Below are 549,594 nucleotides of genomic sequence, written 5' to 3'. Positions count from 1 at the left end.
AGAATGCATTTGACACCTGCAGTTTATAAGTAACTGAAAAAGCTGCCCAGACATCCATTGTAGCTCCTATTATTATGTCTCCAGCTCTGCAAAGGCTCTTTTCTCTCATTTTCATTGCATATCTTACACAGATCACAGTATAAAATTAAGCTTTTCTCTAATGGAGGGCTTGTGCTCCCTGCAAAGGACTCGGAGCATGAATGCCAATGATGTAAATGCAGCCTTGTAATACCAATCAGAGTATTATTTTATTATGTCAATGGCTTTGCAACTGCCAGTGAAAGATGGATCTTCAGACTCTGTCCAGATGTACTTTACATGTAATTGAGGGAGACTGATACAAAGCTATTCTTTTGTCCCTTTAGAGCCTACTAATCAAACAAAAAAAAAAAAAAGGGGGAAGTGATTCATTGGAATACTTCAGCAAGTTGCAGTTTAATTGAGTAAAATAGTTTTGAGGGGGGAAAAAAAACAAAAAGCATCCTTTGAATTTCCACCCAATTCTGGCATTAATAGAAACATCTGCTCCATGTGAAATGTGTCAGGGCCGTGATATACACTCCCCATTCTCACTTGCAGGTAGAAATAAACCATCTGCTGTTGCAATCAAGTCTGTAGGTATTGGTCCAAACAAGCCCAAGTTTACATCCTGGAGGGAATTTAACTGAGGCCCATGGAGAAGCACTTACAACTGTTTGGGGGGTTGAAGCATCTGGCAAGGTGGTTGTATATCACGTCACCAGGGGCTGAATTACCTTTTGTGCCACATTACAAACATCCCTGTTCCCTGCAGAGCCTCAGATTCATCCTGTCCCTTTCAGGTGTGGGACACGCTCCAGCCTCAATTCCAAGGCAAAACACATCCAAGCTGATACCATCCTGCCTCTGCACACCAGCTGCAGGCTTCTCATCACCTCTTGTCTCCCTGAGCAGGGTCCATTTTGTTTCCAAGGGTGGCCAGGAATGCGGAGCCTGGACTAAAAGGCAGCTGCTGAGGATGTGTCTGAGGGCTGTGAGCAGGCTGTGCATGGCCCAGGAAGGACGGGGTCACTCCCCTGTCTTTGGCACTCACCGTCATCTTCCCCTGTGGGTGTCACAGCAGGTGCCCCTTGTCAGTCCTCTCTGGATCCCCTCAGAAATTTTTGCTTTACATAACTCTGCTTTCCAAAAAACCCAAGTAGCCACCAAGCTCCCTCCTCCCTCTGGCCTGGGCAGGGAGGTGAGACTGCTGAACACACTGACCCAGCAGCACTCTGTGTACCACGGCACGGCTCCTCTCCAGGAGCTGCAGTCCAGGGGGAAAACAAGCTTTTCATCTCACTCCTTTGATGCAATTTCACCTCAGCCACTCACATAACCCTTGTTAGAGGCAGCAGTGCCGGGGCAAGCCCTGCCAGAGCGGTCACACAGCCCCTGTGTGTTAAATGGAACGGCACGGGCCTCAACCGAGCTTCATTTAGAACTGCTCTGACACGTTACAGACATGAGGTGTAGGCAGTGCAGGCTCTGCAGGGTCAGGGAGTCAAGGAGGAATTTCAGGACTGGTTGTGTGCGTTGTGAGGCTGATTGAAGTCGGTTTTGTAATTGGAACTGTGGACTTGGAGACAACGACTCAAATCTCCATCCTGGCTCTCCTTCATTTACGGCTTTGTGCTGTTGATGAGAGCACGGTGCTTCTACAGCTTGATCCTTGCTTAGCTTTGGTCTCGATGCCAGTGACCACCGAGGGCTGACTTCAAAGGGTCAGAGAGAGCCTGGCAGGGCCGAGAAAAGCTGTCTGGAAGGGCCAGTGTTAAGCAAAATACTGTAAATATAAATTCAGGGTCTAATGGGATTTTTTTGTCCTTTCATGAGAGCTGCAGGAGTGGTTTTGTTACTGGCTCCTTTCAGAAAACATGTTTACAGGTCAAATTAACACATCCAGGTAAATAAAACTCAGTGGCTAGTAAAGCACAGGAGCTGGTGGTGCCCACAGACCTGCTGCCTCTGTGGAGTCACTGCTCAGATCCAGAATTTGCAGAATCCAAGCTCGTAATAGGCTCAGGATGTGCCCCAGCCTGTTGTAGGAGCTTTGACTTCCTTCCACTACTGCAGCTTCACTGAATCTGCTATGAGACTTTCTAGCTTTTTACAAGCCAAGAAAAATGTATGCCTCTGCACTTAATAGGGGAAGGGTTATTTTGTGAGCTGCTGGAGGAAGAAAAATGGGTTTTGGATGGCAACAGCACATAACATGATTTTACTCTCTTTTTTTTTCAGACAACAGCTGTGATCTTGCATAGCTATAACAAAGTATCAGCAGCATATTAAAAGAGAGCACAACAGAGAAAAGAAGCAGTGGGGAATGACAAAACAAAAATTGAATTCACTAGGATTATTATTCCATGACAGTATTTAAATAAAAAAAAACACTCTAATTAATTTAGTTGTTCAGGGAGAGGGTGGAAAGAAGGAAGATGGCACTAAAATAGTAAGAACAACATTAGTAAGGGGCACAGCCAGCGTGTGCTGTTGGCTCTGTTTGTCCCAGCACTTGCATCCATGGTGCTGGTATGAGGGAGGACGATCAGCCCCACGGTGCTGGGGAGCAGCAGAGGGAGTGCAGCCCATTTGGGGCCAGACCAGGCTCCTCAAAATATCTGTGGCAGGGGGGAAGCTGCACAAAACCACCCCAAGGGGTATCAGTGTTTTGGGACCGGAGCCTGACCCACACCATGTTACAATCCTGCAGCTCCCACACACACTGGCACGTGCCAAAATGGGAGAGTTACAGCGGCCACATGGAGCTCAGGATGGAGGAAACAGATACTTGTGCTTGCAACCCACGGATCAACGCTTGAAACCAGCCACTGCTCCCCAGTGCTTGGTTCCTGGGCATGCAGCCCCCAGTTCAGTGCTGATGGCTGCTGGAAGACACCACTGGAAACAGGCCATTGCCAGGGAGAGCAGGGGTGAGGGCCCTGTGCTGGGAGGGGAGAGCAGGAAATGGCAGTGCTCCCACAAGCTGGGAGGCTCAAAGCAACAATCTCACCCTCTACCCCAGCCTCCAGATTAAGCAGAGTCTTTCACTAGACCAGCATGTTGGGTGGAAATGAAGTGTCTCTTAGAAAGAGCTCAGGTCTTCACTGACTCCAAAGAAAGAAACAGGAAGGGCATGACAGAATTTATGGTAACACGCATGAGAGAAAATTTCCGTAGGGCGCATGTGGACTATTGATTGGTCCAGTATTATCAGTGGGGCAACCATTACTACCTCAGAGAAAAGGTTTTTCAAACCACCACACCAAGTGAAGATAGGATTATCATCGAGGATCTTGCCTCCCTTAGCAGGTCAGGGTGAGCTCCCAGCCCTCTCCTCTGTGTCCCAGCTGCCAGCTGAAGGGGTTTTACCCAGCCCTCTGCTTCAGTGTGTGCTGCTCCTTCACAGCCAGAGACAAATGGAGGCACATCCAGTGTGTGATGGGGAGGAGGAAGCGGGACGATCTGCCTTTCCATAACCAGACCCAGCTGGGTTATTCCTGTGCAAGACAGCAATGAATTTAAGTTAAAATTATACCAACCAGATTGAAATGCAATTAAGGGAGTCCCCTTAGGGTTGCACATCCAATTAGTAGAGCATCTTTAATTACACCAGTGCAGACACGTGCCGAGAGGACCACCAGCACAGAGAAGAGGCCTGCCTGGTGACCCACATCCATGGGGGCTCCAGAGGAGTTATGCCTGGGTTTCCACCAACACGGGTGACCTGCTCCCCCACTGGGGAAGAGCCCCTGGGTTGGCCCAGCCTGGACTAGGAGCAAGGCAGAGGAGAAATACAGAAACCATTTTCAGCTTTGTAAGAGCAATTGTCTCTAGCAGACAGTTTCTGGAAAGCAATTGATATCCAGATGCTTCTAAAAGGTAAGAGTTCCTCCCAATTTTTTGTACATGAGGCTTCCCTCTTGCAGTGTCTGAACATACCCTGCTCTGAGGAACTGTGGAAGCTGAAGCATCGGAGTTGACTTTGATAAGAAAACTCATTAAAACACTAACAATCCAAATATTAAGAATTGCCAGAAACACCAGAGCACTTCTAGGTGTCCCTTAGCCATCTCCAGGGAGTTTTGAGGTAGAAGAACTAAAACTACCTTCCCACCTGTAGCCTTGAGCATAACACCACCTCCAAAGCAGCCAGTGGGTGTGACTCAGGAGTGTGGTCCTTGTTTGGAGCCTTAGTCCAAGTCCCTGTTGAAGCCTACAGTCTGGCTGCTCTGAACTATTCCTGTTCAAAATCCTGTCAAAGAGAGTAAATAAAGCTGAAGGATACTCTCCTTTGCCCATTGTAGCACCAAGCCTGAGGGCTGGTGTGTGTCAATAATCCCTGGGACCCAATTTTAATGCAAAATCATGTCACCTTGCACCAGATGGTGCCCTCAGGTCAATACTGACAGGGGTACAGGAGCAGGTGCTCCACACATCTTCACATGCTCCTCCTCAAGTGTTCCTTTAAGCACCCTCAAAAGTTGAGACCGTAGGCTTAGTGGGATTAACAACGATAATCATTCCCATCCATCACTGCAAAGCAGGCTGCGGAGCCACTGAATCCGTTCTGCTCCAGGAACCCGGGAAATCGACGCCGTACCTGAGCAGCCAGGCAGGGGCAGCTCCAGGCTTGCTGTAAAGAGGAACAGAGCAATTGCTCAGGCTCACTTCCTTATTCATTTTTTTTATGAGCCCTCAGAGCCTCCCTAGGAATTATCAAAGCCTCTCCAAGGAGGGCAGAGCCGCAAAGGGAGCGTTTATTCACGGGCTGGTGCTTCATGCTGCGATAACCCTCTGTGTGAACATACTGAAGTGGCTGTACGGGTCTCCTCCCTCACATGGGCAGTGAGGCCTCTCCTTTAACCTGCTTTCTGCACCTTCAGCATTTGACCACCCTCATTACAGACTCACAAGTGGCTTTTTTCCCCTATAATCAGCTCTTTGCCATGCATCGGTGGATGGCAGCAAAGGCAAAGCTTGTATGTTTGTTACGAACTACCCTGGTGCTCTGTCTGAGGGAGCCTCCTGCTCCCCAGGGTTGCATTACAAACTGGGATGTGTGAAATCGGGTAGGATTAGGGAATACCACAACATTTAAGCAACAGGGACCTTCACTGGGAGGATTTGGGCTGAAAACCAGTTGCAAGACTGTGCAACCTCCAAAGGTCCTTAATGTGCCAGAGCTGGGCCCCCAGATACCTGCAGGGACAAAGATGTTCGAGAAGGCTCAGCTGTGGCCAGCTGGAGGAACAATGGGATGGTTTGCTCCATGCCTGCTGCCCTGCCTTTGCTGACAATGGAGGCAGCAGAGCCAAGGCATGCAGCTTCATATCGAGTTCATATTGCAACCATTCCAGAAACCCCATGTGCCAGAATGACATAATTCTGCCACCACACAGAAAAATGTAATTATTGGGTGTCAGTGGGGCTTCAGACCTGACTTGTGAGAGCAAAAAACCTTCACAGCTCCCTTGGAGAGTCTAGATATTATAGGGGTTATTTTTCCCCTGTGAATATCCTACAGGGGTGATTTCAGGGCTTGAAACCAGCTCACATATGACACTAACACGGTGTCCCTCTGAACAATATAGCACCCCTTCTCCTGCCAAGGCAAATGGGAGAGGCTAAGTTTCCTTATTACTCATCAGCCTGATAAATCAAAGCTGCTGTGCTGTACTTCCCTCCCACCCCCTCTGGCATTTCTGAGTTCTGGCTCAAGCAGAAATCACGGGGTGAGCTCGCTTGGGCTATGTAAGGGAGCACACCAGCCCAGGTGGTTATACAAGTTCTTGAAATCACCTTAGGAAATGGGAAGCTGTTTTTCCATCCACCCAGGCTGTGACATTCAGAGGTGCTCAGCATGTATCTAATGAAAACAGGAGGATCTGTGCCACTGGGTTTTGCCATCCCCATGGGCCTGTTTGCAGAGTGGGGCAGGAAAAAGGAGGGGGCTTGGGCAGCTCAGGGCTGGGTGGTCCCTGCAGCAGGATGGGGCAGGATGGGTGCAGAGCTGGGGCTGTGCACTGGCTCTGGGAGGGGAGCTGTTGGTATCAGAAAGCATCCCACTTCCCTTGGAGGGATTATAGGGAAATCAGAGCACAAACACAGGGGTTGGTGCTCACACCATGGTACGTTGGAGTGACAGAGCCTGATAACTTGGAGGGGAGGCTGTGATGGCATCCGCAGCCACCAGTTCCAGCACCCTTCCCTGCAGAGGCTGGAGCAGCCAGATCTGCCCCCGGCCAAAGGGAAACTGCCCCGTGGCTGTCAGGTCAGAATGGTGTTTCTTTGGCAGTTTATAGCAATCCTATTTGTGGATTAAAACACAGCCGTCAAGGCAGCTCGTCCGGGATTTACGGCATGGCCTCAAAATGCAGGAGAAAAGGAAAGCTGAACTCTCCTTTGATGTTTGCAAGTGTAACCTGCAGACCTGAGCTGAACACACTGTAAATAAGGATCATTAATCATCAGCTAAGCGGCACACGGTTGCTGTTATTTATTATAACAACATAAATCACCCGGAGCTGCTATCATGTTAATTTGGATTTAGTATGGATTAGTATGGAAAGGAGAGTATCCTTACCTATTTACAAAATACATACCTTTACTTGTAAACACATATAGATGCACCGTGGCTTTTGTTCCTTAAGTTTCCTCCAGTTAGTAAGCAAGTCAGGAAAATGCTCTGGGAGCTCCGCACATGAGAGATTTCCAAAGGTTCAGGCCAAGCTGCAGCCCAGAAAAATCTGTCTTGTGATGACACAGTGAGTTGGCACCGAGGGGAGAAGCAAGACCAGGAGCTCTGGGACACATTTCAGAGGGGCATCTCTGTGCACTGCCCCCAGCCCTTCCTCCAGCCCCTCCGCAGGGCCCTTCCCAGAAACTGCCCTGCCTCCATGTATCACTGCAGTAACCTCACGGACTTCCTTACTTCTTTTATTTGCAGCTCAGCTCTGGCTTTCACTTTTAAGAAGTGTGAGGCATGGGTTTTGTGGGATGCTGGAGCCCTCTGCTCCTGCCTTTGGAAGGAAGTCTTAACAGGGAAGGAGCATTTTAATTTATATTAAGGGAGCATTAACCACACTTTTCATATTCTCCAGAAATGCCAGCTGTACTCCTTGCTGATATATTATTTTTTCCCCCTTAATTTGGCTTTGTTGAAGCTAAAAGGTGGGGTTGAGATCCTCATGCACCAGAGCAAGACCAGCGGAGGCACCAGTATGACCATACCAGGTGTTCTGGGTGTGGAGCTGGAGACGTGGCCCCATCCCTCTCCACAGATCATTTCTAAGTGTGGTGACGACAGAACTTCACCCCACAGGGATCCTCATCTCGGTGCTCAGGCACAGCAGCTGCCTCTGCCCTGGAGCACTCAGGCGTAGTTAGGGGGTCCAAAATAACTTGAATTCTTTAAAGTGGGGCACGTTTGCTGTTAAGAAGTCACAGCAAATTTCTCCCCGCAGTCCTGGGAATCTGTTTTATCCTGAGGAAGCTGGAGGTGCTGAGCCTTGACTCAGGATGTGGAGATCCCTGACCGACTCCATGGAGGTGACCAGTGCTGCTTTAGCTGGAGATGTGTCCTGATTAAGAAAGAGACCTTGATATCTGGGAAACAGAGATCAGAACTATCAGGGTTTTGCATTTTTAAAATGTAACTGCAAGGGAAATAAAAAGAATGTTATTTTTTGGGCCGGCCCAAAGATTTCCCACAGGCTTGAAGCTGCAGTGATACATTTAACAACAGGCTCATAAGTCCCAGGTAAAGAACAAAAGCAATGATGCACCTGCATCCTGACTCCACTGGGTCCAAAAGTGCAAGTAATTGCCTTTAATTGGCTTTGTTGTTTTTAACCTGTGTTTTGTGTGTGCCAGATGAACAGACATCAAACCAGGGAGAATTTCTGTAAGTGTTGAGCCAGAGCTGAGGTTTGCATAAATTAAAATTGGGTTAATTATAATAACTCTAGTACAATAGGGATAGTATAATAAGACTAATTAGAGTGGGGCTAATATGAGGGTTCAAGCCACAGCAACCACTGTACAAAACATTCACCCAGGTTCTTCAGAGGTTTCCCTGGACTTGTATCCCACTCGACTCAGGGGCAATCCAACATCTAAAAGCCTCTGCAGAGCTCTGACTGCGTTTTCCTGAGCATCCACACTCGCCTCGCACCGACCATATGTCTGTCTCTGTCTGCTAGCAGATTGCACCAAATATTTTCCTTTCCTACCGTGGCTGAGCAAACAAACACCATCTGCGGGGCTCCTCGAGGGAAATCCCGGCCCCTCTGTGCCTGCGGGGAGGCAGCAGCGCGTGTCCGTGGGGCTGAAGCTTCTGCACCCGGACCCTGGGACAGGAACCTCTCCCTGTTCCTCAGCTCTGCCCATCTGCCGAGCTGAGCTGAGACCTGGCAGTCGGTATACATTTTAATTCAGGTTTTATTACAGGAAGGCTGAGCCCTGTCAGAGCAGACTGCCTAGCGAGGACCCAGTCTTGTGGGGCTGCCTTGGGGCAGTGGGAGGTGGAAGAGGGTGAGAAGGCCTTTTTGTGGTTGGCTCTGCCTTGGATGTATCCACACTGCCGGGAGCTTTGGCCGTTTTCCAGCCATGCTCAAATCCCTGGCCCAGGCCTGATTTTTGGTCTGCCTTGGCATGCTTAGGATGAGAGGTCTGGGAGGGCAGCTGATGGGGGATGGAAATTATTCCTTGTTCAAGCCTTTATTCCTTTGGTAGGTAAATCTCCTGGGGGGCACTGCTTGATATGGAGGGTCTGTGCCATCCATCCATGCAGCCCAGCACTGGAGCAGGGAAGCACCAGCAGCTGCTGAAGCAAAGGTGTGAATGTGGTCCCCAGCTGGGCACAATTTTTTTTCCTGCTTTGCTCTTCTCTGTTATTTGCCTTTCTCCAGGAAACCCCTTTTCTGGTAAAATCAGAAGGGAAGTCTCAATTTTGTAAAATCCTCTGCAGTTTTGACCCACGTGGCCGTCCTCAGAAGTCCCCTGCTGGGTGATGGGCCCAGCAGGTGCAGGTGTAAATTACCTGTCACCTCAGCTGCTTTTCCACTCGCGCTTCTGCAGCGCTGGGTCCAGAGCTTGTGCTCTGACCAAATCTTTTGTACAAGTGCCCTTTGGATTTAGCAATTCGCACGGTGAAAGCAGAACCAATGAACCACAGGCTTCTCTGCCGCTGCTTTTAATTAAAAACGCCATGTCTAACACCAGCAGATGTTCCTGCTACTGAGGCTCAACGAATAATTTAATGCCGTGTAATGCAATGCTGACTGCGCTGCTTAGTCTGAAAGTGTAACAGACTTTTTTATTATTATTATTATTTCCTTTTGGGGATCAAATCCCTCAATATTTGAAATACTAAAACTTGCTAGTCTAATGGCTGTAGCCAATTACTGCACCAAATGGTCTCAGCAGTGCCGTGTCTTTCAAGTCAGTGCTTGCAGCCCATGATGCCTCTGCGACCACGGTGAGCTCTCAGGGCCGCGGGTGCACAGCAAAATTGGGCTCAGAGGGGCGGCGCGAGTAGCAAACTAAGCCTGTTAAAGGCTTTGATTCAGACGCTTGGGGAAAGGGGGAATTCAAAGCATGAGGCTGTTCCTCTTCCCATTTTTTTTCCAGTCTTCTCATGAAGCGGATCCATTCTGTCACTTGTGGTGGCCGCTCAGCATGTCAGAGCTGAGCACCCTTTCCTGGTGGGGTGGTGCCAGGGTGTGCTCTGCATTCAGGCGGATGGGAGGAGAGGGACTCCCTCTTCCCAGGGGGGCTCTTTTAATCCCCAGGAAAACAGCTGGCTTGTGAGACTCGATGGAACCGCCTCCCTCTGCTCTCACTCCTTCCCATTACATGATGAATCACATAATAATTGTATATTTGTTGAAAAACAGATGGGGAACTTCGCTAAATGAATAAAATATCAGGTACCGGTGTATTTACATAAAAAGGTCTTTACCAGATGGGCAGCACTTTGAAATGAAGCACGAGGTAGACGAGGATGTTTTACCTTCCCTGTCAGCCGCCGAGCCCAGCCCATCCTTCAGCGTGGGTTTTGCTGTGAAGCTCTGCATTGTTTGAAAATCACATTAACAGTTTAGCACGGCGGAGATGATCGTTGCCTCAGCGGGGCACGGAGCTGATTCATGCACGTACCCAACGCCGCTGTCTCACTATATCACACCACTGCCGAAACCGCTTTACTGGCTTTCTGTCATGCAACGAATTTATTTTAAAGTGTGTGGGCCTTATGCTGCCTGGAATGGCTTTAGTTGTACTTTAAATACTGCATAAACCAAATTTAGAGATGTATTTCTTGCTTCCCTCTGTTCCCTGCATCATTTTTTTCGCTCCTGACTGTCCAACTGGTAGCAGTAATTCACTGCAGAGGAAGACGTTTCTCAGATTTCCGAGAGCGCCAACTCCTTAACCTTTATGAAATTAAGGAGAATGAATCACTCGTGACTTTTACATCTTTCTCGAACACAAGTATTTGTTAGCTTCAGGCTGCCCAGGACAGTGCTTTGGCTCAGTTTAACTTAGTTGTAAATGTTTGTAAATTCCCACATAATGTCTCAGCACAATGGAGACTGTGTGTGCACACGTGGATTTATTGGGAGAGACACTAAACATATTTCAGCTGGAGGGAAGGAAGATGAGGCACTTATCTGGTTTACTGTCCTATACAGTATATATTGGCATCTTATATTTTGTGAACATAAATGCCAGGTTGACTCAAGAGATCTATGGATCAAGTGTTGTTTGTAACCTGCTCTGAATGCTTCAAATTGCATTAAAGTTTCATCTCAGCAGCGAGGCCTTTTGCCATCTTTCAGTATCCCCCGTGCCCTAGGAGATGCTGGGAGTTGGGATTTTGGAGCACAAGGTGAGCACACAACAGCCAAGTAAGAGGATGTAAAGGTTGCATCTGGTAACTGTTTTTAAGGGAAAAATGACTCATTTAGCTTATTTTGTGAGTTTATCCTGGTTTTGTCAATATGAGGGAGCAGGTTCCTGTCCCAGCTTCATCCTCTGCAGCCCAAGGAAAGGAGTGAGGGTGCCTTGTCCAGCTGTGCCCCTTGCTGTCATCCCTCTCCTGCATCCCGGTGTTTTGGTGCATGCACACAGGGTGGGAAGAGGCACCAGGAATGTGCCACTCCCCCACCTTGCAGGGCTTGGGGACAAGCTCCCCTTTGGGCAGAGCAGGCCCAGGGCACGTCTGCCTGCCCCTTTCCCTCCTCCAGGATAGTCAAGGATGGTGCTGTGCTCTGTAGCAACTCGCTGCAGTCAGATCCTGCCAGAAACAGATCTGAGAGCATCTGGCAGCTACATGTGTCTCTCACAAGGTGTGATTTTCCTTTGGTTTTGTTGTACTTCCACGCTCGCCTCGGCGGCTGTCGCTCCTTTCCGCAGAGCCGCTTCCCTCGGCGGCAGAGATCCCGCCGGTCCGCACGGCCGGGGATGACGGGCTGTTAGCAAGGGGGACACTGCGCCGTGCTATTAACGCAGCGGGGCGTTCCCTGAGCAGCAGAAAACAACAGGCTGTTACAGAGACACAGCCACACTTTTCACAGCTGGATCCAAGCGCACTGATGCAGCTCCCGTGTTGTCGATGACAATAAACAGCCCTCCTCTCCGTGCCAGGGAAACGAGACGTGAGGATGGGGACGCCTGCATCCATCCCTCTCCGGCTCGGATTCTGCAAGGACAGCATCACTGCAAGGGACAGGCTGTTGTTTAGGACTCTCCACGGTTTCCCTTCTCATGGATAAGGATTGGGAGTTATCATGGATGCAGAGAAAGCTGAGACAGTGTTTTCTGGGGTCAAGCAGGTTAGGAGATATGATGATATTGATAATAAAGGCTGAACATGCCATCATTCAAATCAGTGTGATGGTGCTTCACCCTGTCAAGTGTCAGCTTGCCCCAGATGACAAATGTTCTCAGATCAATGGAGCTGAGAGATTTCACAATTCTGCATCCTGTGTAGCGCTCATCTCCCTGCATCTCTGGCTAATATTAGTAACAAAGATTTACCCTTCTCTAAATAAAGCAAAAAAAAAATAATAAAAATCCCAATTCAAACCATTCCCAGTGTTCAGGAGCCCCAGAGGGAACAAAGTACCAAAGCAGAGGAGTGTGACACCTGAAAACTGGAGAACCTCCTTCTTGGAAGACATTAATAGTTTATTAAGAAATACTTTCAGCCCTGATTTAACACTCATTAAAGTAGAAGTCCTTCTCTCTAGATAAGGTAAAGCTGGGATGCTGCTCTGACAGCTGTTTTCTATGACTGTCACCAACCAAATTTTGTGGCTCCACACCACCACATCCTTTTATGATGAAGTTCCCTCAAAGAATAACTTGCTTGCTTTAATCATGTTTTCTCTGAGATTTATAGCTTGATGCTTATTCACTGATGGAGCTTCTCCACGTGAAATGTCAGTAAGCCTGTTATAAATCGCTCCTGGCATTCCTGCTCTATCTTTTACTTGGCCAGGAGTATTTCTACCTGAAAGTGATAAATTCCTGCTATAACTGCTTTATGTGCTCCAGTAATTACGTTGTAGAGGGATGGCAGGGGCTGTGTGTGTGGAGGTACCGCCTAAAAACCAGAAACCTGTAAAAAGTGGGAGATTGGGCTGAACCCTGAGGTGCTGCAGGAAACACAGGCTGAGGGAAAAACCACTCTGGCAACCCGAAATAACAGTGACTGGTGAGGTATTTCTGTTAGACTGAAGCAGGGGAATGAGTAGAAGAGAGGGAAGAAAATGAATTTTTTAAATTCAAGGCAGAAAGGCGTCGGCACAGGGGAAGGTGCCCTGCCTGGTCTGGGTGCCAGGCATGAGGGGTGGATGCCCTCAGCCCCACCATGCCGTGTCCACCCACCCGTCTAAGGCCTCCTTTGGGTAGGGGATACTTATAGTGTGTTAGATGTGTTACAAATACACAAACACTGGAAAAACGTATGGTATTTGATTGATTTGGGTGCTATTGTGGTATCTAGATGGGTCAAGACTACCGCATGAGGTTCAACAAGATTCAATGCCAGGTCCAGTAGTTCGGCCACAACAACCCCCTGCAGCGCTACAGGTTGGGGGAAGGGGGGCTGGAAACAGCCCAGAGGCAAAGGATCTTGGGGTACTGGTCAACAGCAGCCAAATATAAGCCAGTGTATGCCCAGGTGGTCAAGAAAGCCAATGGCACTTCGCCTGTAGCGTGGCCAGCAGGACCAGGGCAGTGACTGCCCCCCTGTGCTGGGCACTGCTGAGGCCACACCGCGAGTGCTGTGTTCAGTTCTGGGTCCCTCATTCAGGAAGAACATTGAGGGGCTGGAGCGTGTCCAGAGAAGGGGAATGGAGCTGGGGAAGGGTCTGGAGCACATGTCTTGTGAAGAGCAGCTGAGGGAGCTGGGGGGGCTCAGCCTGGAGAAAAGGAGGCTCGGGGGGAACCTTCTCGCTCTCTGCAACTCCCTGACAGGAGGGTGGAGCCGGGGGGAGTTCGGGCTCTGTTCCCAGGGAACAAGGGACAGGGCAAGGGGAAACGGACTCGAGCTGTTCAGGCCGCGGAGGTTCAGCCTGGACATCAGGAAGCATTTCTTCACAGAAAAGGAGATTAGACATTGGAATGGTCTGCCCAGGCAAGTGGTGGACTCACCATCCCTGAAGGTATTTAGGGAAACGCCGGATGTGGCACTCAGTGCCACGGTCTAGTTGCCATGGTGGTGTCGGGTCACAGGCTGGACTCACATGATCTCAGAGGTCTTTTCCAAGCTAACTGACCGTGACTCCCGTGACCGTGCCCCGGGTTTCCCCCACCCCGCCCTTTCCCTCCCTCAGGGCGGCCCCGCCCCGCTCGCGGAGCGCGGGAAGCTCCGGGGGCGGTGAGCGCGCGCGCGCGTGGCTCCCGCGCCTGCGCGGTGGCGGCGGGCGGGGAATTGGAGCGGCGGCGGGAAGTGCGGTGGGAAGGGAAGGGCTGAGGGCAGGGGAGCGATGAGGGAGGCGCTGCGCGGCCGCTCGGGCAACCAGCCGGCCCCGGACGGCCACCTGCGCACTGTCGACCCCCCCATGGCGTCGCCTGGGCAGCCCTGGTCCCGCACCCGCGCCGCACTGGGGCGGCTGGAGAGGGCGCTGAGCTGCTCCCGCTGGTAATGGGCGACCCCCTTTTCTCCCCCTTCCCCTGCGGTTTTTGCCGTGAGGCCGCGCGTGTTAAAAGTGCCTTGTTTCTCCCTCCTGTGCCCACAGCGCCGGCGTCCTGCGGCAGCCCGTGTCCCTGGGGCAGTGCGAGCACGTCTTCTGCCTGTAAGTAGCGGGGCCCGCCCCGCCGTGCTGTGGGCACGGGGCAGGGAGGTGGCACCGGCGGGGCTTCCTGGCCCTTTCGGGGGGCTGAGGGGGAGAGAAAGGCGGGAGCTGCCGTCCTCTTGTGGGTCCCCTGCCAGAGTGTTGGTTTAGGCTTCAGGACGCTGGCCTGGTGTGAAGGGAGCCTTCAGCCGGATGGAGGGGGTTGTTCACCTGTAGTGGGATTAGAACTGCGAAACAACTTCCAGTTCTCATAATCTCTTAACTCCTTCCTCCTCCTCATAACAAACAAAAAAAGAGCAGCCTGGAAAGATGCTCCCTGTTTCCAAGGGGTTTTGCTCTGCCGGAGGGGATTGAGCGCTGCTTGTCCTTGCCCTGGCCTCCTGTTGTGCTGATGGCATCGCCCCTTCAGATCTGCCCCTGTAGCTCCTCCTGTATTCCTGCCCGTCCAAACACGTTAGGATAGCAGGATTACCTCTGCTTACAGTTTATTAAATAATCCGAGTGCTTAAAAACAACGGAGTTATGTTGGAAACATTCTGGTACAAGGCACTTCTGAGGAGGTGGTGGTCGCTTGGCCTGTTTTAGGACAACTCACTGCTTCGTCAGTACAGGCAGAGTGTGAAATGTTTGTGCCCCGGAATCTCATTTGGTGGTGGAACCTTTTGGCTGCCCTGTATGTCACTGCTCTTCACAGCATGCAAATGCAGACACGGGGAGTTAAAAGGTCAGTGGTATATCTTGAACAGTTTCTCTGCACAGCAGGGGTGCGAGAAGCCTGATAAAATGTTTGTTACAGTGGAGAGGATAAATACCTTCTAACCTCTGCTTGTAAGCCGGTCTAGATATTCAGCTTTGCCTCTTGACACTGTTAATCACTATGTCAGTAAAAGCAGAGGAAAACCCTTCCTCCCTCATGGATGTGTATCCACTCCCTGGATGTGTATCCAGCTGCACCTTTCTCATTGGAGCTTACAGTGCTGAAGGCCTGAAGGGTGAAGTGCATGTAAAATATTTTCTTGCTTTTTAAGGAGTAACTGATTATGGGACAGATGCTGTCAGTGTCTCCTCCCCCAATATGGATGTATTAAAAGATGCAATATGATTTATTTCTCTCCAGACATGTGCTCTTTCCCAGCTGTGGCCATTAATTGCTGTAGAAGATTCTTGAAGAGGGACTTTTTACAAGGGCATGTAGTGACAGGACAAAGGGCAATGGCTTCAAATTGGCAAAAAGTAGATGTTAGGAAGAAATTCTTCCCTGTGATGGTGGTGACGTCCTGGCACAGGTTGCCCAGAGGAGCTGTGGCTGCCCCACCCCTGAAAGTGTTCAAGGCCATGGCAGGGGTGTGGAACCAGCTGGTCTTTAAGGTCCCTTCCAACCCAAACCATTCTGTGATTCTCTGTCTGGAGGAATTTTTTTCTTATTTGTTTCCTTTATATGACCTCTCTACAGATTATTTGGTAAAATAACCCCCAGAAGCTCGTACAGGTTACTTATAAACATGATTGTGTGGCTTAATAAATGTAATTGCTTAGTTGTTGGTTGTCTAAGGCCTTGTGGTTTCATTTTGGAAGATCAGAAGACAATGCAGTTTGTATTGGTGAGGCTGAAAGAATAGCTAAGAGGAGTCTTAAGCACTCATTAGCAGCTATTTCTTGCTCCAGATGAAGGAGTCCATTTGCTATTATCTGAGTTATTGTTATACCTAATCTTTTCTCTTTTGTATGCCTGACCTTTTAGCAGCAATTTGATGTGTCCTTTGATGACCGAGTCTTGGATAGCTGCTATTTTTTTTAAATAAACCTAAGGAAATTTAGATTAATTTGTTTAGAAGCAAATTATGTAGGGCAGGGGTCCACTCTGCAGTATTTTGACGTGAAGTGATTCTGATCCACTGCCGAAGGCAAACATTTATTAGTACACCTGGGAAGGAGCAGGGTGGATGGCCAGAGCTGGCTGCTGATAGATGAGGTGAAATATGTGAAACTAATGAACTGCAGTAATCAGGTCACACATAATAGAACTGGTTCTCCCTCAGCATGGTTTTATTATGGACAGGGATATTTATTAAGATCAGTTTCTGCAGTTTTGTCTGCATAGCTCTACCAGGTTAGCCTCAGTCATTATCCACTAACTATAAAGCCCCAACAGCTAGAATTACTTAAGCAATGTTGTAGTATAAAAGTCATTCTGCATTTCCTTTGCTGTACCTTTTACAGGCATGGGAAACCTGAGGCCGACTTCCCTAGAGAACGAGACCTGGTTGGTCCTTCCCTTTGCTCCAAGTGGTTTGTCAGGGTCATCTGGAATGTGTCAGAGCCAGGAACTGTATTTCAGTCTCCCGATCACAGCAGTGTCTCAGCCACGAGGTCCTTTTCCTACTCAGCACAAAACACACCTGGCAGCAATTTTTCCATACCAAATTTCCTCTCTTGGGATTAGCTGAAAGCATGATTCATGTGTGGTGTTTGAGGGAGAGATGCTGGTGCAGAGAACAGATCTGAAAATACCTTTCTCCTTAAAGGAAGTGGCAGTAGCTATAATTTTGGTATATTTTGGTTAACTGATATGCTACTAGCTTTGGGGTGTATGAATGTTTAGAGTCAAGATGTATAGTTCTGATCTTCTTTTTCTTGATATTACTGCCTTGATATTGCTTGCTGTCTGTTCCTCTGAGTGTTTAACATGATCTGCTCACATTTACTTGTATGCCTTTGGCTAGAATTGTGTGTGCTACGTAGGGGTGAGTAAGGGAGACTTTGAAAATTAATTCAGTCTTGGGTATTTGAAACCATAAGCTGTATTTAATAGGATAGATTGTAGATGAGAAGTAACAATGGCCCTTGAATGTTGCAGTTCAGATGGGAAAGCATCTGATTAGGCTTCTCACTGGCCTCATCAAAAGAATAGAAGATTTTAGGCTGATATGGGGAGAGTAGTACTGCTGAGGAGGTACAGGTGTTAAATGACCATTGCCAAGTAAATGTTTCCCCACCCACCCCACCTTGATCATCTGGCATAAGTGTTCTGAAAGAGAGAGCAGTGATAGAATGCTCTGAACACCTACAGATCCTCATGGGACTTCACACAGAAAAGTGCTCAGACAGGTGAATCTTCACAATATCAAGAAAATTTTAAGTGGGGAAAAAGCAGAAATGATAGTTTACTGTGGATTGGCTTTCTGGCACTTTAAAAATGGAGGACTGCAGAATAGCAGGTGTAAAAGGATGTGTAGTTTTAACTGTTCAAGCCTAGTTGTTACCTGGAGGCAGACAGCAGTGGAGATTTAGCATTTCTTGAAAATTTGGGTCAGCTTCTGATTGGGGAAGTCACAAGACACCACATTTTTCATGACAGTGTCCTGACAAGGCTCTAGACTTGGCTTGCTTAATTATGTTCAGCTTGTCACTTGCCAAGATAAATATGTGCTGTCCTGCATTTGTGACTCCCTGGTGGGGTTTACAGCAGTGGTCTGTCAGGGCTAAAATAAGAGCTTCTCGCTGAGTGCTTGGCTGTGGGGCTGTTGATAGCGAGTACAGTTCATAACTTGTGCTGGAAAATGGGCTTTTCATTTGCCTTTCAGGTCCTGCGTGGGCGACTGTGTCGGCACGGAGTGCCCCGTGTGCCACGTGCCAGCCTGGCTGCGGGATGCCCAGATCAACCGGCAGCTGGACTCCGTGATCCAGCTGTGCAGCAAACTGCGGGAGCTGCTGGGCACGGACACCCCCGGTAAGGGTCACCACCCGGCACGGCTGCAGGGTCCTGGCTGCTCCCTCTCGTCTCCCAGGCTTTGTGGGGAACGAGCAGCGCAGCCCTGCTTAGCATTCCGAAGGGCTCTTCCAAATCATGTTTGGAAAATTTGATTTGAAGAGAACTGTCTGTATGGATTGCTCGTTCTTTGAATCTGTTTTACGAAGAAATCCGCATGAGCGGGTTAGTCCATAATTCATTAGAACCTGTCTTCCAAAATTAGATGGAAGTGGGAGAGATTGCCAAGTCACGTGGCACAAACCAGGGGCCCCAGTTGTCATATCCTGTGCTCTCAGGTGAGCCCCAGTGTGTAATGTTCTGCACTGTATGAGAGGGCCCTGTCAAAGAATCAGTGCATGTATTCTCTCACCCCTTGTGTTTCTGTGCACTGAGGCGTGTGTGCTGTCCCGGTAATTTTCAGTTTAGGGTTTTTGCACATGGCAAAAATTATGCACGTTCCTTGCCTAAAAGGGGAAGGGAGCAAGTCTTAACTCATTTGTTTTTCTGGTCCCTAACAATCTGCTGCAATGGAGTTTTGTCACTGCTGACTGTGCTGGAAGATTGCAGAGAACGTACTCTGGGAATTCATCTTTATCAAATTTTAGGCTGTTTGTGAAAGGAGTTAAAAATGAAGTGAAATAAGCGTAGCTGAATGTATGTCTCTTTTGCAAGCTCAGAGAGGAGCATTTATGTAATATCAAGTTTTAGAAAACATTCATTTAGCTGTCAGATATAGAAAAGGTATTTCTTCCTTCATTGTTACTTCCTAATATGTTTGTCTAAATTAAAGATTCTTTTTTTATGTCTAATCCCATCAGCACCTTCATTCATTTATGGAGTAGCTCTTTATTGATATCAGAATGCATTTAAGTGAGGAGGCTGGAAGCCTATGTCCAACTATAAAGGACTACATTTTGTATAAATATAAAATCCTATGGTGATTAAATATTCTGGAGCATAGATGATGGCTTAAACGGGATTTCAGGGAAATATTTTAAGTAATGAAGGCTTTGAAAAACACACTTGGAAGAGAATCTCTGAGAGGAGCTATTTGTGATGCTGTAAATAAAACATTTAAAATACAACATGGTATGATTGGTAGTATTGATACTGTTTAGATGCTTTGGAGGACTCTTACAGATGGATTAACTCTTAGAAGTGGTATGATGTTTAACTGTACTAAGAATTGAACAATACATTTAGTCCCATAGTTCTTAAAAAATAAAGTCTGCATGGTGTGGCTAAGCAGCAGAAAGAAATGAGGTTCTTTTTATCATCCCTTGTTCTGACTTCAGACATGAAATTGAAGTTTACAGGAGCGTTATATTTGGAGCTAAAGTTAGGAACTGATGTGGGAGAGGACTTTCCACCACTTGTAATCTTTGCAGTGTGCTAAGGATTAGTACAGTGGCCTTTTGGATGTTTCATACCAAGGTTAAGAGAAAAACCTCCCGAGTTGGTGATAGTTCACTGTCAGGAATGGCTTGGATACATCAGTAAATGAGCACACCTCTGAGAACAACCAATTCTGTGCTGTAAAAAAACCCCATATTGTTGAAAAATCACGGGATGTTGTAGCTTTTGAGAGATTTGGAGAGCAAATCCTTTGGGATGTGTTGTCCCTCATCTTGGGCAAATCCGTTACTTCCCATAGATATATGCCTTGAACTTAATGTATCCAGAGTGAAACATGTTTGAGTTTGGAGAATCAGGGCCTCTCCTGTTAGGGACTTGCTTTCATGCTCTTACAGCACTGTACTCCTGTCAACAATATTTTCTTCTCTTTTTTTTGTTAGAAGGTCAGAAATTGTACTTTTATGTTCCAGTAAAGGAAATAGACCGAAAAATCAATCTTTCAGTGGAGGAAAGGAAGAGAAGCAGTTGAAACAAAGAATATTTCCATATATTTGTTTTATATCTCTTTTGTGTATTTGCTTTATATGCCTTGTTTTGTTGTTGTGGCTCATATAAAGGCTTCTCTTTGAGATCCTTGTTGACACTGAAATTTCTAATGCAAGTGCATCCTGCTACCCTTTTTTAGTGTATGGCAGAGCTAGTGAATGCAGCAAGTTGTGGTTTTTTCTTTAAAAATCCCCAGAACTGCTGTGCCTGAAAAGGATAGGGTTAAGCTCACATATTGAATGTTTCAAGTACAAAAATCCCTGTACCCTGAGGTTCCACAGTAGATATGAGAGGGATCTCACTTTGTATTCCGTTGGGATAAGAATAGCTTTTGCCAAGCAGCATGTGCATTGTAAGAAGCAGCAGCGAGTAATTCAGGAAAGGCTGCACAAGGCAGCTAATATTTCCCTTCTAAATTAAAGGGAAACACAACAAATGACACTGCTGGGACAACTGAAGGAAGACTGACAAATGACAAACCTGAAACTGGATAGAAAATGCAAATTAGGGGTAGAAAATTCAAACTATAGGTAGCAAATGCTGGTCTCAAAAATAATTCACTTGTTAGAGGTGTTGTATTCTTAGTCTATGGCAAGGTGAGGAGAGCTGTCTGACCTTCTCAGTGCCCTACGTTGTACCTGTACAGGGGCAGTGGGAAGCTGGGTGGCTGGCAGGCTTCACAGGTGGGTGTCTGCACCTCAAAATCTTTGGCTCTGATCTTGCAGCACCCAGGGCGTTGTGAGAACTGGCTCTGGGGGGATGATGGGCTTCGTGGGGGGGAATCAACAGGAACTTGTTGAAGCATGGGCATAGTGTATATAATACAGTAGAGAGGAAGGAAGCTGATTTGCAGTGATGATTTTGAAAGTGAATTCCTAAATACTTCAGCAGATTTTTTTGTGTGATGCTCTATAAAATGAAGAGATTATTGTTGATTTTCAAAAGAATCGTTTATAGATGATTTCACCTTATTCTGTGTAACATAAAGTGCTTCACTCTAACACAAACTAAGCCTTCTTCCCCTCTTCTCAGACAGAGCTAGACCTTGCAGGTGCTGGTCAAAGCTTCCTAATCTCATGCTGATGATGGTGGACAGTGGGAGAGATCAACTTTTTATCAGCCTTTATAGTATCATGACTTAGTTTCACGTTTGCTGATGTGGAGGGAAAGATGTTGAGCTTCTGTTGTAACAGATTACATTGCATTTCATGTGTGCTGTGACATTTTTCATAATAGCTAAAGATGAGGTTTTGAATAGTTGGAATTTCTCCCTTTCCCCACCCTGTGTTGAATACTTAGCTTGCAAAATAATCATTCTTCAGTGAAGGCACTAATGTTGCACAGATGGTACCAAAGCTCTTCCCTTTGATTTTTAATAAGGGACTAGTTTGTCAAAGAGATTTCTCAACTTCTGTTCTGAAACCCGTAATAGAGAATAATTTGAAAGGCACACAATGTGCATCATTATATTCCTTTGATGCAGATTAATGATAGCTAAACCGCATTTTCTAATTGCTCTTTTTTTTCTCTCCTGCTCTAACCTGTTATTGCAGTGCAGCAGAACTTGGAGATGGAGCTCTAGTTGCAAGGCACTGCCTATCTCCTCATATCTTTTTCTACTCTCAACTCTTTTAACATTCAAGAAATTCAACTCTATTAAATGTCACCATTAAGAAACGTGTGCTTATTATGTGCAAATAAGTCTAATTTAGAAAGAATTCAGTTAATGTATTGTGTGTATGAATGTTACGTTTAATAGGTAATGGAGAGTAAATTTACTGCATTTATTAAAGGCTGATTCTAATACTGTTATTGTGCATGCTCTTTACAGTATTGCAGATGCTTAAAATCTGGGATTAGTAAGGCATGCTCTACTGATTTACCTTGTCTCAATGCATTTCTGAAAAATGTTGAGAGGACACTTATGTATTAAAAAGATAATTAAATCTAAATCATATATAGTAATTTTTTTTTTCATTCCTGTTGAGATGCAAGCTCTGGCTTCCAGCTTGGAGTCAGCAAAGAATTCATTGGGATTGATTTTTCTGTGAGCAATTTTCTCTAAAGGTAGTTTAACTGAATGCACTTAGCTGCTAGATAATACCCTCTTTATATAAATTAACATTTACATATTAAACCATAAGAACTTCCTTTCATCATCTTAGCACTGTGCCTCTTCTCTCTCTCTCCCTCTCCCAGCTCTGGGTCCATCGACAGATCCAATTTTCAGGGAGGGTAGATTGGCCATTTGACCAAATTACTTCTGCTCCCTCTTGTTGTCCTCTTTGGAATTGGAGGAAAGGGTAGCAGAGCCTTAAGAATTACCGTTTTTTGCAGATGCTACTGTTCAGGTAAAGTTGACATTAGCTGCAGAGCATTCCAGAGGATGGAAGAACGGCTGGGAGGTACCACAGAGCCCGGCAGAAGGGCAGCTCCTCCCCCAGCAGGCTGTGGAGGTGCCCTGGGTGTGCTGGGATGGGTCTCTCTGACAGCAGGTGTGGTCGTCTAATCGTGTTCTCAGGTGCCCCCCTGTTCTAAAACATGCAGTGTACTCTTTGGCACCTGAAGTAGTTGCATGTGAGGAAAAATAATTCTGGGAAATTACCTGGTGTCTTGTTATATTTTCAGCAGGTTTTTAATAACCTGACTAATAAGGCCCTGCTGAGCAGCCAGTAATGAACAGATTGGTTTGGGAACCCTCGTGGTGGATTGTTCACAGGCTTTCTTGCTGCCAGAAGTGGTATGTCCAGAGCTTCCAGAGTAAATTCCTCACCATGTTATGCTGCTTTAGGTCTTATTTCTGAAGGGCAGTGCCTTTGATTGAATTTGTCACTTGGACTTTAAAGCCTCGCTGTGCTATACACATCAGAAAGAATTCTGGCCATCACAAAATTGTTGCACAAATTACTTCTGCAAGCTGATTTTATTCTGTCTCTTTACTTGGGGAAGACTGATGGTTCTAGCAAGGTAAATATTTTACAAGGAAATCTGCTAGTTGTGTAAACAGTGAAGGCACGACAAGTAAATAGTAACTTGTGTTTTATATTTTGCATCTGCTTGCAATCAAGCTCTTCCTTTTTTTAGATGTTATTGTCAGAACAAGATTGGATACGATCTCAGGGACAGCTAGTTCTGAGATTTCAGTCTCAATTTCAGTCCCTTTCTTCCTGTTTGCACCAACTCCAGCCCTACAGGAAAACCAAATAACTGCAGTTCTGTACTTGATGATTGTCTTTAGATACCTAAATGATTGATTAGCTAGCCTCAAGATGTATTCCTAAAGGCTTCTGGTCTGATGGCTTACATGTTCCTCTGGCTAAACCTAATATGTAACATATTTTAATTCAAGGAGTAAGTAGGGTAATTGAAATCAAGACTGAGGAAACATTTAACTTTGAAATATTACTTTAAAAGAAAACTACAAATGCCTGTTTTAGTGTTCAATTACTAGCAATGCAGTTCTCTTTTAAGTGAAATTTCAAACATACATTTTCAGGGCTAAGGGATTGGGACTAGTTTGTTTGCTGTCTGTGAGTTTATCACAGCTTACTGTGGAAAATGGGCTATAGTTACTAACACCAAAAATAAGAGAAGGTGTGGAGAAAATAAATTACCCATTGAAAGTTAATGCACCAAGTGAAAGTGATAGATTGTTGCAGTGAGTGTCTGTCACTTTTAATAATTGAGGCTTTGTACAGTTTATTTCAAGAACATTTAATCCACCACGATAATCTTGGTCTTAGTTCTGTTTCAAAAAAGATAGAAATAACTTTCCTCACTAGTCAAAGTTCATGTTGGTTTTGTGTTTGATTTGCTGTAAATCACCACGACTTTTGTGCATCGTAGTCCCTGAGGTTTGAGGCAACAAGAAGAATGACTTGAGCATTTACTTTGAAGGGCTTGTCCAAGTAGCCTAAAATAACTTGGGTTTCCATGAAGGAATTGGTAAAAAATTTGTTCTAGTTTTTTTGCACCAAAAAAAGTTGTCTAATTAAATTAGTGTCTAACTTAGAGGTCACTTTGTGCTCCCTAATTTATTCTTAAGCCATTGAGAACAGTATTTATAGTCCTTGTCCTCAACTGTTATTTGCTGGGAGTACAGGATATTCTTCTGTCATCTTGGTTATTGATTTGTAATGTGCTGTACAGTGTGATTTATAAAATTGCTCCACTGCATATTTTTAGAGAAATGTTTGAGGTCATCAAAATGTTTAGCTTCCTTGAAATTATTTACTATCAAGGGTAAAGGATCAAATGACAGGACACAATTACTTACAGATTTTCTTTGTATTCCTCTGATTCATCTGCTATATCTGTGGAATCAGTCAACATTTCCCAGGAATGTTCAACACTCTTCTAAGGATATTATTTTTGTTTGCCTAGAACTATTCTTCTTTTTCATCTTCAGATGAACTGTGTTATCTTTTTAGAAAATTGTCTCTGTGCTCTTTTGTGTATGCACATACTATTTCGTTAAACCTATTTCCAAGGAAAACTTGGGAAGAGAACCAACTTCTGTCCTTTCCTGAGCTGATCAGAATCCTCTGTGCATGTGCTGAAGGAATTTCTCTACCAGGATGCTCACTTGCCCAGTGGATCACTTGAGCTGCACTAGGATCCCTGAACTCCAGAGCGGCAGGTGACCTTGCCAGGGGTTTTAAAGCATTACCAGTGTCTTCTTAGAAGAAATGAAGGGACTCTTAGATCGTGTTTAGTAACACTTCAGCAGTTATTGCAGTTGTTTTTATGACCTTTGTTTGCTCTATGATGTTTTGTAGAGCTCCGTAACTCTATAATTATTTCTCCTCTTCCCTGATGCACTTAGATTCAGCAGAAGATGCATCCACACCACCTGACTCAGACTTGGGCAAAAACAACAAGAAGGAACAGATAAAAATGTGGTTCAGCCCAAGAAGTAGGAAGATTCGATGTGTCCTGAACAAGAGTCAACCTGAGACTAAAAGAAGTGACCCTGGTGAGAACACATCTTCAGTTTATGATTTCTTTCCTTCCCCTCCTCACGAAAAGCCCCCTGAGCTGACAAAAAAACCAACCCAGAGGCAGAATAAGAAGATGAAGAAGAAACATCTGGCAGACATTAACAAAGTGTGGAACTTAGAGAAACCTGGGCAGAAAGGAGTTGAGGAGAAGACTCCCAAGGAAAAGTGTGTGACCATCTGCAGTCAGCCAGTGATCCTGTGCACTCCGGAACCGGAGAGCCCCGAAGAGAGACCTCAGCAGGAGGCTGTGAAGGAAGATGATTCCAACAAAAATACAGGAAATGTGGAAGTGCCACCACAGGTAGAATCCCCAGAGAAGAAAGATAACAGTGAGGTTGTGTGCCCTGCACAAGAGAGCAAAGAAAACAATTGTACTCCAGAGACATCGCTGTCAATAGAAAGTGAAACCACTCCGTTAAAACGTGGGAGGGAGCAACCCGGGCTTCAGGTCACTCCTCATCCTAAAAGACTGAGGAGATCTGAGAGGGGCATTGCTGGGAAGGCAGGCAGGCAGGCAGATTGCTTGGAGGAGTTACCTCAGGGCTCCCCCATCTCCCCAGCGACTGAACACCAGACACCCGTTCAGATTTCTTCCTCTGCGTCAAAACTCACTGGCACTGTAAGGAAGACAAGAAGCTCTGCAGTCCAAGCAACAGATAGTCCTTCACTTTCAAAATATCCCTCTACCCCATCTACTCCTAAGACTTGCAGTCAAGTATCAATACCATTCAGTCCTTCTGTGTTGAAATCCCCTGGTGGCAACACAATTTCCAGAAGAAATTACAAAGGAGAGACTTTGCTCCACGTTGCTTCCATCAAGGTAGGACCATCATCTTCTAGTTTAACTTTTAACAGAGGTTTGAAAAGACAATGTTGTTTTAAAAATATTCTGTAAATCAGTTACTTCAGAACATCCTGTGTTGGTGGGGGGGAAGTCTCATTTTGTGATCTTTATCTTCTAGGTTTATTGGGAAGTTTCCAACCTGATTCTCTGATTTATAAAGAAATGACTGCTGGAATGATCAAAGATGGTTATACTTGGAAACTCAGTGTGCTACAGTGTCAGTTATACCTGTGAGTTCTAGGAAGTGATAAGCATTTAGATGTTTTGGCCTTGTGTGCCAGAAAGCTGTCTCTGATTTGTCATGAGGAGCTTAGTAAGTATTTCAGACCTCAGTGACTGATCTTGATCAGTTTAACTTGAGCAGGACAAGATCTGAATTACCTGTATAAAGATAACTATGAAGCCTTAACTGGGGTTAATTCCACAATCTTTGAGGTCTGCCACCTGGTGCAAGTGTTGGCTCAAGAGGAATGAGGTGCTGCACCCTGTGATTCCCATACTGAGCCCTGTGCTCTGAAGGGAAGGGACAGAGTTGGGGTGTTCTCAGTAGGGTTCAATTTTATGTAGGATCAGTGTTATTCTTGGAATGACAGCTGTCACTCATTTTGCTGTTATTACCTTGACCAGTTCCTGCTGTGGTAGAACTCCATGGCTTTGCTCTTTGCAAGGGCTGTCCTTGCCCATTACTTTGTAGAACTGCAGGGAGGGTAAAACTTGTCCCGCTCATCAGATGCACTCATGGCAGCTCCTTTTGGAGAGGTTGTTTCAAGGAGTTTGTAGTCTGGCAATTTAAACGTACTTTGTGCTAAATCATAATACACAAATACTGTGTGGTTAATAAACTACCTCTGCTGGAAGAATTGATTCCTCTGTAAGCATCCTGACATTTATACAGCACTTCTGTGTGGTGAGACAGGCTGTTCTTGAGCAATAACTGTGCCCTCTTTCAAAGGCATTCTAATAAGCCACTCCTGCTGCACGAGACCTTTTTAAACAGAAGTGGCAGCTGAGTTTGAGTTCAAATCTCGTACTTGATGCCATTAATATGGAGTTAGGGAGGAGAAAATGAAACATTGTCCTCACAGGACTCAAGAGCTTCGAAGGATAGATCTCTTGTTACCTCTCCTCGTAAGTCCTGTATATTCCTCTTTATTAAAACACTGTTTACAAATTGCCCTTGCATGATTTACTGGGAATTTGTAATGAATACCGTCATGACTGGCTGGCTCTTAAAAAAAATTGATGTACCTTGACAAGTTTTCACACAGGTGTGGTTTCCAGCAATGTGTCTGACACTTCTTTGGAACAGGAGTATTTCATCTAAGAAAACAGCCCCTCTGCAGCTTATTGTGATCCTTGGAGTACTGACATATTGGGGATATTGCCAGTAAGGTGTTTTTTCATTGCAAAGCATTTTGAAGGTAAATGAGTAGAAATGAAACAGTTCATGCTGTAGACAGAGGACAAGCATGTTTTGATTATCCAGGTTCAGTGGTGTCGCTGGCACTGCTTGTTGGCATTGGCACAGCCCTCTGAGAAAGGACAGGGCTGCCCCAGGGGGCTGGAAAGCTCATCTCCAGCTGGACTGTGGGCAGTGGGGTGGGCTTCTCTCAGTCCTCAGTGTGAATTCCTTTCAGTGTTGCCTTCTAATGTTTATAATTATTGAGCTAAAATGGGAAGTGCCTTCTGTTCCTCATTAGTTCTGCTGTGGTTTTTTATCCATCAGTTCCATATTCATTGAGGTGCTCATTAGCAAAGGCTTGTTTAGCTAGGTAGGGCTTCAGGGTGATCCCAAAGTTACTGCTGTCTTTTAAATGGAACTAAAATAAGGCCAGGGAAGTTATCTTTTGGTTATGGTCACAGTTTCCTTGCACGTATCTTTGTTTCCAGTTACTAAACTTCCAAGGCAACTCTGAGAAAGATGTTTTGCTGTCTCAGTTCCTCATCTGTAAAGGAGGTTATACAGGTGACCTCCTTTCTTTTGGGGTGTTTTTGGTTCTTATTATGTGGCTTAATAATCAGGGGATTATTATGGCATTCTGAAGAAGCTGCTGCATCCCCTGGTAGCCAGGAAATGTAGGCACAGTCACTAGTCCCTGTCAGAGTAGATGAAGTTCCTGGAGCCAACATGATGGGAGGACTTGCTCTTTCTAAAGAAGGATTGGCCATGGGGTTTGGGAACATCTTACTTTGTGAAGCAGCGACCAAGAAATATTCATGATTGCCATGAATGAGTGCCACTGCAAGAAAACATGGGTTTTCTTGCATGCAAGTATCTTTTATAACCTGTATGTTTCTAGATCACTCTTCCAACTTGTAGAACCCTGCTATGGAACTGATAAGTGTTTCCTCAAAGACACTGGTCTTGAAAACACCAGGCTTTATACTGTATGTATATTCTTATTGTGGGGTTTAGTTTGGGGTTGGGGATTGTTTTTGTTTTTTTTTTTTTGTTTATTTGTTTGGTTTTTGTTTTTGTTTGGTTGGTTTTTTTTCCAAAATAATGTCATTTTCCATTTCCATTGTCCAAAATGTCATTTTTTTTCTGTTTCTGGAAGGAGTATTTATCTTCCAGTTTTGTTTTATAGGCAATTTTTTCCTTGTTCTTTCCACAGCCAGTAATGTTTTTCCATGTGTATAATGGGCAACAGACATGTAGCTGCCACCCTCCCCCCCAAAGTGAAATAAAGTCTAATTCTCTGGGACTTCATTAATTATAAAAATAAATCTGTATTATTTTCATTAGCTGTTAGGGTCTAATATCCAGAATTTAATTAAAGCTAATTGAATTCTCCCTTTTTTTCTTATTTAAAAGAGATCATAAACAACATTGTCACGCATGAAAAGTGAGTGTTGTACTGTTTCAAATGATTCTGAGGGATTGTCCCCATTTACTTCTACTAGTTACTGAAATCAAAATGGTTCTCAAGAAGGGTTCTGTTGTGGCTGAACTTAGTGCTGAGCTAAACTAATAAATGAAAATAAAGGTAACTCTTCCTGCAGCAAACAGCAGTCATGTTTATCTTCATGGTCATTAAAGGTAAAAATTCCAATTAGTTAAAATACAAAATGTGACCTTTTCAACTCAGAATGTTCTAAACTAGTGGGAAATTGCCCAATCAAAAGCCCTTCCACAAGGGAGATTTTTTACAGTAGGATAACAGATTGTTCCCAGGACCAACTCTTACCTGGCAGATAAAACACAGCACAGCCCTACGTACTGAGTTAGTGTGGGGAGAGAAAAACCCCACTGTTTCTTGGTACAGCATTTCAGCTCTTGGCTGTGCCTGTTTCTGCTGCATTGCCAAAGGAGATGAGGGGGCATTCCCCAGTGGAATTGTGCCACTGTGGCACAAGAGGGATAGTGAACTGCAGTGCAGTAGGGTTGCTGAGGGCCAATAGCAACAGGCACACTGTTTCCAGGGTGGGAAGTAGCTGGGAGAAGGCTTGTTGTGCTTCAAGTTAGAAGGAATCAGAGTTGTCCCTGCTCTGAGGAAAGAAGAAATTGCATCAGATGTGCAGAGCATCTGCTCAGTTTGATGAGAGAGAGGTGGTGTACTGGGACTGGTTTTGGTTACCTCCTGTTCCAGGGCCCTTTAGTTCTGACAGCTGACCAGGAGGGCCTTCAGAAAGGCTTCACCCGTGGCTGACCTGCTGTTCTGGACTCTTGGTGGTCTTTACATCATTACACCTAACACTAATAACTAGGAGATAATCCCTTCCCAGCCTGTGAGACTGCTCTGCCTTTTTGTTGCTGTGTTACCACTTAATGACACATTAGGAGGACGGTGAAAGAAGATTTTGTGTTTTTTAGTCATGGTCAACATCAGAATACCTTGTAAATCCTGTTTTCAGGTGTCTGACCTAGTCAGCTGAGCAGGTCCTTTGGTGCCAGATATGTGTGTGCCATGGCTGAGTGTTGGGTCACAGAATGTCTCCCCTCCCAGAGAAGTGAGGCCAAGGCAAATATGAAATAGCATTGTGGTTTCAAATGCAGAAGTTAAGAATGTGAAAACTGGACATGAGTCAAAGCAATCCATCTTCCCAAGTGCTGATTTGAAAGCTTGGAAACAAATTAGCATTTCTTTTTCAATAATGCTTGGTTGTTACTTCTGTTTCTGAGGCAGGTTGAACTTCTTGCATGCATTCTCTTTAAAGGTTAAGCACAGCTGCTTGTGTGTTTGTTATTAATAAATGGTCTGCTGGGTAGGGGATTGATTTGGAGAAATTTGAGGGGAAAAATTTGCTGGTTACTGGAAAGAGTTGATTGGAGCATTTGCAATTCCTATAAGCACTCTGTAATTCATATTTGTCCTCCTTGACTATTTATGAGTTCTAAATAACCTAGTTCCCCCTCAACTTAAACAAACAAATGGCTTTGGGTTTGAAAGGGGTTTTTTTTCTGTTCATTTGTTTGGCCTAAAGATTGAAGTTGCTTGGTTACATTTGGAAATAAAGGGAGAAGGGTTTGGTAGAAGTAGTATAAATTTTTAGCTTCATCTTCATGTACTGTCCTAATTGTTTGGATCTTTTGAACTGGTAGAATGTTTTTATTAACTTAATAATTTAAACAAGACTTCTGGGTGGAAAATATCTGTGGTTAATGGAGATTGTAAAGGGTACAATGGGAAAAAAACCCCTGTAAAATAGGACCGAAAGGACACTTGCAGTTCTTAACCAAATATCTGTGTTAAAATCAGGACACAATTGACTTGAGAGAAAAGGAAAAAACAAACAAACAAACAAACAACGACCTCGTGTGAGCCAAGTAAAGATGTTTTTCTGGGCTCATGCCATCTGTGGCTGCAGGAACTAAATTCTCCTTGGGAGGAAGTGTTAGTAAAGCTGTGCAAATACCCTTCTCTGCAAGCTACTGCCGGCTCCAGGTCTGCCAACAGATGGCCCCAGTGCCTTTCCTGCTCGTGTAGTTTTCCCAGCTCCGGTAAACTCTGTCAGGGAGGAAGAGCAAACCCGTGGCTTTATTGTGTTGTCACTACACATGAGCTTTGTTATGAGCTTAAAACGTCCTTTGCTTTGTTTCTTCCGAACGGACAATTCTGCATTCTGCAGTAGTTCTCTGCCTCTTCAGGAGCTGGATGTAATCCTTCATTGATAATGAGATTCCAAAATAAACACTTCCCAGTGAATTGGTAACGTTAGCATTTTTCTACCTGCTGTCTGTCGTGTTCTCTCTTTCCGAACAAGGAGTGTCTCCATTTACCTTTCCACTCTGCTGTGCTACAGACTGCACAGACACACTCCCAGGGTCCCTCCTCACATCCTCTGCTTGTGACTCCCTGTTGGAGACTCATGATTTCCTGCTGGCATTGCTGGATGGAGTAATCTCAAGGAACTAAATGGGCTAAGTTGATCCCAGTAATAGTCAAAGTGCAGCTTCATGCAGCATCTTGGAATCAGTAATTCCATACTAATAGTTGTGGTCTTTTCTGCTTTCTTGTGGAGGAAAAACATGGGATAGACATGTTTGGGCTGGGACTTGTACCTACCAGGTCCTTACTCTTTGTTGTTTAGAGTTTAGAAAAGCATTTATTGACTTGTAAATGTTAGTGATTACATCGACTGTGAGAGAAGAGGTCAGTGTAAAAAAAACCAAAACACCTCTCCCCACCCCCTTCCCTGGGGGGAAAAAAAAAAACCAAAACAACCTCCAAAAAACCTGAACTGTCCAATGTTAAAAAAAAATGCACTTTTTTTCTTTACTTTTGGATGCTGTCAACGCTGGTGTCCACCCCAGCAGCATTTCCTTTGATAAAACTGCAGCGCTGTCTCACAAATCAACGTTCAGAACTGATCTGGGAAGCTGTGGTGCTGCCTAATGCCCACACAGATTATTAGCTGTGCTTCCTGCTTTAAAGGAGTACTCCTGAAATGTCAAACCCTTGCTGTACATGTTTGCAAACTGAACTTTAAATGATAAGCTCAGATCTCGCTCATTATAGATAATTGTAGCTTCTCTCTGTTGGAAAAGATCTTAATGCTGAGCAGTGTCTTGGCTGCCTCTGAGTAGCTCCTCAGATTTGATGCACGTCTGTTCCCTTGCAGCCATGAGGAGTATGCTGCTCTTAGAATTCTTGAGTTGCTTTGAAAGGTAACATTTTGCTGGGACATCTAGGTTGGGAATATAATGCATGAAATTTATCTCCGATGTGTTAATTTGCTTGATGGTTGTAAAGCCAGAGGTTCTCAGCATTTTTTTGGTGAATTTTGAGTTTACAGTTGTTGCCTGCTGGATTGATTTCTGGTGAGCAGCCTGTCTTAATATTTTCTCTAACTAAAGAGTAAAGATTAAGGCTATTTTGGTTTTTTTGAGGTGTTCCTCGATAACAAAAAAAATGAATTAAGTTTATTTTTATTGTATTTAAAGCTTAATTTAATATTCTCTCAGCTTTTCTTTCTAAGGCATGCTGTGAGTAACAGGAATTCCTTGACTTTCCACTACCACTGTCTCTTTGGGTTACTTTTTCCACCTGCTCTTAAGATGGCCTGCACTGCAGAGATTTCTGTGCCTCAGCTTCCACAGGAGCCTTCTCCTTACCTTTTTATAGCTGCATCTGGATGTGCTCCAATCTTACAACCAACTTTCTCTCTTGTACTTTGCTTTTCAGAGTGTCAAAACCTCCGATTCACAAATTCTGCTCTTTTGCTTCCTTTGCCTTGTCTCTGCTTAGCCTCTCTCCATAATCCACCCTTTTCAACACACGTCTCCTTGCTTATAGTAAAAACCAAATACAGCTTCTTTCAAAAAGCAGATTTAAACTATTTTGGTAAAATAACTGTCAGAGAAAGTATTGATGAGATTCAACTTGGGTAGTAATTGCAGTGTTAAATAAAACTCTTTTCCTTTTGACTTGTGGAAAAACAATTTCTAGAAGCTTGTCAGGCTTATTAATTTATTTCACCTGTGTTTTCAACCAGTTATTTAGATTAGCTTGAAAAAAAAAATCCAGTCTGAAGGATAAGGAAATTCTCAATAAATGTTCCTGTCTTTAATCCTTGCAGTTGACTCTCGTGGGCAGATTGCAATCAGCACAAACTTTTGCCTTTGTTTGGAGTTAAATCTGGTCTATGCATTGTTTTTATCTAGTAATATATATTTGTGCAAAATGTGTCGGTGCCTCTAAATGAACAGTAATGATAAACTGTGATCTCCAAACCAGCTGAGCTTTTGTTGCCCCTGACAATATCTACGTGGAAGGCTTATATCATTGCATTCTTATTGCAGCTACATTTAGAGTTTGGCATCTCTTAAATTTCTGTTGCCTTTGTGTATCTTCTTCATTAGTTTTTCACAACTATGTTTTTTTCCCTATGTAGGGTGACTTAGCAGCTGTGGAACAGCTGCTGACAAACGGGGCAGACCCCAATGTCAAAGATAATGCTGGCTGGACACCACTGGTGAGTATTGAAGTCCTCTTTTTCTGTCATCTGTCTTCTAATCAGATTTTACTTTATCCCTCCTTTCCTCGCCCATATTTTAGTTCCCTTTACACAGAGGATTTTGCAAAGTGAAGAAGTGATGATAAACAAGGTTAAAAGAATTCATAGCAACTACTGACCTGCCCAAATCTCGCTGTCCTCTGCTGGGATGTTGGGCAGGCCATGAAATCATTCGGCCTGTGATTCTGCAAGTGCAGAAGATAAAACCACAATAGCTAGAAAACAATCAATTGCAAACAACGTTTATACTTTATGGGTTCTTAATGCCCTCAGTGTTTTGGAAACGTGTCAAGTAGTGGAATGAAAAAGTTGTTCACTCGGAATTGCAGAAAACAAACAAAAAGTTCTTTTCAACCATGACTTCTTCCTCTCCTGAAGAACACTCCTGACAGTCTCTAATCTGGGAGGCTTTGTTCCCTGCAGTCTGATTTGCACACAGCTGACCATTGTTCAGCTCCTCTCAGTGCTTTTTGTCAGTGCCGGGTTCCCAGGTTAGTTCCTGGCAGGAATGTCACGCGCTGTCCTGGCATATCGTCTCTCCCCTGACCCTCCCCTGAGTGCTGGAAAGCGAATTAACTGTGTGGCAGAAGTCCTTGCCGTGAGCCCTGTGTCACCTGTCCGCTCTCCTGGCTGTGCCCCCAGCACGAGGCGTGTAACCACGGGCACGGGGCGGTGGTGGAGCTGCTGCTGCGGCACCGGGCGCTGGTGAACACCACGGGCTACCAGAACGACTCCCCGCTCCACGACGCCGCCAGGAACGGCCACGTGCACATCGCGGAGCTGCTGCTCGCCCACGGCGCCTCCCGGGACGCAGTGTGAGTACGCGGGAATGTCGTGGGAACCGCGGCAGCAGCCACAGCCACAAACTCCAGAGCCACAGCTACAACTTTCAGAGTGCACGTTGAGTAAACGGGAAGCAAAGCCAGTAATAAATGTGATTTGTTTGAAGTGAGGGGGTGGGTGTCAGATGTACTCTCTGCTATGCTTGAAGCCTCCTTTTCCAGGTGGTTGTTTCCTTTCCACTTTCCTTTGTCCTAAGCTTTTCTGAGGACTCCTGAGTCACAGAGAGCTGGAGTACTGGAGACTGCACTAGGAAAGCAACAACATATGCTTGCCCTAATCTTACACTTTCCTGTTGGCATCTTGTTATAGCAACTGTCGGCTCGAAGATGCTGAGCTAGATGAATTTTGAACTGCTACAGCTGTTTTTTGTCTCTCTGCTTTTACTACACTACTTGCTAGCAGAAGGCATTTTGGTCCAGTCTCCCCTATTTTCACAAATGATATAAACACAGGCTGAGATTTGGGAAGTGTCTCTTTTTTTTTTTTCTTTTTTCATTCTGGATCGAAGCACTAATCCTTGGTACACTTTTTAATTAAAAAAAAAAGGAGTTTTTTTCAGTTGACTCTTCTACACAGTTACACCTCCTGAAGATTTTGGCATTTGTGTAGAGGAGGTGTTAAAGAATCTTTTAGTCTATGAATAACCCTGCAGCCTATTAGTATTTCAGACACTAAATGTAATTTTAGGTGGTGTATTGTTGTTGTGCCAGGGCTTGTGTGTAAATTTGAGTCCAATGCAAGTTGTCAATAGGTGTGTGTATGGAGTAACACAGCAGGATGAAGTCTTGCATGGCACAGGTTTCCTTGGCAGCTGCATAAAGAAGCATAAATAAGTTCAGCTTAATCACTTGAATTCTTAATATTTGCTCCTGAAGCTTACAGAATTAAGGTGCTCTCTGGGAAAGCGTAGGGTTTTCATAAAGTCCCAATCTTGGAGATATTAGAGTTTAAAAAAAACAACAAGAAAAAACCAAAACAAAGCAACAAACTCTCAAGACTTAAGCATGAAAAAGTAAAACAAGGATCAATTGTTCATCTTTGCTTTGTTCTTAAACAATAAGGACTAGCACATTACAAACTGACAGCTTCAGAAACTCATTTTCAAGACACTTTGACTATCAGGAACTGGTTGTGTCACACTTATCACTTGTCTCTCTGGCATTTGAAAGCCTGGCACAGCCACCAGCTCTGATGGAAGGTTTTGACAGGACCTGAGCACTGGGAGGTTTGCACAGCTGAGACTCCAAATGCCAGCAGTGGACTCTGCAGGTCTCTCATTAGCCTTGGTCTCTGCTGCATGTGTTCACACAAACAGAGGTGAAGCTGAACCTCTTTCAGCTCATTCTGCATGAGCAAACATGGCTTTCTGTTGAAACAGAAGCTTTTTAATCAGGGAAGGAGAGATTTATGTAAACTTCTAACTCTGCCTTAACTTTTTACTGAATGTAGATGATGTTCAGTTAAAATCCTTTTGAGAACAAATTTAGCTGCTGTTAATCTTTGTGTGATTTGTCTGACAAAAGCAGCCCTGGGTTCTTTGACAAAAATTCAGTTTTGTATGTCCCTCCTGGATTAATTGATGCTTCCAGGACTTCTTTTCTGGCTGAAATGCTACTGTGTGTGTTGCTATTACATCGACGTTGGAAAGGGATTGGCCTTTTCCCCCTCCCTGTTTTTACAGAAAGCATTAGAGCCACACAGTAAGGGATGTACAAGCAAAGTGTTCAGGCTTGAATAGTGAGACTCTGCTGACCTCTTCTAAACACTGTCAAGAAACAGTAGAAACAAGAACAGTGTTTCTGAGACTTCTAAGAATGTCTTGTGCCTCCCTTCCTTCCTGTGCCCCACTAGCTTTCAGCAATGAAAAGTGCTGTGATCTTTCCCTGGATCATGACTTTGCAAATCTTGCAAAGTGTTGGGTGTTTTTTTCTGCCACCACTTCTGGTAGTTGTACTCCTAAATGAGCAGTGGTTGGATTTGTCTGGGTAAGTGGATTTGAACCGTCTTTAATAGAGAAGGTTTAATTTACTCTTTTTTTTTTCCTAGTGGATACAAGTACCCTTAGAATGAAGTCACATCTGATGAGAAGTTTGTTTTTCTTCAGTGACTTCTTTCCTGGATCCCTGAAACCTGCAGAGCAGTTTTAAGAACAGGAGGCAAAACCAGGCTGAGCACTGGAGATGGTGCAATTATAGTTCTTTTCATTATGACTAGTTATAGTTGGCCTCTCTGTATGTAATGCAGGATCTGCTCACCTTCCCATTGTTATTTTAGTGTCTTGACAGTAGAAATTGAGGAGTAATGAGTAGATCTTGCATCTCTTCTCAAGGGTTTATTTCCTTGAGGAACATACCTGAGGAGTCCCTTAACTTTAGATAGAGGTGTGCAGTGCATGAGCTAAGGCTATGCCAAGCCAATTTTTCCAGATCAAAAAATTTGTCTCATTTTAGTTTGCTTTTTTCTTATTTTTTTTTAGAGTATGAAACTCCTTCTAGTCCTTTTGTGGGGGCTCTTCAGGCTCTCGATGAACTACCTTTCAGCCCAGGAAAAGACCCTCCTTAATGTGATGGGATAAAGTGATTCTTCATTACCTCACAGGAGAGCGGGGAGGAAAGTTTGATTAGTTCACTCTGGTTGCTTAAAAGTCTTTCCCTTTAGCAAAGCTCAGTAAAATGTGACCATGATAAATGTGTTCAAATGTTACTGGGGACACTATGAAATATATGGCGTGAAACCTCACAAAAGTGACTGATGTCTTGCTGCTGTTTTGACAGTAGAATTAACTCAGTTTTGTGTCTTAATGTCCCTTGTGTGTTGGAGAGTTAATCTACTGGAATAAAAACAGAGCTTGTGTTGAATAACCTGCTTAGAGCAGTAGTTCTGAAATTTAGAATGACACTCAACTGTGCCAGAGGAAATATGTTTTTAAAGATGTGCAGTATTTACTGACTGCAGGCCCAAAGGCAGATAAACCCCACTGGTCTGTGCAGGGATGTAGGATATATCTGGAAGCAAATACAGCTGCTTCCTAAGGGACCTTAACTGGTGAGGTGCACAGGTATAACCCCCTCCAGGGAGCTGAGACTTTGCAGTTCCAGATTTAGATCATCAGGTTCACAGACCCATCAAGCCATCTCATTCCAGGCACCTTTCAGGCTGTTGTTCTCCTGGCATGTTAACACATAGTGCATTAAGAATCAACTGTGTATAATATGAAGCAGCCACACACCTTTTGGGCCAAGCGAGTACAGATGAGGGCTTCCTCTTCTGCCAGAAAGCAATCCTGGGATTTCCGTATTCCTTGGCAAAAAAATTTCTTTTGAGATCTCTAAGATTTAATAGTTGTGGCACTCCATTTGCCATTGAAATTTTCACTGACTGGGAAAGATATGAACTACAAATGAAAAATATTATGTGGACCACTGGACCTATTAATTGTCCTACTGGTCTTGTTAATTTTTTTTAAGTTAATCTCCTACACATAGCTAATTTTTATTTTTATGGCTTTTTTCAATGTGCTTGAATTCTGCCTTTTTTCCTTGCTTCACAGCAAGCCAAGTGATTTGAAAAATTAGATCTGTGCATTTGCAATTTCACAGCACTTCCTAAATGCTCTCCCTCAAATGGGCTGCCTTTCCAGCTCTTCATGCACAATAAGTTCAGCATTAGTAAAAATCGTAGCAGTGCTCCATTTTTTTTAGGTGTTGGCTGTCTTTGAGTAGTTGTGAGTCTGATTCTGAACAAACCTCCAGAAATGCTTAGGGATAGACTACAGTCATCAATTATGAATGAATGGCACAGGGACAGAACCTCTTCTAACCTGCAGTTAGTTCAGGAGGCATTAGGCCTGTGACACTGACATCATTTTGTCTGCTCTTTCTAAGACAAGAGGGTGCAGGTCTTTGCTGTCTCAGTGCAAGACAGTATGTTTAACTTCCTGCTGACAGCAGGTTAATTAAAACCCTGGCTCTGTTTGGGTATCTCATATGGTTTTTCTGGCTGCACAGATTAAGTTTTCTTCCTTCTGTCAGGTTCAGAAAAGGTTTCTATTTACCATATTCTCCAGTCCAGGTGCTGCCTGGAGAGCCCTGACCTAGTCCTGTTTCCACGTGGGAGTTAGTGGTTACTGCACTGAGACCTGGTTGCTGGACTTCCATTCAATACTGAACTCCTTTGTGGGGCTGGGGTAAAACTTGTGCTCAGCTGTGGAACCAGAGGTAGCTTCTGGTATCAAAATGGAGCAGCTTAAAACTCCTCATTACAAAGTATCATGTAGTTATTGTTTGCCTTCATCAGAAGCTGTGCAAGTTTGGAGCTTTGAAACCATTAACAGGCATGTCTCCATATTTATCTTCTCTCCTCTGACGACTTCTTTGCTGAAAGTTTAATGAAACATTTAGAAGGTAGCTGTAAAGTTTTGTTTTGGCTATAGCAGTAACCTCTGTTGTCTTCATACCTAATACTTCAGCAGTGTTGTGCCATAAACTGAATCCTATTTCTAAAGCTTTTCCTAAGAAGTTCTTTGATGTGTCAGTCCTTAAGATATCATCTGTCATCTCGTGTAAAGTCATACTCTGAAGATTACGTGGAGTTGCTCTTCACTGGGCTCATCTCTGCTCTCAGCACAGCCATCCTGCTCTTTGATTGGGATTTGTTCGAGCTGTGATAGCCCTCTACTGACTACTCAGTACCTTGATGACTGACTAATGGGAGGCTGCTTGCATCAAAGGGTACATCTGACTCTTGAATGTTTAAAACAACTTTCAAAAAGCCTACTTGCATTCTGGTAGAAAGAATTATGCCTTAGAGACCTTGTATTCCAGCTTAAGCACCACAGGCAATTATTTCTCCTTTGTAGAAACAATTGTGTCTTCCCTCTGAGTGTGGAACTCCTCATGTGCACTGGGCCCATTCCCAACGAGCCTAGATCTGTAGCAGGAGCACTCATAGTTACTGATATTTCTAAAAACACTGTTTGTGTGTTAGGGTGGACCTAATGGGCATGTCTGATTTTGCTTTGCAAACTGGATCAGAATTAATTTTGTACTCTGAACAGGGTGGACGATTTCCCTTGTTCAGCTGGGCTGGATAAAGACAGATGGGAGCACATTTTTGTCAAAAGTTTTTGTTTCCCACTCCTGTGCCTTGCCAGTGGTGTTGTGCTTACATAGGTCTGGTCCTTGATGCTCATCATAGGGTTAAAAATAGTATAAATTCCTCATATTAAAAGCAGTTCCTCAAGCTCCTGCCCTGGTAAGTGTGGCAGAGGCTGGGCACGGGCTCCTCATGGTGATCACTGACTTCTCGGATGGTGAGTGGGTGCCTAACTGAAAAGTACGAATATGGGTTTCATCCTTTTTCTTTGAAAAGGATGAGTAAATTACAACAGTAACCTCCTTGAAATCTATTGTTAGGATGTGCTCCTCATCTTGGTTTTTATTTTGTAAACCCTATTTTCTCCCGTTTCAGCTACATTTTCTCTCTTTCCTTAAGCTCAACAATCTACTTTGTTGCAAATATTCAAAACTCTTAAATCATCCCTTGTGCTGGTGTTCTTTTTTCAGACCTCAGCTCCCAAGTCTGTCAGAATTTAGCTATGCCACCTTACCACCCTGTAAATAGCCACTGATTCATCAATGCTCCATAATGATGGGATAGCATTTCACAGCACTATTACAAATTCATTAAGAAGCAACTGAAATGAGCTTAGAAGTGTAGGAAAAAAATTTAGGTGAATACAGAGGGAGGAACTGGACCTCTTATTGTACAGTTTAATTGGCAAAAAACGTTCTATGTTTAACTGTGATGCTCTGTATATTTATCTATGTTAAACATTCATGAGGTTTTTTCCCAACAGTCAAGGATCTTACTGTGCCTTTGGAGGGAAAAACACTCCCAAACCTCTCCTACTGACACACAGTGATTTCCTCCCTCTTAGTTCCCAGTGGAAGGTCAGCCATCTAGTCTAAAGGTGATTTTTAGTGGATGTGATGATATATCTATTCCCCCCCTGCATGCATTGTTCAAAGGAACTCTATCCTGCAGCAGTTTGAGTGGAATATGGCCCTTATTTAAGGAAAGGGCAAGAGCTACCCTGATGATGCATGACAAAGCAGGAACAGCATGACAATATTTAATGGGCTGCAACTCCCAGGACCGGGCAGAGATGTAACCAATTATCTTTTAGTCTGCAGAGCTGGTATTATGCCTGCACTCTGCTCATTAGTGGCACAGAAGAGCTTGGGAATATTGTAGAAAACCATCCCGGACCCTTCTGTGGGGGATTCTTGTGGAGTGTTGTTTTCCCAAGGGGCTGTGTTAGTGAGCACTGCTCTGTCAGGAGCACGGGAAGGTGCTGAGGTCGGACACATCTGTCAGCTTTGTGCTGGCCAAAGCCCCCCAGTTAACTCAGAGTGAAGACTTAATGACTTGAGCTTCTCTTTGGGCTGGGTTGGGTTGTGGCCTTATGCGGAATTCCCCATAATGCTTCCTAGATTTCTGCTCTGCACAGGAATGCGTGGCTGAGAGCAGCTCTTCAAAGCTGCAGTGGTTTTTGACCCCTTTAAATGTTTCATTGTCTGATGACTAAGCTTGCCGGGTTTCAGACACTGAGTCAGGGCTTTGTTCTCAGTGACAAGCTTCCCCTTCATAAGGAGCTCTTATTATGCCTTGTGAGAGCAGAGCTATGTGAGGTGGGGAGAAGAGGATCAGCTGGAATAGCCATTATTCCCACAAAGGACAAAGCAAGCAGAGTATTTCCCCAGAGTGCTGGCAGAGGATCCTGTTTGCTAATGGCAATAATACCTGTTCTGCGGTTTCAAGCTTTCCCTCCCCCCACTGCTGTCCTGCAGCTGAAAAGTTGTGTGAAGAGGAGAGAGAAGCCATGGCTGTGCTTGGGGTGTTTATAGCAAATCACGTCTGTCTGAGGAATGCTCAAAGAGGAAATGGCTCTTGAAGCACATCTAATAACTGTGAGGTGCCACATACGATCAATAGTTCTCAGCAAAATTGGCAAACCCACTAAAATCAGAATGAATTGGCTGCAATGTGTTCTGTGGAACGGCACACTGGGGGAAAATGAGATGCATACTCAAATCCTGGAAGTGCGAGGGAGCTGTGGTTCCCAATCAGGAAGCAGAGAGCTTTTCCCATAAAAGCACAGCCACATCCAACTCCGATGTTTAATACAGTGCATGGAATCTTCTGACATGTCGTTTATGGCAAGTGGATAAGCCAAAAATACATTCCTTGGTTATATGACTGCAATGAAAGATTAAAGCTGAATTTTCTGGGTCTTGCAAATGATACCAAAGTGCATCTTGAAACAGTTTAACAAGGACAGTGGTTTATTTAACTGAACGTTCTGCTCTGAACATCCCTTACTCCTCAGCTGAATGCAACAGCTTGTAATTCAGTATCCATCTGTCTTGGATGCAATTCTTACTTGAAGCTTTGTGCTTTTAGCTGAAATTACATATTAATAAGAAAGTGGGAGGGAAAGCTACCCAGCTAATGCGCCCAGTTAATTAAGAATCAAGTCACATTTTATTTACTTAAACCCATCTGTGCTTGTTTTGCCAGTAATATATTTGGTCTGCGGCCTGTGGACTATGCAGAAAGTGAAAAGATGAAGTCTGTGCTAATGTTGCCAGTGAAGAATGAATCACTTTCGCTTAACCAACCCTCCCAGGTAAATGTCTGTGGGGGTTTTTGTTGTTGTTGTTGTTCTGCTTTTTCAAAAAAACTCTGTAAGTTTAACCTGTAAATACTGAAGACTTGGACATAATTACAGTACATCAGCTGCTTTACAAAACTGGGAAACTAACCTGGACAGTATTTCTAGAGTGTATGTGGAACACATACAAGCCATGAAATTCTGTGTTACAGCTTTATCTGGGAAAACAGAGGATATTTCTTGTAATGTGGATTTATTACAGGAGAATGAGCACTGCCTTACTCCTCAAGTATTGTTGCTTGAACTTGGCTGTTGATGTTTTTTTTCTTCATATTTAAATTTGTTCTACTTACCAAAATGTCTGAAAGCAGCAGCAATTTTTGCTCCAGGTGCTCTTTGTGTGCATTTAAAAGGCTGCTTCAGTATCATCTTTTGTCCAACAGTGAAGATATCAGCTGTTGAAAACAGCTTTTGGAGCTTTTGGGTTTTTTGTTTTTTCCCCCTCTTTTTGCCAAAGACTTTTAACCAAAATCAGGCTATTCAGGCCTAACAAGTTCCAGCATTATGAAATGCTTTAGGCTTCCTGATTACTGAGGATTAAACTGACCTGGCTGATAGAAGCAGTCCTAGTTTACTGCAGGATATACAACTTGTTATGATTCCCCCCTCATCGAGGCTATAAGGTACCCATTGGCCAAAAGTAAACTGTTGCAGCTGAATGAGCAAGGATTTGGCTGTTCCTTCCACAGGTAGCAAATGTAAGATGCAGCTCTTCTGTTGCAAACAAACCCCTTGGTGTTTGCATTTGCTGTGGGATGAGTGTGTGCCCATGGATGGCTCTGAGCTCACATGGATGATTTGATCTGAGGCCTGGGGCTGCAGGGTGACAGCGTCTCAGAGGGGTGTCTGTGCCATGGAATCTGGGAGTATTTATAAAAATCCAGGAGCTGAAGTGTCACATCCTTGTCAGCATAAAATTTGAGCAAGCAGTGCCTCTTATTTGCATTAGTAGTATCCACATAAAAAACCCACTTAAGCGTTCATTGCTTACAGGGCAAAGTATTAGGGACTTTTACTAGAAGGAAATGCAGATGTTAATTATATAGATTACTCAACAGTGTATCTGTTGGTAATACCCTGTCCACTAGGCTTGCCATGAATTGTGTTTCAAAATGCTTATTCTTTTTAAATAAAGCTGTCTAGTAAGTTAGTTGCTTTATGTTCCCAAACATTTTCTGTTTCCTGCAGGCACTGAGCCCCAGCCAGCCTAGAAATGGCCCACTTGGTTTACTGGGGAGCAGTCTTAGTGCAGAGCAGCAGAAGTTGCTGAACAAATTAGCCGCAGTTCTGAAGGCTCGAAGATGTACTGAATTTAACAGTGAAGGTATGTAAATGTCTCTGTCCAAATATAACTACAGTTCTGCACCTTATCCTTCAGTAACCTACAATGGGGTTTTTTATTGTTCCTGGTAAGAGCAGCTTCTGAAATCTATGAATTGTAGCTGTGGTACAACGATGCATGTAAACACAAATAAAGCCTTTCTGGTTACCGAGGCAGGAGGCTTTGAGGGGAGCCACAGTTTGGCAGCATATTGTCTGTTATTGAAAATCCCTAAGTCTCCTCAGAGACCTCTTCTCTTTACAGGTCTCTGCCCATATGAGACATCCTGTAAAGTTTGTGCCTTCCAGGAGCGAGTCTTGGGCAGATGGTGCCTTTAGGAAGAGCGTGTCATTGCCTAAGAGTTGGCACGTGTCTCCTGACATTGCTTCAAGTTTTGTGCCTCATTAAGATTGATGGAGCGAAATTATGGGCCTTGGTTTTTTTTTTTTTTCTCCCCCTATGAGGAGGGGAACATTGCCTTAAACCCTCCTATTAGATTTTCTTTGGAGTGCTGCTTGTGAACAAAAGCTAAGGCAATTTTCCATTGCCATCTTTCACATTCAGATTACTACTCTAAAATTTTGAGTTGAGTTCTGTTAGCTTTGCATTAAAGCAGTGAGATCCCATAGTAAGATTCCTGTCAGAGTTAAATATAACTCTAAAAGGATTGAGAAAAAATACTGTCCTATAAACCTCATCTGAAGATTTAAGTGTTAACTTGGAACTATAAAACCATGACTTCCCTTTTTCACAGCCAGTATAAGTTGAAACCCACAAAATTTCTAATAGCTCTTCTAGTAACTCTTATCATAGTCTCAAAAATCACATACTTGTGCTGGAAAGAGTGGTTGATAAATTATTATAGTCTGTTTATTCTTTAAATGGTGATTGATTGCTTTTCAACCAGGCATGGTTCTGATTTTTATGTGCTTTTAGTTCTACTGATGTAATTTTTCTCCTAGTAACTCATCTTGTTATCCCTGATGTTCCAATGCCAAGCACTGTCAAATGCATGATGGCTGTTCTGACTGGATGTTGGGTCCTCAAGTTTGAATGTAAGTATTAAATAGGTGGGATTCTTTGGGGTTTTTAACCAGAAATTTTAGATGGGATTCCAGAAAAAAATTTTTCTCAACAACTGCCCTAATATCAATACTATCTTAACATAAAGTGTGAGGGTTGTGGTTTGGTTTTTTTTTTCTTTTTTTTTAAAATCTCCTGAATGACAAGAAATTTAATTAGTATAACTACTGCTTTCTTGTTAAATGAGTGCATTTCATCATCAGATGTGTTGGGTGGGTCATGACCTGAGTATCAGTGAGGAGGGCATTTCTTCACTGCTGTATTAAAATGGATTTGGAAGATTGTAGAAAATATCCTGGGAGAGGGGAGAGGATTTTATTGAATTCTAGGATTTCTTGTCAGCAGTTGCCATTAGAATTGGCAGGAAACTTTGGCTTGCTTGGAGTATAGTCAAGGGCTGTTGGAAGAAAGCTTATATTTACATATAAGCTGAGACTGTTGAAAGTTTTAACTTCTAACCCAAGTTGCAGGTCGTTCTGATGTCATCTTTCATGCAATCTGTAACTAGTTTTTATACAGTGTATGCTTTTTTATACAGCTGTTCTTTGGACTTAGGCCCCAATTCTGCTTTTTATTCATTCTCTCTGATGTATTTCTTAATATCTGTTCTCACAATAGTTGCAAAAGCCATCTTCTTCCCCTTGACCTTTATGGCTAAGTCCCTTTAGCTAATAAGTACACTACAAATGAGTTAATTATCCATGGAAAACTCACAGGCAAATTTCATTCCAGTTTTCTACTGTGTGACTAAACATCAGAATATGAGGACTCCTTAATGGTCTAAATTTTCCAGCCACTAATATTTATGAAGGCACTGTTCAAAGCCTCAGAAGCTGCATACTAGTTTTTGAACTAAAGCACATCATCAGCTTGAACACTGGACTCAGAGTGTTCATTTGGCTTTCAGATAGTTTGTTCCATGCTTTTTTTTTTTTTTAAAGGATCTGTTGAATTAGTGTCCCTTTAAATGCTTTCTGCAACTCCTATGGTGGCTCTTGTGGCCTTACAGGCATTTGCAGAAGGGAAACACTGTGTTGCCTCTGTGTTCTTACAACTAGGAGTAGCTTCTCGTTGAATGTGTAACAGAGAAACACTGTTTATGTTCCAGCAAGCAGATGGATTTCATAACCTCCAGATATTTTGTTGTTAAGCTGAAGGTTTCCTCTTTGGATGTAGGGATGCAGCAGGAAGCTTGGAAAGCCTAGAAGTGGTGTTTGGGTCGTGTGATTGGAAAGGGTGTGTTCAGGTGCTCTGGAACAATAACCTGTTTAAGACTGAATAACCTGTTTCTGTGGTGAGTCACTTTGCAGGTTCTTGGCTTCACTCAGTTCAGAAGGCCTGCACACATTCTATCATATACTAGAGTGGCTTTCCTTTATTTCATTTTGTTGTCTTGCTAGTCAGATGCTTAGAAAAACTGAGTGGTAGAGGAAGATTTAATTAGTGAGACCTCACTTCAAGTCTTTGTGGAAGAACTTTTACACTTAAAGTGATTTGAAAAGAAAAAAAAATAAGTGAAACAGTCTGAGGGTTATTCAGGGAATATTTTTGTTTTTTTGTTCACAGTTGAGTTTTATTTGATGTTGTTAGTACTGATTAGTACAATCCTGACTGCTAATGCTCCCAGCTTAGTAAGCAACATACTACTTAAAAGCGAGTGATTCTCCTCCCTAGTGGGGAATGTTAGTAATAACTCATGGGGTCTGATGCAGCTAAGTGCCTATAATTAACAGCACCACTCCATCTGTTCCCACCAGTCTGTTATCAGTCTTCTTCAGAGTCATTACAAGTTAAAGATTGTTATAACAAATAATGGGACTCCTGCTGATGGAACATTTGTCTAGGAAAAAGAGGTCTTTGCCTTTCTCTTCCATGATTTCTGTCCTAATTTATTGTGGCTTTTTTGACTTCTCTTTGGATAAGTTTCCTTAAATGTGATGCAAATAAACTTCCAAAAGTATGTGCATATTCTGGTTATGTAATAAATTGAAGAAGCTGTTATGGTTCACTGTTCTAAAGTGAACTCATGTTGAAAAACTTCACTAAAATATTTGAAAAAACAAAGCTCAGTGAGGCACTTAATGAAGTGCTGACTATGCATAAGTGAGTATTTGAAATTTCTTTTAGCACAAGGTAAGCTGCACTTGACTTTTATTTCTAAAGTTATATTTATAGCCTAAACATTATACCACTTTCTACAAAAAAATCACAAAAGAGTGTTGCAAAAACAGTATTTCATTTGAGAGTCTCTTCTGTTAACTCTTCTGTTCTAGGAGGCTAAACTCTGTTTCTCTAATAAAAAGCAGCATCCTTCTCTTGAATGATTCTCTGGTGCTTCTGTTTACACATGTCCCTACCCACAGACACAGCATCCATTTCTATTGGCAGAGAAGTAATGTGGAATTTTCCAGCACAGTTTGCACCAAGTGTAAGGCCTCTAAGTATTAAAGAGCCAGGATTTAAGTACATATCTTCAGTTCTGGGATTCCCTTTTGTCTTCAGGTGGAAGATTAGGATCAAAGGATGTCACCACTGAGCAATATTAGATCTTCACAGAAGAAGAATTTCCCCTTACCAGTTGCAGTTCCATCTTTTCCATATCTAATACGCTGTCAGCAGTATATCCACTTCCAAGCAGCACAGAATTCAATTGAGACAGTGTTGTCACTGTGCTCCTTGCCCTTGGCCATATCTTTCACTGGTTTCATTATTTTATTGCCTTCATTATTTCTGGGATGGTAATAGGGCACGAAGTGGCATATCATTATCCTTCTGCAAGTAGGCTGAGACAAAGATTCAAGTATCACTGTATTTCCTCTGTGCTTTATGGAGAACGCAGAAGAGTGTAATTAAAACCAGCAGAAGTCTTTAATAGCTTTTCAGCTTGTTTTTTCCTTAAACTTATTGTCATCTGTTAAAGCAGGGAATGAAGAATGATCTCAGTAACGATATGCATTGAAACAAGCTTGTGTCAGTCTTTGCAGCCAAGTGTCTGGCAGAATTCTAAGCATCTGATTGCTCATTCCTTCCTCTGCTTTGCTTACCTGGAGCAGCAGCAATGATTCAGCTCTGATCATTATAAGAATGCAAAAAACCCTGCTTTTCCTGTAAGGACTTGAACAACAGGGAGTTGACTGGAAGGGCTGAGGGACTGCATGACTGACATTTCAAGGTGAAAACATCTTTCTGAATTTCTTGGAGCAATATGCCCATCCTTGTTTAGGCTCTTAGACCAGAGAAGTGCAAAGCTGTCTGAGCTGACTCCTCCTTAGGCCTGACTGTCTCCCTTCCACGCATAAACATCTTTTAGATACCAGGCTGATCCTCAACAAAGCCCTCCCTCCTTAAAACAGCTCAAAACTTCTGATCACTGGAGTTTCATGCTTGTTCATTTAAAAGCATGTGATGAGTTCCAGAGGATGAGCACTCCCTGTGGAATTTACCCTGACCTTAGGAATGGCTACCTCCAGTCACTTTGATCAGTCTGGAAGACAGCTGTGGCAAACAGTGTTTTTTCCAAAGAAGGTGGGACACTTGGGGCTTCAAGTGAGGGAATGATTTTCATATCACATGCTCCTAGCTTCTGGGAATTGATGTTTCAGGACTCCTTAAGCATCTGCTCCATCAGGTTTATTAATCATCTGGATTAACTTGTTAACTACTACTCTTAAGCAGATTCACTTCAGTCTCTGCAGCATCTTGTCATTTCCATGTGATGAGAAAACAGACTGCTCTTGTTCCTTGTTCTGTACCTCCATGAAAATCTGTGAGTTTAAAGTTACTTCATAGGCATAGAAGAGACAATATAAACATTCTTTTCTGTGCTGTAGCAGAGGCCAGTAATGCTGTTTATGAAAGCAAATTGAAGCTAGCCATGCCAAATTCCCCTAAGGCTTTCTCTCAATCCAGAATTCTTCCTTTTCTAGGAAAAAAACCCCACCAAGTTTTACTCAATCTGCATGTAGGTTTTAAAACCCAGTGCAGACTGAGCTAAGGATGTTCCAGCTGCAGTCTCTACTAGATCTTGGATGTGTAGTATTTTATCTGCTTTGTTGCTGTCATGTATTTCTAAATTACTTCTAGCCTTTCTAGGAGATTTTTGGGACTAACCTCTGCTCTTTGCTTTATTAATGCAAATCCAGCAAAACTCCACTAAGGTTAATTGAGTTACTGAGAGCTACCCCTGGGTATCTGTGGGTTATTAGGACTTGTTCTTGGCAACCAGGTTTTTTTGTACTTCATTCTCTTTAAATTGTTTTTGCTGATGCAGTTAGTTTCATTATAAACCAATAAGACTTACATGAATACGGATTACAGGGCTCTGATCTTAAATTTTGCAAATAATGATTTCTTTTATTTCTAGTACCAGTGGCTATAGTTGTATCAAAGGTCAATTAATGATACCATTAGAGTGGACACCCTGTTAACCTGCTTGCTCCTTAGATACTCAGAGGTGAGAAGGTGGGGGCAGCTGCTCAGTGAGGTAATAAGGATCAGTGTAAGCAGTGATGCTTTACTGATCTTCCTAATGAGGGGGAAAAAAATGAGCAGTGCTGTCCTTGCCAGGTGTGGTGGCATCAAGCTGAACACGGATGGATTGAGCTACGGCGTTTTCCTGCAGTGCTTTTTAGGGGCTTTAATGAAGGCTTGGGCTTTGCTAGGATTTGGTGTTTACCTCTAAAAATTGCAAGTGTGAAATCAGCTGTTTAAGAGACTTTTAAACTTGTGATGCTCTCTATTTCTGGGGTAGAACTCTGCATGACCCCTCTGCACATGTGATCTTGCCCCAGACCGGCCTTCTGTCAGGCAAGCTTTATCCATGAGTGCTTGCACACTGGAACTGGGCACTGCACACAGCCCTGCTCCTCGTTTGAAATGCCACTTGCCTGGATACAAGTCTTGCCTTTTTGCGGGTGATTGCCCCAACTACCGATTAAACTACAGGGCCATTAACACGTAGTTGCAATAATCACCCTCTTTTCTTTAGGGAAGAGAACATGGTAAATTAATAAACTTGATCAACCTCAAACTTAGGAAGTCCACAACTCTTGCTGCCAGTAGTATCAAGGAATAAATCAGAATTGGCTGAGACCCTGGGAAAGTTGAATGGTCTTATTTTATTTTGTAACAGAACAGACTAGCTTTTTAGTCAGGCTTGCCAGTAAAGAATGCACAGACTGTAAATCTGTGGAGGAAAACAACGGAACTGTGGTCTCTACCCCCTCCTAAAATTACAGGTGTCGTCTCAAACGTAAGTTTGTGTTCCCCTCCATTTTCAGAGTCCTTCTTTAAGGCTGTCCTTGTACTTCTAAAGTTCAGTCCTGTTCTGAAAATTTTTTTGCATAACTGCTTACATGTCCATCTCAATTTCAGAAGGGAGGTGGCATGGTATTGGTGATGTCCTCACCACTTCTAATTAGGATGCTAGCAATTCTTTTTTTTTTTTTTTTCCAGTCCATTCATTTGACCAGTGTCTTGGTATCAGATTCTCACTGTTGGCTTTTCAATACAGTGCTGAACAAATGAGAGGATAATCTCTGGAGTTTTGGGAATCGCTTTAACATGGCTCCTGGTTGAAGTCAAAAGGCATTGTACTTTGTGTGTAAGGTCAAAAGAGCTTCTGGAAATGTCCCTGTAAAGGTAGCAGAACGATATAGCTGTGAGTAAAGCGTGGAATTTTATTTCCTTTTATATGTCCCTTTAATCAGGATGATACTCAGTTGGATGAAGAGACTATTAAAAGGGAACTGTCATGTTATCCAGCCACTTATACACATTAGCAGCTTTAAAATTAATAATGCCTACTCCAAGACCTGGGCTATATTGAATGGACTCAGCTTAGCACTCAGTTTTCACAGAAAATAAAATCCCTAACTGTGAAGAAAAATAAACGTTGGAATGGCCTGCAGCATGCTCTCATCTCCTGTTTGTATCCCTACTCCTAAGTGTGAAATTGAGATGTTATTGTTGTTAGCACAAGATCACCTTGTGCTGGCTCTGCCATCTCTTGGAAGAATGATAAAGGTGATACATTCCTGGTGATTCCAGATGACACCATAACACAACCAAAGCTGGTTGTGCCCTCTTTGAGGACTTCACTTGGGCTGTTGCATCCAGTTGGAGTCACTGAATCCAAAAATGGTAATGCAGAATCACTGATTTAGAAGCAAGTGACTTGACAAGTTTTGTGTGGAAAGGGGGGAAAAGAACAGGAAAATAGGAACCTTTTGTTTAGACAAATGCATAATGAATTAGGTAGAAACACAACTTGAGCCCTATGTCATTTTATCTCAAATATGAGAACAGGGGCATATTTCCCTTTTATTTCTTTTTGTCTTATGATATATGACTCCTTTAATTATTTAAGACAAAATCTGTGGTATGCAGGAGTCCCTGAAGAGAAATCAGCCACTTGGGAAGAAATCAGTCTGAACAACATTTGCAGTTAAAGGACATATGCTGGTCTCTATCACTGAAATCATTTTACTTTCCTTCTTCTAGTTAGGAATCCTTCCTCCATGGATAGATATTCCTTCACTGGTGTAAACACCTTCCTCAGACACTGGTTGCTACTGCATCAGTGTTCTGAGCATTCAGGTAGATGTGGTTCTGATGCCACAACGTGGTGTTTGCCTCATTTCCCTGTAGCCCAAAGGCCCTCCTTTCCTGTTGCCGTGTTCGTGTTGGCTCTTTCCAAGGGATTTTCTTGGTTCAGATGGGCTGTGCTGTTGATGGTAGGATTGCCATGAAGGGTGTTGAAGCCTGAAACACCAGCTCTTCTGAACTGGAGGATTCCAGTGACTTTGTTTTTTCTCACCTGTGTGTAGACAAAGTGTTAGAGGAGATGGCTTGAAATGCCTCTGATCACAACAGTTCCGAAAGGCAACTGTTCTTTACCCATCAAATGTGACAAGATCCATGTGTCAGAGCAAGTTCTACGTCTTGCATGAAAAATATGTTCAGTAATTGAAAATTTCCATCAGCAAAAAAACATCTGGAGCCTGTTGCTCCACAAAGGGGTGGGTGTGTATGCCTAGCAGCATTGCCTTTAACATTTATGGCAAAGGAAAACACCTGGGCATTGAAAACTTATGTTCATGGCTTTTTATCCTATCTGGAATACATAGCTTTTGTGCCACAGATCTGTTAAGACACAGATCTGACCTGTTTCTAGCTGGTAAAAGCAAGTTAAAATTCATGAGGATGCTGATCATGCAGACACTGGCTGTTGACATGTTTCCAGTTTTATGGGGGAATACACGCCAGCCTGGTGGTCCTCGTAGACACAGTGAGAACAGGACACAGGTAGGTGAGTCTTTCTTGCTCTCTTGGAGAATTGTCACTATGTGTGACAAGGAACTTTGAGGATTCAGGTTCCTTGGAGGGCCTGGCAGTGTGAAGTGGACTGATGTGTGTGTGCAAAACAGATATCACTGGTTTTGCATTCTCCAATGCAGGCATTCCCCTAACACTAGTCACTTCCCTGACAATTTATTTTTTTTCAGGCAAGTAGCAGTACAAAAAGACATTGTAGTCTTTTGTAGTCATTCAGTCTTTTATTACTTTTGTATCACATTTGCTTCATTTACTGATGCTGGTACTGGATGCTCAATTTGTGATGTACTTATTGTATAAAAACCTAATCTCTGTAGTGAAAGTCCTTGAAATCGAGCTTTTGATGGCAGATTGATATAAAACATGCTCTTAATGAATGGACAGTTCTGTTCTTAAGACTAGATGAGACTGTTTTTCCTTTATTGTAACTGGCACCCATTAATATCTGTATTTTCTTGGAAGAAAAGAATAACAGTGTAAGTTAGAGGCACATTGACAGAGGAAGTCTCGTTGAATTGTGGTGATTTAAAATAAATAAATAAAATGCGAAATAGCTTTTAGATTTATTTTTGAGCTACGAGTACTTGAAATTAAGTTATCAGTATTCATTGCTGTTATCAATAATGAATATGGAAGTTGCTTTTCCAGAAAATACATGACTAGGTTTGCCCTTCTAGTTCATGGTAATTTTCCTTGAAGGAATGAACAAGTGCAAATAATCAATCTGATACTTGTACATGGAGGGAGGTGTTTGCTGTAGGATTCAGGCAGCTGTGGTTTTCTGTAGGGGTTTATCTTTTTTGATGCAAGTACATTGGAGGACTTCTGCTGAAATGTGATTCCCATTGCATTTTGTGAGTTGCAGCAAATTACTCAGAGTTTTCTTTCAATATCTCTCTGGATTAGATACTCCCGTCTACTGGCCTCTTACTGCCATGGCATCCAAGTACCTTTGGCAGTGAGACTTCTCTTGTAACCTTGGACTTTCTTCCTTTTTAGGATCAACCCCCCTCACTTCACTTCTGATTTTGTTCAGTTTATGTTTTTTTAGGTACCATGGGTTTCATATTTGCCCAGTGCAGATAAGTTACCTGAATTAGAAATGCTGTGCAAGGAGTGAGGTGCTATAAAAGTTACAGCCTTGTCCACATTGTAAATCCTTATGGAACTGTTTCCAAAATCAGCTTTGCAAACTTTTTCTTGGGTAATTTTTATTAATGAGTGCAATGTACATTCAGGCAAAATGTTCCACCCTTGAGTGGGTGGCCACTGCAATTCCTGCCTCTGGAGTGAGGTCAGGTAGTGCGTTTAAGGGACGTTAGAGATACATTAACATCAGCCCATTATTGGAAAAAATAACTGGCCTTAAAACAAGGTAAAAACATGTTGACTCTGAAAGACAATCTCATTATGCAGCAGTGGTAACAGGAATGAATGCTACTGTTAAACCCCAGCATAAATCTCCGGTTCGTGCTGATCTTGGAGACCTTGAAATCCCATCTGATTTGTTATTTGAGGCAGCTTTGTGCTGGCTTTGTAATTGGTCTTTATCAGACAATTGCTTCCATTCCTTAACTGCAGCGTGGGTTCTACACGCTGGCTTCAAGCTTCCAAATGATCAGCAATTTGACATTTGACATTAAGTGGTTGACCTTTAGTGGGTAAGAGGAAGAGCTAATAATTCCTAGTGTTTATAGCACTGATTTTAGTGTGATATTACTTCTCTCCGTCTCACTTGCATCTTCAGCCGCTGCTGTAAATTTTTTCGAGTTTAAAAGCAAATTGCTAAAGCACATAGGCTTTGATGCTTGTGTGGATGGAATGTGGGTGATTATTTTGTGTTAGCACAACCACTTAGTCCCTAAAATGACGTGCAAGCCTGTCTTAAAACCTGAGCTCTCTAATTTTTGCCTTCTTTATTGGTTTTTTTTCCTAGGGGTCCGAGCCTGTCTGCAAACCTCAGCTCGAGAACAAGAAGAGAAGTATGAAATCCAAGGTGGCCCCCAAAGAGGGCGGCTCAACAGAGAGCAGCTGGTGGGTTTTATTGCTCCAGCCAGCCCATATTAATGACCTTTGGTTCGTGCAGTTCTGCCCTTTGCCACGTGCGAAAGTGCAGAAGATGTAAAATTTTAATGTGGTCTTGTACAGAAATTTGATTAAGTGCAAGGTGATCCAAGGAACTGTGAACACCCATAAAGCTGTCAGTTTTCTGTGTTAGGGGGATGTTGCTGTAACCTTGTCAGGGGGACACTGTATTACACTTGCGGAAGAAGCTGATGGGACAGGGAGTGATGCTGCTTTGGCCTTCTCTGCTCAGCTTTAGAACCTAGTTCTGAGAGTTGAAAGAAAAATGTTTTTATTACTATTTGTTTCCATTTAGGGCCACTTTTATATTTAACTGGGTTCATTTCTGGTTACTTGCTGCATTACACAGGAGAATTCATTAACTGCATTGTAACAGTAGCTGTAAATATTCCTAACTCATAGTTCAAACCCCGTTGTGCTGGAAAGTAAACAGAAGCAAGCTTTCCTTGATTGCATTCTTACAGTGAGAACCTTGCATGTTAAGTTGCTGCTCTAGTTTCCAGTGTTGGTTATTTTAAATCGTTGGTTTTTTTAATGCACTGATTTTTCCTTTCCACTTTTTTTCCTCTCTGCTCAGTTGCAAAGTCTTGTATTTATACTTTTTTTTTTTTTCCCCCTCCACTTAGCTTCCTAAGTTGTTTGATGGATGCTACTTCTATTTTTTGGGCTCTTTCAAACGTCACCAGAAGAGTGATCTCGTGGAGCTGGTCAGAGCAGCAGGAGGACAGATCCTGGTGAGGCAGCCGAAGCCGGACAGTGACGTGACGCAGACGATCAACACGGTGTCGTACCACGCGGAGCCCTCCTCCGACCAGAGGTTCTGCACTCAGTACGTCATCTACGACGTGGCCTCCAAGTTCAGGCCGGAGAAAACCCGGCAGGGCAAGGTGTGGATGGCCCCCTCCAGCTGGCTCATAGACTGTGTGATGTCATTTCAGCTCCTGCCCGTCCAATGAGTATCAGCGTCTCGGGAGCGAGGCTTTAGAATGTGGGCAGTCTTGACCTGGTAAACCTGGTCTGAAGCTGTGACTTGTGTTTTGGATTCGGGAGAACTTTGGGCATTTAAGTGAGTCCCTAGGATTGCTGATAGGCTGGAATAAGTGAACATACAGTGGAGGAGAGAATTGAAAAATGTGCCTTGCCTTATTTAGTATGCTTTATATTTGCATTGAACTTAATAAATGCTTAATGAGTAATCACTGACATTTTGTAACTAAGATTTTGCAAAATGAAACCCTTTGCTTTCTTGATTTGTAGGCGATAGACCCCATGTATGTTGTGTTTAATATCCGTTGACAAGGATCTACTGTATGTGCCAAGATTTCCCAGGCCAGAATTTGTATTTTTTTAAAAGAGAGGGACTCTATGCATTTGAACCTGTGTAGACATCTCGTGTCAGGTGACACCTGATGTTTATTACAACTTCTTACAGCTGAATTTTGCTGGAAATTCTTGGCGTGGGATAAGTCTCATAGAAATCAGAGTTGAACTAATGGCTTGAATTCACCCGGAAGCAGACAATTTTTGAGAACACTATATTCAAAAATCTTGATTTAGAATTTCCTTATTTTGTAGAAAGATGAATGCTTTTCTCACTTCTGTCCTCATTCATACTTGTAAATGTGTAACTTGAATTTCATTCTATTTTCCTAAGGTTTTGAAGCGTTGGGTTCCTTATTAAATTATTATAATAAATATTTCTGTAAGTATGGATGGTTATTATCATGGTTACTTTGAGGAAAAAACTTTAATGACTGCAAAAGAATCATGTCTCACTTGGCACAGTTGTACCTAAGCAGCTGGCTATGCTGGAGCAATATTTGATTCTTTCATACTTGTTACAATATTTCATGTAATTGGTCATAAGTTATTGTCAGAATCTTCAGCCCTCACTCTGTGCTCTCACCTAACGTCTTGTATCTTTTGTGAATTCACAATTGAAAAATGGTGTCTTACAATAATGGTGTCTGTGATAGTCGTGGGATAAACCAGAGTTTTTGTGTTTGCTGTTGTATTGCTCCTGATAATGAAACTTTTTGTGTGCAGTAAGTTTGGAGTGTCTTATTGCATGAGCTTGGCTGCAGAATAAGTACATGTCCCATACATATCTCAACAGGTAAAGGAAAATACTTCTCTGTGAGCTTGGGCAGCTGTGAAGATCACTTATCACACTGAAGAGCTGCTTTTGCGGATGAAGAGAGCTGTGTTCTGTAACCATTGTCCCTGGAGAACCTGTGCCAGTTCTCAGTATGCTCTGTACAGCTCCTAGTACTCTCCAGGTAGGACAGGTACAATTTTCACCTTGAGTAGCTGGAGTATCTTGATCTATCCCTTATGCCAGACTGAACCATTGCTCTTCACTGGATGCAGGGCTCATTAACAAATGGAGCAGCCCATGGGATAAGTGTGCTGTGGGTTTTTGAGCAGATAAACACTGGCAGCAAATGAGGGGCCCAGTCGATACCCTGTGAGTTTGGTCGTTTGTTTTAACAATTGTAGCACATTTTAACTTGGCATTTCATAGCACATCAATATACCTAATGCAGTGTTGTTCGCAAAAGTAGCAGTGAATCTCTGCAAAATTCTGAAGAATGGAGCTTTTCTGCTCTGTACTAGGAAGAAATTTGGCCCATCAGTAATCCTGTTCTCTGTCCTAAAGGAGAGGCAGCACGTTTACAGATTTTAAGAGCTATTTTTCCTTGGCAGATGAAAAGAAACTCTTAAAAAATTGCCATTAATGTTTTTTTTTAAGCCCTGCTCTGGACCTCTTCAATGTTCCTTTGAATCAAGTTGTGTTATCAAGCAGAGTTTCTATCAAATCACATTAAGAATCCCTCCATATCATACTGAGGGGAGATCCTTACCCAAGATTAACTCTGGCCCACCTCCTTCAGGTCTCTGCAGGGATTCAGAGTGTGATCAGTTTATGCAGATACAGACTTGAAGAGCCTCACAGTAGGTTTGATCCCAGAGTTACAGCAGGTGCCAGTCATCACTGAAGCAATGTGTAAGCACACAAAAGTAAGAGGTCAGTGACACAGATCCTGATTAATTTGCTCCTGCTAATTGTTGGAAGCAGAGGGATAGCACCCTGTCTAAAAAGGGCTTACAGTAAGGATACATCAAACCCCTTAATCCACTGAATGGATTTTGGCTCCTGAAAGCAAGAGTATAAAATCATGAGGCATGTGGATCGTTTCTTTCTGTCTCTTCTAGCCCAAAAGCAAGGGTGCATTAAAGGAGGGTAGTAGGAGGCAAGCTCAAAATAACGAGGTATTTCAGGCAGTGTGAGAGACTTGAGGCACTGATGGCCACAGTAGCCTGGCATAGTCTGAGGCAGGGAGTGGATGAGTTTATCAAAGACAATCTGGCAAAGGTTAATAAAGAACCTTAGCTGTAACATGAATTTATACTAGCATTCTCCTGCTAGCCTGCATGTACTTAATGTGCACTGATGATTGGGGCATCTCATGGAAACATAGAATGGTTTGGGTTGGAAGGGACCTTAAAGATCATCCAGTGATCATTACCTCATGTGAAGAGATAGGAAGTACAGGACTTGCATTCTGGATTATGGGTATTTTTATTGATCAGAAATACTGTGAATCACTGAATGGTTTGGGCTGGAGGGGACCCCAAAGTCCAGCTTGTTCCAAGCCCTGTGGACAGACTCACCTTCCCTTAGACCAGGTTGCTCCAAGCCAAGGACCAGTCTGGCCCTGAACACTTCCAGGGATGGGGCAGCCACAGCTTCTCTGGGCAACCTGTGCCAGGGCCTCACTGCCCTCACAGGGGAGAATTCCTTCCTCAGGCTAATGATTTTCAGGCATCTTCCCTTGAAAATTACCTGTTTCTCATAATGACCTAGTTCATCTGGGACACTCGATAACACCTTAATAGCAGTGCCTGGGGCTCAGTGACATCAGTTTAACAACTGTAATAGTTAATAGAAGATAATATTTTTAATCTTTTTGAGTGATGTTGCAATATTTCTGCAAGTGTTTTAGGGGAACAACAGGCAACCAAGTAGTATAAAACAGTAGCTGGTTTTGCTCTCAAATCAGAATTGGCATGCCTGGGAGGTGCTGTGGTTTTGTTGTCTTGCAGTCCTCTTCTGCATGACAGCAAGCATGGGAGGGTCCAAAGACGTGCATCTTTCTAGTAACTAAGATGTCAGCAAGTGCTTCACCAGCTGGCACCTACCCAGCCTTTGTGGGGCTTGAACTAAAGCCCCTCTCTTCTGCTCCATCCCAAGCTCTGAGTGAGGTTGGACCTGACGGGCTCTGTGGGACCCAACATGGTTGTCCCTGATCAGCCTGGGCAAGGCTCATGGAAGGAGTGAATGACTGAAGGGAATTAATTCAAGGGAAGGAATAATCCTAGGTGGGGGATTGAAGCTGTTTGTATTTCTTGCCTAGTTCACGTGCCTTGTTTAAGACCAGACTTACTCTGGAGCAGTTATTTTTTTGCTGCAGTCTTCCAGCAGATCCACATTTTGGCTAATGAAGCTCCTGCAAACATTCTGCTCAGGACAAAGCTGTCTGCATGGAAGCCACAGCCTGTTATAGAACTTCACACTGGTGTGGGTTATTTGGGGAAAATGTATAAACACAGGGATCATCTGGTCCCCCTGCCTGTGCTTGCTGTGCTGCTTCCAGTTCCTGTGGGCTGGCTTTGCTGCCAGGGTGGGAGAGGGAAGGGGGAAAGTCCATTTAGAGCTGCCAGCCCTGCAGTGCCCATAGAGCTGCTGGGCAGGAGCTGTTCTGGCCTGTCCTGTGGATCAGCTGCACTGCCAGCAAAGTCTGGGTAGCAGCATCTTGGCATCTTGTTGAGGACAGGTCCATGAAACAGCAGAACAAAGCTTTTCTTTTTTCCTGCTCGAGCTATTTTGTACTTCAGTGCTGGAGGATCACCTGGAAATGTGATGTCACATTGATTGCTATTAATCAGTTTGGCCCCATGTCCTGTTTTTTTTGCCTTTCTCTCACACTGTGCAAGAAAAAGCAGTTTGATGGGAAGGTTTGAATCTCTCTGATAACTAAGTGGGCTGCATTGTGTTGCAAAAGCCAACAAAGCAGGCTTAAATACCAGCTCAAAAACTACAGCAAGAGGTCTTTGGACAGCCAGATAGTATTGGCTTGGAAATGGGCAGCAGTGTCTGGATGGAACAAATGAAGATTCAGCTGTTTTTAATAACAGTGCAGCATGTTCTATCTTTCTAGACTTGTTTGATTTAAATTAATGGTAGTTTAACTAGTGTTAAATTGCCCTTAAAAGCAGAAGAACATTTTGTGTGTAATCAGAGGAGAGAAGGGGAGGAAGATTCCCACCTTTATTTATTTTTTTTATTTCCTATGGAGAAGATGCATTTTGTGTGCTTCAATTTAAGTGCTGGCAGGAGACCTGGTCTGATGAAGTAGCAGAGAGCCATCAGCTCCCACTGTGTGTTTGAGGCCCTGCTGTCACTCCCTGTTCCAAGGTGCTGGGGCAGTGACAGGCACTGGGGTGGCTGGTCCCCGGGGCTTGTTTTCCAGCAGGGGCTGGGATGTCCTGCTCCAATGGGTGCCTGCAGTGCTCTGCACTGCAGCTGGGAGGAGTTCCCTGTGCAGCACCGCTGGTGGCTGCCTTATGACACCTGCCCTGGATGTCAACTGTGCTCCAGAAGCAGAGGTTCCCCCCCATGGGCACATCGGTAAAACACAGCAGCCCCTCCCCGGGCCTGAGCTCAGCCTGGGGCTGTGCCTGTTCAGTGACAGTGCTGCAGAGCAGGGCTTACCCTCACAGGCCCCTCAGCTAGACATACACCCTGAGAACAGGGTTAAGACAGCTATTACAAAGTGGAGTGTGAAGCAGCAGCAAAGCTGTTTGTCTTGCTCAGCTTGCTGAACTGATAAAAATTTACTTATTTCTTCAGCTCGTGTGGGGCTGGGGTAATTTCCTGCTAGTTTAGGAAACTACTAATTCTCAGAAGAGCCAAACTATTTGGTGGGGGGAGCAGGTGTGAGGCTGCCTCTTCTGGGGTCTCAGTTTGGATAGGATGGTGTTCTAATTGCCATCCACACCTATGCACTCCACATTCCCCTGAGGGGGGTCCTGGTCTCTCTGCAGGGTTTGTACTGGGTGCCAGACACAGCCTGACCAGGGAAGTGGGTTTCTGCTGCTCTGCTGGAAGGGTCAGTTTTGAACAGCTGGTGCCAGGGCAAACCCAAATCATCTATAGATTGGGTCTATCTGGAATGCATGGTCCAGCAAAATTTAATTCTGCAGCATAAAGAATCTGAAGGAACATTTTAAAAAAATGTGGGCCTTTTAATTGAATTAAATATTAATATGGATAATGCAATCAATGCTTTATTGATTGCGTTAGCCACAATAATGTTTAATTCAATAAGTCTGCAGTGCTGGATCTTTTTCTTCCCCTGTGTTTGTTTTATGCTGTGCAGCAATGTAATGCCATATGCTCTGCCTGGCTGCGTCCCCCAGGCTCGTTCTGCAAGAGCAGGAGATGATAGGATTGGGAGAGGGCAGAGGAGCCAGGCTGTGCTCTGGGTTCAACCCCTTCACCTGCCCTCAGGTTGGCCATATGAAGTCAGGGTCACCTGCGTGGCTGATGTACCCTGGGTTTAAACCAGCTGCTCTTAGTGGCATGTGTCATTTTTAAAGCCCTCACACAAGCAATATTGTTATTAATGTAAATATTGCCCATGACCCCGTTGTGGTTTGAGTCTGGAGCCTGGGCCCGGTCCTTCGTTCCTGCTCTCAGCAGTTGGGTCCCAGCAGCTGTGTCTGTCAGAATGGGGAGATTTTCTACCCTAAGCTCACTAACGTGCTTCTGAAGAGGTGCCAGGTTCTAGTTTTAAACTCAGCCAAGCTTGAATGATTTTATCTGTGGTTGTAGGCAGAAGGTTTTTATTAAATTAAAAGTCACGGTTTTGTTTAACTGAAAAATTGGAGGCAGATGTTCCTCCGGCTCAACACAGCACAACATTTCTGGTCTCTGGCTCCTTGCTTGCTGTGTACCTGCTGCACAAGCTGTGGTGAAAGCATCCAGGAACAAGCATTTGTTCTTTTCCAGTGATGGCTTTGTGTGACCTCTTTCAAGAGTGCTTCGTGAAATCAACCTTGGCTCCATAATGAGAGAACAACAAACTGCCTCCATGGAATCAGCAGTTCCTGTGCTGTGTGCAGCACCTTGGGGCTTGGAAGGGGGCTGTCCCTTGCTACCTCAAGGCTTGTGAACCACAGGCTTGCTCTCCCACCCATGGCAGGACACCAGACTTGCCCGAGGAGCTGGGTGGGTGTTTGGGCCTCTCCTGCACCCTGGACCAGCGTGGGACACAACCAGCCTCTGTGGCCACTGAGAATGCTCCCAACAGGCAGAGAAAGTGGGGCGAGAAGAGGGACCAGGATTTGATTTGCTCTTGTTGCACTCCATCGACATTTGTCAAATCCAAGGAACAGCTCATAACCTTGCTTTTACTTCCTCCTTCCAGGGCCCATGTGTTTCAGCAGGAAGCCTTGATAGTGTGCAGGGAGTCTGGGTGCAGAAAGGATGGGCACAGTGAGCCCAGCTGTAGTCAGCTATCCATTGGGACCAGGCTTGGACAGAGAGAACCTGAGTCAGGTACTTTAAACAGGATTTGCACTGCAAAGAGAGATTGTGAATGCAAAATGGAGATCCAGGCTTTGCAACTGAACTCCCAGATTCACACATAAATAATAAGTGGTAAGATGCAGCAGCTCCTGGTTGTGGCACAGGCCCTTCACAGACATAAGATCCACCAGTCAGAAGGAACCACAGTTCCTACTGAAGGTCAGGCAAGGTAGTCCTGGCTCTGGATCAATGTCCACAATGATCTGTTACATTGGAGATGGCACTTGCACTACAGGCATGAGCAATAATATTGGACCATGGTAGGTGAACATGCCTGAGTGCAGCAGGGACAGAGGCCTTGGGATGTGCTGCACAGTCCCACACATAATTAGTGCACATTAAAGTAACTATTTAAACTGTCTTTGCTTATTAAATGATAATATTCACTTCTGCTCTCATTCTTTCCCCTTGCTCTTCACACCCCTGAAAGAAAAGCACTTAAATCCTGCAATTTCAAAGCCAGAGCACCCAGCAAGTGAAGAAATCCTTCATTTGAGGCAGTTTTGTCTCTTCAATGCCATGGGCACCCCCACCTCTTCTCTTCCTGCTTCACAGTGTCCAGGTCGCTCCTGTTATTTCTTTCATCTTCAAGAAGATGATCTGAAAAAAGATCATTCTGTACCTGCTGGAGGATGGAGATCACTGTTTTTGTGCTGCCCAGGCCAGCACGAGGACTTGGGAAGGAACTCGTGTGCATGGGGAGTGGTGTTGCACTGCCCAGCAGCACTTGTGTGGCGAGGGAAGAGGTTTTGTGCAGGGGCTTCAAAGCTCTGCCCTTGGGGTGAGCAACAAAATTCTGCTGAAGGGGCAGCTGCAAAGCTCAGTTTCCAAATCTTCACCTCTTGCTGATTTTTCGCTGGGTTTCTCTGCCCAAATAGATCAGAGAGCTCTCTTTAATCTTCTTGCACTTGCAACCAGTGTCTCTGTCCCTGCCGTGTCCACTTCAGAATTTCAGACTTCTCACAGCATTCCAGCAGTTACACACTCCAGTTCCCAGACATTTCCCTCTAATGGATTTTGCATTAGTAGCTGGTATCGGGAAATCTAGTACCAAAAGGTTAATGGACATCCATTAGTCCTTTTCCCCCCTTCTTCAGTGCTAGTAGAAGACAACCAATTTCATTAAATGCATTAGGTCTGGAAAAGAGTCTGGAATCACTTGAAAATCTGTATGTGCAGAGCTGTGGGGCTATTAATGTTGTCCTCTCTCAGCACTGTGGGTAAAGTGGGATTTGCAGATGTTGAATGATACCTTTAAGGTGTTTTCCAGCCTCCACAACCTTTCTTTTCCTCATAAGAAGAGTTGGGGTTTTGGAGACCTGCTCCTTCCATCGATCGGGTCACTCACTCAGCACCTCCTCCATCCTGAAGGAAGCTGTCTGTTCTCAGCTGCAGGCAGGGTAAAGGAGGAGCAATGTCAGGGTACTTGGGACTGTTGTGTGGGCAGCTGAGGGAGCTTGGACAGCCAGACTATTCCTCCACCTGCAGCAAGTGCTTTTGTCCCTCCTCCTCCTGAAGCCAGCACGACAATTCCTGTCCCGCTAATTGGAGCGAAGCTGAACCCTGAGAGTATCTCGTTGCAGTCTCTGACCTGCACTTCAGACAAGGTCAAGCTTTTTCACTGCAAAAAATCTATTACTCTAATGATCACAAGTGGCGAGCGGGAGGGGTGGAGGGGGGCTGGCTGTTTGTTTTGCCTCCTGATGTGTTTATGAGTTGAGGAGCTTGCCACATTCTTTAAGTGAAACCTTACGTTTTAGCACAGCAGACTTTTGCAAGTTAGTAATTTGGGTCATGGTACTCTCATGCTGGCTGCCTCTGTGAGGGGGGGGGTTGCACAGCAAGGTTTTGGCAGCAGCAGAAGCTGCTAGGAGCTTCCCCCATGTCCTATAGCAAGGAGCAGCAGATACAACCTGGGATGAACTTACTGTCCCCCTCTGCCACTGGGGGAGAGGAGGTAGAGAAAAAATCTCTGTACTGGAGGCTCACTGATTTGAAGATATTAAGGTGAAATGGGGGTAGATAAAGCTGGGTGCATGAGCAGCTTAAAACCTTGCAGAGTCATGCCCAAAAGAAAAGAAAAAAAATCCCGTGGGCTTTAATTTCACTTAATGAGAAACCATTCACAGCGTTCCATTTCTGATCCATATCTTTCCATTTCTATTCTAATGGTAATTACTGTAGCAGTTTATTAACAAAGAAATCATTTGATAGCTTTCACATGTTCCCATACTTCAAGTATCTAACAACCTATTGATTCGATAGCTTGGCAGCCTTCCTGATTGAGGAGCTGGAGTTTGATTTTTTTTTTAAGCACTTTGATCACTTCACATGCAAAGGATAATTATTTCTCTGGTTGAAACAAGGGATGGATTGCAGAACGATGGAGTCTACAGGGTCCTCTTGCGTGTGATCCCTGCTGCATCCAGTTGAACAAGCAGTGTCTGTGCTGTTAGAGAAGGACCTTGAAAAATTGTCTTTGGGTTGGATTTCTGATCCCCGGGTTCCCGCAATCAGCAATGAGCAGGTATGCAGCACACCTGCAGAGGTAATGGCAGTGTCTGACACTACTGAGTGTAATTATGTTGTCCAGAGAAGCTGTGGGTTCCCCATCCCTGGCAGTGTCCCAGGCCAGTCTGGATGGGGCTTGGAGTGACCTGGTCTAGTGGAAGGTGTCCCTGCCCGTGGCAGGGAATGGAATGAGATGATCTTTAAGGTCCCTCCCAACCCAAACCATTCTGTGATGATTCTGTGATATCTTTATGGAGGGGGTTGTGTCTGCACCCCTATGTCCTGCTCTCAGCTGGGCCCCAGCAAGGTGCTGCATGGAGCAGGTTTCACAGTGGCATCGTGTTTTCACAGCCCTCACTCAGCTGCAGGCTCGTGGCACTGCTGGTTGATTCACTGCCCCTGCTCTCACTTTCTGGACGGTTCCTCACGTTTTCAAGGTGACTGGAGAAATTTTCCTGGGCAGCAGCTCACACTGGTAGAGAAGACTGGGACATTACAGGGGCTCCTGGAGGGCTGTGCAGTGTGTGGTGGGTGAGTCTGCCAGAGCACACGAGCCCAGAGCCAAGGGCCAGCCATGGGCCAGCCCCCCAGAGACAGCCAGCAGCCAGCCTGCCCTGCTGGGATGGCTACTGTGCGTGAGGGGTGGCACAGGCTCACAGTGGTGAACAATAAAGTGGTGTTTCTGGGAGCAGTGCATGGCATACGCTGCTTGAGCATGTTGCTGTGGTGCTTTTTGAGGACTTTTAGCAAATTGTTTCTAATTATATTGGAGGCCTACATGGGAATTGTATTTCTGCTGTTAGATAGCAGGAACCTTGCCTAGAAAGAGGCCCAGATACTTCAGTCAGTACACTTGGACCAAATGCCTTTGGTCGCATCATGAGCCCTTCTAGAAGGATTAAGGGGAAGAAAATGGATGGAAGCAATTTGCTATAAGTTTTCTCATGCAGGTTTTGAAAGAACAGAAACATTTGACCTCTATGAGGAGAAGCTGCTGTGTCCTCTCAGGGCTTTCCATGCACGTGACCCTAATGGGCCCCCGAACTGGTTGGTGAGTAATTCATTTGTCCCTGGAACAGCCTGCATTGATCATGCAATGCCCAGGTGACCCTACAACCTATCGGGAATAAGGGACTGGAAGAACTTGAATTACAGGTTGGTCATTTTCCCATCTAATATATCACAGACTGAAAGCTTTATGACTTCAGAGCTTACTGTATTAATTTTATGCATGAGTGCTTTATTTTTGCCATATGAGATATATCACTGGCTTACTGGAGCAAAATATCATTAGACCTGGAAAGGGATTTGGTCACTTACACTTTGTCACCAAGGATCATTGCACATAGATTATGTAGGGCTGTGCTGTGCCATTTCTCATGTGTTTATTAAGTGATTATAAATATCGAGCAGTGCGCCTTCAGGGGACACTTGAGATCTGTTATTGTAGTAACATTTCATTGAGAAAGATGGCACACACAGAGTGATTTGTGCCTTGGGAGGGTCCATCAAAGGGTTTGCCTGAGGAGAAGGCAGAGGTCTGTTCTACCTTGAAGGAGCCCTCCTTCATTGTTTTTAGTCTTAGCTGTCCCCATCCCTGGAGGTGTTTAAGGAAAGACTGGATGTGGCGCTCAGCGCTCTGGTCTAGTTGAAGTTATGGTGATGGGTCACAGGTTGGATTCGATGATCTCAGAGGTCTTTTCCAACCTAAATAATCCTGTGATTCTGTTACTGCCATCGAGGGCAAGATCCTGAGACACACAGGCTCCAGCCTCTGCTTGTGCCAGAGCCTTGGAGTTAATCACATCAAAGTACTTTGGGTACGTTGGTTTCCCCCATCTCAGTTCAGGAGGTCAGTCTTGAAAACCCCACAAACTTGGCTTTTCAGAAGTGCTGAGCCCACAGTGTTTATTCTTTCAATGATAATGAATGGAAATTTTATATGAACCCATAAAATCCATCTGTTCTCCGTGAACATTCAAGCTACTTCTGCACAAGCTATTTAGTGGCATGATGGCTTCAAACTGACAGAGGGCAGGTTTTGATTAGATGTTAGAAAGAAATTCTGCCCTGGTGAGGCACAGGTTGCCCTGAGAAGCTGTGGCTGCCCCATCCTTGGAAGTGTTCAAGACCAAGTTGAACAGGGCTTGGAGCAACCTGGGCTAGTGGAAGGTGTCCCTGCCCATGGCAGGGGGTGGAACAAAATGGGTTTTGAGGTCCCTTCCAACCCAAACCACTCAATGATTTCGCACAGCCCAAAACTGTGCAAGAGTCCACCTGAGAGCTCTTCACTCCTCAATCACGAAGGCCAAAGATCAGCCCCCGACTCCAGACTTCCCTTTCCATTTTCTGCCAAAATTGACAATGACCTGATGTCAAGTTTTCCCAGGAATTCTATTCCTTTTTTGTCACTGCAGCGGGTTTTATTTTTCCACAGAAAATTAACTTGTAAAGCAGGAGAGTTGGCGAAGGCTGGGCTTCTTCTAGAAACTGATGCTTCTTTAGATCCTTTCTTTTCCTTTAAAATCTTATATTAAAATGTTTCCTGCTGGGTATGTAAAGCACAACCTGAAAATGTGGCTGTTCTCCATTTCTAGATTTCCACTTATAACTGAACAGCTCAGGCCCACCTTTGATTAAGTGATCCACAGAAGAAAAAACAAACCTGCTATCTGCCTCTTAAAAGTTAATTAATGCTTCCGTAATTCACTAATCAAAAAGACCGAGATGAGAAGTAGGTGAGCAGTTAAAGAGCTGCATAAATCCACCAACAAGACTGATAGAAACCTGCAATTGTGTTCTGAGCCTGAGAACAAGAGCAAATGGGGTTAAAATGATTTGTGACCAGGAGAAGGAAGAATTTCCTTCTGTTACATGACTGCATGTAACTTTTATTAGTTTGATGATGTACAGTGGGACTATTTCTCTTGGAAATGCCTTTTTGGTTAACTTTTCATTTTCCTTCCCAAAGTTAACTCTCCCTCACAGTGGTGTGAAGCACAGCTCCCTGAGATTTGCTGGCCCCCAACCGTATTAGTACCACTTGTAGTCGTTGTAAATGACCTATTTCAGAGCAGGCACCAAAGCCCTTGTTTTGCAGGTAGGTGAGCCCTTGCCCTTTACTGTGCAGCATTTCCACAGCAGGGCAGGGATGAAATGTTTGTTGGTAAAAAATAGTAAGAACAAAACTCATAAGGTGTCGCATTGACAGTTACATCACTTTTATACCAGCTCCTCTTCAGGTATTAGAGGCTCTGTGCTAATTTAATATCACTAAACTGGCCCTGGTTTGGGTGTGATCTATCCTCCTGATATTGCATTTCTAGCCACTGGCACTTCAGTATTACCTGGTGCATCCAAATAATATCTGGAAAAGTACCAAGTTCACTTTTACCTGTGAAAGGCACAAGTTCCCAGGGTCAGAGAGGTGGTGCAGATTAACATACATTTATCACCAAATAGATATGAGAAAAACAGGTGGAGGGGCCTCTTGCTCATACCTATGGGAATAATTTCCTGTGGGGAATGGAGCATTTAAGATCCACTGGGAACAGGGAGAGACTCCAGGTGTTGCTGGTGCTGGATGCAGCATCCTCTCATGAGGCCAAGTTTTACCCCTGCATCTTCTCCAGGGGCAGGTTCTGGTCCAAATTTCTGTTTGTTTCAAGGGAATGTGGCTCAGTTGTTTTCACATTTCCTTCTTTTCACGTTTTCTAACCTGCTCAGTCCCTCTTTTCAAAGGTAAGGGAAAGGCTGGGACACCTCAAGGCTTCCCTTGGACAAGGCTCCAGCACCGTTGCCCACTGGTGGCCCCTGCACATGGAGGCAGCAAAATCTTTGCTATCATGTGTTATGTTCCTACAGGTGTTTTTATTACCCAAACAGTGTCTTCAGTCTCAAAAATTAAGGCCGAATACCCCTGGCTGGGTAATGCTGGTTGAAGAGTGTATCTGACAAAATGACAGAACAAGTCTGTGGGTTTCTCAAAACCTCTCCACCCTGCTGAGGGTTAGAGGTGCAACAGGCCCAGCCTGGCCAGTGACGGTTCCCTTGCTGTGGTAACTCCTTCTAAGGGTGTGTGTGTGCTTCCCTGGTCAAGAATTCAGGCATGCATCCACATAAATTTCTGTTTCTACACTGACCCTCGAGATCTTGTCTCCCATTCATCAACTTGGTTTCACAGAAGAAATTTCCTGTATTTCTCCTACAAGGCATCACAGCCACTGGTAGCACACAAACATTGGGGGATTTTGGCCTAGGAAATGATGGCTTTGGTTTGCCATCCACTTTCTCAAATCCAGGAGGATGGAACCCAGGTTGCCACGGTTTTGGTGAGAAGTGAGACTGCAAATGATGCATCAGTCCTCAGGCTCCAGCTGGAGACCAGCCTTGGATTGTCTGAGAAGCTCCAAGAGGAGCAGGCAGGGAAACCCCATTGTCTCATGGCACCTGTGGTATCTCCACCTCATAGGCCTATGGTATCTCCACTTTTCCCACACTGTCTCCTCCCACAGGGAGACTCTTTCACCATCATGGAAATTTTAAGGGTTGTCTTTCCCTACGTGTCCCTGCTCCCTTGCCTGAAGCTCCTGTGCCTCCTCCCATTTCTTGTTTTCCACTCTGCTGACAAAAGCAGTGGGATTTAGGATGTTTAAAGTAAAACCACGAGTGCTAAAACACCCCATGGAGCTTCACAGCATGATAACAAACAGGCTCTATTACCCAGGCCCGTCTCCCTTTGCTTTCCCTTCACGCTGGCAGGGCGAGGAGGGGCACTGCCACCATTTGTTTGGAAATGCAATTAGCCCAAGTGCGCAGGCCTGCAGCAAGCCAGGAGGATAACCTTGAATCCAGGGAAAGTTAGGGGGAATTTAAAGCCATCTGCAGCTCCAATGGGTCCCCACGCACCCCTTTCGCTCTCAGTTTCTATTCATGCCAGTAAAGTGCCAGAAGATCCGCAATACAATGGGAAATTGCTTCTTTGGGTATCATTGCATCTTGACTTAGAAGTGCTTTAACCTTGGCCTCATGCTTCCTGCGGGGCCTGTTGTCTTTGCTGCAGAAGTGCCGACACCAGCCAGGAACGTGGAGGATTTTCCATCTGAGTAAAATTAAAGCCCGAAACCTTTACCATCCTCTCGATGCCAGACATGCTCTACCTGCATTAACTTGAGCTTAATGGACTGCAAAACGAGCCTTTCAGCATGTATGGGAGTGGATTATTTGCAGCAGAGCAAGTTCCTCACATTTTTATCTCTTTCCTTTCTCAAAGCTTTTGTCCTTTGAAAAAAAAAAAGAGAAATGGCAACGACAGCCAAACTAACAGAACAGAGCAGGGCCTAGGAAGTCCAGAAACCTGTTTGAGCCAGGCAGAGTGTGCATCCACCAAGCCAGGTAACTAATGAAAATAGCAAAGACCACTGGTCCCTGTCTGCTAAACCAAAATGATGTTTATTAACCAAGTACTTGGTGGGCAGAGTGGTGAGGCCCTGGCACAGGTTGCCCAGAGAAGCTGTGGCTGCCCCATCCCTGGAAGTGTCCAAGACCAGGTTGGATGGGACTTGGAGCAACCTGGGCTAGTGGAAGGTGTCCCTACCCATGGCAGGAGGGTGGAATGAGAAGGACTTTAAAGGTCCCTTCCAACCCAAACTATTCTATGATTCTATGATTCTATGCTCATCATACATAATTTGTAAGGACAATGTAAAGCCTGTTGAGCCCCATTTTTCACCTGCTTCCTTGGAGTTTTGCCTTTGAGATTCATAGGATTTTTTCCAAAGCTCCCTAGGCATGGATTTGGCTGTTTCTCCAAAAACAGAGCCAAGCCAGTGCTGCAATACCTGCAGAGAAAATCCATATGGGTAATGGGATAATCCCTGTGCATAATAGGGTGGGAGAGCAGGCTGGTGATTTCTTTTCAAGCTTTCCTGGGTTATCACTACCAGGAGAGCAGCACATGGAACATTGTCTGTGTTTAATGGCCACAAGTACCTTCACTGTGTCCTTTCCAGTGCCAGATGCCTTAGAATCTAAATGAGGATCTTTAATGGTGGCATTAATTATTATTGAAATCCTGCTTTGCCCCACTGAAACAAGTCTAAATAGCTCTTGCTCTTTCTCTCTCTCCCTCCTTTCCCCAGATCCCCATCTCCTGTATTTGACACCAACATCAGAAGGTCACATGGCAAAGGCTCCTTTCACCTGACTGGTTGGGCCACTGAAATGGGGCAAAGTGCAGAAAGGGTCAGGGACAGGTACCCACAGCAGAGATGCTGCAGGAGCCGAGGATCAGAGAGGCTGAGTTGGGAAGGATGCCCTGAAACTGTCAGATAATGTCCCCTGGTGCTATGTATATGTACTATACCCACCCTCTTGCCTTCTATGGGAAGCCCAGTGCCAAGAAAGTATCAACTGACAGCTCCCAGGGATGCACATAACGAATTAAAATAGTAAATTAAATGCAGGTAACTCTTCTCTGTGAGGGTGGTGAGGCCCTGGCACAGGTTACCCAGAGAAGCTGTGGCTGCCCCATCCCTGGAAGTGTCCAAGGCCAGGTTGGACGGGGCTTGGAACAACCTGGTCTACTGGAAGGTGTCCTTGCCCATGGAAGGGGGGGTGAAACAAGATGGTCTGTGAGATCCCTTTAACCCAAACCATTCTGTGTTTCTGTTCCCCCAGGAGAGCCAGCATGGCCAGAGGACACAAACTCCCTGAGAAAGGAGAGGCTTTGTCTGTCTCACGTTGAACAGCCATCAGTGCCCAGAAGGTGAGGCCGTTTCTGCAGGTGGGTGCAACCATCACCTGTCCCTCAGCCTCGGCATGGAGGAGACCAGGAGTGCAGGTGGGGGCACCATCTAGTTCTGTGCCAGCCTGACTTAGCTTTCCTGCTGTTCTTTGTCTTTCCTTCCAATTTCCGAGTGCATAATTATCCCTTTGTCTGTGTGTGGCTGAGTGGGTGCATGAACTGGCATCTTCTGAGAGCAGACCTCTTTTAGGTACTGAGGTTAGTCATGGTGAAAAGGTACATTCCCTAAAAAAAAATCCCTCTGAAAATGTAGGAAGTATATCTGCAAATACAAATAAATACAATATGGTATATTAAATTGACTTTAAAAGGTGCCTTCCAACCCAAACCATTCCATGGGCCTAAATATATAAATACAGTCACTTACTTCCTTTCCATACATTCTATCTCGTGTGTTTTAAAAGCTGAGCTTCCACACTGCAACGAAGGTGGATGGGCCCTCTTTCCCCTTTAACAGCCACCAAAGACAAACACTTCATGGCTTCTGCTGTGTTGGAATCTGAGGATCTGCTCTTTGCCTTTAGCAGAGCTGTGGCTGGATGGGGGCTGCTGCAGCAGATCCACCATCTGAGCCAGGGGATGGTCCCCACAGGACTCAGTTCATGATGTGCCACTGAAGCCATTCCATGCTGCTGACTCAAGGAGCACTGGGAGGATGGAGAGTACTCAAAGTCCAGGATTTTCCCAGCCTTAGCCTGGTTTAGAGCGTGCCTTGCAGGCTCCTGGGGGAGAACGACATCATCCCGCTGATGCTCCTCTGCAGGTGATCCGGAGCTGAATCAGCCCCCCCCAGGGTGTGCAGGAAACATTCCACTAATTATAAAACAATCTTGAATAATGGCATATTAATGAGGACAGGGAAAGGTGATGCTCTCAGGATGGACTTTCCCACTGCTGGGAGGAGGAGGGAGCTGTACAGAGCTGCTGCACTTGGGGGGGCAAAAAATCATCCCATCAAAGGAGTGAGGCTTGGGCGTAAGGAACCCCAGGAGGAAGGAGCATTTTTCTAGCTCTGGATCTGTTTCTTCTGCAAAATTCACTGCTACTCCTGCTGAAGGTGTTGCCTCCAGGCTCTCTGCTCTCTGACCTGCTCTTCTGTTCCAATTCAAGTCCTTTTGGCTCCCTTTTCCAGCCACATTTCCTAGGCTGTATCATTTCTGCCTCCCTTCATCTCCCCTCTTTATCCCTCATTTTTCCAACCCATAAACTCTACCTTCCCCTACTTTCTGCCCTACCAAGCCCCCTGCTCTTCTCTACCTCTCAGCATCTTCCCTCACCTTCATCCACCTTCTTTTCTCCATCTCTCACAAATACCTGTTGTATTCTGAAGAGCATCAGCCCGGGGGATGGGAAGGACGGTGCCCACGGAGGAGGTTGTGCTCCCCTATCTAATAACATATGTATCAGGCACCTTTCCCTTCAGCTGGCAGCCTTGGGAAGCCCAAGACGAACCTTTCAACAAGATTAAAGAGATGGTATTAATTGCTATCGATCACAGGTCAACAAATTAAATTGCATCTGCAACTGCATCTCTGAAAGGTCTAAATGAGAAGAGTAGTTAATGGGTCTGGCTGGCCCAGAGCTGTGATTAATTAAAGGCAGAAATGAACTACAATGTTAAAAAAAAAAAAAAAAAGCAGAAAGGAAGGATACTGGGATGAGGATGAAACTCTGTGGTGTATCTGGAGAGCACCTGATGGGATTTCAGTTCTGGATCCGCCCTGGCCTGACATGGGCTGAGAGGAAGCAGAGCCAGTGGCAATGATTTTTGGGGCTACTGCTCCAAGCACACCAGTGCTGTGGAAACACTGCTCACCTATGATTGGCAACTCTTCCACATGAAGAGTGGAAGTTTTCCCAGAAAATCTGATCTGTGCCTATTGCTTCTCCCTGCGATCCCAGACCTTGCCCCGCTGACGCTGTGGTGCACGGGGAGAGCTGTGGGATCCCTCAGCAGGACTGTGTGTCTGACACCACTGGATTTGGGGGAATCAGATCCCTTCTGTGGTCCCAGCAAGCATCTCATGGAGACCTTGCAGTCACCTCTGCAGGGCTTTCCCTCATGTCACCCACCCGCACACTCCCTGTGCCTGGTCCATGGCATGTCCCCCGCCAGCAGCTTTTTATTTTCCATTTGTTTCAGACACAGAGCCCTGAAAGGGTGAAAGGAAAAAAAACAAGCTTAGCAATTGCTTAGCAATCCCACTGCTTGTCCCATGCTGGTCCAGCACTGCAGCATCCTGGTGGCAGCTGGGAGAAGAGTACTCCTGGGTGGGAATAAGGGCGCTACAGTGACTCCTTGGGAAATAATGAAGTAGCACAGCATGGAATGGAGATGGTGCTTAATTAATAACGAAGAAAATAATAATATGTGGCACGTATAGAGCTGTACTTGTTCCAAGCACTGTACAAACATTAACTACAGTAATTAAGCTGTAATTAATTGGAGTAACTACTAATCAGTGTAAATAATGATGCATCTGGAGGTACCAAATGGAGTTTGTGAACTGAAAGCAAATTTCCATGTTCAGGAAATGGCATCAAATATAAAAATGGCACCAGAAAAAGGCAAAACCAGATGGAGGTTAAAGCGAGAGCCTGGGAGCCGTGTCAGTCCATGGCAGCTCCCAAAAAGGGAATCCCTGTTTGGCAAAGCAAAGCTGCTTTTCTGAGTTATGGCTGAGATGCTCCCTGGGCAACACATCCTGTCCATGGGACTCCTGTGGCTGTTTCCAGGCTCCAAGCCCACTCCTCCCACTCCAGCAACGCTCACCAGCACTGCGGAGAGCCAGGGGCTGGAGCAAGAGATGAGATGGGGAATTGGGAGCTTGAGGGGCTGATGATCAGCAGAGTAAAATACACCACAAGTATATAATTTTGGGGGTTTTTGCTGGTTTGCACACTTTATATTTAACAAAATAATTTTTTAATAATATAGTCTTTTACACATCAAATATTGTCTCTAGGACATCTCCACACCCCCTCCCATTTTTACAGATTGGTTTTTTCCTCACTAGTTTCAGGCACACTATTGTTTGAAAGTTTTGAAACCAGATAGTCATTGACAGGCAACAGCTCACACAGGAATGTGGCCACGGCACCTCTGATGCTCAGCCTGCAGGAAGCCAGTGCTCAGCTGCACTACAGCAGTCACTGTGCTCATGTTCATCCCACCCCTGCCCTCCATAAAACACCAAAATGGGGAGGAAATAAAAATGTGAAGGCAGCAGTGTGTATGAACCGAGCCCGATGTGCTGATCCGCTGGCAGAAGATGCTCTAGGGGGATCTGTGGCCGCCGCTGCCGAGGGCAGGTGCTGCACTGAAGTCTGAACTCTCAACAAAACAAGCACCATCACCCTCATGGCCACGACCAAAAAAAGCAGGGAACCAAGCGTGGACAGTGATGGGAAAGGCTCCTGTGCTCACCTAGGCAGGCAGAGCAGGGAGATGACGTTGGTGGCTTTTCTTTGACAGCACCACTTGGAAGCTGCAGCCTGAGAAAGCAGGAGGTGCCAGTGCCGAAAAGCCCGACGGGATCCTTTGACTGCAGGTGGGGACCATGGGGACCTCTCCTCCTGGCAGGCAGGCATGGAGCTGCTCCTAGAGACACCCCTCACCAGGAGCCAATTCCCATGGATGTGGCCAGCCCAGCCACATCTCCCTGTGCACCGTGGCTTGCTTTATCCCCAGCAGTATGGATGCTCCCAGGGAGAGCCAGGGCAGCTCCCTCCTGCTGCAGCAAAGGGTCTGTCTGCCAGCTGAGCCAGGTTAGTGCTATGGGACATTCCTGGAAACCTCCCTGTGTGTGGGGATCAGGTATGTGTGACCTGCTGTTGCTGAAGGCAATGAAATGCTGCCCTTGGCTCCAGCAAGGGCAGCCTTGGCACCAAGGGATGGGACAAGGCAGGTGGGCACACACTCAGCCCGAGAACTGGGAACAGGTGGGACCCTCATCCTTCACCACAATGCCCAGCCAGGCCTCACACAAGAGACCACCCAGGTAAGATGCTGCTTTCTTGGTGCCTTTCCAGCCCCTCCTGTCTGTTTGCCTGCCCTGCCCTGCCCACACAGCCAGGGTGGGCTCCTGCTCCCATCAAGGTCACGGTGACTGTGTAAGTGTCTTCAACTTTATTGTCCCCACTCAGTGGAGAAAGTGTAACACAGATACAGCTTTGTGTCTTGGCTGTCTGGTCCATACCTGTGCATCTACCTCAGTCCTGCTGCAGGTTACATTCCAGTTGTTGGGTTTTTTTAACACCCTGCTCACCTTTTAATTTCTACCTCCCTCCTTAGTCCTTAGTGCCACTCCTGCTTATAGACACAATAAAAATGCTCCATCCATCGCTTCACTCACAGCTGTATTGTCCCAGTGATCCCAGCTTAGGAAGAGGCTTTAAAAAAAAATCACAATAGCAAAAAACCCTTAAATAAATAAATGTGAAAAACCCCACGATCCACATCGCAGAAAGTGAGAGCGGTGAATCGATCGTCGGCTCGAAGGCATCACCAGTCCAAGGACTTGGGTGGGCTGTTCTTCTTTTTCCTCCCCGAACCTGACCACTGCATCCCTCCCAAGCACTGGTAATTACAAAAGCAGAGGAGATACCTAGACACCAGATACACAGTGTGCAAAGCCAGAGAAGAGCAGGAGGGGGCACAGGGAGACCCTTCCCCGCGGGCACAAATCTCTGCTTGTGCGGGACGCTCGCAGGTGTCGCTGGTGACCCTGCTGCAGTGGCGGGAGGTCGGACGCGGGGGCAGCATCGAGGCCGTTCCTTCCTCATCGTCCCCAGCGGGTTGTTTGGCGCTGGCGGGGGGTCGGTCCCACTACAGAGCCTGCTTGCCCTGGCATTCCCGCTTGGAGCACTGCGCTGGCTTCCACCAGTCCCCGTTGTGGCAGTGGCAGATATTGCAGTCGTCCACCTTCACCTCGATGCCGGCGGGAATTATCGTGGTTCCCGCAAAGCAGTTCGGACCTGCAAAAACACACGGGGGCAACAGAGATAAATACGTCTTTGGTTCGGAACGGGGTGCAGCAGCTCTGCCCCAGCCCCTGGGAGCAGTGAGGTGCTCAGCCCCCACCCCTCACTGCTCTGGTCACAGCACTGCCGAAATCCCAGCAATGCTCCTTCCAGCTGCTCAGTGCCGAACCTTTGCCCCACACCCATCACTTGTCTCACTTTTTTGGATGCCTTCAGACACTAAAGGGAAAAAAAAAAAAGGCCTCAGAACTTTCCTTCTCTGTTTCTGTACCCAACCCCTACAACAAATGGCATCGGATGCCCCAACGATGCACTCAGCTTGTTTCTACTTTAGTTGCCCTTTAATTTTTCTCCTTAATTTTGCCTGTTAGTTGGACAAGACCATGAGAACAAGCATCAGGACACAGCCTGATGAGCCTGGTGAGCCTGCACAGAGCTGCAGGGACCAGAGCCAATTCATCCCCCACAGCAGCCGTACTGCAACACCAGGTAACCCCAGGGACCCCCCCACCAGTTGGGGCTATTAACCATGAATGAGCTGTAGCATCAAATTAGCAAAATAATTCACCTCTCAAATAAGCTTTCTAATGAAATCTATTTTTTTTTCTCAAGGGTAATTCCTTTAATCTGCTCATTATTGTTTTGGGGTTTTTTTTTGGCTTCCTTATTACACAGTATATCAAAGCTGAGCAGCAGGTCAGCAAGAATCTTATTTCCCAGTCACAGAACAGTTGGGGTTGGAAGGGACCTTAAAGTCCTTTCCTCCCCCTTGTAAAAACCCCGCAAATACCCACTGCCAGCTGACCCCCTGCAAGCCCTCCCTTCCTCCCCTCTCCCTCCTGCATCATTTGGTGCCAGGAATTACTGTCACAGCCAGCAGCACACACACAATTCGAGGCAGTCGCATTCACAGCATTGGGGAAGCACAAAGACATTTGACAAGTGTCTTGTGGCTCAAGTGCTGCTCCGAAATGTCACCCCTCGGCTGCCACCGGTTCTAATCTGTGCCTCCAGTGCACGAGGTGCATTCCAAAGATGAGAGTGTGTACAGACATGAAATTATGGGCAAGTTCTTGCTTAAGTCTTGGGTTTAAGGCTGTTTGAAAGGGTCCCTACGTGGCTGGAAACGGGCTGAGCTGTAACCAACCCAGTGCTGGGGTCTCATGTTTAACAGTCTCAGAGATGTATTCACTTCACTTATTAGTGCCCTCACTTTATTAAGATGCTCCTCAGGACCCTTTGTTCAACAGGCCACCGGTCTGACAGGGCTGGGCTTAACCAGACCATTCAGGGTGCCTGTTATTTGTGTTTAAGCAACCTCCCGACTTCATTAAAGGCTTCTTCAAATGCAGATCAGTTCCTACAGCAACATTTCACATCCATCTTCAGGAAGCCACAACAGAAGGGCTTGGAGAAAGACACCTCTGATGGCTCCTGTACCAGAATCTGGGGTGACAGGGTGTTCCCCAGGGCTGCTGCTTCCCTCCTTGGCAGGATCTGGGAAGGCAGGCTGTGGCACTGGGAAGGTCCGTGTGCTCCATGATGCCTCCTCCTTTGCCTAGCCAGCACGTGAATCCATCAGGATGCCAGGAAGAAGCAGGCTTTTGCTCTGGACACAGATCCAACTCCACTTGTTGAGCCAGAGTTCAGGTGACACAGCTCTGCTGGCAGTGGAGGAGCAGTGCTCTGGGAGTGGGGATGTTTTAAGTCTGCTTGAGCTGGGCTTTGGGCTGGACAAGCTCCAAAGGGCCCCTCCAACCTCAGTCATTCCACACTGCAAAGAACTTCAAAGCCAGGAGTTACCAGCCAAGGACACACAGTGACACAGAACAGCCCAACTGTACCCGTGCACACATGGGATCTGTGTTTTCCTTTGCAGGCCTGTGGTTATAAGAGTCATGGCCCATTCTGGTCAGGAGCTGAAGATCTCCCAAGCCTCCTGAAGTCTCTCCTGAAGATGCGGTTCTGGTTGGAAAGGCTGCAATCCCAACTGTGGTATGTTTCTGGCAACCCACTGAGGTTGTCATACTTTCCCACAGCTTTTGGGTCCCTGTGCTCTCCATCTCAGATTTAATTCTCTGCCTCCTGGAGCCCAGTGGGAGGTGGTGTGTTGTTGCTCCCAGCAGGGACCAGGTCAGCTCATTTGCTGCCATTAAATGTCCAGGGTTCAAACACAATGAAAATGCCAATAATTGTATCCAGCTGCACTTGAAGATGAAATAAGTACCTGTCCCTCTCTAATGGGATGCTCTAAGTGCCTGCCAGTGTCAGGGATGCCCAGCATGGGCAGCCTCCATGCAACAGCCTGCTCTGCTCTCCCAGAGCAAAAAAATACCCCTTTTCATTATAATTTAAACAAAAAGCTTCCTCTGGAGATGAGGGTGGCAAGGAAAGGGGAAGATTATTTTCTCTCTTGTCCTGTGGCTACCTGTTAATCACCTCATTTGAGAAGCCAGTGCTGCCTGGACACCCCACACCTGTCTCCAGACACAGCCTTCTCCGGATTTATAGCAGGGCCAGCCTGTTTCCATTGCTGGGAACAGGAGGGAGGCTGGCAGTGACAGCAACAAGCAGGTTTGCTCACTCTCAGAAGAGCCAACTTTGCCTCCCAGCCAAGCTTTGGGAACCCCACACCCCTCCCATAGGGTTTTGGCTGCATCCCTGCACTGAACTGGTGCAGGGGTCACTCAGCCAAGGGTGATCCAAGTGGGACTGGCTGGTGGGGTGCTGCCAGCTGGGCAAAAGCTTATTTTTCCTTGCATCCTGCTCATCTGCCCATTCATTCCATGGCTGCTCCATCACGGCCACAGCTGCCCTTCCTCCTACCAGCAGCCCCAGGTCTCTTCTCCCTCTTGAGTTTCCCTGGGGAGGTCATGTGGAAAAAAAGTAATCACCAAACACCTGTCATTAGTATCCCTATCCCAAGATAGGGAGGAGCAGAAAGTGGACATGGTGATGGAAAGAGGAGATGGATGAGGGGGAGGTACTAAAAGCATCACATGTGCCTGTGAGGTCCCTTATTCTGGGATCACTTATCCTGGGGACAGCAGCACAGGGACTCCCTGCCCTGGCCAAGGACACAGGGCAGCTCTGTAAATTAGTAATTAAACACTAGTAATCTGCCCCGCTGATCTCTGGCATCAAACGAGCCTGGAAGGACCTGGCAAGCACCTCTGTGTCTAAGAGAAAATCCTTGGGATTCTGCTGCCACCCCCCCAGAGTGGCTGGGCAAGGGAAAGAGGGAAAATTACAGCTATTTTGGATAAGTCCTAGGGACGGAAGGCTGGGAGGAACATTGGGGGTTGGCCAAAGGAGCCCTTGTTGAAGCAGCACTCATCATCTCTGGGCTGGCCAGGATCACCTCAGCACACCTAAGGAAGGAGCTGTACTCAGAGGCTGAAGTGAGGGAAAAACCACAGCAATTGGGCTTGTTTTCCTTTTTGTTGGCTTTTAGCAAAATGGATGAAAACCTGGCTTGGGGCTCTACAGACATTGCCCTCCTATGGGATGTTTTCCTGCCATTTTGGGACAGCCTCTCTCCTGTCAGACCTTGATACTTGTAATTTAGGCCAATACTGCCACTGCTCTGGACTGTTTTTTTCCCCAGCACTCTCTCAAAACACCCCCCCTCTCTGCTTTGCCAGAGTGAAAAGGTTTCTTTTGCACACCACAGCGAGCTGGATGGAGAGTTTTTGCACCCTCTCCCCCACTCTGCTATCCCTATCCCTACAGAAACACAGGTTTCTAACGGGAGGCAAAATTTCCACACTCCATTTGTGACAATTCAACTTAAATTCCCACTGCCTGAAATCCAATTTTCCAGCACAATCACTATCAGCCAGCCCCTCCCTGCCTTTTTTTTTCCCCCCATTGAAACTTCTCACACTTTCACACTGGAGCAGTGGGCCCTGTTTGCCCACACTGGGATGCAGTAGCATCACACCTGCAGCAGAGGCACAAGAGAGAGGCTCTTGGAGAGACACTGCACAGCTGAGATTTATGTGCAAGTATGCCCCAACCAAGTGGCATTTTCTGGGCCATGGCACAAGTCACCAGGGAGTTTTCCAGTTTATAGAGCTGGGAGCTCTTGGTGGAGAGAATATCCAGCACCTGGGGATCTGTGGGGCTTTGCCATGTGCAGCCCCTAAAGCCACAACCAGAGCCCACAGCAAGAAACCAAGTCCTTTCTTTGCTCTGCAAGAGCTCAACAGACTCCCCTAAATTCTTTAATATCCTTTTCCCTTCCCAGTATTTCAAAAGCTCAGAGCCCCAGCCCAGTGCTGCTCAGGACTGTCCTGAGCTTTTCCCACTGTGGCTGCTTGGAGGAACAGGATGAGACCAAGGTCTGCCAAATCCATGCCAAAAAAAAACCCCAAAAAACAAAGGATGAGACAGATCAGCAATGTGTTGTTGGTTTTTTTTTTTTTAAATTATTATTCAAAGGAAGATGCTGCTCAGCAACATTTGATGACATGTCAAGCACATCAGGTTACTTATGATGATAGCAGCAGGAACAAGACGCTGCTTTGGGCAAGGGCTGTCATCCTGCTCCTGGTAAAAGCATCTTAAACCACGACTGTGATGATAACAGGACACTAATCACCCTTTTTCCTCGCTCAGGGAGACTGATGGGAGAAGTTTGCTGCTCCCACAGACAATGTAATTGTGAGATTTGCTTTGCTTAACATAGTTAATACTCATAAAAGCCCACAGCACTCCAGGCTGTTTGCTAGAACAGCTGTGAAGATTTTTATGGAGATATTAGGGACATTCAGATGCTGGTTTAATGGGAGAGATGTGAAAAATCATATAGGGTTTGTTGTCGGGGGAGTGATGGCCAATTTCACAACCATAGGGCTAAGCCCAGTACGTGGTGATGACCCGTGTTGTGCTGCTGACCTGCACCCCTGTTATGGAGGGGATCCAGGGGTCACACTCTCTCCAACACCAGGAGCTCATGGAGTCCTGCTGATGCAGGGAGTCGCTTGGTGCTGAACACCAGTGCCCCCACAGCTCCCAGATGGGTTTTACTGAATCAGTGTCTCTGCCTCTGGCTTTCAGCAGCTCTGAATTCAGCTTTGTGTGCACAAAGAAGCAGTAAAAGGAAATCAAATGTTAATCAAACAGCAAGCACAACTCACTTCAGGCCAACTGTGATATTCAGATTGCCCTGGGGAGTGTCTGTCCCACACAAAAGCTCATCACCTCCCCCCACAATTCTCATGGTGCAACCTCCTGATTCAGCAGCAGTGGTAGTTTCCTCTCAGTAAATATTTTTCCAGTGATAACTCTATGTCTCCTGCCACTCTTTTGAGAGCTTCCCCATCCCTTTAGGAGATACTAAAGCTGACTCCAAGAGAATTCAGCGATTCAGTCAATGGATAACATCAAGTTGAGAGGTGGTTGATGGCTATGCTTATCTGCCTGGTTATAGAGCTGTATTCAGCCAAGCCATCCCTCAGGCTCTCACGTGGTGTGCCCACAAATTAAAATTGCCAAGGGATAAGCAGAAAAGAAAACAGTGGTGTATCCACAGTATCTAGAATGGATACAGCCTGAAAACATCCCCAGGATGCTCACTCAGCTCAATGACTTTGCTATTGGAGCTTTACCACAAATGCAGTTGAACTGGGCGAGATGTTTCTAGGGAGCGTGGCCCAAGTGTCTTCGCAGGGGGAAGGTGGATTTTTCTCTCCATCTCTCCACAAAACAGGCATCTCACAGTCTTCACCATGACCATCCCACACCACAAGCCATGTGGTCTCCAGCACTGTTGTCCACTGCTCCCAGCATCACTCAGCTGAAACCAACCCCTCACAAAGCGAGGATTTACACCTGGAACCTGCACAAGGATGCTCATGGATCCCCAGCAGGAAAAGGGGAAAACCACAGCAGGAATACAGGTGATCCCCAGGCTCTGTCACAGAGGCAAGAAATGGCTCATTGCCTGTACCTTGGGACTTTTTCCCTCCCTGACTTGTTAACTGAAGCCATAAATTGAGCTCTTTTCTTGCAATCTGAAGTGATCACATAGATGGGTGTGATAGAGCTAAATGAACATTTGAGAAGATCTGCAGGATCAGCTGGGAGGAGCTGTGTTAACTTCCAGAAATGAGGGCCATCATTAAAAACAAGGTGCTGGTTTTTCTGCCCTCCTGAGCACAGAGTTCAGCCTGGACGTGAGAAAGAAGTCTTGTTTTCACTGCATGGTATGGGGAATGCCAGCCCTCCTCTTCTTGGTGGGAGGAGAAGGCAGCAGGCAAAGCCGGAGGTGAGACAAAGAAATCAGCTGGTGATGCTGAGCTTTGCCTTGCTGCAAATTAAACCTGGCGATGCTCTGCAGGGGGAGCTGAAAACCCCACCTGAAAATAACAACTCTGAAGCTGTACTGTGTTAGAGACAGGCCGAAGCTGAAGATCCTGGTTCAGATGGAAGCCTGAGGTTGTATTGGAACGGGGCTGCCACAGCCATGGCACATGGGGGACTGAGTTCACACCTGGCCATGCCCAGTTCTGATCCTGTCTGTGGTTGATCATTTCTTGGAGGTGGCAGGAGGGCAGGCAGCTCACTGTGGCTCTGTCTCCTCCCTCCTCCTGCAGGTGATGTCCATGTCCTCCAGGCCATGGCAGACACAGCTCTTGCAGACTAACGGACACTTATTCACCCTGCACATTCCCAACACAAACATCAGGGAAAATACCCCTGGCCTCCTAATCCATCGTCACCCACCATCCAACCTGCAATAATGCCCCCAATTTCACTCTGTTCTCTAAAATGTCGCAAAATGAGGTCCTTTTAGTTTTTTACCTGTGGCAAATCCCACTGAGTCTGGCTAAAAGCTACTGGAGTCTTCTGGTGATACCTTCTAGACACCCAGAAGCTTTCAATCCTGTGGACCATTGCCCCAAAGAATGAATCTCTGAAGCTTATCTGCAGCTCTTTTCCATCATTCCTGCATATTTCACTGCTCACAAGATGATGCTAACAGCTCTTCTCGAGTACTGCCTATTTACAGGAGAGATTTTTCCAGCCATAATTCACATTACTGGGTGCCTGAAGATGCCTAAAAGTTATTTAATCTCTGCATTAAAGATATATATATATATCTGCAGTATCCTTGTCCAAATTGTTTCCAAGTTGCTCACTCTAAGCAAGCCCTACATCATTAGAAGGAACACATTAAAAAGGCCAGAGGGAGGTGAAAAGCTCAGTTCAGGGCAAAGGGAGCATTCCACTGATTTAGCCAGCGATGCAGCCAGCACAACAAAGATTAAACACCCCAGCAGCTCCCAGCCAGCCCAGTGGGACAGGGATCTCCTGGTGGCCCCACATTCCCTCCTGGTTCTCCCTATGCAGAAATGTTCACATCTTCCAGGCTTTGCTCAGACAATCCCAAGCATCCACTGCCTTGGAGTCTAATGAATGCAGGGGACCCACTGGAGCTCCCTAAATTATGGCCTAGCACCCAGTGACACAGACTGATTTAATCCTCACTGCTCTGCACCACAGTTAGAAAATTACTGATGGCTTGTTATCCATCTTAATCAAGAGCAGCAAACAAATGAGGGACAGGGAGACATCCAGAAGGGAATACACCACATTACTCCTCCTTATTGATAGCACAGTTACTTAATTTGATGAGGAGACATAACTTCAGGCATCACTAACTACTGGAGCAGGAATGTTTTGGTGCAGGGAAGATCTATGGGTGCAATTTAAAGGCAGTCTGTCGGGGAGCAGTGACGTCCACCAGCACCGATACAGATCTGAGCTGTGTGGACAGGCTGGAGGCCATCACTCACCCAGGGAACAAAGAGCAGCCCTTCCACAGCTCCACAGCACCAGCTGGAAATTACAGCCCTGCTGCACTCTTCATCCCCTGGGCTTGTGGGATGAGCAGGACAACAGGACCAAGCCCAAGGCTGAGCACAGAATCACAGAATGGTTTGGGTTGGAAGGGACCTTAAAGCTCATCTCCTTCTGCTTCCCTGCCGCGGACAGGGACACCTTCCACTAGCCCAGGTTGCTCCAAGCCCTGTCCAACCTGGCCTGGGACACTTCTGCAGACTTGAACTGGACCCATTGCCACTGAAGCCACAGAGAAGCCAATGCAGGACCAGCTCCCAGACAACAACAAAACAACTCCCAAGGCTCCAGACCCAGCTGTAAATAAAGGGCTTTCCCTGCTTCTTGTAATATAAAATGCAGGTTGGCATTTTCAAAGTCTCCTATGGGATTTGCACACCAAAGTCCTCTTCATTTTAAAAAGATCTGTGTGTGCAAATACCTTGATCAGCATGGAAAAGTTTAGCTCATGGTAAAAAAACCTGCATGGGCAATGGGCTCAGCATTGCACAGGCAGGAACTGTGCCTCCAAACCAGTTTTTTGGAATCAGATTTTTGCTGTGCACACTCAGGGCTGAAGAAGCCAGCAGTAACCATCTATTAAGGGAGAAATGCATTTCAACATTTACCTGAGCAAACACACAGGATTTAGCTCTTAAAAATTTCTTTGCAGGCAGCATAAAGCTTCGGGACAATACCATAGATTTTTTTAAAAATACAGGTAGATTGTAACTGTGGGCAACGAAAGCTACTCTGAGGTCATTGTAACCTCTCAGGTAAGTAATAGCCTTTTAAAAAGTTGTCTAAGTAGATATTTCCCAAAATGAATTCCAACTGTGCTGAAAGTACATTAATTTTTTTAATGGTTCAAACACAGCAAATAAGGTGAGCTGGGTTTGTTTGTTTTCTTTTTGGGGGGGAGCTTGTATCAGATTAATATAAAAGAAATCAATTAATAAAACTACCACTAAGTTACTGCATCGTCAAACAATGTTACCACTAGAATCAACAGGCAAAGGGAAGAAAGGCTGGACCTCCCAGAGACTAAACCTTAGAGTGAAGAGAATGTATTTTATGTATATAAAACGTGCTGTTGTGACTCTGCTGCCTTCACCTCACCAGCTCCCCAGAGCAGCCATGGAACAAGGCTCGGTCCATGGGACAGGCTCAGTCCAGGTGACTGTGCCCTCAGAGCCAGGATTTCCCAAGTCACCCCAGAAAGGAATTGGGATGCAGAGCAGAAACTTGGCCGTGGACCTGTCTGGATGTTTGTCCTGCCCACTGCAACAGTTTTGGGGCACCTTCTAAGGCACTGTCAGGGAGCAGCAGCTCCAGCAGCAGCCACAGGTCTCTGTCCATGCAGCTGTGGGAGGAAACCCTTATCTAGGGAAGCAAGTGCCAAAATAGCCCCTGGCTGCCAAAGTGCACATCTTTGCTCCCTGCCTGGGCATCTCCATTCAAAGGCGAAGGTCAACAGCAAAAGAATAACAACCAGGACTTCTTCTCCGGGTCTTTTGAGCTTTTAGCCAACTTATTTGCCTCTTGGTTGAGCTCCATGTGAAAATATAATGATTTTTATGGCCCATTTTAACATTTTTATGTCTTTTTTTCTTCAGAAAAAAAATCCCACATTTGGTGTAAGAATTAAAACAGTATTTCACGCTTAACTGCAATCACAGATGATGTATGGAAGAGAGAGCTGGCTGCACATCAACTCATATAAAGCCAGAATTGAATCTAACTTGGTCACTACAGCTGTGCATGATGTTTTATGGGGCGGGGTTTTTTTTTCAGATCAGTCCTAAATGAAGTAGAAACTGTGACCGTGCTCGTTTTGTATAAAACAGGAGGAAAAAAATGTGTGGGAGAACCAGGATTGCTACACATTTATCTGAGTTGTTCACGTCGATGTGGAGTCCCCTGCAAACCCAGCCCAGTGCTGGACGACGAAGCTGCAGCAGCAGTGGCCTGTGCCATGAGGCAGCCTCTGCACAAACCCCCTGCCCAGGGGAACAAGGGTTTCCTGAGCTGTGGGAAACCACATGATTAGGATGAACCTCCAGCTCCTGTCTGAAAAACGGCTCCATCGTAATCCAGATCACCTTGGGATCGCTGCGGGATAAATGTGACAGTTCGAGGGCATCAGCATGGACCTGCTTCTGTTTTCCACCCAGGGACAGATTTTTCTGATGATGGTTTTGAATGTGGGATTGTATTAGAAATGGGACTTCAAAGCAAAGATAAAACTTTCCATGTAAGGAAAGAGCTGCTGTGGAAACCATTTCTTTCTACTGTCGGCTCGTATTTGACATCTCCTGCTGCCTTCACCATCATTCCCAGCCCCCTGGCCTCCATGATGACAGACACAGAAACGATGGGGAGTAAGACCCAAGTAAAAGGTGAATTTAATGAACATGTAGATGTATAACAACTAAAAGCCTGTCAATCACCAAAGGTTCCCCTTCCAGTCAAAGTATGGATCTTCTGGAGGCCATTTAACAGACCCCACTTGCATCAGCCTTTGGATATGCCTAGTTTTCATCCCTATATATTCAGGTTGGGCTCCAGTGGCACAGCTACCACTTTATGCAAATCCATACAAATGATTGATTACCCATAGAAAGAGAATAACCACAACGGCAGAAACATTACCCCTTAATTTGTCTGGGGAATTTAATTACCTGCCTGTAGCATGGAAAACGAAAATCAGGAAAACATCTCCCCTCCAACCCCCACCCCAAGCAATTAATAAGCCTGGTGTTAGAGAGACAGGACATGGCACTGCTGTGCCAAAATCTGCAGCTCCTGAGGAAACAGGAGGAGGGGGTGGAAGGGGCAGGGTAGGATGGATGGATGGATCTTGAGGGCACACACGGGGAGAGCAAAGCACTGCAAGGACGGGCACACCTTGGTCTGACGGACAGATGAGACAAGCAGGGCTTGGTGCTTCTGGAATAAACAGGCTCCTAAGCCCTTCTGCTGGGACCTGTCCTGATTTCTCCAGCAGCTGCAAAAGCAGCTTTAATTCATGTTTTGTCCCCAGATTTTGCTCTTCCCATTATGCTACCTGCATTTAATGGTATCCATGGCATTTCCACGGTGCTTCCTGACGAGAAGGCAAAGAGTGGGGTTGCTAGCAGAAATAAAATGAGCCATGCTGGTTTTGCATGTGAATAGTTGTATTTAATGAAATCATCCAATGGAAAAGGACTGTCTTTTCCTTTGCCAACAATTCTGGGTGTCACCACAAAAGGCATAACCACTATGTACGTAGGCTTTTGTACTCCAGCAGATGCCATGTGATACTACGGTGCTGTGTGGGGACAGGACAGTTCCTCTGCACTGTAAGGCAGCAGCCAGCAGTGATGAAAAGCTGGGATGCAGGTGGCTCTGCAGCCCTCCCCCCATAACTCTCAGAAAGCTTTGTTACCCCTCATTCTGCCTGAGTCTGTTTTTATTATTTCATTACTGGATAAAACTATTACTCGCCCTCTGGTCTCAGTGGCACTATGGTACCCAAACAGCTCAGAACAGGAGCCTGTTTTCCTCACAGCATTCCACTGGGACAGGGGAGTGCACAGGGGAAACTGAGGCATGGACACAGTGCCCTGCTTGAGGAGAATGGGCATTATTAAAAACAAACCCAGCAGACAATTATTTTTAACAAAACCTGCAGGAACAAGAAAGTTTGAAGCTGCAAACTGTGTTCTCAAGTGTGATGGGAATTGGTTCAGATCTTCCTGGCAGGGGGAGGGAACTGTGAGACAGAGTGGCAAAGTGATGGACAGTGACTTCCAAATGAAATTCCCCATTTCTGAGTGCTTCCACACTCTTCAGCAAGTATTCCCTGCCTTGCTTTTCCTGCATTCATTTTGTCCTTCAGGATTTTTTTTTAAAGCCAGAAGGGGGATTTAGACATGCGTACAGCTACTGACCTGATACAAGCTAATGATTCTATAAAACACCTAAAAAATGCTTTACTTCAAAAGATTGATGTTTCCTATTGTATTTTTTCAATGCCAATTAATTACTTAATTCATTAGCAATGTAACACAAGAATGGTCTTTGAAAATCTGCTTTGTGTAGATGCCTTTAATTATGGATAATTGAATACTGTGGAAGGACCTGATTATACCTCTGAGCATTTTCTAATCTGGAAAATGAAACACACTCCTGAACACATATAACACCAGCTGAGCTCAACAGCCACACAGAGTTAAAAAAAAGATGGGAAAATAAGCACCCCAAAACCAGACCACCCCAAACTCCATGACTAAAAGAGGGTGGGAATTCCTGGGGAGCACACCCTGACAGGGTTGTACCAGTCCCTGCCTGGCTGGGACACGAGCAGAAGCCCAACGTGGAGCTGCTGCAGCCAGTGAGCAACCAGGGGCCCAGGGCAGCTCGGTGTTAACACCTGCTAAAGTTGGGAACAGATTTCCAGATGGTCCTTTGTACATATGGCAGCAATAGCCAAAACTGCTAAAAAGAGCAAAGTGCTCTCCAAATGTAATCATGGTTGACCTTGGAAGATGAAAATTTGCCAGCAGCAGAAGTTACTCCATAAGTTTGGCTTCGAATTCCTTCCTCTTGCTTTTTTTTTGCCCCTTCTTCTCCTCTTTACTCCTCCACAGCAATGGTAGTGAGGAAGTCAGCATCCAGAGGGCTGCAGTAACCAGGGCTGCTGTCTCAGAAAGAGTTTTAATCCCAGAAGCAAACCAGGGAAACGTTTGTTTTGAAGACAGTGTTCCAGACAGATCCCCTCCCTACCAGGGCCAAGATCCTGCAGCAGGGACCAGGGAGGTTTATTTTTGGCTCAGGGGGAAGGAGGGACACTGATGTTTAAATAAAACTGATTTGTGCTGTCACACCATGCAGGCACCTCGCTGTGAGTGCCTTCCCTTCCTCCCCCAGTGTCCTACTGATACCACAGCCCATCCCTCCTGCATCCCTGCTGCCCTCTGCACCTCTGCCTCAATGCAAACCCACTGATTACCGTGCCTTTAGAGCCCGGGGGCTTTTCAGTGCCAGCAGCCAGCCCCAGTTGCTGGCAGGGATCTGCCTTTGCTGTAGGGCAGCCAGACCCAAGTCCCTTTTGCCCCACACATGGGGCTGATCACAGAGGTGAGAATGGGGCCATTCAGCACCATAGCACAAGTGAGCTCTCTCAAGCGAGACTAATCCTTCTGGAGTACCCAGGCCAGGGCTGGGTAAACCTCCCATGGGTGCTTTCAAGAGCAAACAGCATCTATTTATCCCCTTTGCATCCTTCCTCTATGGGCAGTCATGACGTGATTGCCACACCCAGTGAACTCTTGTCTTTATCTAAGATATTTCTCAGCTGGAAAATTTGGGGAAAAAAAATTAGTATGGGTCTTGTGAAACCTTAGGGGTAGGATGACAGGTACTGATTGAAATGGAGACACAAAAAGAAGGAAAACATCACCCTTAACATGGGCTTCCTCTCTGCCTTAAAGAAGTAGAAGTAGGAACTGTGGCATGGGCATCCCTGCCCACAGCAGGGGCTTCGAATGAGATGAACTTCAAGGGCCCTTCCAACCCAAACCATTCTGTGGTTCTATGATGACTTGTGGGTGCTGATGTCCAAATGTGGAGGGTTGCTCTGCCCTGGAGATCCCCTCCTGGGGTGCACAGCCAAAATTCTGCACAGCAGCAGCTGATTTCAGCTGAGGAATGCAGAAACTTGGCAACCTTTGGGTAGAATGCACGACGAGACCCTGCAGCACATCAGACAGGTTACTGGGATGTGGGGCCTGTTTGCCAGGATCCCTACCCCAGGCAGCCAGAGAGGCTTCCTCCTAGTGGCAAGAGGTGATAAACTCACTGCCAGCCCCTCACCAAGAGGTTACGTCTTCCAATGGGACAGCAGGGGAGTAATGCTGAAAGACAGGGTCTAGCAGAGCCCCCAAAGACAGCAATAGCACCTTATTAAAAGGCGCTGACAGTGAAAGGACATTAGAAGGTGCCACGCTTGCAAGCACCAGCAAACTTTCACCTCACCAGCTGGGAAAGTTTTTGACATAATGAGCTGATGTGGGGGATTTTATTTAATTTTTTCCCCCCACCGATTAGTGGAAAACAGAAAGTCAGTGGTCTGTAGCCCTGTTGCTGACCCCCAGGCTGTGACCTGCCTATTAATGCACACAGTGATGGAGCACCATTGGGTTGGCCCCACCATGGAGCTGATATTCAAATACCCCCATGCAACCCCTGGTTTACTGCAGACTTCCCTGTGCCAACATTTCCTGTCCCAGAGCATGCTGTACCTAGAAATCCCAAACCTCAGTCAGCAGGACAAAACACACCCACTTCCTTTATGCACCTTGAGCATCACCTTCACATCTGACAAATTCTGTTCCAGCAAGGATTCACACATGGCTTTGGAACCCTGGTGCCTTGATGGAGCCAGGAGAGCCCAGCCTGTGCGGCACAGGCTGTCCCAGCTGTGTGGTGATGCCCATCAGCATCCCATGTGAGCCTGGCAAGCGTGGACACTGCCACTGCTCCCAGGTAGCTGGTGGAATCTTCTCATCTCCTCCCTGGCTACAGGACAGAGGCAGCACTTTAACCCACAGTTAGGAGAGGAGCTTCTTGCTTGATCACACGTGAAGCCAAGGAGGGAGGGCGCAGGCAGTGCTTCCCTGAGACAGAGCAAACAGGTAGAGAGAAGGGGCAGTGCCAACTGCAAAAACCACCATACACGCAACAGGAGTAAGAAGAGTCCTGGTTTCTTGCTGGGGGCTTGTAATTCCTTCTTTGGAGGCCATTCCCCTTCCATCAGCACTCCTTGAGCCTTTAGGTCCACAGATACAAGTTGGGCTAAATCTGTAAGAAGAGTAATCACCTTTATTTCATGGGTTGACCCAGCTGGGAAACTCGAACGACCATTTGGAGAGAGGTGTCAAATCCATGTGAAACTCTTCAAGAAGGGGCTTATACGGGCACAGGAACTGGCCCTGGCTCTTTTCTGCATGTAAAAACTTCATTGTCGAGCTGTTAGGACAAATGGGAGAGGGGGACAAATCCTTGGCTGCTGCCAAAGCACGATGTCTCCCTGGGAGCAGGGCAGCCAGGCCAGTTTACACCGGCATCAGGAACTGGATCACAGTGTATTTACTCTCTAGGGGGACACAAATTTAGCCAAGAGAAAAACGTGGGTTTGTGTGCAAAACATAGCACATATACCTAACTGTTACTACCGTAGGCAGGTTTTCATTTTTAATCACAGTTTTCCAAGTCCTTAATAATTACAGTTTGACGTTCCCTGTAATACATTTCATTTTTGTTTGACACAGCTTGAAAAGTCACCAGAAATTCCCTCTCGCCGCTTTCCTTGTAGCACCGCGAGGGTAGCCGAGCCTTGCTTGCACCAATCGAAGCAGAGCAGCTGAATCCATTCATCCCGGCTGGCAGCACCGCCCCGGTGGGTGACCCGGGGGCAGCGGTGCCGTGGGGAAGGGCCCCGCCCGCGCACACAGGGATGACGCATCGGATGCTGCCGCGGCCCCGCTCCCGTGAATAATCCTCCCGCAGAAGGAGTCCCTCGGACGTCAGCGCTGGCTGCGATGAGTCAGAGATCAGAGCGCGAGGCTCTTCTGGAAGGAACACCCAGCGGGGGCTCGGCCCTCACCAAACCGGCACCTTTCACTCGCACACCAACGCGGCGGGCTCGGCAAGAGCCGTGTCGGCGGCAGCGCGTCCCCCGGCCGAGGGTCGCTTCGGGGTCTGCAGCCCTGCCTGGGCGCGGAGAGAGCTGACGGCACCAAAACGCGCCGGTATTTCGGCTCACAAGCCAGAAACCTCTCAAAGGCACTGACCTGAGCTAATGAGACTCCGCGATACCGAAGCAATATCGAACGAGGGCTCTTCCACCCACGCCTCCTGACATTTCTCATGCATTTCAATCAGGCCAGAAAGCACAATTCCAGGTTCTGCAAACAGCAAAGCCTGCAGGCCCTGATCCTGCAAGGTGCCAAGGGTTTCCCAAAAGCACTGGATGCTGACAGCCTCCTCCTGCCAGGTGTGGAGTATTTTAGTCCCACAGAATGGTTTGGGTGGAAGGGACCCTAAAGATCATCTTGTTCCACCCCCAGCCATGGGCAGGGATACCTTCCACTAGCCCAGGTTGCTCCAAGCCCCGTCCAACCTGGCCCTGGACACTTCCAGGGATGGGGCAGCCACAGCTTCTCTGGGCAGCCTGTGCCAGGGCCTCACCACCCTCACAGGGAAGAACTGTTTTCAAACATCTAATCAAAACCTACTCCATCAGTTTGCAGCCACTGCCCCTTGTCCAGTCACAACAGGCTCTTGTAAGACATCCCTCTCCGTCTTGCAGGCTCCCTTCAATCTTGGACCTGGCTACTTACCCAGGCAAGGGGAAGAGCTGAGCGGGAAGGATGTTTCCCATCCCAGTCAAAGCTATTTCTCCTATTCCTCTCCCACTCAAACAGGGAGGGAAAGACAAAGGCGCAAACACCTTTATCTTCTAGTAAAAATCAGAGCAGGCTGTCTGAAATAATTCATAAGGCAAAAAGCCCCTTCGTTTCTGTCTTCCCTGTTTGAAATGTTCCAAATTATCAAATGAAGATCTACATCTAAAAAACCATGTCACCCCCTCCACCCTTCAGATTTGAGGCAGTTTGTTCTGAAAGCATTAAATGGGGCATCTGATCACTTCAAGGTTTTTCCCTGACCCTTTTCAACGTACAAACAGAGAGTTTGCTATAATTGGCCTTTTTCCCGGGGAGGTTTCAGTGAGTCAGCATTTTCTGACCAACATATTCCCATTTTCTTCAAATGCTCTCAAGCGACTGCAGTGAAAAGAGTCTGAGCTTTGAAAGGTTGGGGAGAACTTTGTGTGCTCATCTTCACACAGACCCACTCCTCTCAACAGACACTGTGCAGGACATCAGCTCTTCTTTTTTTGGTACATCGACTCCTGCTCCATTTATTCTAACAAACTGCTTTCTACCAGCACTACTGGGCATGAAACTTTTGTAACTGGGTCAAAAACATGGCTTAGTTGATGTGAAATGAGTTACATCAGTTTGCATCAATTATGGGACTGGTCCATATCTATTTTTTTTCTTAAAACTGCTCACTGAATTCCTTGTTGCAATTCGGATTTCAGAAATAGGTACAAGTAGAATATGGACATTCTGGAGTTCACCTCCCATTACAAAGTGCTGACACTCCCTGGACTGTCACCTGTGGGTGACTTCTCTGCCCAGCCCTCTTTCATTGAGCTGCATCAACACGGCCAGAGGCACAAGGAACTGACCCACACCAACCCAGCCAGACAAAGCAAAGAAAGCAACATCCTCTCCTCTTTCCCACTGGGCTTTCACTGGCTCCTAACCAAGCCTGAGCTCTTCAGTCTTGGGCAGTAAGGCAGATCCCACTGCAACCAGCCAAACCTGTGCTGCAGGAATGGAGGCACGAGAAGCCTTATGCTGCAGGAGTGATGCCCTGGCGCTGTGCCCGCAGACCTGCACGGAGAGCTGGAAGCACCCCTGGACAGCCAGAGCACACAGACAGCTCACTGAGAGGGAGAGGGGTGGGCCAAGAAGGTGGAAGGAAATGGATGCTGATGTTTGTGGGCACAAGAGCATCTCTGGACAACAGGAACTGGCAATTATCTGATGGCAGACTTGGAACTGCCTCCCGCCATCCTTCTGCAGCAGCACAGCTCCGCCACTGTCACACAGCAGCCCTGCTGCCACCGACACAATGTCCTTGCACCCTCACCAGAACGTGCTGTACCAAAGTGTGGGTCCCTCTGCCAAATGGTCCCACCAAGCCTGCACTCCTGTTCCTTCTGCCCAGCTGATGCACTGCATCAGTAAATCAGGGGCAGAGATAAAGAACACACCTTAAAAACACCTCTTAGTCTCTCCAGCCAAACTGATGGGTGACTGGCAAGGCTGGGATGTGGCAGACATGCAGTATACCCCCAGCAGGAGAACACTGCACTGCTTTCCTTCTCAGAGGGGCACAGGTGTAGGATGAGACAGAAGGCTGCAGCTGAAATGGCAGGACTCTACCAAAGGAGAGAGGATGGAGATTGTAGTAAAGGTGGAGGGAAGGAAAGGAAACAGGACAAAACTTCCATGATGGCTTTTCTTATGTCGAAGTGTTCTCAGACTTGCTTAGCTCTAATCTTTATTCATATTTTCATTACAGTCTCTTTGCTCTGTAAAGTCTGCATTTCGTGTAAAAGGAGCAGCTCAAACATCAATTATTTGACATAAGTCAACTCCTTGGTAAAGTCCTCTACTCTACATATATGTAGGCTCCAGTAAAAGAAGCATTAAACATTCATCAAATTAGAAATACATGAAGACAGTCTGCTACTCTTCTCATACAGATATGCTTAGCAATCCCAGCCTTCCAGAGCAGCAAAAGCAAACACATCTCTAATTCTTTTAGAAACCCTGACCATGCAGAACACCCCAGCCTCCTGCAATGTGCCTCTGAGTAACCCAGGCATATCAGATCCTCAGCTGGAGTAAATCAGAGTAAAACAGAGACATAACACCAAAGGACAGAGATGCAGGATTTGGCATTAGGCTTCTCTTGCAGCAAAATGGTTTACAGCAATGTAATTGGGTAATAATGTCATTTTTGGTCTTCTAAGTCACACCAAGAATCTGGTCAGGCAACAACCACCCCTGAGCAGCAACACCATGCCTGCTTTCATTTCAGTACTGCTTTGGGTGCTTGTGTTCTGCAAAGGGAACTTGGCCTCCCAATCTGAATCTAAGAACTTCCTCCCCACAAAAAAATCCCAAAACGACCCCCCTTCTCTCTATAACACCTACCCCCATACTATCATGATGATAGTGAATCTTGAACTACCACTGCTATAGGTTGGTGCACACAAATTTCAGCAACATTTTCCCAAGGGGAAACGATCACTGACAAGCAGAAACTTCCTCACAAATATTTCCGAGTTTAAAGAGCATGCAACCATGTAACATGTTCCCACATCTCTGAGATCTGTGTCCACTAAAAGACAGCTTTGGAGCCAGTCCCATCCAACAAATGCTCCTCATAATCCTCCCCAGCCCTTCTCCTTAGGGTGCATTTTGAACTCTGCTGCGGTGGAAGCACGGAAGCACAGTTAGGACCTGGGGTACAAATTCGGGATAGCAGCTTTCAGCTCCTGCCTGGCCTTTGGCTGTCAGGCAGAGCCTTTTCCTGCCGTGTTTATTTGTGAATTATCCTTTTCTTGCTTGCTGGGCACAGGAGAGACCACAAAGGCTCGGCAGCATCAGGTGACCCGTGAGCGTGCGGGTGAACACGTCGGGTCGCAGGGGCTGCTGTCCTGCTGGCTCCCGCAGCAGCTCCCTTTGAATGGAGCTTTTCCCAGCAGCATCCCTGTCACTCTGGCACTGCACAGTCCAGCAGCTCCTGCTTTGTGTGAGCACTGAGCTGTGTGATAGAGTTAATCACATTAAGCGCTGCTCAGTTCATGGCTTTTTTGTTCTCTAAAGGCTTTTCCTCTCCCTTGCCTCTTTTAGACTCACTTTCTTTGAAACTTCAGGAGGTGGCAGCTCCAACTCAGCCCTCCCTGATGCTATCCAGCACCAGGATAGCTAATTTTGGAAGGTTTAACCTCTGTGTACCTTTCCAAAGCTTTTCACTGTTATCAGATGCCTCTTCCAACAGCTGTGCCCACGGGGAGCAGGGCAGTCTTGAGTCAGCAGGGCATTTAAGCATCTGGATAATCCAACTGCTGGAGATTCCCAAAAGCGATGGAGGGTCTAGCTCTTCACAGGTGCTTACGTGTTGAATTTCCACCAGCAAGTTTGGCACCTACACGCCTTTAACCACTGGGCCCAAAGTGATGGGGATGAACGGGCTCCACTGAAAGGCAATTTCGGGGAAATGACTCCTCTCAAACTGCAGTATTCTGTCAGGCTGGTGTCTGCCTGGCCCAAATATACCACTTCATTTTCAGTCTAGATCTTCTACCAGCTTTTAAATCAATTCTCTTTCTCTGTTGGTAATCAAATCACTGTACTTGAGCTAATAGGGCACCACAGCTCCCATTCCTGCCGGTCCTTCCTGTGCCCCCTCAGCCTGACCTGTCAGTGAGGTGGTGGCCATGGGGTGACCGAGTGCCCACAAGGCTGGCTGGTGACTGTGTGCCATCAGTGCTTCATCCACCAGGAATGAAGGGTGCTGTGGCTACACTACACTACTGCCTTCAGCATCCGGGACCCAGGAGAGGATGGTGGAGTCCAGCAAAGTCCAGCGTGGGGAACACGTCTTCTCTTGGATGGTCACAATCAACTTGCATCTGCACAACCAATCAGCATATTGCATAGACTTTGACTGAAGGGGGGTTAAGTGCAACCTTAAAATCTGGCCATTTCAGGAATTTCTGAAATAAATTAGAAGAGGAATTTTATTTAGTTGTTGGTTTGTTTGTTTTTTTTTTCCTAAAGGAATCTGCCCATGGCTCCAAATCACTGTTTTCCATAAAGTAAATGAATATGAAGTCTTCTCTCATCCTCTTGCCACATTTTCTGTGTCACCTTTATCCTCCAACAGTTGTATAAAATCAAATGGCAGACAAAACATCCTCTCCCCAAATCCTTCCTTTTTTTTCCCCTCAAACTTTTAGCAATTTTTTTCCACATTTTCTTGATTTTTTTTTTGTCACTGATCAGGTTAGAAGCAGAAGCTTTCCAAAACAATGACCTGGAGCTTCAGCGATCCACATCTTGCAGATAAATAACAAGCTATATTTATGCAATAAAGCACAAGTAGTTTAATATCCAGGCACTGGATTATTTGATATTAAAATCTTGGCACTTTTCAAGATAGCTGATTATTTGGAACAACAGAGACCACGGTGGGGAAGTTCTTTTTGTCAACAGTGGTTAACAACATGCACTGTTAATCCATTACCTTCACCTAAAAGGATTTTACATTTAGCCTTTTGTCCCCTGTATCCTTGAAGCCTCGAGGGTCTGACCCTGGGTGTTAAATGAGACGTGCAAAATTCCCTTAGGGACATGTGTAAAATATATTTGTTTGCTAAAGGAAAGGTTCCCTTGGCTTCCATGGGCTGGGAAAATCCTTGGGGGTTTCCTGAGCAAGATGTGCTGTGTTACAGCAGGATCAGGCTGGGGTGCAGAATGCTTATTTCAAATTAACTTCAACAGAGAAATAATGAGCAGCAAGTTTATATTCTCAGTGAATCAAGAGAGAAGCTTAGGTAAAATGTGGGTTTATATGCATGGAAATAAATTATTATTTACTCACTTTTGTGCTCATGCCCTCAAATATGGAGACATTTGTAGGGAATTATTAATATTTATAGCATATTATAATAATACCCACAAGAGCTTTGCCCTGAAGACACCCTATTTTACCAGTGTAAAATCTGCTGAAGGTCAAAGGGATCTTTTATTGTGTGTGGAGGGCAGACTCAGCTCTTTACTTGAAATCTGTATCAACTGTGATAATTTAAAACTTTTAATTAAAGATCCAGTGACAGATTATCTACAAAACGTCTTCCTGCTGCCAGTATTCCATCAAGAATGTCTCCAGAACGCCCAGGCTGAGTAAGCACACTTGCCAGGAAATATTCACTGTGGACATGTTAGCTGTTATCTGGCTGTGAGTAACAAATTCTTTTGTTGAGGATTGGTGGCAAACACACATTGAATTAAAGGCAAAACCAGAAATTTATAATACTTATTTCTGTTCATCCCTCAAGAAAATGAAAGCACCACAGCAAAGATACTTTTGCAGCTGTGTTAATGCATGTGTAAATGGGGAAAGGCGCCTTTGAAACATTCTGCAGAGCATTTCACCTTTAGAGAGACAAGAAGCTAACAATTCTATGTGGCACTTATGAGAACTTTCAAATTAATTTCCCTGACCAGCTGTGCCATAAAAACCCGCCGGATGATGAGTTTTTGCTAATGTCAAGATTACTTTTGGATACAATTCTGAAGGAGCCCTTTGTAAAATCAGGAGAACACGGGGTGACAGGTGCCCCGCGCTGCCCTCTCCCTCGCTCCCGCTCAGCTCGGCCTTTCCCGGAGCAGCTGCAGAGGTGCCAGCTGGAATTGCATCTGGTTTTCCTTCCACGGAGATGGCAGACGGTGGATGGATGCACAAGTGGTGTGAGGCTGAGCCCCCTGAGAGCAGTGGGCAAGGATCAGTCCTTGGAAGGACCCTCCAAGGCCCCATGGGACTCCATGCTGGAGCACATCTACTCACACCCCCAGGAAAGGCATGTTGGCAGCGGGTGGTTTCAGCTCTGGCAAACAGCACAGGGGGGAAGGTGAACACAGGGAATTTCTCCCTCTATGCACAGCAGGAGGAGAGAGTTGCTTGGAGCTGGCAAAAAGGAGGAACCAATTTAATCTGGATCACAGATTAAACCAGATTAAGAGATGTGAGGGATGATACACTGGGGATCCCCCCCATCCCTGCACCCTGCAGCCTTGCCAGACCACATCCAAAGGGGTGAAGGAAATGGAAAGAGCAACCTCCAAGCGATGCATAAGAAAGGTGTTAAAAACACACACATCCCACCAACAATGGGGCTCAGTCCGCAGCACTGGATGGATTTATGGGGAGGGACAAGCAGAGGTTGGGAAATGAAGAGTTCAGGGTCAGGTGAGAAGGCCCAGAGGAGGGATGAGCAACACCAGATGGGCATGTCCACAGCTCTGGCTACAGGAGGATGGAGAGCTCACTGAGATTTTTGTGTGGAAAGGCTTTGGCACAGGCAGAGTGGATGGATTTCCTTTTTGAACTGCAGGAAAGCCTGGGGGCAGGGGGGACAGCGTGGATGGTGGCAGCCACGGGCTTGATTTTAATAGTGACAGGCAAGTTTTAGATGCTGTAGAGGAGAGAGTTAACAACAGCTGACACACTTTTGTCTGGAGAAGTCACAATGACTAGAAATAACAACTCGGGGCCATAATTCCGCGGTCTGTCACTACCAGGAAACGTGAAATCCAGTGACCTTTCATCTCACGACAGAAATGCTGCACAGCACCTGGAGCCATCGCCCTTAAAATCCACTCTGACAAATTGGATGATAGGACATGAAGGTGAAAATGTCCTCTCCCTCCCTCATCCCCAAATTTCAGCCTCCTAGTGAACTCCTCCTGCTCCGTGTGTATCGTGGAATCCCTTGCCAAGCAAAGCCAGTTTTGCAGGAGCTGCAGTGTTTAGCAAAGCACAAGACAACAATTTCATTTCTTCTGACAATAAGGAATAAAGCCACCTGTTCACAGTGCTTCTAAATGATGGCAGGGAAATTGATATTGGCTTTCTATGAATCTTCAGGTCAGGCTTGTTAGAATCAACACATTTTTGCATTATCACAGAATCGCTGAACAGTTTGGGTTGGAAGGGACCTTAAGAATCATCTCATTCCACCCCTGCCATGGGCAGCAACACCTTCCACTAGGCCAGGTTGCTCCAAGCCTGGTCCAAGCAGGCCTTGAACACTTCCAGGGATGGGGCAGCCACAGCTTCTCCGAGCAGCTTGTTCCAGTGCTCACTGCTGCACAGCAATTTTGCCCTTGGCAAGACAGAGTTAAGACAGACATGAATCTGAATGTCTCGAGAGGAAATTATTCTCCTGGTAAGGGCAGCAACAGCTAAACAAGCAGGCAAGCCATGCTGCTGTCAGAGTGCAGCAAATGATGCAGGGTTGTGTTTTTACCAAAAACGAGGATTTTCCAAAATTTTAAAGAGTAGCTTTTGAAATGATGATTTGCACTTCATGTCTTTCAGGAGATTGACTTTTCTTCCCCTCTAACAACTGCATCCCTTGAGCTCGTCTGTTTGCCAGTCTAAAATGATGACCACAGGGACTGAGATTAAGGTAAAATCTTTTCATCACGCTGAAACATGGCACCGAAACTGTCTTGACCACTTTGGCAGAAAGCAAAAGGTATTGGATGGAAGGAAAAACCAAAAAAATATTAAAAAGGGGGGGTTCAGTCATTTAAGTGGGTCTGTCAGCTTGCGTTACCTTCACGCATTTGTGAAACTGAGCTTTAACTGACTGGCTGCAGGGGGAAGCTGAAAGACAAAATTTTGGTCTCAAGATGAACAGACAGCTGAAAGTGTTGTGCTCCTCATTCATTAGGATGTGCAGAGGGATTCAGATGGGAAGAGACACAGCAATGGCTGCTACTTTCTCCCGAGTCTCCCAGACTGTAAGGGAAAGGCAAATGGAGTGTGCCACACTCAGCCACATCCAAGAGCAGTAACAAAATGCTCACCCATATTCCCTGTGACAAATGAGACTATCTTGGTGCCTACTAATTTTTATCACCGTGTCAATTATTTCATTACATTTGTGATGGATACAGACAGAACTCCAAGCTTTGGCCAACCATTAGCCAGTCAGCTCCAGCTGCAGCAGGAGGAGCAGAAAGCCCAGCTGGGGGGTCTCACATCCCATCCCTACAGCCAGGCTGGGACACAAGCAGGGGTTCAGCTCACCTCCATGGCTCCTCAGTCCCAAGGAACAGCCATGACCCACCACTGGCTGAGCTGTGCTCCAAGCCCCATTCTCTCTGGCACCAGAGACCAGGATTCCCAAGGCTGCTCTGGAGAAGATGGTGAGAAACACATCCCTGCCTAAAACAGGTTTCAGCTGTACAGCTTTATATCTGTATCCCCAAAAGATGAGCCAAGAGAGGAGTGAAGGGATTTGGTAAAACCATGGGTGAAGCCTCCTGGCTTCCACTTGAGGGTTCCAATCTGTGCCCCAGAGTCCCTTCAGCTCAGCACGTGGCTGATTTTCCTTCTTGTCCTCCTGTCCTTCTTCCCACCAGCAGGAGCTGCTTCTTTCCCTTTCCCTGGTTATTTGGGCACTCTGATTGTTTTGGAAAGGAAGATGCTGGTCATTCCTGGTCACCAGGGGTGTCGGGGACTGTGACACAGGAAGCCACCCACCCCCAAAGAGGGAGAGACTGGTTACTGGGGAAATGGTCACAGTGGTGAAGGGTCAGTAGGGAAATCCAGAAGCTCCTGGACCTGTGTGAAGGCACCTCTGAGTCTGCACTCCTGGGAAGCCTGAGGGATGTTCACAGGTTGGATTCATGGGACGCAAACTGGATGGGATGTGGAGCCAGTGTAAATGCGGGGCATTCAGGATGGGACCCTATACAGGATGGGAACAGAGGCCAAACACACACGAGCGGCATTTCCTGGGTGTAAATGAGTCTGAGCTGTGGGTGACGGGCACGGCCATGGCCAGTGGTACCCCCAGGTCACCAACCCAAGACATCAGTCTTGTTGAGTGTGGTGGGAAACCTCACACTCGAGCACAGCAAAGGTGGTGGACAGAACTGGGGAACAAACCTTTTCTCTGCAGTTCATCATCAACAACAACAAACCAATGAAATATCCTATGAACATTTTCTGCTTTTCAACAGCAACACAAAACTAAGTGAAAATCTTAAATATACTTTGGAGCAAAAATCACGGTTTAATAGAAACCTTAGCATTTCAATTAATATTTTTGGAACAATTTTCCAGACATTTTTTTTAATTTTGCCAGTTCCTTTAGTAAAAATATTTTGCATTTCCAACTCTTCGCTTTTTCTCTGTCTTAAAGAGCAGAAAATGTGTTGAAAATGTTATTTCTTTGCAAACATTTTCATTTAGATCCAAAAGCAATCATTACTCTTATCCAGCAGTGGTGATGTATGTACGAGAAAATATATACAGATTGTGAATTCTAAACACGAGAAGATTAATCCAAGTAGCTATTTTTTACATGTTTAGAAAGCTGTGAAGAGGTTTCTGTGCAGCTACCTTACCTTTTAATCTGTCTTCACATCTGCATTAGGAGAAAGGTGCTTTTTCAGAGACATACATGTGTACAGGCTGTGGTACAAGACTGGGGAGACCTTCTTGGAAACAGATTTCTTTTCCAAAGAGGTACTTTCAGCCATTCCAAAACCTTTCTTGAAAGTATTGATGAATCAGACTCCAATTTATGAAATCACTTCAGAGGACAGGGAGGGCCAACACTACATACACAATTTCCAGCACAAACTAATGATGTTCTGGGCTTGATGAGTGTCTTACTGGCCACAGGAGAAGTCTGCCATTGAATTTGGTGAGTTTTCCTTTGGTCTTGGGTAATAGCCATTGGTTTCTTAATTTAGGTACAAAGATTCTCTCTTTTCTCATAGACTTGGTTCTGTGTTAGACTAATTATGAGAAAAAGCAGAGACATGAAACAACAATCACCAATATCAGGACTCAGTCCTATAAAGCCTTAGTCAAGTCAGCCATTCCATCTGCTTCCAGGAGAAGACACAGGCCAGGAAGGGCGCCTTTAATTTTCCCAGTTGCCACCCCATAACTGAAGACCACTCACAAGGAGAAGTAGCCTCCCCAGCGCCAGCCTATGCCAATGGAAGCAAACCTCCTGCAGATGCATCAGTAACAACATTTGAATAAAATGTTTCCTTTACATCTCTTTGTTAATTCAACACAGTACTTTCTTACCATTTTTGCAGACAGGACAACACTGTTCTGGTTCATAGACTGGGTTGACACACTCGGGAACTGCGCAGTCTGCTACAACACAGTGAACTTCATTGCTGGGCTCGCAGCGACACCATTCGCATGGCGAGGGCTAGGAACAAATCTCAGATTAGCCCAGTGCCTCCCGCAGCTCACAAGTTTGCAACATTTCCATCTTGCCATAAGACAAACACATCAGGGTTCAATACCCCTTGACGGCATCATTCATCACGGGTAATACAAATCAACCTCCGGGACAAAAGAGCAACATCTGAAATAGGCACCACAACATTGGAAAAAACAGCGTAGGAGCCTTGTTTTCCCTGAGGGGGCGTGGGGTTCTTTAGACTTTAGGTCCCTTTGCCAAAAAAACTGAGCTGAAACCACTAAGTTGTACCTCTGCTCTCCCCATGTGTGTTATGTGACACATCTGGCGCCAGAAGAGCAGGATTTTGGGAAGGTCACGAGTGTTGGTTCATCCCAGGAAGGGAGGACAGGGTGATTTTCCAGGACATACTCCTCTGCCTTGTAGACCACCACTGCCAGCACACCCCAAGCTGTTGGAAAGGTGCTGCTGGGGTGGCCTGTCCATCTGGCAGCCTCTCAGCTTTCATTCCCACTTTTCAGGGCAGAGGAGAACAGTGTTGCTCTTGGAGGGGCAAAACCATTTTATTCAGTGTTTGTGCAGCACCTGCATCTGGAGTCTGTGAGCACTCCCAAAACATTACCATTAGTTCTGGTCCTGGCCCCTCTCCTGCTTGCTTCAACAAGGTCTGTGAGCAACAGACTCACACAAAATATGTAAATAATTAAGAGACTGAGCAATTCAGCTGAGTCAGGGAATTCTGGATTAAAGCACACAGCTAAATGGATTCGTTTCAGCTCCATGAATCCAACGGGAATCTCTATCCACCCCTCAATAGCACAGAGTTGTAACAGCCTCACCCTTTGAAAAGCTGCGAAAATCTGTTGAAAAACAGAAAGGTCAGTGGTTTAAGGTTCCCAGTGACTTATGTGTGTGGAAGTGTGATGAAAGGATGACAACAGAGCTAAGAAAGGAGAACAAGAGGAGAAATGAAAGGAAAATAACTTCCTTTCAGTACCAGTAGGTTCAATATGTACCTCCCATTTTCTCAGCAATGGTAGATCCATCACCTACACTTGAATGATTAAATGTGGGTATTGGAAAAAAATTCTGCTTTATGTTGCATTGATGGGAGTCTGCAGCAATGGGAATTCCCCAATATTAAAAAACAAAAAACAAAAAAAAAAAAAAAAGAAAAAGTGAGTTGTAAAGAAAGAAGGATTAATCCTGATGTGTTGCAGATCGCAGTGATGGGTCACTCATTTCTACAAGACAGATGAGCCCTGGTTCTGGCAGGTAAAAAGCTTTTCAGTTCACCTCTAAGAAGCTCCATATGTCTTGAGTCTAATAATTTATTCCCAGGAAATTCATTTCTACCTTAAAATGCACTAATTAAAGCTTCCCTTGCTTTGTCTCAGCGTCTGCAGTCTATAATTCCCATCACCTTTCATTTGCTCACGGCTTTGGCAATTTAGATAAAATCAGCACTCCTTGAGCAAGGGAAGAAGCATGTGGAGGTGGAATTCCTCTCTCTAATTATCGTTCCTCATTCAATCCTGCTTTGATTTCCGTCTGAAGCATCAGGAATCTAAATTCATTTGACTGACATTTCTTATTCAAGGCTATTTAATAAGAAGAAACAATACAGCAGAAAATAGACAGAACTATTTGCTGGGGGATCAATAAGAAAATTGCTGCTTTGTTTTTACTCATTTTACTCGCTAATTATACAGAGCAGCAGAAGTAGATCTTGTGATTTGTGGAGGCTTTCACTGACGTATCCTCCAGGACTTGTACCCATCCTCACTACTACGCTGGCTGCAATGCTAAGAAATATGGGATGGGTTTCCAGGACTGCAGCCCAATCCATGGCTTAAAGATGATCAGCACAAGCAGAAGGTGCCCCTGAACGACTCTGCTCTGAGCAAATGAGACATGACACGCACATCTTTTGCTTCAGCATTGTCAGTGTAACCTGACAGTGACACTGCAATAAACCATGATGTTCCCTGGCACGGAGAGCAGCTTTCCAAGAGGGGAGAACTGTGCACAATTAAAGCAGGAGACACGCCCCGGCAGGAACAAGGAATGAGCAGCCAGCAAAAGCAAAGGCTGCTTTGGCATCAATCAGACTTTTCTCTGCCACCTCCTCTTCCCCACTGTATCAAAGTCAAGCTCCTTGGTCTTGCCACCAGGATCTTCCTCTGTCTGACCATTTTTCTCACTTGCCAGTGCCCTTTACCATGGCTCTTCCCCAGCCCCTCACATCCATGGGTGACTCCAGCCCTCCTGTCCACTTAGTTTATGAATGTCTTGGCACTTTCTCCCATGGGATGTGCTTTGGGATCCGATTTGCAAAACCCTGCCCTTTCAGAAAGGACTTTTCCCCAAGCACACTGATTGAGCATCTTTAAACTGTTGTCTGCAAGCTCTGCAGCCAAGCTATTGCTTTCCCTGGAGCTATCCTTCTTGGGGAACAATTGGCCAAAAAAGTCCTCTCTCTATGGATACAGGCAGTAGGTAGACCCAGCAGCAAAACGACAAATGGGGAACCAGTGAAAGACATCCCAAAACTGTTTCCTGATTCCTGACCCCATGGAAGAGGGGTGGTTTACACTTCTGTAGCCACTGAAGTTGAAACACCAGTTCCGGAAAAGAAACTCTCATCCCTACTGGAAAAGGAGGTTGAAAAAATACAGAGGGTTTCTGGAGTAGGAAAGAGAGAGGACACTGTCCCACACGGACAGTGCAAATGCTTTACTGCTGTCCCTTAAACTGATTATTCTGGAAACACTGTTAAGATTAAAGGATCACAAAGGTGATCATTTATTTACTCCAGCTGCCCAAGGCAGAAAAATCTCTTAGAAGACTTTTAGGAAGGATTTCAAGAGACACTGGTGAAGAAACATTCTCCTCACCGCTGCCCAAAAGGAAAGGGCTCCGTCACACACACCAGGGTGGCCAGAGGAAGGAGCCAGCACTTGTTCTGTTGTGTGGCTGGAAAACCTTAAATCTCAGGTGCTGTCAAATGGGAAACATCTGGAATCAGCAGAGTTTGTTAATGAAGGAAGAAGGAAGGAAAATTAAAACAGAGAATAAAGAATACACATGGCTAATAAAGATTTTATGTGCATGAGCACATAATGACAAACTTGATAGATGATATAAACAAACAAATGAAAAAGGCAGCAAAAGGAACAGAATGAAAAACAAGATACACCCTGAGCAGGGGAAATTGGGAAGCCAAACGGGATGTGGATACCACATCTCCTAATCTTCACTCTTGCACCCCTTCACACCAGTTCCCACCACCACTTTCATCCTCTCTTTGGAAGCAAATGCCAGGATATGTAGGAATTATTATTGCTAACAGCATCCAGCTACTCCTCGCAGTGATAAGGGTCTCCCTGTCTTACAGGGTTGGGCACCAAGTGGTTCTTTAGTCGGCTACGAGATTTCATAACCCACAGAAATGTCTCCCCTCTGAGATGTCTGTTTGTGAGGGCTCCAGCAAGCCCTCAGGTCCTCCAGAAAGACTGGTGGACAGACAGAGATCACATGATCAAACAATTCTTGAGGAAAATAGCCTAAAAACCTGACCGTTCACAAACTTAAGGGAGAGGTGGAGAAAACAGAAATCTGAACTCAAAACTTAATGTTTAAATCTAATTGTTAATGCTTTTTTACAGCTGAAGAGATCTGGAGCAAACATTTTTTTAGACCAAGGCAGCAGGTACAATCACACCAATAACCGACACACAAAACTTCGAGTTTTTAGTCAAGGTCTTGCAAGAAACTCCTGCAAGACTTAGGCTTTACTCCACCTCAGTCATCTCATTTAGTCATAGGAATTCTCTTGTCCCAAATACTTAGTGAACCTCACCTGTATTTCTCCCTTGTCCACAACTACACCACTCCAAGCCACCTCTCTGCTGCCCCAAACACGTGAAAGCCTTTTCCATCACATGTACATTGCCCTGCAAAAGCCCCTCACTGAGTAGTAAGTGTTGTCCTTGAGTGGACAGAGGAAGCATACATACATATATACATATATATGTGTGTGTGTGAAACATTATTTTGCATTCCTCCTCTTCCCTGCCTGCAATGAGGATTTCTCTGTCATACGTCTGCTTGTCAATCACTCTTAGCTGCTTCTACACAAATATCTCTAGAGAGGTGGGAAGGGAGTGATTTACCCAAGACAAACTAAAAACTCTGAAGGTGACATGTGACTGATACTTTTTCTTCACCTGTTTGTTCTGTCAATCAGAAGCAATTTTCCTCGACATCACTTTTGGCTCCCCTGCCACACTCACCAGGAGAACTGTGGTTTCCAAGTGCACTCATGTCAGTCCTGCACATGGGCTGTCACCCAGCCCACAAGAGATCTCAGACCAGGTTTCAAGGCTGCAGTCTCCCGTGATGAGCTGTGATTCTTCCAGCTGGCTTCACTCAGACTCGGGGTGTGAGGCTCATACCCCTCCAGGAGCTGGGAAAATGCTGCTCATTTTCCAACAGCCTTCCAAGACTGAAGTGTCATTTGTCACCTAAGTACTACAAGAGCCAGTGGATCCTGTACCATTAACACAGACTGGACAGACCTTGCTCCTTGTGACTTCCCACTCTATGAATTCAGATGCCAGCTTCTCCAGGCATGTTGAGCACAGCCACTTTCCAATGCTCTGGACCTCCCCTCACTTTTCAATAAAGACTTTCAGCTGTGTGGTGTTTTCTTTGCACCTGGGTTTCCGGCCTTGTGGAAGAAGGCTTGCATCTGTGCTGGAGCCAGCACTGAGGCTGCTCAAAGCTATGGCAAATTCTTGCAACTGCCCTCCAGTCATCTGTTCTGAGATCCAGTTCTTGGGATTTGCTGGGCTCCTCTCTTCCCTCTCCTTCCTACACTCTCCAGCTAAGCCTGAGGAGGGTTTTTGTACAAGAATGTCCCATAATCCCATCCTGGAAGACTTCATCTCATTGAGAAGGTGCCATGAAGTGATCACACAGGGACCGTGTGATTGTGCTGTCTGACACAGAAAAGTCCTCCATCAGTTATACACAGCTACTGCCAGACAGCTACAGAGCAATACAAACTTTATGAGTATTGTATCAGGAATACTTGACATTTCTTCGGGGAAATGAAATAGAAAAGCTACATGTAAGTGTTTACAACCATCTAATCATGTTACAATAGACCTACTGATCATCATACAGGGGCTATTCAACTTAGTAGAATACAGTCTAAGTATTTCCATGGAATTGAATACATCTGTTACTGGGGCCTGTGATGCCTTCCACAGTCAAACAGGTGAATTTACAACATGGCCAGAATGACTGGAGAAATCTGCTTGGTTGATTGGAATCTGAAGTGGTGTATAACCAAGAAATTAAGGCAGTGAGCTTTTCTTTCTGAGCCCTAGGGAAACCCAAAGATCCATGACATCAGAACAAATGCCGAGGAGATACGAGAACTCTTGGTATCACTGGGAACCTTAATCAGACATGTTTAAACACCAAAAAGGACAAGGTGTGTAAGGATAGGCCTTTTCTAGGTGATATTGCAAAGGGAAAAAAGGCTTTTCATGGTAGTTTCACTGAGTATGGAATTGCAATGCTTTCTCCCCTGAGAACATGTTAGAAAAAGAAGTGCCAACCCCTTAAACAGGAAGTTACATCCTCTCCATTTCTACTAACATCAAAGTGGTTTGGAATGTACTGGATCTAACCTGGCACTTCTGCAGACCTTGCCATAGATTCAGATCCACAAGCTGTATCCACATGCACCTCCTGCCTACACGTCTGGATGTGTCCCATCCCCTGGACTCCAAGGGAAGGAAAACCAAAAACCATCACTGCTGTCAATCTCTCCATCTTTCAGGACAATCCCATTCAGCCTCTCTCCTCAAACAGCCTGGACTGGTGGCATCCTGCTCGATCCAGATGAAACAGCAGGAAAAGCAGGGCAATGGAAAGTGAACTCTGTCAAATTGGGCACTTATATCTTAAGAGCAGCTGTAACTTTTAATGATGCTCAGGACAATGGCAATTCTGATGGAAATTATTTCTGTAGCTACAGTTTCAGGTGGTGAATTTACTGGCAGGAAGCAAGAAAGGGAAGAAAGTTTAAAAGGACCTGATGAATCAATTCGGAGGCAAAAATGGGTTCTGCATTATGGCTGAGGTGGGAAGTCATAAACCAGGGGAGAGGAATAAGAAAGGAACTGGGATAGCGTTCATCAGAGATACTCCTGGAGTCGAAATTAGAATAATTTTCATTGTTATTGAAATTGCCTGTGATCTCAGGCAGATTAGCAGGAGACTGCAGGAAAATTCAGAGAAAGCTTTCAGTTGAGAAATTTTGCAGGTGCTAAACTGGTGGAGAAGGAGATGGTGACTGAGTCTCACCTGAAGGTGAGACTGAAATCTCCTCACTTCTCTTTTGGGCTGCTTGCTTTGCTTTTACTGTTAGCAGCAAAAATGTCACTCATTTTTGTCACGTACTTAATAAAATAAAAATCATTCACCCAGCCAGTGGAGCTACAGTATAAATTACACTACAGAAACTGTAACCCCTTGGATTTTCCAAAGGTGGAAAGTTGCTCAAATAAACAACCTCTTCAGTGATTATAGATGAGTACAATCATGGAAAACACCATCAGGTTGCAAATGACTTTGCAACAGGAAAAAAACTACTAAGTCGTTAGATAATTTATCTGCAGTGAAAAAACTGGAGCTGGATCCTACTTACATGGAGCACTAGCAATACAAATGAACTGTGCCATCCAAAAATTGAAAAATGCTTGCACCATACTGCAGATTGGCTGAACCAAGGAGCTGGCTTCCAAGAAGCAGCAGAAGCGGATGCTGAGATCCTGTTTTTCTAAGGGAGCCCCCAACACAGACACACAAACATTATTAGGTAAGACTGAAATGAAATACAAATTTCCTCAATGGAAAGGACAAGAGACACTCAAATACATTCCTGAAAACATTTTCTGTAAATGGTGACTCCATCCTGTACTCAAAGAAGCCCCATCACAAGGAGGTTGAACATGATTTGCCTATTTTCTTAGCCTACAGCAGCCCTCCAACCAAAGCTCCACTTGAGTTACTCCTGTAACTGCTGCTTGTCTGTTCACATCTCTGAGGCTTTCCAGCATTCCGGTGATCGGGCTTGGATTCTGGAGATGGAAAGGCATAAAGATACTGTAATCCACCCCAGAAGTCATGTATTCCTCTCTTTCCCTCATCCCCTGAGCATGCCTATCCATACCTGGAAACAACATTATCCTGGCCATCTTTTTCTAAAACTTCCTGGGGAGCTACACAGATCAGTGAGCCAGATGAGGGAGAGAAGCACAGAAGATGTGGCTCACCAGGGCTGTCCTGGGCCCACATCCAATGGTTCAGGACTGTGACGGCATCAGGAGCTTTGTACTCAGGCTTGATCTGTGCCACACAATTTGATGAGTTTAAAAGGCTCCTGGAACCACGTCTGGATCTGAAGAGTGACTCCTCCATTAGCTGATGAGAGAGACAACCTTGAGCTGAGTCCTGGCCCTTTTTCCATGGGAGCTGTGTATCTGCAGTCCCGTGGTTGCTTTTCTCTCCCAAGAGCAGCAGTGAAGCTTTCTGTAAAAACATGACTTTGCACTTCTTCCATAAGAACGCTCCCTTTGCTTTGATATATGTCTCATTTTATTCCTTACAATAGTTGCACCTCACCTACCCTGGGGCTGAGGGGACTGGAGTTCTCTATTACTTTGGTGATAATTTTTATGACTTTATTACAATAGTTTTTCAGTTCAGACATGCCCAGTGCACAGGGAAGGGACTCCTTCTGAAAGGTTATAGATATGACAGATGGGACTGTGGCTCCAAAGCGCGATGCACAGCCCTGTTCGGACACAGACAAACGTCTGTGTGCGCTTCACATTTGTTAAGTCCCTTTTAATGTCAACAGGGAATGTGAGTCCAGCTGGCAGTGTCCTGCTCTCCATTCCCTCCCAGTCGGCTCTTGCAATGAAGGAGTCACGTCTAGGAGAAAGTTTCTTGGAGCAGGGAAAAAGGAACCAAGAACCTGGTCAGAAAGGTGATCCCTTTCACGTGTGTTTTCCCTATACCCAAATCTGCTGTTTCCTCCTTTGTTGATGCTGAAAAATGGGAGAAGGTGGCAAGATCAGCTCTGTGCACTGATAAAATAGTGAATTTGTATTAAGGAGGTAGGTATAATATAACCAGCCATATCACCTTGAAGGAAGTTTGGACCTTGGTCCCGTTCCCTCTCCTGCAGTTTCCTGTCTGGATCATCAGATGCACAGCCACAGTACTGGCCAGGCAGATCTACACCAGGGATGAATCTGGACTCCTTTACCCACAGGACAGCCAGATGATGGCTGTTCACTGAACTGAATGCAATCTTTGAGCCAGTCTGCTTCGTCTGAAGACAAACTCCGTGTCCCCACACAGCTCAGGCTGGAAAGCATCACAGTGATGGACTGGTGGTGACTCCTGGCTGGGCTGCAGCCATCACAGGCAGGTGGGAGCTCTTCCTGCCCCACTGCAGACTTCAGTGCTCTGTCACCCTCAGACTTGGCATTTCACAGAGTTTTGCACCTCCTGTGCCCTAAGGGAAGCTGGTCTCACCCCCCAGAGCTCCTGCATCCCATCAGCACCCCAATATGCTCCCTCCTTCCCCTCAAAGGAGCAGCTCCTTCCTGAACACTTTGCCCTTACTGCTGCTGAGCTCAGGGTTCACTCCAGCACTGGAGCTGGAGACAAGAGCCCATTATTTTTCTCCATCAACACGTCGTCATCTTTTTCTCCTCCCAAGGAAAGACATGTTGGCTGATCCCGAGTCTATGTCCAAGGAGGCGTTAGGAGCTGACTTGCTTTTTTCCTTTACATTGCTGAGGGCAGAGGAGCCCAAGGGTGCTTAGTGCCCATGACTGCACCTACACACACATCCCCTTCTTCTTCACTGTCTCCAGGCCCTGCTCCAAAGCCCTGCTCCAGGCCCTGCTCCAAAGTCCTGCCAAGCAGTGGGTGGGGGCTGAGACCACACATCTGCTGTGGTTTGCTGTGGTTGTGGTTCCCTTTGCTCCTGGGCTTTGACAGCGACCCCATTCTCACTGCATTGAGAGGTGTGAGGGAGCAAAACACATGATACCAAACAGTGATTTGTTCCTGGTCACTTTTTTCTCTCATTCTCCACTCTCTGTCCCTTTTTTGATAGCCTGGCCTTACTCTTCACTTTCTGGCAGGGTGGATTAGGCTTTGTGGGAGCTCCCTTGGACAAGCCCTTATCCCAGGTCAGCATCATGCAAACTCCACAGAGGACTACCTGCCTGGCACTGAACACCAGTGTAACATCCCAGTGGGTCACTCCTGATCCATGGAGTACCAGCAGTTCATAGCAGCAGAAAACCTGCAGCTCTTTACCAGATGGCACTGTGGAGAAGGCATTTTCCACATTCTCCTGTCTGCCCCTTGTACCCAGTTGTCAGCACCTAAACCCCCAGAAAAGAAGCCAGCAGGGTCCAGGAGGTTTCTGTCTCTCAGGGGATGTTATCGCACTTGGTTATGAGCACAAACTGGGCAGAATGTGAAATGAAAATGGGTTTGAATGGGTTACCTGTGATAAGAGAATACACTGGGATCTGCTAACACAGGGAGCACACTGGGCTAACCCTCGGTCAGAAAGGTTTTGCTGACTGGGATGACCACAGTTAACAGATTTAGAGATTCCCTGCTTTGAGGAGCTGCTTCAAAGCTCATAGTCCTCCTAGCACACTGATTTTACTGTAATTCCCAAAGAATTCCCTCTGAACTGTACCACACAACAGAGTAAGGAAGCCTAATGCTACATGTATTTTTATCTTGTAACTAGACTGAGCATTGTCACTACGTGACTTACCTAATTATAGTCTTTAAAACAATATCTAGAATAATTGGCTAATTGAGCATTATTTTTAATGAATGCAACATAAAACACATTCCAGTGGCAACAAACACACACCTGCACTTTCCCTCACTCTGGTAGGAAACAGTTTCCTAGAAAACCTTCTCACTAATGAACTGGGAATGTTTCTAAAGATGACATCCTTCTTCATAAGCTGATGACCTGAGGACCTCACACTCACCAGCCCTACAGAAACACCTTGTGTGACAGAGATGAACACAGCCTGGGAGAGCCAAGGGATAAGCCCTTCTCTCCTTGGCCCCACTGAGCATTGTCTGGCACGAAATAAAGCCTCAGACTTGACTTTACCACTCCTGGAAGGAGCTGGTAGTGGCTGCGTGTACCACACATTCCATTTTCTTAACAGTACAGCTCCAGCAGCAATGGAGGGAGGGGAGGGGAAGCACCAGAGCTTCTCCTCTGGCTGTGCAGAGATATCCCCTCTCTTTCAGCAGCTCTCTGGAAGCAAGCAGAGCACACGGGCTATTTCCTGGAGTGAATAACTGAAAGCCTGGCCACAGCTCTGGCAGTACAAATGTTGGGCACACTTTAATTCCTGTGTCATATTTACTGGCCCAACTCTGCACTGCACTGCCACACTGGGCAGTGCACTGGGATCAAAATGGGGGCTTGTGCTCAATTCCTGGTGGGTTTGAATCCTGCTGATGCTCAAGGTTTGGGTCTCATCTATTTCAATGGGAAGCTCTGAGACAGTCTGTGTAGCAGAGTCTGTGCCACTGAGCTCTGAGCTTTTGGGGCCTCCATGTATTACTACAAACTGGGGAAGACAACTGAATGAATTTTTTTTTTAGCCAAATTCTGAGTAAAGACCATCTTCTTTCACCTATTCTAATAACATATTTGTGCATAATGTAATATACATGTTACAGAATCAGTAGCTAAGTACATAACATAATTTTTAAAAAAAGGTATCACTATAGATCAATATGTGACAGTCCTATCTATTTTAGTATGTTTTCTTGATACAAATTATGACAGAAATACAGTAAGTCAGTAATTTTAGATTCCTTTGCATAGACACTGTCACTGTAATTTTGCCAGGAGGGAGATAATAAATCATACTTTTCCATCTGACTGATGTTCTGTTTCCCCTGTCTGATTTCAATGGCTGTATGCTATCTTCAGAGCTGGCATTGTTCATGGCTCCTTTTATTAAAGCACAGGCATGTTATTGAAATTTCTTTTGTATTATCATTTTCTAGCCGTACATGAAATTGCAGAACACACAAGAAGAAGGAAAAAAAAAATAGAAAAAGCCCCATTTGTTTGAGTCATAGTAGAAAAAAACAAACCCTGCAGCACACAACTTCCTTCCTTGGAGAGGAAAATGCCAATATTAAAATCGGGGCCTCATGGTGGCTTGGGTTAGTAATCAGCTTCTTGGAATTCATGAGCAAAGATCTAAGAGCTACTAGTGATTTGGAGGACTGGCTTAGTACACCACCAACATGCTTCAATAATGCTTGTTCTTGCCATGACTTGAGTACTTCCCAACATTCCTTTCCTCCCCATGATGTCTTCCCAATGGCCTAAGGAAGCTCCTCAGGTTTAAGGTGTTGTGACTCTGTACTCTCACACTGACACAAACCGGAGCATCCACAGTCCCAACCTGCAGCTGGACAGTCCAGCACGGCTGGGGAGGGCAGAGGGACCCTGAGAGCACAGGATGGTTACATCACTGCACCACCCCAGGCACTGCATGGTTACACACTTCTCCCCTCACCTTCCCTTTCAACCCAGGGCTGCATCACACTCTTGTTTGTCACCTAACAGCATCACCCCATCGGGAATGCTCCAGAATGTCCCAAGTGTTCCATTCATATCTGATGAGGCTGCACTCTCAGGCTGGGTAACTGGCAGTCTGAGCCAGGTTGTAACTGGCACCATTTAATTTCTATTTCTGGCATGGTTCTGGGGGTGGGGAATCACTGTTTGGTTTCACTGCCTCTCCTTCTCCAGTGTCAGGATGGACACGCTGCATTTTAGGGCTCTGAGGTGCTGGGACAGCTGTTTGCACGCTTGCATGTGCCTTTTGAGGAGAGACCTTACTTTGTTAAGTTATATTCAGATAATTGCATTAATAAAACATTTTTAAAGAGCATTAACAAAGGAGAAGGAGGTGCCACTATTCTGAAGCAAATGTTTTCATAATGAACTGAGAATTAGTATATGATAATGCTATGCTTACACAGTCCCTCATTTATTTGGGATTCTGATTACACCCTGAAGATCCCTGCTAGAGCTGTGATCCCTACTGTGCCATAAAGTCAGCAAGATACAGAAACCCTCACTGAAGGATTACAGGTGATTTGTGGACAAAACAAAGCAATGAACTTAAGATATACTGGCAGGAAACAAGGGAGAGAAAAATAAAGTACAACTCCAGCACTGAATCCTGGCTCTTTTCAGGTCAGTGAAGATTTTGCCTTAGAAGCAAAAATTGCCCCTTTCCTGGTTTTTTTTTTTTTTTTTTCTGTGGTTTTTTTCCCCCGCAGTGTGAAGGCCTGCCCATGGACAAGGGATATTCTCCCATCCTTCCACACTTGTGCTTGATGCAAGGGACAAATATTTTGGTACCATCAAGGCACTTTTTGACTGAGGATAGGTTTGGGAGCAGTGAAGGTGGAAGGGAAGAGAACAAGGACGTAGAGAAGTCATTGGGAAGGACAGGCAGCAGAGGTTAAGCCTTGGCAGAGCCAATGGCTGGAAGAAATTGCAGCTCTTGGCAGAAAGTGGGACAGCCACTGAAGAGCACCCAGAAATTGTCCTTGATGTTCAGAGTGTTTTCCAAGCTCCAGCTCACAACTGCAGGTTGAAGCTGCTCCTCTGACCTGAATATTATCAGGAAGATCAAGTTGTGACACCAGAACCTCTTGTGTCCCCACCCAAAGGCTAATTCACCCAATGTCCTGCCAGGCAAACCCAGGTATTTTAATGTCTGTGCTTAGGACATTCCTGCCACTGCCTTGGAAGATGGCACCATGCTACCAAACCCATGTCACTGGGACTCACCCTCCTGCAGGGACAAGGGAGCAGTTCCTGTTTTCCAGTCTAAAATGAAGAGAATGTTTCAAGATGTCAGCTTGACAATCTCTTGTGAACTGACCATTCATTTCCCAGCACTGGTATTTTGCTACATATCCACAGAGGTCCACAGAAGGTTATTCTGGATATGCCTCTTGAGTGGTGAGAAATCTAGGAAGTTCAGAACTGATTATGGACTTCCCGAACCAACAACCCAGTCCTCTTCCAACAACTCCTGACTGTGGTCATGAATACACTTTAACCATGCCATAATTCCATTTCTCCAGTGTGGGCAGGTGTGTGCTTTTCTCTCAGTAAGTTACGCAAGAGAGACAAAACTAATCAGCACTTCGGGAAACTGTTGTCTCAGTGACATTTGCACGATTGCTCCATCAGCTGCCAATGAACATCCATCACGCTGGCTGTCACTGTCTCCTGAAGTTTACATCAGCTGCTGTCTGGGAACATTCATTTAGAACACAACCATGTGGACTTACAATAACCTAGACCACTCTCTGAGTTGTTATTTGCTTGTTTTCTCTCTCTGGGAAGAAAGGGGAGTGTCAACAACCTCCCTGAAAGATCTCTGCTCCTGCAGGCGAGCACAGAGCACTTGGGACCCAGACCTTGACCTCCAGGACCGAAATTAAAACAAGGATGGTGTGTGGGAACAAAAACAAGCTGCCAAGTGACCCCAAGAGTCCCTGATAGATCTCTCTGAGAAAACAGAGATTGCCTGAGACTTGCAGCATCCTTCACACCTTCCCTGCAGCCACCACACTGTCTGTGCTCCCTCTGAGAGGGGCCAGAGGAGACCTGAGAGCGCAGACTTGAGGCTGACAGAGAAGTGGAAAACAAGATGGGAAAGAGAGAGATGGATCCCAGTAAAACCCATACCTACACTCTCTCCTGCTCCACAGGTATCAAAATCCTTGACCTTGGGCCCCAAACCCACCAAGATCTCCCAGGACCCACAACAAAGCTGTGAAGATGCTACATGGCATCACTACGCCATCTGTCAAGGACACAAGGTTTTACAAAAGGATACAAGAAAAACTCCTCATGGGTTTAGATTTACAGTTGAACTTCGGTTTAGCATTTCAGTTGTATGTGTTACTGACTGAGGGGCACACACATAAACATTTGGACAGCTGTCTAAGCTAGATGGCTTGTTGTCATGTTTGTATTTTGTGTTTATGACTGCTGTGACTCAAAAAATCAGATGTGCAAGATCTGTTCACTAGAAGAAAGCCAAACATTCAAGAAATGGGCCTTTGTAACAACTCCTTTACCCTGAGAGCATCAGAGTTACTGCCAGTGGTAAGAAAAAAAGATTAAATTACTTCTGGATTTACCACCCCAAACCTAAGCAAAAATCTAGCAACAACACAGAAAAATTCTTCCAAATGGGAACTTCTCAGAGATTTTGATACCCTTGAGAAAAAAAAAAAATTCCTATAGAAAAAAATTAATCCTAATTTGTGAAAGATCAGGCAGCTGAAATCTCTACAAGATGAGTCAGTCCTGGCACACACACACAGACACACACTTGCAGAAGATTTTTAAATAGAGGCTAATTTCAGCTGAAACTAAGCACTGACAAGCCCTTCTATAGATGACGATTTGGAACCTACATATGAGCAAAAGTAAATCAAGTGGGTGAAAGGGTTCTGAGACCACATAAAACGGTGCCTCTGTTTCCACTGAAAGCAGCCTGGTTTTGAGTCAGTCACTGGAGAAAGCCTCTCCTCTTTGACTTCAGTGTGTGTGGAATGGACGTGAGAAAGTTTGCAGACCTTAGAAATTCAACAGGATGAGGGAAGAGCAGAGCTCAGAGCCTGCAAAACCTATGAACTGCTCTGAATTTCATCTCTGTTTGGGTGCCTCATAAAGTCAAGACTTTACAGCAGCAGTTTCCTGAATCTTGAAGTTCTGTCTTTCCCATAACATTTATAAAGTCATAGTTCACAGGTGCTCCTTTTCCCCCCCAAACACCCCTGGAAGTGATCTTCCATTGCCTGACTCACCTACACTAATAAAGAGGGAAACAAATTCACTTTTCATTCTAGGTAAACACATAGATTTCCAAAACATTGGTTTTTCTGCCCTACTCCACAAGGTATTGAGCTTTCAGCATAACACAGGTCCAGGTCACAAGCTTGACCGTCAGCTAAATTAAGTCTGAAGCATCTGGACAGGTTACTGCGTGTGAGAGTTGCTGTGACACCATCAACTTTGTGTTTCTCAGAGGATACTGGCACCTTGCTTTTCACACAGCACCCCACAGTACTTGAACACAACAAGCAATGAATCAGATAGCTCCTAACTCTCTCTAATAGCCTTTCTTCCTATATTCTGTATTTCTGTAGAGTTTAATCTTTTATCAGGGAGCAATGACTTCTTTCAGGAAAAGTGATTATTGCTTTTGCACTTAATTCACATGCAAAAATACTTTAATGACAAGATCCATCTCATTATTCTCCCATTGAAATCTCTTCAGAAAGAGCCTTTGTAGCTTTCTGCTTCCTAAAATCTCTCCAAAATAGTCCTTGTAACTCTCACATCAGAATCCGACCACCTAGGTGGGACACCCCACCACCTGACGACAACACAGCAGCCAAGATGGGACCACTGGAGTGCGATGAAGCTGGTCTAGGCCTTCCTAGGGCAAGGGGAGCAGTTCACAAGATTTGGCACAAGTTTACTGCTTTATTTAAGCAGTTCACAAGATCAGCAACTTCACATTCCTCAGTGAAGGAAAGTAGGGAACAGGTGGATCAGGATGGCCCTCAAGGAGATGTTCCTCATACCCTTCCTTTGCCCCGTGCCTGTGATATCAAACTATCCTGCCAAGACCGAGGGACTGCAGTTACAGATGGACAGAAAAAGACAAACATAAACCACACAGGATAGAAGAGAGGAACTAACTACTACCTTCACTGAAAATGACAGCTTCTGGAAAAAAGGAAATTGTCATCTATGAACTTGTGAAGTGCAGACCAATACAAAATTATTTTCATAGCAGGAAAGCAAATAAACTGCCCAAGTGCATAATGAGATTGGGCACACAGCCATGAAGAGCTATAGGCTGTCATTAATTATGGAGGTACAACTCTTAAAGCCACGTGACCCGGGAGAACAAACTTGTGTACCTACAGCTTTTACAGACACCGTTCTTCATTGTGAAATGCTATTCTCCTTAGCAGAACTGAAAACATGGGATTGAACTCCATAGAATGAGAGAGGCAGGTTGTGTAAAAGGGTAATAGTTTTTTAGAATCGGGTCTTATTTTTTTAAGATATATTTCAGAAGGATTTCTTTACAACATTCCTAACAGGAACTCAACCATTACAATGAAACCCCATACTTGTTATTACTTGGGATGGTCATCTGTCTAGGAATTTATCTTCTCCATTCTAGACAGCCTTATCACAGTTCAAATGAAAATATTAAATATAGTTTACCATCTACTTGTTTGCATTCTCATAGAGTTATGAGTAACAACTCTCAGTACTGCACCATCAATTTTTTGCTATCCAAATGGGGAAAGGTTTCTTAAAAAGCACTCAGCATTGGTTTACACACCATTGGTGGTCCAACATGATCCATGATATGAGCAAAGGAGGCAGATCCAGAGGGCTGGCATTTACCAGGGGGGCTTTTGACTGACCACTGGTCCTCAGTGAATGCTGGTAAGGGGGAGCTTTTGCAGCTTTTACATGAGCCAGACCTGGACCACAGCTAAAAATTACTTCAGCTTCAGCATCCATCAACAGCAGTAAGCAAATACTGAGTGCCTTTGAGAGTTCCCAGCAAAAATACAATTCCTAAAGCATACTAATATTAAATACTGAAGAAAGGATTTCATACCTTAAATTCCTCCAAGATTTTGTAATTTTTCCCATGATATTCACAAAAGTTTTTCACTTCTTTGCATTCCGGACAGCATCCATTGTGTTCCACTTTTGTACACTTTGGGTGGATTTTAGGGCATTCTGGTTGATCACAAACAGGTCCATCCTCAGTACAGACACAGGGACAGTTGGAATGTCCCGGGAAAAAACGTTCTCCCAGTTTGTACACAAAGCCACTGTCATCCACACAGCCCTTCCCCCGGTAGTCATCAAAGATCAGATTGTCATTACTGGAGGTCTGGTCCCCTTCATCAGCAGGATAGTCTTCATGATTGATGGCAGCTGGAGTGACCAAACCAGGGATTACAAACAGAAGTATCCAGGCTTCATGGATATGAAGAGCCATCCCCCTCCTCAGCTTCTCCATGGGATCTCAATGCCAGATACAAACAGTTGCTTCCATAGGGACACCAGTGTTGTGGTCTGAAAACAAGTATTTTTAAGTGAGAACAAACCCAAAGTTCAAGGAATATTGGCTTATAAAAGTCATAGGTTCAACCATCACCTAAGAATAAATCAGAATTCTCAAACCGCATAGATAAATAATATTACTGTTTCATTTGAATTAAGCCTCTTCTCAGTCATTGTTACAGAGAACAAAGCATGTGAAATACATAACTTGGACACTCATGCCTGGAAGCATATGCCCACAAAGTATCTTTGAAGGAATGGTGGCTCACAGAATCATCTAATTTTTACTCTCCTCATTTGTCCAGTTGAGTTTCCAGATGCACCAGAAATTAAATCAGCTGCCTGAAATCACAAGGTGATGGGCAGCTTGGAGGGTTTTGAACCCAAGATTAAGCACAGTCTAAACCTCCTGCCAGGGCCACTGTCCCTTGGTGCTACACAGGGTGTAGCTTCATTAAACTGGGGTGGGAAACCTGAGCTGAAAAAGGAGTTAAGCATGATCTGCTGTCAGATCTGTGTCCGATAAGAAAGACGGTGCTGGGTTATACTTGGGCTGTGAGAGGTGGGAGAGTATAGAATTTTATATACAGCATTTCTGAAGAGGGACTACCTGGGCTACCAACATAGCCCAGCCTGCAGCAGGTACCTATAATCCCAACAGAAGCAAAACCACACCTCCTCCATTATTCAGCATTCCAGTAATTCCCAGAGAGAAACGCGGAGACAGGACGTTAAATGCCTTCATAATGCATAGAGCAGCTGAAGTGTGTTTGAGTGATTAAGCCGAGCCCTTCTCAAACTTTGGGAGCGATGCAGCACGGCCCGACCTTCGGCGAGCTCTGCTGAGGCGGTCGAGCGAAGGATCGACCCAGGGAGGGAGAGGAGCTTTGCACTGACCCCCGGGAGCGCCGGCGCCAGGCGAAGGCTCCGTGCCGGTGTCTTGGGAGCACTTCTGGCTTCCTACAGTGCCACATCACTGCCACCAACGCACTGTCCAAATCCCTGCCACTAACCTGCCCCCACACCAGCCCACGGGCAGCGCAACCCCGGCAGCAAACTGGTTTCTGACCTCTCTTAAGAGAACTGGGCAAAGTCTTACAGGAAACTTTTAAATGAAATGAAATATTAGCTTTATCTGGATTGAGGAACTACGGAGGTAGATCCTGGCACAAACCAAAAGAAGAACTGTTGGGATGTGCGTGTCATCCCTTCTCCGTTCCCAGAGCATGCACACACAGCCACACACAGTATCCACAAACATGCACACACAGGCAAACACGGACTCCCCCCCACCCCTCGGAGAGATATTCCCTATGTGCTGGGATTTTTGGTGGACTGCAGATGTTCAGCAATTAATTCTCCCTTAATTGATGCAAAAAAGCAGCAGCAGGAGAAGAAAGCTTTAATCCTAGAGAAGCAGCTAAGGGATCCTGTTGACAAAGCAGTTTTTCCAAAGCCACAACAGAGGGAGACACCGGATATTACACAAGCTTTATCAAATTCAAAACGATATCTTCTTAATTGAAGTACTAGCTGCGTTTCTATCACAAGGACTATGCACCCCGTTGTTACTCCTATCAGCAATATCTATTGTAACATGCTGTTTGGAAATCAAGTGATTCCTGCAGATACGGCTGCTTTACATATCTACAGAGCAGAGAATCTCCCCACCTAAATGCTACAGGTAGGTTGCAACATTGCAGATCTGTGGGCATTTTAAGGGGGGAAAAAAAATCAAGCAAATTAAGTAATTCATATCTGAGGAAATGTGAAACAATCGAGAGAATTTGTTCGAGTTTGATGAAGAAGCCCTCTAAAACATATATATATACACATATGTAAAAGTTCTCAACAGATCATAAATAAGAGCACTGTATTTTGCTACAGCAGCCGAGATGTCCCATAGCAACTCACAAGCGATCTTGGAAATCAGACAGACTGCAGACGTCTTGCACTGACAGATTTCAACAAGTAAACAAATGCTGCTCAGCTCAGAATTAGTTTACAGCTTGAACTTTCTCATCATTTCTCATCATTAGAGAGGTCATTATCGTGGGTAAATCTGAGTAAAACATTTCCATCCGCCTTCCCTCACCCCAAGTGAATAATTCACACTTACCTAATCAGGCTCGATCTGAAAGCTGAGAGGGGTCACAGGCCAACAAGGACTGAAAGGTTAGAAACAGATTAGTGAAAGCAGTTCCTCCTAATCACGTTTTCGGTGTTGACTCACGGACAATCCCTTTTCCTCCACCTCCCATCGCAAGACAGGGGAGCGCGGCAGCCCAGCAACCACAACATGAGAATTAAGCTTTAACCCGGCGCCGAGGATTCAGAGGGAGCAGGATTCAGGCGGTCCGGAGGCTGGGATGCCGCGGAGAATCCCCGGTGCCAGCAGCAGAGTCATCGCGGCGAACTTGGGCTGCATCTCCTCAGGTCTCGGGGCGGGGGGGGTGTGAGAAAACAACCCATCTCTGTCCCCTCCCTGTGCCCGGCGGATCTCCTGCGGCTCCAGCTTTGCCACGGCGGGGGAAGGGGGGGAGCGAGCGCGGGTTAGGCGGGAGGCAGGCGGGGGAGGGCGGGCGGAGGAGCCCCGCGCCCGGCGGGCGGGCAGCCCCCGCTCCCCTCCGGGGACTCCCCGGGCCGGGGGCCGGGCATGCCCGCACCGCGCATCTCCCTGCCCGCTCTTATTACAATTAATTTTTTCTTTTGGGGGGAGGGGGGAGAAGAAAGAGGGAAGAGCAAGGAACAAAAAACCCCCCCAAAATAATGCAGGGGCGGGGCGCCCCCGCCCCGGCCGCTGCCCCGCCCGCCGCCAGCTGGGGCGACGGCTCTCGGCTCCCCTCAGAGCCGCCGGCTCCCCACTCGGATCCAGTGGCTCCCCTCAGACCCGCCGCCTCGGGCTCCCCTCAGCCGGGCTCCCCTTAGTCCGAAGCCCCCCAGATCCACCGGCTCCCCCCTGACCGCCGCCGGCTGGGGCTCCCTTCAGGCGGGTTCCCCCAGGCCCGTCGGCTCTCCTCAGATCCACTGACTCCCCTCAGATCCGCCGGCTGGGACTCCCCTCAGCCCGGCTCCCCTCAGGCGGTCTCCCCTCAGCCCCTCCGCGATCCCCAGCTCCGGCTCATGCCGCTGCCCCGGCGGTGTCCGGGAAAACATCCCCAATGGCCGCATTATGGAAACTTCGCCTCATCTTCCCACAGGCGGCTGCGCTGGGGAAGGGGCGCCTCGGCTCCCGTGTCTCGTGCTGTGCTACATTAAAAATCAATCTCCTTGCAATTCGGCTGCGCTGTCATTAGGCGTCATTGTAAAGCTGTTTCTCCAGAAACCACCAAAGGAGAGACTCTTGGCGTTGGGGGAAAAACGCGGGGCAAACAGAAAGAGGGAGAAACTGGGGGGGTTTATTTGGATAAAACGCCGAATAATGCTCCGTTTGGGCGCAGACATTAACGATGAGCCTGCGAGCCCGCAGCGCGGTGCTGCCCCGGCCTTCTCCCGCAGCGCCGAGCGAGGGAGGCGCTCACGTCCAGAGGCAGAGCCTGCCGTCGGCGCCCGCGGACAGCAGGAGCCGCGGGCCGTGGAAGCGCAGGCAGCGCACGGCACCGCCCGGGCCCCGCAGCGTCGAGAGCTGCCCCGCGTCCCGCCGCAGCACCCGCACCGAGCCGTCGCTGCTGCCCAGGGCCACCACGCCACCTGCAAGGCAGAGCAAAGGCATCGAGGTTGGCAAAGGCCGCGCAAGACAGCGGCGCTCAAGTTCTGAGGTCGTGGTTTTAAAGACAACCCCCCCCCCCCCATGAGTACTCCTGTTGGACGGATCAATAACAGTGAGATTGGATTTTGCAGCGATGAAGCGAATCTGGAGACCCCGGTGTTCTCCTCATTAGGAGCACGGCTGTTTTACTTGTATTTGGACACAGTTATTCAAGCACAGATTCTGACACACAGACTGAGCACCAGAGAAACAGATGCTCTTCTGATACCTGGAGGTATCAACATCAGACATGCTTTTAATGCTGCTTTTCGTGTACCACTGTAAGACATGAAGATGCGAATTTTCAGCTGAATTTTCAGGTCAGGTTCTAACTGAACTAAGGGTCTTTCTCCCTTATATCCTTATGGAAAAACCCGACGATAATTACATTGTTAGTATCAAATTGGGTCTAACCATAGGAAAAAAATAAAAGAAAACCTAAAAAAGGTTCTAAGGAGTTCCCAGTTTCCATGTGTTTATTTACGAACCAAACTCAGTTTTCATCACTCTTAAAGAAGCAAAATTTGTTTATAAGTTTATTATCTTCATCCTTAAATAAAAGCAGAGGTAACAGCTGGTGATATGTTTGAAGCACCTCTTACTTACCCAGCTCCCAGATAAAGATTCTCTCCTTTAAAAAAGAACTATAATAATCATGAGTTTCACGTACCAAGAAAAAAAAAAAAGGGGAGATCAATACACTCATTTTAAAGCTGATGTGGCCCTACCAACAACAGGATCGCTCTACTGCCAGCCATGATCTTGGTCAAACACCTTTTTCTATTAGGAGCAAGTTCAATATACGCTCCAAATGATTACAGCTTTTTATGTATCGAGATTTGCTCTCTGAAAGCAGACAGCACCAGCAGAAGAATAATTAATATGGACACTGACAAAGTCAAGTCTGGCACCAAGGTCATCATTTTGGGGAAGATTATGAAAAACAGGAGATATTTTGCTATTTTCAGTCACTCAGGTTATTCACCAAGTGGCCAATGGGAACATACTGCCCAAGAGAAGTGAGTATGGAGGAATCTGTCCCAGTTTTAACAATATGGGAACCATAGGGCCTTGGGTGTGCCTGTGTGATGAACAGTTTATCCAGGGAATATCCTGTCCCTCCATTCAAACTGAGTCATAACAATGATGTTCTCTGCTCTGCCCACGAAGATCTGATGGCTTCATTTCTCCATTTATCAAAGGAAACACGTAGCCTAAAACACCTTAAAAACACACCAAGATTATTTAACCACAAGTTATGCTTGGTGTGGTCATGGATATGTGTGCAAGAACGGGAACTAGGAAGTAGAGCTAACCATGATAAATATGCCCTATTTGCAAACCTTTGTAACTACCCGACTTCTTCAGCTAGAACAAAGCCTGACACAGCAAAGATCTGTAGGATGGATTAGAGTGTCCAAAGCAGCAGATGTGAATATTTATTATAAACTCTCCTCCAGCAAGTCTTTGCTGACAGAAGCATTGCATATGGATTTCACTTGCAGCCAGACTCTCCAGGCAATCGCTGGATGACTTCTCTAGGAGCCAAACAAATGCCATTTCACCTGGAGCCCTGACACCGCAACAGCTGGGCAGGGGGTTAACGTCACTCTCAGCTGCTCAAACAAGTAACGAACCCGCTTGTCACAAAAAGAGAGGGACAGGAAGGAGAAAAGATTTGGACAGCTGCAGTTCCCTTCCAGAAAGTAAGGGCAGGACAGTGACAACTAAGACAACAGCTCAGGCTTCTCAGTCACCCCCCGGGTTGGCAGCAGGGCAAGAGCAGACCCTAACCCTGCATTTTTCTGAATTCTTTCTAGATAAGTCAGTGCGAACAATAGCACTCTCATCCCACCAATATTGTGACGGTACTGGGAATGGACAAAACCAATGGGAAAACAGAGACAGTAAAAAACAACTGGCTAGAAGGTGCAGTAGTAACCTGCACCTATCTCCATCGCGAGTACTCGCTGATTGAGATGCACAAGGCAGCCCTGGTGAAGAATGACTTTTTTCATGTGAATTTTTGTTCCCTCAGTTGTGATTTGTTGCTACGGCTGACCACGAGTACAGCTACTTCCTTGCTCAGTAGCAGCAGGATCCACAGGCAAATGCAAGCAAAAGGGGAGGGGAATGCACAAAATGAGAACATCTCATTTCCGTCACCCTTTATGTCAACCCTGATCTACAGGCTCATAACAATTTGCTCATTATAATGTAAATTTACTCCCTCCTTCCTTCCAAAAGGAGATGTTTCGCTTTGGAAAGAGAGAACAAATTGTGTTTTATTGCTCTTTCAAAATGTTCTCCAATTAGGAAAGCAAACAAAAACTACTACATAATTGTCATGCAAAGCTCTTTTTTAATGAAGGATACTTACTTGTCACTAACAAAGGCACTTTGATATAACACTCAGAGGAATATAAAAGCCTGAAGAAAAATTTTTCCTCATACCTTTGACCCAACTGTCAGGTGGGGCTGGTTTGTGCAAACTCACTGAACTCAGCAGTTAGGCTGATTTGAATTGAGAGGGACAGTTTCTGCTTAGAAGATACAAAGCCTCCAAAGCTTCTGACCTGTAGATCTCACAGCCTCCAGGTCTCCAGCTCATGAAGAAGCTGCTCTGGATCTGCTGATGCACCTCCCACATGGGCAACACGGGGAGCTAAACCCATGCTTTGCTCTGGCCAGTCCTAAACTCAGCCTTCCTCAACCTGGGAGACAGGAGTGATGACAAAGCACATTGCCACGACAAAGAGAGCCTACAGTAGCAGCCTTTGTACCAAGTACAGCTGATTTGCTGTTGCCCATTGCTAGAACACAGGTACTAATTTTTCTGATGTACCCCTATTATGTCCTTAGAATAACATAAGCTCTGACCATCTGGCCACTTGTTTCAAAAAGGATGCACTGAGTTAGAAAAAGTAAAGAAAGGCAGCAAAGGCAATTAAGAGTACAAACAACTTCTGTGCAAGGGATCATTAAGAGGGATGACAGCTTAGCCCAGAAAAAACCCTATTTGTGTACTAAAATTCTCCATGTGCAAGCCTCAGGCTTCACAGTGAGCCCATGATACCGCTGCTGTTTCGTTCCCTGGGGACCCACAGAGAAATCTGGAGCTGAGCCAGGCCCCAACTTACCCCCCGGTGATGGTGAAACAGGGTTTTTGTGAAAACGCTCCTCTGAATCCTGTCTGTGGGAGCTGGGAGGCAGCCACAGGAGCTGTCAGGAGCAGCACTGTGTGAGACATGGAGTCTCTGAACCCTCCACCTTTCTCCTTGGACTGACTTGTCTCTGAGGAATCAGTGCCCTTCTGCTCCCTGTCTCTCCTCAGCATGGACTAAGCTGCTGCTGGAGGTTTCCCACTGTCCTACAGGGAAGAGCTCTGTTCCTGGTCTCATGTGCTGCCTCACCAGGCTGCCATTTCCAGACTGGCAACACTCTTGGGTTTAGGCATTGATTAATTACAAATGCAGTGCTGTTGTTTGGGCTGAAATACATTTGTATTTAAAACAATAAAAATCACTAACTCCCTTCTAGATGAACAATTCCAGCTACTAAAACCATACCCCTACATTGTTCTCAGAGCAGAACTGGACCCTAAAAATCATTTAGTACCTTAGAAGAGATACTAACATTTTAGTGTGGGTTTTTTGTTTGGTTGGTTGTTGGGATTTTTTTTTGTGGTGTTTTGTTTGTTTGTTTTTACTTTTAAGATATGTATCCAACTTTGGAGAATGGGGTAATTAATTATCTTTTTATGGAAATCTATCCCTGTAAATTCTCCAAAGACACATAACGTTATGGGCTTGAGCAAGGCCATAACCATAAAGTATCAGAAGCAGGAATCTGGCAAAAAAAAAAAAAAAAAGAAAAAAAGAAGTAATTTTCCTGGAGTCTCCACACTGACCTAAACACGTGAGCTTAAAAGCAAAGTTACTGCATTCAGTGAAGCTCAGTTGTGTTAGATATAAGTAAGCAACATGCTTTTTCTCATCTGCAAGGAACTTTGCATACCTGTGCTGCTGTGCAAATCCTAATGAACCAAAGCCACTCCTGTGAATACAGTATGAAATCCACCTCCTAATATGAACTGGTGAATAAATTTAAAATAGTGCTGGTGTGTTGAAGCAATCTAATTTGTTACTGCATTTCTTCAGAAGACAGAACTAGACAAGATTAATTTGCTGGGTTGATGGCTCCAAATTACTTGGGGTAGAGGGAACAAAACCTGTACTTGTCAAAAGACAGTTTGACAATTTATATTTCGTAAGAGCCTAACAGAAATTACAGCTGTGATTATTGTCTTTTTTGTACAATGAATTTTGAGTGAGACCTTGCCAAGACCACACTAAGCACTGCTTTTCATGTTCAAACAGCTGGAAACAGTGTCATCTCTGGAACAGACCACCACCACCACTCCTCACTGGCAAGTGCTTTATAGACACATTGAAGCACTCTTCTTCAGGCAAATTAATTTACAAATTATGTAACATTCCATTATCTAATATTCTGAATGTTCCTGTTTTAGCAGACAAGTATTTAATGTTTCTAAAATAGTCTAGCATCTTAAATGTTAATAAAATAGTATTGTAACGAAAGTCACAAACTCCACGGCTGCCTGTAGCTGAGACATTCATACTGATAACTAGCACTGTTTGCCAGCTCCAACTAATTTTTTTCCAAAGTCTCAGCAAACAATGTGAGCTCTTCTCACACACAGAGCAGAACAAGGACAGTGACAGATCGAAAACTCTCCTCTCTGTCCCAGCAGCTCTTACTTGCAGAGCAAATGGATCAGTTGAGGTGCAGGATTTGGACAGTTCCTTCTAATAAAAGTACAGCAGCTACTTTAGACTTCCTTTCAAATAATTCAGATGTGGTAACTTTCCCAGTTTAAAAAACACTTTCACTGCCTAACTGTAACCAAGGCATTCATCTTCACAGACAAACCCAGTTACTTCTTGTTTCATTAAAAATATAACATTGTGTGGATTTAAGAGATTCTGTTTATCATAACTGCATAGAGAAGCTTGAGACCATTCCTGATGGCAGAGATGAAATAACATATCAAAGAAAGAAAGCAAGAAAAGCTTTGATCAATAGGGAAATGGTTTTTATACACATCAGAACCAATTTAAAGAATTCTCTAGGATCAATTTAGATAGACAGAAATGCTTCTCAGCATTTATTACCTGTGGAGGGAATATTGATCCCATCCATTGATTTCTCCTATGAATGTAGAGCAGCATCTGGTTTTGTTGTGTAGGGTTTTTTTCCCGAAGATGCCCCAAAGTGGAAAGTATCAAGAAACTACTTATATTTTAAGGATTTACATTAATAGTTCAACCAATGTCATTACTCAGAACTTTTAAACTCTGTTCAAGAATAGTTAGAATGTAATTTAGCTTAGTTTTGGCCCCTAACTGTTAGTCAGTGGAATTTATTTTAAGAGACGGGTATTTTTTGAACCTTACTTACCAAAGGCTACTAATTCATTACACAACACCTTGTATCAAACATATTTTCTTTTGTGTTCCCTTTTAAAAAGTAATGCCTCTTCCTCTGATAAGGTTATAAATTGCACAGCCCTAATGGATTCCATTCCCTCTGAATTAAGATCTTTTCTCATTATTGGAGCTACACCATTTGCATCATCATGATGATCACTCAACCTCGAGTCTCCTAGGAACGGGGCACCTCTCAGGGGAGGTGTAAAAGGCAAAAAACCCCAGTTCCTGCCTTGAATAACCTGCAGTATAATGAAAAAACACCCAACCACAACAAGGAATACAGCAGATAGATCAGACTGGACAAGGCTACAGACAATTATAAACTTAAATAGCCATGATCACACTGCCTGCTGTGTTATGGCAGCAAGAGAGGACTTGGATTTGGAGTTTTGCCCATGCACTGCACCACGTAGAGGTGCCAGGACTCCCCCTGTACCAAGGCTGTTGAGGTGCACAGAGCACACCAAGAGCAGCACGACTGTCCTGGTGCAGCCCCAGCCTGGACACAGCGTGGGGCTGTGGGACCTCCAGCTCCTGTGCTGGGGAGAAAGGTGAACTGGTGGGCTTGGATCCTCACCTGGCACATGGAAGGAAAGCACTGAGTTGCTTTACTGATATAGTGACTATTTCTCATACACTACCTTTTGCTTAAGAATGCACTTTTTTGACATTGCTGTAAGTCCTCCATTCTCAAATGTGAGTAAAACCTCCTAAATATTCCTCTCTTGGAGATTATGGTGATCCCCTCCTCCCTTTGCCTTCACACTATGTTTATTTAGATCTTCCATGGGAAAGGGTGTAGAAGAATAATCTTGAGCAGGTTGTAATTTACTTGCAGCAGTTCACTAAATATGCTCAGTAATGGAGACCAAAAGGCAAACTGGAAAAGACAGAAGCAGTCCAAGAATCTGCTGATACAGGTGTTTAATATACTGGTACCAAAATAAAATCCTTTTGTCATTCTGTCTAGTGACTTTAAAAGAATTTAAATAGACATAGATTTGGTGAAGTATATTAGGGAAAATTAGCTCATCTCACCTGTGACTCAGCTTATGTGTGTGAAGTCACTCAATTCAGTGCAATCATGTGCTTAGGTGACAGCAGGATCAGGGCATCACAAACACATCCATTATTGCACTAATGAGTTACAGCACCAGGTCTTAAAATGAGCAAATTCCCTTTTGCTTGTCTTTTAGCAGTACACTAACAGGCAGACCTCTTAAAGAGAAAGGCAGCTTTTTAGGCTGAGTAGGAACATTGAGTGCAGGTTTCCTAGACCCAAGTACTAGAAGAAGGTAATAACGGGAAAGTAAGTGCAGAGAAGTTTCTTAGACAAACTATTCAATAGACATTTACAAAGGTGGAAAGTGATTCCCCTGGAACACAGAAAATCTCAAATTACCCAGGCAATGTGTTAACAGAAATTCAGTTTGCATCTTTAAAAATCTGCACGGAGAGATTTGGCCTGGATGATAAATGAGTGTGCAGCAGGATGTGGCCTTACACATTTCCCTCAAAAGGGTAAAGGTGTGGAGTAATGTTTGAGCAATGGAAAAAGACCACTTCTCTTAAGTTCTTACTGTGTGGAAAATGTGACCTAGATGAAGGGGCATTATTCCTGGAGCTTAAACAGATCTCAGAACTCAACAAATCCTTTTTCAAGCAAGAAATCACCAGAAAGTTACTCAGAGCAAAGAAAGCATTTATCTGATAGAAGAAAATCCTTTATATAAAAAAACTTAAAGCCCTTTTATAAGGATTTCTAGACCCAGACCATTAGTGTGAAGCTCCCTTTCAGCTGGACTTGAGCTTGTTTATATTACATTTTAGTTGGTCTTTTGGTAGCATTTTGGATTTTTAAAGTAGTTTCAAAACAAAGCAGAAAGTATTAAAGCAGAAACTTTTGGAGCAGAGGCTTCAAAATGTCAAAACCTTTCTGAATGTCTTAATGACGCATGCTTAAATGTATATTCAGAATATATTAAAAATAATATATTGGGAATAAAAGGGAAACTTCTTCTGTCAAGGACTGGATTTTTTTATGAAAATTGCTACCAAAGAAGAATATTTTCTGCATATGATAGGAAGGCATTTGTCTAGTTTTCAGAGTTACCTAGAATATCTGTATGTGGGCACACATGTAGGTCTATGTTTCCAAGTCAATCTACCTTGAATTAAAAAACAGATGAGGACCAAGACATTCTGGCAGAAATCCTTGGATTGCTACAACGTGTGGGACCTCAGTCCCACTGCGCTGTTCTGAAATCAAACATCCCAAAAGTCAGCATTTGGTTTTTGTATGCCCACTAACAGGGAAGGTGTGAGTGACACTGCGTCACTGGGGAGCTGCCTGGAGCCCGGCACAGCAATAACTTGCTGGCTGAGAAACTCCCGAGGTGACATCAGTAATGGTGTTGCTGTAGTTGTGCTTGTGCTGCCCAGGGCAACAACATGACAAAAATGTCACATTTTAAGAAAGCAATGGAGTAAAAGAGTAAAGATCAGTATCACCTGATGCTCTTCAAAAAGGAATAAATCACCATAAAATTATCTGCAGAGGTTGCCAAGCTGAAGCTCTGCTTGCAAGGAAACTTTCTGAATGACTTTTTATGTGATGGCAAATGCTCCAGAGCATGGTTAAAGTTCACATTAAAATCTTGTTCTGAAGAACAAGTCTTTCTCTTCTGTTAAACTTACATATTGTAAGTAGCATATCAAGTGCAGTAGTACATGTAATATTATCTCCATAACACATTAGCTGTTTTTTTGGGTGTTTCAACAGCTAGGCTTATGTTAAATAAAAATTTTCATTAAGAAAAATAAAACTTACTGATGGGATAACTTAGAAAAATTAAGTCACAGCAAAACTGCTGTCACCACAAATTGAAAATTATTCCAGTTTCTGCTACAAGTGAGGTCCCTGAATACAGATTTGGGTGCTTTCCACTGAACTTCCTCCTTGACTGCAGCCGTATGCATTTTAGGCATCAGGATGTCTCACTTTTAAGAATTCAGTGAAGTTGAGCAGTGTATAAAAAAAATTCCAGGTATGCAGTAACATATCTCTGACTAATGGAAACACTGTTTTAAAAGCATTCAGAGAACAGAAGATAACCTTTGTATGAACACTCTGTTCCTTCTCCTTTCCCCACTCCCTAATTTCAGATGCCTGCAGTCATTCAGTTAAAGCCTCCCTGATCCTCCTTCCTCTCTCAAACGATAAGATGGATATGCTTGTGTTACAGAAGATGAGACCAGGATGTGAACAGTGATTTATTTTTCCCTCGGACAGCATATGCATCATCCTTTCCATTAACTCCAAAGGAATGACCAGATGTGTAATCGCTTTTTGACAGGGAGTGGGATTCATCTCATCTAACCTTGCCATCCCACAGCGGAAACCGAGCTGAGCAGTGAGTTCATCTGGGCTCCTTCTGCAGCTCCAAGTGAGAAAAACTCCCTTTCCAGGGGAACTCACCTGCGTCTCTGAGACAGTGATCCCAGGAGAGGGGCTCGGTGCTGACAGAGGGACCCTGCACAGCTCATTCTCAGCCAGCTGAGGCAGGGTGAGAAAAAATCCCCCCCAAAACTTGCAAACAGGCACCTCAAAGAAATTTTCAAAGGCAATTCCCTCATTTGCACTGCTGGCAGATGTGTAAACCAGAGCTGATTTCCTGAAAATGTAACTAGGCACCTGCATCCATCTCCAGGTGCTTAAATACCACCAAAGGTCAGGCTTACATAGGCAATGACCTCTATTAAACCCAAGTGTTAATCATTTGGTGCAACTCTCGTGCTGTGGCAACAATCCATAATTTCAGTAGCGTTTGATAGCAAAGCAGATTGTGTGCATCGTCAACATTTTGTAACCCTATTAACTCTGAGATAATGGACTTGTCTCTGCTATATTTCTAAGCTTATTGAAATGGACTGTAATTAGCACTTTCTTTTCTTATACAAATCTCTTGACCCTCAGAGCCAGTTCTTATGCCACAGCTAATAACCACTGCTGGTGATCAAAGCCAGAGATGGAGGTGGACACAGACAAAGGGTTTGCCTACACAGACCTAGAAGCCAAACTTCAGTTTACTTCCAGAGTTCAAGCAGGAATCATAAAAAGTACTACTTCAGAGAAAAAGCACTTTTGAGGAAAAGTAACATTTATTTTGCTTTACCTCAAAATGTTCTGTTTAAGTGTTGTACCTCTGAACATGAGAGGTTTACCTCTGAAAGAGAGGTTTGGTGCCCTTATGAGCCCAGAGCAGAACCTCTGGGTAAACACCATGGATTCCGAATGCTTTTTACACTCATCTGTCTTTCCTAGCAAATAAGATCAGGAAACACTTCTGTTTTGTCCCTAAAGATCTGTTGTTGTTATCATTATTATTTCAAGCTTAGAGGCTGATCTAATGTTACGTGGATTCTGTTTTTTGTCAAGTCCTTCACTACCCAAGGCTTCCTGGAGAGGGAGGCTGATGTGGGGCTGGTTAAAGCCCTGCTGAGGTGGCTGGGAAAGCTGGGAAAGGTGGCTTGTGCTGTGCGTGCCTCCAGCTTAGCCCGAGGTTACCCTCCTGACTTTGCTGTGCCCCATCTATTGCAGCTGTTTGGGCATTTTCTGTGGTGACTGGAAAGAGATGAGTGGGATAAAATATGCCTTGCAGGTCCCCACTCTCCATTCACTCCATGACTCCCTTGAACAAGTTATCTCATTTTTAGGTAGCCAAATCTCAAACATCAGCTCTCACAACTCTTAAGTTTTTTTTTCATTTTTGTCTGTTTATAAACTTCCCAGGATAAAAAAACCAGAGGTTTTTTAATTGTAATCAATGCAGCTTTCAGATGTTTTCTACACTATGGCAATAATATAAGTGAAACAGAGCATTGCAGAATGACTTTTATCTTTCTTCCACATTACAACTAAATAGTATTTTACCGTGGTAGTAAAAACAGACAGACAGACGCACAGGAAGACTCTGAAAACAAAACAAAACAAGCAGAAAACTGGGCTTAATAAAATCTTCTCAAAGTAAAAGCTCAAAGAGGCTGCCTTTAACATGAGCATGTTATTGTCAACAGTGGCATCTCTGTTCAGCTTGTTCCCTTAACTAAGCATTCCTATTACTGTCATTCCTTGGGTTGTCATATTCACTGCCTTGACAGCACAAACACTATGCTGTAAAATCTGTCAAAGAGGCCAGTTGATTTCCTACATCTTCTGACACTTGCAGGTCTTTAATATCAGGCTGTCAGAACACCTAAGAGAAAGGCGGGTGCTTCCCCGTTCAGGGCTGTTACTGTGCCTACCATCACACATACTTTAATCATTAGCCTCATACTACTGTGAAATCCTGACTTCTGTGTCCTTGGAGTCCCATGCTAGAAAATGCTGCTGGCATAAATCTATCGAAGAGGTTAGCTGGCTCACTTACCCATGGAGTGCTATTTGTAAAATGAAGCCTTTATGTTTTACAAAGCTTATATAGTGTTTTTTAAACTTTCTTCTGTGACTTCTTTTTTTTATTTTTTTATTTTTTTTTGGAGAGAGGAGCTGTAGTAGGTGTAACAATTACTCAGTGACAGGCGTAGGTGAAACTCAGCTACTTAAAATAAACCTCTCTATGCCAGGACCCTTTTGTCTCTAGGTGTACTCATGGAGCAGATGAGCTCAGTGGGCAGTAAGTTTTCTTTAATACAAAACTTCTTTGATTCACTATTAAAATGAAACTGAGAGAAGAAGAACAAGAGTAAATCAGAACAAGAGTAAATCAGACCAGAACAGTCCCTGGCCACATGAGCATTTAAAGCTCATGTTCTCACAGGGAGGAGAGCATCTGTAATCTTGCTCCTGCTTTGTTGTCCCCTGTTGCTCCTCCTGTTGTCCCCCACTGAGAGGGAACAAACTAGTTCCTGGACCAACAGTTATCCTGGAATTGGCATTTTTTAATCTCTCCTGTTCAAGCATTACATTCGGATTAAAAAAAAATAAATTCAAAGCTGTTAGAAAAGATTTTATAGCCCCCAGATCAGGGTGCTGCCCTGAGATATAGCAGTCTCTGCTACTACCAACAGTCAAATGGATCACACAGTGTGACACGGTGCCACAGAAGCCACACGGTCTATGGCTTTAGGAAACCCCTTTCCAAGAACAAAGAGTGTGCTAAGCAAAGCACATACTTCCAGGTAGTATGAGTCAGGTAAGCCACCACAGGTGGATGTTTATGTAGGTTTAAGTGACTGTATTGATGTTCCAAGAGTTTCTGTTCACAGAGAAGAGAACAAAAATTTAGGTCTTTAGTGCTTTAATTGCCAAAGAACATTTGCTGCAGGAACCTAATAACTTTTATATGCACGAATCCATGAACACCCCACAAGTGCATTAGCAGAGAATCAACAGAGCTGTGGCTGAGGCAGAGGTAGGATGAGTTTGGAGATCAGTTCCAATAACATCCTTGCTCCCTGCCAGCACAGTTCCGTTCATTTCCCCGGGTCTCAGCTCCCCACTGCAATAGAAACCCACATCACTGCTTTGTCCAGCAGATCTCCTTAGGCCAACTGGGTGGGAACTCTTACAGCTTGTCCAGTGGAGCCTCTGGGCATTACTAAAAAATCATAAATCATCATGGAATGTTTGGGCTGGAAGGGACCTTAAAGATCACCTAGTTCCTGCTGTAAGTCATCAGCAGATCTGGCTCTGTGTGCACATCAGCTGAACCAGGGAGGTAACTCAGTGTCACCCTCTGGGGCCGCCCCGCACCTGCCGCTGCCAAAGTGCTCTCCCCTCTCCTCAGGGGAAGGCTGAACACGGTCAGGGAATGTGGCCTGGCTGCCAGTGCTCCCTGCAAGGAATGCGTCTGTCACAACGGCACTTATGACACTGAACCTCTGGATAGCATCCAATAAAAATCTATGGGGAGGTAATGGGACGTAGCTGCAGAGCGTTTAAAAGGAATCCTGAGTTAATATAGCTCTGATGGTTCCAGGTATACACGAAATATCTTGTACTACTACAGCTAAGTGATAGTTAAATAAACAACAGAGGTAATTGTGGGATACATTAGAGGCTCTGCAGATTTATGGTACCTTGAAGGCAGCTCGTTGCAGAGCTCCCTGCCAAGGTTTTCAGCGGGGTTAACGCTCTTGACTCCTGTGCTTTCAGTGTCTGAAAGATATGAATTGTTTTTCACTCACTGTCCTGGACTGACTGGTACATTGCTGCTTTTATTCACAGCCAGAAAATACTTTTAATTCTTTATGGATTATTCATCCCTCACCTGAGAAGCCAGCACAGGTCAGGTCTGACTGAGTTTGTTTCAGACCCTGCAGACCAGCTGCTCTTTCAAGCCTAAGTCCACAACGAGTAACAGCTTCCAAAATTAAAATGCCCTTCTAGACCCAAGTAGTTTCTCATATATTAGATTAAGATATAAAATGTCCCCTGAACTGTGTTCCATTTCCTTGCCATTTGCAATACTACTGATCGCTTAGAGATGTTGGTTGCTCTTTTCTGTGCTCATAGAGCCAGTTACACACAAAAATTATGGAGACAGGGCTTTGTAATTCCAATCCATCCCTTTCCTAGGGCTGCATAAGCACGGGTAGTTTAAATTATTTTCATTTAAATCCAGGTTTCCAGAGCAACCCTGTCAAATAGAGGCATCCACCTTTCATTTGCTGGATGACTTCAGCTAATATTTAGGCTGTCATGGTCCCCAAAAGAGGGAAGACTGCAGTCTCCTCCACCATTGTATTATCTTTTCTCATTGCTTTTATATTTTGGCAAACTCACGGTGATAGGAGGTAATTCTAGCTTGTAAGATCTGCGAAGAACAGAATGCAAATCCCAATGCATATCCTTCATACCTAAATAGGTAATTTTCTGCAACCTTCCTGTCTCCTCCTGGTTTACTCAAAAAAAGCTCGTGAATACCTCAGTGTTCTTGCTTTCTTTGGAAATGTACGATGTTCCCTAATAGTTGTTTTCCTTCTCCAGCAATAATTTTCCTTCTTCTTGTACTGAAGCTCTACATCTACCTGCAGATTTGTTCTCAGCCTATCCTGTTTCTTCTACATTCTCTTCCTCTTCTACATCAGTCCAGTTCTTTACTCCACACTCCTTATTCTTCATTTTGTCACCTATGCCTAAAGTGGTCCTGTTGCAAGCCACGGTTTCCAGGTACCCCCCCATCCTTCAGGGACCCAGCCCCACACAAAACCTGCTCCTTTCCTGTCACATTTCCAACTTGAACCATTGGTTTGCATTTTTTTTTGTTTTGTTAGTTACATATTCTTCTGATAATTTCTAAATGAAACCTTTGTCATTTAGCTTTCTAACCAGCATATCAATGCAACCAGGTTCCTGTAACTCATGGATTACTGAATCACCTAAATGACTATTCTGAGAGGACAAAAAATGACGGTACAGAAAACCACTTACAAATTCCATTCCTCCGTGCAAATTTTAAATGCTTTCTGTATTATTCTTAATTAGGAAGTTGCTTATTAATACTGTACTGACATAGTCCTATGAGAAATTATAGGAACTAACCTGAGCTATTACAATGCACAATTTTCACTGTTAGAACACAAGTCTTACTCTTGCAGTGTCACGTGTTTGGGGCCAGCACAGACCCAGCAGCTGCCCAAGAAAAGCTTTGGCTATACAGGGTTATCAGCCACCTCTCACCAGAGAAACCTCAGCCTTTGTCTTTCTCCTTTGTCTGTACACAAAGCCTCCAAACATTCTTCTCAGGTAAACAACCAGGGATGATCTTAGGGCAGAATCTCAGGATCCTATTTTATGTAGAAGGAAGCTGTGGATTAGGTTGTGTTCCTCTACATTGGGAAAACTTTTGAAGCCGTTGAGTAGAAGCTGCAAATTGATGTAGCTCCATTACATTACATTTGTTTTAAATGAGGCTCACATCTGGTTCTAGATTTTCTCAAAAGTTTGAGATGCTCAGGATTGAGGTTCTGTTTGCAGCACTATTGAAAGGAAAAACCAGGTTCTACTTTCATATCCAAACTCTCTCCAAGTCCCATATAAATATGTATATTTTTACATTTGTATATTTATTTGTATTATTTACATTTATTTGTGGGTTTTGTGTATTTACATTTTTTTGTATATATATATATGTTTGATTCAGATTCAGCTCCTGATTTCCTTATGCAGTACTGATACATTTGCCAGGAAGTTGGTTTGGTTTCACAAGAGCTTCAGCAGCATCACCAAAGCAACCACGCCAGGCTGCATAAATGGAATTTCAACAAGTACTTTTGAACAGAACCTCTTCCCAAAATTGTTTTTCTGTAATTGAAAAATGTCTTTCAAATGGAACCACTTAGCATAGCTCTGAACTGTATCCAGGATGGTCATAAACTGCTGCTCACAGGCTAAGGGCCAAGATTTTAACTTCAGATATAAATGCAGTAGCAGATGCAAATACTGCTAACACTGAAATGTGGGCTGATGAGCTCAATTTTAAAGGCTTTGTGTCTTTGTTCTCATTTTTGCTTGTAAAATCAAGGAGTGTGATGAAAGCAGAGCTCAGATGAAATACTCTTTGGGAAAACTCATAATGAAAACTCTCTCCAACCGAGGCTTATGGTCTGCCTCAATCTTATAATCCAAAGAGTTTGTAATGGAGCCTTCTCCAGACTCCCTTATTCTTTATGAGCAATAAACAGGTCAAGAGCCTCAGTTTCAGCTTCAGTTCCTTCCATCCAAACATCCCAGACATACACAATGTCACCACTTCTTCCCCGACATCTCTAGTGAATCGCATTTAACTTCTCCCCGTACCCCTCTCGATGGCCTCCCCTCCCCAGCTGCACCAATTCAAACTTCTTTCTCCAAAGGCATCTCATTCTTTAGTTGTTTTTTCCCCCTTCATTCCACCTGTTTAGCTTTCCATGTCTCATTTCCCTGAGTCACCCAGCAGATTTTGCACCCAACAGTTCCACAACTCAAATAACTTTTTGACACTTTCTTCAAAAACACAGAAGACTCGAACAAGACCGATCAAAACCATGGATGTCAAATTTCCTCAATCGCAAAGCTGTTCAGCAGAGTTCCTTCTGCTTCAGCAAAGGCACTTTGCTTTTTAATGTTCCTCATGCTTTTGGTACTGGCTGTTGGGAAAACAGCCTTTCATGGGTCTTACAGCAAATTCAGAAACCTGAAGAGGCCTGGACACAGCAGGTGACTTAAGAGGTAGAACACAGAAATATGTCAGCAATAAGCCAAGAAGGCAAGAGAGAGGAGAAAAATGCCTCATATTGTATCAACCTGTTCATTCTTGTTTTTCCCCAAAATCAAGACCACACCTCCATAGGCAGCAACTGTCCCACCCCTTCTACCTTCACTACATCCTCATTATACGAATACAACTCAGGCTTTCACAATGACTTAGGGCACCAAAGTCTCAGCTTCTGCTGAAAGGAAATTGTGAACTGGCATCCAGCCCTCAGTTCTGTTTCTGGATAACACCCCTGGTGCACTAAGAACTGCCCCAATGCCATTGCACAAGCGATGCTTTCTCAGAAAGTTTCTGTATTTACTGCAGCTGTTCCTGAGCTAGTATGTCTGGGACAATAAGGATGAGAATTCCAGCAGACAGATGATAATGACTAGAAATAATTTGATATTATCTGTTTCTCTATCACTGCTGGTGGAATATTTTGTTTCTTACAAATCTGTTTTTGGCTCACAATAAATCATGGGTAAATTACTGATTAAATCTGAGTCTTAAAGACATGACTAGTAATAACTAGTATGAGAAAATCTTTTAACTCTTAGAATCTAGTGATTAACATATAATTCATGTTATTCTTTTTATTGTTTGAAATACAGTTTAATTTAAAGATAATCTTCTAATCCACTGTATTAAAAAGCAATTATGGCAAGAGTACATTAACTATGAATCCATTGCACATCCCAGAGATACAACAGTTCCAGGACTCTATTAGAACACACTCATGTGGAGGTGACTGAACAACTGGGGAAGGCATCAGTTAATCCCCTTAATTATTTAATGCAACAGGATTTAATTTGCTAATGAAATGCAGGAAGTTGTTGGGAACACGCTGGCTCACGCACACCCACCACAGCGCTCGCTGTCCTGCCCAGACTCCTCCCTTCCTTTGCAGTCTGGGCTGCTGAGGTGGTTGTGTGGAGCAGCAATACTGAGAAGGGCTTTCCAGGAACCTTTTTTGTGGAATTTAGAAACTGAGATGCAAGAGGAAGAAACAGCATCTGTAACCAAGCACAACACCACAAAGCTGCCACAGGCATCTCTGGCCTGTATGAGATACACTGATACTTTCAGGGAAATCCAGAATCCTTAAGTCTAAAGTTTTAGACAAAAGTGTAGAATCCTCTCCAAATTAAAGAAATCAGGAAGAAAGAAAAGAGAAGCCCACACAGATAGAACTTTATTGGTTTGGATGCTAAAGAGAGATTCTACTTAAAAATTAAAATCACATTTCCCCTTAATACTGAATATCAATAATTTAAATACTTAAGTCAGCGAAAATGGTTGAGTATTTGATCTGCACAGACAGAAGAAGTCAATGGCACATTCGGGATTAGAACCTGAGTCTGTTTCCCAGAACATCTCCTTTTGAAATTCTCTTTGTGCTACATGGATCAGTTCCCATCACTCCAGCTGCCTCAATAGGATGTGTGCAGAAAGACTTTAATTCCACTGAAAGGCCCGGGTATATCACAGATTAGTAGCATCCTCCACTGCCTGTATATGTAATTCATATACCTGTTTGTCTTCTGCACAACTGTATTCCAATCTTAACTTCATTAGTAACTTGTACTGTGTTTGGATTAATTATTAAATGAAAATGAATATAATTCTATATGGCAGAGATGAAAAGCTTGCCAAAGAAGAAGTATAATTCCCTTGCTGAGGTATTGTACTGACTGCCTCTCCAAGTGTATTATGAATCAACATGTGCTCAACTGAAGTTCTTCACCTGTATCTCAGGTAAAACAATGTCCCCTTTTTGCTATCTTCAAGCTGCAAGCTTTAGGTGGTCTGAAAACAGATTATGGCCCCAGTGGTTTTATATTATTTATTGATATTAGCTGTATCTTGCTAATCCACCCTATGGAAAGAGAGAAGCTTCCCTATTTCAAAGTCAGATTTATCTGGAGAGCTGATTTTTCATTGTTTAAAAGCCTAGCCTAAGTTTGAAATATGACAATAGTTAAAAGAAATCCAGTCTGAGTAGAGATTTGTTCATGTGTACTAATGATTGTTCCTTAAACTTGAGCTCACTGTGATTTCATAGCAAAGGCAAGCATAGAAACCTGAAATCATTTCAAATTAACCTGGTTTTATCTGGACTTGTTCTTTCACTTGTGAAAGAAAAAAATACGGGGCATAGTAAAAAAATAAAATAAACCTTGGTTAAGTCATTTGAGGCTACATGGGAGCTAGGCTGCTAACAGCAACTAGAGTGGCCAGGATGTGAGGGGAGAAATCCCACACTGGATGAAACCAGGGGCATCTTGATGGATGTCCCACAACACTGTGGCTATGGAAACTGTTGATACCAAACAGTGTAAAGAAGAATTAAGCAAATACACAAAAAAAAATAAAAAAAGAGAGAAGTCTATAATAAGCATTTAATATGGGTTAAGATGAGATGGGACAGCACTTAGAGGCAGCTGTGAGGCACAGAGTACTGCAGAGGGGGTGCAGCCAACAGGAGTGGCTGGCTAGATGTAGGAGAAAGGCAACGTGAGGAAAATCATCCCAGAAGATGTACAAGTGTGTCCAGAGACTGCTGGTTCTGCCAGAATTCAAAGCTATTACCTGGCTAGTGCAGAGGTTTTGATTCCAGGAGCAAAGATGAACAAGTGCTAGCTCTTCACACAGCAGGAATGTCACAGGGAAAGAAAGAAGAAAGACAGAAGAAAGATCTAAAATGACAGTCATCTGGAATCACCCACGGGGGATGGGGGGCTGGAAATCCTCCAGAGATGATGGATAATTCCCACTGCCTGAGATTTCTGGAGTGGAATGAGAAACTGCATTTCTGCTTATAGATACTAGGCATTAGAAAAGTAGCTAAGCAGAATTAGAAGAGAGTTAGGAAAAAAGGCTTCCCAGGTAAACACAACAATACCCTGAGATGAACCATGAATGGTTTGCCATATGTTCTTGCCATCACTTCACGATTCAGCATTCCCATTTCCCTCCCATCTACTCTGTGATTTCAAGACAAAACAAAGCTAAGACAATGTTGTGAGCACACCCAGCTTGCTTACAGAACAAAGGTTTTCTCATCCTGTTTGTACGTGGCTGAACTCGATGAGCTGCATTTCCACTGCCCAGTTTGCACGGTCTGGGGCCAACCTGGATGTTTTTAAGTAAGAGTTACTCGTTTACCAGGAACAGGTAATTCACTGACTGGCTGAACTGTTCAGACAAATTCTCTGCACTATCAAAGCTTTTGCTTCTTATATGCTTATGCAGCTTATCTGTTACTCTTTGAAATGCACGCCTAGAATCCTTCACTGCATTCTCACCTCTAGCTGGATTCAAAAATTATCAGAGGCAAAATACCAGGATCATCGAGTCCTGAAAGTCATCTCTCTCTGTTTCCACTACTGTTAAGCTCCAGATTTCTGATCTTAGCTTCCTGAAGGAGAATAAATACATGTTTTGTATTTGATTTACTTCTGTGTTATTAAATCTTGTTTGTGCTTCACCCAGGTACAAGCAACACTGTGAACTTATTTCATGCCACAATGGATCATGTCATCAAGTCATTATTCCCATTGGAAACACTGCAGAGTTGCTTGCAGGCTTGGGAGCATATGATATTCCCAACTCCAGATCCTGTGATGGGAATGAAATTCATAGTAAGTTGGTAATTACATCTGGTCCTATACTGTGAAGATACAGGTGCTCAGAGACAAGCACGTCAATACTCTACGTTTATATTTTTGCAAGATAGGAGGAATTCAATTTTATTCAGCTATTTCCCAGTGACTGTTGGCAACTATGTATCAGCAGAACTTTTTTCACTTTTTATTTTAAAGATAAATTGCTTGGTGCACTATCAAGGATACTTAGAATTTAAGAATAGAACCTATTAGGCTGTCACTCTTCCAGAGACACAGACCTTGAAGAGTCTGAAGAAGTAGTCTTCATGTGACAGCATAATAAGGATGTCAGGCCCCCTCCCTCCTCCCCCAATCTTCTTGAACGACATTTTCCCCAGCAGGGAAAATTAATACACTTCAAAAGTTATAATGTGCCGGAAAATATACATCAGCCATCAGCATGATTTTCTAAAATGAAGCAGTGTGGAAACCACATTCTTAATCAACTTCCATAAACCAGCTCTCTTCCTTTTGCTTAAAAAAACCAAAACAAAATATAAAAAGAAGTGCTTGATAATGCTTTCACTGTTTAGCATTAGGTTTGCTAGTGAAGTGTGGAATATTTTCCTTCTTATGTTATTAAATTTCAAAGACACGCTCCTTAGGGCTTGTCTTAAGTCTGTCATCTGTGCTGCAAGTGAAGACTCTTAACACTTGGACAGCTCCATCCCTCCCCTCGGATCCCACCAGCAGATCAATCAGAGTGGCAGCCCCTCTCCTCCCTGCCAGAAGTGTTTGTGTTTCCCCACCGCTGAGCTGGCTTTTGTCACCGCCTGCGAGTGCCGGCATCGCTGAGCGAGGGAGGGACACGCACGGGGGTCCCTCCTCAGCGCCGCAGGAAGCACCGTCGAGGCGTTTGATCACAGCAAAGAGTGGCTGGGGCCTCACGAAGGATGGGAAACAGAGGATTTAACTAAAGCAACATAATAAGAGGGGGAAAGAGAGGAGAACAAACAGAGAGAAAATGGAGATGAATGTAAGAGGGAAACGACAAAGGATTAATGAATATGAATCGAGAAAATATGTCAACAGGAAAAGCAAACGTGCTAGAAAAATAAATGGAGATAAGAGGAAACAATGTGAAACAAACCCAGCAGATTCAACTATAAAATAAAAATCAATCTCATTACTGATGTTCTCCTCCCTGCCAGTACCTCATATATTTTTCTAGGTGTATGCAGAGAGCTCTATTTAAAATATTGCCCGTCAGTGGGAAAGAAGACAAACAGGAGTTCAGGGATAAAAGTATATGACTTCCTGACTTGCTGCAGGTGGGAAGCTTTACTTTCTGGTACTTCTGAGGACCTCAGTAGAAGTTCAAGGTACAGAGCAAGCTGAAAACAGGTGTCCTTGACAATGATTCATGTCAATAAAAAGGGAACATATTCAAAGCCATTAGATGTTTGTGTCACTGACCTGCCTGTGATCAGGGAAATATTAAGACTCTACACAGCAAACTAGTTCCCCTATTACCATCAGACACGTGATGGAGAATGAGAAACAAGTTAAGAAATCCATAAACAATACTTGAGTCCAGATTATAGCTGGGACACGCCATGAAAGAGGTGAACTCAAGTTGTGAGTCTTGCAAGTTAAACAGGAAGGTCTAGAACGGTGTTAAAATAAATAACTCAAAGCTGAGCTTACAGTGTCCCAGAGCCAACACAAGACAACAGCAGCATCTTTAAAATCCCACTGAGTGAACAGAGAGGTGAAGCTTATCCTTATTTCAGAAGAACTGGCCAGTCCCGAGGAAGACAAACGCTGGCTTTGCATCCTGTCTGCAGCTGAGGAGGCGACTGGTACTCGGCAGTAGTTTACAGCTCTGCCAGTCTCCTGATTAGCTCCCTCAGACATAAAACAAACAGAGATGACAGATGATGATGTCCCTATCACTGAGCAGTAGTTTTTGCTACACAAATCATGTTATTTTCTGTTTAGAGGAGGCAGCGTGGTTATATCATTAAAGGAATTGCTGACAGCTTCTGCTATTAATGGTCCCAAATGTGCCTCCTGCCATCTGTGATGGGCAAACGATAGTAGCAGGCAATGATTAGCTTCCTGAACTACCACTTAATGAAAAGGCAGATTTTTTAGAAGCACAGATCTGTTTCTCGGTGGCCTTTGAGAAAGCTCTTGATATGAGTCATCTGCTTTGTAAAATGTGGTAATTTCACAGGGAAGAGCCACTAATCCAAGAAGTAAAGATATAGTTTGCACTTATGAATGTTTTTTCATTGTAACCAAATCTGTCGGGAATTGACTTAGCTCTAAGGACAGCAAAGCAGACCTGGGGGGTTGGCAACCTTCAGAGCCCAGCTCTGAGGCCATGCTGTGTCAGTTTGTGATGGGATCCAGCCCCTGCTCATTTTGCTGTAACTGCAGTTATGGGGGGGCACTGCTGGGGTTGAAAGTTTTCATTAGTTTTCTGTTCTTCTGCAATTTTAGTGTGCTCTTTGTTTTTTTCCTAGAAGGATATGTTAGTCAACCAAGTTGAGGCTAAGATGACAGTCCCAGATTTCTTGCATCAGCTGTTCAAAAATTTCAAAGAATCATCTTGCATCAAGATGCAAAATGGCTTGTTTTTTGGTTATTTTTTTTAAAATATATCAGCAGAACCCAATTGACTTAGTGCTTTATGATTGCTCTGAGCATTTCTGCAAGCACAATGGGAGAGAAAAGCAGGCACAGGACTGAATTTCACAGACTGGTCAAGTGCCAGAGAAGGTGGCTTTGCCAGCAGGCAAGTCAGATCTTCGGTTTTTCCAACACAACAAGCATATATTCTCTTTTCATTCTAAACTGAAATGATAATCTATTTCTGAATAGAAAAAAATTCTCAATCCTCTGTTATACAGTCCACTAAATACACGACATGCATAAAGCTTTATAATGGTCATAATGAGGTTCTAATCATGCTAAAAATTGTGTCTTTATAGAAATCTTCAGGTGCAGCATTGCAAGCTGACGACTGGATTTGCATCTGCTTTGGCTGTTCTCAGAACAAGCATTAAAGAAACTTGCTCTGGAATAGAAATAGATGAATGTCAAAATTAAATAAAAGAAAGGGATTGTCTGAAAGTGAAGATGAAGAAAGTTGGCCATTTTTTCCCCTTCTCAAACAAACAATGAAAATAGAAATATTCGTCTCTGCTTATGATGGAAAGATAAAAACATCACTTTGGGGTCAAGTACAGGACACAGAAATGAACTGCTGACATTGCAGGAAATCCTGCCATCAGTTGCAGCAGCCAGCACTCAAAAGATGGACCTTTTCTTGAATTCCATTATGTTATTCATTTCAAAAAAAAATTAGGTGGTAACACTTGCTATGAATAAACCCCTCTAAGCTGTAAACAGTTTCTGTACTGAGATACACTCTGACCCTGGAAAGCACAGAAAACAAGGTGAGTGTGGGGGAGGAAAGGCAGCACAGCTCTAAATGTTGCCTGAAACAAGCTCAGTCTATGGCTCTACCACAGCATTTGCATACCATGTTATTTTAATAATGTAATTAATTAATCTCAGTAATTACTGAGAAACAAAGCAACTCATGGCAGGATAAGAACTGTAGTAAAGAAATCAGTAGAACCATCAAGGGATGTCTATTAGGACCAGATTTAAGAGGGTCATTCTTTTAATTTTAATATTGCCAGCATAAAACATAATTTAATACAACAAGCCAGCTTTTATTTAGGCAATTACCTACTGGATTAATATAATAGTAGGAAAAAAAAAAGGTCAGTATTTGTATTTAATATTTTTAGTGGCACAGTAATTTAACAGTGCCCATCTTGGAGGGGGGGTGGATCTTTGATTGTAGGATCTAGTCATAGATCATAGAAAGGTTTGGGTTGGAAGGACCTTAAAGACTGTCTTGTTCCACATGGGCAGGGACACCTTCCACTAGACTGGGTTGGTCAGAGCCCCACCCAAGATGTCTCAGGTTGTACCAGAAGGATCCCAGAGCTTGGAACCTTGTCTCAGGGACCCGGTGATGAAGAGATGCCACCCCATCCCATGTCCATAGGCAGAGACAGCCGGTTCATCCATCGGCACACTTCTGATTGCCAGCAGTGTCACACCAGTGTGACACCAGAGTAATTACGGAGGAGAACCAGGCCCGGATCCCGCTCTCTTATTTGTGCCTCAGCTCTCATCTGGAGCCCCACAGACGTCAATCAGAAAGGCGAGGGTCTCCTCCTGAGGAAAGAAGGGTGAACTGCTGCTGCACACCTAGTGCTTTGCCATCAGAGCCTCCTTCCAATGCCAGAAGTAGCAGAGGAGATAAGGAAGGGGAGGATCAAGCTAGTGAATATTCTCATTCATTTACATTAAGTAACTTTGAGCAGAAAGCCAGCTGCAGAATACTGGGGAAAAATCACTGCAAGGCAGATTTGCTCACAGTTCTCATCTCATGGTCCTTTTGCATGCAAAATTCCCATTAACTTGTGCATTTGAAACAGACAGGATTCTACACAAATTTGCCTGGCATCTTCAATGTATATTCATTGAAACGCCAGAATAAAACCCAGTCAGTCCCTGGGTGACTTCTCTGTAAGTCACTTCACAAATGAAATCCAAATTCTCTTTTAAAGATTGTATTTGAAATTTTGTGTCCACACAGGGAGAGAGGGATGTTTTCCAGGCAATTTTGAACTACTACTACCAGGTACTACCTACTTCCAGGTAGGTAGGGGTTGGAAGTAGATGATCTCTAAGGTCCTTCCAATCCAAAGCATTCTGTGATTCTATGATCCAGCCAGCCATTCCAATATAAAAGGGAAGCATGGCTGTTGTCCAAAGCTGGGTTTGTGACAGGGTTTGTGATCGGAGAGGCAGTGGAAGAGCTTCGTTACCAATGGATTTATGCTGTGTAGTGTCCTGGCAGCAGCTGCTGTGGCTGCTGATGGGATCATCAGCACTGGGGATGGAGGAGAGGACCTTTCTGCTGAGGCATCACAGACTTGCCAGGTGCTCAAAAGCATCTGCAGGAAGCTGCAAAGCGGAGCATTGTTTCTTATTCAAATGGGCATCAACTCCACGTGGAGACAGAGAGAAAAACATGGGCTGGGAAGAGCTGGACAGGGTAAATAATTAAGAAAGTACAGTGCTGAGAAAATGAAGCGTTAGAGAAAGCAGCAGCAATCTGTGTGCTCACTGAAATGAGAAATGTGACATTTAAATGACCCAGTAAGCCTGTAGGAGCAGTCGTGGTAGGCTGTTGTTACAGTGTTTAAGGGATTTCAACCCCCATGCTTCAGGCCATAAGGCAGTTGTTACCTGCTCCAGGCTGGCCAGAGCCACGCTCCACCTGCCCACATGGTTCTGCAGAATTGTCCATTATAGGGGTTTTGAACCATTTTCTGAAGCATCTGGACTTGGCTCCTGTCAAAGGCAAGGCACCTTTGCAACTCCAGATGAACCGTTGCTCTGATGTGTTATGACAATTTCTCTGTTCCTACAAATGTCGAGATTAAGCTCAATTTTCATTTCAGCTAAATGGTTCACTTTACAAAAATAGCCTGTAGAAATGCTCAGTGGAAAAAAGAGAGGACAGAAACCTGCCCAGAGTATTTTGCCACTGTGATAATTAAAATATAGTATCAAGGGCTTTCCCTAGAAATTATTTTAACCAGAATCATATTATATCATGCAGTTCAATAGGTATTCCCAGTCAATTCCCACCCATCACACCAGATGCAGGAGATTAATTCAATGCCTGTTTAGTGCACTGTGACAAACCCTCTAAAAGGTGAACCTGGATTGCAACAGTCCCTGATAGTAAAGAAAACATTAGGTAGAAAGCCTGAACAAATGGCAATTTAACAAGGATGACAGTACCAAAAGAGTTCCTTGCAAGAACAATGAAAAGTTACCCCTGGGGTTTAAGCTCAAAAAGGGCACTCAATGATTTCTGAAAAAGTGAAAACTCTTTTGATTTTAAATCCTTGTAAAGCAAAGTCAAGTTGAAGCTGTCACCATAATCTGATTGGAAGTTTCATTTCAAACCCCTCACAGCCTATAATGTTCTGATTTTAAAGGTTAAACAAGCAGTAGAAACACAATCTGATTAACCCTTTTCTTCCCCTCTCCCAAACCCCAAACCAACTGAACAAGTTAAACTAGCTGGGGGCCAAATTTAACTTGATAGCTGACAGTTGGTGGAAACATTGATGGAGGAGGAGGAAGACAAACTAAGCAGGAACTCTACCAAACTTGAAAGTGATGTCTTAGAAGATTTAATTCATCCTAAACTCCTGGCATCAGTAACTTCATAAAAGAGAGAGGGAGAAGGAAAAGTTCTCATTGGAGAACGCTTTAACATATATGAACATAAGGAAAATGTCTTGTTCCTCTTTGCTGGTCTGATCCGTCAGAATGAACAATTCCCAAAGCAAATCAATTTCCTCCTCCTACTTTATCAAAATACTTTGTTTTACAACATGCTGCCGAGGGTCATTTACAGATCTCCTGAGTACTTTCTTCCTCTGCAAAACCTGGGAGATATATCTCTCTTCCCTCCAGAAGAGGGAGGACTTATGCTAATTAAATTGATTTCTCTTTAGGAAGGGGGAATGTTCTTCTGTACTGGTGTTTTCATTACAGTATTACAAGCTCTCCTCTTCTTCACAAAGCAGAAAACACAAATGATCTTTTCTATGTAGGTGTGAATTCACAGACAGCAGGGATAAAGATCCACAGGTTCAGAAAGGCACACAGGACACATATAGAGAGAGGAAGAAATATTTCACTATAATATAAGTAAAGGTATAAAAATTTTCAGTATGTTAATATTTTTATCAGCTCCCAGTGAAGGAATGGCTTCCAAGAAGCTACCCATGTGTGAAAAGTTAAGCATGTGCCTCACTGTACCGAGACAGACTTATTATTTCTCTGGTTCTTTTATTAATTACTTCCCTGACAGGCTGCCACTCTCTGTCTCTTTTATCAATGCAGCCACTCACTGGCATACAACCTATCTCTTGATTTATGGCACCTCTAAATTTGCATCACATGAAGCTGAATGACTGAGTGACAAAGTTCTGGAGATCTGATGACTTCACATCCATCATCGGTTTAACCATTTTCCTCTTCTGCAGGGAAAAGGCCATACAATAAGGGGAACCTCACAGAATTACTGCTTTTCAGCACTGAGAAAGGAATGAAGCTTTTCTCAGAGAGCTGAGGTTCAACATGGCACCAGTCCAAGGCAGATCTCCAGCCCAAGGAGATTCATGGTTTTGCCATCAATAAAGAAAGACAAATTGACTTGCTCTTGTCTGAATCTTTCCCCCCAGATGCTCTCCCTAATGAATGTATCAGGAATCACTGTACAAAATGGAATGACCTCTGCAATATACCTCAGTTTTGGACAAGAATGTGCTGTGGTTCTGCATGACCCAGTTTGCTGAAGTTGCTTATGTAAAGCTCTGGGCACCTTCAGTGTCCAAGTCTAACAACAGAATAAATAACCAGAACCCACAGCCACAAAACAAGAGCCAACATCACCGAAATACTTCTCAGAAGACTTCCATGCCCTTCATTCCAGCTGAGAACTGTAAGAAACATTTTGTTTAAGCTGGCTAATGCTGGAAAATCAAATCCTAAGGAATGAAAGTGTTCATACATGATGTCTCAGTAAGGTTTCAGGTTCAAAACTAAATTTTGCAGTAGATTTGATTGGGGACAGGAAACAATGTGATACATTGTTAAGCACTCCACTCTTCTTGCAGACATCCAGCAAGAGGCAAAAGGCATAATTATCAACACCATCTTGGTAATTCAAGAAAAGAAACTCCAGGGAATCCCAATATTTTAAGTTCCACTAGGAATATGTTGGAAATCTCATGACATGAAGCCTTTAAGATCCTATAATACATCCACAGTTAAGTCCCATGCTTGTCATAGAGGAAACACAGCTACAGCAGTGAAGGTTTCTGTGTCTGTAACAATTTGTAACTGTTTGTGTGAAAGGTTTTCATACAGAAGAAACAGAGATTTGCTGGATTTTGTGACCAAGCTGATTAGAAGAGCAGTGGGGGTAAGAGAAGAGAGCACAATTTCCACAAACTGGCAAGGAAGGGAAGTGATGTCAACAGTCATGACTGGAACTAAAGGAGCAATCACGTGGCCATAAGGGCAAGAGAGAAGTTTCAGCACAGGTCAGGAGCCTGGAGCCAACTGCTCCTGAGCATGGGGCCTTCACACCCATCCAGTACATTCCTCTCATGTGAATCTCTGCTCAGAATATCCTTCTGCTGAAGTAACTTAACTGTCACTGTAGACATCCCTTCACTCTTGCTGCTGAAAAAACATTTCCATTAGGAATGCAAAACCAACAGTCAAATGTCAAATGAGGGTTATTTACATCACAAGAAGTAATTCCACATAATTTTAAATTTTCTGTCTGCATTATGTCTTATGTCCTGGAATTGAAGCCATTAAATTAGGTTAAAATCCTGTCCATTGACTGCAGAACCACTCATAATTTAATCTTCCTAATACCATTAAGAGTGCAGTAGGATCCTTGCAAACTAAGGGTAGCATGATCTATTAGCATTTCAAGTGTGTTTTCATGCAGGGTGACTGATAACAATATAAACAAATTCTATAAAGTATGAGTAGTTTCAGTGCATTATTTACTGAAGCCTGAAAACAGAACCACTGCCTCACCAAAGGTACAGTTCAGGCATTTTAGGAGACTTCTGCAGAATTTTTTAGAGATGAAATTAAGTGTTCTGTAAAAGCATGACGGGGGTTCTGTAGAAATGATTTAGAAATCCTGCAGTAGTGAGCAGAGAACACTTTTGCTCTGTGTACTTGTGAAAACAGCAAAATGAATAGAGCACTAAGGGGCAGATAGCTGGCACTGGCTCAGAGCAAGCAGGATTAGTCTGCCTGCTGTGGATCAGGTTTACAAACTCCACAGAAAACTGAGTTGTGTTTGCCTTCCCTGGATTCATCCCGAGCTGAGCTGATCAATGAAAAGTGAACGAGGCAGTCGGAGAAGTGCTCACAGCCCAACAAAGCCTCACACTGAACAGATCCAACCGGCTCCTGCTCCGGTTTCAGTTCCTTTCCCTTACACCTGTTTATCCCTTCTACACACACACATTCTTTAAAAATATTACATAAGGAAACAGAAACTCTTGGGAACACACTCTTCTGAAATAGAAGGGTACAACTCTTGCAAAGTAAGTCTGAAGTGCCTTTTTTTGGTGTGCTGTTTGTAAGGTGTGCTGTTTGCGTAAGTAATTAAAACAGAACAACTTTTTCTGCCCTTTAGGGTGTTTCAGTGCCAGACTAACCCCACAGGTGAAGCCACGTGCATTTAAAAGGCTACCGTATGTTGGAATCACTATGCACAAGTAAACATTAAAAAATAGTGACAATGAGACAGGAGTTAAAATGAGATATAGGTAGAAGATTTTAAATTAGTTGGTTCCAAGAGTTATGACCCATCAAGAAAAAATAAGTGGAAAAGCACCATATAGTTAGATTTGGGATGAGGACTAAAGCACAGGTTTACTTTTCATGTGGTGTCATTTATATTTAAAGCACACGAAAGACTATGTCCATTTCTTACCACTTGCAACAGAAAACAAAATAACAAAATCCACTGCTCCACTTCAAGGTAGAAATTACATATGTGCAAATGTATTTTCCCAGAAATTACTCCTAAAATGTTTGAAGTGATAAATCTCCCTTTTCACCTATTTGTATCTCCATTTAATGTCTGTTTTAGTTATCTTAGCAAGAGGGTGGTTTTTTTTTTAACCCAGGCTAAGAAGAGTTGGGATTCATGAATTGAAAAAGTGGTTTTGGCTTTGCTGACAGCCCTAAGGGCCCCGCTGTGGGTGGCAGGAGATGAGCTCACAGTGAGGAGTGATATCCCCTCTTTTATGACCTCCAGTTTTCTTGACAGACAAAACACCTCACAGAGTTTTAAGATAAAGGTCTGGGATGATTTTTGAGGCCACAAAGATTCTGAAAGTCATTTTTATATTCTTTTTAATGGTAAAAAAAAAAGGGACACTAGCAATACTAGTGCTATAAAATGACTTTGTGAAGAATCTCTCCTGATCTTCACACTCCAGCCTCTCTGTCACAGGCACAAGTCTAATGTTTTCATTCATCATCTCAGCGTAGATAAAAATGATCCATTTTTTGAGGAGCTTATTGTCTTTGGATTACTTCTTCTAAACACAGAACCTTATCTATTCAAGGTGCATGCCTGGCTCGACCATGACCTTGTCAATCTCATTAAGTCTTGAATGAATTTCCTCAAATTTTCTTATCAATCAAGGTAATTGCTTCTTGCAGGAAATCCAATCTTCTGTTAACCACATCATTACCTGGTGATCGAAGTCCTCAAACTCTGTGTAAGCTGGAATCACTCAAATCACCCAAGAGAATAGAGAAGCCTAAATTTATAAAAATCTCCACAGGTCATTTCCATTTCAGCAACTATTCCCCAGTTTGTCAAGCACCTTGAATTAAAAATACTTTCACATCTTAGTTTTACATCAGGCTTTAGGGTCATAAAAGATGACACTATCCTTGCAAAGGCTGTGTAAGATGAGAAGAACATGAAAAGAAGGAAGAAAAAAAATCTCAGGAAGAAGGGGATTTTAAGCAGGGATCTGAAGAGTAAAGTAGATAAAAACCTAAGAATATAAGAAAATCCACATAGATGGGGGAAAAGGTCCTTTTAACTTAAATCCTCCCTACCTGGGAAGGAGTGTAAGAACAGGAACCCAGTGATCCTCATAGGAGCATCCTGACCATCAGCAGCATCCTGAGCCAGGGCAGCCTGGTTCTATTTAACAGCTCCCTTCTGTGATTCCACCCAGCTGATTTGAACCTACAGAAGCTTTTAGCACATGCAATATCCCCATCTCTACTTCAGCCATGAGTGGCTTGGATGCCATTGCTAATTCAGGCCACAGCTGAAACGCTTAACTTTGAAATACAGGACTGTAATTAAGAAGAAAGGTTTGGGGAGGGCTGGGAGCAAATAAGGAAACTTGCTGTTCTGTTGATACAGATCATAGACAGATTTACCAAGAGGTGCCCTACTTTCAGAGAAACTGCATGTGCTCTTCTCCTACCAACACAACAGCTCTTGTGTTGTGAAGGCTGGTGTTCTGTGCTAATAATTCTGACCTTTTATGAATCAAAAATAATTATTTCACAGGCAAAAATAAATTAGTGTTTCCTGTACCAGTTAATATTTTTATTTTTATTTATAGCTCTGATCTTTATTTTTAGTATTTGAGAAAAGAATATGTTAATATAGAGATCTGTTTTATCCTCTCTCCTAAGGATCTAGGCAGATGTCCTAGCCCTTCTGAGTTGGTGGGAATGCCATCACTGACTGCAGTGCAGCCAATGTGTCTGCCACTGGTGAAGTGTCAGAGTGAAACTGGTGGGAAATCTGGCCAGCTCTGTGAACAAAACCAGCAAATTCCTCCTCACATATAAATCTGTTGTCACTAAGCACACAAACAAGTGTATGTTTTATGCAAATCCCATAACTATTTAGCCTTATGTATATATGAACTTTCTGCAAGCTTTAATGGAAGAAAACATACGATCCAGTCAGCCACATATCTAAATGCCTTCTAATTCATCCAGTTAACAGGGACACAAATGCTGTGTGTGCTCGTGTTCTCTGTGAAGGAGCAATGCTGGATGGTGATACCAAATAAAGAGTCAAACTGCTCTCTCAGGAATATCCTGTTTAAGCTTTCTCTCATCACATGTCCTGTTCCACACAACACAAGTCATTCATCATGTTGCAAACCTTATTTTGGACTACGGTGTTTCTCAGTCTGTTAAGCTGCAGATTAATTTTCCTCTCATCTCAAACCCATTACAATAATTGCAATGGTTTCTTGCCTTCTGTTACCAAACTTACTGGCTCCACAGGGTAACTAAAATCCATGAGACAGAAAGGTGCTTCCCAGTGGTTAGAGTATCTTTGGCCAGGATTTGATTAACACACTAGCACCTCTCCTGGTCACAGCTAATTCGTATTCATTCATGAACTTGCTGGGTGATACTGAGTTACAACAAACAGCTGCAACAGAAAAACTTTTGGAGGACCTGCCTGGAGCCACCTCTGGTGCCACACAGAGAGCCAGGCGGACCAGGCATTACATGCTGAGCAAAGGTATCACAGCCTGGAGATAACATGGAGTTTTGCTTGTTTGGAGGAATCATAACCTTAAGTCTTCTGTGACAGACTTGAAAAAGACCTAAGGCAGACTAGGAGCTAAGGCAGACCTGGGAGCTAAGGCAGACCCAGGACCTAAGGCAGACCTGGGAACTAAGGCAGACTCTGCTTGGTGTGAGGTGGGAAGGTATTTTCCCTCTTCCAAGGGCTATCTGGCACTATACTTGTCAAGTGACCACCGCCACTCTGTGTCATCAGGAGGACTCTGGCATGTGCAGATGGAGACCCCAGCTCTGGAAACTGCCCTGTACTGCAACCCCCCTGCATGGTGATTACAGGCAGAGTTCTGTGATTTCCTTCCCCTTCCCCCACCACCAACCTCACGCTATGGCTGAAACAGAATAATTACTTTTATGAAGGCTTTTGTAGAAAGATCACTCAGAAGAACAGAAGCTCTGTTATCACCAGAGAATTGCAGCTTTCTGCCAGAGGAACAAGGAAATGACTGTGATTGTACTTTACAGTTCACCTTAGACAAACACGAGGAACACAAGGAACCCAAGGACACGGGCAGCACAGAAAGCAGACACACCAGTGAGCGACACAAAGTCACCAGCCACTTTATTTTCCCTTTTACCTGACCTAAATCTTTCCCTTTTATATCTCTTGCTCTGGTCTCATAAGGAAAATAAATGCTGGATTTCCGGATAGCCTGCACTTGCACAATGACTATATTTAAGCCTGAAAAAGATTTTTGTCTGACTGCAAAATTTCAAGACATGTTTTGCATTAAAAAGAAGACAAAGGCAGCCAAAGGTTTTCAGCTTTTCAGAAGCACAATTCTCCATGGTGCCCACCCAAGGCAGGAAGGGACAGCTTTCTATGTGCAAACTCCAAGACAGCTCTGCAGAACTTAGGGAGTCCTCAGAGGAAGCATTTCAATAATATTAACTAGGAGGAGTCAGTCATCTGCAGTAAACTTAACCTGAGATAAATAGCAGATGGAAAAATCAGAATAAAGATTCCAAAATGCAATAAAGCAGTAGCTTCTCTCTGAAGTGGAAGGAAAAGATGTTGTGGATGCATGAATGCCCTGACAGCAGAAATGAGTCTGTCCAGACTTAAAACTGTCTGTCCAGAAAAAGATTTACAAATTAGTATTACTTACAGAGAAGATACTCACAAAATGAGCTTCATCCTTCTCTCCCTCACTGAAGGTGAGAGTTGGGCCTCTCCAGAGAACACACCACAGAAATCTGACTTTGGGGCTTTGAATGGCCTCCAGCAAAACCCAGCTCCCTCCACCAGCCTAAAAAGGGATCGAAGACAGTCTGGCCTTCCAAACCCAGATTAACTTACGTAACCTCACAGAGTGGAAGCCTATAAAAGCTCCTGCTGGGGATGCTTAATCCATTCTGATAGGCATCTCACATGCCTGCAATAATGACAGGATCTCAAGAAATTACATTATTATACAGCGAGAGCTTTATTTTATTGGTTTTTATTAGCCTAGTCTAAGTGCAGGTACCCCCTCAGGGACCTCTGTCAATGATCAGATTCTATTCAGCACCAAAATGTATTTTTATATAGTGAGAGTAGGATCTCAATAAACTGTCACACCATTTCTGTGTGCTAAGAACATCCTGCTGACATTTAAGATTGGTTTAATAATATCTTAATTTTTTTAAAACTACTATAGCAGTGTGTTTACAGATGCAGAATTGAGCCTCTGCTCTAATTATTGATGAACACTGTTGCTACTGATGTGTCTCATATACTAATTGAGTTTAAAGGTTACAGTGCTCCCTTGCAGATGTAGTGGCCCTATTAATCAGCAAAACAAATAATGCCACACACTCATTAACAAGATTTTAAAAATCTTTTTGGATGATAGACAGAAGTCAAGCATTAAAAATATTCACTTGAAATTTCCTTTTTCTAATGCTTAGTGCTCCTTGTCTGTGGGTATGGAATAACCTATAAAGCTAATTCCAAGGTAAAAATAAATATAAAATTAATGCTAAATAAATGATTGCTTCTTTGTTGCTTGTGCATCATATAATTAATACCATGATGTGATCTTACATATTAAGGAAATAAGAATTTGCCATCAGCAGGCTGAAAGAAATTTGTTTATTAGTTTACTGTGATTCAATTTATGAGAATGTGCTTCACTGATCTTTGCAAAAGAACTTTAATTGGAAACAAATATCACAATCTATTTACCACACCACTAAACCCAGTCTGCTACAGTTCATTTCAACTACACCTGCTACTTAATTTTCCAATAAGAGAAAAACTTTGAATTAATACAATAAGGAGCAATTAGAAAGTAAGCCCAGTAGACTAGTGTTTTAATCAGGGTGCTCCTTTTGTGCCCTTATGAAATCCTGCTTGGAGCTGACTGGGGCTGTGTGTGGTTTCCACATCAGAGCTCCAGTTCAGCCACCCTGCATTTTCATTACCACTGTCAACGTGCAAAGTCACCGCGCCTTTGCCTGGAAGATCTAAAATCCATACCCAGCAGGCAGATTCAGAAGAGATATTTCCACACTTGGGACCATCGATGCTCCTGCCCTAAAGCAAGGGCAAAAAAGACCAGACTAGCCTTTTCCACCTGTGTGATCTCTGAACATTTAACTGGGGAGCAGCATCATGTGCACCTAGAGAAGTGAACTGAGGAAGAAGATAAGAGAGTGTAACACCCTCACGTCCTAATCCCTACACTTAAGCAAGAGTCAGGGCAGTCCCAAAGCTCTTGGAGTCTCTGGAAACTGTGAGCTTTTCCCAAGGACACACACCATTATCTGCCACCTTCATTACTCAGTGGGCAAGGGGTCCCTTTTCGCTGGCTGACTAGGGATGAAGAATGACCTGGGTCCAGGCATTGAGATAACGTTGTCAGAGAATTCAGGATAGCAGCCCCTCCTGCCAAAAGGTGAGGGGAAAAAACCTTGCCAGGTCCGCCTGGCTTAACTCAGGTCTCCACACAGTGCTCTGAGCAAACCCCATGGCTCAGTTCAGATTTATGAGCACTTCCAGTTTGTCAGAAAGGTTAAATTCCTCACACTGAACTGCAGCCCACGACCAAGTGCGAAGTCAGGGTAGTTATCCTTGACATTGAATAGGACAGGACAGCAGGAAGAATGCAGGATGAGGTGGGAGAAAGGCCTAGTCCAGTGCCTGTGAACCTGCCATGAGCAGCTGCCACTATGACCTGCTGCTCGGAGCATCCCAGCTTCCTGAAGGATCAGCAGGAGCCAGCGAAGGCAAAGCGTTCTGGCCCACAGCAGCAGTGGCCAGGTACCCAGTGAGCAGCTGGCCAGGGGCAGCTGCACACACAGAACACACTTCACGTTGGAGAGGAACGAAAATATCATCCGGAATAACAAAAGACTGCTTTGGATGTCTCTGACAAGTTTTCATGGCTGCTTCACTGGAGCCTCTTCTATCCAAACATATCTGTGAAAACAGCAGTAGGCCCCTAACTGGGCTAGAACTGAGAGGTTTTCCCCGCGATAACCACCACACTCATGAGCAGCCCCCTGCCCCTCTCTTCCCACTAGTCAGTCATTTCTGTGCTGCACTGTGGGGCCAAGTTTTACTCTTGATTTAGTAAAGTTCCTTAACAGTGAGCTTACTAAAAATATAAATATAGCTCTTCCTGATGTAATATGTTTATCCTAATTAACGAACAGACTGCAGTGCAACACTGTAGTCTCCTTCATAAAGCCTTTTTCATTTTAACACAATGTCTAATTAATAGGGTTCTTTTAACATGATTGCCCTTTGTGTAATATTTTAAGAGATTCTGAAAAATTAATTCTTTTACAGGTTATACTCAGAACGTTATAATTTTTCATTAAAGATGTTTTGCAGGGTCAACTTCTGACCCTGCATTCTGCAAAAATGGAAGGCATTAACTACTGCAGAGTTATCACAGATCTATCACGTCAAGAAAACACGGCATTGCAAAGCCTCAGGGGGAGCTTTGCCCTCTGGCTACTCAGACTGCCTCTGACACAATGATTTTTTTTCCTCTAGAAACACTGATTCATCAAAATTGAAGCAGCTCCCCCAAACGAAGAGGTTTCAGGTAATTCTCCAGACCTGAAAGAATGTTGGAAAAAAATTTAGGAATGACCAGAATGGTCACTTTGATGCCTTCAGGATGAGAAATCTCAAAGGGAGGTTTGCATAAAACTGCTTTTCATTTTGAAATTTTATTTAATGTCTATTTCCAAAAAGGTGAAATATAAAATGAAAAAGCATAAAGATTGTATTTTGAAAATATCAAAAAGAAATATTTTGAAAATATCAGAAGTAAATATTTTCACTGGTCACCTGATATTTTCCCCTCTCTCTGCTAATGGATGAAGACTGTCAGATCACACTTTATTCCAAGTGGGAATACCCTGGAAGTGTTCAAGGCCAGGCTGGACAGGCTTGGAGCAACCTGGTCTAGTGGAAGGTGTGGAATGAGATGGTCTTTGGGATCCCTTCCAACCCAAACCATTCTGTGATTCTATGGTATCCTTATAGGAAGGGATGGATTGTTCCCCCTTTGGTCTGTCCTCCATCCTGTGAAGAAGGGGCTTTTCAGGGAGTACCTGTGTATAAAGGTATGTTGTCAGCACTCCTCCTGAGTGTCCTCCTGTGTGTTCTTCTGCCAACACAGCCAGACACTTCAGAGGGCCGGGATGTGCTGAGGATGGAGCAGCTCCGTGGTCCATGTGATGAGCTGTGCCGATGCTTCATCGCCTCAGAGAGGAGGGAAAACCCTTTGCCAGGGCCCATTTCTTCCCAACTTTCTGCATGGGCTTATGAGTTGGACCGTTACGTTACTTTTCCTGCACTTAAACTGTTCCCTACTGGCTTGTGAAAGTATGATTAATATTCTTTAGGAATCTGTTATTAATTCTTCATTACAGTGCAGTTGCACAAAAGGCAAGGGGAATATTATATCTGGCTTGTTGCACCTCACCAACCATTTCAATAAATATCTTAAAGAACAGAGGGTGTGCAGAGAATGAAGAGTACCAGGGACTGCTTACATTCCATGCACTGCAAAATAGATCACCAATCTGTCTGATTTAATAAAAAAATACTACAGAGCAGAGTTAAATCATGGAGTTGGATGTTGAAAGTACAGTATTGTGAATGTGCCTTAATATATTCAGCACTGAGATGGATATGTATTATATATGTTATTTATTTTAGCTGCACAAAGGCAAAAAGGTGGCTTTTATATGCTATATTGTTCTAATAAATATCGTGGTTCCAAAGCTAAATTATGAACGGTATTAAAAATGAAGTGTACCCAAAACACATAACCTGTACATAAAGAATATCCTATGGGGAAAAAAAAAGCTAAAAGAATTCACCAGTGAATAAATACAGCACAGCATAATTACAGGCTCCTGTGTTTTTCAGCCAGGGTACAATCATACAGTTTACTCAAAAGTCTTCTAATAGCCTCTGGGTACACACTGCATTTAGGAGAAAGCTTTCTATTGTGAGCTCTCTCCCCTCCCTGCCTGGCCCTCCACGCTCTTTAAATGTACTTTTGGGAAAAAGTCTGCACTTGAAAGGGGATGGAGCAGATTCGGGGAGAAATAATTGGCTTTTTGAAGTTCTAATTTTGACCATTCTCCCTTTCTCAGATCCTCCAAAGTCCAAATTCCACTGATGCTTGTATCTATTTTTCAGTTGACTCTGACTGACCTTGGACCACATATTTTTTTGCTAGGTCTCAAATTTATTTATTTATTATCTTTTTCTGGCTACTAGAAAGAGGGAAAATATTAATAATTAATTTATTTTAAGCTGCCACCTTACTATTTTTAGTTAAGGCAATTTAGCAAATCAATCATTTTAAAGATACTGTACTACCATGGTAATGCAAGTCTGTGTGATCACACATACTTAGTGCCACATGGGCCCACTTCCCCCCGTTATCTATCTCCTGGCAACATGGGATAGAAAGAGCCAATTTTGCAAAGTCCCAGTCGTTATTCCCAACTTTCAGGGAGGAATACTTCTGAAGTAACATGACATTATGAGTGGACTAACTAACACTGTGTGTTAGTGCCACCTAATTAGGGTTTCAGCTATACCACCAAATCAGATGAGAGCTGGTCCTGTTAATGTTTTCCCTGCAGATCACAGATACTCATAAAACCACTGTTAGTTTTGTGGGATATGTAAGTATTTATCTATAGAACTTTGACTTTTTGAGACTTCTACAACACAGGAAAAAATCGTATTGGAAATCCAGTCAGAGAGATCTTTTATAGAGATTATTGACTTTAAAAGGACCCAAATACAGTATCTTAAATCCATTTGTCATTGATACAAATGGATTTGCCTTTTTCTTCCTTTGATCAATGGGAATTTGGTATTTTTTCATGGAGTTAAGCTTTCCAAAGCTCTCCAAAGGCAAAAAAAGAAAAACAAAACTGCTACAGGTTGTGTTTGTGGAAGCACCAACTGGCGACAATGATAAAATGTGACTGATTTCCTAAAGCATGAAATCAAAGCTTGCTTTGTTCAGAGCATTAGCACATTTTCTTTTGACTGTGTATTTATTAGAGAAGGTACACTTTAAAAACAAGACAAGATAGAATAAAGCTATTGGGATGGAGATCATGGGGATATTGAATGAAGATCAGGTTCACCCAGTTAACCACTAGCAGAGGTTTGTATTAAGATACATTTTAAAGCAGCCTTGGGATCCAAAACTAAACTGCCTAGATATGAATCTGAATCAGCTCAGGAATCCTGTTATATTTTATGAATGCAGGCAGACTGGCTAATTCCAGGTACAGGACTGGCTATAGTGCCAGCCTCAGAGTGAAAAGGATAAAACTAGTTTGCTCCTCCAACAGAAATTCCACATGCTGAAATGGATTGCAGAGGACACACATCCTAATGGAAAGTGCTCCTGAGAACACAGTGAGATGAGAACTTGTTCTCCAAACCCCACTCTCCAAACCTCTCTTCCTCCCAGTGCCTTGGCACTCCAAAGAGCTCTCAATCACTCCTTTTGTTAAGTACTTGCTGTCTCATTTCCCTCCTGCTCATCATTTACCAGCCTCAGCTCCTCTTTGTTCCCTTATAGTGGATTAAACTTAATTTCCCTCCTGCTCAACAACCGACCTCATCTCCAAACATGACTTCCAGCCTTTGCCCTCGTTGCAGTGGGAACCTTGCAAGAACAAGTGCTGTGTTAAGAGGAGGAGTATCACTGAAGTGTTTATTGATGCACAGTTCCCAGTGCCCAGGAAGTAGCACAGCCAGGATGAAGCAGGACAAGGTGAAAGGGTCCTTCAAGAAGTAACAAGGCACCCTGACTTTTTATTCCAGGCTCTTCCCACCATACTGATTTGCCATGGAAGGTAAAAGTTCAGGATTAAACTGTGCAAACATGAAAGACAGACAGGGATCACTTCAGAACATGCAAGTGGTCTTGGTCTGTGTTACATGCAATTTTAAACATATCTTTAATCTTTGTGAACACATATGAAAACTCCTACAGCCTCACATCTCAAAGGTGAGGTACATCTCACCCCACTTGTGCTATCTACAGGTTATATGTCCAGGTTTTGCTTCTTTTAAAAACCATTTTGGGATGAGATGAATCATTACTAGAAAACAGCTCTTTATCTTTCCAGAGACCACACAGGAAGCAACTTCCACATGATTAGAGTCAATCAAAACGGAATCTTTCACAGACAGACGAACAAATTGTACAGACTAGGAAGATTCAATGAGATATTTTGCCTGATTCTCAACTGAAACACAGTAATTATCTATTATTTGCAAACTACTTAATTGTTTAAACATAGTTAAACAACAGAATGTAGTTAGATAGGCAATTTCTATTTTACTTTGAAGCACTGGTGTCAATTTGGTAAATTTTGGAGAAGTCAGATATAACTTGAAATTGTTTCTAAACATAAAGACACACCTTTGATACCATTATTTCTCAGAAGATGCATGATTCACACAAAGAATTTCTTTTGTAATCAGTAACCAATTCAGTCTTAAATGACTGATCTTGTTCATATCACAAAATAATCTGTTCACATTCAATGTAACATCCAAACCTGGCAGAGAAAAAAATTGAGGAAATGTAGTTACAGCTGACATGAAAATATAAAAGACATCCGACAATATAAAATAAGCCACAGAGTTTTGATAAAAGAGTGTGGTGAACACAATTCAGAAATATTCATTCATCAGATAGGCCTGGAGAAGTCTGCAGTGACATTCTGAATTTGGATTAACTGCACAGGTTTTGCTCTGTCTCTGGAAAGACCAAAGTATTTCTGCTTCATCCAGGATATACACTAGAGAAGGTTTTCATACAATTCGAGTGCACAGTATAGAGAAAGAATAAGAAAATTCCAATTCAAAAATCAAATCTGAATAGATATGAGGACTGTGAAAATTGGGATTCATATTGCATATTCTGGGCCTGAAAAGATGTAACTTACAGATCCAAAGCAACTCCAGCTACAGCTAATCAACAGGAACATGCTGAATTGTTATTTTACTCAGATTGAATTAACAGTCTTCCTTTACAAAAAGTCCCTCTGAAATCAATGAGTCTGCTCTTGAAGGAACAACATCACACCCAGTGTTCCTCGTGAGCTGATATAAACACATCACAGACGTCTGGTAAAGATAACCCCTCTATCTGCAGGGCACAGCATTGAGCACTTGTCATCCTAATATTGATTATTGGTTGGATTACAGATGCAGACGATGGACGCAGGTGAATGAGAGATTCCCACAACATGCCAAAGCAGAATTAGCTTTCTCATCAAATTTAAGTAATTAAAAAAGAAAACATTTTTTGCTTGGGTTAAACATTAAGATGCCCTGATGGGTTTTAACACAAAGATTTACCACATATTTATGCCAATCAAACTGATGCAAACATGGATGAGTTCTGGACAAGTTACAATCTCTTCAGAAAAGATCTTGGAGCCACTGCAGACACCTCAGTAACTCACCCAGCAACACTCACAGCAGCAAACCAGAGTGCAGGCTCTGTGCCACAGGAGCTCCTACTGGAAATTTCTGTTAAATGTGGGCATTTCATGGTCTTAAAAGACACACTGAGGTGTGGTCACTCTCACTTTGAAAAGGTCATACTAGAAAGCAAAGATGCTTCAAGGAAAGTCAAAACAATGGGCACAGACAGCAGAGAGGGTGTTCCCATGGAAAAATTACCTTTGGATGAGAGGAGCATGATGTGAGCACACTGGGCAGCACTCCCAGGGGCAGAACTGCAGGGCTCCTGTTTCATGGGCACTGCAGTCACAGACAGAGTTCTATGTGTGACCATGGCAGGGCAAGAAACAACTCCTTCCAGCCATCCAGACTGCCTTTTTCCTGGGAACACCTTCTCCTCCAGCAGTCTAGCACATGCCTGACAACATTTCAACTTTCTGAGAACCCTGTATATCAGCTTCAGAGTATTTTGCACTGACCCTTACAATTCCCTACTAGGGAACATGTTTGAAAGGATCTGCTCTTCTCCTCAGTTTTGGGGACACAACCTTAAACACAGAAGAAATTCTTTGCAGAAGCTGGGAAAGGTCTACAGACTGGCAAATGGCTCATCAGTGATTTCACAGCAAACCACTGCACTGATCACACAGAGGGTTCCCTGATCATGACTCTGCCTCTCCTGCTTCCAACACGTCAGGCCTGAGAAAGATGCCTTTGATCATAGGCTAAATCACAGGATAGTTTGGGTTGGAAGGAAACTTAAAGAGCATCTTGTTCCAACCCCTCTGCCATGGGCAGGGACACCTTCCACTATCACAGGCTGCTCCAAGCCCCGTCCAACCTGGCCTTGGACACTTCCAGGGATGGGGCAGCCACAGCTTCTCTGGGCAGCCTGTGGGGGCCTCACTGCCCTCAAATGGGGATATCCAACATAAGTGAAGGAGCATCAGTGCCCTTTTCAAAGTTCTTCATGCAACTTCATCTCCAAATGGTAGTTTAACAACTTAGTCCAAAGTGGACTAGCTAGCAAGTCCAAGAGCAAGATCTAGGAAACATGGAGCCTAGAAGATGTAATGCAGCAGATCCAAAATGGGGTCTGAGTGAGGAGGAGTCTGATGTGCTAATACAGGCTACAGGAGTAAATGTGATGTTTTAAGTGAAAGAAAAACACACAGGAAGGTAATTCGGTATGATTTGACCAATTATGAATAAATGTAACCTAGAAAGGAAAACCATTAGAAAGGTGAAGTTCAAAACAGCCTTCCAGTAGAAATAATGGGGAGCAAAAAGAAAAAAAAAAGGTTTAATTATTTTTATAAAGAGCATGAAACTATGTTTGACGAATAAAACCACCTGTGATTGCTACACTAGGAATGACACCACAATATCTGTTGATTTTGGACATAAATTGATTTTCAGTGGAGTCCAGTCCACTCTAGAAACCTCTGAAGAGTACAGAATGATGGACCTCAGGAGAGGTCAGGCTGTTCCAAGAAGGATAAGAAGCACATCGACCTCTTTCACAGGTTGGCTGAAACCAGTGCTTTCCCAGGACTTTCAGTGGAATATCAAACATAGCTTACACAGGCACCCTCAGTACGGCGTTAAGTTTTTCACTTACACACATGTTTAGTTAGTTTTCAATGACTGGAAGTTGCCAGGCATGCCAAGACTCACTTGCCATCCAACCTTTTGAAAGGTCAGTAAGTTAATGGATCTAACATTTAGAGACATATTTTACCCTTTGTACCTTCCTATTAACTTCCACAGAGTAGCAACAGGCAAGTTGCTGCAAAGTTCCCTCATGTGGTTAATTTATCTGTGGAAAGACTTAGAAAAGCATGAAATACCAAAAGTGTTTCCACTTGAGAGGGAGGGGGGATGGACATAGACATTATATGCCAAGGAGATGGAAAGGCAAATAAGAAGGGAAAGACGTGAAACAGTAATGTCTTGGTAATAAATAGCAGCCTACCTGAATTTGAAGGCAATGAAAAGAAAAAGCAGATTAAAAAGAGATGCAAATAACAATATTTTGAATTGCTAAAGGTATTGTTTTCTCTTTGGAATAACTGTTTTATCAGACACGTTAAAATGTATGATTTGCTTCATTAATCACACTCATTTCCCTTCCAGAGGCACGGATATGATCACAACTTATTTCACAGGAGTGAGATAAAAAAGTTGAGCTTTTATTTTCTTTTATTTCAGTGTTCAGTCTGATTACTGTGAAAAACATTTCCACCCCGAAAAGTTTAAATGCTTTGTATCTGAATGCACAGGCTGCAATAGCCAGCAGCATCTTTGCCTATCTGTAGTTTCAATTCCAAATTTCCTTTTCTGACTCAGGAAAGAGAGATCAGTGATTTATTACTCCACAGGTTACCATATAGGCAAGGCTCTGATTCTAGATTTTTGGACTTGGAGAGAGCAAAACCAGCTGCATGAGTTAAAAGGGGGAAAAGAGGAGCAAAACCACAGGCAGGCACACAGATATGCTTTTGGTTACGTGGTGCTAAGTTAAAACAACATTTACTAATGGAGGGATTAATGAGGACTCAAAAAAACCCATCCTGGACAAATTGGATGGAGCCCAAACTTAAGGGTTAGAAATACACCGGGAAATTACTTACTGAATATCAAAAGAAAGGAATGACAGGTCATTCTAACAAAGAAATCGAGAAAGGTAAAGATCAGCAATCCTACAGTTTAAATGCTTCCCCCTAAGATGCATTAAATGAAACTCATTTAATATGAAGAAAGCTTCTCCTGAATTTATGGGCAGAACTTGCCTTTGTGCAGCTCCCAGGGAGAAAAGGCAAGTGAGATCGCACTGAATAACAATCAAGAGGAGAAGGGGAAAATTTTCAAAGACAAAAGAAGTTGGTGGAGGACTGCCTGGAAAAGGGGGTTATTCTCTCTGCAAAAGAGAACTCTGCATGAACAACAGGCATATCTTCAAAATATTTTTTTCAGTCAATATATTAGTCAACCCAGCCAGAACTGCTTTTACAAAGGCAAAGGAGTCCATTGGAATTTATCACTGAAAGTATTGCTTTGATATGAAATTACTGAGGATTCATTAAAACTGTTCTCTTGGGCAGGTGTTTTTCCTGGAAACTAAAAGGAGACAAGATAAATCTTTAATAAAAAAGAACAAAAGTATATGAGAGTAAGGAACAGAAGTCAGATTCACAGCTGGTATAACCTGGAAGGGGATTCTTTGTCTTCCCACTGAGGACACACTTGTATGAAGAAGCTGCCCTTCATTTTTTTCACCTATTCATCATTTTTTCTCTTTTGTAGCCCTCATTTCACTCCACTGCAAAAATGAGCAGAAGAGAAAGGGAGAAAAAGGTACCTGTCCCTCCTGGATTTTCCCACGGTTTCCTTCCCATCATCCACAATGTCAGTGTTACTGGACTTTATTTAAATTTGACTTTTTCCACAAATTACTTCCCAGTAGAAAAATCTCTGCTTTCCACATGTACAGTGCCAGAGCCACAGCTGGGACTTAAACTTCCATCTCAGCACAGGAATTAACTCCACATAGCAGCTGCAGGTCACATTCTGTCTGCACAGAGCAGTACCTGCAAGCTGAATAAAGGTTTCTTCCTTGTTATGCTCAAAAACTCATGGACCAGATCTCCAGCTGTTACACAACAGTAGACACACTTTAGAGTTACACAAATGTCAACTCTCCAGGGAGGAAAATGGCACAGAAAAACAGGGCACGGCTGTTCAGCATGAGAAAGTTAAAATTCACATCTCAAAGTCAAGGGATCTCAGCTGAGGTTCTTGTTTCTTGGTTTAAATGTCTTTTCACCTTGAAAGATCAAGTCTGTATGTACCTGATTTCTTCAGTAGCAGCTACAGCACCCCTTGAGTTATGTGTCTTTAGTCCTGCAAAGCAGAGGTGACACCATGTTTGCCACTTGTCTCGAGAAGTTAGATGAGCTCCAAGGTCAAATGGTGAACTCTAGAGCTCCTAAATCAAGAGGAAGTGTTTGTATTAACAATTGGGTTTAATGAATCTGCATCTTAGTAAACTCCAGCTAATCTTAATCTTAATTTTATTTTAACAAATTTCCTCTCTTTCCTCTCATAATTTGTGTGTGTGCCTGCTTCACCAAAACCTCAAGATATAACATTTTTCTTTATGTTAATTTAAATTGCTGTTTAAACAAAAAGGATAGGATTGGAATGATCACAAATGTGAACAGAGTCTACCCAAATATGTTCACCCTTTGTGCCACAGTGGTGTGTGTGCACTGAGAGCATATTCCTCGTCAAACACAAAGTGTTGGAGCAATATATATATACAGTGCTGCTGACATTCTTCTAATGCATCGTTGCTTTGGAATACAGTTTTTTATTCCATTTGATCTCAAGTGGCTGGGCTGCATGTGAATAATTACAAAAAGTACCAACAAAACAAATTTACCTGTGTTTGCTGGGGGAAAAAAAAATCCTGCCATTTAGTAGGCAAAGGGTGAAGAGAAACATCACCACCCAAACTCAAGGAAACTCCAAGGCAGTAAATGGATCACAACAACAGCAAATCATATCTGATAACATATTACCCTGTTTGGGATAGTTCCATCTGCATCTACAAACACACAGTGGCACTGGCCTTTAGCCAGCAAACCGAGGCTGCCACAGGCTCACCTCATCACCCGTTAGGAGTTTTCAGTTTTTCCTGCACACACAGGAGGCCATCAGCCTGAAGGAAAGCTTCCTCCCTCCATTAGAGAGAATGTTTCTCTGTCCAATTGGTGTCACACGATATATCAAGATGAAAGGCGGAAAACCAGCTTCGGTCCTTCATCTCTCTCTCAAAAGCTGGCATCTCCTCTCTACCTTTCTCTGGAACTAAATTTAAGTTCCTAAAATAGCTCAGGAACGTCTCCTGTGTAACAACAGGAAAACTCTTAAGTTCTTATGCAACATGAACAATATCCAGTAATCCAGAAGTAGAAAAAATAACCCAAGACTTTTAATGTCTCTGAAGAGCTTTTCAGAATTCATTTTGGTGACAAAAATGTTGTTTGTTATCTAGGAATGGCCACATTATTTGAGTTCTTATGGCAGCATATATGCAAAGCAGTGCAAAGGCCACAAAAGCCAGAAGTCCAGGGGTATTCCTGCCAGAAATAGCTGTTTGTGTTGATCCATGAGATACACAAGGGTGAATGTCCCTGAGCACTGTGACCAGTCACACTTGGTTCAAACCTGCCCCTTTCCCAGGTTTCTCTTTCCTGAGGCACACATTGGGCTAAAAGAGTGGTTATCTGATAGGAAAGAAATGAAGATACAAACCCAGAATGGCAGCATGGAAGATAATCAATATTCTCAGTAGCAGGTAGTCACACTAAATGCAGATGATATGCACTATATGATCCCATTTTACTGGCTGTGAGCTGCTGGAAGGCACGGTGGATTCACTCCTCTCAATGGTCAGACAAGGATTATTGTTATTGCTGCTTTTTTTACGGCCCACAAATAGTGAGCTGAGCACTTCAGAGGAGTGGAAAGATATAGTCCCCTTATCCCAGTAGCCGTGTTAATTCATGGAATAAAACCCAGGGCTTAGGAACTCTCCTTACTCTCCTGCACATTGACCGAGTCCAGCTTTCACTGCTTCTAAGGCACTCAGAAACCAGAGAACTGAAGGGGAATATGAAAGAATAATTCAGATTGTTACAGTGTGAAGGCCTAAGGCAATTAATGCTTCAATCGACAAAGCACTGTGTGCATTCCCTAACAACCAGAGATATGCTAATTTAGGAGAGGGAAAAAAACCCCCACAAACACAGTGACTTCTAAAATTTGAACCTGAGAAGTTCAGGCATAAAAATATTAAAACTTTTAAACTGCACATTTATATGCAGGCATGGCAAGATGTTTGTCTCCTTCATTTGCATGCACATGTCTAGTAGAGACAGACACAGTCCACCCACTGAGACCAGACACAGTCCACCCACTGAGACCTGGTTCTAGGACAAACCTCACCTTTCCTAAATCTGGTTCCTCCCCACAGAAGCAGAGGTACACAATAATTTCCTGCTGTACTTCAGAGGTCAAATCACTGCTCTGACAAGAGCGTGGCTCCTCAATTCCAGCAAGAGTTGCATGGAGTCTTTTATCCCTTTCCACAGAGGATTTAACATCATGACCCCGTGATCTTCCTGGAGACTAGCGGGAAGGCATCTGAGATAACTTGCATTCACCTGCCTCTTTTAACTAGCTTTAACTACCTACCTAAACATCTCTTAGGTCAGCAAGTATGTCTGACTAAACACATTGGTTTGGTTTTGGTTTTTTTTTTCCAAGAAGTAAATCTAGTTATTGTGTGTCTGATCTGGAAGGACTCGCCACATGTGCAACTGGTTGACAGTCAAGCAGTAGCTATACATTTAACATTTCCTCAGGGAAAGTGTATATTGATAGACTATTAAGCTAACCAAAGTGATGTCTGTATTTATCCATGAATGCTTGGTCTCAGCACCTGCTCCCACCAGCTCCAATGCTGCACAGCACCAGGCTCACTGCACAGTGTTTACACCCCAAGCACAGGCTGTTAGTGCTGGCAGAACAATAATGAGTCCACATACCCATATTTCCAGATTTACTGTGCATCACACACGTACCTGCAAGGCTGCAACATGGGAACAGCACTCAGAGTCACAACACTGAGAGTATTACCTTCACAAAGAGTCTTTTTTCATTTGTTCAGCAGACACACTCTTTGTAATGCAGAGGGGGAACTTCTGAGGGACCTTACAACAAAACCTCAATAAATGACACATGAGCCAAACCCCGTAACTTCACTGCTCTCTATCAGTGATGGGGCAACTGTCCAACCAAACACAGAAAAAACCAAAACATGACACGGATATTCAGTGCATGTCAGTGAAAGGAAGAAAAGGTGACGCTTCTGAGGGGGGTTTGATATTGCAGACAGCTTGTACAGTGGCACAATTTAGCTGTGACAGAGCAGACAGAAGGTTGCCTTGACTAGCCTGAATTTGCAAGCGTCTTCTGACAACGTGGGAGCTTATCAGCTCCTCACACAAACATCTTTGTTTCTCTTTCCTTGTAGTCTGTACTGGTGGCCCAGCCTTCCTCAATTACTTTGTTAAACACCACCTTGTCTTTTTCATCCTTCTCCTAGACCTACCTAATCCAAAATTATTATAAGAAAATGATTAATAATAATGTTTACAACATCAGGGGAAAAAATGAAATATTTGCATGATTTTTTTCCATATAGACAGACATTAAACAGCTGCTTTTCTGAAGAAGTAGCAGGAACACAACAGGATTTAATTCACTTGGAGTGTAGAGCTACCTGCAGTAGCCACAAAATACAGACCCATTGATGGAGAAATCATTTAAGGCATCTTGAAGAACCATAAAACACAACATACTAGTAACAATATCCTGAACATATGGTTTTCTTGAGTTTCATTACTGTGAACAGGTTATAGATGGCTTTTCAAAATTAAAAGCAATAACACAGCCTCTCAATAAATCACAATACAAAAGTCACTGCTAAACACATTATGGCAAAGACCTATCTTGATTCCAGCAAACTAACTTCTAGTAGTTCTTGCACTGAGCCTCCCTCTTATGGAGATATATACATATATTGCCTCTTACTCTACTGTATCCCAGTGGTATATATTAGACTGCACTTCTTCCACTCCCTTACTTCATATGTCTCTTGTGTATGCTGATATAAAATCCCGGGCTTACACAAGCTCTCGGGAGGAAGGAGCCCGCCTGTGTGGAGAAGAGCAGCACAGAGCCATGGCAATGCTGATGGCAGCCCGGAGGAGATGCTGTGGGACACGAACACCACCTGAGCAGCTGAGTGGCTGTACCTGGAGAAGGGACAAAGCAATTTGCTGTCCTTTGGAAGACATTTTCAGATCCCACCCTGGACTTTGCCCACTGTTTTGGATCAGCATGCAGCCAGGATGGAAATCAAAACTTCAGCTCTCTCCTGTTGGATCTCCTCTGAGTCAATATGAATTCAAGATTCAGATTTCTTAAACTGTGTCATTCTTCCTGAAAAACTGTTTGACAGTGGGCCTAAGAAGAAAAATGTAGTTTCCACCACACAGTGCCACATTTCTCTTTTTATTAATCACTTCTTGATCTTAATAATACAAAAAGTAGTGTCAGAACACCTGACAACTTCCACAGCTTGGCACCGATGTTACTCAGATGACGAAGGGCCTGTCTAGTGGTAACACCTGAAAGGTTCAATATATTGTATTTCCACAAATCCTGCAGACTTTGTGAAAAGCCTACTGTCTGCAGCGTAGCCAGAACCGCTGTTAAACCTCACAGATTCTTCTGCTTCCTCCCCTTCAAGAACTGCAATTTTCAGAAGCTGTCACATGTGTTTCACTGTTTAGCAGAGAATAAACTAGCCCAAATGCTTCTTTTGCTATTTTGATTAAACTCAAGCTTCTACCTACTTACATTTATTTTCTTTAAAAATGCATAAAACTATAAATTAAATATATGCATCATTACTCATCAAACTGTTTACCTCTGTACTAATTTTATATATATACACAGGTTAAATATTCATGTCCTCCTTCTCCCTTTCAGAGGATCATAACTCTTAGTTCCTTATTCTCCTGCACTGGTGTTTCCACTTGCACTGTAGAAGTTGAAGATCATTTAGGTAAAAGCCTCCTTAGGGACTTATGCCTAAAAATTCCAAATTAAGTGGGTTTTTTTCCTATATTAGTAGCAGAGAGCTGTCCATATGCTTACGTTAAGCCTGACAGATCTTTGATTACCCCTTAGCTTGTAGTTATGCAGTTCTAATGCAGTTTAGATACATTCCATAGTTGTTAATGGCTCGACACACTGAGACCTTGAAGAATAACAACCAAGGTTATTTAGTAATGTAACGCAGTAAAATAAAATAGACTTTACCATGTATGCAAAAGTAGTAAATGCTTTGCTGATTTTAAGGCATATGTTTCTTTAAAGTTCTCAGAACATAAGTGATTTAACTGCTACAAATACAAAATCACAAGCCAAATTTACTGCAAACTTTGCAAGCTGCAATAAATAGGTAAAGACATAAATTGCTGGCAATTAGGAATTTACTGAAGAGGGTATTTAGGGGAATTGCGCTGATTCAGAGAGATGAAATGCAAATCTCTCCTGCTTACACGTACAGGGCACTGCACCTGTGCCCAGGCTGAAGCTCTAAATCAGCAAGCCCAGGCCAACACACAGACCCTGAGGATGCAGAGCACAGCATGGGAGTGAAATCCTGGACACGCTGTGTCCACGGCTGTTATCTGGAGCTGTGTTTGCCTGGCACCTCTGAACACCACCCACACTGCATTTATAATACAAAACCACCAAGAGAGCATCCATTGCACCAGTTCTGCTTCCAGCTATAGACCTGAGGCACTGTGCACCTGGAAGTGGCAGCCAGATGCTGCGAGTCCTTCTCTCAGAGAGTATCCCACTGTCTCCACGTGTCCTGCTCCTGTGTCGCTCTGAAGGGCAATGGTTGTTAGCACAGGGAATCCCCAGCACTGTAAGAAGAGCCTGGCTGCAGCTAAGTTAGCATTAGCAGGAGCCCCATTTCAGTAACTGGACATTACACAGCTCAGCAGGGCATTCATGGATAGGCATGGACCAAAATGCCCCCACTGCTCATGGGTTAGGAAACCTCCATGTGCCGAGCTACTTCTCTACCAAAGTATTCAGCTTTCAACAAATCTTCATGGAGTGGTCTCAGCTGCAGAAAAGGGGTTGGGCTTTGATGAGATACCTCTCCTGGAAATGCAATGCCACCTCTATAGGGGCTTCAGCAGTAGGCTGAAACAGAGGGGTGATGACTTACAAGCCAAAAGGAATCACAGAATCACAGAATCGTTAGGGTTGGAAGGGACCTCTGGAGATCATCTAGTCCAACCCCCAGTACAATACAGGTGGGAAGGAGCATTCTTGAAGGTCTATACAGTGAACAACACACAGGAATCCCACACAGGCTCAGCAAAGCTGACACACAAATGGAACAGCCCACAGTAGCTCTCAGAGCCTCAGTGGGCTTTCAGATGCCCACCCCTTTCCCTGCCAGCCCCTTTAGCAGTCTTGACCCCAAGAGAAGCATACTCTTGGTGCAGTCATCTTGAATATTGTGGCAGTTTTGGGCACCACAATATAGGAAAGACACTATGCTATTAGAGTGTCCAAAGGAGGGCAATGAAGATGGTGAAGGGCCTTGAGGGGAAGCCATGTGAGGAGCAGCTGAGAGCACTTGGTCTGTTCAGCCTGGAGAAGAGGAGACTGAGGGGAGACCTCACTGCAGTTACCACTTCCTTGTGAGGGGAAGAGGAGGGGCAGGCACTGAGCTCTGCTCTGTGGTGACTGAGGGAATGACCTGAAGTTGTGTCAGGGGAGGTTTTGACTGGATCTTAGAAAAAGGTTCTTCACCCAGGAGGGTGGTTGGGCACTGGAACAGGCTCCCCAGGGCAGTGGTCACAGCCCCAAGCCTGACAGAGCTCAAGGAGTATTTGGATGATACTCTCAGCACATGTTGTGACTCTTGGGGAGTCCCTGTGCAGGGCTAAGAGTTGGACTCGATGATCCTTGTGGGTCCCTTCCAACTCAGCATATTCTGTGATTCTGTGACTCCCCAAACTGCTGCACGGGGAGTAGATGAACTTCCTTGCAGAAGTTATCTGAAGTAAAATCTAAGCCGTGAGAAGTATTTTCTTTCCGTTCCAAGGTCACGGTTCGATAAGCCAGGTCTGCACTTAGCATCTAGCTGCTGCTGCTCCTGACTGCTGGAGTCTCTGTTCTGTGCAACGCCAGGTCCTCAGATCAAGGGGGGTTCAGCATCTGGGGGAGGCAGCCGCTGGCAGGAGTAATAACTATTGTTTGGATTCAGTCTATAGCTAAAATAAGCTGTAACACAAGCCAGGCACAAGGGAAATCCATTCAATGAGCAGCTTGAACAAATCTATGTTCAATTAATGTAGCTTTTCAAACACTGTGACAGTGTTTGTGCTCTAAAGAAGATGGTTAAGACATTGCTGCCACCAATCATTACGGCAGTTCTCCTTCCTCTCGGGAAGCAGTGTCAGTCCAGGAAGGGAGCACAATTAGCAGTAACAAGAGAGTATGTGGGGGAGTGCAGGATGAAAGGCAAGACTGAAATTACTGTTGAGGCATTCCTTTGGAGAAAAGGAACTTAGAGGATGAAGACGAGGACACAGAGGTAAAAGAAAGAAGAAGGAAAGAGGAAAACTTCAGAGACAAGAGGGGAAAAGAGAGAGGAAAATGTATGGAGAAAAATGAAACAGAACAAGGGACTTGAAAAAGAGAAAACATTATTCTATGATCCATGGTATTAATGTTGTCTAGTTTGGGGTAGATTTGCATGTTCTGTTGCCTTGCCCTGCCCTCTTTGCCACAATTGCTCACCTATTCCATTGGGTGAGCATAGATGAGAAACAGCACTAAGGCACAGAGTGGATATTACAGGACAGCCATTTTGTGCAAGATATAACATGTAAAGGCTGACCTCTGCTACATACTCCTCAATTTGCTACTCATGCTCTCTGTCTTCTCCCCAGAGAGTTGTTCTCATGAAACCTTAAGGAGTTTGCCCTCTCATGCCATGCTGCCCCTCGCTCTGGTTTAGCTCCAATTAGCAAACAGATTCCAAGTTATTAAAGGAGGATTGACAAACACACAGAGGGCCTGACAGATGGATTAATTATATAAACCTTATTTCCTTAGGCATCCAGGCTGAAAAGAGGACAAACCATGAGGAACACAAATCATGTGTGGGTAGGTGGCTGAAGGGGTGAGGGAGCAAGGGAATATGAGAGGAAAGGGAACTGAAAGGGAAGGGAATGAGCAACAGAAAGTGGTGATGTTACTGGAAGGGGTCTGCAGTTACATGTCGGAAAAGGCAGCTGGTTTTGAAAGGACAGTGTTACCTGGAGCTGTAAAGATGCTCTGTAATGACAGAAGCACCCTGGGAGAAAGAGTTCACTGGGAAAGTGATGCAGGAAGTAATGAAGGGAGCACAAGGAGTTGGAGGATGAGGTAAAGGACAGAAGCTGTAAATAACTGTTGAAGTCTTCAAGGGATGAAGAAAATTTGAAGAATAGAATAGATCTCCTTTGTGCAAAGTGAGATTCAACGAATTCGATGTTGCTATGGTGATTTAGACCACCTGAGGACCCAGGTTCAACTGTTTAAGGCAATGCATATAATTATTCTTTTTATTTTCCCAAATAAGTCCTTGCAGCCTCTTGCTTATATATAATGTGTTTTATAATTCAGAACTCTGCCATGGTTTCACAGCTGAGTGATGTCCTTTGCATTACCAAAGGTAGTAGCAGCCTTGACTGGAAAGGTACAATTAAGAAATATGTTATGAAACAAAGGCTTTTTACAACTTAAATGGTATCAGGAAAAAATGTGGTTATTTTAACAGATAAGTATGAAAGAGAAAAGAAGTAAAATCCAGTCTTTATCAGATTGGTTTCATTTAAAAATTAAAGGAAGTACAATAACAAAAGATAGTACTTCAAGGGTGATAGAAAGCTGTGTTATCCTGTGAAGACAGCAGGGATCCAAGAATCCAGTATTACTAGAAACTTCTCCTACAACTCCTGATAAGTTATTTAAACCCCTGTGCTTCTGTTTCTCAACTTGAATAATTGCTGGAACTACACTTACCCTAAGGATGTATTTTGAGACTTCAGTAATAATTCCTAAGTGCTTTGAAAAGTGCTACATCATGTAAGTGAAGAATGTCATTATTAAAATTGTGCTTCAGAAATCATCACTAACAAGGATTTGTTCCGTAGCTAAAATTGCGCCAAAAACATTATTAGCTTGCAAATCACAAAGCTCCTGTTGACACAGGAGAGAGGCACTGGAGGAGCTGTGCCTGTGCTGCAAGGGCAGGGTACCCAGCACCACTCAGCTGCTACTACCAGTAGCAGAGCAGTGCAGAGCCCTGCACACCGTCCCTCCTCACTGCAGACACCCAACTAGCAGCACCTCAGCTCAATATTCCACGTTAACATCTGTCTGGTGGCAGCTCCGGGGTAGCCCAGCAGAGAAGAGTCACTGCTGGGGTGGGCTGGGAGAGGGGAGCATCCCTGGGGAGGGGCAGGGTGGCTGTGCTGAGGTGTCATGGGCTTCATTCCTCTTCTGGGACCTCACAGTCACAGTTATTCTGTTCCACGGTGCTGGTTTTAGAAGATGAATTTGTATCAGTTCAGGGTTCTGGGACACCTTTCTTTGGTTTGGCACAGCCACTGGCTTTGTATGATTAAAAAATATGATATGGTATTCAGGTGATTGAAAACTCCTGTGTGAAGATGCATTTCAGAAAGCAGCCTGACTGATACCATACAGAGAGGGAGCCTCATTTAGGAACAACGAGGAGTGTGTATAAGCTTCAGCAGAAACATTAATTATGTGAAAAGCAAGCCTGCCTTCATCCCACTTTGCACAAAAAATAATTAAGCTAAGGCTATTAGAAAAGGTGCTATTTTCTTAGAGAACACATATTTTTCCTATAAACTCTTTAAAACTGAAGTTTCAGGAAAGCTGCTTGTGCTTTGGAACAGCTCTAAGTAAGTTGTTACCTCTCTCTTAACATGCTTGTCCCACATGCAGGACAGATGTTCATATAACCTGGTATCAGTTTTATGTAAACAGTGAGATGGCTGATTGTGTAATACAACAAGGTTACTCGATGCCACTAGTGCCTGCTAATGTGAAAAGCTTGTTAGCTGTCTACTTGTCTGGCAGTGCTTTGTCTACAAGCTCAGACAGAAAAATTATCATGTTTCTAAAAAAAAATTTAAGAAAAGAAGAAGCAATGTCTTCTGCAATAGATATGTGATGATCCTCTTTCAAGATTTTATTAAAAAAAAACACTATTAGGAAGCATCCTTTGTTACACAAAGGTAAAGCTTTGAACTTAGTTCAACCTTTTTAAACTTCTTTTAAATGTCAACTTCTTTTATACCTAGGTAGGGCAAAAAGAGTATTTTGGAAAATAATAGCAAAAATACTTAAACCCCTACCTCTGGTGTGCAAGTTCCATGCCACAAGAACAGATGCAAATAAGCCTGTGTTATATTTGTAGGGCACATATTCTGTATGCATGAACTGAAAAACTCACCAAGACATGTGACAACACTGAGGGTAAAAGCTAATTTTGAATCCAGATGTACTTGAAAAATGTAAGTTTTCCCATCTTCTCTGAAAAGGTGTTACAAGCATCCTTCAAATCAAATGCTGAAACTGTTCATTCAGCACTTTGCAGTACAGTATGTGCCTCACCTTTATAGCTGGGATGCCTCCCAAGGGAGATGCATCTCTCCAGCTGAGAATCAATGGCTTAAACCACATATTCTTGCAGATGGAGAATGGGTATATCCTTGATTTACCTGTTCCAGGACAGCACCTTACACAGCTTTTTGGAGCAAATGACAAATACTTGCCCTGTGTTCATAAATCTTATCTAAGTTGGCCACAATGGAAGTACATAAACTGCTTCATTTAACTGGGATGCATCAAGCAAAGCCAGGATTCAAAGCCAGTTTTGTGTTGATTTACAAACTACTTATTTACCTGTGGTATAGATAAAAATGGGACACTACTGGGAGTCACTGCTACTGTTGGGGTACTTTAATCCCCTTCAAGAACAAACCTGCTGACTAAGGTGAAGCCTAAACTAGAGATACAGAAGGGACTGTAAACACAGTGACTGGAATTAGGTTGCAGTTTTACTGTCACAGAATCATAGAATGTCTTGAGTTGGAAGAGACCTACAAGGATCATCAAAGTCCAACCTCTGGCCCTGCACAGGACAGCCCCAAGAATCCCACCATGTGCCTGAGAGTGCTGTCCAAACACCTCAACTCTGCCAGGCTTGTGGCTGTGACCACTGCCCTGGGGAGCCTGTAATTCAAGACTTTGAAGGCTTCCTGTCTCAGATTAACCAGCACCCACTCCTCATCACTGCTTGGGTTTTGTGGCTGACACCTCTTACAAAGACACAAAGAAGATCAATCACTTCTGCACCAAGAGAAAGAATTTGAGTCCTCTATTTGCTCGTGTAGAGACAAGTTTTGAGGGTCAGTCTGAAGAAACAAAAGCTGTTTTCAGGGAGCATGTTATATAAAATATGACGACTCAGAACAGCTCCTCTTGCCCCCAGCACAAGAGTGACTGATGAGGCTCTGTCCCAGTTCTAATGCTGGCTGGGCTCTGTGCCCACTGTGTCACTCCAAGCAGTCACTCCACACCTGCCTTTGAACCTCATCTCCACTTCCACTGCCCCTCCCTGCCTGCCCCTCCTTAGCCTTTCCATGCACTGCATAGGACACTGGGACATCAGCATAGGTTGAGCATTGGAGCATTGCTGCTCTAATATTTAATAATGCCAGGATATTACTAATGAAGGTGCATAAATATTTGGCAGGCTTGCCCAAATGCTCTCCCACAGTCCCCCTTCACAGCATCTTTCAGGTTTTGGTAGAACACCTTTCAAACTCAAAAGTTAAGTTAAAAATAAAAGGCATTGTTGTGTTCAGGAAAAATAAGGCATAGGAAAGTCACCACAGTTAATCCAAACTTCTTCCTGTTAAAATCTAACCCTGTCTTACAGCTTTGTTTTGTTATTTTTGTCAAATCCCCAGATTCATCTTGCAATAATGTGCTCTCTCCCCGGAGACCAAGCCAGTGCCTTTCATCAGCACCAGCCTTCCAGAAGTCCCACTCAGCTCACAAAGCAAACACAATGTTTGGCATAATATTTAAAAAAAGGTCATACTGTGCTTCCTAACTTAATGGCCATTTATATTGCTTCACAACATTCAAATTCACACTCTGCTATCAAGTGGAGCCATGCTATCTAAAAATAAATGCTTAAAAGCTAAATAAAAAAAAATGCCCTAGATACCTGCGTTTGGAAATGTTTTCTGCTTATCTGAAGACAAATTCTGACGTCCTTCTTCACAAGTCCTTTAACTCCAGGGCAGGTCTACTGAAAATAGCAGGATTGATGCTGAGGCTGCTACTCCTGGGACTTAGATAGTGCCACAGGTTCCAAAATAACCATCACCTACCTCACATGACCACCAGCAGAGTATCCACGAACCTTGAATTTAGTTTTTATTTTCACAACTTGCCTTTGAAAGGAGGAAAGGGTATTAATGCCCTGGGACAATGACTGCCAGAGAAATCCAAAGCACACGTGTGCCACATGCAACAGACCTGCCCTACAGGTGCAGGAACCATTGACATACAGGCTCTAAAGCCACTGAATGAACAACTGATGTCCAAGTGGTGCAGGTACATGGGCACAACCAACCAAATCACTGACAATTCCAACGTCAGAGTGTTTACCTTACCTGGAATATTTGCAGTGATTCCCTGTGCTTTGGGAGGGAATCACTGCAAATGCCACTGACCCAATTCTTGCTTCCTAATTTGCATTGCTTGTACATGTTTCATTTTACTGCCTTTCAAGCTCCACCAAATCTTTGAAAATTGCAGTGTGCCAAAATTGTAGGCAATCCACACTGACAATTTCACAGGTCTGGGAATCCTCCCTCATTCATTTGTTCCCACTTATTGAAACCACAGGTTTTCACTCACTTGCATATGAACATAAAGCAATCCAATTATTTCAAATATGCACATTAAACCATTATGTTTTCCACAGAATGTTAGAAAAATCCTTTATTTTATGAAGAAGTACTATATAAAACTATGAATTAGCACATCAATATCAGTGTAGATTCAGAAAAGGGTACCCAAAACGAAAAAGCATAGTTTTGCTCTTTTTCTATTGCTTTCCAAGTAATATAACAAGTAATATACACAGCTATGCTGTGTGATTGTCTGTTATTTTAAAAATCTCCATTTCCTACCAAAAGAGGATAAAGGTTAGATTAATCCCAAAGTGTCATTGTGAGTCCATACTGGAATTAGGAATGTCCAAATTCACCACACCATGCAGTTACTTCTGTATTTCTTATCTCCTCTGAAAGCCTGAATTTTGGTTTTGCTGATATCATGATGGATTCTGTACATTATGTCATAGATTTAATGCGTGTTTTACACTAATTTCAAGTCTCAGTGATTTTTCCCTTAGGATAATTATGGAATGGTGATTAAAGCATGTATACAAAAGGCTATGGGAATATTTATCCTAACAAAAGCCATGAGTAATTTTTCAACTGGACATGCAATCATGAACATTAGACAGATCTCAGGCAGCTCCACTCAGCATTTTCCCCTTTGCACCACTATTCAGACTTCCTTAATTTCTGTCTCTTTGATCTCTCCTCGAAACATAGTCTGAATTTAATGATAGCCAAACATGCCGGGGGGCTTTTCATTGACTTCCAAGGACTTTCTCAGGCAGTGGCTCCTTCCTCACCCTACATCAAGAGCTATTCCATTAACTTGATCTGCATAGCACTGGGGGTGGAAGACAAAACTGGAACTATTTCTTCTCCTTTCTCTGAACAGCAACAGTAAAAAAACCCAGTAAATTTCTCCAAGGGTTGCTACACCCAGATAGAAAAGTGACAGTAGTTGCCTCACCACTGTCTGTGCAGTGACTTGGTGCCTTGAGACAGAACAAACTAATATTTTCCCATAAAATAACCTTTCCCTTGCTGTGAATAGAGACAAATACTGCAACATTCCAGAGTTAGTTGCACAAATCAGGAAAGTAACAGTTATGTTATTTCATCTTATAAACTTTCTTCCTTTGGGCACAAACTCCTTTCAGTATTTACCATTTAAATAACTAAATTACATTCTTTCATGAACAGAGAGAATAAACTAGAAATCAGATGCATGGCCATCCCCCTCACTTTTTTGTGGGTCCATAATGAAACATTTGAGAAGCTGTATATGCTGCCTCTGATCATGGTTGTTCTGTTCATTAGTGACACTTTCGCAAGTAAACTCTCGCCACGGTGCCAATTAAATCTACTTACTTGTATTTGGAAGCTAATTAATAGTAAATTAACATTCTGAATTCCATGCATATTTTTCACCCATACATTAAATTTATCTCATGGCTGGTGTTTCAGAAGAATTTTTTGACAAATTATTTTCATCTAACAAAGGAAGCTACTGAAATGGCTTTTGTGCTTCATTTTACGGTGGCACTGAAAGGCATCTTTCATGGATATTTTACCAGATATTTTCAAGAAACACTTTCTCCCTCTTCATATTTGTAGCTGTCTACACTGCACTAGCATTGCTAGAAATGTTGTCAAAAACTGGAAAAATAACTCCTTCAAGCTCTTAATTGACTTCACCCTTGTCTGCTCCCGCTCACAGGACTCACTCCTTTCCACCTACCAAGCTACCAGATGTGATAAAAGGAAGCCAAATGAAACCAACTACGCATCAGATAATAAGTGTATCTATGACAGATTTTTTTGTTTGTCATATTAAAACATTTATGTGGTAAAAACGAATTCAAACGGACATGCAGGAGTAGAAAAAATTGAAGAACAGCTCAGGAAAAATAAAAAAGGGTCATAATTATTTGTCAGGCTTTCCTGCTAATTAAGTGATAGACCATGTGTTCCCAAAGCTTTCTGTCACCATCTTTTTCACAGAGAATTAGCTAGTTCCTTCATCAGTTTGCTTCTACATATGCTGTGGGCTAGGTAATGTTTCCAGGTCCAGCCTGAGGTTGAGGTGCCACCCAGCCACAGGTCCCTGAGACATCTCACGAAGGAGCACATGGTGAATCCCCTTTGCAAGAGGAAATACTGCAGCAGGGCCAAGCTAAACGTGCCATTTCCTGAGACAGCTTTCCTCTGCCCAAGAAAAGCAAGGACCATGCAGGAATTGTCTCCTGGAAAAAGGGAGGATCCAAAGTCGGACCTGGTAAAACTGTAGTGAATGGTGAAAGGTACTTCCTTGACTTTGTGTTGTATTGCCCCCTGGAGCAGTGCCTGGGCTATACAGACTCAAACCAAACGCTTGCAAAGCAGCCCAATTACTTCCTCAAGCACAGGGCCAAAGTCTACACAGTTAATTCTTGTGTGCAGCAGCACACAAGGAAGGACTGCAATCCTTCAGATCCAACAGCACAGCTCTGTCTGCAGTGACTCTATCTGCATCAGCCTCCTCGTGCATCCTGACCGAACCAAGAGTCAACAGCCCAAATTTGACTCGCTGGACCTCTGGGGCCACTGATTCCCTGGAGTTCAAAGAGACATGAAACGTCCAGTGAGCTCAACATCCGATTCAAGATTGCAGATTGCTTGTTCAGGAGCCCATCATGATTTCAGAAGTCAGTGGGAAGAACAAGGAGCCACTAGAAATAGAACATAATCAATCCTTTTTGATAACAGCTATTTTAAAGAATGGTTGAGGTCAGCTGTAAAATACAACTGTAATTGTACAGCTGAGCCTGTAAAATTACTCTTCACTAATACAGCTCTGCCAGCTTACACTGAGCAATCTGTGCTACAGAGTTTATGGAAACATTACATTTGCTTAAAATTCCACTCTTTTTCCAGAGGATGACACCCAGAAGGATGTCTGGAGGGAGTGTCTATACATACCACACGGTTCTGAGTCACCAGGCAGCTCTGTGATATAATTGTCCATGTAACTCTAATGGTGATCAACAGAATAGAAGCTGGAACCATTAAATTACTAGTTATTCTGAAATAAAATGGGTTTGAAGTGGGTTTGTGATGGCCAGATCCCTTCTGAATGCTCCACTGCATGTTAGCATGTCAGAAGACATGACAAGGAAAGAGATCACAAATCTCTGTAGCTTCTTCCAGTACCACTTTGAAACAATGCTTCATCTGATCCTCTAACTATATTTAAATTAATTAAAACCCATTTATCACTACAAGTTCTCTGAAGTACTTGAGGATTTGAAGTCAGTTTTTCTTGCTCTATCAAATATCCTAGTTTTCTGAGTGGGTAGAATGTGACCGATAAATTACCATGATAAATAACTTCGTGAGTAAAAACGTGGGTCAGTTTTTCATTAAAATTAAGAGGTCCTGATTCTCTGTCTCAAAGGGAAACACAGAGCTGTCAAAGCAGAGTGATGATACTTTACACCCAGTTTGCCCTGGTGTAAGGAACACGTCATGTTACAGGACACTGCGTAGGCACAACTATTACGTTCTTTTTTCAAGCACAGCAAGTAAATTCTGATTTATTCACAGAGAATAAATTTCTTGCTGGTTGAAACTTGCTTCCACGAACACACAGGGTCAATGTACCACTTAATTCCTATATAAATCTTCTGAAGATGGACAAATTTCAAGTAGCACAATATTGTTTCATTTCTGCCAGTCTGAGGGAAAAACAGCATTACTGGTAATTCCTTCTTCTGATCCAAGGGGTTTGAAAGTCAGAGAATTGTGAGCAGGCTCTCAGGTTATGGAGACTGCTGGTGAAAGCCAGATTTTAGGGTATTTTTTAAAATGCAGCAATGAAGCCTCCTGGCATTACTGTGCATTTTATACAGACAGAAACTACCACCAGTACAAGATGCAGCTGAGAATCCTTAAAAAAACAGTTGAAGGTAAAGTGAAAGCAAGTTCAAAAGCAGCTCGAATACTCACAGGACACAAGTTCAGAACTGCAAGTTATAACTTTTCATGATGGGGACAGCAGCTCCCCAGCAGGATGCTGACGGCTGCCACGTAGGAACAGTGAAGTAGTAAGTGCACAGAATCTGCACAGAGAACTGAAATACATGTCTCTAAATCATGGCCATGGCCATTTGTAGGAATCATAGAGGAGAAAAGCTCAGCCAGAGACATGATGTTTTTCCATTTGTAGTGCCACCTCTCTGGTTTGCACACACCTTCAGACCCAGAGAACGGGAGGCACTGGAGGGAACTCTCTGTCATGCCAAGGGGTTGCTAATTTAATGCTCAGAGACTGAAAGCAGCTTCTGGGGACAGCAAGGTTCTTCTCTTGCCATTCCTGTCAAAGACAGGAGGCACCTTTGCATCTCCATCCAACCTGCTACTTTTCCAAACCAGTCAGTTCCCAGAAGAGAAGGGAACACATCTGACAGGGCTGACATTTTCCATCTAAGACAGTTTTCTGATGAGAAAGGAAGGGGAGGCTCAGCAGAGAAATGGCAACCTCTTGCCCTAGAAGAGAATTGTCACCTACAAAATGTCTGCTCAGACTCTGAGAGATCAGGAGGGAACCACAGGTGAGGCTTTGCAGCTCAGTTCTGCAATTGGTTGTGCCAGCAGACAGTTTTCAAATCTGGTGGTTTATTTACTGATTTGTAACAGTGCCCTTCACAGAGATTTATAAGACTGTATAAAGCAGAACAAAGAAATGCTCCAAGTATCTCAAGTGAGTAGATAGACGGAATTTTTAATGTTTGACCTTAAACATATTCAAAGTATAATATGGTTTCATCTGTTTTCTCAAATGAGCAGAACACCTATACCAAGCAACTTCAGAGGACATAAACAGAACATGAAGTGAATTACCTGACCTGAAAAATAAGACTTTGGGCAAAGATGTGAACATTAATCAATATACAAAGATAAGGAATGAGTCAAGAAATGAGGATTTTTCAATAGAAATAATGAAAATTTGCCTTCTAGTCATGACTCTGTGTTAAAAGGGAGCTAAGGGAGCTTCCTGAACAAAGAAGTGAGAAAGATGGATGGCAGAGAAATATATTAGATATGTTACTGAACTCTGAATAGGTTAAAATAAGTAGTGACCAATACAGAAACTTAACACAGAAATACTGTAAATAATACATAACATCACATATTAGATAACATAGAACAATATCTTACGTAAAGCACACTGTGAAAAAAATCATAATCAGATATGTGAAGGCAAAAAATGGGAATCAGTTTTTCATTGGTTTAACTGATGCAGCTCTGAACAGTTAATTACTTAGGAGGACCTTATAATGATTTCATGATGTTCTTCCTGAAAACACCACTTGATTCAGTCTAACACGTGACTGAAGAGTGAAACAAAATGTTCAAAACAGTATTGTCAATCACCCCCAAGCTTTAACACCCAACACGCTTTACAGAAGTCTTTTCTATGTGCTGCTGGTGAGACACAATTGACCGTGTGCCCAACCCAAACCCACCCTGACTGCCCAAGGCACAGCAGCCCTGCTTCCCCACAAGGAGAGGGAACTCTGTGTTACTACTGGTGGGAGCCATGAGCTCTGGAGAGGCTGCTGTGCAGGGGAGGTGTGTTCAGACTCCCTGAGGGGAGTCCTGGGGGATCCTGGATTAAGGCATTTCCCAAGGCAGCGCAGGGGGTGCTGTTACCCTGCAGGAATTACACAGTTTGGCATCTCCAGGAGCTCAGCGTACAAAGAAAGACAGGGAACAAGTTGTGTTTTTTATCTTTCAAAGAAAAGGGAGCAGCCTCCCCCCTCTAGGAGAGGCGGCACCTCCTGAGCACAGGAATATCAGCTAATTCTGCAGATTTCATGGACCCGAAGTACAAGTTCTCAGAGGCACAACGTGAATCTTTTGAAACCCACATGCTCAATCTTACTACAAAGATATGTTTTTAAAGAGGGGTTTTTATAGTGAGCAGCAAAGCATAATAATGATTAATACCTGGATTGCCAGCAAGTGCCCTGAACAGCTCTTACTGTGCAGACACTGACATTCTCTTGCCAAAGTGAAAACATAGCAGCATTTCCTGTTAAAAAACAATGTTCATTGGAATAGAAAAAGCAGTAGCTGGCACTGAGAGTAACAAATGAGAAGGTCAGCTGCACAGACACGAGCAGTACAGAACACATATGCAACATATTCTATGAAGCACCTATTTAATTTACCCTGAGCAGAATTCGCTTTAGCAGCAGTAATAAAGCTTACATTAGTTTAACAAAAAGAAAAATGTATTACATTAAATTTTCTGATTAAATGCAAATAACTCTTAATCAGCACCTTTTAGCAGGGTTACTAATGGAAATGCATTAATTAATGCTGCACACCTATTATTTTATTCTAGTTTGAAGAGCCACTGTTATTTGCAGTTCTCTTATCCAGAAGAACACCTGTAATTTTCAGAAAACCCAATCAAACCTTCACAATAGAGTTTTAGGCTATGATTTAGTGAAAACTCGCATGCTTAAAGTCCTATCAAAATAAAATCTGAAGAAAGCACCTTTTTGTAGGGAGGAAACATAAAAATACCCCTGCTTTTCCTTTATCTGATACATCCATCTGAAATCAAGGAGAGCCACTGGTCCCTCTGTGCACTCCCAGAGGGCTTATGGCACTCCTAAAAGGTAAGTCAAGGTCAGGCTGGGATCTAAGGCAGCTCTAGAGCTTCCCTTAGCCTGCACGTGTTCCTCTGTGCTGGGAAGCTCAGAGATAAGGCAACAGCAACCTGGTCCCAAAGACCAAATCCGGGTTAAATTACAGAACCAATACCTGGAGAAAAAAAAGATTGTGGAGGAGCAAAACCTACACCAATGCAAAATCTGTGTACACTGAGGGGTATGTATGCAGGAGTTGTAAGTGATTGAAAGAAGAGAAAGAATGAATGAAAGATTTCCTCTAGAATGGGGCACTAACCCATAGCTATAATGTTTTTCCGATGATAAAAAGAAATATAAGTTAAAGCAGCAGCTGCTGAAACAATGCTTTACATTATTTAAAGTCAGGCTGTATTATTATTAGTAGTAGTATTAGTATTATACAATTGAAGGTTTATCATAAAGAGCTGTGATACATCTTAAGGGAACTGGAATGTATCTGGATTAAACATGTGACACAAGCTGGTAAACACCTTTGAAAGTGTGTTTGGAACAGAAACAGTTTGTCATAAGGTCAGTGTATCACCTAACAAGGGCTCTGCCACACTGCTGCAGGAACCATAGTGAAGGAAATATTTTAAATTAGTGATCTGTTGTTTTGTTTTGAAAAGCACAGACCTTAGAAGCAACATTTTCACCCATATAGTTGACATTACCTAAAATACGATGGAACAGTGGTGAATCAGCCTCTCATGACACATTGTATGAGCTCAAAAAAGCCCTGAAAAGGTGATCACTGTATGGAGTGGGTTTACCACCACAGCAACAGAGACTCCATCCTCTCGTGAAAAGACAACTGCCTTTTTTTTGACTAAAAGAAAAATAAATAAACTTTATTCCTGTGAAGTGTCATATTAACTGCTGCACTGGAAATTATTAAGCTTAAAAATACTGGAATTAGCACCAAAACATACTTAAAAAAAGAAAAATCTGCTGAAGGGGATGAAATAAGATGTGGTAAAAGAGAAAGGATCAAATGGGGAGAAGCTTATTAATGCGAAACCTTCAGGACTGGTACTGAGACTCATTTCATTTAGCATTTTCATCAGTTATCTTGGCACAAAATAGAAGAATCAAACTAATTAAACATTAATGGCACAAAGTTAGATGGCAGTGACCATACTAATAAGGATCACAATCAAATACAAGAAGAGCTAGATGACACTAAGGACTGGAGAGACAAAAATGAAATAAATTATGATAGTAAGAAGTGCAAGGTCTTGCTCTGGAGATTACCACAAATTTCTGGTGTAACTGAGGGCACAGAGGTGTATTGGCTGGTCATGGGAAGATGATGCCCCTCAGGGTGATGCAGCCATATCCACCAGTGTGATGCAGCCCAAGGAGATACAACAGTGAGGGGGAAGATGGGTTATATTACTGTGAAGGTCATCAGGAAACTGCAGAGATGATCTCATGAGAGGGATTTAACACCCTAGTTATCCACCCCCACAAAGCAAAGCCAGCAGAGGGTTTGGCTGCTCAGTGGAATTCTGCTGAATGTTAAATACCAATGAAGAGACAAGGGCCAATGCACGCTGGAGAAGAAAAGGTACTTTGGGTTGGAACTCAGAATAAAGTTTTTAACGCTCTGGAGAGCAAGGTTCTGAAAGAGTCTTTTAAAAGTCAATAATTTTTAAGGCCAATTTCATAAAAAAGGATTATCTGACACGTTTGCCTGCAGTTTCAGAGCAGTAAACATGCTCACCCAGGAGAGCCGCCTTTTCCTTCTCCATTCTCTGTGCCTAATGGCCAAAACCAGCTCAGTAAGACAGATGGAGCTTCATTTCTCCTGCCAAGCCTTGATCTGAACTTACAGATCTCTGAGACCAAGACAGTCAGTGACAAAATAGAAATGCAGTCCATGCCCCATCCTACTGTGCTCTATTTCATCTCTGGGAGCACTGTGGATATAACTCTGCTGGGAGACCTCAGCAACCTCTCAGAAACTGGTTGAAATAAGGCAAACATTTTCTATTTAGTTGTTTTCATGTGATTTCCTGCATTATTTGAGGGAAGGTTTTTTGAAACCTTCATAAAATCCAAGCGTGCATTACAAGATATGACTACATTTACGACCTGACATTATGTCATATAATTATGTATTAATGTAATTTTTAAAGTGCCTATTTTTCTTCTGATTGAATCGGAAATGCTGCACATGCTGCCACACATATAAATCCAGCAAAGCTGTGTCTTGCTTTGCAGTATACTAGTGTACAAGAGTGGCTTTTTTTGTATGACTTTGAAAAGTGAGCCCTCACTCATCACATGGTGTTCTCACAGAGCTGCTCTACATTCTGGGCTGCAGAGAGGGTTACCCATGTCACCAGAAAATGTTACACGACAGCCTCTGAGACCTTTCCAACTCCACAGGTTCACTGATGGTTTAGTGACTGGAATCCAGCAGTAGTTTTAATGTATGACTTTCAACAAAGATTTCAGATGCAGAGTGCTTCAAATATATATTCTGGTGATGTAGCCATGAATTTTAAGTGGTCTAGTTTTAGCCTCTCTCTATTAGAAACTTTTTTGGAAAGCTTAGTTTTCATCATTCAGCCTTGTCAATTGTTGCTGTTCATAATCAAAATGAAAGACATGAAGTAGTGCTTAATAATAATAATAATTAAACCCTATAACTTTTGCTTTTCTCTCGATTTATTAGCAGGAATTTTTATTTTATTTGCCATTAGGCAACAAGCGTTATGGTGACAGAATTATTAAAATTGTCCTGAGCCATTTTATTTCCCTACTTATGAAAGGATATTCCGTAAGATTACACTAAAATACTACAAATTCTTTCATATATCAGAAGCCCTAGAGAGCAAGGCAGTATTAAGACAAGACAAATCTTCAAAATGCTGAGTAATGCCTTTGCTCCATCGATCTTTTACTCTGTCAAAATATTAGCTTTTTACTCTAGCACATTTTCTGTGCCACATACAGCAATTACGGGGTGACTGAAAAAAAGGGAGCCTGACAGGTTATGCTCCTGTGCAGTCTCCAGATTTTAATGGGGCTGACAAGTCTCAAGGACTCTCCTGCTGCAAGGGAGGTGCTGTTCTGCACAGTATTTCCCACAGCCTTGACACAACGCAATGATCAAGTTCACATATTGCTTAAAAAAATAAAGCAGCAGCAGCAAGGAGAAAAGGCAGAAAGCTGTATATAGGCTAAGAGTGAGCCATGGTATAAATCTCACTGGATATTTGCCAATAAGTATTTATTCATTTGAACTGGCATGTGCAGAATCATCTAGTCCCTCCTCATCTCACAAGGAACCAAAATCTAAACTCTCTTGCCTCTGCAAGGGAAAGGAGGGGCTGGCAATGACAGTGGCCCCAGCATCACGTACTGAATGGGAGCAGAGTTTGAGCCCTGACCCTTCCTGATGGGGAATGGCCAAATGCACTGTGGGACTGCCAGGGTTCACCTCTCGCTGGAGTGCCTGGGGTGGTTCTGTTATCACACTTAAGAAAATGGACTGCAAAAGGCTTGGACAAAAACACACCGTTGCAACTGCTCACTGATGTGAACATGGCAGCCAAGCCTCTGCTTTTGGCAGCTTCTTCTTTCAGATTTTTCTGTTCTCCTTCCTCCCCTCAAGTGCTGCAACTGCAGGACCCACAGAAACCTGGGTGCACCCAGAGTAAGACCCAGTTGTGTCTGGCAGCATGGCTCAGAGAGCACCAGCTCTAGGAGCTCTAGGAGCTCAGAGGTTCCTCTGCAACACCTCCTTCAATGCTCAGCTTTCCAGAAGTGCTGGCCTGTGAGTGCTGGACTAATGGGCTGGCCTCCCCCATCCACTGCTGGGAAAGCAGCATCACCCTGCTGTGCAGTCACACTTCCACCCCAAGCACTTTGCTTTTCTGTAACTTTGGGGAAGATGACATGAACACAAACTCCTCATCTCAGTGGCCTCATTTGCCATCTCTTCAGCAGCAAGAGAACTAACACAGCATATCCCATGTGCTGCCATGGATTATGAGCTTCCATGGGATGCAGATGCAGTCAGCACTAACACAAGGCCTCTAGCCAGAGATCTGGGAGCTGTTGTGATTTACCCACTCAAGATGTCTTTCTATAGCTCCAGGAAAGGCAGCAGGCATTTCAGAACCTCAGAATGCAGGGCTGGGGGTGTTTAAAAGGTCATCATTCCTTCTGCCACCTAAAGGCAAGATCAGCTTTGCCACAACTCTTTGTGACAGATCTTTGTACTTAGAGCTGTAAAACACTGGGCTCCCTCCCACAGCTCTTCTCAGTACTGTTTTTTCAGCAACAGTTAAGCAACTCTGCTTAGAAATTCACTTACATGAAGAAGTTTGCACCTCAAAAGGGTGCACCTTAGGAAAAGAACAGGTATTTAATTCAGGGCAAAACAAATACTGCAGACAAGGTTGATGAGGGGAACTTGAGCTTGAGATGTTTGAGGGCCATTACTACCCTGACACAGCTATAATTCCTAGTCTTTCCTATGGTAAAAAGACCCAAGTGAGTCTTTAATTCATGGCCTCTCTGCTTCTTAAACTCTTAAAAAGCAAGAAGATCTTTCTCTGATAAAGTCAAATCAATATCTAACATGAGAATCACTGGAAACACTTTTTTTGTGTTGCAGAGGGTTACAATGCAGACTGGTATAATTTACATTACAATTACTTGCCCTATTGTTGTGGAAAAGATCTGCAGGAATACATAATGCAGGAAAACATTTCCCTCCACTGGCTGAGTGTGAACAACCCATAAGGAGTTACTCCATGAAGGCTCTGAGCCCAGCTGCTGCGCTATGCGTGACTTCTAAAAATAGGGCACTCTGGAACAGGGAGGGGGGAAGAGGAGAAAGTCAGCAACCAAAATTCATCTCCAAATTTTTCATTTTTCTGTCTTGCCTGAAAAGGTAACTTGCATGAGGAAAGGGAAGCTGTGATCTCGTACCTGGAGACCCCTGACAGCCGAGGAGGGGCATCCAGTTTGTCCATTAGTTCTGTTACAGGTGCTGTTGTATTACCTTGGCCAAGTCACCTCCACATGTTTCTCTGACCACCTTCCTTTGTATTGTCTACTTAGATTATGCAGTTTAGATTCCTAAAGGTACTTGGGCACCTAATGCCTCTGTGGACACATTCTGAAGTCCTCCAGGTCAGGTACTATCGCTTACATCATGCACAGCCCAGCTTTGATCTTACCTGCCATACCTCACTACTGATACAAAAACTACCAATCATGACTGCTCATTTCTGAGCTCTTCTGTTCTACGATGTGAACAACAACCACGGGGCCCTGCAGGAGCTAACAACAGAATTCACTTCTTTTATATATTCACAAAAGTCAGGATAAGAATTCAAACACAAGGAAAAGCAGATTGAGAATCCACGTCATAAAACTATCACATAAAATCATATCCTTAACAATTACAGGTTGACTTCAACTGTAAATTTCATACAGAAAAGTATGGAAACATGAGTCACTTTGACAACAGAAACCTCCCCCAGTGTTTGCCGCCCAGCAGGCAATGGGCTCAGGACAACTTGGCTTTCCTAAGTTTCAGCAGCTTTATGTGGCCACGTCCAGAGCAAGGGGACCAAGGGGAAGTTAGGACAGTTAAAAGTGTGCTCCAATTTGGACCAGGAACTGGCCAGCTGCAAACACACTCAGATTCACTAAATGTAATTTTTCCTTATGAAAATGAAGGCTGAAAGGTGGCCTTACTGCAGGTGGGAGCTGACACACAGCAGCCTAATGGACCGATGACTCGTCAGCCTTATTAGATAAAGGCATCATCAGTCCCATCCTCTGGAAGCTGGAGAAACTTGTCCCCATAAAACCTGCAATCTCACAGCAGCGTGTTCCCAAATGCTGAGGTGGTTACTGAAAGTCGTGCTGCACCACCTGAATTTTTTAGATGCTTTGCAGAAGAACTACAGGGAAAAAGTCTTGTGTGTGTAATACACTGCTCTGGTCAGATGCTCAGAGCAGGATGATCTACCTCCTCACACCTCAGGATCTGTTTAAAAATGGTAATATTTCTTATTATTTCTGTATTTCTGTAGTGGCTCCTTCTGGCCTCAGAAGATGGAATCTGCCCTAGCCTAGCACTGCTGCGGTGTCCTCATCCCATCCCTGAACAGAGGCCAATGAATAACATGCCCCATTTGGCAAGTGCTTTCTCAAGTGTAAACAAGTGCGTTTTTAAAATGCCCCTCCCCACTCCTTCTTACAAAAATAAACCAAATTCACCATATTAACTGATAAACTGTGCACCAAAGTACTGACAAAAACCAGTAATAAATAATGAAAGCACAATTCTGCATTTTAAAAGAAGCCTTGGAACAGAAAGAGAGGTTATAACTTTAGCTCCAAGGAAGAACAAGGATAAAACTGCAGCAACATTTTGCACTATGTTTTAAAATCTTGGTGAGATCAGGAGGAAAAGCACTGTAAGATTTCAAATTATTACATGGTATAGTATCAGTTCTATAGGGATTGAAAGGCTCACATCTTTTTAAGCACTTAGATGCCTCAGGTAATATTTCTATTACATGCAATAAAGGAGAAAGTACCCAGATGTATGTTTTCATTGCTCACCTGATTCCTTAAGGATTTTCAGGAGAAAAAAAATCAAAGCCTGTATCCTCTGTTTTTTATACATATTGTACATATATGAAAAAAAAACCAAATTAAAATGAGCAGTAAATGCAGGAATTAAAAGCAGATATTTGAAATAAAAGGTGTTGATAAACTGGAGTGAGTTCAGTGGAGGGTCACCAAGATGTCCAAGGGCTGGAGCACTTGATGGATGGTGGGAGATGGAGAGACAATGGGCATAAACTGAAACAAAAGAGATTCATGTTGGATAACAGGAAACTTTTCCACAATGAGGACAATCAAGCAGCCAAAATGGCAGCCCTTAGGGGCTGGACAGTCTCCATCCTTGGAGGTTTTCAAGAGCAGGCTGGATAAAGCCCTTAATGGTCTGATGTCATATCTGCCCCTGCTTTGGGTAGGAAGGTGATTAGACCTCCTGCAGTTCCTTCCAACCTGATCTGCTTTATGATGTTACTTTCCCCACAATGCTTAAGGCAAGGGAATACTGAGAAAAATGGGAAAGCAACCATATGAGCTAGCAGAGAAGTAGAGAGACTGATGAGAAATCTTTCCCTGTCATTCTTCAAGGTGACCCTTATGCACTTTCATATGTAGAATTCTACAAAAGTAGAATTCTACATTCTGCAAAAGTAGAACAATCTACTTTTGGGGAAAAAAGGATGGCAAAATTGCTTTCCCAAAGCAAACACCTGATACACACAGAAACAGGGGCTGTCACTGAAGACACAGAAGGAGGTGGATATGAAACTTTAGATCTCTGAGCATCAGGTAAAAGAGCAAACATTCCCTGGTGTTGGTCTTGCGGTGTTGAGTTCTCTCTCAGAAGAGCTAAACAGAAAACAAGAAGCTACAAAACATTGCATCCCAAGAGCTGTTCCAGTGAGACTCTAATCCCTTCCTGAGCAGGATGAAATGAAAAAAGAAAACTTTATGGATTTTAAAGTGGGTTTATGGTCAATCCCTGTTCAGACAGGCATGTACCCTTCTGATGGTGCAGATACTGCCCCAAATCCTTAATTTGAGAGAACCTGTACTGCCCCCAAGGAATTCAATTGTAGGAGGAGGTAGTTCATGTTTAACTCAGAGAATTAAGCAGCACAGAGAAACTTGGCCAGTACACAGAGGGGGTTTTTTTAATTCTCTGTATTCCCTGATGTGGAGACAATTTGTGATTCTCTTATGGTTGTCTCTGAGAGCAGGGAAAACACTGGATTGAAACAAGACTTCAGATTCAAGAAAGAAACAAACACTTGGAGAGATCCCTTCAAACAGAGGCATCTCCAGTGTTAAGGCAGAACTCCCATTTTGTACAAAACACCAGTAACACAAACCACCAGAGACCCTGACATCAAACAGGCCCAGCAACAGATTCAATTGATGGAACTGCTCCTGCAGCCACAAAATGATGCTGTGGCTGGATCCTCTAATTACTGCAAGCTGATGGCTGCAATCCCCACATCAAAACTTTATCTTCTCCCTCACTTCAAAAGTTTCCAAAATTCATGAGAGCTTATGCTTTGCCCTACATACAGAAAGGGCCTTCACCAAGAGGAAATCTTGGGTTCAGGCACAGAGGTTTCAAAATAAGTGGAAGTTTAAGAGATCAGTGTGCCCATCCCTGTGGGCCTGAGGCAGGAAGACAGGCTGTTTGTAGAAATAGCTTTTTGTGGGATACATCAAGCTGCAGGAAGGGTACTCCACTCTGGGAAGACAGAGAGCAAAGGGCTGTGATTAAGTCAGGTTTTAGGGAGAACAAACAGAATTTAAAACAGTGGAAAGACAGAAACCACAGTGTCACAGCTGGGGGGTTTCCGTCCCTGATGTGTCCCATAATCTGTGTCTGAACAGTGTCTCTAAGAAATCTAACCTAGAAAAGTGCTGGCAAAGAAGAAAAAATCTTAACATATAAAATCCCGTAGTCTTCTGCACTCAGTACAGAGATCTTTAATACTAGCTGAGTGTGGAAAGGGGAAGTCTGCTGGCAGAACAGAATCTATCTGTATTAATACCTGAACAGAAATCTGCCTTCAGGCCTGTTATACAAACTTGAGGATGCAAAGTCTCACTCACAGTTCTTGAGATGATTTTCCACTTTTCTTCCTATTAAGGTACACATTTGCTGTGTATAAAATTATGGTTATGAAAGAATATTGTGGGAATTCAAAATATATTCCAGTTTAAATACAGAAAAATGGTTAACAGAGCCTTAGAGAACCATGCTTTTGTCATATTGCACAGATTAGGATTCACTGATATCTCCAGACAATTTACACGACGAGCCAGCATTTCTGTTAGAAAGGAGAAGTCACAGAAATTATTTGTCTTTGGAGACTGATTCTGGTGTTTTTCCTATATTAAAGTGAGGCTCCTATTAAGTCTGTGGATTTACTGTGACGGTGTCCTAAATCTTAGGAAATGTCAATATCTTCCTCCCTTTCTTTCCCATTTATTGCAGCATACTTCTTCTTCTCCTTTCTGTCAGCCTCCGTAATTGGTGGAAAGTAAGAGAAAAGCCCAGCATGGTGCTGAATCAATCTAATTGTGAGTTACAATGACTGCTGGTGTATCTGAACTCCTGGAGGGAACAGGCTGTATTTTCCCCAAAGGTAGTAATCTCCTTATTTCACTGTCAGGGGCCTGGGGGGAACCTGTGGGCCAAGGAAACGGGGTAACCCTTAGCACAGCCCAGCACAGGACACAGGGGTGTTGCCTGAAAGGTTTCCCTTTGTAGTTGTTATTCAGTTACTTTTTTTTTTTTTGGTCTCTTTTTCATGCTTTTTCGACTAGTGTTTCTCTGGTTTGCTACCTGTTTTCATCTATTCCTACTGCAGAGGAGGAAAACTAAGCAAATAATAGAGTGAACCAAAAGAAAAAGATAACGGCTTGGGATTTGTAGCAAGAAAGGGTGTAATTTCATCTAGTAAGAGGCACTTAAAATTTAAAAGCAAATCAAACCCAATTTATAGCTATATAGATATATGTTGGCTAAATAGAACATATCAGTTCAATTATTCTTGCTGAATTTCAATTACCATAAGACCCCACACATTTTAGAAATAAAATTAAACAATGCTTATTAAGCCATCTGGTATTCTGAAATATCTCTTTGGTTGTGTATTTAAACTTTTAAAGCAATTCTTATAAAATTTAGATTCTGGCTCCCATAGGAAAATACATTCATGAATTTAGTGCTCATTTAAGATAGACACTTTTTTCCTGATAGATTCAAGTGCTAAACAGAAAATTGTTTAGATGATTTCAAGCATTATTGCTCTCTAATAGTAATGCAGCAGCTAAGGAATAAATAAAATAAAGCACATTCTTTCTTTGGAATTCACTTAATTAGCAATATTCTGAAGTTATCCTGAATTCTACTTTAAAAGTGGGGTGGATTTGTTGATTTTTTTTTTGAAGCAAAGCAAAAGTTACATATCAAATGATGTAAAGCAATCAGGAACCTCCCCCTGCATCTATATTTACTTCCATGAGCTGTTGCATTAATATATAGAATTGTAGAATCATTTAGGTTGAAAAAGTCTTTTAAGACCATTAAGTCCAACTGTTTACCTAACACTGCCAAGCCCACCACTAAACCACTTCCACATCTACACAAGTTTTGAACCCTTCCAGGGATGGTTCCCTGGGCAGCCTGTCCCACTGCTTGAGCACCCTTTCAGTGAAGAAATTTTTCCTAATATCCAATCTATATCATAGCAAAGTTGTTCCCTCCGCTGACTTACCAACCATTGTGTGGATTCCATGCCCTCTCTGTTTGTCAAAGCAAAGACAGACTGGACCCCCTCTCCATCAGAGACTTAATAGAAACCCCCACCACAGGAGGTGGAGAAGGCAGCAGCTCCCCATGCTCCCTATTCACTGAGTCTTCAATGATCCAACTTGACCTTCCTTGCCTGAATAAAACTAGGCTTTCCTTTTTCTAAGCATAATCATGTATTTTGCTCCAGTCACTTCTACTCCCCAGACTCTGACAACCCAAGAAAAGTGCATTGTATTTGATGACCATTTGTCAGTTCATCTATAACTCTCCCTTTCAGCAGAGGTCTGTGAATATAAACGGCCATTTGATGCGAGTCTCCCATTCAACCAAACACACAAACCCATACAAGCTCATTATTTTCAGCATAAAATAAATCTATTCCCTCCACCTGGAATTGGAGAGCATCCCACCATGCTTTGAGAACAGAATATGACAGGGAGGGAAGAAAAGAGCTGATGTATTATACTTTGCTCAGTCCAAATTGAAAACCTACATGCCCTAATGGTATTTTGGTTTCCAAATGAGTTCTTTGAATAATATTCCCTTCCCCTCTTTCCATTAGAATATCCAGAAATTAATAATTTAGCCTAGTCATACTGTAGGCCACATGAGTGGTAACTTCTGAATAAAACAATAACCATTCATACCCACACTTAAATTGCTGGGAGGCCTCTGAGGCTCAGTGCCAAATATCTAACCCATCTCAAAGGTCTGGAGTAACAGGAACTCCAGAATAGCAGCTGCAGCTCAGTCAGCATAACTTCAGTTTAGGAGTTTGGGTTTGATTTGTTATGTTGACTTGCTGAGACTTTATATCCATAGGGAAAGGGGAGCACAGAGAAAGGTCACAGCCATGCCTCCTACAGCTCAATACAAGCTCCCAGGGCTGCCATTCACCCCGGGTCTTCTTATATTGCCAGGTTACACTCACAGCCTCTGCACTGAGACCCTTCTGTTGGCCTTTTAGGAAGACCTATGATCATGGTGCTCATGTCAGGCAATGCAGGAGTCTCAGGATCACCATGAGAGGAAATTCTGCATTTCAGGAAATTCAATCAAATCCGTGCCAGGATCCAACAGTTATGGAATTAAAGGATTCACCACTATGCCGTTGAAGTGCAATCAGGATATACAGGAGGTGAAAGGAAAAAGAAGCAAAGGGAAAGAAAAGTTTCCTGTACACTGCATCAACTGTAGAAAACTTGATCCATGTATTGCTAAACCATATGTTGCCAGGTAGACTCCCTAAGAGCTGAGGCTCAAAGGTTGCAAACAGCTGGGTTTTATTACAAGGGAGCACAGTGACAACTGTGGAGGCTCAACCTGCACAACCCTGGAGGGTTTAATCCTCATGGTGAAGGAGCAGTGTCCTGGGAGCCAGGGAAATCTGCTTAGCACTGATTGCCTCACCTCGGCCGGCTGCCTTCCCTCTGCTGCCGCCTCCCTCTCTCTGTTTATATTAATTAAATTCTCCACTTTAGCACGCTGTCTTGAAATACAGGCAGGGCTTAGTGACTGTAATTCCAGATTCCAACTGTGACATTAACACTGAAACACGCACAGAGCACATTCAGAATTAAAAAGCCTGCTTCCCCCTCTCTTAAATGATGAGACAAAAAGGATTCAGATGTCTCAGACACAAGTGTATCAGAAGCAGGGGCTTATATCAGTGAGAAGGAGTCAGTTACATGCCTGTTATATGCTTCCAGATTCTCAAAAGCACTACTTTAATTTTGCCACTTATTTCCATTATTCTCTTCCTACTTATTCCCAAAGCCAATTAAAATGCAAACAGGAGATTTTAAAGGCTTCAGTTCGATAACAGGCAGTGAGACAAGCAAGGCATGGGACGGCACTGAAATATGGCTCTTTAATGCAGGCATATTAATAGAAATAATTGGATTTCTAAAGTCTCACAACTGCAAGCGTAACCTCTTATTGTCCATTAAACCAATTGACATCCTGCATTTGTTATTTCAAAAGTGTGATTCTGATTTCATGAAGAGTGCTAAACATATTCAGTTTGCTCTAAGGAAAGTTCTGGAGTTTTCTTCTGAAGCACATCCGAGCATCATAGCATGGATTATATCCCACGGAGTCATCAAAGCCAGCACAGTAAATGCTGGCCTTGGAGAAGTTTTTGGCAAAGCCAGAGTTTCATGCAAAACACAGAATATATTATTAAGCTTTTAACAGTTATAATAAAAGAGTCAAAGAATTTAATCTCAACTTCTCAAAACAGCCTATGGGAAGTAGATGCTGGAACTTGCCTGAATTTCAGTGGAAGGCTTATGATGAAACATCCTGAGGAAATCCCTGCCCTACTCTGCTGTAGATTTCTGAATTTAACATCATCTAGTTTCCCATTTCGTATGTTTAATTCAAACTGTTTCCCCTGGCTATGACTGCTGTCAGGTGATAGGGCTAACACCATCTTTAAGCTCATCTGACAAGGCAGTGCCCAGTCCACCTTACGTCCCACTGTCATTGCCGCTTCTCTTACACCACATTCATCCTAAAGTGACAAACCCAAAGGAATATAAGCACCCCCACATATCCCTTTCTGTTTGTAGGGTTAGTTTTCAGTAATTTAGCTCCTTGAACATGACTGAGATGCCAGGTAAGAGCAGAGTCAGTTCAAGGTGGCAGAGGGAGAACACGGCAGGGGACAAGGAGAGCAGAGGAAACAGGAGGGCAGAATTGCATCCTACAGTTACCACTGGCCATTAAAAGGGGTTCACTTTCTTGACAGACCATGTGCTGCCTCTGGCTGCACAGGATTAAGGCTTCCCCCACCTCTGATGGTATAATTTCTAGTTTATTTATCCCAGCAGCAAGTGCACTGCCAACACAAGTGCTGGTTCTGCTCTCCTGCCCGCTCCCTGGAATGCGTCTCTACTCCTCTCTCTCCTTTTTGCCAGCACAAACATCCTTGTGACTGTGCCATGAGCTGAAGTGAGAAACAAATCTGAAGTGGTTCCCTGGTCTGGCTCCCAAAGCAGGTACACACCAGCCATGCCAGGAAAAGGGACAGCGAGAGAAGTGTCCGTCCCTGTGAGCAGCACAGTGAACTTCTGCCAGAGCTGTTCATGGAGCTGCAGCTGTGATCCGAGAGCTGAAAGCCAACCCTTCAAGAGTGGGAAAGGAAAGGCAGCCTTCTAACTTTGTTTCCAGCACACACCACAATACACATGCAGGCTCTGGAATAGCTTAGAAATGAAGTTCCACTGCCGATGAGTTAGAATTATGCTCCATATCCATGGTTATAGAGACAACTCTACATTTGAAGCACCCGTTTAAAACATAAATTAATATTGAAAAGATACACCGAATTTTTTATACTTATTAATTTTCTATTACTTATTCCAACATGAATATTTCCCTATTTATAGCATGATAAATGATTATCTATTTTCTAGTCTTTCTACAAGCAAGATTTCAGTTTCCTTTTCAGCTCCTTCAGATAGTACCTTGTACAGAAAGGTTCAAGTGCCATGTTTTTATTACCACTAATGCAGAACAAGTCATTTTTCCAGTTGAAATTATGACAACTATGTCACAAAGAGAAGCAAGAGCAAAAATGTATCTTTGTTTCTTCTTTAATGGATAAAAAAGAAAAAAAATTACCACTTTTGTTGTATTTCCTGTCAGGGGAAGTCGAAGAACACTTAACGCACACCTCGTGGCCTTAACACTAGTAACTTCAACAAAGGGTTCATTGTGAAATTGCTTTTCATCTCAAAGTAAAAACATGAAAAACTATGTAGAGGACTGAGGATTTACCAATCCAAAACTAAGTATTTCAACTGAAAATTGGAATTATTCTTCTTAAGCAAATGAAAAGAGAAAATAGTGAGGGAGCTCCGCTCCAACAGTTCTGTTCTCAGTTCTGGATCTCTTAATTCATATTCTTAAACATATTGTATTGAGCGTTTTGCAATCAAACATTGATAAAATAATGAAATACATCAAAAGATAGAAATAGCATAAAGAATGGTCAGCCCTCAAATCATGAGCAAAGTAAGCCATTAAGAACACAGAGACCGAGTTCCCCACCCAACCCCTCTAATGTGCCACTCTAATGCTCCACAGGCATCCTGAGCATCTTGTTTCCTTCACTGAAGTGGCATCACATGGAGAAAAAACACCTTTAAAAATTCAACTAATTTGGAGCCACAAACAGGAAAATGTCTTAATCCTAATTTTATAGCAGAATTTTATGTCAGTACATACTTTTTTAGATGCCTTAAACTGCTAATTTCCATAAATTACCATGCCTGGGTCTCTTTTAATAGTAAACATATCTTTGTATTTCCTGCTTGTAATGCTTGGCTTTACCATAATTACAGTGTGTTCCCTGTTTTCAGCCCCATAAGGATCCCCCTCACTGCTCTCTCCTCAGCCAAGCTCTGCTCAACATAGTTTTCTATTAGCAGAGACACAAAATGAACCTGCAAAATTTACTCAGAGATTTACTGCATGCACAGCACTTGCACATGTATATGCAAACTCACATTTGCATATTCAAAATGTCTGCTGTTGCCCACGAACACGTTTTATTTTGGCATGCTATGGCTGTACATGCAAATTCCCCGCTTCCAGCATCAATTACCTACTCCCCCACAATCAATATGTTCCCTTTCCTAAAACAATCCATTTCAGACCCTATATTACTTTGCTTCCCTGTAAGTCAATACATACTGCCACGTCCCCCCACATAAATGTCTTTGCCCAATTCTTTTTACTGATTCTGTCGATTCCGTGCTGGTCCCTATTTGCTTTCCAAAATCTTCAGCTTCCTCTCTCCCCTTTTTCCCAGACCCTGCTTTTGCTCACTCCATGTAGAGAAAGAGCAGCAGCTCTACCTGTTTCTCACCTGTCTGACACAGAGGCACCTGCTGCTCCCTTGCTAAAGAAACAGCATCCCCCAAAGGCAGCATTCAAGAGGATCCACATAAGGGACTGTGACCAGGAGCACCTGCCAAGGACACGAATGAGCAACACAGAGGACAGAGCAGAGGACAGAGGACAAAAGCACTGCATGGATATATCACTGTTATATGAGATTCTTCACTGGGCTTTATGTGGATGAACCAGTTCATCACCAGAGTACACACATCCCCTGAATCAGTCAGGGGAGAGCAGGTCCCACCCCACCTTGTCTGAACACTTCTGCCTGGCAGTGTCTCAAGCAATGGCAATTTTGCACAGCCTCGTGACCCACTCACCACCTCTCTCCTGCAAAACCACGGCACCGTGTGTTCGATTCCCTGTGCTGCCCTGGCCATGGCTGCACACGGACACACGGACACATCTCAGTGGGAGAGGACAGTGCTGTGGGGAATTGATTCCTGAAGGCTCATGTCACTAACCCTTAACCTGCACTTGTGCCAGCCTGGCCACTGGAGCCAGGACCGTGGGCAAAAGCAGTCAGCTGGAGTGTGGATAATGAAGAAGCCTCTCTCAGCTTTACACCCCCAGAGCTGGCTCACAGTCCTCAGCTTTGTCCTGCTCAGAGCACACTTCACACCTGAACGTAGAAAAGTTCCATACTTTGAAAGAATGTTAGTTATAAGGACTGAGCTAGCTAACCTACACAAAATTTAACTATTGATCCTAACCATTAAACCACTTTAAATTATGAAAATAAATTCCAAATGTACTCGGTAGACTAAATTTACTTTTCATTTCCCCCCATGTGTAAGGCCTATTTGCCTAATTTAATGTTTTACAGCTATCTTTGTTGTGCAAATACTTTCTACAGTGAATATGGAATATATGAAAAACAATCAGAAACTCTCATTCTGCAGTTGTGCTATTTACTTCCTTCCTGAAAACTCAGCTGAGTGAAGTCAGGGTAATTGCCTCTAAGTTGCTCTGAATAATGTTGCAGAGCCTTGTGCTGACAGTCACACCATTCTTCTACTGCTCGTGTATCCCAGAGCTATTCCAGTGGCTAACTGTAATTCATTTTGGCTGCTAGATCTGCATGGAAAGATGAAAGCTGGTAGCAAATGTCCTTAGTCTGCCTCCAATCTTCATCAACTTTCTATCCAGTAATTTTGTAGATGTTACATGCTCCAAAATCACGGAGTCTTTGCTCCCTTTCCCCCATTCCCTGCACGTTGCCATCATTCAAGGTGGTAGCAGCTGTACACCAGCTCATTATGTTAAACTAATCTTGCCACCTGACATTCTTTTCACCAATCAATCTGTTGATTACGGCCAGTTTAAATCTTACTGATAAACAGGAGTCTGCAATCTTTCAAAGGACAATAGAATCTGAATTAATTCACATCCAGCAGAGGAAAACCAAAATCCTCCCACAAACAGAACTGAGAAACTTCCTAGCCCACAAGGACAACGTTTATGGAGCGGCAGATGGGCTTTCACACGCTGCAGTGCAGGAGAGCGTGGCCTCCTCAGCTCTCAGACAGCACTCAGACTGAGGAGAAGCTCATTCTCACATAGAAATTTATTAATTACACCTTGAAACTCTACCAAGTTAGCCTGTTACTGACGCCAGCTCTCAAACTGTTCTCATGCGTAACTCATCTTTAAAATGTGCAAACATGAAGATTTGAAGTTCCTGTCATAAATATTTCCACGTTACACTTACTAGTCTATCAACCACACACCTCACAGAACCAAACAAACCCCCAGTCTGACATCTACACAGATAACCAGGGGAAATTCATATAAAAAGGGAGGAAAATCATACCTGTTTTCTTTAAACTATCCTTACGATATGTTCCATACTTGGCAACATAATGAGTAGGTTTAGATTGGAAATCAGGAAGTAATTCTTCCTTGTGACAGTGGTGAGGCCCTGGCACAGGTTGCCCAGAGAAGCTGTAGATTCCCCATCCCTGGAAGTTTTCAAGGCCAGGTTGGACAGGGCTTGGAGCAACCTGGGCTAGTGGAAGGTGTCCCTGCCCATGGCAGGGGGTTGGAACTGGATGGTCTTTAAGTCCCTTTCAACCCAAACCATTCTGGATTTCTATGAGTAGACAATTCTTACAACGGAAATGCTTTTCAAAGAACACTAATATTCATGGCCTTCTAAAAAGAGATAAAAGAAAAAGAAGACATTATTTGCATGGTTGGCCTTTACAGAAATAACAAAAATAATTCTCGCTTTTATGGACAACAGTAACATTTGCAGTCCAAAAATCATAAACGTCCTGTAACAGATGATGATTGCCTCGCTGACATGATGAATACGAGGCATTTGGTTTTTAATGGCTTTTGTAATTTTTTTTTCCTTATGGGAGCACCATTCTGTGTAAATGTATTTTAGTCTTCAGTACTTGGAAGCGACTTCACACATTATTATTCTACATTAGCTTCATTTGTCAGTTTGATGACTAAAGACCTATTGGCCAGATGCAAACGCTGCTTCCTAATCTTGATCTATCACGCACAACAGCCGTGGGTGTGTCATTCCCCGCGAAGGAGGATGAATCAGGAGAGTCCTTCTGTAAGGTAAGGTGCACAGATAAACTAGATGCATTAATTACCTGAAGGGAGTTCTGGCTTACTTGTGAGAACGTTTAGTTGCATTAAAAAACCCCAAAGTACCCCAGGCATAAAGCTAACTGTCAGAAGTGTAGCCTTTCCCAGTCCAAAGATGCTGGCACTGGCCTTGACTGTGTGTGTTGAGGGGCTCTGTGCCCCTGATCAGCCACACGTGAATAGTCTAGAGAAGTCAACATGAATTTGGATGCTTTACTAAAACAAGGCCAGGAAATCTAATATACTTTATTCCTCATCTCTATTATACGTGCATGAAATGATATCCTTGGATTCAGACATATATAAAATAATTAACTTTTTTTTCTTCAAGTAAGCATCAGGTGAAAACAGTGAGATGTGTTAAGAGCTTGCTAATTGATGATATATTGCCTTAAATTAATTTTCTACTATTAATGTTACTTAATGGAATTTCATATTTCTTATTTGAAAAATGAGGGTCAAAGGAAGCAATGATGAGAGACAATTACAATTACCACTTAGGACCATTAATATGTAAATATATGGGTAAGTTGAGATTGCTAATTTAAATTGCATAATGGCTGGATATTTTCAAAGTTAGAGCCTAACAGTTTCTGCCATTACTCGTGTCTATTTTATGCTTACACTGTCAGTGATTTTTATCCTTAACAAACCATGAATAACAGCATGGCATTTATTCTATTAACTGATATGGGCATTAATCTTGCATTATGCCATTCAAACATTTTATTTCTTCCTAAAAATACAACAGGTTAAAAAATTACATCACTTACATACCTTCATGAGCCAGCTCATGAGTCAATCCAAGAAGATGGGTTCATCTTCTTGGTAGATCCTGCCATAATCATCCAGTGGGCTTTTTTAGCACCTTCTTTTGCAACATCTGATATTACCAACTTAAAAGCACAGATATTTTTAAAAGGTCAAGATAGAGAAAGGGTTTGATCCAAGGATCCCCAGCTTAGCAATCCAAACGTCAAGAGAACTATCAAATGTCAAAAGAAACTGGAAAAGACCTGGACAAATAATTTCTGCAATGCTTCTCATTTATGCCATGTATGCACAAGAGAAATATTTTAACCAGTTCTAGTTCAATGATATTTCACAAATTTCATCTAATTTCAAACAAGTAAAGTATGAACAATGAGAACTTCCTCAGTTATGGGTTCTTTCATGAATATTACACTGTTACCTAAAACTTTGAAATCAAGACTGTCCTTCAAAAATACAATTCTAAATTATTGCCCGTATTACGTGGACCATGAAAATAAAATCAGAAATAAAACTCTGCAGCCCACTTGTAATCCCAGTGCATTATTCATTTTAATTTAAAATAAAGTATGTGTTTTCAGAAGAATTCTGCATCGACTGCCATGCATTCTCCTCACAGAAGTGTGAAAAAATGACGATGGCTGTGGGAATTTTTTTTATATGTGATTTTAAGAAATTTTTGAAAATATTTTTTTTTCCTTGAGGTATATATCTAGTGCAAATATTCATTGCCTCAAAGTAAAATAAAGGCTTTCTGTTTCCAAAAGAATTTTCAGTTGTAAGCAAATTTGGTAAGATATAACCAAATGAAAATCCTTAAGATCTTCCTTCTCCTTGCCTTGCATGATTTAAATGAATGTTTGATTTAAATTAATGCTTGATAGTTTTAGGGAGGCATCAAATAAAATCAAATACTATCATCAGGTGAAACAACTTCCTTTGGTATGTATAAGGACATTTATGTAAACTATCTTCAAGCACATCCTAATGATAAACAAGTATGTTGATAACTTGCTGCAACAATCTAAAAAGAATCTTGTTTTATGTCTGCATTCTCTGCTCTGCTCCAATTGGGTCCATAAAGAAGCAACTGCCTTTCCAATTTGCCCTTTACTCTGTAATAAGTATGATGTGGCCTTTCTGTAGACAATTCACTCATGTCACTACAGAAGATATAAAGAATAAATCAAGCCCAATATCTGAGCCATCTGTAATAAAGCTTTAACTACTGATTCAAGAGATATTTTCCCCATAAATTGACTCACCGCACAACTGGGATTGCTCCAAGCCTTTAAGGCTTTATCTGCTAACTGTTTGGAAATAGAGATGATAACTCCCCCAGAGCTGATAGAGCCAAGCAGTTAAAAAGTGTTTTAGACAATATCTTCAAAGGCCTTGACAGAGAATCCCATAATACTCTAAATTTCTTTAGCTGTGATCTATTCTTAAATATAAACCTCTCCTTTAATCCCCACTTTGGACTGCTGGAATCACTGGATGGGTTGGGGAAAGTATTTTGGTACAGATAAACAGCTGAAGAATACTATAGCCAGATTACTGAAGGGAGACAGAGAAATTTACTTAAAATCACAGAATCACACAATCATCAAGGTCGGAAAAGACCTCCAAGATCACTGACTCCAACTTTTGACCAACTACCACCTTGTCAACTAGTCCAGAGCACTAAGTGCCACATCCAATCATTTCCTGAACACCTTCAGGGATGGGGACTCCACCTCCTCCCTAGGCAGCACATTCCAATGTCTGACCACCCTTTCAGTGAAGAAATTCTTCCTGATGTCCAAACTAATCTTGATGTTCGAGATCTATCTAGAGAAAATACACTGTTACAATAAAAAAAATGCAAAGAGGTGAGTGCTGTTTATGAGAAACACTAAAGGAAAAGGTAACACAGTAAGAAAATATTAGTCAGAGAACAGCTCCAAGAGCAGCTCCTTTCACTGTGCTAACTCCAGCACAGGCAGATGGAAATCAGTTCTCAGGGGTTACTGAGGACAAAAGCCCAGGGTAGGCTGTATGCTGCTCATTTTTCTAAATCTACTTCTCCCTGTGACTCAGAGGGCACCTGCACACTCCCAGCTACCCCTTCCATATGCAACAGCAATAATACACAGTCCACTTGATGCATAACCAAGAAGGTCTCCATGAAAAGGTGCACCAGTGCAGTCAGGAGAATCAAGCACCAACAAAACCCCTTCAGTGTGCTGCTGGCAGTGTAAGGAAATCAAACATTAACCCACATTGGCCAGGGTCTGCTGTCCCCACTGCAGGCAAGAGCCCCAAATACAGCCCCTGAGTAAAGAGATGAATGTCTATAACCTATAATCCTTTGCACACTACGTCCTACCCTGGCACTTACAAAGAGATGGATCTGGAACCTGCCTTTACCCACTCCCTGTCAAGAGGGCACTTCCCTTCCTATTTCTGTCACTTGGCATCTAAGGTCACCAATAGGTTACCATGAAATAATTTCCTTACCTAAAACACAGCTAACCGCTCTTTACAGCAAAGAGAAGGTAAAAGCAATGACGGATGGAAGTTCATGGCAAGTCTCTGCTAGGCCAGTATAATGTAATGGAAGTATAATGGGGAGTATAATGTGTTTGTGCTGGGAAAGCCTGCTGCACTCTCTGAATGACATACATATCATGAATTCATGTATTTCAGTTCTGCAGAAGCTGACAAGAAAAAAAAAATCCACCTATATTCTAAATCTGTAATTCAAAACCTGAAATCAAGTTCATATTTCTTTGAAGGGGCTAATTGAATTTGTTCCTTTTTTGACTTGACCTCATTTTATTTTGTATTTGCTATGCCACTGAAGTTTATGTAAAGAATTTACACTTTGAAAATTAGAAGTTAGAACTCTTTAGAGATATTTTTTTGTTCTAATAATTCTAAAACAATTTACAGAAGTTCAATAGAGTAGGAAGAAGATTAGGCCACCAAATGAAAGAAATGCAAATGATCTTCAAAAGCTGGCCTCCCCCCATCTTATCTTTGAGAGTGGATAAATCCACTTTGATACTAGGATTTAATAAAAAGATCAAAAAAAGTCCATATGCTTGTATCTGATGTTATTCAGGTAATTTTGTTGTTGAAGCAGTTCTGAGGATGGAACCTACACCAGGGAATGTATATCTGCTGTTTCTCAGCAGTAAAACATTAGCCGTACATTTGCAGAACTCCTAGGACTGGGGGACACAGGGAAACACAAAGATTGTAGCTCCTGAATCTCTTTCTCTCTTTTAAAAATAAGTTTTATAATAAAAGAAGTTGACATACTGTAAACAGCAAACATCCTTTCCACATGATCAGTTAGACATAAAATAACCTATACCTTAGGTTTAACAAGAGATGGTCTGAGGGATTCCAAATGAGGATGTAGGAGGGGAGAGAGAAACAGGAGACAAGACTATGAGCCACTGTGAGTCAAAGGTATATGCAAATGCCTTGCAACAATTTGTATTCATTACAGAATCAGAAGAGAACAAACTAATTTAATTTTATATGCTAAGTCCAGCATTTGTCTTGCAAATGTTCTAAGAGACCACACTGAAAACATTAATTGTATAGTTTCTTATAAGGGAAAGAGAGAGAACAAACAGGAAGAACATTCCTGAATGATAAAATGTCTGAGGGATCTGGTGGGAATTCTTCACATAAGATGTATTCTTCTTTAGGGAACAGGTGTAGATGTAAACAGATGGGCTTATATAAGTAGAATTGGCAGCTCCACAGATAGCTGCTTTACTGTTATATATGATTTTTCAGACTCACCAGGGTATTCAGGACCACTCTGCTTAATTATTCTTAACATTTTGCCCATTTCATATGCTCACAATATAATGGGCAAATATAAAAATAATTTAAGCAAACTGTTGTTTAAATCTCAATGGAAACAATACCTTTTATTCCAACAAATCACTTAAAGAGGGAACTGCCTATTTTATGAATGTTAGTCCATCTGTTCACAATAGCTCCTTTGGAAGTATTTGTTTTGCTTGGAAATATCCAAACTGATTCTGTGTGTGGCAGTAGACGGGCTGAGGTGTGTTTGCTGCTTTTAAATCACTGAGCATATAAAGGGGTTTTTACTTTTGCTGGGCTAGGACAACTGAAGACATGAAATGCTTGAATTCTAGATTAGAGCACCTCCCCTATGGGGACAGGCTGAGAGAGCTGGGGCTGTTCAGCCTGGGAAAGAGAAGGCTGCATGAAGATCTAACAGCAGCCTTCCAGTACCTAAAGAGAACTATGTGGAAGCTGGAAACAGACTCTTCATCAGGAACTGTACTGATAGGATAAGGAGTAATGGGTACAAACTGAAAGGCTGTAGGTTTAGATGAGGTATTAGGAAGAAATTCTTCCCTGTGAGGGTGGTGAGGCCCTGGCACAGGTTGCCCAGAGAACCTGCAGCTGCCCCATCCCTGGAAGTGTTCAAGGCCAGGTTGGATGAGGCTTGGAGCAACCTGGCCTAGTGGAAGGTGTTCCCTGCCCATGGCAGGGGTGTGGAACGAGATGCTCTTTAAGTTTCCTTCCAACCCAAACCATTCTGTGATTCTGTGATTTTAGGTGTGTCTGTTCTGGAGAGGATGTACCAACAGGCATTGTGTTTCCATGACGATGGCCACACTGTACTGGGGTGCAGTTCTCACCTCTCCTCCATGAATTATAAGAGAAGAACAAGTGAGGTAACTCTACAGAGAGGTCCAGTGCAGGCCACTTCAAATTCAGGCACACATGGTGCTCATAGCACAAGTGACAGAGCCACACTAGTAATGTGACCAGGATCACAGCATCTACCATTTCACAGTGGCAGGATCCCAATGGTCACTCTGCCACACCTTTACACAAAAAACAGCTTCACATATAATGGGGTAATTCCTGGAAGTTAAATCTCCTCATCCAGCCTTTAGCATATGCTTCCAAAAAGCCCAAACAGACCGTGAATATGTATGTTAAGAGCAAAACTGCAGAAGAGCCAAAGGACTGCAATCTGCACGTATTTGTACATAAGGTGAAGGTCAGATCTGTGCTAATGGGTGTGATTGTGCTCTCATCTCTTGAGCAACCCAGTCTGTGTCATTTTGGATCCATTCCACCAAATTATTCAGACATTCCCCTCAGTACTACTCAAACAATAATTGCAGAGAACATCAGGACAAATCACAGAAGTGAACATCAAATGTAAGAACAGAAGAGCTTTTATAGCAGCGAAAGGAAAGGAACACCAGAAAACGAATGAGAAAGGAATGACAAGGAATTGTTATAAAATATGTACCAGAGTGCCTGGTTAGTGTAAGAGTTTGAACGGGCAGCCCCAGGAGCCCTCAGGCCAACAGCACATGCAGCTGAGAGTCAAACTAGGACTCTCAGTGAAGTTGTGTTTGAAAACCACCCCAGAGCTGCGATGTCTGACCTAATGAACCACTAACAGCCAGAGCAGCCTGCTGCAGCACTCAGGATGTACCTACTCAGCTGGGTCCCCTATGATGTCACAGAAAATGCCCTGTACAGAATGTATGGTGCCTGCTAGACAGAGGCTGGCTCAGGGGGATTACAGCAACAGCCACCCAGAGCATGTGGTATCAAGTAAGACAAAAGCCAAGAAGAAAACATCTTCAGTCATTGGAGGCTCAGACTTCTCTTCCCTTGAAAGGGCCAACACCAAGACTCAAGATATCCCCTACCCTGGCCCACTAAGTCCTAGCTTGCCACAGAGAACCTGCTGCACAAGGTACATGACACCATGGGGATGTTCAACACTGCCCAGCAAACAATGTCAGTCTTCTCTCCAAACATCAGATCTATATCTACCAGGTAAGACTTTGGGTGGTATTTCAGGAGAGCATCTTTTTTTCTTTAGCTGAGGGGTTCTGAATGAGGTGATGTTTAATAATTTCTGTGGGGATAGTTCTTCTTGATTTCCTTTCCTGTTTCCTTTCCCTATGCTTTGCTCTGATGCCAGGGAAGAAGTGTTCATTGTATTCAGTAACCTCGTTTTCCCCAATTTTGTGTTTACTATGCCTGCAATACCCTATCAAGCATCAGAGTTGTCTACTAACTTCTACAAACATGTCCTATAACAAATGTGTTAATTAATAAATAAAATTACCATCAATCACAATACCTGCATCATGAGGCTCAGCAGTCCCACATTCAAACACACAGAAGCAGGAGCTGTAAGGGGAAGGCCATGAGTTTCTAAAGGCAGGTTGTTCACTCACTCCTGGTAATTGCAGCTGCTCAGGGAAGAAGGTGGAGGAACTCTCTCAGCCACAGCACTGAGCGAAGCCAGCACAGGCACAGACCTGCCCTCCCTGGGGTCTGACTCAGAGGGTTCAGCTGCCTAAATGGAGCCCATTATTTTGCTGGTCCATCAGCCAATGACTCCTTATTTTGCCAGTACCTAAACATAGCTTGCAAGCACAGCTAAAATACTAATCATTAATTACAGTCACTGTTATAAAAGCCAATTATACTATCAGAGATATTCCCAATGCCATTCAGGCTGACTGGCTACTGTATGGAACTGAAGGAAAAATAATACACAATAGAAAATAAAACCCCCTCAAATACTGGACCCCAGTGGAGAAGGCTAATTCCAATGATGTAAGGAAAGACCTGTTTAGCCACATACACATAATTGTATATTAGAGTTTTAAGCAGACAGCTGTGGCTGCAGTCTGGAACACAGAAAGGAATGAACCTGAATAAAAGGCTGTTATCAACTACTACTACTATAGTTCTGGCAAGGAAGCCAGGGAAGGCAATGAATTTAACAGACTATGCTTTAAGTTCCACTTTTTTTATGGAATGCACAATGAAATTCTCAAATTCAGTGAACCTCGCGCTCCAAGGACGGCTTTAACAATTTAACTCCTGATCTTACCATCCAACTTTAATATTACCACCCAACTTCAGATGCACATCTAGCTGAGCAACAAAATACCTTCTATTAAGTAGATGTACGTCTTCGGTTGAAGGAACTGCTGACTCATTCCTTTACTAGGAAGAGTCATCTATTCCTTTAAAGATGAGGTCTCTCAAAGAAAGCCAGGTGCCCCATATACCAATAGCCTAAATCCCTCTTCCCTGTGATGGATTCCAAAGCCACCTGCGCATTATTCCGACCATACCCGAGCAGCTGCAATCCCACGAGCCACCAGAACTGGGTGTCAGCAGAGAGCTGAGCTTTTGTAACTCTCGAAACATGCCCTGGACAGGCTGCATTGGTTTCTTAAAAGGGAACAGGAGTCCCAAAATCTTGGACTAAGGTGATTAAATACTTGCTAGAATCAGAGAGTATTCAAACAGGAGTTTTAGAAAACATTAAATATGAAATTAACTGAAATAATTACTGAAGTACAAGATCTACTGCTTAACGTGATCCAAGGGGCAGAGGAATGGAAGGTGGCAAATGTTACAGCAACTTCTGAAAAGAGCCTGAGAAACTGCCAGCTGGTACCTCTGATTTCTTTACAGGTGTAATAAACTCAGTTGTGTAATAAACAGATTTAGCTGATGCGCAGAGAAATGTAACACCATAGGGAAGAGTTACCAGAGCTTTTACAGCAGGAAACCACACATCAGAAATCTGCTCCAGGTCTTTGATGGTGCTGGGAAGCACAGGAGGAAGGGTTGTGACTGACATGAGATAGTTGAACTGCCAGAAGTTTTGATGATCAAAGTTGGGAGGGGGAAAAATGGAACCTTTCCAATAGGACACAGTCAGGAAAATACAGAAACAGACTACCAGAAGAATGTGACATTTATTCTGGGACCTGTGCTAGTCAACATATAATTTTTTTTACAAGATGTGAAGGTGAGCACTGATAGTATAAAATTATTCATGTTTTTCAAGACAACAGCACATTTCACAGACCCACTGAAGAATCTCAAGATGCTACTGGATTTAGTGGCAGATGAAACTGAATTCTGTGAGACATGAAATGGTTCAAATGAACAAAAGTATCCTTAATTATACAAATCCAATGATGGACAGTAAACTAGCCTTTGTCATTCAGGAGAGAGATCTCACAGCCACCTGTTTTCTTTGAAAATATCAGCTTGGTATAATGTCAAGATTTAAGATTTATTGGGGGGGGAGCCAGAGAAGAAAATCAGGAAACCTCATTAGGCCTCCTTTTAAAACCATGATTTAAGCACATGTTAAATACATCACAGAGGACTTGTCCCTCTTCTCTGTTTCCAAAAGCATGCAGCCAAAATAAGACTTACGGAAGGGTAACAAATGAAGAAAGGTGAGGAATGGCTTATGCATCCAGGAGATTGAACAGACACAGACACTTCAGCTGTGGAAAGAGAGCAGGGGAAGATGTGCCAGCATGGAGAGGCTGAACAAGGAACAAGGAACTAATTCCCACAGTATGAGAATCAGAATGTATCACTAAGAGATTTAAAGCAAAGGCAGGGAAGTACTTCATCATAGCTACGGGATCTGTTGGAAATATAAAGAAGTTTCGAACCGAAAGATTAGGGAAGTTTAACAGATCCATGAACACCAAAGTGCATGAGGTCCCCAGCTCTGGGAGCCCCCGGTCCAGAGGGCACTGGAGGAGAGCAGCAGGGAAAACAGTGTTTTCCCTAAGCATCACCTCCTGCCCAGTGCCAGGGGTGGGTCTGGCACAAGAGACCTTTGCTATGACCCAAAGCACTGCAGTTCTGCTCTGCTGTGTTTCCTGGCAGGTTCCTGAGGTACTGCACACATAATCATTTATGATATAAAATGCTGAAGGGGGAATGATGCTTGACATGACCCAACATTAAAGAACTCTCTGTCATCGCCACCCTCTTTGGCTTTTTTCTAGAAGAGGAAAAAAAAAAGATATTTCCTTTTTTTTTCACACAGTTTAAAGAGGAAAGACTAAAAGTAAGTAGACTATAAAAATAAGTAGATTTTACCCTACTCCCCAAGAGCACAGGATACTCAGAGAGGTAACAGCTCTACATAAAACATATTTTCACAAATTAAAAGATAGGCAAAGAAGTAAAGAAAGTTCATTCCACAGGAAAAAAACCTGAAACCAAACAAACAGCTCAAATATCCAAGTCAGGCTTCAGAGGCTGTTTACAGATTTCTTTCCTTGCTTATTTTCCCATTCATCATCATGTATAGTATTTTGCCACAGAAAGAAAAAGGGAATTCAAACACTTCATTTAGTTGCCCAAAAGTAGCAGTACAAAAAATGTCTTTCTGCCCAGGAAATGACCATGGGCTTGCTGGTGGGAGCCTTTACAAAAGGACAGGCAATATTTATGAGCAGTTTGAAGGTTTCCTAGTGAATATCCATCTGGACAAAGTGGATATGCAAGTTTTGCACTCTCTTTCTCTCTCCTAGGTCACTTATCTAATCCTAAAATTGCATCCAATTTTCTCTGAGGAATAGGTCTGCATAAGTTCAATGCCTCAAAAGCATCTAAATCAGGATTTTCCTGGTAGTGGAGCAGCCCTAAAAACAAATTAAAATCAGGCTTTCGTGACAATGGGGATTTTGTCTCAGGCTCCCAGTTCACTTCAAACTAATGGGTTTGTTTTGTGCCCATGCAGGCCTGAAAAAGAGGGGCTGGCACAGCCCACGGTAGGAGCAGCTGGCAGTATTTGTCCCTCTCAGCCAACACGCTGCCTTTCCGTGGACATGACCCACCAGTGCAGCCAGTCCTGACTGGCAGCAGCTGGGGGGAACTGCAGAGATGCCCTGAACTTTGTCTCTCTCACCTTCTTCTCACCTTCTTCCCCCTGGCCCTTGAAATGCAAGCAGGAGTCCTAGATTGGTCCATAAAAAATAACAAGCACTCCTAGGACATCTGTATGGAGATCATATTGTTAATCAATATATTTTGCATAGCCCCATGGATCACTTGTTATTGATGATTATGCATTTTAGCTCCTGTGACAATTTGTCAATAAAATAAAAATAAAAAAGGGCTAAGGACAGCATACTTTTAATTCAAAGATGATCTCTTTCTTGAGAAGAGATGCCACTTTCCAAGCTCTGAAAAGAACTAGCTCACGAATATATCTCATTTACCAAGTGGAAGAGCTCTTCAAAGAATCAAAACTTTCTTGGTAATCACAAAACAGGTAATCTGGAGGTGAATAATTTTCTTTTAGAGTTTAGTTACTTTAAAAAATGAATATTGGAAAAATAGCAAGTTTGCTAAAAATATAAGTTTTGAGTTATTGAAAGTGTGTTACTCAAATTCAACATAGACTGGCAAAGTTTTTACCTCCAAAAAGGGGAAAGCTAAATACTGGTTATGGATAGTTTTAAAGATTGGGGGGGGGGTTATATGAAACTGTCTGACACTTCATTTTCTACTTTCAATTCAAAATATGAACTTTGCTTCTTGAAAGGGAAAAGAGCAGTGGGTAAACCGACTAAATTATCTAAATTATCCTTAAGTTTGAAACAACGTACTTGAGATACTTAGGCAGTCACTCCAAAGCATCCAGTCCCTATGGACTCTGTCTCCTCTTTAAGTATTAGCTTCCCTTAAACAAAACTACTCAATTTCTTCTTTCATAGGCATATTTTCTACACTCCCAACTCAAGTCTGGATCATTCCACCAAGCTACAAGCTAGCTAATGACTCCTGATTACTGATGGACATCCATCTCATTTCAACAGTGACAGAGACACAAATTGCTGTCCCCGTGCAGATTCCCGGACCTACCCAGTCCTTGGCAGAGAGCGCCACGGTCATTCCATCTCGCACGTTTAACACACACAGAGCACACACCAATCCTAGATCAGTAGCATAACTTATTTCAAAAATCCCTTTCTTTTATTTCAGGATATGGATGATGAATGCAGTATTGATCCATTCTGCACATACAATACAGATGCTGTACTCAGAACACAAGGCCCGGAGAGCTGTCGATATTTAAGAGGAGCTTTCATGGAAGAAAGGCTGTGGTGACCTTCAGAGGTCCTTACTCTCTGACTGTCTGCAGGAACAAGTTAATCAGGAGATGAAGCTCTTGTATCTAAGCCAGGCTTGGGATGGGGCTGTGCAGTCTGAGTGAAAGAAAGGAGTTCTCATTCTATCCTTGTAAATACATTCAAAGCTGGAATTTGCTAATTGCAGCATTCTGTGAGCTGGAATTAATATAAACAATAAATATAAAATAGAACCCGTGGACCTGGTAAAGTTACAAAAGCAGTAAATGCTAGAGATGAGATGTTGAATACATTATTATTTTAAGACTTGTGCCTAGTTGAAATGATATTATAAAAAAAGCCAACTTCTTGCAAACCATTTTAATTCAGTTTGTGGATAGCTGCCGGAGAATCAAAATTTTGATCAGTTATGTCCCACTTGGGATGCATAAAGCTCCAATTTTCAGCTTCTGTTAGTTTAATACAAGGATGGCAAAAATCATGTGGACATTCCCTTCATTTACTCTTGGAACAAACAATTTGCTCATCACCATGTTTTGGCTGACTGCCTGAACAGCTGAAACTGTTGCTTCTCCTTGAAGAATAACATTTAACCAGTCAGATAATAATCCAATCAACCTGGGGTCCTCAAAAAAACCCCAACCAGATCAATATATTGCTCTAATGAGGTACAACCCTGGCCTCCAGAACATTGTTTTTATGCCGGGTGTATGCAGGCTACCGAGATGGAAATATTTAGGACTACAGTATCTACTTGAAAAAGGCTGGCTCTATTAAATAGCTGTCCATCTCCTTGCACTCCAGGGAAGGAAGCATTCCTCTCTAACGAAGATGAAGGGAATATCAATGGGGCTAATCTCTTCAAAGTGCTCAGCGCTCAAAGCAATTGCCTGCAGTAGTACACAGTCCCCACCCTCATTAGCTCAGCAAACACAGCCAGAGACAAAACTATCTGCAATTAGGGCAAAAGATGTAAAAGAAGGGGGTTCCAAGCCACCTCCCTTTCCTTTCCAAATGCCAAATATTTCATACATTTTAAATTATGTGTGTACTGAAAATAAAGTCATATTTTCAGAATCCCTTTTCTTTCCCTTCTAGCGTATTTAAATATTGTGGTGCTTCCTTGTATTGAAAAATGGTCATGACACACCAGAAACACTGCACAGCACAGCTCTTCTCCTGATCAACAAAGGGGGAAAATTCATTACCAGCTTTTTCCCTTTGGCAAACTGACACGGTCAGAAATAAAGAGTGTGATAGTTTCATGTCCCCGTGAAACAAACAGACAAAATGATCTGTCAATCAGCTCATATTCGTGTATGTTCCAATCTACCCACTGCCTCCAAATTAGAGAATTTTTATGGTCAGGAAAACAAATGTTGAGAATGAGAAAAAAATTACATAGAACAGCAGCGAGGGAAGGAGGGAGGATTACGAGAGAAGGAATTACTGTTGAGTAATGCAGTCTTCCAGCACATCCTTTTAGTCCCATGCTGACCACAGGAGCAATTAAGGGTGGCCAACAGATGTTGTAAGCACTCCTCAGAGAAAGGGGGCCGACAGGGCCGTGTTGTCAATCTCACTTCCAAGCTAGAGCAGCATGATCAGGACTGGAAAATAGGGCATGGGTTGTGTAAAGCAACTCAGAGCGCACCTGAGTCTCTCCAGGGAGTCCACTAATGGATTCATCAGTTCAAACACACAGGCTGGGCAGGCTCCCTGGGGACAAAACATCAATACTGGTGCAGTGTTGCAGAGCATACAGTTGGGGCAACAGCATTTGCTTATTGCAAAGCTCTGCCAAAGCAGTGATTTCAGCTTTGAGGCGCAAAGGACAAAACCTTTTTGCCAGTGCGGCTGAGGTGAACCAGCCCTCTATTTCCTCTACCTGAGGTATCAGTTTTGAAAATCTTTTGCTTGTATTAAAATAATAAAAAAAAAAGGTCAACAAAGGGTAGACCTGAAAGTTTATCTCCCCCAGATCAGTTTAAAGTAGGGATGCACATTCAGACATGGACCAAACACATATCATGGACTTTAAAGAAAAGTTTTATAAGGGATACTCAAGTTTGGATTAAAGAGAAAGAGAGAGAGAGAGATGGACAAGACAAAAGAGAAATAGAGACTCATGACTGCTTTCAGTTTGCCAATATAAAGCAAAAGGCCTAATTTTGATATTAAGCCCTACCACATTTTGGAAGGAAGGAAGAAGAGGGTTTTTTTCCTGACTGGTGCTTGGCCAGTATCTGCAGGGACAGAGGAGGCACACACAGCTCACATGCACAGCACTGACACAGCACTTGGAGACGAGCTGAAGCCAAGAAGAAAGTGAAGACAAACTGAAAGTGCTGATCATCAAATAATAAATAGCAAACTAAGATATGCAGGTGGCTGCATTTGTGCTCATTAAGCAAAATCTCTGAGAATGTGGATCAATTATATTTAAAAGAACAGACCATGTGAATCCTTAGTTTATATGGAGAAGTTGTGTAAGGATGCAGTGAAAACACACAGGTCTTGGAGTGCTGAACCCATAGCAAATCAAAGGGTTCTGATGGGACAGATATTAAGCAATTCCTGATGGGAGAAAAGAGAGGAACAAGTGATGTATAAGATTGTGGCTTACTCTTTATGAATAGACTTGAGAAAAGCCTGAATGAGAAGCAAAGCAGACAGCAAAATAAGTCTCAATTCTCAACGTAAAGAGTAAATGCTTCAAAGGAATTGGAAAGATGTGTTCCAAACCCACAGCTGGATCACCTTGCCACCCTGCTAGGAGGAGTCACAGCAGTGTAGCAAGTCTAAACCGACTAATAACCAGAACTGGGAGTTTTCTGAGCTCTGTGTAAAAAAACAAGTGCCAGGACAAATCCAAAGAATTACATTTATTTCAGTCTATCTATATATGAAGTTCTCTTTGCATACTGAGCATCAGTTTACAGAGTTTACTACAGCTACATGAGTGCCCAACCAGTGCATCCAGTTGGTTCGTACCTGAGCACCCAATTCCCTTGTGCAGGAATGCCCCCAGCTCGTGCAAGGCTGCCCCATCAGCTCATGTACTGACAATCAATTAATTTACACAGAGTCCCCAATTAATGTCCATGCACTGACAGACACCTGTGGCCTTGGGGCGACCCGCAGGGAAGCAGTGAGAGCCTGGAGCAGGGGGGATGAGTGGGAGGGAGCAGGAGGAGCGTCACACAGAAGGCCCTGCACACACAACCCCAACCTCCCGCATCACCCGGTACTGCACCAAAGGAATGGGGATAATGGGGTGCAGCCTGCAGCAAAAACAGGGCAGGCAGAGACTAGGGAGGGGGAAGGAGAGAGGTTTGGCTTATGCAGAGACTGGGAAAGGGGACAAAAAGCATTTACTTAAACAGTTGTTTAATTCTTCATGTTTTCTCTTTGTCAAAACCCAGAATCAGTGATCAGAAGTTTGTGTTAATTGCCAATAACTTCAATCAAGTGAAAATTACCCAAGTTGAGACTGTATTGCCTGTGACAGCACATACATAGTCAGAATTGAGGCAGGGACACGGGCACTGAACCACAAGGGGAAAAGCACCCTAAGGAATCAATTGATGTTATCAAGTAATCTGCCTTGGAGATTAAAGAACACAGAGCAATAAAGTGTTGTAATGAAAAAAGCTTTTTAGTCAGAAATGGGGGTCACAAAGAAAACACACACATTAATGTCAGCACATAATTGCTCTATATGGACAAAATCAGATGCCTCTAAAAAGATTACTGGTAAATTCTGTACTAGAGGATTTTTCTCCCATCATGCATGACTTTATCTGTAATCAAGAGGGAGACAAATACAAAAAGCAAGCTTCAGAAACTGCAAAACAAGTGGGAAAGAGTAAAGATCTTGTCTTACTCCAGTTCTCTTTATATGTGGACACAGTCACCTCCTGGGATCTGAAAGGTGCAGGTGTGTCCCCTGCCAATTCAGCCACCAATTTCAAAACTCCCTGTACAGCTTCCCAGCAATGGAGAGCTTCTTCCATCCTAGAAAACTCCCCACCCTACCAAGATGGAGCTTTATCTCCTCAGTGCCACTTAAATGGTGTCAATTTAAGGTATCAAAAAAAGGTTTGCCTGTAGGTAGCCAACCTGAATCCAAAGGATAATTCCTCCAGTCTGGAGGAACATTTCTTGAAAGACATTCAGAAAGACTGGCCTGGCTACAGTGAAATAGAGAGAAGGAGTTTGGAGATAATACTTTCTAGGTAAGTTCAGGCTGTAGGGGAGGGACAAGAGCCATTTCAGAAAACTTCAGGGAAATGAAGGTCTCTCTTCCCTCTATGGAAAGAACTAGGACAAACAGATGTTTCTGGCTTGAAATGCTGGGTCGTCCTTACAGAAAATCAGCATCCTCTAGAATGCCCCCAGCACCAGCCATTTGCAATGGGGCTGATCCCAGCCATGGTTTTAGCAGAAAGGGCTGTTAAAAACCTGATATTCTGACCCTGTGTCGGCTGGCTCTGACTTTTGCAAATCCCTGCCAAAAAAGTTGTTCACGTCTCAGACTCCACCTGTTTGAGCTGTCTGGGAAAGCACAGCATTGTGAGCCATGTCCCACAGGGAGCCTTTGAGCACGTGCTCCTTTTGTTGCCTACTGACAGGTTTGACTGCAGATTTATTTAAAATGAAAGATTAGTTCCTCTAAGATTATACATGTTACTATTGAACAATCGCTTGTTTATTTAAAACTTAAGGCTATTTCCTATGAGATTATATAAGTTAGTGTTCTGTGCTTTCATTGAAAAAGTTCCAGAATTGGTAACACCTTGTCTTGTTGTTGTTACTTATCTGATATTTGAAGCTGCCTTTTTCTGGTCCTTTCTTTTCTTGAATACTTAAGCTCCCACTTACTGACATTCCCCCTCACCCCAGCCCCCTTTTTGCCTCCAGAAGGCTTTGACCAGAAAGGGCACTGGAAATTCAGCTCTGCACATGCTGAACATGGCAGAAACGTGTCCTGTGTGTCACTCTTGGCACAGGAGGTCAGATATCAGCACAAAATTCTTTACAGGAAGGGTAATCAGACATTGGAGAGGGCTGCCCAGGGAAGTGGTGGATTCTCCATCCCTGGAGGTTTTTAAGATGAGACTGGATGTGGCACTTAGTGCCGTGGTCTGGTAACCACGGTGGTGTTGGATCAAGGGTTGACAGTCTTGGAGGTCCCTTCCAACCCAGCTGATTCTATGATTCTGTGAATTAACCGAAAATGTGAAGGGAAGAAGAAGAAAAGACAGACACCTGGCTCTGCCACCTCAACATCATCTTGTTTTTGCAGCCAGTATACCAACAAAAACTGAGGACATCAAAGAGAAAATTGAGTGGGCGCTGCATGATCAATTTGCAAGGACTATGTTTGCCAGTTCTGTTCTGAGCACACAAATTGTTGCCAGATAAGGAATCTGAAAACTGGGATTTTGGAATTTTACCTGCTGACTCAGTATCAGCAGGAATTCTGACCATTTGAGGTTTAATCTCCATGTCCCCGTCCCTCCTGACATCTGTGTGGATCACTTGTGGCTTTGATATTATCAGTAACAGCAAGTGCAGATATTGGAAATGCTTCAGCAATGGCATCCCAGAAAATCCTGTCAATAATTCTGTATTCAGTAAAGGGTGGGTAATATGGAGAAACAAATTCTTTAGAGCACTATTTAGCACCCAAAGCAGCTCCAGAGGAACAGCAAACAACTGCCACCCATTGGAGTGATGGCTGTCTTGTGGTGACAGCCCTCTGTGATGTCATGTGACATCAAAGCAAATTAAGCTTCCTTTTAGATAGCAACACTGAACAGTTGCCCTGACCCCAGCATGGTTGACAGTGCTACCATCTGTTCACTGTCAATGTGTCTCCTGCATCCCCAGAACTCGTCTCCTAAAATAAACCACTTTTATCACAAAATAATCTTGATCCTGCCATTTCTCAACTTTCACACTCATTTACAACTTTTATTTTTCTTTTAATATCCTCTTCCTTGGAATAAAACAGTTACCTATAGCCCTTGGAGATGGTCAGAGGCATGGTAAGGCTATTTATTCCTGCTGAGAGCAACATGGCCCAGCCTGGATGGAAGCAGGTTAAATGATAACACCTCCCTGTACCTCTGGATCTTAAAATAAATAGATTTCATTTATTTAAATAAAGCAGTACCTTTTTCCAAATATTATTTGGTTTCCCTTGGCCTTATTGTAACTCTCTTGCTTTTTGGATTGTTGCTGTGAAGTGGGGTTTGTTTGGTTGGTTTGTTTTAATGTGCTGTGATAATAAATAAATATATCATAGCATATAAAATGGAGCCTTCTACAGCTTGTCTTACATATGCAATGCTGTGTCGTGATTAATCATATTTACATTTTCAAAACAGCAACTGGAAACAAAAGGTGATTACAAGAGGGCATTTAAGGGATTCATGAATGCTACACGAGAATATATGCACATGGAGATACTGGTTAAACAAAAGTGAATTCAGTTTAAAAATTAGCTACATTGTGGATCATCTTGCACAGTAACCACTGTCAGTCCTCTCTCTGAGACCATTCACGGCACACAGAATTCAAAGGACATGTACTTTGTATATAATATCAGAATAATTTCTGTTATTAAGCACTGTAGTGAAAAGCATTACCCCAGTGGGCTGAGTCCCAGGCAGCTCCATCACCACCTCTCACTGAAATACCACCAGCTTGTTTCAGAAAGACTGAGGCAAAGCAGAAAATCCACATGAAGTGCAGTGGTAATTAATTATGTAGTTCATTTCTCCTCATTCACAAGTACGGGATATGGAAAAGTCCACCTCTAAGCTGAGCTAAAGAAAAGCTAAGGCAGAGTGCAAGTGAAGCAGAAAGATTTATACACAACTTTTTTCACTAATTTATTTCAGTTCTGAGTGTGAAATGACTCAGAAGAAAGCAAATGGCTTTATGGTCAGGCATCTGTGCCATGAATAGCACTCAGATCAGTCAAGGCAGCAAGTACCATCCCCAATAATGCCATCAGGAGAATCCCAGTAAATTACAAACTCCTCCTTGGTACTGGCTCCTCGTGAAGCACCTCCCACCCCGTGCATGTCATACTGACAAAGATAATACCAGTTAAAACAAAAGGTAAGATGTGCTTGTCTACATTGCATTTGCAACGATAATGACTTGAAAACAATACAAAGGAAAACCAAACAAAATTCTTCCATTAGTTGGGGCCTTACTATCTCCAACCTCAGTCTCATTTGCTGATACCGCCCAACTTTTCGTAAACCCCTTCTATCATTATTAGCTCCCATTTAAATAATTATTGGGCAGAAGAAAAAACCTGCTCAACCATGGCTCTCTAATCTGGTAATTAAATCCACCTGTAAGATGCTGAACAATTTGTGTCTGTGACCATTAATGCACTCAAGTATTTTACACTGGTGGTGTAACACCACCCAGAGAGACTGAGGGATACAGCTGGAAATTCAGCCATGCTTTGATAGGGAAAATCCACCCAAGCTGCTCCACAGACAGAGATCCTGAATGAGGCAGATGTCCCACTCCCTGACTGTTAAACACGGGATATATTCTCCCATCACCATTTACTTCTGGAGTATTCTGGCTGTTTGACTTACTTTGACATGCTTTTTAGTTAACTCCACCCAAATGACTGACAGAAGAGTTTAGATTGACCAAATCCATGAATGACTGTTTAGACAAACACTGCAGGAACCTGCTGGATCATTTCACCCAGCGCTTTGCTGTTGAAGAAAAGCATCATTCAACCTCTAATTGAGGTACCAAAGGCCATTTTAGGATTTAGGCTCACTTTGATTTAGTTGGCCTGGTAACTCTGGTGTTAGCTAAAAAAAGCAGTCTGTGTGTATGGACAGTGCCTGGTGTGGGTTGCTCACCCTCTGTCCCTGCTCAGGTGACACAGGGACTATCCCTCTTACGGCAAGAGCCTTAGCCAGGTATTTTCCTATCTTTATAGCTGGGACTGCATCCTGTTGCATTCTGCCTCTCTGTCATCATCCACCCCGATCTGATATCTCTGTTGTGTGCTTAGTCCTGCAGAGAAAATTTTGGATTTTATCCAAATGACGGAAAAAAGTGCCCATTCAGATTACCTGAAGCCGATAACCTTTCTATTGGAAAGTTCCCATCTGGCCAGAAATATTGCAAATGTGTTTTTCAGGGATGCAGTTCCTTTGTGAATGAGCCAACATTATACTCCAGAAACAAAAATGTAAAACTTCTTCACGTTCTCCTGAACAAGAAATGAGCTCTCATTCCAAATTACACACATAAATACAATAGTGGTTAAACTTGTCTTTGGGAAACTGTCCAAAAACGGACAGTTTAAATGTCAACGCATTTTTACTCCCTTGGAAATGAAAATACCTTATTTAATGATACAGCAGAGAGATCTGTGAAATCACTATACAAATAATCTAGAATTTGATGGCAAAGTTTTCTGCCAAGTGACTCAATATATTGACATTATGTGTTCCACAGTATGTGGGTCATTATGACAAAATATCATACTATTATTTTTCTTTAATGATTCCTTAATTATCTCTCAAAGCTTTATATTTTATGAACACAACAATGCAAATGTATACTTTTTTTCAATATACCTATATATTTTACATTATATATTATTTTAGTATACCATATCATGTTGTACTACCTTTGAGCAAAACGATTTCCTAAGCTAAGGTCTAATTCTGTTCTGCAACATGAATGCTTGTCTGTGCTTTGGAAGGGAAGATTAATACTGATTTTAAAACAAAGTGTTTTTAGAACAGCCCCTCTTCAAATGAAAAAACATGCTCACTCACAATATGGCTGACACGGTAATGAAAAATAACTGGTTAATTCAGTTCTTTGTGCCCAGTAAGCAATCCTGTCAAAACAATGAAGTTCTGAGGCAACTGTCAGAGGACTTAGTAAGATTGGTTATGAAATGCAATGACAGAATTAGCAAATAAAAGAACAAACAGTAATGGACAATAAACATCACTTGAACACAGGTAATCTCACTGAGCTTTTTACCCCTGTTGGTCAGTTCTGTATTTTAGGTAATATTTTTGTAATTAATTATACTTTTTGTTATTGCACATTTTCATTTTATATGAACAGAGTCCGATTTGGCTGCTTAGTCCACAGAAAACAAATGTATTGATCATTGGCACAATCGGGCAATTCTTCCTTAAAATTAACACATCTACGCTGCTTCGCACATGCTATCTGGCTTCAGAACCAGAAAGGGAGGAGAGAGATTTCAAAATAAACCCTTAGGTAGAAAAGGCTGCTTTAGAATCCTACCAGACTGATCGAAGGCCACCTGGTTGGCAGGATGTGGGCCTGCGTCAATGGATAACATAGGGACCAACTTCCGCATGTCCCAGAGCTTCATCACACCGGAGGAGTCACAGGAAGCGATTGTGTCCCCCTGTCAACGATGGAAACAAAAGCAAGGCATTGTTTCTGTACTTCTGCCGAGAAGAAAGCCTACAACACAGGGCTGGACACCCACTGATGCCAGACACATCAGCTGTAAGTACTGAAATAAATGTAAGTTATTATATACGAGGTTATCACAGCCTCTTTTCAGCTCCGTTGCCTTGAATAGCAACAACCACAACATGACTCCTAAAGAGACCAGTTCAGGAGAAACTATAAGTAAAAAAAGAGAAAAGAGGTCATCTTGAATTCTGATACCAGCGTCCCCTAAGAACATGTCTTATGATTCCCTTCCTTCTCACAGGAATGGCCCTTTAGCCGTGCTTTTAAATCTGTGTACTTGTGTTTTCCATGTGAAGCACAAGATGGGAGCAGAACAGACAGCCCTTCCCTCCTGCACATTCCACAGCCACACTAAGGACAGGTCAATCATTCCAGGGAGCCAGAAGCACACAAGGACTACGCAAGGAAAGACAGCAGGACCACGTTCCCCATGTCTCTGTTTAATATTAATTAAAACAAAAACTAACCATCCAAAACCCCTTAAAGATGTATTTTGAATATGTAGCATATGAACAAATGCAAAAGTCAAAGAAGGTAGGGGAAAGGATGCCCAAACATAACTTTGTCTAGCTAATTCCTGCCACCATAACAGAAAGAACGCCCAGCTACCCACTTAGAAACATTTACTTTTCATTTTAACCGCCTAAATAAAGATTCAGCATCCCCAAAGCAGCTCAGCTGGTGTGCACTCACAGTTATCAAAGTCAATGCCTTTTCCAATTTTTTCAAGAGTGTAAGATTAGATTAAAGGATATTGTTTGGAAAGAGAATCACAACAGTATGGAACTGAGAATCAGGTGAAATATGGGACAATTACTGCATCAGTGATTTATTTTTTTTTTATTCAGCTATTTTTTACATCTTTCACATAAATAATACCTGCAAGAAATGTGTGGAGTTTTCTAGCAAACAGAAGATTTAAGATCTTAAAATATCCATCGACTTCTCAAGTAGAAAGTAATGGTCTGCAAAACACTATCCTGGTGTTAAGTATAATGAAATCTTTAGGTTCATTTGGAGGAGATGTAAATATCAAAACTCCATTCTGGCTTGTTACAGACTAATACAGAGGTAACAATGAGAAACAAAGTAATCATTGCTTGGAGAATTCAGCAGCCTGCAAGGTGTGCTCTCAGCACTTGCTGTTTTGTAAAAAAAAGCTCAGTAACTATAATTACACCCCACGCCAAGGTAATGGCGCTGAGCATCACAGCTCTGTTTAACTATCTCACCAGCTGTACCCATCTAATTCCCCCTCCTTTCACCTGCCTGCTTCCATTAAGTTCAGCCTATACAAAGGATGAGGTCAAGAATGCCCTTGGGAAAACAAACAACAAAAAAACCCCAAAATACGACAACTACACTCCAAATTGTTGCATGGCTTGAACTGGATCTCAAGAGAGCAAACTTTTAACAAGAGGGAAAAAAAAGCACCGTCATGGATATGCAACTGGAAGAGTTGTCAAATCTACTGCTTTCCTCTTATAAGCAATGCTTCCAGAGACTACCCACAGTCCCTTACTCTTACTAGCAATATTTTCCTACCCTTGCTGTGATAAATGTAGTAAATTCCACATTAGCAGCAGTTCTCCCATCCACCTTGTGCCGCTGATCTAGAACCTGCCTGTCCTTGCATTTATAAAGCTTTCAGCCCATAAATATAAAATGGGTATAAAAGTACTTGTTCACATGCAATCTATATCCTTTAGGTTAAATACAAGTGGGTTTTTGCAGAAAAACTCCTCCCTTCTTCCCTATCCCTGATGCATTACAATCAGTGTGTCATTCACATCCCCCTTGGATCCTGTTTTCTGGGCTAAACACCTGAACCTCTTCCTTCTCTCTTCCCCACCCTTTCCAGATAGCATGGAGTCTGGATTAACTATGCACGTACCCATTGCTGATGTTTATAACGCGACTCCTGCAAACCTGATCACCAATTTTGGAATTTTGGAATTATCTGACTTTCAGAGAGGTTAAAGATGCCCATCTCAGCTGCACAGAGGCGTCAGTAGAGATGGCACACAGCAGTAATTCCAAACTGGGAGCTTGGGACACGCATGATCCAGTGGGATCTCTCTTTTCCTCAGGTCATGACCTATCCTGCCAATAAAGGGAAGAGGAGCTGAGTGTGTGTGCAGAAAGATCCCTCCATTCCCCAGAGTAAATACTCGTTTTCTGGACCAGCTCTCCACACCTCCCCATCCTCTCTTTTCACTTTCTTCTGCAAAGATTACGTCTGTCACCATCAACGGTCCACTAAGGAAATCACTAGTAACCCTTATACCCATTATTTCATATCCTCTAATGTGACTTGGACGTATTCTTGCATTTACTCCTGATTTTTTTCTATCCATAGAGGCATTTTAACAAATACCTTCGTGGGGGATGGTGTGTGTTTTGGTTTGGTTTCAAACTTGTCTTGTATGTGTCTTCAAACCTGTTTTGTATGTATCCACTGCACTTCAGTTCAATAAATGCTGCTTAATTACAGTGTTGGTAGCTCAGCAATTTTGACCTAGATCAATGGAGAGCCCACCCGGGTAAGACTGCACATAATCTACTCAGGGTAGTTACAGAAGACACTCCAGTGGGTGCTCTGTGACTCCTCCTTTTGTCATCAACAGTTGTGCCCATGGATTTTCAATATGACATTTCTCTCTTAAGTAACAGCACAGTCCAGCTAATAGATCATAACAGCCCTGAGAATCTTCCCTGGAACAGATATTATGCAAACATTGATCAGAGACAGTCTCTGCTCCAAAGTGACTGCAACTGCAGCACTGACTGACCTTCTCACTGGCTCCAACTGGGGATCGTTACTAGTGACATAATTATGAGGAAAACAATCTGATTTACTTTTATTACAGGGCCTTTCTTCTATTAATTAAACTTGCTACAGTAGCTGGCACACCATAAGAGAATACCCATACCCCATACTCTTTCAATCCTGCCATCCTATTGTCTGCCATGTTTATTTTCTCCCATTTTTACTACACATCCCTAAGGTAAACAAACCTCCCCTCCTGCAGGAATTTCCACAATCCAGTCATTTGTAGGTTCCAGGTACACTGGACCATCCTAAATGATAATTTAGGCTCTCTTTCACAAGGAGATCTGTGGCCTCACCAGAAAGGATGACCCCCTGGCCCTTGCAGGTACTGTTGGAACAGAAGCAGTGCTGGAGAACCTGGGCCTGGGAGCACCATCCCAGTGTGACAGGTACTGTGTAAACAAGCTAGAGAAGATGGTCCTGCTCCAAAGGGCTCACACACTATCTTAGTGGCACAGATTAATCAGCTCTTGCTGTCAGAAGTCTGCAGGCTTTTTAACAATTTCCTCTGGGATGCCTGGTATAAACAAACTGTGAGTAAAATGCAACACCCAGCAGCACAGTTTGCCTGATTTCTGTGAAAAGACAGCACACCTCACCTGCCAACAGATGTAAGGAAACAGGGTTTTGGTGGCAACATCTCAACGTGTGCAGACAGGTATTTGATGAGCCTCAACAAATTCTGTCCACAGGCTTGTTACTAAATGCATTAATTATTACTGATCCCAAGGCAGCTGCTACACTAAAAACATCCCATAATGATTTTGTTGGTGAGCTGGCTATTACACTTCACCACTCCTTTGCTTGATGCCAGCTCTATTCCATACTTTATCCAAGTCGAGCGAGCTGGAGGTGTGGGATAACAACTTCTCAATAGGAAGAAAAAAACCAGGAATGTAACCAAGTTGAAAGATTATTTGGAGCTACATGCCATTCAAAGAAAATGAAAAGGATAAGTCATATGTTAAATGAACTCATTTCCATCTGGCCATGGGCCATTTTCAAAAGCTTTAAGGCAGAATCACTTTGAATTCTCCTATGAGCTTTTGGCTTTTTCAACCCTCTTAGTTATTATTCTAGTTATTCATGGAAGAGCCCTCTGCCTTGGTCATGGTTTTCTTGTTCTTGTTTCTTGCCACACTCTTTTTTATGATGTCTTTTTGATGCCATATTTTACTGAACAGCAGGGTGGACCATAAGGGCTTGACTGATTTCCTACAAGCCAAAGGAGGAGACAATGAGCTGCAAGGAGAGTATGTGCAAAAGCAGATTCCTTTTGTACTGATTTCCATTTACACTACATTTGCTGCAGCTGCAGCCCAGCTCCATTACCTCCTCTAATCACAGAGCTTGTAGAATGATTCCATAAAACTGGTCAGACTTGCTGCCTAGTCTATAGAATCAACTCGGTACTGTTTTGTGTGTGCACATTGAAGTAATTAAAGAATTTATACAAGGATTCAATTAGTTTGCATTCACTGCTGGCTTTGTTCCAGGCTCTACTTAAAGGACTTTGCAAGTCCTTTAATTGCCTTCACAGTTCCACCCTCCACTCTTTACCTTCCTGCCAACTTAATGAACATCTTCATACTCCAGAAGATCTCCCATTAAAATGGGCATGCTCAGATCCATATACATCACAATCCCAGTCTTAACTGGCACATGCAAACAAAACAAGTAATTGTAACATCAGGAATTAACAGATTTATATAATTTCCTGGAAGTTTTTAAAATCCATTTCCTTCTTCCCTTTTTTTTTTAAATATACATGTTTTCTTCTGAATATTAATAATGATGAATAGTGGGACTAATCATCAGGTATGCCTTAGGTATGTATTCCCTGAAAATTGCTGTTTGGACACCAACAAGAAGGATAAAAATCTGGATAATTATGTCTCTTGCTTATAAACACCCCTCTGGATTTATTGCTGAAAGATCAATAATACATGAACCACATCAATTTGCTTTATCTAATTTGGACTGCAGTAAACTCCTCCCAGGAGTATCCTCTTCAAAGTTTATTTCTGAAGGCAGGTCAGTAGTTGTTTCATCACCTTGTGCAAATATTTTTAAAAAGGCAAAATAGTGAGTGAACAGCAACTAATTTTCATTATGACAAGTTCTGATTTGTGAGTCCTTTGTTTTCAAAACAGCTGTAGCCATATGAAGTGTATTTTAAGGGACACTCTCTCGATGACTAGACTGACATTTTCATCAACTCCAGTGGCAACAGATCCAAGCTCTAGGCCCCTTGCCAGCTAGAAAGAAGCTTGATAATTATTTCCCCTTTCCATTACTATTGGGAATCTGTTCGACCTCTGGCTGATGAGCTTGTTACTGGTCTCACCAGTCTTGTTCCCAGTAAAAGGAGTTTGTTCTGTGTACACAAAGCTGGTGGAACCTCCTCACCATTAAGTGCTAGCAGACAAAGTGGCCACATGAGGAACAGCTTCAGCTGCCTCAAACTGAGAGACTCCAATAATCTGAATTTCTAAGGTGCTCCCTGTGGGACACATCCTATATCACTTAACTGTACCCCCATTTCATATGCGTTATAGGGAGTATTTTTAAGAGTCATTACCTCCCACATTTACAGCCTGAAGCACATTAGAAACCTGGAAAGAGTTACTACTTCAGGCCTTGTTGTAATGCAAAAACCAAATAACACTCAGAAAAAATACCAGGGGGCACACAGGCAAGGCAGACAGAGTCCCATTCCTATGCCACCCCGTCCCACAGGGTGGAACTGGGCTTTCTGGGAAGCAGTGAACAAGGGCAGAGGGATCCCACGAGAATCCAAGCAGAGGCGGGTGAATGTGCTGTGGTGGTTACATGGAAAAAGATTTTAATGTCCAATTAAGCCAAATGAATTATGCAAAATGTGATAAAGATGGAGGAAAAATGCAGATGCAGTCCATTATTAGACTAATGACTAATCAATCACCACCCATTTTTGAAATATCATGCTTAAATCATCCCAGCTTCAAATGAAAATAGCATCTTCTTAGAAAGCCATGGAATTACTTAGCCTGGCAAAAATACAGAGCTACACTGATTACCACTTTGAAAGTGCAGTGGTCTATTTTTAATAATTATTTTCATCAAGAGTGGGGGAAAGGGGTGATTAAGGGCAATTAACAGGCAAGGCCAGTGTTTTCCCATCTGCTTTCTTCCTAGCTTTGTCCTTGTATAGTTTTGACTTCTGCAGTGTGATCAAAGTTGCAAAGAACCATTTATTTTTCAAAGCAACTGAACTCCCAGAGCTCAAGCAACTGGGGTCTGGTCCTCACTCCCAGGGGCATTTTTTACAGCTTTGAACAGAAACAAGCTGGTGAGACACCAGCTCTTCTGGGGCCAAAGAGAATCCAAGATATTGATGCAGAAAGAGTCATGTCAGAGCTTCACTGGTGGTTCCTACAGAGGAGCCCTCCGACTGTATTAGCAGCTGTCAATGAACAGCTCCTAATTTTGCACTGAGTAGAACTGGTACAACTTGCCCTAAAACGGTGGCTATTGTTGCTGTACAACAATGACTAACGTTGTGATGACTAATCTGTTGCAATCCTCTGATATTATGGTTCAGTGTGCAGGTTTTGACAGTGTACTGACCGTGTATGCTCTGGGCAAAAGCATCCTCCTCCTCCCATCCAGCTCTGTGAGCATTTGTACAAACAAACGGAACAGTATCTCTTATGAAAAAACATTGCAGATCTGTTCCAAGCTCTCTCTTAATCCCATTTACACGGCAGTATCAGCACCTACTCCACTAGCTCAAAGGAGACACCTTGGGATAATGCATGTTTTATGCCTGGGGGAAGCAGGGATCATTCTTATCCCAGCTCCAAATCTTGCTGGCTCTTTTTCCTTCAGGCACCCCAGCAGCTGCAGTTCATAATGAACATGGTAAGTCAGAACAGCCTTTACAAAGATACTGGAGGATTGTGTCAACACTTTCCTTTTTCACTTGATGCTGCTGCAAAGAACACAGACAGATGAATCACCCACTGTAATGAAGGTGAAAGAACGTGAGACCATCAGAAGTGCTGTAAAAAGGTAGTGTTTATCCCAATTAGCCACTCTAAATGATGGTCTCAGATTAAACACTTATCAATTACTGCTGCACATGCTGGGTCCTGACCAGGGTCAGCTGTAACAGGAGGACTGCCTGCAGGTCCTTGGAAGCATGCAGCAAGTCCTGGTGGGAAACACAAAGGAGGGAGACACACACGGGGAAGTGCTGACTGAGGGGTAAGTGCTGTTAATGCAAACAACCAAACAGAGCACAGGGATCAACCAGACAGGCCCCAGGAGAGGTTTCAAGTGGAAGAGTGTAGCACTAAACCTGCATTATATGGGAAAACTGTTGTTTAAATATGTCTTAAAATGGCTTTTTGTGGTCTCTTTGCGAACACGTTTCTTCTTCCCAATGCCCCCCACAACAACTGTTATCTCCCATGCAGGAATGTCTTGGGAAGATGTCCTAAGGTGTTCTCATTGGACCTTGTTAACCCCTTCCTGTGATTGGGTGTTCCTGTAAGCCCCTTGAGACTTCTAATTGGTTACTCTGTGAATCCTCCTAAACCCTATAAATGTAACACCTCCAACAATAAACCCTCTCTTGCCTCCTCTCCCCACCCTGTGTGCTGTCTCTGTGCCAGCCATGGAGCCACGTGGGTGGGGGGAGAAGGGGAGGGCACCTCTCCCCTCCAGGCTCAGGGTCTGAAGAAACCCCTGGCGCTGGAGTTCCCTTTCCCTATCCTTCAAAACGTCGGAATGGTTCCTCAGATGGAAATGGAACTAGAACTGGGTCTCCCCACGCCACGGGGGGAAAGGGATCCAGAAGAAGAGAAATTTATTTCAGGAGAGTAGAGGCACTGAGATGCCTCTTTATCATGATCAGTGACCAAAAGTCTATTTCTATTAGAAAGTGAGGAGAAGCAGATATATTGGGAAGTGGAAAATGTGTGGATGAGATGCCTATGCTGATAAATAAACAGGTATGGGGGCCTTCACATACCCAAAAATATTAAGATATCAAGACAGAATTTTTTTATGTCTTATCCTTATTTTCTCAGTGGTTATTTTGATCAAGATGAAGAGTATCCTAAAACAATATTATTTCGAGGTTATTAATTTTATCCTTTCAGATCACATGAAGACTCAAAAAAACCACCCTTGTGTCCTCCAAAGGAGGAGCTTCATCAAAAGTAATCCACAGAAATGGCAAAACTTTGTTGCAGGAGAATTTCCAGCTTTACTAACTTTCAAAACTAATTGTGGATCATGGGTCTCTTGTTTGTGTACATGCTCTCTGCAGGTTTTCCTCTTGCTGTGTAAAAACGGAGGGAATCTCTCTTCCCTTTGTCACATCAAGTAGCAGGAAGTGCTGGTGGTGTGTTTGAGGAGCACAACACATGCCAGGTTTGCAGAAACCGTTGCATAAATTTACATATGAAACCACCGCACTCCCTGCAGAGTTACTGCTCCTCGTAGTTGACATTGCACTTGAAACAGGGCTGCAAAGGGAGCAATAGCTTTTGCAGAGAGGTTTAAAATAATCAATTTTGTTTTTTCCTTTCTAACCATCAAAGAAGCGTCTTTGAATTCTGGGAGCGGTGCAGTGAGAGGAGATGAATGATAATTGCCATTCCTGGCTTTTCTCCGTATTTTTGAGAGATACCATGACTAAAGTAAAGTTAGGTGCCATCATTACCTGATTAGACACTCCTGAGAGCAATAAGCATAACAAATTCCTGGGCTATGCCACATTCGTGCACAGGGATTTTATCATCATTCAGTTCCTTATAGTCTAAATAAGTACATTTGGAAAAACTGGATAGTATTCACCGCAGTAATGTTAAAATACAGATGTAATATATGCTTTCGTAAATTCATAAATTAGAATTAGTGGCAAGAGATCTATTGCTGAAACGTAAAACTGTTCATTTTAAAAAGCAGAACATCTAAGTCACTGAAAGAAAATGAGTGTCAGTAAAGTACATGTGCTTTTTTTAACGAGAAGCTACCAAAGGAACACGATGAAATCATGGAATCATTAAGGTTGAAATAGTCCTCTAAGATCATTGAGTCCAACCTAATATTTGGCTCTTTATCTTGTCTTTGGGTGTTTATTAAGGGAAACTAAATGCATAAAGAAGAAATATCAACAATATATAAAATGTATTCACAGAAGCTTGCCCAATTCTGAACTCCAATAAGTGTATGAATCTTTCTCACAGTTTTAATGTATTCCAGGTGAAAGAACGATCAGTTCAACAAATCTCATCTTAATATTTCAAGAACTACTTCACAAAAAGCCAGCTAAATATCTGTGGTGGGTTGATCCTGGCTGGGTGCCAGGTATCCCCCAAAACCACCCTATGGTTCCCTTCCTCAGTTAGACAGGGCAGAGAAAAATACAACAAAAGACTTCTGGGTCAAGATAAGGACAGGGAGAGATCACTCACCCACCACTGTCACAGGTAAAGCAGACTAGGGGAAAAAAATACATTTAATTTGTGTAGGAAACCAGAAGAAAGGTTGACAGGCTCAAAACAACCAGGTGGGAAGTGGGCAGTGGGGGCAAACAGGGTGAGCTCTGTGTACATGGGACAGCCACTGCTGCACCCCCCAACCCCTTGAGCCCTCACAGGCCCCATAAGCTCTCACATCCCTTACATCCCTCACAGCTCTCAGAGACATCACAGTGACCGTAACACTCACACAGCCCAGAGCCCTCACGGAGCCCAGAGCCCTCCCGAGGAGATTAGAGGAATGGTTGACAGGCTCAATACAACCAGGTGGGAAGTGGGGTAGGGGGAGAAACAGGGCAAGCTCTGCATAGGTGGGACAGCTTCTGCTCCATCACCTACCCCTTGAGCCTTAGTCAGCCTCTGGGCCATACTGAAATGGCAGCAGCTGAATGCATGTCCTGACCCAAAATAGCAGAGTGACTGCATGTCCCCACCCAAAATTGCGAAGCGACAACATGTCCTGACCTAAAATGGCAGAGTGACTGAATGTCCTGACCCAAAATGGCAGAGTGACCACATGTCCTCACCCAAAATGGCAGAGTGACCAAACGTCCTGACTCAAAATGGCAGAGTGACTGCACGTCTTCACCCAAAATGGCAGAGTGACTGCATGTCCTCACCTAAAATGGCGGAGTGACCGAATGTCCTGACTCAAAATGGCGGAGCGACTGCACATCCTGCCCCAAATGGCAGAGCAACTGAATGTCCTGACCCAAAATGGCAGTGACAGCATGCCCTGATCCAAAAGCATGGAGTGACTGCATGTCCTGACCCAAACTGGCGGAGTGACCGAATGTCCTGCCCCAAAATGGCAGAGTGACCACATGTCCTGACCCAAAATGGCGGAGTGACCGCACGTCCTGCCTCAAAATTGCAAAGTGACTGCATGGGTTGTCCCAAAATGGTGGACCAACCGTGTGGCAAACCTTGCCACGCAAACCCAAACCAATATAATCTGCATTCCTATCTCTGGTGGACTTCAGCTATGCATTCTCAATTATTTTCAGACTAAATCAATCTGATATTCAAATACCTTCTAACAGTGATATTTATTCAACTACAGATTAATTGCATTTTCATAACAGAGAGGGCTTTCCAAAGTTGGCCCTACTTTCACACTTGCATAAATTCATTTTAAATCCAACTTGGTATTCTATAAAGCCACGTACTGCACAACCATGGATACAGCATTGTTTCAAGCACCCCGTTTCCCTTTGGACATGATTTGATAAGCAGTAGATGTTCAAGAGTCCTCTTAGCAAACACAAATCACTGGTTTAGTTTACTAAACCCATTTCTCTAGCCCAAATTTAGTTTAAGCCCTTTTGAAGAGTCAACTTTGCACAGATATGCTGTGTGTTGGAAGAGCTGTTCAGTCTGTTCTTAACAAATGCAAACCCATACTGATAGCAGCTACTTTAACAGGTGACCTGGCTAAGGAAACGTGAGCCCCCACCAACACCTGACCACAGCAAACTGGGAGTGCTGGGCGAGCCGGAGGTGAGCAGAGTCAGCATGAGCAACCACGGCTGAAGCCCTGGCCTCACACCTCAGGGCCAAGGGTCTGCAATGGTTTCCATTCCTGGCAGTGATGACAACGGTAGTGGCAGGCAAAAGCCTCACAATTAGTCAAGAAAGATGACCATCACATGAGAGAGTCACAGAGTAGAGGGTGGGCATGCTATGTTGATTTCTCATGTGTTTTAAGGACACAATTTCCCATGAAATATCACAAATAGAGGCAAGTTTGACTGTACTGTGTGAGGGAAGTTGAATTTAAAAGAATCTAGTTGGATCTTTGTATTCTGATTTTGTTTGTTTTGCAAAAAGACGATTTGAAAAAACAGCTGTTAAAATAAAAAATGAATTATGCAGGGGCCTGGACCCACAGTGTACATCTGCCACAGCAAAGGCTGGCGTGCGGGGCCAGGAGATGCAATTTAAAAAAAATCCTTATTCCTCAGGATACACAAATTAATTCTCCTCTAAGAAAGAAGGGCAAAGTTTTCCACAGTACTAGCAGCTGTGCATGCTAAACAGTGCTTGCTTCATGTACTGTATACACAGAGGGTCACATTCACTGCAGAACACAGAATTAAGCAAACAAAATCACATTAAAGGAGATAATCTCTTTTTCTTTCAGTTTGGAGCAAATGGACATTACAATATGTCTCTATTTGTAAATATAAATTCTGAAAACAGGAAAGAAAATACTGTACGATCAGTTATTATCAGGTTCTGTTGAAGATCTTTCAAGAGCCAATCTGACCTAAAATGTACAGGTTTTTTAAAGTTATTGAAACCCAGATTACAGCAAAGCTAGTTAAAAATGATGCATTTTCTCTTCTTGGGCTCCACAGAGTTGTTTGAGATCCAAATGTATGCTCATTACCTCAAAATTTTATCACGAAGAGCTGAGACAAAGCTTCATCATATGCAAATATTTAAACAAGAGCAAAATCTGATTAAAAGCTTCAATTAGAAACGTTAAATATTTCATTTACTGCTGGTTCAAAACAAATGAATGGGACAGCATGATGGCAGACACCTGCCCTGTTTCCTGCCCCATGTTGCTCATCTACACCATCATCATGTGGTTCACTGCTGGGGCACACAGATCTCAGTGATCATGACTAGGGACTTTCAGCTATCATGCTCCCAAGGAAAAGCATCTGTCCCCCTTGGTTATTTCACTTTATTATAGAGTCCAGGTGCGAGCAGACACCACATTAACCTGGGGATTGTCTTGCATTCACAGCACTGAGACCAGGTAGAACTACTGGGATCCAGCAAAGGGTGTGTCCTGCAAAGAGGGGACCAAAAGCACTGACCAGATGGGAATGTGCTGCCTCTTACAGAGGCCTTAGGTAACACCTTATCTGCAGACAGGCAGATATCCATCTTGGAATGCCAGAGAAGTCAGGTCTTTACAAATATCATTATGGGGAGAAACCACACTACTTTTCATAGAATCACAGACTGATTTGGGTTGGAAGGGACTTTAAAGACCATCCAGTTCCAACCCCTTGCCATGGGCAGGGACACCTTCCACTAGACCAGGTTGCTCCAAGCCCTGTCCAACCTGGCCTTGAACACTTCCAGGGATGGGGCAGCCACAGCTTCTCTGGGCAACCTGTGTCAGGGCCTCACTGCCCTCACAGGGAAGAATTTTTTCATTCTATCCAATCTAAACCTACGCTCTTTCAGTTTGAAGCCTGTCACTACAGCTCTTGTAAATAGTCTCCCTTCATGTTTCTTGTCAGTTCCCTTCGGGTACTAAATTTCTTGATGGGTACTGAATTAATTTTTTGATGGATTTGAAATAAGTTTCCTAGGACCTACCAGCAGGAAGAAAACCAGAAGAAGGTCTTCTAAAATCTAAGCTTCCCCGCATTTGTTTGGGTGAATGTTACAAGATACTTTGTGATTTACTGAGATTACCTGCATAGTGACAACAACAAGCACCATAAGGGATTCTCTGGGTTAAAAAAAAAAAAAAAAAAGTCAACCTGTGGTAAATGAAAGAAAGATATAAACCCTGAGGCTGGAAGAGAGAGCTGCTGTGGCAGAATGAACTGATCTCACAACTCATAATACACAGGGTTGAACGCATAAAACAAAAGAAGGTGGATTTTCTTGAGTTGTGATTACTTTCAGAGTCAGTAAACTTGATAGGACTGGGTTTAAAGTATCTGAACAGATTTATATTTATACATAATATATTTATATACTTGATAGAGAATAGAAGGACTGGTTAATTCCAAGTTTTCAAAGGCAGCTTGGGCCTTGATTAAGCAAACTGCAAGACTAACAGATTTTTTTAATGATTTTTCCCCCAGAAGAAATTATAGCTGGGAATTTGATCCAAAAATAACCCAGGAAGACAAAACAAACAGACAGTGAAGGAACTGCATTTTGTCTAATTTAGAAGTGCAGAGGTAAACTCCAGCAGCAGTTACCGCATTTACTGACAGCAAAGGTTTTGCAGTCACCATCATCTGCTGCACGGGATTTTTCTCTGACACTGACTTATCGAGGTGCATGACACCTATTACCAAGTTTTTCTTTGCAAATGATCTCTGATAAGAAACCTGAAATGGTGATGGGAAACTGAATGACACAAACAAGGTGTGACATTTAAAAATCAGGGTTGGGTTTTTGTTCAGTTCCATCGAAGGGCCTTTGCTGCGAGACTGTCTCTTTTCTCAAGGACACGGGGATACAGCACCCTGGGAGAGCCAGCCCTTACAAACCAATGCATCATGGATTTCCTGGGCCTTCTGAACAGTCAGATGAGTCCCTACATTTTGGAGCTTCCTCAAAGAAAGTGATGGAGGAATATTTTTACTTCTAAACACATTCTTATTTATCCAGCCTTCTACATTAAGACTGATATCAGAGTTGGAGAGCAAAAATATTTAAAGTGATCAGAAATAAAGATGGATTTACCAGATTCTTCTAGGGTGATTTGAGAACATGGTATCTGGTCTACACATAATGTATAAAGCAGGCACAGACTGCAGGGCTCCGTGAGTAACACTGGCATCAGAGAGGATGGGAAGTGATTTAACAGGATGCCTGGCCAAGGGAAGGGAGTATTACAGGAAACTTGCTTCCAAAGACAGGGAATAACATGACTATTTCAGAGAATGGATGTGGAAGGGGATTCAAGCACAGTTTTCTGAGTGTTTCATTATTATCAGAAAGAGCTTTTTGCCAACAAGTGAAATGAGGGTATTTTGACACAGATTTTGTTCTTTGCCATGACAGAGAGAAGGAATAGATTTATTTTTTTTTACTTCTAACAATGTTCAATGGCCTGAAAGTGGTTAAATAATGATAATAAAATCTGTATTTAAAATGTAATTCAGTTCTGTAATTATATTTCTTATGCATGGAGACAGAAATAAACTAGAGGAAGAACCTATTAGCTCTTTTGCATGTATAATTGAACACGTTTGATATTACTTGGTAACCTTTGTAAGCAACTGGCTTTGAGTTTATGCAAAGAGGTGAACACCTTGCATACATAAATAACAATCAGAGCAGATAGGTTTTTGATTTTGTATTCTGTTCTTTTCTTGTTTGTGTCTGTTAGATGTGGTCAGACATCCCTGGCTTTATCTGTCTATCCATAGAAACATCTGAAAGATCTGACTTTTGCATCATTTTGGTGCAGTAATGAATAAGAACTGACATCAAATATCAATATTATTGGCCTAGCTAAATGGTAGCTGACATCCAACCGGACTGCTGAAGAGGTAAACAAAATTGAAATTTTGTTTTTGTTTAAAAACTGTCTGACATTATTTGCCCTTCAGTAAATCAATGGAAGAATGACCTAAATGCTGTTTGCATTTTGGCTTGGGGAGGTAAAATTGGGCCATTGCTATCAAGCATCTTTTTATCAGTCTTTTAGGTTTTCCTAGGATAACCTGTAATTTCAAAAATACTTCTTTTGTTTTAAAGAAACTTGGTAATATCTGTAATGGTTCCTAAACCTGCAGACATCATACAAACACAGCATGTCAGATACAGGCGAATGATAATTGTACTCTTATTTGAACACAAACACATATACACACACATAAGGGAGCAAAAATGATTCAACCAAGCATCTATAGTCTTTCTACTTCATTGGCATAGGGGTTTACCTTTGCAAAGGATGTACAGAGCTCGAGATGCACTTAGGCCATACCTCAGTGCAAAGGACATATCTGCTGCAACATTTTTCTCCACAAAGTTATTGTGTTATGGAGACATGGGAGTAAAAGGCATTTATTAACTTTTAGGTAATTTTAGTAACATTAACTTTTAGGAGGAAAAGTGCATTTTTCTATGTCCTGAATTCAAAAGCTATGTGGGTTTTGCTCACGTTTTCTCAAACATTCCACAGGCGGAGGACCAACCTTGAAAACTGCAGAATTTATACGGTGCTGAAAGTGTTATTTGTGAAGTCCTGACATAACAACAACTGCAGAAGTTTCTCTCAGGGCAATGGGACTCTGGAGAGCCCACGTCCCAGCAGGGCAGGCTCCAGCAAATGGGCACATTTCAGGTGCCAAGCTGGCAGTTGTGTTCCATAGAGAAATGCCTAATTAGGGAATCTCAGCACTAATAAGAGTCCTGGCTGCAAATGTTGCCCACTTAACAAAAAGCTATTAACTACAGTTCCATAAGCATGGTACAGTAAATAACTCAGATTTAATCAGTTTCACAGAGTTTAATGAGGATTTATTCAGTTTGTGTAAATGCATGATTCTTTTTTAGCTTCTTCCTTGTACAATACTCTTTTCCTAAAATATCCCTTAATATTTGGACACACTGCTTGGATGGCTTTCTGATCTAACTGGAAAATTTGTTCCTTGTTCTTGTGTAATTAGAATTTCATGTTCTTTCAGAACTCCTCTGGGCACCAAGCAGCCCAAGACACGATTGCCACAAGCCCACTGGAGTGACTGAGGAGCCTACTTAAACTGACCTATATCCCTGCAGAAAAAGGAGTGAATCCCTTGGGATCTTTCACCATTACAGCTCTGCACCCACAGAGCCCAACCCTATAGGCAAGACTTCTGATAAAGCACGGGATCTGCAGATCTGTGGCATTAGGATATTAAAAAAAAGTGAAAAAAACCCCTCTAGGTAGGATTTTGTCAGCAATCACTCTTCAGTTTTGCCTTTTCAGACTTCTTTGGCCAGGTATAACCACTAGGTTGGACACCTGCGTCCAAACAGCCCATGGTCAGTGTCCAAAATATTTTCCATGTAAGTATTCTGGAAAATATGAATGTTTCTATAAAAACATGTCTTTCCTCATAAAGCATGCATCTTTTAACAAAAACATTGTCTCTCAGAATTAGAACCCTAATTAGCTTGCTTAGGGTGGAATATTTTAATTTTTTGGTGGGCAAGCACTAGAGGGTAAGAAAACAGTTCTCTAGTGCTATATTTGGCTGCAATATTACAATTGCTTCGCCAGCCTGACAGTGTGACATCTGTTACTTGTACAACTCAGGACCACTACTTAATTTTTCAGTGGTTTTCCAGTACATGCAGTTAACTTATGTAACTGCAATCACAACTTCTGAAATTATATTCCTCATTCAGTTTGATCAAAGCTGATCAAATGTTTCCATTTTTACTAATTCAACCATTGAGAATGTCAACCAATTATTTTAGTCTAGAGTTTAATGCCAACTGTAATATTCTTTACCAAATCACATGCTTATCTGGGAGATTATCAGCACACAGTCTTTCAGCTTCCTGTTAATCATTACAGGTCACATGAGAGCACGAGGCCCTTTGTAAATTAATACTCACATTAAAGACAGTGCTGCAGTATCACTGTAATATTTCCCTCACAATTCTTGGTACTGTTCTACACTACAGTGTTTCAAAATACTGAGAGGCAGGTTGTGCCTGTCAAATGTAGATATATATTCACGTGGCCAAGAAAGAATTAAGATGCCTTGGGAATTCCTATTTCCTCCTTGACATCAGCTTATCCCACTCCTTCTGCTCTGCCAGCCCCTGGGTTTTGCCCTCTAAACACATAGGGTTAGCATAGTTGGTAAAGCAGCAGCTGATACTGAACAAGAGGAGAATATTCAGGATCTCCTACAGGAAAAAACAGTACCTTGCTCTGCTTGTAATGAAAGTGTCAGTGGGAGCACAGAGAGCAGGAACACCACTAAAATATTTTCCAGGAGAGATGGTCTCTGAGAGAAAAGGCTGAGTGGTAGCAGAAAGCAGCACATGCCTCGCCACTTCTACACCAGTTTTAAAGAGCACTGTGGCTCAGAGAGCCAGAGGAATCATACATCACAAATGTTTTGATCATGTCAGAAAATTTCATATCACCTCAAAGAACCATTTGGGAGAAATTCCTTCCCTTCCAAAGTTAACAGGCATTCAGGTGGCAGTGTGTCACCAACCCCAACCAAAATGGTTCTTTTTAGACAACAACTGTAAAATTAACCATCAAGGAAAAAAACCTAGCAGTAATGTCATTAAAGAAAGTAATTAAATGACCCCGACAAGGGAGAATGGCTTAGATACCACACACTGATCAAAGGAGAAAGGAAATAGGAGCAAGGAGGGGACAGCTTTATTTGTTCCTGGATCTAGTCTGCCTGGCAGGTGTGTGCCACTGAACCACCCTAGAAATCATTACTAATACTGAATTCAGCCACAGAGGGATCTGTTTCACCAAGGACATCACAGTATGTACCAGAGCAAGGAACACGATGATTAAAGAATAAAAAAAAGGAAATTGGTGTGCAGAACTTACCTTCATGTTGAATGTAGCATGATTGCAGGGATGCAGGTGACCATGGAATGTGTAAACACGGAGACCCTAGGAATGAAACAAAAAGAGAGCATTTATATAAGTTATAGTGATATAAATTATTCTATACCCTTGTTGTAAACAGAAAGACCTTGATTTTATGGCTGTGTGCAAATCAAGACATGTCATGTGCTAAAAAACCAGCTCCTGGTTGTTGGAAGAGGAACACATTTCTCACAATTAGTAAGGATATATCTCCTTACTTCACATAATAGCTGGCAGAAAAGGTGCATTCAAATATCACAAAAGAAAAGCCTCCCTTGCTGGAGGGTTTGAATTAGAAGATGTAATTGCTCCTTCCAAAAGACTGAGCTCTTGCTCTCAGGCAATGCCTCTTGATATTCCACACATACCATTCAAGTCTTCCTCAAGGAATTACAGGCACAAAATCAAAATTAATTATCTTTTGTCATCTTGCACATTAGGCCATAAGTGACCTACATAGTGCAGTAACATATGTCAGATGTCATCACTGATCTCTGGCTTGTTCTCCCAGTACAAGAGCCATCCAACCACAGTATCTCCTGCTATAAAACCTGAGGTCTTCAAGATGAGAAAATAGGGGTAGTAAAAAGAGATGCCTTTCTCTGTTTTCATAGAAGTCACTGGCTTCACGGATAACAGAACAAAATCCTTCCTATTAAAAGTGAACCCCAGCTTTGAACAGTGTAATCATATGCTGAAGAACAAGTTTTCACTGAAAGAAAACATTTGACTGACACTGGAAGTGAAAGGCAGTTTGTTGCATTTTTCTGGAGAGATAAAAAAACCCCAAACCCAAGATCTGAAATTCTACCATTCATCCTACTAGTACTTCCTTGCACTTATTCCAGCTTGAATCAGTCTCTGAGGAGTGGGAAAAACATGGGTTAATCATACCTCTGCCTTGCTTTTAGAGTTTATATCATCAGCTTAATTCTATTTTTATTTTCCCAATCCAAAAAAACTGAAATCGCTCCTGCTCTGACATAAGACATTTGAATTCTTTTTCACTGACAAAACCTCCTACATTTTATCATCAGCACGTTCAGCAGTAGATTCTCTCTGTTTGCAACAGTCCCTTTCAGAAAGTTGTTAATGAGGTTCGACCACAGAGTAATTCTGGAGGGACACTCCTCGATAACGCTCCGTGGTTCATATCACAGCTCTGAACCACTTAGGAGAACAGTCCCACAAAACAGCAGTTAAAGGGGATTAGATTGCTGTTGTAAATATCTCAGGGGTTAAGAGCAAGGAGGGAAAAGAGCTATTGAGGCTGAAGAGCAGTGTTGACGCAGGAACATATGGGGATTCATTATCTGCAGATAAATTTCCTTTGGAAATTAGGAGACAGTTCTCAAACACCGAGATACAAAAACTTACTTCGCTCCAAGTACTGGGAATAAAACAGTTGTAAGAAGCTGCTTGAAAAGCCTGGAAATAAATTACTTTCTCTTATATGTGATCTTTTGCCTGAACTTGCAGACCAAGGAGGCTCTTTCCAATTTTGCTTATATGGCATTAGAACACAAATCTCTCATAAAGCCCAGCATTTAATGCTTCACAGAATTTCTTTTGTTTAAAAGAAGTCACCAAAATAAGGCAGCAGGCTACCTCAGCAAGCACCAATTTGTACCTTATTGTATTTTTCATTTACCTTTCTGTCTTGAAGCAGTTTCTGCTTCGAGGCCACAGATGCTACTGCAGTCAAACTAGGAAATTAGTATTAAACCCATGGAAAGATTGGAAGGCAACAAGAGGACAAGGCTGTGGACTATTAAAAGCACTATATTTAAAGAGCAAGCATACCATCCACTTTAAGCATAAAAAGGCTGCCACGGCACAGTTCTTGAGTCTTCCACAGTTGTCAACAGAGTTACAAGGGGACAGAGTTCTAAAAATACCTTACTCAAAGACTTGGTATATTTGCAACTTATATATTAGAGACAGGTTGGATATCAGGGAAAGGTTCTTCCCCAGAGGGTAGTTGGGCACTGAACAGGCTCCCCAGGGCAGTGGTCATGGCCCCAAGGCTGCCAGAGCTCAAGGAGCACTTGGACAATGCCCTCAGGGTGGGATTGTTGGGGTGTCTGTGCAGGGCCAGGAGCTGAACCTCATCCTTGTGAGTCCCTTCCAACTGAGGATATTCTGTGTTTTCTAAGTAATAAAACATGAGCCAAAAAATGCTGATAAAAATAAAACTTAGATAATTATTATCCAATTATAAATTCACCGCTGGAATAGAAACATGATTACACAATATTCCCTAAGATTGACAGACAAATGGAATGTGACAAAGGTAACAGGATAGGAGACAAAGATAACCAGATGCATATAGGCAGTCTAGCAAGAAAAAATGTCAAGGACACAACATCTTGTGGCCCAGCAGCAATATCGATTGTACCCAGCCCATGGTAACAAACCAAGTGTCGCTGCATGCTTTGCATGTAAAAAGTAGCCCTTGTAAAATAACTGCTGCTGCTCAGCAGGATGTAGTATTTACCCTCAGACACTCTCAAATACCAATATACACACAGTAACCTTTCCACAAATACAGAAAAAGCATGCTGTCACAAACCAATAAAAAAGAGAAAACCCCATGGATGCTGCGCCAGAGAATGAATGTTAACTTTCTGATTTCCCTTCTGGAAGTCAATTCAGTATAAACCCTCCGAAAAGGATTTTAATAAAAGTAATAATAATGATAATAAAAGCGAGACAAAGGCAATGGTTCTGTAAAGTGTTTCTCAATACTATCGCTGAAACTTAATTTCCAAAGTGCCACTTTATTTTTATTCAATCCACAGCTCGTGTTTTCTTTATCAACACCAGGAAATCTGAGCTTGGCAGACGTACATGCCATAAAAACAAAACTGGAAAGCTTACTATTTAGCTCTAATGTCCCAGAAAAAAACCAAACAGTAATAAATATTCTGAGAATTTATATCAAGACAGCAGTGAGCTTCCAGCAGCAAGAGCTCAGCAGTCAGTTAATGACACTCCCTTTTGCCCATACATTCTGCTTTTCAGTCCTTAATCGTAAAATAATCTACCCTAACACCACCAGGACCTCTGCTCTCCTTCATGCAGTGTGGAACTAAACAGTGTCCCCAGCCAGCATCTGCCATTTCACTGAACTTCTTTAAGGTTCAAGATGAGCAGAGGCAAACACCTGGGACTTGTATCACAAGGAAGAGAGCAGGGGAGAAACAAGGAGCTTGATGTTAGGGGAGTTCTTAGGGAAAATTATGGTCCCTTGCTGCTACCCTGAAGGTCTCCCTGCCTATCACCCCACTGACAGAGGTAACTATCACAAACTGAGAATGGGAGAAACAGCAAAACACCAGAGCAGGACTCTGCAGCTGTAAAAAGGCCCATTTTCCCCACATTTAACCCATGGGGTCTATCCAGTCTCCTTGCATATGACACTCTAGCAGTATAAATTATGGACAATACATTATTATTGTTGTTAACTGAGTCGTCAGGTCTTGACTGAAATATTAATGGAGGAAATCTGAGTTCCATTCCCTTCTTGAGCTACTGCCCAATTACATTAATAACCATACATTCTTCCTCTGCAGGAAATACACCGATAATAGCAACATTCAAGGAAAACAAAATATGGAGCGTTCTGCATTGTTGAGGTCTTCTAAAAAAAATCATTATTCCCACATGCACACACACACATATAATTTTCCAGTTTGAAACCCAGAAATTAACATTAGAACCAGCAGTTAGAAACACCCCAGCATTATGTTATGGAGCCTATCAACCTCTCAGCTGCCACTGAACACAGGCATTAATTGCCTGCCTTGGACTGGAGCTACCTAAGAGACTTCAGAGACAGAAAACATTCATTTCCTAAAATGAAATCTGTTACTGTAGAGGAGCAGCCTGATCTTTGGAGCTATGGATCTGCAAAGTCATCCTACTGGAAAAGTAGTTAAACAGGGTTTCTAGATTCAAATTATTTTTTTGTTCTTACTTCCACAGGATAAAAGCCCAAGATTCTGGAATCGATAGTGAAATTCTGCTGTAAATCCTCCCTACTGTGTATCTATATAGATACATGAATACAAGACAAGACAGGATGAAGACAAGCATAATTAATCCTTCTTTGCACTGGAATTATTAAATTCAACCATTAAGTATGTAAAACAGCAGCTGAATCTTCCCATACTTATTTTAATTACCATTTCAGCAGCAACAAAATAAAACTCCCTAACTTAACAAGCCATACCCATACTGCAAGCACCTCTGGAGAAAATGCACAGCCAAAACCAGCTGAGCATCATTTTAAAACTACTCATGTTTTTTAAATTCTGCTGTTTTGGGGTTTTTTTCCTCTATTTTGAATGCTTTGCTATACATGAACATCTGACATGAACAAACTTAATTTGCAAGTTCAAAAATCAAGATAACAAATCCATTAGGTCAAGCTGGGTCTAATATACTGGGCGCAATAGGTAATTATTAGTCTGATAGGAGCTTTTAGATAACAACATCTGAGTGTGAGATTTATCTAAACAGTGTTCAGATAGGAGATTTATTTGTAATTTCTTGGTTCATTTAGAAATTAACTCAAAGAAATAACGTTCATTCAGAAGGACTATATTAAGAAAAGTGTTCAAACCATGAAGCGCTCAACTGTGGAAATGTTCACCTCATTCTCTTTATTAAAAACAAACAAAGCCTCCCGACAGTTTTTCGTGAAAGGTTTAATTGTATTTGGGGGGAAATGAAACTTCTGAGCTTACATAGGTAAGATTTGCTCAGCAAGTCAAACAATGTGATGCTTAGGAAGCTCCCTTTGCTAGACTTGAAGCATCACTGGGAAAGTCTAACCTTCCTCTCCATTCTCCCCTAATGAATCTGGCCAAGGGCTTCCATTTTCACAGCAAAGTTCAAAATTAAAAGCGTGAGCCCTACTCAGTTCCCTGCCTTATTCACAGCATGGTCTGTCAGCCTGGCCCACCTGTGCTTGGCATGGCAAGGCACCAGCGAGCTCCAAAGGGAATGTGCGGCACATCCAGCAGAACTACGGCTCTGCAGTCCCTCGGCACTGCAGGGGAATTGCCTGCATTGCTCCCTTGAAGGAGGTACACTGGAAACATCAAAAGGAATTTGGATCTCTTCATGAGAGCACAAGCTATAACAAGGCAATTTTTAAGAGAGAGTAAACTCATTTTCATGTGATATGACAGGTGAACACAAAAACTGGAGGAAAGAGCCCAAAACCACCTACCCCTTCTACCTTTGCAAGACAGCTCCTTTCTTTTGCAGCCCATGCCAACTCACTTCAGCAGTTTCCTGAGGTCTGTGTGTGCCCCTTGCAAGGCCAGCCCAGCTGCTCTCAGCAAGAGCCGCTCTCTCTCCATCTGCCCCAGCCCGTCTCTTCCAGAGGGCACCACTCCCAGCAAAGCAGAAAGGCATCCATCTCCCAGCCAGCCCCGGGGGCTCTGACGGGCACGTGATGGACAGGAGCTGTACAGTAAGCACTGAACACATTTGGAAAACAATTCTACCATCTGTCACCGCAGGTTTTACTCAATAAGCTCGAGCACAGAACCTTCAGCACGAACTTTGCTTCTGTTCTCCTCTCTTGGATTATATCCGGGGGGGGGGGGGGGGCCCAGAAATCATGTGGAGGAGGCGGTTTCTTAATGTCAGAGCAAGGGTAAGGCCAGGGCATTACTCAGATGTTCTGTAATCCTGTCTTTGGGGAATAAAATTAACCTGGGACCACCTCTGTGTGCCTTATTGTACGAAGATTCACACAGAGGCAGGAATGTGCACCAAAACTGAAGTGCATCAGCTGTAGGGCTCTTTTTTAAAAGAAACCCACTTTATTCGCTATATCTTCCTAAAGAAACAGAAAAGAATTTTTGATCTCTTTAAAATGCATGAACTTATGTAACAACTTTCATACCATGAAACATTACAAACTTGAGAAACAGTATTTTTCTAAAGCTGGTAGGTAATAAAAACGAGGAAGGGAGCTCTGCCTGCCAGCTAAGCCCAATGCCCCACTTTTCATCACAAACCAGCCTTCCTTTCACTTCAGTTAGTAATATCTGCTATTAAACATGGGGAAAAACTTAATTACCTTGCTCTGGAGCACCCCTGAATTATCTCATTTCTGTAGGTCTGAACTTTCACCTAAAGATAGCATTAATATGTCTTTTGCACTGATCACAAAGTCATAGTATTATTTTTTAATTGAGAGGAAAAGTATGTTTCTAGGCCAAGACCATGTATGCTAAATCTGTTCAAAGTGAACCTCTAAGGCTCTCCCAAAAACCACTAAAAACAGGAGTTTATAGCAGAAATGCTGACAGATTATATTCCTGCCAGCATAATATAACCTGACTCTAAGATAAATGTTTCATGAATTAAAAAAGTTGAAAAAAAGCTCCTCTGTTCATCTTTGTTCTCAAGATGAAAGTGAATTATCTTTTTGTCTTCTAGTGACACTTGGATTTTTGTACTGCAGTCTGCAGAAAGCTGTAACCACAGGCAGTATTTAAACAGACATGACCGTGTGGGATTCTCTCCTCACTCAACTCCTGTAAGAGACATCAAACTCCCAACTATATAAGGAGGAAGAAAGGTTTTATGGCAAGCAGACACCTCCCTGTACCTGCTTCTGTGAAGACAGAGAAGTGTCATCTCTAGTTGAAGAGATCACACACGAGCAGAGTCCCACCTGCACGGCCATGACAGACCATCCAGGGAAGGGGAGGGAGGAATTTCTTTTCTGGACCCATCATTCCTTTCAAAGAAAATAAATGGAAGAAAAAGTCCCTCAGGGATATTGAAATTGTGTCAGTAACAGCAGAGCTGTACGTCACTCCCCTGGTTGATATTGGCAGGCGGCTTCATTAACAGAAGCCACCGTGCCTTACTAAACATTTGAAAGGCAGGTGAACAAACATCACCCTGCCTGCACCAAAAAAGCAAAATTTAGGAACTGCATTTCTCCTATCCAGTGTAACTCCCGGAGTTTAAATGTTCCAGCAAGGGAATGGTCAGCGGTGCAAGAGCAGGGCTGGCCAGGGAAATCCTGTGTGCCGAAGCCTGTTAACTGCAGACTTTGCAGTTTAAATTAACTTGGTATTCCAGTGCTTTGCAAAACATACCAACTATTTGCAGGAGAGCGATGCCTGAGTGACAGAAACCTGGTAGGGCTGCCTAACACTAAACATCATGAGCTCTATTGCTTTAAAGTAGAAAAGATCAAAAATACGAATTATAAATGAGTGGAAGTTGCTGGTGGAATATAACTGGAAAAGTTATGAGTGCAGTAAAGGAAAAATAGGAATAATTTCTGCTGGCTTTGAAAACTAAATTATATGAAGCCAGAATAAAACAATGAATACATAATTTAATTATATATAAGAAAAAGTGAGAGGACTACACGTGGGAAATCCTTTCTTCTATGACTATGACAAGTTGAGTATCAGTCTGAAGGACTTCGGTGCTCTTAAAACCCGAAGCTCAATTTTGGCCCAAATACCAAACTATTGCCTACTATGAATTCATACCAGAACAATGTTGTGTTTTTTTTTTTCCTAGCAGGAGAAAGGAAAAACTAAGAGGCTTTAACTGAAAAAGACAGTATAGAGAGAAAAGCAGCTACATACACAACTGTGATTACTAAATAAGACAAATGAGGTAGCCCAAAAGTTTCAAAAACAGAAAGGAAAAAGAAGAAGTTGAAGAATTTCTTCCCTTCAAAGAGTCAGCATAAATCAAGAGTAAGCCAATAAGATCAAAGTTATCACTTGTCTGACAGCCATTGGGAGAGTGTTTACTTCTCTTGGTATAAAGGAATTTGTAAGCCTGCTGCATTCACAGTGTGAATTTTGTTCTGGCAGTCACTCTGCATCAAATGCACCTCAGCCAAATTTCGAATGGCAGATGCACAGTGAAAATACCACAACGAGAACAGCAAAAAAGGGCAAACTTCACAGAACATGGCTGCAGTTCTCTTCCACCAACCTGCAACTGCTGAACAGCTCTCTTGAAGTCAGATTCTTCTTTGATCTCTATTTCCTCTCTAACCTAAAGGAAGGGAATGACTCGTTCCCAATGTGGGGGGTTTGGCAAAGAAACCAGATCTGAATGGAAAGGGAAGGCACACCACTTGCTCACCATGATCTGTTTTTCCCAACTACTGCTGCTATGGGAATAACAGGATTGTTGACCTGAATAACCAGGATCAGAGAAGAGAATCCAGACTGTTTAGCTAGAAGCACTGATGAAGTTATTAACTGGAAAAAGAAGTCACTGAAATAAGAAAAAAAATGAACTTTTAAAAAGTCAAAATTGAAAAAATAATAAATCACCAGTGTCTGAGGAGAAAACACTGCAATCAGCTTTTACAAACACACTGTCTACAGATTCCCTGCACCAAATCCTGCTTATACCATCTACATATTCTAAGTGAAATGAGAAGAAAAATATCAAAAATAATCCTAATGTTCTGTAATTTCAAATTCAGAATTCTGTAATGACTCTAAATCAAACGTATATCAATATTTTCAGAAGTGAGATTTCCTAGAGAAAAGAGAAAGTAAAGTGAGAAGGTCTGTAAAGCTATGGAAATAGTTCCATCTGTAGTAAGTCTGCTGGACATCTAAGTTCTATTCAGCTTTCAAAGCACAAATATAATTGCTGTCTGAGTACCTCATTAATATGACAGTTAACTTCCTTTACATTTAGGAACAGGTAAAATTTGTCTCGTAAACTTGCATGCTTCATATATTATGAGCCTTGTATGTTTTTTGGGGTCTTGCTAAAATACAGATTCAGTGTGAAAAGGCATCATGCTTTTTGTCACTGCCTTCCACAAGGAAGGATCACAAAACGAAACAGATCTGGGCCTTACTGAAGCTAGAGACAACCTTATTCCCAGTTTCACTCTTGGAATGAGGACACTGGGTAATGCCTTGGCAAGAAAAAACTTCCAGCTGACGTCAAGCCTATGAATTTACCTTTGCCAATAAATATGCTCATGCTCAGACCAAAGCTGTGTAAATACACCTTCTGACTTTGGCCATACAAAGCATTCCCACTGGAAGTACCTTGCTGAATCTCAGTCTGAGGATTACCAGTGGTACTCTTTCATCATAGCACTGCAGTAAAAAGCTGTCTTCAGTCTTGGTAGAAATGGAATTAGGTAAAACACCAATTTTGAAATTCCTACCTGCTTTATAGAGTTTATTGATCATTCCACAGAATAATTATTTTAATCATTAAAAATACACTCTAGTGGTTTAGCTTTGCTAAGCTTAATATTTCCCTATAAACTTAATGGCTGAAATGACATAGGAATAAATATATTTTTTAATCCATCAATACTGGCTCTGTAACTGGTGACTGGACTCACAAGACTAGAGAGTACAGAACTATTTATGTCACCTTCAAAGCAGCACATGTAGGGGGCTGAAACCAGAAAATCTTTACTGGGAACATTCCACAACAAAACAAATGTCATAAAAAGTTATAAATACATAAATAATAGACCTTCACATGCAAGTAGTTAAGTCAAATAAAAAAAATTGAAAAAAATTATTCCAAAGCAAGAAGAACACTTCTCCCAGAATGTCTTTGTCAGGGGTGATAAAAACATTTAGCAAGTGAGAAGCAAGAGCTCTTAATCTGTTTTAGCACCATTTTCCCAAGGTGCTCACATCATGGCACAAGACTGCAGAAATACTGAAGAGAAGCAAAACTCCTGGCAGCCTTTTCAGAGACCTCTTATAAAATTGCAGCATGATTACGTTACCTCTTAAATTAAAAAAAGTTTCTGACGAAGTTCAGCCTGTCAGAGCTGCAAGAATTAGATCTGGGACCAAATGTATTGTGACTAAGCTCAACGCTGTATAAATATTAGATCCATTATTCAAACAACTCGCAGGACACCACGAGCTTGATTTTACAGCAACAAAAACTCCCTGTGAAATCTCCTTCCTGGGATTTTTCCCCAGTAAGGGTTGTGACTTGGGCCCCTGTCTGAGCAGCAAGGAACTGTAAACAGCAGGGTCCCACTGAAGGAGCTGGATCATGTGTGCAGCCTCAGACAAAGCAATGCCAGCCTTGGGGCTGGTGAGTTATTAACAGCAGCCTGCTCTGTAATTGTCGCCAAACTAATCTCATTGACACATACAAGTTAGGAAATAGAGGGCTCATTAACAAAGCCTCCAGCCTTTATTAGATCATATAAATAACCAAGAGTGCCTGCAAAAGATCGATTACAGCCTTTAAACGTTTACAGAATCAGTGTTTAATTAAGACAATTTTAATATGCAAATCAAGCCTAATTATCATCATTTGTTAATGTTAGTCTGCCTGGGTTCTAAACAGCTTCGGCTGCAAATATGGTAACATGATCATATTTCTGCTGCCTTTTTTTTTTTTCCTCAGAAGAACTGCAGAGGAAATGATCAAGTTGTGCTTCCAGTGTGTACAAAGGCTTTCAAACCCGAGTTTCCATCTCCTGTTTGGAGATGAAGGTCAAAAAGTGCTCAGCGTAGCAGAAAATCTAGTGGAAATATTATGCATTTCTTCACCCACTATTTTGTAGAGTGCTTTAATTAATGTATTTCCTTCAAAGCACCCAACCCCTCTGGGAGTTCCTTCTGATGAAAATCTGCCCCTGTTCAATGAAGTGATCGAGTGGGTGGGTTTCTAACACAGGTCATTGTCACTCAGAACCTGATATTGGGACTTTTTTCCTTCCTCACTCCTCTTCCCTGGCAGTGGTAACCCTCCAATGGTGGGAAGCCACAGCATTATGGCAAAGCCCCTGGAAATTCCAGTGTAAAGAAACCAGGAGAACAGCACAGCCTTCAAGCAACGTGATGGGAGGAGCAGGCAGGGAGGAATACAGAGCAGCAAGGGAGAAAACAAACGTCTGTTTGTTTCTTGAAAAAGCAAATTAAAGCCTCGAAGCCCCAGTCAATTTGTTTTGGGAAAGAGGGTGGGGCAGCCGCAAAACAATCCTGGTAAAAATCATTCCCTTTTCCTGACACTGCTGCTCTCCTGCCACCAGGATGAGCCACACAGATTAAAATGAAGGAAGAGAACCACTCACTGTTGGGCACTATTGATTTGTCATTGAATGCTTTACACACTGACAGTGGGGGAAATACAAAATGTTCCTGTTTGCAACATTTTATAATATGGAAGGTCACTTTGTTTTTCTTTGCCATTAAGTTTTCTTTCCTCATATTCCCAACACTTTGGAGCCTGTAGCTGCCAAGCCCTCAGCTGGTTGAGGGCAAAAGGAAAACTTTCTGCTTTTACTCGTTCTGTAATATATTCGGTATTTCTAAGGAGAAGAAGTCCTCATAGAAAGAAAAAAAGGACATACAGTTACTACAGGCCATGAGTCTTTCAAGACAGAATGAATAAAACTGTAAAAATCAGAGGAGCAATAACATACAAGAGGCAACTTGAAAAGCCCCCAGTTCAAATGGGAGTAGAGTGGCTTTCATCAGTCTTGACTGACTTGTGGATGAACAGACTTCACACAGGAACTGCACTGGGTACAGCCATGGCTGGGTAGAGATCTGTCAGGCAGTCACTTCCCAGCTCCTTTTTGGAAGGTGCTCTCTGGAGGCAGCCTTGGAGAATGGGGCATGTTCAATAAGATCTGGGCCTGCCACTGCCGTCACAGCACGTCCACACAGCAGGTGAGATAGGCTGAGGGACAAAAATGATGCTGAATATCTGAACCTGAGGGAACCACAGGATTTTGAACTGAGTCATGAGGGAATGGCCTGAAGTTGTATCAGGGGATGTTTAGATTGGGTCTTAGAAAAAGGTTCTTCTCCCAGAGGGTGGTTGGGCACTGAACAAGCTCCTCAGGGCAGTGGGCACAGCCCCAAGGCTGACAGAGCTCAAGGAGTGTTTGGATGATGCTCTCAGGCACATGGTGTGACTCTCGGGGATGATCTTGTGCAGGGCCAGGAGTTGGGCTTGATGATCCTTGTGGGTGCTTTCCAACTCTGCATATTCCATGTGATTCTCTGTATGGGAGTGAGCACTGCAAAGTTTAATTTTCCTAAAGGCCTCTAGTAACTTTTATGAAAGATGTTGACACTTTCTTACTTATCCTTCACTAGATAAAATGGCCCAGGATTTTCACAGAGCCTATGGAAGCTGGAATTTCAGTGGAACTTTGCATAATGAGTAAAACAAGTATACATCCAGGAAATACCTGCAAATCCAAGAGCAGGGGAGAAAGACTGGAAATCAAATGCAAACTTGGGCACATCTAGTAGCCTTAGTGGAGAGGTTTTGTGCTCAGACACACCACAGAGCTATTCCATCAGGACTAGGACAGGGAAGGGAAGAAAGGAGCAGTACTTCACAAGTTCAGGTCATGCCGACATTTGCTGCAGTGCTGCAATGCTGCCTTGGCTGGTTTTTCTTAGGGGATGTTTCCCTAAAATGGGAAGTCAACAGCCCTGCTGCATTTCACACAACAGTAACTGGTGGGATAATTCACAGCTGAGGGTTCACAGTCATTTTCCTGGTCACCTCCATGATACTCAGTAACACTGGATAAGAGACAGTCCTTTCTGTTCCAAAGGAAACTTCCCAGACCATGGGCTGTACCCTGAGACACCTGTTCTGGTTTTCCAATCCATTTCCATACAAAACCAGCTACTTCTGAGGAAAGTTCTCTTATGGAACAGGTTATGCTGTCCATAACTGTTAGTTCCTGTTCTCAAGTCTAAACTGCTATTCATATCAAAAAGATATGGAATATATTTTCACATGTTTTATGGTCTCATTACATGCAGACAAATGACCGTTCGCTTTTGTATCCTGCTAAACATGATGGAAAGGTAAAAAATTCCCAAACTCCCTTCTGTCTCAGCAAGATGAAACAGTACCTGAGTCAGACACAGATCTGATAACTTCCCAAGATATATAGATATAACTCACGGTAGATATTACTGTCAAAAACCAGAGAGTTTTAAAAATTAATTCAGAAAAAAACTATCTGCATTAGAGATGCACATCAACAACTCTGCTCCATAACAATGTTCAGGCATCTTCCAAATTAAATGCTGCTTCTTATGTACAGATCTCCTCTGGGTTCAATCACTTGAACATCCAAGTTCAAGAACACTGGTTCAAGAACTGTCATAAATAAAAAGTACTACTTAAACAGCATTTACAGCCTGGAACAGGTTAAGCATCTCTTGAATTCTTACTCTCCAACAACAATGGAATTAGTGCCCATTTTACAATGTGGAGAAAGGGAAGTCCGTTGGTGTATGTAGCTGAAAGCTGTTGGAGGAACCCTGACACTGTTTAAGCAGAGCAGGACAACTCCGAATTTCATTCCATTCCTCAGATAAGCTGAGCACTCAGCACAGCTCTTGGATTATTATGTGTGTTTTGCAGGTGAAAATTTTCAACACATGATTTTGATTAGTAAAGAATGAAATACAACTTAAGTTTTGTCTTCTCAGAAGACAAAAAATTATATATTTTTTCAAATGATAAGTGCCTTCTTTGATAAAATTCTTTCTTACGGGTTTTATTATAAATCCCCAACATACTATTTTCATCTTTGCTCATTCTCCTTTTTTGTCTCCCTCATCACTAGGGTCAGCATACACAGTTATTTCTTGATCTGGGAAGCAAAGCTCTTTAATTAATTTTACTGGCTTTGTAATTTTTCAGTTGAAGCCAGATCTTTCCTGATTATTGAAAGGCAGACAAGTAAGGATGCTTTTTTTAAAGCTAGAAAAAATTAACGTAACAAAAACATTTAACAAAAAGAAGCTCAAAAGGAAAATGCATAAACCACTTTAAATGCAGATGACCTATAACTTGTTGATATGGTTTGAAGCTGGCTCCCTGCCAAGTCTCCAAACCTTACCACAAGAAGTCGTCCCCCTCCAAAACCTCAGGGAGAAGAGGGAGAAAAGACAACTAAGAAAACCCAAAACGAGAGAGACAGCTAAAGTGATATATATAAATATATTTACACTTATATTACAATTATATACAATTAAAATATATACAATTTCACAAGGGAAAGGGAAGGGGAAGGGAAAGGGAACAAAACCAAAATAAAATATATATATATCCCAATCAGTAGCCCAAGATCTAGTAACTAAAGAAATATCCCACCACTCTCCTTGGGACAACCGAGAGTCGCTCCGGGACGATCACCAGCAACCTCCGCCTCCCAAGGTCGACAAGGCCTTACCAGGCCTCGCTCCCCAACACGACAGACTCAACAGCAGGGAACCTGCACCTCCAAGCCGCCGGAAGGAAAGAGAGCGAAGGCCTCCCCTCCTTTCTTCTTATAGTCTGGTTTACGTAAAAATCGTACGGAATACTGAGTAAATCTGGGCCCTTCCTTGGTTACAAACTGGTCACCAAGGAAGGCCTAGCCCAAACCACCACACTTGTATTCCACCCCTGCAAATTTTCAAAGAAAACTTTCAAATCCCAACCTGCAGGGAATTCTCAGGATGCCCTGGGCACCCCTGCAGGAGGAGCTGAGGCTGGGCTGGTTGTGGGGTCCCCAGGCCCTGCCCTCTACACCAGCTGTGCTGTTTTACAGTGGGGTCACTGCAACGACACGGCAGAACTGGGGGCCAAGCTCCAAAATAAATTCATGCCTTCACATGTCTTCAAGCCATATGTGGAGGACCTCTTATCCACAGTTAGGAATATATGGCCAGAGAAGCCTCTCAGGTCTCCTCAGGATGTACATCTACCCACGGTACATGACAAGATGGCACAAGAGGTATTGCACTATGAGATACCACGTTATGCTCATTTTCTCTTCACTGAACTGAACTGCAAATAAATGACCCAGAAACCAGCAGGAAATGAGGACATATCACCAACAGGGTTTTATAAATATTATTTGTTAGAAGACGTAACTCTCTTGACAATATATGACCCATGACTAATTTCAGGGGGTCAAGGTGATCTTTGCCCTCCTCTGTGTAGAGTATTATTCTTCTCTAGAGAAGTTCAGAGGTTAATGAATAAAGTGGCAGCAAAGAAGAAATGAGACTAAGCAAGAAAATGCTTGTTCTCAGTCTCTGCTATAAATAATGCTCTCATTAAAATTCTGCCTTGGAAGAAAGGCAAGTCCATTAGTCTAGGAGCTAATTTTTACTGGCTCCTTAGATGTATGCATATTAAAAATTCAGCTTTTATAATTGCCAGCCATCAACCACCTAGTCAGTGCTGTTCTTGGAGTTTTTAATTATTTACTTCATTTGCATAGACACTCCAATTTATGATCAACCATTTAGTTATCAAGGGACAGTTTTAGTAATTCCTCTTTTATGTTTTTATTTATTCCTTCTGTATCCCTTGCAGGAGGGCTGAGAGGACCTTGCCCAAGGTGTGTGGCAGTGGAATGGGCTAAACCTGGCACCTGCAGCCTTCCTACACTATGGCCACACTATGTGGAGCTTCTGAATACCTGTGTCCCCCCTCAGAGCATCACAGCAGGGTGCAAGGACAGCCCTCCTACCCACTGCCTTCACCTCCTCTTCCTCAGCTGTTGCTGAAGGCCCTTGCCTTGTACCTTGGCCTCAAAAGGGGAGGGAGGAGCTCACACCTGGGAACTGCCTCTTTGCTACAAGTGCTCTGGCCCTTTGCCCCAGAGCTGTTGCCCTTTGGGTTTTCAGTCTGTGTTCTCCTCCTCCCACAACCTTGCTCTGCTGACTGAAGATAAAACTGCTGCAAAACCTCCTCCAGTACTGCCCTTCCTCAGTACCAACAGGTCCCAGCCTCTACTTCTGAGCAGACAGGACACCTTTCTCCTCAAAATGCTGTCTGTCCAGTTCCTTGGACACACGAAGAGGACAAAAAACCTGGGATGGCTCAGGCTGTGAAACGAGTGAGTTCTGCAGTTGCACAGGAGCCCACCCATCCCACGGCTCCACCCGAGCAGCCAGGCTGCATTCCTGCTGCCAAGGCACTCTTCAGCTGGACATGGGCCCCCCCAGGGCACCACTGGCCCAAAGCCAGCACTGAATCTTGAAAAGCCACCCAATTTTTCGTTCCTCCTTAGAAACAACTGAATTATCGAACGCCAGACGTGCCGTTTCTCTTCAGCGTTCAATGGCAGCTCCGGCAACAATGGGAATGATTGATTTGTAATCCCTGGTATCATTGTGTCCTCCCTGGGCACCATCTCTGACGGCGTTTTGCAGACAGGATACCAGACAGCAAATGCGAAGGGAGCGGAGCAGCCTTGCCTGGCAGGAAGGGAATTGATTACCAATCCCTCTTTCTGCCAGGCAGAATTTCTTTGCTGCAATTCATACTTTTCAATGGGCTGTCTACAGACAGCCTTCAGAAGGCTTTGGGGGAAGTGAGGGCAATGACACCAGAGATTACAAATCAATCACTATTATAGAGCCTTTTATTCGGTAGAAGCTTCCGAGCACAAAACAGATACCAAAAATATATAATACGTCCTGACTCTTTGCTGTTTCCTTTCCTTTAGCCCTTTTATGCCCTGTTTTCCTCCTGACACCACTGCTTTCTTTTCTTTTCCTGCTTTCATTTCCATCTTTCTTACTACTAAATTTTCATTTATACTTGATTTTATCTTTCTATCATCTTTCTCACTCCTAGCCCACACCATCCATAGTTACCTGACATGGAAGTAAAACACGATCTGTGCAGTCTATGCTGTTATCTTACCTCTTGTCCACTCCCAGATCCCTCCTCTCAAAAATGGGACAGTAACACTGACAGAGAATGGAGCAAGGTCTCACTAATTTACATTTTCTTGAAGCCATTACTTAGATCATTCTGCCTGCTTTTGGTCATAGCATTATGTCAGGTTTAGTAGAACAGGATCCACAGAATAAGGAAAAAAGGTAGCAGAGAGCCTGGCAAAAGTTGATTGTAGTCCCTCAGCCACAGTATAAAACATCCAGAGAAAGCTCCTCATCCATCAGGAAACACCCACACTGCTGGGCACAGAATGTGACATCCCTCAGGTGTGACTCTTCCCATCAGGGCATTAATTTTGTAAGGGATGCTGTGGGTGCTGCCAGAAGGAATCAGAACATGCTGTTATTCCTGAGCTTTCACACGAGACCAGTCCTGAACACCCAGCACACAGCTCTGATTTCACTCACACTCATGCTTTCTTTCATGTTTTAATTCACGTCCTGTTATTAATAGAAGTGTTGTCAACTAGAACAAGTGAGGTAGGTATTGACAACATAGGTTTTTCTGGGGAGAAATAGACCTTTTTGAATAATAAGCCTGATCATGGAACAGGTCAGTTTAAATAAATCAACTGACACAAATGTGGTAAAATAAATATCAGCAGTGTCAAAACCCAGCTTCTAAAAATATTTGGCTTACTGAATCAAAACAACTTTCTATTCTAAAATACCAGTAAATTTACAGTTAAGTATATTTTTAGAAACTGAAAAATAGATCAAAATTGTCACAGGGGAATATACAAAATTCTGTAGACATTACAGTTTGGTTTTGCAGAATAGAGATTTTATCCATGTACTGATACACGGAAAGTTTTAAAAGTATTGAGTTTTCATCTCATGTCAGTCACCCTCCACAGTCAGATGGATGACCAGAGCCAGAGAGCAGCACTTTCCCAATAACCCCAGGGCAACAAAGCAGTGGGCTGAAGGCTGCAGGGAAACACTCTGCAGTGGGGTGTGAGTGCCATGAAAAGAGCACAGTTCACACAGCAAAGAGGGAAGCTGACATTTGATGCATCTTGCAAAAAAAATCAACACCGTGTCCCTTCACACCTCATTCAAACCCTTGAGAAACACAGTGAGGTGCTGGAGGATGTGGTTTTTCCTCAAGTTTGTTCTGTTCTGATGTATCTGTAGTTGGACAGAATTCTGCTGAAATCAACATGTGAAAAGATAAAAAATAAAAATGAAAAAAATTTAAAAAGACCCTATGTGACCCGTTTTGCACATCTAACACAAGACATTTGTATTTTAGATCCCAAGTTCTGTTTCTGTTCTCTGATAAATTTTGTGACAGGAGCAGTTTTGGTCAGACATCCTTGGGCTCCCCAGGCCTTCAGCAGCACCAGGCACTGCCGAGTCCAAGGTCTGTACTCTGCCCACCCCAAAAGTCCTTTTTGGGACTGAACCCTCCCTGCTCCCCCAGGAGATGAAGAGAATTTTCACTGGGATGCTGCCTAACCTGTGAGAGAACCCTGTAAAATACAGATGTTTCCACAGAAATATTTGGATTAATTAGGTTTTTATCGTTAAATTCTCTTCCTTCAGATAATTTTCAAACTGTGCTAAGAGTGATTTTGTGTTTAGGTCTGTAAGACATCCTTAGCCTCTCTAATTATTTGGAAAACTATATACAACAATAATTGTGTTTTCTCTATTGACTCAACTATTGGAAATCTTGGGATTTCCAAAAAATATTTCTTTTTATTATGCCATTTCTGACAGTTGAATATTGCTGAAAATAAATAGCAGGTGATTGTTTAACACCCTCTTACTGCACGTTACTTATGAAGATTGTTCTAAATTCATAAAGACAGAACCAATTTATCTAACCAGAGTTACTTAATACCAGAATGGATTAGCTTTATATAATCAGATAGGCAGAAACTATGGAAATCTTTTTCCTTTCCTTGTCTTAAATTAGGGGGGAAAAAAGGCTACTCTAGAACAAGTCAAAACATTGAATTTTATGCCAGAGAGAACATGTCCTCCTTCAAAATCTCTGCTAATTGGGTGATGCTCAGAGAGCAATTTGGTGTTATTTAGAAAATATTATTAGGCCCCATTTGCAATCCATGTTACCTGCACCTGAAGAATTGATAGTTTCCTCTAAGCTCATATACACAAGGGAAGAAGATTTATCGAAATGGAAAACAATTTTTTGTGGGGTTTTTGTCTGTGAATACTGGCAGAAAGCCACTAGTTTTCTGAATCTGTAATTTTATGTCTCTATGTTCAGCAGATGTTTATCTAAATTATTTGAATCTGTCTTTTCTGTTTTAGACACATTTAGTATTAAGGAATGACCCCTGAGTAACAGCATCCATTAAAAGTTAATTAAGAGGAAGTTAAAGGAGAAAGAATTACTTTTTTCATACCCCCAGCAGACATTTATTTCATTTTGGCAGGTTAAAAAATGAGAAAATTTTGAATATTTTTAGGGAAAAGCTTTACTATCCACTTCCTTACATGCTAATTAGGAAATGCAATCCACTCCCTAATGTTGAGTGAGTAAGTAATGTAAGTTGCTTCATTAATTTGTTTAGCAATCAAACTTTCAAAAGTGCTAAGTCAAACAGAAGGCAGTTAGGGGCTGCCACCAAGAACCAACCCATTTTTTAACATTACACTTATTAGTAGACACTATTTACTGGCTTTTTAGTTATTATCAGCGTTGAATAATGTCCTTATTGTTTTAGATTTAATACAGCAACTGACACTTGACTACAAGAGTAAAATATATCTAGAAAAAGGTGTGCAGCCCCATACTTGTAGACACACACTTTTTAAACTTGCAGGTGGGTGTTCAAGAATTATTTAACTCTCCTTTATGGCAAGTCACACTCCACTGGAAACACAAGAATCCAAATTCAAAGTACAGTCTTGATATGAACATGTGCATTTTTCCTCCAGAGAAAGAGTACTTTCTAGATTTAAAAAAAAAAAAGCAATAACAGCAGAATGTCATTAAAAAAAAAGTCTTGGCCACTGAGAGCAGCAAAGCTGCTCTAATGAAATGAGACAATTATTCTTCTAAAAGAACACTCTCAAGCTCCAAAGCAGTGCCCTGGTGTCGGGTCCCAAAGACTGTACTGGGGAGGAGAGGAGGGCACAGGTGCCCCACGGCTGTGGGGTGTCCTCTGCCAGCCCTGACAGGGCAGTCCCCCTGGGGACACATCACCCCTCTCCCTGCCTACACCCAAGAGCTCCAGCACCACGGGACACACGTGCTGCCGTCGGTGGAGGGGGGAATTGGAGACGTGAGGCTCTGCATTATTCAGAGAGGAACTGACCAAGGGCTAATTATTAATAACATGATTAAAAGGGAACTAAAAAGGGGAATACGCTGGAAATACACAGCAGATCTTGCAAACTCCATTTTCCAGATTTGGAAAGGAAAGGTCTTAGAGGGACCCAAATGCACAAAAATAAAATTGCCCCTAAACCAAATTTCTTCAAATACGTTATACATTTTTTCCCAGAATAAAACTGCTTCACTTTTTTTCCCTCAAAGCAGCTTGCATTACCTATTTCCTATGAACTTGACTTTTTTAAAACTCAACTTGTACTCCTAAACTATGACTGACACTTATCTGCACGTAGAGCTGTGTCAAATAAACTACTTAGGCCCCATGTTTCTTACATCTAAAGGTCTAATTTTAACTTATCCCATATCCCATCTGTGAGATGGTGGCACTGCAGGGGAACCACAGTCGAGATCCAGACTCACCTTCCAAGGGTTCTCTCTCAACTAGCAAAACCAGTTGCATGCCATTAGTAGATGGAGCTGGAAAGGGGGACAGGTTTGGCAGCAGGCTGGGGTAGATTGTGGGGTGCAATGCACAGAAGGTCCCACCTGGCCTTACTCTAGTCCTGACCACTCCTGCTCTTCCACAACCTTTTGCTCAAGCATATCTTTGTTGCTTTTGCACAAATCTCATAAAAACCAAGAGATTTAAATAAAAAGTAGGTCTATAGCACAGTCATGTCAACGCAGATCACCAAGTACCTCTTTTCCTATGGTTTGATCACAGCGGAAAATTGGACCATTGATACCAGACCAGAGTCACCAACAGGAGAAGATCAAGTACAAAGGCTCTGTCACATTGCTGAATTCTGCTTCTGGCCTATCAGTTTTGTCCCAGTGCTTCCAATCTGAGTGTGATGTCTCATTTTTGTAAGATTATTGCTTCTCTATGAAACATTTTTTTGAGGGAAAAGAAACAATCAGCCGAGTAAGGGACTGGCACGTAAAATACTATCATTTGCAAAATACTGGCCTGAAACCCACTTGGAGGCAGAGAAGCTGGGCTTGAGCCACAAAAGAGGGAAAACAGGAATGCAATAATCACATATTTATTTTTAGAGAAAATAAGAAGCTAAATAAACTGCAAAACCAGTCTTTACCGGTAAATCCTTTCTGTCCTGAAAACCATGCTGGGCAAAGCAGGAACAGCCAGTTCTCAGGGGATCAACTGGTGGTACCTTTCTGGCAGCATCTCATTCCTCCTGTGTTGGTGCCAGGACACTTTGAGTCCTGAAACAATTAATTTTAGTAGTGCTGCAACAAACTACTGCCAGAAATCTGAACTTGAGAGACAACGATGCCACAGCTAAAGCTTATTTTTCTGCTCTAGGCCTGAAATCACCTCGCAATCAAGAGGGGCTCTGGGACTGCTCTCCTGAAAAGAAGCTCATGGACTTCAACCATCTAGGAAAGCAGGACACAAAACATCCAAACATAACATTTGTGAGAGGATTAGTGCACTCACAATTGGACTTGGCACGAGATAGTGTGTGTGACTGGGATTTACAGCAGGGATGAGGAACTGCATGCTGACTGCTTTGATAAATGTGCATCTTTGAGGTATGGCTAATTGTTCCAAGAAAATAAAGGAGATACCATTAAACACAGGAGGAGAAAACATGCAGAGGAAATTCTGTAAGTGATCCCAGGGCACTCAGAGGAGAAGTTTGCCTTCAGGTGAAGATCTTGGGTAGATGAAAGAAAGAAAACCATGAAAGAAAATTTGGCTGTTAACTGCAGTGACACAGCAATTCCCGGCTCTGGTTGCAATCCTCATCCTGGTGCCTCTTAACATAAAATGCCCTCAACTATTTAGTATGCTTATAAATGTAGAAACTGAATTCAATTATAATCAGAATATATACAGATTGGCCCTGGACAACAACATGTGAACACCATCTCACCAGGTTGTTGCCTTGAGGGTGCCAGAGCGTAAAACTGTTTTAAACCTGCATCTGCCTGGCAATTCCCTGTGCATTAAACATGTACTACCCAGATTTGATCCTATGGGCAATGTTTGAGGTATGAATTCCCACTGCAAACCCTCACTATCCATCAATGCTGCATTGGGCATCCTACTCAAAATCAACCTGGCAGCTGTCCCTTCAAAACTAGGACCCTCAATTGTTTTGCAGATGATAAAATTGACTACTTAAGCTTTCTTGAAGGAACAAGAAAATATTTTTACACAAGTATCTTGCAAGGTCTGAAATTCCAGTTTTTGGAAGACACAGCTGAAGTCATCGCAAAGGTCTGCCTGCCTCTCTGTGCAAGCCATTTCTCATTTGCTCTTATGAAAAGTACATGAAGCAGGAAGGCCAGAGCAGCCACCCACTGAGGCTGTGGGGAAGCAGAACAGGAATTACGGATCCACAAGCAGTTAGGAGGGAGTAATCTATACAAAGAAACATCATTCACCCCCAATATTTTGATTCAGTGTTTACCAAACCTATTTACTGAAAACATATTACCTCACAACATTATTGTGAGTAGAAAAGAAATTGATTTGTAAGGTTTGGGATTTGTTTGGTTTTTAGTAGATTTTTTTTCAGAATGTGTAGGTCACCATAGCATCACACTTCTAAAACTTCAGTTTTTATGGCTACATCTGGGAAGGGACAGAGGGATACATGGTTTGATATATAACAGCTCATGCTTGGCCTGGAGAGTCTAGTGTAACCTCAACCCATCACAGCCTATCCTGTGCAGACAAGTGTGTCCAAAAGCCTTACTTCAAGCTGACAGAACAGCAGCTCTGTACACAAAACCACATAAAAACAGCTTGTGGGGAATCCAGATAAAAGGAAAGATAAACCACCCCCTCCTTTTCTTCAGCATGACATGGTAGAGCACTGTAGGTGTGCTGGTGGAGAGACGGATGTGCCGATCCACTAAGAGGACCCTTCATAAAGAGTTCATGTCTGTAATCTGCTCTTTCTCAATTAATATGTGAGGAAAGCATTTAAGATGCAACATCCTTACTTAACAAACTAACAGATTTATCTATTTCTCATAAAACCTGAACTGCACAGTACTTTTTCCCCCTACTGCCTCATAAAAAATAGGATTTCGTTCTGAGCAAATATGTCAAAGCAGAATCCAACTGCAGCTATGTGGCTGTTTTTTCTAGAAGATTCCAAACTTTCTATCAGTTCTTAAATCCTCCAGTATCACTTCTCACTTCTGCTCTGTCAAAAGCAACAGTGTTAGGTGGTATTTTGAAGTTATTCTGGCAAACACCTTCATGCTCTCCTCCTTTCAACCTTTCACACCTACAAACATCCATGGACCAACCTGACTGGCCTCTAAAAATTTACCCTTCTCATAGCTAGTTAAAAAAAAAAAAATTAAAAAAATGGTCAGCATAGTACAAAGCATTTGTTTATGATGCTCAACAACAACATAATAGTTTCACTCAAATTTTGTGCTCATTGGCTGAAGTTTCTGGTTCCTGCCTTGGCTTCCTACCCGTCCAGAGTAGAAGCACACTACAGCCACGTACCTTCTACTGCACTGCACATACTGTAGGCCTGGGCTGGGAAGAGACATGTTAATATAGTACCAACTAAGTAAATTTAGCCATTATTTTAAATTAATTTAGGTATTGTGTGGTCAGTGGTCATCTGGTAGAAACATTATTACATGCATACACACACCAAATTGCTTTTTGGCTAATGACTCATTTGTTTTATTCTTCCCTGTTTCAAAAAAGCGATTAAGTTGAAAATGACCTTCTGAAGATTGTACTTGTGGACCAATCTTTTCATTTTTAATTACTTACTTTGGTTTAATTGTTACATTAGGAACTATTAAGAAAGCAGCCAGCCTCATAATCAATAATTTAATTAGAGTTTTAGGACCAAGAAGTCAATGCAAATGTTATTCTGCAGCCAGGCCTTTCCCAAAGCCTTTGAAAGAACTTTACTCCCATTTTGTTTCAAAGTGACATTGGCGACATAAAAATTAAACTCATACTTGCTGCAATATATCATGCCCACACATTATAGACGTACACGGGCAGCTGGTAAGAAGTTCAGACTCAGGTCAATCTATTCTCTGCCCAGACAGGAACACAGCCTGCTTCCCTCACTCCATTTCTAAATAATCAGGGACACGGCCAAGCGCCGGCACACCGTGCACTGCGACACCAGGAGCTGTGCTAAGTGTTTACTGGAATCTACAGCCAGACTTCTCCCCCAGCTACAACTTCAAATATTTTAAATTTGTCTATTTATAGCTCTCTAATTACTACTAATATTCTAAGATAACCAGCAGCAAGTGAAAACCAACCCACTCTAATTTTCCAGCAGATGAAATCTGCTTCAATCAGTGGTGAATTAACACCCCCCTTCCCTGCACCGCTGCCCCTCCGCCTGCCCTTGCAAGTTTGCAACCTGTCAGTGTCCGTGATACATCACAGGGAGCCGTCAGTGCAGTGGGAATTGCCCAGCCTGCTGCCTGGAATACGGATGTCCCTCATTTGTAACCGCAGGCATGTGTTCCACGTGACTCCATCACTCCACAGTGCTTCGCCCGGGAGCAGCCCTAGGGCTGAGTGCTGGAAACAACTCCCCATCACCCACCCTTAGCACAGGGGAGCATCCTGGGGAACCCGAGGGAAACAGCACAGGGATGAAAGGGAGCCTTAAACTAGAAGAGAAGCTTTGGTGAAGGACACTAACCCCTGCAGCAGGGTGGCTGCAGCGACCTGCCGGGAGGGATGGAGGCCATGGGGAATGCTGGGAGTTTGGGGAGCTTGGCAGCAAATGGGGATCCAAAGACAGGAACGCCTACAGCTTGCTAGGGAAGGATCACAGGGCTGCTCCGACCCCAGCAGAGGCAAAGATAAAAGAAAGGAGCCAAGAGTTGTTCACAAGTAAGTTAAAACCAGGCTGGGCAGCACTGCAAGAAGCCTGGCCTGAAGGGCGCAAACTTCTGGCCCTAAGGAGGAAAATTAAGCAAAGCCCTCTGGGAAACCCCAACAGGAAGGGAAGCATCAGGCTCCAGAGGACCTGTTGCTCTCTTCTCTAATAGCAGCTTTAATAACTGTGAACATCGTGATGAAAAAGACGTCGCTTTAACTAACTAACTACATCACTGCCAAAATAAATCCATTTATACATTTCACATGAATTAGGAGTCAAGCAGGATATTAAGCTTTAACACATAGAACTGTCTTGTCTTCTCAAAGACTCCTCCTTGAAATTAAGGATGTGGCTTTTCCACATTGTGGAGACAAGGCAGAGCAAGGCAACTCGTTAACAGGGGCTGAATTCCCACTGGTAACAGGACTGTGACATCCAGTGGATAGGCCCAGGCCTGTCAATGAACCTTTTAAGAGCCACTAATTCACATGAAACTTGAGAATTATAGAATCATGGAATCATTTAGGTTGGAAAAGACCAAGTCCAACTGTTAAACTTTGCAGAACAACTTGTCTGATCTAAAAAGTTTAGTCTAATTTAAACCCAGTTTAACAGGGAAAAAACCCCAAACCTGTGAGATCAACCGATTATACAATTTGTTAAACTATGGATTTAATGGTTTGATTTGGGAGCCAAGTCAGGAAGACAAGACAAAGGAGGAATAAGTCAGCAATGGCAGGGCCAAAGGAAAGACATGTCTCCAGTCTGAGGGTTATTCTGGGGACAGCAGCCACACACAGTTTGAGGGGCAGTGCTTTTCCTGCCTCTCAGGGAGGAAAAAAAAACCACAGCAAAACAAGAACATAGAATATTTGCTCACTTGCATCTGGGTCAGCTGATCCAAGTTGCAGTTAAATGTTCATTATTTGAAATATTTTATTTCAGTCTGCTTTTTTCACAGAAGGTTTGGAAGAAAGCCAGAATGTAGCATTTTCAAAAACTATGGTGACCAAATCAAGCTTTTTTTTCAATTACTGTTCAAGATTAGAAAGAAGTTGAGACATTTTTCCTCATCTATACTTCTGGTTTTGACAAAACTGGCACTAAGTCTCTAGCAAAGCATCCCAAACAGATTTAATATAAACCCCTTCAAGTTTTACTTTTGTCTTTCATGATATTACTTCTGGAAGAAAACATAATCTTTATTCATAACTATTTGTTCTTGATTTCATATTTTACTGTGACTCAAATTCCTTTTCATGTTAAGACAGGGAGTTTTAAAATATGAACCCATTATTTACAAATACGTAGAACAGAATCAGGAACACAGAATTTGTTACACTTCATGCCAGGAATTGAACTTATCCTTGCATGTCCTTTATTTACAGTAAAATAATTCCATTACACTACTAAGAGATTTGGAGTTTGCATGGAAGAGCTCTTTGTCTCCAATACTGACAACTTCAATCTTTGACCTACTTTTGAAGAGGATTGATTTGGACCATAAACTGCCTGTCAAAGATTTTTTAAATGACCCATCCTGTCTATCCACTCTGCTCTTGAATTCATTCCTCAGAAGTTCAAAAGGGTTCAAATAAAACTGACAAATCCAATACCCTGAGGATATTCTGACTGATAATTTTGTGTCTAAGGTGTTTACTTGGAGATAAATCAACTAGACTAGGCCAAAAAATTTAAGTTCAACCAGATTGCTTTTCAAAATAACTCCTTTTGGCTGATCAGTGCTTGTCTCATACACCTGATCCTTAAATACTATGACATTTTTCCTGGATTTGCCTCATGAATGCCAACTCCAAAGGAACACAGGCGTAAAATCCCCCACCACAGACAGGCAGCATCCCCGCAAAGATCTGGGTGTTCCCATATGCTTTAAATCCACTGACAAAAAAGTTGTGCCAAAACCCATGTTGAAAAACAAGTAGTCTAAAAGATAATCTATATTTCACTGGAAGAAACAAAAATAGAACAGGATATTTCAGGGAATTACTAATTTAAAAGTTACTAGATAGGGACAAAATCAGCACTAAAAAACAAGTGGTCTAAAAGATAACTTCATTAGAATAAAATTAAAAAAAGGTTATCTATGGAAATCACTGGTTTGGAACAACTCCACTGAATTGAGTCAAGAGTTAACTAATTTTCAGGCTCTACCCAGCTGTAACAGGAACCACAGCAAGGTGGGAGAAGATGGGCTGTATTGTGAAGGGAAAAATTGCAAGACTGCAGCTTTTAGATCAGCATCGTTGCAATTATTCTACATCCATATGAAGCACAGGGGCAGCCAAGTCCTCATCATTAAAATGCTGCACCACAGCTGGCAACCTCAGCTGACAGCTCCAAAACTGCCATGCCCACGTATTTATTCCCTCTCTGGTAGGACACAGTGTGCAAGCCCTTTGAAACGGCCACTGTCCTCAAATGATCCCCGTGCCTTCAGCCCTTTGTCAAACCGCAAAAACGCAAATTCCAGCGCCCTGAATTCCTGGGGATTTACTGTGCTGTGCCTTGGAACGCACAGACACATTGTTCCAGGCTCTGTGAGTCTGTGGGGTAGATCATGAAAAGCAAAGCAAGAAAAGCCCCAAGCAGTATCTCACCTGTGACACTCCGGGGAACAGCAGTGGAGGGTTGCTGAGGGAAGGGCGGTGCCTGGCAGCAGGGCTCTGCACCCACGGCCTCTTCTCCTACCAGGTGGGACATTCTTTTGGGTTCCCTGCTGTTGCCCAGGGACCTAACTGCATGGAAACTCTATCAACCCTCAGCTAATACTCAAGAGCCGCTAGCAAAAAAAATGATAAGCATGTTGTGAGCACAGAAGCCTCAGTTTATAAGGAAACAATGCTTTAAAAAGGGCTGAATGTAAGAACCTTTTTAATCCAGTGCCACATCTGAAGACAAAACTCTGCCCTAAAGAAGCACCCAGCTGCCTCTCTCTCTTTTCACTACTTATTCCTAATGTCTTTCTCTGAGTGTAATGTAGCTCTAAGGGTCCATCCAACCCTGCTGTATAAAGTGTGGCTGCACCACACTCATGAACCATTTCCAGGGGCTTACACACCCCTGCAGGAGCCTGAAAGGAGGCTCTGCCTGAATTCCCATTTTCCTTCCTTGCTTTGGGGCAGGAGGAGACTTTTCAGCAGTCTTTGAGGAGCCTGATGGCCACAGCCAGGTTCTGGCTCACTGACAATGAGTTATTACTGGGAGCTATTTGCTGCTGTTCAGGCAGGATTTTGGACAATTTCATTCTGTTTTTTTCCTTTTTCCTCTGAAATTGGTGCCTGCATTATTCATCAGGAACTACACTACCTTGGAGCTTCCAGCTCTTGATTTGGCTGTTCAGACCACAAATTACTGTCAAGGACAAAATTTGTTACTCAGAGCCAGAACTCGGCTCTGGTCACTGTTCTGCTGCACTGTCTTACCCCTATTCAAGTCATCTTTGACCCAAATAGTAAAAAGCTGACATGCTTGACGCCTTCCTGTCTGGATGTCAGGGATATGAGTTTGATAGTGGGGTGGAAATGGGATCCTTTCATTTGTGTTACACAGCAATCTTCTGCAAGAGGATTGCAGAAAAATGCGGCTCATCTTAAATCACTGGGCTACACTGCGTGAAGTCAGAAATATCTCCCAGATAATTAAAACAATAAACTTGAATATCAGTGACCAGTAGAGACCAAGATGGATGAGAATTATCAAACAATATATCAAATGCTTAGTATTTCACAAAATCAAATAGAAAAAGAGCATTGCATGGCTAACTTTTTACAGAGCTGTGCATGTGCTGAACATGGTTCACGAGAACAGTGTCACTGCTGTGAATGGGACTGTCTGGTTAAGCACACACACAAGTCTTCCCAAATCCTTGTCAGACACATTCCTTGGGGCATTACTGCAGAATGCTGCCTTTTAAATGACAGTCTCTCCACATTTCAGAAATGAAATATCCAGTTACAGAACCTGACATTTCAAAAATCAGAAAGCAGATGAGATAGTTACTAAATCAATAAGTTTCAAATGTGTAGAATGAAAAATGTGAGTACTTTCCCCCCTTCTATTTAATTATTTAAGTGTATAAATATTTGGTATTTCATCTGTCTCAGAAAGATGCAGCTTGGCTCAAATGTTATGCAGAGAAATCTGAGTAGCCCCAAGAAGTTGCTGCCCAGCCCATGGGAGATGCAGAGGAGTGGCAGGGCACTTATCACGAGGAGAATTAACTCGGGCAGGTGAACCTGTGCTCTGGGGGTCACGCGCTCCCCCGCCCCTCTCACATTTATCACTGGACACACTTTGCAATTCATGAGTGGAGATGCTTATTCTGATGTGTCAGCGAGAAAACACCCTGGTGAAAAGCCAGAACGCGCTTGTCTTTCTATGAAACTGGCAGAGAGAGGAATAAATTCCGCAGCTTATCTTGGCACGAGAGCTGTCAGCTTTACTGGCAAGAGATTCCTACCATGAATTGCAGCCTTGGCCTCCTACATCTCATCTACTGCACGGCTGGCACAGCAGGAGGATGGTTCCCATCCAAATCCGTACCCGTAACTCTCCCAGAATGTTTGGAAAGAGCCATAATCATCCAAGTACTATTCATCTTTCTGTGCGTTCATTTCCCTATAGGCAACATATATCTTGGGTTTAAAATTATAGCCAGTGTGCTGCAGATATTTTTAACCACTAGATCTTGCTATATGTTAGACAGGGAAAAAAAAAAAAAAAAGAGGAAAAAGTAACTCCCTGCGTTTCCAAAGTCTGCAGGCTGCATTATAGCTTCAGCTTAGTAATTACAAAGATTTATGTTCCATTCTGCCCCACATCCAGAGCTCATTGTCCATTCAACTTACACTGCTTTGACTTACAGTTCCCCGTATCCATTATCTTTAATAATAAAGAGCTGACTAAACTTAATGATTAAAGAGCAAGATGTGATTAGTAATAGGAATCTAATTTATGAGAAAACAAACTAGAGTATGGTTTTCATGTTTCATTAAAATTATCTTAAATGTACTCCTTAACGTTAATTGATCTCACAGAGGTGAGAAAATACTCTATTCTGAATTAATGGGAGAAAATAATTCATCTTCTTTCTGGAGGGAACATTTAATATCATTCAGCATTTAGAGGGAGATGGCATCTTCACAGTGATTTCACCACTTCAAGTGGTGTTTCAGTGTGGGCACATATCTCAAATCTGCAAGATTTCCCACTGAACGGGGGAAAAATTCAACAGAACAAACATACAACAAAATGCCATATATAATGTTTTCTTTTCACAAAAGGTCCTTCCTATCTTTGCAAAATTACCCAAAGCTGAAAAACAATGCTGATGAGCAAATATAGAGCAGGGTTTTTCCCTGAGTTTATCAAAGGAAAACTCTTTGATGACTCTTAATTTGCTGTGAGCAGGAGATTACTGAGACATTTGCAAGATAAAGTTCACTGCAGAATTTATTGAAAACAAAACAAAGCAGAAATCTATTTTTCCACTAAGTATTTTGCTTTTGTTTGTATTTCAATGATTTTTTCCCCTCTTTTTGAATTATTCATATTTGGATATCATATATTCTTACAAACCAATGTGTGTAAGAATAATGAGTCTTGAATAGCTTCATCTTAACTCATAGTGCTTTATGCCCAGGATTATTATTATTATTATTATTATTAGAGGACCTTCTATTCAGTCTGTTTCTAAGATCCATAAATAGAATTTGCCTAATGAGCATCTCAAGTATTCATCTGTCATTTTCATGACAGTTTTTCTTATCCTACATTTGTATAGATCTGATGATAACACCTATTAATACAGAGCAATAGGTCTTTGCCTGCTTCCTCTGAAATCCCTTCCATTACTACAACCTTCTCTATTCTGGGCTGGAATCTTGTATCTTTACACTGTTTGAGAAATGCAAAGTGACCGTAATTGAAGGAACAATTTGAGAACTTCAAAAGTTGCTCCATGAGAAATACCACAACTGCAGCAATAATTATTACATTTTCTGTTGAAACAGGAAAAACTTTCTCTTGTCTTGTTCTCATATTCTACTTGAACAGGATTTGCATATTTGGTTTGCAAAGCAGAAGGGACAAATACACTCTGCAATGCACTCAATCCATGAATACCTATACCAAAGAATGAAGGCAGAGAAGAATAAAGGAAGAGATGCAGAGTTTCTGTCACTACCTACAGGGGTATATTATGGAGACAATAATACATATTCCATGAGGAATCAGCAGGGAGTTCTGGGGGCAGGGAGGCAGATCCCTTCTAGAAGAGGAATAAATATATTACACTTCTATACGGTTTCTTGTATTTCTCTCTTCTTGTGTTTCTCCTAAGGCACTTTCCCCCCATTTCCTTTGTATGTGACTCAAAGTACATGCCAGGACTTTTGTAAGCAAGCTGACAAAAGAAGCTGAGAGAAGCCCAACAAATCTGACCCTGAGCTCTCTGTTTGTTGAACTGACAAAGCACGGTGTGTAGCACTGCAGTCTTGCAGACCCAGACCATCAGCTGCTAAAACCACCACCACCTAATCCAGCTACCTGTGTGTTGGGTGATCTCAGCCCACGTCTGTTTGTTGCACTGGGATGACTCTGTCATTTCAGATGCCAAGGAAGGGATTATGATGATTTTTTTGGTCAGAAGACAATAGCTGTGTCAGTGAACATTCTATGGCCACATCACCCCTTACTTTCTATTTTGATTCTACCCTGGCTTTCATTTTTCTTACACCATCCACATCACTGCTTTGCCTGAATTCAGGAGAGATTGAGGAAAAGCCTGCTTACCGTTCGGGAATCCCAGAGAGACAAAGTCTTGTCAGCAGAGCTCGTGAGAACGGTGCTGGAGAAGGGAAGGAACTCAATGCTGTTGACTGAATCTTTATGGCCACGCAACGTGTATCTGCACCTCTCACTGCAAAAGAAAATAACAGAAATACAGCACTTGCCATTCAGGGTTATAAAAACACCAGACAAGTTTAGGTAAATGACTGACACATTTCTTGTCTCTTCCCCAGCTACTGTCCAGAACAACTGAACATTGACAGCTATTCATCACCCAAGCACTGCACCACAGGGGCAACAATAAAAGCCGATCAGTTGGTGTTTGCTTCCCAGTAATGAAGGCTATAGTGAAAGGCAAAAAGAAATGGAAGCAGGTTTTAAAAGATTCAATCCTAAGGAGCCACAATGAAAGCACCACTTGATGTTTCCTGGGTGCATCCTCAAAAACCTCACTGATGTACAGTTTAAAGGGAATATGAATGAAAAGGTAGGATAGGGACAGTACCATTTCTCTTTCAAAGATATCATATTCCTTCTAGCTTACAAAGGGTCTGAGAAACCTACTGGACTGTGCCAACATGCACCTTGAAGAAAGCCAGAGAGTGCTGGCAATCCTACTTTTCTCTCAAGGTCTTCAGAAAGATTTCTAGAAATTCAGTGATGCCTGGGAGGGTAAAGTCTTGTCACTGTGGACACCCAAGAGCCCTTTTCTCTGAACAAGAGGTCTCTTACCATGGATCAAACACACCAGTAGCCATTATAAGCTCTCTGTTTGTAAAGCAGATGTGAGAGAACAGAGGTGTACCCCAAGAATCAAGGTACTTAGCATGAACTGACAACAGCTCAGAAGGAATTACCCTTTGAAATGGTTCTGAAAGTTCTTTCAAGGCTGAAGACACCCAACTATTGCACCTTTTCCCAGTCCATCAGCTATGAAGGAATACCCTAGAGCTTTTTGTTTGCTTTCTTACCTTTTTGTTTTGTTTTCTTTTAATGACTTAATTTCTGAGACAACACTATTGATCCTTCTCAGCTGAGAGCATGAACCTGATACAGATGGAACACAGGATGGGAAGCTTCTCCCATCGTAAGGAACAGAAACACAGCCACAATGACACTGCTGTAGAGAATCTATTCTCTCACAAAACGGCCTATGGTCCTGTGAAAGCTTTTTGGGTTTTGCTTTGTTTTCTGTGTATGCACCAGAGCAGAACGTTCCTTAAACTGGAGTCCAAGAGAAGAGAAGGAAGAGCCCAAGGATGCCCTACCAGGACAACACAGAAGGTAACAAACCAATCTGGGATTATTTAAACTGAAGAGAATGGCAAAGGTTTAACTCCTAGAGAAGCAAGTCAAGAGGGGAGACAGTTGAAATGAACTGGTATTTATCAGTCATTATGGCTGTACACAAGAGCTGCCCACACTGATTCAGGTCTCACTCCATGATTTCTTTGGATACACGTAAAAATAAATGTGCAGTGTCTGTATTATTATATCCTGTGAAAACATACAGGTAGGTGAGCATACTGTGGAAAAAACTAATCAATGTAAAGTCAGTACCAGTTCTATCCTCTTTGTTCAGCTGAGTCAAAAATAGTATGAAAAAATTAAAGCCAACAACTCATCGTAAATTATTGCAGCTTTCAGTGAGAGCTCAGAATTTTATTCCCTGCTCCTGTGATTCTGACAATAGAAACACACCTCCCCTGAGCTGGCTGCTGAATATATCATTGGGGCTTGCAAATTGGATTACTGGGTGGCTCTTAACAGAAAAATTTCTTACCAAATTTATTAAGGAAGCTGTCAGAAGGGAGGAATTAAAGATGGGATTTTTTTTTCCTTTTTTTTTTTCTTGCCTGTATGTCACCAGAAGACCCTCGGAGCTCTTGCAGGTTCTGTATCAATAGCACAGAAGATGAGTTTCTAGAGATCAGGTGCAGGCCAGGAGAGCTGCAAGGTTTGGATGGACACCACCCTGATCACTGGTCTAACACAGAGACTTCTCAGACCTATTTTAGTGCTTTTCCACTTCCCAGACTGGAACCATCCGTTGTGCTGAGCTGAACACCAAGCTTGTCCCCACAGAAGGGAGGCCAGGAGGGAGATAAGTAGCTTCCGAGTAGAAATATTACCCAGGATATAGATTTCAAAGAAATATTAGATTGCACTGGTATCATTTCACAGAATCTATGTTTTTCTATTATAGCTAATACATTATACTATCCAGTGTTATCTGCTATATAGCCTACATGTGTTATCACAAGGACTCATTTTAAACTAGTCATAAAGTATTGTGGCTGTTAGTGCTCAGTGCACAAGGTATCTGATATTCACGATCACTTGATCTATGACAATAAAGTAACTTCAATAAAGTAATTTTTTTGTTTCACAGACTCATGGCAATGTTTTACACCAGAGAATATGCCTTTTTCATCTCAGATCTTACACCTTTATTTGTCTATAGGTATGCCATTTTTCAAAGGTGCCCAATGATTTCCTGCTTGCCTGTTACACTGTAAAGACTGAGTTGCTGAACAGTTTCTGACAAGGAAAATCCTACTGTGTATTTTTTGGGCACTTACTGGTTTTGAAAACAACTTTACATACCAGAGTGTGACAGTGTTCCACTAGAACCAAAGGGGATATTTTCCTGCAGTAAAAGCATGTTTGTCTGTCCTCTTCAAAGACTGGGGGAGAACAGCATCTTCAACCTGCTGAGAGGGCTCGGGGTGAAAGAGCACAGGAAAAGGAAGGAGGGGGAAGGAAAGCAGAATATTTTGTTTGTGAGGCACCATGACAGATATGGACCATCCCAGGCAGCCAGGCTGCAAGAACAGGCTTGTGAGAGATTAATTAGATGCCAAAGCAGGAAGGCCCATTCAGAATCCCTTAGTAAGGTGAAAATGGACTAAAGTGATGGACCATGACAGCAGCAGAAAAGAAGGAAATGATTTGCACTTTTCCATCAGGAACATAAACCCCCAGACCTGATGCAGCTGCCTGCACTTCCATATCACTGCGTGCTGATGAGTGAGCTCTGGCTCTCGAGATTTAATTTACCACTCTGGTAACTGACTGACTGAATATTTCTAAGAACTTTCCTCCAACTGCTACATAAAATAAACTCATCTTTCCTTCCAGCTGAGATATAATTTCAGCAAGACTGCTTTGTATACCAACTATCTTCTGGTCAGAAAGGCCAACAGTTTATTTACATGTTCTTTTTCCATAAAAAAGAAGTTGATAGGAAGAGCAGAGTATCACCCTATTTTTCATGGAAGCTCATGATTCTATCCAATGGTTCAAGTTTATCTACATTAAAGTAAATCTGCAGCAACATTCACTAAGTTTTTTTTTCCCCACTGTGAACACACAGCCTCATGGATATAAACCTCACCATCTCTGAACATTCCAGCTCAGAAGACAGAGGGAATCATCTATGAATAGCAGCTTAGGCATTTGCAGAACTCTTGTTGCCTATATCCAGTGACAGAGAAAGAGATCCTGAATAAATGGTGCCACAGTAGAAATACTGTTCAGTAGTTCAGTATTTTGCAGATTTTATTCTGAATCTCACCTCAGATGCCAATTACAATGCTCACCTATGTTACTACTACTTTTTCAACATAAAACATCAGCTAACACCACATTTTCTTGGCTCATGACTAATTATCTTCAATGTTCTCTTTTTCTCTACAGAGTAAATTCCCTTCCCTGAAATCCAGGTAAGGCAATTATGTCCATCAGTAAATCAGCCTTCATTCTACCTCACCAGGTTTTGATTTGTCTTTTCAAACATGGCTGGATACTTATAAAGAAGCACACCTATTCCATGAATGTTGGCATTTCAATTTAATTGAACCATTACCAATATCACTAGCTCAGCAGTGATGAGAAAATTTTACTGGCTCAGTTTTTAGAGACTTCTGTTTTGAAAATCACATCCCAGAATGGTTCATTCAAATTCCAAAGGGCTTTCAGTAAAACTGCATTGAAAACAGCAGATATGAAGCATTTCCACTCACATGAGACTCCGCTGAATATTACCAGGCTGCCATCTCTCCTCTAATGTACAACAGTAGCCAAAAAATACACCAGTTAGATATTCCATCAACTGCACAGTAATTGAAAAGAAAATACAGATAGTGGGTAGATTCCTCTTCCCTTGCATTCTTTCCTAGCTGCACAGAGGAGTTAAAACTCAGGAAGGACACCAAGCTGGCACACCCTGATGGGAACATTCCACAATTGCCTGGTACATATTCATGGCTCAAGGCCACACAGTGCCCAACCTGCACAGGTCAGCACTCATTTCCTGAGCCACAAGCTCAGGAAATCACAGATCACACGTTGCCTATTCTTTTGCTATTTAGAAGTGTTTTTTTAAAACACCCCACATCCAACACACACATGCTGGTGCTCCTATGAAATCAGGACAAGCTCTGCCTCCTTTCCTCATTTTTTTTTCTTTTTTTTTTTTTTTTCTTAAAGCATGTGGTTTCTATGTTCAGCTTTGTTGGAAAAATTGGGGGAGTGGAGGGTGATGCCATTTTAGTGATTAGTTGGGTAGTCATAATTACTTCTTTTATTGCTGTGCCATATTAAATCTCAGTTCAAGCATAGTAATTAAAAGCACCTATACAGCCAATTGAAATTAATGAGATTTTAAGCATGCTCTTTGGAGTCAGTGCCTCTATCAACCATCTTTTCACATGCCTTCCAGAGGGATTCATTAAATGCACAGGTACTCCCAAACTGTACTATCTTCCCCAACAATTGCTTTTCAAATCATCCCACAGAACAAAGACTGAACTAAACTCTCTCTCTCCCATGTCTGTTCAATAACATTTTTCTGTGTGAGCTGCAATCACCAGCAGGGGAATTGCCAAGGTAAATTACACCAGAGTCACCTGTGAGGAAGGTGGACACAACATTTCTGAGGAAGTTTCATAAGGACACACCACAACCTGTCTCCAACCCTGTGATATAACTGTAACAGTTAAAAGGAGAGTATTTTTAACAAAACCAAATCCTATCACTTTCCCATTATATGGCTTTATCTCCAAAATGTGTTTAAATTAGGCACTGAACTCTCCCAGCCAAGATCAATGGCAAAGTATAGCAAATGGGCTGGCTTAAGACATTAAAATGCCAGTTTGGTTTATGCTGTTATAAATGCATCCTATCATGTCTTTACACTTTATGACCTCTATTTTATTTCTAGGTAGCTTCACATATGACACATCCAATTATTCATGTCAAGAATGTAAAACTACCAGTATTTCAGTAAAAAGTGCCTACCATCATTTACGACAGTGATTTTTTTTTTCTTGACCCATTATTTCACTAAATGTAACACATTTGCTAAGACATTGACATGTGAGGACACTTCCTCCATAAAGTACATTTGTCTCTGAAAAGATACATGATGGTATGATTCTGTCAATACCAAACACTTTGTTCAACTATTACTTATCTTCAATAAAACGGGGCTCTCTTCAAATTGTGAACAATCGTTTGTGCTCTCTTTCAAACTAGTGTTTGACACAGAAAATGCAGCGCTAAAGGAGATGTTACTACTGTTTTTGTGGCATTGTAAACATTTCTTCTCCAGTATTTAGAAATGTTTAGAAAGAAAATACAAAAGTAATCCTTCTTTGTGTTATTTATCTTCATACTCAGCACTGGTGGAACATTTTAATCTCTGCAATCTGGGTGCTCCACAAAACAAGGAGCAGGCCCCCAATTAAAGAGCAGCTGTAAGTCAGGGTTTCTCTAGCAAGGCTCAGTTTGCAGTTACTCCTGAGTTCTTCACACAGGTGAAATTGCTTTATACTGTTGGTTTCAGGCAATTTTAATGGTTACACTTTTTAAATTCACAGTGAGCAGAAGCAGGATTAAGCATTAAACTCTCCTGCCATCACTCACATCAGAGGCTGCTTTGAGCTGGGCCGTGCAGGGCTGGCTGAATCACACAGGCGTGGGGTGCACGGCCCACTCCCACTGAAAGCAGCGCAAGGTTTGCCACTGATGTCAGTAGGAGCAGGATTAGATCCAGGTTTATCTCCACGGGAGCCTGACAGCTCACACTTTTGGTCTGGTGCACAGTAAATTGAGCATGTAAAAGGAAACTGAGCTCTGAAGTGGTACAGATTTAACTGGTAAGTTCAAGGGTGCACTTCTTCCCCTTCCTCTGTCCTTTTCTTCCTTCTGCCAAAAGCAAAGCAAAGGCTTCCCAACTAGGAAGGCTTAGCCAAGGAAGAAAGAACCCCAAACATGATAGAAATGTTTTATTAATATTTGCTAGACATATAAACACACATTACTTATCTGACTCAGCAAGTCTGTAAATCTGCAATAAAATCCTGTTACAGCCTTTTCTTAGACCTCATTTAAAAAAAGGAGAACTTAGGAGTCCTACTGTTTGAACACAGAGGTTCTGAAATGGATCAAATTGTGTCTTCATTAAATGGACCTAAGTGAACGTCAATAGTTACATTTTTTTCTTACGTGGTAAGTTTTGAGAGACTGCAGCAGTTTATTTTTCAGAGTGCAGATTTCTCCTCAGAGATCAAGCAATGTTCTTTCTCTCTCACTTTTTGGGGGCTGAACTGAGCATGGCAGCTTTCCTTTAACACCAATTTATTAGACTCAACTCCATCACCAGCCCTGCTTCAGCTCCTGCTGAAACCAGGAATAAAGACTACAGAGATTCGGTAGGTGAACAGATTCCACCCTGCTGCAAGAGGGAACTGCAGCCCAAATCCTGTCCTGGCTCTGCTGGTATAAGGAGCACCTTGCAGTGCAGGCCAAGCTTTGTGCTCACACAGGATGCCTCTACTCCTTCAGGTGACCCCCCTGTCTAAACCAAATTTGTCTAACACATTGTAAGCTCCCACTTACTCTCTTAGGAGAAAGCTGAAAGGCAGCACCTGAGCATGACTGGTCCGTAACTGTGGATCTCATTTGCCGAGGTCTGAGCACACTGAGCCCTCCCCCAGCCAGTCTAGTCCCACACATTTTGGGGTTCACTCTTGCAGGCACCACAGAAGTGCTCCAATCTGCCTACAGCACGGAGGTGGGCCATAAGCAAGTCCATCAGTGTGCCCACAGGCTTGTGTAAACCTCTCCTTGCACTCCAAACTCTCCCATTCCCTGGCATCCCCTCCACAGTGGTGGCACAGCCTCATTACCCCCGACACACTTGTGTGCTGCTAACAAGCTGCTCTGTCAACAGCAACACCCAAACAGAACAGGAAAGCTATTTTCTTGCGTTGGAAATGTATTTCATCTCCAGGGACCTTGCCTCCTTACATATTTTGCTGTTCTAAAAATTACTTTGTCCTATTTCTATAACTTGAAACAGCCTCTTTGGCAAATAATACACAGAAAGGGAAAATTGAATGTACCTGAGAACAAAAAAATACAAAAAAAAGCACATGCAGAACAGAAAAAGAGGGCAATGCATTACATTAAATGAAGTCTGATAGCTTGAACTTCAGATTCAGCGAGGTCTAATAGTGAGGGACATTTGGACAAAATTCCCCTAATAAATTTATAATTAACCAGCAGAAAGCAATGCTCCAGTCAGACTTCTATTCTGTGGTGAAATTAGATAACAGCCAAATAATCACAGTCCTTGAAAGAGCATTCTGTGAATGCAGGAGAAAGAGGCTGCAAAACTTTGTGCCTCACCATTGGGATTAAAATGCTTATTTGCCTCAGTTCCTTGTAATTTATGTAACAGAATATGTATTAGTGGAAAAGCAGCCAATTATAACACCGTGTTTATTTTTCTGGCAGAGCTCTACTGGGCGTGTTTAAGTAGCAGCTGTGTATTTATTGAGCGTGTGGAAACTTCCACCACCAGTGAGATACTGAGCAGTGCTTTGAGGAAAGAAACCTCTTGGACAGCAAAGCACCCAGGCAAGGTTTTAAGGGCACACTGGTTGCTGTGGTGGTGAACACAGACGTGCTGACTGCCTGATGCCAGCCTGGAAAATAACAAAACCCTGTATTTTCTACCAACAGTTATTGAACGTGTCACAGCATGAAGTGCACACAGACAGTCGTGGGTTGGGTTTTACAGAACAAAAGACTCTCCCCGGTGCCATGTTTGGTTAGAACTCCCTGGCACAAAGAGACAAAAAAGAAATATAATCAATTCCCCTTTGTTGTTTGAATGATTCGAATACCACTCAAACCCAGGATCAATTTTGAAAACCATTGAGAATAATAAATATGATTGACAATAGCTTTATGTTTTTTATGAGTGAAAAGCGCAAATTACTGAAATAATAATATTGTACTTAGTCTTTCATTAGGAGGTGTGAAAACTGTTTGTCGATAATCTCTCTCCTTTTTTATTGGCTTGAAACATGAATAATGAATCTACTCATTATTACACTGAAGATTCAGGCTATTACATCTTACATTTCTTTGAACAAACAAAGGGTTGTGTAAGAAGCAGTATTATTATTTTTATTATTTCTTGCTTTCAGAAAAAGGGGTTTTGGTGTGAAGCTAATTTTTTTAAAAGGAAAGAAAACAATAAGACATAAAATCTCTACTTAAGAATGGCTTATGGTGTTTTTGCTCTAACTTCCCCTGTTAGCATTATGATTTTAGATCAATATAATTACACCAATCTAATCACAGTGCACACTCAAAGTAAGTGTCATTGGATGAGAAGAACAGTATCCATAATTACCAGATCAGACAGATTTCTACATTAATATAGTGGCACTGTAGAATCCTTTAAAGATGTGGCTGGAATGGAGCACATCTTTAAATGTAAGGATTTTCTTAAATGTTCAGCTGAACCAGGACCAGAAGATACATCACTTTGCCAAAATTAGCCTAAAAACAGAACAGAAATTAGCACTTCCATAGCTGTCTCAGAGACACCACGTGATTGTCCTGAATTGCAACAAACATGTTTTCATGTGTAGCTGTTCTGGAGTTTTGCAATAGAGCACATACATTTTCACACCAGACTGCAATATGTTCTTCATTCCCTGTTACTGTGTAGGCTTGGTTGAACCCTGTGTCTTGTCAAGGTATCTTTAGAATCTCACTAGTCAACACCTAATTGTTGGCAGCACGGGGCATTTTTCAGCTCATGGCAACAGCTGCTGCAAAAGCTCAGTTTCCTTTGAAATTGGGCTCTAAATCAATTTTGGTAATTTATTTCAGCTACTTTAGTTTGAACAGAAGCCTGTTACTTACAGTCCAGATTTTTCAGAAGTGAGACGCATTTTTATATGCTTCAAATTTGGATTATTTCTCATTTGAAAAAGATAATATTTTCCCAGATGACCTAGAATTAGGTCATCAAAAATGACTCCGAAAGTCATGGAGCCGGAAGAAGATTTAGGCATCTATATCCAAAATGTAGATCTTGGGAGCCCTTTCCGAGGACCATCTTGGTCAAATACAGACCAAGGGAATGACAAGGCCTTGCTTGTAAATCTGTGTAAAAGAACAATGCTTAGGCATGATCCAAAGTCCTTTTATTCTGACTTACTGAGTAATGCTCTCTCACCCAGAAACAACAGATTTGTTAACACTGCTCTAAGGAACTCAATTTAGTGGGCATTCCCAGAACGTCTGTAATATACCCTGATGGGATTTGGACCCCACAGAAGCTGCACTGGTACCCACTCCAAGCATGATGCAGGAGCACAACCCCTACATTCCTCGACCATATTTCAAAATCTAGGCTTAGTTCTGCCCTCTGCCTCAGGGAAGTCGACACCCACGTGTTAAACCATCTGTTCATGGCTGTGACTTTCTAACTTTTTCCTCGAGTCTGTCCACAGGCACAAAATAAATTCCATCAGCTGAAGAAAAAGCTTTATGCAGACCAATGGTCCTGGCACTCAGAGAGATAAGATCTGAAGCAGTCCCCCTCCAAGGTCAGCTCCTGTATTTCACAGTTATTGGATAAAATGCCATTTCAGTCCTTTGGACAGGAACTAGAACATGACCTGCTCTTCATCTGAGATGCCTGTGTCTCCCTTGCAACACACAGAAAGCAGAACCATCTATCCCAGAATTACTAACGTCGGCTGAGGGACGTGGTGCACTGAGATCAGAAAGGTGATGCTTACATTATTTTTTGACTGTAACCCTTGCTCAGCAGTTTCTGCAAATCAAGTTTCCATAAGGGATTTTTCTGTGGGACAGTGAAGACAGGAGCACCAGAAATCATTTATTGAAAACCATAGCCTTATTTTATTAAACAATTATCTCCTACCCCCTCAAGGCATATGGGTACGAGATAATCAGATCAGTGCAATCTCAGTAATAATAAAATAGATCTAAACCATTTAAGCTGACATTAAACACTGCAGAGCGAGTACAAGCGCGTTTTCTGCTCAGCAGTTCTGCAGCCAAATAAGCAAAGTCTCGCTCCCTGGTGACAGTGGGTTATCCTCAATTATCATATCAGCTGACATCAGCACTGAACTCATGTCCTGTTTTCACAGGCAATATGGAGCTGCCATGATCTTATTATTTTGTCTTTTTTTTTTTTTTTCTTTTAATTATTTATTTTATTTTTTATGACAAAAACTTTACCTGTAAAACTATTGCCTTTTCGGGCTGACCCTGAACAGCTCAATCCAGATGTCTCAATTCCTCCAAGGACATACTGCTGCTGATTTTGAAAGCTAACATTATATATGTATTTTGATGGATCACTGTTAAGTGACTTAATTTTGTGTGTGTGTATAATAATGCCTATGTTAGAACTAGTTCTAACCAAACAGGTTATTATACAGTTTTAGGCTTTTGCTGTTCAGATAAAACGTTGTCATGAAAAAAAATATTGCCATCTAAACTCATCACTCAGATGCCCTTTACAGTGCATTCCAACCATCCTGAAGAATTTCTTTGTAATTTCTTTCATTCTCTTCCTTTTCATCATGATCACATAATAAAGAATAGGGCATTATATGCACAACTACTGACTGGTGAGACATAACATGGAAAATGAGAAATGTGACAATGAAAAATAAAATTTGAAATATCTTTACACCAGAAGACCAGATAAACTTACTGTCCTGTATTGGAATGCACATTTTCTGTTGAATCTTGGTATCTCACTGTGAGGCTGATCTGATCTATTTCTTCTGAAAACTCACTGACAATGTCATAAATAATTGCTTTTTATAGGATTTTAAGTCTGTAACAGTATATAACAGCACATTTTTTTCAAAAGCACTGCTCCTGTAACACTAAAGCCTAAAATACCTTGCCAAAGCCTAAGTTCATCCCACGGGGACCTATCATACCATATTCTCTAGAAATCTGCATATTTAGGGCAGGATTTCCAAACCTCCCTGACAACGCAGAGTCTGAAATTCATAGGATTTTTGGGTGCCTAAACAATGGGATTTTCAAAAGTGACAGTGTGCCCACTCCAACATATTTTCAGTCAACCCTTCAGGCACTTTTAAAGATCCAGCTCTCGGTGTGTGTGAAATGCAGAGAACCCCAAACATCTGCTGAGGTGAGAACTTTGTTACCTGACTTTACCAGGATCAGGCAGCAGCTGGTAAGGGGAAGAACAAGACATGGCTCTCAGGCTTCTGTCTGCCCAAAGTCACACATTAAACTGCACGATGGATGCCCTGGGTCTGTGCTGTTTCTAACACAAAACCCTTGCCTTCCTTCAAAAAGAAAATCAACTGTTGGAAAACTATTGACAACTGAACAAGAACTATATAGGAGACTGGCAGAATAAATGTAGAGAACTCAACTACATCCACACAGTTTTTACAAAACTGACTTAAGTCAGCTATTAGCCCTCAAAAAAAACCCCCAAAAACCAACAAATCAAACCCAACAAATCCCCTTTATCCCCCAAAACTCCAAACAAGAACTCCATCATTAGTTTACCTCAGAATCCATTTGCTGGTCTAGCTTTAAAGTGATAACATTCTACACAGGATAGTAAAAGCAGTACCAGCTCTTTATAATCTAATTTCACCACCTTCTTAATTTATTTTTAATAAGTTTAAAAAAAATTTTTTAATATATTTCTTTTCTATCTTTAATCCCAACCCATCTGCAGGAAGGCTCCTGCAAGCAGCATGGGTAGCTCACACTGTCCAATGCACACATAAAGGGAGTTCTGCCAGCTCTGCTCCCTGAGCATCTCATACAGATGCACTGGGCCCCAAAACCATCTACACACCGTGAATGGTCCTACCAGAAGCTGTCTTAATGTTTTCTGGTATAGAAAAGAAAATGCCTTTATCAAAGAAGTCAGATGAAGAAAAACCTATGGTCTCAGATTCAAAAATGGAACGGCAAGTGAATGTTAGAGACCTCTCCTTATTTATTGCAAACCAGGAACTTCAGTCCTTGTTATTTTTGAAATAAAAATATTTTTTGTTTGACTGAACAGTCAGTTGCAACAGTGCAGAGAACCACGAGAGCCTGGGCCAGGACTGTGTATTGTGAATTAGCATCATGCAATTACACAGGATATTAATGGATGTGTTTAATCTCCAGCACGCAGATTCACTGCATAAAATGCAGTGTTACCCTTGTCGTATACTAGTTTATTTTCTTCCACTTTCTAAATTTACTGAAACTTCTTCAGGCCTATTAAATGAGCAAATCCTTTCTGAAAACAGTACAACAAGGCTGAAACGCAATAAATATAAGCACTTTAATATTTAAGTGAGGAAAATGAATTTCAGTGTGTTTTCAAATTGGTTTTCTTCAGTGCAGAGTTTCTTTATTTGTCCAAATAAAATGGATTTGAGTGGGTGGCAGCTTTAAGGAGTTATGCAGTGCTATTCAATGGCTTTGTGAACTTGGGAAGGTATTATGAATAATGGATTTGCTGTGCTCTTAAACACGGAGCCACAACAAAAACAATATCATTCGAGGTTTTCTAACAAGCAGCTGCTGGAGTGAAGAATAAAAAGCCTGGCCTACTGACTGAAGCTACAGGTGCATGTTTGTTGAGATCAGTGCAGCAAACCATGGGATTGGAAACATGTTTTCAGCAGGAAAACCACTCAAACAAAGAATACGGAGAGCTAAATTCCCAAGGATACCTCCCACCACTTTGATCTGCTATTTTCTTACAAGCCCATTTTTACATTCTACACCATCCCCACTTCCCCCAGACAGAGCTGGGAAAGGGCTGGATTTCCCTTTGCCAGCTGCTGGAGGGAAAGATTAACTTGAAACACACACAGAAACTATGAGAGTACTGGTTTAGTTCCCTCCTTTTATAGATCTGAATATGTATCTCAAGGGGAGAGAGTCCTTTGCTTTATTTAGTAATTAATTTAAAAAGACTTTAATTTCATCAGCAAATTACACAATCTTGAGCATTAATGGAAACAATATCCAATCATTTGCAATATAAATAGACTTAAACAAAATGAATTTGAGAAGTGTGCACCTTGATTCTTTGGAAATGAATCTGCCCTCAGTCTGATAGAAAATCAGACCAGTTTGGGGCATCTAATCCATTCCTAACAATGGGCAAGTTTTCAGTACAAGGGGACTGGAAAATGCAGCAATTTCTCTGAGCAGTGGACACTTCAGAGTAGGAGAAGGAAGGATGTCTACCTTTGAGGTGGGATGATCTTATCCTCATTTTCTTCCCAAACTTGCAAATGCAAAAGCTGTTCACCTTACACACATAGGCACCTGAACTCTTCCACAGCCTGTTGAAGAGAACCTCAGTAATCAGGATTTCAAATTCTGGTCCCAAAAGCCTGAGTGGTGTATTTGATAACCAACATATCAGTACTTGACAGGATTTTAATACCAGAATTGCAATTCTAAAAGTTGTGACATCATCTTATCTTGTTGATACATATATATCAAGCAAGTCTACTAAAATCTTCAGTTGCATATAGCAAAGCTTAGTTTACACTATTGCTGAAGGTGCTGAATATGTAATCAAAGTATTGTCTAGCCATGACTGATAACCTGATATGGATCACTTAAAAGGCTGACACACTTAGAATTTAGTTTTTTTCAATGTGTAGAGCCAGCTGCTACTTCCCACCTAGCATTGCATATTCTATCCTCAAACCCTTATCTTCATCTTAACCTGCCAAACACACTTAGCTCAGATCTGTATTACTGTGAAACAAACTCTGACATAAAAAAAAAAAAGCTACAAAAAGGGCTTTTAAAATGGCAGGACGTAACTGCAGTAGATCACATGCAGTATTTTTACTTCTTTCTTTGAATTTCAGAGGAGGGATACCAGTAGAACTTCAACCATGCTCCCAGCGTGCAGCCAACTCACATGCCCTTTATGCAACACCAACGCCCCAGGACCGTCTGCTCTGTGTTAAATAATTCACCAATTTTGTTGACATTTTACTGCAGTCTCAATATTAAGATTCCATTATCTAGAATGTTTGTTTGGGTGACAGAAATGGGTTTGAAAGAGACACTAAAATATAAAGAAATTCATTGGTTTTGCATCAAGTGGATAATTCCAATACATATTTAATAGGTTTCCCACAGACACACAGGCCTTTGCAGGCTCTGAGTTCAGTAAACAGATGCATAAAAATTGTCTTGCAGATGGTGAATTGATTCCTAGCTGGGAAAGATATTGGTCATCCTAGAACAAGGGTTTTGTGTGATGTGTCTCAATTCACATCAGAAAACCTATGCTGAATATTGAAGTGTAGAAGGGAAAGTGCCAACATTTTTGTTTTCTTCATCTTGATCTTCACCTCCACTAAGGCAACCCTCCCTTATTTTCATGAGAAGATTCAGCTTGGATGTATAAATAGTTCACAGACTTAACCACTTGTCTCATGTGGATATGGGCTTTATAGCTCCCAAAGCCTATTCTGAAGAGTCTGAGATCTGTCTCAATCCACACAGGGTACCAAAATAATTGTATCATATGTATGTGGTCCAACCATTTAGGGAAATTTAAGATTTAGGACAGAAATGAGCCCCAAGTTTTTGAAAACTGTCACAGAGAAAACCACTACTGGGCTGCAAACAGTATTTGTTCACATTTTAAGGAGGTACAAACACAATTCAATGTCTTCCAACTTCAATAAAAGACCCAGGGCACATCTTCTTTATGTAAGAACTGTTCAAGGATTTGTGTTCATTTTCCAGATGAGGCTAATCAAAGATGAATGTAGTTTGCTTTAACAGGATACACATGCCAGACAACCAGAGTTACAGCATTTGGGAGAGGGAAGAATCTCACAATACAAGGTTTTGTGTAACGTCTGAACCCTTTAAAAAATTCTTTTTATAAAAAAGGAAGAAAAAAGAAAAAGACATGCCAAAAGCATCTCACACACACACATACATCTCTGAAGACTGCCTGGAGCCAGGGGACAAGAATTCAAACAACAGGAATTTACATATATCAAGGCATCCATTACAGCAGACTTCTGAAATCAAATGACCAATTAATTTGATTTCAAACCAGAAGACATCAGCAGCTACAAATAGTTCACCATTCAGGTGGATATGCCTGTCAGAGTAGTGCTGCTTGCGAGTAGTAAGATGTATTCCTGTTCTGGTTAATTCACTAGGGACACAAACAGGGGAACAACCTGCAATCACTTGTGCTGCAGCACACTGTGATTGTGGGTAACAGTGCTGCACTTTAACACGGATCACAGACTGTGTGTGTAATAGTTGCACTAACTGGTACTGACAGGATATGGTTGTGATGACGGAAATACATCATTTTAATGAACTGTTGCCTTCCCTGAATTCTGTAATAATATTTGACAGCTCTCACTGCTGTACGAATTACTCTGGTGGTACAATTCGGTTTTGGTTTGGTTGAGATACTGTAAGACTATTTCTAGGAGAGCAGGTGAGGTAAAGAAAAGCCTGCCAGTAATGAGTGACTGTAGCATGAAGGGAAGAGAAGATAATGAGCCTGGATTTGGAGTGAAAAACTATACTATGACTTAAATTGTGCTGCATGTCTACAGTGCTGATCCTCTGCATTTGAATACAGTGGAAACACCCTGTCAAGATCTGAATAACATTCTGCAGGAGTCATAGTTACAGTACCTGCACACTTGCAAATAAGACAAGGAATTCAACTTGCACATTGTCAATGAGGGAAAAATCCAAGACCTGAGACTCCTACATCACACATGATCCGAGTGGACTGAGCTTTCTGCACCTGCCAGCTGCTCTGGTTGGGATTTGATGGAAGGAAGCCTAAGCATTGCCTTCATCATTCCTCCTGCTCCTGAATTAGCTGTCAGGGAATCTAGGAGGTTCTTTGATAAGTGAGGTAAACCAAGGAGAAAACTGTCCAACTTCCAGGTCACACTACCTCAGCACTTAAATAAAGCAACTGCTGTCCAACAGGAATCTCTCAGCCAACTAGGCATAATTTAGGAAATCTGTGCAGCCCTGGGCTGACAGAGGACAACTAGAATATAAAATCCCCAATTGCATCTGTTTTTCCAAGCCATACTGGATGTTAAAATAATGAAGCAAGGAAACTTCTGAGATAAGAAAAGGACACACCCTTTCATGTCAATCAAGTGCAACTTTCTCCACTATCTTTCCATAAAAGAAGATGGAAATCTTACGTGGATAACAATTGTAGAGTTCAGGTAAGCCTACTAGAAATACCTGCAGGACTCAGACATTTTAGAAAGCAGCTCCATTCATCACTTTAGTTTTAAAAAAATAAAGTAGTAACTTGATTTTTTTTTCTTCCCCCTCCATTACTCAAAAATGGTGCTGTGGAGTTCAAGACCAGTAACAGAAACCAGAAAGCAAAGCACTTATATTTCTGTCTTTTCAATGCTTTTGGAAAAAAAGTCATAATATTCTTAGGATTAAAAAAAAAATCCCTCTAACCACTAAGAAATTCAAATATGCTTGTTATGTACAGGCTAAATTGCCATGGACAGTTCCTGCAAAAGCCACAGAGAACATGGATTTATCCAGACCTGCAGCCAAGGGCCACCAGTACAAACATTTCAGCAGAAGCTACACAGCTCCTGTCAAGTTTAACAATGTGATTAATAATCACAGAAACATCTGTTTCTCATGAATCTACATTATTACTGAAAATCCTATTCTTCTCACCTAGTAGGAACATTTGAAGACAACTAATTTTGACATTTTTTTAATGTTACCAAAGAATAGAAAGTTCTACCAATGGCTTCAGCAGTAACTCACCCTATAGGCTCCAGTAAAACCCTTCATCTCTTTGTTTAGTTTCACCAAAAGTAGACAATGGTATGACTTGCCCAGTTCAGGCATTCCATGGGAATTAAGTAAGATTTCTCTGGCTTTTTTGACTATAAATATATGACCATATTAAACATTGCTCATTACTGATCCCTGTTGTCTCATACTAACTCTGTAATGCAATTAAATTGGAAGTTTACAACACAGCATTCAAGCTACACTTCCTGTAAAATTTTGTACTTTAAGATTCCTCTCTTTCAGTATTTAGCTCTATTTTCCCCTTGACTGAATACCTATGCTTTGGATATCATTTTTTTTCCCTGATAATTCACATCTTCAAATTGATTTTTACAATTGGCTCTCTGGGAATTACAACGACCAGGTTTTAGATTTTCTCGGTGCTGAAAAATGTGTTATGGAACCGTAGCATACTTATAAATGTGGAGACTTGGGCATGGGCCTCGTTTGGATTTGAGGGATTAATAGCAGCTTGTCTCTCCAGCACTCCTCAGAGGATTCCAGAGGGAATTCTCCTTTATCAAAATGGCAAGCATTTCCTGCTGTGCTGTCAGGAGACACATTACAAACTACCCAAAGATGGTCCTGCCACATTTCCTCTGAGTTCTTCTACTTGCCTTCTAATTTCCTGGAGGACATTTGTCTTTTCTGAAAATAGATTAGCTTCACTTTTACTGGAATCAATTAAACATGGTATGTGGCCAGAAGAGCATGTGGCTTCTGTCCCACCAAGAAGTGAGTCAGACAAGTGTCACCCGAAAAGGGGGATTTGGACAAGGACTGGTTACACACCCTCATTCCAATTCCAAATGTGAAAGCATAGCTCCATTTTTGACTTTGACAATATTTATGAGTTTCTGCCAAGGAGATGTTACAGGATCCTGGTATGGATGCCTTTGGCGTGGTGAAAAATGACTACACATCTGATAGTAAATATTTCATTTAAAAGCTGTCCATTGCATAAGGGAAAAGGAAGAAAAAGAATCAGAGTATGAATGTCAAGGATGCCAGGAGAAACCAGGCTAAACTCTGGCCTTTTCACACTGCTCTGATGGTACAAGGTAAATGGCTTGACTAGTCAACTTGGCAACTCAAGCAACATTAAATAATTATTTCATTGAGACTAAAGAAAAAAAAAATCCACTCCAAACTACAACAGCAGCTTAAAATGAACTTCATCATGTCTTGCACTACACATGACCAAGATGTGTATTAAAGTAAACATGCATCATTGATGGTATCATTCCAAGGAAAGCTAGAGCTGAGGAGGGGCTTCTCATGAAACAAATTCCATCCCTCCTTGACGTCTTCAAAGTAAGCACTAACCCTAAATTTCCCAAAAATTTAAATGCTTCTTGTGAGAAGAAACAAAACTATAAACAGCAGTTACCAAATGGAGAGAAGTTATGACAGAATTTTAATGGAGGTTTAAGAGAAAAGAAGGAATTATTCAAACAAACTAGGAATTAATGTCATATATATATGACACTTTGGTAAAGAAGTGAAAATTCCAAGTCTTGTTGTAGAAAAGCAAAAGGTGTCAACAGTTATTTTTGTGTATATAAATAAGAGACTATATTAATGCCTTACTAACAAGATACTATCTTAGGGGTTGTGCAGGATAATTAACAGTAATCATGACAGATTAGTTACTTTTAAAATTTGCACCTGAACAAGTCCACTAACGGATACTAGTAATGACTGAAGATTGATGTAAATCCATATTTTAGAATTTTAAAATATAATTTGATTACGGGAGAAACTTCCAGGAACGACACAAAAATGGCCACGTTAAATGAAAAGGAAAACAAATAAGTGATGGGTTATAAAACAGCAAACAGAAAGCAGCAACAGCTCCAATTCACAAACATTTCTTCAGCCTGGGGTCTGTTACAGGACAGCACAATTGCATTTCTCTGTGGCCTAATTTCCTGTATTTTGCACTATTGAAAGAAAGCAGGCAAAAATGAAGAACTGGTCTAATGACTGTATAATGGATCAACTGGAGGAAAAAAAATTCTAAATGTTCTGACTTTGCTGCAAATAATTTCTTGGGCTCAAAGCATAAATAACAATGTTTGCATTTAACATACAGTGTACAGCATATGTTTGCAAAACTAAACAACTGCCTGTGTTTACACGAGATACATGATGCTCAGCTTGATTTGCATATCAGAGATCAGGCTGTAAATCTCTGATGATATTTACCGTTGGATAATTGAAATTAATCCTGCCAAAATGACTTTGACAGTCCTGAATTTACAGCTGGAGAAAACAGCCCTGGAGCTGCCTGCTGAGCTATGAACACAGCTGGCTGTGTGTCTGCAACCTGAGCTGTGCTCCTAGATAAAATCCTCTCCCAAATTAGAAGCCTCTTCCTTTCTTCCCCAGCTTCAGGTTCAGGTTGATTCCCATAATCATTAAGCAGTTGGGCTAACTTTGAGAAGAGCAGATATGTCTCTGTTTTGCTGTTTTGTTTTGGTTTTTTTATCATTTTTCTAACCATAGCAGGTACATTAGTTATCTTCTTAGTTATCTTCCTTCCCTGCCCTCACCTCCCCAGTGTTATGCCATTTGCTTTCAATGTCCTTTAGAAGTGGCCAACTCTCCCAGCAGAAAGCATCAAGACATTCCAACACCAGAACTCAGACTCCCTCAAATCCTTCAGTAACTTGGATCATGGTTGTGTCTCAGCCTGTGCCTGTCTCTTCCAGGAAGAAGGAATGTGCTTGGATGTTTGTTTGTTTTCTGTTTTGTTTGTTGAACTCAGATTGTCTCTTCAAACAGAAGGCACATAAGTTGTCCAGGAGAACAACGAGGTTAACTACAAAGCTACCTGATGTTATCCTCCTGTCAGGAGTGTCACCTGTGCCTTGATGTGTGATTGACACTTTCAATACACACAAAAGAAGAACATTTGTGAATATTACCCATAGCAAAAGAAAATAATAAAAAGACCAGATGTAGTTTCACCTTCTAAGAAAACAAAACTCAAATATTTAGTAGGCAGAATTTTCTTATCATTGCCAAAGAATTACGTAATTTATTGAAACTGTTGGCAACCTTTTCCAATTTAAGAGATGTTGCATCTTGTGATGATTGTGAAAGTTGCACTTTGGGTTTTGGTGCTAAAAGATAGCAAATAGCCTCCCCAGTTTCTTGATACCAAATTTACAACTACAGAGAATGCTATATATTTTTCAAAAGCAACATTTATAGATAGAAAAGTATGTTTCTAATGTATAAAAGGGGCTTTTTTTGAAGCCTGGAAATAAAAAGACAACTGCCACCCATTACAGAAATGGATGCACTTTTATTTGTAGCATTTATTTACAACATAGCTCTTTCAGAAAGGTGGCAGTGATAGCTTTGATATTCATCTTGCTTTCCCCCCCCTACAACCTTCTGCTTTCCAGGACTTTCCAATCTGAAAGCAGGCATCCATCCAAATATGTAATATTAAGGAAGAGAAACAGCTCTCATTTATAAAATCTTAATTCCTTGTCAGTGGAAAGAGTAAAATCACCAGATTAACTGTGATCACTGATTATTATCCTCCCACAAATATGCTATCCTGTGCTCTGCCCCCTGTTCAGAGCTCGTGTCAGCTGGCAGACACCTGGAGAGGGAGAACGCTGCAGATGACAACTGGATAAGCACATATTCTGTGGGGATGAGAGGAAAAATAACTTCCTAGGCATCATAAACCCTTGTGGAAAGCTTGCTCCACCCTCCTGAGCTGCTGCACGCCCCAGCCTGCAGGAGTCTGGAGGAGATGCACATTTACTGGTACCTAGCACAGCTGGCCTCATCTGGATCAGAGAACTGCAGGCACCGAACGGATTCACAGGGGACACCCCAGGAATCAGCTGGGATCAGTGCTGCCAAACTCAGCCAATTAGCCTGCCAATTAGTACTGCCAAGTCAAAATTCACTGCAGGTTCTTTTGTAGAGCATCTCCATATATAAGCACCAGTAAATTAACAATCCAGTGGAAGCTCTGAGCGCCATTAATCTCAGTAGTTTTCCCTTATTTCCAAATCAGGCCATATATTCTGCACGGCCTGATTTTCACTTGAATTAGCCAACATGAGCATAAGGCCCAGTTGCAGCTGACTGTTCTGGAGTCAGGTCTCCAGGCAGGATGTCTTAAGCCTGAAACAGCCTTGTCATCAAATCCCTTTTACAGAAGCCCTTCAAGAGCATCTCATGTTCCCACCGTACTTGTGCTGTACTAAGTGCATATACCATGTACACTCCTACAGCACATCCTACAGATTCATCTCAACAGACCAGCTAAACAGAACTCAACTGGCTTTGGGACTGGGGTAATGGAACATAACCCAAGTTTGTACCGGGAGCAGACTGAAAGGCCACCAGTGAAGACTCCCAGTGAGGCTTTTTTGTTCCGTACTCTGAATACTCCTATTTTAATCAGACTATGCCAATTTTTTGTCACCTCCTGCTGCCTTTAGCCACTGAGATTTCTGCATGACTTCAGGCTGCAACAATTCTGTGCCTATAACCAGCCTTTCACATCATGGCTGTGTCCTTACTCTCTTAATTCAAATGCAAAATGCAGATGAGATAGACTGGAGGTAGAAAATGAGAGTTGCTGATGACTGTGAGGGGGAGGCATGGGTTGGCGGTGAAGGTTTGCTTTGATTCCTCTGACTACAAAAGCCTCCTTGGAAGAGAAGATATTTTAAAATGTCTAAACAAAACCTCTGTCTATGCAAATTCAAAACCATTCTGACATAAAATTAAAGCAATTCTTGCCATTATTTCTTAAAGGTCATGAATATGCCATAAAAGATGATCAAGGCATTAAATTACTGCAACAGGTTAAGAGACAACAATACATTAGATTTCTGGTGTTTCCATTTCTAAGGAAAACACTGACCATTAATTCTTATTACTGATAGTAAATGGTGGAGGCATCATCTGTTATCAGAACTGGCTGACAATTTCTGTTATAAAACCCACTTCTCAGCTGTCTTGAACTTTGCCAAACTTTAACTGGTTTGTCTGTGTTTTATAGAAGTTGAATATGTGCTTCAAGCTTTCATTTTAAGTAACTGCTCTCAGCCAAAATAACTTGGAATAATTCACGAAAGGATAGATTTTGAAAAAAAAGTTTTGAACAGTATTTAATGCGTCCTCAATTCACAGTCTTAAAGCAAGACTGGAAATCTGATCCTGACAGAGTTTTAATCAGCTCTCCAAAAAGTCTGGGTGAATTACAACAGTTTGGAAAATCTCAACCCAGGACTCTCTGCAATTGCAGCAGATTAAGTAGCATTTAGGAAAAGGAACGAAAGAAGAAATTCTTCCTTGCTTTTTCTGTGAAGTTTCTTTCCCTGCAGTGGCCAACAAGCTTGAAGGACTATTTCATCTCATGCAAATGCAAAAGAAAAAAAAGACCAATAGCAAATGGAAAAAACCATTAGGACTGCATAATAAAGAACCAGGGAAAAGACCTGTAAGATTGAAAACTTCTCTGTGGGCTGGTGACATTCAGTTGTTAAAGATCAGACCTAGTACAGTACAGTGATGCCAGTTACACCACTCCCAAGTAATTCAGGAGTCGAGAAGACGCAGTTTGGAAAAAAAAAAATTCCATTCCATTTCTTTAAGTTGTAAGTTAACCAAAACTGAATATAATTGAAGAAAGTTCAGGAACTAATAATTAACTGGTAAGCAGGAATATACTAATATTCTAGAAGCAACTTCATAACTATGCATTTGCCTGGATAATAAAAAGGTATACATTGATTTATTAATCAGGAGTGACCTTGCTGAAACATATATAGTGACTTTATATTTCCACTTGGCCAACCTTAAAGTGTGTTGCATACTTAGGAGCTAGAAGTACTACATAGAAAACTTACTCAAAGGTTTAGTCAGTTATTTATTTAAACTACATATTTAAGTTCCACAAAGCTCTTACCTTAAAAAAAAAAAAAACCAACACTGCAGAACAACAGATGCCAAGTAAAAGCAAATATTTTAGCACTATCTGAAATCCTTCCCATCTCCCTGTTTAGTAAAGCTTTTATCTGATAAACCACATCAAAGTCTGTTTTTTCCAGTCCTCTCTTTAATTTATCTGTGTTCTCCAAGTGAACTCCACCAATCGATGCTAAATCGAGCTAAAACACAAACCCGTGGTTATTAAGCGAAGTTATCAATTACCTAACACAGACTCTCCAGGAGCTCCCTACCTGTTAACATCCCAGATTTTGCTCGTGCTGTCCATGGAGGCAGAGGCCACAAAGTCCCCCCGGGAATGCCAGGAGCAGCCGTGGACAGCGCGGGCGTGTCCCTTCAGGGTCAGGATGCACCCGCGCCTCGAGAGGTCCCAGATCCGCACCGTGGTGTCCCCGCTCGACGTCACCAGCTGGGTGCCACTGGGAATAAAAACAGCTTTCAGCAAGGGTATAGGTGAAGATGTTCTCAAGGGACACAGCAAAATAATTTAACTCTGTTTAGAAAGACAGGTTAACTAGCAATTGATGTTACATTAAAATACATACGAACAAAAATCATGTTTGAAAACATTCCTGTTTTTACTTGACACGGTTTTCTGACACGTCACAGATGAAGTGGTCGCTTATTAAATATACTATCAAAAGACAAGGAAAGGAGATAGGAAGGGGCTATCTCCCACAGGAAAGTGAACACAGCTTCCAAAAATTACTTTCCTACCTTTTGTAGTCTGTTTATCAATACAGTTTATCAATAAAATAAATAAGCCCAGAGAACTGCTTTCCAAACAGAATAAGACAGATTCAGGGAAGAATCTTTTCTTATTTCTCAAATTCATACCTTTCTACATGTAAATTATTATTAAAAGCATCCCCATTTTGTCTCTTCTAACTCAGCACAAACACTTTAACACATTCACTATCTCTTGGGTCATTGATACATTACATGAATGGAAAATACAGAGTTTAACTCAGATTTTTTTGATCAAATCTTCAGATAAGTATAATTCTGTTTCCTTTAAGTAGGAACATATGGCTTCAGACTAAAAGTTCACCTGTAACATGTTCTATAACAAATAGTAGAGGATTCTTAATAAAAAGAAAATAATAAAAACAAGTATGTGGAGTTTTACCCTTATTAAACTCTCCCAGCCCCAACCTGTGGCTCAGGATTTCTCTGTGCTTAACAAGCACATCCGTAAAGTTTTTTTCCCCACGAGTAATTGATTTTTGAACATATGCAAACTTTTGGCACCCACAATCTCTTATGTCAATGAATTCCAGAATTTAATTACACATTGCGTGAAAACCTATTTTGAGGTCTTAAATACCTTACTCCATTTCACTTGATGCTTCTAATTCTAATACTGTGATTAAAAGTAAACATCTACTACACATCCACCATCTCTAAATGTGGTACCAACCGTGGTGTTTCAGGGCCCTGTTATATTTTACTGCAAAGCTGAAGATTCCTGCTCTTTCGACTCATTCCTCACGCAGACATCATTCCAGCTCCTGGGGCACATTTACCATCTCTCTCTGTACCTTTGCAGTTGCAACTGAAGAAACAGGTACCCAAGGAAGGGATACAGCGAGACAGCAACGTTTCCTGGTTTATTCTGTATTCTTGTAATTCAGTCAGCATTTTTGGCCCCACCACAAAGAAGCCGACCACAGCAGCTCCACGATTGCTTTCCTCAGTACTGAGAACTAGCTGAGACCCATTCTTCTCTATGGACAGCTAGGGCCATTTTTTCTTATGTGCTTTACTTTGTGTTCATCTGCATTGACTTTCATCTGCCACTTCACCATCAAGTCACCTGTTGAGACTGGAATCTTTTCCTCTAATTCTTCACTTGCTCCTTTTTCCTGTCCTGGCTAATTAGCAAACTCATCCACCTCATTCTTTTCCCCAACTTCCAAGATGGTCTTAACTTAGATCCCAGCACAGATCCCCACAGGACTCAAAAATTCATCTCTCCATTCTGAAAGTGACATTTTGTTCCTGTCCTTTCACCACTTTTTCAATTCACAAGATAAATTTCCGGTTTATTCAGGACAGTTTTGATTCCTGGGGAGTTTTTGTCAAACGACCTCCAGAAGAATTTACTGCAAATCCAAGTGTATGAAATTCATGAATCTCCCTTGATCAAATGCTCAGCTAGCCTTTTGGAGAACCCCCAGCTGATTTCTGAGGCTTAATTTCCAAAGCCATGCTGATACTCCCCCGGGTTGCGCTGCAATAAATGTATCCATGTATCCTGTCATTTTGCTTCTTAATATAATTTCTATCAGCCTTTCCAATATAAAAGTCAGATCAATCTATCTGGAGTGCCTTCATCCCAAACTCCTTTAAAATACTGGAAAAAAGTTAATGCAGCCCTCCCAGGAATATTGGAGGTTTTCAATCGTGTTTAATAAACAAAACCAAAAAACAGGAATAAAGTGTACGGATAATACACAAAAATACAGGTCAAAAATATTTAAACCGTAGGTTTTCAGACCAATTTCTGCTGTTATCTCAGCAACGTCAGTAAGATGACCTTGCCTTTAAGATCCCATAAACTCTGGTTTTATTTGAATAATGGCAAAGGTGCTATCACAGGCAGTAGAAATCCTTCTCCCACATCCCTGGATATAAAACTGTGGGAAGTGAAAACAGCTCAAGGGCTGATTGTAAGCGCTACTGTAAAACTTCAAGAATATACTCTGAGATATTCAGTTCACTGTTGCAGTTCATAAGAAAAAAAGAGGGGGGAAGAAAAAAAAAGAAGGGAAAAAAGGGCCTGGGACCTGTGGTGTCAAACCTTCTCTTTTATATTCTTCCTCTCCTCCTTTTTCAGTAGATGTCCACCAAATTGCTTGGTAAAAGTAGCTACTATGACAGCTTGAAATATGTGCATCATTTACCTGATAGATCTTAGGGGGGAACTTGACATTATGAAAGATCACCTACCTAAGTTTTTGACTATTTTTAACACTTGTGGTTTAGACTGCTAATTTTTATGAAAATATCATTATAATCTTCATTTAGGCAGTTACACCCCCATGCCTAAGACAAAGCTTTGAGAGATTAATCTCTCAAAAATTTTAATATTGCACAGGAGTAATTCTGAAGCTTTTGTCACGTATCCCAGAGCATAAAGGTTTGAAGCCTGAGTAGGGGTTTGGGGGAGACCCTAATTTTGTAAAGCTGCTTGGAATAAATGTGCTTTTGTTAATGAAACACTTGCACTTTTAATAACTCAAGCTAGATCTCACTTCTGGAGACAGATAAAATTAGAGAAATGACAAATTATCATACCCCTTATACATTTATGAAATAAGAGCTTAAAGCAAATTCGGAGGCAGGTATAAAGTGGGACTGATGAAATCTGCAATTGATTCAGAGGGAAACATGTACTGCCACTGTTGTGAATCACAAGGAGAGATTTATGGTTTATACATTTTTTAATATATAATCCCCAAAATGCTACATGAAGCACTGGTTCCTTGGGCTGAATTTCAAGAATATGCCATCCAGGCAGTGATGAAAATCTTTCCGAGAACAGATATGAGCAGGAAGGTAGTTCAAATGGATTCAATTTGGCAATCTGCAACAGGGGAAGGAGTTACAAATGAGGTTTAGCACTCCTTACAGATCAAAGGAGAAAAAAGGGAGGATTGGAAACAAAAGCACAGCTTGTACAGGAAAAAGTTTTGATGGACAGACTGATAGTGGGAGGAAGGGCAAAAATACTCGGGAAGAGCAGGCCCAGATGCCCCAAGCCCTGCAACAGAAGCTCCCCAGCATCCCCTGAGCATAAGAAAGCATCCCTTCACCAAAGAAAGGGGAGTTGCATCAGCTGAGGCTCTGCAGTTAAGCACGTAGGAATTAATGCCAGCTTTTCTGGGAAGCACCAATGGTACTCATGGGAATGATGGCTGTCAGAGCTGTTTTAGCACTGAGGCTGTTTAGCAGTGAGGAAATCCTCACCACACAGTAGTTTTCAAACCACATAATGAACAAAAAAGTGCTGTGTCAAGCCAAGTCAGACATCTAAATCAAAATTCTGCTATTAGAAAAAAATCCTATCTACTTAATAGCTGATCAATAATTATATACTTTTTCTGATTTGAGGCCTTTTTTTGGTCCTGGGAGATAAAAGAAACACTCCAAATTCTGAATTAATGTTTTGTTCCCCATAGTTCCAACGTTTTTATACTGTACTATTGTTCTATATAAGATCATGTTGGGGAGAAAAACAAATATATCAGGAAAAGCAGCAGTTTTTAGTAATCTAGGCTGTCAGTTTAACAGTCTGTGGTACCCACACAGTCCTCTATTTCATGACTGATTTTCAAACAAAATGCATACTGATTTTTCCATTAAAGACATATGACATCAGAAGCTCATATATACCAGCAGCTAAATATATAATCTCCATTTGAATTTAAGATTGATCACTAACAGGGAAAGCTCCAGCTAATCCTGTGCAGTGTGTATATCTAACTCAGAGCAAAATAAAACACTTTGTTTTTTAACAAACAAATCAACGAACCAGTCAACATATTAGGAGAGAAGAAAAAGGTAAATCTTTTTCTGTCACTTGAAACACATTCACATACATGCAAATAACTGCCATCTTTTAGAAATTTGGTGCTTTTGTAAAGAAAGCAACAGCACTTTTGTGTACAGTGCTCTGTGGACTCCACCAGTGGTCTTGCTTGGTCTGTTTGGGGGGTTTTTTGTTTACACTTTCTAGCAGACCAAAGCACTAGAAGGGACGAAACATGGATAGACCATTTTTTAAAATACTAAATACATATAAAGTTCTACCTTTCAACTGACTTCAGTTATTCCTAACTGATGCTGTGAATTGCACTTCCAGAGACAATTAGAGCAGGAAAAACTTTGAAAACATGAATTCTGCATTCCATAAAAGGGGATGGAACATTAACTTCTCAAGCCTTAAATCCTTCCTCTCTCATACTCTAAACACACACACACACACACACACACACACACATTTCCTTTCTTTATACATTCCTGCTTCTTCCAACTTCACTGTTCTCACTACAAGATGCCTCTCCATTAACACTTCCCAAGTTGTAGACATATCAATAATTCAAACTCATATTCAGCAACAACACGAGCCTTTGGCACAGAGTCATTTTACAACATTTCAGGTGACTGATCACCTTTCTGGAATACCAGTCAAATGAAGGCAACAGCTACCCCTGTAGTGCTCCCCTGCAAATATATCAATTGTAACACCAACAGTCAAGGCAGCTTCAAATATTGCACCTGGCTCAAATATTTCCAGATGATGGACTTGGATCTGAACCTCGAGCTGCTCCAGGAGAGTGCTCAGGTTACTTGTGAAGCTGCTGAGGAACACTGAGCTAGAAAGCTCTTCTGCTTCACAGCAGGACCACATGTCCCATCTTTCAAAATTTACAAGGATTGTTATTTTGCCTAAGCCAAAGCAAATGATACAGCCATCTGGATCATTAGATCCATTATAACCTCCAGAGAGGGAGATTCCATGACCTCCCTAGGCAGCCTGTCCCAGCGCTCTGCCACCCCCAGTGTGCAGAAGCTCTTCCTCATGTTGAGGTGGAGCTTGTTGAGTTTTAGTTTATGGCCATTGCTCCTTGTCCTGTTGTTGGGCACCACTGAAAAGAGTCTGGCACCATCCTCTTGGCACCCACCTTGGAGATATTTATGTGTTAATGAGATCAACACACACACACACACATATATATATATGGGGATGGTCCTGTGCAGGGCCAGGAGCTGGACTTGATGATCCTTGTGGGTCCCTTCCGATGGGGATATTCCCTCAGCATATTCTGTGATATATAAACTATATATTATATATATATATATAACAATATTTTATATATACATATTATTTATATAGGGGCATGGACATGACCAGTATTCTGAACATAAACTGAGACACAGCTCCTTTCCTCAGACAACTTCAGTCTAAACCAAAAGGTGGTGAGCAAAGCCTTACACACACTGTTGGTAAATAACTGTTCTCACAGCAACACACTAAACCAAACACAGCTTGTGTTCAAGTTTTGCATCCTAAAAAGCTGCAGCAACAGGCAGCATCTGACTGGAACTTAAACAACACAAGCATCAGCAACACAACAACAAATTTTAAACATACAGTCCAACATTACAGGATTAATGATCGTTTGCCATGGCACTTGAAAAACACTTTAAAAATCAATATTCCAATTGCTTAATTGGAAAAATGAGGTCTCTTATTTACTTCTATTCATGCAATTATTCTAAAGCAAAATCCTAAAAGCTTCTATATTATTTGCAGTATCAGCAGAGGTAAACCCTAAACTTAGCAAAGTACAAGGGAAGAACTGCAAATACTGTTAAAGATTACTTAAGTTTTGCTGACATTTTATGCTAAGTCAAAGAGGAAAGATACAGGAAGGAAATGCCTGGAAAAACTGAACTATTCCACAAAAAACAGGACTAATGAAGACTGCATGCTTACAGAAGCATCTTTTGCCTCCTTGTTTCATATCATCTTAGCTGTTGACTAAATAAATATACCAGGAATTGATTGATCCTTTAGACTTCTCTCTTCATTTTGCCAGAATTAGCCTGCAAGTTAAAAAGTCATTAGAGAGCACGGAAGAGGGATAAGGAACATGAAATGGGAGTGGGGGGGAAATACATCCTTGTAAGCTTCATTTTTCTTGAAAACAAGATTAAAAACACTTAAGAAAGCATACACTTACCAATGGAGTCCCACCTCTGGTTATGAGAGCTCTATTTAAACACTCCCTTTTTCCTTTGGTACTGAAAACAATGCAAGGGATGGAATTCTCAAACATCAGTTCAGCTCTGCAGTCATTGTAACTCTGCTTTATTCTCCTGCTTTGCCACAGTGCATATTTGTCACAGCCTCTCATTTTCTTCTCAGCAGACAAGGTGAAAATTGGGCTGAATTTTAAAAATGTTGGGATCAGCACATTATTAAAAAAGTTCCCATTAAAACTGTTGAAAAGACAACAGGTATTTTTTTCCACATCAGGCAGGAGACTGGCACAGTTCCTCTATAAAGTATGATGTGGATCCAAGTCTCTCTGGGTACAAAGAAAGATGGGACAAAGTTCTGCAAGAGGAATACACCAAGGATTACATGGAAACTGCATCTGGCTCAAGATGCTTGGAAATAAAAGGTACAGTCCAGGAGGGTACTAAGACAAAACCTCAGAAATGCCTTTCCTATTCTTAGCCATTCCCAGGCATCCCCTGGTACTCGCTGCTGGGGACGGGACAATGGTCCAGAAAAATTTGGCATATGGAGTCACCCTTATGTTCTGAGTCTGTATTTGAACAAAACACTCGGCAGCAAAGATTTTGTTTCTAATAGATTTTGTAACCTTGAAACACACCTGAGATATAGTTCACTGTTTTGTTGCTGGAGTTCTGAGACTCATTAATTATTTACAGTGACACTTCTTATTAAAAACCCATAGTTCTTTTGGTGTCTGTTCTTTTGGGCCTTGCTGTAATTATCCTCATGGACTATGCGTCTAAGACCCATTTTATGCAGTCATTGTAATAAGTTTCATCCTTCAGGATAATCTTAAACCCAATTTTACTCATTTTATTAATAGACATAAAATGTCATTTATACAGAAGGTGAATGCCGGAACACCCAGTAGTAAAAATACAAAAAATACTTTTTCTTTTCTCATTTATCATCAAAGCTGAGCAAAAAAAAAAACAAAAAAAAGAAAAAAATTAATTTCAAAAATGCAACATCAATTGTAAACTAACATTCTATAAACCAAGGAAGAAGTCCCAAAGCCAGGAAGCACAACAGCAACCAGCAGATGGTGGGTGGCACATGGGTACATGGCTTTTTGTCGGAGAAGAAAAATACAACCATCCTGCAAAAACCTGTGACATAAGGCTGTTGGCTGCAAATCTTCAGAACTGTCAATGTGTAGTATGCCAAGTGCAAAACTCCAGGTAATTTTTCATTCTACATTACCTAATTGCTAGATCTTTTTCTCATATTTCATGCTCACACATTGACCCTTGCCAGGATAACTGTTTCCCCCCTGCGGTGCTGCCTGGCTGTGACAGCGAGGGAAAACCAATAAAGCAGGTTTTTGGCACAGCACCACTTGTCACTGCTTCTGGATAGACAGACACCAGGACTAGGCATCATAAAAGGAGTAATCTTTTGTTTTAATGAAGTTCACCTTCTTGATTAAAACTTCCTTAAGGCTGCTTTGCACTTCTAGAGTGACTGTTTCACATCTGCAAAAATTTAAATATAACATGCTCCTACTACCAAAAAGTCTGACAGTATGGTATACATGAATTTTCAGACAACTAACTCAAGTAATTCATAAACAAGTTTCAACCTAAAAAGTCCTCCACAGTTTAAACAATTTTCCCTTTCTGATCTGAGTACTGGCAACAGAAGCTGCCATATCCAACTGTACACAAATCCCGTCTCACCTGCTGCCCTTCCCACTTCTCTTACATGCTCATCTCTGTCCCAGCGCACAAATATCCATTTTTTTCCAAGGTTTTGGCCCACTCTAAACACAGCTTGTAGTTCTACATTCAGGATCATCATAATGATCTTTTATTTCCACAAGGATGGCTCCAGTGGAGGTTACAAACCATACTGAGCACAGTCAGGCCTGTCCCATTCAAAACCAACACCCTTCTAAGATTAGCTTGGTACTCCCCCCCAAAACCAGAGTGTGTTACCAGTCACTGCAGGCCAGTTTCTTGAATGTATAAAAAATGGGTTAGCTGCCACCATGTAATGTAATTAGAAGTGGTTAAATGAGATTCTAAAATCACTTAGGTACCTGGTAGAAGGTAGTTTTTAGTACACAGAAAATTGCCTTTTAGGAGGCTTTGGAAGTGTACCAGGTAAGGAATAAAAATGAAAAGAAAAAGATAAAGTAGTTACAATACTTGGAGATTAGATGTAGCAAAATGCATGTCAGCAGGACAGCAGGCACTATAGGCAAGATTGAGAGAGCAATGAATTATTACCTTTTTAACATTTTTTTTTAATTAAAAAAATATGATGCCTTTTCTAAAAGCTTTCTGCCAGTGCATGTCCAGCACCCCATGACAAAATTATACACCCATTTAGCCTGGGCTAGGAGCATCCTGGCATCCAGTTTGAAGCAGGGAGCTCACGGGAGCCTGGCCAGTGATACCTCCAACAACTATGAAAGCTGCTTATGCTGAATGTTTTCTGGGTCCAGTTGTGCCACCATCCTGTATGATACTGCCAAGTAAATTGTCCTCCATTAACTTCATGAGAAATAATTTTTTACCTGAAATCAAATATAATGAGAAAACATTGCAAAACTACCATATTTTCTGGAATTGGCATCTATTCTGTACCATTCCAATACTTTCCCTCAAACAATGCCAATGTAAGTTAAAGTCTTCCTATACACTATTATATTTTTAAAATAATGTATTTAGCCCACATAAAATCATGCACAGTACCAATCAATACCCATAACATACATTAAACAGTGTGCTATTACTGTGTGATACTTCATCTCAACACCCATCCCATCCAGCACGGGTCATTTTTCCTCCATTGGAATGACTCCAAACCCTCAAGTTTTAATGAAGGGCTGTTGAAGTAGGGAAAAATGTAGTTTGGAAGGAGTTCAGACACATGAATTCCATGTACAGAACAGATTTATAACCTATATTAACAACAATAATCCAGTGTCACAGTTCCTCTGAAATGCAAAGTGGTGGATAAGTCGTTTCAAATCCATTATCATCCCCGAATGGTGGTCCAGTGATGCCTAATTGCAACCAATAGCCAGTAATGATCCACAGTCATTAATCCCATTTGCATGTTTGTACAAAGCATCATTTTTAAGCTGCATATTCATATGCAGAGAGAGTTCAGTGAGTGCACAGAGATTTCACAGCCTGCGGAAAGTTCTGCACTGGGATTTGAACATCTCCCAGGCACTTGGAAGAATATTTAACTCACACTGTGTAATGATCTTGACAGTGAAGCCCAAGAAAACACATAGGACAGTGCACTAGCCCAGTGTTTGTATTTGGGGCAAATGATGATCCTACAGAGCCATGCCCTGGGGATACAGGAACATAACTCAAAAGCAGGGAATTAGTTAATGGAGACAGTGATTGATAACAAGTCCCAGAGTGGAGGAGGAATGGAAATGCTGAACATGAGCAGAGTCCTGGGTTGGTACAAAAAAAATCAGGATACCAAAATGAATATCATCTTTCACCCTTTCTGTGAAAGGCTTTGCATTGAAAACTCAATGTTGATTCACGCAGCCAAGCAGCCCAACACCTGACTGCTCAAGAGAGGGGGAAAACCAGGAAACCTGAAAGCCTCAAACCCGACAATTCTCAAGGCTGACCTAAACTGTGGCCTTCTCTCTGTCTTACCCATTTGTTTTATACACACACTCCTCAAATGCACAGAAAACAACTACCACAAGCTAAAAACTTGGTTCCACACCCGCCTCCTTCAACAGTCAAACAGGTCCTGATGCTCAGTCAGGCAGCTTCCCCCGTTACTTGTGCTACTGCAACTGTCTTGTACCCAAACTTATCCAAATTACTGCAACCACACAGCTTGAGGGGAAACACAGCAATACAACATACAAATGGCTGTGCAATTCATATCTGGAGCTTGCACTCAAGAAAAAATTTTGTAAGCACTCTAAATATTTGGGGTTTATTTCCAATTCAAATATCTTAGATATTGCCTCAATTGAATTGCCATTCTCTAGTCAACTCTAACACTAATGTTTGTTATTTTAACAGCTGCACTTTAGGAAGGGCTCATTTTAACAATATAACAAACATGGATATCTCCTTAGCCACTCCACTAGAACCCTTGCAGCAGACTTGAGGGAAAATACAATTGCCTTTATTGCACAGAGGAAAGCAATAATGAACTAAGAATGTTAAAGGCATCAAGATTATAATTGCACTCAGAGAGACATAACATGAGAGATTCTATTAGGAGAGATGTTTTGACTTGTACAACGACTCTGAGCAGAATGACAGCAACACGTTCAGGATCAGAGCGGTGGAACTGAGACTCACCAAGCCAAGGAGGCAGACAGCTCTGCAACTCCAGCTCCCCATCCTCAAACCAGAGTGCTGATGAAGCCAGAAGAAAACCTAAACTACTCAAAATCTGAACCCATCACAGTGAAAAATATTTTTTTTTCTCATAACCTAAATAAACAATCAGCAAAACAAAATTGCTTCTGGTGACTCCCAGGCAGGAGCTGCACTGGGAGCTGCAGAAACGGAAAATCAGGGAGATGTGCAGGAAAAGGAACCAAGAACTCCTTGTAGAGCAGGCAGATTTCTGCAAAACTTTCACAGAACATATTCATGGCTTCACTGAAGCTGAACTAATAGGTTTAGAAGTATCCCATTTTATTGGTACTCTATAAAGAGATTTCAACTGCATATTCCTCCTCCCTTTCTCTATCAAAGTGGTTGTCACAGAGAAATTACTTTCTTTCTTTCACGTAAACACCAGATCTAATTACCCACACAGCTGATCAGAAAGTTTCCTCCTAATTTCTAAGTCAAAACAATCACATCAAAATATTACCGAATTTGAATAATTGAATAAAGTTTTGTCATCAAGAGAAAGATTAACTTGACACATGTTTTGTGAAACTGATAATCACAGTATCTTTTCAACTAATAATAGATTGGTTTAAAGATCCCAGTATTAAACATGGCTATTGTCAGGTCTAAAATTCAAATGATCGGAATGTAGCCCACAAGACAAACACTTAAGAAAAATAAGATAATTTCTACGTAAGCAAAGCATTCAGTACATTTGAAAACTATTTACTTTGTGGACAAGCATAAAATCGAAATGATAAATCATGAAGATAAGGTAGTTAAATAATAAATTAAATAGTACTATACAAAGACTAGCTAATTTTTTATTCCCACTTTGAGTTCAAATGTATCCAAGGTCACACACTGTGGGTGTGAAGACTGAGGTCTTTTTGAAATTCAACAAGTGTGTAAAGCCACCTGTGAAACCACAGTGCAGCCTCATCAAAGGGCAGCATTTTATTACAATGTGTATTTTTCCTGTAATTATTTCAAATATACATTTGAATTGCTCAATAGGAGCGTTGCTGCTTCTGCCAGCCCGTTTCCTCCCTTTCCTCTCTACAAGTGCCCTCAGCACTTCTCTCTCCTGCTGCTCTCTGAATTATTGTAATGGAGATATTATTAGTGAATCACTGACTCGGAGTGGTCGGTATTGCCACCAACTAAGAAACAGAAGCCAAAGGTAGTTTTTCATTAAAGCCTGGTCATTCTGGATGAAAAGTGGAGCCTATTCAGTAACCACACTATGGAACTGCAGACTGTTTGCTTTTTCAAATCAATATAATGATAGACTCTTAAGGTTCCGGACATAAAAGAAAGAATGTGCATTTTGTCCTGAAGAGTATTTCCAGTTTTGAATGAATTTCAAGGACAGTTCTGGTAATTGAAGGATATATTTAAAAACAGAAAAAGTGATGCAAAGTCAAAATACATTTTGGTAATTAAAGCACCTGTGACTCAACTTCAAACTCTGTACAGTGGTAACATTATTTTGGTCTTTCTATTGATTTGGAAACCTGCTTCTGTAAAGGGGAGGTAAGATCCTTGCAGGACACTAATGGCCTGTTAATGTTTCTATAGTCAAACCTTCCAGGTGGCACCTGGGCTGCCAATACAACCACCTCAAAGTCAGAAGATGAGAAGGACTGGGGTAAAGGAGACACCTGATGATTTGGCAACAAAGACTGGACATCAGCCGGGAACCCTGACCTGTGTAAGGAAATGCTCCTCAGCATGGCAGGAGTGGCAGAAAAAAGGCAATTTCTGAAGAGCAAATCAGGATCTAAATATGTAGTAAAGCTGTAATTATCAGCCCATATTTTCCAAAAGCACATTGCAGAATTGAGCTCTCTAAAGAAAATGAAAATGAGGTACAAACACTGCTTTTTCTTGAAATAGATACTCACCAATAGTTAACACAGCTCTCTGAAATTATATATAACATACTTTATGTACATATATACATCTCAAAACCCCACAGAGACTAACCAGGAGTTACACGAGCCAGAAGAGATTAGTATGGGTAGAAACATTTGGTTTGTGGGTGTGGGTGGAAGGGGAAAAATTTTAATTGAATCCATTACCCGGTTATTGATTTCTCTTTGCCAGACTGATCCTGTAGAATACTTTATAAAGCCTTTGACATTGAGACATTTGGCCAAAGATATTGGATTAGACTAAGCAAAAGCTGAGCTTCCCATGTAATCTCTCATATTTCATTTATATGTGATTTATTCCTTTGTCCAGCAGAGGCTTTTTATTGATAAAAATAATGAGATTGAGAATCCCAAAGGAAATCTAATGCCCACCCAAACATGTTTTTGAGGTAAAAATAGTAGGCTTTGTAGGCTAGAGAGAGAATGATGTTATGAGAACACTGTTTCCTTGTATAAAAAATATGAGGCTTATCAAAGATTTTGAAACAAACAAAGCTACTTTTGAAATTAAAATTTTGCTGTATTTGAAAACATCAAGCACCCAGTGTATACCCTGCACTGGGGAGCTGCCTGAAAGACTTCTGAAATAGTTTTTTCTTTGCAGAACAAATGAATACAACTTTTTTTTTCTTTGGATTCCTGTGTGGGCTCAGTTTGACAAAATACCTTAAAAAATGTCTCATCTGCTAAATAGGACGTGTTACATAAAGCCAGTTAGGTGACTGAAAATTAATCATGCCACTCAAAAGGCATTTCTAACCACTGGCAAATTTAATATGTGATCTGGTAACTAAAGACTTTGTTGAACTAGAAAAGAATTCAAGAGTCTCTAAAAAATTAAATCATTATGCCTTTTCATTAAATAGGTGCTCAAAAGTCCTAGGTAAAATGTACAGACTATTTCACATTTCTTTAATAACTATCAGTAGTATAAAACCCACCTGTTTCTGCAGCGAGCCCTGAATTAGGTTTTAAAGTCTCTATTTCAAGGCACAAATCAAAATAATTCTGTTCCACTGATAGCCCATGGAGACCTTTGTGATTAACATGAGTTTTACAACTGTTCCTTATGTTAATGCTTAGAGTGTAGTGGCTTTCAAGTTTCAACCTTGTTTAATGTATAATGTGAAATTCACCATTTATCACTCCAAAAACAGCAGAAAAAGTGTTCTGAAGCTCAGCGTCCATGGACCTTTTATTCACAGAAACCTCCATGATCCTTTCACTGAGAGGGCCATAAGTCTGGTTGGCTCAGTGGTCAGACAGGAGGGTGAAGGCTCATGTTTCCCTCCTCCTCCCTTGGCTCCCAGATGTGCACAGCAACTGGTGTGACTGCTAACCCAGCCTGGGCAGTGGCTCTAAGGGATGGGTGGCAACAAAACACAACACTTTAAAATCACTGACTCCAAACCTTCACTTCTTCCCATTGACAGATTTTTTGCAGAGCCCCAAAGTGTACGTGAAGTCTCTAATAAGATCCTGCAGTAGCATAGTCAAATCCCACGGCTTAATGTTAAATTACAGTTCCATACAGATAAATGTTGCTGCATTTAACTAACGCAAACAAACATTAGATTGTAGCAACATTTTGTAGATCCTGGAATCATAACTTAAGCAGTAACTATTTGTTCTGGAAGTCTCCCTAGTTTCACCAAATAAGTACAGCATCAAAACTTGGAAGTCAGTACATTAAACAAAATGGCATAATAGATAATTCCTGCTTCTTCTCATCGAAATAAAAATGAATCTAAGACTGGCACTAGGAATTATTAAAGTATGAGGGGAATATATTTGAAGTCAGTAGAATTCTTTAAATTATGCCGTTACTGTGACTAAAGAACCTACTCTTCTCAATACATCATGAAGTGCTTTTCATTTGCCGAGGCTTCATGGGCCAAGTACCACTTTAGTTATTTAAAAAATACTATTTGCAATATGTAACTAAGAAGAAAGCAGTCTTTTATCTTTAGTATCAGATTTCCTGTTTGGCTCTCTTCATACCCTGCAGATGTTTCTCACCATACACTGGTATCTGAGAACATTATGACTGTCAAGAAGACGCATAAACACCCACCAGTGATGGGACTCTCCTCACCAGTGCAGTCTGTAGGGAGCCAAGAGCTGTAGAGGTGATGGAAGAAAAAAGAGGCACATTCCCTTCTTGTAATTCACCTTGATAATCAAAGCACTCCGGGCTCTCAAACTACAAAAGCGTGTCCACTGTGAAATTCTGAAACTGTACTTGTACCTGCCAAGCTGTCAAGTCTGATTTTTGCTCCTCAGTGTTTCTCTCCTCCAAACATAAAATCCTCTGAGATGCAGTGAGCAAGGAGCAGTGTCAGATTGTGCCTGTTACCTCTCCACATCTGATCATGGAAACCTAGCCTGCCTCTCCTTTCTGAATTTTGCCCCTCGCTCCCATCACTCCTCAGAGCTTTCTCCACACTCTCCCTCCCCTCCTCAATTACTGTTCTGCCTGGCTTTGCAGTCTATCCTTTTTTCACACTGAAATTCATCTTTGGATAGTTTCTTAACAAATGACGATAAGATAAAAAAAATTAAAATCAGGTAAAAAAAAATAAAATCAGGGACTTACCTAAGTAAGAATTCATTTCCATTTCAAAGTTTATTCTGACTTCAGTTCTGCTCAGGAATTTGCTTTTTAAAAAGATTTTATAAAGACTTTTTTTACAAGTTTTTATACAATGAGAAAATAAGTTCCACTCTGATAGAATATTACACATTTTCCTATTTATCAGTCACTGCTCTTAAAAACTTTGAGCAAACATCATTACCCTGGCCCCCTTCTCTGGATTGCCAGCAACACTTAGTTTTGAGAGGCCACCTCAGTGCTCAGCCACCCAAAGCATTGCAGATTTCAAGCAGGGAAGAGGTTCTGAGCACCCAGCTGCATTTTCCAAATTGTATCCTGTGTTCCCTATCTCAAACCTTAAATTTCCACTAGAAACACAAGGTAAAGTCAAGAGCAGACTTCAGCACTCAGGGCTGCCGAAGTGCTGGCTGATGTAGTTCAGCAGTGACTTTGCTGCTCAAAGAGACCTTGGTTTTAGAGGCAGTTGCTCAGAGCTTTCTGCACACCAAACATTCGTAAATGTTGCCCTGCTCGCTACTCATAAACCCCAGTCACTCAGGAAGTACAAACATCACTGCCCCTCCACAGTCTGCTCCATGTGCTACAGAATCCCCCGAAAAGCTTCTAGTGCCAATTTAAGCCCACACGGAGTTGCTGTTCCCTCCCCAGCCCATACAACCCCCTCCCATTCATCACATCCATCCTCAATATATTCTGCTAATTCCTTCTGCACTCTCTCTCTACAAGGTTGTCCTTCTCCTCTGCCCATGCACAGATTTTCATCTGAGTAACATCAGCTCCTTCACCTTCGAGAAATATGAGCCAGAGCTGCCTCTGTTCTGACAGAACAGGGGTTGTTCTTTCAGCCCAGCACCTCATCTTTCCCTTGCATCTCCTCATTGGAACCTTTTTCTAGCATATCAAGCATTACCTACCTTTATTTTGATGTTTGATGCATTAATGTACTTACCATTTTTTTTATTTTACAAATTACTGAGGAAACAACATGGACCTTCAGTTTTCCAATAGCAACAGAATGTATGGAAAATCCACACAGCTGAAGGTAACTGCTGTAGTAATTTTTATATAATATTAAACAAATTGATAGCTGTTTTGGTTTCTTTCCTCAGTAACTGTGAGAATTGCAATAGCAACAGCAAAAATACAATCTGTCTTAGATGAGCAGGACATTACAAGGAGTTCACAATTTGACAACTTTCAGTACAAGTTTTAAATAGCTTTAAGAACCTACAGTTTGTACTTCTTTTCAGTTCAGAAATTCATTGTATTCCACTGACCCAAACAATGTCTGCATGAAAAGGGGTACAAACATTTTAGAAGAGTTGACTTGATTAATATTTATGAATATAATAAGGACATTACATATTGTACCAGCCCACATGCAGGGCAAGAATACAGTATTTTGCTGCTCACTGGGATTTATCAGTCATTAACACACACCTCTGCTATGTTGCAGAGCTCGATACTTTAGCCACCCAGGAAGGTCAGTAATACAGATAAATAAATCTAGTACATGCCATGAGACATCTCAGTGTAATTAGAGTGTGGTTCTTAAAGGTGCAGCATTAACATCCTCAGCTTATTCTAGAAACTGGCAGAAGATGCAGATTTTTGTCTGCTACTTCAAATACTTGAGTCACCTGGCATCCACAGGTGCACTGTACCGCTCTTCTCCAGCTCTCCAGAATCTTAACAGGAAGCCTCTGTGTACGACTGTGGCAGGAGTCATCGTGACTCCTTTGCTCCTTCATATATATATAAAAGGTAAGCTGGAAAATATTGAATTTTCCAACAGTGACAGGAACTTGGAAGGGCTAATTCATCTGCAAAGCACTATTCAGCCAGACTGGAGCAGAGACATTGTTTGTTTTTGAAGTGTGACCAGTTGTCACCTGAGCTTCAAAGAAGGGAGCCCTGTTCTCCTCCCTCCTCCCAGCTGCCACACTGGGATGTAGATGATGGGACCTCTTTGAAGTTTTACTTTTATTTTAAAAGCTTAAGGCAAAATCCTACTCTCAGATGTGCAGAGAGCATCACAACACCGCTGGTCTGCTCTCCTCACATGCACAAAGCCAGCCTGCTGCCCTTCATCTCTTGTCCTGGGGGGAACTGAGCCCCTCTGCACCAAGCCGGGAGCGCTGGGTGTGCTGGAAGACACGACACAGCGCCAGCCTCTGGAGCTGCAGCAAACCAGGCACCCTCAGCTCACTCTGCCTTCAGCAGTCGTGAAGGAGACGTGCTTTTCAGAGTAAATCACTGTGCAATGAAGAACAGTGTCAGCAGGGTGGGGGGGAAAAAGAGACTCCTCCATCCAACCAATGTCAATCCTCATCACTATAATGTACCAATCAACGGGAAAGGTCTAGGGCCTAAAACATCCCTTTACCTTGTCATTGGTGGTTTCTACTACCACCATTCTCTCATGGCTCTTGGAGGTGCTGAGGATACATAAACCCAACACCACTTTAGCTTCAACTTTATCTATTTTCATAGCTACCAGGGAGACTTGCAACTTTACTCCTATGTACACAGTGGTGCTACACAGACATCCACAGGAAAGGCCCTTGCTCAAGTAATAATACACTGTGAGCATATAAAAACCAGATTCCCAGGATTTAAGTCATTTGTATGTGCAGAAGCACCAGTCAAATTCCCATCACAGCTCTAGATTTGTTTCTCCTCAAGTCATTAGTGACTCGGTGCCAGTGTGTGGATTCTCGTGATGCTGTACAAAGATGACCTGAAAGCAGACTTGTGGCTGCACACTGAATACTTCTCAGACCGGAGACCGAGGTTGTTCTAAACTTGATCTTACAGAGAGAGAGGAGAAATGATCTAACAGAGGACAAAAAGGAAAGACTGCAGAAGTGTGGGAGTTCTACCCAGATCATGATGTAATAGCCCAGTGGCTCAAAAATGTTTTTCTTTTCCACTTTTGGATGAAAAGTCATTTTAAATCCGTAAAACGGTAACAAAACTGGAGGTTAACTACATTTGATTCCAGGAAAAAAAAATCTATTAGAACTTTTAATTTTAACTTAATTGGTTTTACTTCCAGAAAATACTGATATATAGACGTCCCCTATTAAAAAAAAAAAAAAAAAGATGATTAAATGTATTCTGTTGCATTATATATATTTTATGCAGTAACAGAAGACAATATTTTAACAGCAATAATTCTGAATCACTCCAGAGCATTCAGCAGGAGTCAATTCATACTGCAAGAGAATAATGATGTACCTCAACTCATTTTAATTTCAATAATTGAATGAGAAATAGGAAGGCCTGTTGAAAGGACTGTATTCTGGTCAAAGACTAATGAGAAAATAGTTTTGAGTCTCTGAGTCAGCGGGTGTCATGGTAACAATGCATTATCGAAATCTGATTAGCATGCCCAGCAGCTTTATAAATGATAACATGCTCTTCTAATTGTATTTCCCTTTCTTTCCCTGTGATAAGTTTTATATTCATAACAGGTAAGAGGTAAGGTAGCATTCTGTTTATCTGCAAGTTTAAACTTAGGATGTCCAGCACGCTCACAAACTCTGTGAAATCTGTCATTCACTAATAGAAAAATTTTCCTACCACGTTAAAATAAGAAGCTGAATCTTCTACTTCTCTCCTCCTGTATTATGTGCAGTTATTTAAGTTAAATATTATTCTCTTCTTTTAAATATATATAATTACTTATAAGGATATATACATGAAAAGGAGAACACTGTGAAAAAACACAAGCATCTTAAGAAAAAGCCTGTGTTTCATAGGAGAAAGTGATGCAAGAAAAGAGTAAGTGCATTTTGAATTTATTCCAGAAAGCATGACTCCATGTTCTTGAAGTTTGAAAAGAGAGAGGGGATTTTCTTGTGTTTAGAAGATTTGTGTGTGCCTTTGCTATCTCATTACAAACTCAGAAATCAGGAGGAACCATGAAATTAAATACGATATATTTCCTCCTCATGAAGGAAAGAGCTAATATTGCTTCATAAAATAAACACCATGAAAACACAAGGTTGAAAGCTCCTTTTATAACTGAACCTCAGGTGAATAGCCCGGTAGACCGTTATTATTTTAACAGCAAAGAACTCTATTTTAACTGCAGCCTCACAAATCTGATGCAAAATAATTTCAACATATAGAAGCTCAGTCTTATCAAATGGATTTTTGTTTTGACAGTAAAATGGAGTTCTATTTTTCAACAGAAAAGACCAAAAAAATGGACTTCATGTTTGCCCTATTTCCATGACCCTTGTAACTTAAATATTTAATTTTTATTTTCAGTGTTCACTTTCATTTATTAATTCAGCTTCAGATCCATATGATGAAAGAGCAGGAAAGCTCATATTCTTATTTTCTAGGTAAACTCAAATACTCTTAGTCATATGACAAATAATGTCTAGTACAAGACATAACTTTTCTGTATTATTAATAGCAGAACTGTGTTTGCCATAGTGCATGAATATGGAGAAAATGAATACAGCAAGAGCTAAAAAGCTTACTACTCCTTGTTATGTGCAGTGGCACGTGGACAGAGTTTAAGATGTACAAAATACTAAAAGCAATCAATCTTAAGTCAACACACCAAAAGCCAGAGGAACATTTATCTACATGTTCGGAAATTCAGCAGAGAGCGCCGGGCTACGCTGAGAACAGAAAGGCATCAGAGCAGGCCAGTGAACAGAGAGAGAGCAAACAAGGACTCCCCAGGGGGGATTAGTGCTGCTTCAGGGGACTGCTGGCACTGACCTTGGACGGAAGCAGCAGCCCGAGAGCCAGTCGGTGTGACCTTCGCCTGTCATGAGGAGGTTCCCGTCAGGCAGAGCCCACATCTTCCAGAGGTGGTCATCGCTGCCAGTCACTGCGATGTCTTTTCGGGGATGTAAAGCCAAGCTGCAGGAGAAGAGAAAAGCAGGTTATGGTCTGACTCCATTTCATCTTATGGGAAATCCACAGCAGTGAGATCCATCAGCTCAGGGCAACAGCCAGCGAGAATTCGGGTTCCAGATGGACTGAACAAGCAGTGATGCTTTCTATGCTCCTAAGAATTTAAAATACATGCTCTGGAGATGAGCTTCTGCTGCTACTGAAGAAAACATCAAAACAGGACTGACTTCTGTGAAACCAGAATTGTTTTCACACTTTTTTGCAGTTCCAATTAATTAAAACGCTCAAAAAGGCTTTAAAATACTTTGTGAGGATATGTTCTCACAAACGTGCAACAAGGGTAACACAGGAGCAAGCTGCACCAACACTAATCACTTCCTACACCCCAAATAACTTCCAAAAGCATTGCCATGTCAGCCTGCTGCCTTTTCTTCCTCCACCCCCCACCACTGTGTCCACAGCTGTAAAGTCTCCTACCACTGGGAAATAACTCAAATGATAATTACAGTCCAGGAGCTACAGTCATTGCCATCACTTCAGCACCTATTCACTGGGACTAGGTCTGAAAATCCATTTCAATTCTGCAGTCAAAATGTGTTACATGTTTTCACTTTTTAATATGTAGCACGCTGCGATGTAGTGGAAATCATACACTTAACACACCCCTGTACTAAAAACTCAGTTTATTTTTGATTTAGCAACTGTAGTGCAGCTTAAAATGGATCCAGGGAAGAAAATCAATCTGTTGGAAAGATAACAAGTAGTGTATTTCATATGGATTTGGTTATTTGATTCAAATAATTGTAAAGCCTTAATATTTGCTGAACATCAAAAAGTTCTAGTAGTTGACTTTAGTCCCACGAGTAGATTATTAAATAGATTAAATCTGGGGTTTGGAATCAAAATGCAACAATGGGGAGAGGAATCATAACCTGCATGTGCACCTATTTCAGTTGTGCATCAGAGCCAACAGCCTGGAGAGAAAAATGCTTCTTAAAACAGAATAAGAGTAGAGAGAGATGATGCTAAGCACCCAAATGGGAAGAAAAGAGAGGACTTAGAAGGTACACTATTATAAAAATCCCTTTTTTACTAGTACCTTTCTCCTGCACTCAAATTATTTCATATAATTCCTAAACCAGAACCACAGCTTCTACTATACTGGGAAAAAATAATTACCTCTCTGAAATCCATGCTAAAAACATATTTTATGTGAACTAGATTTTCATCAGAAAACACATCTATTCTTGTAGTTTAAGGTCTAGTCTAGGAAGATTCTTACAGATTCATCAGATGAATTCATATTCTTGACTAAGGAGTCTGGGTTTTACTCATTCTCTAATTTCTTAGAGAGAAAAAGCAAGGTTTTCTATCTTTGCCCAAAGAGGATAAACTTCCTTTGTATTTATAGGGGAAAAAAGGAAGGAGGGAATGATGCTATTTAAATTCTCCAGAGATGCACAGAAAGCAGTTGTATCACTTAGATGAGCCACAACAGATATCTAGAAGAGCAAAGAGGGAATAAAGATAAAAGGAGAGAATTAAAGGCACCAGTGGCCTGCAAACTACAGGAGAACAGCTGTCCCAGAATCCCTGTGCTATTGGAGACCTCTGAAGCCCTCACTATCCCACTGCTGCTTTCTGCAGCAGGCACAGGCATGTGGCATTGCTACCCTGGTCACCACTAAAAGGAGACCAAGTTCACAAGAAAATGAGCAGAGTAATAACTATAAACAACAATCCACCAGGGCTGCTCCACACACTCTCTTCTCTCAGCCCCTGCAACAAAGGTCCTTCCTCACCTGCCATGCACTGCACAGAAGCAAGAGCAGTGTAGGAGTCCCTGCTCCTTGCCAGCAGCTCCTCTGGGTGTAGTGAGTCAATGGCAAGGCAAAAAGAAGCATGAGTGGATTCAGGAAGACCAGAGAGGGAGAAAAGGATGCCACTGCAAAACCACTGACAGCACGTGCCACTGCAGGAAGCTCAGTCGACGATTCAGGCCTGTCTGTGACGCAGTTGCAAGGCTGGACTTTTCTGGTTTGGGATTAACTTTAAAATTGTGTTATTTGGAGAAAACAGACAAGTGAACAGAGTCATATGGATACAGCTTCTTCTACATTCTTCTCTTAATCTGTTTCAGCTACCTTCCAGTTTTTCCCCCCAGGTATTTCTGCTTTTAGTGAAGTGCATCCGTGTCGTGAAGACTTTCCATCAGCTGTCTTAAATTCTTCCTAAACATCTGCCTTCTCAGTTCCCAAAGTGCACTATACAGTCTAACTCAGATCACCTTCAGTTCACCTTTCATGCAAAGAAAAGTTAACCTAGTGGCTTCCTCCAGCCCCTGACTCACCTTGTGAACAGTCCTTATCCACTGGCCAGGCTGCAGCTGCCTAAGGATGGGAGCTGTGCTGCCATCCATCCTGCCTCAGCTCCCAGGAACATTTTCCCTACCCTTAACCCTCCCAACACGCTTCCAGTCCAACTTTTGAAGTTCAAACTTCTTCAGTGACTACACATTCCTAAAGAGCTTTGAACAATCCATAAAGTGAATTTCATATGGGTGAAAATATCTTGCTGTTAGCATGAAGCCTGCAAATTTGTTTTCCACAGGCTTTTCTTTTAATTGGAGAGCTCTTGTAAAATGCTGCTGCTGTCCAATGCTTTTTTTTTTCCTCCATGCCATTTTTACAGGCACACAGTGAACACCATTTAATTAACAGCAAATTTGTGACATGACTGCTGTTGAGCTGCTTCTGAGAAAGGGAAGCCCATTCATCCAAAAGGCATTCTATATGCAACATTAATTAGGCACCCTTGTCTTCATTTCTGGCAATCCAGCATTGTATAGATTTTTGCTTCATCTCTGTTCACAGGGTCTAATTATTTCCAGCACAGAAGACTTCGGGTAGATTGGAACGGAAATCAATAATGGAACATGTGTGATAGGAACATTAGTTTTCTCCTCCTCCTCCTTTGGGATAAAGTGGGATCAGTGGAGACTCAGCCAAGAAAAAAACAAACCCAACAAAAAACCCTCTCAGAGATTTGCTGCTGTTGAGTATATAAATACCCATGTTTACACAACTCATTCTGGCATTATAAGACATTCTCATCTCTTCAGTACTTGCCATGGTAGATATATAGTACTCCCAGTAATTTGCTTTCAAAACAATCATCGATTATTTTAATTTATTTTGACTGAGCCATAAATAAAAATACGGTATCTTCAGATGCATAATACTTTCAATCTCAGCACGTACCACACTTGACCATTTCACACACATAAAATCAACCTTCAGGTCAAAAATTGTTAAACCCAAAGCCACCTGGGTAACCTCAGCTGTGTGTTTAATACAAGCACTACACTGCACTGAGGCAGGGGAGAGCTCACATCTGTGTTGAGGAAAGCCTCCTGGCACTAAGATTTCTGAAACACTGGAACCAACAGCCATGTGCCATCATTATCCTGTTCTGGAAGCTCTCAGACACCTGCCACAGATTATCCAGGTAGATGACTTCCATCATGGTTAGGAGAAACACGCTGGTTGGTGCCTTGATGTCCCTTCAGGGCCTAAGACAGTAATGTTCCTACTGAGTCTGGTTAATTCAATGCACAAAACTAACAGTGCTTGTATGTGAAGGACAATTATAAAACAATAAAAGCATTGCCTCAACCTAAGGTATAACAGCAGCCAAACCCCATTGCACAGAAGCAGAACAGTCAGGCAACCCTCTCCCAATTTAAAAACTATTTTACTGGCTAAAATGTCTCACAGAATCATATTCAGCCTTTTCTCACTACCTTCCTACAGATCTCAGAAGACTGCAGGAACAGGAGGAGGCCAGAAATGAAAAACTAACCAGAAGAGTCTCAAAGTTAGGCACTCTTCGAATGAAAAATGGAAAATTAATGACCAACTTAGTACTCTTAAGTGACTTATCCAAACTTCACCAACTGCTCTGTGGCAGAAACAAGGACAAAATCCAGTTTTCTGTGGTTTCACATATAGGAGTTACACAGAGAAGTATGTTCTCAATATAGACAGCATTTAGCTGCCAAATTCTAATACAGCATTGTACTGAATCTTGCTTGTGATACACAATTTTTAGAACTTCATAATCTGATCAAATTTATTTGCATTCCCAGACACTGGCAAAGAGGATTGTTGTTAATGCCAGTTGCTGCTTTCAGCCCAGAAAGCTCTTCTGCTGCATTTCTTGCTCCAAAATGTGAGAGCAGCAGAGTTCCTCCAAGATTAAAAAAAGAAACCCAAACACATTTTTCCTAGTGACAGAAACATTTTAGCTAACATTTTCTTAAACAAACACTCAGCCTTGCTCACCATACCTAGAACAGGAAATTTTGGACTGAGCAGTTACATTTGGGTGAAGTTATAAATGTCTGAAAATCTCAGTTTTATAGTGGAAACTGTTGGGAAATCACTGATATTTCTTTCTCTGCCATCAGGCTCTCTGGGTGTGTTGGAATAGCAGAACAGAGCAGGTTTTAGAGGCAAGCATATAACATGCACTGAACTATAGAGGATGGATAACTGGTTACAGCCTCAGACAAGAACAAATATGTGCCTAAATACGAGGGCATCAACAGACCAACTGAAATCAGTGATATTGTTCACAAGCATATACTTAGTTATATTGCTGGACTGTGCCCTAAAAAGATAAAGAATTTCTAAAAGCCAAAATACGATTCCAGCCCTGATTTTGCTGGACACCGGCCAGTTGTGCTGAGACAAAGGACACGATAACCAAGGTGTTAGGAACAGTTTCTGAGGCAAGGGATGGTTGAACTGCACGACCTAACGACAATTTCCACCTTTGAGAACACCTCTGAGTTGCCACAAAGGTGTTCCCAACACCTCTGAGTTGCCACAAAGGTGTTCCCAACACCTCTGAGTTGCCACATACCTGCCGCCATCCAGCTTGGTCCCAGGAATGGCTGCTGCCTGAGGGGACTGGCACTGCTTCCCCACCTCCATGCTTCATGATCTAATCATAATCAGGGTCAAGCTCTAAAGTTATGACAGACAAAGAGGTAAAAACCACGCAAAATAAGTCAGATCAAAGAAAGGCTGGTTTTTACCTCACGATAGACTGAGGTGGCAGCCGGCAGTCACGAAAATCCCCTCTCTTCAAGAGCAGAAAACAAACAACAGAAAACACACAGTTAACCCCCTGTCTGCAACACCTTTGGGCAATAACTCTTATGTCCCTCCTTGCCTAAGTAGTGGTGGACGAGAATAAGAAAAACCAAGGCAAACAGAAGCATTCTGAGGGCAGCAACAGGAGGGGGCTCAGCCGCGCCCAGCCAGTGCCCCCACAGCCCCACAGGGATATGGCAGAGCCGCTCAGCAACACTGAGGGACCTCGGGGTAAACACACTAAAGAAAGGACAAAAAATGGGCAAGAAGGGAAGGGAAGGGAAAACCTGCTTCAGCGCTATGGGGCTCCTGCACTGCCTGCAGCCAGCGTGCACCAGAGTGGGTTTTCCTGATGGGAATTGTGGCCCATGGAGAGCCTGTGGCGGAGCAGGCTTTTCCTGAGGGACTGTAGCTGTGGGGAGAGGCCATTCCAGGGCAGGGTTGAAGCGTGAGGAGGAAGGAGCAGCAGAGAGAAGCTGCTGTACACCGGCCATGGCCCTCAGGGAAGGCGAAGGGCCAGCAGCGCAGGAGTGGAGCTGGGGGAAGGAAAGCTGCTGCTTTCACCTCCACTGCTCACTTCCCAAATCCATTTTAATTGGCAATAAATGAAATTAATTTTCCCCAAGCTGAATCTGTTTTGCCCACAACAGTAATTGGCCTTTATCTCAAACTGTGAACCTTCCCAGCCTGTTTTCTCCTCCTGCCCTGTTGAGGAATGGGAGCAAGCAAGCAGCTGGGTGGGCACATGGCCCTCAGCCACCATTAACCCACCAATAAATTAAAACTAAACACATCACAACAGCCTAATCAATTATTTTGCCTGCTACAATTTATCCTAACATGCCTTCTTGTAACATCAACTCTCTAATATAGTCATTTCTACCACCTTTTATATCTTGGCTTGAGTTACCCAGTCTCTGTACCTGCCAGCATTCTTTAGCAATAATTATAACCCTGACATTTAATTCAGGGTTTTATTATGCAATGGTAGCATAACTGAAAAGCTTTGCATTCCTGTTTAAGGTCTTAAAATTTATCTTTTCATGACAAAATGGAAGAGGGAAAAATGCTTTCAAAAGAGAAAATAAGAGCTAAAACAAACAAAAAAAGGATAAAGCAAAAAAACCCACAAAAATAACATAAGTAGGGGGAAATACTCAGAGCACAAAGCTAATATCTTTTGTTTCATTTATGTAAATGCCTGTCTGGAAGTCAGTGATAGATCTCACTCACAGCAATGCTTAAAAATCTCTATCCTGTCTAGTGAAATTCCTGGCTGCTTCCCAAGCTCCTATGACTCAGGATTTGGGAAGGAGAAAACTTTCTTGGATCTCAACATACCTAAAGTTAACCTTCTAGACGCCCAGCAGATCTTGGTACACCTTAGAAAATAATTAGAAAACAGTCTTCCAGAAACTTAAACCCATATTTCTAAAGGCTGAGTAACTTCCTAATTCACAGTGAGAGCTTATGTACTTACTGTAGTCACCATGCACACAAAATCTTCACTCTCAGCTGTATAGCAGCAGCAAACATATTTATTCCTGTGAAGTGGAATAAATTCACACATTTTCTAACTTGGCAAACCCAACTTTCTTCTCAACAAAAAACAACTTTGAGAAGTGAACACTCCATACAACACACAGTGCCTCCAGAAATAATTGTACTAAACACATCACTATAAGTCATTGATACAGACACAGTTGTGATAAATTAAGAACATCCATTTTGTGATGCTCTCTGATCACTTTCTCTTTATGCACTCCATCTGCAATTATCAAAATGCATTAATTTGTATTAACTGAATGTTGTAACCTGCCTAGGTTTTACTGCATTAGATCTGACTGTGCACATGCTGTGCCAGTATAAAATCATTTTCTTCTTAACAACAAAATTTGGCCCTGGATCAAACTGGAGAAAAATTAAAAACTATCCTGTCTATCTGCACAATTCTGAGGTCTCAGTCCTTTGAAGACATATGCATATTCCTGAATTATGCAGTGCCAGGAGTCCTGCCGATTTCACAGCATATTAACTTAAAAACATACATAATCCTGTTCAAGATAGAGTCCTTAATCAGATCAGAGCAAGAGGATTTTTCTAGAACCTATGTAATAAATTGTTTATGTCATTGTAGCCTCATGTACTGTGAACCTCTTCAACCTAAGGTTAAGCCTTTGATCTAGAGTGCCTGTAAATAACAATGGGCATGAATCTAAATCACTTCTTAGAGAATCTTTACTTATTCCTTCCTTCCTTTTGCTTATAAGGTTGTTGATAATTACTAACGGGCAAAGAAAAAAAATCACTTAGCCTACAATGTCAGCTGTTATACATTACAGAAACAGCAAGTTTCTAACCTGCCTTAAACCAAAGCAGCAGGCAAGGAACACATCACCTTCCTCCACAGAGAAGACCACATTTTATCTTCAGTCTGCAGAATCCACGGGGGGAAGGTGGCTTGATTTTTAAATTTATTTAAACTGTCATACAGTTTAGATGCTGACAAAGCTGCGCATAGAACAACAGATCAAATAGCTGGGGTATTTTTGGTAAGATGGAGAGTGCTATTAAAGAAACCAACTAACTCAGGAGTTGCTCCCTGTGACTGCAGCTCACAAGCTCTTATTTAATATGTATTTGAATCAATTTTTCAAGCTTAGTCAACTTAATAGGCACCCAGCATACTTTAGGGAGAAGTAATTAAACCAAAAAGAAAAAGAATGAAAGTAGCAACAAACAAGTAGATGCAATTAAAAAGTTCAAACATTGACATCCTTTCCTAATATCTCCCCTCTGGAGTGAAAGCTGTACTGCCACGCCTGAAATGATTTATACCATGATTCACACTGCCCAGCACCGTGTACTCATCTTCTGCTCACCCCCTTTATGAAATATGCTACATCACTTTCTTTTAGGGAAAGGCAGCCCCATGCGACTATTAAATTACAGCATCCAAAATAGCACTGTAACAGGATTAGCTTAGATCTGCAGCATCTTGAAGCCAATTCTGAAAGAGATTGCAGCTCACGGGACAACTCTCCAGAGCAGCGGGGAAGTGGCAGAGAAAACCAGGGTCAGATCGTGCGCAAACCTCAGCGAATGGATTTCACACTGCACCCGTGGTTGGGAACCACTTCACAGGCAGAGAAACAAAGGGAAAAACAATCCAGGAAAATGTGCATAAAACCGTGCTACTCAATATATCACTGTTGCCTGTTTTTTTGACCTGTGTATTAGGTACTTGTTGGATATGGAGATAATACCTTGTCTTCCTTTGTAATGGAAGACAAACTGCTTTTCTAAAAGGCTATTCTAGCTTGACCAGCTTGAAAAGATGCAGATTGCTTTCACAAAAGCTTCTACCTGTGGCCTGGTTTGAATTAGTTATCATCATTACTGTTTGCAATTCCCAGACTTCTGTTGCATGGCAGCTTTTTCACAGACGATTAGGAGCAGTGTTGTGGTATAGAAGAGTTTGGAAGAAAAAGTACTTGAAACTTGCCTCTTGGTAAATTCTGTTAAATTATGAGGGTTGATAAAGGAAAATATTGAAAAATATAATTTGCAATTAGTGCATCAAACAGTCAACTCACAATTCTAAATTAATAAGAAACCAAAGCATTAACTTCCAAGGTCAGTTTCCTGCCAGTGTTTTTTTCTCCCTTCTGAAGGCACGGAAGGGTGGGTATAATGCTCTGCGCTTTATTTCACTATAGTAATGCTGAAAAATGCTTCCATCAACAGAATTAATGGAAACTCTTGTGGGAAGAAAGTTACAGAAATAAATAGTTTCTTCACAGTTAGGACTAAGAGGCAAAGTCAATAGCTATGAATCACGTTCTTCCTCTGATGATCCTCCTAACCAGGCATATATGTATGAGAGAGAAATGGGTTCTGGGTTCAGAAAGGATCACAATAATCCCCCAGTCTCATGATCTCCAAGCTGTAGCTGCAGCCCCTGGGGGCCTGCAAAGCCCTGCTGAGCAGTTTGTCTGCCCCAATGGCTGGGCAATTTTTACCACCAAAGGCAGCCATTCCACTTTTCCATGACAATTCAAGAGAAAAGTTTTTCAAGCTGTTTGCTCTGCTCTCATCTCCTGCACAGAATTATAGACACATACACTGAAAGGCATCATTTACTCCCCCTTGGGATAAGGAAGGATTGTGCAGACTCACCCAGCATAGATTTATTTTTAACTTCTCCTTGTAAAGTAGACTGCACAATACCTCTAGATGGTTTTCTCCATGGTTCATGCTTCGAAAAGCATTTTCTAAAACACAACCTTCATCATGCTGAGTACAAATTACAAAGATTCCTCTCAGAAATATGGAGAACAATTTCTCTTTACATTTTGTCTTAAAATCTTTTTATGTCAGATGGTTGTTACTAACAATGTCTTAAATTAGGCAAACTCAATTATCTAACTGATGTAGTTTTCTAAAGCTTTTTAGAAGTCATGACCAAACACACTATATCAACTCAGACCTCACCAACCATAATTTGGAGTAATTACTCAATGTTATAGACACCACATCTGTCTTCCCACATCCCAGAACTACATTTCCTTAGTTTGCGAGAGCAATGCATTGTAGACTTTATTACCTGTTTTTCCTCTTCACAGGTATTCCCTACCTTGTATCTGTGTATCTGAATTCTTTTTCCTAAATATATCATATTGCGCTTCATTGAAGTTCATCTTGCTGGTTTCAGACCACCTCTCCAATTTGCCAAGTTTATTTTGAATTCTGATCTGATACAGAAAGGTATTTGCAAATCCTCACAGCTTGGTGTCATCTGCATATTTTATAAGCTACTCTGTATTCCATCCTCCTCGCTGCTAATGAACACACTGAACCAAACTGATTTCCTAAGCAAATTCTCAAACTGAAATGCAGGCTGTGGAGTTCAACCTAGAGGTTCCTGGCCCAAGCCACTGCATTGGTTTGTACTAAAACTTACCCTTTAGAAAGCCACACAGTACATTTAAAAACCTTAAATGCAAGAAAAGCCACCATTTGCTCAGCTGAATTGTTCTGATGGTTAATTATCCTATTTTTATTTTTGCAAAACTTTAAAATCAGGCCAGCTTCACTCTCCAGCTGCATATTACACTATGGTTACTATATCAGAGAAAATACATAGAAAAGACTGAGAATTACAGAGAATTAGAGAATTACAGACCGACTGCTTCCACCATATCATTCCTTAAAACTCCCATGCATTAATCTTCACAGACAGCAAGACGTTAACGATTTCTGAAATGTATGGCGAGACTGGAACAAAATAACACTGTTTTAGGAGAATCAAGTAATATTTTTTGTTTGCTCTGCTATGGAATCAAGTACAGTCACTCACAGAAAAATATTACCCTACTGAGCAAGGCCAAGCCCTTTGAGATATATAATTTCTAAAATGTTTGCTATGCAATATTTGGCATATTTGGCAAATTCTCTTCCTATCTTTCCCCCCTCACCACCATTTGCTGTCCACAGGCATTACAGGGAAGAAAGCAGAAAGCAAAGCTCTCCAATACTGGAAAACAACCGTAGAGAGACCCAGATCCACATTTCTTTATGAGAAACAGAAATAGGTCTCAGGATTCCCTTCAACTTCCAGCATGTGCAGCGAAAAAGAAGCTGGGATAGAAGAAATATGAGACTTATTTATTCTGGGACACAGAGAGAGAGGAGAAGAAAAAAAGAAAAAAAAAAAAAGAAAAGAAAGCTGGAGACATATTCCAAGCCCTGTAAAACACTGCCAATGGATCAAGTCACTATCTGATTGCTTAAATACCCACAGTCCTTTACTGTTACACATTCCTGCAAAAATGGAACAGGGCACACACGTTGCATTTGAGTGGCCAGAATTCAATTAACATTTTGATATTGGAATATAATCCACAAAAGGCAACTGTGATCAAGTCCATTGTGATGCCTGGGTGTGCCACACTGCCCGTCCTGGCGTGGGAAGGTTTATGGCTGCTTTTCTTTCTCTGAGACAAATTCCATTTACATCATTACCATCCTAAAATTACAGTAATGAATGCAACTTTTACATTTTGACAAAGCCCTGAAAACATTTCTTGCAATGAACAGACTGCACACAGAACAATAATCTTCGTGGTTTGAGGCTGCCAATTGCCACACACTTCTTTACATCCTCCTAGTCCCAAATATTATATCAGACCCTGTAAATGCTTAAGTATGGTGGTTCTAGCCTTTATAAAGATGCATTAAATAAGACTGACAGAAGAGTCTGAAATAATAAAAACACATACATATTAATAATGACTTCTGGTAAGCATGAGTGTCTTTAAAACCTATGGGAGCCTTACAGTCAAATTGCAGGAGTTATCTGAAAGGAGTTACCTGAAAGGTGCTTTCATACTGTTCCAAATGTGATGTTTTTCATGACTTACTGATATCTACAAAACAAACCCCTGAAGACTCAAAGTCACACGAGTTACAAATTTTCAATTCAAAGCATATTCAGAATAAAATACCTTTTCCCAAGTCAAATCTGAATGAAAATGATGGGGTTCCAGATTTCAGTTTTTCACATTTGTTAGTATTCTCACCATCTCTTGCCATTTACAGACCCCAGCTTCATGTTCCAAAGTGGTTCTAAATCTTATGGTCCCAACAACCTAAATCTTCGGCTGTGCTATGGATTTAGTTTATTAACTAGCTGGCTGATATTAACCTAGAATCACGGAATATCCTGAGATGGAGAGGACTCACAAGGACCATCAAGTCCAACTCCTGGCCCTACACAGGACACCTCAACAATCCTACCATGCGCCTCAGAGCGTTGTCTAAATGCTCCTTGAGCTCTGGCAGCCTTGGGGCTGTGACCACTGGCCCTGGGGAGCCTGTTCAGTGCCCCACCACCCTCTGGGGAAAGAACCTTTCCCTGAGATCCAGCCCAAACTTCCCCTGACACAGCTTCATAAACCTCCTTGAACACAGTATCACACAGCACCAAGACGACTGACTTTCCAAATCTCCCCATCACCCTTTTGTTAGGTGGTGGTGCCTGTGCTAACCACCCAAAAGCCAAACTCCTGCAAAGACAATGCTTATGGAAACTGTGCTCATTAATGAGAAGTTAAGAATACATACTTTTAAAACACACTACACAGTCCTGCTTTCAGAGCAGGAAAAAGGGAGAAAGTTGTCCGTTGTAGTGCTGTGAGACTCCAAGACATCACTCCAATGAAAAGAAACATAGAACCCGTTTACAGAAAGATGTGTGGTTTTCTCAGTGTTTAGTATCCTATGTGTGAGACTTAAAGAAGCCAAAAACATCTCAGTTTTGTTTCAGTTTGTGTCCTGCTGCGTGTGCATCACATACATGTTTATGAAAGAGAAAAAGCCCACATTCCTATACTTTGCTTTGCAGACAAATACTATCCTGCAGAGAGCTAAGGACCTCTGGGAATCTGACCAAATACTACCGGAAAACATACAGTAACTTTTGTCAAGTAATTCTGTTTTGACACATTTAAATGTAAGTGTATCATTAAGGTGCCAGAGAACTATGAATGAGGAGAGAGGTGCTTGCTTATTTTTGATTTGAGAGAGACTAGACTTACAGGAAATGTTATTATTATGCCATCTATTCTGCAAAAAGCTAATGATGTCTTTGAAAAAAGATGGATGAACTAGGGCACTGCAGCTTGCACAAGTCATTCAGAAAAATCTCATATAAATAGCTGCAAAATTTGCTCGTGATGAAGCAAAGGTATGAAGAACAACCTCAGTAAGAGTTTGCTTTTGAGGGTAAGCACATGTGCATTCCTGCATATCTTTACCGAGACAGTGGCTATTTAGCGAGCAGGATCTGGCATGTTACAGATGAAACAGCTGCTGCAGAGAGTCCTTCTGGGTGAAACGTTAGGAAAACTCATTGATTACCTGTACAGTCACTGACGAACTTTTCAGCAATACCTGTATGTGTGACAGCTGTATAACACCTCCAGAAAGACCATACAAGTTGGGTTTTGTTGTGTTTTTTTCCCTTTCAGTACAAACTCAAAATATCAGAATATTTTGTACCACTAAAAATAACCCCTTTGTACTAACTAAAACCCAGCAACCCAAAAGCCAATTCTTAATCATCTTTACAAAAATAGCTAATCAAGTGTAGTTGTATGTAGCTCTCTCACATATTCTAATTTTAGCATCTGTATAATACCATTTACATCTGACCAATATACCCTGCAGACTGAACCCCCCCATCATGTCTATTCAAAGCTCACTATTACTGTAAATTTAAGAACTGCTGGGAAGTAGAGAGTGTAACAGAACTCTACAGCCTATTTGTCATAGAAAAAAAATAATCAACATGGTAATTGTAGAAGGGCAAAATGTAGTTTAAAGACCAATGCTGGCAATTTTTTTATTCCACTGAGTAGGAAAACTAATGGGGCACAGCTCAGATTAGTTTAGTGTAATCCTAGAAGCACTAAATAATACTTCCTATGTAAGTACTTTAAAGTAAATTGCTTAAAGTAAAAAAATACACAAGATTCCACTCTAATGTTACAGACGCAGAAACATAAGAGTTTAAATCACCACTAAATCAGAAATTACATGGACTATTTTTATTACCATTAATTACTCCAATTTGGCAGAATATTTCACATATTATTAGCTTCAATTTTAATATGAATTTTGTTCTATTTTCTAATTTTAAAAAAATCTAACTTGAAAAAAAACCCACCACAAATAATAATAACCACTATTAGGAATTTAGGGGAGTCCCCCCTCTCTATATAAAGCTGTAGTCACCTAAGAGGAGCCTTATCTGTTCCTGTACAATGTAGAGTTAAAAAGGAAGCAATCTCAGCATGAGCAGCTTAAACTATCTCAAAATGGCAACTCTACAGGCAAACATCTCTGGCAATAACTCCATGGAGCTGAAGTAGAGTGCCAGTCACTACATGAGCTACTGGGGTAGGTCCTTCCCACCCTAACCATTCCATGACTCCAGGAGTACAGCTCCTAAGCAAGGGACACAGTGTGTGGGGCTACAGCCACAGGAATTTCTTTAACAGCAAGAGCTTTCTTCACATACCAACATATTATTTTCCTCTGCGTGTGACAGGGACAGCGTTTCGCGGTGTCCGTGCTTGAATCCCTGCAGCCTGGTGTTAAAGTTAACGTAACCAAGGGAAATCCTTTCTTCATTTAATGGGACTTGTACAGAGAATTGCTTAGAAGAAAAAAAAATACCACTAAAGTTCATGGGAATTTGGACTGACTTAGTATCTCAGCATACAGCACTGTGCAAACAGCTGCTTAATGTGCTCGATTCTCCCTCCGCAAATGCCACTGATCAGCTCTGTGTGTCTTCCAGCAGTGCAAAAGGAAACAATACCCCATGTCCCATTGCATGAAATAACTGCACTTACAGTAATAAAATAGGGATTTATAGAAACATCTACTCTAAACTGTTTCTAAAGCTTCTGAAATAAATCTGGTCTAGTTTATTTTAGCCCTGCAAACCTGTACAAATGAATGCACTCCGGCCATTACGACTTTACAAGTAAGAAAATGCAGAAGGTAGCAGTACCAAAATATGTCAGTCTTAAACCACACCTAAAAATCTCTCTTAAAAAGAATAAATAAAGCAGATGTTATGCATGTACATGAGTACATAACAGCAGAGCTTTATAATGCTATATTTAATACCTAATCCTGCACGCATAACAAGCTGCATAGCGAATTTGGGGCTCTTTCTACAAATTCAAGTTTTCCAAATAAGAGCAAATACAGAACACAGCTAATTGACAGGATACAGAAATGGAGTGTCACTATGCTATTTTAAAATATGACTCTGAATTGTGCTTTAAGTTCTGACTGTAAAGAAGCCAAACACTTAAGTTACACGCAGAACTCATGCATACAATGAATGCATAATGCACACAATTAGCCCCACAAAGCAGAGCCGAACATTAAATTACACCAATTTATTTTGGTGTCAGTAGGATTAATTACATCCTTCAACTTAACTACTGCCCTGTGTACTTATGTCACTTGTGCAGAAGAGGAGTTGATATCAACACCGCACTCCGCGCTCAGGAGCCCCTATTCCCAGCTCCCTCAGAGCCACTGAGAAGATATTCCAGTTCTTGTCCGAGTTGTACAAAGTGAACTAAAAAAAAAGATGTTTTATGAACCTGGAAAATAATTCATCTTGCCCTTGTTATTGTGTGTGTTTATATATTAAGAGAGCTTGCTCTTGCAGCTGGCCTTCATATCTCTATATAATAAAGTAGAATATTGAGAACAAGCATCTGTGTAATTAGCACATCAATCATGTCATTCTTTAATATAAACTAAGTATTAATTCCCTTCTCCATAGATTCCCTCACCATAACTAACACAAATTATTAATTAGCTAACCACACAGAAACCCACTGGAAGTACACGAATTCCAGAGGCTGTAGCTCAGAGAGCACCCATGGGAGCAACCCACCAACCCAGCTGTGCTGGGCTTTACTGCTACAGCTCCCGTCTTTCTTGCTACTATGACTTGTTTCTGAGATCCAAATATTTGTTTTCAAAGGGAAGTGAGAAAGGTTTAAACCATGCCTTGAACACTTTCATGAGGGTCCTGTGATAGTTTTCTGCAGAAATACCCTACAACCATCCCCCTGAAAGGCTGTTTCAGAGAGTTGGGCTTCTCCTTACATCACACCATGGCTGCAGCAATGCAAGGGAACAAGTCTGGTGGAAGGTTCAGGGAAAACCACACCAGGAAAAGCAAGACCGGCACAGACACAGCACCAGTGACACACGTGCTATGATCCACTGATCCCAGGTGTAAATACAGACAGATCACTCCACTGAGACTTGTAAAGGTTTTATTTGTCTCTCCCAGATGACTGCTTTCCTGCTCTGCACTTACAGATATCAGTATATATTTCTGAAGACATCAACTTACTGAATCCCATTTCTCCATTTCTCCTGGTACATGTTTCTCCCCACAATATAAGTTTTCCACACTCCTTGTGGCAGGGAATTTGCCTAGCATTTCTCAGAGACACACTACCTGAGAATTCAAATATCTTTGTTCATATCTATACTGCACTCATACTTTATACATGTATTTTTCATGAAGAGTTATAGCCAGAGACAGCAATAAAAGACCATGCGTCCAGTTTTCCCCCAAACTATGGAAGACCTTGTTTAGAGGCCATGAGAACCTCAGGAGAATTATTTTGCAACTGAAAACTGGATACCATGCTGAGACACATCCCTCTGAACAATACAGCACAGATATCTTTTCCCTTAGGGGCATTACAATTGTAAATGTCATTTTCTTACTTTTGTTTCCAAAAAGAACCATCTTTCTCTTTCTGTATCTGATAGCAGCAAATAAAAAAATTGAATCTCAAGGAAAATTGAGAAGCCAGTTCCTGAAAAACAGTGCAACTTTCCCCACTGGATTAGAGTAGGACCAACTCACCAAACTTCCCTGTCACACAGTGGTGTAGCTCCACAGCTCATCCTACAAGTTTCAAACAACATGCGTGCAAGTTTGTTGCCTCATCCCCCCCATATTTTTGATACAGCTTTCTTTTAAACTAAACTTCTAACTCTTAATAAAATACTTCTTAAAATTTTTATAAGGTTTTTAGCTCTTCAAAAATTTTATGCCTTGAGTCAGAAGACACACTGGACATATCTTTCTTTTCCTTTTATACCTGCAACCATCCCCTGAGGATTAGCAGTGTGCTGGTCACTAAGCAAAGAAAACATATTTTTATATATTTATTTTTAAATGAAGAGGGTTTTGAGGAAGAACACTGTCTGTAAAGCACTGCTGTAGGTTACGGTAAACAGGGTTAAAGAGGGGTTTTTGGTAAACCAGAATCATGGAATCACAGACTGGTTTGGTTGCAAGGGACCTTAAACTCAGGTCCAGGAGATCTCCAGTCAGCTGTACTTAAAAAAAAAAAAAAAATTCAGTTCATTAAAATAAGCAATGGCATAAACACTCCATTGAGAGCAGGAAGGTGAAACTGTTTCTGTTGATTCAGCCAGCTGGTCTTTAAACGTGATTTAGCCAAATATTCTCCCAAAACTTATTTATACTAGGAAGATGACAAGTTGTAAAACTCTTCCCCTCAAGAAACATTTATCTGCAATAGCCATTAAAACCTCTACATGTACAGGTACAGGATTGCTCGAGGATCTTGCCTGAAATCCCTTCCTTCACCTTCCATCCACCACAGAGCTGTGGCCCATGACACGTGCAGGTAAATTTGGGAATCAAGGCATTTTCCAAGTACAGGCACCTGGTTTGGTACATCCCACAGGGGAAAGACAGGATCATTTTTGCCATTTTGTTCCACTGCCCTTGACGCTTAATTAAGCAGCTGTTTCTCTGTCCTGGGGTTAGAGGAAAGTGATTTTGGCTCGTCTGAGCTTCCTCCTGCTTGCAGCTTTGCCCACAACCAAACAAAACAAATGAGCACAGCTGAGTGCACCGAGCACGTCCAGGGGCTCTGGAGGCATCAGCCAACACTGCATTACCACTCTGGGCTGAACTCTGACTTTCACAGCTCTACATGGCACACAGCTACTGCTACGGAGAGGACAGGGAGACACAAGGAGGACAAGGAATACTGGTGCAGGAGCAATGGGAGCACGAAGCACCAGGAGTAAGAAATCATCTACATGTGTAGAAAGAAAGAGAAACCAGAGAGGGAAAGGACAAGGTAGAGGTGGCAAGTTGTAGCTATAATGAAGCCACAAGGCTGTGAGCCACAGGACTGCAGTACACTGACATCAGAAACACACACTGGGAGCAAAGGATGAGTTTGTAAGGAGCTGGCAAGGCTCTCCCAAGGCAGCTCACTGTCTTAGCAGGTGTTGAGACTGCTGTAAAGTGTGAGGTGGCTCCACTGACTCTCTGAAGTTTGTTTCCAAAAGTAAATCATGAAGTGCAGGATAATATAGAAAAAGGTCCTGTTGCTGCAAAAGGTAAAGTGACAGTAGGAAATTCCCTTTCAAAGGGCCCAATTCTGCCCAAGTAGTAACCCCACAGGTACATGAGCAATCACCAGATGGCAGGATTTGCCTACTAAACTGAGAACTACTCCCACACCTTCCAAAAGCAGCAAGGGAGCAGATAAACATACAGGTTGCTCACCTACCACAGTTACTAGTGAAGGACAGAAAAGAGGCCAGAAAGGAATGAATTAGAGATGCAGCAGTGCTATCCCAATCTAAATGCAGGCTGTACTACAGATTCCTGTTAACATACCTCTAGCAAAGTAACTTTTTTCTATTGATGTTCATTTTTCTTCTCCCTGACGGCTTCTAGATCACACTTCCATGGAAAGAGTGAAGCAGAAATATGTAACACATTCCAACTTCCAAACTCTTTATTTTTTTCCTTCTCAGATATGCAAGGATATAGGTAGTGAAATACTTTACATTTTCACCTTGGATTGGTTGCCAGAGATTCTGAAAAACCTCCTAATGCAGTTTTGCAAGTCAGGTCTTTTCTGCTGTCTGCCTTCAAATTATCAAATGATAAATGATCAAATGATGAGAGGGCTGGTTGGTTGGTTTACAATTCCCTTTGAAGTGAAAAGGCTTAGCATAAAGAATCCTCTGAATAAAAAATGCTGCTGTTTCCCTCTGCCATTTTACTCTACGGATTGCACATTTTTTCCATGTCCTGGAAGAAATGCTGGATACACATTTAGAGAGGTTTTTGTAACATACCCCAAAGGGTGAGAATAAAGTTGTATAACATTGTTTTTCCAATGACTCTCTGATGCAGAAGTAGCAGCTACAACATCCACATCGGGGTAGAGAAGACAAAGCACATTTCAAATCCAGAATGAATCTGTGTGCAATCAATGCATAAAGGACACACTGACAGAGGCTCGAGCAGAAAGTCTCTGAGATAAGGGATGTGAAAAGGGCATTTTTTCAAATAAACAAAACTGGGACAGCTTTTTTTTAGATTTTTTTTTTTATAAGAAAGATGTGAGGAAAAGGTAGGCCTATAACAGAATAACATTGGAAAGATGGAATTGTGTTTCACATCAATTGACACGGGCGATAAATGAGCAGGAGGGAAAAACCTCAGAATGAGAGATGTACCAGAGCTCTCTCTGCTGTACTCTGACACTGCTGGAACAGCTAATAACTCTGATTAAATGGTATGTTATGTATATGCATACATACACACCATATATATACAAGAAACAATCTGTGTTCTAGCAAGCTTTGCATGAATTGAGGCAAAATCCAGCAACACAGTTCAGTTTAACCCACCAACACCAGTCTAGGCAGCCCCAGAGACCAGTCCTCCTTTTGTCTTAGCTCTACGCTTGATCTTACATGTCCTACAGGGAAAATAAATACAAAATATTAGTTTTGCATATAATATATAGTTTAGTTTGTTAGAGTCTCACCATTCTAAACATGTGAACACTTAAAATTGGCATGCTTCTGTCAGAGAAATAGAGAAAGAAATGTGAAGTTTCAGGTTCAGCAAGGAATGGTTTTTCCAGCAAGGTGCATACACACATATGGGTTGTTTCCTGCCTTAAAAGGTCTCTCTGGCATTTTTTCCCCATCATTTATTGATACCTTATCACGGACATACTTATGCCACTGCTTGACAAAGGTGTCACAGAGATCCTGACACACAACTCACTCAATGCCACTTGCAGGAAAGAGCTCGACTACACGTCCCATGCAGGGAGAGTATTCCCTGCAGGCTGGAGATGAGGAAGGTGATGGCCTAACTCTTGTGGGATGCAGAAGGCTTTGTAAACACACAGCACAGTGGCAGCAGAACCTGCTAAGTCACACCAAACCTGGTGCACTAGAGAGGTCTCAACAGAGAGCACCTTCATATTTCACACCAATTAGACTCAGTCTCTTCTGGCCAGTGCTTGGGGTTTTAGAGTGTCAGGCCTCATGCAATTCGCTATGGCAGGAGAGAACAGATACACAGTATTATCAATTCCTTGTTAATTTGTAAACTAAAAAAAAATAAATAAAAATTCAATTGCACATTGGACAGGAAACGTTTAACTTACAGAAATTTGTGTTTTCAAACTATTCCCCAGTGCCTAAAGCTGTGGGCTGGTGTTTTAAATATTCAATAAATATATAAAAAACTCAAATGCTTAATTTCCAGAAAACTTATTTCTCAGCTTAACACAGCAAATTTTCATTAATTTCTTCCCCTAGGTTAATAGGAAACAAATTACATTTCAGAAAATGTTAATGGAATTTCCCTACAGTGTCTCTCTTATGTACTCGCACCTGTAAATGTTTAAATGTTACAAAAATACATAAGTAGGGCGAGTCAATGGACAATTTGTTCTGTTGTAAGCACAGGATGGATTGAAAGCATGAGGAAAAAAACCCCCCCAAACACATTCTTAAGCTATCTGAAAGGTCTGGCAGGCTTGCTGCAACAGTTTGTCCTGTCCTTGAAAGAATCCTTGCAGTAATGAAAGCATTAGATGGTGTCTTGCAGTGTTAGGGCAGAAATGGGTGGGGATGCAGGTTCAGAGGAGAGGAACAAGTGGTAACAGGTGCAGAAATCAAGTCAGCAAGACAAGAGAAATAAGGTTTGGGGTGGTTCATCTATAGCAGAGTAGGCAGAGAACATCAGTGACAGCAAGTCAAGAAACTCAGATAGTCTCAGTATGAAAAAGGTGTAACAGAGCATGACTGCACATTACACTTACACAGGATCTACTTCTGTTCTTCCAAGCATTAGGATAAACACTCCTGAGTTAATGCTCCACCTTTCCAAATTAGTTCCGTGTGTTGTGAGAACACTGTTAGGCATTTTAAATTTTTTCTGCTTTGTCATATCCACCCACAATGACAATTTCTAACAGATAGCTTAAATTAAATAGTAAAGCAAGTATTTTCTAATGTACATTGTGTTCCTTTCTGACACTCCCTCCAAAAGGCAAAAGCTCCCCATTTCCAATGGTGGTTCCCCCAGGACAGGCAGCAGCAGAGCAATGGCAACCCATTCACCCAAGTCACTGGGCAAGGGCAAAGCTGCAGATGCAATGCCCCAGTCAACACTGTGATTTCAGGCTGACAGAAGGATGCTTCCCTGCAGGGATCAATGGCAGAGGATCCAGCAGCACTTCCTGTGGCCAGTATGAGGAGTCTCCTGCTAACTGGTCAAGTCTCCAATGAACGTATGGGATTTGTTGTGAATGGCACCTGTTTGCAGCAGCCTCTACTTTTCCCGTGGTACTCCAAGAGGAAGAATTTCCTGTAAGGATCCCTAAGGGGCAGCACAGCTCCACAAAAGTGCAACCCTGATTCCAGTGAGACTCCTGTTTTACAGGGATCACAGATACCTTCCATTCTGAGTCTTCAAGTGCCAGGCAACTCCTAGAAAGCTGCCATTACAGTTCCTATAGACAAAGTAAGGTTTGAGAAGCTCCACATATTTTAACGCTCAAACAGGGAGGAGTTACTTTATAAATTCAGTGTCAACCCAGGCTTTTACAGTAAGGGACAATCAGTGATTCCATCTCAGCCTCTGTAGGTCAGGGCAAACCTCATGTATTTGTACAGTCAGAAGTGAGACAGAAGTGGTCTGTAAAGCAGGATGAAAAATTGCATGGTCCAAGGGTTTCACCCAAGTGCAAGGGCTGTGATCAGCAGTGTAAAGTCCAGCTGGCATCAAGTCAGAAGTGGCTGTCCCCAGGGTTAGTGATGGGGCTGAGGCCATTTACTGTCTTTATTCCTGGCCAGGACGATGGGCCACAGCCACACTGGGGTGAGCAGTCAGTGTGCTGCTGGTCAAGGGGAGCTTGGCAGACTGGAAATATGTGCTGACAGAAATCTCATAAAACTTAAACAGATCACATGCAAATTCTTGCACTTAGGATGCACATTCTCTATAAACCACCACAGGAGAGGTGTTGGACTGACAAGTGAGCAGCTTTGCAGAGAAGGACTGGGATGAAGGCAGTGGGAGGGGAAGGTCATGGTGGACACAAGTTGAACATGAGGCAAAAGCTTGTCCTTGTAGTAAAGAGGCTAAACACATCCCATGCTGTATCAGCAGCAAGGCTGAAGCCAAAAGGCTGATACAGTGACAATTCCACACTGCCCAGCCCTTCTGAGAACACAGCTGGGCTGCTGTGTCCAGTTTTGGACACTGGCAAACTGGAGTGAAGCCGGTGGAGGGCTGCCAACGTGACTGGAAGCTTAGTGGAGCACACAACACACCGAGAGGCTGCAGTGTATTCAGTCAGACCCTTAAAACCCCTCTTATCAGTTGAATACTCACCTCAACTCAGCAATCCCACTTTCTTTACACACTATCTAAGAATTGTAATCAACTTAGTATCATTTAGGAAAGGTAATGGTATGATTAACATCTTATCTTGAAGAACAATACTAAGAATAAACCACAACATTTTTTTAAGTTTTCTGCTAATTAAAATGAGAATTCTGAGATCCAATTCTCATTTCATTGCAAAGCAAAAGCAACTTCACTGAACTTAGAAGTATTCTGATGCCAGATTAGTACTCATAAAAGAAAAGCTCCATCAATTCAAGAACTGTGACCTTCGCAAAACATGAAACTTCTAACTTTCTCAGGGCGTACAGCATGATGATGACTCCAGTGCTTTCTTGATAGCCAAACTGCAGTCCCCTTTAGGAGATGATTCAGAGCATTTCCTCAAACTAACTTAAAATAACATATAGGCAGGACACTATTATTACAGCTCTTCATTTCTCTGACATCCCTTCACGTCAGTCAGTGTATTGCCAACGACTCGGGCAAGGAAACCACAGCCTGTGTTAAAATGGTATTTCTGTCTCACTTAAAAACCACCTTGTTACTCTAAAACATGGATTTCATCTGGGCTCATGGTTGCTTGGTGGATGGTTTGTCTTAAAGCAGAAGAAAGTAAAGAAATTACATCCCTCCTGCTGCCAGTTTTACTCAGAGTAGAACGACCTTGGTCCCCCAGCCTTCACTGAGGGAGGGTCTTGCACTGCAGTGATGCACAAGGTGCAAAACTGCTCAAGGCTGTGGGTGGATCTATTCACTGATGCCTGCACAGACACATCCACTGTTTTCAAAACCAGGGTTGCTCCTGTATATAACAAAAACCCCAAACTAGAATCAGAAAGCAGAATACCCCCTGGAGCTTTATTCTCAGGGAATCTCGGTTCTGATATTCTGGTTTCCCCTCCAGGCACTCACATTTCAATAGTGAATGTAATGCAGGCAAAACACATTATACAGTTCAAAGAGATGGGTCTGGAACCTTGTTTCCATTTCAAAGAAAAAAGGCACAAGTAAATTGATTGTCACACAAAATCATTTTTACTGATGCAGAAAACAAAACTACTTTAATTTGTATTTCCTTTCTGTGTGGTCTGTAAAGAGAATCCATGGAACAGAAAGGTACTTTAAGACAGAATGAATTAACGTAGCTTAAAAAGCCAATTAAACTATTGAAAAAGCACTCAGTATGCCACATTTTAAAGCAACCATCGATTCAGCATGAGAAAACTACTGGCTTATTTATAGTTAAATTTCCTTCCCTTTATGCTGGGGTATTTTCTGTCTTTCATAATACTGACACAGAAATGACATTGGGGGGGGGGGTTCAGTGCAACTGAACAGTGAACTAAATTAAGACAATGCACTTTTGTATGGCTGAAAAGAAAGCCATGCATTGGGAGATTTCACATCTACAAACACTAGAATTTCTTACGCTAACTTCTTAAAATAAAATTAGGGATTACAAATGCTAAGGTCTGTTTTATTAATATTAAAGTTCAGCTAAATTCTACAGACTTTCTGAAGTATACTCAAAATGGTAAATAAAATTATTAAAAGGTCATCATGTCTCATCATAATGGAGATAACTTGCAATACATAATCATAAAGGACAGATTCCAGGAAAAGAGGAACAGATAGAAATGTACCTGTCACATACAGTGTGAAACAGTTTTGGGCAAACAAGGAACTAACAGGCTTCTATGAAAAGGTGCACATCAGTGAGGAATGGGCTTAAAAAGACAAGGAGTCATGGAATGGTTTGGGTTTGAAGGGACTGCAAAGATCACCCAGTCCCAAGCCCCTGCCATGGGCAGGGATGCCACTCAGTGATGAGGTGTAAAAAGACTCTGCATTGCTTTCAGCCACCATCCTTTCAAAATACTGTGGCTGAGCCTGGGATAATCTAAATAAAAATCTTTGGACGAAAATCTGTGAGTCTTCTCAAATGACTATAAAGAAATGCAGGCTTTGAAATTCTGCCCCAGCTGGCAAACATGGCAACAGCTCCCACTGACTTCACTGCACTCAGAATTTCCCTCCAACTACATCTGGTTAGGGACTGGGTAGTTTACATTTTTTAAAACTTTGAATTAAAACCTAATCCTTTAAGAACCTGATCCATACAGGTGATGATTTTGTTCTCAGAAATATTTATTAGCACAAATCTTCCTGCTCACACAGATAATCCCATCAGGTTCAAAGCCAGAAATAAATATTATGTTGTGCTGAGGTTTCTCCAGAGGAAAAGAAGATTGCCACAGGTACCAGCAGACACAATGGAAACAATGAAGGGCTTGGAGAAAACAAAAAAGTAGAACTCTAAAGTGCCTGAAAACCTCAAAGAGTAGATGACATGGCCCCAAGAGTGGGAGAAAAGGGCACCTCTGACAGCAATGATTTCCTCAGACAACAAACTGGGAGGGTATGAACAAGATGAAGGGAAACCAGGATGGCAGTGGTTTAACTCTGTGCATGTCTGAGTAATGAAGACCCCTAAACACTGAAAACCATCAGCAACCCTTAGGCAGTAAAGAAGAAAGAGGATAATTCCTAAATGGAACAGAATACAGAACACAAGATATCAAGGTTGGGAATAAATGTAGAAGAGTAATGCAAGATTTACTAAAAAAAAGCCCAAACCAAGTTTATATTTAATATAACAAAAAACCCTGATCATTTGCTACAGGCTCTTCACCTTGTTTTGTGAATACTAAAACAACTCACATCACTATGTCAGTACCACAAGGACAAATCTTGACCTGGTATGAACAAAGGCATATAATGTCATATACCTCTAATTTCTCTATTTTCCAGCATGATTATTAAACCCCTGAAACACTACTTAGGTTCTGGCAATGTGTATGATGAAGCACAAGGGAAAAATATAAAGGAATCCTGTTCCAAGGTCCTGCATTCCTACCAGGCAGGTATCAAAAAGACATACATGGAGTAACATAGATTTTTTAAGTTAATTGTGTCCTATGGATAATAATTCAGAAGACATCTCAGTAATAAAAAAACCAAAATAAGTAAACAAAAAGAGATGGGCTCAATAAGATTCAGACTATTTGATTATTTTGTTATACATTTGAAATGCTAGTTTGTGCACTGCAGTTCAACACACTTCAAGGAAAATGTGAAAATTACCAAAAGGCAACTAAATGCTAGAGTAGGGACCATCTATATTTAAATCCTAGTCTCTAATACAGATTGAAGACAAAAAAGAAAGAATTTTCAGTGAATGTTTAAGTCTTCCATTCAATTAGTTTAAAATTGGAGTCTTGTTTTTCTCCTCAGTGACTCCTCAGCATCTTGTTAGATGCAGTTATCAGGTAGTTAATAACAGCAGTTGAAGTGGATGACAGACTTAATTCCTGATAAAATGAAAAATGCCTTCTATTTTATTATACTATGTACAAACACCACCACACACAAGTCTGAGCCCTCTGGATGATCAGATGCTGATCATCTGGATGGCTGGATCAATTCTACACCTACTCCCTGCTGGCAGCAGGACACACCTGGGACAAACCAGTGCCTGTGGCTGCACACAAATCAGCAGGCACTGAACCCAGCCCTCCGTAATGAAACCAGTTGTGCTCTGTGCTCAGCCCTGTCAAAGTGAGCCCTGCCAAAACACCACTCCTGGTATTCCCAGTCAAGCATCTCCCAGTGAGCACCACATGAACATTCACAAATCATCTAAACACACATTTACTGTGATGAGCATGTCAGGAATTAAAAAGGACAAACCTGCCTTCCAGAAGTGCCAGGGCAAAGAGAGTTCCAGACACATGACAGCCATCACGGAATGTAGCCGGCTGCAGTGAGCACAGCCCTTAGAAGTGGCAAAGGGTGAGAATGAGGAACAGCAATGATGCCTTTGAACTTTCTGGATTTTTAGTTTTTTGTAGATTTTAGAAGTAACTGTGTAGTAAATATAGATTTTAATGTAGCTGTATAGCCTGTCACACTTTAGAACAGTAGTTTACACTCATTAAGCCCTATTTCTCCATTTCATATTGAATTTTCTAAATTCCTTTAGGATTGTTTAGGCTTCTTTCAGGGCAGGCCTTCATTCTGTTTAAGAATATTTGCACCCCAGGCCTGAACACAAGATACCATCACAGCCAAAGCAACCTTCAAGCTGTGAACCTTGGAGAAACTCCAATGACAGTACATGCTGGGAAGAAGAGGAAGATGAGGAAGGACAGGGGTCTTGGGACCCCCCCAACTCAAATTCTGAAGAGGCGTGCCGGGGGGAGGATCTGGGGGGCGGGTAGTTCTGGGACTGGATGGATAATACCCTAAATTGTGGAAGCCCTGGACACGGGTGCACACGCCTTTGCACTCCTTGTGCCAGAAGACCTTCTTTAAAGGGCTGCTCTCTAACTTATCACTACTAAATCCATTGTGCCTGCAGGTTGTTTTTGCTCCTGATCTTAAGGTAACAGCAGGATGGGGAGAAATGGGAACTGGTTGCTTAAAAATGCAAAGTATGAGCTGCTCATCTTCCCTGAGACACCCAGGGTTAATTAAAACAGGGGCACAGAGTGAGTAGCAGGACATGCAGTTTCCACAGCGTGACTGCTGAACTGTGAGCTCCAGTTTCTCCACTTGGGAAATGGTAATCAGAACTGTCTCTGCTTTTTTAAAGCTCCATGAGCTCTGTACTGGGGGCTAAGGAAGTTCAGAGAGATCTGGGTCTCTCATTCTCTCCTGAAAAATGTTTACATGTATATTAAATCCTACAGTGGTTGTATCAGCTCCTTTAGAGTGCAAAGTTATTGTTGGAATCTTGTTATTCCAAATTGACCTGGCAAGTACAAAATTTGACAATTCTTCCTCGTATATCCACAGGGCACAAGAGATAATCTCAAAGCAAAACCTCTGAAGGAGGTTTATTAAGATTTTACATATTCTGACTGCTAATAAGCTAATGAGAAAAAATTTATTTAAAAATATTTTTTCTATAATAGAAACTAGTGATAAAAATGCCTGAAGAAACAACATTACATTCATCACGTTGCAACAACAGCCACACACTGGGATGCACACGGCTTGGAGGCTCAAGCATTTATAAAGTTACGTGTCGATTGAGGAAGGAAGGACTTCTGAATGCAATCTCCTTTCACAACATAGGGAGAGTTATAGTTTTGCTTAGAGCCAAACTGTCATAAAATAGTTCATCCTAACACATAACCATTTGGGGATAGAATTACAGCATGTTCCATCCCACAGAATAGCAAAGGAGCACCATCATCTCACCAGGAGATGCTGAATCAATCTTACATTTTGCACCTGAACTGCCTGGATTTAATTAGAGCGTTGCAGTACCTCAATGCTGCTACTAATAACAATTTCACCAGTAAACAGATATCAATATTAGAGGGCCTGGAAAAATCTTACTATTTACTGCTCCAACTAATCCCGACGCAGGGACGTACAGGTGATTTAATCAGCGTGTAAGACCAGTTTTCACTGAGAGGCTGCAATCTGTTACTGCTCCCTCAAACACAGAATGTCACAGGCCTGAGTCTCTTCCCAACTCTGTATTGTTCTTCCCTGAAGAGCTGGAGTAGATTTATGCTTTTCATAAAAATCATCATCAACTCTTTATAAAATAATTACCATCAACTCCTTACAGAATCATTACTTTGTTATCTCTTCAGTGCTTTCAGCAATATTTACTTTCTGAAATGCACATTTTGAAGGTGACTGGTGTTGAAGGGTGACATTTCTGAAGGGCCCATCCTGAAATACCTTCAATGGTTTAATTTGCAAAAATCACAACTCTGAAATCCTCTCCCAGATGTCACTACCTCAAACCTGATATTAATCACCAGCTTTAAAAAGAAAGCATGACATTCATCTAAACAAAGCGGCTTTTTGTAAATAATTAATAAGGAAATTCATAGCAGAGTGTCAACAGTAGCAGAGAACTTCCTGATTTATTTTTCTTAAAACCCATCCACCTTTCAAGCAAAGCCTAATCAGGAATGTCATGCTATTAGCTTAATAATACTTAGGTTAATATTTGTACTAAGCCTCAGAATCTGCCACTGTAAACATGGCTTTGCCTAAATCTGCAACAATCTGAATATGTTTTGTGCTTACACAGTTAATAAATCTCCTCTTGATAAACCTGGCTCCAGAGCTCTTATTAGGACTCTGAAACACACTTCTTTTACTCAGGATTTAGATGAATGCAGTCAGCAAGAAGCCAAAAAAATGCCTACCAAAAAAGTCCAGGTCCAATCTCCCTTTTCTCAGAGGACTTTTTAAATGTCTAAATGATTAATGCAAAAGGAGTCCTTTAAACCCAGCACAATTTATTGATAATTTTTAACACTGGCCCGATTAACTTTACCATAGCTGACACTATTCATCTGTCAATAAGATAATATTAACAATGCTGAAAGCCATGTAATTAAACAGAGAAGAAACACCTGCTGTAACACCCAAATATCGCTGCCTACACGTTACAATTTCAAGGTACTCATCACTCCAAATCTATAAGGTCAATTTTATATAAGACAGGCTTCCAGTTCCTCAGCCACTCATGACAACCACAATCAAATATTCATATGAAACAGTCCTTGAGCTACTCCAGGTTTTTGATCAAAGCAGCTCAAATACACATCTCTGTTTTATAGACAAGTTCTCCTCCTGAACTTTGCCACAGCAAATCCCTTTCTATCTGGATAAGCTGGCTTTTGTCTGGTTTCACAGAGAGATGACACCACTAGAAAACAGAGAAGAACAGCACAAGGAAGTCTCGTGTCAAGCAGGAATGATGACAGGAGAGAAAGAGAATTCTTTTGGTTTAAAGGAAATACCTGGGGAGATGGTGGAGGAAAGCTCCTTGGGCTTTCACAGAGATGCAAAGAAAAACTGAGCATGATCTATTTATCTTAACACCTACTTCCAGGCAGCACTGTAAGAGACTGCAGGAGGCAAGCAAATATGAAAATTGAAATAATGAAAATTGAAACTAATGTCATCTCCCACTATTTCCCCAAAGACTGCATGCATTCCTGCAAAAAACAGATACATGGAAATTTTCTGAGTTACTCCACTCAGATCTCCGTCTTACTTAGGAGAAACAAGAGGCACAGTTTTGAAAGGATGTCAAACAAAAAAACTCACAGGTAACAATCATTCCACTCACATTTCAATACACAGGTGAGGATCAGGCTTTTTGTTGCTGAGAGAACATTCTAGATTTCTCAGGGATAATGGCTGACAAATTTTAGTTAGACAAACTGCAGTGAACTTTCAGGAAAAACAGCATTTCACTATGTATTTCCACAGGAAAAAAAATCAACCACAAAGAAAAACTAGCAATCTGAATTTTGCTCCTTTAGGTTTTAAATAACAATAATTACAATAATTTATTGCTGAATATAAAATCTCTGTACCTTCCGTACAGCAGCATATACTTAAATTAATATGAAACCTACCTTCACTTCTCCCTTCACCTGCCCTTCTCATTAAAAAAGCAAAGATAGTGTTGGAAATCCATCCTAATGATGACATGTTAATTATCATATCAGGAATCCCATTCTGGCCCCTGTATCATTGACTTTGTGCAGATCATAAGATAAATTAACACTCCCAGTTTGCAATTTCTTATTTCCCAGCCTGTTCCTGTGAGTGTATAAATTTTAAATCAAGACCTAATTCCACTGCATTACTTTTGTCACAGCAGAATATCAAAACTGAAGGAGATGGAAAGGGCAATAACGTCACTGTCACTTCGCAGCCACCAACTGACCAGCTCGACAGCCTGGTTTGCAAACGAGCATAAAACAGCACTTAACAACTAGGGTGAGCTTGTGGAGATGAAAGACATTTGCTTTCATCCTTTTTGATACAAATGAAGGGAATCACAGAACAGTTTGGGTTGGAAGAGACTTTAAAACCATCTAATTACAACCACCTTCCAGGTTACTCCAAGCCCCGTCCAACCTGGCCTTGGACACCTCCAGGGATGGGGCAGCCACAGCTTCTCTGGGTAACCTGTGCCAGGGCCTCACCATGCCAAAATCAGTCCTCAATCAAATCAACTAATAATTTGCTTATCTACTATAAGCAATAGTTACAATTATTACTAGTATAGTAGTAATATAGTGATAGTATTGCTATTATAATATTTCTCCTGAATCGCTAATTGCAAGTAATAACAAAATTATTCCAGGAGGAGCAACCCTGTTCTTGGAGTAAGTCCTTGGCTTGCATATGGACAAAAGCTGGATCTCCTTGATTGAATTATGAAAACACCAATACCACTCTGCAGCTCTGAAAGGTATTTTTTCTGCTTTCATGCTGCTGAGGGAACGCTCCATCAGATGCTCTGAGGCATACAAATTGCTACACGCTGCAGCAAATGGACCTTGTTCAAACCCTGCCACTGCAAGAAACACTCCAGAACAGAATGGAAAAATTTAGCTTTGATGAAAGCCTTCAGCAGACATCATCTTTAATGTGGTCACTCAGGTGAGCAGAGCTTTACGTGGTGCTCATCACAGTATTTCTGAATGCACACCCAGCACACACCTATGACCCCTGGATCTTCTGTGACACCTCTTTCTCCCCTCTGAAATTTGTCTTAACTCCCTAAACCTCCCCCCCACCTTTTTTTTTTTAAAGAAAACACACTGTCCTTCTCAATGATGTTTTTTTTCTTTTATGGAGTGTTATCATTTTTATTATTTCTAGAGGTATTATTCTTATTATTCTGTCTTTCCAGAAAGGATCATACACATTACCTAGTGTGGATCTTTCCCCAGTGTACAGCCCACAACAGCACTAGCAGAGTAAACAGAATTTATATTTGTAAATGTAAACTTACATTTGACCTCTTCTCACATTGGGAGGTGCCAGTAGTCTTCTATTTTGTCCCCTGTTCTACTTGAAAAGGAAAATATTACTGCTTAAAAGCCCAGGCCCTTTTTGCTTACTGTAATGGCTCAGTTGCCACCAACTCCTCTGGGTCCCATCATTCATACCAAGGAACACTTGTGGGTATAGATCCCTTTTACACATAGTTAGGAAAGAAAAAAGTCCATTTGGCTTTTTCATTAAGTTTCGAAAGATACATTTCAAATTCTGACATTTTTAGGGGAACAATATGAGTGTAAACTACACGTATTTTTAATTATACCAAAAGTAATCTAAAACTCTCAGTGAAAAATTTCTTTAGCCAAGCCAAGAGGAAGCCTGTTAAGTGCTGACCTTCACTGATATTCTTTTGATATCTCCAAATGGTCACAGCTGCCATGGTTTCTTTTACGGGTCAACAACCTTTTCTGATTAAGTGTTAAAAGAACCCTTCTCATTACTTTTGGAAGGCAGTATTTCTCCAAGGGTTGTTAATTTAAATGAACATTTGAGTTTCTGTCTTTTAAAGGTTGTTATTTGCTACATCCCTTTTCTTAATTTAGAACAGAAGATCCCTTTAACTCCTTTAATCTCCTTGTTAGCCATACCCATCTGTCCTTGCAAGAATCTTGCAGAGCAGCAAGGAACACAGTTGGCAATTTGAAACCAATATCTAATCACTGGTTTCAAAGTCACATTTTAGTGTCCCCAGCTTTAGAGAAAACACAGCTTTTCACCCCTGACTTTTGAAACTTATTTTAATTCTGACCCACACTGGAAACTGTGATTATACTAAAAGCATTTAAAAAGTTGAAATTAAATTTCTGGTATGTATTAACAGGGGTGCTACCCCAAATAGAATCCTGAAATAGAAGTGAGAGTCTGAAGGGAACACACAGCCAGGGATGGACAACACGAGGCAGGAGCACATCATAGAGGCAAACTCAAACAAACAAAGCAGCAGGGAGTATTTATATTTGGTATTTGTCTTATTGCAAACAAGCACAAGAAAGAAAGTGTCCTGGCACAACAGCCACTACTTAATTCACCAACACCAACAGTTCCAGACACATTCCTACTGACCCACAAAACCTGCTAATACAGACACAGGCACTGAAACGGAGCTGGATCCACTGGCTTGGCTTTCTTGCAGTTAAGAGTATCCTCATCTGCACTACAGCTTATCTTTTTCACATAAAAAATGGCACATCTCATCAGGTCACATCAGTCACGAAGAGCAAGCAAGTTCCAGACTGGTAAAAAGAAAGCAGAAAGGACAGAGCAGCACAAAACCCATTTGCATTTGTGACACTCAGTGCTTCAGACAGCGCTCGAGCCACCGAGGGGCAGTTATTTATCAGGCAGCAGAGAAGTTAAACACCAAGGAAAGAGGGTTTTTTTCCTAAAAGGTCTGTGATTGAGGAGGCTGAACTGAGCGAAGGATTTGGTGCATAACCCAGGCAACAAGACAGAATTACATAAATTGGAATTTACTAATTAAAGAGCAGTTGACGCAATTGAGTCCCCAGAGCTAAGGCCTCAGGCAGAAATAACATGCAAGCACGTATGGCACATAAGAACAAGTGCATGTACTATGGGCTTGAGTTTGTATTTACAGCATGTTTGCCTGTAAGAACCTGCACCCTAATGATTTTTATATTAAAAAATAAGGTAGTGATGTTTTGTCTTGATGTTCTCTTAATAAAAACTTACAACTAGGCAAAGCACTCTACTGATTAGGTTGTTCCAACACCGCAGCAACTTCCTCGCCACATGTAAAGATTCCCAACAATGGGCAGTGTGGCAGTAAATCTGCATTATATGGGAAAACTGTTGTTTAAACATGTCTTAAAATGGCTTTTGGTGGTCTCTTTGCAAACACGCTTCTTCTTCCCAACACCCCCCACGACAAGTGTTATCCCATGCACGAATGTCCTGAGAAGATATCCTGAGGTGTTCTCATTGGCCCCTTTTAACCCCTTCCTGCAACCTCTAATTGGTTACTCTGTGAATCCTCCTAAGCCTATAAATGTAACACCCCCAACAATAAACCCTCTCTTGCCTCCTCTCCCCACCCGGTGTGCTGTTTCTGTGCCAGCCATGGAACCACGTGGGTGGGGAGAGAAGGGGAGGGCACCTCTCCCCTCCAGGCTCAGGGTCTGAAGAAACCCCTGGCACTGGAGTTCCCTTTCCCTATCCTTCAAAACGTCGGAATGGTTCCTCAGATGGAAATGGAACTAGAACTGGGTTTCCCCACGCCACGGAGGGAAAGGCATCCAGAGGGCAAAGCTCTGCCTTCACTTCTTTACTGCCTCAGAAGACTCAAGCTGTCAAAGAAAGACCAAACCCTCTAAAGATGTACAGGTTTCAAGTCATCCAGGCAGCCAGTTGCATTTTGGCGTAGGACAAGCCAGCACAAACTCTGGGATGGTTTATAAACAACACACAACTACAGGAACACGTGAAACACTATTTACATCCCTCTGATGCTCATCTAGCAAGTAATTCCCTGTCAGCCTTAGAATGAAAGTGATAGTAAAACTAAAATATCTTCAATGCTTCTTTCCTTCTCCAGGATTACTCAAAAAGCTGTTGAGAGTACATTGTATGAATTCAACAGAAATAGCATCTTCAGTTAATTTAACTAAACAAACAAAGCAAAGTGTGAAGCAAAAAACAGGTACAGACATACAAAATAAGTAGTATTAACAAACACAGCTCAAGAAATTACACCAGAAGGTACTGGCTCCTTACTAGTGGGACTCTTGGCTTGGACTACAACATCCCAAGTCTGATGGTGCAGCCAGTGAAAGATCTCAATGATGGTGCTACTTCAAACCCATCTACAGAGAAATAATTCTGAAAGCAGAAATACTGACAGCACTTGCATTTGGAGAAATTTACTGAAGCCCAAACAGCTGTGCTCTTTGAAGAAGATTTTGCCTTCACTGAGATACACTGAAATATTCAGAACTGCACAAATTAAATTACAAAATTAATTGAAGTATAAATGCAAATGAAGGAATCATATGCTGATACAGTTACCAGCAATTTGCAAAGCTTCAGTTGTGAGCTGTATATACAGAGGAAAGATGTTCTTTGCCTTGTTTTTCTGCTTATGCTCTTACTGAGATTTGTCTTTATATACACTTTGTTAAATTTGATTAGTTGCTAAGTAATAAAATAAATTGTGCCTTTTTTTTTTTTCTTAGGATCACAGAAAGGTTTCAGAAATAAACCTTGTACCAGCAATAGTGTGGCAGCAGGACCAGGCAGTAAGGACCAGGCAGTAACTGTGCTGGGACTGCTGAGGCACCTCAAATCCTGGAGTCAGTTCTGGGCCCCTCAATTCAAGAAGGACATGGAGGTGCTGGAGCATGTCCAGAGAAAGGAGTGGAGCTGGGGAAGTGTCTGGAGCACCAGGAGCAGCTAAGGGAGCTGGGGGGACTCAGCCTGGAGAAAAGGAGGCTCAGGGGGAACCTTCTTGTTCTCTACAACTCCCTGACAGGAGGGTGGAGCCGGAGGGGTGTTGGTCAGTCCCTTCTCCCAACTCACAAATGATGAGAGGAAACAGCCTCTTTCCTATATTAGGAAAAATTTCTCCACTGAAAGGGTGGTCAGGCACTGGAACAGACTGCCCAGGGAAGTGGTGGAATCACCATCCCTGGAAGCCTTTAAAAGCTGTGTAGGTGTGCAGTTCCCCTGTCCCATACCATCCCCCATGCATTATTTTCAAGAGCTTCAACTGCAAATCCACAGCTGAGTAAGTTTGCACATCCAGATGGATGATGAAAATGCATCGAGCCAGGCAAGGAATCAGTCTGTAGCTTTAAGTGTCTCTGATACTGGGATACCTGACTACACAAAAGTGAGGGTTGGTGTATATTCATCATACAAGTTACCTGGAAACTGTCACTGAGCACTTCAGGAACTTGCTCTACCTGCCCAAGCCAGCACTGAAACACTGACTGATGGGCCACTGAATGCTTTTTATTGATTACCACTACTGCATATTCTTCCCATGACCCCGAGCTCTACTCGAAGTATACGGAATATAAAATAGTTTATCTTGTCACTATTTTAACTGATTAAAAGTATGTCTTCCTGAAAACTCAAAAAAAAAAAAAAAGGGTAGCTAGAAAAGCATTTAGGACAACAAGGCAGAAATCTAAAGACGGGATAATAACAAAATAGAAATAAAATAAAAAAAAAGAATTCCAGATTTCTTACTCCACTGGTTATTAATAGTCCAATAAACACCATGAAGCCTACGAGACTGAAGCCATCACTCTCTGGCCTGAGCACAGATTTTACTTTGTAATTTCATAGATGCTTTGCAACTTGCTGAGAGGTTCATGTTCTTGGCATGGAAGAAATAAATTCTTCCAGCTAGCTGAATTTCCGTCACAGTATCTGGATGAAGTAGTATTAAGTCTGAGCTCAAGAGACAGGTAATGAATATTGGTAAGGCACTAGAGCAGTGATCATCTTCACTAAGCAATGCAGATACGTGAGAAATATGTCCTGAAATATGGAGGGGGGGGGGGAGTAGATCTTGCATTCAAGCTGCAGTTCACCTTTAGCACATAATTTATCACTCTGAGATAAGGAACTGGGGCCATTTGATGCTGTGTAGGTTCCAGTATCCCACTGCAATGTATTAATGGCCTTTGGAGTCACAAGGAACCATCTGGAACAGCACAGCTCAGCCATAAGCAAACAGGTTGTGACCCATCACAGTGCATTCCATGTTCCCCAGGGGACCTGCATGAAGTCCTTCTGACATTCCAGAGTTTTAAGATTTCAAAGATACATTGGTGCCTATATAAGCACCTGCAAAAGCAGCATGATTTAAATGGAGAACACTGTGAGTGGTACAAGAGACACTGTTTGCTGCATCTGGAGTGCCCTCCACTGATGAGCCTTTGCCAGTCAGGTAACAAGACTAATTATCCCCTCACAGTTATTACATGTTGTAGGTTTTGTTTGTTTGTTTTTCACCAGTTTCTTTAGCACTTCTTTCTGCAGTTTTAGGAAATGTATACTACCTTCTCTCCCTAGACTGTACAGAAAACACTTATCACAGAATCCCAGAATGGATGAAGTTGGAAGGGACCACAGTGGGTCATCTGGTCCAACCCGCCTGCTCAAGCAGGGTAATCCCAGAGCACACGGCACAGGATTGTGTCCAGACAGTTCTGGAATATCTCCAGTGAGGAAAACTCCACACCCTCTCTGGGCAATCTGTTCTAGTGCACAGTCACCCACACATGAAAGAAGTTCTTCCTCATATACAGGTGGAGTTTCCTGTGCATCAGTTCTCCTGTAACAAGCCACATTTTCAAAACAGGCACTGACATCTGCAGTGCTGAGAAAGCTGCTTCCAATTACCACAATCCCTCCCAAGATGAGAGGGTTCTAAAGGAAAAGGATCAAAGGTTCCTATAATTCCTCCTGCCCATAAAGATTCATTGGGATGCATTATGCCACTTTATATCAGAGAGCAGAAGTCTGGAGGCTCATTCAATTCTGACAAAGAAAAGGCTTATGGTGCAGTTACTGAGCCATCTGTCCTGCAGAATGGACCACGGGGCTCCTGAACGAGGCCATCCTTCACACCAGCCGGGCACCATTCCAGCTTCCCTGCTCTGCTCACCCTGCCAAGCCACCCATCACTGGGAGGCAGGTAACACTGCCTTCCCAAAAGCCAAGCCTGCCCTTACATTTTCAGAAAACTCGATGAGGAGGTTTGTACCATCCCCTCAGGAGGAATATTGTGTCCGTGTGTGATGCTGTAATTTAGTTATTCCAACAGAAGTAGTAGAAAGTGCCCTGTGCTTTGCCTTTCACCCAGCCATGGCAACAGTTGTAGGGCTAAAACCAGATCACGGCAAGAAAACAGATCAACGTGTACCAGACACAACATAGAGAGCAGGAAAAGCAACTAAAATGCCCAGAGAATCTAGAAATACCATTTAACTAAGATACCTCAATTTATTCCACAAGTATTTTAAGCATCACTAGGAAAATTTAATAACATCTTACAGTAAACCAACAGAAAACCAGACATTTTGAACATTAAACTGTCTGCAACATCTATTCTGTGATCTTGGTGCTACAATAAAGTAGGAAAACACTTAAGTTTTTGCTTAGCACTTTTCAGGGTGAGAACACAAACATCATCAATAGAAAATCCAGTGAGAAATCCATTTGCTTATGCAATTTGCTGCAGTGAGATTACCAGAGTCCAACACTTCCATTAAAACCTGAAAGCTAGTCCTGTATAACCAAAGACAAAACATTCACCATCAAAATCAGCCGGGACATCTGCAAGGTTTTGAAGCAGGACTTCACACAACTGAGAGCCACAATTTGCATTTTCAAGAAATAAAGGCATCCTTCCCGTACTTTGATGTGCTAAGTGAAAAGTTAACAAGACAGTCACTTCAAAGATACCTCATTTCACTGAAGGACCTTCAATTATGTTATCAACTGGACAAGGATTCCTCTTCCCAGCAGTCTCTAGTTATTGGATGGCACACCCTGAAAGCCATCTGTGCTCAAAAAAACCACAGGGACCTTTGTGTGAAAAAAAGAAAAACATGTTGCCCGTGGAAGTTACCCTGTAATACATGTTTTTCCTCCTCTGTTTAATGCAGTCTTTTGGATCTCTGTGTTTCTGTAGAGAATAAACCACCTTTTCTATCACTGCTGTTGCAGTTTATTTCATATAGTTATTTAAAAGCCTGGTGGATGTGGCTCTTGGGGATATTATTCAGTGGTGGCCTTGGCAGTGCTGTGTTAAGGGTTGGAGTGATAATCTTTAAGGTCTTTTCTAGCCTATGATTCTAGTTCAAACTTACCAGATACACTAATTTTAGCCTTATAGACTAAATGAACAGTATCAGAATCATGTGCTGCTACATTTTTACACAAGTTATTTTTTCAAGTGGTTGGGGAAGCCAAGAGAAGCAATGGTCCAGTTCTAAGGAGCCTTTTATATATAAAGTCATAAGAAAAAGTAATTCATGTGCTATTCAGCAATGCATATAGACATAAATCCACAGGAAATCCCTTGTGGGTTGAAAGTTTTAAGGAGTCTTTATAGCAAAGGAGCTTTAGAATTCATTGTTTTAAATTCTTTAATCTACATAACTGTAATTCATTTTTGATGTTAGAAGTCTTGAAATTTAAAAATTGCATTTCCTAACATTTAAAGCAATAAATGCTGCACTGCAAGATCAAAGAAGTTTTGTGGATTAGTATTGTTCAGAAGCCTCTTACTGCCCTTCTGGTTTTAAAGTGCTAATTCTTATCAACCATTTCCCAATCCACCACTTCCCATACCCACATGCAGCCAAACCTTAAGATGCTGTGTCCTCTGAATTCACTACACCAGCAACTTCACATTCTTCCATCCCAAGGCAACCTGGTGCCTGGAGAGATCCCCTCAGGCTATGAAAATTGGCAGTATCCTCTGGCCATGAGCACATGGCACACAGGTGACACGTGCCTGTTTCCTTCTGAGTGGGACCAGGAGCCACAAGCTGAGACACAGTATCAGTTTATTTGGTTCATCCAACATGGCTTTGTAAAAACAGAAAGCATTGTTGACTCCCAGGAAACTCAGGAACAGAACAGTTATAGCAACGGCAACCTGTCAAATCAAAGAAAGAAAAAAACCACTCCAAAAAATTATGAGAGGGAGCACGAAGTCACCCCAAACCAAGTGACCATTCAACACATAAAACCCACAAAACCCCCTGAAAGCTACAACCACAAACTCCAGATTACCCCTTGTACCTATTCACCTGTGCTCTCAAGCCTACAGCAGCTTCTCCAAACACACCCCAAGGACTTTGACTCCTTTGGAACAGCCTTGGGAAGTGCAGCCCAGCCAATGTAATGAGGTGCTACATGGCCACAGTTGCCCAGCTTGCAGCTTTAGGAGGTGTCTTACAATTAAACAGTTTGGGAAAAGTAAAAGCAGAGTTATACAACTGCACCCTGAGGGATAAACACAAAGAGGTGACATTAATCTCAGTTTTTAATTTGTAAAGAACATATAATTTTAAAAGCAGTCTCTGAAGGGTCTTTAAAAAAAAAACAAAACAACCCAGATGCCTGGTTGGGCATGTTCTGTTTCACACCTCATGCATAATTCAAATATCTCACCAGCAAACATTTTGGGTATTCACCTCAAAAAACTGTTTTTCACCTAAGTGGAAGTTCTAAAATTATTTATTCAGACTGATATGCATGTTTTCAGATGGAATTTTCCTGAGGAAACTTTAAGAATTTTTCTAGTTAGAACCATAGAATTGTTGAGGTTGGAAAAGAGTTTTAAGATCATCAAGTTCAACTGTCAACCTCCTGTCTGGGAGGCAATTTTCTATGATTCTAATACTTAGCAAATTAGCTTATAGCTTATCTAATATCTATTTACAAAGTTAACAAAAGGAAAAAGACTTAAACAAATCTTAAAATGAAATTACTTAATCTTGTTGAAAAAAGGCTGTATGATTAATTATTCCTCTACCCTTTACTCACATAAGTACGTAATTGCAGGAACAGGAAACATTTTATTTTCCTGTATAAAAAAAGGCAATTTGTTCTCATTCTTCGGAATTCTTTCACATTCCAGACTTACTTAAAAACAAAACCTGAGAGACTAAGCTTGATCTTTACAGTAATACAATTTTCCTGAAAGTAATTTCTATATTCTTAGATACTATAATGGGGAAGGTAAAAATGTTCTCTGTGTCTTTGTTTTAAAACCTCTCATTTTTCACACAGCACATATTTCTTTGTCTCCCAACAGTGAAGAAAACTTCTAACGAAGTTTGTGGAAAAACCAGCTGTAAAAATAAAACAAATTTCATCTGCTCTGCAATGGGCTATTTCTCATTTTCAACTCCTTGTACTAATGTAAGTCTACATGCTGTAATTTAACTGGCAACAAGTTTTACATCAATCTGACAGTCTTATTAGCCTCTCTGGAAAAGCAAAACAAAGAGGAGGTAGCTAATATGATGTATAAAAGCTTTCTGCATCTCTCCCCTACCTCTTCAAATTTCAACTTTTACTTCAGACTTTCAACATAACTTACTTAATTCTTTATAACTTATTACTCATTAATTGTGTCCTTTCTAAAGCCACCTCTAACTTAGTCAAATTCTTATTCAAATGCTCTGGTTTTCAAAAAACTAAGAGTAACCAGGATAACAGGTTCTTCTCCTTGTGCAACCTCATTCTTCTCTTTCCATTAGTAACAAAACAAGTACAAACTTAATAAAAGAAAATGGGCAACGGTACTTTTTGATCATAGATTAGTTTCTTTGTTCACTTGTATAAAACAGAGCAGCTACTTCATTGACTTTCGCAAGTGAACTCAGATTTAATGCTACAGGTTGTTTTCTTCTAGTAGCTAAAAAACTGATAAAAAACATTTTGATTCTTAGGGGAAAGAACCTCATCACAGGGTCACTGTTAAGTGCAAGCCTAAAAGTGAAAACCGGTATAAATTCAGACTTTTGGGATTACTAACTAGGAAAAAAGGTTAGTTTATCTACCACCTCCAGTCAGCAGTCTTTAAATAGAAACAGTTTCCCCAGAATTGCTACAGGCAAGGACTTTGTAATATGAAAAATTACAGAAATGATAATTTTCAATATTCTCAGCAGACTGTTTCTCTAGTTTTGTCTCTCAAATAAATCATCCTGGCAAGTTTCTGGAATATATTATATCTTTCAGGGATACTATGTCATAGACACATTTTCATGGCCTCAATTCATTCAGGAGTCATCAATTTATTTTACTTCCAAACAAACAGACAGAGTATTACTTACATATACTAGAGGAGGAAAACTAAGTCAAAAACATAACAATCCCAGAAATGAAAGCAAAAAGCTACTTTTAGGCTAATAGTAATAGGTTCTCTGAAACTACATTCACAAAAGTTAAGTAGAAGTGTTATCCAGCTGAAGAGGAGAGACAAAATACAACCCTAACTCCTTTAACTGAGTGGTGCAGGAACACAAACTATAAACACAAATATAAGAGCTGCCGTGAATTGTCACAGCTCCATTAATTTTCACTTTCCACCTGGAAATGTTCTTACTCTGATGCTTAGATATGAATATCTGCTTTGTCTGTCTTCTGCTGAATTTAAAGTAGCTGTGCTGCTAGTTCAGGCATTAAAAGTAATGTAAATTTACTTATTCTCATTTGATTTGTGACAAATGAGTGTAAGCTTCTATACTACAATGCCAAACTGTTTGGGGCTTGTTTGCTTTTTAAAAAATGTAACTATAATGCAACACTGCAAATTCCTGAGCTCTCCTTTCTTCTTACAAATAGAAGAGGCACCATCTGAATTAAACACCTTGGGAAAACTCCGAGGTCTGTTATAGCACAGGGAACATACATTTTTTAGTCAGTGGGTTATGCAGATAATTAAGCAAAAGTGGTGAACTTTCAACTCAAGTTCCTCATTAAGAAAGCCTCAGATCACTTACTAGGACAGGCAGATTATGTCAGACAAAGAAAGTAAGATGATCAACATTAATTTGATCATTAAGACCTTGTTATTTAAAAGAAATGTGAAGCAGCCACACAGATTGAAATGGATTTATGAAAAATATAGCAAGTTGACTGTTTCTGCTTTAAAGAAAACCTCTTGCAGTGAAAAATGATCCCACCATTCTACTCTCACAGAAACACCTTCCCCATATTCACCACAGTGCCTTGGATGTACAAATGTAAGTGTGCCACCCATGCAGTTTCCAAAGAAGAGAATGGTAATTTTTAAACATTAAATTCATTACTGATGATAACCAAGCACACTCTTTAATTGTAGTCTTAATAAAATACTATTGCTCATAATGTCTAAAGGTACTGGCAAATTAGTACAGCTGCTCCAACCAAAGACACACATAACCCTATTTCTGACACTTGCCAAAAGTGGATGTCTAGGGAAGAACTGGAAGCTGTCACCCCCCAGCTGTCAGCCACTGGCAGCTCAGAGATTCCTGAGCCAGATACATGTTCTGTGAACTCCTGAAATCTCTGTTCCATGAGCTTTGTCTAATCTCCTGTTGAGCCTCTACAAATATCCACAACACAAGAATGATCACTCTTTTATGTTTGCTCTCAACATGCCTCTTGTTGGTTTAATTTCCTGTCTTCTAGTTTTTGTGTCAGAAGAGACACCCTCCCACCCCAAAACTAAACTAAACCAACCACTCATCAAAATGAAAAGACCAGTGAAGGAGTCACCAGCCCTTTGTCACTCTGCCCGAGCCATTCATGACTTTATAGCCACCTGTATTCCAGGTTGAAGTACCCTGGCTTACTTGGTTGTTCCACATACAGTTTAAACAGCCCTGTTGCTCTCCTCTGGACAGCTTATCAATTGTCCTGGAGGTGTGGGGACCAGAACTACACAAACTAATTCCAGCAGCTGACAAACTATGGATGTATCCAGTGATGTCCCTGCTTCATTCTCTACTCCTTTCTTAAGAGTTCTTAATGTTTGAGTTACATTTCCAGTCACCACAAGGTGTTGAGCTGATGTTCTCACACAGCCACTTACCACCATCTCCAAAACATGCACTCTGAGTAGTAATGGTCAGCTCACAGCTCATATTTGCTACTTTAATTTCTCAAGTACTAAGGTAATATTAAGGAAGGTATTACGAATCACAATAAGCAGTTAAGCTGTTTTGGCTCCAGTTCTTATAGGAACTATAAGAACCAACAGGAACTGATCTTGGTGACCAAAAGAGAGTCAATAGGATCTGATCTTGGTAACTCATTACTATGCCTTTCATGCATTTATTCCATACACCCAAATCTCATAATCTCCTAAGAGACACTTAGATGTGAGATGGATATTCTGCTAAATCATTCTCAAGGAAGGATTCCCATGTGAGAACCACATGGACACAGCTAAAAATAATTACTTCAGATTCTTTAATGCTGAAGAAATTATTCTTATATTAGGAAGAAATTCTTCCCTATGAGGGTGGTGAGGCCCTGGCACAGGTTGCCCAGAGAAGCTTTGGCTGCCCCATCCCTTAAGTGTTCAAGGTTGGACAGGGCTTAGATCAACTCGGTCTAGGGGAAAGTGTCCCTGCCCATGGCAGGGGCATGGAATGAGATGAACTTTAAGGTTCCAACCCAAACCATTCTGTGATTCTACAATTCTTTGCTGTGGCCTTATGTTCCTTGCCTGTTTACCTATATATCATATACAGTACCAGCTTTCTTTATCTGAAGTGATCTTGCCAGCTTACCAAAGCCATGGGCACTGCCTGGCTACACATACAGGGGCTTTGCAAATGCTTCCCACTCACAGATCTCTCTGCAATTTAATCGTGGCAAGTGTATTTTATTTCTAGTATATTATCATCTTCATCTTAACAATTACGCCTAAAACCCATTAAAGTGTATTTGTGGAGAAAAGAAAACCTACGAGGTATTACTGATAATGGTTTTAATATCTACAGTGGCTTAATAGTATTAAAAATCACAATAAAAGAGGACAGAGTAAAAACTAAGTTCTTGGCCTTATCTTATTAAAAAGATTAGACAAACGCTGCACAGATGAAAAAACTAAAGAGATATTTCTGCAAGGATATGTGAAAAAGTCTCAAAGCCACAAGATTAAGAAATTAAATTTGAAGGGAGAGAGCAGGGGTATTTGAGAAAGCATGAAAGCACAAAGAAAGAAATACTGGGAACAGAACAGTTAGAAAAACATTGCAGAGAATTAGAGGAAATTAAGGCAGACTCCTAGATACATAAAGCTGTCTCAACAGGTTTATAGATGAAAAGAGCATGAAACCACTCACTGATAACTTGGAGCAAATGCAGAAATTCTCCTCCAGTGAGTCGAACGGAGTTAGATACACGATCCCAGCAGGAGTGGCTGGAGTAGAGTACTCACTTACTAGTGATCAGAAGGAAGGCAATTAAAAATAAAGGAGTAAATCTGATAAGCTAGGATGCCTTTTTGCCCACAGCTGAAGACAGTAAGAGCTAGTAAGAAACTAAACAGAAGGTTGAAGAGGGGGGAAAATGACACTGGGGACACATTTGAGATGGTGGAAGAGATTATGGTGATGTTGAAGCTGGAGCAGAAGAATTCATAACTGAACGTGTCCAGATAACAAACAGCAGCTGACTGCGGATGGTAACGTGATGAAGGGGGGATAAAAAGGGAGGGACATGAGAGAGTTTTGTAGGGGAGATACAGAGCACTGCTTTGCCTTTGTTATCAGCAAACTGTCAAGCCAGAAACGCTGAAGATGTGAGATGAAATGCATGCCTGAACAGAGGCAAACAAACCCTGGGCTGACAAACAGATTTGCAATTCATCTGCATAAAAATAGCGCCTGACCAGTCTGAGGAGAGGAGGTCATCCGGTGGTAAGATTCACAGAGAGAACACAGTCAAAAGCAACACAGTATTCCTACAAACTACAGGAAGGAACAAGGAAAACATCTACAAAAATGATGGTGCAAGGAGCGGGGGCACTAACGGTGGAGAAAAGAACTGTACAATAACAAAGGAATAGAAACGACGATGGAAGGATCAAGGAGCGATCGGCTTTATCTCTGAGAGAGCACGCGGCAAAGGCTGGCATCTTTGATCAAGAAATCGTTATTTTAGGCTTGCTGAAACAGTTTCCATTGTTAAAAACAGATGGAAATCAGACTAGGGTGTACTCTGGAGTAAATCTGAGGAACACAACATGGTTTTAGACCATATTAGTATGCAGGGAGGGTCAAAAAAGAGGAGAAATACGGACTAAGAGTGACAGTGAGAAAAGAAGGTAGCTGTATAGGATGAAGAGATGGATCTGAGCAGTGAGTGGCTAAACTAAAGAAAAGCAGTAGCATAGCTGTTCCTGAGAAGAGACAGGAGAAAGAAATCTCCTCCAGTGGGCTGTAAAAGAAAATAGATGCAGAGGGAGACACCAGCACTCAGCCAGGCTTGGCAGGCTGATGGAAACACATAAACCATAAATGAAGTACTTGACTGTGAAGGAAGAATAACAAAAATGGAAATGAAGGGATTAGGGAGTCTGTATGTTAGAAATACAAACTCACCTGCACGAGGAAAACAGTGGTGCTGAAACAACAGCTGTACAGTGCCAGTCAGGAGTCTGCAGGAGAAGGATTACACAGGAGGGAAGCAGGAGAAACCAGAGTTAACAGTATTGAGTACAAAATTACTAATAGTACCAGGGAAGGTGAGGCAGCTGGAACTAAGAGATGCCCTGAAATGAAAAAAGATTAGTGGGTCACTAAAAGATACTCCATGCATTATAAATTAGGGAGAGGAATAATTCTGAAAAAATCTGCACCATGAAGAGAAAGAAATAAAAGTCTGTTAATGCGAGCAGGAGAAGCCAAGAGAGAATCTAGTGCATGTAAGAAATCCAAATTGCAATGTCAAACAAGGCAGGCTGGAGCAAAGGGCTACACTGTCAAGGAAATGAAGAGAGGTTAAGGACTCATCTTGAAGCCAAAAACTGTGTGGGGTCTCAGAATATCACAGGTACCCTCTGGAGATGTACATCAAGATTTGTACCAAAGGCCCATGGGGATGTGTGTGCTACTTCAGGGATGGGGAGAGCCCAAGAACAGCCCAAAGTCAGCGTAGCTCTCACTTCATCAGACTACAGGAGGCAGGATGACAGGATCAATGTAATTCATTAAAGAGTCTTATTTGTCACTCCAACCCCCTGCCATGGGCAGGGACACCTTCCACTATCCCAGGTTGCTCCAAGCCCCGTCCAACCTGGCCTTGGACACTTCCAGGGATGGGGCAGCCACAGCTTCTCTGGGCAACCTGTGCCAGGACCTCTCCACCCTCACAGCCAAGAATTCCTTCCTAATATCTCATGTAACTCTGTCCTCTGTCGGTTTGAAGCCATCACCCCCTGTCTTGTCACTACAGTTCCTGTAGTCAATGTATTTTCTCATTACCTAAGCAAGATTTATTACAGGAGCCCTTCATTAACAAGTCTTACAAAAAGAAATGTAGTGTTGCAAATAAGAAAGCTTGAGAACCTTCAGCCATTCTCTTGAATATCTTTTGTGACTTATTAGTCGGAACTCCAAACCACATCAGGCCATGGTGCCTCCTTACCAAGTTACCTACAAGTTTTCTTAAGGAATAGCCCCATAAAAATCAATAATCCTGGTTATGAAGTAAAGTGCCATTCAGCCTGAAATGAGCCAAATAGTATTGCAATACTTGTATTAGTGCACTACCACAATCCCCTCTCACCAACGGGATGCCCAGTAAAGTTTAAGAACAAACATGTTTTCAAATACTTGATTACTTTTAATTCCAACCTGAAAGTCATCAAGTTAGTCATAGCTCTTGTGGAACAATTCAGTGAAAACTTTCTATTATTGATTCTACAATGAATTCAAATTCACATTGGTATTGAAAGATATAACCTTTCTATCTCACTTTGCTTACTTGGTAGTAGACAATTTCTCTAACCATTACCTTTTAAAAAGTATATTAGATTAGTCTCTTGGAAGATTTGCTGTAAACTGATACACCAGTTTGATATGCTACAAGAATAAGCATCTAAAAAAACCCCTCAGATTTTACTCTCATTTCACTAAATAGATAAAGATCATCTCTGAGTCCAACAAACAGCAATGTTTAAAAGGAGTGATGAACAGCTCAATACATAAAACTTTAATCAGAAACCAGAAGCTATAGATTTACATTGGTGTAAATGAACTTCATCAGTCGCTCCCAGAATTGTTGTTTAAATTACTTGGCTATAGAGCAAGATCATACTAATCTACATGAACAAGTAGGAGAATAATTGAGGCCTTTGTGGCTGTTTACACTGTATTTACAGCTGCTCTGCATGACTAGAGCAGTACAAAACAACCAGTGCATGCCAGCTAATCTGCCTCATTCATTCCTTCTTTATTTTGACCGCTGTAATTTGTTTCACAACATTTGTGCTTTAACATAACTCTGTAGTGATTGTAATATAGAATGCTCCATCGAGTCATTAAAGTCAACTGGGACACGAGCCCTTGTTACAACATCCTGCTGGTGAAGCAGCGGGAGGAGAACGGCACATTTGCTGGGTGTAATTAAAATGTGTGAGGATTAGTAAAGTGACATGCACACCAAGCTCAGCAGCTCCTGGCTGTTTGTTTCCAGCTTCAAAAGGTTTCACTTGACTTCAAGTCCAGCCTGCTTTCTCTCCAGCATCCTGTTTTTCTCCACTACCTGTGCTCTGATCACAAAATAAAAAACCGGACATTCTGGTTTGTTTTTTTTTTATTACAGCAGTGGTACTTTATATTTAAAATCATTTAAGTATTGCCTGCCTTTTCTTCAGCAGCAGGGTTTTCCTCTGAGATTACTACTATTAAATTCACTAGGTAAAGCAGTTGGCTCCAAGAACATATGGGAAGAGGGCACTGAGTGCTACTACTCTCCCTCCTCCCTCTCTCTCTGTGAAGCCCATGGCAGCAATCAGCACTAGTTATATCGTGTTTGCTCTCCTGTGGAGGCTGGGAGGGCTGGGGCTGTTCAGACTGGAGAAGAGAAGGCTCTGGGAAGAACTTAGAGCCCCTTCCAATGTTTAAAGGGACTCCAAGATAGCTGGAGCGGGACTATTTACAAGGGCCTGGAGTGACAGGACAAGGGAGAATGGCTTCAAACTGATAGAAGACAGGGTTAAATTGTATATAGGGAAGAAATTCTTCCCTGTGAGGGTGGTGAGGCCCTGGCACAGGTTGCCCAGAGAAGCTGTGGATGCCCCATCCCTGGAAGTGTTCAAGGCCAGGTTAGATGGGGCTTGGAGCAACCTGGGCTAGTGGAAGGTGTCCCTGCCCATGGCAGGTCCTTGTACGGTCCCTTCCATGACTGTACTGGTGTTTTCTGGTCAGTATAGATAGGCAAAGACCTACTCAGTGTAGTGCCAGAGCAAAGGACATGCTTTGTATTACACATAACCATGCAAAGGTTTTTTTCTGATTTCTATAAGAACAGGAGTCATAAGACTTATCTGGATATTGCATTCTTACAAACTCAAGTTTTCCTTTTACAGGTGGCAAAGAAATTCCCATCACGTTTAAACTATATGAGAGGAAAATGAAAATGTATGACTATGAAAAGGGAATCATTCCATAATACTTGGGGTATTAAGTGATCAAGCACGTTCAGATCAAATTACTTCCATCTCTTACAAAAAGCTGGATAGACCGCTGATCCTTTCCCTCCCCTGCCCGAATGCACATTTCAGCTCTGCACAGTGAATTCAGAGGGAAGTTGCAAAACTAATAAACCAAATGACATACTACAATTAACCCTGTTGAAAGCTATCACACATAAAAGAAAAAACTTCTGGTTTTCTTAATTTCAATGATTTGGGAATTGTTTTGTTAAAATACCAATGCTCCATTTAACAGTGAATCACTAGCTTATTTGGGAAGCAGCTAGGGATTTTTTAAAGCAGGTTTTATTATTGATTAATGGACAGTTCTGCTCAAAATTGATGCTATAATACAGTTCTGAGACTCAGCTACTGGCAAACTGCTGTGTAAAAACAAACATTGCATCCTAATGGCTTCCAAAGGAAGGAGTGTTCTCATAAATGTGATTACAGAATTAGGGTCTACATCACTACCCGCCATTTTCAATAAAATAGTACATTTCTCCTGGTTGATAATGGACATTCATATTTATATTTTAATCAATTTGTCTGTTAATTGATCTTTAATTGTACATTTTTTCTTTCCTTTTCCCTCTCTATCTCTCTTTTTTTTTAAATTCATGGCTTTATTCTTCACATATTCTATGCAGCTTTGCAGTCAAAATTTTATAAGCATTACCAAACACTTACTACAGATGTCTTGTGGTTTAAGCACAGCATAAAGCCAGGCAATTTCAGATGCTATCTTATAGCAAACAGTAAAAAAAAGAAAAAAAAAAAACTTTTAAATACACACTAGTGTATAAATAGAAATTCTGGGAAGTTTAAAGCTTTTGGGCTTAGTGACCCGTACGAGCAGCGCACTCCAGGCCCAGCCATGTATCAGATACGCACATTCTGTGCAACAGCTGGGCTACTTCTGGAGATTTTCAATTGCAACCCTATAGCAAAAATTAAAAAAAAAAAATGTATTTAGATGCATCTATGGACACACTTGGCAGATCTCCAATGGCAGTATCCATATGGATCCCTGTAGATCTGACCTGTTGGGCTTTTCCCAAACTAATACATACCTTCCGTACCGAGCTCTCCTCAGTTCTGCACTAAACAAGGATTGCCAAAACCCTCTGTGGGGCACGTGACTTGCAGTTTGTGGGGTATTTGCCATGCTGCTCTTCCACTAAGCAGTGTCAGGAGCAGAGTGAACCCAGCCTGGCTGCAGCCCAGCTTAGCCCGGACCACTTGAAATTCCAAGTGCAATTTGTTTCAATGCCTGCTGGAAAAGAAGTGATTTCTCATTTTCTTTTGTTCCAGAGACCTTTCCAGGCCAGTAATTTCTTCTAAGGTTTGTCTAATTGAAACTGGAGCTCAAGGTAATTGAGAGGCTAATCCAGAGGCTTTAATAAAACTGGGGTCTTTGAGGTTGTGATGCTGGTAAAGCACTACCTACCAAATGAAAATCACAGTCCCACATGGAGGTGATAAATCAGAATTTTGTGGGCTAGACTATCACTTGACAGCTGCAAAGATTTCACTTTCAAAATATAATCATTAAGTGTAACACCAGCATATGTTTCCTGGTAACTAAGCAAGAATTATGAAGAGATGAGTCAAAGATGTTGCACAATTAACCAACTCATCTCCCTAAAAGAAGAGACATGGAGGTGGAAAGGAGAAAAGCCCATAATTAACAGTTGTTGTAGGTACATTGGAATACCAAGCAGAAATTGCTGAGTAATTTTAGGTCTGCAAATGAAAAAAAAAATTTAAATAAAAAGTCACCATTACTCTCAGGTTATAATTTTGCCCACTCTCCTCCAAGTTGCTGAAGACCAGCAATAAACCACTGAAAAATCATTTCAGCAAAGTTTAAAATCTAAACTTGTAATACTCATGCTAAATATTAAAGTGGACATATTAAACTAAAGAAGCCTTTTGCCAGTCTTCACTGTTATTCTGTGGGGATCTCTAGGGTCTGGCAGACATAACAAATACATCACATTAATTGCAGAGATTGTGACATATAGCACAATAATAATTCTCCTCTCTCCTCCCCCAACTTCTCCATTGCCATTTCAGTGAGCTCTGTACTCTTGACAAGAAAATTCTGATGAAAAACGTGCGGATCTCTTTTTTCCTCTTTTTTCCGATTGCTTTAAAAAATGTGAAGTGGTTTAATTTTAAGTACACACATGATAAAAATTATTATCTAGATGTCAAGGTGAAACCACAGCTTTCCAAAGTGTAATAATGGAGAGGAATCAGGAATGACTGGAACAGGTAAGTCCATTCTCACTGGTACCTCGTGCTCTATTTAACCCCTTGTTTCCCACGGCACATGATCAACCTTCTAGCACAGAAACTGCACAGAACACACTGACACTTTTGAAATTCCTTATCTGTTTTCTCCAGCCTGGAATTGCTGACCACTGTGCACATGGAGAGCCTCCATGACGACTCTGTTGGGTTGAGGAGATCAGCATGGAGCCAGGGACAGGACTTTTACCACCTTATACAACTGAAAACGGAAAAGGATCTCAGAAACTTATAACGCCTTTGACCTATGACACTGCCAAATCTGCACTTGAACCACTCAAGACTTAATCCTAAAAAAATTGAAAACTTCCAAGGATAGAGACTGATAGGTTTTCTACACAACCGGTCCCAGTGCTGGGCCATCTTAACAGAGAAAAAAGTCTCTCCTTATATCCAGTCTCACCTCCAACAACAAAGATGTTCTTCATGACCTGCATTATGGAATCCTGCAATAGAAAAGCACATGAATGTTGTGTTCCCAGTTCTCTGGCCAGAATATATTTGGTTGGCTAGGACCTCATGACCCAGGTTCCAGTTACTTGCATAGGGGTTTCAAAGGGAAAACTACTTCATGCTCCAGAGCAGAACAGAACTGGAAATTACTAACTCTATTTGACATTAATATCACAATTACAGTTCATGCACTGTAGCTAGTCAATTCTCTCAGCTAAATTACTTCATCTTATTTACTAATCATCTGGAGTAGGATTCAGGATTTTATGATGATGGCAAAATGGAGATACAAGTGTGTCATTAACTTTGCCTCCATTTTCATGTGCTTTTGATGAAGCATGCTCAAGTATGGAGAAAAAAAAAAAGAACTTTGGAACATATTTGATTAAAAAAAATTCTAGGTATTAAATTACTAATCTTTTTTTTATTTAAGAAAAAAAAAAGAAGATGGATTTTAAACTAAACAATTTTAAGGTACATAATGTCTCTGTATCCTGGATGTGTTATTTCTTCTATTTCACAGGAAAGTTGGAACAACTTTTACATTAAACACATGTAGTGCAGACAGTAGCTAAGGAATAAGAAACCCAAAAGAGGAAAGGATGGTATTGCCTGGCTGTGCAGCTCCCACATGCTGAATCCTGGCCATTGATGTGCAGCTCTGAGTCAATAATGATATCAAGGGGAAACGATTGCTCCCATAACAGCGATCATGTGGTGCTCAGACAGCGATTACGTGATCCTGGAGGGTGAGAGCACATGAGAGCAGAGCACGTTCTGGGGCACAACTATCCAAATTTCATTTGGAGGCTTTGCAAAGGAGCTGAGAAAGTTCAGGCTGTGCTGAACATGTGCCAGGAGAACACATTTATTCCTCTAAGGTGGCCCCCTACCAGAATGTCACGTCGCTCCCCGTAAGCACCATCCATGCATCTTGCACACCTGGATTCTCCCCACTGAGCCTCGTCTCTGCCCTTTTCATTCCTCTATGACACATCTCCACAATTCTGCCTTTGTATTGCTCCCAATTCTAACTGTGTCAGGTTTTCATTCACTTTGAAAAAAAAATATAAAGAAAATGAGTTATGAACGTCAATACAAATTTATGGAGGTGGCATTGCAATGTCAAATCAAGAATATGGTATCAGGATGAAATACAACAGTGTCAGGATAAATGTACCAAGCTGACAGCACAAAGTCAAAATGGAGCACTGTCACTGCAGATCTACAGAAACAACATTCATCTGTCAAAACAAAATCATGTCATCACACATTAAAGAATAGCTTAAATAAACTGAAACGCATAACTACTTGTTCAGATTAGCAAATTCCACCCACACTCTCTTTCCAGCAGGAAAAAATACAAGTGTTTGGCAGATGTAGGAAAGTAAACACTGGGATGGGACTTAGTACTACAAACCCAGTTAGAGTGAGAGCAGGAGAGCATGAATACAAGGAAACTTCCAAGTGAGGATCATCAACCAGTGGTCAAAGAGTTAAACTAATCACCAAAGAATTACCCCAGCACGAGCAGTGACTATTCACACAGGAGCAGCTCTTCACTTTCATACAACTGAGAGAGAGGAAAGGCTGAGAGAATTAGGATTGTTCAGCCTGAAGAAAAGAAGATTTCAGGGTGACCTAACTGTGGCCTTTCAGTGCCTGAAGGTCGCCTGCAAGAAAAGTGGAAAGGGACTATTTACAAGGGCATGGAGTGAGAGGACAAGGGGGAATGGGCTTCACACCCACAGAGGGCAGGGTTAGGCGGGATATTGGCAAGAAATTCCTCCCCGCCGGGGTGGTGAGGCCCTGGCACAGGTTGCTCAGAGAAGTTGTGGCTGCCTCATCCCTGGAAGTGTTCAAGGCCAGGTTACACGGGGTTGGAGCAACCTGCTCTAGTGGAAGCTGTCCCTGCTCATGGTAAAAAGGTGGAATGAGATTGTCTTTAAGGTCCCTTCCAACTCAAATCATTCTATGATTCTATATGCTTCTTCATCCATTACAGTTCAGTTCCAAGCAGGATATTTCTTTCCTTTTTTTTTTTTCCTGATTACCATAACTCCTTGTCCTCACTTGCTATTAAGTGGACAGTACAGAGCCCCAAGCAAAAGGTCTCTAGGAAGCCCTCACAGTCTTAGACCTTCACTAATCCTATTTCTGAGACTAAAGTCCTCTTTAAACAAAATGTTGATCACTATTATAAAGTGTGTCTTGAACTCAGGACTGCTAATTTTAAACTGCACACAACTAAACATGCAGCTGTCTCGGAGAATTAGCAGATTATTTGATGCCACACGAGCAAATACAAAAGAACACTTTTAGAAGTGTTTGAAAGAGAAGTGCTCTACCGGAGCAGATACAAGGTCAGGTACAACAGGGAGAGAAGTAAGAGATGGAAGAAAGGCCCTGTAAGTCATTGAGCAGGTGTTGCTTTCAGTGCTGCCTGCTGTAACCTTAAATTATGAGCGCTGTGCTTCATCTCTGCACTGCTGAGCCCTTCAGCCCAGTTCAGCACAGCAACCACTGCACATGGAATAAACACACCAGCCACAGCATCCTCATTTTTCAAATCAGGAATGGAAACAGCATTGCTTTGTTTTGGTCTTTGTGTACAAAGTCACTTGAAACTACAAGTCTCTCTGCTTGTACAAACCACAGCATTAAGTCTCAGAGAACTATCCCTTTCTTCATTGATGGTCACCAGCCTGATTTCAGTGACTATGATACTACATGCTCTTGGTTCTAAAAGCTTTAAATTCGACCTGAAGCTTAAAAAAAGTAATTCTCAATGCTAGGAGCTGTATCCAACACATCATTCACAGTCTTCAAAACTGGAGATGAAATTATCAACATTAGGAGCACATGTACAGAAATAAATGCATTAATCAAGTTCTTTGAAAGCTATGGTTTTGTGTCTGAGTGTCTTGGTTTCTAGTGAATTAGAGAAGAAAATAATGCAAATGTGAAAAATGCATTCTTTCTGCCCTAGCTTTAGTATAGAAGGGAACTATGGATCAGTAGAAAACTGTAAATAAAGTAATCACATTTAAGGAAAAGATTTATTATTCCTAAGGGAAGAGAAATAGATAAATGAAATTTTACAGGTCATTAAAGAATGCCTAATGTTGGTGCTTACTCTAGTCTGGGAAATCAGTGCAAATACCCATGCTTGAAAATATCCATGCATGTCTCTAGCCAGGAAGATCTTTTACTGCAATGTATTCTCTTTTATTTATAACTTTCCTGAAATAACTTGCTGGCAAACTACATTTTTATTCTCTATTAACAAAAAAAAAAAAAAATGTGAGAGAGAGAGGAAAAAAAACCCCAAATGAGGAGACCAAACAGTCAATCCACTTTTCACTGAGAAAACACCACATACATCAGTTACTAACACTTTCCATGAGACACTGGCTGACGCATTAAGTGTAGGGATACCCTGGTGAAGGCCACACACCAGTGTGTGCTAAGAGATAAATTTGTGTTATTTAGCCTTGCTGCAGAACATGTCATCTAGCCAAACACAACCCTTATACCCTTCTATATCACCCTATTTTCAGCAGTTTCCAAAGAACTGCAGGCTGCAGGTGTTGAGGGTTCACACACAAATTCCTTTGCTAGTCAGCCATCTCCAGGGAAAGGTGGAACTAATTTTGTTATGGCAAATATTTTAACTGGAACCTCAACTTGTGACCATGAACACACAGTAGAAAATTAGAAATTGCATTTATACCCTCACAAGACCTTTCACAGTAGTGAATGGCAATTTAGGAGTAAGTATGAAGAGACAGACACCGACCTTTAGCAGAGGCACCGAACTCTGCTGTGCCGTTTCTGAGGCAGGACAACCTCAGATTTTCCAAGGGAATGCTTACAGCACTCAAGATGAACACTCAGTCTTGTTCCTTTCCCCAAAGCCTCACAGATTGGAAGTGGAACTACAGTTTGATTTGGATTCTCTCTTTGGAGGGGTTGTTTTCTCAAGCAGCACTGACATGAAACACGCCAGGTTCCCTTAATAACGCAGCCTTACTCCTTCCTTCTTCCATCCAAAAGGATTAAATTAATAGAAAATCCATTAGCATATTCTAACATGGAATAGTTAAAACAGATAATAGTTAAAATAGTATGAAAAGGTGTAGCAGGGAAATATTTTGCAAGCACAAGTCTGTACACATTCTATAGATTGAATCATGATCACAGAAACAAATAAGAAGGTTCTTGTGAGGCCGCCCATTCCTTTAATTACTTAGCCCCTTTGGTGTTGGAACACCATAGGAGCAGGAAGGAGATCAGCTTGGAATGATTTATTATGGGAATTCTTTCAGACGGTACTTGCTACACACAACCAAAGAGAAGGTAACCTATTTTTTTTAAATATGGGGAATTTTCTTCTTCCTTTACAATACTTTCTTTTTAAGTAACAACATTCAGCTTTCACCCAACTTGCCACCTGATTTCAGGACCAACAGGAATCAGCAGGGGAACTTGTTAAATAGAGATGAGATTTTCACCACCAAAGCACAGAAAACATTTCCCTGATAGGTTATGGAAATAGGCACAATGCACAAATGCAGACATGAACTGCTGAAAGTCAGAAATCCTGTTTTCATACACTCTTTCTAATAGAGAAGACAGCAAAGCCACAAGCTCTGCTCCAAATACGTTCCTTTGTCTCAGCTGAAGTCAGGGTTATTATCTAGGCTCATCCCTCCTACAAATCCAAAAATTACCTTCCAGGGCATGCCATACCCTAGCCCTGCTTGTTGTGCCTGATCTCCAGATTCCAGAGAAGTCTTCACGACAGGTACATTTTGATCAGTAGAGTTCAGTGACTCCTTAAGACACAGGACCAGCTCTCCCCAGTTGGTACCAATCCTCAAACACTGAAATCTTTCCTGAGAGGTAACTGCAGTTTTCCCCCAGGCATGCCCTGCATCTCTCAGGGCTGGATTTTGGAACACAGCATTACTGGCAGCTATGAGGAAGAACGACAACCCTAAGTTTCCAGAACCATTGGCTCACAAAGCTAAAACTGCACATAAATTTCAGTGCTGCACCAGATGCCAATACATAGATTCACATTATCCAAACCATTACTTATTAAATATTCTGGCTGGAAAGATTTCTTTGTGTTTGCCAGTTCAAGGATACAGTACGGCAGACTAACCAAACAGCTCTGATTCATGCAGAGCCTTTGCAGTTTGCCATGATATGACACTGTGAAACAGCTATTTATTACTTTAAAAATTACATATTACTTAAACATTGCCTACATGGACCAAGCACAAAAGGAAAAAGGCTACTACCCACACTCAAGAAGGTATTTGTAATTAAGTTCTGCTTAAAGATGAAGAAAAACTCTCTCAAGCTGCCACATCAGCTTTTTTCTCTCTGTCAGGCTGTGAATGGCCCAGCTACACCAGGTAGCCCAGTTTGCAAGGGGCTGTGGAAACAAGAGAAAAAGCATGTGCCTCAAGAGCTCCCACCTTCAGATTATGAAAAGCCACAAAGAACTTTGTGCAGAGAGAAGGAAGAGGCAGCAGCAAGATGAACATCATGTGCATAATAAGCAATTCCCCCAGTGCTACCAACACAGCTATGGAGAGGAATGACAACGAGCTACTCCACACATGCCAAGAGCTAAGCACTGAAAGAAAAGAAAAAGCCTCTCCTTCAAAGAGAAATTCTCACATTTGCTGAGAAAACTGTACTTTTTTGATTTTATCCCAGCTTCTCCAAGTGGAAATACACCATGGAAGCAATATCAATTTAGCAAAGTTGAGCTGAAAGACAAGAAAAATCCTTTGTGGATTTTTAGTTGTTTCTTCCTATCCTGCCCACCCAACAAACCACTCTGGAGTCAGTCTGCAAGACATGCACTTCCACAGCAGCTCAGACTGTTCTTTCTTTCACAGTGAATTCCATAATCTTGGAAAAGATTTCTTCTCAGAAAGAGTTGACCTACAATCCTGAAATGTTGACATCCTTCACAAATCATAACTTCCTTTTATTTCCTAACTCCAAAATGTATGTTAATGGTGTCACCACACAAATCATAAGTTCCACAGTTTCACTTGAGAAACAGGGAGAAGCGCTGAATTTAAATTCCTGTATTGCAAATCATCCAAATGATTTAACTCCAGAGAAGATCCAAACAGTGCTGGGCTCTCTTTTCCAGCATTAAAAAAAAAAGGTTTATGAAATTATAGAGATTTTTTTCTAATAACATAACATCCATTCTAAGATTAAAAATTATTTATATAATAAATACTTGTTCATATAAATCAAACTGTTGTTTTCCAAATTCATTTATCAATGTGCCCAGCCCAAATTCATAACGTTTCCAGCTGACTTTGAATGTAGATCTTGGTACATAGAATAGTCTCCCCCTTGAGGCAGCTCTGCTCTTGAAATAAACCTGCACTTCTGGATTATCACGTGCTCCTCACAAAAATGTATCAGCAGGGAGGGAGGAAAGGAACCTCCAGGGAGAACTTGAGCTCTGCCTAGAACAGCCCCAGTGGTGGGAAGTGCTGCAAGGACTCCCAGGCCATGCAGATGGGCAGTGAAGTGGCACCAAGGGGAGAGAAAAGAAAGAGGATTTTGTGCTGTTGGCAGTTAAAAAAACAATTTGATATTTCCAAATGAGGCAGACAACTAACTGAATAGATCACTACCAAAGCTACAGTGAAATAAAACTGTACTAATATTGCGTATGGAAAAAATATTGCCATACACTCCCAAGGCGCAGCTGTGCTCCATTTTCCTCACTGGAATGGCTGGGATTGGCAGGGACCTTAAAGATAATCTCATTCCACCCCCTGCCATGGGCAAGGACCACTAGACCAGGTTGCTCCAAGCCTCATCCAACCAGGCCTTGAACATCAAGCATCATTTATTTAAATCCTGAGCTGGAAGATATTTCTCCTGAACAATTAATACAGGTGCAATAGATGACTGGTCTGTCACAAGGCTTCCTGTGTAGTTCACAAACATGTCAAAAATATTTTCAGGGAAACATATATCATAATAAACCACCTGCTAAATAGCCCATATAGCAAAATAACTGACTTCAGCCACTGATAACATGGTATTAAAAAGGCTTAAACTACAGCACTTGTACTTGGTACAAGGAAAACAATGTAATTACTCTGCTCTTAATAAAGAGCATCTGCACATTTCATTGTCATGACTGATATGAGCCCTTCATTTAAAGTGTCACTGCTTCTCCTCTCATTAAGATCAAGTTCACACTCTGCACAAGTGCCAGCTCTGTAAGATGCTTCACACAAGGGAAGAAACACTACATGAGGGCCAACTGTTCATAGGATAACGTCTTCACATTGCACTTTAGCTGTCTACAATAATTAGAAGAGCTTTGATGTGTATCTCACATTTGGGTGACTTGCTTTCACTCCTGCAGTTCTGTGAACAACTACACAGATATGAAAAGTGCAAGTCAGTTACGATCATTTAAAAATGTGTTAACTTCTGAGAGAAGAAGCCTGTGGTTTCTTTCTCACATGAAGGGTTGTTGATGTTAAAAATTATAGCCTAGAGATATCAGAACTCCAGTTGAAAGCATTTTCTTGACTGGGAGATTTATCCTGGACTAAGTAGTAGTGACTGTAGACAAATAGACAGTTTACAAACTGCAATGTAATACAGTGAGTTACCATCCCTTCAACCATACCAGCTGTATTTTAATGCTTCTTCAGCAAACCATAGAAAGTTTCCTAAGAAATGCTTCAGCTCCCTGCAAATAGGCTGTGGTTACTTTCTGCTGGGTGGAAGCTGGAATCGTTACCATCTGGGTTACAATGCTCACCTGAACTCAGGCACTACCAATGAGATGTCAGAGATCCAGGTTAACTGCGAGGAGGCCACACGCTCCTGGCACATTATCTGCTACATCCAGCTATTGCAGAGCAGCTCTGTCCAAAATCTGACACAGTAACACCAAACAGGCAAGCACCGACAGGATCCTAAAATTTCAATTAAATTCGACACAGAAGAGCACACTAAGACTGTGATAACCACTCAGAGTGGTTATCAGACACCCTGCAATCAGCTGAAATATTGGTATTTGATAGTCAGGATTATGACACTGTAAATATAAGATGGTTGGATGGGGCTTGGAGCAGTCTGGCCTAGAGAAAGGTGTCCCTGGCCCTGGCAGAGGGTTTGGAATGATGCTCTTTAAGGTTCCTTCCAACCCAAACCATTTCTGTACACTGGAATTATGTATGGTTTTGAAAGAAATACAGTGACCAATACATTCTCAACCCAACATTCTAATATTAAAGGAGGTTTCTGAAATGGGACCCAAGTAAGTAAAGCACAGTGGATCTGGAGATGCTCCTCCAAAGAGCTTGGAGCTTTAGCCACTGAAATCTCTGTGCCTGCTAGAAAGCCTGACAAGCATTAAATCACATTTACATATTCCACTGGAAGATCACAGTAAGGTAATGTCAATACAAAACTGAGACACCTCTCAATGCTCATGCAAATGATCATGAAACTCATTAATCATCCTTTAAAGTCTAAGCAAAGTGTGTATATTTTAAGTGATTAAAAAATGAGCAAGAACTTGGTTTTGCAACACCTCTGAAATCAATTAGCTTGCAAGATTATGTCAATGATGAATACCGTTAATGTATTTATTCAGCATACGATTATCTCTGTGTGTTATGGTAAAACGACTATAAAAAGGAACCCAAACACTGTGAGAAATGTACCTGCATGTACCATACATTATTCTGGACATGGAAACCTGCAAAGAAACGGACCTGAAAAAGTATGGTGGCAGAGGCACAGTTATGTCAGAGCAAATTATGACTGTGGAGTCAAGGTACAGACAGGTTACAGGACTTGCCAGCTGACAGACAGCAGGTTGGCCCAGGGTATCAGAAAGAGAAATCAGATCCACTAATCCTTATTCTGGACATCAGTCTCTGGAACATCCTGTGTCACAACAACACTGAATGAGATTTTTTTAAATAAAATTTTTACACTGTATTAGCAGGGGAATTAGAAGCAAAAATCTATGAAAATTTAACATTTTGAATTTATGTTCTTTTAGTTGTCCTTCACGTCTGCACCACCTGTTGCCACTGTCTACTCTCCTTAGCTGTACTTTACCAGCCCTTTTTGGCTTAAGCAATAAGCAAAAGAGGGTGGGACTGAAGAAGTAATTCCACGGACAGCAACATCCTAAAAACAGCCTGGAAAGCTTAAAAATAAAGTGGGAGATCCAGGCATGAAAGCATAAATCCCTGCACTGACAGTACAACAATGCCCAGATAGATCTTCTACAAATGTCTGTGGGTGTCAGCATCGCACTTAATTTATACTTAGCTTACAAGAGAATTAATATGTCTGCATCCAGGTACAACCACATGGGTGTAATGACATCAGCAAGCCTGGTTTATATGCAAAGTTCAGGCCAGCACTAATTTTGGGCTCTCATTGTAAGATTTGCAAAGGGCAGATGTTTCCCTGCTTGTGCAGAATACCCACTTTAATGAGGCAAGAGTACAAAGTAGGGTCTTATCAGGCTTTATAGCACAAAGATTATTCCCTTACTAAATCAACGCTGCCATGGCATTAGCATCTTGATTAAACCACTAAAAACCATGCCCATCCTTTCAAATCAGAGAAACATAACCCATCAACACACCAATTATTTATTATATACTGCATACAGGCTAAACATCAGCAGACAGTTTCAAGAGCTGCTAAAGAACAGGAAATAAAGTGAAAATAAAAGAATAACAGTATCTGAGACAGACTATGGCATGTAGCAACAGATACTTACCACTCCTTTACATCTTTAGCCCACATGGGCCTGTGTCCCTGCTTTTGCAAACATGTTAGTGCTGGTGAACCCACTACTCTCCAGCCCTGCTCCCTGTCAAGCACAACCACTAAGCCCACTCTGTTCCTCAAGTGGCTCCTTTCTCCTCAGCTGGTCATTAGGCCAGGTTGGATGGGGCTTGGAGCAACCTGGGCTAGAGGAAGGTGTCCCTGCCCATGGCAGGGGGCGAAACAAGATGAACTTTAAGGTCTCTTCCAACCCAAGGCATCCTATGATTTACTCTGTGCCAGTCTCCCTGCCCTAACTAATGTGCATGGCTGGGTCTGCATTTCATTAGAAATCAAGCATGTAAAGCAGGGCAGCCTGGTCAGCCAGGAATCCCAGGCAGGGCTTGTATGTTCCTGCTGAACGCTCTGACAGCAGAGCCCTCAGTATCACACTCCCCATCCAGGTTTCCCATTATCTTGTTTGAAGCCGTGGATTAACACAGTGGGACTCCAGTGTGGGAACTGCCATGTTAATTTGCTCCTACTTATGCTGACAGCCCTCTGTGGCCCCAGGCCAAATAACAGGCACAGATTAATATATTTTATATCTGCCATGTTTTCCTGCCTGAGAAAGGATATGAAAACCTTCCACAGGCTACATCCTGGATCCTTAGCTTTCATTCACACCCAGCCTAAGAAATATCAAGTCTAGTAGAATTTTGGCTAAGAAATTATTTTTAAAGGTAGAGTTTCTGCATTGTATGCACAAATGTCTCAAGTACTGAAAGGTAAAATTGTTTTCAAAATACCTATAACTTCTACAGCCACATTGAGTAAACTCTGCTTATGTGTAAGTTATGTGTACTGTGTACATGCAGACAGATTATTCTGAGTATTCCAAGTTCCACAGTGCACCACAAAAACAGTTGGTGAAAATACTTGATAAAGAGGAATTCTCCTTGACATATTAAAATACTTACAAAAACAGCAAACCCACCAAATGTAATACAGACACACAGATGATGAATCCACAGCTTGAGTGTAATTCAGGGCTTTTAGGGTGTCCTCAAACCGTTTCTAGACACACCTCATGCCACAATTAATCATGACTTTGCAAAAACACCACAGCCCCATTCCTTGCTTTTCCACCACAACTCCTTCCTTGTGTATAAGACCCCACTGGAGTGAGATCTATACAATGAACCAAGGTCAGGGAACTCATCTCTGTTAAAACTGAACTTCATTTTACTGGGCTGATTTTAATTTGTATCACCCTTCAGACCCAATTCCCAGAGCAGCCACATGAAACTGCTGCTACAGGCGTGAGGGCAGTGAAGAGGGTGGAAAAAAGGGACTGAGTGAGAAATAAGAGGAGGTTTGCTGCTTTTGGTAGCACCAGCAGTCTAACACTGCAATATTGAGATTGAGGCCATCGAAGTCGCCCCATCTGCTTGCTTTCAGGTGCTCATTCTCACAGGGAGGAGAATTTGGACAGAGAACAGGCTCTCAGAAGATTTCTTACAACACTAATAATTCTAAAATTACCTCAAGTAGCAAATTTGATGTGCCTGTTTCATAACAGCAATACTCTTCAGATGTTGTCTTCCAGAAATAAGAAGTGACTAAAAGCACTGAGAAAACAGCTTATCTCTGTGGGACCTGAGAGTGAGGGGCAGGAAAAACCCACACACTGAAGACTCAATCCAACACTGAACCACTGTATCTGATCTTGTTCCATCACAACAACACAGAAAGGTAAATAGATTATTGTTGCACAATCTGTTCTCTGAAAATTGCCTCCCTCCACAGCTTTTGTACTATCTTCTAGCAGCACCGTTCTTACGGGTCTGCTGCCACAAGACAACTGGGTCTCTTACAGTTTCCTGGGTATTTTGCAGTAGGGAAATTCAGAAATGGGCCTGAAAGCTGGAAGGGGGCACATCAATCTCCAGATGTCCTGGCCTTACCCACCACCACAAACAGATCCTCTCTGGGACAGTAATGACTCATTTTCCCTAAGAGGTGGACGTGACATTTTCCTGCAACAAAGCAGAATCTGTACAGTCATTGCTATGCTCCCAAATTATCACAAGTAAACCAACTGCAAATAAATGTCTTCGCAATCCTTCCAGCTGAGACTGTGTACCAAGCCATATTACGGGTCTTAAAACATAACTTAAATTCATCAGTACAGAGGAGGAAATACAACACTTTCTATTTTTAAGAGTGATCCTACAGGAAGCTGCTGCTTAGAAAGCGACTTGCCAGTAAATCCACCTGTCAAAATTCAGAACTGAGGAGAATTTTCTTTTTCCCCCAGAGAATAGTTCTGCACCAAGTCACCAATAATTGCCTTCCAGTACAAAGATATTTTCTGTAATATTCCATGCGTGGAAGATGCCCTTGAATAAGAAAGGAAAGAGATCAGGTACAATGTCTGAGGCTCACTCTGCATGTCATCTGAGGTGAATCACAGAAGACGCCTTGAAAAGAAAAATACATCATCCATGCAAAGGGGAAAAAACAGTCTGCCATGCCAGGAATTATGGAGCACAGTAAAGATGCCTGATAAACTCTTACCTTAAGTGTGGTTTGCACTTAAAAGCTAGGGCAAAGACATTACGCCAAAAAGAAAATGATTTCTAACATAAGGTGCTTTTAGAAAATACAGACTGAGCTCAGCAAAGCACACATATGTAGACAACAAAAATATCAAGTTATCTAGAAACACCGACACTGGTTAATAGTAAAGAACAACCTGAGTGCTGCAGGCACATCTTACCCCCAGCTCAGAGCTCTGGGCTCTTTAGACAGCCTCCTCCTGCCATACAGGTAAAGCCCTCTCTAAATGCTGCAAAACTACCCCTGAATCTACAGACACGATTTAACCAGGCTGCAACTTTTCAATTCAGTACTAACTTGCACAGAATTTTTTGTATATTGTTGCATGATATCCTTTTAATTTTGACCTCAGTACATCAGGAGGATGGCAGTGCCTCCTTTCCCCTCACGTGAAGGCAAAGGGCAGGAATCTGAAGAACAAGCATCCCTCTAGTGTAGTAGGCTTGGTTCTGATTTAGAAGCCCTTTCCCAAGCACACTTTTCCTTCACTGCAGTAGGACAGTAGGTCCTCCTAAGTAGGTCTGCAAACCCACTCTTTTTCCTATTCTTCATCAATATAGAAAAAGACCCACTTCCAGCCTAAAGAAAGTACAACTGCTGTGACAGCCCCAGCAGATGCCACCTCTCACACCTGCTCATGGCACTAACGAGGATGAAACCCCCTGTGCAGGCACCAGAAGGCCTTGAGAGGCTGCATTATCCACCTCTTTCCTCTGCCCTTCTTACCCCAGCCTAACCCACCGAGTTGCCCACAGGATGGCTCCTGATCAAATCTCTATTAGGAGATGCTTCCCTCTGTTCCAGCCCCGGCAGCAGTGGTGGTTTCACAAAACTTATTCCCACACACCTAATGCAAACAGCTTTTTTCCTGCAGCCCTATTTCCTTAACCCAGAATATACCTCTGAGCAACCAACACCACCACAAGAATTTTACCTGTGCACGTTTCAAAGCTCTCATGATTTTCTGTTTCACGTTTCAGTTAAACAACTGCCCTTGCACATCTCTCCTGTATGGCTAATTAGCTGGTATAAAAGATAACATGCCCGATTCCAAAAACTCTGTGTGATGTCTCGTCATCATGTTGCTACAGCTCCTCATAAATATCTATTTTTTCCTAAGAGATTTTAAGTAATAATAATACTTGGCACTTACATCCTACTTTACATCTTGAAAGCACTGTACAAACATGTACCTAATTAATCTTCCCAATTTCTCCATGAAAAAAATCTACAAGGAATTAGGATTATTAATAAACATTACTCTCTTTATTTGTTAAATCTTGATGTCCTACTTGGCTCTGAGCATGAAGAAAAATATATGTGACTCAAGGACTTCACAAGGTAAATCATGAAGAATTTGTTGAAGAACTGCCCAAGGCACTTGTTATGCTGACAGCAGAATTCAGCCCTCTCAAAAATTCAGATGAAATCAAAAACCAAAGTCAAGTTTTGGATTGGAAAATCACATAATTTCCACACTAAACCAAAAAATTTAAACCCCAAACCTGAAAGTTTGTAGTCAAAGCAAGAACAGCAGGACCCTTGGGTGCTTTGTTTCATGTGACATAAGATCATTCAAGGAACAGAGAAAATGCAAGAAATAAAAATAAAAAAAAAAAAAACAACTGACTAACAGAGATATAAAAATGCACGGGTTCTTTATTTAAGGTCCTGAACAATCAGGCATAACCAGAGTTTTCTGACAGTTTCTTTTACAAATTTGGTGATTTTTCTACTAAGTCCTGATACAACACAGAGGGTATGTTATTAGCACTCACACGTGACCTTCTCCTGAGTTTGGATGAGAAACAAATACTGCATCTCTCAGCAACCTTTAATGCAGTGATGCTGCATCCACACTAAATTACACACCATAGCCTCAAGAATCCATTTAAAAATAAGATAAACAGTTCCCCAACTTGCAGGCATCAGTCGAGACATTTACATGTCAGAGTTAAATCTCACAATCCACATTTCGTTTGCTAAATCTTATAAAATAAACAGATTTAGGTTGCTTACAAAAGCAGCCTGAACTGTCAGATCTGCTCTCTGGATGAAGATTGTAAGAGCAGAGAAAAAAGAATCAGCTATACTTCCTGGAAGAGCCAGCACTTCAACCTCTGGTGGACTCAGGTGGGGAACAGGGCTGGATGAGAAATATCATTTACACGCAGATGAGACACAGCACTGCATAAAAATGTGGAATTATCCCATTCCTAGGGAGTCAGTGAATGACCTCTTCAGGCCACATCCTTCCAGCTGAACATTTCAGAACAGATTCCCAGAGTTCAGAGCCCTGCATGAACAAAATCAGGGGTTGAGTCCTAACCAAAAAATCCAGCTTTATTACTGTTTGTTATCTTCTCACTTTGGCTTATATTTGAATCTTACATGATTTCAACTGAAAACAAAACCAAAGACACAAAGTCATTTCAATGGCACATAGCTGTGTATGACACACCCTTCCTGGGAGGATTCACCATCCTGGAATGAGGTGGGATATTAACTCATGAACTGCAGTTTGTGCTGCTCCAATACCAATCCCATCACTAGGACAAATGTACTCCAACATATCAGTTGAAGCATGTAGTGAGAACATGGCCTTGGGAGAGAAGGAAAGTAGAGAAAAGAAAATATTATGTGTAGTAAGGAGGTTAAACAAGACCACAGTAAACACCAAAAGAATATATTTGGAGGGATCTAAAAGGTGTGTAGATGTGGCACTTGGGGAGACAGTTTAGTGCTGGGGTTGGCAGTGTTACGTTAATGGCTGAACTTCAACTTAAAGGTCTTTTCCTACCTAAAATCTACAACTCTATGATTCTGTATTTCATGGAGGGGGAAGCAAGCCGCCAAAAACAATTGCAAAATATCATGGAAACTTCCAAATGAGATAGAGTAGCCTCCTAGAGCACAGAGACCTAAGACACGCTGGCATGTTTTAGCTGAAAGCAGGATTTCCTAGCATATGTCACCATTTACCACTTGCAAAAACCTATATACATTTTTTCACCATGTTAAGGAACTTAAGTAACATTGAAATACCTTACATTGTTATTTGAAAATTATTGAGTATTCCTCAGAGAAATTACTAAGCTTTTAAAGTTATTCTGCTACTTCTTCCAAAATACATACTGAAAACAAAGTAGAACCATCTAAAACAGCAACTGTCACCTTCCTTCATATCACAAATTCCTTTATGTAAAAACAATTGATAGGTTCCCAAAGTAAAATAGCTCTCAAGAAAATAGCAGGACAGCTCTTTTACACAGAAAGTAATTTGAGCTAACCATGGACAACTATTGGGAAGAAAATGGTAGCTGTTTAATAAATATTTCTTTTAGATGAACCGTTTCCTACTTCTTTCTATTTTGTAGCTTGATTACAATGATTCACTACTAAAACTTTAATTTAAACATTGCTACTGGATTAATTTAAAAGAGCCAACCCTAGAATTACTTGCTAAGAGAATTAATACAAAAGTTCAAGGGATACCAATTCTTTCGTGGTGTGTGAATGATCACACAAGCTGAGCTAAATGGAAAACATCACTTTGATCTCAGTTAAACCAGCTTGGCCTCAAACATGGAATTTCGTTGAGAAAAAGCTTCCACCTGTTACACCAAGTTCAGTGGGGCTCTGAGATCCAGGAAGCTGATCCCATTATGTTCTTATGTGATCTGCAGAGAGGGGTTTTGCTGGCAGTATTTTAACTACTAAAACTTGGAAGCCATAGAGAATTTCCTGTGGAAGTTGATGCAGAGTTAAAAATTCCCCTCTTCCCATAGCCTAGGAAAGGGAATGTAGAAGACAGAGGCCTTCTCTCCACAGGAGAGGTTTAGGAAAAAATTAAACCACTGAATTGGCATAATTTCAGGTTTATCACTTGCTCAGTGACCTCCCAAAGGACACAGCAGGTGGGCGGGTTGGCAGTTCCCTTTCTTGCTCGTGCAATTGCATTTCCCACACTGCTTGGTTGCAGTTCCATAATGCCAGTGCAACATCTTGCCAACCCTAAGGAAGTCCAATATCTTACAGCTTTCATCAGAAGGCAGATAATCTTCCTCTCTTGACCCAGTGCCCTGGTTAAATCAGATCCTAAGATGGTGCCAAGGGTATAACTCCATGGAAAGGGTAGAGCAAAAGATTTTTGTTTTCAAACAAGGGTACTAAAACCCACCCCTCTATTCTAGATTGTAGGGAAAGACAACTGTTTTCCATCCTGTGGGGTGTAGCAACCATACAGTTTCAGTTCCAGGGAGATCTGGATATATTCTACTACCATAGTAAGTCTGCAGCAGAGAATTCACATCCTCCTTATCATACCAATCCCTTCTGCTCACTAGATCTTAACACAGCACTAAATATCCAGTGTCTGGAATTCTTTCTTGTGTTCTTAATCCAGGCCAACACAACAGACCTTGATTTAGGAGTACAAAGCCTTCATAAGTCTCATACCCTGCCTGAAAACTGAACTGGAAACCTCAGCCAGCACAGACTAACTCGGCACTGAAAATGAATGCCTGGCAGTAAAGTGGGCCACAGACCTTCCTCCTTTTTAGTAACTCTGCTCTCTAACTACACATTGTAGAATAGTACTTGATACTTCAAAATTAAAAATTATTTTCCCTGTAGCTTTTAACATCACTAATGACTCCTCTCTCCCAATATGGTGCAGGGCAAATGACAAAAGGATGGAGAGGTTCAGGGTTTGAGAAGGGAAAAAGTGGAGGTGGCATCACAAAGCCCTAGAGGTGTTCGTGACCTTTGTAAGGTCATGTCCCCAGTGACACTCAGCTCCACAGGAGGGGAGTGGCACCAAAGTCATGCAGCCTGAATAACCACACCTGTGCAGAAGGATCCATTTCTCTAGAGACTCAGGACAGATCCATACAGATGTGGAAACCAGACCTTCTGCTGGAAGCACCTTGGAACCTGCTGTCTCAGTTAAGCCCTGCTTTTCCTCTTTTTTACACAAAATAGAAAACAGAGAGAGAGAGAAAATCAGATTCTGCTTCTTAAAATTTAGTATGCAATACATCTACTTTGATATAGACTCAGGCTTTTATTTCCCCAAACAATAATAGTTTAAAACATCCCAGCTATACCAAGAAGATACATCAGCTCATACTGCTCATAATTTTCAGTTCTTCCTGACTCTGTTCTCTTGATATTGTTTGTTTCTCCTAACTCATTATTTCAGACCTAAAATACTGTTGGAAACCCTTCTGCATGTAGCAAGCATCCTTTGCTAGATCTGTGAAGCACAAGACATTTTAAATCCTGTATTAATAACACAGAATTTTTGTAAACATCAAACAAGCCTTGGGTTCAGAAGAGGAGGCACATATTGATTAAGCAAGGAGGCAGATGAGTAAGCAAAGTCATTTGGGTCTAAAAGGCATTTAACTTGATTTCTTAAGTCCTACCATTTTCCTGCATATAGACTATGCAGACTGTACAGAATCATTTAGACCTAAGGCCAGCATGGACATACGGCTTTGGGAATCTAAAATGCAGGCTGGCATCACAGCTTCATCCCAGAGCTGCAGTTCCGTGCAGAATACAGAAAGTGTCTTTTCAAGGCAGTTCTGGGAAGAGAAGCAAAGGATATTTCTGTTGCTGCTATATTTGGAACCACTATCACATTCAAAGAAATAACAAAGGACATGGCATTGCCATTTTCTGTGCAGCAGCCTACCTCTCCTAGACATTCTCCAAGTATTAATATATGCCCTTGGGACTATGGATACAGGCACATAAAAATATAACTCTTATGACACTAAGAAATAAACCAAAAAATGCTCCCAGCTTTTATTTAGCACATAAGACACATTACTTGAGGGTATATATTGGAGAGGGAGCTAAGAAAATAGCTCATTCATTATTTAAATTGGGGAATGGACTCAGAGAGGTTTTATTAATGTTCAAAGAAGTAAAAAGCCAGAATCTCCTTATGTAGAGTATATCTGTCTAAATCCTGTTTACAGCACAGACATTTGACAACATTATTGAAGTTCTAAATTATTTATATAGTGTAGCAGTACTTTGGGTAATTTTTTTTCTGCCTTTTTTTCCCCTTTATGTATTAAAAACAATCATGAAAATATCCTTCCAAGGTCACTTTACCCAATTCCTCATATAAGATAAAATGACAAGTCCATAAATCATTATAACAGTGAAGTATTGTAAAGTATATCTAGAGTTCAGTACCACAACCTGCAGTGAATCATCTTCAATCAATTAACAGATTACCTTAATTCAACAAAATCCAATACCTGCATTTTCCTGATTAATACCTTTTATACATCTAGAGTTCTGGTAATTATATATGGAAATTAAACACTTGTGGACACAGGATGCAAGGGCTTGGGAGACTGGCAGAAATCTCCCTTAAACAGATAACTGTGACAGCCAGAGCTGTGCGTGTTATTTACAAAATTAGGGGTCCTAACACACCTGGATTTACTGTGGCCTAAATGCTGTCAGCTTAAAAGTCTTGGTATCAAGATTTCTAAAATAGGTACAGTGGCATGTCCTCAAAGGCATGATGGTTTCTGGCTGGGACGGGGCATTCCAGTGCAGAAAGTCCTTACACCTCTGCCAACCTGCCCAGAAGTCCGACAGGATTTGTTTGGAGGCACCACAACACACGTACTTCTGAAAACCCTCCAATTTAACCCAAAGGGCAGCTGCCTCCACCAACTCAGGACAGATGATGGGTTCTGAAAAATAAACTGACCACTCACACACACCTTGGGATGCGAAAGAGCTGGGGCCTCCAGCCCCAGCTGGAGAGGCTGCTTTAGAGCCACTTCTATGCCAAACCCCTCTAACAGCTAAAGATGGACCTGACCTCTGCCCAGGAAAGGAAACAACAGCTGCTAATCCCTCAAGGAAATGCTGATTAGCCCAGTCTGGAGAGGGTAAAACAGGAGCTGAAAGCATCACAAGTGTTCAGGGCCAGGAGAGCCAGAAGCAAGATGAACACACGGAGGTGGAAACTCCAGGTAGGAGGAGGGCAGCCCTCGGAGGTGCCCGTGCCAGGGGATGGAGGCAGCACGCACAGGTGAGCCTGTCCCTGCCCTGCCTTAACAGAGCCCTGACTGCTGCTCTTCTAAAACTGATGAGAGGGTTTCCTTCTGTGGACTATGATTAAATCCCACTACACTGAAATTCAGGCAAACATCAACAGCATCCAGATAGTGATCCAGCAGACTAGAAATGATAGTTCTGCCTGACAGTGGGCAATGCTGGGCAGTAGTCAGGAGCCAGGATCCTGGGAAAAGATTGGCAGCGCTACATGAAAATGCTGGGGCCAATTTTAAACATGATTGTCCAACCAGTAATTTTGCTTTGGCAGTTTAGGGATGAGAACAGCTGCAATGTGGAAAGATTCACAGTAGGTTACCTGAGAAAATGGGCAACAATCAAACACTTATCCTGAGACTGGTTAATGCTGCCAGTATTCAAGATACCCTCTCTCACACAGCTTTCCTTAAGTGTATCCAATATAGCAATCACTAGGGGTGGGGTAGACATATTTTTAGTTATCTGTGAGTTGTAGCCATACATTTAACTGGTGAAAGCATGGTTATTTTAAACTATACATCAAAACACACAAGAATTACACAGAATCACAGAATATGATTAGTTAGAAGGGACCCACAAGGATCAGAGTCCAACTCCTGGCCCTGCACAGGACAACCCCAAGAGTCACACCATGTGCCTAAGAGCATCATCCAAACACTTCTTGAGCTCTGTCAGGCTTGGGGCTGTGCCCACTGCCCTGGGGAGCCTGTTCAGTGCCCAACCACCCTCTGGGGGAAGAACCTTGTTCTAACATCCAACCTAAACCTCCCCTGACACAACTTGAGACCATTCCTTCAGATCCTGTCACTGCTCACCACAGAATTGCTCTACAATGAACACACACATGGCTGAACAGAACTGGGAAAACTCCAGCCAGTGCACCTCAGGTCTCTGACTGCAAAAACCCTTCAGTGCCATTAAGATTCAGAACAGAGGCCAACTTCAAGATAATGTTAGTATGTACAGGAGCTTGAATTTACCGTAAAAAAACAAACTAGAGATTCAGACAACAAACTTCAGTTTACCTCTGAAGTTAATGAGAAGGACAGAACCAAGGTTAGAGAGTGTACTACAGAAACTATTTTCTTCACTCTCATGCATGCAAATATTTTTCTTGGGCAAATAACTATCTGACTTTCAAGTAAACACAGACTACCAAAACAAACAGAATTTTTCTAATTGATTAGACTTTCAGATTTTGTACATTTTCCTGCCCCAACAAAACTCACATTAACAAGGCAATATATTGTCAAAATAGCTATACCAATATTAATAACATGAAAATAAAAAGGAAATTTAACATTCTAACGTCTTAGAGTTGTCTGATCGGTAACTAAATTCTATTATCATGCTTTAATTAAGATATTATATACTCAGTTTTCTTGAATGTTCACAATCATAATTACTGCATGGGTGGGTGAACCCTGGAATTACTTTTAATAGAACTTAGCATGTGTATTAGTTCCCCACAGGCTATATAGCATATTAATAAAAAAGCCACCTCCCATCAGCAGGAAAAGAAAGGTAGAGATAGAAGCTACTGTGACAAAAAAAAAGCAACCCTGAAGACAGAATTTTAACAGAACTTAAATCTGTTTTTACTAAGCCCCTTGGTAACATCACTATCACCAATTTTTTCTAATTTAGCTACCAAAGTGTCTAAACTCCATTTTTGCAAATACTACTCATATGAGAGGCTCAAGTCCTTTGAGCCACTCCTTATGCTTTGAAATACATAATTTTTTCAATTTCTGAGGAGCTTTACCCACTTACAAGCTGAGACAACTGCATGCCAGTTGGTGCTGCTGGTAAAATATGACATCAGCTTCTTTAACACCTGCAAAGTGAGGGTAACAGGATCTTACAGGAATAATTTCAGGAATACTTTATGCCTTTAAGCTTCTGTTGAAAGAGATGCCAAGAGGAGTAGGTGATTAAACAGCCATTAGTCACATTATTACTATTTTCAAGGAAAGCTAGCAAGAATTATAGTACAAAACCCCTCAGCAGAATATGTAATAGACTGCTATCATTATATACATATAGATATAGCAATAAGTCAATTATACATCAAGTAGTATATATATTTATACACCTGGGGAAGAACAAAGATGTAAACTGTGTGAGTGAAGGTCTCCCAGTTCGGCCCCAGACAAGGAATTCAGCGGCTTCAAAGGCTCAGGAGCAGCAGACATGACCAGAGCTGGCTGCCAGGGGATGCAGGATAAAAACAAAGCAAATACAAGGCTGTCTTTCTTTCCTGCATTCCCTCTGGTTTTCAAAGGAACACTCCACTCTGATAACAAAGATGATGTTTTTTAGAAGGCTGTCAGGAATGTGGAGCGTAAGATATGCAGGCAGGCTCACAGATCTGGCAGAATAAGCCAAAGGTTTCAGTCATTGACATCTGCATTGTTCTGCCTCCTCTCCTAGTCTTGGTTATGTCAACGCGCTCAGCGTGTGCTGAGCTGTGACTCCAGCGCCTTGCTGCATGTGTCAGACCTTCCCTGGTTACTGCTGCTCTCTGAAGGCACATCTTATTCCTTGTGTCTGTCTAATAACAGATTTAAGACTTATCCATCACACTTTTACTGTCCTTTAGAAGTTCTTTAGGGAGCTTGAATATTTAACTCTCTGAATCCCAGTTTTAAAAATCAGGAAGTACAGCTTACTCCTAGATTTATTCCCACATTAAAGACAAACAAATATCTGTATTTAAAACCCTAGTTGTTAAAATATAAAAAGACTTAAAGAATATGAAACAACATTGACTTTACACATTGCAGTTGCAAAACATCTCATATGGGACACAGGAACTCTGTAATATGTTCAGTGTCTCCAGTCCAGAGGAGGCCACCAAGATTGTCAGAGGGATTGACCACCTTTCCTATGAGGAAAGGCTGAGAGGATTGGGATTGCTCAGCCTGGAAAAGAGGAGCCTTTGGGATGACCTAGCACTTCCAGCACTTAAAGGGAACTCTTACAAGGAAGGTGGAGAGAGCCTGTTTACAAGGGCCTGGAGTGACAGGACAAAAGGGAATACAGAGGGTAGGGTTATATTGGATAACAGAATAAAATTCTTCCCTGTGAAGGTGGGGAGGCTCTGGCACAGGTTGCCCAGAAAAGCTGTGGCTGCCCCATCCCTGGAAGTGTTCAAGGCCAGGTTGGATGAGGCTTGGAGCAACCTGGGCTAGTGGGAGGTGTCCCTGCCCTTGGCATGGGGGTGGACAAAGACGGTCTTTAAGGTCCCTTCCCACCCAAATCATGATTATAGGATTTATTCTATCTACTGGGTCATTAACATTTCTCAGGCAGTTAAGCTGAAAATGAGTTAGTACCTTCAGCAAAAACTATGGTTGCATGAATATGACCAATTACTTGGGAAGAATAACTTTTGGGCTACAATATTCAATGACAATCCTAAAACCCCACACTATCTCACTCCATTTAGCTAACTGTAAGTGGATTTGTTGTTTTCAAACTTTAGGGAGCATCACATTCTCCTGCAAAAGTTCTGAAGACATAGACAACCAGCAAGAAGGATGCTTCAGAATACTTCAGACAAGGATGTTAGAGGAAAAGCCCAAAGATGCATTTTTCCAAGTGTACCGAATGTTTCTACCTAGAAGCTTCCTCTAAAACAGAAGAACAACCCTCTTAAGAGAGCAGCATAAGGGCTGTTTCCCTAAAACATGCTGTTGTCTAAACAACCATAATTATGAGCCCTCTCTCTCCTCCATTCCCTGTTCCATTCTGTCTGCCAAATAAGGATCATCTTTACTTGTTTATCCAGTATTCTTTCTTCTGTAGTTGAATAGTAGATAAAGCAAAAATATCATTACAATTCCTAGATTGGAAATAGATCTGCAAACTCATCTTCTGATTCTTCCACATTTTTAACTGAAGAATCATTATTCAATTGCTTTCTTTCAAATGCTCTTGCCTGACAGAAGACCAAAAAAACGGGAAGAGGAGGAAGAGTGCTCTACTTCTCCTTCTCTTCTGCTAATGCAGCAATTTTGTAAAATATTAACTTAATTTAGCACAAGACAACAAGGGCAGCCATTTGGTTCTTTACCTGCCCATGGTCAATGGAGTATTTCACTGCTGGACTCACAGGGCTCAGTGTGTCCCTCAGAATTCTGCCCTGGTTGCAGTGTCTACACTTGCTATTGCCTCACCTCCAATAACTCCCCAAGCAAAAAAGACTTAAGTTCTGGGCTGCACAGACCTCCTGGAGTCAGGAAAAGACCTGGCTGATTTGGAGGAGGTGCCCCCACTCCAGCCAAATGGTTCATTTTGAAGCACTCCATTTGTGCTGAACTTTTATGTTCAGTTTAGGTTGGATTTTTTCCCAAGTCAGAAAGGTCAGCTTTGACATACTCTGTAGGAAATGTTTGAATGTTTGACACAGAAATACTTCTAAATGCAATAATAAAAAGTTCAAAAGCATCAAACCAAGATGAACTACGTAGTCTGGTTTCAAATAAAACATTTATTTACTTAAAGCCACTTTTTCCCCCTCTTTCTTCCTTATCTGAAAAACACGGCAATATTGATTACGCACAACCAAAACAAGTTTTTCTGGACTTTGTTTCAACCACAAAACTGAACAGAAAATTTGCAAAATCCTATTCAGAAGACAATCAGGTGGTGATACCAGTCAAGGACCTGCATGTGTAAGTAAAGCTAGTTACAGGGGAAGCTGACTGCCAGATAAACAGAATTAGAACTGAACTAAACTAAACTCAGCTCAGCTTTTGTGTTGGCAATACTTCTACATCTGCACGACCTCTTCACACAAGGTCTCTCAAAAGAAACCCCCGAATTCAATTTGTGTTTCTCTTATTTGTGAAAGACCAAAAAAGAGACTTTTCCCCTTACCTGTGATCCATTCAAGGAGAATGTTGTTCTTTGCTTTACTGAAATAAAGGAAGCAGGCTCAAAGCACTGCTTGTTGCTTGCAGGATAGTAACAATTCCCTCATCTAGAGTATCATGTTCTTAGAGAAACAGATGCATCAAAAGCAGTGTGAACAACATGCTGAGGGAGGGGATTCTCCCCCTTTACTCCACTCTTGTAAGGCCCCACCTGCAGTGCTGCCTCCAACTCTGGGGTACCAACATCAGAAGGATTTGGAGCTGCTGGAGTGAGCCCAGAGGAGGCCAGGGAGATGCTCCAAGGTCTGGAGCCCCTCTGCTCTGGAAACAAGCTGGAGAGCTTGGGGTGTTCAGCTTAGAGAAGAGAAGGCTCTGTGGAGACTTCAGAGTCCCTTCCAGTGCCTAAAGAGGGTCCAAGAGAGCTGGAGAGGGATTTTGGACAAGGAGGAATGGCTTCACATTGCCAGAGGGCAGGGTTAGATGGGACAGTGGTAAGAAATTGTTGGCTGGGAGGGTGGTGAGGCCCTGGCACAGGTTGCCCAGAGAAGCTGTGGCTGCCCCATCCCTGGAATTGTCCACGGACAGGATGGACAATTGGAGCAGCCTGGGATAGTGGGAGGTGTCCCTGCTTGTGGCAGGGGTGGAACTTGGGGGTGGTCTTTGGGGTTCCTTCCGGCCCAAACCATTACATGATTCTATGTCCTTACAGTTCTGTAACAGGTAGCTAATAAGATGAAAGTTACTAATAAAAGCCTGTAAGTCAAGCATACTTTTTCATAGGAACTGCAAATCTAGTTGAGAATTATATAGAGCAAAAATAAATCCCTAAGTCTCCCTCACTTTCCCAGTAGAGTCCATACTCCACATTTTTTGCTATTCCTTGTGAGTTCTGTAACACCAGTCCCCACTTAACTTCTGCTGTACCCCGTTACAAGAGCCTTGCAATCTTCAGTACTGTTTTGTTAAATGCAGATTGGTTTACATGTGGGTAATTTATCATTTAATTACTCAGTAATAATTGGAAAAAGATCAAATGATTGCTCCCTTTATAGATCAGATAATTAATGGTTATTTCTATGGTAATTTGTCAAGGCACAGCTGGAAGAATCAGACAACTATTCAGCTAAAGTGCACATAATCATTTTACCATTAACATAATCTGAGTGATACAACTATTTTTTCAATTATACACAGCTCTGAGAGCCCTTCTCCCCTCTCCAGCTACAAGGACCACAGTGAGTACATGTTTTTTTAAGTTGTCCCGGCGGACACCTGGAGGTGCAGTTTAGCAAGATACAAAATAAGTAAAACTAATCCTGTAATAGTGATATATCATTACATTGGAAAATTGAAACTGCAGTTCTGCAAGAGCCAGAAAGGGGAAGGGCAGACGGCAGAACTGTTGAGCTGAGCTGGCTCCAGTGCACCTCAGAGACTGCAACCCGTGATCACCAGTGGGAGGGTTTGTCTTCTACCACATGTAAGTCTTGATAAATAAAGCTTTCTGACTATTTATGTTTGTAACAAATGCATTTGGCACAAAGTTACATTCTACGAGTTCCTCCCATGTTTCATTTTATCTTCATTTTTTTCAGTTTTCAACTGCACCGTCTTACTTAGAAGAGATTTAAAAAGAGAGGTACATTCATTTTCTCTCCTGTGCCAAAGACAAATGTATTCAAACAACCTTCAGGTAAAAAAAAAAAAAAAAAAAAAAAAGACAAAAGACAATACCAGAATTATGAAAGCTACAAACACAAACTGAATGCATGATTCCAATGCAGTCATGCAGCCCCAGTAAAACTGAGCTCAGCTCTGCCCAGGCCACAGCCACCCAGTTAAAAACATACTGTCAGATCTACTGTGGCACTTCTCTGTACATATACGTTTAATACAGGGCTTTTATACACATATGCTCAACAAACTTTGAAACTACTTTCCAAAAAGCTGAGGATTGTAATTCATGTTTTCCACGTTACAATATTTACAGTATTCCATCACGAACAAAGGAGGAAAAAAGCTGCATATTCAAATGAAGTTTTACAGTGGGGAATTTACAGCACCAAACCTGGGACTTTGCACTTGCAGAGGTTCGAGTAAAGTCCTGCAAAAGATGAGCCTTTGGACTCTCCTAAAACAACAGGTGAGGTGTGAGGTATGAGCATGAGATGAGTTCATGCTCCACCTAAATATACTATTTACAACCTTTTACTACTGTAAGCACTGAGACGCAGAACTCACCAAGAATTTCATCTTCTTTAACTGCATTTCAGTAATAAATTTCTCTTCTACCTTTGTCTCTTTTTCAGTCAGGTCTCTTTACTAAAAAGCATGCAACAAATGTGATGAAGAGTTTGTGTGTGGAAATTAGACAAAGTACAAGAAAAATCTGAGTAAAACAATACATGGTTTTTTCACTTTTACAGAGACACAGATAAATAGTTGCAATTTGATCTTCGAAATGAGTATCCCATTTTTAAAAAGGGAAGAGTTATAATAATGCAATTTTTTTCTGGGTTGAAAGCACTTCATATTGGCAAAATATTAGTACAAACCTGGCATCAATATCTTAAATCCATATACGCTTCTACACTGGTGTCTTTTTATAATACTATTACTTAGGAATACAATAGGCCACTTGTACTTCTGAAGTGAGGAAAAAACCCACAACCATGCAGCAAAAAATACCAAATTAAAAAACAAACCCCCTCACATTATGCAATTCCTTAGGCCCTTCACGTGTGAAGGCATTTTATCAAATACACTGCTTTTCCATGCACGCTATATAAGAAACTTATATCTAAGTTCATATATTTTGAGCTTTTTATATATATAAAACTCAGCATCTGCTAGTCAGAGAAATTTCAGAGAAACTGGATGAGAGAAGACCAACACTGGGTTACACAAGTAATTCATCTTGTAAAAAAAAAAAAGATCATCATAAGAATGATTTTTTTCTTCCTTCCTTGAGCCTCAGCTCTATAAATTCTCATTCAGAGTGGAGTGTGGCCCATTAAAAGAAACAAGGCTGAGAGAAAAATCTGTTTAACAGATCTGTGTTCACTCTAAAATAATGCAAGAGCTGGAAAAGAAAAAGCAAGTCTATTAACTACAGCTTTAAACAGCACTAACCTTGGTCCTGTCTCTCTGGAAAACAGCAACTCCAAATAGTAGTACAAATAATACCTGCCACAGCAGTTAAGGCATGGAAAGCAGCTGGGCCTTGTTAAAACTTGATGTGATCTTGAAAGCATACAAAGCTTTAAAATAATTTTTGCAGGAAACAATAATCAAGATACAGAAGCGTTTGAAGAAACCCCACCAATTTTACTGAGCATCCTGTTCTGAACTAGTTCAGCAAGGTAGGCAGCACTGAAGACAAAGTTTTAGTTTAAGATCAAAGATCAGTTAAGGGGACAGGCAGTATCCAGCACTTCCATAGGCAGCCCTCCAATACTGGTGTCTGGTTGAAGGTCATAAGGACATGGGACGGCCCTGTCAGTGCACTGGCAAACTGGAGTAACGAGCTGGATCTCACCAGGGATCAAAGCAAGAGAAATAGGATGTGGTTCAACACCAAAAGTCAAGAGATTATGCAACTGCTAAGTTCTGGAGATGCAAACAGCTGGCAGCGAGTAACATTTTGCATGAAGACAACTGCTTCATGTGGCCATGGGAAAGGCTGCCACGGTCTGTGGCCGTACTTTCATGAGCAGCTCAATCAAAGCCAAGGTTTGTCTTTACCCATTTTCAACTTTAATGATCCCCATTTTTCCCTCACCAGCTCCAGGCCACACATTCCTGCCTCTCCTCTCCCCACAGGTGTCTCAGGTCCAGCTATGACTCAATTCAACTCACTATTGCAGTGGCTTTTTCCATTTTTTTTTTTTTTTTTTTGCTAACATGCCACAGAATCCCAGACCACTGGAGGCTGGACAGGAACTTCTGGAGGTCATCTGACCAACGCCCCTGCTCCAGCAGGGCCAGCTGCCCAGGATATCTCCAGATGGCTTTTGAAATATCCCTAAGGATGGAGACTACACAATCTCCATGGGCAACCAAGCACTGGTCACACTCACAATGAAAAAAGATTTCCTTTTGTGTTTATCTCTCATGTCAAACAGTCCCACACAAACAGGATCAGTGGAAGGTAAGTAGAGGGAGAGAAGTAGGACCTGCCTCTCTCAGCAGCAGAGAGCTACTAAACTGTCTCATGTCACCTGGAAAATAAAGCCTGGAAATGGATCAGATGAGAGGGGAAAGTATCCCTTATATGGCATCAAAATCTCTTAAAAGGTATATAAAATACTAATTAAATAAGTTTGAGAAGGAGGAACCCAAACTGGACAAAGTGCAAAGGAAAAAAAATGGTAAAATGCACTGTGAAATGGATAGCTGAAGTTACAAGAGGAGACTGACTTATTTAGCTTGATAAATCAAAGACTATAGGAAACATGAATGCTTACAGTATTATTTAGATTAAATTATAAAAGCAAGACAGCAACACATTAAAAATAATAGGTATCTCTCAAAATTAAACCTGAAATCTGAAAGATTAGTCAATAATGGGCATGAAAGGTTTTTACAAATCACTTTGATTAAAAATTAAAAACACAACCCCCTGTTTTTAGAAAGAAATTAATTGCTCAGATACAACATAAAGGTATCAAACCCTGTGGTCTGTACTGATACTGGAACCCAACACGAACACCTTTTCTGCATTCCTGAACTCACAGCACACTCTGCTAATAAAACAAGTGCAAGGCTGTACAAAATTTACAAAATTTCAAAGAGAACATGAGCTAACTCACAGATCTTTGCAACAGACACTTTCCAGGGACTGGTAAAATTTGCAGAATATATTATAAAAGTTCCTACTATCTATTTGTTCTCTGTAGACAAAGATCTGAACAACCTGTTCATGACCTCAACAGTTTAGGGACGTTTCCCCCCTCTCTTCCTGCTTTTTTTTTTTTGTTTTATTTCCTTTCTCTCCCTGCACTTTTACTCACCATACCAGAGCATTTGGAATGTGATTACCATTCCACAGTGAAGGTTGCAGTCCTGAATGCCTGCAAACCTTCAGTGAAACACTCAGTGAGATCCATTGCTCTTCCTCTCCTGGCTGAACATGTTCTCTGTGCACTCTGGGCAGGTGAGACCAGATATCCCTTCCACAAAACACAGCATCCAATTACCAAGAAGAACAGGGACTGGAGCCCAGGCTTCCCTCCAACATATTCACCTCCTCTCAAGATAACAGCAGTTGCAGGAAGAGCAGCAAGGGAAAATGTGGAGCTCTGAAGAAGGTTCTTTTCATAAAGAGTTGGATTTTCTTCCAGGTTGTGAACTTCTTTGTAAATGGGTGTATTCTGCAGTAGAACTGCAGACCTGGTGTGCTATAAAACATGTTAAATTCTTTGGTGAACAGAGATATACAAATATAAAACTTTTCCATCAGCAAGGTAGGCCCGTATATTGTTGGCATTTTTGGTTGAAGCCATAAGGTTTAGGAGAGAGGAGTAGGAATGCAGAAACATTGAAGATTCACCAACATCATGTCCAAAAACACCTTAAATAGCAGACATGGAAGTAAATCCATAGCACGTCCTAAAATTTTCTAAATAAAAAAATATTTACACAAGTAACACTGAATCCAAGTTCATTTTATATACTATCACTGAATACAAAGAAATTTATTCTTTTTGTAAGTCAAGCCTTCAGCAATTGCTGAGCAATAGTAGAGAGCTCACTCTCACAAGTGTATACCAACTAATTCTTTAGAAGACATTTAAGCATTATATGATACACAGTAACAAGATTATTTTTCCAAGGGAAACTTCTCAATTTTCATTTAGCTTGCAAATCCCCTTCCTTTTTTAATAAAAGTAGGAGCCAACAAATCAAGAAATTTAGCACTCACTTGCAAACTTCTTTTGTGGTTCCTTTCATCATAAAAGGAGAGTGAAATAGCAGTGTTCACACATTAAATTTGGGGGGGGGTAGAGATTTGAACCAAACTTCCACAAACCCTCAAGATGCTTTTAAACAACACAGCCAAAGTATTCATAAGAGCACTCTCATCAAGGACAGCAGCCAGAAAATGGACTTCACAGGCTGGGCAAGCAGAGCTGATGCATCACGTGAGCCCTGTTTAGTCCCGAGTCTGTCAGAGCTGGGACACTCACCGGCTGCAGCAGTCCCTGGCTGAGGATGCAGTTTTGCACGGTTGAGTTTCACCTCCTTGCCTCGTAATCCGTATGAAACAGGAAGTCCTGTCTCACAAGAACTTGAAGAAAACCTGACTCCATCCTCTTGGCAACACCCTGAGGGAGGTTAGGTTCAACACACAGTATGTGGATCTGCCTGCTGAGACCTTTTGGAAGGTAAAAGTGGATCTATCACAGAATTTATGGATGATGTAATAAACTGGTCAACACAAAATTTTCATCTCAGACACCTCCTCCTCCCAAAGCTAAAAATAATAATGATTACACATCATTCAAGTGAAACTTTTCTCAAACTGTGGCAGCTTGACAAGAAACGAGCATTTTCCATTCCACAAAGAATGGCTGGATACCTCATTCCCAGTTACTGAAAATATGCCTTCATGGAAATATTAAATAGTTCTTTGGATCCATTTAAATTCCTGATCGATTTTTCTTGTATCATTTTTGGTAAGCTGTAAAAGCTTATCTCTTTGTCCATGTGTGAACTTGCTGAAAGTGCCACAGAACGGACACTGACTGACCTCTGCAGTAAGACTTCCACTTCCAGTAATCTTTTTCAAAACCTTAGTCAGGAGTGGTTAATTCTGTGGGACTCAACACACAACTGCAAAACCATCATTTTTCTGAATCTGAAGCAAAACTATCACCTGGGAACACCATCTGTGGAGCCAGTTAGCTGACAAATTTCTTTTTAATTATAATAACCCATCATTAAACCAGAGATGGAATATTTAATATAGTACTTTGTATCCAAAATGCAGAGCTAACCAGATGCCCCCTCATCCTGCTGAAGTTAAATACCCATTTTTCTCCTTACTAAATCATAGCAACAAACTTGAAGATTGTCAAAGGTTTATCTTTTTCAAACTAACTGAAAGAATCAGAGGCTGAATCCTAATAAAATATTTGCTCATTTATTTCCACTTGCAGGATTACTTCTACTTAACTTAAAGATGTTCTTGCAGATACCTTAAGGGCTTCATCCACACAGTACTTTCAAAGCAAAAAAATAAGATGAACATCCCTCATTTTCTCTTCTTCCAAAGGAGAACTGCAGTTTAGGAATTTTAGGGAGAATGCTTCCCTTTAAAGTATTTTGTGAATCCTATTTCTAGACACTGAATGATTTCTTAGTTTATTTATTTCACAAGTCTGAGAACTCAGGAAGATTACCAAGTTCATTAAGCTCACATACTTCCCATGTATTAATTAGGTTTTCCGCTTGGTTTGAGGATTTAAAACATGAGCATGTTCCACAGCAAAAACACAGTGTCAAATTAGTATGTTTAAGACTTGCAGTCAGTACCAATTACAGTATAGGAGAATTAACAACATCTTTATTAATATATTAATGTAATCTGATGCATTAATGCATTTTGATGGAAAACTATCAAAGGCCTGAACTGAATTCATGTAGTTTTCAAATACAGCCTCAAGCTCACTTTGAAATTTGAATAAAGATCTCGCAGGAGGCTTCCTGAACTGATAAGTACTAATTTCTTATTTTATGGTCAAGTTTAGGGCGATCTTTGGTTCACAGAATGACACCATAACTGAGGTCAGAAGGGCACTCTGGAGATCATCCAGCCCAAGCCTCTGTTCACAGCAGGGTCATACAGAACGGGATGCTCGGGACCATTGCCAGTCACATGCTGCGTATCTCCACAGTCCATGGGAACTCTGCAGCCTCTCTGGGCAAACTGCCCCAGTGCTTGACCACCTCAACATGAAAAGGTTTGTTCCAAGGTTCCCAAGTCTGTCTGTAACTCAGTTCAACATGCCTTTTTCAAAAATGTCTGCACAACTTGTTTCATGTCCTATAGCTGACTTTCAATGCAAAAAGATAAATTTGACCGAAGTTTCTTCTACAGTACCTGTGAAATTAGAGTATTTTGGGCTCATATTGATAAATCATATTGATATACGTATTCAGACTCAGACTCGTGGTATTTATCATCAGTGATAGTCTAGAAACTTCCATAACTTGGAAATGCCAGTTAATTAGCAAGAAGATTTCACACTGTAATCATGAGCACTGTCAGAGCCTGTATTTCAATAGAGCCAACAACCAAACAAAGATTTTAAAATGCCTATTGACCTTTTGAGCTGCCATTTTCCCCTCCTCCCTGTTAAAAACCCTATAGACCTTTCTTTTGCACCTTCACAGAGCAAACAAAGCAAAGAATATATGAACTTACACAAAATAAAAACAGTACCCACCCCTATTAATGCAATCTCTATCTAAACCCTAGTCAGCTAAAATGGCTACTCAAAGTGCTTAAAGATTTTCTGCCTCTCTCCCAGATCAGTGCGTTGGAGACCAAGCCAAAATTTTCTGGGAACTTATTTATGAATCATCTTTTAAAAATTAATCACCTCAAGATTTTGCTGTACCTGTTACCCCCCTCTGGATCAAACACAAGTCCTCTTTCAGCTTCTGAACTGCCAAAATGAAGTCTCCTGGTTCACTATTAAATGTTCTTATAACTTTCCCTTGGGGACATCAAGTTTTGCAGTTCACATAGAATATTTTGATAGTCACTATAAAGCATAAGGAATTGGACAAGTAGCTCTAATTTTCATGAAAATCCAGATGATAACTTGGTGAATACAGTTCCAATGCAGTAACTAATAAAGAAGTTGAAAGTCTAATTTGTAATATGCTTTCACTGCATATTAAAAAAGCCAATCTGTCAAACAAAACCCTTTTTCTTATAAATCATACTTTGAAATAGTCAGAATATTTTGTAAAGCAGCACAAACATTCCACGGTAATCCTGTATTCCTGTACCAAGCTAAGTATTCCATCAATAAAAATCACAGAATTTTATCTCCAATTTCATTACACTTAAATGTCTCAACATATTGAATTTGTCTACAGAAATATTCTTCCAGTCTTCGCTCCTTGCATTCAACTAGAAGCACTGTCCTTCAAGCGCTGACTTTCCTGCAATAAAAAGAGATTTTATATCTCCCTTACTTTGTTTCCCTGCAATACATCAGGATGGGAGACAATAGGTACAGTGCTATAATTTGATTTCCATTTGATTCACAGCATACTTAGGTCAGATGTTGAAAGCTTGAAAGTATGGACACATTAGAAAGCTGATAATCTTATTTTTAAATCTCTCCTGTTAGCTATGTACTTCTCCCTAGACATCCTGCAGTCAACATTAAAAATAAATGTATTTGGATTACAAAGGCACCAATCCTGGTTCTGTCAAACCCCTCAGTGTGAGTCTTTTTTCCTGGCAGGTGAATGCCTTCAACCTTTCATAAGCAAATGAAGCAAGAGCCCTGCAAAGTCTCCCTTAGTGTTTATTTGTGCAGAGAGCAGTTCAGCCTCTCCATTTTGTTTGCTCACATGTCCTGTAAAGAGATCTATATTATATCTCAATAATAAACAGGATTTGTGACTCTTTCTGGAGAGAACTGCTTTTATTATACAGCCACATGCAAAGGAAAGCAAAAGATATTGTATTCCAGCTGCAATTAAGAATGCTTTGGGCAAATATCATCATGATAATACTATTTCACACACACACAAAAAAGAAATCTGAGTACCACTAAAACCCCGCACCAAAACACCCAAATCCCAACCACCCCGACAGAGAAAAGGATGACAGCCAATACAGAAGGCAGGGTGACTAGTTTGATCTGTAAGCAAGTAAATTAAACAGCTTAAAATCAATATTACTTTTATGCAACTGTATTGCAAAGCTTCCATATGGCCACACACCAGCTACTGACTCACAGAATATTCAATATTTGATACCGGCGTTCAGATCACAATATTTTTTACTGATTACACATTACCCTGCAGGAATCAATCTCACCAGCTTCAGAAAAAGATAATGCAACTTTTCTTATAAAAGCAAATTAGTGGCTTGTGGCTCTTTCATTAAAAGGTTTTAATTAAATTTGGATTTAAATACAGACTTAAGCATAAACCTTCCTATTTCAAGACAGTGATGACTACATTTAGATTAAGTTAATTTTATTAGAAAGTATGTCTCAATTAATGAAGCAGAAACATTAGACCTTTATGCAGAATTTAAAAACCCCCAAACTATTACAGTGACTACAATTACCCAAGTGTCTCACAGAACAGCGTCTGCAAATTTCAAAAGGAAAGGGAACCGTGTTTTACAGATCCTGACAATTGTGTTGTAGCAAATACTTGGCATTAAAGCAAAGCAACCCAACCATTTCCTTAACTCTTACCTCATAACTCTCAACCAAATGTGCTGTTATAAAATTACAAATGAAGAAAGGTAAAATATTAAGATGTGAAGACATGGAAGAAGTTTCCCGTTCTGCATTCTTTCCTACCCAGTAGGCATTGGGCATTACATGAAGGAGAAGAGGAAATGAAGCAAGGAATGTAATAAAAATTGCAAAGTCCTGTGGCAATTCTTCTGGTTCTACCATCTAAAATTTATTTTATCAACTCCTTCAGCATTCTGTGTTAAATGTAAAGGAAATTTCAAATCACTACGACCATTCAGACTTCAAAAAAGCACAACAAAATCACAACAAAACAACTGAGGAGTGATCAAGGTACCAGCCTGAGACCTTGTACATTCAATAGATGAACACAGTCAACAATAATGGTCTCTCCTGGCCTAGAGGCTTTCCAGCCAACACTTCACTTCTTTTGTAAATTTGCTGGGAAATAAGGTCCCTCTGTGACAATTATTCCCTGCAGACAGTAATTGAAACAGAACAGTGTTTGAGAGGCTCAGTTATAAAGTAAGGACAGTTATATTTGTATTGCACACGTTGATTACTTTGCAAATTGATGAACTTCAACTGCTGAGAAGCACTGCCACTGGAGCCATACAAGATGACACAACAAAGCCTGAAATACTACGTATTCTTCATTCTTACTACACAGAAGGCTAAAGAACAGAGAGAAAACTAAATAAAATGTAAAATACTGTAGGAAGTGATCATATTTTTAAATCACTGCCACCATCACTAACATCATACATACACGAGCAAGTGCATTCCCATTAGCAAAGACGCTCAGATGAGGAAATAACCTCCAATTATTTAAATAACCTTCGTACTTGAGGGGGTTAGGATTTAATCAGGGGAACCACACAGTACCACTACAAACCATCAATAAAGGTGAGCCTCAGTGGTCAGAGGTACTTAATGAAGACATCCATTCCCTGCCACCCTTTTAGAGGATCCCAGCAAAGGTGATGGCGCTGCTCGTGCTGTGCCTGCACTTGCCTGAGCACAGCCTGGAAAAACGGCCAGAGGGTGGAACAGCTCCCAAATGATCCTGAGATCTGTTCAGTTCTGAAGTTACAGCTACATGAAGTTTAAAGAATACTGTTCTCATCACTGAGCCTTCTGGAGTGGGGTTTTCCCCCCTTTGTTTTCGTACCCAAAGACAGACATCTATTTTGAAGCAGCTGAAAATTGCACTGAAGTTTGTCATCCTTAGTAGACACAGTAAGAGACTAAAAAAGAAAAAGACGAAAGATTTTCTTTATGCTTCCACTTTAAAGAGATCCTCCTTCTGCTGTAAGCACATTGGCATTTTCTTTCTTATTTAAAGAATGTAATTGACTGTAGAACATCAGCAATCTCATAAAGTAATAAAAACACTCTGTGGAAAAAGCAAGCTGTTTGCTAACACTACAGTTCCCACAGTGGGAGAGAATATGGTCAATATTTCAAAGAAGTAAGATCGAGCACAACCTAAGCTATATTTGGATATATCTTTTTATATATAAATACATATATAATTATACATAAAGTGTATATATATAGCGACAGGGCAAGGGGGAATGGCTTCACACTGACAGGTTTAGATTAGGTATTGGGAAGAAATTCTTCCCTCTGAGGGTGGTGACGGCCTGGCACAGATTGCCCAGTCAAAAGCAGTGACTGCTAAGTAAATATTAAAAGCATTAAGCACAGGAATTTTGTATTTTAAATACCATTCCAGCCATGTAGTATGACTGGAATATTTGTTGGAGAACAGTTACAGCGCTATGGCTATTCCACTTGGCTATAAGTGTTCCAAAAATTATGGGATTCTCAACATCCCTTTGGTACTGCATAGTATTGTTTAAGTTCTCTATTTCAAATGTGCCCCAGTACGAGCATCTGCAGTTAAAAAGCGATCAAGGAATTAAGTACAAAGATCAGCTTTGGACAAGGAGTTGGCAAAAATACTGGACGAACAGAATACATTATTCAAATTAAAAAAACCAAAAACATACCCCTCCCAAAAAACTAATGAAGGTTGTTAAAAATAAATGACTAAACACTATCTGTATATGAAGTATACAGCATTGATTCCTGATGATATGTGAATCTTACTAATTATTAATGCATCTTGAATAAAGATTTTAAAAGTCTGAGAAAAGAAAATGTTATTTGGCAATATTTTGTGGTCTAGGACACTAAAACTACTTTCCTGGGGAGAGTGAGTGCAGACAGTAAAACCAAATCAGTTTTATTCCTAATGTACATACAAACTTTAAAATGGGTCTTTCTCTAATTGGGAAATATTTTTCTTTTAAAAAAAAAAATCATAAACTATCATTCTGAAGATCTCTCAATGATAGATCATGATAAAGTTACCAGATGACTGCAAATACATACATATATATTTATATATATACACATCATTATGAATTTCTGTATCTGTCTCCAATCTAAACAATCATTTCATATTCTGAAAATAAAACACTGGCACCTTATCTTGTTAAATGCAAAAAAGCTGCTGTATTCACCATCCTTCTTCCAGCAAAGCCTGTCACATTTCATTAAACAATATAATACTGCGATGTGCTCAGTAATAAAAAAGCAATAAAATTTCATAGTTTAATTTCTTCTGGGGAAGACACTCCTGATTTATGTAGCCTTTCCTACAAAAAGTGACACCTAATGGAGCACACAATTGATGTACATCAAGATGGCCAAATTGTTTGGGTTTAAGAACAGCTTATCTGTGTAAGGTTCTATCTTAAAAGCAACAGTTCACCTAAGACAAAGAGTTACAGAAAGTTAAAAAGCAAATTTTTTTGTGCAGATAAACTGTATCATGTATTTTAAATATAAATCTTGACACCCAAAGATTTGTTGTGGCACTTTGTTGGTGGTTTAAGCTTTTGTTTTTTTCAATAATGCTCCATTTAACAACTTAATAGACATGAAAAAGTTGAATACACAAATATGTTTTGCCTTCTATTTACATACAGCCAAAATATCTTCTATTTATATACAGCACTAGATCCACAATAATCCCTACTGATCAACAACACTTGAATTACTTGTGTCTTTTATACTTCTCTACACAATAATTAGCATGTTATTGCCATTTTTGAAAAGCGTTCTTGAAGTACTGGATTCCTAAGCTATAATCCAAAACATGGAACTAAGTCTGACACAATCTTCCTTAAGAAAATCCATTATAAAAGCTCAAGTGGACTTTAAATGTTAAATTAAAACCAAGCTGAATAATTGACAGCAAATATCCTACCAGCTTTGCTTTTCTTTTATCACAAACATTTCTTCTTTGTTGAAAAAAATAATTGTAAAATGGGAAAACCTGACACAAAGGTAGCCTGAAAATAAGTACATTCATCCCTTTTGTCCTTGACAAAGAATCACAGAGTGGTTTGTGTTGGAAGGGACCTTAAAGATTATCCATCCCATTCCATCCCACTGCCATGGGCAGGGACACCTTCTACCATCCCAGGTTGTTCCAAGTCCCATCCAACCTTCCCTTGGACACTTCCAGGGATGGGGCAGCCACAGCTTCCCTGGGCAGCCTCCCTGCCTTCCTCCTTCTCTGTGCCAGGGCCTCCCCACCCTCACAGGGAAGAATTTCTTCTGAGCAGCTGATCTTCCACTAATATCTAATCTTCCTGATATCTAATCTTTGCCCCTTTACCATCTCTAGTCCCATCAGGATTTTAACTTCCCTTCACATCCTGTCCTCAGCAGGAGACAGCAGGCCTGCCAAGAAGCAAACTGTGTGATTTGGGAACCACACGGCCTGTGCCCTCAGGAGGGGAACCACTGGGTTTTGCTTATTCCGATGGAAATAGCTTATTCCGACGGAATATTGCTTATTCCGACAGAAATTCCAGTTTGCCTTCCAAATCCAGCTGGAACTACCCAGCAGATCCAGCCTCTGTGGGAAGAGGAGGAGGACAGACAGCACTCCCCAGGCGTGACGGCCCCTAAGCCTTGTTTCCAAAGGCTAAAGATCTCTCATCTCACCCACGCTTTTTCCTAATGATCTGGAAAAGGAGGAGACCGCTGGGAGTGGGAATTTACACTGAGGGTTTCATTCTGCTTTTTTAAGTGGAAAACAATAGATGGTAGAGCCTTACTGTGCAACTGTAGAAAACAACGACCTGCTGTAATTCTACAAATAAAAGTCTAATGTAGCACTTAGTATTCTCTCCCCAGGTATCTCAAAAAGCCTACACCCACTCAAGCCTTTTTGCTTTAAACTGTGATGAAATATTTTTGAGAATTTCAACAAAAAAAAAAAGGAAAATACTAAATGCATCAAAAAGTTACAGTTAAGTGGCTTGTATTTTATCATTATTGCTGCTATGAGCTCACCATCCCAGCTTTCTAGATAGTTCTTTGAGGACATTAAGTACCTGATTATATTAGATATGGATGCTTTTTATTTAAAAGGCATTTCAGGGAATGACAGGAACAACCTTTAAAAAAATCTTTCTGAAAGTGAAATATTATTTTTTTTTCCAGTCTTCCTCCCTTGATTTGAGAAGAGTAAAATGTTACCAAGAGGTATTGGTGAAAGAACTGTACTGGTGTGATAAACTTGCTTTATTATTAGCACAGATTTGGTATTTGTCTGTATTGATTTTACTGAAATTCTCAGTATTTAAGGTGTCAGAAACATAAAAACGTGAAGCACTGATGAGTTCAGACTATAGATTATCAATACAAGTGCAATAATCATCTTCCTTGAACATTTCTTAATGTGTGTAGGAAAATACTAGCAGAATTTTCACTTGTTTATTATTACATGGGTTGTGTAAAGATCTAGCTAAAACGTACATAGCTAAAAAGTACGTTGTAAAAATAAAGTGCTTAATCAGAAGTGAAACACAGCACAAGCTCTTTCTACTTTTGCTACAGAAGTTCTTTTTTCCAATCTCTTCCACAGAAAAACACAATCATTTTTAGTGGCCAGCGCTGAATTCAGGTAGTTGATGCATCACTCAGTCACTGATATGAGAAGGAAAAATCAGCTAAGTACATCAATAAGTGCCACAGATCAGTAGCTACAGTGACAGCAACTACTTGGAGCAGCTCAGTGCTCCTCTGGCCCAGTCACTCTACTCTTTAAACAATCTGGAAGTACGTTATGCAGGAACATTCAGCACTAAATCAGTTTGGTCATGCAATGCATAGGTATTTTTGCTTGAAAGAGTGTTCTGGTATCCCTGTAAGCGTAGATTTATACCTACCACACTTATCCTGAACCCTGGGACACTGCTGTCTGGATACTATCAGGGAATTTTGGAAACGCCCACCTCAGGCACAGTGAGTGTCAGAAAATGAAAGCACAGCTACAGTAATACAGGTGCTAGTTTTTAACTTCCACTTTCTAACATCTTGTCATTGTGTAGTGAAATCGAGGAGCGGAATAAGATTCATATTCCACAGTGCAAAGAAAAGCAAAAATTGAACTCAAAACAACCTTGAACTGAAATGACTGAAGAAGTAAAATTGAGCATCCAAATGTGTCCACAACCCCCTCCCAAGTTATACGCATATAACAGCAACTTTCAAGAACAGAACCGCTTGATTGCTTGATTCTTCGGGGTGGACATGGAGCAACCATCAAGTGATTAATTAGTCTTTAATCTGCATGCTGAAAGGCTATTTTGCGAATCTATGATTTTAGCTCATGTTTCCCTCAATACTCATTGCACTGCTTTATCTCAAAATAATTTGGGTCCCTTAGTGCATTGTTGCAAACATTAGCAATAATTTTCACCAAACACACTCAGATCACTGGTATTTGCCTCTCCTTTGTGCCCACAACTGCTGCTGAGAAACTGCACCAAACAAGTACCAGCTGAATAACTAAACCCTCTTAAAAAAAGGCTTCTTTCAAGAACCTTCTGTCCCTTTGAAGAGCTGCAATTGCTCACCACCACTGCTGCCATGTGAGATGAACACAGCACGTGTTACCTCTGTGCCACACACAAAACACACATAAATTACTGAACATTAGGAAATGGAACTGTTGTCACCACACTGCATCAAAGCAATCATTCCCTTGCTACTTTCCAGATTATAACTAAACACTGCTATTAAACGGCTGTCATTTAACTAAATCAGTCTGCTGTAAGCCAAAAGAATGAAGAAATGATGGAAATAATTTCCAATCACTAATCTGGCAGTGAGGAGCAAACCAGTGCATCCGTGTGGAGATTGACACCTGATGATCGTTTGCTTCCAGCCAATTACTATTTAATGAAGCACAAAACCACAATGATGGAACACACACGGGTGATTGCAGAGTACGTTTTCAGTATCATTATTGAATAATTAACGTTAAGATGACTCACAGAACAATTTCAGCATGGAGAAACAAAGGTAACGAGGACTTTCAATAACACAATGCCTGCTTGGGGTGTAACAACAACGGATTGGTTTTGCTCCCATGATCAGCACTTAACCAGCACTCCTCATCCACCAGGAACTCTCAAACACGCTTCCCTGGGAAGTTGTGATTGTCAAGGGATGCACTGACACGTATGCTGACATTATTTAGCACTTCACAGTTAGGAAATTAAAACCATATTAACACCCTAATTAACAGTAGGGAGTTCAAAGTCCTGTTGGAGATATAGGTTTTACAGAATCGTTAATCCAAGAAAAAACTACAGTGCACGCTTAAACTTTTTGCCAGATATTAATTGCAATCTCAATTTTCCCTTTAATTTCCATCTCTTTTTAGGTTGCCAAGATATTTACCTTTATGGCAAAAAAGTAGCTCCCATGAAGTCCCACCCATCGTCCTCCACAACTACATCCTTTTCATTTCATTAGCCAAACTTTTGACAGCATCCACATACAGAGGTCAAAAAGTGAACCCCAAAAGTGAATAAAATGTCAGGTTTGATATATTTAAAAAGAAAAGCTGCATTTCTTTTTAAGCAGTTGACAGTAAACGCCCACAATATAAACCCAGCAGCACAGCTAAATGTATGGAACTGATACAGTAACGTGGCCGCTTCACACCCATCTGGGATGGACACCAGTGCCCGATGCTCGGTACTGCACTGCATTTACTCCTTGTGAGCGTGCAGAGGTACAAGGGTTTGGGAAGAAATTCATTGTATCACGATCCTCCGTGTTTGTTGCAGTAAATAAAACACTGTTCTGGTGTCACCTCGGGGGGTTCACACCTTGCGCTGCCTCTGTCGGGGAGTCCCGGGGCCGCTTTGGGGGGGCGTGGGGGAAAACTCGGACTGGATTTCCACTGGAAAACGGAATGGGGGAAAACACGGATGGGATTTCTGCCGGGGTACGGAATGGGGGAAAACCCGGTCGGATTTTTCCTGGAGTCCCGGATGGGGGAAAACCCAGACTGGATTTTCCCAGAGCACGGAATGGGGGAAACCCGGACTGGATTTTTCCCAGAGTATGGAATGGGGGAAAAAAAAAAAAAAAAAAAAAAAGGTTGGACTTGATGATCTCAGAGGTCCTTTCCAACCCGGTTGATTCTATGATTCTATGACTTGCCTGTCTATCTGTCTTTGTCTAACTTTTTCCAGCTGGATAATCCCAATTGCTATTAAAGTTGACAAAAGACAATGATATTATTAATGAAAGTAGCTACACCATGTTAGACTGTTCATTACAGGCTCCTAGCTAACTTCAATTAATTGCATGGCTGCTATGCCTAAAAAGACTGCCCACAGAAAGAAGGCTTGGGGGGCGGGGGAAGGAGGTATTTTTGACTTTTTGCTGTGAGGTGCTCAATCCATCATTTTCCTCCTCAGTTGTAAATAAAATATTGCTTAAGAAAATCCCCTTTTAGATTAGCTGTGTGTTTTCTTCTAAGCACAACCTATATTAAATTACACATCTGTATTTGCCTTTTCAGACAGCTTCTGATACAATGAAGGTTTATATCCTGTCTTCAACAATACTGTGTTTGGTTAACAGATTTAATTTTATACAAAGCATTTCTAAATAGAATACAGAAACAGCAATATCATCACAACCCACTGCTTAGGCACCCTTCTCCTGCCCTGCTGTTTCCAGGCTGCTCTCCCTCCTACCCCCAAACCTGCAGAACCAGCCTGTGCAGTTGAGTTAAATGTCTCCAAGGACTCTCAAAGAACTGACTCCCTCCTGGCTTTCTGACCACTTTCTCTTCATCTGAAACTGCAATGACCTCTCCTGCTTGACTGAGCTGTTCCTAAACTATTAATAATTCACACTTTAAGTCCTCTTTCTCACCCAGGATATCTCCCTATGAATGCTTTCCATACACTGAGCTCTGTGCTCCCTATGAACATCTACCTTTGCAATTCATACAGGCATGTAAATGGAATGAATGGTTGCACTTCATTAGAGACTCTTCATTACTGACACATCCAAACACAACTGCACTTTAAAACCCCTGGCCTTCTGTCCCAGCTTTGAGATTTAGCAACAGATCCCCAAGAGAAACCACAGCTTTGCCCGACACAACAGGGACATGCCTTTTTATACCAGTTCCTGACATCTAATATCTTGCTCTCTTTCAGCCCAAATTTAGGTAAAGGCTGAAGAAATTCAAGTTGTTTCTTGTAACAAGTGCTTCAGTTATTCTATCCTATTCCTACAAACATTAAACCCAATAGTCTCTCAAGTACAGTAAAGCAGGGAAGCTTGAGTTGCTCCCAAGAGCCCTATTCCTTCCTTCACTTCACCTCACTTGTAGGTTTTTGCTAATTCAGAAAACTCCAGCTGAATTTTGCTTTTTCTGCCAGTATGATCTCATGCCTCATGATCTTGCCGTGACCTCAGACCATCCTCTGTGTTGTACTGTTACATGGTTTTTACATTGCTGCTACCTTTGACTGAGTGTTTCAGGCCCTGAACAATTTATTGATAGAGATACAGCTTCTGTCCCAAACAACTTGTGTGAGCAAGTCACAAATTCTGGCTTTCTTTCTCTGTACCTTCTAACATTCATACCATTTGGAGAAGGCCTTTTCTCCCTTGTAATGTTTCGTGATGGTCTTGCTGAAAGAGTATGAAAAGTGTTACAACTTTCTACAAACGTAACACTGCTGTCTCTTGGGTCTGCCACTTAACTCATTTGCTGTTCTCTCCTCTGCATCCTTCATTTTAATCGATTTATCTATTTTTAGGAACAGGCAAGAAGCAGTAGTTCCGAGTTCTGTACAAGTCTTTTGCCACCATATTCAGTTATGCAGCTGTACTAATTACTGTACCTTGGGTATACATCGCTAAGTTCAATTAGCTTTTGTTAACTTCGCAAAAAAACCCCATCAACTAAATGTTTCAGTGGATAATACTCAAACTGGCAACTCAAACTAGCAGTCAGCAGCAGGTGGGTTCTGCATTAAGGACAAGAGTTTCCAGACTGAAGCCTTCGAGAGTTCTTAAGAAAATATTTTTTTAAATGCCTTAGAAATGCACTAAAATACTTAAACTGTGGATAAAGTATAAACACAAGTATCCCTGCATGTTTGACAGTCAACAGCTTTCAAATTTTGATTTATCTCTCTGCTTTGAGACCCTGAGAAACACTCACACCCACACAGGTCACAGGAGCAGCTCTCTCTTTTTTTTTTTTAATACAGTGTTTTCCTAATTGTCTCTTGACCCCATCGTTTATGCCAGAAATGCTACACCAGTCAGACAGAAAGCACAAAAGCCAAGGCACCTAACAGGGACCACTCTCCTCTCTTACTGATTTTATTATTCACTGCAAACCCCACCAGAAATAGTGAAGTTACTGACATGTTCCAGGATGGGCTTCTGCACTCATTCCACAAGAGATCCCAGAGTCAAAATTTCCAGAGTTTCTGCTCTTACTTAAATTTTTCATTAAAAAACCACCACCACCAAAAAACCCCAAACCACCACCACCAACAACCACCCCAAAACACCCAGTAAATTGCAGCGCCCCCATGGCAAGGCAGTAACGTTTACGAGAAATGCCAAGGCAAAAAATGTTATTTTTCATTTTTTTTATCAATATTTTTAACTTGTGGTTCCGTGATGGTTTTCCTCACTCAATTTTGCAACCTTGGGACTTCCCACAGAACGGCAGATCTAATTTTGGACAGTTTTCACCAACATACTTCTTTCTGAGCACCTTCAAATTGAAAAAGCCAGTACTGGAAATGGAACAAGCAATCGTGTTTGGACAGACTTTTAATATTTACTAACATTAAAAACTACCATATTTACACTTCCTGATCACAAACTCATTTCCATTCCATACTGGAGTACACCCAGCCAGGTGCATCACTAGAGCCAGTGCAGGCATCAGACACTGAATTTGTATTTAATAAGCAATGGTATATAAACCTTTCAATAATCAGGGAAGTTTCCAGTTTCCTCACTGGAAGTGACTTTGATATGTCAGAGCTAATTTTTAAGGCTATTTAGAGGCATTTTTTAAAGAAGGAGCCTGAGTAACCTTAACTTCAAAACTAGATTTTCTAGAACAGGTTGGACTGAACACCTCTTTCTGTCCTTTCTAGTCTAAATTATCCTGTGACTCCATAACAACACCACAGCCACAACAGAGGGCCTTTGGACAGCAATAATTGTGTCTGTTACATAAACTGGGTGAAATGAGACATTATAAACATGGTTATTTTCTTACACAGGTAAGCTGTATTAATTTTATTGCATGCACATCTGCTCTTTATTGTTTCTCTGTGTTTTCTTAAAACAGGCTATCTACTTAATGGACTAAAAACAACATTAAAAGCAACTTGAAATAAAATATTTCATTCTAGTAATTGAGAAAAACAAAATCTTTCCAAGCCACAATCCACAGTAATTGCACCTTAAAATTCAGACACACATTAAATTATAAAATTGACTCTCTTTTTAACAAAGTTCTAATACGTGGAACACTTAAATATGGTATCATATGCAGTCCTCAGACTTCATTAGTTTTAGGAAATATGAATTTTAAATATTACATATATATTTATATCACTAGCTCTCCTTGCAGAATAACAGTGGCTTTGATAAATAGCTTTGTGAGGAGTGATTCTGAGTGCTGAACTGTTCCAATGGAATGCAGGAAAAATAGAAACCATCACCACAATGTCAGCTTCTCACACTTCCGGATTCAACTATATCGAGTCTTCATGAATGTTGGATGAGGACAGCACACGGCTGCAAAAATGACATTAAAAGCTTTCAAACTGTTCAAACAGCACAGTTAATAAGTGTTAGCACTGGTCTACATTTTGGTAGGTTACACTGAATTTCTTATTAAACAAGCATTATATTACTGGGAGGAAGCCACTCTTTTGATAATAAGTAGTGGAAGACACATCAACAGTCTATTAAAGGATAAAAAGAGGAAATGAATAACTGAAGGTCTTTTAAATCACTCGTGTGCCATTTTGATGCATTTGATGTGGTACTTACTTTAAATTCTTTATTTCATAAAGTACACGAAGTGCATGATTTAAAACAAATTTCCTAAGAGACTGATTTGCTCCTTTTCCTCTGACCCACTTCATGATTAAAAGCAGCAAAGCTATGGGATCATAAAAGGACATGTTATCTGAAACTTGCTACCTTTGCATATCCTTTACATTAAATTACTTCATTAGTGAAATTTCTATTCACAATCACAAATACACTTTCCTTAACAGTTTTAATGATTGCAGGACTGAATGGTTGGATTTTAAAGCTGGTGCTTAATAAAAATCCTAAGTGACCCCTAAGGTCCACAACGTTACTGAGCACAGATTTACTGAAAAGTACTCATTAAGAAATATTGTATATTCTAGAGGTGATTTGTTAATCTGCTTACAACTGCACACATATGCAGGTATCAGTTTGTGAAAATCAGCCTTTGCACCTTGCTTTGTGGAGTTCCATTTTCAGAAAAGACAGCAATAAGCATCTCTTTGCTGCCAACACAGCACTTGAGCTGGGGATTAGCGGAAATCAAACTTATGTGAGAATACTTAAAAAACTAATTTATTAAGCTGTAAAAGAATGTTTTACTTTGCTCAGACTACGATTCCAGTGTTTCAGATTCAATAAAATTATAATCAGAACACCACCCTTTTCAAAGGTGGCCACAGTGCTCTCTACCAATAAACTTACGCATTAACCCTCCATAAAACTTCAAAATACACTTTTAAAGAAAGTAACTGAATTAAACAAAGTATCTGCACTAAAGTAGTTACTTAAGAGACTGAAAAGGTGCTAGGCTATAAGAGCCCATTCAGATGCAATTCCAAGGGGAACCTGGAGAAGCAGCTTTTAAGCTTACTTCCCACTCTTTAGTCTCACATCTTGAAATGTGTTACAGTTTAGAATATAACAGCTCCACACTGGTATCCCATCAGTCAACTTGCACATTCCATTCATCAGAAAACCCATACAAAAAAAGAAATAGAATATCCATAAACACTCATTGGGAGAGACAGAGGGAAAATCCAGCTCCGGGAGATAGAGCAGGGAAAAACCTCAGCCTTTGACCCAGCAAAGAATTATGATTATTCAATTCCTCAACAGAGTTTTCTATTTCTTTTACTACTCTCAAACTCATATAAGCAGATGAATTATTACTGCCATTCCTCTACTTCCATTAGGTTTTCCTTAGTTGCTTCTGGAGCCCAAAATACCACATGAAAAAACGAACAACTGTATTTTTCAATATACTTTTATGCTCTCAAAATTTTCTTTACCTCTTAATTTATTGTGCTTTCTATAGAAAATATGAGGTTTTTTGAAAGAAAAATTGAAGTTAGCCATTACAAACCAGAAGAAAATAGAGAATCTATTTAATTTACAGTTCAGGATTCAGTAACACATTCAAGACTAATGGCAAATGAGCTCCAATGGTGAAAACAGAATTCCAACTCAAACAGATAAATGTTTGTGCCCTTTTATTGTCTACCCTTCACTACTAAATTGCCACAAAATGATTAACAAGTATCCAATACTGACTTGGTTAAATAACTACATCTTACTAATAGCTACACATTAGTTACTTAGAGGTAAATGCATCTCATTTTCATGATTTTTTTTTTTACATTTGAAACTCTGAAAGTGCTTCTGTAATTGAAATCAAATGTTTTCTGCCACAGCAAAAAGATTTAAAACAGGTGTGACTAATACAAGTCAAAAGCACAACACCAGCATTCGTCTTAATGTTAAAATTATTTCAAGAGTGTGAAATTATTTATACCTTTTTACATAAATATATATAAAATCCCGAGCCTTTGAATACCAAATTCTTGTTATTTAGCAGAAAACATAACAGATTTAAAGATTAAATGGATTTAAAGAAAATTAAAACAAAAAATACATACCAAACCATAGACTAATTAACTTCTGAGAATTGACTGAAGTGACATTTTGCAGCTCATTTATCCATAGCCTGCCAAATTAAACCCATAAGTCATGGCCACTAGAAACACCTGGTATTCAGCTACAGAGTTGCTCAGCCTTTGTAGCTCTTTCTGTTCCCAACTCAGACACTTGTGCAAGGACTAACAGGAAATAATTTTATTGTAAAATTTAAGAGGAAGCAAAAAGACCAAGTATTTTCAGTTACTCCACTTTAATGATACCAAAGCGTGGGTGCACTGAAAACTGCTCAACTTCTGAACTGAAAGAACTGATGCTGACAACTGGGTAAGTTACAGCATCACAAAAATTCGTGCCTGGGACACCACTGCAAATTCAAAAGCTCCCCTAAAATATGGTAAAAAAATGCATGTTGTACAAACCAACTCATGTCTGCCCTGCCTTGTCTCCCCCTCCCCAGCATTACACCTCCTGCTACTCTTAGGCTCGAACCACAGATTTCGAAGGTGACAGAAGTAAAGTCTTCAAACCTCATTATGAGAAGGAAAATTTTGCTGGCACTAATGAAAATTTATTAAAAAAAAAAAAGGAGGAGAAGGGAGAAGACAGATGCTACTAGAAGTGAAACTACAGGACCAGTATGTAAGCCCTTTTCTTAGCATTATAAGTATTATAAACTCACCTGCCACTCAGTCAGGAGGTAGAACTGATGAATAAACAATTCAGATTTTGCAATCCAACCTGTGAGCAGGCACTGCTCCCCCACAGGTGCAGGCTTTGCTGTGCTGGGTACATTGGTTATAGGGCTGTACTTGGAAATCAAGGACTCTGCCCGCTATAATTTGCTTATCGGATGGAACAGCAATGAAAATAAAAAAGGAACTGGCCTGGCTGAATGAAACACAAGAAGAAAATTGAAAATGTGATACCACCATTCCGGAATTCAAGGGAATCCCATTCACATGGGGTCATTTCACCCAGATGAGAAGATACAGCAGATACAGACAGCAATTAAAGCAGGACAGAGATTCAATTTTTCAATCATAACTGTCTGTGGGGCACTATCACCAGTGACAGCACAGAGTAACATGCCTAAATGTGAAATAAGCTTTGCCATTTTAGAAAATTACCTCCCTGGACCCAGCTCTAAGGTCAGAAAAACACTCATGATGGAGAAACAGGAAAAAAAAGGTGCAGTTATACTACTGCAAAGAAGAAAAATATTTTTGAGTCTAGTTTTTAAGGAGAAACTCTGCTCTAAACTCCCATTTTTCTTCTGTGAGAAAGCCACAAAATCCCCATGGAGAATAATAACCTACAAAACCAATTTTTAACAGTAAAGTTTTACACCATAATTTACATAAACCAGTTGTTGAAGCTGCTGAAGTAGATCTGTGTGGTGCTAACAGAGTTACAAGCACTGCAGTTCTTAGAGCAGTTGTTACTCTCAGAACAGAATGAGCCATCTTAGCCCAGCCAAGCTGTATTTCCACTTTTCAAGGCACAAAAGGGTAAGAGCAGAGTATCTACTACTGTCCATGAATACACACCCTCTGACTGCTCCTGTATAAGTGAGTTTTGTTGCACACATCACCATTCAGAAGCTGCACAAAAATAATCAGATATTCTAACTGATTTTCTGTCAACAGAGAACAGCCTAAATGTTCTTTACTTAGATAAGGTCATTCTTTTGTCAAAAATGATTCTGAAAAATGGTAATTTGCTCATAATTATCACACACACAGTTATAAATTTCAGTTTAGTGTACTGGCACACTCAGGGTTGAACCCTCATCACGCCATTTTTTTTTTCCTTTAAATAAGTGTTCTCCAATAAAAAAAGCCTTTACTTAAGAATAGTTGTAAGAGGTCATAGCATCAAGCCCTCCACAGCAGAAACAGGCAATGCATCTCACACACCAACACCACCGGTTGAAATCCCACAAGACACTGATTATATCAATGTACCCTTTCTTCCTACAAGAAGTCAGTGCTGACCTCAAACACCGCTGAAAATTCCAGTTCAAGCATTCACATAAGGAAAGAGACTTGATTGATAGCAGTTCCACAAATTAATAATTCTGGTGTGACTTACCCAGGTGAGCTTGTCCTTGATACAGCGCTGGACCCTGCCCAGTGACACGATGACTTGAGGCTCCTGCAAACCGAGTCTCATATTAAAATACCAACAGCTCAAAGACAAAATGGTAAATTGCACCAAATTCTTGGGGCCATCTTGCCAACAACAACAAAAAGACAACCACAGCAAAAGTAAACTAAGCAATACTACTTTAGGATTCCAGGAATGACTCTACAAGTCTACACGTAAAACTTCCGGACAATGTTTTTTTTAACATACGCACATAAACATGAAAGAAACAAAATGCTTTCACACTGGCACAGGAGGTTACATTCCTCAAGCTACATTCTTTCAGGTCACCAAAGAAAGTCACTGTTTTAAGCTGGTATTCTATACCTTGGAGTAACTTTGCAGGTACCCAGGCTTTTTAACTCCAAAGTCAGACAAGTGTAACACATCAGCTCAGCAAAACCACCACTTGCTTTCACTACAAATTCCCCAACTGGTGTTCAGAACTTGGGCTCATAATCACCAGTGATTCCCAAGTTATCTCAGGCCACGCTGGAGGAGCATACAAATCTTACCTCACTGGTTCTCACCTTTTAAAGGAGGAATAGAAAAAAAAGTCAGGTTGAAAAAAAAATTGTTGAAACTTTGTGCATAAGGATGTCCATTGGTTTGCTTAATCCTGAGGAGTGGGAGAATTTCTGAAGTGATATTTGAAAAACTACTTTAAGACAAACATCTAAGTAACATTAAAGCATAAATGCACATTTTACTGCATTTAGTAAGGATCACTTTTTCAGAAGTTGCCCTTTAGCCTTGCAGGAGTATCTGTGTACAATGCCAGTTTTACAAGTGCCTTTGTGTCTGTCCATTTTGTCCCCTGATCTGTAGAACTGTAACACAGCCGAACATTGAGATCTAACTCATCTGAATCACACAGATGTAAAAAGAGTGACACCAAAGCTTTCCATATCTGAAAGATTAGATAGTCAGGACATACTCTGGTAAACAAGAAAGAAAATTCCAGAGAAAGCAACTCTAAATGTAGATCCACCACAACGCCTCACCCTTCTGGACATCAACAGTCATACAAAAACTGAAGGTAAGAGGCAACATAAAGCTTGTTCCCCCACCTCCTTGGAAAACCAAGTTTCAGTCTGAGCACAAAATCTGCTTAATAGTGTTTTGTTAACCAGTGTTCACCCAGCTGCTTATTATTCTACAGCACACACCTCATTTTGCCACCTTTCTTCCCCAGAGATCTTGAAATGCCTCAGATACAGAACCGGCTCTGGAGTAAGAGCAGTGACTTTTGTCGAGTTATTACCCATTAATATGCCTCCTTCTAAGCAACGTTCATGTTCTCTTCCCTCTTTAATTGGTGTCTTTTTGGTCAGAACATTTAATCTCTGGCCCTTCAGAGTGCCTGTACATGGCTTTATCATCCACTTTTAAGTAATTACATTCCATGAACTTTCCACGGTTTGGATTGTTCAAAACCAGAAATTTCGTCTCTTATGTGACCTTAGCAGATGTGGTTTGGTCATTATTCTCTCATGCCTTTGAATGTAAAGCACACTCAGACTCATTTTCATCACTCATCTTTGCAGCAGCTAAAGTCACAGGCTGCTCTTTTAATCTCACAAAGGCCTTTTTAATGGGTTTTTATATACAAAGTCCATGCCACCGAACAAGACACAGGATTCATGGAAGAACCAGGGCTGTAGTACCCACCATATGTGCTTCCCCTGATACATAGGTAGTTTTAGTGCAAAATTTTCCTTCCCTGGCTCACTGCTACCAAAAGATTGTTAAATGTAACAGCTTTTGACTTTTTTGTTTATTTGGTTATTTGTTTAAAACAAAATCAAGTAGTTTGAATTACCTCAAGGCAGATGAAAATAATTACATTTAGCAGCTGATAAAACCCACATGGTAACTGAATCCAATTTTCAAGAAAACATTAGTGCCACAGACACTGTATTTATTTATGTTGTAGCACCAAAACTTTCAAATATATCTTTATAATTTTTAGTATATATTGTTCCTGTATTTTTTACTTATTGCATAAAATTAAAGGATGTTACCTAATAGGCAGGTATAGAAAGGAAACCACATCACTTCTGTAAGTGAATGCACAGAAATCCAAACCATCCACTTCAACACTTAGGAGATGTCAAATGAAAGCTCCAGAAAACTCCAGCTGCAGTCCCTCAAGTAACTGGAAATTAAATCCCTTGAACATGTAGAGTTTCTCATTCCTTGTTTGCACATTTATAGCTGAAATGATCTAAGGTCTGAAGACGGTTTGCAGATTTTGAGCCTGCAACTCTGATTAGTCCTTGACCCTAGACACGAGTCACTAAAGGGAGCCATAAGGAAATTATTTCCCGAACTAAACTTCCATGAAGTATTACTGGACTTCACTAATACAGCAACACAATTTTTCACAGCACAGGGAACAGAAATATCAGATTTTTTTTTTTAAATAACCCTGAACAGGTCACCCTGGCACATTCTGCCAAAAATCTAAAAAGCCAACATGACATGCTTTTCATCAAAACACATCAATAGAAGCATTCAAAGGTACAGGGCAGAAACTGCTAAAAGTTCTTCAAGGTAGGTCACCTTTACTTGCTGAATTTTAGTAAACTGTTTCCTTTCTTTTACTTTCAAGTTCTACATCAGAAAGAAAGCTTGTAAAAATTCCATTATCTGAAAAATAAATATACCATTACTGAAATACATTATTGAAAGAATACAGTATATGTGAAAACAAAAGCACCTGCAGAAGCAAAGGAATTCACAAAGCCCCATTCCCTACAAATATCCATTTTATCACTGACTGGGAATTGATTCCAGTCCCCTCCAATGTTTCTGACAGTAATAAAAATCACTTAATCACACAGATACTCCATCATCAATAAATGTGGGATCACAGGGCAATCTCTCCCCATTTGTGCACTTTACATCATCTCTTTTCTTAGCAATCTCATTTTCACGTGGCCACTGATTTATAAAGTGAGTGCAGTAACAAAACATGCATACGGAGTGTCACACACATCACTTCATAAATTTCTATTTCTTCAAGAAATAAAAGTAATAACTATGAATACTGTCAACAGAATTGTATTACCCATCAGACACAAGTTGACTTCACCTTCCTTCCCAGTTTCTTTCCTCCCCTGATTGCTTGAGGGGGAAGCAAGCTCTTGCTAAAGTAGGGTCACGCTGCAGAGCACTGGGAGATCTGTTCAAGCTCCATTCCCCAAGAGCAAGAGACACACAGAAGCCCACAGTTCAGCTGTAAGAAATGTATTGTGAATTAAGACAGGACTGTGACTTTAATTTAATGCAATTACTTGTTAATTTAATATCCCCGAATCGTGATTGCTCTGGGGCTTTTGCCTGTAACTCCATTAATTCTTCTCATTTTATTCAGCTTGCAGTATATTGAACCGGGTTATGCTGATGGAGAAGTTGCAATTATTTATTTTGTGCATTTCCTGCTGACTGAGGTTATTGCACCATGCAAGAAATGTCAGTGGGTTTGAATAAAATACTGATAATGGCACGACATAAAGTAAGAAGAGACTGCAGTGCCATCATTTGTCATTGAGTTTTTGCCTTTTGGGTGAGCAGAAAGGCATTAAGTTGTTAAATGAAAGCATGGTATTACTGAAAACCCATCTTCAATTTTCAACCAGAATTAGATGATTTTTCTATTAGTGAAATACTTCAAATTCCATTTCATTTACTTAACTATGAAATGCATACAGTCAAGTTCTTACTGCTTAAACAAGCAACAACTGTCTAAACAGGTTATTACAAACATGTTCAAAAACTGGAATGCATGGAGGTTTTACTTGAGAAATGAAAAATTAAGTGACTTCTCTGTAAAAACCTAAATTACACTGTATTATTTTGTACAACTGCATGATTCAAACATCAGTTCTACAAAGAATGATGAGCAAAGGAAAGGTCACACTGCCAACCTCTACAGGAGCTTTATCCGTGTTCTATAAAACAGTATGAATGAAAACAGAGTAAAGAAAAAGAATCAAAAGGTAAATAAGTTTTCACACATCTGCTCATTAGCATATGGAATTCATTACCTGAGGCCTAAGGTAACTTCCTACAGTCCAGTCATGGGGCTGGATCATGTTAACACACCAGTGTTGGGGCAATCCAGCCCAAACTGGAATTACACTGATTTCTGCAGTGCCAAGGAACACTGCTGAAAGTTCTATTCAGGAGCCTTTATCAATACACCAACACAATCTTAACAAAACTCCAAAGCCTCCAACCTAGAAAACGTTAGAGACAAAAGACTCCTAAACTGGCAAACACAGGTTTGAATTTCAGACACAGTGAAGAGTCCTTAGCTACAGTGAATTGCTGGCAGAAGTGCCGTCTGGTTCTACAGTCATGAAGTCAGTATTAAAATAATAGATTTTTAAAAGCAAATGGAAAAAAACCCCACCAACATTCTCCTGGTTTTGAGTGGCTCTACACAGAAGCTTTCTTTTATTGGTTGCATTTGTTGGTGATTTTTTTTTAGTAGAGGAAAGGATTCTCCTGTATTTGGTCACATATTCAGTCACATAAAATAACACTTAAACCAGCAAAAAGGAAAAAAACCAAGTTAATTCCATGAAACTTGTCATAGCACTGTAAGAATCAGCAACACTAGAATTGGTTATAATCTCTGGTATTTAAAGAGTTTATAGGTTATAAGTGGGAGGGTAATTGCTTGAAGAACTGCATTTCCCTGTATTCCCTGCTCATGCTACTGACTGACAGGACAAACTATTCCATCTCTTAAAGCTGCTGTCATCATCTCAAAAGCTACAGGCACCTGCAAGAGCAGCTCTCCAGGTACAAGACTCTGGCGTACTTACATTTTAATGAAATTAAATTAACCAGAACTTATATATCAGTAAGTATTATAATGCCTTCATCAAACATTTTCGTCTCCAAACACCCCTATTATACAGGTAAGCTACTCCTTACAAAGTCTGTACAAATTTTCAGAAAGCAAAAACTCAAGTCTATACAGTATAAGCCATCTTGTTAACTAGTATTTTATCACCTGAATTTTGTAAGCTTTTCCATTTTCTCTGGACGAGAAGCTGAGATTTCTGAACTCAGGTACCTCTTGTGCCATTTAATTCATGTATGTTCCTAAATGCCTCGAACATCCAATTTTTATAATGAAAGAGCTACCGTTTTTCAGCATCCAATCACCTTCCACTAACACTATTCCATTACTTTCAAATGCAATATGAAGTATAAAACACTCTGTGGGGCTTATAACAGCATGGAATGAGAACTGTATTAAAGCTGTTGCCTCTTGACCCAGAAAAAAGTACTCCCTGATTGCACCTTTCACTCAGGGTAGGAACTGTCAGTCAGTAGCTCAGCAAAGGAGCACATCGCTCAGGAAGCAGTAGGTATTTAAGACTTGCAGAAGGGTTGGAAACATGAGAATTTCATGGCAAATTAACATCTTAAATCAAGCTTAAGACTGGGGTCATTACTTTGAAATCCTTCACTCAACTGAAAGGTTCTGCCGATGGTACGAGCAGGTCACAAAATCAAAGTTAACAAGCAAATTAAATTCTAAATTCGGTGATAAAAGACCATGGATCTAAATTAAATGAGTGTTACTGACAGCACTCGAGAAGAGTCTCACGTGACTTCATTCCAGCAGATGCAGCCTTTCCTGAGCAGGCCTATCTTTCATCAGAAAAGGATAACTTTCAGACTGATAAGCATCCATCAATGTGCGCTCTAAAGTACAGCAAAAAAAACCCCAAAAACCTTCAAAGGCAGAAAGGGCAGCAAAGAGCAGCTCCCAGTGTAAAATTAATGCTGAAGAGCTCAAAATCCCCACAGAGACCTGACTCTGTTCTTAATAAGGTGCTTGTACTTGTTACAGCTGTCTGCAGCAGCTCCTTGTTCTTTTCTCTGCCAAACGGCAGCCTCAGAACTGGCCTGACCTCAATGAGAGGCAAAGACATGTAAATGAAACTATTCAAGTTCCTGTATCTGTTTTAACTGTAGCTTCCCCCAAACAGGGCAGAACCAATTAAAAAAAAAGCCACAAAAACCCCAAAACAAACAAAAAAGGACCACAGAAAGAGGTTTTGCACAACTGAAAGATCATCAGCAGGTCCAAAAACAAAACCAAGAAGGATTAGCATCTTCAACTTCCTTCCAATTTAGACTAGAGTAGGCTAGTTTTTTCCAAAGACAACAGCAGTGACCAACTGGAAGTGATGAGTGTACAGATTCAAGGCACAATTACAGTAATGGGGATGATTTTCAAGATCATATCAATAATTCACAGTCTACTTACTCACATGTGTGAGCAACGAGGGCGGCGTCATCAGCATAAAGCAGCTCCCGGACAAGATGGTTTAAGGTCTTAGTGTGGGCCTTCAGTCACCTTAGGTTGAAAAGGCCTCCATCAGTACGGTATCAAATGTACACAGAAGCAGCTCTGCAGCGTTTAACATCCTGCTTTGCAGACGCTGCTGAGCAATTTGGGCTGGAAGTCAGTTTAAAGAAAACAGAAGTTCTCTATCAACCAGCACCTCAGGAAGTCTTCCATCATCCCCATATCACCATTGGCCAATCAGAGCTCAAATCAGTCCAGCAGTTTAATTACCTAGGCAGCCTCATCTCCTCAGACGGTAAGACTGACGGAGAGATAGACAACAGGTTGGCAAAGGCATATAGTGCTTTCGGAAAGCTTCATAAAAGAGTTTGGCAAAATAAACACTTGAAGAAAAGTACAAAGACCAGTGTTTACAGAGCCACAGTGCTGTCTACTCTCTCATATGGATCAGAATCATGGGTCATCTACTGCCACCACCTGCGTCTCCCAGAACACTTCCATCAACGCTGTCTCCGTACAATTCTAAACATCCACTGGTCAGATTATGTGACCAACACATCTGTTCTAGAGCAAGCAGCAGTCACTAGTATTGAGGCCACGTTACTGAGAACACAGCTGTGCTGGGCAGGGCACGTCTCCAGGATGAAGGACCAACCACCGCCTCCCCAAGATCTTGCTTTATGGTGAACTTGCCACCGGCTGCCTCAAGAGAGGAGCCCCAAAGAGAAGATACAAGGACTGCCTGAAACAACATCTCAGCCTTGGCCATATTGACCATCATAACTGGTCTACTCTGGCCTCCAATCGGGAGGTCTGGAGACACACCATCTATAACGCTGCTGATGCTTTTGAGAAAGCACACAGGATCACTCTTGAGGAGAAAAGGCAATGCAGAAAGAATCGTGCCTTGCACAATTTACCACCTGGGGAGCCTTTCTGCTGTGCCTTTTGCAACTGGACATGCCTGTCTCGTATTGGCCTTTTTAGCCACCAGTGCACTTGTGACAAACGTGGATAGAGACCTTTCCCAAATCTTCGTTCGCAAAGCCCAGTCATGACTTATTCACATAATCCCAGAATGGGTCAGATTGGAAGGGATCATTGTGGGTCATCTGGTCCAACCTCCCTGCTCCAGCAGGGTCATCCCAAAGCACATGGCACAGGATTGTGTCCAGACAGTTCTGGAACATCTCTCCAGTGAGGGAGACTCCACACATCTCTGGGCAATCTGTTCCAGTGTTCAGTCACCCACACAACTAAGTTCTCCCTCGTGTTCAGGGGAACTTCCTGTGCATCAGTTCCTGCCTGTTACCTCTTGTCCTGTTGCTCAGCAGCACTGAGGAGAAGCTGGTCCATCCCCTGACACCTCCCTGCAGACACTGACACACACTGAGGAGGTCCCCTCTCAGTTGCCTCGAGGTTGAACAGGCCCAGCTCCCTCAGCCTTCCCTTGTAAGAGATGCTCCAGTCCCTTAATCATCTCCATGGTTCTCTGCTGGATCTGCTCCAGGACCTCCATGTCTCTCTTGTCCTGGGGAGCCTAGAACTGGACACAGCACTTAAGATGTGTCTCACTATGAAGACTCACAGATGTATGGGCAGGGGGAGGACAATCCTCCAAGTGATGCAAGGAGTGCTTCTCTCCTTGGGCAAGTTGTTCCTCTTAGGTTTTCTTTTGAAATGTTTCCCTCCCACTTAGTTATTTCTGAATCTTCACATTATTGAAAAATTCTTTAATTTATATATTTTGTGTAGATAGGGAAAATAAAATGAGTAAAAATGGGTAGTTTATCTTTAGCATGCCTCTTGTGAATTCCTGTCCTTCTCACATCAACAGATAATGTTTAATCTAGTAAACTTTGGCATAATTTAAAATAGCACCAGTCTCAAAAGTCTTGCAGATCTCCAGTATTTGGAATGTTATTCTTCAGGGAACCCATTAATTTTCACAAAAAGGTCTCAAAGGGCTGTATTAATTAACAGATCCAAGTCATCTACAAAAACTGAAATACAGCCAAACCACTCTGCACGTACTCCCAGCTCATTAAAAACACCAAAATCCTCAGTTTAACATTAAATAATTCCCACATGACTTTCAAAAAAGCTTACACAAGTATGGTATTTAAAAATCGTTTTACATGCTAGAGAAATTTACTGTGATTTATTATCACAATTACACATAATAAACCTTTCAGAGCTGTGGCTCTAACGTAAGTTATAACTGCTACTATGTGATAAAGTGCTTCATCAGTATGTCCTTTCCATATGGACTCTGTGCTCGCACTCCCCTCCTCACTTTTTATGGAGTATTTGGTTCAATCTGTCTAAATTACTAGAGAAACAGAGTCAACCTTACACCACGATTGATATAAAGTCTAAAGAGAATAAAGGACTCAAGAAGTGATACTAAAGAATGATAAAAACCAACGCCAAAGAGAGGAGGAAGCAAACACGGCCAAGCCTATCATTTAAGCGTAAAACCAGGTTGAGGATGCCCATGGATTAGAAGTCATTTGTAAATACTTTGCACCTACTGTTTAATTCAGAAGGCTCTTGAGACCTCATAAAAGTGTAGCCAGAAAATTTCAATGACTATCCAAGTTATGCCACCACAATCCCAACCTTGCCCTATTTAAGCTACACCAGCTGATATATTTTCTTCTGTCTTCTCCTTCCTCCTCCTCCTCTTCACACTCCCCCAAGCACGACTGTGCACAACCCAGTTTCACCTGTGTCCAGAGTTCCCAACTGCAAGGTCACACAGCTCTAACCTCATTACAAAACTCAGGCATCAAACTGAATTTTCCAGTTTTATTTTGCAATCTGTTAAAGATAAAACGTGTCTTCTTTCTAAGAAGAGAAAAGAAAAAAAAAAACAAACCAAGAAGACTTCAAAACCTTAAATACCTGCACAACCTTACTTTTAATTTTCTACTTCTTGGATTCTGTTATGACTTCAGTCTCTTAAGAAACTGTATTTACACTACCTCTTTGTCTATGTTTGATTGAAAGGTCTTGGGGTTGGTTCTTTGCACAAGTACCCACACTTAAAGTTGTATAATGGAACCACAAATAACTGCAATAGTGCAGACTTTGGCACAGGTATTCACATGAAAAGCATATTGAAGTACTTGATTGCATAGTAAGTTTAAAGCCCACAGAATATCACACATGTTGAAGTGCTCCATTATGTCAGTAATGACATGCCTTGCACTGTACAATGCAGGATACTTTAAATACCTGAACCATTCACCTCAATCCTTTGCTTTATAACAACATGCAACACAAAATGGGGGTGAAGGACATTTCATTACCAAAGGCACCAATTTTCATATAAGCACTGCTAACCCATGTCATTATTTAGCCAGAGATTTCAAATCAGTTCCCAAAAACTATTAAATCAAGCATTACCCCTTCATTTTTTGAGGCACACTGAGTTCCATGGATGTTTACTTACCACTAGACCAGGATACAGCATTAAAACAATGTTGTCGTTTTTTTTTTTTTATTTTTGGCCTGAAGGCTCAGAAACCCAGGGAAGTCAGTTTTAGACAGAAAACTCTCACTGATCTCAGTGGCCATCAATCTTTTCTTCATTTACTGTTGTCTTGTTTGTCCTTCCCCTGCCACTATCTGTCTCCTGAGAGGTGACTGATCCATTTAAACACTGTTCAAAGCACACTGAGACCTTCCTTGCCTCCCTGCCTCCCCCACAGGCCAGTTAATACTGTGGAGTAACTAAAGGATGCTACTTAGCCCAAAGCCATGTTGGATGGAACTCTGAGCAACCTGGTCTAGTGAAAGGTGTCCCTGCCCATGGCAGGGGATTAGAAAGAGATGAGCTTTAAGGTCCTTCCAACCCAAACCATTCCATGATTCTATGAACTTGGTTTGAAAAATTACATAAAATTTTACCAGAAAAATTTCTAACTGGGTGACACATGTAGTGCTGCTCATTTGCTGGTTGATGGTGCTTCTGCTTTTGAAAGCAGTGATATAAATATGTGCATATTTTACTAAGACAGACACTTGTATAAGAAGGGTACATTAAAATACCAGTGCTTGGGGAAGCAGTACAGCATTTGGCAGCATCAATTCCTGTAAAATCTTACTGAATATCTTAAAGTTGCCTTAAAAGTTGCTGTACAGTTGGTTAGCAGAACGAGGCTTGGTTTCCCAGCCTGAAACATATGAAAAGCCAAAAATGTAACAAACAGAAGCACAGGGACTTCACTGATTTTAAGTTTAAAAACTCAAATATATTTGAAAAAAGTCAAATATGTAACCAAATTCCTCTCCTACCTCCTTCCACAGCCCAGTTAAGAGGTTTAATGGTCACAGCAACATTGAAAAGACTTTGGCCATGACTTGTCTGAAGGGCTCTCTTTCTTTCTTTCTTAACTGCTGTTTCTAGGATGTGGAATAATCTGTCATTCAGTCCTAAATAATAAGGTGGTGTTGGGTTTTTTAATTCATTTTGTTGTTCGCAAACCTCTGCCACTTTAAAGATTATTTTAAAAGGAAAATGTTTTTGAGTATCAGACAGGGACCTATCCAAGAGTCTTCCCTTTATAGCAAAGCACAAGTTCGCTCTTTTCAATACAAGAAATTAATGTAAAAGACTGAAAATAACCTCTATTTCTGAATGAATTTTAAAATCAAAATATAAAAATAAAGTTAAACAAAAAAGTCCTGTCTGCAGCTATATGGACAACTATAAACCATAAATTTAAATAAATACACATGTTTAGTTTTGGACAGCCACTGCCTGAAACATGCCATTTCACACACAGATGGTTTTATTTTTAAGGAAAAAAAAAAACCAAACCAAATAAATATCAACAGAACAAACATTCAGTCTGGAAATAGCCCTGATAAATGTAGAAACTTCAGTTTCCAGCGTTGCAGTCCATTAACTTCCATGACTGTGAACTCTCAGAAGGAAACAAAGATGATCACACCTTAGACAAACATTCACCTGGGTGACATTTTTATTTCAAATGCAAACATCTACGTCCCAGGGTCTGGGATTTGAAATCTCCATCAGTTTTGTTTTGATCACAAGTTAGAGTTGTAAAACTAATTGTTTTGAAACAAGAAAAGAAAGAGATCCAAGAAAAGCTGGCAATTACTATTCTAGCATTTAGTATCAATTACTGTAAAATCAAAATCAAGATGTTCTTTTGCCTGGTTTGACAGACGCAGTTTGTTCCTTACACCATTTGCCCCACTTTGATGACTGAAAAATCCTAAAATGAATTTAACAATGTAGCTTAGGACTGAACTAAAATCTCCACAGATTTTTCAAATTTTAGCAACATCTACAACTGACATGAGATTTTTGGAATATGCTGAGCATCCCCAAGGAAATCTAGTCATGTTGTCCAAATCCCTACAAGAGAATTGCTCTTTCCTGCAGTATGGATGTTTGTTTATACACCTGCAGAGTAGCTGCTGAAAGCTGCATCTGAATTAGAATTTGAGCACTTATGTGGTATAGAAAGTTTGTCCCTGAAGTCAAGCACAACCCATGAAAATTTTCTGCATTAGTGAAAATATTCAAGTAAGATTATTACTGCCATACATCTGCTGCATTTCATAGCTCCCAAATCCCTAGTTAAGATCCCTTACTCCTTAGCTGAGCTGCACAGAACTTAGTGGAGGCAAAACCCACAAACCAATGTGATCTAATTATGATGCTCACAAAATTTTCTAGTTTTATGCCAGTCCTAATTAATTATAACAGCAGCAATTAAAGTCTATCCAGTAAATAAACCCATAACCATAACTCACCACTGCCATGCATCTTCCAGCAGCTCCTAAGGACTTGTTTCAGCACAAGGACACATCATCCTTCTTGCAGCCAGGAGGAACAAAGGCACCGCTACAGACAGTGCACAGCCTCTTGTTTTTATGGCATCTCCTTCAAACCCAAGTGTTAAAAATCTAGCACTGAATTCCTGGCAGTGGTATGCTATTCCAAGCTCTGTTAACTACAGCAAGAAATATGTAGCCCAGCCTGAAATACTGCTAGAAAAATGGACATCAGATACAGAGGTGAAGCTACTGAAAAGGTTTTTCTCCATAAAGGCTGACTTTGGCAAAGCACTCCAGATATACAGGATTCTCTGTTGCTTGATTTCCTGATCAATTTTATTTGGACATTTTCTAATGCTGGAAATTCTCCAGGAAGATAGTTCTGGAAGATTAAAAATGGGAATCACAACTAGAGGAACACGGAAGGAATTGTGGTGAGGGCAGGCCAACAGACCTTTTAAAGTCAGCTTCAGCATTACAAGTCATAAACCCAGGGCAATCCACTCTCCTCCCATGGGACTTGAACATGCTTCTCAACAGATTTACAGCTTCACCTTTCAAACTGAGTTCAACTCTTACTTTTACTGTCAATTTTATCAGTTGCACAGCTCCAAGTGTGTCAAAAATCGGTATTTTCAGAACTTACCATGAATACTGAAATTAGAATGGAATAAAAACCAAATTATCTCTAGGAGGAGGCAAAATAAAAGAAACAGTACGCATATTTTATGAATACTTTCAGTATGTATGTTTTTGTATATGTAAGAAATGGGGAAATACACAGGCACACCTGCAATGGGACAGCAGCACAAGTGTGAAGTAATTTCCATAATCAGATCTGTAAGGAAATCAAAAGGTCAGCATTTAGCAGTCATGCCAGACGTTTCACAAATATGGGATCTTAAATTTCATTCTGTTATAATCCTGTCTTGAAAGTACAGCTCTGTAACACTGTGTATTTTCAAGTGCAAGAGAAATGGCATTTGTTCAAGAATGCAGAGCCCAAGATACTGAAGCTGTCACCTTGGAGATGCTTTTTCTGGGCAGTTCCAAACACTCTATACAGTGAAACCACAAGGGAGTGCTCTCTTATTTTACTTTATAGGCACACCCTGGAAGAGTAAAGGAAAGGCAATTCCTCAGTATTTTGGACACAGAACTTTACCCTGTGTCACCTCCACGTGCAGTGTTCACAACTGGTTAAAACCATATCTACACTTCTTTTGTCTGTGGGAGAATTCCAACCATTCTGTGATTGTCCAAAGGTTATTCCATCGGATAAAAAAGACAGCATCTGAGAAAACTCTGTAGCGTATATTAAAAGTTAAGCATCATCTTAATTACAGCGAAGCACAAACAATGTGAATGTCCTGAGGAAAGACTCTGTATCATTCCTGCAGTTTTCACAGGTATTTCTCCTTATTGTTCTTTTGTACTTATGAACTTTCATTCAGCAATGCAGCAGGGCTGCCCACAATCCAACAATTTTTTTTTTTTTTTGGCCAGCTATGCAGTTACTCACTCCAATAAGAGTAAATACACCCACTTTCTTCTTTAAATTTCTTATATATTTGTCTTGCTTTTCTTCAGAGACACTGAAGCTACTACAGTTCAAGTACTATGTTCATTTTAATAACTGAAAATCACATTTAAAAATGTTTATATAGCAAAAAAAAAAAAACCTAACTGAAAATATTTTAAACTTCAGATATGAAGATAAAGCACCAATAGGAGAGTTTTCCATAGGGATTAGGAGATACAGTTATGCAAACAGAAGCTGCCATTTTTATGTACCTCTGTGTTAGTGTTGTATCTCTAAATCACTGCAACCATAAATACCCAAAACCCTCAGAGGTTTTATATTCGGGTTCTGGAACTGGCCTGCAAATGAAAGGCAGGTGATTTCAGTTCCTATTACCTCAGACAATACAAAGGAATCATTAGTACAGGAGGCTTCTAATCCACACTCATCATAGGTCAGACTAAGAATAAGAAAAGATCATAAGCACTACTAAATCAATTTGCAATTTCTACAGAGAGAATCAATGAATGAAAAGTGCTCTATGGTATTTAATTGCAATGCATTAAATGCTTTGGCAAATTGAATTCCTCATTAAAACATGGCAAGTGCAACCTTAATGTATTATTTCAGATTATTTTTGTACATTAGGCATTATTCTTGTATTGATGTAAGTCACTTTATCTGTTTATAATATATAACATTTCTAGAGTCATATATTTTTATGGTCCTCTTCCTTCTTCTCTATCACAACATATTATGCACTGAATACTCTCTGATTCTCAGAAACATCACTCCACAATGCTCCTCACCTTCCCAGAAAACACACCACTTATCTATAAACTAATTGTACAGCTATTGCTGACTCCAATATTTATAAAGTCTTTTATAAAGACTGCTTAAAAACTTCACTTTTTTAAAAAATTACTTTTTCCAAAGACATATGGTTCTTTACATAGAGAAATTCATTGCCAAATACTAGAAAACTTTAAAACTGACATGCAGAATCAAAACAAAGCCTCTAAGCATCCTTATAAACTATTTCTTTCTCGACAAATACCAGTTCTGAATGAGTGTGAAATATACAATACAAAGGTAAATGGCTGTTCAATTTACAAGAAAAATTCAGTCTTGTACCCTAATTGAGATCTTTTTGCAGATAATTATTTAGAATTGTACCCAAGTCAATGAAGCATCATGATATAATTCACCTTTTCAAAATCCCCGTTTAGCATTTTACCCTTCTAAAAAAATTTGAGCATTTAAAAAAAAATTCCCACAATATGAATTCCCTTATGTAAATTAGTACCTTTTTAAAGCTCACAAATATATTTCATTCCAATAAAAACTCAACATCTTGGTCACACTTTGTAAAATACATTTATAAGCAAACTTGTTTTTAAAATAACTGTCTTTAAAGTTAGTACTTCATTCCATATGACAAGTGTCAAAACCATTTCTTTCATTTTTCATAAATTACATCTGTTCAGCATAAGCTCAATTGAATTAAATATTTAGTTTTTTAGTTTATTTGGTGTTCAGAGCGGCTGGATCACCACAGGCTGATTGCTTTCAGTTAAACACTTTGCAGAAAATTACTCATCCAATCTATTCAACATCTTTCTGTCCACAGACTATTGGGAATAACAAGAAAAACCAACAAATTTAGTAGAGCTGACAGTTACCAGGTCTCATAACTTTCAGTCTGTGGAGAATACACAAGAGCCTTAATAAAGGTACAACAGCATCTTTTTACAATCATGTTTTTGCAAACAAGTGCTTCCAGGTTTTTCTGCAAAATCTCCTTCAATAACTAGGAAGACAACTAGTAAAAGACAAATAAAACACTGTGTGCTTTCCCTCTATTGACCCTGTTGGAAAATTTTCTTTTTTTTCTGGTAAAGCTGCTTGTTCACTAACAAAATTACAGAGGTGCCCAGCTCATTTCATGTGTGCACCATAAAATAACACAATGACTTCAGATTATTGCTGCCATGGTTTCAAACTGCCTGTTACAGCCACGGCCTTCCCACAGGAGTCATCACTTGTGGCCAAAGCTGCAGACGAAGCTAATGAGAAATAAAAAGGCTTCTTAAGACTATGACAGCCAAAAGCTTTAGAGATGAACAGGAAGGAACATTTACCAAGGAAAAAGTGAGGGGCAGGAAGAGGGATCCATTTTCTTCCCCTATTATTGCTGTGTTAGATAGAAAAAGCTCCAGGTGAGGGAGAAAAAGTCATCTGCAGGAGCTGTGCACACACAGTGCCACAGCAGAGAGCCCTCACAGAGCTTACCCAAGTGTGATCCACACCGCTTCTCACTGATTATTCACGGAGAGCTCACTTTTCCTCTCTATTAAACTGCATTACAGGGAGCTAAAATACATCTGACATTTTCCTCTTGAGTTCTTCCTCCACGCAAACTGTGCTGAAGCTGCTGCAGAGCCTGTATGGTAACGAACAGACTGGATGCCATGAAATAACCTCTCGGTTACAACGTGGACCTTAATGCAGAAAGGAATTAAGAGCTTAATTTGTATAGGAAACAGTGATACTCTGGAACTGAAGGTTAAAGCACTGGACTGTGACTTGGAAGACATGAATTTAATTTCTGGATCTTCCACTTAGGTAATCTTGCAGGAATTATTTCACAGGAGGACAAAGCTGCCTCACAAAACTGTTGGGGAGATAAGGATGTGCACGAGGTCTCAGCTGGCAGGATATCCAGAACCCTCTGAGCACACACACAGTATATTCTTCCCATCCCTCTGTAAGTAATGTTAAGTGTACACACCATGCTTGACAGGATATATCTGCTAAAGTTAAGAGTTTAAAACACCACAAAAAAACCTCTCTACTGCAAGCACACAGACTGATCAGTCAGAGTGACCCAGGCTGAGCAGCTCCTGTTTCTCCCTTGTGTCAGGAAGATGCACCAAGTTACTTGTTAACCCTACACTTAATCTTTCACATTAGCTCCTTCAAACATATTGAAAGGCTGATAAAATTGAGAGAGGAAAACAAAAGAAATAGGGATTTTTTTACCGTATGTACAAGGAGATAAGGATTAACCCAAGCTTCCACTCCTACTTCTGAAAAGAGAAAGAATTTGAATATTTCAAAAGAGGCAAAATCGAGTATTTGCATATTTCAGCACACACAAAAATCAAATCCTGCAACTGCACTGTCTACACTTATTTAGCAGACAAATTTAATAGCACATGCATGTATAACTGTTATTAGATATATTACATATACATATTTATGTATGTGTTTATGACCTATACATAATTAAATCACAGAATGCTCAAGCTGGAAAGGACCTCTGGAGGTCATCTGGTCCAACTCCCCTGCTCAGGTAGGGCTACACAGAGCCAGTTGCCCAGCACCATGTCCAGATGGCTTTTGAATATTTCCAAGGATTGAGACTCCACAACCTCTCTGGGACAGGCATGCCAGTTCTTGGCCACCCTCACAGTGAAAAAGCATTTCCTGATAACCACAGGGACCCTGCAGTGTGTGTGCATTGCCTCTGGCCCTGTCACTGGGCACCACCGAGAGAGGACTGGCCTCACCTTTTTGCACCCTCCCTTTGATATCTGCACACATTGATGAGACCTGTCCCTGAGCCTTCTTTTCTCCAGGCTCAACAGTCCCAGCTCTCTCCACCTTTCCTCACAGAAAAGATGCTTGTATGTATACCTTTAAAAGCTGGAGGAAAATTAAGCAGCAGCTCATATTGCTAATGCAAATCTCCAATTCACTGTGGCTATTCATGCAAGAAATCAGCACATGATGGTACAATTAAAAAGTTTTACTGTTAATGGAAAAATGTAATTTAATAAAAAAAAAAAAAAACTTTTTTAATGCCCTAGGAAGCAAGGAGATAGTTGAAATAATTAGTAAGGATTTTTTTACCTCCCTAAATTATTCTTCTTCAAGAGGAAATTTCCACATGAATTTTGGATTTTGAATCCTCTTTTCTACCATGTGTTACACAAGGACACAATATGATTCATATGACTGATCACCTCTTGGTAGATGGACCCTATTTTGCTTGGCATCATTCAGACATAGAATAAAATGACATTACTTCACCAGCTCTAAGACAACAGAGAGATGGAAACAAATGGGCAGAACACAGGAGAAAGGGAGACAACATTTGTCAGTTTGACAGGCAGCAGCCTCAGCAAACCATCAGGGTAACTGTTGTCAGAACTCTACAGGCATCACAAAGAAAATCAAGGAGTGACAAGACAGATCATGATAAAACTGCTTTGAGACGTTAATACAGAGCTCCTGGCAAATAGGAGGGACAACTGAAAGAACTGCCAAGATGTTTGCTTAAAAATCAGCAGTGCTACTTCTGCTACCTCATTTATACACAGCACAATCTTAATGTCCTGCTCTTCCCACAGGCGACTCTAAGAAAGTGAAAGTTTGGGAACAAAATAGAAAAGTGGGAGTTATGTCTATAAAGGACCAAAACAGAGTTCAGCACAGGTATTAAAGTCTGACTGGCATAAACAAAACACAGGGTTCTTAACACACTGCCAGATTCTCTCTGCCCCATGACCTTACTGTATGAAAAGAAAATTTGGAACTCAAAAGAGACAATGCACATCAATATCCTCATTTTACCACAAACTTAAGGCTATAATCTCTTTCCAAAGAAGTTCCTCATGTCAGCACTCAAAGAATTCTCTTTCCTGCAAAGCTGATTTCTCTGTGTGATGTGCACATGTATTCATAAGTTAAGGAGGAAAAAGAAGTAAATGGGAACTAAAGAGGGCAAGAGTCCATGGTTCTGCAATACTTCTTCACCTCCATTACTTGGCAGGAGGCACTACGAGATCGTACCTTTAATTTCAATTACACAATTTTATGCTGCAAGTCAATTTGCACGGTTTCTAAGGAGACAAGTTCTTTAAAATCTTCTCTGGAATCCACTGATAAAAAACAGGGGAAACTAGTATAATAAGATATAATGATGAATTAGTCCCTATTGAAAAGTTATCTTTTACTGGGCCCATCAGGAAAGGTGAGATAATCACCAAACATTTTGTATTTGCTTTTCTTTACTATTATCTCCCAGCTTCATATTTTTACTGTGCATAGGCAGAGCATTACCAATTTTCTATCTTTTCCTTTGACAAACTATCAAACAAGGAAAAAGGATTTGAGAACATGAGGCTACATGCAAACAAGAATAATATACAATATATTTTCTATTTATGCAGGTATGCCTAGTAGGTAAAACATCCATTTAAAATATAGAATCATAGACTTATTAAGACTGGAAAAGACCTCTAAGATCAGCAAGTCCAACTGTTAACCCAGCACCACTGTGGTTCCTTGCTAAACTGTGTCCCCTAAATGCCACATCCATGCATCTTTTGAACACTTGCAGGGATGGTGATTCCACCACCACCCTGGGCAGCCTGTTCCCATGCCTGACCACCGTTTCAGTGAAGAAATTTTTCCCAATATCTAATGTAAACCTCTCCTGGTGCACATATTAGGCCATATACTTTATGAATTCTATGCTGCTTTTGATTGTGAGTCCAGTAATTGCATCAAAGCAATGACTATGCAAGATAAACATGAAATAAAATTTGAATAGAGGACTGTAAATTCTGTTTGAGGCACGGAAAGGAAAAAAGGAGGACAAGACCATGGCATATTAAAAAATAGCAAAAAAAAAAAAAAGGGAAAAAAGGCAAAAAATGCTTATTTTTAAGCTTCCTCTTAGGTAATCATCTCTCCAAAATAATACCTGATATTGTCCTAGTTTCCAATGCTGTGATAACCATTAAAAATGCATGAATCATGTTTTTGTGGGCATCTTTCTTTTCCCAAGTGAAGACAATATAAGCCATGACAGATGTAGCAACACATGTGGTGACTGCAGAAGTGCCTTCCATTGGAAACCCTTTGGGATTACAGCAAAGATGCAGGAAGCAGGCGAGGAGGAAGTGAACAAGGAAGTTTGAGAAGATCCTTTAGCCATTATAGATCTTGTTTCAGTGCTTCTTGTAGGTAGAATAAGATTTACCAGGATATTTAAAAGGACACTGGAGAAATGTGAGCTTAATGCAGAAAGGAACACTCACCTGATGATTTGAAAAGTGGGAATCATTCAGCTTTCACAGAAAACAAACATTGTTCCCCAAGGGATTGGTTCTCCCCCTCAGCCAATACACGTTTCAATGAATACTGATGAAGGTCTGAAGAATAATCTACATCAGCTTTATGGCAGGTGAAAACTTGAATTTGGATTTTCAGGTGTTCCAATTTCTAAGGAAATGTAAAGGAATCCAGTAATATCCACAGATAAACCAGATTCTGTTCTGTCTTTCTGATACATTGACTCTCATGAGCAAAATCTAAGTCATAGAAAAGCAAACCTGGCCTCATAAGTCAACAGAATGTTTTCCATCTATCCTATGATCTACAAGAAAAAATTAAGTTTCATCTAGTGGATATGGATTTCCCCCTTGTGTCTGTAAAATCAAACAGACAATCATAATTACCAGAAATACATTTAGTGAGAGTTCAGAATTCCTTTAAATGGGCAATTTTTATTTAATTCCCTACACAGATAATTTAATCTAAGTCATTCTTCTCTGAAAAATCTTGATTTATGTATTTAATAACCTCTTGGACTTCCAAGGAAAGCCAGATTTGGGACTGAATAGCTGCTATGTCAAACTAAAAATGATAAGCCAAGCTCTGTGTGCATTAGCTGTGTGCCTCGAGATTGGATTCTATAGCATCCAATAAAGGACAAGCTCCATTTGAAGCTCTTCCCCAAAAAAATAGAGTATTTGCAACTTCTATTCCGTCTTGGAGTTCTTAGCCACCTGCAGCCAACAGGGTCCTAAAAGTGACCCTTTCTTAAGCAGAGATCTGTTCTCTTGAAACCCAGGGGAACCTCAGGACTTCTGACTGTTATTCCTCTGCCAAATTTGTATGAAATTGAGCAGGGTGTCAAAAAAATACTGTAGGAAACATGGTCAGAAAAAGGCAAACCAGCCTACAACATAGCCTTTAGCATTAACAAGAGAAACAAGACAGTCTTATTTTCCCATGACTTAAAAAGACTGATTTTAAGCAGTAGTATTCAGCCAGGAAAAATCTTTGTTAATTGAAATAAGTTTAAAGTACTTTTTTTTTTCAGACATGGTTAACCATGTAGAAACTACGGCCCACCACGTACATAGGGGTTTTTTTTTAAGCAAACGAAAAGTTCAATTACATTGTTTACATTTTTTCAAGAACACTTTGATATTCTTTTGTTCTTCACATGCTTTTATATTATCACATTTTTTTAAATAAGCATTTCAGTTAATTTTAGAGCACTACCTCAGACTCTCATTTTCTTTTAAGCATTATCTTTACATGAAAGTCAATGTCATATTTTCAGCATATGAAACTAAATACACATCCTCACTGTCAGGTTTTTTTTCAGTGTAGTTGTTGTTTCTCCAATCAAGTTCTAAAGTGTTTCCAAATAAGTTTAAAGACATCCAATTTATTTTTATTCCTGTAAATTGCTTTCTCAAGTGGCATTGTATCCTTAAGGTGTGATATCCAGTTATCAATTGCAAAAAATACTTAGAATTCCCCAGCACATGAAAGTATCTCTTCCAGCAATAATTAGAAGCACTGGATGTAAGGATCTACAAAAATGCTTTCACTAAGAAAGACAGAAAAATACAAATCAAGAAAGATAAAGAAAACAAGGAATAGTCTAACATGAACATGCAGGATATTTATCTGTTGTTCAGCTGTAAGATAATGGAAAAGCTTTGATAAAGATTCCTTTCTTGACTAGTCCACGAGCTTCTGATATTTTCAATTACACATTATGTATTGTAAGATTCACCAGTAGTTTGCGACAACATTCAGGAGTAATTTGCAACTCAAATCTGGCTTCCTCTACAGGTAAAGGGAGACTTAACAAGGCAAAGAGTAAGAAGGAAATGATGACTTAAGCCTTGCCCATCTGCAGCCTGCCATGATGTACAGCTGGTGTTGATGCAGCCTGTACAGGTTACAACAGTGTGACTGATGGTTACTCCACCTGATCCACTGAAAATCTTCCAGCCTTCCCAAGTATGGAAGTGTCTTCCTCTTCCTCCTCCAGACTGGTTTTCTTTTCAGGTTGTATTTTTTAAACACACCCTTCTGGAACTTGGTGTTTTTCAGATAAAGAACCCACTAATATTTAGGGTGGATTTCCTACAGCCTCCTTGGAGGAGCAGCACAGAGACACCAGTTGCAAGCTCTCTTTCATGCTAGGACAAATATGACTATACTATTTGGGAGAACATTATTCAAAACCAGACAGAAAACTGAAATTGAGACTAAGCAGAAGCCTGCCCGGTGAGGCCAAAGCTCCCAGCAGTGTGATGGTTATTGACTGCAAAATACGGGCAGTCACCTAGAGAAAGTATCTGTGACCTTTGTATTATAATTATTAAAAGGGTAAAGATCTTTTTTCTATTCTCAAAGCCAACTTACCTTATGCCCACATCATCACATATCCACTCATGTGTACCACTGCTTCCCTTGGCTCTGACTCTGTGTCCTCTTTACATGGTACCCCTCTGTCTTCACAACACTGATTTTTTTTTTTTAATGAGTTAGTCAACTGTCAAATTCTTCATCTGCGTGAGATTTATACTGCCCAAGTTTTTGACTCTTAAAGCATAACTACACTGGATTATGGTTCTTGGATATAGCAAGAAATTAAGTTTCTTTGATTAAGTGTAGGAATACAGCTCTTCTTTAGGGAAATACCTACAGAAGCGATCTACCAGCACTCTGAGTACAGCAAGAATAGCATCAACCTATGTAAAGTTTATGCGAATGATGAAAGTATATTAACATTAATTTAAAAATATATTCATACCCAGGCAATATGGCAGAACTGTCAGGACTTAGCTACAAGGTCTAACTTTTTAAAAAACATTTTTAGGTTCATTCTTTCTCAGCTGCAGCTAACAAGCCCTGAAATGTCATTGCTTACAGGCTATTTGCACGTTCAAGCTAATCTACATTTAAACTCTTCTGGTTTTTTGACCCAAGGGAATAAACTGCAATCAAATACAAATTGCAAAAATATTCAGCATTATAATTCAGTTTCCTAGAACCTGAGTTTACAGTTATCTCTAGTTTCCATTTTCATATATACTGAATCCCACCCTTCTTACACAACAGATGAATCTCAATCTGTAAACAGTTCTGCCCAGGAGTTTTACTGTATTTACACTCCTACCACATTTCATGATCATTTTCCCCCTTTCACACTCTTCAGGAGGCAAAGTCCCCCTGACTGCTGCCAATAAATTTTCAGAAATTTACTTACAGTAAATCCTTCTCAATGGCCTGTTGAAAAATAAAACTCAACACGTACATAATGAAATTAATGTGCCGTTAATGGTTCCTACCAGCTCACTGCCGAGTCGTGCACTTTTAGAATGTTGCTCAGTTGATACTCTCCAGATTTCAGGGGTTGAGTATGTTCTTTAGCACACTCAAGGTATGTGTTCACTTCAGGGTCAACAGGGAACTCTGAATCCTGGAGAAAAACATAAAATTATTAATTCTCAGAAATGCTACATAACTTCATACAAGGTACTACCCACTATTTTGAAAATACAACTTTGTCCTATTTTTTCCTCCTCTATTTTTGTCCTCTATTCAATTTTTATCATTTTTAAAATCACTGTTATCCTGATTTTATTAATTTTGATACATACTGTTAAAGCTTACTACAGGTATAACTAAGACTGGAGCCTGTAGCAAACAACTGAACACTATTAGTTTGTTCTTTTAAAATTATATTCCTATGAGTTAGCTTCTGGGCAGTCATATGAATATAGCATTGCTCTAGAAAGAGATCAGCCATCAGTACTCATCATTATCTGTAACCAAGTCTGAATTCACTGTCCATAGCAGCAAAACCCCTCCTTCCTCCAAAACAGAAAAAACCCACTTGGGTGGTTCAACACACCAGTCATGGAAAAGAAGACACTCACCACTGTGGATGCAGTGAGAGAGAATAAAAAATGGCAAATAAAGTTTTTCTGTCATTTATACTCATGAAATAGTTCATGTAACAATATGGGTGTAAGTGACAAAACCTCCACCTGACACTTTTACTGTTCATGCCATTTATGTACCTGCTACTGGAGTAAGTTATGATGCTCAAAAAAGGAGGTTGTTGAATTGTTAGTATAAAATCCCTTACATTAAATTCAGGAAAATCTCTTGTTTTAGTAACTATTTTGTGGAAGACAAAAGTTAAAGTCAAAATTCAGGTAAATTAATTAATTTTCCTCAAACAGAATGTTTTGAAGTTGTTAAACAGCGAGTTTAAAACTAGCAATTTAAGACACAGTGACTTGCCCTACTATTAGAAGAAGTTAACTTCTATAAACCTTTCCATTTCATCAATGAGCAGCTGGAAGGCTCCTTCAGTTTGGACTTAAAGAACTACTCCCATTGTCCAAATTGTATTTTATCTTCTTTTTATTTTCCCTAGGCCTACCTCCCCTACTGGAGATGATAAGACTAAAGCTGAGTTGTACTACCAAGCTCAGTGCAGCCCAGTCTGTGGTGCAATTAATGAATTATCAACTACCCAGATTTGACAGCCTCTCCAAAGCAGCAAACCAGGGAGACAGCATCTACCATGGATCTGCACCACTGGAACAATCAGTTACAGACCTGGAGCAAAGTCCTTTTTCAGGACTCTATATCTGAGCATCAATTTATTTGTAACGGTTAACTATGAGCTTGAAAATAACAAACAGTTAAACCACGTGCTTTAAAATTACCAAAACTAAAGAAAAAGCTGTTACTATGGAACTGGGTGATGGAGCTAAACTGCCAGAACTAAATGCATGTATTTATGGAGCTGTACACAGTGAGTCTCTGACCTACTGCAGGACACTGAACAGTCTGACCGGAAGCAGATCATAGTCTGAGGTCACAACTGTACAGTCCACTTGGCCTCACCTATGCACAGCTAACAGGCCCCAAAAAGCAGATTAGACAAGTATGATCATATAGAATTAAGCTGAGAACATCTGTGAGTCTGCACAGGCTTTAGTCTGTTCCAGGGACACTCCCAGAAAAGCTGAGGGGACCAAGAGTGAATTCCATTGGCTTAGTGCAGTGCAGTAGAACGAGCCGGTTCAGGTGGGATTAACAGGGATCTGCTTTGACCTGAGACTTCAGAAGCTGAGGACAAGGACCAGAAAGCTTCTGGGCACACCAGGCAGGGAAGGGAAGCTGCATCCCAACATCTCACATGAATTGTAGAGAAAGAAACATCAGCAGCTGCAAAAAGCCTCATGGGAAAAACTGGCTAAGAAAACTGGCATTCTACTGACAAAACACTGAACTAGAACTGGGAACAAAGGTTTATATCAGCCCCGCTCTGCAAGATTACTGGCATGTGCTATTTTCCATTTGCTCTCTATTCCTATTTTCCATGGAGGTTAGCTCTACGACTTGCATTAACAGGCAAAGCCACTGTATTCTTCAAAACACCTTTCTTGTAAGTGTAACACTCACAAGAAGTCAAAATACATGTAGTTAATCTTGCAGCCTCATTTTCCTTGAGTGCAGTCTAAGACTAGTCAGCAGACTAGGAGATTTATTACTAACTCTAATTAACCAAGCTAAATGGCTTTATTAAAAATAGATTGTCATTAAAGAATGTAAGGAGGGCAACAGTGCACAATATATTTTAAGGACTGCACCAGTCATTACAAAACCGCTTCCCAAGACACCACAGTTTGCTGAAGACTTGGCTGATGGCTTGTGTTTGCAACATTTAGGAAATGCTGCTGTGAGAAGCTTTAAAGGAAAGACTGAAATTGCCATACTCTTTAAAATGTCCATCAACCAGTAAGATTAAAAAGGGAATAAAATGAATGTATTTTAACCTGAAAATGCACACACACAGCAGGGATAACCACTAACTTTTTAAAAAATTGTTTGCACTAAACTTGGTGGGAGCCACCCCGTTAATTTGTAGGAACGATCATACAGCAAATTTCAGAACTACAAACTATCAAAAGAATATAATTTTGTCTCCCATTTCAGAAGCTCTCCAAACTGCATGTTCTACAAGGATGCTATTAACCAGAGTCAAACTTTTTAAATGATTATGAAGATAATTAAGCTAATGACTTAATGATCAGTGTGAGCACATCTATTACAGACCCAAGACCTGGAAGACATTTTCAGTGGACTGTGGCTTCAACCACAAGATAAATAAGGGTTACTTTAATCTGGCATTGTTAATACAGGAAGGAATCATAATATGTTTGTGACTAAAGTTCCAGATTTTTATAGAATTGCATGCCAAGTTCTGATTGTGTTTCAGCCTTACTATTCTCGCAGATCTCTGAAGTCCATTTCAAGAAAAATCCACAGATTTTCCGAAGTTAGGAAAGATTAAAGTAAGTCTGTGGTATTTATTACATACAGACTAAAGAGCAGAGTAAGGAGATTAACTAGAAGTGAGTATAGTCCCAGTATGTGTCACTGCCTTCACGCAAATCTTGCTTTCTGTACTCCTTGTCTGACAAAGTTTCACCTTTCAAGCACTGCAAATTTGAACAACTAAAATTATAAAGCAAAAAAGACATACTATAAAAATGCTTTTTGCAAACTGTTCTCATTCACTTTCTGGAGCCAAACCAATTAGTAAATGCTACCAGACTTAGTCATTTCAGAGTGAAACAAATCTAGGAAAGATGAGGCAGTCTGAACAGAAGTGACTGAAAGTCTTGCATTTTCCAGTAGAAAACAATCCCCAGATACTACTTCAGGAACTACTGCTGGAAATGATTGCTGTAACATTCAAAAATATCATAAAAAGAGGATAATATAAAATATTAATATTTTTACCATTCCTGACTATCTGAAGTACTTCTGAAACTATAGTTTTTTCCTCTTGGCAGTGATAATCCTGTATCCTACTAGAACAAGGGACTTGGCCCCAGCTGTTGAGACAATTCAAAGCTATGATTCCTACTGCAGGGTCTGAGTGGCATCAACAGTGGTATTGCTTGTCCTGGCCCCACGAAAGGCTGATTTCAGGAGCTCTCCAGCACACACCAGGTGGCAGTCACAGGGTGAATTTATCAAGTCTTCCTCTGAGTAGATTTCCTGCCTGAGAAGCCACCAAGGAGTTTCAATGCAATAGCAGCCTAAGGTGTTCTCTCACAGTATTTCCAGGACAGATTATCACTGTCTTCATTTAACAAGGTATCAGAACTTCAGTTTATGTGAAGCATTGCTCAGTATGCATGTTCTGAGCTCCTCAAAAGGAACACGAACAAGCTACCTACAAAATTAAAGGTCAATATAGATTATTTTTCCCCAGATACAAATATTTATCCCTAGAAAATAAATGTGGTATTTTTATCCTAAAAGCTTCCTACAGTAAAAATGTTCAAGAATGCTAATACAGACAGCTCTTCTCTCTTAACAAATTTGGGCAATGAAGTGTCATTATTTAATCTTTATTCTATTATTTCCAATTGCTAAATCCTTAGGGGAACAGAGAATCCATTACACAAGCTGAGACCCTGCATAACAAGGCTCTGTGAAACATGTTTATTACAAACACTGATTGCAAAGTCTGATGCTACTTCAGCACTGGGAAGAGTCATGTGCATGCCAAAATTCAGGAAAATGCACCGAGTGCTAAGGAGTCAAAGCAATATAACACGGTTTTTTTCACTCCTGTATCTGCCATGTACTAGACATTTGTACTATGACAAACATGAAAACCTATTAAGCTTCCCTTACACCCATATGAAAGAGAAAGCTATGCCCTTCCCGCCTGTGAAATTAAACACCCCATTACTTTATCATCAAAGGCAAGGAACATTGCATTCAAAAAAGCATCTCAGAAAGAATCTCTGTGAACCAAACCCATTCTCAGTGTCCTCTGACAATGTCACTGGCAACAGTAAAAGCAGACAGTACATTGTCACTGCCCAAGCTGTCACTTCACAGCTACACTACCCCTTATCTAAAGTCACAGGTGTAACAGCCTATCAGCCACCCACAGAAAGCTGCCATGACTCTTAGGCTATTTACACACAGTATTTCCAGAGCTCTCTAAAATAAAAGGCAGTAAACTACAAAAGTCAGGACTGCATGAACTCAAAGGCATTTCATGCCCCAACATCCCACAGGCCTGAAAACAAAAACCAAACCAGAAGGAAGATAAATACCTTCCCTTTTTAGTTTGTTTGTGGTGTGTGTATATGGGTTTTTTCCTTTTTATTTAAGAGTCTGAACAATATGAGGATTTACGATTTACCCCAGACCAAGCTGAAATTCTCTGGCACAGCTGCTAAACTCAACTCATAGCCTCTGAGTCTCAAACCATTCCTGAATTTTTCTGAATGAAACAAATCTTGTTTTGATGGAAACTGTTATGCAATTAAAGCAATTTACCCTTAAAGCTCTCGGAAATCTTTCTTTTCTGTCCTATCTATGATTTTTACAGTAACACTGCCTTGTCTTTTCTGATAGCAGGGCTCTTCAGAGCAAGTCCACACCTTTCTTTTTCCTCGGGGAAAACGCAAGAGACTCATTTGTCAAAACATACAGAAGGCAATGAATAGATAAGTGGAACTGATCTAAATCATCTCACAGCTGAGAAAAATGCAGTGGAGTTTAATAGAAAACAGAAAACATCCAAATCAGTTTGTCTAAATCACAGCTTGGCCTTGTCTATATCATTATTACATGAAAGTCTACGTTTCTCCTCGCTCAGATGTTAAAAATTGAAAGCAAACAGAAGTAGCTTCACTATGCAACTGTGTGAGGGAGGAGAAGGAGCAATCTTTTTTTTGCCAAAATTGATGACTATCATCAGTAGTTCCCATTTGAAAACGGTGAAGGTCATTCTAAGACTGCAGTTAAGACATGCACAAGGTGCCCAGTCAGTCACAGGTGCTGGTGTACCCACACATTCCATTTAAAAAGCAAATACCAGATATTCTGTTCACAAATGAGAAGAAAGCAACGACGATTAAATTCTTCTTAGGGTATAGCTACTGTCTATGTCCAAGACTCATACCAGCCTAATTGTACCACTAAATATTTTCAAGAAAATACTCTATCCTCAATTCTCACCTAAGACTCGGTATTATCTCTGCTCTTCTGTACTTAGAAAAAGTACTGCACTAATCACTGATAGCTACAGACATACCACTGAAATGCTGTTTTCACACAAATTTAAAGAGAATTTTAATAACCATTTGCTTATTTTTCCTGGAAAATCTGATAGGCTTGTATTATGGAGGATATGTTTTGCATATTTTCTTTTTAAACACATTTAAATATATTGAAATTTCCACATTTTATTTCTTAAATATCAAAGCATTCCCATGGAAGGCAGTAGATCTACCCAGAAGCTCCTTCTTAAACATGTAGTTTTCAAAACAGGACTTGAGTTTTACATTCAGATTTTGTCCAAACCTTCACAGCTTTAAAAACAACTCAGAGGTAACTAAGAACTCATACATTCAAAGGGTAAAAATAAACAAGACATTCTTAAAATAGAAATATATAAGTAAGAATGAAAATAACCTTGGTTGTAATCACTCACACTGAATGAATCTTTGTCTGTCTTCAGACTATCAAAAATGAAGTAAATGTGAAAACACTTAAAAGCAAATTATGGGATTTTCAAACCCCAGTTCCAAAGTTAAGATAGATTCAAATCTGTTCCTGTTTCCCTCTTTCCCATTATAAAAACCCTGTTCTCTGAGTAACTCGGGCTTGGTGCACTGGAGGTAGGTGGCTTCAGAAGACACCAAATACTAAGCAGGAAACTATTAAATTAATATTAAATGCTTTGCTGTAAGAGTGACGGAAAATTGACATAAAATATAGTAGCTGTGGATGATTTTATCTTTTTAAAATATTTTCTGCAATTGAGGGAGTATCCTTTTCTAGAAGAGTATGAAAGAAATGAAGATACTCGGTGCAATGCATCAGCCAAATAGTCCATAGACACTACCGGATGATTAATACTAAAACAACTCCATTTCAAAATGTTCCAGTGTCCACAGTTACTGTAATACAACACATTTACACAGTATTTTACTATGTTAATCATGACCACAATTATTTTCTAAACATCTGAAATGTAAGGAAAGGAAGTTGAAAGCAATAGCAGGAAAATGTAGTAAAAGTTTTAGTGCGTGCTACATCTTGCTTGGCTTGCTAATAAAAAACATAAAACTCAGCTACAAAGGTTGTGGCCACATAAATCCTGCTTATTCACTTTATAACCCTGACAATTTTTCCTTTTTTGAATAAAAAAAATCATGAAGATAATATGTAATAGGTAATAAAAGTCAGATTAATTAAAAGAAAGCAATAGTAAAACTGTTGTGTCTTCAAGTTCAGGGCTAGTGCAGCTCTTCAGACAGTTTGTGAACTGGTGCTAACACTAAATTTACCCTTGAAATCGCTCCTGACAATCTCAGTTTTAAGGTTCTGCCAAATCTAGTCTTCTTATGGCCATTGCCTACGCAATAAAGAAACTAGAAAGCTCTACTACTATGAATGTCTAACTGTACCACAGATACTCAATCACTTTTTGACTGGAGCTCTCATTGAGAGAGTCACAGAAATTATTTTCTACTATCAAAAGGACAAACTTAAAGCTGTTGCACTTCACTAGTTTTGTTTCTTTTATTGTGGCTATTAAAACCATATTTTTATATGATTGATAATTGGAGAGGTTTGAAAAAACCAGAGGAAGCTAACAATTATAAGATCTCCATCATTGAAAAGCAATATCTTTCTTCCAATTTTCAGCACTACAGCTTGTTTAACTTTATCACCACTATTTCAGAGAGTAACAGTAAAAAATGAACAAACTTACTCCACGCCAAACAGATTGCCCAACCCTACAGGAATAAAACTACTGCAATATTTTAGCTTCTGCTAAAACTTTCAAACTTCTTCACAAACACCTATGTAAATCACATTTCTCAGTTTAAAGCAACGTGGCTGTGGCTGACGCCGTTTCAAATGTGGGGACTGGAATGTAACTGGTGCACTAGAGGCAACTGCCCAGTGATTGCACAGTCACTCAGAGGACTGAGAGCTTGGAGTTGTAGGACAAGCTTGAAAATGTTCAAAAAAGCTTGAGCTCTGAGCAACCTGGTCTAGTGGAAGGTGTTCCTGCCCATGGCACGGGGTGAGAACTGCAAGAGCTTTAAGGTCCCTTCCAAGCCAAACCATTCTGGGATTCTGTGACCAAGAGCTGAGCAACATAGAACGGCTCCTTGAGCCTTGCTTTCAGACCCTCTGCAGCCACACTGAATGAAGACAAATCCTTAAGCTTTATAAAGATCGACAGAATTTCTCCAGAGAAGGAAGAGTCCTGAAAAACAAGCTATTCACTGAGGACCTGTTCTGCCTTAGAAAGCATGTCTGTGCTGTACTGAAATACCCCACACAGCTTCTTCCAACATTTCTACCATCACAGCTGCCTCATCAAATAGATTTTAACCCCTTCTTTTAACTAATCTTGTCTGTTACAGCATATTGCATGCCCAGCAGTCTCTGCTGAGTTAATAAGGTGAATGAGGAGTCACAGTGAAATTATTCCAGTATGTGAATGTCCTAATAAGTCTGAGTGCTAAGTTCATATTACCATCTCAATAAAGTGATATAATGATCATCCAAGTTTTAATTTACTGCTCCCTCATGGAGGGAATTGAACTTAATATATGTAATTGAACTGAATTTCTTAATTTAAAATTATTACAACTCCAAGATACAAAGTCTATACCGATACGCCTGGATTTTAAATTTCTATTTCTGATTGCCATTAATAAGAGTTATGAACATAAAATCATCACATGTGAAAGAATAAATTCAGTACTATTTAGTACTGTTTAGCTGGTAGTGATTCCCAGTGTGTTGCCCTGGTTCTTGTGATCACCATATCACTAAATCATAAGAGAACACATTCCTGTTGGTTTTTCAAAATAATAAGTCGTACCGATCATCAACAAGTCACAAAGCAATATCTTCATACAACACAGATGTACAGCATAACTACATATATAACTTAATCTTGCATAAACAAGTGCAAACTGTTACAAAACTCAGCTTGCTCATTTGCCAAGGAGAAGAAAAATAACATCAGTGAAAATGCTGCAATAAATTACGATGATTGGAGGCACACAAGCAATTGCCTGGATTTTCATGGCAGTTTTGTAAGCCACAAATAACCACGTGCTATTCCCAAAGATATTCCCTATCCCTTCCTTTAAAAGGCTTATGCTTGAAAAGCTATTATAATTTATGACCAACTTTAAAATAAACAACAGGGCAATAAAATATAGAAACTTCTTCCAATTATAATTTTATTTTGCAGTTTTAAATTTTGATTACGGCGCTATTAAACTTCAGCAATATTATAAGTTGCAGCAGCACACGCTACGTACGCCCCACAATTCATCATGTTAAAGAGGCAATGCTGATTAAATGACAGACATCAAGTTACTTCAGTTTTCTGATGTCCTTCAAAGTATGTTGCAGTATTGTCTTTTTTATACATATTTTAAAAATTGTTCATAGCGACTAATATGAATTTTCTCTACTACAGAAGTATCCTACAGTAGAATCAACTAAATAATTTAGATGCTTTCTGCAAATAAGTTTGTGTGTTTGCTTTCTTGGAACAGCCATATGAATCAAGAAATCAGTTATCAAACATGACATGTTCGGATCCAAATGTAGAAAAAGCCTCCCAGATCAGAGATAGTGATTATGGTACAGTATCACAGATACTATGATATAGATATGATAGATACCATGACATCATTTTTATTAAGTCACACCCTATATAACATCCATGCCTCATGTAAGATTCTTCCCTTTGCAGTATTTGAACTGATTTCAAGACCCCAGGGTTAGAGCCAGGAACAGCTCACTTGCTGTCCACTATTTGGGAACTTAGCACTGAAAGAACAAGTATTTCTCATCTTTTAAGTATTATTACATGTTGTGGGTGATTTTTTCTTCCATAAAACATCAATACAAGAAATACAAGACTATACATTCATCTACAGATGTTCCAGAGTACAGCTCATCTGAAGTAATTTTGATTTTATTGCTAAAACATGTACTGTAAAAGATAAAAGAGTGTGGGAAGAGTCTTATTTTTTTTTGATAATTTTGTTTGACACAGTGTCATCTTCTGCTTCTAATAAGAGAGAGATGTATCTATTCCCAAAGATTCTCCTACCGTAAATAATATCCAAATACCAACACTAGAGGTTGAAATTATTAACAAAAAAAAAGTTTCATTTTTCCTCAAATTAATATTCTGCTTCTAAGGCATTTACAGGAACATCAAACTGTGTTTATGTTCCCAGTAGCCAGCACACACTGATTTTTCACATGACTAAAGTACACACTGTAATCATCTCAATAACTGTTATAAGGCACACAGGGTTTACAAAGGTCCATAGATCACTACAATGAACTGGTAAACACATTCAGGGCCCATTAGTTATTGATTTATTTGCAATTACCCGTTACAGATGCTGTCCATGTTACCCCTGTTTGCACTTAATCATACTGACTCCATTTCAGGACAGCAAGCAACCATTATATCAAGCTCCACATAATGAGAAATAATGAAAACAAAGCTGTAAGAGTACTCTGACAAGCAGGTACAAAGCACTCCACTTGTCAATACTGGAGAGAAATGGATTTTTTATAATAAAGAGCTAATTAATTGATTACCATAGTTGCAAGCAGTAAGTACTATATCAAGCCGTGCTAAAGCTGATTATCTATCCCAGTTAACCACCATAAATATTGTCATCGCTGCAGGAAGTGGATACTGCAGAATATGAAAGTGAGGTACTGCCAGATTGACTTCCCCAATGTGCCAGCAGTGAAACCCAATCTGCTAAAAACTGCCTGAAGGTGTGAGGAAGTCAGCCTGTTCTAGATTCAGCAAGACAGATCAGGAAGCCAGACCTATCTGTCACTGATTTTGGACCACATAAACCCCAAGCCGTTGCACTTCCTTGAATTAAATTTCTACTTGAGCTAGTCATAGCTTAAAAAATAACCCCATTATTTAGAAATTGCCAGTTTTTTCAAGACTGAAGAATTGGCTGTAACTGCCAGTACATTTGTGAAACGCCCAACTACGTTCTCTGTTCAAAATCGACACTCTGTCTGACCCAGAATGTTCTTAGATTCAATTTTCATCTGCTAAATTCTATTCTACATTTGCCTGCTAAGTAAACAGTGCTATTAAATATGTATTTTGTTTCCTTTGTCATAGTCAGTGATGAAGAACCTCCTAATTAAACCCAATCTAGCTGAAGATGACCCTGTTCATTGCAGGGGGGTTGCACTACATGGCCTCTAAAGGTCCCTTCAAACACAAACTATTCTATGATTCAGTGAAATTTAAAAGCCACTGTAGTAAAGTATACTTTTCTTTCTATTTAGTTTACTAAGTGATCCAGACTTCCCCTCCTGGTCTCTTCATGTAATAAGACCTCTCCAGTGTGTTATTTGATAACTTGATCAGTAACTCTGAATCAAAACTCTAATCAGATTTGAGGTTCTTTTTTTTCTCCCAAGTCATATATAAGAATGCTAAATAGCTTTTGAAGAAAAAAATCATCTCTGGAAATATTTGATAATTCTCCATTTAAGGCTGCATGTCAGACTCAACCATATTAGTAACATTATTCACGTTGATTTTGCACAATTCCACAATTGTATCTTCCACATCTGGGATAATTTGCATTAATATTAGTATTAATCATATACAATTTTTAGTTCTCTCTATCACTCTATTCCTCCATTTCTTGAGTCACTTTTTACATCTTAAATATAGTTTTGAAAGTACCCACAGATTGCTGGCACAATCTCCCTGAGACAATTTCTTACAACAGAAGGAGATGAAAAAATAGAATTAGTTTACCACCACCTGACTCCTGAGTTACAAAATTGAAACACTGAGCTTTCATGCGGGATAGGAGAACTGCAAGATTTTATTCAATTCTTGAAGCCTAGTCCATGTACTCTCAATAGAAAGGTAATTTGTTCATGTGGGTTAGGACAGATGGTACGGGGACCTAAAATGAATTTTCCTCTGAAAAACAGCAATTGTTTAGCCAATGGATCTGTTCTTTTTCTGTATTCAAAATCATATATCCTTAGTAAGAATGTAAGTAACAGTTTGTATTGCTTTTTATTACCATTAGCCGCTCAAAACCCACTCAATTTTGAGATGGAACCAGATGCTATTTGTCTTTTTTGGTCTCTCTACAAACTGTAGAATAACTGTTCACATGCCACAGTTTTCTGTTCCATCCTCTCTGGCAAAATCAGAGGGAATATCCCAAACCAATTCTCCCCAGCTGCTCATCAACAGAAAGACTGAAGACAACTTGCAATCTCATTCTATATTGGGGCACTTGGGCACTGCCATAACAGCTCCAAAGCTTCTACTGGAGAGGGCAAACTTCAGTCAGCAGTAGTTACAGCACAGGATGAGTATGAAGAACATGGGCTTTATTAAGTGTTAAAGCTGCCATATATTCATATTTCTCTGTGCACTCAGAGTAAAGGTACAGCCAGTTATGAGACAAGTGGGTAAAACCCCACTGGATTCAGTGACTGCAGTTTGGAACCTAATGCTTAAAGAGACATCACCAGAACTCCACAACAGGGAGAGAGATAATGCAACACCACCTACCCAGAAAAATACACAATTTATCTGATCACAGGCTGTACCAGCCTGTGCTCATTCACAGGACGTTACCAGAGGGAAACTGGTTAAGAATTACTTTAGGAAAACTAAAACCACAATCTGGATGTAAGAAGAGTAAGACACTAGTGAGAAAAAGCAGGCTGAGAAGGGAATACTCCAAGGAATTCTGCAGTAGAGCACACAGGACCTTGCAGCATACAAAATTAGTTTAAAAAATGCTGGTGCAACCGGGGCATATCTCTATTTTAATTATTCTTATATCTTAAACTATTACCTTTGTTTCCTCCATCTACTCCTCTTTTTTCCTTGTAACTTTCCCAATTCCTGAATATCTACAGAGGTTCAAACCCTCCCTGAGCCCTGATTCCCAAGCCATACAGTTATGCCCAACTGCCCTTTGAATATACAGAGCACGTGTGACTCTTCTCTGTCCACTACAATAACATAAAGAAATGTAATTAACTACAAATCTGAACTTCGTTTCCCCTTGTATTATAAATTCACTTGTTTTAGTAAATGTCCTTATCTTTTACCCCATATTCTTGGCACCTTTCTCTATGACTTCAGTAAAAGCTTGAGGATAACAAGCCACTTTAACACATTCCTACAAATTCCTCTTTAAAGCAAACCCAAGTGGACAGGAATAGGCCAATTAAATTTCCTTTGGCCAATGGTCTACCTGTATCAGAAGTCCTCTCTCATTCTCTCTTGCTTTCACAACACACAAATTGCAGCTACACCTTTCCACACGCAGATTTAAACGTAGTTTTTTTGCTCTACTTTTGTCCTCCAGAATTCTATATCATAAAAGTCTTCTCTTCCCTTATTTTATCATTTATAATCTGTACCATTGTCTCAGTCTTTCTTTACTTGTACACTTGTACTTGTTTACTTTCTTTACTTCACAGTCATGTGACATGTTCTTATCAAATTTTCACTCACTTCCTTTGTAGCTTCCATGCATTCCTAAGTATTTACATGACACATGGAAAACTGTATGGAACATAATTATTTCGTTATGCAGAAAGAGATAAACCTGCACTGCCACCTTTCCCCTTTTTAAGTCCAACTCTCACTGTCCTATATTCCAAAGTGTTCTTAGAGTAAAACCGACAATGTAAGCACAGGAATAGTTTCAGTAAAATAACATTTCTGTGAAGTGCCTTTTGGATTTGGGTATAAATTCTATTGCTGCTGACAGATCTGCTTCAGTTCCTCATTTCTGATCCAGAATGCAGGATTGCAAACTTCCACTTGCTGGTATTCAAGCAACCATGAACTTGTTACAGCCACTTGGTCTAAAACACAAGGTCCACAATCCCCTGCTCTCCTCTGTGCCTCAAGCTCACCTCAATTTCTGCATTACGTTGCAAATCACCCTTTTATTTCCAAGTGCCCAAAGACCAAATCATCTTACTCAGAGAGTTGCCTTGTCTTCTTTACCTGTCAGTTCATTCTTTTATCTTTCATTTCTACCCTCAGTAGTCACATCAACACCTTAAATTATTTCTTTTTTCTTCTTGTTGTTGTACTTCTACCTTCCCTCTGCAGGCACTGAAGGCAGTATTTGGCAAGAGCTTTCACAGTTAAACTGCAAAACCACCAACATGTTTTTTTACTCAAAGGAACTGCAGTTACTAAAAGCATTTAATATGTTTTTAAAGAACTCTTCTATGTGATCACAGTTATTGCTGCACATCCAATACAAGGCCTGTAATGTTTAAGCCATAAACTGTATCTCTGGACTCCTTTTGTAATTGCCCTGAAGGAAATTCTAACCAACTCTCCAACTTCCAGAACCTCACTGATGAAAAATTCAGCAATACTCTGCCTCCAGAAATTTCCTGGAATCACACTGTCAGATTCTTAGATATTAGAGATCCTTTTTTGTGCATATGGAGGAAAACAGAAAACAAAGTAATGCCCACTAAAACATATTAGACATCGTTCCTCTCAGTTTCTATCATTCCCACAATTAAATGCACACTTATCCTTTTTCTGGAGTGGAAAAAACAAATATATACAGGTGATGAATTTCAAAAAAGAGATTACAGCATCTCCGACTGTTCTCTCAGGATTACCTTCCAACCATTAGCTTCTTAAAACTATCTCATTTGTTCAGAACAAAAACACGTGAAAGAAAACACATTTTAAAATGAAGACACATCTTACACAAACAATTATTCTATATTCAATTATCAGTGCATCATCCAGAAAGACTGGTAAGTCTAAAACGTTTCTAGTCCTTTCATTGGTGCCACGTCTCATGCTGGAATTTGGTCACGTTACTGCACTATAGTGAAATTCAAGGTTTTTGAGGCCTCACTTCTTGAGTAAGAAATAAAATTTTAAAAAAGAGGAAAAATATGTTGCAAGAACATAATTAATAGACATTACTTAATCACGTTTGAGAAGCAGGATCCTAACTCCATATTTCTACATTTAAATTAAGCTATGTTGGATTTTTTCCTCCAAGATATTACTGCTAATACACTCATGCTATTCATGTGTGTCTGTGACCTTAATATTGCTTAGTCACATTTTTGGAGGCTTCTACCAAACTGATGAGTACAGTCTCTCCAAAAACTTCCTTTTCTAACTCAAAATCTAACAGGAATATAAGGAACAGAGCAGAAGATGTATTGCCATCATCACAGACACTCAAAAGAGAATCACTTTAAAATTTCAGGTTTGGTTGTTTTTTAATTTAAGGATTAAAACATTTAAGTTATAATACTGCACAAAGGACATGGGGATGGAAGAGCACAGAATTACCTGTATATTCCTCAGGGGGGTGGGGCAAAGAAACAACCACAAAGAGCAGAAATTCAAAGAAACAGCTGAGAGCAGCAGTTCAAATTTCTACAGAAAAAATACTGAATGGAAGGTCCTAAATATATAACCAACACTTTTTGCACTGATATGTGCTATATATCTGCATTGTAGCTTGTCTGTGCACTTCAGCAAAAAGGTAGAAGGCCATGATTCATACAGCAGTAAATCTTTATCATAACAGTGGAATTACAACTTTCTCAAACTAAAGAACCCCAAAGTGTCATGCTTTACTGTATTACCTAAACAGGAGCAGAGAAACCCTTAAACATGTAAAGTTCAGGGGTAATTGCAGAAGAAATGTAGAGGTAAAAGTCCTCTTTACAAGCAGACAAATTCTTACCATGATTCAAATAGCTTACACATTCCCATACAATTTCATCAGGAGTCAGACACAGAAAGGTTGTGAGGATTCTCTAACATTTACCACAGACTTGAAATTCCCCCCAGAAACTGTCACCTGCTCTTGAGTGAGCAGGAAAAGATTTCGTGTAACACACAGAGTGAGCAGATCTCGTGTCCCCACACACCCCAATGCAGATCCAGCTTCCCTGGCACTGCAGAGCGGGGCTTTGAACCCAGGGCCATCCTGCTCACCTGATCCAATGAGCACCACCAGAAAAATGCAAAGAATGAGAGGAGAAAGAAAACGGGGGCAGAAAATTGGAACCCTGTCACTGGCAACAAAGCATTAGATCTGTTTCACTGATTATTAAGATACTAATTACCAGACAATGAACCTTTGCAGTACAACATTATATAATGACAGCTGACTTGCTACAGAAGCTGACTATTTAACTCTAGCATGCTTAGACAATAATATCAGCCCTATCTCAGCATATAAGACTTAAATTCTCAAAAGCATTTAGGCATCTAAGGTCCCTTCCAACTCACACCATTCCATGATTCCATGATCTACTTCTAGTACCTTCCATGGCAGGGAACCCAGACACTTTTGTAGAACTTTAAATCCTAGTCACTGTTATTTTGAGAAGAAAAACTGAAAGGCTCAAAAACCCTTTGGTAAATGGCTTTCAAGGATTGGGTGTGCAGCTAAAGTACAGTAAGACAAAACAGACTACAAGTAGATGAACCTCTCATTTGTAAAACCCAGGCACATACTTGTGTAGCTAAAAATAATGGTCAAATTAGAGTTCATGCAGACTCACCAAAAAGAGTGCTAATAAAATCAAATCTCAGCTGTGCCATTAATTTATTGAGTGGAACAATCCAATGACATACTAAAGTGACACTCAAATACATCTGGTTGCAAAGAGAGACAAAAAGGTTACCCTTTTCTTGTTTCCTCCCATTACCTCTATTACAGTAACGTACTTCTGACAGGAAATTAATGATGAATTAATTCAATTAGTTAGAAGACCTTTAAAAGTAATAAAAACAGGATTTGTATTATTAGGAACAACATTTAAAGCTCCAAATCTCCAATTTAAAAGTTTCGCTGACATTCATAAATTATTTAAGAAAACAAACTTATTCCAAAGAAACTGAGAAGGACCACTCCAAAAGGTATAAAATGGAGCCAATCTCGAGCACTGTGGAGTAGCTGACACAGCTGATGAGAACAGTCCCCTGCACAGGTGTTGGCATGTTCTGACTAAGCTCCCAGCCCCAGCTTTGGCACATCCAGCCTCTTTTACTGCCACTGAGGCTGTCTGCTCACACCCATCACCAGATGGTGGCTAGAAGCTTACTCTGTGTGTATCCTGACAAAAATGGAAATAAACTACACAAATAGTAAAGAGCTCCTTGCTATGACTCCCAGACCAAAAAATCAGTTAACTTAGTGCCAAGGTTAAGAATATATGAATGTATTAGCTTGTTTGTTTGTGCTTTTAGAACCAATACAGGAGTTATCAAATACAACACAGGACCTATCCAATTATCCTTAAATGTGCTCCCAATATTGTCAGCCTACCCCTCATTCTTTTTATAAACTGTGTAAATATAAAACAATTAGTACATAATAGGCCATCTTACATTAAAAGAAAACAAAACTCTATAAATAAACAATTGTGCCAACAAAGCCCTTTCAGCTCCTCTTCATTGTTACTTCCAAAATGATTTTAGCCAGGATGGATTTTTGAGATCAAAGCAAGTCCCCCTCTCCCCACTTCTTCAAAGCTGTGGTGGCAGGCAAAAACTGGTCATGAACTATTAGTTTGAAAACACAGAAGCTGGAGGAACAAGATCAGAACAAGGAAAGTTTAGTCAACAACAGAACAGCAGCAGAAAAAACAGCTGCCAAAGCCTAACCTGGAACTCATGAGTACATCTCTTTCCAATTAATATTATGTTTGAACAAACCCAATCACTCAGTAACTGGCTGTATATAAAATAATTCAAGTACAATACACTCAAAATCGAGGGTTCCCTCCCCCCAATACAATTTTTTAAAGTAAAAATATCTCTTATTTCATCTCCATCCTCATCACTATTTTTATTACTAACACAAAACCAAGGGCAATATGTTGATGTTCACCAACCCTGTGATCTGTTCTGAAACACATCACTGAGGTATTCTCCCTACCTATTACCTTAACGTGGGTATGTGCTGCTGTCTCTGATTATTTTATCTGCTGGATTCAAGAACAATTTTTGTATGAAGTGTGAAGGAGGCCTGTGAATTTCTTTACTATCACTAACATCCTTTTCAGGCCATTTTCGTAGGCTGTGCCCATGAAAAATACACATATAAAAGGCAGAGAGGCATCACAGCTATATGCACTGTTCCTAAATTATCTACACAAGTTAAGTAATTTAAACAGAATTTTTTAAAATTTATAATTATTGCACACCAGAAGTGTGGAAATATAGGGCAACATTTTCACACTAACAAGTACCACTGGAACATGACTAAATTTTTTGTTAGTGTACAGTGATCTTGCACAGTCTTTTTGTTTATCTATTCCTTTATTTTTCAAGCTATTTGTGGAAATCAACTCTTGATAGATTTACATCACAGCAAATCTCAGTTTTTGCTGTACTGCTTCGAGAGAACAATTTCTTTACAGGTGCTACAGAAACACTGGGGAGGTTTGCTTTCTACCATGAGTGCAGCATTCCTGCAAAAATAGAACCAGTTTCAGATGTCTGCCTGGCTGATCTGCTTTGGATAATTTAAAATGTACAGCACGTTACCTGAGCTATATACACGAAAGAGGATAAAAACTTGTAAACATAAATATAGAAATATGTTGCAAAGTATACAAAGATGTGCAAACTGAAACTGTCCACTGAGTATCTGGTAATCCGACATTACTTCAGCATTATTTGGCCTGTGTTTTGAGTAACAGAATTCTACAACTAGGCTTTCAAACTTGTGTTTTCAAACTTTGCAATTCAGCACCTTAGTTGAAGTTGAAGGGAAGAGAGAACGACTGAAAGGAAAACCACTTCACTACAAATAATATATTGTGCTTTTTGCCCCCCCAAACCAATCTCAGAGATCATGGCCACATTAAGACATTAGCTTGCACTTAAATAAACACAAATTTGCAATATGAAAAGATTCTCAATGTGTCCATAAAATTGTTTAGCAGTTGTGCTTTACAAAGTAGTTGCATTTAGTGGCAGCAGATTTGCCTTCAGTGTCTAAATATGATGCTGAAATTATTTCTGTTCCCCTGGTATAAACCCCACCTGTAGATCCATCATTACAGGCTGGTTTCCAGCACACATCTGTCCCCCCTCAGACTCCCTGCTGGCAGAGGTTTCACTGGGGTTACTGCATGTAAGAGCAGGTAAGACCAATTAAGCCATGATTATGCAACAATTAGCTTTAATCATGAGCAACCCTGTCAGGCCTAGATTCAAACTGGAAATCCAATTAGGAAAAGGCCTGTGACCCATTAACATTGTCCTCATAGCATGTGACACTCCAATGAAACAGTATCACATTTTCTGGAGGAAACTGTTCAATTATTAATTCATAAACTGTTTGGAATAAAGACTGAGTATTTTATTTCATTTCACTGCATTCAAATAGAAACAATTAAGCCTCTACTTTCTACTCCCAGAAGTGCTGATTGAATATATAAGACAAACAACCCCGAACATGACAAGCAGTGCGTGTTCCTGCCAGAGCACTTAGGGTGTGTGAGAGATTTGTTACCATGAAAACTAAATGCTAATGTTGAATTTCATTTTCCTTAAAGTGATGTTTACATATGCAAAGACTTTGTTTAAATATTGGGGAAAAAAGATTGAAACACCAAAATCCACAACTTAGTACAGAATAGTTAATTTAAAATATAAATATCACAGTGAGCACCTGAGCCTTTCCTTCCAGATTTTAGGGGTCTGAGTGCTTATTTCATATTTCAATCACCATTCAGTAATTTGAAAGGGATCTAGTTTCATCCATGAATTACTTAAGCTGAACTACATTAAAATGGAAAAAACCAAAACAAACAATTAGTATTAACTTTAGCCTCGTTTAATCTACTTTTTTGGTGTAAGTACATCAAGCAGAAGTTCACGCATTGCCCTGAACATCCATCTAAGTTAACTGTGAATTTTAGACTGCAAATATTTCTTCTGGAAGAATATTTCTTTCAAAATGGTGGTGATTATTTCCCAGTTCAAAGACATTTACCATTCTGCACATTTTGACTTGCCACTGTTTATTAATTACAATTAGGACTTATATAGGATAATTTTATAGGTATTTTATCAATACCACAAAATACCCAAGCAGATCATTGTTTTGTTGTACTGAAAACTAAAACTATGTATATAAGACTCCCAAATTATAACTCTTCCCATGTCTTGCACTGTTAAATTTTTATTATAAAACAGACCTTAAAAAAATAGAAAAATTATAATTGAAACAGATTTCTGTGGAACTTAGATTTTTTCCTCTCACGCAAGAAAAATCCCTTCTTAGAAACCATTGACTTTTTTCAAGTGAAATGAAGTTTGCATCAATAATGTCATAACCAAGGTACCCAACACTGCTTATATCTTGGGCAGTGCATTCTAGTGTCAGTTAGTGATTCTCTTTCCTTTAAAGTCATAGAGATCTTGGCAGAAGTTTAACATTCAAAAAATCATTGGAATGGCCCAGTTAGAGACCCTGTACCAGCAGAATCCCCATCAGTGGCTGTAAGTACCAAAGAGCTGTTAGAGAAGAAACAAGCACAACGAAACCACTCTCCTCCTTGGCCCCACAAAATTCCCAAATGATTTCCAAGAGAAACTTTAAGGTCTTGACACTTTAATTAAAGGGAAACCAAAGCATTAGTCCCAAGTTAATGAAATTACTCAGTTCTGGTCTCAAATGCCAAACACTGCTGACATTACCAAGAGTTGTACAAGCACCAATCCACCTCCTGCTGCGGGTGCTCTGCATGGAGCCTCCTGTGCTCTTGGCAAGTTCCCTCTTAACTCTTGCACAGTCAAATCCTATCATAAATCCCAAAGTGAATGAGGGAAAGCATTGCAGGAATGCCTGCAGGGTAAAGGAAACCCTTAAGCAACAACACAACTCCCAACTCTCCCCCTTTAACAGGGCTGTCTGTTCTGAGGAAGACAGCAACAGCTATTGAGAAAAGTAAAGGAAAACAAACATTTTAAACTCTTAACATTTATGTAATTTTTTTCCTGTCATTTACATCATCTCAGCAACAATCAAAGGTAGTTTTTTAAATTAAATATTATTTCAGTAGGTCCCTCTTCCAGGAAATCAAAGCATTTGCATCTAAAAATCAGTAATTTTATTATCAGTAGTTTCTGCAAGTGATTATAGCAAGAGTGTCACTGAAGACAGACTGTTATTCTAAAATCTGTCATTATTTACACTCGGAGACAGAAAGAAATATATAAATATGCAAAGCACATGTACAATTAGAGTTAGGATCAAATGCATCCTACTTCCCAACATCCTTCTGTACTGGTTTTCAGTCTTGGGGGCCTGTTACCTTATTATTCTTGGCAGCGTGCAATGGCTCAAAATAAGCCTTGTTCTTCAGCATAAAGAAACCCTTTGGATGCTCTGTGAAGTAATTTTATCAAGTATCAGTGGCTTCAAGTATCAATCTATTTCTAGAAATGCATGCATTGGGTGTCTTGATTTAACAAAGCTGCAAAGATGGATGAAAAATCATATATAAGTTGTCTACAATTTGGTCTTGCAGCTGTATGAGTATTTCCTATACAGCTTTATTTGTAGTTAAAATTCTTAAGCATTTTCTTATTTTCTCCCTGTAATGTAATAGATAATGTGATGATAGCTTTAGTTTCAGACTTTCCCAAACTTATTCAAAGGTGACAGACCTACAGGGAGAAAACAAGAAAAAATTAAAACAATACATGGATTTCATCTAGAAAGAAGTTTTTTCTTTTTACCATTTTCAAGCCAGAATTGCTTAATTACAAAATACATAGCCCTTTTAAATTAAATTCCATCAAAACCAACTAAAGAACACATTTTAGATCACATCCAGTTAATCTTGGATCATATTCTTAACATTTGAGTCACAGAACATTAATTCCTTCTGTAGAAGGAAAGAGGCATCATATTCTGAAGATACATATTCTGTGCTGCTTAATGCCACTGTGCACCTGAGGCCAGTCCCACTGGACACGAAGCTGCACGTTGCCATCCCAGTTCCAGAGCCACAGGCACACTCAGCACTTCCCAAATCCACACTTGGTGGCTGGCACATCATCTGCTTCCCTGTCCACAGGCACTAATGGGAGTCTTGACCCTTCCCCCAGCCCTCAAGTCTAATGGGAATTAGAAATAATTTCTTTGATATTGCTGTTCTTCAACAGAAAGCTGAAACTGGCCCGTTATTTCAGGGCAAGGCTGAAAGCTGCTTCCCTTCAGGACAGTTTTTGGGGGAATATGACAGCTAGGCAGCTAAACAAACTCTCTACTGGTCAGCCAGTATATCCCCTTTCCCAAGGGGACACTGGACTTCTTATGCTATTCCTCAGAAAAATCTGCGTGTCCTGTTCCAGTAACGTGAAGTCCCCAGGCAATCTAGTCCAGTGCTTCACTGTATTTACCACCATAAATCGTTTAATCTGTCATCTGAACCATTCTTATTGAGTTTCTACCTTATTACTTCTTGTGCTAACAGGTTGTTTTGTTATTTGGTATATTTTTTGGTCTTTTTTTTTTTTTTTTTAAACAGAATTCTATTTTAAGGATGCACCCTGTCTCCCCTTAGGGTTCTTTTCTGTGTACTACACAATTTCAGTTTTCACCTTTCCTTTGAACACTTTCATAGATTTCTAATTATTCTTACTGCTCTAGTGTAGATGCTCCCCTTGTTTCCAGAGGAGCTGTGATCAAACTGAACACAAAACTGCAGCCAAAGCCATGTGCCATCTGAACAAAGTAAGAGGAATATTCCACAGCCTCCATGCAATATTCCTGGTTTACACTGCAATAGAGCTTTCAGCTGTTCAGCAATATTATGGCATTTTCAAGTCATGTTAAGCTTGTTTTACACAACATACCCTACAGCCTACTCTAATTAAAAGCCATTTGATCAAATATTTCTTATCTTCTTGATCTGTATTTGTGCACTGGATCATTTTTTAAAGGCAGAGTTTTGTACCTTTTCTTACATTGCATGTTATTTATTCAGATCAATTCTCCAATAGGACCTCCTATCCTCAGCTTCAACTGCTATTCCAACCCCACCCAACCCAAGTCACTTGATCTGTCAGTTCTGTCAGCTTATTTTCTGTTCCATTTTCCAGGTCATTAATGACAATATATCCCAGCAAAATGCCTATTCAATACATCTGCAAACTTTAATCTGTTTTTCCTTGATTTAGAAAAATTTATGTCAGGCCAAATTTCTACAGTTTCTCACAGGAACTATCTCTGAGACAGTACCCAAAGCCTTTCTAAAAACAAAGAGCTCTTATATCTTAAGAATAAGATAAAGGTACTACATTTACTGCTTCTCTTCTATCCATACCTCCTATCCTTCTATGGATGCAATTTAGAGTGGATTGAAATACTTTTTCCTTGCAAATCCATTTTCACAGTTACTTCTTTTCCTGGTTTCTTGCAGATGTTCAGTACAATTTCAGTTATTCACTGCCAGCTTCCTCAGGAATTTAAGTTACACTGTCTAGTCTATCATTTCTTAGCTTTTACTTTTTATCTCTTTTATTTCTTAGCTTTTACTTTATCCTTTTCCCTTCTTTAGACTGTAGTCTTATATCTGCATAACTGGTATTAATTTTCTTAGCTACGTGTCTGGAGTTTTATCATACCAGGGAAGGACTGCAGGAATAAGCATTCTCAGTACTGTCTGTCAGTCATCTTCTCTGAATATCAACTCAGTGCTTTCTTAGCCACCTTATTACAAACACAAAATGATTATTTCGTTTAAAACCCTTCCTAACTATTTTGGGATCTCATCTTTCCCATTCTTTCCCCAGTATGCCTGTGCTAATTTATATTCAAATAATTCAATTCAATAATCTGATTAAGCAATCATTTGGTTTCAGCTTCCCTTCTGCTTGAGAGCACAGAAACAGCAGTTCTTGTAAATTTTTTACACTTTCTTCCATAGAACTGAGGAGAAGCTTGGGTTTAATATATGTATCCATGTGATATTTCAACCCAAAGTATTATTAATTACAAAAGCTGTATTTGTATGACCACTTGATTTTACTTCTGTACTTTTAATACACACAATGGCTCTAATTGTAAAATCTGTTCCACAGAAACAGACAATGACTTAACTCCAGAAATGTCCAGTGCACCTTTAACTAAAGTTTTATACAAGTAAAACTGCAGAAAATTAAACCGGGTTGTAATATATTATATGTAGAAACATAATTTAGTGAATATAAAGAACCTGCAATTGTCCTGCTAATAACTACTAAAAACAATCAAATTTAGAATATACTCTGAGAGGAACCTGAGAGAATGAAAATATAAAAATAGGGAAAGTATATTTCCACAGCATAATGAAATTCCCATTATAAAAAGTTCTCTACAATTTTAATGACCTGTGAGTGCTTTTTAATTAATTTAAATGTTTAAAGCAGTACTCTATACACATTCTTAATCTAAGAATATTTATGCTATTGATACTGGCTTACTAAGGATCAGATATGTAAATAGTTTAGCCTAATTGCTTGTTACTGTACAATTTAATTGAGTCTCGTAACAAAGATTGTAAAATCATGATAATACATTCCCTCAGAAAAAAATCCAGTTGCTTTTTCACTGTTTCACTGATAAACTCCACATCAAAAGGGACCCTATGTTTTAAATTATGTGTCAGCTTTTACAGGATATTACAAAAACACAATATATATCTGTCCTTGAAGCAAATGTTCTTGCTCAGCTATGAGTCATATTTGCATCTACTTTAAAGCACAGGCATTTGTTAGATCACTGTTCAGCTACAAGACAAAAAGACATGTTAAATCATTTCCATCACCATAGTTCACTCCTATGTAACAGCACAGTTAATGCAAACATTTATAATTTTGTCTCAAGGATACAATCCCATGACAATATAATGGCTTTTTACTGAATATGATATAATCAAAATGCCTACATTTGAAAATTGGATTAAGGGTTCACTCCGAACTCTAAATGTTCACCTACATTTACTGAAAAGAGCTAAACAACACTAGACAGTGAATTTTACCTAGATTTCCCATATCTTCTGTTTTCTCTATTTTGTCATAAATGAACTGTGTAAATATAGAACTTTTTAACTGCATTTATTTCTTCTGTATATTCCTCACCTGAATTCCATGAGCTGACCAATTTATGCTCTCTCACTTCCTATGCAGTATAAAGAGAACTTAAATGAATCAATCTTAACACGTATAAATCAATTTTACCCTCCCCAATAAAACATTTAAAGTGTTATTTTCATCACTGTAACGAAAAGCAAGACTTATTAATGGCACACTCTTCAATGAAGACATTCCCATGCTGAATCACTGTAAGTCACATAAGACACAGCAGAATTTAAAAGATCTTGTGATATAGGTCAAAGGAGATGGGACACCACATAAGTCTGATTCCAAATACCACAGCAATTGATCTAAGGAAGTCATTTATACCTCATGCTTTTGACAGAAACAAATACTCAGACGACTAAACTGTTGGATAAGAAGGCACTATTTTAATAAAATAAACTGTATTAGAATAAATTGTATTAGAACTCAATAAATGCACACTATAGGACAGAGTTCTGTATCTTTTGTTTTAAACACAATTTTATCTCACCTCTTTGCACTCTACAAACTCATCATTCCCTCTGCCATTTATTATAACAGTCTAAGCAACAATTCACACACACTATCCAAGGTAGTATCCTTTACTAGGGGAAAGAAAATATTTAGAAATAATAGATCCAGGAAATGTGAAGTGAAAAAGAACTATTGTTCCATTGCTGGAAGAGATGCTAATGTCACACCTCAAGTTTTAGATTATCACTTAGCCACAGTAAAATCTAGTACATTCAAACATGTCTATATTTTCTGATGTCTTATTTCTGGAACTACTCCAGTTTTCTAATCCATTGATTAAATAAAGACATCAGGGCCTCTGGTAGGACTCATTTGGGAAACATAAGATCTGCAGCAACACAGATGGTTGCCAGAACCAGTCAACTCACAGTGCTCATGAATTTCAAAGAACAAGAAAGAGCCAGGCAGGCTCACTGTCTGTGCAGAGTTTATATTCTGAGGGTGAAGCACAACTCCACTGAAATGTACTATAAAAATCCTGATGACTTCAGTAGAAACAGGAACAAAAAAATTATTTCTTGGGTTAGGAAATTTTATCTGTTCACAAGTCAAAATGAAGAAAGGAGATACGTGTAAGAGTTTAAAGATGGAAGTTTTTAACCAGTGGATGAAAACCAGGGAAAGTGGAGATGGACTGGCTGGCAGGTGCCTCAGTAATATTCAGATACCAACAGGTGGGGAGACAGTACAGGGAATTATTTCCTATATATGGTGAGAAGTGGTTCAGAAAGCAACAGTAGGTAGACAGACAGACAGATGGACAGAGAGATAGATAATTTCGGTGTTCAGGAGAAAGAAAATGGAGGAAAACAAATATAATTGTATGTTTGTCAGTGGAGAGGTGCACTGCCAATAGAAGAAATGCTCTTGCAAACCAAATAGAAACAAAAATAAATTACCATGGCCATACTCTTGTGGAGACAAGCAAAGATTGAAGCTGATTCCAACTATATCAGCATCAAGTCAAGATTTTCTCCTTCCCAAAACCCACAGTTTAACTGTACTTCTCAAACAGAAATATGACAATGAAACAGGTTCAAGGGCTTATGAAATTTTAGGTATTCAAATGTTTACCTTGATCTGGAAAAATAAACCCCACTGTTATATTGTCAAAAAATGCAACCTCAATAAATAAACCCATTGGAATAAAATAAGTAAAGCAAACAACTCCTTTCCACAATAAAAAATATTCAATCATTAATTAATTCTGATTTTGCACAACTTCCAGACCAAAACAGTAACACACCTCTGGCATACTCAAGTTCAGAAGCTTTGACCAAAAATCACTGATTTTTTTGTCCTTAGTCTCCCAGATAATGTACTTTTTAGACCCATCTGGAACAGACAGTCTGAAATGCTTGAAAACTTTGCAAGTACTACAGAACAGATCAGGATTTCTCAAGTTACAAAAGAAACACAACAGAGCAAGAAGCATTTATAGCCAATGCTCTTCCACTGCAGGGTGATTACATCAGATTCTCAAAAAGTATCATGCTAGCTTCAACTAATCAGAGTTCCTACAATTCCCTGAAATATTAATTGCAATAAGAACTCATAATGAAAATAAACTTGTTACCCACCTTTCCTATTTACTTCTACTAAGTAGTAAATCTTACTTCTACTTCTTTTAAACACATTGGACAGGCATCTTTCACCACAGCTCAGTACCAGTTTAAAGTGGGTTAGATACTGAGCAACTGGAAAGAACACTGTGTACCTTCAGATCTCTCTTGCCCATCTTCTTCTCTGCATCTTTGACTGGATCAGATGAAGAACTTGCAGCAACAATGATTTTCTGCTGCCTGGCTTCCCGAAGAGCTTTCTGGGTGGGACCTTCAAAGTCTTTCTTCCTTGTACAATCATGGACTACGAAATAAAACCAACAAAAATATCATCAGAATGCTTTTTACTTACTCTTTTGGAAGATCTCTTTACTTAATATTATGCAGACACATGAAATTATCAAAGAAATACCATTTTAAATAAAGAGATATTGAGGTTACTGTGCCATCCATATAAAGTATTCCAATACCACATGTAGCTCTGCTCCACAAATGATTCTGGGTTGATCTGATTTAGCTTACCCAAAGGGTATCCTAGGCTTTGCCCCAAAAATGCAGCAATCTTGCAGTATAGAGAGAGTCACAGTGAAATGGAGGCATTCTTTCATGTCCCATAGAACCAGGAGGAATATCAGCCCACTGCACATCCTACCCAATATCCATCACCAATGCATTATTCTGATTTACAGCCCACATTTCCTTTTGCTTCCCTGCACTGTCTCCCAACCCACCTTTCCAACAAGGAATTATTTATGAATTGGTAACTCAAAGAAATCCTACACAGGTAACAGCTGTAAATCAAAGAGGTTGAAAGGAATAGGAGCAGGAGCACAGCCCATGTAGACTACAATACAATGCATCTGCCATGAGTGGCAGAAAGGACACTGTTCTCTGACAGTCCTTGTATTGGCAGCTCACACGTGTCCAATACAGTCCTTTGTGATCCCTGTATCTCGTTGCAATGCTCTGTTAGATGTACATGGATCTACAAGAAAAAAAAAATGTAACACTGAATTCCAACAGTGTGTGGGAACTTACATCCCTCCAGTTCTTGGGGAAAAAAAAAAATCTCTGCTTGAAAAAACACATTATACAACTAAAATCCAGACTAAAACAAATGTACTTCACACTACCCAATTCTAAATGCTTGTCCTTGTAAAATGGTTTTATTAATGCAAACTTGCTGATTTAAAAGGTGGAAAAAAAAAATCCCACTCCCTCCACTCTTGAGACAAAAAAGGCAGACCAAGCAAACACAAAACCTCCTTGTATACCCAACTTGAGTAAAGCTAGAATTAATGGAAAGAACTGTGCCTGGATTAACAAAACATCTGTATTCTCACTGCTTTAAAAGTTACAGCTACTGTCACAGATACCCTGAATAATTACTTTCTCTAAGGAATGGTACACAGCAAAATTGTTTTATATATCAAACACTTGCTACTCACTTAGTAACTGCTATCTACCAACATGTTGCTCACGGAGTATTTGGTTTGTTGGTGCTTTTGAAATACACGTAAACTAAGAGTTATGACAGTTGAAGAGCTTTAAAAGTCAATAACTATTACCAAAACAAAAAAAAAGGAACAAGTTCCAAAGATCTGTTGCACTAAGCCAGCAGCTTATGTTTACACATTTTCTATTCTGGTGGCGTTGTACAGGTAATGGGGACAAACAGGCCCGAGCACTTCAACTGGTGCATTTTAAATTTCTTTTTGCATGACCTTCTAACTGCAATTGCATCAGATAAAAGAAAGGAAAAGCACAGTTACCAGTCTCAGCAATGAGTTAATTCAACCATGAGTAAAGAAACTCATCGAGTTCAACTTTTGAATATAATTGGATAATAAATAAGCAGCTGTTGCTTTTAGGAAATATAAGAAGAGTACTGAGCAAGTAGCAGTTTTATAACATGTTTATAGAACCAGCTGTTACAGCAGCATTCAACTTAGGTTTATAAGAAACCCAGAATCAACAATGCTTAATTCCTGCAGGAAAAGGTGGTCTTTTCTCAGAGCACCACTTAACACTGTGTTTTGATCCTTAAGTAATGGTGTGAGAGCTCTGTTAATATACATCAATAACCTAAATAAAATATCAGCTCTCTCTCTCGTAATTAGACTCCTCTATGTATGGTCTTGCTATCATATCAGGAAGGACTAGATTTAAAACAAAAATAGTGTTTAACACAAATCTTAAAAAAAAAAAATCCCAAATTACTTTTTAAGAAGTAATCTGTACTCAAAATACAACTTTTCTTTCACAGCTGATTTCTGAGTGACCATAGGAGAGAGAGAACCAGTCCATGAGAGGACAGAGTCCTCACCAGAACTGTAAACTAGTTCCTCTCCAACTACTACATGTTCTTCATATCAACTTGAAACAAGCAAGGCAAGAATTAGGAAATAAAACTCAGGTTTCTTTAAGTTTCTTAAAAATTATTACAAGTTTTTCTCTTGAAGGTTTTGTGTACAAAACCAAACAGCAGCCTGACAATGAGACAGCAAAAAACTCCTAGTAAATAAATTACATGCTCTGTATTGTCGATTCTCTCCTATCCTCTTCAATTGCTTGAAATGCACCAGGCTGAAAGCTCCCACATCAAATGCCTGAGTAATAAAGTCCAGAATAGTTGATCTAAATTTAACATTAAATATTGTTAATTTTTTTCTACCTAGCTGCCAGACACAAATTTACAGTGCAAACTCATGGTGAATATTAAGAAGCTTCCCTTTGTTCTTTATTGTGCACTATATGACTCACTCAAAAAAAGCAACTCCAAGCAAAAAAACAAACCCACAGTCACAAAATGGTTTGCATTGGAAGGGACCTTAAAGCCCATCCCATTGCAATCCCCTGCCATGGGCATGGACACCTTCCACTAGCCCAGGTTTCTCAAAGACCCATCCAACCTGCCCTTGAACACTTCCAGGGATGGGGCAGCCACAGCTTCTCTGGGCAACCTGTGCCAGGGCCTCACCACCCTCACAGTAAAGAATTTCTTCCTAACAGCTCAGTTTGAAGCCATTCCCCCTTGTCCTGTCACTACACACGCTTGTTAAAAGTCTTTCTCCAGCTTTCTTGGACTGGATGTGCAAAACCTCCCAATTCAGCAAACCTAAAACTAACTAAAAGCCACTCTCAGTGCCCTTGAGCCAAAGACAGCATTCCAGGTGTTCCTCAGGCACGTCAGGCTGTGGGACAGACACAGCATCAGGAGCAGTGAAGGGCAATCCCTGCTGCTGGGCAGAGCCACCCTCTCTCCTTCAGGCTCTGCACTGCAGTGAAAGCAGACACCTGGCCAGCAAAGGCACCTCACCCTGGCCAAGGATCACTTGGCACTCTGAGCAGGGACTGTCTCCTAACCAGAACACACCAGTGCAGAAGAGTCAGCAACGAACAAATGCAGCTGTAGGTCAGCTTACAGCACAGATCTGCAACTGCAACAGCACCAGTTCCTGCCAAACTAACAAATTTAGAGGAAACTGAAGCCAACATTTCTTCAGTATCCAGGCACTGCTTGTTTCTCAAGGCTGCATTTATACTGTCTGAGGAACAGAAAAAAAAAAAATCAAGAGGCAACAGAACATGATCATCTTTCAAGAGTCAGCAGAAAGTATTTGGATAAGAGACAATATCACCCACTGAGACATAAGTATGACCTACAGAGTGCAATAAAAATTATGTACTATTAGAGGACAAAACACTGAAAAGAAATGAACTGAAATACTGATTAATTTATGATACCCAAGATATGAAGCAAATTAAGATTTGTACAAGCATGCGGGTGGCTGATGAGCTTAATTTATGTTGGAGATTGAGTGACAAGGGGCTTTTCATATAATTAGTTATCAAGTGGCTCCCCTGCTTGTCACTTTTTGGTGTTATAAAGTGCTCTTAAGATTTTTGGAGAATAAACAAGAGTGAACAGCCAGAGAGTAGTTTTTAGAATCACTCAAACAACAAATAAAAGTATGTTTAGTACAAAAAGGAGACACATGGGGCATCCACACTGTAAGACACGAGCATGGGAAAGAACCCACATTATATATCCTCAAGTCAGAGTCTATTTTAATAGTCAAGGAAATGCTTGTTAAGCCTCTTCACTCAACCACAAACAGAAAAACACAAAAAGAAACCAAACATGTTTATGTGGCTACTATTCTTTCTCTCAGCTTTGTCTTTTCTAGAGGAATTTTACACAAAAAGAAGTTAACTCCATGAACAGGGGAACTAATGAAACAAACCACAAAATAAACAGATATTAAAATTGGCCCAGCTGGAACAAATGCTTCACCTGGAAGTTGTATAATATTTGTAGGGTTCTCTCATTTCAAATAAACAGCAATCTCTGATGGGAGTCCTGCTCCTGACTACAGCAGACAAATAAAGACTTTGTTGTCAGAGGATGGAGCTCACCATTTACCCTTTTCATAATCTCATTTATTTTCAGGAGAATTTAAGAAACCTGTATTTTTTGAGACTTATCTTACTAGCAAATGCAGCTGCAATGGGAAAATAGGTTCCAAATTATTGGTGGGAGTGATGCTCTCAAAGAATGTGATAGCATGGCCTTCATTTACTTAGGAAAACAGAGGTGTTTAAGGTTTCTCTGATGGAGTTAGAAAAAGTAATGTAATATTTACACAGGGAAGCAGTGCAGTAACATACAGATAAAGATATTATTCCAGTGGGTATTATATCACCTTAGCAACCTTCTGTAAAAATGAGACATGCTAAAATAAGAGGTTGGATTTCATAACACCAGCATTTTCAAAATGCTTCCAGACGCCCATATGCACCATCTTAAGAGAGAGATAAGAAACAACATACACCCCCCAAAAAAGGGGATATTAGTGGATGCAATAACAAAACCAGACACAAAACTGCTTCCTAGCGCAAAGTCCTTTCCAAGTTACAAACTCAATATTGCCTTCAGCAGTCTCACTCTCCTTAGTGAAGACATTTCAGAATAAAACATTGAAATGACAAAGCTGCTGCTCCGACACCCTGTCAGCTGATAAAACGTTTACAATGCAAGTATTTTTGATTTACTGTTACACCAGATTTTGAAATGCATCACAACAAACACAAAACCCATGACCAGTCTGAGCCCGGTGATTGGAATATTTTACCTTTTGCCTCAGAAATCTGCTTAACACCTCCGGAGCCTAAATTTTCTAACACAGCCTGCAAACCTGTAACCTAATTTTAAAAAAAGAAAGAACAAGAGAAGGGAGTGTGAAAACATTGCTTTTGAGGCATCTGTTCACAACACACACCATTTATGCCTGTGTACTTAATAAATTTCATCTATCATTTTTTACTTTTGATTATTGTCTCTAAGTTACGAAAATTACTCCTAATTCAAGATTTTGGAAAGACCCAGGAAAACAATGCTATAAAATACAACCACCCAGAATCTCTCAGTTTTACAGCTCTACTAAAACAAAGCAGTCATAGAGAATACCAGGGCTCTGACTGCACCAGCAACTTTTGCCACTGCTGTCACTGCACCAATCACTGATTTAATGGCACACTATGACCTACAGCTTTGTCATAACAAAATGTCACAAAACATGGTGTTACATGTTACAACCAGTCACTGCTCTGGAATGAGCACAGTTCATGTCTGCAAAAGTCTTACATATGTCCCTGAAATTTCATTGCATTGGAACTTTTGTACTCCTAATTCAGCATAACTCTATATGGACAGTAAACTTCCATTTTCTATAGGGCATTTGCTTTTATTTATTGAAATTTCAAACAGAATTCTCAGTGTTTTAAAAGTAAGCCCTCAGGTGACCTGAGAAAAACTGGAGGCAGAAGAAAGGAGGAAATGAGAGATGAAGACTATCAGAACAAAGTCCAAGCATGGTAAATTCCTTTTCCGTTACCCACATATGCTACTGCTGAAGTGCATTTGCTTAGGGTACGTTTGGTTTTATTCCCCCCTCTTCTTTTCTTGCACAAACAACATATTAGTTAAACACATGCAAGACAATTTTCTGGTTTTCATCTATCCGATCTGTGCTTACACTACTTCCTGCCTAAGGGGCAGAATATCTCAAATACCAACCTATATATCAGATAAGATTAGAGGAATAAAATATTACTCTATTATTCCACTCCAGACAGAAAAACTGTCTCTGATCTCCTAATATATTTTTTTCTAAACCAGTAGGTCGTTCTGGGATACATTTTGGAAAAAATAAAATGATAAACAGTAATAAAAAAAGTTTAAATAAGCCATTTGCAAAGGCATAGATGGCACAATGTGAATCTGTGTGACTATCACACCCTTCCTTAAGCTTCCACACGAAAAGTGTAACAGGGTCTGCACGTGGCTGACTCAGGGAGAGCAGCACTGAGCAAGTACAGACTGAGAACAATTCCTCTGTGGCACTAAAGTTTCACATACGTTCAGTGTTAACATTTCACCAAATACCATGAAACCCACAAAATATTCTGCTTCAAACTACTCCATAAATGGATTGTTTTATCAGAAATATCCTGTCTATTTACCCAGTAAAAAGCAAAGGCATTCCTTACAGCCCTGTGAGTGGTGTTCACCAGTTTTACCTGCCCCACTGCCTTGTCTCTCTCCAAACTAGTTAACATCTTCTGCTTCAGCATAGTCTCGTATTTTTCAGACAGCTGCTTCAGCACTGGCTCATAGGATGCATAATGTGCCTTCAGCCTGGGGACAACAGGAGGAAAAAATTGTTTCTCATATGAGTGAAATCAGAGATTTGTGTCTGCATAACTTTTCCCCTCCCCAAATCAAAGAGTAGAGGTTCCAAAAGGTTGACATAGAGGAGACAGCAAAGCTATTGAGTGTGTAACCATCCAACTGCAAGACCACAAGAGAAAAAAAACCAACACAAAACCTCAGATCGATAGGAGAGTTCACAGCTTGTTTGGTTGTATCTTAAAACAACCCATCTAATTTTGACCTATTCTTCATCCTTCATACACATACTGCACAATAACGTCTGCTAATTTGTTTTCTTGCAGATGGATGGTATTTCTTTGGAAGGAAGAGAATTACAGCTGTTATCTGATTACCAAATAAGATCCTCATCTAGACAAAACAGACTAGGATCAGTATTTCTTTCCTCATTGCATATTACACTGAGAATACTTAACTACTTTAATTCCTCAGACCAGAAAACTCAGATATAGAATCTCCCAAGAGAAACACGTGACACAGCTCCAAAACCACTGCATTCTGCAAGAAGCTGAATCACAGAGGACAAATCAGTGCTCTCTTGCATTAGCATGTCGGCATTTCAAGGTTGAACATGCAGAACACACAGCTGCCATTACATCACTGATTGACAACAGTACCAACAAAACTCTGAATTAATTGGAACTGAAGATGTAAGCCACTCCCCAGTGTTATTTTAAAACAAGTGCTGGCATAAACATGTGCAAAGAAGAGATTCTAAACTCAGCTCATTTTTAAAAATGAAATTACTATAACTCAGTACCAATGGACTGGTTTGGATTTCTTTGCAACCAAAGCAAGATAGCAAGTTTCATACTGGAAGTTCAAGATAACAGAAAATGCCAATTATGGGAACCATGGATACAAAGGTTCTGAATTCTGTGTGATACCAGTTACCCTTAAAATGGGCAAAGGTTACAAAAAAAATAATAATTACATATTCACAGCAAAAGATCTCGGTAAAAGAAAATCTCATTTATATTTCCAACTATTAGAAATACTATGTATTTATTAATGCCACATCACAACATAGAAAATACACTAAAAAATAATTCTAAATTCTTTGAGCAACATGGCAGAACAGTCAGATGAAACTACTATTTACCAGGACATTAACTAAATGCACTTCAAATTCCACAATGTTATCTCACTGCCAGGCAATAATTCAAGACATTATCTTTAATGCTACATGTGTAGCAATTAAAATTATTTTTTACCTTTTCATATCACAGATCAGCCTGTTTTTCTCCTGGACCACTCGCTTGTGGTGCATTCGATGGAAGTCTCGTTCTTTCTGCATTTTTAGGAGAGCCTCTTTTGTTTTACTATGTGTAAACACAGAAAATGCAAGAGAAGGCCTATTAATTACATCAAGCTATGTTGAATACATATAGGATTATTTGTCAGATATGCACATGCCTACTGTATCCAAGCTGGAAGTTTTTGCTAGTATACCCTGTGGTGGAGAATATGTACTTTTGAGGCCTTCTTGCTGCCAGTTGAGGTACAAAGCCATGGGAGCTCTTCCCTTTCCCTCAGATCCTTTAGGTAGAATCCATTAGGATTCTGGCAATATAGATCTCAGAGCTGAGGTCAACTTTAAGCAGAAGGAGTTTCATGGAGGTACATATTCAAGTTACAGGCGATAAGAAAACAATACTCTTGTTTAAAATCCTACATGAAAGTGTATTGATAGTATCAATAATATACTGAAAATACTGATTTCTTAATGTCTACGTCACATCTGGAGCCCAACATTGGTACATGCTGAAAGGACACATACAGAAAGGTAACTGTATTGCTGCCTTGTAAATACATTTGGAGAGTCTTCTGGAAAAAGTTGGGCTAGAAAAGTTTTAGGCTCTCTTCAATCATGTTTGTAACCTGTACCCAAGTGTTCCCTGGATGGGACAGAGGGAAGCAAAAGGAATTCATTTCAAAATTAATTGTAAACATACTGATAACTTGTTATTCTCTAAGCACATTCTACACACAGCCATGGGACACCCTGAGATGCTCCACTCCATAAACATAAAAGAAAATACTCTCTATATATACGGTACATTTTCTCCTTGCCTTCACTGATATGGGTTTGGCAGGAAAGATTAGTAGATGAATTGTTTAATTGCAAAGGAAGCTTGAAATTACTTTGCACAGAAATTAGATATTTGCTTCTCACAAAAATAAAGCTCACTTCCTCTGCAACAGGAGTTGAAGAATTAGCAAAACCACTATGCCAGGGGAGTATGCCAAAATAACAAGTCCAGGAAGAACGTCCATAACTGCCAGTGCATTATATTTAATTGTACAAGTAATTTATATTTGCGGTACATGCATTTGCTATATTTATTACCTATACAAACTACCATCTTTATATGTGTACATTTACAAGAGAATTGCTGCTTGTAGCAGAGACCTGAAGAGCACAGTGAAGCACAGAAGCTCAATGGAGCCGTGGGCACACACATCACATCACGTGTGCACCGGCACAAACACCAGGAATTGTGCAACAGAGCAACTCAGGATATTGGTATGGGACACAAGGCACAAATTAATGATTCTGCTCAAGCTTCTACAAGCAGCAAAACATTTGAGAGGTAAATGAATCAGTGGTCTCAGGACAGTTCTGTGAAACAGCTCCATCACGACACCATGCTCAAAACCTGACTTGCCATAAAGACCTTGAATACAAAACCTGCCCCCTCAGAGCTCACAGGTGGCTCGTTCCAAGAGTAAAAGATGCTGCACCAGCCATAGCAAATACAATATCCATTTCTTTTAGTTAAGATATATGTCAAAGCCTGCAGCTCTCTCCATCTAAACTTCTCTCCAGCAAGTACTTCCATAAAAATAGCAGAAGAGGACAGGGCCCAATAAATCCAAGCAGGTTTTCCAAGGCAAGTTACATGCCCTGCTCCAAAGATGTTGCAAGTTGTAGCTCTACAATTTTAATTGAAATAAAGATAGTTTTAGAAAACAAACCCCCATGCTTTTACTCTATCTAGGTTACATGACACTTGGTAGCAAACATGCTGAATGCACCACAAAATGAAACAGATGCATTTAAATATGGTGCTCAACACAAAAAGCATGCACTTTGTTTTTTCCATTGTGTAAGTGGAGAAATATGTGCAGGAATAGTTAGATTTTGGCATAGAAATAGGAGATCAGCTGAGGATTTTATTGCTGGTGTTGGCACTAACTCTAACAATAAATATGACTTCCAGGACTGCTTTATATTTTGACCATTACTTTGGCTATAAGCTGGGTATATATTTGTGAGTGTACTCCCAAAAACCAGGACAGAAAGGTACCTGTGAATGTTTATGCTTCCTGTCTGATGCTGTGAGATCCTCAGGCAAAAGCTGTACACAATTTTCATTCCATCTACCTAATAAGTCCCGAAACATTTAAAGAGCTTACAAATATCACACAGTCCCTGTGATTAACACAATTAACACGATACAACATTTGTCTAACTACACATCTAAATAAATAGGCCATACACAGGGTCTGCCATAGGAAAACAAAAATACATGCCATTCAAGCTATTTTAAATCACCAAAACCAGACTACTATTGCTATGAAATTGCAATCTATTGTCAAAAAATATTACTAGAATATTAAGGAACAAGATGTTACTGAAGAAAATGAATTAGAATTAACTAGTCTAGTATAAGAGTTAACCATTTTCAGAGTAATTTTCAAATTTTTCTGGCATATTGGAAAGAATACCTATGCTTCCACTGGGGAAATATTGCAGCAGATAACACCCCTTACCAATCAACCAGGGCTCAACTGTAGCCTTCAGGATAAAAGAAAGGGAACACACCTAAGGTACTTTAAACTAGTGTCACACAGCAAACCAAAGTAAAATTAGTTTGCTTCCTTTCACCAAACAATGGTCACTTTTAGAAATAATTTAAATAAAAACGTACGGTTTACCCAAACCTTAAGGTAATAACTAGAGGTAGCTATGGAGTAAAAGAATTATGCTGATATTTATTTCTTTTAATGTATGCAGAGACATCCCAAGATGCCTTCAGGCATCAGACAAGCTATAAAAAATACACACTGTATACAGGAAGTGAAGCTAATGCTCTCTTTAAATAATGAAATACCACAGTGAAATGTAACCAGCCTGCAATCTACTCTACCTGCCCACCTGCTTGCATGCAATCATGTAAATACTGTATTAAAATACCCAAAATACAATTACAGTTAGCTTCTAGACACTAAATCTCTTCCATCAATTACCAAACAACATTAAAGCAGGAGGTAATTGGTTTACAGTCATTTATCCTGGGCCCCCATACTGCCTAAGTCCCAAATAACATCTCTTTTCTGTAAGATGGTTGTCAAGAGTACCAAGCTCAGAAACATCAAATGTAATTAAAAGCTTCACAGCACTGTAGCTCTCAATCAATGTTTTCTGACTAATCCACAGAGGAAAATATGGTACTTTCTTTGCTCACAAATCCTTGGTTTCTACCCAGTCAAATCAGCAATTCCTTAGTGCTCTTAAGCATTCTGTTTTCTGAGTAATTCTCTGTCAAAGAGAGAAACTCAAAACGTCCTCCAGGTAATTTTGGCTCCTGCTGAAATATTATCTTAACCACAGCAAAGGTACTGACTCAAGTTATTGAATGTATGAACAAGAAAAAAAAAAAACTACACTAAATGGATTTAGTACAGAGTATTATGAGTGGGTTTATCCAAAAGACATAGTGGAACATTGTGACTCATGGTACGTACTGCAAAAATGCTCCATTTCACACATTTCAACTACAGTGCAACACTCCTGGTTTAATTCATATATGATTCAAAAAAACTGAAGTGAAATGAATGTCACAAGTGGTGAACTTTTAAAATTAGTATCAGTGAGAACTTTGTAAGTTATTTGAAATAAAAAGGGTGAAAAGTGATGTTGTGACCATAAGCACAAACCAAGTTTCGCACCTACATATACTCCATTGTAGTTTTAGCCAACAATCTGTGAAAATAAAGCTCTTCCTCTGAGGGGAGAAAGGAGCACTAGTTTTAGTACTCTTTGAACAAGGTACATGCAGAATAAGTGCACTGCATAAAAGCAAATGCCAGTGAAGGAAACTTCTAATTTGTGTCATACAGAACTGGCCTGTATCTCAGTGTCCTCTCTGGAATAACAAGCCAGGGCCATTGCCTATTTGTTTGCAACCAGAGCATTGCTCCTTTAGGTTTCATCAAACACTAGAATGTGAAAAAACAGGGCACAATTTCATTTCACAGACTGAACCTGAGTGGTGGGACTTTTATTTGACAGACAGGCTGTAGGAACCCAACACATGGGTAACGTCTTTTCTCTCTCCTGCTTTCTTCCCGCTGCACCTTATCATGTCATCTTCCAGCCTTTTAACTACACATCTGCTATAAAAGGTTTCCTGGCACCCCATGGAGTACAGAGATATTCTTACGGGAGAAAACCAGCTCGTTCAGACCACAGTGAAATGTTTTTGAGCTGTATGTTCTTAAACAATTGTGTAGGGATGCAACAAATCCAGAAAAACTCTTATCAAGTCATAATCCCCTCAGATTATCTTGTTACAGCACGTTCTGCTTCATACAGGGGGCAGGGGGTGGGGAGGGGGAAGAAGAAAGCAAAAAAGGTGGGAAAAAAGACAATAAAACTTGTTGAAATTACTACTGACAGTAATAAATTTCAGGAGGGCCACATTTTGTACATCCTTCTCTTACCATGCATTACTGCTTCTTTTACCATTCTTTTACCCCACTCCTATGAGACACAATCCTTAAATACCCATTGTCCAAATAAACTGCAGATAAAAGTAATAAACATTTTCTATATGGTCTGTCTCCCAGTGCAACTACATAATATCTGCTGCTGTTTACTTAACTACTTGACTGTGACCAATTAATTTATTCATTTAAAATGTAATAAATCATTATAATCAGAAAATAATTTAATTATCATTATCAGCAGCAATGATTATTTAAGAACTGAATAGCTATTTTCATATAAAAGAACAATCTAGATGAAAATTAACAGCTTGAGCAATCTTGAGGAAAACCAAGACAGAATTATTTTTTTACAGTTCCACATTTTAAAAATGGCAGAAGTGAAGTGAGTGCATCATTAGGTCTGAGGGTACATTCACGTGCAGATGAACCATTCTCCAGAGAAGGCCAAGTGACACAGAGTTCATTATCACATCTCTTCATTCCGTAGGCTAAATATTTTAACCCTCATGACTGAAGTACATCTGACTTATAAAATTAACTACTACAATGTACCCACGAGTATAACGAATGATGGTAATTCACACTGATATCCCGTTACCACTAGGGCCAGAGTGACAGATTTTCTGCAATTAAAAGAAGTGTATAGTGATTTTTTTCCTCTGCTGAAGGTTCGTGGTAGCTGTAATTTATAGTACTGTAATACAAAACACACAGAATTTATTTTTTACTTCTACCTATTAGACTCTCATGATTCTCCGTAGCAATTTGTTGTGATTACTGGATATTAAAATTTATTTTTGGCCAAATAAATACAAACAAAAGAAATAAAGATTTACATTTCTAATAGAACTCAGAGAAACTTGAACTTCAATTATAAATGTCACCCAGAAGTAAAAATATGTGCAGCCAGCATAACAAACGGGCACCTACTATTTTATACTAAGTACTTGGGTTTACTTTATCTAGCCATTTACTACCGTACAGAAAAGCTTCAATAAGACCAAATAACATACTTGGCAGCAAGTTTGTAGTTTTCCAAATCTTTCTTCAAACTCATATTCTCAGCCTGCAGTTGCTGGTTGTGGGTGTACACAGTTGGAACCAACCCAGCATCTTTGACTGTGAGCACACCCCTCTCTATGAGTTCATACCTATGAGAAAATAAACAGATATATTATTCCACGTTTCCATTTTCTCCCTTCACTGATGTCTGCCTTCTCATGCTACCATTTACCTACAGTAGAATCACAAGGATATTTATCACCTCAAGGCATTTACCTTTTATGATCATTAACAATTCACAACAGTATTATCCCACCACATTGTTCTATTTTACTGCTTTTCATTCTAAAATGTTTATTGTTCATAATAGTCATGACACATAACACAGTACTTAAAATTAAGCAATTCTTCCCTTCCTTTCTTTTAAATAGCTTAAATAAAAGACAAACAAATGTTCTTTTTCAAATAATATTTGTCCTTTTTATCTCATATGCTTAAATATATGCAAGATTATTTTGTTTAGGACTCAAATAAGCCACAGATAGCTCAGAATCTGTGATCCTTGTTATCTTGAACCTGGAAAACAGAGCTCATCTAGGGAAATTTCTTCATTCCTTCCTGTTTACTTATTTTCCATCTCCTTGTTTAATTATATTTACCAATATTTACCTATTTTACCAGCCCCTGAGAAAACACAATTCCGTGACATAGAAGCCTGAAGGCTGCTTTAGTTAAATACTTGTACAGACTAACTTGGGTTTTGAGAAGTAAAAGAGAATCTGAAGTAGCCTGTAATGCTGGGTTACCACACAGGAATCTCAACAGCCCCAGCAATAAAATCCACTCACTGAGTATCGTATTATAGGACCATCCATCTTGTGGCAGTATGTCAGCAAAAGCTAAGGACACAGGACAGACAAAGTGAGACCTCAGCCATGACATCAGTTCATCACAGGTTGAATGGGAGTTATAACTAACTTCAATCAGACAAAAACTATAACCCTACAAGCATCTTCCCTGCTGGGAAGATGTTCTGGGTGAGACCTTACTAGAAGGATCAATATGAACATTATTTGACTTCTCAGGTGAAAAATACATTCAATCTGTGCATTATTTGGTTTCCGACTGATAAGGAAGTATGAAAAGAACAGCAGTAAACAGAAATACAAAGATATTAAATGCTATCTCCCACACCCGGGCAATAGCAGCTGATCTGAAACCCGAAGCCAGTAAGCACAGCATTCCTTGATCATAATCATGTGGCACAAACAAAAAGCATTTCTAGATCAAGAGATTCTTACTTGAAAAGCAACATTTTCTTAACATCCCACAAAAAACTTGAGCGTAACGTTAGTAATTCTGTCCAAATGACTTCCTACAGTCATCTACTTACCTGCACTCTGTGGATAGTCCTAGGAACACTCATCCCTATGAATTAAGCTGTCACATTCACCACCACTAGATGAAAGGTTTTTGAAAAATTAAACAGAACATGTCCAAAGCAAAATTCATTCTATCATCACTTCATTTTCTTAAGTAAATTACAGCAGGAACACGTTTTAATACCAAGAAAGCAGCTTAGCTGTTTGTTTTTTTCAAATAAACATTGACTGATGCACAGGTACAATTTCTACCAGAAATACTGCAAATAAGGGCACCTCTGATGGCAGAAGATAACAACTCTAAATGCTCCTTAGCTTGCTACTGAATGCCTTAACTATACTTTATGAAAACCATCAAATTTCTGCCTGAAGACTCAAACATGGATAATTGATGAACTTTGACTCCAGCAGAGCTAAGAACCCTGAAAGACAATTTCCATGAAACACAATTAATAGCAATAAACTCACTACGCCCTTGTCTAAGAACACTACTAAAAATGAATGCTTTGTGCATGTAGCAGAAATGGAAAATCACAACAAACTGCACTGTGAAATCTCATTATCTTTAATCAACCTAGTCCTGTAAAACTTACAGACCTCCTACATATCGAGCCAGCTGCCAAAGAGCTCTTGTTCTCGCTTCTTCCCATTACACGTGGAAATTAAATTAGTTCTCTGCACACACAGGTATTTTACTCAGCTTCTCAGAACTACTGAGTTATTATTCTTGAATTGCTATTTAGAATTAACGAATAATCGGGAAACTAAAGAACAGATGGTTACCTATGATTTTGTGATCAAAGCCCAGTGCAGACTGACTAAAAATATGTTATTACTATAAACATTACATTATAACTCCCAGAAACTTGAATTCAAAGGAATCTGGTAGCAGAGAGGCCCTGGGATAAACTACTGATACCTAACTCAGAATATCCCTTTACCAAGGGATAGCTCACCTAGAGACGCTTTCAGGGATTAAAATCTCAACTTTTAGCTTTTACAAGAACTTCTCACTGAAAATTATAATCCAAAGAGATGACAAAACTACAGTTTCAACAGATGGCTAACACACGAGCACAGTAAAAATAAAGCATTTACTTAATGGAAAATTAGACATCAAAAAATTAATTTAAGTTTAAAGTTCATTAAAGTATAACTGGAAGAAAAAAGTTTATGTGCAAAACAACTTACATAAGTAAAAAAAAAAAAACAATCACTACAAGCGTGATAAAAGTATTCACTACTTCATAGAAAAAAGGGGGTTTGGTTTAAAATGAAATATTATCAAATCACATTATATACAGCTGGATAGAATAACAGAATGTTTTCCCAAACTCTGAAATAAACACAGATAATTTAGTCCAATTTAAGTGACCTTTAGATCTCAGACAGACAATAATTTCAAAGCAAGCCTTTTGATAAATTTTCTCTACAGTAATTAATTTCTCATTTGAAATTCCATTAGTACTTGATCACCACAGCATGAGAGCAAGGCTGTCGTCCCAATACATAATGAGGAACCCAAGTACACTAATCTGCTCTCACTTTCATTAATATTGTAAATTATGTATTTCAAACCAACATGAAACATTTTGAAATAAGGTATTAATGCAGAAAGTCTCAATACAGCAAGATTAGATACTGACATGCTGAGCTCATTTGTAAAACTACTGAAATTAAAAATATTACTCATAGAGAAAAAAAATATATGTATAGCTAAGGATTTACAAGATAGGGCCTGCTAAGACCTGCACTTACTCTGTTAAAAAGCAATTTGAATTTTGCCATTGATATAAATTCAGACTAAGTGCTTCGAAGAAAGTCATAGCTTCATAAAAAGGTCACTATTTATATCTGTCTAGTATTAATTATCTTTTAGCATAAAACCTGCTAAACTTTAAACTTAATGCTATTCATGTAAGCTCTTTTGTTGAAAAAGAACACAGAACTATAGTGCTCCTTCTCCAAGGAATCATTGAAGTCCATTGTTATGCTATCAAAAAGCTGATCATCATTAATTCCAAAGGCAATGTCTGACTGGTGAGCTCTACACAAGTAAGACCAGAGCCTTGCAAATGACAGCAATGATTCCCCCATCACAGAACATTTCTAAGAAAATGTAAAAGCTTCAGGGGTTTTGTAGGAAAAAATAAGAGATGTTTCTAACTTTTGCTAATTTTCAAATTATACAGTTTCAAAAGACCTTATTAAAAAAAAATAGAATCTCTGAATTGCTCATGTTTAAAGACTGAGTACAAGGTAATTCAAAGAGAAGTATTTCCACATTTCAGAATTTGTCCAAGGTAACCTGCAGATTCAAAGCAACCTTGTAACTCAGTATTTCAACAGAACTTTGGCAAGTGTCATCGTTTGCTCCTAAAAATTCAGCTCCCTTCTCAAGCTTTGCAGTATTCCTTGCACATCATTTTTAATCAATATTAAAAATACACATCCTGTGGGAATCCATATATGAAGGGAGTGAAGAGTGGTGTACTGAGACAAACCTGCACGTTTAAGCTTTGCACAAAGTACGACAAAATTTCTGAAATCTATAAAAGCTTGGAAAAAGAAGACAGCAACAGCTCAAGAGTTTACTCTCCTGATTAGTGTATGAATTAAAAAGAAAAAAGAAACCAAACCAACCCTATTATATTGACTGATGTACCAAAAATGACCAAGCATCAAATATTTTGATTATACTACTTAAAATAGAAGGTAGCTATGATAAATGCACAAACCCACTCAACTAAGATGCAAATACTCCAGTATACTACACACTACTCATCCTTAAGCAGACGCTCATGTTCTGGAAAGCAAGAAAAATAACAAACCACGTGATTTCTTGGTAGTACTGAAGTGAAATACCAGTCCTTTTGCACTGGACTCCTTTGATCCCCTGGCAATTTCTGCACTGTGTCTGCTTTCAGTTTTTGTTGGTAGACAGTGGAGAGCATAACATACTCGAAAACATAGAACGGACTTTGTTTTGTCTTAAAGGAGATGGCTCAGAAGGAACTCAGATTCTGAGTTGTACCCTGAAGAGGAGTATTTCTCTTCCCTGTTCACAAAAGGCCTCAGGTGACAACTTCAGGCTTCTAAGTATCTGGATTTTGGTGAAATGCATACATTCCTTCAAAGGTACCTGTTTAGGAGCTCCCTGTAGTCAGCTTTCCTTAAAGTCTGTCCTTAAAACAGGAGTTCGCATCCTCATTCTCACTATGAATATATTTATTTGTTAAAACACTACATATTTAAGATGGACTTGTACTCAGGAGAGTTTTCTGAAAATATATCCTGAAATACTGAAAACATTTGAATCCTGAGCATCTAATTCCCAAAGGAGCATGGTCACTTAAATTATTTTACCATTCAGTTTGGAAGCAGTTAAGGGTTCTGGACATTCCCAATCTGACCAGGAAATTGCAGAAGAAATCATCCATTGCTTCAGGTACTTCACACACGGATTTCTCCGAAGTCAAAACTGATGGTGAAGTCTGAAATTAAATTTTGATAACTGTTATTAAACTTACAAGAGAAATGTCATGATCATAATTTCTATTTCTGAAGTCAACTAAAGTTACAGATCTACTGGAGTACAGCTAAATGTTTCCCTTCTCTTTATGGATCAGATGTGTAATCATTGATCCTTCCAATGTCAAGGTTTGTGAAAAGTTAGAAAGAAAACTCAAAACCCACCTTATTTAAGCAAGTATTCTGAACCTGACACAACGTGGTAAAGACTTGAAAATATTATAACTGATGGATGATCTGTCACTTACCAGAGACAAAATGTTAGTTCTCATACTCCTGGCACCCTTCAGTAAACTCCACAACTACAGATGAAAAAAATCAGTACTCAACTAACAGAAAATTGAGAAGTCCAAAGTGACAGTAAAAAGGTTTATACTCTTCCTGTAATGATGCAAGCAATGGAGAGACAGAAAAAACTGCATCTCCATCACTGGATCTCCTAGCAATTCTCAAAGATCAACTCTCTTCTCTCAACATCCCTATGAACACTGAAGAAGCTGCCAGACAACACTGCTACAAGTGTTAGCAGAACGCAGATGGTGCTCCAAGGCTTCACGTGCAGCTCCTCCAGCGCCATCAAGACAGACAGCCCTGCAAATAAGGTCAGCTCCTGGGTCAGGCACAGTTGCCAAAAGCAGAATGAAAACAAAACAGAGCAATCCTACCACAGAGAGAAAAAAAAACCTATCCTTTCCACAGCTTTCTGTGGCAATGTAAATCTCTTCCCTTCACCCAACCCCATTCAGCCCACTCAGCACACAGCTTGATATGCAGCTCTCCCAGAGAATGTAAGATGCAAGGAGGTACTGAAAAAAGGAAAACTGGAACCCAGTCTGACTCTACGGCCCACAAAATGTGTTTAAAGATAACCAGATGAGAGAGACTGCCATGGCTCAACAGCCAAGGAGGTGGCCTGCATTCTGAAGTCAAATGGATTGCAGTGACTTGACGTACCTCAACATGAGGGTCTCTGCATTTGGGGACTCCACATGGGCACAAAGCCACAATGGATCTACTCAGCAATGCATTTACTGGGACAAGCTACTGCACTGCATGTGCCTCTCAGTAAGAGACTATAAAAAATGCCACAAAACTGAAAAAAATTCCAGTGAGAGATTTATCAAGACATGCTAAAGGGTGAGACTGCAAATCATTTCCTCCCTGCATTTAAAAAAGGATCTGTAGGCCAGGGATTTCTGATAAGACCATTCATTTATGGCTTATTCATGCCCTTAGTGGGATCTCTATCACCATGACTGCATAAATTACCTGGAGATAAAGGTATTTCTCTTGATAAAATAAAAACACTGCAAAGATCTCAAAGCATTTCGTGTAACACAGAAAATGTTGCCTTCAACCCAAGCAGCCTACCTCATATAAACAGGAAGGACTGTGCATGTACAACTGAGGCCATTAACACTGCATTATGACTGATACAATATGCCAAGTGCAATGTAATATTTAGCATATTTTCATTACTGGAACTCTAGTACATCAGACAGGTCTATTTTCTAATTGTGGTGATAAAGGAACCAGAGAGTTCATGGGCAGACATGCAGCTGCATCCCTTGGCTTCCTTTTTCTCTTTCTTTATTTCAAGTGAGGCAAATGTTTCTTGTAGTTTTCCAAACACATCTATAAAGCTGGTCTTCAGAAGAAGTGACACAGCTTGATTCCCTTAATAAATGGAAATATGATAGGAATTCATTCCATCCATGCAGAAGAGACTTTATTAGCTAAGGTATCAGCACTGAGAATCATCCCAGGAACCAAAGCTCGAGTGGGGAACAACATAGGGGAAAATGAATTCAGTGTAACAGGCACAGCATCGGAATAGGGCCTCTGGAAACCAGAACTAAACTCCTGGCTCTTCTGCAGACTTTGAGAGTGATACTGGGCCAACCACTTGTTTCATTTTAATTGTAACCATGGATGACTACCAATAGAATGAAATAAAAATAATTTTTTTGTACATATTTAGTTATTTGTAAATGAGGAAAATGCAATCAATTAATATAGTGCAAACAGACATCCTATAGCAGCTCTATGGACAAAACCACACTATTAAAGGATTCTGACCATGAAGTCAAAATAAACTAAATATTTGCTTTGTTAAGTATTTGTTAAATATGTCTTTGTTTTAATTAAAATACTGAAAACATTTTGGGCATAAGGACTCTAAATATGGCCAGTAAAATAAATTAATTGCTAAGGGCTTAACCTTAGAAACTTTCACAATACTCATACGAATTTCTGACCACTGAAGAAATATGAATGTCAAATAAATCAATCATTTCTCTGGAAAACAAGATAAGATGTTCTTGAAAAGCTAACTAAATTTCAAAAGAATTCAAGGATTTTAACACCTTCAAACAAGTTAAAAATCAAACATACACAAATGTCAATGTTGCTTCAGATTATCATTTAAGACATTAAGATTTTGGAATAGATGTCTAACAGCTGTAACTACTGAAGACACTTTTCCAACCAGCTTTCTTCTCTGTGTGTGGCTTTACAGAAATTCTGGATCCCTTTCCTAGTGTCCCTTTCAGTTGAATATTTTCTTTCATATAAGTCAGGTCAGTAGTTACAGAATATTCTGAGTTGGAAGGGACCCACAAGGATCATCAGATCCATATGCAAAATACTTTTTGCTTGTGTTTAAAAGTAACGTATATTACCTTAAATCATCTCAAAACAAGAAAAACAGAAAAAAACCTAATGAGTTGTGCTCAAGAAGGACAAGTGGTGACTAGAACAGGCAGAATCACTGCTCTCCAATGCATGGGGTGCCGAGCACAGTTGTATTTTGAGTCAGCTCCCATTTTACCACCAGACCAGAGGGAAATGATATTTAGAGATTAGAACTCCATCACCCTCATTTCCCTGTTGGGATCCAAACAAAAACATGAACCAGCTGCCAAGGGAGCCTCACCAAAGTCCTTAAAGACCAGTAGTTTCCCCACACCCATGCAGAGACCCAGAAGGAAAGAAAACATGCTTCAGTATCCCCTGCAGGAAACCAGCTTTAATGCCTAGACACCAGTTTTATTCTTGCTGAAGGTGAACAGCACCATCTCTCATTTGCTTTGTTTGCTCTTCTTCATTTAGTAAGCAGTGTTGATTACTTTAGAAGGAACTTTGAAAATAAGCATTTTTCTCAGATTTTCCCTGTTATACTTGACCTTTTTATAGAGCATAAAAGAAACCGTAGTTACTCGGTTTAGAAATTGTGGATATTTTTAGTATCTGCAGTTGGAAAATATCAAATATTAAATATTTTTTGATGGTCACTTAATCTGTGCCTTCTCTATATAATTTCTTCACCCAAGATTTGCATCTAGCATTGAAATGCAATCTTTAATATGGGATTACACATACAAGTTAATATGAACAGCAAATATACACAATCACTTAAAACTATCAGAGTAGTTATTCCAGTATATGGTTCTTAAATAATTTCACCTGTTTTTTGGCCAAAATTTCAAGCTTATAACTGAAAAAATGTACCATGTTTATTTATGCTGTGAAGAAGACAGCCTCCTGCTGTGCTTCTTAGTTCAGTGTTTGGATGTTGATTCAATATTCATTCACAGAAGACAGTGCTACTAACTCAGGTCACCAAAAGCATTTGCTGCAGCATTTGGTTTTTCCAGTGAATTAATATCAAACAACCCAGTCACTGAGCCCCACAAAATATACAGTAAATCGTTATAAAAGCTGTCAAGGAACTAGCAAGTGTATTAGAACATTTTTCTGTTCACGTCTTTCTCACCAAAGGCTGAAAATATTATTTCAGTTTCAAGATTATGGAAAAAATGAGGCCTCCAAATGACAAGTCAAGCAGCAAGAATGCAGACATCTATTAGCATAAACTCAAAATCAAAGGGAATTTGGGTCTGAGCACACACATTCTTCAGAGGTTTTGAGGAAAGATTAACAGTTTCTCCAGTTTGATTCAATGGGATATACATGAACATACTGCTTCTTCCCACTCTGGTTCAACAAATCAATGAAGAGATAAAAGATGATTTAAACATACCACTGTCAAAAGATCAATAGGTTAAAAATATTCTTCCTTTCTTTTCACTTTCTATTTTAACTCACACAGTAAAACAATCATAACCTCAGTTACCCCTAAAGAACACAAATTTCCCTACTTCCTTAACATTAAGCATGTTCAGTCTCAAACACTTCTGCCATATTTCCATTCATTTCAGGCATATTCAGTTTCAATGCACATAAAACTCTGGTATTGCCAGTTTCCATTCCAACTTTGATCTAAAATACAAAACTGATCTGTTGATATGCACTAGTGCAGAAGAAAATGCACATTTTCCCCTCCATTGTGATGTTAAGAATCATTCACATCCTTTGATCTTTTCTCTATTAATCATTTACTTTTGCAAAACAAAGACTATGACTGTACCTTTCTGATGAGGCTACAAGACAGTGGTGATATTAGAAACACAGTAGGGAAAAGCACTTTTCCATTAGATTGTTATAATCTAGTAAATCCAGGTAAATCATATTTTGAAAAATGCAATATATAAATCCCATTGTGCAGCTCTAAACTGTGACATGAGTGCTTTGAAATCAAACTGTAAATGTAAGGAACGTCGAAAAATAATGGTGTGAAATGACAGATAATTAATATTTTGATTTAAGTGTAACAATTCATTATTTTTAATATATGAATAATCCCTTTTAGCAAAGTATTCAAGTAGCACCTTTTGTGGGTCTTAAGCATATGCAGTTTCTTTTCTGTGCCAGGGATGACATTGTCATTCAGTCTACTCAGATAAAGAACAAACCCTAAAGTGCTGATGCACTGTAATAAGATTAATATATTTTAAATAACCCATCTATATATTCGCTATATCGAACTGTTTATGGAACATAAAATGAACAGAAATTAAATGAAGATGAAATCCAGGAAACTTGTCTTTTCCACCCTGGCATATGTTTACTCCTAGAAACTTATAAACGAATAAGAGACAGTCTTTCCCACACAAATATTTAACAATTCATATAAATTATGATGTGTACATTTCAAGCCACTAATGCAAACTGAATTACAGACTCTAAAAAGGTTTAGGAAGTTCTTACTAGATTTTCAGCATCTTCAGCCTGCTCTTGAATAGCCTGTAAAGCCTTGAACAGATCCTCATCCTCCTCCTGAAGACTAAATTCATCATCTGCAGAAACCTAAATGAAATTATGTGAAGTTTGGTATTAACATATTTTATACATCTTTCTTTCACAGTACCACTGTTCCCACTCCCAGTACAACTGCTGAAAATAATCCCCTTTTTGTTAAAATACCCCTTTGCCACATTTAAATAGAATATATATTACTGAAATATTCATTATAAATTATCTGAAATATCTAAATAGAAATACCTGTATCTTAAAAAAAAATTTAAATGTTCAAATAAAAGTTTTACCTAAAAAATCAACCAACACTAAATCTTCCTTTGAAAAATGAGTGCATGCCTACCATCACCACCTGAAAGGAGATTTGGGTCATTTCTCCGAGGATGTTTACGTGACTGATGAAGTAAAACAAAACAATGATACACGAATACCAAACATATCAGAACATTATCAATTTATAAGTTACCTCTTCACACTGATAATCATCTTTAGAGTCATCTGTTATGGTAACACCTGCAGGTTTTGTTAAGTCTGAAACAGCTGATGCATGTGATGAGTTCCAACTTAGAAAAAACCATCATAACCAACCATCTCTAAAGCTGTTCTCCCCACCTTCACCCTTGTTCTTTTCGACACAACACTTTCAACTTTCAAGGCTTCTTTCAGCCTTGAGGTGAACAAGCCCAGCTCCAGTGAAAGCTGTGTGCAAAGAGACAGAATTTAGGCTTAAGTTCTTATAGCAGGTTTGAAAGTCATTAAAACTTGACCCATCAGATCTCCCAAAGTCCAAAGCCAAGCACTGTTCCAAATTAAAACAGCGGCTAAATTATGCTCTCACCCAATCATCAGCTTTGAGAGGGGTCTTGCTGCACTGGGACTGCCACAGGCTTTATGTTTCCCAGCATAACTAACTCCATGCTCTCAGAGAACAGCCTTTTTAGCAAATTCAGATGTACAAGTTCAAACACAAACACTTGAGACCAAACACTAAAGAACCATTTACCAGAGGTGATACAAATGCCTTAATAATCACAACACATCTACAAGGACCTTTCAAAATGTAAAAATTCATTTGGAAATTATCTACAGTTCCTTCAAATGCTTTAGAGTTAAACTTTTCATAAAAAATAACTATGAATAGTCTAAAATAAAACCCAAATAAACATCTTTTCATCCACTAGCCTCACAGCCCATGAAAGCACAGTGAAATGTTTTTAGCAGGATGCTGTTTGTTGACAGTTTCCCTAGGAAATCAGCCTACAAGTGACCCATGTAAATAAACCAAGAATTAACTTCCAAAGAAAAGAAAAGCTGGCAATTCAGTACTTCACACACAGAGGAAAATAAAAAGGAAAAAAAAAGATAGATGATTTTCCAGCTTTGCACCAAGTTCCTTATATCTGAATATATATGTAGAGATACAAAATATATGTCAAATTATCATCTGCATTGAAGACCCCATGATCACAGCATCAGGAAACTATCAGTTCAATTGTATCCATCTCGAAGGTGAACAGTTGAAGGTCATGATCCCTTGATAAGTAAACTCTCAAATTCTGTGGGTTTTTTCCTGAATTTTTTAGTGACTTGACTGTCCTTGCAATCCACTGTGGTCTAAACTAATATGTCATTGCAAACACTGTGCACAGACTAAAATATTACTTTAAAAATCCTGGGCTTTTTTTACTTTCTTTTTTTTTCAAATATTATAGTTAGGTGCACTATAAAACAGAGCAATTACTTTTTAAAACTACTGTATTTCCCAACAAAGAATATCAAATCTTACTTTTAAACACATGTCCTGAGGCAGTGTATTTTTAAGAACACCACACTGAAAACAGCTGTGCTGTTTCACTAAAGTAGAAACTGAGGCACAAGCTGGAAAAGGACATTCCTCCACTTTTTTAAGTTACCTTTATATTGGCTTACAACTTAATTTTACCAAGGCAAGAAAAAACAACGTACAGCAGGGTGTAACAGGATTCTTTAGCCTCTAAAACAAAGCTTGAAAAAGCTTCTTGATTTGCAGCTCGCAGCTAGAAAAGTGGATAGATAAAGCTCACCTGGCAAAACTAGAATTTGGCTCATCTGACCAAAAAATTGCACATTTGAAAGCCATAAGATAATTTCCTACAACTCAAATGTGGTAAGAATCAGGGGTTTTTTTGCTCTAAGAGCTACAGCAAACAAAGTTGTGTCTAGGTTACTGTATCACAGCCCTTATAACTTGGTTATACTCAGCACAAACTACATGAATATTCAGGCACTTATTTTGTGGTAGGCACTTGAAAATTAAAGAGTACTTTTTCCAGGAGCACATTGGGACAGTCTTAATAACAAATCTTTTGCTCCTCCATAGGTATTTTACGTTCACTGATCAGCAGCTAAGACAAAAGAGGGGGCAAGAGCCTTTCACGTCAGGAATTTAACCCTTGCTCTGGCTGCCCCATCAGCAGCAGAGGATGCAATTCCTGCTTTCCCAAAGGGCACTCGGGGACCCCGACCTTCAGCCAGGAAAGCAAACACCGGGTTACAGTGAGCAGGACCCCACTGCCTCTGCAGGGTCAAAACCCCAAACCCCACATATTCATTGAAACGTTAAGGTTGGAAAAGTCCCCTAAGACCATCCAGTCCAACTGTTAACCTACCACCACACCCACACTCATCACCTAAACCATGTCCTCATGTGCCACTTCCACACGGGTTTTTTAACACCTCCAGGGATGGCAGCCTGTGCCAGGGCTCGACAACCACTGCGACGACGACATTTTCCCTAATATCCGAACTAAACCTCCCCGGCGCAACTTCAGGCCGTTCCCTCTCCTCCTGTCCCTTGTTCCGTGGGCCAGAGCCCGACCCTCCCCCGGCTCCTCCCTCCTGTCGGGAGTTGGAGAGAGCGAGAAGGTCCCCCCTGAGCCCCCGCAGCCGCTCCCGGTGCTCCAACCCCTTCCCCAGCTCTACTGCCTTTCTCTGGACACATATAGCCCATTTTCAGTTTCTAGGAACAATAACCAACAAGGCGGTGGGATTTTTCCGTTCTCTCTTACATTCCCCTCGCCCCGCCCGACACCACCCCCCCACCCCCACCCCCCTTCCTCAGCAGCCGCCGGGGCCGCCCCGCCCGAGACAGGTGGAGCGCTGAGGAGACGGACCCCGTGAGGAGGGGAACCGGCACCCCCAGCCGAGGAGAAGGAGGGTGAGGAGGCAGGGGGAGAGACTGGGGAGGAAGAAGGATACTCTGCAGGCAGAACGCCGCCTCAGAGCCGGCCGCCTCCGCCATGGCCGCGGCGTTGCCGGGGGCGACCTCTCGCGAGGAGAGGCGCTCGCACCGCGGCGGGAACAGACCCCCGGTTTAATTTAGTTCAATTCAATTAAGTTTAAGTTAAATCAGCTGTTTTAACTCGAGGCGAGGCTTCCTCGCGAGTTTGGGAGCGGCGCCGCGAGGGGCGCGGTGCGAGGGCGGGGAGTCTCTGGAGGTTTCCAGGGCGTTCCCTCGGGGCCGGCACCTGTGACCCCTCTGGTAAACACTCACTGCCCTTCCTAAAAGGAAGGAAAACAACAGCGCATGTGGGGGGAAACTGCTTCAAACTCCTGAGAAGGGACTAAATTCTTCTTTAGAGAGAGCATCTGTGTAGCTGGAACAGGTGTTTCGCCTGAGCTCAGTCCTGTAGGACTGACTGCTTAAATTAAGTTCTTTCAAACTATTCTACAATTCTATATTCGAGTTTAAGAGCAAGAGTTTTCCCAGGCCAAAGTTGGGGAAAGCGGCTTATATTTGTGGAGAACACACGTTATGGCTGTCTGGAGTTTGAAATAAAGTTGCAGGATTCTACAAAGGAATTTCTGTTTGTTTTTCTTATTTTAAAATAAGCTTGGAGGTCCCAGCCCTAAATTTTCAACGAGTTGAGCTAAGGGGCTTTACATGCAATAGGAACTCAGAATCAGTGCTTGAATTCATGTAACAGAAAATAAGTGCCCAAAATATCTGGGGGGGGGGGGAAGTAATCAAAAAAATAGTAATAGTTGGGCTGACGGGAGAGGCACCAATTTTGCTTGCAAGTTTGAAAAAAAAAAAATTCTAAGAATTGGATATGATGGAAGAGTGTCGGTCTAGTCACATCACTTTATTCTGAAGAGTATTAAAAAAAAGGCCCTCTTGCAGGATTGCATCTTGTCTTTTGGGGTAATGACTGAGATGAATTATACAACTCAGTTTCACCCACTTCCATTTTCTCTGATCTTCAGTTCATATCCAACCCACCAGAATAGTCCTGAACTCCAGCAGAGCATATAAAAAAAAAAAAAAAGGCAGAAGTAGCATCATAAAGTACAGCATCCTTTACTCAGTACTTCCAAACTGCAGATTTAAAAGCTGATAATGCAGTTGGGATGGCTACAAATGAAGTTGTTTTCTCTTAGGGAAGTTTCCAATTCCACCACAAATCACAAAGTGTAACTTTAATTGTATCATACAGGCAAGCACAGCTGATTAATCTAAGTTAATACCACTCACTTCTCTCAGCAACAGGTTTGTTCAATTCTTTGTGTAAAGGCTGACAGCAAAAAAAATGCCAAGCAGTATCCTTCTCTCCCTTCTCTGAGTTCTCTGTCTCTGCTGGCCTAACTTCTCCCTACAAATTTTTCGCATGACTTCTCTATCCCACTAAAACATGGAAATGTATGGTATCCACAACTGAAGAACACTGATGAAAGCTTAAAGAGGGCTCAGAGAGGTGCTTGAGGGAAGATTAAGATTAGAAAATAATTAATAATGAAAGACAAAAGGATCTCGGTTTTCTTGGTTTATTGAAAGAATAGTTAAAAGAGCTTGATTAAAGGGCACGGGTAATAGGTTCAGTAAGAAATGCTACACAGAGGTAGAACCAAGAGAGTAGTTTTAGGTATTAGGAAAAAAATTCTTTGCTATGAGAGTGGGGAGGCCCTGGCACAAGTTGCCCAGAGAAGCTGTGGCTGCCCCATTCCTGGCAGTGCTCAAGGCAAGGTTGGACAAGGTGTGGAGTAACCTGGGATAGTGGAAGGTGCCCCTATCCATGACAGGGGGCTGAAAAGAAATGATCTTTAAGCTCCCTTCAAACCCAGACCTTTCTGTGATTCTATGATATCTAGCTATGTTGAAAATTAACTCAAAATAAACTACAACTAAAAGCAAAGAGCGTTTTTTTTAACAAATAACTGTTTTACTGATTTTCAAGTATGATTTCAGCAGTCACAAAGTGCTTTATAACAGTTATGTTCCACATTCAGACACCAGCTATTTCAGGACATGCTATGGCTCCCATTTGCAAAACAGTCAGACATGATCAGTGCAGTGGTACTTTATGAAAAAGACTGAAGTTAGATTACCAATTCTGCTATATGTGGAGGTTTGCCAGTATCCTAAAGGATCCATAGAGTTTATTTGTTTACTTTTACGTAGGAGTCATTGGTCACAGAGTGTTATTTCCTGAAGATTTGAAGCTTTGTTTCGAAACAGTGTTTGGTTGGCAACTTCTAAACTACTTATGTCATCTCATTGTGACTATATAAATGACCTAATTGTACAATCATTTTCCTTCAAGAGGCATAACAAGCCAACTAGTTTCTCTCTACCTTGTTCAGAGCCGCCTGCCATAAATACATTGTATTTGGTTATTGCTAAGCTGAATTCCAAGCGCCCCATTCACCCTGCTTTATAGCCTCGTAACAGTCTGGGTTATAAATGATTATCATCTCCCAAATGGCAGCAACTAGTGCTGTTACTGTATCCCATAACTTCTCGTGAGAAAGACACTGAAGCAGCATCTGCTGTAGCTTGAGCATTTCATTAGACAGGCTGTTTACTTTTCTCACAGAGAAAAGGCTGAGCCAGGTACTTTAGCCAGATCCATCAGCCAGATAGATCAGCCAGACAAGTCAGACTATTTGAGAAGGATCATTCATGAAAACTGGATAAACTAGAAGGCTCCAGAAGTGTTGCCTGTGCTCCCAAGCCCTAAGGGCCAGGTACTCTTTCCTTTATACCACCAACTAAAAGACTGAGAGACTATCCTTGAATTCAGAGCAAAATATCTTCTCCTGCTGAATTCAACAAACAAATTGACTACAATTCTAACAAGCTGAGTTAAAAACTCAGGACACCCATGTGAGCTACTTTCAGTGACTTTTTTTCTCCTCTGCAGGAACACATCCAAAAAGTCCAGTATATGCACTTCATCACAACAGACAAGCAGCCAACAAAGAATTATCTGCCCCACTGACTCTCACACACCCATTTCTAATTGTTCTTCAGCACAGCTTTTGGGGAGGAAGGACAAGGCAATGTCACCCATTCAGCTTTCTGAACGAGCACAAAGCATGACCAGGAGCACCATAACAGCACTATTACGATTACAGTCAAGAGACCATTGTCCACACGGTCATGGTGGAGCACGGGACCACAGCTGGAAGCCAGAATGAGTTGGCAAACATCTTGTTCCAACTTCTGCTGTGCCATCTGGCTTCCAGTGAGGTGACTGACGTTAAATGTATTTTCTCTGTATTACCATCTGGCAGCTGCTTGTACAACAACGGAGTAACATGCAGGATTTGGCTAACAGTTATCTGAAGAATCACATCAAGGATACTAGTAACAGACTTGGAAATGAAAATTGCTTACAAGGAAAATTTCGTTAACTGGTGGCATTACACACACAGAGTATTGCAGGTGGGGAACAGGGAGTGGGAAGTTAAGTATACTTATGTTTTGCATGTGTTTATTTTACAAAGATCCCATAAAAGTTTCTATGGGAAAGGAGGGGACACCCATGCAGGTTTCCAAAGGACACAAACATTGTAGCCAACAAAATGTCTGTTGAGGAGCATCAGCATTTTTGCTGTACTGCGGAAATACAGTTACTTTTCCAAAGTTAAAGAGATGCAGTACTTTTTTTTCCTTTTTTTTTTTTTTTGTTTTATTCTAGCTGTAATGTTGTATGCCAAAAGTACTTTTGATAAAAGAAGGAAATTTAAGGAATTTGTTAGTGCAAACACAGTCTCAAAGAGGTGGTACTTAAACATAAAGTTCATCTAAAAACATCGGGATTGCCAAATGCAGTTTAACTCCAGTATGAAGCATTATAATAATACCTGTAATGCCAGGCCTTCATCTTTATAAAGGTCACATTTGCAAAGCTTAGGGGCCATAGTAACCTTGCTGAGCTTTGAATGTAACAGAATGGGGTTCTTCAAAATATGGAGTAGGATTTTCAATAAATATGATCCCATGACAGCTTAAATCAATCAACTTTCTACTCTACCTCCTTCTGTGCACTCCTGCCTTTTTCCTTGCTCCTGTGCTGGTGCTCATATGATTCTCAAATAATTTAAACTGAAAAAAAAAAGATAATCTGGATGAAATAAAAAAAAATAAAAAGAGGGGGTTTAGTTTTGTTGCCTGTTTTGTGGGTTTTTTTCAAATGTAGGAAAAGTAACACTAAAATGCCAGAGGTTTGGCAGAGTTAAGCTGAAGTTATTAAATGTATTTTGTCTCTACTCTCTAAGAAGAACATTCAATAAATAAACCTCTGCTACATTTCCAGGTATTTCTATAGATTAGATGTAGAATATATTAGGTCTCATAAAAAAGGGTTTGAGTTGAGATTAGATGAAAGCAAAAATGTCTGTTTCCCAATGCATCAGCACTTCTGCTGATGGTCATCCTCCTATGCATTTTATTGAAGCATAACAAGCATCAGCTGGAATACTTGTTACACTATTTAATCATCTAATGCAATAGATTGTTATCTTTGATAAATTCCTAAAATTCACTCTGGCTTCAATTTCTCACAGCTTTTTCACAAGAAAGCAAGAAAGAGACGATGATGTGCTCAAAACCCAACGATACAAATGCAAACAAAAGTATGAGGAGTTTTGACTGTGCTGAGAGAGAAAATTGGGAGTGAATGGTCAAGCCCTTTGTCAATAATGCAGTGAGACATCGGTACAACGGGATCACACAGCACAGGGCACAGCTCTGAAGCGCAGGTTTCCCGCTGCAGACACTGCAACAGTGATGTATATAATCCAGTCTGTACACTGCAATGTATAATACAAGAGTTATTTTATCCACACTGACCTTGCTGTTTCCAGGAACTACAGCCTCCACATCTTTGGCTGTTGTTGCCCTTGAAAATTACCAGGAGCACTGGACAGATAGTACATGTTGGCTCTCCCTGTACTAAATTTGAGGGCATTTCTGCGTCACAAATAGAATAAATTGTGCTAAAAGAAAAGAGGTGTCATACAGTAACTCTTTGTTTTACAAGTGTAAAGTGACCAGTGTTCCTTATAAACCCCAGTTTTATGAACACGAAGTTATTTATGCAGCTTATAGGGACTAATGATCATCTGTTCCTGGTAATTAGAGACTTTTCAGTTAATATGTTCTTCTCCCCTTTGAAATTAAGTTTAGTGAATATGCTTATCAAATTTATGCAACTTGGACCTCAAAGCAGCTTATACACTCCTACTACAAGCTAAAAAAAAACCCCCTAACTTTATGTGACAATTGTAAAAAGAAAAGGCATCCTTAACACAAAGGACCTGAGGAAGAGTGCTGTGTTACCCTAATCTGTGCTTAGTGATAGAGGCAAGAGTCAAGATACCACCATGTCCAAAAATGCATGAGCTAAAGGACAAGCAACACAAAAGCAGGCATAAATTATTCCTTTTGCTTATTTTACCATGGTTCCAGGTACTTCACTACTTGTTACCCAGGTGATGCATCTTCCCACTGGAAGTCTGAATCTCATACTAATGATTAGCACGTGCCTGAGTAATTTTAGCTGGTTTCTTGCTTGATTTTTTCAGAGCATGTATATATGTGCACACATTAAGACCACACATAACAAAATTTTCTCTGTCAGAATCAGATTAAAAATTTACTTACAGGAATGCATGTAGTAAACCCATAAATTATTCAAAATAATTGCGCGCTTCAACAAAATCAAGTTTTCTCCTTACACCCAGTCCTCTTTATCTGTATTTTAGTAAGGTACAGCACAGTTTGCTTCACTTTTTTTTCCCTGTTGTTGCCCCAGAACATGTTTGCTCTTTGCTGCTTTCCTTACTTGGACTCATTTCCTCCTTTTTGCTTTAGTCTTCCCTATTCTGACCAACCATTTTGTGTTTTAGCAAGTTTGACAACCCTTGGCTATTTATTCAACACATATTTTCAGAGATAAGCCTAGAATAAACTGTGTATTCTTGTTCTAAGAAAACCAGGAAATTATACCAAAAATAAAAGTTCTGAGAGGTCACAGAATTTGATGCAAAGTGGGCAAAGACTATCAGGGGATTTGTAGCCAAAAGCAACATTTGCTACCAGAGTTTTTAGCCTGCTTAAAGCTGGATGCATTGGTAGAGACCAAGCATGGAATTTTAACTTCCTCTATTATTTTGTTTGTTGTTAGTGCAGTGTCATTTTTCCACATAGAGAATGCAAAAATATGAATAATTTGAATTCAAAACATCCATCTCTAATCTTTCTTAACTCAGCTAAGGGTGGCAGTATACACTAGTTTCTGTAGATTAATATGGAATGGGAACTGCACAATGTCTATCTCTTTGCTTTGTTATTATTAACAAAAATATAGAACTTCAGGCACCAATTCTGTAAAAATCCAACATCTTGGATAAAAGATTACTAAAGAAAAAAAAAAAAAAAGTCTTTATATCCAATACTAATTGCCATTTGTGATGTGAATGAAGCATTTCCTGGCTTTCATTTTCACATACTTCTGATGAAAGCAATAGTACAATATTAACACCCTATACCTAAATGTCAAAGCTCTGCTTTGTGGTTTTTGTAATATTTTGTTTAAATATCGAAGTGCCACAAAATTGAAATCTGGAAATGCTATGTTTAAGTTCTTTTCTTTTACCTTCATATTGCTTATAGCACAGCCATAACTTTTGCTATCAAGCCATTTGCTCATTTTGGTATAGAATAGAGTGAGCAAATATTGGTTATTCAGCTTCTCAAACTAGACTTAGGTCTTGGGCACCCTGGGTTGACTTTAAGATGCTCAAAGTGGTTTAAAATGGACCAGCTCACACACTGGAAGCTCAACTTACTGTACATTCTTGCTTGAATTCATGCCACATTATACTTCAGATATGTTCCCAGTAATTTAGAGCCAAATCCCTAAGATGAAAGGAGAATCTAGAGAGGACTAGAGGGACCCAGGAACCTGAACCCAAAAGGCTTTTGTTGACTCTGAATCCTTAAAATTGGCTCTGCCACCTTTGTTCCCTTTCTGTAAAAGGCAACTGCACTGCCTGTGTCGATGAGACACTTGCTGCATCTGGGCCTCTACCCATCTCCAGTCCACTCCCTGAGGCCAGGGATGAGATAGCCAAGCCCTCAAGCAGGATGCCATTCCAGATACAGCTGTTTCCAGTGCTGTTGTGACCAGAGAAGGCAGTTTCTGGCTCTGTATGTTGATTACTGTACCACCCTACCGAGGCTGCGAGCTGTCCAGAACAGGCATTTACAAGGCAGTCTGATGGCTGCTGAATTCTTTCCACTGGGAAAGAACAGAGAAATGCAGCCTTACTTTTAATGGCAGTTTATCCCACTGGATGTTAAGATGATATAGCTATTTAAGGAATACATAATTTATCTGTTTAAATTAACCAGACTTTTAAATAAATACTTTGCCTACCTCTTTCCCTTGCCTTGCCTACCCTGCTCTTGCAAACCCTTGCAAGCGCAGTGTAAGGTTGACCACTCTTGAGATGGTTCTGTTGAAAAGTGATGGTTCAAAAGTGACCAGCTCAGCAGGGTGCACTTCCACATCTAGTTAGTTTTGAACATGTGACAAGTGACTACAGTTGTAATTCCCACTCTTGCAGAAGGCAAAATTGCTTGCTTCAAAAAAATACAACCTTGTGGATGAAAGCATCTTTACACATGAAGTTGGGTTCTGACGCAGAATTGTTTCAGGAGTACAGATGAGTCCAGACTCAAACTCCTCCTCCCTCTCTCCATCTCTCTCTGTTCAGAAAGGAGCATTGCACATACAGCACAATGCAAAGTGCATGTCTGTCTTCAGCTGTCCTGAGAGCCTTCACATGATGTCAGACCCCTGGTGAACCATCAGCTGGAGCACTTCTGAGCCTGGACAGTCTTTCTTTTACACTCCAATTGGCAAGGCAGAGCATCTTGCCAAGCCTTCACCCTCCTTAGCCCATGCCAGGTGATTTCACAGTGAGCCAGCAATTACTCAGACTGGCATGTGGTCAGGTCACGTGTCAAATAAATTTATCTCATTTACAAGCAGAAGGTTCTTCAGTGAATAATTCAGGAAGAAATAATCATCTTCATGGTCCATTTTCCCAACCCCAGGCTCCGTCTCTAACAAGCACCTGCCGAACGTAGCGAGACATTTTGACTACAGAATTAACAATTTGAAAATCAGTGTGCACACTGTGCATGCAGACATCCCCCCAGGATTTTACTGACTGCTAAAGGCAAACAGCAACCTGTTGGCCCAACCCTCAGTGAAATCACATGAGGTTTTCCTGTCGACTTAAGATGGAGCTGGACCGAATCTAATCAACTGAACCCATGGAGTTCATCATTCACAGGCTCTCATCATCACAAGTAAAATGACTGGGTTTTTCGAAGCTGCTTATTATTTTCTTGTTACCAGCCTTAGGGAACACTGGTTTGCATAAAGCTTATAAAAATAGCAGTAGCTACACTATGATATGGCCCAGCAGATCTAAAGCTAAGGAAGGTAAAGTTCTTGTCAGCAATGTTTTCTTCATCCCTCCTTTTTAAAATGAGATTTGCCATACTTCATAAACCCATGGCTAAGTCTGTTTTCTCCTCATTTATGCATGAATCTCAATTATAAAACTATTAAGATTGTGAAGAGAACCTATTTCTTCATTTGTATAATACCCCATTTGTATAGCTCATGGGTTACCTTACTTTGTTCAAATGAAACACCTGAAATTTTGGTAATTAGGTTACGCAGTTTAAAGATAATTTGTGCCAAATAGCAATTCTGAAGAAAGTGTTACAATGTAACCTCCCCCCCCCCCAGTGTGTTTTTTCATGCTGAGAATGGCCAGTGAGTGCAATGTAATTGTAACATCCAGCCCAAATCCTCCTATATCTGAAGGAGGTCAGGTAAGACCAAACACCAGTCCATTTTTTCCTAGCTACATCAGCTAGTCCAACAATATTATAATTCCTCCCAAACTGTGTCTGAAGAATAGCAATGTTCTTCAGGAGGAATGCAGGAATAAGCTCTAAACTTTCCACTCTAAATTATGTAGTAGATTAAATAGACCTATAGATTCTGGCTTTATGGCAAGAGGCACAACAGAGAATTGGTTTTCTGTATAACCCTAAGCTGTTTAACTGGCCATTTTCAGACTTGATGTCTCACTTGTTTCAATTTCCAGAGTTCACCATGAGACTCCCTGTATGAAATTGGGCTCACAGCACAGTGGTGCCTGAACTGAACAAGACTTTGAGACATCTCAAGCTACAACCCTCCCACTGCTCTCATTCAGCTGTGAAATGAAGGTGAGTGCGCTCTAGTCAACTTGAGCTATTCCCCAATAACCTCAAGTGAAGAGTGCAGTCTGTACATGAAAAGTATTGTGAGCATTAAACACTTTGCCTGTTTCATCGTTACATAGAACACAATGCTTAATTAGCTTTTGATTAACACTCCCATTAGTGTAAATTAATATTAACAAGTAGCAATTATTCCCAACATTGAGAAAACATTGATGAAACCGGTCCCCCTATCTGGGTATGACAACAGTACCGATACACACAGACCAAAAGCTTCATTCTGAAAATTCAGTGGGAACTGGCACTAAAAGCTGGAAACCAGCTCTGGGTTCAGGTTTCATAGATTGACTTTACAAAGTCAGTCAAAGCCTCCATGCCTGAACGTTTATTCTTGCACATGTTTGTAGATCTAGATCTCAGTTTGGCAGTTTTAGTCCACTCTGGAATTACCAAGCATGATGACATTTCATTGCCAATATAATTTTATAGAGCCACTGGTTGTTAGGATACAGCTTTGTTCACCGCAGTTAACCACACTGTCTCCATTCATCATGCACCCACCAGACCATAAATCTGCTAATTAAAGAGAGACACATCTTCGACTACAGTATTTGTACAACAGCCTTCCTCCCAGGCACAGATTCAGTGATATTTCCTTCACTGTACTGTGTCAGCTTGATGTTTCCCCTGGTCACAGCTAATTAGGACTGAGTGAGCTATGCTATTGTAGCTTGAAAATGTTGATGATATAAGCAGCTTTTATGCAGGACAGGAGGGTGAGAGACACAGGACTTTCCAGAACAGCCTCCCTGCTTCCCTGGCTGTAGTCACGGCTTTCTACATCCTCCTTAAAGCTGTCCACAAGGAAAGACTAAGCAAAATTTGGACCAGGTTCAGCTGCTTTCAACTCCACTGCTCATACCCAGCTGCTGCAAAGATGTGCAGTGAATCAGATATGAAAACCTGGTAGAAGAGAAGTTCTCCACATCTGAACACTTACAGAAGAGACCATTTGACTTAGTCACCATTAAGCCATATGCCATTTTCAGTGCTGAAAGCCTGTTGTGAGGAGTGTCAGCTTTGACCATAAAAGTTCCCTGCTTTTCTGTAATTATATCAGTGATAGTAAGGGCCCTTTAATGAGAGTATTTATAATCTTTGTCTGACCCATCCTCTTTTCTCCTTAGCCATTACCACATAAAGATCCTTACTTCTGCACAGGGAATTTATACCCCAACCGTGTCAATTCCTCTAATAGTGTATTGTCTGATCCTTTATTAGAGGGAAAATTCAAGATCTGTTAAAATCAAGAAAGAGATCCCATGGGTGTCAATGATCTTTGGATTAGGTCCCCATGAACATTTTTTCCTGTTGACAAAGTGGAGTAAATGTCCACAGACCAAGAGTTATTGAGGCAACCTGTTAATACCAAGAAATCAAACATTTGCAGTATCTTCTTATCTTCTTAGGTGTTGTCACATTAACTTGTCTCCTGTGGCAGCGATGAACTCTGGCTCTGAGGACACATGCATGTTGTCCAGAACTGACAAGGAGACAGTGAACCTCTCATAAAATGTCTCTTCCCTCCAAAGCAGATAAGCAGTACCATAGCGAAGACACACATGGAAGACAAATTGTGCATTAAGGCGCACAGCATCCTCTTCTCCCTGCAGCACTTTATCCCCTACCAAAAAACTCATCCAGAGTTTTCCTGGACAGAGCCAGGATCCATGCCAGGCAGAGCCACATAGTCCAAGAACCACTTTTACTCTGGTTTCTCATCCATCCCTGGGAGCTCTCAGGGTGATTTCTGTTCAGCTGTACAAAACGCTGTTTTACTAACACCTTGTCTATATAGGCAAATACCTTTCTTGAACAGCCCACAGATCCTTCTCCTCTGATGAGGAGGATGCTCTGTCTATGCTCATTATCTGAGCACAGACAGACCTAAAAATCCCTTTTCCTTACCTCAGCTTTCAGTGCACTGGCTCACATAGTCAGATCTTTTCAAAACTTCTCCAGACATCACAGAATGCCCTGTTATTCAGCAAGGAAAAGTAATTTTTTTTTAATGTTTGAAAGCTTTTAAATTAAAAGGTGATTTTAAATTTTCAGATATTTGGCCCTTCAGTGTGAGGCCATCTTGTAGTTCGCACCTGGAATTCATTGTGGTATTTCCCCAAGGATGTTGTGCTACCCAGTTTCTCTCCCAAGCAGTAACTTCACAAATTGACAAACTATAGGAAGGATTTCTGCTGCAGAATGAAGAATCAATAGCTGTCTACTTGGATAGCCTCAAAAAGTGCTTAACTTTTAATTGAACGCTGGAAAAGAAAATGCAAAGCGCAAGAGCTCAGAACAGCACGAAGCCTGCATAATTATCTCTCTCCTTGCAGTTCCTCATGCAGACTGGAGACTAATTAAACACACGTGCAGGCTAGAAAATGATTTGCACAGATATCTCTTTTGTCAGTTTGCAAGGGGACCTAACCAGGAGGAAGGTACTGGCGAGGAACAGAAGCCACTGCCAGCTGTCTGGTACTGTTATTTTCACAGTACCTTTGCTTTTAGCTTCAACCATCTAGAGCAAAGACAAATTAGATTTTACATCTGCTTTGAAATGAGATGAACAAAGTTCAAGACAATGGCGAACCCAAGCTTCAAGAGTAACATAAACACATATACACGAGTTTTAAAGCAGTTTGGGGCTGACTTCCTGTACTGTACAAGTATATTTTTCATTACAGAGCTACCTACCTAACATGAGCCATTATATAACACAGAAACAAATTAATATAGGAATTTTTCTTACTTCTGTTGCAGAAACACAAAAACAAGTGAAGCTTTTAATCTTAAAATCCCTTCTTTACTATTTATCCTGTTAACAAAAAGGCCTAAATCATCCATTAAATATATATCTACTAAAGTGTTTCTCCAACGTACAACCTCTACCTACCTCTTCTCCCTCCTTTCCAGGAGAAAAAAACATTTCAGCCTGTTTACCAGGGCCTTAAATCATGTCTGTTTTCACATCCAAAGTGAAAGCAGCTGCCCAGGCTGGCTCTCAGGTGGCAGGATTGAATTAGAGCCCAGCAACCACTGCCCTAATAGGAGGCAATATTATTAACTTTAATTCATTCACATCAGCATTGATCAGAAGCATTTACTGAGTATCAGGAAGACACTGTGATGTCAGTACATGGTTCTCAGGGCTGGTGTAATTACCACAGAAACCAAGGATGCTGTGATCAGTGAACAACCTTGTGTAATTACAATGGAAAATTCTGATCTGTGGTTTTCACCCTACACACACCATCTGAGGACTCACATGTTCAAAGGGTTGTGGTTTCTATGAGTCTGCAGTCCCCCAATAAATTGTCAGCTACTTCATAAACTGTAGCAACTACATTTTTAAGGTGATGATGACAATCTTCAAATGGTATTTCCCACCAGTGAAGTACTGTAGGGCAAGAGAGAGGAGACAGCACTGCTCATAAATGGCGCTGCACGAATTAAAATGAAACTATAAGTTAGGGCAGTGTGTGACTCTGGCAAAATAGTTCAATGCCACTTTAGGATCGCAAGAGCAAGACTGGAAGACTTTGGTCTCTCCAAAAAAGCATTAGTTTTAGATATCCAAAAGCCTGGAATCCTGCAAGCAGAGGGATGCTTTCCTGAAAGCTTGCTTGCTGTGAGAGGGGCTGTGTCAGTAGTTGGGATGGGAGAAATCTTCCAAGATGAATGATCTCTTCTCACCTTTACTGGCAATTGCACTCCATCATCATCTTAAAACCTCCCACATAAATAAATGCACCGCTGCATCCTGTCTCCGGTTCTCCTCCATTTCCCTGGCTCCTCTTCTCCTGCCAGACATCCCCTTTCTCCTTCCATGGCTAGGGAAGCACAGGAAGGGTTGGAGGGATGCAGCACAGGCAGATGAGTGGTTTCCTTTGCTCTCACTCAAATGCTGTCTGGATGAAGTCCCTTTAATTAGCATCACTGCCCCACAGCCCAGCAGGAGCCGTCTGTCTGTAAACTCCCTCTATTCCCTTTCCAAAACACTGGAAGCAGGCGGGGGCAGCGGGGAGAAGAAGGCTGGTTGCTCACATATGTCCTCGCCATGGCAAATACCACGCTCAGATTCAGCTCGGTGAACACCAGCTGGCCACACGGGAGCTGCCTGGGGCTACTTCATGCCATAAAATAGTCCGGAGTTGTCAGAGGGTAATTCTAATTTCAGGCGTCCCCAAGCAGAGCTGTCCCTGAGAGGTTCCCTGCTTGCCCAGCCCCAATGGCTCAGCACCTGTAGCTCCCACAGGATGCAGAGCTCCTGTGAGCACAGCCGGGGCTGCTGCAAGTCCCCATAGCACGGCCAATGCTGCCACCCTAATGCAAAGCAAAGAATAATCCAGGCAGGAGGAGAGAGCTCTGTACCCATCCCTGTCCCTGTGGCATAGCCCTGCGGTGGGCACCCGGAACCCCTCAAGGAACCAAGCTGGGGACACAGTCCTGGAGGGTGTTTTGTCCTCTCACATCCAGAGATTTAAGACCAGGCGTGATCAGGTGATCAGCCCTCCTGCAAGGCACGGGAGTTGATCAGAAACTGCACCCCAGGCTGGCAGAAGGGATGCACAGTGCCAGAGGTACGAAGAAGAGAGGCCACTCTCCTTTCTCAGCTCCTGAGTGGTCAAACAAAGAATTAGTAACTTCCTATGTGCTCTTTCTCACAGTCATATGAAGTGAAAAATTATCACAGAGAAACCTTCAAAGCATATCCAGTAGAGCATTTAACTGATGGAAAAAGACTTAACATTGTCTTCTTTTATCCATCCTAAGACATTAGGTAACATGAATATTTTTTTTAAAAGCCTAGAAATATGCAAAATTTTAGCAAAATGGCTAAAATAAATGTTCTTGCCTATTAGTTTAATGCTTCCTCTATATGAGCGTTTCACTAATTCCTCCCCAGAGCAGCGGGGAGGCACATGGCAATGCTGACATCTACTGTCGGCAGCCCCGAACCGCCTGCACCACCTGCCCGCAGGTGCAGCTCCATTAAATCCCGAGTACGGCTGAGGACAAGCACACATATCAATAATCTGAGGAAACAGAACCCGTGCCATGACGTTACAACCCCAGAGAATGAATGAGCTGAAGTCCAAATATTTATAAAATGGTGTATTGCCCTGCTCTCGGTTTTGTTACTGGGCTAAGGCACCTTCAAAGTACATATTATCAGTGCAGGTAAACATTTGATTTCTTTAGGACACCCACAGGACTTTTATGCCTTAATTCCCTCCCTTTTCTGGATTTATTTTCTCTATTAAATTTTACACTGTTCCTTTCATCCAATTAGTACTAAAAATCTTGCTTTTTTTTCATCGTGGTGCAGATAGAAAACATGTTTTATTTCCTGCAGCAAGAAAGAATGAACTGCCAGAAAAAGCCCTACGGATTAAAAATGAAGCTTGTAATGGTGTCTGTGCCTCTGCTGCGGTGCTTGAACACTCGTCTCTAATCACTTAAGTGACATCCAGGTGCCCCTTGTGTTGTACCTTACAGGAACAACCAAGGGGGGGAGGAATAAACCACGAAGCTGCAAACCAAACTCAGAATTGAGAGGCACTGGCAATTAATAGAAGCAGAGAAATTGTGTATGGCTGTGCATCCCCGAGGGAGAATAAGCAGCATCCGCCGCTTCCACGCACAGCAAAGCAGGCAAAGTGGCTTTCAGCTGCACGTCACAAAGTTGTAAAAGTTTATTGCAAGATGAGTTATTCCAGCTTATATCTTAAAGGGTGCCCTTAGTGGAGCAGTCCTAATTATAAGCAATTAATGTACTTATAAAGTGGTGTTACAACCATTCCTGCTAGCATCTCCTTGACACACTATGCACAACAAGCAGCTATTCTTGCAAAGTAAGACAGACTTTGGAAAAGATCCTGCTATTTCTGACATATCTCATCAAAAGTCTTTTGAAAATAAAAAAAGCTTAAGGCTTGTCTTTCCTCTGCATCCTTATCTATATTCTGAGCTGGTATGCAGGAGGCTCAGCTGTGGTGTATTGGCACAAAACTCTGTGAATGCAACACCTGATGAGCATTTTAACTATAATACAAGGTGTATTTAAGCAGGGGTGATGGTTCTAGTGAGACTCTTGGGAGGAGGGGAGTAGTTGGGCTGGTCAGAAATTATCCGGTGAAAGAATTTGTCAAGGGAAACTCCTCAGAGAGGTTGGTAATGGTGGGACTGTGGTATGCTGTTGCTCAATTTGGGCTCAAATCTCTTTCCTGCTTCCTCTGGTGTTGGTTAATCCAGAGGAGCAGTGTTTTTTCTCCCTGCTTCAGCAATGTTGTGTTCCCTTGAATCAGAAACAGGGGATCCTCAAAAAAAGCAAGATAGAAAAGTGGTATCTAGCTAAGCTGTTTTCTATCCTAGTGTTTATATTGCTACACCATCTGCCTCTTGCAACGTGTTTGCTGTACACATGTACCATAAAGAGCTGTTTGTTTGTTGGATGGATGCAGCAAGACGAGTGAGGTCATGGGGCTGCCACTATCCCAGCTGTCTCTGTGGTTGGTTCTGATTGTCTCCTTGCAGGAGCTCACACATTCCTCCTGCACAGGAGTGCGATGTCTTCTCTGTTGATGCTTGTTTTTATTAAGTAAACACTGGTAGACCCTCAGTAGAGAGGGGAACTTTGTACTGTGTGTACTGAGCACAGAAAGAGCTCCCATGTAGGTAGGAAGCAGGAGGAGTAAGAAGAGCTGCATGTGGCAACGAGGTGGGGGACAGGACTCTGATAGACCCCCTGCCACCACTCAGCAATGGGGACCTGAGCTTGTCACTGAAGATGCACTCTGGGGATAGAAGGGATCTGGACACTTTCCAGGAAGCTCCATCCCTTTCCCTGCAGCACAGGAGGTCCTACTTGCAACCCCTAAGTTGGAGGAGACTATGGCCTATGTGGAAAAGCTGTTTTGAGGGAAGTGCAGTGCTTTCCAACAGGATAACAACATAAAACCTTTCTGTCTCTAAAAGGAAAGAAGGAAGAAATGAGTGCACTTTTCTTGTGCCCTGGCTCAGAGCATTCAGCCCTATCAGTGTACCAGGCCACCAAAACCAGCAGTGCATCAGCTGAGCTGAGACCAGGGCTGGCTGTTCTAACTCAGGTACCTCTTTGGGCTTTGGGAGTGCCCACAACTGACACCTTCCAGCTTAAGGAGAGTTGGGGGAAAGTATTTTGAAGCAATGATATAATCCTGCTCTCTCTTTTTCAGTGTATGAGGTAATGAACATCTTTAGTGCTTAAAGGTGCTGTGAGAAGCTGCAGGGCATGTGTGAATGCCAACATTTTATGGAAGGGGTGGTTTTATTGTCAGCAGACTTTAAAAAAAAATCTCTGCAGTTTATATTAATAAGACTGGCTGTTATTGTGTGTCAAGAGTTATTGTGATTTATAAAGTACTTCTTTCTTGGTGTGTGATGAAAACCCTTGGCTCTTGGTCCCAGTCACTAATGGGAGATGATAGTGGCTTTATCTGCAAGAGACAACTTGACCTAGAACCTTCTATCATTTTTAATGATCTTTTAGTGCTGCCTTTTGCTTTCACCTGAGCTTAGGGTAGTGTCAACTTTGAGAATGTGAAAAATAGTAGGATTTTTTTTTTTTAAAAAAAGGGACAACTGAACTGCTTGGTATTAATGTCCCAAACAGCCCTGCTCCATGAGTGCAGATCCTCATTGTGCAGTGCTGCAGAGTTGGTCCTTTAATGACTTGCTCTGCCTGCTGTTCCCAAGCCCCTCATCCAGGACTATTATTCTATTGAGACTTTGACTCATGTTAGAGATGACAAAAATATGACAGAGGGGAAAAAGGGTGGAGATGAGTGTAAGTAGATGGGTGGGTCCAGAGCTACATAATTGTTCCCAAGTGTTCTTCTTGGAAAAAAAAAAAAAATCCTGTATTTAACACCACAAGTGTACTGCTGTAAGTGGAGAAGAGACTCTTTCAGAAAAGGACTCCTTAGGACCATGCTGGATTATTCTTTGCCCAAAAGCATGTGCAGATATATAAACTTTAATAAGCAGCAAAGCTGACATGCACAGGGCTCCCTTTGTTACTGCTGTGTTGAGCTGTTCTTTAGATGATTGGGTGAGGTGTGGGTATAGGTGGGTAACTGGGCATCACCAGCCCTTCAAAGGTAGGGCTGGCTCCTGTCATGATAACACAACCCAGTATAAAACTTCTGATCTGTGCATCATCTTTGCAACATGAGCTGTTTGTTTATAGTCCTGTGGCATCCCTAGGGTTAGAGCCTGTGGGAATTATTGGAAAGGCAAAAAGCTCAGTAAATTTCCTGGGTGAGGAAAGGTGTCAGAAATTAGCAAAGCCCAGGACACAGTAACACTGCTCTGGCTCCATTTAGCTGCAGGGAAAGTTTTGTTTAAAGACAAATAATCAAAAGCAACTGCTGTATCCTGCTGGGCCAAATGCAACAAAGCTGCTGCATTCCCCTGGGAATTTTGCTGCAGAGCTGCATTTCTTGGCTGTGAATGCTGCATGTGGATGCAGGGCTGTAGGTACATGGGAATTCTGCCCTTGCCTGTCCCAAGTCCACTGGGCAGCTTGTGAGCTGGCTGCTGGAAACAAGTGCAATAGCACTCTTTTCCAGGGGCAAGGAAAAGAACTTCCCATCTCAGGTGCTGACAAAGCTCATAAATACCCAGAAGTGTGGTAATTTTTGGCAGTGAAGATGGGTGATGTCACTTGATCTGGTTTGGACCTCTTGTCCCTGAGCAGGGCTGGCCACATCCTGGCCCACCTGGCATGGAAAAAGCTCCCATCAAGCTCTTGCTGGATTTTCATACCAACAAAATCCCAGGAGCTATTTCACTGGCAGCTGGAACATGTGGTAGGGCTGGAAAAACCAGGCTGAAAGGAATTGCTACCAGATATATTGTCATTGTGCTTGGCAATCCAGTCTTTTAGGTTGTGCTTATTTCACAGCTAAACACAAGACTAGTTCTAAGGCAGAAATATGATGTAAAAGGAGGATAAAGACAAAATACACTTAACTGGAGGAGATGAATGCCAGCCTCCTTTGAGGTGGGAAGGCACATCAGGAAAATGGCCAGGAATAGTATTCTATAGAATCACTGTAGCAGCCACCTGAGTCAAGGAGAAGGGATGATATAATAACCTTAGAGAATGGTAAATATTTTACAGAGAGCCTCCCTCTGAAATGCAGGTGGAGAATGACCACAGATGCTTACAGGAGATTTAATTGTCCTTGCCAGCAAGGCTCATTATCCATACATAAACATATGTGCTGCTTCTCAACAGCAAAGTGCAGTTTCTTCAAGAGAGTATTTTAAATCTGAACTGCTTGAGTGTCAAATTAGTTGAGTCTGGCTTCGTTTTAATTACACCAGCCATTGGATATTGTGCTGGGGGATGAGGGATGATGTGCTACTTCTGTGGGCAAAGGGAGCTATGTTTGCAGAGTTACTGCCTATAAAACATGGCTCTGTCGTTCAGCATTGCCACAGGACCAATGCTGCAGGCCTTAGTGCCTTTTTCAGTGAGGTTTTGCTCTGGACCTCAACCAGGGTTACCTTCTTAAGAGATTGCTGCCTCTTGTTGATTAAAACTATGTAAAGAGAGAGCTGGACCTGGAGTCTGTGTCCCTCCACCACCTCTAGTCTCGTGTACCGGAGCAGGGAGGTGGAAAACACAGCCAGGTTGGACTAATAACACTTTCTAATCCTCATTCTGCCTTTGTGTGAGGCACTGGAGAGCTGAGCCCTAGGGAAGGCAGGCAATTTCCTGCAGGCATTTAACAAGGTGTGGCAGGAAAATGAGGAGGGGGCAGCATCTCTGGAGGCAGAATTAGTAACGAAGGGGTTTTCTCTCCTTGGGCCTGTTTATAACAACCTCAGTGGTGATGAAGATGAGGCCCAGGTACTTCAAAGAGTGTATAATGTTGGGAGTGGGCTCAGAAAGAGCTGCCTTTGAAGTGTGACTGAAGAATAGCAGGTTGGGCATGGGACAAGATGGGTGAGTGTCCTGACAAGTGGAACAGGTTGGGTGAAAGGAGGGACAGGATTATTTTCTTTCTAAGCTATTGTATCAGTGCTAACCAGGAGACCTGTTCACATCTCTTCAGCTTGGCCAGGTTTTTCAAATAATAAACTGTAGTAGTAATCAAACGACTGGATACTCTAGGGGGTGAATTGGAATTGAGAGATGTCAGGACACAGTTGCTGTCAGATGGTGCTGGATGAGCAGGAGGATTGTCATGGGCTGGTGTTCACTCCCCTGTGTTCATGAGCAGGAGTGAACAAAACCCATTTCAGCAAGCGAGCTGGACTTGGCTGGGCACAGCACCCTAAGTTTTCAGAGCTCAGTAATTCTGCACTTCACAGGAAATTAAATAAAACCACTGGTTATTTTATGTGTACCCCAGTACTTGGTGAAGAACCCTGGGGGTCCCACTGCTGCAGCTCATCAGCATGAAGGGACCCTGCTGCTATACAACCTCTACTGTCTGCCCACAGCCTGAGCATGGTGTTTCTAAAGCACAATCTCTGAGTTTTATTTTTATCTGCTAGGACTGAAAAAGATGCCCAGGACAGCAGAGATGCCTGTCAGTGAGATACATCCTTGCATGGCTTTCTCCTGTGAGCAGAAGGGCAGACGTTTCAAGCATTATTGTTGGGGTGTCTGACTACTTCAAATAGCCCCCTCATTACATTTGAATGTGGATTTTTGGGGATGCTGAAAGCTTTTTAAAAGTCCATCTCTCCTTGTACTGTAAATTTAGCAGGAAAAGCTCTGAGAGTGCAGGAATGGAAACTCAATGCCTGCAGCAAGTCTCTCTAAGCTCATGCCATTTGTGAATAAAGGTTAATAATGTTTGAAACTCTTTACTCAGAGTTCAGTCTACCATCCTTAGGCAAAAATCCCCCACAAACCCATCCTTCAGGTATTAATTCAGGCTTTCCCTTGTCACAGCAAGGCCATGAACTGAGACTGCACCTCCTGATTGCTGCTTCCCAAATCTCAAAGCACTTGGTACTCCTTGTACAAAAATTAGGAGAGGAAATGAGTGATGGCTGTTCCTTCTAAATCAGTACCGAAGCGTGGAATCCTGCCTGCTTGTACTTAAAATATCATGTCAGCAGGGCTGCTGTTTGCTGAGCAGTTCAGGCTATAGCCTGTGTCAGACTTTGCACAGAAGGAAAATAAGGAGCAGGTTTTGTTCCATCACCTATGAAGAACAGCAAAGCAATCCAGCCCAGATGTTAAAAACATAACAAACAAAGCCAAATTATAACTGAGCAAGCTGTGAGAGATGAAGAACAAGAAGACATGACAGCCCATCACAATCCCCACCTCTCTTCTTGCCAGTGTTACAGTGTTTAGGGCTCTCATTCCTGCTGTTTCCAGCTGAAGGTGCTCAGCTTCCACTTTTATTCTGCCTCCCTGCTACCACGAGCTTTTATTCACGAGAAAGGAGATTTCTAACTTCAGTGGGACATCCGGGAAACAAGACAGCCTCCCAAGAGAGAGGCTGAAGTCCCAAACACAAACAATGATCATACATTGAATGAACTGGTGACAAAACAAAACAATCACAACACCACCCAACTTCCTTTTGTCCCCCTCCTTATTAGTAAGACCCAAAATCCATCACAGATGCATAAAGAGTCCTCTAGTGAATACAGGGCACGAGTAGCAAGGCTGTCTGTGCCCTGCTGGCTATCCCTGTTCTTATGGAGGAGTGATAACTACACCCTTGCAGCACAGCTGTAGCTTAAAAGAGTTGGGGGAGGGACAACAGGGTTAGGATTAGGGGAGCAGTTGAGGGGTGCTGCTAATGTCTTGCCCTCATTCTGATTCCACAATCCCCAGCATTTTGCTTTTGCCATGTATTCAAAAATTATGAGACAAATCCTGCAGAAACTAAGGCAGGTGTTTTAAAGAAAAGCACCCCAAACTGGGATTTTTTTTTATTGAGCTGTTGTTTGTTTTCCCTCTGGGTTTTTGGAGCCTGCTGTGTTGCTGAACCAGGGTTTTCCATAACCATAAGAGCTACATATTCACCTCTGAAAAAGCTCTGAAATCACTTGGGGTACTGACAAAATGTCTGGTGTTGGAGTGGCTTTGGGATTTGGCTGCAGCTGAAGGCAGTTGCATTCACAGCTTTCGATTACCATCAGCTACAACCTGAGGACCGAGGCTTGTTAAGAGAGGAGTGGGTTTGGTTTAAGAGCCCCCTGCAACCCATTTCAGAGTGCCCTCTGTGAAGGAGGGAGAGGTCTGAGCTCTTGGCTATGCGTGGTTGTGAAGCTTCTTGGTGAGTCCTGTTGTACTTATCCTTTGGGGAACTTGGAGGTCTGTTTTCCATCTGGTTCTCTGTGCCTGGGATGGTGTTACATGCCTGGCCCTGGGTGTAGCTGATGGCTGCTACTCACAGCACATGGGGTCTGTCCCTTACAAGGTGGTCTGAATCCTAACCTGGTCCTCTAGGAGTGAACAGCGTGCAAATAAGGACAGTAATAATCCTTGTTTGTGGTAATTTGGCTTTTTTTCTTCCCTCTATTGCTTCTAAAGAGATAACATCATGATTACGATTCTATGAACTTGCCCCATGTGCTCAGCTTTGTCAGCAGAACACTTGCTGGGCCCAATCTCAACCTGGTCCTAGTCCTGGTAGGAAAACCTCACTTGTGTTAATAAGATCATAAACCTTCTCCAGTCCTGTGCTGGGGTGACTGCCCTTTTGAGGAGTTGACTTGGAGCCTCTGAAATGTCTGGAGTCTCCTGCTGTGTGTAGATCTCTGATAGAGGTGGGAGCTATCAGGATGCCAAAAAATATATTGCATTTCTGGCCAAACTGTCAGAGCTTGTGTTGGAGCACAGAGTGGGTGACAGCCAGGCACTACTATTATTATAGAAAGTACCATATCTGAGATTGTATTGCCCTGACCCTGTTCTCCCAGGTGCTGTTCACACAGAAAAAGTATCTACTTTGAGGCTCTTTCTACTTGCCAAGGTTACATGGGGAGGAAGGGAATTGCTCCAGGTTATGTGACAGCTCAGGGCAGAGCTAAGGCTGGATGTGGGCCTTGCTGGTTGTTGTCCCAGCAGAGCTTGCATGTAGCTGCTGCAACAGGAGTGAGCTCTCTGCTCTCATATGGCCCATCGAAGGGGAGAAACATCCTGAAAAATAATTCACAGTTTCTCTTCTCACCTATTCTTGCTCACTTTCCTATTTCCCAGGGGACTTAGGTTGCCCAGAGAAGCTGTGGCTGCCCCATCCATAGAAGTGTTCAAGGCCTGGTTGGAAGGGGCTTGGAGCAACCTGGCCTGGTGGGAGGTGTCCCTGCCCGTGGCAGGGCATTGGAACAAGGAGGTCTTTAAGGTCCCTTCCCAGCCAAACCCTTTTATGATTCTCTGATACCCCCTGGAAATACCAAAGCTGTAGTGTTTGTGCAGGTGGGGAAGGCCGGCTCCAACACTTGGGCTTATCCTGCCAAACCCTCCCTTTGTGCCAGCTGCTTCCCCTGCTCCCCTCCCGCACACCTTCCCAGGGAGCACAGGCTCAGCTCCTCCAGGTGTGCTGCCTGAAAGGGCTTTGCCCACATCTTGCGTACAGATTGCTGCCGTTGAGGGTTTTTTCTTCTCCCATAGCTGTATTATTGTGAGAATTTAAATTTAGTAAGGGAAGGACCTCAGAAGTATCAGCTTCTGTGCTCAGGGATCCAGACCGCTGCTTTTAAGGTTTTCCTGAAAAGTGCATGCTTCAGAAGGAAAACCCACGGAACCAAGGCCAGCCGCTGGCAAAGCAGCCGCCTGCTTGGCTCCTCTCTGCCGCTTTCAGGATGCTCAGGTGCTGTTTCAGGGCACCAACAAGCTTTCTGTTGCCGGCAAGCCTGCAAGGAAAGGCTGCTCTGCGTGGGTGATTATTTTATTTTCTTGCCTTTTTTTTTCTTAGTTTCCCACCCCAGCCAGAGCCTTGGCACAACTTCTGGCTCTCCTACGTTGCCATCTGACTGCAGCACACGCCTCGCGCGGTGCTTGGCACGTTCAGAAGGGCAACTCGGGCACGGCTTTTAGCGGGTGATGGCAAAGCCTCTGCCCTGCCCTAGGGATGCAGCAGCCCTGGCTTCACATGTGATATCCCTCCTGGAGCTTCTTCCCTTGGGCCCTAATGAGGAGCCCCTCTCTGCAGAGGACAGAGCAGGAAAAGGAAAACCAAAATCCAGCCTGGTGCAACATGTATTGTGCATACACCAGCTTGCTTTCGGTGGCATCATTTTACCTCTTTATTTTTGAGACCAAGCAGAGCTCCCTCCTTATTTGTCATTGCAAATGCATGACATCCAGCTCTTCCCTTCCTCCCTTAAAGAAGTTGCTTTAAAAATCACCATCGACTTTTTTTTTCTTTCTTTTAACTGAAGGAGGCTCTTTTGTCACTCAGACATGCTCGTTGGTTATGCATGTGTGTGTGTACTTCTGAGTTTGTTCAGAGGGCTGTGATAATCCTTAAATCTGCTTGTGAGAAAGCCTGGTCTCCCCATCTCTCTCCTGTGGGCAGCTTGTGGCAGCCTGAAGTTTGAATGGGAGGGGACACTCAGGGATGGGCCATTATCACATTTAAATGTTTCTCCTACATGCTAGAGAGGGCCTCAGCAGGGGGAAAAAAAAGATTCATATGCTTAATTAACTGACCAAGATAATTAATACGTGTCCAGCTTCAGGCCTGCAGGGAGGGTACTGGAGTCAATGGATCCAGCTGTTGTTTAACAGTGCAAAAGCTTTGCTCCATTGGTGAGGTTAGAAGTGTAGTGGGCTAATGTCTCTTCCAGCTGAAATATTTGGAAAAAGCCATCCCAACTCTGCTAGAGCATCAGGAATTAGGGAATTTTCCACTCCTGGCCAGAAGAGGCTGCGTGGGGCAGAGCTTGTTCCTGCTTGACCCTGCGTGCTTGGGGTGGTGGATGGGGAGGCTGAGCTTCTCCAGGTGCCTTCAGGGAAAGTGCTACCGGCTTGGGATCTGCAAAGCCTTCCCTGTGGGTAGACTGGAGGTGAAAAACAAGCAGGTTTGTTCCACGCTGAACATGCCCACGTCTTGTCACACAAATGTGCAGCACGGATGAAAACAAAAAACAAGCTACAGATGGACACTGGCAACCTGTTGCTAAGCACAAGCCTCTAAATTCAAAATAAACACAATGCAGCAGAGCAAGCGTCTTCTCAATGGGATCCACACGTTTCCACCATGGATATTGTAATGTCCTGATTGTCTTTGTGACGGGACTCGATTTCAATTCAGATTTCATCAGTGTGTAAGATAAATTCCTGAAGGAGTCATAAACTCTTTTATCAGTTCTTGGCCCTGTAGGGAAGTGTCTGGGTGCTGATGAGGTATAAGAATGCTGGGAATTGCTTCAAGCTTGGCCAGAAGAGTCTCCTGAAGATGCCTGGATCTGTCCTGAGACTTGCAGATGCTGCTTTGATCATTCAGGAGAAGTTTCTGTGGTCTTAGTAAACACTAATAACGGAGACATCCCAGCTTCCAAGGGCAGTGGATCTACTCCCATGACGGTGTCCCTGTGCTGTTTAGCAGTTTTCCCTTAATGAGTCTCCTCACCCTCCCTTACTGCAGCTGACACCTCTTGCTTGCCCTGTTCAGCAAGCAAGCCCAGAGAGGAGGCAGTTCTCCCCAGGGAGGTCTGATGGGCTGCACACAATAGAAATAGCCAAAGGAAACTGTGCAAATGTTATCCACGTGTATGAAACTGTCCTGGCTAAGCAAGGTCATTTCTGGAGGGCAGGAGCCGAGGCAGCCTGGGCAGGTGATGGCAAAGGCATTTCTCTAGAGCTGCAGCTCTTCTGGGCTGTCTCCCATGGAAAAGTTTTTCTGGAGGCACTTAAGAAGATTTAATTCCAGCTGCTCTCTGGTGCCAAGGCTTTCTTCTTCTACCCAAGGAGATAAGAGCAGCTGCACTTGGCCAGATCTGAGCTCCCTCTTGCCTGGTATTTCATCTTTGGCTGGGATCAGAGATGGCTGAGGAGGGAAAAGCAGGCATGTTTCCTTGCCTGACCTCACCACCAGACACATGTCACCTGCCCATGGCTGCCAGAGCCCCAAAAAGCCCCAGCCTGCCTCTGCTTGGAAAGGGCTCCCAAGTGGGCACAGGAAAATCAAGGGCCAAAGGGCTGTGGTGGAGCCCCTGTGACCTTCACTGAGCTCCGAGTCATTAATTGTGTAGCACGTGGATTAGTGTGTGCCCAGAGTAATTAGCTGAAGTGAAACACATGTGTTTCCAATCTTACTTGCTGTGGTTAAGGCAGCAATGAAAATGACAGTCAAAGTGAATTATGTCTTTATTAGCAAGGCTCAGGGACATCTTTACAGCTACGTAATTAATTTTAATTGTGCATGTGAGTGACTTCTATCAGGGCTTCAACTGAGATGCTGCATCCGTCTCCCATGAGGAAGACCATAACTATCAGTGTTTGGGAAGGTCTGTGGAGAGTGAAGGTTTTGTGACCTATTTTCCTTTCATGTTTGAAAGTTTTCCAGCTGATGGAAATAGAGAAGCTCCTCCTGAGAATGTGCCTCTTCACTGGACAGAATGAAGGCATCCCTGCTCATCAACAAGGAACACAGTGTTTTATACTTGGATTTACACAAGAAGAGACTGAAAACAGGATTAATGCTCTAGTCCCACAAATATTTTCTTAAAGGCTGGCATAGGGAGGAGCAGAGGCCATAGAAGGACTTTATTCTGTTCTTCTCACTGCCATTAAGTTGCTGAAAAACCCGGACAAAGACAGCAGCAGCTGGATGACTTTCCCTGCCATGATTTTTGATCTCCACAGCATCGTGCAGGGATGCTCTGAGGTCTTTGTCAGACAAGATTTATTCATGGTTAAGCTGGTGGAGGAGACACACGTGAGTGCAACACAATTACACCTGGGGTCGGGGAATGCCAGAATGGGAAACTTAGAGCAAGGCAGGTCCTGCACTCACCTCCATTTGTTGTGAAGTGGGTAAAAGACCATATGACACACAATTTTTAATTATTTGCATAGTAATGTAATTTAAAATATGTTTAAAAGGGCGAAGTGCTAAAGGACAATGAGTTATAAAGTATAACCTTTATCATTACTCTTATGGAGAAAATATTTACACTGCCTTAGCTTTCATTTGCTGGTGAAATACTTTCTAGTGGCATTGAAAAAAACAAACCTAAAAACCAAAGCCAAACTATGCTATGTTTTAATTGCAGTCTGGCTTTTGATCAGACTTGTATTTTGAAGAAAAAAAAAAAAGGAGGAGAGAGGGAAATGTGGCTTTGTGTGTATTCTGTGTTACATTATTATTCAGTAAGCCTTAAACCACAAAAGCTCCTACGGGAAGATTCATTATCGCATTAAGCACGAGATAGGGAGGGGATGCCTTGCTGGCAGCCGCGGACAATATGTTGCTTTTTTACTTTGTTTGGGTTGATCCCCCCTCCCCTCTTGGGAGCTGCGTGCTCTAGAGAAACTGTTTAAGACACAGTTGGATGGAAAAAAAAAAAAAAAAAAAAAAGAAAGAAAGAGAAGAAAGGCAGACAGACGCAAGTGACCGCAGTGCAAAGCGCTGCTTTGGAGGCTGGAGGTTTCTAACGGCTCCCTCCGACTTCAAACACCTCCCCGGGCTGCGGAGAGCCCTCACCGTGCAGCTCTGCAGCCCGATAAGCATCGCCAGTGAGAGAGCCGCTGGTGCTCGGCGTCCCCCTGTGGTACCCGGCATCCCCCCCAGGCATCTCGGCGTCCCCCCAGGAGCCGGGCTCTGCAGCCCTGCCCCGGCCATCTCTGCCCTCTCGGCTCCTTTGCAAAGCTGTTTTCTCTGCCCTGGTGTTTTCCTCTGGAAGCTTCTCTTTCTTTCCCCAGGGAGCTGGGGGCTGTGGGGTGATGGAGAGGTCAATGGTCCAGCTCTGTCAGGGAAAGGACCTTCTGGAAATAACCAAAAATATTTGCAGGGCACCCAGATGCCCTTGTTGCAAGAAATGGGGAAATAAAAGTGTTTTCCTCCCTGAATCACTCAGCTTGTGGGTGACCGATCTGAGTCGGCACTGGGGAAAAAAACAGTGGAGATTTTGGAAAACACTCAGCACCTGTCTTCTGACAGGAGGCAGGTTTCAGACATATCTTGTGGGATGCTCACTAATGAATAGCCTGGCAAGCAGGGTTTCTTTTTAAATAGCAGTGTAGGTCATCTTCTCATAGTGATGATACATTTAAAAAAGAAGATATTAAAGCCCATTTATTCTGCTTTGTAAACTAAAATCCATGTGATGGAGGCCCAGCGATTGTTCTTTTGGTTACAAAACCCCATTCTTCCTGCAAAGGAATTCTGCAGTTTCAAGACTGACTGGTTCCCTAATTTGTCTTTAAAAAAAAAAACAAAACCAAAGATACATCACTTGCACATTACATTTTATTGATGTTACTGTAAAATACATATTTGCTTGCATTCCTAATTGGGGAAGCACAGATGGCAGCAGCTTCTGCTAGAGTGGTACGCTCTTTAAAATATCTGGTAACATTACAACAAAGTGTAGTCATTAAAATGAGTGTCTGTCTGTGTGTGCCAGAGGAGTTTCGTTCTCAGGAGCAAGGCTCTCTCCTGTTCTAAGGGGGGAAGGCTTGTTTTAACCCATCCTTGGGCTGGTGCCTGACACTGGGATAAACCCAGTGCAGTGGGATAAATCCAGCATGGTTCACCTGAGCATGGTGCTGCCATGCTCATTTTGCTTGAGGGCAAAATTATCCTTCCTACATAAAGGTGTTCGTGAGGGGGTGATGTGCCCACAGGGTCTGGAGCTGGCAGAACTCGGATAAATTTGTTTTGTTGTCACGTGTGCGACAAAAAGGGAGCTGAGGAGCAGCCCCTGCCTTATTGAAAATGCACTGGTGCTTACAGTGCCTTGAGGACTTGGCCCTTGGAAGGGTACTGGTGCTCTGGAAGGAAAAGTAAGAAAAATTAAAAAAAAACCCAACAGGTAGGATAAAGGCTAGTCATGTTCTCCAGAAGACTGTTCTAATTCTCTCTTCTCATCCAATGCAAACTGTCATGAGCAACCACAGAGCAAGTGAGCAGCATTTTCCAGAGTACTTGCAATGTCTTGGCAGCAAGCGGTGAGCATGTGTGGGGAGGGAGGGGGAAGCTCTTTCAGTTGTTTCATTTTAAAGCAGTTTTGTGACGAAGTCACTGCCGTCAGGTATCCTCTGTGCTTCGACATGCTCTCTTCTTTCACCAAGACCAGGACGTTTTGCCACTGATACCTCAGCCCCTCCAGTTTAGGGACAGCCCTGTGCACATCAGTGCCCTGAGGAGGTTAAAACACTAACAGCTCGTGGGAATCTAGAGTTTCATTAACTTTATATTTTAAAAGGCTCCACTCCAGCCATGTGTTCACGTGCATCCCTGCCGTTATTAGTTCTGCAGTCTCCAGTGAGGCTGATCGTGTGCCTGGCTCCTCACTGCAGCATTCCCAGCACAGTTGGCCAGACACTTGGAGCCATCAGCTCCTTCGGTTTTAATTAGAAGCCTTAACTATCCAGCTTGCAGAGCCCTGCAGTTACAGGGCCTCTGTGCTGTGGTTTACTGTGGAAATTAGGGTTGGCTGGTAAAAATCCAGGCCTGTGGCGCAAGAGGGAGTGAGCAACATGATAGCAAGGTATGGAAACCATATATCACTTACCTACCCTGCCTACTCTGCTCCCCTTTGTTGCCACAGCATGGCTATAGGGTCATTATATCCCTTTCAATGGCAAGTTTCCCTTTGTTTGGTTGTTAGCAGGATTGAACGAGCCATAGGGAATGCCGTGGATGTAAATATGTCTACTTGTTTAACACAAAGTGTGATTTACCACTGAGTTATTTCGGTTTTTTCCCTTGCTATTTTGTGTGTTGAACTAATTAGGTGTGTGAGGATTTGGGGGAGAGGGAGAAAAGCAGGTGGGTGAAGCCCTGGGGAAGGGTTTCCCTTCATGATGGCAGATCAAGAGCAGCCAGACGTGGGGGGGCTGGTGGATGAGAGCCGGACATGAGCCAGCCATGTGTGCTCACAGCCCAGAAACCAAGCGTGTCCTGGGCTCATCCCACAGTGTGGGCAGCAGGGGAGGGTGAGATTCTGCCCCTCTGCCCCGCTCAGGTGAGACCCCACCTGCAGAGCTGCCTCCAGCTCTGGGGGCCCCAGCACAGGAAGGACATGGAGCTGTTGGAGTGAGGCCAGAGGAGGCACCAAGATGATCAGAGGGATGGAGCACCTCTCCTGTGAGGAAAGGCTGAGAGAACTGGGGTTGTTCAGCCTGGAAGAGAGAAGCTTCAGGGTGACCTAATTGCGGCCTTCCAGGACCTGAGGGAAGCTTGCAAGAAAGATGGAGAGAGACAATTTACAAGGGCCTGGAGTGACAGGACAAAGGGGAATTGCTTCAAACTTAAAAGAGAATAGGTATAGATTAGATACTAGGAAGAAATTCTTCCCTGTGAGGGTGGAGAGGCCCTAGCACAGGTTGCCCAGAGAAGCTGTGTTTGCTCCATCCCTGGAAGTGTCCAAGGGCAGGTTGGATCAGGCTTGGAGCAACCTGATCTAGTGGAAGGTGTCCCTGGCCATGGCAGGGGGTGCAACAAGACAACCTTTAAGGTCCCTTCCAACCCAGGCCGTTCTATAACTCTATATGCTCACATTTTGGAGAGGAGTGCGTTTCCAATGCCTGGGATTGGGAAAGGTGGGAGAACTGACCCACTCTAAGCTTCCCATGCTGTTGATGTGCTGCTAGGAGTGAGTCAGTCAGGGAAGAAGGTTGCCCTGGCTCTCTGCTCCCCCAGGCATCATGCCCATGGGGCACTGGTGCCTTGCAGGAAGGACGGGGTGCTTTGGGGAGCGCTGCAGCAGTGGTTCAGTGTGGTTTGCATGGAGCAGGGCAGCAGCAGCAGCAGTCACACACAGCACTGGTTTTGCCTAAGGTATTGATACACCTCCAACCAGAGCAGACACGGCGGGGAGGAGGGTGGGAGAGAGGGGGGTGAGGTACCAGCTGCGTTATTAAGGCTCATCCCAAACCCTTTGAAGTCAATAGAAAAATTATCCTCGACTTTGATACACTTTGGATTGCACCTTTTAAGTCATGTGAAAGACATTGGTGTTATTAAAACAGCAGCAGAACACTGCTGTTTGTTACATGTGCCTTTATTTTTTAATGGCAATGGTAGGTTTAGCCTTGGGCACTATCCGAGACTCATAAATAACCCATGTCAAGTGTAACACACCTACTGAACAGCCACAGAAGACAGAGGACTTGGCTGTTTATCTCCCTGCATTTTTCAGTAACGAGCCACTTGTACATTAGGAGGGGTAGATGTCCTCTAGCATTCATTAATAAAGCATCCTTAACAGCCAGGCTTCTCCTTGATCATGCAGGGCTAATGCGATAAATATCTTCTTTCCACACTCTCCTGACAACTGAAAGACAGGAATGCAGTCTAACTTACAATGTTAGTTGTGCAAGAATATTACAGGGCTTATTTTTTGTCCACATCTGTCAAGTCCAAGTACGGCACCCACTCGCTGCCAGGACGGCGAAAGCAGAGCAGGGAGGCCTTCTGGAAAAGCATTCCCAGTACAGCACTGGAGTCACTGTGGCATTGGGGAAACCCCAAGGGAAATGGGGAAATGTTCAGGGCCAGGTTGGACGGGGCTTTGAGCCACCTGCTCTAGTGGAAGGTGTCCTTGCCCTTGACAGGGAGTTGGAACTAGATGAGCTTTAAGGTCCCTTCCAACCCAAACCGTTCTAGGATTATATGATAAATCTAGGATCATGGCAAATCATTATTCCATAGGAGCCCACAGGGATGTGTATGTCAGCCCCAGCCTACTCAGGCAGCGAGGTGTGGCTTTGAAGGTCGGATGCCACCATCAAAATACTTTGGAGACCACCAATTGCTCTCAGGAGTCAAAGCAGGCCTCAAGCATCTGAATTTGTTCATCACTGCTTTCATACAGTCTTTTGGTTTCTTACTCCCAATGGTTCATTCCAGCAGGAAGGCCTTATGTAAATATATATTACTGATAATCTGTATCTGTAAATATATATTACTGAGATATATATGTAAATATACATTACTGAGAGATATATGTGTAAATATACATACACTGATAATGTATAGATACCAGCCATGCAGCCATTGGCCTGTGGCCCCAGAATGTCCAACAGCAGCCACGGAGAGGCATCAGTTTAATTTAGGCAGCACAGAACTGAACTGGAGGCTCAAGACAGACCCTCACATCACTTGCATCACACCAGTCCTTGAAAACCCTACTTGAATGTGAGCTCTTATTTGGTTTTTTTGCTTAATGAATATGTTCCATCTCTTTCCCAGCATGTAGGTATCTTGCCCAAGCCCTCATGTTTTTGGAGAGGAGAGCAGGACAGACTCCCCTGCCAGGAGTGCTGTGCACAGGTATTTTTTTTCTCCATACCCCTTCCCCAGCCCCTGTGTTGTTACTCATCCTCTCCCTTCCCACCTCTGCCACCTGCTAATGATCAAGGAAGGCCATACCATTCTTGAATGGCCTGGCAGCTCCAAGGCTGGCACAGCTGGGCAGGGTCATCTCTTTCCCCCCTTTTTATTCTGCTGATTTAACCACAAGGCAAAGCAGGGCTTCCCGCTCAGGAAGTTCGAGGTGTTTGGTGGGGAACAGGTCTGCAATGGGATGTGTTTACAGTTAAAACAGCAGGATGACTGGGGACTCCTGGTCTAGAGCAGCCTCAAACACTGATCCAAAGTGGGTTTGCTTTTAAGCTATTTAACCCCTTAAAAGAGAAAAAAAAATAAAGGAGGTCAACCATGAAAGAGAAGTTAATAAATGCAGCTCATATATAAATATTTGCTTCTGCTCCCAAGTGCCTGATTCCTCTAGTTTCTCTTGTTAAAAAGGAATACCCATGGGATGCTTGGTTTAAAAATATTTCTGTTTCCAAAGCCTTTTAAGGACTTTATATAGTCCATATTGCTGAGGGGGAGGGACAAGGAGAGGGGCCTGAAGGGATCTGTGTGTGCAGAAGCAGCTTTTACATGTCCTCTGTTCCCTGAATTAGGGTGCAGAGGAGACAGCCCTCTCTCCAAGAAGTTGTTACCCATTTCCTTCCCCTCCCTGGCCTGGCAGGAGCCAGAGCAGCAAGGCAAGGCCTGTAAGGTGTTTTTCCCCCTTCCTGAGCAGCTTGCTCCCAGCTCTACCCTCTGCTCTGGGAGCAGCCCCATGCCATCCTCAGGGCAGCAAAATCCTCAGAGGAGCACAGTGAAATGGCATCCTTGGAACTGTGAGTGCATTTCCAGGCAGTCCTGCCGCAGCAAGGGCAGGCTGAAGGACAGAGCTCAGGTTATGGTTTTTTCCCTGTGTATGAGCCAGGCTACAGGAGCCAAAACAGGATGGAGCAGACAGGGTTTCAGGCAGGAGGCTGCTTTAGGGGAGTGTGGATTAATCCCTCTCCTTAACCCCTTTTTCAATGATCACAGGCTGGAGGGTATTTTAAAAGAAGCTAAAAAGAAGGCACTTTGCTGCTTTATCCCTATGGCTTTGGATTTTCAAAGGAATTTGAGTATCCAGAAAGATTTTTACTCGGCACAGGCCGTGCGCTCTCAGCAGTCTCCTTTTCTTATGCCATCTTTTCATCTCCCTGATCCCTTTCTCCCCATCACTGAGCCACATCTGGCTTTCCTGAAAGCAAAGCCTCCAAAATAAAAAATACAGTTCAAGCATTCAACCTGTTCAAGCCTTCATCTTCCCTCACTGGGATTCGGACGTGCGAGGACAGCCCTTTGCAGCAGAAACCTTATAGTAAAAGTGTTAATTGCTGAAGGTTTGGGGTTTGGTTTTGCTAACCACAAATGCAAGTGGAAACAGCCTCATAGGATACAGTTGCACTGCAAGCTGGCAGGTGTTAAATAGCACACCCAGGGCTTTGGCATCCTCTGGCTCCGCAGCTTTGTGGTGGTTTCTGACTAATAGGCGCCAGCTTCACTTTTACCTTTGAGGAGCCTTGGCAGATACTCACTGAGCCACCCCCAGGGCTCAAGTCACGCTAAGTTAATACCTTAGTTAAACCCTGGGAGGCACGGTCTGTCCCACAAGCTGATGTATCAAACGGGGCTGCTCCAACGTCTTAAAAGCAGCTTTCCACTCTCTTGCATGTGGGCAGAAACCCTGAATCCTAATGACATCTACGTGAAACTGCCTCTTTCATGTCGAGCAGTTTCCATCCAAGACATTGAACTGAAATTTTATTTTGAGGTATGAAGTGTACCTGAGGTTAGTTTCTTATAGGGCAGGAGATGGTTGCGTGCAGCCATCAAGAAGCAGCCACGAGATGATTGTTTCTCCTTTCAGAAAACAGATTTTTCTCAAAGACCATTCAAACATCTCCCTTCTCCCCCCAACCTCCTCTTTTCACCTCCTGATCTTTTTCAGGGGTAGGAACAAAAGTCTGTTTGCTGCTTTGATGTATTTCTAGCACCAGGTGCCCCCTGGGACACCTGCACATGCGCCGGTTGGGAGAACCAAAGCCTGGACCTGCTCTGGTTTTACAGGATGGGGCTGTTGGCTCTAGCACACACCTGATCCTGTGTCTAAATTTTGAACATTCATGACCTATGTGTGAAATGTTTTTTTTTTTTTAGTACAGGAAGTTGGTTATTGGGCTTGTCAGGATCAGGAATGTTCCAAGTTTCCCTTTTAACTTCTAAAACAAAACTGGGCCAGCTGGGAAGTTCCTGATTTTCCCAAATATCAAGCATTTCTACTTATATGAAGAGGGCTTTCAAGGAGAACTTTTTCTAGCCCTTGTGCTTCCAGCTGGAAGGCCAAGTGTGGAACCTGCATGTGTGCCAAGACCCTAGACTGGAAGGGTAGCAAGGACCAGGGCCACAAACTGAAGACGGATTTTCAGGTGGGTGAAGGGAGAACCAGCTCTCCCAGCCCTGGTGCTACAAAGCACTGCTACTCCCAGTGCAATCAAACCAGCATTAAATCTGGGACAGCTCTGTTGGGCAGAGATCCCTGATCCCCCTGGGAAGCTGTAAGGCTGAGGCTCTCACGATGCCTGCACATAGGCCGTGGTGCTGTGACTAAGGAAGTGGCTCTGTGTTCCTTCTGCAAGTCTTGGGTACAAAAACAGTTCCTTCAATGCAGCCTTTCCCATCCAGTGCCTCATCCTGCCCCGTGTCACCTCCTCACCCTTCCCCCTGCACACCTGCCCCTCTCTCTGGTGGGTTGGCTTCCTCCTTGTGCCCACAGGAAGATGCCCACAGCCCGTGCTGGGGGCCAGGGGACACCCCAACCACACCAGCTCCCACTCCCCTGGGTGCCCCTGGCAGTGTTTAGGTCGTGTTTGACAGTGGGCTAACCACTGTTAGAACAAGCAGCACCCTCAGTTTTCATGGCTGGGAGCAGGTGGGGAGAGGGGAGGTGCCCAGGTGGGGGCCTGCTCTGCACCAGCACATCTGGAGCCCACAGCTGGCCAGAGGAGTTGGCTCCAGTAGAGGTAGCTCTTCCTTGCAGAGAAAACTTTTCTGGGGAGAAACGAAAGAAGCACAAGAAATACAGAGGCTCAGAGAAGGTGAAGGGGGGTTGGTGGAGCTGGAGCAGAGCAGCTGGGGCATCCAACACCTCCTGTTTCTGTTCAGCCCTTTGCAGTCAGGCTGTCTGTCCCTGAGCTCTGGGGTAGCTGGTGGCTCACCCAGCCCTCTGCTTTCAGAGAACTGTTTTTCATGCTGTGTCTCTTCCAGATTGATCTTGGGCAAACATTCTGCAGGACGTGGCACAACAGGTTGCCCTGCAGAAACCTTCCCCAAACCCTGAGAGCTCAATTCTCTCCTCTTCCCTGCCTGCCCTCGGCTGTGCCCCTTTGATGCTGCAGCACTCAAAGTCACCCTCGGGGGTCTTGGAGCCCCAATCCTGTATAAATTTTGGGCTGTGCATCTGGGACCCCTACCCCCATGGCCTTGCTCACAATGGGGATGTGCAGGACGTCTTGGGGTAGTTTGTATTTTGGTCCAACAGTAGGTGATTAAGCATGGCCCTGCCAAATCCATTGTCTGAACAAAATGAGACTCTTAAAATATGGTAGGAGGGGAAAAGGAGTGTATTTTTCAGAAGCTGTTAGTACAGCATTTTTACATGGGTGTATTTTTTTAATATATTTTATATAAAACTATAATATGGGGACTAGGTTTTATCAAAATGTCCCTTCTTGCATACCTGGCAAGAGGGAGGAAAATAGATTTAGGGTTTTTTTTACCTGCAGAACATAAAGGAACTAAAACATCTCTGCACTTCTTAAAATCCTAGTTACTCCTTCATTCCCTCAGAAGCCTGAAGACGAGCAGAGTTTAATTTTAAAGCTCTTGTTCTGTGCCTTTGAAACAAACTCTCTTTTCCTTCTGATAAATGATTAAAGTACCACCAATTTATCTTTTAAAGGAAAAGACCACAGGAATTTCTGAGCTCCACACCCTGACTCAGGTATAAATTTGTCCTTGCTGAGTTGATATTCCTGTACTTTAACCACCATACACTTCCCACCCTAGTAACACAGGGAACAAAAGGTGTTGCCCCAAAATAATTGTTGCAGTGACAAAGAAATTGTGGCTTTAGTAAAGTTTCCCTGATATGCTTGATGCACCACTTTCCAATGGTGATGGTCCAAGACTGAATCCAGTAACAGTGAATTTGGTTTGTCAGGGGGTTTTGTGTGTGTGCACTTTGGCTTTTAAAAAAGTTATTACAACCAATGTTATGGACAAGCTTGAAGGTGTAAGATTTTATTCTTCCTCTGCCACCACAGATAATGAAGTTTTATCAACTCCCTTTTATTGTAGTAATCTAAAACTGTATCCTGTAATAGGGTCATAAACATTTAATGAAATCGAATGCTGTATGCATAAAAACAAGAGAGAGAAACAGGATTTAGAGTGGACAAATGGAGAACAAAAGGGAATCCAAGTAGCTCCAGCGTCTCTTGTCCATAACCTCGGTGAACGATGCTTCTCCATCCTCATCTCTGGGCCAGTGTGCTGCCCGGGCACCTCTTGCTTCATTCTCAGCAGTGGGATTTTCCCCTGGGTATAAACTTTACCACGCCTGAAGTGAGGTGCTGAAATGCTGCCCTGATCTTTAGGATTTCTTTCTTTTTTTTCCCCTTCCATTTAAACCCTTTCTGGATGTTCTGTGGCAACTTTTATTGTACTGTTTCGCTGGGTACTTGAGGCAAAGGGGATGTTAATTCCTGTGAGCCCATGACCAGCCCAAATGCTGCCCGAGTGCCACGCCTCGGTGCTCTCAGAGAGCAGCTGTGCATCTCTGTGCCGTGGCAGTTACAGCAGCTCTGCGCAGTGGCAACGGGAAAAACTGATAATAAACATCAAACTCGTCTGCCTTTTACCACAGAGAACACAAAGTTCAAGGGCAGTGGAAAGTTCTGGGGGTTGTTTTGTAAATTACCCCTCACCTTCTGGCTCTTTAACCTTTTACCGGGGAAAGTTTCCAGGCTGGAGAAGAGGGCAGGCAGCCCGTGCCCTCTCACATTCTGGCTTTGAGAGAGGAGCTTGTGATCCTGCTTCTCTCTTGTGTGGGGGTTGTGAGGATGGTGAAGAGGCTGGGAAGGATGGATGCCATAGGCAGGTGGATCTGGGAGCTGAGTTCGTGGAAAGATGCAAAGTGTGTTTTGCTCTGGGAGGGTTCAAGCAGGTCCTCTGCGAATGGGTGCGACTGCACAGGCAACCTCTGCAGTGCCATGGTTCATCATCTGCTCAGAGTCCTTCAAAAAAACACACCTAAAAATATCTGCCATTCATTTAGGGTAGCCAGCCTACCCATTTCCATATGTATTTAAATGGCTGTGTGTAAATGTTATACAATAGTTGCTGAGAAGTAGCTGATATTGGACAAACTGTGATAACCTGGCCTGTTATCAAAATGTGATAACGCAGCCTTTGCTGTGCCAAAATTGGCTTACAGCACCCTAAAACAAATAGGCAGAGGAAGGGGTGGGTGATTTGGTTTTCCTACTGGCAAACATAGAATTAGCCAGACATATTCCAGTTCCTTATGTACAGGGAGTGTTTGCTGGGAACTGCTCACGCTTGGCAATGTGAACCTTAGTTTGGGGGGGGGGGTAAAATATGCAGAGAAAAAATTATGTGGAACACCCTGGTATTTGTGACTGTGGTCTTGGTTTCATTTGTTAAATAGGGTGGCAAGAAATCACTGAATATTGGAAACTTTTATCAGAATAAGGCAAATAATTTTATTCTTTAGTTATTCTCCATGTGTTCTCATTTCACAGAGCTTTGCTGGGGTCTTCTTGTTTCTGTCCTCTCTTCCATCTGTTGCCATGCCTGCAGGTATGGTTTAATAGCAGGAATAAAGATTAAAATTAACTGAAAATGTTTAATAATTTTTAAAAAGAAAATATTAATATAATCCCCCCTCCCCCCCCCAGTTAACTAATTTCCATTCACCATGCTGGGTTTGTTCATTGTTGTTTTTTTTTCTTGAGAATACTGAAGACCCCAAATCGTGAAATATGTTTCCAAAAGTAGCAAACTTAAGTTCAGGGTGGACATTTTTCAAGTTTGGCTGGTAGAAATGAAAATGGAGGAAAAACACCCAACAGTTCAGGATTCTGATGGAAAAGATTCCACCAAATTGCACATTTTTCTATTTGTGGAGGTATATTATAAAGGACATGTCTTCAGGTACAGTAAATTTGCATAGCTGGTTGGTCTTTTTCTGTTTCTCCTATTCTGATCTGATGACCATGACAAATTTATAGCAGTTTGTCCTAAATCCTAGCTTTTCCTGATTTTTTTTATCTTAATGGAGTAGGTTGTGATCCAAAAGGACTAATGTGATATAGAGAGTGATGTGACTGAACTTTTATTCTCCATCCACAGACGTTCCCCTTTGGGTGTCTCAAAGGTGGGCTTTTTTTTAATCTCCTTTTTTTTAGTGAAAATGGAGAACATCATTGTGAAATGGGAAACTTTAAAAACAATGTAGGATCTGGAAGAATGAGTGCATAAATTGTCAGAGCCAGCTTTCAAAATATGCCTGTGCAAGTGTTACAAACAGACATGTTTCTGAAAGTAAACTGTAGTGGTTGTAAGATAAATGGCAGCCCAGAGGAAAGCAATAAATAGCCCAACCACTCCCTTGCTGCGCCTCAGTTTTGGGCTTCCATTATTTCTGAAAAGGTAGACCCCAGGCTGCAGCTCCAAGAAACCTTTTGATCTCTGTATTTATTTTTCAAATAACCTTTAAAATAATATTAAACCACCCAAAACAGAAGAGTCATTGCAAGAGTGGAAATTGGCTATGGATTTTAAATATGCATGAAGGGCAAAAAATTGGGATGAGTGCACAGTTTCCCTTGAAACATCTCCCTCATATCCATGATGCTGCAAGAAATTATTAGAGCACTGGAAATCAACTCTTTTCTGCACTTTACATTGCTCTTTTTTCTCTGTCCTTGCTTCTTGTGTATGTGGATTATAACAACTTTGAGCCCTTCTGTTCTGTGATGGTCATGGGAGACTTACAGAAAATATTAAGCATTGTTACTATTAATATGTGTGGGAAGGGTAATTTAAACTGGAAGAAACACTCATGGAGCTCATCTAATCCAACTTCTTGAAGAAAAAGAAAGGGCTAAATTCAGATGAAGGTATTGGTTTAAGTGCTCTGTTGAATTGAGATCTAAACATGAAAATTAAAAGGAAAAAGTCTTAAATTAAAAGGAAAAGTATTTTACGCAGCTGAAAGGAAGCCTGAAAGAGCAGGAAAAAAACCCAACCACATCTGCAGTACTTAGTTATCAAAGTAAAAACCAAGCTGTTGTCTCAACAGAAACATAGCTGGTAAAATCATGGTAATTCTGTTTGTGAGTCTATAAACAAGGCTGCTTGGAAAACACGGTTAAAACTGGCTCTTTGGGATTTCCTCCCTGAATTCACATCATTGATAGAAACTACCTGGATAGCACTGGATGTCTGAATCTCTGTGTAGATTTTGAGCTATCGCAGTAAAGATGAGGGAAGTCAGCAGAGCTAACAGTCCTGACCTTTTTCAGGGCTTCAGAAGTGTCTGGAAGTTCTTCTCTTTTTATACTGAACCCTCATCCAAGAGGTGAGCACACATAAACACACCGTGACCCGTGGGCTGCAGCGTTGTCTTTACCCAGCAGCACCTTCCCATCCGTGTGTGATCCCAGTGAATTACGGGCACAGGGGACTTTGAATGGTCTCCACGTTGCCTCTCTCTGATGGGCTTCTCAGCATCCCAACCTCCAGCTGTGTCAGTGGGGGTTTGCAGAGGGCTCCCCTGTGCATTGTAGGAGTGTCCTCCAGTCATCTGTTGCTATGTGGGAAAGGCGACCGTTTCCGTTGCTGCGGATTTATCGCTTGGGATTAATGCGACAGAAATACGGGGAGTAAGATACGAACCTCCCCGTTTATGGCACAGTGAAGAGGTCTCAGTGGGCTGCAGTGGAATGGATGTGATCTCTGGTTTCCAAGAGTCAAATGTTAATAAGATCAGGGTGGTACGTCAACACCATATGCTTCATATGGACTTGGGAATTTGCAAAGCAGAGACACCCCGCTGTGACTCACATCCAAACAGGGCTGGGCTTTCAGAAGGATGACCTGGTAGCATGAGAGAGCACTGCAAACATATCCATGGATTACACGACCAAATCAGGTCCTGTGCCTCTGCAAACATAACAGCATCTTCTTGTGTCCCCATGCTGAGAGCTGGAGCAAATTATCCCTCTTTGCAGACCTTGAATAAGCAAATACTCAGGAGGGTGATGGAGTGGGCACTTTTTGAGAATTGCAGTGAAATCTGAAAGTTAAACAGCACGAGATTTGTCTGTATAAACAATTCAGTCCCCCAGGAATCCCACTATATAGAGACAAGTCTAGTCTGAATAAGGAAAAAAATATTCAAACAGGAGTCGGCAGAGGAAGCGTATCATTTGTGTGGGCATGAGTCAGAGTGTGAACTTACCTGTATTCTCACAACCCCATGATTACCTAAGGCATAGCCTGAAAATCCCAAGACTCTTTATTGAAAATCTTTTTTTCCCCCTCCCTTTTTAACATACAAAGCAATTTAGAGACAAATCATTCTGATGTAATGGATTTTTGCATGCCTGAAATCATGGCTAAGCTTTCAGCAAGGAAAATCAATCAATGATGTGTAGCCCTCAGCCAGGTATACGGCACCTTAGTGTTATTTTAATAGTGTTATTGGTGCAGAAGGAAAGCAGGGCAGATGTATCTGCTGCTGCAGCTCAGTGTTGAGTGTGACCCCTCTCTAGATGGAGTTCCCCCCAGTGAAGCTGCAGGGTGTCCCTTCTGTCCCACCAGTGGCCACCACCTCTGGGAAATGGTGACATCTGGGGATGAATGGGCTCCTTGCTCTCCAAGTGACCACCTCATCCTCTGCCTGTAAGGGTGCACGTTGTAGTTTGGGAGAAACTGTAGTTCAGGCAAGACTAGAAACCAAAGTGAGATGCAAAAAACAATACTTGTACTGTGAGGGGCAGATTGGTACTTTCTGTAACAACTCTGCTGAAGCCAGTGACCTTCCCATATGCCTGTGTTTGGATGGGACTGTCCCTCCCACTCCTTCCCCACCACTCCCAAATGATTGGGCAGGCAGGGCATCTCTGCATGCTCACAAATACACCATACAGTCATTGGACAAGTAGTTTTGTTTTGTTGTTAGTTGTCCCTCAGGGACAACCTAATGCTTCAGACCCAGGACTTGGGAATTTGGGGGTGGGATCTTCCTCCCTTCTGATATTGATGCTGTGGCAATGAGTGTCCCTAAAATCTTTGGCCAGTGCCCCCTGATGGCATGTCAGGGGGATTTGTGCTTGTGTCCCCTAAGGATCCCCAGGCGAGAGGAATTTGTTGAGGCTGAAGTGGATATATATATAGCCCGAGGGAGATACAGAGCAACACTGTGGCCTCTGTTCCTCTTAGAGACGCTGCTGTCACGTTGCCTTCTACTTTTTAATTAACCCACTTTTAAACATCATCAAATAACCTTGTAACTTCATCGAGTTCCTTTAAAGCAGTGCATGGAGGTGTTTTGCTCACATGGCGAAGTTAAAAGCTAACAGAAGAACTGTAAAATGAAATCAGAGTATTCATTTCTGTGAGGGATCTAAAAAAACCCATATATATTTAAAATACTAGAGTAGCTTGAAAACCCTTGTGAGATGATCTGAATGGATCAGTGTTCAGAAAGGGAGAGCACAGTTTACCCCAGTTTCCTTTTTCCCTTGGGGTTGATCCAGCTCGGGCACTGTGCATGGATGAAGCTGCTCAGTGTTAAAAAACTCTTCCTTGTTTAATGGTGTAAGTAACTCTACGCTGCCTGGAAGCTGTGATAAGAAACAGGACAGTGCTTTAGAGATACCATGCCTTAAATTTTGAAGAATGTTCTACTGGGATGCTTAAAAAAGCTAAAGTGCAAACTAAACAGGCAGGCATAAAAGATGTGCAGGTTACATAAAATATAATAATGTATCCTTCAGCAAAGTGACATGTTGCATATAGGATATAATGTACTATATGAAATCAGTAACATATAAGAGAGTGAAGAAGAGTTTCAAAGCCCAGATGGGAGCAAGGCGTAATAGCAGAGAGCAGCACATGATGATATATGACACAAGGAGGAAATAAGAGAATTAGATTACATCTCAGGCAAAATTGAAGTTCTCCATGAGAAGGCAAATATAATCTAAAACAAAGATATTTGGTAGGAAGGAGCTCCTTGCAAGGCAATCCCATCGGAAGTGCCTAAATGGATAGCAAATCAGACATGAGTATGGAATGCAAATGAAAAATAGGTGTATAAATGCCAGTGTAATTCTGGCCTGTGCCATGACGGGGAGGTGGGATGGGACATGTCTCCACACAACACACAGGTGACAGCACTTGGTAGGAAAGATTATTTTTGGGAGTCTTGATAATAACACTCCAGTGACTGGAGGTGACAGTGTGAAGAGGAGAGAGGATATCACAGAGAAATTTGGGATGCAGAAGAGACAGACCTCTGCTGGAGCAGAATTGAGCCAGCACATGGATGGCCACTGGCAAACAGCTGATGCAGGGACACGGGGTGGACTGTGAGTATGGCAGGTCTGAGACTGTTCAAATGAAATGTCTTCTTGAATTTCAGGGGGAAAATGGTCAGTAAAGCTGGTCCATCTTCATACAGAAAGAGATTGGAGCCCTGACATTTGTCATGTAAAAGGAGTTTATACAGATTCCGAGTGTTACATCACGTGTCAGTGGTGGTTTGGGGCTACCACTGACAAAGCTGTAAGGAAGAAGAGCTGAGATGAGCTGGAAGGTTGCTCCACCTCTCCTTTGTCCTGCTCTGCCCTGAAGCCAGGACTGCTTGCAGCTCAAAATGTTTCAAGTACTAGGGGTGGCCAGTGGGTGTCAGTTTTGCTCTATGAAGCAGCTGATGGAGCTTCCCTTATCTAAAGTAAGAAACTACCTCTTAAAGGAGGCAGTGGACAAAAACGTTTCCATGGAGAAGTACAAGGTCAGCCCCACCACTTGGCATGCTGGTTTTTTCGTAGCTCTGACTACTTGAAGAGCAGTCACAGACAGTAATTCTTAGAGAAGTTGTTGTCTTAGTTTTTCATCTTTCAGTGTTTCTGATTTTAGGGCAATGACAACAAAATGAAGGTTTTCAACAGAAATCTTTTGTCTTACAAAAGGGGAAGCCAGACAAATGGTTTATTTCAAAGGATCATCTGTGAATGTGCAAAAGTCTTGCATCAGCCACCTAGGACAACCTCACTGGAAGGTTGTGATTTTGTTATCAGCCAATTAAATCAGCTCAGTATAGTGCAGAAATCACTTAAAGATCAAGTCAGCATTAAAGACCTGTAGCAACTTTGGATTCAACTTCCATGGAAAACATCTTTTGATTTTAAGGATTGTTTTTAACAGATATTTTTGACCAAACTTCAGAGCTGAGTGTAAAATTTTACACTTGTTGAATTAAAACTCAGCCCAACAAAGCCAAACATGAAGCAAGACACCAGGAAAAGCATTTGCCTTTCTAGTGCAAGGAGTAAGCTGAGACCTGGGACTTCCATAGGGTTTCATAATCAGCTCTGGGAGGGTTTGGCCTGAGGAAGTTTTGTTCTGAGGAGAACAATAAACCAGTAAAAGCAATGAGGAGAATGATTTTTAAGACAGAGGTGATGACAATATCTGAAAAAGTTTTTCTCATTCATAATGCTGTAAATTTTGAATCTTTTATTTTTTACTTTCAGAGATTTTAGATAGGGTCTTTTCAGCTGAGTTCAGTACAAGAGACCTATTGATGTTAGTGGCATAAGCTCAGGCCTGTGTAGTGAAGAAAAGATACATGATAAAATGACATCTTTAGCCATCATTCTACCACCCAAAATCTTATTTAGAAGAATCCCTTATGTTGCTAATAAACAGAAAGTAACATTTCTTCTTCCGGATCTCAGAAGAAAATGACCGTGTATGTAGCCAGGAGCAAAAGATTATCTCTTTAATATAGAGACCAAATGATGTCTTCATTGATTTAAACCCCCAAAGGAGAACTAAAAAGTAGAAATGCCTCCCTCTTAATAACAAACAAATAAACAGGAAAAAGGAGGCATTTTCAAACCACAAGAATGAAGTTATGTTTTCTTTGCTTGCAAAGTTCTGTCTGGGTAATGTCTGGATGTAGAGAAATGTTATTCCTTTTCTACAGTAAAATAAGAATAATAAATAAATCTTTGGAAAATGAAGAGATCTTCTACCACTAAAGGAATCAGTCTCCTAAAAAACATGCTGTGGAGCACTCGGCCAGCTCTGCTGCTGGAGCGAGACACAGCAATGCTTTGCAATAAAAATTAACATGTAGCTTTAAAAGGCTGTGGTCAAACGTTGTTTCGTGCAACACTAAGGGGAGCATAAAAAGATGCTAACCATTTATTTTTATGATCTAAATTGTTATTTGCGGCTAATCAAAGTTAACCTGGCTCTGCTTTAAAACTGATTATGTGGCCAGTTAATTTGAGGAGTCTCTTTTCGCAATCAAGCCCCAGGATACTTCCATGATGACACTTTGCTTAAAGGCACAAAGGAGGCATTTAAAACCCTTTTTTTAAATGTCTCTCTCACCCACTTGCATGGCTTCCATCACAGGTCCCTGCCCCTCTCCCTGAGGTGTTGCTGATCCTCAACACAGTTGACAGAGGAGAAGAAATATGATCAGCTTTATTTTCTAGGTGGAGAACGGAAGTATGAACAGGGATATTCACACACTGCAAGGAGCTGATGTAGCCAGCTGGTATCTTCAGCCTCCCTCTGTAGTCACTGGAGAAAGAAATGCTCCTCTGGAGAGTGGCTACAAGCAGGAATCTAATTTTGGTGCTTGGAGCGGCAATCTGGACACTTTAGCCTTTTCCATGGACTCCAAATGCAGACAAGGAATAGAAGGCTAAGCAAGGTGCCTGTAGCAGAATACTCCTTGTAAATGGAGAGGGAAATGAATATCCTTCTCCAAAGCAAGGCATTGAAAGCCAGTCACCCACAGTCCAGACTTGGGCTTAGACCCCAGGCTGTCCTTCACCTCTGAGATGACATTGTCAGCCTTTGGCTGAGCAGTGCTGCTTCTGTCTGTGGAGGGCTGGGCGTTTTTGTTTTCTCAGACTATTTTATTTTCTGACTTCATTACCCATGAGACTGACGACATACCTTTTCTGCAAGGGTCAAAAGCCTCGTTTGGATGAGTTTTTAACCCCCAGCACTCACTGCAGATGTGATACTTTGCACTAACCTGCTCTGAGTCCTTGCGTTTGCACTGAATTGCACTGAACAGCACGGACGGGACTGACTAATCCCTGGCCTGGGACTGCTGTGCCTATCCCCTCTGGATCGAGTCATGTTGCAGAGCCACACACCCGCAGAAGCTGCTGTCAGCCTGAAAGATGCTTTACCTGTTTACTCCCTGACATCCACAGCAACCAATTTTCAACCCACCTTCTTCCTGGCTCCCTACAAGCACCGGCTTCATGCTGCAAAAGTAGGAAAGGAAGTGGGACAAGGACTAAAGAGGGTAAAGTACATTCCAGTGGATCCATGCTGCTTTTTCTGTAGCTATGCACACTGAACAGGGGTGGTGTTGTTTTTGGAAATGTGGTGAGTGAGGAGTGAAATGAATAAACAGGACATCCTTCAGGTGTTTTGAAGAAAGGCCCTGCAACCACCCAAGTAGATTCAGGGAAAACAACCTGTTTAATTTGCAGGGAGATCTGCAAGCTCCTGCATGGTAAGGTGAGACGTGAGCTTAAAACATGCCAGTTACTCCCCTCATGCACAGCACTGCTCTTCAGCAGAGGAGAAGTGGAATGCCTGACTACTGTGGATGTGGCACTTGGGGGCATGGGTTAGTGGTGGGTTTGGCAGTGCTGGGTTAACAGTTAGACTTGATGATCTTAGAGGTCTCTTCCAACCTAAATGATTCTATGATTTTGTGACAGCTTCTGCAGAGCAAGAATGTGCACAGTCAGTGAGACTATCTATCTTTATGGTAAGGTCAGCTTTCCTTGTTCCTTAGTTGTTCAGAGTTGAAGCTGGGTTGAACCTGTGAGGACAATGAAGGCACTAATAGATCTTAATGACTCAGCTGGGGCCTCCCCCCATGACCCTGCCATGGGCCAGGAGCCCATTTCAGCTCAGCCCCACGCTTTGGGCTTTGTTGGGGGAGTGCTGGTCCCCTGCATGGCTATAGCTTGTGCCCCTGCCTAGCCATGAACCTTGCTGAGCCTGACCTGCAGACTGACTTCTTGGCTTGACCTCCGACCTGCCTCATCACTGCAGACTTGCCTAAAGATCAGGGTTCTTGGTTGGACCTGGCCGTCATCTCTGGCCTGGCAGCTGTGGGATAGACCCTGGCTGCTGAGGCTCCTGGGCCACAGGAAGCCTCTGGCTCATGCTGTGCACTTGCAGATAGGCTGGATTCAATGAGGAAATATCCTCATTCCTCATTTCTTTGCCAAGCTTTAAAGAGCTGTAGTGGAAAGCTTTCAGGTTCAGAAATGTATGCCCAGGGTGGCCATATCTAGTCTGTATGTCACCCAGTGTGAGGACTGTGAATGCAGCCGTAGCACAGCAGGTAGAACCCAGCAGGTCAAGAAGCCTTACAAGACCTGCTCCCGTGATGTTTGCAGCATATTTTATTTTCTGTGTTGTAGAAGCCCCTGCAAACCCAAATTGCAATTTTTGGCATTTTGAGATTCAATCTTCATGTTAGCCCTGTCGTAGAGAAATGGAAGAACTCCGTTTCCACCAAAGTTTCAGCTGTTGCAAAGCTGTGAGCCTGGTCGTTTGTCACGGAATGCTCCCTAGGACTCCGCAATACTCAACATAATTGACACCTGTAATTTTGCCAAATTTCAGCTCAAGTTAACAACTGTCTATCTGCCTAAATGCCTCTAGCAGCTCCAGTAATTTAAATAGGTCCAGCACACTTCTGTATTGGCTGCTTCATGAGCTTCACAATTCTGTGTTATTCTCCATGCTGTATGGGATGTATGAAATTCTGTTGGTACTGTGGTTTTCAGACACAAGCAAAGCAAGAGTTAATTCTTATTTTTGTTGAAGTACTAAGTGGGAAGCTAGGTCATGCATAAATCCTCATTGTGCTAGGTGCTGTACAAGCAAAGAATAAAAATGATCCCAGGCTCAAGGCTGCTCTGTTAGTAGCTTGTGTCATAATTAAATTTTGTTAGGACACTTTAGAATTTCCCTTCCTCGTAAATGAAATATCCATATACATTTATATCTCCATAATAAAAGAGAAAACCTGTACACTTTTATTGTGGATGATAAAAAAGAAAATATATTACTACTTTCCAAGTAACTTGAATGTAGCAATTGGAATATGTGGGGGTGACGGAAGGGATCTTTGTTTCTTGTATACTTCTAGGTTATATAGACCTGAAGTTGTCCACTTTATAGAAAAATGAAGAAGTACTTGTGAAAATAGTCTCATATGGAGCATGCAGAATTCAGGTGGAGAGCACAGAGCAGGAGCTGGCACCCTTTAAAAATCAAATATTGTGTCTTCATGAATAAAGCTTTGAGGATAAAGATAAGACAAGAAAATACAGCAACCATGTGATATATTAGCAGAATGTTTTACAAAGTCCCCCCACAAAGCACCCGCTGGTTTGAAAAGCCTAACCAGCCCAAGTGAGAAACTATTCACAAATTTAGTATTCAGATTACATACTCTGCCTTTTCAACTGCTCTCTGTACAATGAATGCCTGTACAACTACAGTAACAGACACAGATCTACAGTTTCTGTGGCCTTTGAGCTATTATGAGTATTATGTCTCTCCATAAATTACATCTGCATGTCCTGAAAATACCAACTGTTTTAATAGGAATTAATCTATAGGCTTTTATCTTGGTGAAATACACGGGGTACAGTATGTTGTGTCCCTTTTAAAATTAATAGAGTATGCTCTGAAGGTATTCAAGGATGTTCATTATTTTCTTTATAGGTCTCTTTATTGATGCATATAAGCATAAAACAGTGCTTCACTGTAGTAGAGAGGAGGAGATGGAATAACGGATAGATTAGTGCTTATATGGTTTTTAGGTTGCCCAACGCACAGTTAAGTAAAGAAAGGTCTGTGTTTGTCCTCTTCAAAGTATATTGGGACTGGATCCAGTTTGTCTTCAAAGTGCCCCTTCTATGAGTAGAGAAGAGAGGGTTCAGTCTAACAGCCAGAAAGCGATGCAGGGGTCTGCTGCTCTGCTGTGTTTGCTGCTGGCCGAGGCAACAGTGTGTCAGATGCCTCCTTTTTAATTTGCTAAGGACAAATAAGTCTGCAGCTTATGCTGTGGTGAGATACTATTTACTTGAGCACCTAATAGGAGCCTTTGGGCATGAACTCACAGAACACCTTGACCTTATATAGGCATATAAAAAGAGGAGAATTAGAAAATTTAAACCAGAATTTACATAAAAAGCGTGGTGGTTCTTTTGAATAGTAATTCTCACACACACGCATGTGCACACGCATGCGCATATAGGGGTGAAGTGTTTAAATATTTGGCTGAGAACAGGCTGAGCTCATCAAACCTACCAAAGTACTTTGCTGTCAAATGATGAGGAATTAAACTCTCCAGCACACAGGAGGGGAATTGAGGCCCGTGGAGACTGAGCAGATGCCTGGGAGGACATTATGGGTCTCCAGTAGGTGGCTGTCGGCACAGCCTGTGATCCCTGGGACAGCTGGCCCGAGGGAGGCAGGGCTCAGAGCTCCAGAAATGGCTCTTTCAGAGGTGTGCCAGAGTGACCTCTGTAATATGACAGAACTCTCTGAAAAAGCTGAGAATCACTCCTGGGACACTGCTTGACAGGAAAAAAACTCTCATTGCAATAATTTCTCCATTTTAGAAAAGGAGAACTGAAACAGGAGATAATGACTTGGCTGAAATTACGCAGAGGACCTCTGGCTGTGTTTGGATTTGAGTCCTGGTCTCTTGATCCCCAAGCCATCACTTGAGCCTCAAGATCATTGCAGCTGCTCAGCGGAGTTTGTTGATGTAAATCACTATGGAGCTCTTGCTGCATCCACCAAGCCTTCTACACTGAAACCAGTGATTCACCCCTGTGCTGCTGTAGCCAGGACATGCTCATCTCTACAGCCCTTGGAGTTAACAAGCTGGTTTTTGAAGGCAAGCCCTGTCACCTTATTCCCTGCCCCTTACTTTTCCTTAGGTCACTCCTACTTGTTTTCACAGCTTTGTTTGGTTTCAAAAGCTGATGGAGCAGCAGGATTAAAAAAAATCAGAAATATTTACTGTAGAGGATGGGTCTGGCTTTTCCCATCAGCTTCCATGGCTCAAGCAGGTTCTAACAGCTTTGGGAGAAAAGCTGTTAGCTATTAAATTATTACCTGTAAGGAGAGCCAGCTGGAAGCTTTCAGTTTTCAACATTTTGATGAAAAGCACCATAAAAATCTTGACAACAAGACTTGTAGCATTTCAATGACATGTTTTGCGTTTGTCCCTGCTTTTTAATGGCCTGTAAAAGTGATCAAAGGCTTCAAAATGCTGCTGAGACCCACATCTCAGGAATTTTGACCCCCCAAAATGAAGGCGGGGGGGAAAGCAAAACTCAGAGTGTGTGCTCTTGAGGGAATTCATTTGGACAGCTTTTGGGAAGTCATTTCCCATCTGGAGGAGAGTGTCCACAGGGAGAGTTATTCGGCATAAACTGTTATGGTATAATTACCCAGCTCCAGCTATGCCAGTCTATTTGCTGGTGTAGGCAAGCAAAGTCTAGTTGTTGAAATGTAGGCGTGGGAAACAAGAAGTGTGCTTTCTAGGCTCAGCTCTTTGGCCTTGGGCCGGTCCCCTAACCTTTCTGCCTCCTTCCTGTGCAAAATGAGAAGAGTTAAATGAATCCACTTCACAGGTGTGGTGTAATGACTAATTGGCTAAAATTTGTAGCGCTGGGGAGAGAGAGAGCTGTTGATTAACTTCCGTGTCTTGGGCTGAGTGAATAATTTAGTGTCTTTCTCCAAAGTGGAGTTTGTCTCACTCTCAGGATTGGGTGGCTCGTCTGATGTGAAGTGACAGTGCTAAGAAAACCTGGGGTTTGCCTTGTTGTCTAACAACAGTATTGCACTTGTGTGTAGTTAGACCAAGAGTTAAGGCTTTTGCTTCAAGATTTTGCAGTTAAGATTTTGCTTGAAAGTAAAATTTCCAGGTACTCGGAGCCTTTGATACACAAAGAACGTGGGTATGTAGTGATGGAGGTACTTCAGTGCATGTCTGAAACTCAGTGGTAAAGTGCATGTGTTACTCCCCTTAGTACCAACAAAAATCAAGGATAACTCTCCATTATTCCCATGGGTTGCTCTGTTGGGTGAAGAGGCTCAAGGGTGTATGGACAGCCTGAATTATGATGCTTCCTAGTGTTTGCGTGCTTAACTTTGCAAATTTAAATTTAATAATACCTGCGTATATCGTGCATGACATACATAACCTCAGCTCCTTAATGGACAGTAAATTCTGGTGTCTCATGATGGCATTGCCACGGTCATCAGCACCTGGCAGCTCAAAGAGAAGAAACCAGGACAATGCTATTGCATCTGATCCAGGACCCGTGGAAAGCAGAGAAAACTGTGAGGAAGCACATCAGACATTCACCCTCAGCCAGCTGTGGTGGGCTTGCGTCAGGCCTCTGAGTGGGTCTGTGGGGGTAATTCCTCACTTAGGGGGATGCTCCTTCACTGTGGGGATGTTCTCTCACTTATGGGGTGCCCCTCACTATGGGGGTAATCCCTCACTTATGGAGTGTCCTCTCACTGTGGGGGTAATCCCTGATTTATGGGGTGTCCCCTCACTGTGGGGGATATCCCTTTACTGTAGGGGTAATCCCTGATTTATGGGGTGCCCCTCACTGTGGGGGATGTCCCATCACTGTGGAGGTAATCCCTGATTTATGGGGTGTCCCCTCACTGTGGGGGATGTCCCTTCACTGTGGGGATAATCCCTGATTTATGGGGTGTCCCTTCACTGTGGGGAACACTCGAGGCTGTTCCTTCAGCCTTGGCTGTGGGGCAGCACCAGGGCTCCCCTCAGGACAGTAATGGTGATTTTTTCCCCTTTCCCCACCACATCGACTTCTCGGGAGAGGGGGGAATGGCACGTAGAATCTTGATTGTAACCGGGTTGTCTCTCAACATAAACGGACCACAAACTCCGCTCGTATTTACCGTGAACGTTTAATTAAGTAACAAGCCTGGCAGCGGCACACCCCTCCCCGCCGGCCGCCCCCCGGCCGATTATAAATAGAAGTGCTGAATCATGACTCCGCCGGCCCCTTCCCCCGCCCGGCGGGCGCGGAGCGCGGTGCCCGGGCTGTGTGAGGGGTGCC

General features: G+C 41.6%; 2 protein-coding genes and 3 long non-coding RNA genes across 23 annotated transcripts; 3 read left to right on the top strand and 2 right to left on the bottom strand.

Moving 5' to 3' along the window:
- Positions 1 to 3,289: 3,289 nt before the first annotated feature.
- Positions 3,290 to 12,926, bottom strand: LOC116789497. 2 transcript variants are annotated; one of them, XR_004358054.1, is made up of 4 exons: positions 6,624 to 12,926; positions 4,394 to 4,654; positions 4,128 to 4,273; positions 3,290 to 3,518 (listed from the first exon to the last, which is right to left on the bottom strand). It is a non-coding gene; the product is annotated as an uncharacterized LOC116789497 (long non-coding RNA). The 2 variants fall into 2 exon arrangements; XR_004358055.1 differs by having other exon boundaries at positions 4,136 to 4,273.
- Positions 12,927 to 14,002: 1,076 nt separating this feature from the next.
- On the top strand, positions 14,003 to 55,730 carry BARD1 (BRCA1 associated RING domain 1). Of its 2 annotated transcripts, none has more exons than XM_032693994.1 (11): positions 14,003 to 14,170; positions 14,268 to 14,324; positions 17,909 to 18,054; positions 24,803 to 25,797; positions 33,157 to 33,237; positions 33,922 to 34,094; positions 41,704 to 41,812; positions 43,046 to 43,181; positions 44,141 to 44,233; positions 53,533 to 53,630; positions 54,368 to 55,730. In XM_032693994.1, the coding sequence occupies exons 1-11, from the start codon at positions 14,016 to 14,018 to the stop codon at positions 54,635 to 54,637; spliced, it is 2,313 nt and encodes a 770-aa protein (XP_032549885.1). In that variant the 5' UTR covers positions 14,003 to 14,015; the 3' UTR covers positions 54,638 to 55,730. The 2 variants fall into 2 exon arrangements, with proteins under 2 accessions (XP_032549885.1, XP_032549884.1); XM_032693993.1 differs by having other exon boundaries at positions 54,308 to 55,730.
- Positions 55,731 to 74,993: 19,263 nt separating this feature from the next.
- Positions 74,994 to 498,388, bottom strand: VWC2L (von Willebrand factor C domain containing 2 like). Of its 17 annotated transcripts, none has more exons than XM_032693014.1 (16): positions 498,170 to 498,385; positions 495,399 to 495,445; positions 494,885 to 494,983; positions 489,611 to 489,738; positions 484,874 to 485,011; positions 479,339 to 479,446; positions 477,974 to 478,091; positions 476,527 to 476,596; positions 471,547 to 471,695; positions 444,367 to 444,497; positions 319,402 to 319,545; positions 299,184 to 299,369; positions 275,752 to 275,878; positions 243,986 to 244,051; positions 226,129 to 226,255; positions 119,293 to 119,457 (listed from the first exon to the last, which is right to left on the bottom strand). In XM_032693014.1, the coding sequence occupies exons 1-16, from the start codon at positions 498,210 to 498,212 to the stop codon at positions 119,408 to 119,410; spliced, it is 1,731 nt and encodes a 576-aa protein (XP_032548905.1). In that variant the 5' UTR covers positions 498,213 to 498,385; the 3' UTR covers positions 119,293 to 119,407. The 17 variants fall into 17 exon arrangements, 15 of the variants coding, with proteins under 15 accessions (XP_032548913.1, XP_032548911.1, XP_032548912.1 ...); XM_032693013.1 differs by lacking the exon at positions 119,293 to 119,457 and adding an exon at positions 122,822 to 123,135 and having other exon boundaries at positions 498,170 to 498,386; XM_032693015.1 differs by lacking the exons at positions 119,293 to 119,457; positions 489,611 to 489,738; positions 495,399 to 495,445; positions 498,170 to 498,385 and adding an exon at positions 122,822 to 123,135 and having other exon boundaries at positions 494,885 to 494,981.
- Positions 211,399 to 217,037, top strand: LOC116789313. Its single transcript, XR_004357979.1, has 2 exons — positions 211,399 to 211,696; positions 216,695 to 217,037. It is a non-coding gene; the product is annotated as an uncharacterized LOC116789313 (long non-coding RNA).
- On the top strand, positions 498,035 to 503,202 carry LOC116789314. Its single transcript, XR_004357980.1, has 2 exons — positions 498,035 to 498,128; positions 502,760 to 503,202. It is a non-coding gene; the product is annotated as an uncharacterized LOC116789314 (long non-coding RNA).
- Positions 503,203 to 549,594: the final 46,392 nt, after the last annotated feature.

This window comes from Chiroxiphia lanceolata, chromosome 7 (genome assembly GCF_009829145.1).
Source record: "Chiroxiphia lanceolata isolate bChiLan1 chromosome 7, bChiLan1.pri, whole genome shotgun sequence".
NCBI classification, from domain to species: Eukaryota; Metazoa; Chordata; class Aves; order Passeriformes; family Pipridae; genus Chiroxiphia; species Chiroxiphia lanceolata.
This window is presented reverse-complemented; position numbering and strand designations above follow the sequence as displayed.

Excerpts from the sequence above, each read along its gene's own strand:
- VWC2L (XM_032693013.1), bottom strand. The coding sequence starts at position 498,212 with ATGGCGGAGGCGGCCGGCTCTGAGGCGGCGTTCTGCCTGCAGA. Across the intron at positions 479,447-484,873 it reads AACTACAAACTTGCTGCCAA|TAAAACAAAAGAGGCTCTCC; the intron begins GTATGTTATTTG and ends GTTTACACATAG. Across the intron at positions 299,370-319,401 it reads GGCTGCTGCTTCCGTCCAAG|TGGCACCCAGCTGGTGACGT; the intron begins GTCAGTGCCAGC and ends TTTTATTCCCAG.
- BARD1 (XM_032693993.1), top strand. The coding sequence starts at position 14,016 with ATGAGGGAGGCGCTGCGCGGCCGCTCGGGCAACCAGCCGGCCCCGGAC. Across the intron at positions 14,171-14,267 it reads GCGCTGAGCTGCTCCCGCTG|CGCCGGCGTCCTGCGGCAGC; the intron begins GTAATGGGCGAC and ends CTGTGCCCACAG. Across the intron at positions 14,325-17,908 it reads TGCGAGCACGTCTTCTGCCT|GTCCTGCGTGGGCGACTGTG; the intron begins GTAAGTAGCGGG and ends TTTGCCTTTCAG.